Here is a 478,445-nt window from a genome sequence, read left to right as displayed (position 1 = left end):
CTGGACAGGGTGTCCGGAGCGCTTACTGGAAACTTCTTGCCCTTGGATTGTGCCTGCTTTGCTGTGTGTGTGTGTGTGTGTGTGTGTGTGTGTGTGTGTGTGTGTGTAAAGCAGCAGTGACCCTGGAGGGAGAGGCAGATTGGTCTTCAGAAAAGCATCCAGCCGTTTTATTAACATACTAGAGGCCCCATGCATGAAATTAGTGCAAGGGCCTCGGCCCTTACAGCCCTGGCTTCATCAGGAAGGTTTAGCATAGTTCACTTTTATTATAAACTAGAAGCCCGGTGACCAAAAATTGTGCATGGGGGTGTTATGTCCCTCATTCCAGCCTGCACCCTCTCCAATGTGGGACCTCTCAAGGGATGTCCGACTGCCCGTTTAGGCCCAATCCAGGTAGGATAGGGCCTAAACAGGCAGTCGAACATCCCTTTCACACACAATCCAGGACTGTTGGCTTCCAACTGCTTGCCTGCCTGCCTTCCTGATTGCCCCTGCTTCTGCCTGCCAGCCTGATCACACCCTAACCACTTCCCTGCCAGCCTGATTGATGCCTAACTGCTCCTTGCCAGCCTGATTGCCTCTAACTGCCCTCCCCTACAGGCTTGATCACGGCCCCCCCCAACTGGCCTCCCTTGCAAGCCTGGCCCCTCCCAACAGCCCTCCCCTGCTGGCCATTTTGTGGTGGCCATCTTGTGTCCACATGGGGGCAATCATCTTTGACCACATGGGACAGCTATCTTGTGTGTTGGAGTGATGGTCAATTTGCATATTATTTTATTAGATAGGATAGAGGCCTGGTGCATGGGTGGGGGCCAGCTGGTTTGCCCTGAAGGGTGTCCCAGATCAGGGTGGGGGTTCCCTTGGGCATGGGGTGGCCTGGGTGAGGGGCCTGTGGTGGTTTGCAGGCCGACCACACCCCCCGGCGACTCAAGCAGAGGCCCTGGTTTATCTTCTCCGATTGAAACTATAGCCTTGAGTGAAGGCCAAAGCAGGCCAGGGCTGCAGAAGCTTGTCTTCCTCCAACACTAGGGGAAACTCAAGCCTCCTGCTCTCTCCAGCTCCATGGCTGCCGCCATTTTTGTTGGGATTTATTTATCTTCTATAATTAAAACTTTGTAGCCTTGAGTGGAGGCCTGGGCAGGCCAGGTCAGGTAGAAAGCTTGGCTTCCTCCATTGCCAGGGAAACCCAAGCCTCCTGCTCTCTCCATGGCCGAGCCATTTTGATTAGGTTAATTTGCATACTAGCTCCTGATTGGCTGGTGGACATGGCTTTGTGGGTATAGCAGAGTGGTGGTCAATTTGCATATTACTGTTTTATTATATAAGACTAGAGGCTCGGTGCATGAAAATTCATGCACTGGAGAGGGGGTCCCTCAGCCCAGCCTGTCCCCTCCAACAGTGTGGGAGCCCTCAGGGGCGAGAGACAACACCCCCATCACACCTCTGCATCTGCCACTGCCAGCAGTGCAAGTCTCTGGTTACCCGAGCCTCAGGTGGCCCTAGACAGTTGGGCAGTGACATTCGAGGCTTGCCTGTACCTTGGGTGTCAGCTGAGCAGCCACCATCCAAGGCTTGCCGGCGCCTTAGGCCGGCACTGGGCAGCTGGGGGGCTGAGGGCGGGGCCAGCCGCACCATATGCCTGCCGCCGCCCATTCTCCCCTGTAAATCCCCCTCCTGAAAGGACTGGGGACTCTGGCGGGGCTGAGGGGGACTGGGCGCTGCCATCTTTGTGATGGTCAATTTGCATGTTCCATCTTTATTAGATAGGATTAAATCAAATGCCATCCCCTGGAGTTGCCTTCATTTATGTCTCTTAGATGCCCTCAGGTTGTGGTTCTTGGTGCACGTGGCTCTTGTCTCCAAACTTAAGCTCCTTAAGGGAGTTCTTTTTACTCATCCTAGTAACTTTCCCAAACTCCTAACTTGTGACTATTTAGTAATTCCCTCAACTCCAGAGCTTAGAAGTATTTGTTGAGTGAATCTCTGTAATTTTAAGGCTAAATCCACCCCTAATACAGCTTAGAAAAAATTACATAGGGAAAAAGATCTCAGAAAGGCAAAAGGTCCTCCAAGTGCTACCCTAGGCAAGCCCTTAAATTTATTTTATTTAAAAATTAATTCATTTTAGTGGCTTTACCCTAATGACTTTGAAAAGCAATTTTACTTTTCTGAATATTAGTGTTAAAATTGAGTAATCTTTTTGTTCTTAATGTAGTGAAATAGGAATAATCATTATCTCTTAAGTTGGCTTTTTTGAATTTGTATAACCTAAGCTGTGGTCGGCAAACTGCGGCTCGGGAGCCACATGCAGCGGCTCTTTGGCCCCTTGAGTGTGGCTCTTCCACAAAATACTATGTTAAGTTTAAGTTACTTACCTATTAATATACACTGAAAAAGTTTAAGTTTAAAAAATTTGGCTCTCAAAAGAAATTTCAATCATTGCACTGTTGATATTTGGCTCTGTTGACTAATGAGTTTATCAACCACTGACCTAAGGCAACAGAGACAAGAAAACTGCCAAAGCACTTAAGATAACTAAGGGCCTGGGCTGGCCCCCAGCTCACCTGCTAATGTGCTACACAAGGAGTCAGCAGCTCTTCTCCATGTGCAGGGCAGACGAACCTCCAGCCATGAGATATTCAGGTTCTCTTACGCAGAAATAAACCATGTCCTCTGATCAGCCCCGGCTCATGAGCCCCATGGGAAATTACCTGGCTATGTGTGTAATTAGAGTTAGACATATGCAGACATGTTTGATGGGAGACTGATTTCCCATGAAGCTAATGAAGTTTAAACATGAGGGCCCCTCCAGAGGCGTGCACTTAGTTGTATATTTATGATCTTGTATTCTTGTACTAAGGGGCTCCCTCAATAGTTGTGTAAGTTCATAGGGCCACTACACCTGAACCTCCCTGTGCCTAATGGGCACTGGGAGCCAGTTAGATCCCAGGAAAGGACGATGAGGCTGCAGTGTGTGTTTGTGTGTGTGTGTGTGTGTGTGTGTAATGCTAAAAGAAGGACTCTCACTAGACAGGTTGGTAAGTTGTGTGTTGGAAGACACCTGGAGTTGAGCCACTGTCACCCTTCATCCCCTCTTCTCCAACACCGATGTGCCTTGGGAATAAGAGAGTTCTGGTCAACACTGAAGTAACTATCACCAAGGGGCCTTATGATGTTCTGCCTAGCTCCGGGAACCCCCATCCCCTTTTTTTTTGGGAATTGGACCTGGGCATTTGGCAGGTGGAGACAGACTCTTTAGCTGGCAAAGTCAGGAAAAACCTGCCAAACCCGTGGTTCTCAGTGTCATCCCAGACTAGCAACCTCAGCATCACCTGAGGCCTTGTTAGAGATACAAATCAGCAGGCCACATCCCAGGCCTGGGGCGGGGGGGGGGGGGGGGGGGGGGGGGAGTGGGGGAGTGGGGCATGGAGGCCTGTGGGGGGGGGGGGGGGGCGGGAAACAGCTGTGGTCCAGCAGTCTGTGTTTTAACAAGCCTCCAGAGTGGTTCTGATACATAGTCAAGTTTGAAGACCGTTGTACTAGATTGATATGTGCCAGGAATTACAAGCTGTTGGAACTCCTCATCTTCTGCTCATTTCCTCTATCCAGATTAGTAAACTACTATTGAAAGCAGAATTTAAAAGGACTCAGACGAATTTGGACTTAAATCTCAGCCCTGCCTTTCTTACCTATTAATATACACTGAGTGGCCAGATCATTATGATCTTTGAACACATAATAATCTGGCCACTGAGTGTGTGTGTGTGTGTGTGTGTGTGTGTATTTTAGAGACCCGGTGCATGAATTGGTGCATGGGTGGGGTCTGGCCAGCCTGGCAGGGGGAGGGGACATGGGTGGTTGGCCGGCCTGCCTGCTGGTTGAACTCCTGGTCGAGGGGACAATTTGCATATTAGCCTTTTATTATATAGGTTATACACTGAGTGGCCATATTATTATGCGTTCAGAGATCATAATAATCTGGCAACTCAGTGTACTCCTAGGCAAATTACTCAACTTTTTTTTTTTAAATATATTTTATTGGTTTTTTACAGAGAGGAAGAGAGAGGAACAGAGAGTTAGAAACATCAATGAGAGAGAATCATCGATCAGCTGCCTCTTGCACATCTCCAATTGGGGATGTGCCCGCAACCAAGGTACATGCCCTTGACCGGAATCGAACCTGGGACCTTTTAGTTCTCAGGCCGATGCTCTATCCACTGAGCCAAACCGGTTTCAGCTACTCAACTCTTTTAGCCTCAGTTTCCTTATCTGTAAAAAGACTTCTAATAAATTTGCAAACATATAAAATAGTGTTTGGCATATAGTAGGAGATTGTAAAAAGTAGCTATTATTGAGTACCTATTTTTCTCAAAACACCATATTAGACACAATGAAACTTTAAAATATATATATTTTTTATTTATTTTTTTGTAATATATTTTTATTGATTTTTTTTACAGAGAGGAAGGGGGAAGGATAGAGAGTCAGAAACATCGATGAGAGAGAGACATCAATCAGCTGCCTCCTGCACACCACCCACTGGGAATGTGCCTGCAACCAAAGTACATGCCATTGACTGGATCAAACCTGGGACCTTTCAGTCCACAGGTCGACTCTCTGTCCACTGAGCCAAACCAGTTTTGGCAGACCCAGTGAAACTTTCAAAGATCTTCATTCCACAGAATATTTGAGAAGGCTTACAAGAATACTTTCCTTATAATTAAATACATATGAATTAAAATTGGGGACAAGGTAGGAAAAACACTGTTGGAGTCCCCAGAGCTCTCTCACTGCTCCCCAGGTGAACGCATGTGGTCTCCTGGTATTCAACACCGTGTCCCAGCTTTCTCTTACCAGCCAACCAGTCTCTATTGCTGTCTCCACTCAGGCCTCTAATAAACATCGTGAACTCCCACAAACTCCTAATCGTCTTCTGGAACATGCTCCACCCACAGCTTTTCCTATTTCCAAGGCACCTCTATCCATCGGTTGCACCAGCCAAAAACCCAGGAGTCGTTCTTTATTCATCTCCAGATACATCCAGAAGCTGACTGCTTCTCACTACCTCTGTGTACATGCTGAAATGAGGCCTGGGTTTTTACAAGAGCTTTCTAACAGCTTTCCTCGTTTCTAACTGAAACAGGAAATTTTTCCACTTAACGGCACTGCCTGGGAGAAATCAAAATGGAATGCTGTTATACCTCAGCTGGTTAAAGACAAACTAAAGCTGATGAAAGCCTGAACTTCCAGTGACCCCCTTGGCCAGACCCCTGTTAGACCTAACTGGAGACTCATTCCTGTCCAGCAAACAGAGGACTTGTTTTATCCCAAACTACCCAGACGGCGGGCTTTCAATCCTTGATTAGTGTAAGCATCTTGAACCCCCTTCCTCTTTCTATAATAGCATTTAAAAAACCCTGACTTGGAAAAGGACAAAGAACATAGGATTTCACTTACATGTAAGATATAAAATAGCAACAAACAAACTCATAGGCAACGGAGAAGAAGGGGGTTAGGGAGAGGATGAAGAGGGTAAAGACTTTAGGGTCAAATATATACATGGCGATGGAGGGAGACTGCACTTTGGGTGGTGAGCACACGACACAATATAAAGATGATGTATTACAGAATTGTACACTTGAAACCTATATAATGTTATTAACCAATGTTACACCCAACAAATTTAATAAATAAAAAATTTTAAAACTTGACTTTCCTGGCAAGTACATATACTCATCTTTGAATTTTTGTTTGTTTGTTTGTTTGTTTGAGACCCTGTGGTCTTTGCTTTACATTTTGACATAAATTTGAACATTTATGGTCTCTTGTCAACACTGTTTCTAAAATGACCCATTTAAAACAGGCCAAGGGGAGGGGGAGGAGTAGGAAGAGATCAACCAAAGAATATAAATGCAAATATACCTAACCCATGGACACAGACAATAGGGTGGTGAAGGCCTGGGTCTAGGGGGGAAGGAGGGTTCAAGAGTGGGCTGAAAGGGGTTAATGGGGTAGGGGGGATAGGACATATGTAATATTTCAACAATAAGGATTTTTTTAAAAACATCGGTCATCCTGTGCCCCTCCTGCAGGGGCTCCATCTCATGGTAGAGGCCAAAGCTCTTAGGATATTTCCTGTGGCACATGATTTGGTTCACTGTGATCTTGGCCTTCCATTTCTGCTGCACTCTTCCAGGCTCAGTCTGTCTCCGCTGACCTCACCACATACCAGGTGTGCTTCTGCTCCAGGGCCTATGCCCCGGTCTCCCCCCTCCCAAGCGCTTTCTCCTCCCCTAGTTCTCTGCTTGCCTCATGTTCTCACCACTTTTCAATCTAGGCTTAGTTATCACCTTGGTGAAGCAAACTCTGATCACTACTGTTAATATAATACTAAAATTTAATATACCCACTACCAAGGCCTAGTCCTCCTTATCCTGTGCTCATTTTTCCCCATAAAACTTGTTACTTTCTATAATACCATATAACTTAATCATTATACAGTGTTATTATGTTTTCCACCAACCGGGTCCCCCCCTCCAATCTATTTTTGTTCACTGATGTATCCCAAGTTTTTAGACTATATTAAGCACTCAGTAACACTTGTGGAATATGAATGAATGATTGGATGGGTTGATGGATGAATAAATAGACCAAAAGATAAAAATCAGCAAGACATAGTCCTTCCCCTCAAGGGAACTTAAAATCTAGTGGGTAAGATAAGCATGTACAGGAGGGAGTGAACCAAAGGAGAAAAGAGGAGAGAGAGATTAAAGAAAAACGCCTCTGGGTTCTACCAATTTCTATATTTATCCTATCTTTTCCTTTGTTTTTATTTCTTTGTCTCTTTCATCTAATCCAGTGAATGAGAAAAAATGTAGCATATTGACAATCTTCCTCAATATATAGAGTGTGCTGCTCATTTTGTCTGCTGTGTGCCTTATTCTTTGGTAGGTCTCCCCATCTATTATTCTTAAAAAATTAATTCACAAGCCCCAGGTTTATGTATATTTACCTTGCTGGGGTGGACAAGTAAACCCAGGCAGTCCATGCTGCAGCAGGAGGAAGCAGCTTGTGAGCTGGTGGCTGAGTTTGGTGCTTTTGTGGATTCCATCCAATCTGAAGCTCTTTACTCATATATTCTTCAAGAACACTAGACTTCTTTGCATTTTCCAAATTCACATGAACTAAGACCTGATCAAAGACTATAACCATTACCACATACACCCTTCAACTAATAAACTTATTGCATTTAAATGCTAGAATTAACTATGGTTTTATTCACTAGTTCCCTTCCAAACCAACTGACTCATTCTACACACCTACCATTTTCATGGCAAAATTTAAGTTGAAATAACCAAAATTTCAGCCTGCCATTTCAAATTCTCCACAATAGGATCCAGTACCTCTCTAGTTTTCTCTCTCCTAGAAGACTTATTATTTACTGTTTGTAACTGTAAAACTTCCAGTAATGGTCCGAAAAGGTGAGGATCAACATAATCAAGATGTTCAGATGGAGACCAGAAATTATGAGAAACAACTAAAACACTAATAACGTATGACAGTAAAATAAATAAATAAATAAATAAATAAATAAAAATAAAAATAAATAAATAAATAAATGGACACTGTGGAGGTGAAGCTGAGGTAGGAAAGACACAATCTTATGACTTTGAGATGTTCCTGTTGTTTGGTGGTCTTTCCATTAAAAGAAGGGAATATATATATATATATATATATATATATATATATATATATTTAATATATTTTTGTTGATTGTTTACAGAGAGGAAGAGAGGGATAGAGAGTTAGAAACATCGATGAGAATCATTGATCAGCTGCCTCTTGCACACCCCCTACTGGGGATGTGCCCGCAACCAAGGCACATGCCCTTGACCGGAATCGAACCTGGGACCTTTCAGTCTGCAGGCTGACACTCTATCCACTGAGCCAAACAGTTTCAGCCGGGAAATGATATTCTTGAGAACAGAGTCTACCTCTAGTATTTTTCTAATTCCTCCCATCTTCCCTACCATTGTCTTCTCTAGTGCTCAGTAAGTGCTTTGAAAATTAATTTTAGGCTCAGTCCCGAGTTTCTGAACTTTACTAAACACACTGTTAAAGAAACCTACTTCAACCATCGTTCATTTGTACTTAAAACGCCATGGCTGGGTGGTAATTGGCAGCCTGGGAAATCGTTCAGGGCGGAAAGGAGCTTGAACAATGCGTTGAGGGCCATTTGCTTCTACCTCTCCGTTATTTAGCCGTTTGTAGCTGTAAAGAACGCAGAACCGGTCCGTAAGGGAGGGCCAACACATGCAAGATGCTCAGATGGAAAAACACTAATAATGCCCGACAGTAAAATCATGGCCGCTACTGAGATGAAGATGAGGTAGGAGGAGACACAGTTCTGCCAAGCCTGGCATAAGTTCCCTAAACGAGGAATTGGGAATTGACCATTTTGTGTGGACCCTGTAACAACAGACAGCCTAAAACTAGACATCCCAGCACACACACACACACACACACCACATACCACACACACACACACACACACACACCACATACCACACACACACACACATACACACACACACAAACACCACATCACTCACACACACACACACACCACATACCACACACACACACACACACACACACACACCACATCACACACATACCACACACACACACCCCACATACCACACACACACACACACATACACACACACACAAACACCACATCACACACACACACACACCACACACACACACACACACACACACACACACACCACATCACACACACACACACACCACACACACACACACACACACACACACCTGAGCAGTGTTTTCCAGAAAGTGAACTCTGCTTTCTCTAAATGTCATCACTTCAATTTCTGTTATTTTAGACACAAGTTAAATTTGGTATTTTAAGTCCGACATTTTATAATCACTTAATATGGCAGTTAAAAATGTCTTCACGACCACGAATTAACAAATCTTTGACTTGTTCTTGAGATTATCATCCTAAGAGAAGTACATTAGGCAGAAATGTTAAGAACCATATGATTTTACTCATGTGGGATATAAAACTGAAATCAACAAATGAATAAGCAAGATAAACAAACAAAAACACATACACACAGACAACAGTATGCTGGGTAAAGGGGGTTGTAACGGGTAAAGAGGGTAAAAAAGATAGCAGCAGAAGATTTGACTTTGGATGGTGGGCACATAATGCAATATACAAAGGCTGTATTATAGAATTACGTAGGTTTCACATTTGAAACCTACATGATTTTATTAACCAATGTCACCCCACTAAATTCATTTAAATAGAGCTTTAAAAAATGGGGGGGGGGGGAAGTTATCGAAGAAATAGTCTATGCGAGTTCTCAAGGGTAACACTCATGCTTCAGAGTTAACCTACATCATGGTTAGCATCTGTGCTCCATCACAAAGGTTCGCTGCTTCGACCCCTTTGCTAGTACACAGGCCAGGAGTAGTCATAGCAGAGTCCTTGATATTTATAAAATATGTCTGCACATGATGAAAAATATACTTGCAAATAAAGGAACTATTCTTTTTGTTGGAGAAAAGATTTTTTGACAATGTGATTTTACTGGTAACTTCACACCAAATATTCACAGGATTTTAGAACAAGGAGTTGACTTAAATATAGTATCCCTCTACTCCCAGCGCTGTGGGAAAATTTCTCAGCATCTCCAGTTTCCTGTTTAAGAAAATGGCAGAAATGACTACTGAAGGCTCATTGTAAGGACTGAATAAACTAAGTTTCACGGAATTACCTAGCACGTGGCAGAGGCTCAGCAATGCCACTGGTGCAATAATGATTATCGTTACAGAAAAGGAAACTGAGGCTCGTTAATGAAGGGACCTGTGCGAGATCTCTGCAGGGCAGAGGCCTGACTCCCCAGGCCAGAGTTTCAGTTTTTGTTTCATCCTTAGGTCCATTTAACTTAATATCTTTATAATAGTGTTTTGTTGTTTTTGGCAGAGTGCTCCTTATGATAATGTCAAGGCTAAACAATGAAAACACCACTGCTCTACCTAAATGACAGTACAAATCAATTCAATGACATTGTAAGAGGTGAATCAAATGATTGCTTAAAAGGGTTTCACTAAAATTATATTAGCCATAGCCTGAACTTCCCTGGTCACGTGCAAGCATAAGCACTTTACATGAGTCAAGGTAAATCAGGATACCTCTAGTATTTTTCTAGTATAACAAACAACTTCAAAATATAATGACTTAATGATTTGGTTCTGTCTTCCAATACATGTTCATCTGAGACCCTGGCTGATGGGATGACCTGGGTCACTGTAGCAAAGTTAAAAGAGGGTTCTGGGTGTGTGGGATCTCATAAAGGCCATTGAATTACCTGATGGGAACTGACATTTCATCATTTCCACTCACAACTCATTGGTCAGAACCAGTCACATGACCACACCCAACTTCAGGGCCTGGGGCAGTCTAACCCCCCTGTGTCTGGAAGAAGAGAGGCAGGTGGGACTATTAATGACCACCGAAGGCTTTAACTTAGTTTCTTTTCTTCTTGGGAAATAAGAAACAGCAGCTTCGGAAAAGAAGATGGAAACTATTTGTAAAGAACAAATTTAAATCTTTATTATGCATATTTTCTTATTTATTTAATATATTTTTATGGTGACTAGAGTAATCAATGAAATATGAATGCTTTTAAAAGCAGTTGGGGGGCTCAAATTTTAATGTTTAGAGTTTGTACATTGAAAGAGCAGTAAGAGGGAATATTTAAATACTAGCTTGATTTTTTTTTAAATATATTTTATTGATTTTGTACAGAGAGGAAGGGAGAGAGATAGAGAGTTAGAAACATCAATGAGAGAGAATCATCGATCAGCTGCCTCTTGCACACCCCCTACTGGGGATATGCCTGCAACCAAGGTACATGCCCTTGACCAGAATCGAACCCAGGACCCTTCAGTCCCCAAGCCGACGCTCTATCCATTGAGCCAAACCGGTCTCGGCACTAGCTTGATTTTTTATGGGAAATTGTTAATTATCATATTGTAATAATAATTACTATAGATTTTTAGAAATACTTACTGAAATATCTAAATATATAAAAGCCTAAGTGACTGGAACGACAGGCTGCTATGATGCACACTGACCACCAGGGTGCAGATGCTCAATGCAGGAGCTGCCTCCCCCGGCCACCCCCAGTGGTCAGTGTACTCCCACAGCCAATCTCCTTGAGCTGGCAAACCTCCCACGGTCCCTCCTGCTGGTCCCCAGGCTGGGATGGGGAACTGGGAGTGGGTGGTGGTAGATGTAGTCCTTTTTCTAGGGGACAAAGAGCCTGCTCCCTCCTTAGGGCCAGCAACCAACCTCCCATGCCCTGTCCCTCCCCCCAGCCAGCAGGCCCCTATTGGCCCACTGTGGTGGCAGCGCAGTGGTGAGGGAAGTAGGAGCGGGGAGGCAGGGAACCACGTGGTAGCAGAGTGCCGAGATGGCGGTGTCAGCCTCCATTTCTTCCATGCCCGGCCCAGCAACTGTTGCCTCCTCTCTGGCCTGGCCCTGATCAGCCTGGCCCTGATTGGCCCTGACAACCAGCCAGGCCTAGGGACCTTACCCATGCACAAATTTTATGTACCGAGCCTCTGTTTATGAATAAAATGTGATGGGATTTGCTTCAAAATAATGTACAGGGTAAATGGGGGGAGGGGGTAAGATTATAGATGAAAGATTAGCCATGAACTGATCATTGTTGAAGCTGGATCATTGGTGCATATAGGTTTATTATTCCAGTCTCTCTATTTTTAGGTATGCTTGGAATTTTCCATAATAAAATTTTAAATGCAATAATAGGCCTCCAGCTGCTTCAGCCCCAGATCTAGTTTCTCTATGCATGGTTAACAACGGGTCCTCGGCCATCACTTTGACCAGGGAGGCCTGGCCTGAGAGCACAAATCATTGATTCCCAGGAAATTTTTATGCTTGGCAAATATTGGAAACAACCAAACTAGCCCAAGGTGGCAGCAGATAAGGCCCATACCTCAGAACTGCCCATCCTTGCTCCCTGAAGAGGCCGAGTGCTCAGGGCCTCCAGAGGCCGCAGCTGCTTGTACAGTCCAACCTGTGGGACTTGTGTCTAACTCTGAGCTCAACTCCTCTTCCCGGTTACTCGGTGGCCCTGGCAGGGCACTAAAGTTCTGTTGGCAGTTAACACAGTTCACAGAAGGCAAAAATGTGTGGGACGTGAACCTGGGCCACAGACAGACCTGGGATGTGACACAAGGGTGACTACAGATGCTTCTCCCTGCCTCCTAAGGCCCCGGTCCTCATTGCGTGCTTCACAACAGAAATTTACTTTCTTATGGTTCTGGAGGCTGGAAACCCAAGATCAAGGCGTGGCCAGAGTTGATTTCTTCTGAGGCCTCTTTCTTGGCTTGCAGGTGACCGCCTTGTTTCCATGTCCTCACATGGTTCTTCTCTGTGTGCGCGTGTGTCTGTATCCAAATGTCTTCTTCTTTAAAATAAATATTTAATCCTCATCTAAGGATGTTTTTATTGATGAGAGAGAGAGAGAGAGAGAGAGAGAGAGAGAGAGAGAGAGAGAGAGAGAGAGATATCATTGAGAAACAGAAACAGCCCACTCTCTGTTCCAGCCACTCTGGTCTTTCACAGCAGGGGTGCTGGTTGTGAGCATCACCGGGTGACACCTGGGACAGAACCTATCCTCCTCTGTGATCACCGCTCTCTTACCCGTGGGGTGGACCTCTGGCACCTGGGTTTGTTCTTCACGATCTGCTTCCCCTGCCATAGTTGATTGTCAATGGATCCCAGTCCGGTCCAGTTAGATTCTCTTGAAATTTTCACCAAGAGGTAGGGACATCGAGGATAAATTCTGAGTTATGTAATTGGCAGAGCTTGTATCCAACCATCTACAAACTTCTGCTGCAGAGTCCCTGGAGCTGCCTCAAGTCCCAGTCTTCTGAGGACTGGTCACTCATCACTTTCATGGGTGCCATGAAATTATCCACTATCACCAAGTGTATATATGACTGAGGTTTTGTTCTTTGTTTAGTACTTGAAGGGGGTAGTAGGAAACCTCTACAATAGTCTCCAGTCATCTCCACATTCTGAAGACCACCCTCTCTAACCTTTGAGAGTGGGCTGGATCTAATTACACTTCTAACAAATAGAATATGACAAAGTGATGCGATTTTACTTCAGGATTAGGTTACCAAAAGCTCTCTGTGTCTCCTCTGGGGGAAGAAAACTACCATGTATGAGTGTCCCTGGGGATAGGCCCACGGGACAAGGCCAGCAAGGACCCGAGGCCTGCCAACAGCCACGTGAGTGAGCGTGGAGGCTAACTGGGAGCCTTGAGATGACTATGAATACAGGCCAGGCTAACACTTTGATGACCAACTTTTGGGAAATTCTGAGCCAGAAACACCCAGGTAAGCGGTACCCAGAGTCCTGCTGGTAAATGTTGTTTTAAGCTGCTAAATTTGGGATAATTTGTTACATAGCAATAGGTAACTAATACAAGGGGTTGTAAGTATTCAAATAAAAACTGATGAAAATGAAAGGAGATCTAGACTAATCCAAAGTTATAGTGCTGATTTTAATACTCTTCGGACAGTAATTAATAGAAAAAGTAGGCAGAAGTCATAAAAACAGAAAAGACTTATACAGCACTGTCCAGAAACTTGACTGAATTAATGTTATGGAATGCTCCATGTAGAAAGAGCAGAATGCTTATTCTTTTTAAGTGCATGTGAGTTCATCTATATATACCATCTGCTGGGCCATGAAACAACTCTGCATGGTTTTACAAGGACTAAAATAATAGAGTGTGTTCTTCACCCACAAAAAAATTAAAATAGAAATCAGCTTTAAAAAGAACCCAGTTGGGGTGGCTCAGTGGTTGAGTGTCAACCCATAAACTAAGAGGTGAGGATACATGCCCGGGGCTTGGGGCTCCATCCCCAGTCGGGGGCATCCAGCCAATTGATGTTTCTCTCTCTCTACCCATCTCCCTTCCTTTCACTGAAAAATCAATAAAATAAAAAAAATACCATATATGTTTTAAAAAGACCTCAGGAAAATTAAACCCCCACGTGTTTGAAAATTAAATATTTTATTTTTTTAATTTATCTTTATTGTTGAAAGTATAACAGATGTCCCTTTTATTTCCCCCATTGACCCTCTCCACCCCACTCCTCACTCTCCAGGCTTTCATCACACTATTGTCTGTGTCCATGGGTTATGCATATATGCATAAACGTTCTTTGATTAATCTCTTCCCACCCACTGCCCCACCCCCACCTTCCTTCTGAGATTCATCAATCTGTTCCAAAGATTTTAAATAATGTATATGCCAAGGAAGAAATCACAAGAGAAACTAGAATATATCTCTAACTGAAGGATGATGAAAACCTGACATATTGAAATTTATGGGATAAAGCTTAAGCATTGCTTAGAAGAAAAAGGATAACTTTAAATACAATAGAAAAGAATAAAAGTTTAAAACGAATGATGTAAACTTCCATCTTAATAAGCTAGAAAAACAGAAATTTAAGCGCAAATAAATAGAAAGAAGGAAATAGGAAATACAGGAGTGAAAATTAATGAAATAGAAACCAGACAAACAATAGAGAAAAATCAGTTACTCTGAAAATAGTTGTTTGAATGACCATTCTTCTGGCTTCCTACTTCACTCACTTTTTCTTTCATTCTGGAGATCATCTTGAATATCTGTCCTCGTGACTAAGCGTTCAGCTCCTATATCCTGTATCCGCTGCTCTAGTTTAAACTGGAGGAAGTTTGTTAGGAAGACCACAATGTCCTTACAAGGGCTGAGGGATATATTAGGTTTAGCCTTTAGGGGCATCGTCTACAACCCCTTTTCAGAATCAGGGTGGTAAGAAGCACTGGCCCCAGAACCACGCTGCCTCGCCCGCACTGCACCGGAAGTGAGGGTCCCCGGGCCCTTGCAGGGGCGTCCGCTCCATGTCTCACCACGATTTCATCTGACAGGTGGAACCCAAGCCAAATGTCTGATTGTGGTGGGAAGGAAGGCTGGGAAAGGTTGGATCTGGCTTCTACAGTTGAAAGTGAATTCACAATCTAGGAAATTATCAGACTTTAGAACAGAATGTCAAACTTGTGGCCCTCAGGCCACATGTGGACCACAGCAAATATATATATTTAAAATATATTTTATTGATTTTTTAAAAGAGAGGAAGGGAAAGGGAGAGAGAGTTAGAAACATCGATGAGAGAGAAGCATCAATCGGCTGCCTCCTGCACCTACTGGGGATGTGCCTGTAACCAAGGTACATGCCCTTGACCAGAATCGAAGCTGGGACCCTTGAGTCTGCAGGCCAACGCTCTATCCACTGAGCCAAACCGGTTAGGACCACAACGAATATTTTTGCAGCCCAGCCAATATAACGGTATGTAAGAAATGTTCTAATAAAAATGTGTAACTTATTTTTTACAATATCCTGTTATAATAATTATTAATAATGAATTACAATGTTCACTAATGACTGATTGTTACAATCGTGTTGCATTCATTTCCCTCATGCGCCTCCACTAATACTAGCAGTGAATATTTTTGAAGCTGATGGCCACATCATCAGTCTTGGACTGACTTGTTTGGTCTGCAAACAGGAAATATTTTGCTTTCAGAGAACAAGAAAAATATGTTTATTTGCTTTACTTTTATTAATTTGTGCAGTTATTCAGTGTCTGGTAAGTTAATATTCAAGAAAAAATATTTTTACTAAAGTGTCCTATTTTATGTTAACAATTACTCGTTTATTTCAGCCCTTTGTATTCAGCATGTTTCTCAAAATAAACCTACATTTCTAAGAAAATTGAGGCTTTTGGGGTTTTTTTTGCCACCCACATAAACTTCAACCTTGTTTATTTGGCCTGTGTTAGCCTTTGAGTTTGACATGCTTGGTTTTACAGGGGTCCTCAAACTTTTTAAAGTGGGGGCCAGATCATGGTCCCTCAGAGAGCTGGAGGGCCGGACTATATGAACTACTAATTCCTACTGTAACACCTCGGCTGCGCTCACTGCCCAAAAAACCTGGCGGGCCGGATCAGACTCCTCTGCGGGCCGCATGTGGCCCGTGGGCCGTAGTTTGAAGACCCCTGGAAGATTTTGGGTAGGCACAAATGACAGGTGAATGCCTTAGTTCTCCATTGCTAACACATTAGGCTTCCGCTCTCCGGTGCTTTTTCAGCTTTTAATTTTGAAGTGTATTTTACACATGCAGTTGTAAAAAATAAAAACAGGAAGCAATCTTGGTGCCCTTCACCCAGTTTCCTCCAATGGCAACATCTCACAGAAATATAGTCGACAATACTGTCAAAACTAGGAAATTAAACATTGAAACAATGCATAAAGCTTTTTCAGATTCCACCAGTTTCAATGCATGTCTGTGTGTGTGTGTGTGTGTGTGTGTGTGTGTGTGTGGTGTGTTTAGTTCCATTGCACTTTATCACATGTAAATTTGTGTAAATGCCATCAGAATCAAGATACAGAGCTGGTCCATCACCACGAGGCTCTCTTGTGCTGCTCTCACAGCTATCACCTCCCTCCCTAACCTTTGGCAACCACTAATCTGCTCTCCATCTCTGTAATTCTGTTACTTGAAGACTAGAATCAGGCCGTATACGACCGGTTGAGATTGGCTTTTTGCTCCCCTCAGCACAATTGCCTTGAGATCTGCCTGAGTTTTAATTCTGGTTTTGCGTCTTACTGGCTGTGTGGTCTTAGGCAAGTTACATAACTTTTCTGTGTAGTTTCCATTCAAACCAAGGGCCTCCTGATCTCCAAGCTTCATTGTCTCCACTTCACTGTCTTGTCTCTCAGGCAGCTGAGAGGCCTTCCACTGGCTCTGTTCCCGGTGTCCCTGTGGAGCCTGGGAGCACGGCTGGGACCAAACCCCCCTCCCCCACGCCCCCACCCCCAGCATTCTCAGGTCAGTACAGTGTAAGGAAAAACACCAATGGGAACTGCTAATGGATAGGTTCGGATATTTAAATTTTGTCATAATCTGCCGAAGCCGGTTTGGCTCAGTGGATAGAGCGTCGGCCTGCGGACTGAAAGGTCCCAGGTTCGATTCTGGTCAAGGGCATGTACATTGGTTGCGGGTACATTCCTAGTAGGGGGTGTGCAGGAGGCAGCTGGTTGATGTTTCTCTCTCATCAATGTTTCTAGCTCTCTATCCCTCTCCCTTCTTCTCTGTGGAAAATCAATAAAATATATTAAAATAAAAAAATAATAAATAAATAAATAAATAAATTTTGTCATAATCTTAGTCTTTTGCTAAGTACTTTTATATATGTTTAAAGGAATGTTGTTTTAAATCAGTGACTCTCAACCTTTTTAATGTGACCCCTGTGAAAGGGATGGAGACCCACAGGTTGAGAACCGCTAACAGGGTCGCCTAAGACCATCGGAAAACATAGATATTTACATTACGATTCATATTAGTAGCAGAATTGCAGTTATGAAGTAGCAACAAAAATAATTTTATGGTTGGGGGTCACCACAACATGAGCAACTGTATTAAAGGTCACGGCATTAAGAAGGTTGAGAACCACTGTTTTAAGTGGAAGCCCGTTTCTGCTGCTGCCAGATTTTACTTTCGGTCTGTTTCTCTCTTCGGTAACAATGCACATCCAGGTGGCGTTTACCTGTCTTCTAGAAGCCATCTGACTTAGTCTGAGAGTTGGAATGGCTCTGGGTACACCGCCACGGGAACGGCCTCCCTGCTGTGCCAGTGGCTGGTTATCGGTAGTATCATTTGTGGAAAGCTTTTGTGTAACTTCACAGAGCTCCCTGCACAGCTGTCAGCTCCACAGAGAGGCCCCCTGACTATCTCTAAAATAACATCTATGCCTCTGTCTCTCTTCATTTCTTTACCCTACTCTGTTTATCTGCAGAGGACGGTCACTGCATTATATGTCTGCGATATGTATTTATTTCTTTACTGTCTGTCTCTCACCTTCGGGATACAATCTTCAGGCGAGGAGGAACTTATCTATACCCTGCTATATTTCCCTTGCCTCAAGTGGTCTCTGACACATGACATTTTTAGAATGAACGAATGAAACGAAGGAATGAATGAATGCATTCTCCCACTTTTAATGGACAAAAGGGACACTCTGGACCTGGGTGAATGGAGGGAGATGGGGTCTTGTAGCAGGAAAGACTGGGTATGTCAGTGATCGCCGTTTGAGCCCCAGAGCAGAGGAGCGAGGGCCCCCAGGATGAGGGGATAGTGATGACAAAAGTCTTGACAACAGCAATCCTGTGGCAGGGATGGAGCCCAGTCCGCAAACGTGGGTGCGCCAGAAAAGCAGCTTTATTTTTATGTAACTTAACCCAATTCCTACTCTGAGGCCAGCTTTTGAGTCCACGGAGCACCAGCAGCACAGAGGTGCTGTCCGCCCGCCTTGCTCAGCAGCGCGGGTCTGTCTGTTCCCTGGGTGAGCGGGGCATGGGCTTCACTCACCGCTGAGGCGCGCTCCTGCCTCCTGTCCTGCCGGGCAAGGCTCCCAGTCCATCCGCCAGGATTTCTTCTTCATCAGCTCTTTCTGACTCACCCTCTGGGCTCTGTGACAGAAGGCGATTTCCCTGTCATGTTCTGCTTTTCAGCCTTGCTTGTCACTTCTGTTCTCCATTTCATGGGAAGTTTCAGTTCTCTCTCCTCATCCCTGATGTGAGACCTTTGCTCCGATTCTCAGGACGGAAGGTTCAATGATGAAAATGAGTAATTTTTCCTGGAAACGCCTCCACCGCGCTTTTTTTAATCATGAATATTGTAGAAGGTTTCCTAATAAAGATACTTCCTTTAGTGTGGTAGTATTCTTCCCAAATCTAGTACTTAAGTTTCATTCAAATGATGGGTATATAGCCCTAGCCAGTTTGGCTCAGTGACTGAAGGGTCAGGTTCCATTCCGGTCAAGGGCACGTATCTCAGATGCAGGCTCTATCCAGGGCAAGTGTGGGAGGCAACCGATTGATTGTGTGATGTTTCTCTCCCCCTCCCTTCCACTTTCTGAGTTTTAACTTAAAAATCAATGGAAAAATATCCTTTGGTGAAGATTAACAATAAATAAGTAAATAAATAAATAATGTATTTATTAGAACCATAGAGATTAATAAGGCATTAGTACTTGGGTTTCCTTTATTATAAATAAATTATTCATTGAATAAAATGTCTTTTGGAAAATAAAAACAATTTAAGTGCACTTATAGCACCAAAATGTCATGAGAGAAAGTTTAGTACTATTGTTGGGCAGGCTTTACTTTAAGAGAACTGGGAGTGTTAATATAAATTCAGGAATTAAAAAATTCTAAGCTCATAACCAGCAGTGCATGTCAGAATCATCTGTAGCGGCTTCTTAGAATACTACATTGATCTGGGTCAACCCCCCCCCCCCCCCCGAGTCAGAGGGTCGTCTGGGAGGTCTGAACACGAGGGAATCCTTGTTGCAACCCACAGTCCAATCCAGCTCCTTCATTCATTCACTGAGGAAGAAACTGAGCTCTAAAACACTAAGTGATTTGTGCAACCTCCCACGCATGAAAGATGCCTTTTCATCAATCTTTCCAATGGCCTGTGACTCTACAGCCAAGAGTGAAGCTTTTCTGGGTAACAATAGTTAAAACTCATTATAAAACACCACTTTCGTCATCACCTTGTAATTATGAAAGTCAAAATTATGCAGAAATTCTTAGTTCTTATTGGAGTCAACCTTCAAGTGTTCAGGTTAGGTTAGCAGTTGTCGGGAGTAATATTTATGTTTTGCCAGAAAGTTGTCTGAAAAGAGAAGGTCTAATAATCTTATGCCCGTTGAGGCTGAGATTATAGAGAGAGGTATGTGCGGTGGACACACCATAGTTAGAGGAAAACTGAGAGAGTGGGGAAGCAGCCACTCTGTTGCAGATGGTTGAACCTAACAGAACCTGACACTTGGCGCATCCTCATGGTACCCTGGCTGCATTCCTGCAGGTCATGGAAGAGAAGAAAAGAAGGCCTGATGTCATACTTACCTGCATCACTGATGTAGCTCTCCAGATACCTTAAGTCCGTGGTCAGCAAACTGTTGCTCGCAAGCCACATGTGGCTCTTTGGCCCCTTGAGTGTGGCTCTTCCACAAAATACCACGGCCTGGGCGAGTCTATGTTGAAGAAGCGGCATTAGAAGTTTAAGTTTAAAAAATTTGGCTCTCCAAAGAAATTTCAGTCATTGTACTGTTGGTAGTTGGCTCAGTTGACTAATGAGTTTGCCAACCACTGGCTTAAGACAAAAAAATCTCCTCTGACCCTGCAGAGTCTGTCCAAGCAGTTATATTGGTATATCCCCTTTCCCATAAATTTTTTCAAATGAATAATGCAAATTTGGCATCTTAACCTCCTCAACACCTATTAGTCATCCAAGTGGTCCTCGTCCCACTTTCTGTTTCTGCAAAGTAACACAATTTGTTCATTTATCTAATTAATATTTATGAAGTGCTGAACTTTTTTGGCCAGGCACTGACATAGGCTCAGGTGAGCATGAAAGACATAGACCTTGTCTCCTAGAGCTTACTTTCCAATGGGGGGACACCATGAATCACCCAGCTACAAACTCTGGGGGCACATGAAGAAAGCAGAGAGTGTAGGAGAAAGTATAATGGGGGATTCATTGAGATCGGGTGTAAGGTGGTTATCAAGGAAGACCTCTTTGAGCAAGTGGAGGTCAATCTGACACTTGAAGGATTAGCAGGAGTTGGCCTGCAGAAACGTGAGAGAAGGTGTTCCAGGCAGAGGAACAAGAATAAAGGAAAAAGACAGAGAATTCATAAAACTAAAAGGTGGGCCAGTGTGTTGAGAGCTGAAGAGCTAGTGGGTAAGCAGTGTCAAGTGGGTCTCGGGAGACAGGGAGGGTGAGGTCAAGGAATCTCATAGGCCAGGTTGAGATCATTGGTCTTGATTCCAAATGCAAAGGGAGTCATCGAAGGGATTTAAACAGGAAATTGCTGTCTGTTGGCTGGAGACTGGATTACAACGGAACCAGGCGGCCATTAGAAGACCCTGGCAGTGCTCTAGGTGAGAGGTGATGGTGACCTGGAGTAGGATGGTGGCTTTGGGGTGGAGGGAAATGGAAAGACTCAGACTGTGCCCTGCAGGCTGATAAACCTGTTACATTAAATGTCTGGGAGGTGTCACGTATGACCTCTAGGTTTCTGGCTTAAGCAACTGCTAGGTTGGTAGTGCCATTTACTGAGGTTTAAAAAGTTGGCAGAATAAAAGGTTTGGAGGAAGGTTTGGGGGAAGGACAAGAATTCATTGTTTTAAATGTCAGTGAAACATCAAAGGGAGATGTTAGGAAGGTAGTTGGATCTGTGGGTGTCAAGCTCAGAAAATATCCACCATCTTTGTACAATGAACAGTCAGCTAAGAGGGTATTGTTCCCATTGGTGTCCAGACCTCACATTTTGTATGTGACAGTTTATATTTGTTTAATGCCCTTATCTGAGGAGAATAATGTAGGCTGATTCTTTCGTAGGTAAGATTTCATGGGAGAAAGCACCTTTCCAAGACACTTGGTCAATAATTTTAACAGACGGTGAGTTGATAAAAAGCCTGCTGCTAAGTTGCTATAACCATGTCACTATCAAGGCTAGATTTTAAGGGTTAGAGAAAGCTCTAACAATTTTTATTAAAGCTCTAATCTTTTTAAAGGACATATGCTAAGATATCGTCAACTGAATATCTTCAAGTCTTCTACCTGTTCATCCTCTGATGCCTTTTCTAGACTTCTCCACATCCTTGCTTCCTTATTTTGGTTGTGCTTGGAAATGCCACTACAACCCTTTAGTGTGCAGGGTGGAATACAATTATGCCGCACCAGCTGAGAGGATATGCTCTTTCTCTTGTTCTGGACTCTATCTTCTACTCATGAAGTCCAAGACCACCATACCCCTTTGGATAACATCCTATATAATAAAAGCATAATATGCAAATCGACTGAACAGCAGAATGACCAGTTGGCGGGAGGATGGGCTGGCAAGCAGGTGGCACCAGGCCAGCCAAGGCACATGCCAGTGGGTAGAGGGAGGGGATGACAATGGCAGGGGGAGGAGGTGGCAGCAACCAGCAGTGACAAAGGGGCGAAGGGAGAGGCAGGGCCAGCACTGTCCCCTGATCAGCTGCCCAGTCGCCTCCTGCAGAGGGAGGCTGGCAGTGGCGGCAGTGGTGAGGTGGGGGGGCGGCATCTTCCCCTGATTGACCTGCCTGGTTGCCTCCCACAGAGGACCTCCATCAGTAGGACATCCCTTGAGGGCTCCCGGACTGAGAGACTGTAGGCTGGGCTGAGGGACACGCCCTCCTCTGAGTGCATAAATTTTTACGTACCAGGCCTCTAGTTGAGTTATAATGTTCAGTTGTCTAAAACCTTGAGTATCTCACACACAAACCTGCCACCTGGATTCTGTGGGAAGCTGAGTGTGTGACTTCTGCTACACAATTTCTGCAGCCCCGAAGACATCTACAGAGCTCGTTTGATGACCTCTTGCTCTCCAAATATTCTACAGTGGTCCTTTCCTAGGTCTCAAGTCTAGGAGGCCATGCCAGAAGGAAATGGAGTCTCTCTGAGGGAAGAGCACTTGCACATGTGAAACAATGAGAGAACACAGCCAAATGCCAAATCATGTGCACCAGACAAACGACGTAGGAGGGAAGGGAAATATTAAGTGCTAGTAAAGCTTCATGAGCAGCTCAGATAGCATCTGGCCTTGAGGGTGAGTTGGGCCTGTGCATGAAGCATTCCAGGTGTAAGTGGGTGAAACATGCTGACAGCTTATGCTGCCCTTTTGGTATGAGTGGGTAGCTAGACGCTGAGGAGGGGTGCTAGAAACAGGCAGGGTGGTGGGTGGGTAAGGAGCTAGAAGGGAGAATACTGATAATTGGCTGATGCTTAGCAGGGGAGGTGGTGGGAGGCAGATGAGAAACAGAAAAGGTAATAATATAAATAGCCACTGCTCACTGGGTGCTTTCTATGTGTAAGACTTTGTGCTAGCTACATTACATTGCGTTCTAATTTAATCCTCACATATCCTATGGGTAGAGGGTGCTAGTATACACATTTTCCAGAAGAGAAATCTGAGGCTAAAGGAAGTTAATTAAGTTGCCCAGGGTTTCGCTGGTAGCTAGAGATAAAGTATAGACTGGAACCCTGGCAGTCTGGCCTCAGACTGTGTTTCTAACTATGCCTAAGAAGATTATAGTGTGTTGCTTTAATGCTACAAAAAAAAAAAAAAAAAAAAAATCGGACCATGTGTCATTTGATCATTGCTTTACACTGGTTGTCATCTTCTGAAGTAAGATTATACTCACTCAACAAATACTTATGATGCTGACAACCCCTAGCCTGATAGTGTATGTTGAGAATATCAAAATGAGTCATTAATTACTGCCCTGAAGGAAGGAACAGTCTTAAAAGGAGGTCACAAGAGGGAGAGACATGTAAACACATAATTATAATGCAGTATGGTAAATGATGATTCAATATAATACTATTAAACAACCCATGAAACTAGCAGCCTCCAAAATATTCTTGGAGATATACTAGAATAAGTTCATGTTTAATTTTAGTCCCAATTTTAGTAATAAGAACTCCTATATTCCAGCAGGGGAAGCTATCCTATTTATCTCTTAAAAACTTAAAAAAAAATTTCAGTTACAGTTGACATTCAATATTATATTAGTTTCAGATATACAGCATAGTGATTAGACATTTATACAACTTATAAAGTGATGCCCCCGATAAGTCTAGTATCCCCTCGCACCATGCACAGTTATTAAAATATTCTCACTATATTCGTTATGATGTACTCCATGTGATTATTTTGTAACTGCCAATTAATACTTCCTACTCCCTTCACTTTTTTCATCTTCCCACATGGCCTCGAGGGTGTTTGTTCTCTATATCTGTGTTTGCTTCTGTTTTGTTTTGTGTGTGTGTTTTTGTGGGTTTTTTTTTTAGATTCCACATAAAATTGAAATCATGTGGTTTTTGTTTTTCTCTGTCTGGCTTATGTTACTTAGCATAATACCTTCTAGACCTATCTATGTTGTGACAAATGGCAAGATTTCACTCTTTCTTATGGCTGAGTAATATTCCATTGTATATATGTACCATCTTTTCTTTATTCAGTTATCTATACATGGACATTTAGGTTGCTTCCATACAATAATTCTTTGATGAACATACGGATCATATGTCTTTTTGAATCAGTGCTTTGGCTTTCTTCGGATAAATACTGAGAAGTGGAATTACTGGGTCCTTCTTTGTTGGTTGATATAGCCTTTGTTTTAGAGTCTATTTTGTCTGATATAAGTATTGCTACTCAGGTTTTTTGTTTGTTTCCATTTTCATGAAATATCTTTTTCCATCCCTTTACTTTCTGACTGTGTGTGTCTTTCAAACTGTGTGTGCTCTTGTAGGCAGCATACGTAAGAATCTTGTTTTCTTATTCATTCAACCACCCTATGTATTTTGATTGGAGCATTTAATCCTTTTATATTTAAAGTAATTATTGGTAAATATAAAGCTATTGACATTTTATTATTCATATTTTTTATCTTTCTTCTTAAAGAAGTCCCTTTAATATTTCTTGTAATACTAGGTTGATGGTGATGAACTCATTTAGCTTTTTCTTATTTGGGAAACTCTTTATCTATCCTTTAATTCTAAATAATAGCTTTGTTGGGTAAAGTAACCTTGGTTGTAGGTCCTTTTTATCACTTTGAATATTTTGCACTAATTTCATCCGACCTACAAAGTTTATGTTAAGAAATCAGTTGACAGTCTTATAGAAGCTTTCTTGTAGGTAACTAACTGATTTTTTCTTACTGCAATTAAGATTCTGTCTTTAACCTTTGGCATTTTAATTATAATGTAGATTGGTGTGGTCCTCTTTGGGTTCATCTTGTTTTGGACTCTCTGCAATTCCTAGACTTGTATGTCTATTTCCTTTGCCAGGGTAGGGGAATTTTCAGTCACTGTTTCTTCAAGTAGGTTTTCAGTACTTTGATCTCTCTCTTCTTTTGGTACCCCTATGATGCAAATGCAGGTACTTTTGATGATGTCCCAAAGGTCCCTTAATTGTTTTCATTTTTAAAAATTCTTTTTTCTTTTTGCTGTTCTGATTAGGTGTTTCTTACTACCTTGACTTTCACATTGCTGTTTCAGTCCTCTGCTTTATCTAGTCTGCTGTTGATTCCTTCTATTGCATTTTTCCTTTCTGACTGGGTTCTTTTTTTTTCTTTTTTTCCTTAATGGCCTCTATGCCCTCTACCCTCCTCTTTTTATTAATACTATTGAAGTTCTCACTAAATTCCTGGGACATTCTTATAACCATTTTTTGAATCTGTATCTGGTAGCTTGCCTGCTTCCATCTCATTTAGTTTTCTGTGTGGAGAGTTCTCCTGTTCTTTCATTTGGGGCATGTTTCTTTGTCTCCCCATTTTGGCAGTCTCTCTGTGTTTGTTCCTATGTATTAAGTAGGCCTTCTACATCTCCCAGTCTTGGAAGAGTGTCCTTATGTTGTATGTGTCCTGTGGAGCACAGAGGCCAGTCTCCCTGGTCACCTCAGGTGGATGCTCCAGGGGTGTTTCTTATGTGGATGGTGTGTGATATTCTTTTGTTATTGAACCTAGAATGCTGTTGACACATCAATTTGTGGAACTGACCCTCAGGTTAACGGCTGTGGGACTGGCTATGACTATAGCAGACAAGCTGTTGTACACAAACTTACCCCATGGAGTGGGGTTTGTGGTAGCAGGGCTCCAATGCCTGCTGAGTTCACTATAGGGTTGTATCATTTGTAAAGTTGCTAGTTGGGTGGTGCTCTGGTGTGGTCTGAAGCCAGTCACTTAATGCTGCTGTATGGTATATTTGTACTTAATGCTGCTGTATGGTATATTTGTACTTAATGCTGCTGTATGGTATATTTGTACTTAATGCTGCTGTATGGTATATTTGAAAGTTGGTAAGAGAGTGGATCCTAAAAGTTCTCATCAAAAAGGAAAAATATTTTTTGGTAACTATATGAGGAGATGGACGTTAACTAAACTTCTTGTGGTAATCATTTTGCAATATATGTAAGTCAAGTCATTATGCAGTACTCCTTAAATTTATACAGAGCTCTATGTTAATTATATATCAATAAAAAAAGAAAGTAAAAAACAACCCAGTAAATGAGAGAAAATTTTTGCTAAAGCTCTAGTATGCAGAATTTAAAATCCATTAACTATTGAATTATAAATAACTATTACAATTCAACAATGAAAGACAAGTAACTAAACTAAATTTTAAAGTGGGAAAATGACCTGAAGAGACATTTACTCAAAGAATATATGCAAATGGTCAATATAGATATGAAAAGGTGCTCAACACCATTGGTCAAAGAGAAAGTAAAAGTTAAAACCATAATGAAATAACGGTTTATACCTACTAGAATGGCTAAAATAGAAAAAGACAGACAATAACACATGTCAGAGAGGCTTTAGAGAAATTGGAACTCTCACAGATTGCTCGTGGGAATGTAAAATGATGCAGCCACTTTGAAAACAGTCTGGCGGTTTCTTTAATACTTAAATATAGAGTTATCATATGACCCAGCAAAATTCAACTTCTAAGAATATACCTAAAAGAATTGAAAGCAAACATTTTTATATGCCCACACAAAATGTGCACATATGTTCATAGTAATATTATTCCTAATAACCCAAAGTGAGAAGAATCAAACTTTTCACCAGCCAATGAATGGATAAATAAAACAGGGCATATCCATACAAGAAAATATAATCCCACCATAAAAGAATGAAGCACTGATTCATGCTACAATATGGATGAACCTTGAAATTGTTATATGACTGAACTAAGTAAACCAGATTCAGGGGGCACACATTGTATAATTCTATTTACATAAAATGTTCAGAATAGGCAAATCCACAGAAACAAAGGTAGGTCCGTGGTTGCCAAGGACTGGGGGAGAAGTGGGTGGAAAGTAATTACTAATGTGCAGGGGGAATCTTTATTAGGTGATGAAAATGTTCTGGAATTAGATAGTGGTGATATGTGGTTGCTTTGTGAATATACTAAAAAAGAACTAATTTTACAGTTTACAAGGGTGAATTAGTATATATGTGAATCATCCTATATAATAAAAGCATAATATGCAAATTTACCAAATGGCCAAACAGCAGGACGACCATCCAGGACCATGCTATGACACCCATTGGCGCCAGGCCAGCCAAGGCGGGTGCAATGCGATTTGTCAGGGGCTTGGCCATCGCCCCATGATCGCCCACAAAAGGGAGGCCCAGGCCACCAACCAGCAGGCTGCAGCGGGTGGGCGAGGCCTCTTTCTACAAGGTTCCAGGTGCTGGAGAGAAGCCAGTGCCCTCAGCCAGGGGAAGGAAGGCCTACTCGTACATGAATCTCATGCTTTGGGCCTTTAGTATCTTAATAAGTGAGCTCAGGAAAGTCGCAGGATGCAAGATCAGCAATACAAACTCAGTTATGTTTCTGTACCCTAACAAAAACAGATGGAATCCAAAAATTTTTTTAAAGTTGCTAACATGTAATTATTTCAAAGAAAATAAAATATTTAGGTATAAATCTAATAAACATGTACAGGATCTGTATGATGAAAATTACAAAATACTGATTAAATAAATAGATAGTCCTTATTCATGGATTGTCATACTCAACATAGTAAAAATATCAATTCTCTCTAATGATCTATAGACTTAATGTAATTCCTATCAAAATCACAGAACGGTTTTTTGTGTGTTTTTTTTTTTTTTGGTATAGACAAGTTATTCTAAAATTTATATGGAAAGTTAAAGGAACTAGAATAGATAAATCAATTTTGAAAATAAAAATAAAGTGGAAAAAAATAGCCTACTTGATATTAAGCCTTTCTTACATTAGTCAAAGCATATGGTATCAATGAAGATATATATGCGTAGATCATTGGAATAGAATAGAGAACTTAGAAATAAATCCACACAAATATGCCCAACTGATTTTTGACAAAAGTTGCAGGAGAAATTCAGTGGAGGAAGGACAGCCTTTTCTACAAATGGCACTGGAGCAATTGGACATCCAGGGGCGAAAAAATAAACCTTGACCTAAGCCTTGCACCTTAAACAAAAGTCAACTCAAAAGGGATTACAAACTTAAAGCCACAGAATTCACAGAATAAAACACAAGGATCCTTAAACCTGGTGAAAAGTTTTTAGGCTTAGCATCCAAAGCACAATCCATGAAAGGAAAAATGAATACATTTGGGCCTCATCAAAATTTAAAATATTTTCTCTATAAAGGATAAAAAGTATAGAAAGAAGATAAAAATCTGGGAAGAATATTTTCAAATCATAGCTTGGCTGGTGTGGCTCAGTGATTGAGCATTGACCTATGAACCAGGAGATGATGATTCCATTCTCGATCAGGTCACATGTCTGGGTTGCAGTCTCATTCCTCAGTCATATCCTATTTATTAAAGATGGAATATGCAAATAGACTGTAACTCTGCAACAAAGATGGTGGTGCCCACAGCCAATAAGGAGGTAATATGCAAAGTGATACAACAAGGTGAGAGGGGAAGGCGGCTCTGGTCGGAGCAAGGCAGTGCCAGCAGCCTGGGGAAGGAAGGGCTATTCTTGCATGAATCTTTATGCATTGGGCCTCTAACATCTAATAAAGCCTTTGTATCTATAAGGTGTCCCGAAAATGTATATATACTTTGAAGAATTACTAATTCCAATGGGTTAAATCTGAAAAGAAAGAAACATCAATTGAACTATTAGAAAAAAAAAAAAAAGTATACATTTTTGGGGACACCTTATATATATAAAATACTCTCAAAAGTCATCATTTAAAAAAAAAAAAATCCAGCCCTCGCCAGTTTGGCTCAGTAGATAGAGTGTCGGCCTGTGAACTGAAAGGTTTGATTCTGGTTAAGGGCACGTGCCCAGGTTGTGGGCTTGATCCCCAGTGGGGGAATTGCAGGAGGCAGCCAATCCATAAATCTCTCTCATGATGGATGTTTCTATCTTTCTCTCCCTCTTCCTTTCTCTCTGAAATTAATAAAAAATATATATATTTTTTTAAATCCTACTGAAATATGGATAAAAGACATGAAAAGACCAAAAAGGACACATAAATCACAACTAACCATATGAAATGGTATTCAGTATCATTAGCCACAACAGAAATAAAAATTAAAACAACAATGATATACCACCACCTACCTATCAGAATGGCTAAAATGAGAAATAGTGGCAGCATCAAATACTGGCAAGTATTCCCAGAATATGTTGCTGGTGGGAATGTAAAATGGTTCTGTCGGCTGGAAAATAGTTTGGCAATTTCTTGTAAAACTAAACATGCAGCTACTACACACCCAGCAATTGCACTTATGGACATTTTTCCTAGAGAAATAAAAACTTATGTTTACACAAAAGCCTGTGCATAGCAGCTTAAGTCGTAATTGCCCCCACTAGAATCAACCCAGGTGTCCATCAACAGTGGACTGGCTCAGCAAGCAGGGGAACATCCATACCACTCAACAGTGAAAAGGAAGGAACTGTTCTTACTCATAACAACTTGAATAGTTCTCAAGGACATCATGCTGAGTGAGAAAAACCAGCCTCAAAATGTTTCATCGTATGTAATTTTATTTATACAATATTCTTGAAATTACAAAATTCTAGCGATGGGCAGATTAGTGGTTGTCTTGGATTACGAAGGAAGTGAGAAGATAGGGGTGCTTGTTACTATAAAAGGGTAGTATGCGGAGATCTCTGTGGTGATACAGCAGTTCTGATTGTGGTAGTCTTCACATGATTCGACACATCTCCCCCAATGATAACACTTGCTTAACTGCAGCATATTATCAAAGCCAGGAAACTGACATTGGCAAATCCATAGAACTTAGTCAGTTTTCACCAGTTTTACATACACTCGTGTGTGTGTGTGTGTGTGTGTGTGTGTGTGTCCACTAGGTAAAGTTAAAAAGAAATGTTTTTTAAAAGTTCAATAATTGTAGTCAACAAACTTCAAATTGGGGGCATTTAGGCTGTTACAATCATCACTGGTAAAAATATTTGCCTGTATACATCTTTGTGTACAAATCTTGCCCAAGATTTTAACCCATTTCTTTCTTTCTTTTTTTTTTTTTTAATATATTTTCTTGATTTTCTTACAGAGAGGAAGGGAGAGAGATAGAGAGCTAGAAACATCGATGAGAGAGAAACATCAATCAGTTGCCTCTTGCACACCCCCTGTGCCCGCAACCAATGTACATGCTCTTAACTGGAATCGAACCTGGGACCTTTCAGTCTGCAGATCGACGCTCTACCACTGAGCCAAACCGGTTTCGGCTTAACCCATTTTTTAATTTTGAATTTTTAGTTAGTAGAATTTCATAGTCTTAAGAGTAAGGAAGAACATTTAAAAAATATGTTTTTATTGATTTATAGAGAACTGTAATTATTCTAAATAATCTAGAGGTCAAAGAAGAAATCACAATGAACAATATAAAATATCTCAAGTTAAATGACAACAAAAACAAAAATCTGACATTCAGCTAAGCCATGCTTAGAGGGAAATTTATAGCTATAAATGCGTATATTAAGAGAGGGGGGAAAAAAGCCGAAAGTCAATTTTGTAAGCATCCATTTTGTTAAATTGATTAAATAAAGAATCCATTACACTGAGGTGGGTCTAAGGCCTTAACCAACCTTTGTAAGCAAACCAAACCTAAGCCTGGGAATGCCTCAAGGTTAAGACTCTAAGCCTACTGACAACCAATAACAAACAGCCAGGTAGGCTTTTCCAAATAAGGCAAATGCTTGCACTTCAGCTAAGCAGATAAGTGCTTTGCTTTGCCTCCAACTTCCCTCTGTGACAGTCTTTCTAGTAGCTCCTGCCAGTGGCGTGCTTCTAACCACTGCAGGTTTGGCACTGCTCTATGATCAATTTTTGCTCAAATCAATTATTAATGCCTCAGCTTATCTTTTAACCATTTCAAGAAAACTAGAGAAAGATCATCCAAATAAAACCAAAGGAACTAAAAGAAGAAACTAATAAAGAGCAAAAACCAATGTAAGGGGCCATTAGCTCATGGTTCTAACAGAGGGATATGTGGTTTGTTATGTCTTCTGTTCCCAGGGCTAAAGCTAGTTGGCATAGCTCAGAGGGGCTAGGAGAGCAATGGACAGACCCCCGCAGTGTGGGATGCTCTTAGGCCAGCTCTGTCTAATAAAAATGTCTGTGATGATGAAATGTTTCATAGCTGTGTAGTTCCATGTGGTAGTTCCTAACCATATGTGGCTTATTAAACACTTGAAATGTGACTAGTGGGACTGAGGAGCTGGACTATTAATTTTAGTTTATTTAAATAGGCACATCTGGCAACATGTGATGGCAGCTGCTGAGACAGGCCTTCAAAAATCCTGCATGGTTTTCCAGCTCCTGCTATGGCAACTCCCTGAAGGCAAAGTTCAAATTAGATGCTTGAAGGAATGAATGAACAATGCAGAAGGTGTGATCCTTGTCCTTGAGAGGCGCACAGACTGATGAGACACAGAACCGCACAGGCAACTGGATAACAGCATCCCAATGTAAGATGGCCTTTGATTTTTTTGAACATTTTTCTGTGCTTCAGTTTCCATTATTTGCCAAATAGCAATAATATTAACACAGCCTCACAGGTTGTGGGCTTCACAGTTAACCGGCAACTGTGGCTGCACATGGTTAGGCGCCAGGGTGTTAGGTTTGAAAGGTCTTCCAGGCCCTGCCTGCCCACAAGGAGCTTCCAGGGAACTGTGGGACACCAGCAAGTGTGATACGCAGCCCCTCCACCAACTCCTTCCTTGGCCAGGAAGAAAGTCTGTTCTAGAAGGTTAAAAAAGACAGAGACTGTGACAGCAAATAAGACGGATTAACATCTTTCACACTTCTTAGCTTGTCTTAGTGGCAGTGCAGAGAGCAGCGGGGGTTGGGCAGAGAGCTATAGGGCTAAAAGACAGGCCAAGTGAGGCATTGCACCCAGGAGGGAGAAGAGCACAGATGTGGGAGATGTTTTGGAGCAACAATTCCAAGGATGTGGTGACTACTTGCCTCTGACACAGGATTGCTGTGAAAGAGAGGGCTAAGAGACTGCCTGGCTAAAGGAACCAGACAGCCTCAAATCGCCTGCCTCTTCAGGCTTTCATTGTAACAGCAGTTTGAGATAAAGTTTATCTTTTAGATACAGTTATTACGGTAAGTAATCTTGGGAGGACACATGTGTTTGCAGTGTCCTTTAAGCAAGGACACCTAAAGATTAAGCATAAAGATTCTGGTAAACACCCGAGGGTCAGCATGTACCAGACTTGCTTCGAAAGGTCAAGAACAATTGGGGGCAGCCGCATTTGACCAGACTCCCTTAAGTTGGAATTCCAATACAGGGTGGGCTGCCTTCAGCCCACTTTCCTCTTTACAGACAATCCATCCAAATTTCCTGCGCTCCCTGACAACTACTGGGGACAGGAAGGAGATAAATGAATGAGGGGTGTGTAAGGTGACTCTCAGTGAGCAGTGAGGCAGTGATATCATCTGCTGAGGCAAAGAATCTAGGCGGAGGTCAGATTTTGGAGAAGGGGATGAATTTAGTTTCATTCTCATTGCACAAAATAACTTGTACCATGTTCCATCCTGGAACTCTGAGTTGTACATGGACCTCAGAGGCCACCTGGTCCAACTAGCATGGGCATCTCTTCTATAGCCTTCCTAACTGGTGACCTTCACCAAGGACAATAGCCTACTAGCTCCCTGGATAGCCCTTCCCATTTTAAACAGCTTACATGTTAAAATGTTCTTCCTGCTGGGCTGGTGTGGTTCAGTAGTTGAGCATCAACTCAGCAATCAAGAGGTCATGATTTGATTCTTGGTCAGGGTACATGACTGGGTGGTGGGCTCAATCCTCAGTAAGGGGTGTGAAGAAGGCAGCCAATCGATGATGTTTCTCTCTCATCTATGTTTCTTTCTATATCCCTTCCCCTTCCTCTGTGTTTGTCTCTGTGTCCACATTTCCACAGTTAGATTAGATTGGGGCCCATCCTAATGATCTCATTATTACTTGATTACGTTTACAAGAACCCTTTTTCCAAATAAGGTCACATTCTGAAATACTGGGGTTAGGACTTCACCATAGCTTTTGGGGGGACTCAATTCAACCCATCGCAGGGTGTTAGGTAACAGGTATAGGTTATATGTTCTTGATCCCTGCACTTAAAGAACTGTGAGGCTCTATGGTGCTGCCTTCCTCAAAATCACCCTCATCCTTGGGCAATTGTTTGGCTGGGTACTACCTGGGGATGCTGGCCCAGGACCCTACTACTATGCTATTAAGTGCCTTGGATCCCTGATGTCACAGCAGGCAGGGTTTCCTTGGTGACTCATCTCTGATGGTTTGCGGAGGATGGAGACAAGCTAGAACCTCTGGGTTGATCTCCTAGTTGTCCTTCCTTTCCTTTTAGCTTAAGGAATTCTATTTTATCCTGTTGTGCTGTATGCTTGTGCTTACAACCATCCTTAACTTTTTTGGGGATGAAACAAAGTATAAAAATAAGTTAAGTGAATGGCAATTTTCTGCCACAGTTTGGTGGCTTAATTAAATAGCAACACAAGGGCAGGCTGTGATTTCCAGGGCCTCAGTGGTTTCCATGGTAACCACAGGGTGCTTCCTCCTCCCCTTGGCCCTTCCCCAACCTCCTATACTAAGACCAGCTCATTCTGGTACCTCTCCTGGGAAGACCTCTCTGAGCAACACATAGGACCATGGGGTTCTCCATGTGCACCCATAAAACCACTCTCCCTCTGTTGCTGCACTACTTGAGCCAATTAAGCAGAGACAGGGTTGAATCAAATATGAGCATTTATTCCAATGCTGCTGGCAGTATGAGAGAGCAGCAGGTCATCCACAAAAATGTGCTCGGTAACTTCCTCCCCCTCCTCCCCACCCTGCCCAGCATAGGGAAGGGTAGAACAAGGATTACAGGGAAAGTAGGCAAGGGGAAGTAGGAGGGTGGGACTCCATTGTTTGCATTAATTTTGCATGATAATAGGCAGTTTTTGAATGAGAATAGTTCCAAGGTTGACTGGGGGGGCGGGGGGATAGGAGGGTGTCATTATTTCTGGCCCCAGGACAGGTCATTGGATATGTCCTGGGGACCCCCTACACCTGGGGCCTTCCTATAAGCCCACAAAGGGGCTGAACCATATCTGCAAGACAAAGACCCCAGAAGGTTATAAAAAGTGAGGGCCTCAGCATGTTTCTTCACTCTGATTTGGAAATTATTCCTGGAGTCCCCTAGTGTTCATAAGCAGTGTCCCTCCCTTTCTCTAGGAAGTGTGCTTGGTATTTCTTTGGTCTTCTGCAACAATATCTTGCACAACTTCTGGAAAATTATAAGCCAGATTTTCTGCAGCTGTCTTTCCTATGTTTTTCTCTTTCTGGGACTTGAATTCTATGTATATCAGACTCTTTCACTGTGTCCCACGTGTCTCTTATGCTCTTTTCTGTATTTGTTGTCCTTTATTTTTCCTTTTGGGATTTTTATTTTATTTTAATTTTTTAAAATTTCTTTATTGATTAAGGTGTTACATATGTGTTCTTATTCCCCCATTATTCCACTATCTCCTCCCCGCCCCCCCCACTCATGCCCTTAGCCCTCTGGTGTCTGTGTCCATTGGTTAGGCCTATATGCATGCATAGAAGCCCTTTGATTGACCTCTCTCCCTTAGCCCTCCACTCCCCTACCTTCCCTCTGAGGTTTGATGCTCTGATTGACGCTTCTCTGTCTCTGTTCATCAGTTTATATAGTTCATTATATTCCATAAACGAGTGAGATCATGTGATATTTATCTTTCTCTGACTGCCATATTTCACTTAGCATAATGCTCTTCAGTTCCATCCATGTTGTTGCAAATGGTAAGAATTCCTTCTTTTTTAGTGCAGCATAGTATTCCATTGTGTATGTGTACCACAGCTTTTAAAAAAAAAATTATTTAAAAAAATTTTTAAAAATATATATTTTATTTATTTTTTTTTACAGAGAGAAAGAGAGAGGGATAGAGAGTCAGAAACATCAATGAGAGAGAAACATCGGCCAGCTGGGTCCTGCATATCCCCTATTGGAGATGTGCCCACAACCAAGGTACATGCCCGTGACTGGAATCAAACGTGGGACCTTTCAGTCCACAGGCTGATGCTCCATCCACTGAGCCAAAGCGGTTTTGGCTTGTACCACATGCTTTTTAATCCCCTCATCTGCTGATGGGTACTTAGGCTATGGTGAATTGTGCTGCTATGAACATAGGGGTGTATATATCCTTTCTGATTGGTGTTTCTAGTTTCTTGGAATATATTCCTAGAAGTGGGATTACTGGGTCAAATGGGAGTTCCATTTTTAGTTTTTTGAGAAAACTCCATACTTCTCCACAGTGGCTGCACCAGTCTGCATTCACGTGCACTAGGGTTCTTTTTTCTCCACATCTTCGCCAACATTTGTCATCTATTGATTTGTTGATGATAGCCATTCTGACAGGTGTGAGATGGTACCCCATTGTCGTTTTGATTTGCATCTCTCGGATAATTAGTGACTTTGAGCATGTTTTCATATGTCTCTTGGCCTTCCTTCAGTCTTCTTTTGAAAAGTTTCTATTTAGGTCCGTTGCCTATTTCTTGATTGGATTGTTTATCTTCCTTTTGTTGAGTTGTATGAGCTCCCTGTAAATGTTGGATAGTAAACCTTTTTCAGTGATAACATTGGCAAATATGTTCTTCCATGTAATGGTCTTTCTTGGTGTTTTGTTGATGGTTTCTTTTGCTGTGAAGAAGTTTTTATTTTGATGTAGGCCACTTGTTTATTTTTTCTTTAGCTTTCATTGCCCTAGGAGCAGTGTCTGTGAAGAAGTTCCTTCAGCATATGTCTGAGATTTTGCTGCTTGTGGATTCCTATAGTATTTTTATGGTTTCCCATCCTATGTTTAAGTCCTTTATCCATTTTGAGTTTATTTTTGTGTATGTGTAAGTTAGTGGTGTAGTTTCATTTTATTTTTTTTTGTGCATGTTTCTGTCCAATTTTCCCAACACCATTTATTGAAGAGACTGTCTTGATTCCATTGTATGTTCATGCCTCTTCTGTCGAATATTAATTGAGCATAGTGGTTTGGATTGATTTCTGAGTTCTTTATTCTATTCCATTGATCTATATGTCTGTTCTTGTGCCAGTACCAGGCTATTTCGAGAGCAGTGGCTTTGTAATACAGCTTGATGTCTGATATTGAGATCCCAGCTACTTTGTTCTTCTTTCTCAGGATTGTTGCAGCTATTCAGGGTCTCTTTTCATTCCAGATGAATTTTTGGAGAGCTGTTTCTAGGTCTGTGAAATATGCCGTTGGTATTTTAATGGGGAGAGCATTGAATCTATAGATTGTTTTTGGTAGTATGGACATTTTGATGATGTTGATTCTACCAATCCATGAACACGGTATGTTCTTCCATCTGTTTATATCTTCCTCTATCTCTTTTTTCAGTGTCCTGTAGTTTTTTGCATATAGGTCTTTTACCTCTTTAGTTAAGTTTATTCCTAGGTATCTTAATTTTTTTGGTGCGATGGTAAATGGGATTGCTTTTTTAGTCTCTCTTTCTGTAAGCTCATTGTTGGTGTATAGAAATGCCATAGATTTCTTGGTGTTCATTTTGTATCCTCCTTTTGGGATTTTAATTTATATATTTCAACTGGCCTATTTTGCAACTTCCTAATTCCCTCTTCTGTGTCTAATCTGTTGTTGTTCTTTGGGAAGGGTATGGGGAAGATGGGGAAGGTTGATCTGATATAAACTACTCATAGTTGGAGATATCACCAAATCATTTAAAATTCTTTGGTCATTTTAATTTGCTCACTTTTTTAAAATTCTCTATTTTTTTAAAAATATTTTTTTATTTCAGAGAGGAAGGGAGAGGGAGAGATAGAAACATCAATGATGAGCCAAAACCGGTTTGGCTCAGTGGATAGAGCATCGGCCTGTGGACTGAAAGGTCCCAGGTTCGATTCCGGTCAAGGGCATGTACCTTGGTTGTGGGCACATCTCCAGTCTGGGGTGTGCAGAAGGCAGCTGATGGATGATTCTCTCTCTTATTGATGTTTCTAACTATTTCTCTCTGTAAAAAAAAATCAATAAAATATATTAAAAAAGAAAGAAAGAAACATCAATGATGAGAGAGGATCACTGATCGGCTGGCACCTGGGTATCAAGTCCACAGCCCTGGCATGTGCCCTTGACCAGAATCTAACATGGGGCCCTTTAGTCCACAGGTCAACATTCGATACACTGAGCCAAACCAGCTAGGGCTCCGTCTTCATTTTATCTTATTGTATTATCAGCTAAGTCTTTGTTTTTGTAATTGTTTTCTTTTTTATCCCACTGCCTCCCAATGCTGGGTTAACGCATTTATTTCTTCTTCCTTTGGGCTTATCTTTCCTGGCTCCTCCTTATGGTCTGCATTATTCTCTCTCTCTCTCTCTCTCTCTCTCTCTCTCTCTCTCTCTCTCTCTCTCTCTCTCTCTGTCCTCCCCCACCCCCCATGAACAAATACTTCATTCATTTCTTTGTAAAATTTCTGGTACTATGCTTAGTCAGTTTTTCGCTTGTTCTCTGGCAACTGTCTTTTCAGTGAATGTTCATCTGCCACTCCCACTGTTACTTTCATCTTTTTATTAATGTGGCACCTTTGTTTAGATTCTGTGACAAAACAAAACAAAACACCCTCCTCTTAGAGGTTTAGATTGAAGAGGGCAGAGCCGGTTTGCACGTGTGAGAGTTCTTTTGTCCTTTATTTCTCCGCAGTCAGAGGAGAAGCCGGTCGGGAGCTCACACTATCCTGGCCACCAGCTAGCAATCGTGGCTTGTCTGTCTTCCTCTTTCAGCCCTGCTTTGTTCTCAGTCCAGCCTTTGGATTTAAGCGCTCAACCACTCTGTACACTGTTCCCATTGTTTCAAAAAGAGATTTCTTCTGGTTTTGTCACTTAGGGTGTGTCACTCACTCAGAGGAACTCGGTTTTCCTGGATTTGCCTGGTGTTTCCCGCCATGACAGTCTCCTCGTTATTGTTCTGGGGCCGACTTGCCCTCGGCTGAACTCGGAAGCCCTTCCTTATCTATTTTGGTTTAGGATTACAGAAGTCTCTCAATTTCTTTCAAGAGGTTTGTTCCTGTTTCTTATTCTTCTTCCTTTTGGCTGATTTCTCTAAGAGGGAAACTCCCTCTTTATGCTGTTGCATTTTAGAACCAGAAGGCTTAGAGAGTGTTTTGCATACAAAATTATTTTTAGTTTCAGTTCTGCATCATATGTAATCATATACAATCTTTCAAGAGTCATGTTAAGTGGTGAGTAGGGAATTGCGTTCAAGTTTAAATTCAATCTTGCCTGGTGCTACTGAAAAGAAAAAAGGAGGTAGGGGGAGGCTTGCAACCTAGCTCAGCATCGGGTTAAAACTCATCTTACTTCCCCACTCTGGCTGGCGTGGGCGGGCGGAGCTGGGGAGCCTAACCCCGGGTCCCTCGCCACAGGAGGAGATTATAGGTCAGAGCTTCCCCACAAGCTGAGTTCAGGCTTTGGATCTGGCATTCCCCTGGACTAGCAGATCAGAGAAATAAAGGTTAAACTTTCCTCCCTCAGAGTGCTGGTTGATCATTCTCCCGTGCATTCTGCCACTACACTACCAATGCCAGTAACTCAATTAAAGTGACAATCAAATCATCCAACTGTCACACATGGTTAAACTTGCATATGTGTGGGCAACGACAAGCCCATCGCAGTACATTCCTCTGTCTAGAAGCGTATAAAAATGTGAAAATTGTGAAAAGTAGTCATGGCATTTCAGCTTAGTGAGACTCCAACGGGCTGGTAAGACAGGTGAATGTCTTCCATGGAGCAGCACCAACTTTTGCGAAGACCAACATTTCACAATAGGTTTACGATTCAAATGGAAAATAGTCCAAACAGGAGGGGAAAGAGAGCTCTAGAGCACGTGGCACTTCTTTTCCTACTAAACTGAATGCCAGTTTTCCAACTTAGAAATGAAGCCCGCTTCCAGCTTTTCAACAAACCCATCGTCTCCCAGTGCCCACAGAACGAGGGGAAGTGCTGCAGGCTGGCATTCAGAGCCCCTCCCATGAAGACAAAACTAAACGGAAGAATTGGGTTAAATGACCAGTCAAGTGCCGTTTCTTCTATAATTTGAAACCACTCTTCCCGCTTTCCCTGCTGGCATGTGGCTGCTGTGTGATGTCCATCAAGCGTGCCTTTCACTTTCCCGCATCCGATTCCTCCAACGGTGCCGCTGAACAGCTGCCTGTCCTTCCGGGTCCTACAGCCTCTCCGGTTCCACAGCCGGATGTGACCTTGCTTCCTACCTCCTGGACTGCAGTCTTCACAGTCTTTTCAGTCCAGTTACCACTCTCTAGGGAGGCAAGAACTATTACTCTGACACCTCAAGTCATACCTCTGCTCTTGGCGAAGTGTCTCCAAAACCAGCCTTCAAACTTCCTTTCCTGGTTCCCTCTGTCCAACCGGGATTTTCATGCTCAACTGGATTCTCAGCGTTGTTCCTATACATTTCTTCTTTTGATCTGGAGCTTTCAGACCTTTACCCCCAAGTGTGTCTTGGTTTTGCTGGTGAAAAAAAAAAATTTCCTTTGATGCTACTGTACTGAAAAACCTGACCACAGGCTCCCAATTGCCAGAGCCTCTCACTCCAGGGGCCATCACCATACCCAGGGCCACAATCCCCAGCTGCCTCTGAGCATCGCTGGCCAGGATTTAGCCTATGAGCTATGTCATCAACCTCATGGACCCAGAATATTTTTCTTGAGTTTTAATTCTCTGAGTGCTTGTCTCACACTCTTGGTTTCTTGAAGATGGATACTACAATGCCAACCATGGTGCCTTGCATGCAGAAGAGCTCAGGAGATATTTAGTCAGTGCTGTGTAAATTTGGGCACTTTCAGGTGACGTGGGTACCTCCCAGTGAACTCCAGCAATGGCCACATCTAGGGCTGCTGCCCACTTGCATTTGGACTGAGGTTCCCACTTTCTGAAAAAGGATAACAGCTTGACATTTTGAGAATGTCAACCGGGGCTACAGTCATCTGAAGGCTTGACTGAGGCTGGAGGATTCACCCACGTGGCTATTGACAGAAAGCTTCAGTTCCTTGTCTTGTGCGTAGACTGTGTGAGTGTCCTCACAACATGTCAGTAAGTTCTCCGAGAGTGAGCAATCCCAGAGAAGGCAGCAGTTGCCTGGCCTCTAAGATTGAGGTTTGGAAGCGACATACCATCATTTCTGTCATATTTGCTGGGCCCACGTGCCTGTCTTTATTCTATGGGCAGGCTGGGCCTACCGAAGGGTGTGATAGCAGGAAGCAGGGCTCCTGGTGACACAGACTGAGCCTCTCTTAAGTGGATGGGAATGGTCGTCAGCTCATTTTAAGCCCCTCGTAGGTAAGTTTAAAGTTTCTCTTCAGGTGCGCCCCAAAGTGCTCCACTCTGCCTGCACTAGTCCACACCAGATGTCTACTCTGCACCTCCCTGAAGAACCCCGCCTGTGTGCGCCACCCCACGGTTCAAGGAGCCAGGCTCTCCATCAGGGCACACTGTGATGCATCAAGCTCGCTCCCTTTCTCCTCTCCCTCCACCTTGTTTTCAGCAACCCTCTTTTTAAAGATCTGTTTCAGAGTCTCTCTTGTTTTCTCTCTTGGTGTGAGGGCAAGACCCGTCACTGGTGACAGCAGGAGACCATGGTGGAGGCTTGCTACTGCATCTACCTACCATACCTAGGGTGTGTCTTTGTGCATCTTACTCACTCTAAGCCTCTGTTCCATCATCCTATATAATAAAAACGTAATATGCAAATCGGCTGAATGGCTGAAAGATCAGTGGGGGCCGCAGGACTGGCAAGCAGTTGGCGCCAGGCCAGCCAAGGCACTTGCCATTGGGCAGAGGGAGGGAATGGTGATGGGGGGTGGTGCCAGCGATCAGTAGTGGCAGAGGGGTGATGGGGGGTCTGGCACTGTCCCCTGATCGGCTGTCCAGTTGCCTCTCACAGAGGGAGGCCAGACTGTGGCTTAAGCCGTCAATAGGACATCCCCTGAGAACTCCTGGACTGTGAAAGGGCACAGGCCGGGCTGAGGGGACCCTCCCTCCCAACCCCTGCCCCAGTGCAAGAATTTTCGTGCATCGGGCCTCTAGTTTATAAATGATAAAAGCAGGTTTACAGTTGTTGGTATGGGAAAGAATACAGTAGGTAATAATACAAGAATAAATTCTGTTCCGTGTACTCACAACTGTAAACCTACTTTGGCCCACCCTGTGCTTACCATGTAGGGATCTATAAGGATTAAATGCTGGTAAAGGGCTTCCAACCATTCCCGGGCTCCTTAACCCCACATTACTCAGCTCTTCTAGGGAAACCAGTTGCAGTCTCTTTCCCTGAAACCTTGCAGTCCTAAACTCGCATCTCCTCCCTCTACACCTGGCATACTTTCTCACCTGGCAGGGGTGGAAGTGAGCCCCATTCTTTAAGCTTCATTTCTCCCAAACATCATGTCTGAGCTCAGCCCTCCACATTCCCCTAGAGGCCAGGCTCTGGATTCCAAACATCAGGGAGGACCTTGCTGGTAGGTTTTTCTCCCCAGTCCTATCACATCTCTGACTATATATGGGCTGATCATGTGCTTGAGAGAAACAGCAGGAAAGGAAAAAAAAATTTCTTCAAGAAATCTCACTTCACCTGGGAGTGGCACAGAGGGTAGAACATGGTGTCAGAGGAGTGGCTCCTCCCTCTGACTGGCTTCTTGAGGAGGTGAGAGGTGAGGGCAGATGAGTTACCTGCTGAATTAGTTTCCTAGCTCTGCCCTAGCAAAGTACCACACTAGGTGGCTTTCAAAAAGTGGAAATGTATTGCTTCACAGTTCTAGAGGCTAGAAGTCCCAAAATCAAAGTAGGGTCCCTCTGAATCCTCCAGGGCAGTCAATCCTTCCCTGTCTCTTCTTATCTGCTAGTTTGCTGGCAATCTTTGGTGTTCACTGGGTTGTAGTGCATAGCTTCAGTCGCTGCTTTCATTATCACAATAGAGGCCCAATGCCTGAAAGTCCCTAAGCCTGGCCTGTGATCAGAGCCAATGTGTGGGGTGACTGGCAGGGCGATCAATCAGGACTTGGGGAACACCGCTGCCACCTACCTTGGCTGGCCTGGGGCCTGCAAGTTGGTAGCAGCTCCTGTGTTGAGCGTCTGCCTCCTGGTGGTCAGTGTGCGTTATAGTGACTGGTTGTTCTACCAGTCATTCTCCTGTTTGGTTGATTTGCATATTAGGCTTTTATTATATAGGGTGGCATTCTATCTCTGTGTCTGTGTCTTCACATGGCTGTCTTGTTATTAAGGACACCAGTCATATTGGATAGAGGTCCATCTAGTATGACGTCATCTCTACTAATTATATCTGCATTGATTCTATTTCCAAGTAAAATCCCATTATACAGCACTGCCATTTAGGACTTCAACAACTCATTTTTAGGGAAGCACAATTCAACCCATAATACTCAGGGAGGGATGGGGCAGGCCCTGGCCTGGGTGAGGGCTCCCTGTGTAGGTGTAAAAGCTTTCTGTATGCCAATGAGGATGAGCCAGTGGGGTGGGAGGCTCCAAGCTGTGGGCTCTGGGTGACCCAAAGTGAATAGTTAGACTGTGAGAAGGAAGCTGATCCCTCATGGAAGCTGGGACACACAGGGAACAAAGAGCACAGAGGTCTGAGCGTGTTTAGACTCCAGGGCACTCTTCAAAGTTGAAATACTTGGAAAATGACACTGTTAGTTAGAAGGGCAGGAGAGGGCCGTGCAGGCTTTCCAGGTGCTAGTTACAGAATCAGACTTCCAGGGCCAGTTCTTGGGAATCTCTGGAGATGGCGTGTTTGTCAGGGGACAGGGCCGAGAAAGATCTGACCTCTTCAGGACAGCTGTTCCTTCACCCGTGCAGCACGCTCTCTGTGGAGGCCCGTCTGCCAAAGCTCATGGTCCTACCTCTTTCCTCAAGAGGCTTCAACCATTTGAAGCCCAATATTTGGCTTCAATAATGGTTTTCAGACCTCATTTTCGATTCCAAACTCTCCTATGCCAGCCAACACCCACATTTTGTTCTCTTTGTTTATCTGTTTTAAAAAGTCACTCTGCATCTTCAACGTGACAGCTTGCTATCTTGTGAGCAAAACTTACCCACAACTAAGGGCAGATTTCGCGCCTCTTTCATACAAATTGGGCAAGGTTGGGAAAATGCTGTTTGCTCCTGTGAGCATTACATTTTCAAAATCATTCCATCTTCCAGCAAGTACTTGAGTGTCTACTCCGTGCTGTGAGATCAAACATTCTGCCCTTCCTGAGGAATCACTCACCTGGCCTGACAGTGTGAACCACGCGGCATGTTAGGCTGGCGTTTTAGTTTAAAATAATCTGTCTTCTCTCCCCCCGACCTGACCCTCTCTCTCTCTCTCTCTCTCTCTCCTCTCTCTCTCTCTCTCTCTCTCTCTCTCTCCTCAAAAAAAAAAAATGAACAGAGATAATATAAAAATTCAATCTAAATTATAAATGAAAGTTCCTCTCCCAAACTAATTTTTGAGAAAAATATCAGCTAGGAGCCTTAGGCTAATGAAGGAAGTTGTTTCCTTGGTCAGAAAATGTACTCTTGTGCTAGATCTGGCCTTCCCACTTTTTTCCCCTGATTTTTTTATTTCAAGAAATAAAAAATTATTATTACAAGCTGAGATATCTCTCTGGGACTTCAGTAGCCGTCTGTGGGTGCCTGGCCAGCCCGTTCACACCTCCACACTTCCTACCAGGCTCTGTGCCGGCTCCACCTTCAGTCCTTGGGTATCAGGGTTCTCTGCTGTGAGTTTCCATTGATTATTCAGGAAGCCTTTCCGTATTTCAGATGTAATTCCAGCTTGTTCCTGGGAGCATGTCCGTGCAGCATCCTCCTACTCTGCCGCCATTTTTAATTTCTCAGGGCCTTTCCACATTGGAGAGACCACCAACACTAGTTTGTTTTATTTTTTTATATCTTTAAAGAAGGACATAGGATGAATCTCAAAAATAAGTCTGTCAAAAGAAGTCAGACACAAAAGAGTGTATTTTTATGAAGTTTAAGAAGAGTCTAAACTAACCTGCAGTGACAAAAAGCAGATCAGCAGAGGCCTGGGCCCGAGGTGCGGGGAGAACGGACTCAGCGGGCCCCAAGCAGACATTCAGGGAGAACGAGAATGTTCTATATCACGACGTGAGAGTGGTTACACAGACGTGTACACTTGTCAAAACCCGTCAGACTATATTTATTCATGTGTAAAGCATACCTCCACAAAATTGACTTAAAAATTCATAAATTCAACGTGAAGTGAGCATTTGAATGGAAAGGAATTATCAAGGGAATACTACACACACACACACACACACACACACACACACACCCCTTTCCCCCCCTCTTTTTCCTTAAAAAGCTTTATCAAGGTATAATTTACGTTCTATAAAATTTACACATTTTAAGTGTATAACAGTAAACTTTAGGAAATGTGCAGAGTTGCGCAGCCCCTTCCCCCAAATACAGTTTAGAACACTTCCATCACAAGAGTGAAATGCGTCACACCCATTTGCAGCCAGGCCCCAGTGGGAGACTCGAGCCACAGAGACAGGTCCTTTCTTTGGGCTCGGTTATTTCTGAGCCACAGGCATGCTCTCCAGTGCTCCTCCTGGGCCCCGGCTGGACAGGCACAGGAAAGCCTATGTCGTCCTTGGGGTGCATCCTGCTCCCTCTGTGCCCGAGTCACCGGGCCGCAGAGCCCCCTCCTGCCGCCCCTGCCTGGCCACCTCTTCCCTCCCGGGACAGGGCTCAAGAGTGTCGCTCCCGTTCCTGCCAGCTGCTGGGAGCGGCCCGGGAGGAGCCGTCTTGCCGGGCAGCTGGCGTTGGAGGCAGTGATAAGAGCAGCGTGAAGGTCCCAGAGAATCACGATTAAGAGGAGAGAACGCAGGAATGATCGCGGTGGACCGAAGCAATAAGCGCCCTCTGGACAGCAATGCTGTTTGCTCCGAAGGGCTGGCACACACCCGGAAACACGTGATAACACTGCAGCCTTCGCCTGAGGAGTCCGGTGGAAAGCTGGCAGGGAGGTGGAGGACGACCTGGGCCTCCTCCTGTTCCCATAGAGCAGGGGTGGGGAGCCCACGAAATCATTTGCTCTGGCCCTGCCAAGGCAGTAGGGGTGCGTTAATTAAATGTTTGACCAAATACAGCAGGCTAATTTTTAAGTTGATATATATATTTTTAAATACATTTTATTGATTTTGTACAGAGAGGAAGAGAGAGAGAGAGTTAGAAACATCAATGAGAGAGTCATCAATCAGCTGCCTCTTGCACACCCCCTACTGGGGATGTGCCCACAACCAAGGTACATGCCTTTGACCGGAATTGAACCCGGGACCTTTCAGTCCCCAAGCCGACCCTCTATCCACTGAGCCAAACCGGTTTTGGCTTAAGTTGATACTTTGTATGGCTTGTGAATGATGTTGTAAATATCCAATGGCCCTTGGCAGGAAAAGGTTCCCCACCCCTGCCTTAGAAGCTCAGAATCAAGGGAAGGCTCAGGATTCACTTTTATGGGCCTCGCCAGGACTCCATTGGCGAAACTTAACAATAAACAAAGTAAACATAACTTCGTTGTACACAGGTTAGCACTAATCTAAGGGTCCGTGTACGCGCCCTCTCGGAGCAGGTGAGCTGAGGCTGTGTGTGAGCGGGGCAGAGCTGGAGTGCGCAGTTCTGAGCTGTTCGGAGCGGTGTGCCCGGTGGTCCCCCCTGCTGTGCCACCGTTATCATTACAGATTCTTTAACATTTTAGGGAGCCCGGGCTGAGTTACCTGTATCAACAAGTTGCTCAGTGAGTGGCTTATGTACTAGTACACCGTATACTGGGTCATTGCTATAAAGGCTACATCATTGGCAGGGCCTGGTGCAAGATGCAAATGTGGGTCCCTTTATTTATAAGAAGAAACAGCTTTTTCTTTTCGTTTGTGGTCTCTATCTTTTTCTTGCCGCTTAGGTCCTTTGCCAATTTTTTGCATGCTGGCTGGGTGTGCTGTCACTTCCAACCGCCAGTGCTTTCCCAAGGGCTGTTGTAAGGTGGGCAGCTTGAAGCAATAGAACTGCACTCTCTAAGAGCTAAAAGTCTGAAGTCTGAAATAAAAAAGTCAGCAGGGTTGGTTTCTTTTGGAGGGTCCATGCCTCTTCTAGCTGCCGGTTGGGTACTGGCCACCCTGGTGTTCTTTGGTTTGTGTGCACTTCACTCCAACCTCTGCCTGCCTTGTCATTCTGGGGTGTGTGTGTGTGTGTGTGTGTGTGTGTGTGTGTGTGTCTGTTTTCTCTTCTTATAAGGACCTCATTTTAACTGGTTATATCTGCAAAGACCATATTTCCAAATAAGGCCATGAGGTTCCAGCAGACATGAGTTTTAGGGAGACACTCCACAACCCAGGTACCTGAGCTAAAGGGGAACCCAGAATGCTTAGGAATTTAAGTCTCTCCAACTTCTTTTCAGGAAAGGTGTTCCACCACCTGGCTACATAATTTGTATGACCTAGTGCAAAACGAATACTTGCTTAAAAAATTATTAAGAACTTCAAGATGAGGAAAGCAGAGCATTAAACGAGGCCTGGGGCCCTCTGAGTCTGGAGCCCCATGTGACTGGATTCCCGCGAAGCTGGCCCGGCTCTTGCCTCTGATCAGGACACTCAGCGAGGAGACCTGCACTGACTCCGCTGATCCTTGCGGGCTCAAGCCAAAGTTGCCCTCGGTGACAAAGCACCTTTGTTTGGCCTCCCTCACTTCCCAAACCCACCTCCCCACACCCTTACGATTCATTTCCTCATCTATCCCTTCCACCCAAATTTCCATCTCAGGTCTACTTCTGGGAACTGAACGTCAGACAGGCGGGGAACAACTCTGTTCTAACTGGATCACCATCAAAAAGGTCATTGCTGAGGCAACTTGGTCTCATGTGGCACAGTTAACTTCTCTATTCCTTTTCTTCTTATGAGAAACACTTCCAAAATAAATCTTAAAGAAGCATCATCCACTAAATAAATACTGTTTCCCTCCATTATGAAACTAGGCAGCAAATGGGGGTAGGGTAGGAGGGGGGAGGGCAGCGGTAAGCTGGGGAGGGCAGTACCAGTGGTTCTGTCACAGCAGGAATCTCGGGTTTTCCCTTGATGTTACAGTTTCTGTATCTCCAACTATTATTCACACTCATCGCGATTTTACAATCACAATAATACTAGACTTGCCTTTAGATCTTGTTTTTTAAAGTGTTAATAAAGAAGCACATATATTGCTAGTGTGGCACAAATTTTTAAAAACTATTTTGAGACGTGTATTTCAATATCATAGGTTTCATTTATGACATTATGCATTTTATTTTATTCATTTAAAAGCATTTTTTTCTCCCTCAGAAGGGGTTCATGGGCTTCCCAGACTGCCAAAGGGCACCAGGGCACAAAATAGTCATGAAACCTGATCCTAGAGGACTAACTAAGAGAAGGGAACTTACTTTTCTCTCATGTAATAGGAGCTGTTCAAGTTGTGAGTCTGGCTCTTGCAAACGGGGGCACTAGAGTCAGAAGAACTGTAGTCTAACACTTGCCAGGTAGCCAAAGCTTTTGAGGCCAAGGGGCATCATCACTAGGCTCAGCCAGAAGCCGGGGATCCTGTGGCCCGGACACTGCTGTGCTGGCTTTGGGGTGGCCCTTTCTGGCAAGGTGAGTGTCATGGGTTGAATGATGTCCTCCAGTCCGATATGCAGAAGTCCGATCCCGATACTTGTGAATGTGGCCTTTTCGGAAATGGGGTCCTGCAGTTCTAACCAAGAAGGAAATGAGGAGAGACACACAGGGAGAAAGTCGTGTGAGAATATAGCAGAGATTGGAGCGAGGCAGCTGCAAGCCAGGAACGCCAAGGACTGCGGGCCACCACCAGAGGCGTGGAGGGGCCACGGGGGGTTTTACCTGGCTTCTCAGAGGGAGCCGGCCCTGCTGACACCCTGCCTTCAGGCCTCAGCCTCCAGAACTGTGGGAGAATAATTCCTGTTATTTTAAACCTCCAAAGCTATGGCACTTTGTTAGCGTAGCCCCAAGAAACGAATACAATCTGTGTCAGGTGCCTAGTAAAGGGAGAGTAGGCACCTCACGGCGGTGGGACCTAATTCCTAATAGGCTGTACGTGTGCCAGAATCTGGCCGGAGCCTAACACTCTGTTACACACTGCCTGGTTGTGAGATTGTGGGGAAGAACATACCGAGCAGCTACCCACTTCCAACTGGCGGAGCCTACATAACCCCAAAATAGAGCACAGTTGTTGGGCCTAGAGATTAGCTTAGCACAGTTGAAAACAAAGTTGCTCTCTCTTTTTGTGTTACACTCAGCGAACCCTGCCCGTCTCACGAAAGGCCGGTGGGGCCCAAACTCACTCGTTCCACCCGGCACCGTCTTCCTTTTCCTTGGCATGTGTGTGTTCCCGCCCAGGGAGAGCACGGATTTACAGTGACACATGCAAGTCTGCCCGTGACTGTGCTAGGCCTCCACCTTGCTTCCTCGCCAGACCTACTCCCCAGGAGTGGGCAGCGTGTGCCAGGTTAGGGCCCTCTTCTCTGCCAACACAGTAGCCTATTACCCTGATGTCAGACTGGATTAGGTAGCAGCTCAGACACCCTTTTAGAAAACCCTTAGAGCTGTCAGGCAGAAGTGGTCTAGGGCCTTGAACTTAGCCCCCTGGGTTAAGCCCTCGAGGAAGGGATGGTGGCGGACGGGGAATCAGTAGGGACAGGGACACCTCCCGCTCTTTCCCTCCTGAGTCCCTGATTTCCTTCCTGTTTGGCTTCGAATCTTCCTGCAACCGAGATAGTCCTTCTTTCCACTGAGACTCTGCCTTTTGCTCTTGTCCAGCAGTGTATCCTAAGTTCTGCCCCTGCTCCCAATACATCCTTTAAAATACACTAGACTAGAGCCGTGGTCGGCAAACTCATTAGTCAACAGAGTCAAATATCAACAGTACAATGATTGAAATTTCTTTTGAGAGCCATATTTTTTAAAGTTTAACTTCTTCTAACGCCACTTCTTCAAAATAGACTCGCCCAGGCCGTGGTATTTTGTGGGAGAGCCACCCTCAAGAGCCAAAGAGCCCATGTGGCTCACGAACTGCAGTTTGCCGACCATGGAACTAATTCATAAGAGCTACCAATCTTTCAATAAGTAGTTTCTCCCAGATGAAATGCAGATTCAAATATTAACCTGCATGAATTTGTTCTTACATAATCTAATCTTCAAATGCCAGAAATACAGCTGTCACCCTTCTCCTCCATTCCCAAGAGAGAATGCAGGACCTCGGGCCTCATACAAAACCACCATCAAATGTCTAGTCCAGCCCCTCAAACCACGTTTTCAGTTGAGGAAATAAAAACTCTTGCTCAACAAGCCTGTGAACTAGCCGTCCATGCTACTGAACCACCCTGCTCCCTCTGCTGCTGTTGCCAGTGAAATACCGTATTTTTCGGACCATAAGACGCACTTTTTTCCCCCCAGAAGTGGGGGGAAAAAGTCCCTGCGTCTTATGGTCCAAATATAGCCTACACATATACTTTTAAAAAAAAGTTTTTTTACTTGCCCGGCTCTGTGTGGTCTGTGTGCTTGCTCGGCTCTAAAATGGTTCTAAATGCTGCTGTTTACTTTACAGGGTTGATTACATGTGTTTATGACTGTGATGTTGGGTTTTAATGCACATAAAATATTTTAGGACACTATTTGTTTCAGAATCTTTTTTTCTTCATTTCCCTTCTCTAAAAACTGGTGCATCTTATGGTCCGGAGCGTCTTATGGTCCGAAAAATACGGTAGCTCCCATTCATTAATCAATTGAGAAGGAACTCATCTATACTAATAAAAAGGTAATATGGTAATATGCTAATTAGACCGATGTCTTCCAGACGTCATTCTGGATGTCCTTCCTGATAAAACCTGCAAACCTCCCGCCCCCCTCGTCCAGGCCAGCACTGCCTCCCAGCGAGGGCCCCCTTCAGGGAAGCCAGCCGACCCCCACCGGTGCACCAGGCCTCTGTCCTATAAAAAAGACTAATGTGCAAATTGATCCTAACAGCAGAACGACTGCTGGGCCAGTCACTATGAGGTGCACTGACCACCTCTTGGCCCCTTTCCCGGCAGCAAATGGGGAACCAGGCGTGGGTGGCGTCAGAGGGCGGGGCGGCTGCTGGCAGCTGGGGCAGATGGCCCTGATCTCAGGCCAGGCCCAGGAACCGGGCGTGTAGTATATCATAAAATCCAGACATTTAAAGTGTACAACCGAGTGGTCTCTAGTACATTCACAGAATTGTACAACCATCACCACTGTCTCATACCAGAAACTTTTCATCGCCCCCAAAAGAGCCTCTGTGCCTATTAGCAGTCACTGCTCATTCTCCCCTCCCCCAGACCCATTTCTGTACCTGTGGATTTACCGCTCCTTTATACTTTTCCACTCTTTTCCAGCCCCAAGAATCCAATCCAGCTCCACCAAATTAACATTTCTTCGGTGAAGGTCTACTGGGCGGGAGGGAGGCCCTGGGCTTTGACTTTGAAAGGCCAACCTTCCAAGTTCCCTCTGTTCATATTGTAAAGAAAGAGTGGCAGGCGGCCACCCAGATACCAGGAGGGGCTGGGTGTGGAGTTAAGGGAGGTTGGTAGCGGTGACCTTGAGAGAAACTTGGCTCTGTAAACTGAAGCCACACCACAGGGTTCCTTAGCAATGAGGCTTCATAACCATGGAGAATGTGTGCCAAGGGCAGGGACCTCTGTTTCTAACTGCCAGAGAGTCGCTGTGGTGTTGCTAACTTTCAATGCAAACAGAAGCAAACTTAAATGTCCACTGAATGACCTGAAAGTTGATTCTTTGGGGCAGTCCTTGCCCTTAGCAACTATTTGTTGGTTCTGGCATTGCCCAGTTGACAAAGACTATTATCACATCATCGGCTAACCAAAGTCCTACAAGGGAAAAATAGTTCTAAAGACACCTTAGAATACAATCTAGACTTAAAATATATAAAAATAGGCATTTTCATTTTGCTAGGATTTATTTTCTAAACTAAACTACAGTGGCTCTAAATATACTTTTAATATATATACTTTTAATTTTGAAAATGTAATATGCATCTTCTTATCTATGTATATATAAGCCCAAGCCATGCACTGACCACTATTGGGCAGACGCTCAATGCAGGCACTGCCCCCTAGTGGTCAGTGTGCTCCCACAGCCAACCTCCTGTGGCCGGCCAACCTCCCACAGTCTCTCCTTGCCCCTGGCCGGTCCCTTTGGCCCTGATTGCCCCAATCCCCTGCCAGGCTCAAATTTGTGCACTGGGCCTCTAGTAGGTAATAATATAAAAGGGCATTTGTTTGTTGTTTTTAAATAAAGCTCTGAACAATTTTTGTCTTTTTATAGTACCTACTATTCTATGTAAATGGTTTTAGCTTGGTATTTCTTCTTTCTTTTAAATATATTTTTATTGATTTCAGAGAGGAAGGGAGAGAGAGAAAGAGATAGAGGTATCAATCATGAGAGAGAATCATTGATTGGCTGCCTTCTGCATGACCAAGCCCGCAACCCCGGGTATGTGCCCTGACCTGGAATGGAGCTGTGACCTCCTGGTTCATAGGTCAATGTCCAACCACTGAGCCACACTGGCAGGGTGGTATTTATTTGAGTTCATTTCATTTTCTTTATATTGTATACCATAGTTTTATCTATAATCTCTTCTACCTATAACAATTTAAGCATTTTATATTTATTGATCTTTACCATAATTGGAAGTTAAAACTAAAAACTTTAAAATATATTTAATTCATTCAAAAATAGCAATTAATAATATGTATTCACATAAACATAAAATTTTAAACATATATATTTTCCAAAAATAAAAATTTCATTGAGAAAAGTGGCATTTTTTTACATTGTACAAATCCCATTAATGACTGCTTCAATAAAAAGTACTAGTAGCTAGATTCTTAAGTCTACTTTTTAAAGTAATAGCTTTTAAAAATGTAATACTCATCACATCATTCACCTATTTAAAGGGTATAATTCAGTGGTTTTTATTTTATTCACAGATTTGTGCAACCATCACCACAATTAATTTTAAAACATCTTTATCATTTCAAAAAGAAGCATTGTACCAGAGTATTTACTCCTTATTTCCCCTTACCCTTCACCCACCAAGCTACATTCTGTCTTTGGGAATTTGACTTTTCTGGACACTTCATATACTGTAAATAGAATTATACAATATATGCTCCCTTGTGACTGGCTTTTTTTCACCTAGTATAATGTTTTCAATGTTCATTTATTTTACAGTGTGTTTCAGTAATTCTTTTTATTGCTGAATAATATCCCATTGTATGCAAATACCACATTTTGTTTATTCATTTATCAGTTTCCACTCTGGCTATGATAGATAATGCTGTTATAAACATTCTTATACATGTTTTGTATAGATATATGTTTTCATTTCTTTTCAATATATGCTTCGTGAAATGTTTTGGGACATTGGGACGTATGTCTTAGGAAATTGCTAGGCCATATGGTAACTCTGTTTAGCATTTTAAGGAAGTGCCAGATGGTTTGCCACAGTCCACTTTATATCCTGCCAGCAGAGTGTGAGGGTTCTAGCTTCTCCACATCTTCGCCAACATTTGCAATGATCTGTCTTTTTTGTTTTTGCCATTCAGGGCGTGTGAAAGCCTCTCTCACTTTGATTTGTGTTTCCCCAGGACTAAGGGTGTTAAGCACCTTTGTATGTGCTTGTTGTCTATTTTATATCTTCTTAGGGTAAATGTTACTTCAGATCCTGTGTCTATTTTTAAACTGGGTTACTTATTTTATTAAATTGTAAGAATCTTTTGTAGTCTAGATACTAAACTCTTCTCAGATATATGATTTCATCCTATGGGTTGTCATTTTATTTTCTTGATTGTACCCTTTAAAAAAATTATTTTTTAATATCAATGATGACTTACGTATTTGTTTTTTCTTTTCTTTTATTACTTGTGTATTTGGTGTTATATCTAAGAAACCATTGCCTCATACAAGGTCATGAAGTTTAAACCTTCCCCCCGCCCTGAGAGTTTTGTATTTTTGGCACTTACATTTAAGTCTTTAATCCTTTTTCAGTTGATTTTTGTGATGTAGGAGTCCAATTTCATACTTCTGTTTGATGAAATCCAATTTTTTCAATTGAGTAGTGTTGGCACCCTTTTGAAAATCAATTGAAAATAAATGTGAGAATTTATTTCTAGATTCCAAATTCTATTTTATTGGCCTATAGGCAATCCTTATGCTAGCATCATACTGTGTTGATTATTGTAGCTTTGTAGTTAAGTTTTAAAATCAATAAGCATCTTCCAAATTTATTCTCCTTATTTCAAGATTCTTTGGGCTATTTTGGGGCCCCGGTATTTCTAAGTGAGTTTTAGGATCAGTTTGTTAATTTCCAGGAAGGCCAGCTGGGATTTTGATAGGGATTATATTGAATATACAGGTCAATCTGGGAAGTATTGCAATCTTAACAATATTTAGTCTTCCAATCATTGTGCATGAGATGTCCTTGCACTTTATTGAGTGTTTTTAAATGTCTTTCAACAATGTTGTATAGTTTTCAGAGTATAAATAAGGTTTACATTTATTTTCTTAATTTTATTTCTAAATATTATTTTTGATGCTATTGTAAATGAAATTTTTTAAATTTCAATTTGTTCATTGTTAGTCTATAGAAATAAAATTGATCTAAAATATTTTTTATTGATTTCAGAGAAGAAGGGAGAGGGAGAGAGAGAGACAGAAACATCAGGGATGAGAGGAAAATCATTGACCTGTTGCCTCTCACACATCCCCCACTGGGTATCAAGCCACAACCCGAGCGTGTGTGACCACCTGGTGCCTAGGCTCAATCACTGAGCCACTGGTGGGGCAGAACTACAATTGATTTTTGTATATTAACTGTGTATCCTATAACTTTGTTGAATTTATTGGTGCAAATAGCCTTTAGTGGATTCTCCAGGACTTTCTATATACATGACCAAGTCATCTGAAAATTTAGGTTTACTTCTACATTTTCAAGCTGAATGCCCTTTCTTTCATTTTCTTGCTGATCAACCTGTCTACAACTGCCAGTGCAATCCTATATAAAAAAGCCTAATATACTAAGTGTCCAATTGTCTGGTCATCTGTTCAACTAATCAAAGAATAATATGCTAATGATATGCTAAGGCCACTTAACCACTCGCTATGGGGTGCACTGACAGCTAGGGGGCAGATGCTCTGACCAGTAGGTTAGCTTGCTGCTGGAGTCTGGCTGATCCGGACTGAGCGAGATGGGCCAGACATGCCTGAAGCCCTCTCCTGGTCCCTCCTCAGTGGCCAGCCTCCTGCATCCCTCCCTGGCCCCAGTTGTGCACTGTTGGAGTCCCTCAGCCTGGCCTGCACCCTCTCGCAATCTAGGGCCCCTCAGGGGATGTCAGAGAGCCAGCTTCGGCCTGATCCCACAGGCCAGGCCGAGGGACCCCACTCATGCACGAATTCATGTACTGGGCCTCTGGTGTTGAATATAAGTGTCAAAGCAGATATCCGTATCTTGTTCCTGATGTTAAGGGGAAGGCAGCCAGTGTTTTACTATCAAGTTTGATGTGAGCTGTGGGTTTTTAAATAAATGGTCTTGATCTGGTTGAGAAAATTTCTTAGTTTGTTCATCATGAAAGGGTATTGGATTTTGTTACATGTTTCTCTGCATCTATTGAGAAAATCATGTGGGTTTTGTCTTTTATTCTATAAATAAAGTATATTACATTAAACCAATCCTGCATTCCTGAGATAAATGCCCCCTGATTTTGGTGTATAATCCTTTTTATATATTGCTGACTTTAATTTGCTAATATTTTCTTGAAGGTTTTTATTTTATATTCATAAGAGATATTGGTCTAGAGGTGTCCCCCTCCCCACCTTGAGATGTCATTGTTTACTTTAGATATCAGAATAATACTTGCCTCAGAAAAAGTTGTGAAATAGGCACTACTTATCAATTTTTGGAAAAATTTGCTAAGAATTGGTATTAGTTGTTCTTTAAACATTTGTTAGGATCCACTAATAAAGCAATCTGGATCTGAATTTTTGTTTGTCAATAGTTTTAAATTATTAATTTAATATTTTAATTGTTATAGGTCTAGACAGATCTTCTAGTTCTTCTTGAGTCAGCTTCAAATTCTAGAAATTTTTGTTATCTAAGTTATCTAATTTGTTGGCCTACTCGTGTTTACAGTATGTCTCTATAATCTTTATTTCTGTACGGTTGGTAGTAATGTCCCTTCTTTTATTTCTGATAATAGTTTTCTCTCTTTTTCCTTGGTCAGTCTAGTTAAAGATTTGTTCATTTTATTGATATTTTCAAAACACTGACTTTTGATTTTATTATTGTTTCTATTTCTCTACAATTTTTGCCATTAATTTCCATTCTTATATCCACTATTTTCATCTTTCTATTTGCTTTGGTTTTGAGTTTGCTCTTTCCTTTCCCAGTGCTTTAAGGTAAAAAGTTAGATTATTGATATTAGATATAGGTGCGTGTATAGGTGTTTAGAGCTATAAGTTTCCCTCTAAGTACTGCTTTTACAGCATCTTTTAAGTATTGTTATGAAACAATGCATTTGGTATTTCTCTGTAGAGAGAAGATACTTAAGCATGCAAACAGCCACTCTGGGATGTTAATGACTTGAGCAGTGCTTTCTTTGTTTATTTCTGTTATCTCTCAGCTTCATTTGCCTCATGCTCAGCTGTTTGAGCCCACTAATTTCCAATTGCTGGATTGTTTTGGGCAGTTCCCTGGAACACATAAGAATAATTTTTTGAGGCTAGTCTTTGATTTTTTTCTAACTCCAGGAGGACTTTTTAACTGCTGCTTGGAAGAACTAGCTGGCCTATGATTTAGCTTGTTGTACTTAACTAAAATAAGCTACCAGTTAATTCTTATTTGCTGACCACCAAAATTTCCAATGTTTTTTAGGGCTTCCTGAAGCTTAACTTCTCCACACTCTGTTTCAAACAAAGTCAGTTCCTTTAGGGAGATCTTTAGAGTGCTCTGTTCCTACGGAATGCCTTTATCTTTGGGAAAAACTGAGGTATATTTTCCATAAAATAAAATGCACACATTTAAGTGCATATTTTGAGGAGCTATGATATGTATATACACTGTGTAATTGCCATACCAATCAATCATAAATATGGGCTATTTCCATTACCCCCAAAAGTTTCCTTATGCCTATTTGCAGTCAATTTCCCCTGTCTTTTGCCCCAGGCAGCCACCCATGTAATTTCCATTACTAAAGTTTAGTTTTGCTTGTTCCAGGACTTCATATAAATGGAATTGCAGTATGTACTCTTTTGTGTCTGGCTTCTTTTGCTGAAAAGCTATGGATTTTTTATTATTGAAAATAGGCGAAATTGCTGGAGGCTAATTCCAGCATGTCATAATAAATGTGAGAAGTCTTCAAATGGTTGAGTGGACTCTTTCAGCAGGGCTGAAAATCTGCATATATTATTGCTGTGTAAAATTGGTGTAACAGCCAAAGACAGTTCCCGAAACCTGATAATCTTTTTACTGTTCACCAGACTTTACCTTTGATAGGTATATCTGCTTTGCTAGAGGGAAAGTGTGTGAATAAAAAGCCCTGTGTGAGGAGTTTCAGGGAACTTAGTCACTAGAACTAAGCTTCTGTCTGGCTCCCCAAAATGCCTTCCAAATTTATATTTCATGCCTAGTCTCTTTTTATTAATTTACTCATAGTCCTTCTCCAGATTTCTGAACCCTTCTAAATGCTGAGAATGACCCTGGCACAAAATATCAAAGATTACTGAATTTAATGGCATTCTGTTGATGGTCAGTAATATATAGGGTGGTTTACAGTTGCATGTGAAACAAGAGTTTATTCTCTCCATTTATTTATTTATTTATTTATTTATTTATTTATTTTTTACTTTAAAAAAGTTCGATTTATTGGGGTGACATTGGTTCACATTTTTCCTCCCTGGAAATAACCAATATTGCAGTATTGAGTCTCCTTCCAGATATAGCTTATGCATAGAAAACAATTGCATATTTTCAAAGAAAAGAATTGATTAGTGTCAGATTTGTGTACCATATATAACACTAAGGATGTATTTTCTTTCAATAATGGGGGAAATGGTTATTTTTCAAATTTTAAAATATATGGACATTTATTATATTACCTGGAAACTACAAAAAGGAAAGATAAGAAAAGGAAAACTGCCTACTATCTTATCATTTGGAAATAACATACAATTATTTATATTTCCTTCTAGGACTTTTATACTAGTATACAATATGTTACATCTTTAGTTTTTACTTATTTTCAACTTTTTCAAGTCATTAAATGTGTCTGTATATTCATTTTTAATGGCTTATTTGTATATACCACAATTTATTTAACTGAGTCCTTTCATTTGAAATTCAATTTGATTTCAATTTTACACCATATAAACTTTGATTTGATATATATTTATTTTTTATTTATTTATTTATTTATTTTTAATTAAATTATTATCTGTGTACATATTTTAACATTGACCCCTCCTACATACTATTTTTTATTTATTGATGACTTTTTAATTTATGTGCAAGTTTCCAAAGTGAAAAGACTGTGTTTGACTTGATTACTTCTATCCTTATAGCACAGTGCCTCATTATGTGAGTTTAAATATGAGACCATATATGCAACAACAAAATGCACATTTTAAGTGAAATTAAACCTCAAAAAGGATTTACTTAAGTGAAATGAAATCTCAGAAGGGGTTGGGTTTCTGATTTTTTATATAAGTTGATTTTGGAAGATAGGACAGTATTATTTCACATACTAAAGGCCCAGTGCACGAAATTCATGCATGGGTTTGGTCCCTAGGCCTGGCCTGCAATCAGAGCCATTTTCTCTGGCTGCCCACAGCTGGCCCCGCCCCCCACTGCCAACCACCCCTGATTCCTGTTCACCATTGGGTGATCGGAGCCTGACAGCTGGGGGAGGGGACTGAGAGGTCAGTCGTTCTACCCACTCACCGCCCTGCCCCCGCCACCACCCATTCCAGTTCCCTGTTTGCCATCAGGCAATTGGAATCGATGGTAGGGGGAAGGAACCGAGAGGTTGGCCATTCCCACTCGCTTGTTGGCCCTATCCCCACCTCGGGTCTCCCTTTGTGTGTGGGGCGACTGGCAGGATGGGGGCCTTGGCCTGGCACTACCCATGTCCCCCACCACCCACCCCAGGTTCTCCATTCCCCATTGGGCGATTGGAGCACGCCAGCCAGGGAAAGGGACCGAGAGGTGGTCAGTGCGCCTCATAGTGACTGGTTGAGTGGTTGTTCTGCCGTTAGGGTCAATTTGCATATTACCCTTTTATTATTTAGGATTATATAGGATAGCTACAAATCTTGGAGGATAAAAGGTTTGTTTATTCTCTTTCAAAAAGGAAGAATTGGACTAGGGGTTCAAATGTAAAAGCAAGGTCACAAAAAGGGCCTCCATTTCCAGTAAGCTGCCCCTGGTGTGAGTCCCACTGCAGTTGGACAGAGAGCACACGTTGTACCACTGGAGTGAACAAGCTGTAGGACACCAGACCAGCTGGAAAGCATCAGATAAAACACACTTCACAAGTGACTGTCAGACAATGCCATCTCACACATTACAAAAAGCCACTTTCTCAAAACAATCCTGTTCCTCAGGAGAGGTCTATTTTAACACAATACTCACTAGACAATTGCAGTCTTGTTTATAATTCTAAATGAGGCAACAGAACAGCCACTTGTTCAGTCTGCAAAAAAATCTTTCCCCACCCCTAACTATGAGTCTGCATAGGGAACAAAGAAGGATGCTTCCAGAGCAAGGGACAGTCAGGCAAAGGAGGAGGGCAGATGGAGCAGATTTTGTGAGAGTTCAACTTGTGCCTGAGAAGGGTAACATTTCAAGTCCAAATGAATGTTTAGAGATTGCCCTTGTGTTGACAGGGCTGCATACCTGGCTGTAAAAATGTCTATGGAGACCAGGAACACTGAGTGCCCAGTGATAGCAATAGTTTCTGGGGACCATCACATTCTCGGGCACCCCATACATTGTACTTGTCACAGTCAGGCCCTGGTCTAGGTTTAGGCTTACACATGTGTAAAGAAGTTTCTGGAAGATGGCTACACAGGTAAACACCTAACCACAGCTGCACACAACAATTTCAATAAAATACAACTAAAATATAAAATGGCCATTGTCCAGAGCTACAGGAAGTCGACTGACTGAAAATTCTACAACAAGAAGGAAAGAGAAAACCAGAAGGAAAATCAGAGGAGCTGGAAAAGCCTAAGGTACGGAGACACGGTGCGCGTGGGGAGAGGACGGAGCGGAGAGGAGGGGGAGGCTGAGTGCCTGGCTGGCGTTCCCTGGCGGGAAAAAATAAAATCTCCGGACTGGGCTGACCCCCGACCCAACAGTGCTGAACCCCAGTTTTAGGCCAGACCCTGGGGACCCAGGCTCAAACAGAGGGAGACGGGGCTGTGAGGCGGAACCCCAGGGGAGGGGCGAAAAGCAGAGCCCCCAGAGTGGCACACATTGCGCGCAGAGGACGGACTGTTGACTCTGATGCTAGATTGCCCTAGCGGGAAGGAGACAAAAGCTCCGGCTGTGCTGAGGCCCAGTTCTCACTGCTCTGAACCCCAGTTCTAGCCAGAACCTGGGGACCCAGGCTCAAACAGAAGGAGCCTGGGCTATGAGGCAGAATTCCAGGGGAGCAGTGAAAGGCAGAGCCCCCGGAGTCGCGCACATTGCGGGCAGAGGACGGACTGTTGACTCTGATGCTAGACTGCCCTAGCGGGAAGAAGACAAAAGCTCCAGACTGGGAAGAATGCGATCAGGAGCAGGAGCTGCTGCTGGGCGCCGGCAAGGAGCCAGGCGACAGAGCCCCCAGGGGGTGGAGGTGCTGCTGGGCCCTCGACTGCTGATTGCCGGCCATGGAGCAGGGGCCGGGGGCTGCTTCCTGGGTGGCGCCGACCCCAGAAACAGGCTGAAGCCATGCAGGAGGCTGCGGAGAACAAAAGGGCGTCTCGGGCCAGCCTGCTGAGCTTCCAGGATGAGGAGGAAGAAACCGAAGAAGTTTTCAATGTGAAGAAATCAAGTTATAGCAAAAAGATAGTAAAATTACTTAAGAAGGAATACAAAGAAGATCTTGAAAAATCGAAGATTAAGACAGAACTCAACTCAGTAGCCAACATTACAACATAAATGTGTTAAAAAAAAAAAAAAGACAGAATGTTGGAGTGGCGGCGGCCAGGCCCAGAGTGTCCAAACCCTGGAGCAGCAGCAGCTGGACCTGGAGCAGCAGCAGCCAGGCCCGGAGCAGCCAGCCCTGGGGCAGTGGCAGCCAGGCCTGGGGCAGAGGCGGCCAAGCCCAGGGCTTCCAGGCCCAGAGCTGCCAGACCCGGAGCAGCCGGGCCTGGAGCAGCAGCAGCCAGGCCGGAAGTGGCCAGGCCTGGAGCAGCAGCAGGCAGGCCCGGAGCAGCCAGGCTGGGAGTGGCCAGGCCCGTAGCAGCTTCAGCCAGGGCCTGAGCGGCTGGTTGTGGAGAGGCTTGGAGCAACAGAGGCCAGACCTGCAGCAGCCAGCCCGGAAGAGCTTGCTCCTCGCCTGCCCATGCCCCAGGGCTGCCTCTCAGACTTGGCTGGAAACTTTTGGGGGAACTTGAGGTTCTGCTGAATCAAGTGATGAAGGCTTAGATCTGGATGTGTTCAGTTGTTGTAACGCTGGGGTGTTGATCTGTGAGTGCCTTGTGTGGGGTCTGGAAGAGGTTGGTTGATCTATTTGGAATTGTCTTTTATGTGAAGTGTATCCTTGGGCATGTGGAGGTATTATTGATTTGAGAAAATGCTAAGTAATTGATTTACTACCTGAAAAATTTAAAGTTCTGTAAGTTTAAGGTCTCTTGCCAAAAAGAGGTTTTAAAGCTAACACCTTAATTTTAATGGAGAAAGGGGGGGACAAGCCCTTCCCACCCAGAACAGGTAATCCAATTCCAGCCAGCAGCTATGTTTAAACAATGTGTTCATTTACATTTGAATGGCTACGCCTTTTGAAAGCCTAAGGGCAAGTTTACATATAAACAAGTTTGCTTCTCAGTTCCCAGGGCAGAAAAAACAAGGTTTAAAATTATTAGATTTTAAAATTTATTCTTAAAAATACAAAAGTTTATTAATAAAAAAAACAAACAAGGAAATTAAAAAACCTGATGAACAATATTAACTGTTGATTATAATAGAATCAGAGACACGGGAGGGGAGTGGACTGATAATTCTCGGGGAAAAGGAGAGTGGTGGATGCTGGAAGAGACTGAACATAAACTGTGTACCTATGGATGAGGACAATGGGGGGTGGGAAAAGGGCAGAGGGTGGGGTGGGAACCTGGTGGAGGGGGGAAGAAATGAGGAACCTTTGTAATAATATGAACAATAAAGATTTATTTAAAAAAAAAAAGAAGTTTCTGGCAAATCTGACCTTGAAACCCTTTGCAGAGAAAACAGACACAATCACAGGCTCTCACCTCACTGGAAAGTAGATTTTTGACTATGATATACAGAAGGAAACTATTTCTTGGGTCTGTCTTTCCCTGAAGGTATAAAAAGCACTTCTTGTTAAATATTTTATGATGATACTTGTTACAGTGATGGGGAAAGTTTTGATACTTTAAAGATGATACTTTATTTGAGGGTCTGCTGAATCAAGTGATGAAGGCTTAGATCTGGATGTGTTGAGTTAGTATAGGGCTGGGGTGTTGATCTGTGAGTGCCTTGGGTGGGGCCTGGATGAGGCTGGTTGACCTATTTGGAAATGTCTTTTGTGTGAAATGTATCATTGGGCATGTGGTGGTATTATTGATATGAGAAAATGCTAAGTAACTGATTTACTATCTGAAAAGAAATTTACTATCGGGGAAAGGGAGGGAGGAAGAGACTGAACATAAACTGCACCTATGGATGAGGACAATGGGGGATGGGGAGGGGGTGGAGGGTGGGGTGGGAACCTGGTGGAGGGGGGAAGAAATGAGGAACCTTTGTAACAATATGAACAATAAAGGTTGATTAAAAAAAATAATAAAATAAAGATGATACTTTACCATTAACTTGTCCAACATTTACCCCAAATGCATCTGTCTTCACAATGGATCCAGCAACCCAGATAAATTTCAGTTCTTCTGTCAAGAATTAGATATAGTGAGAAAAAGTTTAAAAAGTCAACTATATAAACTTTGAAACATATTCCTTATTTTTTAACTTTAATTTAATTTAATTAATTAATTTTTAAAATTCTCACCCAAGGATATGTTTTTATTGATTTTAGAAAGGAAAATAGAGGGAGAGGGAGAGAGAGAAACATTGATGCAAGAGAGAAACATCAATTCGTTGCCTATTGTATGCACCCTGACTAGGGATCAAACCTGCAACCTGGGTATGTGCTATGACAGGGAACTGAGCCTGCAACCTTTCGGTTTATAAAACAATGCTCCAACCAACTGAGGCACACTGGTCAGGGCTTTAACTTAATTTTAAATAATTATAGACACATGAAGTTGTAAAAAGAAAATAGTACAGAGAATTCCTTGTACTATTTCCCCATCCTCCAATGGTAATATTTCACATAACTATATATAGCACATAATCAGACCCTGGAAATGGACATTGACATGGATGCTACTGCCACTATTTGTTTTGAAGTCTGACAGTATGATATCTGACAGTATAAAATTAAAAGATGAGTCTTACAAATCAAGAATGAGTTCCACCTCCTGCTAAGATTTACTACCACCAGGTTCATGTTCTCTATATTCTTCTCTCCTCAGGCTACAGATTTATGGTTTTGTAACACCTCTGCCTCCTTTGGGCACAGAAATGCTGTTTCCTCTAAAACTTGCTAATTTCTCATCTTGAATGCAAGAGCAGGCCTCCCCCGCCCCTCACTCCTTAGCAGACAACTTTTGTTGTCCCTACTGTTTAGCAGACAACTTCCCTTGGTTCTACCAGAAAGAGAAAGTGGAAACTTTTGGGGCATCTCTCCTGGCGCTGCACTTTAACATTCTGTGGCAGGAACACAGTGCAGAGACTAGACAGCCCAGTCTGTGGTTCACCCTGAAATGCGGCATGCATGAGTCCTCTGTAAACAATGGCTGCTAGACTCTGCTTATGAATTTGAGCCAATTACCATGAGAAGTCCTATTTGGCAGGTACATTCTTCTCTGGGCCAACAGGTTGTAGAAAAAAATGTCTGTACTTTAGTCGAGAATGATGCATTATCTATAGTGTATCCTTTTGCTTGCTCTGTGGCTGCCGCCATTTCTGTTTGGATTTGTTTACCTTCTATCATTGAAACTTTGTATCCTGGAGTGGAGGCCTAGGTAGGCCAGGGCTGCAGAAGCTTGGCTTCCTCTATTGCCGGGGAAACCCAAGCCTCTCTCCTTTACTCTGTGGCTGCAGCCATCTTAGTTGGGGTTAATTTGCATATCTCTCTGATTGGCTAGTGGGCATGGCTTGTGGGTGTAGCAGAGTGATGGTAAAATTGCATATTACTCTTTTGTTAGGTAAGATGTTAAAAGTATTCTTTTCCAAAGTATTCTTAATCTGGTCAACAAACAAAAATGAGGTGAGCTATCCTATAGCTAGCTGAATTCATTTATATCAGCTCTGCAATACTACAAAATGATCAAGACATCTGCTCTTTTATCTGTCTACAATTTAAGTAGTGTGACATTTTGATAGGAACTTATGCTTATAGGCATGTAGACATAACTGACCAAAACATAAAATCTTGTGCAGTTACTGCCTGTAAGTGGCAAGTGTCCCAGAGAAGGGAGAATGCATGGTGAAGGCAGGGAGAGGAGTGCCTGGTGTGACTGGGGAGGCTGTGCATTTGGCTATGTGGATGCTGTGTGCTCCATGGCACCATGTGACATAGGAGTATTAGTCAGCAAGGTGTGGACAGCGGGGAGTAATGTGGCCTTGGCAAATATGGTCATAGCCGCTGTATTTTCTCCTTTTTGAACAGAATCTTTAGCACTGTTGATTTTATGTTTGGGGTGGGGAGTGGGTTTTGGTGATAAGGTTGACAGGTGTCATTTGCAGAGCCAATGGTACATAATCAAATAATTTTATGGAATGATTTGTGATCTGAGATAATAGCTTTCAATACTTTTTAGTTATAAAGGTATTAAAAAGAATGCAGGGATAATTAACCCCTATTAGGGAAATAATTATTCAGTTCTTAAATTAACTATACTTCCTTTCTTAGATTTTTGACTCAAAACTGTAGAAATAATAGGGTTATTTTAAACTTATTGAGTTTTAAAAATGTAAGATACAACTTAATATCCCAATATACTAAAAGCCATACTTGCCTGTGGGATCTTCCTTGAAAGAATCTTTTTATAAGTACATTTTGTTTCTGAGTGACTAAAAAATCACAGGCATATATTTTGAACTCTTTGCTTATTTGATAAGAAAAAACTGAAATGATTATATATAAAGCTGAATGAAGAAAGTAATGCCTATAGGAATTCTTATATCCAATGGATAAGAGTATTTTTGGTAACTGCAGCCCCTGCCTCCAAAATTGCAAGTCTGCAAAACTGCAGCTCAAGGTGCCCCTGTGCCAGCTCCACCCTCCTGCAGGCTGAGTAACCCACAACTGCCCCAGCTCTCTAGACTTCTTTCCTCAACTGTAAAATGAGGAAAATCTCTCTTTACAGCATTGACATGAAAATTAAAAAGCAAGTCTTCTGCACGCTGAAAGTGAGTACAGACGTTAATGGTAACGTTTCCTACAATGTGCTGGCGGCCTCCCCGCCTTTATTTTTTTAAATTTATTTTTATTGTTGACACTAATACAGATGTCCCCATCCCCTCCTAGCCCGCTTCCCCTTCTCTCTGGCCATCATCACACTGTTGTCTGTGTCTATGAATTATGCATATATGCTCTTTGGCTAATGTCTGCACCTTCTTTCATCCAGTCCCCGCCCCCTGACATCTACCATTCTATGCATTTATCCAAGCCGGGGTTTCTATTTTGCTCCTCAGTTTATCTTGTTCTTTAGAGTCCACATAGAAGTGAGATCATATGGTATTTTGGTTTCTCTGACTGGCTTATTTCCCGACTTCCTCCCTGGTAGGCTCTCACCAGGTCCCTTACCCCGTTTGGTCTATATATTCGTTTGTTTATGACATTGTGTATTAATGTTCGCCACCGTTGTTGACTTCCTCGGTGACAGCAAACGCAGAGGACAGTCCCATCTTCCCAGTCAGCTGGCGTGGCTCCGGCCCCATGAGGCTCCCTCCGGTTCCTGGCCCCGCCCCCCGCCCCCAGCCCCGGCTCCTGGCCCCGCCCCCCGCCCCCCGCCCCGGCTCCTGGCCCCGCCCCCAGTCCCCAGCCCCCAGCCCCGGCTCCTGGCCCCGCCCCCAGTCCCGGAGCCGCGCGGTGATTGGCGCTGTCCTAGCAACCGCCACGCCGCGGTCATCCTCCGGCCGCGCGGCTACTCGGTCACAAGCGACGTCGAACGGCGGGAGTCCTGGGCGAGGAGCATGGCCCCTGCGCGCGCGGGAGGCGCCGCTCACCACCCGGAGGGAGGCGTCCCTCCCCCGCCCTCCCGGGTGTGAGCCGCGGGGAGGGGAGGGCGGCTGTGGAACCGGAACCGCCCGCCTGTCACCTGACCGAAGCGGAGTAAGTGTGGGCTGCGGTCACTCCACGCCAGACCCTCCGCGGGCTCAGGGGAGCCTGGGAAACCCAGCTTCCGAGCTGGACCGTCCCTGTCCCTGGGCCGAACCCGGCCCGGAGAGGCTGGCGACTGGCCTCCTCTCTCACCTGTGTGCTGCCTGGTCAGGGCGGGAGAGCTGGCCGCGCCCGCCGCTCCGGAGCCCGCCCTCCGCCGGCCGCAGCCGCAGCCGCAGGGACCGCCGCCCCGCGGCGCGCTCCGCTCTGTGCCGGGGCCAAGCAGGATGGCCAGGCAGTCCGGGCTTCGGAGGTGATGCGAGAACCAGAAACTCACTTACCCTGACAGGAGTAGCCTAAAACCGGGTCATCTGTTTGCATTCGCTCTCTACAACTCTCCGTCCTCGGAGGCCGCGGTCCCTCCCCCCTCCGCACCGGCGTGGTTTTCACAATCACCACCTAGATGAGCCCGTTATTTTGCTCTTGATTTATGGGCATAACATTTATACTTAGTTTCCACTTGGTAGTTAATCTTCTTATTTTTCCTCAGCAATGACCTCCTCCCCTAAAGCACCACAGTTATCCTCAGGTTTTCTTTTTTTTGGCCCCATTTTCTCAGCCGTGAGGTAGCCCATGTCAGTCTCCCTGCCACAGCCAAGCCCTGCCCCTCAAAGGCAGAGAATGGGGTGGGGTGGGGAGAGTTACAGCAGGGCACCCATGGAGCCTCAACCCAGCTTTATTTTTGGAACAATCAAAAATCAACTCACATAAATCACAAGATATATCCATTTAGACTTCGTTTTCAGAAACTGACAAGGATATAGGAGGTTTTGGGCGTTGATAATAAAGCAAAAGTATAGGAAATATATTTTTATTGATTTCAGAGAGGAAGGGAGAGGGAGAGAGAGGAACATCACTGGTGAGAATCATTGATCGGCTGCCTCCTGCATGACCTGTATGGAGATCAAACCCACAAGCTGGGGATGTGCCCTTGATCAGAATTGAACCTGGGACCCTTCAGTCTGCAGTCCAACGCTCTATCCACTGAGCCAAACCAGCTAGGGCAGGAAATATTAATAGAATTAATAGACTCTTAAGTTGTGCATCGTGCCTCAACCTTTTTAAATATATATTTTATTGATTTTTTACAGAGAGGAGAAGAGGGATAGAGAGCTAGAAACATCGATGAGAGAGAAACATCCACCAGCTGCCTCTTGCACACCCCCTACCGGGGATATGCCTGCAACCAATGTACATGCCCTTGGCCGGAATCGAACCTGGGACCTTTCAGTCCGCAGACCAATGCTCTACCACTGAGCCAAACTGGTTTTGGCAACCTCAACCTTTTTAAAAATATATATTTTATTGATTTTTGCAGAGAGGAAGAGAGGGATAGAGAGTTAGAAACATCGATGAGGATCATTGATCAGCTGCCTCTTGCACACCCCCTAGGGTAGGGGTGTCGAACTCAATCAGAGAAGGGGCCAAAATCTAAAATCCAGCCTAAATCGAGGGCCAAATGGTTTACTGAACAGTCATAAACTGTCATTGTGATGGAAACGCAGCGGAGTGCAGTGATGACAGCGCGGTGCGGGCCACATTGCAAGGCCTGGCGGGATGGATTTGGCCCACGGGCCTTGTGTTTGACACATGTGCCCTAGGGGATGTGCCCGCAACCAAGGTACATGCCCTTGACCGGAATCGAACCTGGACCCTTCAGTCCACAGGCTGACGCTCTATCCACTGAGCCAAACAGGTTTTGGCGTGCCTCAACCTCTTACCATCTAGGTCCAATTGTCAGAAGCTCTGAGGATGTCCACAGGTGCTCACCTCAGCAGCTGTGGCCACATCTTGGCTGCCCAGCATGGCAGACCCCAGAGTTTGGGCTGTACATGAGGCCCTGTCCTAGTTCCTTTGGTTGGAGCCTTTGGATTGTGCCAGATTAATCTTTCTATTTTTCCCCAAATTCTGCATTCTCTTCCCGTTCCTGCTTTCACCAGACTTTGACCTCCTCCTCCTCCTCCTTCTTCTTTTTCTTTCATCTTCCTCCTTCCTCCCTCCTTCTTCCTCTTTCCTCCCTCCTCTCTCCTCTCTCCTCCCTTCTCCATCCTTCCTCCTTCCTCACCCTCCTTCCTCCTCCTCCTTCCACCTTCTTATTTCTTCTTCTTTTTCTCCCCTCCCCCCACTTCTTTCTATTTAGGAAATCTCTTCCTGTTTCCCCAAGCTTTGTATTGCACTTAGGGCAGCGCTCAACTGGAATTTGTTATTTCTTACTCCTGGGTCCCTCTTTCCCCAATCTGTAATATCTTAGATGAAGAAATCCTGAATAATAATAGTAATAATAACAACAACATAGATTTTATCATGAGATGAACTACTAATAAAAATTTTAGTTAACACTTTAGGAATAGCTTTTTGTCCAGTGCAATTAATTTTTCTAAAATATTCGCTTATTTCAATTAGCCAATTTAAATTAGCCTGAAAACTTGTCTAATATTTTACTGTCAAATTTAATACTCTAAAACAATCTTATTTTACCGTGTAAATATTAGTGGAAAGGATTATTTGCCTTCTTGGGTAGGCCCTGAACATTCCTGGTGGTAGGCTGGATTTAGATATCAAAAACCCACTTCCGCCAGGACCAGTTTGTCTCAATGCGTCGGCCTGTGGACTGAAAGGTCCTGGGTTCGATTCCGGGCAAGGGCATGTACCTTGGTTGCGGGCACATCCCCAGTGGGGGGTGTGCAAGAGGCAGCTGATCGATGATTCTCTCTCATCGATGTTTCTAGCTTTCTATCTCTCTCTCTTCCTCTCTGTGAAAAATCAATAAAATATATATATTTAATTAAAAAAAAAAACCACACACACGCACTTAAAAACAAAACCAAAACCCCACTTCCCCACAGGATGGGTACAAGACAACTCAAACAAGTCTTGTTGTAATGAGAGAATATCCAGAAAATGTCTCTGTTTAAACAGATCTATTTCCTGATCTTAGCCTTGTTAGACATGCAAATCTTTGCCTTGTTTGAAAAAGATCAGGATTCTCAGCAATTCTGAGTGATCAGTTTAATTAAAGTTTTAACACTCATGCAGAGTGGCTGCTGTATGTGAGGTACTGTGCTGAGGAATTCATATAGTTTGTCCCTGTGGTCATGGAACCTTCTTTCAATGTAGAGAGGACAAATCTGAAGTGTTCAGGGCCACATTGGTGACATGTCCGGGCAAAGGCTGGGCTTTCCTGGGGAGAACCACAGGAGCCCGCTGGAGGTGGGAGAGCAGGCGGGCGTGTGCGGGAGGGCCGCTGGCGGGGCCTTTGGCAGCACTGCTGTGGCCGGCGTCCTTGCCCCCACACATCTGAGTAGGTGGATCCCTTCTGTTAGAGATGCCCTTTCTTTCCTTTCTGTTTTCTCTGGAAAAGTTCCATTTTCCATTTGTTTTCACTTCCCTCAGTGAGCATTCTCAGGCTAAAAAATCCCAAGGCAAGATCTGACTCAATGATTCCTACAGGTTCTCTGATCCAACAGTACAAACCAGATTTTTTTTTTTAATTTTAGATTTCTTAAGTCATGTGAGTGCAGAAGGGAATAGGGCACACAACTTAAAGGATTCAGTTGCCTTTTTGTTTGGAATCAAGAACATATCCCTTTGGCTCAGAAGCCTCTTTTAAATTTCCAAAATCCAGTTTAGGAGTCTTAGGATAGTTTACGTAGCTGTGTTCCCTTTTTACTCTAGGGCACATGTGTCAAACACAAGGCCCGAGGGCCAAATCCGTCCCGCCAGGCCTTGCAATGAGGCCCGCACCGCGCTGTCATCACTGCACTCCGCTGCGTTTCCATCACAATGACAGTTTATGACTGTTCAGTAAACCATTCGGCCCGCGATTTAGGCTGGATTTTAGATTTTGGCCCCTTCTCTGATTGAGTTCGACACCCCTACTCTAGGGCATGTAGCTCCCTCTAGTAAGAACATAGAAGGTGAGAGAGTATGTTTCAGGGAAGAGAAAGGTGAATTGGAAATGATGAAATGAATAACAAAAACCTTTATTTCAAGCTTCCTTTTGTTCTCTAAGAACCATTGGCCAAATGTAAATGCCAGTCTTTGTTGGACAGATCCCCAAAAGAAAGTTGAAGCCTATGGTCTGTGCTTTTGTTGTTTTCATGTTCTATGGTTCTAGAGTGGAAGGGAGGAAACAAAACTTCATAGCTCCATGTGACGGGTGTGAGGTAAAAAGATGCTTGGAATGGAAGTGGGTATATGAGACAAAGCACAGTTACCAAAGGACAATGATTTAAGTAATTTATTTGTACATTGCTCTTTCCAGGATGTCAGCTGCTCATCCAGGCAGAAGTCCTCCTGTATTGCTACATTTGCCCCTTGCCGTAGCCTGGGAGCTAGGGGCCAGGGGTGGTGCTACCACTGGAGAAGGGAAGTTAACTAATGTGATGGAATGGACCTACACAGAATTTCCATTCTCAATTTCCCACTCCTATATGATGCTGTCCAAACGTTTTTGTAATATTCTCATCAAATTGAGCCCTCGTGGGAGAAGGCAATATCTTCACCAATAATATGAGTTTGTGTAACTTTGGAATTCAACATATCTGGACAGTACAAATTCATATAAACCTTAAGATGGAAATCATTATCTTTAAAAACTGGAAAAAGACAAATCAGGAAGCTTCTTGATCCTGAGCTCTGAAAATAAAGGTTATTGTTCTCTCTTCAGTGAGGACCCAGAGCCCTAAGAGAAAGCAGTCCCCCTGGAGCAGACTCTGTTGGTAGGCTTGTCCCATAGCATATGGTTAAGAAATGGCTTTGACTCCTGCTTCTGCCACTTACTGGATGTGGGTCCTGAACAGCTTCTTTAAATTCTCAAAGCTTCTGATTCCTCAGATATAAATGGGGTGTTAACAGTATCTGACAAATATGTTATGAAGAATTTATGATATAACACATTTAAAAAGCTCGTTTCAGGGCCTGGCCAACAAATGGAAGTTGCTGCAGTTTTTTTTTTTTTAATAATAAAGGCCACAGAACATCTGTGTTCTAGACCCTACAGCCAAATGATGGGTTTGAAATCTCATTTATGCATCTACCTGCTGTGAGACGATGAAGACCTTAGTTAAGCTCTTTCAGTCTTGTTTTCCTCATCTGTAAAATGGGAATAATAGTAGGGCTACCTACCTCATGAGGTTATTACAAGGATAAAATTTATACTACCGAGAATATACATAAAATTGCTAACAATGACACTTCTAACTTCTTTTCAAAAAAGTCTCCCTAGCTTGGGTCCAACTAATTTCTGTGTTTGAAATTTATGTGAGGCTTTTAGGAAATAGAGTTTTAAAGATGGGATAAAGGCTATTTCCATTGTTAAAAAGTATTGTAGTGCAGGGGCTCATTCATATGCACTCACACTCTGACTGCAGAAGTGAGCAGAGCTTTCCACTCTTGCCCCAGTTGTCAGGCCCTTCCTGAAGTTGTGGCGAGTGGGTTAAGATTGCGTTACAGTTTGGCAACTCCTTTCCTTCTGTGCACATTGGCTATATTTAGGCAGGTCTAGATAAGTTTAATATGCTGCATATTGCCTTGAGCCCTGTTGGTCCCAGAACAGCTGGCCAGGATGTGTCGATCCAACTTTACAGTTTTAGAGAAGAAAACATTCAGAAAGTGAGGCCATGTATTCTGGCTGGGCTGAGCCTCCGCCTGGTTCCCATTCTCTCACTAGCTCACAGTTGGCTGTTCCACATGCAGAACAGTGTGTTTCCTCTCAGCGTTTCATCCTCTTTACCTTCTTTGGATGCATCTCTCTATGTAAAAGGCTAAGTGACCATCGCATCCGAAACAACCGAACTGACGATTGAACAGCCTGTGTGGGCAACCAGGCTGGCAGGGGGGTTAGTGAGAGGCGACCAAACGACTAAGCAGCAGGCTGCTCTGGGCAACCAGGCCCACAGGGAGGGCAGTTGGGGGCAACCAGACTGGTAGGAGCGGGCAGTGAGAGGGGCCAGGTCGGCAGAGGGAGGCAGTTGGGGTGTCCACGCCAGCAAGGGGTGCAGTAAGGGGTGACCAGGCTGGTGGGGGGGCGCAATTGGAGTTGACAATGCCTGCAGGGGAGGCAGTTGTGGGTGACCAGGCTAGCGAGGCGAGGGGGGGGGGGGGGAGGACAGTTAGGTGTGCTCAGGTAGGCAGGCAGGCAGGCAGGTGAGCAGTTAGGAGCCAGTGGTTCTGGATTGTGAGCGGGATGTCCGACTGCCAGTTTAGGCCCAATTATTTTCCAAAATGGAAGACCTTTGTATTTTTCTGATTATAAAAATAAATCTTGTTTTAGAAATCTTTAAATAATGCAAAAATTCAAGCAAAATACAATAGAAAAGGCAAAAGTCCCACACACTCTCACCACAAAGAAAACTACTATAAGCATCTTAGCATATATCTTTCTAAATGTTTTTCTGTGTGTATATCAGTATCTACCTATGGATGTGAATCTTATGGATATCTTTTAGCAATGTATGGAGATATCTTCTTTGCCAACAAATATACATCTGTATTATAATTTGTTTTAGGTTGGAGAAGCACTAACACAGTGGTTTTTGTGTTTTGTAAGAATAGTTTATTGATTTTTAGAGAGAGAGGAAGGGAGAGGAGAGGAGCATCCTCATGACAGCATAGCATCAATCGGCTGCTTCCTTTATGCCCCCCACTGGGGATCGAGCCTGAAATCTGGGCATGTGCCCTAATGAGGAATCAAACCAGCCACCTCTCAGTGCTTGGGACAATGCCCCATCAACTGAGCCACACCGTCCAGGGCTGTATTATACTAGTAATTTTTAACTGGCAGATAGAATTCCACTTCATGGATGTACTGTAATTTATTTCAAACCAATCTTCTGTTGATAGTAGATTATTTCCAAATTTTCAGGAAGTCTGAGTTTGACAATTGCCTTTACAGGAGACCCCTGTGACTTAGATCCTAACACAGAGATGGAGATATCAAGCTCATCTACCATCTCTGCGCAGCAGCTTCGGGGGCAAGAGGGACTGAGCAACCCCAAAACAGACGTGGCCAAGCAGAGTCTCATCTCATCTGAGGAATGGCTCCAACTGCATGGGCTAAAGAGCAACAAATTGAACTTGAAACAGATATTGTCACAAATTGGATTTCCACATTGTGAAGGTAGGGTACTTACAGAGTGATGCTGGCTGGAAAACCCAATTAGCATGCTGCCTGCTTGTTTTGATCTCACTTTCCTGTGGGTAAAAAACCTTGGCACCCCCAATATATGAGTATTCTATAGATGTACATTTGTTCATTTGCATATTAAATATTGGTAATGCTTAATTTCCTTCTTTCTTCTTTGAAAGGTGAAGTATAATTTTTAAAATATTTTATATATTTTTTTGTATTTATGCCATGGAATGTGCAAAACTCTTTCAGAAGGAGGTCAGTAGCGATGTGTAGTTTGAGTGTGCTGTTTTTCCTGTGGTGGCCTTCCTTGTGTTGTAGTCCAGTTTTTTCCCCTAAATGCATTGGGTTGAATGTTGGTTATTAACTCCTGTGAGTACTGTCCTTCAGCAGTGAGTACTGCAATGTGTGAGGATAGTGGATTATACAAGCCTTATAAATTATTTGGAAATATTTACTCCTCTATGTTCTGATGTTTTTATATGTATGATTGGCACTATTTCTTCTTTAACTGTTCGATAGAACTCAGCAGTGAAACTTATCTAAGCCTAGAGTTTTGTTTGTAGGAAAAGTTTGATAAGAAATTCAATTTCTGTAATAGACATAGAGCTATTCAGATTTTTTTGTTTCATCATGGTAACTTGGGAAGGTGTGTTTTTCAAGGAGTTTGTTCATTTTATCAGTGTATTTTGAAAAATATATTGGCAAAATACTGTTCAAATTAGTCCTGTAACATTTTTTAATGCCTGTGGAATCAGTAGTAATGTCCCCTCTTTCACTAATGATATTGATAATTGTGTTTCTCTCACTTTTTCAGGACAACTTTTGTTAGTGGAATATCAAAGAACCAAATATGGGCTTTGTTGATTTTTTTCTACTTTGTGTTTTCTATTTCATTGATATCAGCTTTGATCTTTATTATTTACTTTCTTTTACTTATTTTGAATTAAACTTAAGGTAGAAACTTAGATAATTAATTGTAAACCTTTTTTTCCCTCTTCTAATGTAGTCATTGAGAGTTATAAGTACTTCCTCAAGCATTGCTTTAGTGGAATCCCACAAATCTTGATAGGTAGTGCTTTCATTATGAGTGAGTTAAAAATATTTTCCTTTTTTTTTTTTTTTTTCGTACCGTTTAATTTACAAATGTTTTCGGACTTTTAAAGATACCTTATTTTTGTTGGATTTCTAATTTAATTCTGTTGAGTTAGAGAACATAAGATTTTAATCTTTGGAAATCTACTGAGATTTGTTTTATGGCCCATCATTTGTCTTGATGAATATTTCATATGGAGGGCTTGAGTGAGGATTTAAAAAATATGTTTATATAGCCCCAACCAGTTTGACTCAGAGGATAGAGCATCAGCCTGTTGACTCAAGGGTCCCAGGTTCAATTCCAGTCAAGGGCATGTATTTTGGTTGTGGGCACATCCCCAGTAGGGGGTGTGCAGGAGGCAGTTTATTGATGTTTCTCTCCCATCGATGTCTCTAACTCTCAATCCCTCTCCCTTTCTCTCTGTAAAAATATCAATAAAATATATTTTAAAAATGTTTATTTAAATGCTTTGATATTATATGTGAGCTTTTGAGATTGGTATTTTTTTTTCATGTAATATTGTTTATTTGAAATCTATCCAAGTTATTGCATGTATTAAAAGAAGAAGTGTGCTTCTTTTTTTAAAATTTTAATGATTTTAGAGAGAAAGGAAGGAAGAGGCAAATGGAGAGAGAAACATAGTTGTGAGAGAAAAACACTGATTGGCTGCCTTGCAGGCATCCCTACCAGGGACTGAACCTGCAATCTGGGCATGTGCCCTGACCTTTAATCAAGCCAGTGACCCTTTTGATGCTCAGCCAAGTGAGCCACACTGGCCAAAATGATAATTTGTTTCTTTTTATTGCAGAATAGTGTTCCATGGTATGGATGTACCATCATTTAACCATTCACCCATTAAAAGACATTTGAGTACTTTCCAGTTCTGAGCTATTACAAATAAAGCTATGAACAATTGTTTACAGATTTTTGTATAGAACATAAGCTTTCATTTTACTGGGATAAATGCCCAGGAATGCAATTACTAGGTGGTATGTTAAGTATATGTTGTTTTAATGTTTTGTTAAGAAACTGCCAAACTATTTTCCAAAATGGCTATATTACTCACATGAGTAATTATGAAAGATAGCTTTTCCTCTTTATAACAGCATTTAGTGTCAGCATCTAAAAATTTTAGCTGTTCCAATAGTTGTGTAGTAATATTTTGTTGTGGTTTTAATCTGTAATGCTCTAATGCCTAGGTTAGTTGAACATCTTTTCATGTGCTTATTTGCTCTATATCATCTTTGGTAAAATAAATGTTTATATCTTTTTATCATTTTCTAATTAGATTGTGTATGTCCCATTTCTGAGCACAGACTGTAATATTCTATTCAATAGATCACAGGTACATGGTTTTATTTGATTTCCCATTTAGAACATACATTAGATATTAAAATTAATGAATACCTATTGACTGCAATTTATGCTTTGGCTTCTGTCTAGGACGGTTTCACCAGGTCTTTGAGAAATGATAACACCTCAATGAGGGTAATAGAAAGGAATCTTTCAAAAGAAAACTCCAATGTGAGGTGCAAACATTAAAAAATGTTGAGTTTTGAGAGTCTATTATATATTATAGAAATGAGTCTTTTGTCACATATGTGGTCTGTAAATATAGTCTCTTAGTCTTTAGCTTGTCTTTTTATCCAGAACTTCTGTGTCTCAGCACAAAAGTTTTAAATTTTGATGGTCCCATTTGTTTTCTATTTTCTTATATGGATCATATTGAGTCTCAAAGAATTTCTCCTACTTCCCCCCTAAAAATATTATATCAATAGTAAACATCCTACATTTAGCTCATGATAAATTTGAGTTCATTTCTGTTTAAGATTCATTTTTTTGATTATGGATATCCATTTGCTCCAGGATTACTTTTTAAAAAGACGATTCTTCCTCTTTTGAATTGCTTTCGCATATTTATTAACAATTTGTTGGTTGTACTCGTATGGGGCTATTTCTGGGTTTTCTATTTTTTCTACATATCTGTGTGTCTATCTCTCCACTAATACCAAACAGTCTTAATTACTATAACTACGTTATTACTATACTAGAGGCCCACTGCACGAAATTCGTGCATTGGGGGGTATATGTTCCTCAGCCCAGCCTGCACCGCCTCTAATCTGGGACCCCTCCAGGGATGTCCGACTGCCTGTTTAGGCCCTATCCCAGGGATTGGGCCTAAACGGGCAGTCGGACATCTTTCTCACAATCCAGGACTGTTGGCTCCCAACCTCTTGCTTGCCTGACTGCCTGTCTGCCTGATTGCCCCTAACTACTTCTGCCTGCCAGCTTGATCATCCCCTAATCTCTCCCTGATTGCCCCTAACTGCCCTCCCCTGCAAGCCTGGTCACCCCTAACTGTCCTCCCCTGATGGCCTGATCACCCACAACTGCCCTCCCCTGCCAGCCATCTTGTGGCAGCAATTTTGTGTTCACATGGGGGCAGCCATCTTGTGTATTGGAATGATGGTCAATTTGCATATTATCTCTTTATTATATAGGATATAATGTCTTGAAATTGGATAGACTGATTTCTTCTACTTTATTCTTTTTTAAATTGTTCCTTTATCTTTTCATGTAAATTTCAGATAACCATATCTATGTCTACAAAAAGATCCCTGGGATTTTGCTAGGAATTGGATTAAATCTGTATTTTAATTTAAGGAGAATTGATATCTTAGACCTGAATATCTTTCCATTTATGTATGTTTTTGATTTCCTTCATTCAGGTGTTTTGTATTTTTGGTATATGTCCTATACATGTTTTGTTAGATTTGTACTATTTCATTTTCTGAGGAATTATAAGTGATACTGTATTTAACATTTTTATTTCCATATGCTTATTGCTAGTATATACAGAAATATTCTTGATATTTTTGTATGTTGCTCTTCTATCCTGAGAGCTTACCTAACTTATTAATTCTAAGAGGGTTTTTTTTTTTTTCCCTGCAGTTGACTCCTTCATATTTCTAGGTAGACCATGATGTCATCTCCAAATAGGAAAAGTTTCATTCTTCATTTCTGATCTCTATGTCTTGCATTTTCTTCTCTTGCCTTGTGCTGGCTAGAGCTTCTAGAACTATGTTGAAGTGAAGGTGGAAATCTTTACTTCACTTCATATCTTAGGGGAAAGCTTTCAGTCTTTCACCATTAGCTATATGTCAGCAGTAGGTTTTAAAAAAATGAAGTTGAGGAAGGTCCTCTACATTTCTAGTTTTCTGAGAATTTTTATCATGAATGCTTGCTAAATTTTGTCATTTGAAAGAATCTTTTGATTTTTCTCCCCTGGGCTGGTAATATGGTTGGTTATATTGACTGGTTTTTGAATATTGAATCAGCCTTGTATCTTAGAATAAATACCACTTGGTCATGTCGTATAATTGTTTATATTGCTGAATTCTATTTGCTGATATTGTGTTAAGGGTTTTTGCACCTGTATTCATGGCAGATATTGGTCTTGAGTGTTTTATTCTTTGAGATACTGCCTTTGGATGGTTTGGTATCAGGGTGATACTGGCTTCATAGAATGGGTTGGGAAGTATTTCCTTGTCTTTTATTTTCTGGAAAATATTGTGTAGAATGTTAATTCTTCTTTATAGGCTCAGTAGAATTATTGAGAGAACATGCTCAAGCCTGGGGATTTCTTCTGAAGAAATTTTGAATTACAAGTCCATTTCCTTAATGGATATGGGCCTATTCATATGATGTATTTCATATTGAGTGAGTTATAGTAGTTTTTGTTTTGAGGCATTGATTCATTTAATCTAAGCTGTTTAATTTATGTGTGTCAAATTGTTTGTGGTATTGCATTATTCTTTTTATGTTTGCAGGGTCATTAGTGATATTCCTTGTTTCATACCTGATATCAGTAATTCATGTTCTCTCTCCTCTTTTTTCTCTCTATCCCTCCCCCCCCTCCTTCCTTCTCTTCCTCTCTTCCTTCCTCTCTCCTTCTCTTCTTCCCTCCCTCCGCTGTCTTCTCTCTCTTATTAATCTTTGTCTGAGGATATTTCCCCACTGATTTTTAGAGAGAATGGAAGGGAGGGGGAGAGACATAGAGAGACACACATAGATCGGTTGCCTCCCGCACGCTCTCTGACCAGGACCGTGTGGGATTGAGCCTGCAAATGAGATATGTGCCCTTGACCAGAACCAAACCTAGGAACCTTCAGTCCTCTGGCTGATACTCTATCCACTGAGCTAAACTAGCCTGGGCCATGTATCTTTGTCCATCTTGCTAGAGTTTGCCAGGTTTTTTTTTTTGTATTAAAATACCAGTTGTTTTTTTGTTGTTGTTTGTTTGATTTTTCTCTCTTGTTTTTATGTTCAATTTCATCGATTTCTGCCTTGATCTTGATTCTTTCCTTCTGCTTTCATGGTTTTATTTTGCTCTTCTTTTTGTAGGTGGGAGTTTATATTATTGATTTGAGACTTTTCATCTCATTTTAAGTGTTAGAAATAAACTGAGCCTCCCCCTCCCCCTAAGTCAGGGGTCCTCGTAGAACACAAAACACACTCAGGAGCCAGGCAGCAAGGTAAACATCATTATTTCTATGTAGAAGGGTGTGCACACATGGTCTGGAAGCGAGTATACACTGAACAGGTGTACTACTCAGTTTTATGATCCCTGACACACGTGACCTGTCCTTTGCTCTTGACTGGAGCTCGGCCACATAGTTTTTCGTCACTGACTAATTCTAAGGGAGGGGTTGGCCTTTGCTGTTTCAAGATGTTGGCCCCCAGGGGAGCTGCAAGCCATGTGGCCAATATGGCAGCTGCCAAGCCACACAGTCCAACATGGCAGCTATCTAAACTGTTCTTTGACAGAAAAGATGACTTGTTTATTTTCACATTATGTAAGCATTTATTTTTATTTATTTCTAATATATTTTTATTGAATTTTTACAAAGAGGAAGGGAGAGGGATAGAGAGTTAGAAACATCGATCAGTTGCCTCCCGCATGCCCCCTACTGGGGATCAAGCCTGCAACCAAGGTACATGCCCTTGACCAAAACCTGGGACCTTTCAGTCCATGCCTGATGCTCTATCCACTGAGCCAAACCAGTCAGGGCTATGTAAGAATTTAATGCTATAAATTTTCCTTTTGGCATTTTGAGTTGTACCCCTCAAAATTTATATGTTGTATTATCATTTTTACTGAGTTTAAAATATTTTTACTTCTGCTGAGACTTCCTCTCTGACCTATGGATTTTTTTTTTAAACATGTTATTTAGCTTCCAAAAGCTTGAAAAGTTTCCTGTTACCTTCTTGATTTTTAGTTTATTTCCATTGTGGACAGAGCACATAAATGTTTGGTTTTAGTTATTTTTTAATATTTGTAATTTTTTATAGCCATGAATATGATTTATCCTGGTATATATTCTGTAGGTACTTGAAAATAATATATATTCTTCTGCTGTTGTATAGTTTTCTACAAATGTTGATTAGATCCTCCTTATTGATGGTGTTGTTGAGTATCCTTCTTGATTTTCTGTTTAGTTCTATCAATTGAAATATCTAACTATTGTGGATTTTTCTATTTCTCCTCAGTTCCATCAGTTTTTGCTTTATATATTTTACAGTTTGTTGTTTGGAGTGTATATGCTTAGGATTGCTATGCCTTCCTGGTGGAGTGATGCTTGGATCATTATATAATGTCTTGCTCTGTCCGTAGTAATATTTTTTGCTCTGTATTTTAATTTTCTGATATTAATATAGCCACTGCTTTCTTTTTACTAATACTTATATGATTTATATTTTAACTTTGTATATATATCATATTCGAAGCAAGTTTCTTAAAGATGGCCTATAGTTGGGTCATTAAAAAAAATCCCCTTTACCAGTCTTTTTTAATTGTTATATTTAGACAATTTACATTGAATGTAATTTTTGCTATGTTAGGCCTTGTGTACTATTTTTTTAAAATGTTTTCTATTTACTTTCTTTTTCCTACCTTAGGCTTACTTAAACATTTTTTTAGAATTTCCTGTGTTTGTTTATTTAGAGCACATGTGTCAAACACAAGGCCCGCGGGCCAAATCCGTCCCGCCAGGCCTTGCAACCGCGCTGTCATCACTGCACTCCGCTGCGTTTCCATCACAATGACAGTTTATGACTGTTCAGTAAACCATTCGGCTCGCGATTTAGGCTGGATTTTAGGTTTTGGCCCCTTCTCTGATTGAGTTCGACACCCCTAATTTAGAGTATTTTTAAAGTATATCTCTACCGACAGCATTTTTAGTGGTTGTGCTTGGTATTACTTTATAAATACATAAATTATAAAAATCTACTGGTGTCAACACTTTACCAGTTTGATTGAAGAGTAGAAACTATATTTCCCTTTATGTATCTTTACTCTCCCCATTTAAAGTATCTATTTAGTTCGTTGCCCATTTTTTGATTGGGTTGTTTATCTTCCTTTTGTTAAGTTGTATGAGTTCCTTGTAAATGTTGGAGATTAAACCCTTATCAGAGATAACATTGACAAATATATTCTCCTATGCTTTCTTGTTGTTTTGTTGATGGTTTCTTTTGCTGTGCAGAAGCTTTTTATTTTTATGTAGTCCCATTTGTTTATTTTCTCTTTAGTGTTTATTGCCCTATGAGCTGTATCAGTGAGGATATTGCTTTGGCATATTCAGCATTTTTAATATATTCATAGGTATTGGCCACTATAACAATAGTAAATTTTAGAACATTTTCATCATCTTAGGAAGAAATCCAGCACTCCTTATTTACCCAACCTATCCCTCAACTGCCAACCCAAAGCAATCTACTCTATGTCTATAGATTTGCTTGTTCTGGATAGTTCATATATATGGAATCATATAATGTGGTCTTTTGTGATTGGCTTCTTTCACTTAACATAATGTTTTTAAGATGTTGTAGCATGAATTGGTACTTTCTTCCTTTTTATGGCCAAGGGGATGAATGGTATGGATATATCACAATTGATTTATTTATCAGTTGATGCGTGGAAAGCTGATTCTTATTTTAGCATGTTGTTAACTTGGTTGGACTCAAACTACAAACACTGTCCTCCCTGTGAAAAGCTCACCAATGGTCTTCTTTCAAGGATTAATGCCAATCTAATTTCTGCTTGTACTTGACTGCTCTCTAGTACCTTCAAGTAGCTATTTTTACATTTTTTTCCTCTGTGAGGATTTGCCTATAAAATTCATCATTGCTAGATGCAAAATTCACAATGCCTCACATTTTAATAAGCAATTGCAGTTTATACAGTCTCCCGTAGGCTCATCTCCTCCAATCCCCCCAAACAGTACTCTTTCCTCATCCCAGGTGAATGTCTTAAGTAAAGAGAGAATATTGCTGGTAATTTCAAGTTGCTCAATCTGTGCCAGTTAAGAAATTGAACTCCTGGAAACAGATTTTATTTTTTTATTTTTATTTTTTATTATTTTTTAAAATATATTTTATTGATTTTTTACAGAGAGGAAGGGAGAGAGCTAGAGAGCTAGAAACATCGATGAGAGAGAAACATCAACCAGCTGCCTCTTGCACACCCCCTACTGCAGATGTGCCTGCAACCAATGTACATTCCCTTGACCAGAATCGAACCTGGGACCTTTTAGTTTGCAGACCGACGCTCTACCACTGAGCCAAACCAGCTTCCTCTATTTTATTTTTATTTATTTATTTATTTATTTATTTATTTATTTATTTATTTATATTATTTTTTAAAAAATATATATTTTATTGATTTTATACAGAGAGGAAGAGAGAGAGATAGAGAGTTAGAAACATCGATGAGAGAGAGTCATCGATCAGCTGCCTCCTGCACACCCCCCACTGGGGATATGCCTGCAACCAAGGTACATGCCCTTGACCGGAATCGAACCCGGGACCCTTTAGTCCCCAAGCCGACACTCTATCCATTGAGCCAAATCGGTCCCGGCGGCTTCCGCTATTTAAAAAAATATATATATTTTATTGATTTTTTACAGAGAGGAAGAGAGAGAGATAGTTAGAAACATCAATGAGAGAGAATCATCGATCAGCTACCTCTTGCACACCCACTTCTGGGGATATGCCCACAACCAAGGTACATGCCCTTGACTGGAATCGAACCCAGGACCTTTCAGTTTGCAGGCCGGCGCTCTATCCACTGAGCCAAACTGGTTTCGGCTGGAAACAGATTTTAGAGTTTGAGAGGTTTGAGTGTTGACAATATAAGAAATGTCAAACCTGTAGAGAATATTTATTAGCCAAATTGATGACAATTTTTTGGAAGCAAAATCTCAACGGATTGAGAGAATGCTATAGATAATAGCCACTTTACAGTGTATTTTAGTTATTACTAGAGGCCTGGTGCACGAATTCATGCCGGGTGGGGTCCCTCCCAGCCTATCAAGGCCGGCCTGATGAGGGGAGAGACTGCGGGAGGTTGGCCGGCTGCAGGAGGTTGGCTGTGGGAGTGCACTGACCCTCTGCTGCAGTGCATCAGAGCTACTGGCTGGGCATTCAGTCGTCCAGTTATAACAATAGCTGAGGCTTTTATATATAGAGATTATTATTATTATTATTATCATCATTATTATTTACTTTTTTTTTTTTTTTTTTTTTTACAAATTTCTTTAATAACTACGACTTTCTTTTTATTTTTAAAATCCTCAGCCAAAGGTATTTTTCCATAGATTTTTAACAAAATTAAAAAATATATATATTTTATTGATTTTTTACAGAGAGGAAGAGAGAGGGATAGAGAGTTAAAAACATCGATGAGAGAGAATCATCGATCAGCTGCCTCTTGCACACCTTCCACTGGGGATGTGTCTGCAACCAAGGTACATGCCCTTGACCGGAATCAAACCTGGGACCTTTCAGTCTGAGGGCCGTTGCTCTATCCACTGAGCCAAACTGGTTTCGGCTCCATAAATTTTTTTTAAAGAGAGTGGAAGAGAGAGGGAAAGACAGAGAGAAACATTGATGTTAGAGAAACAGATTGATTGGTTGCCTCCTGCATGTGCTCCAACCAGGGCCTGGGCCAGGAAGGAGCCTGCAACTGAGGTACATGCCCTTGGACTGGAATTGAACCTGGGACCCTTCGGTCCATAGGCTGACACTCTATCCACTGAGCCAAACCGGCTACAGCTGCAGCTTATTTTATATATAACAATCAAAGAAGGAGATGTAAGGGGTGTTACATAAAATCTATTGTTGGTACATTAAGGAGGCAGGAGAAAGCAATGTGGGAAATCTCTGAGATGGATAAAAAGTAAAATGGAGAGATGTATACTTTTTTGCATGGTGGGTATAGGATAGTTAACATTAATAGCACATGGAGATGGTATTTAGGCAGCAAGGTAACAATGGGAAATTCTGTGGTCCCTTCTCTACTTGGAGATTGTACCCTGAGGGGTCTGGAAAAAAAGGGATTACTCTGACATTCTAAAGGTATGCTATTATAGATGTAAAAAGATAGTAGACAGTCTCAATTAAGGTAAAGATTGACATCTATCAAGGAAAATACTGACTTAGGACATGACTACTCACCACAACTCGCTTTTAGTTAGGAACTTTTAATCTCAGAGTATCCTATATATTATACTTTTGGTGTCTGAGTTTGTAGGCCCTCTCTGCAGGCCTTCCCTGAGCTTGTTAGGTTTAATATGTGGCCCCTTTTTTGCCCACATGATTGAAATTATTGCTGATGGAATTGAATAGTTAATTCTTTACTCTTTATTATTATGAACATTGAGCTGCAAGTCTTGCAAATTTTATCATCCCTGATGATTTGGGACCAAGCCTGGCCAGGGAAGCTGTAAAATTCAGCCTTATCCTTTCTGCCTTTCCAAAGTAGGCTGTCATCCTGCCTCCCCAGAAAGGCAGAGAAGAGGACATACTAGGGCTACGAGTACCCCCATTCTTCTTCTATCATTGGAACTTAACAACAACAACAACAACAAAATAATCATCACAAGGAGAACATCTCTGGGAAGCCTTGCCTCATCTTCTGTCCTGCCAACTCAGTCCTTGAATCCTTTCTGTTTTCTTCTGTCCCATGAAGGATAACATGTTTTAGCAGCATTGTATTCCCATTCCGTGAGCACTGTGTGTATCACGTGGTGGGTGCTCAATATGTGTTTGTGCAACAGATAGTGAAGAATTGAGCACATAATCTGAGAAAACCTTGTGGTTTTGAATTCTGTGTGAGTATTCTGAATCCATTACCTGCTTGTTTCATTCACTCATCTATCGATATTTATGAACACCCACTTGGGAGAACAATAGACAATATCTGAGTTGAACTTTTAAAATTCTGAAAACAAGTCCAAGTCATGAATAAAAGTTTTGAAAAATTAAACATAATTTCTGTTTTCTTGTTGACCTCTGACTTAATCATACTGGACAAACAAACCAGGAAATCAAGAAGCAAATTCTATTTTCCTCCTCATTCATTCATGCATTAAAGTATTCCCATGTCCTAAGCAGTACATTTTAGCACCTAGAAGTACTTCAGAATGCAAAGCATCACAGTGTTGCTGTCATGGGGGATCTGAATGGTGTCAGAGAAAAGCATTTTGGAATAAAAATAAAGGTTGTTAATGCACCATTTTGATACTTTTTTTTTTTTAAATAAAAATACAGATTATGTGACTTCTCTGGGGAGATTTGTGGCTTCCCGGTATGCCAATGGACTATTTCCACGGGTCTACAGAGCAGAAGATGGCACAGCATACAATGTAAGTGGAAATTCCCTCAAGGGACAGGCATGTGATCCCTGCTGAGGTCTGGAGTGGCCTGTGCAGAGAGGTTTACTGCTTCCAGTGATGCTGGAGCTGGAGGAATAAGTTGGAGGGACAAGGGGATGGTGAAGGAAAGGATTTAAGATAGACGGGCCAGTGTGAACCATGGCATGAAAATGTAGAATTACACGGTATGTAGGTATTTGGGAGTGTTCTGAGGGTTGTTGAAGTTTTTAAATGGTACCAGATTCTAATTTTGATTCTACACAGAAGAAGTATAATTCTTTCTTATTCTTTCCCCATGTCTGCTATCACCTTGCACCCTGAAAGGCCTTGCACGATTGTGCCAGGTCTGTGTGGATGATGGTTTATTTGTGTATGCAAGAAATGGCCCGCAAGCCTGTCACCTTTCAGTGTCAGCCCTGACAGGTGTGGTGGCAGCTGTAGGTGACCAAGTGATCCAGATGCAGGGGAGCCTGGCCTGGGAGAGGATACAGGATAGAGGTCTGAGCAGGAGGGTAGTCACCGGCGCAGCATCCTTGGAGGAAGCCGGCAGGTGTGTTCGCCTGATTAGAAGCATTTTCAGAAATATTTTTGGCATGTTGTATTTAGGAAAACTTTTTAATGATGCTTATAAAAATAAGCTTATCTCTTTTTTTCCTCCTTAATTTCTTAAAAGTTTCCCTGGAAATTTTCTGATAATGATTATTCTATAACTGTAGATAAAACATGATCTAGAAATAGATTTTTTTTTTAAAAAAGAATGATAACATATGATCTTTTCTCCTGTGAGGAATCAGCCACAGGTGTTTAGCTGTCAGACTAGAACACTTCCTTTTGGATTATTGGGGATTGGAGGTCATCTACAAAATTGTTATTAATGCAGTTCTTGACGGCAGGGGCCTTGACTCAGTGGGCCCCATTGTTCCTCGCTGCACTGTGGTGCAGGTGACTTATTTTGGTATCCTATTTATTTATTTAATGATTTATTTATTTTATTTCATTAAGCTAACAGCTAAATCAGAACTGATCTATCAATTTGTGGAACATTTAAAACAAGCGGTGGAGAGGTGTGAGCAGCGGATAAACTGGCTCACCAGCAAAAGCCGGCAGATTTTCGGTGTCATCTTGGAACAGGGCATCACCATGGTGCTGGATTTTGGCGACATGCGGGAGGAGGAGCTCAGCCTGTGCCAAGAGGCTCTAATAATGGTCCTCGAGGAGCAGGTGGCTCACATAGCCAAGTTCAATATCATATGGTGAGTTTCCCATGGACACAGGATACTTCAATGAAACTTCATGGGCAATTTTCATTTATTTAGAGTTAAGTAGCATAACTAACATAGTTAGCTCTATTGGGGGTGGGGGCAGGGGAGAATGGAATTTTTGTAATTTCCTAGAATATAGAATTCCAGGAGAAAACCCACAGTGAATATCTCAGAAAACTTTTATCTGTTTTGTACTTGGTATTTTAGTTTTCAAATTAGGAGAGATTTAGAAACACTTTTCTTCAATGCATGACAAGATGAAAAAGTGTAAGAATATGGATTATATTGAGTAAAAATCCCTTCACTCATTTTTGATTTTAGCTTGGATAGTGGATTTAAACTCGTCACAAATTTCATTGGATTTCAGACTGAGCTTGCAACTAGAGTTGATCTCTCCATAAGTTCTCCCTCGAATCAGAACAACAGATGGTTGGCTTCATAGAATCTCCCATATTTCAAGGTTTTTGTGATCAATCATTCACGGACTCTAGGACTTGAGAGGATTTGGACAGTGGGCCAGCTTTCCATGTGGAACAGTGGCTGCAGCTCCCTGACGAGAAGCACTGGAAGGGGGCCATCTACCTGAGTTTTTACTTTATTTTTTAGTTGACTTTATTGGGGTAACACTGGTTAATAAACTGAGTTTTGTTTTTTTTTAAATAAAATATTTTTAGCTAAATAGATGACATCTTTGGGAATGCTGCCAAATTGTGTCCTATCCAATGTTCTTGTTCCTGTCTCAGACCTATTGAAGGAAATAAATGCTTAAGTCTACCACACTTTAGCTTTCTTGGAAATGCTCTAGCATATGTGCCACGCGGCCAGATTCTCCACTGGGAAGGCCGCACAGGTGGCACTCGTGTGCAGCAGCCTCTGTCTCTGGAGGCGGGCTCTGAGAAACAGCTCAGGATGGTTCACTGAGGCCATGCTTCACATCATTCTTATAATCATAAACATATGATTCATATAGTTCACTGAACTATAAACATGGAGATGAATACATTCAAATGGCTGTTTCTGAAATAAAAATGATTTAATAAATTTAAAAGACTTATGCTGTGTTGAACTCAGAACAATACTATTTTTTATAAAGTATGTTTTTATTGTTTTGTTGTATTTAGAGAGAGAAGGGGAGATAGAAACATTAACATTGATTGGCTTTCTCCTACTGGGGATTGAGCCCTAACTGGGAATTGAACCAGTGACTTCCTGATGCATAGGTCAATGCTCAACCACTGAGCAACAACAGTCAGGCAGAGCAAAACTATTTTTAATTCAAAAATACAACTGATGGGATTCTTTCAGAACCATGAAAACAATGTAATAAAAGAACCAGAATTTTATAGTATTACAGTTGTTGTTGATTTGCAAATCTTAATGCTGTGAATCCTTATAAATTTACTAGTAATAGAAGACAGTTCCTATAAATCTGCCTGTTTGTGAAAATAACTTCCTTAATAATTTTAAAAAATATATTTTTATTGATTTCAGAGAGGAAGGGAGAGGGAAAGAGAGATAGAAACATCATTGATGAAAATCATTGATTGGCTGCCTCCTGCACACCCCCTACTGGGGATCGAACCTGCAACCTGGGCATTTGCCCTTGACCAGAATCGAACCCAGAACCCTTCAGTCCATAGACGATGCTCTATCCACTGACACAAACTGGCTTGGCACTTCCTCAATAATTCAAATGTACTCTATAGTGTTTGAGATTCTCTGTTCTCTGTAAACAGTATTTTCTAAGTCAGTGCAGCTGATGGAAGGTGATGGTGCTTTGGAAACCGGTCTCAGAACCACTGGTTTTGTTGGTATCTCTCAGAAGACTGGGAGCTGCTTTTCTTTCTCTCAGTGCTAACGTGAAGTGGCTTATTGCTCAGGACTGAGGGTGAGGGCTGACAGCTGTTGTTGACCGCTGCCAGTGACAGCCCCATGCGATTCCTTTCAGGGCGTCTGGAGAGCCTGTGAAATGGCAGGAGAATGCTGCTCCTGTGACGGAACAATCTGTAGCTGCCGCCATCAGTTGGCTTGAGAAACTGACCTTCGAGCAGGCTCCGAGCCAGGCTAGCCGCCTGGATGCTCTGCAGGAAGCTGGGAAAGACAGAACTGTAAGTGTGTGTCCAGGGATGGCCCCAGGTCACGAAGGTGGCTTCAAGCTTATGTCTCACACTCAGTATCCTACTGCTGTTCAGCCAATCCGGGTCCCTTCCCAGGGGCATCTCACAGGGGCTGCCTCATCGGCATTGAAGAGCCCCATAAGCCTTAATTCTATTCTCCTCTGAACTTGGAACCAAGGGAGACAGTGACAAGCCCCACACAGGGATCAGAATCACAGCTTTGGTGGTGGCAGAGCTGGACCAACCAAAATGTCCCTAACACCTGTTCTCTGGGCTCCCCTGGTGGGCTTATTGGGGTCGACCCTCATTTAGCCCCTGCCAGGAGGGCCACGTGCTGCTCAGAGCACTGAGCATGGGGGAAGGACAGGGTGTTAGGCCCTGGTTCTGCGTCTCTAACACTTTAATCCCACTCTTGTTCTCCTGACAAGTAGATGAACCAGGCAGTTCTTGTGGAAGGAGAGGCTGGAGGAGTCCTCATAGTACCTTTCGGATGAGGAAGTAGGGCTTCCCCCACGTCCACGTTCTGAAGCTTCCCACTTCCCCTTCTCACAAAGGGTCTGTCATGTGCTTTCCAAGGTGATGTACATCCATGCCAATGAGTCATCCATTTCAAATGTGAACTTATTCACATATTTATATTTTGATAGTGACCTTTGGAAATAAAGATTTATCTGGAAGAAGTGATTGATGGTGGTGTTTTATGTGTCTTTTAGCCACAAGGATTGTGTTTTGTGAGTGATTCTAAGGGTAGGACTGTCAAAAGTTGTGGCAAGCCAGAGAGGAAGTCCTCTGGGCAGGTGGGGCCTTTGACCTGCCTTAACTCCCTGCGTGGGGTGGGTCCCCATTCCTTTGAGATACAGTTACTTAATTAATGCCTATTAATTAGTATTAACATTTAATTGCTTTCCCAATCCTGGCAGCTGGGGAATTCTATAGATTTCAAGCTTTATTCTGCTGCATTAAGAAGTCCTTTCTTGGGCAAGAAGGCCACGTGCTGGCACCTTGAAAGGGTAGTCAGCGGTCACCAGGCTTTGTTTATTGATACTGAGGAGGATGGTTTGACATTGGAAACACATTGTTTATCCTCACGAAGCCAGAAGAGCAAATGTTTCCCATTAAAGAAGAACAGAATACAACCTACTTTGTTCTTTGGCTTTTTAAGTTTGTCTTAACATCTGTAAAATTTCAAGTTCTGGACATTGTAATTAGCATTCAAGAAATGGAACATTTCATAGGCTCGTGTGTGTGTGTGTGTGTGTGTGTGTGTGTGTGTATGTGTGTGTGTGTGCGCACACACGTGTGTCTGTGCGCACGCGCTCTCATGGGTGTTTTCTTTCTCTGTTCACCTTATCGCAGCTGACAACTTTGCAAGGTGCAAGATTTCCCAGTGACCTTGATTTTCTATTTTACTCACCTCTGGTTTGTGCTTTTCCTTTCTCTGGGCTTCATCCCAGCGCAGGAAATATGGAACATTTTAGTGACTTCCAGGGAAGTCCAGAAGAGGAAGAACCCAGAAAGAGGCTTATACGCATGATTGTCAAATGCCACCTGAAACTCTTGGGGAGAGACTGTGGAGTGTGGCGAATGCAAAGTGCATTTAGACAGGTGGTCGCTCCACCTAGAGCTTTGCCTGGTTGTGTTCCCAAGGGAAATTCTATAAATACAACCGCCTCGTGGATAAAACTGCCATGCCTTATGCTTTATGAGGAGTAAAACAAAGCTCGCATGTGTGTGTAGGGTGGGGTGGGAGGGAATGGGTCCTCTGCTCGGTGAAACTCAGTCCACCCAGTGAGTTTTAAACTCATCCATGTTGCTGCCGTTTGCTATGACTAGAAAAGATTTGGGCTTAAGGAACTTGAACCATAAAGCTAAACACCCAGACGTTTCCTATCGATGATAACCTGCTTTGGGTTAGTATCTCCCATAGTGAGTCCTGAGAGGAACCAAGAAGGTGAGTATTGTCTTGTGTCCAGAGACTTACTCGGAAGTTGGGTTTTTGTATCAGGTCCACATGAGAAGGGAGGGCTGTCCTATGTGGTTGGTTACAGGAAGGAGGATGTTCAGAGGCCTCTGGCCTCCTCCAGACTGAGCTTTGTTGCCACAGATAGGCCGGGACGATTGAACAGATGAGCAAGAGCCTTCCAGTCCAGAGGAGCCGGGCAGAGGGTGGGAGTCTGCTTACATCTCTAATGATGGCATTTGACGAGCACAGTACATGGGTGAAGTACTGAAGTGTCCTGGTTCATGGGGAGGGCAGCCTGGGGTACTGGAGGTATTCCGTAGCTTAGAGGGGCTGGCATCACCCTCAGGGCTGGGTAGTACACTGCGGTCCCTGCACGCATCTTTTGGAAGTTGGTAAATGCTCGGTCTTCATGAGGAGGAGGAGGTGCAGGAGGCCCCAGAAGGCCTGCTGGCCCAGGACTTGAAGGGTTTTGTTAGAAGGAAAGACTGGTGATCTCGGCTGCCTGAGAAGCTAACCAGGGACTTTGCCTAGGTTTACTAGATGCAAGGCCAGATCAGTTTACCTGTCCAGGCCTCAGTTTCTTCATCAACTGGGCATGAAGGTAATTCATATTCCATAGACTGCTGTGTAAAATAATTTATGTTTAGCTTATTATCCCAAATAGCAGATGACCCCAGAGTCATTTCACTTTCAAAGGCATTTTTGCCAGTTTGGGGAGGGGCTGGTGGCAGGCAGCATATCATTTTCCTCCGTTTTTCTCAGTGTTGTTTTGAGAGCGACCGGCAAGGCAGAAGGGCAGAAAGGAGAAAGGGTGCAGGGGGAGGGCAGGACAGGCGGCCTCGTGGGAAGCAGGTAGCTCAGATACCTGCGAGCCGGCCAGAAACAGACAGGAGCTGAGGGCTGAACTTAATGAGTGACCCTGTCACCTTTCGAGGGAAGGAAATCCCGACTCACTGCTGCCACAGCAGTGTTTAGTTTGATGAAATCTCGAGGGGAAGCGTTCTGGACAGGAATTTCAGACTCCTGGGTTACTGCCAGAGCAAAGCAGCAGTCTGCCTGCCTGCCTGCCCACCCGCCTGCAGGCGCGCTGCGGGGTGTCAGCCGACAGACCACCTAGAGATGTTTACCCTCACTGACCTCCCTGCTGAGCAGGCAAACCCAGAAGGTGCCCCGTCTGTTCCCCGCCTCAGACCGTGTGCGAATTTAGATCCTCTGAGAGGTGCAACACTTGGCACCAACACAGCTGAAACTCTCATTACTAGGAGTAGCTCAGTGGTGTCTGCACTGCATCTTACACAAATAACAGCAGGAGAAAATGCATTTAGTGCACTTGCTGGAGGAACAATCCTTTCTAATAAGGAGGGAATATGCTAATTGATCCTCATACCATTGAAAAGATGGCAGTGCCCACAGCCAAAGAGGGAATATGCTAATTCACTGCCATGCCCTCAAATATGGCGGTGCCCATAGCCACAAGATGGCAGTGCCCAGTCCCTTCAGCCTCGCTGGGGTGGCAGGCATGCAGCAATGCCTGTCCTGCCCCCAGGCAGGCCTGGCCGCTCCATGCACCTGCCTCCAGAGTCCCCCAGTCCTCTCATCCCCCCCAGCTGCCCAAGGCTGGCCTGAGGCACAGGCAAGCCTCAGATGCAGCTACCCAGGTGCCCAGGGCCAACCGAGGCTCAGGTAACCAGGGCTGGCTGAAACTTGAGCTGCCAGCAGTGGCAGCAGCAGAGGTGTGATGGGGCACTGCCTTCCCCTGATTGCCGGGTCACCTCCTGCCTCTGAGGGCTCCTGGACTGTGAGAGGGGCAGGCCAGCTGAGAGACTCCCCGTTGAGTGCATGAATTTTCATGCACCAGGCCTCTAGTCTTAGGAATAACGAGGAATTCAGACAACACTGCTCTTCCTGCCACTTGGGTGACTGGCTGAGAGCATGTGCCACTTGCCTCAGTCTTTACTCTCATTTCATCCTTTTTAAAGTCAGAACTGGAGTTAAAAGGCCTGAGAAGAAGTGAGGGTGGGAGGTGGGGCAGGCATAGGGGGCTTTTTCGTGTTGAAAGAGGGTTGTGGCTGCAATATGTTGGTCTCTGCTCCCACTGTGGTCTCCTAGTTCCTGGCCTGCGTCCTCCATCACCTTGCCCCCTCCTGGCTCCGGGCTGCACAGCCTGCCCTGGCCGCTGCCCACAGGGTGTCCTAACCAGTTGGGGAGCTGATCATAAGCCTATCTCTGTGCCAGGTGGCTGTGAGTCCCAGGTTGGACGTCTAGGGGAGATCACTGATGGTTTACCTTCTGCTACAGGGGCCTGTGAGTAGAGCAGAAAGAGGCTCATAAGTCCTAAAGGATAGGGCTTCTCTTTATCCCTCAAAGATGGGGTTCCCCCCAGGCACATGGAGACAATCCATCTCGGTGTGGGCAGGGGGGTGTAGTGCTCTGCAGTGCGGGCTGTCCCTGGGCTCTTTTATTTATTTATTTATTTATTTATTTATTTATTTATTTATTTATTTATTTTATGTTGCCAATTTTAAATAGTTTTATTTAAGACATCGCATTTTCCACTTTACAATACAGTTATAAAGCGCATTATATTTCCTTTCTCTGTGCACAGACCGTATTCAAATATCAAGAATGCCCAGTTATTTACTATACAGCAGCTTAACTTTTAAAACTGCCATGAAATTTGCTACAAATTTGGGTCCTTCAATATTTTGTGTGGAACAATGCCAGATCTATGCTTAAGCTGGCTTAGTCCACCTCTTCAATGGTGGGCCCAGAGGAGGCACCGCCAGAGGGAGGCGCTCCGCCGCCGGGGAAGCCCCCAGGCATTCCTCCTGGCATGCCCCCTGCACTCTGGTACAGCTTGGTAATGATGGGGTTGCAGACCTTTTCCAACTCTTTCTGCTGGTGTTCAAATTCTTCCTTTTCTGCAGTCTGGTTCCTATCAAGCCAGTTAATGATTTCATTGCACTTGTCAAGAATCTTCTGTTTGTCCTCATCATTGATCTTGCCTTGAGGTTTCTCATCCTCAACAGTTGCTTTCATGTTGAATGCATAGGATTCAAGTGAATTCTTGGAAGACACCTTGTCCCGCTGCTTCTCATCTTCCGCTTTGTACCTCTCAGCTTCTTGGACCATGCGCTCAATGTCTTCCTTGCTCAGACGACCCTTGTCGTTGGTGATGGTAGTCTTGTTCTCCTTTCTTGTACTCTTATCCACAGCAGAGACATTGAGGATGCCGTTGCATCAATATCAAAAGTGACTTCAATCTGAGGAACACCACGAGGTGCAGGAGGTTTGCCTGTGAGCTCAAACTTGCCAAGCAGGCTGTTGTCCTTGGTCATGGCACGCTCATCTTCATAAGCCTGGATGAGCACGCCCGGCTGGTTGTCGGAGTAGGTGCTGAAGGTCTGCGTCTGCTTGGTGGGGATGGTGGTGTTGTGCTTGATCAGGACTGTCATGACGCTGCCAGCCGTCTCAATGCCGAGGGAGAGAGGGGTGACATCCAGCAGCAGCAGATCTTGAACATTCTCAGATTTGTCTCCGGAGAGAATGACTGCCTAGACAGCTGCACCGTAAGTGACAGCCTCATCAGAGTTGATGTTCTTATTCAACTCTTTTCCATTGAAGAAGTCCTGGAGGAGTTTCTGAATCTTGGGGATGCAAGTAGAGCCACCCACCAGGACAATATCATGGATCTGGGATTTGTCGAGCTTGGCATCCCGGAGGGCTTTCTCTACAGGGTCCAGGGTGCCACAAAAAAGGTCAGCATTCAATTCTTCAAATCGGGCACGTGTGATAGAGGTATAGAAGTCAATTGCTTCATAGAGTGAATCAATCTCAGTACTGGCCTGGGTGCTGGAAGAGAGGGTACGCTTAGCGCATTCACAAGCAGTACGAAGGCGATGGACAGCCCTCTTGTTCTCACTGATATCCTCTTGTGCTTGCGTTTGAACTCTGCAATGAAATGGTTGACCATTCAGTTGTCGAAGTCTTCTCCACCTAAGTGGGTGTCCCCAGCTGTAGATTTGACCTCAAAGATGCCATCTTCAATTGTGAGGATTGACACATCAAAAGTGCCACCTCCCAAGTCAAAGATCAGCATGTTTCTTTCAGCTCCAACCTTTTTGTCTAGACCATAAGCAGTAGCAGCGGCAGTTGGCTCATTGATGATTCTAAGTACATTGAGACCAGCAATAGTTCCAGCATCTTTGGTGGCCTGACGCTGAGAGTCATTGAAGTAAGCAGGTACTGTGACAACAGCATTGGTAGCCTTCTTCCCAAGGTAGCCTTCGGCGATCTCCTTCATCTTTGTCAAAACCATGGATGACACCTCCTCTGGATAAAAGCTTTTTGTCTCTTCCTTGTATTCCACTTGGACCTTAGGCCTGCCAGCATCATTCACCACCATGAAAGGCCAGTGCTTCATGTCAGACTGGACAACGGCATCATCAAACCTACGTCCAATCAAGTGCTTGGCATCAAAGACCGTGTTGGTAGGATTCATTGCTACTTGATTCTTTGCAGCATCACCGATCAATCGTTCAGTGTCAGTAAAGGCAACATAACTCGGGGTGGTTTGGTTTCCCTGATCGCTGGCAATTATTTCCACTTTTCCATGCTGGAATACACCCACACATGAGTAGGTGGTGGCAAGATCAATGCCAACTGCAGGTCCCTTCGACATGGTTGCTGGCATGCGTGTTTGGCTAGCACAGACCATCCAGAGCTGGTGTCCCTGCGTTCAATGAACCCTGGGCTCTTTTATGCACGTAAGTGTAGGTCAACTTGTTTAAACCCGGTCATGAGGTAAACTGCACTCTCGCTCTTTTCTTCATTAGGATTACTTGCCCCAAGTTACAGAGCTCATGGGGGTGTGGGTGGAGGGGTGCCATGGAAGGCAAATCCTGGGAGGAAGCAGAACATTGAGGTCGCTGTAGGACCGTTGTCACGGGGCCCTCGGTGGGTTTGACGTCACTCTAAATTAAGCAGGCAGCTTTTGGGGATTGCCTCCTATCTGGTGAAGTGCATCTCCCAGATCCCTGATTGAAGGTGTGTGTGTGTGTGTGTGTGTGTGTGTGTGTGTGTCCTGACACAGGGGCTGTTCATTCTCTCATTGCTGTCATGGCGGGTGGACCAGGCCCTTCGCCTCCTGTGTGAAGTCCGGACAGCCTCACCCTGCTCCAGGCTTGCACTTCCCTGTGAGATGAGACCAGAGGATGAACCAGCCGGGAATGTGTCTTCCTGCCACAGTTCGCCTCAGACCAAGGATGGAGGAGTTGGATTGTAGCGATCTGGCTCCGCCATGGAAATGGCCGATAAGCTTCCTGTCCGCAGTGGCTGTGTGGCTTCATGTTGAAAACAGCTGCTCGTGCTCCTGCGCCTGCCCCGTGTGCTGCAATCATGGGCCCACAGGAAGCTCCTCTCCAGCCTGCCAACCATTTCCTCCCATGTGGTACCTGAGGCTGTGGCCACTCCCCACAGACCTTCTCGGCACCAGGCCTTGGATCTCTCACTTCCTGGCCTTGGTCCCCAAATGTCCTCACAAAGCTACCTCTGTGTGCTCCCTTCTTCTCCCCCCACCCCTACCCCCTTTTAAAAAATGCCGTTTTGTAGAAAGTGCCTTGCCCGTGAGTCCTGACGAGGCTGGGCGTGCAGGGGCACACTGCTGGGACAGGAGGTGAGTTGCTGGTGCTGCTTTCTCGCAGATTGAATCCGTGTACTACGTTGTGGTGGGGGACATTCCCGAGGGGTCCAAGCAGCTGCTCCTCCAGAGGGTGTTGGAGATGCCATGTCCTGTCTGCACCGTGTCCTTCAACGCCAGGGGTGAAGGCACCGTGGCTTTCTTAAAGGACCTGAGTGCCAAGGCCCGCGGCAGGTAGGCAGAAATGGGCCTTGGAGGGACTGCAGGGGGGTGGGCCTACCCCAGTGGTTGGCAAACTCATTAGTCAACAGAGCCAAATGTCAACAGTACAACGATTGAAATTTCTTTTGAGAGCCCAATTTTTTAAACTTAAACTATATAGGTAGGCACATTGTTATAATCTTAATTAGGGTACTCCTAAGCTGGCCTTCGCTAAAAATGTCCTCAATCGCTGAGGCGGATCCCTTCCAAAGAGCTGCATGTGGCTCGCGAGCCATGGTTTGCCGACCACGGGCCTAACCAGCCCGCACTGTGCTCTTCCCGTCTCTCCAGCCATCTGAGTCTCCGAGCACCTTTTCTTCTCCACCCTGTTCTAGTCTTGCCTTTAAAAAAAAAAAAAAAAATCCTCACTCGAGGATAGTTTTCCATTGACTTTTGGAGAGAAGGGGAAGAGAGAGGGAAAGACAGGGAGAAACATCAGTGTTTGAGAGACACATTGATTAGTTGCCTCCTATCCGAGCCCTGACCAGGGCCCGGGCCAGGAGCCTGCAGCCGAGTATGTGCTCTTGACTGGAATCTCAGGCCGATGCTCTCGCCACTGAGCCAACTCGGCTAGGGCAGTCCTGTCTTGTTTTTCTGTACTTTGGGTGCTTGGACATTGTGGGACCTTGCTGACCTTGCAAAGACTGCCTCTCCCAGGGCTGGCTGGTCCTGGAGCTAGTGAGTGACCCCTGTGCAAGCTGCCCAGTGCAGATGCATATTTCCTCCTCCCCCCGAGCCAGATACCAGAAAACTCTGCCTAAGAACTTGCTAAAATGATGCAAACATAGCCAATCCCAAGCCTGCTTACTCGGCCTTGCCCATTCCTTCCTGCAGAACCTCAATACGGACTCTTGCCCATCTTTCTTCCGCCTCCTCTGCCTCCTGACTGGCCCTGGTTTTCCAGTGTGGCCCTGTGTGGCCCTGTGTGGGCGGGCTGCCCTCCGCTTGAGCACCATGTCAGTTCTGCCTGCCACAGCTGGGGCCTAAGCAGTAGACATTTCTGTCTCACTGTGCTGGACGCTGCAGTCCAAGATCAAGGTGCCTGACGATTCAGTTTCTGGAGAGAGCTCTCTTTCTGGCTCGCAGACAGCTGCCTTCTTGCTGTGTCCTTTATGGTAGGGAGGGAGAGGAACAGAGAGAGAGAAGGGGTGGGGAATCCACAGCATGTGAGCTCCCTGGCGTGTCTTTTCAAAAGGATGCTGATCTTATGGGATCAGGACTCCACCCTGAGGACCCCTTTACCTTCATCATAGACTACTTTACAGGCTTCCCAGCATGAATGGAAGGGTGGACACATGCACTTCACAGCGGCACCTGTGAGTGATGGACTGTCCGTGGCAGTTGAAGTGATCTGCTGGCCTCATCATATCTGGGGCCTGCAGTGTGTGAGTTGAAGGCCTGGGGAGAAAGGCCGGCTGCTTGAGTGGGCACCAGGAGAGGGCCGGCCTTTTGCAGGTTATCCGTCTGAGACGAGTGCAGTGCCGCTCAGGGTTTCTTCTCCAGTTGAGTTGCTCATTGCGTTTGTGTGGGGAGCGTGTTCGTTATCGAGGCCTGGGCTTTACCTTGCAGGCGATGCCACACAACGCAGGGAGCCTGGCAACATGCAGTTAGCCCTGCCTCCTGCTTAAGAACTATCGAGGGGGCTTGATTAAAACGCAGATGTCGTGGCCGCAGCCCCAGAGCTGCTGTCAGGAGGGAGGGGGACAGGGACTCCTGGGGGTTCTGAGGGACACTGCTGGGGCTGCTCTTGAAGCACTTGGGAGAAATTGGCTTCCATTCTGAGTGCCTGACCACCGCCCCGCCCCCTCCCGCCAAATACTTTAAGGCAGGGGTCTTCAAACTTCTCTCATGAGAATCACCTGGTGGAGTTGTTAAAACACAGATTCCCGGATCCCAACTATAAGAAGTGCTATCAGGAATCTGTGTTTTAACACCTCCACCAGGTGATTCTCATAATGAGACAAGTTTGAAGACCCCTGCTTTAAGGGCTCACTGCCCCATTTTGCTATTGGAGATAGAAAAAGGCAACTGGGACGGCCACCTTGCTTGTCCTCTTCTTAGCTCAGGTGGGCATCTCCTCTGGGCAGGTGAGTTCACTCTGACCTCTAGCACTTCACAGTTTAACAATCTACCCCTGCATTTCAGCTCCTCATTTGCAGGCCATGCGCCGGGGAGTGCGAGTGTTGAGGAAGAGGGCAGGTGTAGACAGCCCTCCCGTCCCTGCTCTGGCCCTCAAGAGTGAGCCCAACCCATAGCCAGCCCCGCTCCTGCCCCTCACGGCGTCAGGGCCCTGGGTCCCACTTAGTCTCCTTGCACTTTTGGCTCTGGAGCCCCATATAAAGTGCAGTGATTGTCCAACCATAAGGGCATGTCCTGAGCATCTCAGCTTGTGGGGACCTGGACTCTGGACGCCCCTGTGCCCTAGGGCAGAGCCCCAGCCCCCAGGTGTGTGCTGTGCTCTGTGGGCTTTTAATGGTGACTTACTTTCTGCAAAATGAGGCTTATTAGTCAGAGGGAATGTCTGCCTTGATTTCTTTTCTAATCTGGAACCACATCAGGTACCAAAGGCCTTGGCATTCAGGGGGTGGGCCTGCCAGGAATAGCTTGGCATCTCTTCTCTGCTCTACAGGATGCTGGCCATTTCTGCTCATGGAGAAGTCCCAGCAAGAGGCAGGCACAGCCAGCCTGAGTCCATTAGCCTCATGAGGAGCTACCGGACAAGGATGACTATTCACTGCCATCATCCTAGTGTCACCTGAAACCCTTTAGAAATAGATGGGACTGCCCAACTAGTGTGGCTCAGTAGTTGACCATTGACCTGTGAACCCAGAGGTCATGGCTTGATTCCCGGTCAGGGCACATGCCTGGGTTGTGGGCTCAATCCCCAGTTGAGGACATGAAGATCAATGATTCTCTCTCATCATTGATTTTTTTTTTCTCTTTCTCTCTCCCTCTCCCTTCCTTTCTGAAATCTATAAAAATAAAAAAATAAAAAAGAAGTAGGAGGGACAGAGGCTTTCTGTGGCCCAGGTGAGGCCACATCCACCCTCATGCTCACCTGTGCTCAGGGTTCTCTTAGGGATGGATGAGCAGCCACAGGTCCCCAACCTCCCTCCAGCGCCCCCCCCCCCCCCCCCCCCAAGAGGCTGGAGAAGCATTCCTGAGAGATCTTCGCCAACATGGAAGAATTTCCCGTGACTACTGACTGTAGATTCCAGATAAGTGGCTTCGGCCGTGGCTTAGCCCACAACCCGCACACCACACCGGGCTCCTTGAGCTTTAAGGAGTGCGAGTCCCTGGGGCAGAAGCTTGTTCAAGTGCCGCTTGCACCTAGTGTCGGAGTGGCTGCGGGAACATGCGTGCTCAGCAGCTCCCCAGCGCTGCTCTCCTGGGCCACGCTTGGTGGAGTCAGTCCCTAAACTGACCACACAAGGAATCTTCCCATTCGGACTCTGCGTGGATCCCCGGGAAGTGTATTTGCCGAGCTCAAGCTGACTGCAGCCTGGTGGCCATCGGCAGGTGCCATCGGCAGCTGAGCCAGTGCCCCTTGTCGCCTGAGCTCTGACTACAGGGCTTTGGGCACTGTGGGCCATGAATAGACTTGGCTTGTCAAGACTGTGCTGCCATGTCTGAACCTGGAAACAAAGAATCAACATAAATACAGGGTGTCATTCCTCCAGGCTCAAGAAATACCATTTGGCTGAGCAATGACTATAATGAAGAGAAGAGAGACCAGTTACACATCCACAATTCCATTTTCTCCCACCTCCCTGGGTGCCACCCGGGGGGTCAGGCAAGGGGCTCTCCCGGCAGCGTGGGAGAGCGAGTTCAGTCTTCCCGGCAGCGTGGAAGAGTGAGTTCACTCTCGGGAAACGGAATGGACATGCGCGAGCACCACTTTCCCACCTGATGTTGCAAATCTCTTCACGTTTCAGGTTCCATGCGTTTGCAGAGAGAACAGAGTGTGTGGAATTTCCTGCATCCTCCCTAAAGGATGGTGACAGCGTGGTGACTAGGAATTCAAGGAAGCTGAAAGGAAAACCCCCTCCAGGTACCTGGAATAGGAACGAAACAGTGTGCGTTGTGCCTTAACGTTCTCAGGAAATAAAGCGCTGGGTGGGGACTGACTGACCGGTCTGGGGTTAGTTTCGTGGTACGAGGCAGAGCTCATGATGCTAATGGTGAATTTGTCAGTGTAGCAACCGGTCCGAAGTTTATCGCCCAAGGAAGCGGCCCACCTTCTGGAGACGTGGCCCCGAGCATGTCAGCGCAGGACTTAGTCCTTGGCAGGCAGAGCCCTTCCGCCCAGCTTAGCCGTGGCCAGGACGCCTACGGTTCTCGTTTCTGGGGCCTTCTCGCAGGAACAGGGGAGCTTGTAGATGCACGTGCAGGATTGACCTGCCCCGTGTTGGGGGCCAAGGCCACAGAGGAGCCTCTGCATGGGCTGGACGAACCCCCCTCCCATCCAAGGACTGTGATCCGAGAGTTTAGCAGGCACAGAAAACGAGGTCACAGAGTCAGCGAGAAGCAGTGTGGTGGTTCGGACACTACGAGACAGTTACTCAGAAAGCCAGGGTGTGGGGCTGTAAGGTGCCGGACACCGGGCACACACCGCCAGGAGGAGGGCCTGTCCTTTGTGAGGTGACATGGCGCGGGGTAGTCAGACGGCTGAGCAAGCCCAGCCCCCTGCACCGCCTGCCAGCAGGAGGTGTCTGTCTTCAGTGTGAGGCAAGCAGGCCTCTGGGTCAGGAAAAGCTGCAGTTACGGCTGCCACACTCCTGTTTCTGTAACTCGGTGTAGAGGACCCAGGAGAAGGGCACTGGGACTTCGCTGGAGGCAGTGTGTCGGCGGGAAGCGGGAGAGGGCAGCCAGGGGTCAGGTGGCTACTAAGGCAGTGGGTGAGGCCACAAAGTGTGTGTCAGAGACAGGCTTTGTGAATTCACATTCTTAGTGCCCAAGCAGAGCAGGAGTGGTCCCTGTACACTCAGGTGGACACTGCTTGAGGTCATAGCCTACACCTTTGTTCTGAAGGTGAGGTAGACAACGCCAAGAAATCGAAAAAAATGCCCATTGATAAGCAAAGTTGATGCTAACCTAAGAAAACATTAATTTGGAATGTATGCCATGCCTATTGAAAATCACTGACCAGGTGAGGCCTCGCGGGCAGTGAGTCAGTCTGGGCAAAGACCAGATGTCCCAGCCCCCAAGGCAGGCCAGTTACTGGCCACGGGCTTAAAGTTGCCTCTGCACTCCTTGGAAGTCTGTGTAAAAAGGAAGCATTCTGGCTGCATAGCTCACATTTTCTGCAAGTGTCATCTTCTCAACCCTGCAATGCATACAAATTAAATTAATTAAAAACATTTCTCTTAGAATAAAATGCTCAGAGCGTGGTCTGCCACTCGAATGCCATTTCAGTGACCACATGTTCTGAATTTGGGGAGAGAGTCCCAGACCCTAGATTCGGATCTTGTCGTCTCTGTCCATCACCATGTCCCAGAAAAGCCAACAATCCAAGTCCATCTCTCCCACTCAAAAACAGCCCCACGTCCTTGACTCTTTGTTTGGAAATTTTGTGGTTTCCACCCTCAGTGAACTGCCTCAGAGACCGTTCTTCGTCTTCTTCTGATCTGTTCCCTCTCCCCGTGCCCCCACCAGCTGTTGCAAGCATTCATCGGTACCAGTTTCCTCAGGTGCCCCTCCAGTGTGGGGAGGGAGGGTATCCCCAGGAGCTAATTTGTTAACTATTGCATAGAAAAGTGAGACTATCAAGTGAGGGGCTGGGGAATGGTTGCTCAGAGAAATCACCTGGCCATTTAAAGAAGTTTAATGCTGCAACTGACTTTCAGAGGATAACTTACCATCACCGCATGCTGTACACCAGTGCAAAAAGAAACTAGATAAGATAAATATTTTTAGAAGTTGTAGTAAAAAATGCATAACATAAAATTGACTGTCTTAATCATTTTTAAGTGTACATTTCATTGGCGTTAAATACATTAACACATTGCGGATGGATCATGAGAATTCTCATTTCTAAGGCTGTAACCAATCACGAGAATTCTTTAAAGAGATATTAGCTTGTAAGAACATGAAATAAATAATTTCAAAATGCAATGGTATTTAATTTTAAAGCATGCCTTTAACATTCATATAAATATTTTTGTACTCGTCCAATAGAAACTTATCTGGCCACTGGGTAAAGCTAGCAGCTAAACTACCAGCTTATCTGCTTTCATAACGAGGGGTGGGCACTGGAACTTGGAGCTAGGGAGTGGATACTGAATTGTTAAATTGTGTCCAGATGGGAGGAGACCGTGTTTCAGGTTGATACTAGGAGTGGGCTGCTGGGACCTCTGTAGAGCTGGGTCTGGGAGCACCTGCTCTTCCCGGTGAGGAGCGGTCTATGGCAGGCCCTTTCTGGAAGGACTTTCCCGCTTCCCTGTTGTCAGAGGGGCTCGGAGAGGCTTGATGTGCCGGGATCTTTGTAAGTTGGGCATGCCTCAGAAACTGTCAGGGTGGGTGGATTGTCCTGGTGGGCCTGGGTCATTGCTGCCTTGGGAAGGCCCGTTAACTGCGGTGCTTCCCGGGAACTGTGTCTGTGAGAGTTAAGTCCCCATCCTTTGGGGAGCTGCCCCTGAGCTGGTGAAGCCCGTGGGCCTGGAAAGAGGAGTCTGTTGAGTGGTTTGGGGACTTTCTCTGGGGAAGGGGAGGCTTTGATCTTTTGGGTTTAAGGCAAATCTCATCTTTTAGTCTGGTTCTTTCTTCCTGTTTTATGCTAGAAAGTTTAATTAAACCGAAATAATAAAATTTTCATTTTATTTTATTTTATTTTTTTATATATGTTATTGATTTTTTACAGAGAGGAAGGGAGAGGGATAGAGAGAGTTAGAAACATCGATGAGAGAGAGTCATCAATCAGCTGCCTCCTGCACACCCCTACTGGGGATATGCCCGCAACCAAGGTACATGCCCTTGACCGGAATCAAACCCGGGACCTTTTAGTCCGCAGACCAACGCTCTACCACTGAGCCAAACCGGTTTCGGCGAAATAATAAAATTTTCAATGAGGGCCTTGCATCTGGCTATAAAAAGAGATAAGGTCAGCACTGATGTAGCCAGGCCAGGACCCGGACCACTGGGAAAGCTAACACGGACCTGCTTTAGATGCCTACAGTGTCAGGCTCCTCACAACTGAAACTCAGGGACTCCGTGGTAGGATGAGCACCCAGGCTGATGACCCCCGTCAGAGCTCTGAGCTCCCATTTCAGCTGGAGCTTTACACTTTACTAGAGGCCCAGCACACGAAATTCATGCACGGGTAAGGCCCCTAGGCCCGGCCTGTGATCAGGGACGATCTTTCCCGGCTGCTTGCAGCCGGCCCCGGTCCCTGCTGCTGACACTGCTGGCCTTCTGTGTGTGGGGCGACCAATGGGGTGATTGAGGCCCCACTCGCTCGCACCTGCTTTAGCCTGGTGCTGCTTGCGTCCGCTGCCACTCACCCCTGGTTCCCCATCCCCCAATCATGTATTCAGGGCTTGTGAGTTGAGGGCAGCTCCTGCATTGAGTGTCTGCCCCCTGGTGGTCAGTGCATGTCATAGCAACCAGTCATTCTGCCATCCGGTTGATTTGCACATTACGCTTTTATATACATAGATACTGAGGGGGAGGAACAGAAGGAGACAAACTGCAAACAACTGGGCCACAGCTTTAACTTCAGCATGTTTACATATTTTTCATAGGTTTAACCAATAAAACTAGTAGCTCAAAACCCTCTCCTAGTTCCAGGAGATAGGGTTGGGCAGCACAGCACTTTCATGTCTAGGCTCATCCCACCCATTCAGTCATCACTAATCGATCTATCACCCCCTTCCCACCGAGCCCCTCCCAGCACTGCATGCTGGCCAGCCCCTGCTAACGGAGCAAAATCAGCAGGTAGGGTTACGTGTGCTCATGAGAAAGACCTAGCAATGAATAAATGAAAGGAGGATCAGGTAATAGGAAAAAGGCAGTTTTTCTGAGTTATCTCCTGGCAAAACAACAGTAGAAAAGCTGCCCTTTTTCACTAGTATTATTAAGTCCGAAAGTGGTGTAGCTGTAAAAATGTGGTTGACTCTCTTTGAAAGCTGCACTTCTTTTGTGATGGTGGAGAAAAATGCATGAACTTAAACTGAATATTGTGAAGGCTGATTTATTCTCTGTAACATGCTCAGGCTGCTATGCTTGAAGAGGAGGTGTGACCCAGCTGTGCTGCTGGTAGACACTGGCACCTCTAGTCAGCTAGAGTTTCCTGGCTCATCACGGCCATGCCATTGCTGCTTGCTCCTCATCTCTAGTTTAATCTAGAAGCTCGCGAGGTGCCTGTTTACAGCTTTCTGACACAGAAGTCTCTCTTGGAGGGCGGGCACCTCCTTCTCCCAGGACTCAGTTTAACTCGGTGGGTGGAGCTGGAGCAGCCAGACTTCCAAAGCTGCTGCCACATCACAGTTGGCAAGGCCTAGGAGGTTACGTCCTGCTCCTTCTGACCGAGGGTGCTCTGAATGTTTTCCCTTTTATTTTTTTCTGCCATGAGACAATCATTTGGTTGGTTAACAGGCATTTATTAAATTCCATTCATGTGCTTTTCAGTCTCACTCAGGTTGAGGAGATTCAAAAGGAATAAAAGATGTGGTTTCTGTTGCAGGAACCCCACACTCAGAGTCCCCATTATGCTTCTGCTTACTTAGCAACTGTGTGGCCCTGGGCAAGCTCCTAATTTCCCTGAACCACAGTTTGCTTATCTGTAAATGGGGCTATAATCCCTAGCTGTGTGATTGTTGTGAGAGTGAATGAGTTAATATATTTCAGTGCCCAACATGTTGGCTGGTACGTGGTAAATTTTAGTTTCCCCTTCTCTCTCCTTTATGTATCAGCCGGTAGCGGCCATTATAAAATACATCTAAAGTAAACAGTGCTCTAAGTAGTAGGATGCTATGCACCAGATCAGTGAGGGCGGGCCTGGTCTCCAGAAGGTTGGATGTCAGGGCAGTAATAGGGACACCAGGATATTGTTTCTGGAAATCATCAAACTTTATTTCCCCCTGAGAATGTTTTTGATGGGAGTAACTTGTTTAGATGCCTTTCTCATCTATTAGACTAAAATGCCCCAAACTTTTGTTGCAAAAGAATCACTGGGATGTTTTTAATTTCCTGGTGCCCCACCCTCAGAATGCACCTGGGGAGGGGTTTAGGACTCTGTACTTTGATAAGCAGATTGGGGGGTTCTGACAGGGGTTCTGAGGACCACCCTCTGGAGTGAGAACCTGTTAAGCAATATAACTGCTGAATTCTTGTCTATACAACTATTTAATGCAGCTCAGGGCCAGGGCTCCCCTGTAGCCACAGTGCCTTGAGTAGTGCCAGTTACATTTGATGTACAATATTTAGTTTTGGATGTACAGTGCGATGATTAGACATTTATATAACTTATGTAGTGATTATGCTGGTAAATCTAGTACCCATCTGATACCATACATAGTTGTTACAATATTATTGACTATATTCCCTATGCTTACTTTACTAGTACATACCCGTGACTATCCTATAACTACCAGTTAGTACTTCTTTTTAAAATTTTTTATTTGTATTTTTTCAATTACAGTTTATATTCAGTATTACTTTGTATTAGTTTCAGGTGTTTGGCATATTGGACAGTCATATACTTTACAAAGTGTAAAGTACCCACATGCCACCATATGTAATTATTACAATACTATTGACTGTATTTTCTATGCTGTACTTTACATCCCCATGACTATTTTGTAAGTACCAACCTGTACTTCTCAATCCTTTCACCTTTTCACCTAGCCCCTATACCCTCTACCCTTTGACAACCATCAGTCAGTTCTTTGTATCTATGAGTCTGTTTATGTTCTGCTTGGCACATGGAATTTGATGCTCAAAATGTTCTAGAAAACTGGCCGGGGTGTGCCAGGCCTGCTTGGACTGCCAGCCACGGCCACCTACTCACACTGTGTTTTCCTCCCAGGAGCCGGGGTCCGAGAGGACGTGTTTCTCATTTGGAGGGAGTTGGAGGAAGCCTACAGCACGCTGGCCCAGATCCAGAGTCTGGTGGCCCAGCCCTCCGAGTCCGATGTGGCCACAACGGAGAACGGTGGGTACTGCTCAGGGTCCCTCCTGTGAAAGTCAGAGCTGCTGCTGTTTGGGGTGGGGCTGCTCCCATGTTTTTTCCCAAGAAGCGCTCCTGAGCCCAACCTGTGGGGAGCATCTGGAGCTGTGGGGCATGTGTCCATGTGCACGTGTACACACGTGTGCATGCATGTTTGTGTGTGGTTGTGCACGTGTGTGTGCATGTGTGTGTGTTTTGTGCAAATGAAGATTATTAAATAAAAAACAGATTCTATTGAGGAACTATTGCAATAGGGAACAAGATGATACAAACTAGGCTCAGTTATGAACACAACATGGAAAAGTCGAGATGTATAGCCATGGAGCAGTGTTGGGGGTTGGTCAGTAGACAGAAACTACTGAGAGGAAAGATCAGGAATGGCAGGGAGGGGGTGATTTCTGGAGAAACCCACCTGCTGGGGTTCCCGCTGTGGGCAGGCCACAGTGATCAGAGGTCACCTGAGGGTATGGGGGGGATTCTGGCTAAACTGACTTAGTAGGATTTTTGCTGAAACGGGGCAATGCAAAGACAAGATCATAGTCTAGTTGAGAAGAGAATTCAGAGGGGCCTGGGTTTTGGAGTGAGAAAAAAGTCCTGTGTACAAAGGAGCAGAGATAAGCGTGACAGCAGATTTCTTGCTGGGAGTGAAAGGACAGTGGGGCCACATCATTCATTCAGTCCTCTAACTTTTCAATCTCGAATTCTAAGTCCCATGAAAATGTACATCAAAAACAAAGAAAGAAAAAAAAGACTTTTTCAGACATACAAAAGCTGAAGGACTTACTATCCGCACATGCACTGCACTGCAGGAGTGCTGGCAGCAGTCTCAGGCAGGAGGAAAGAAAAATAAGTGGAAATGTGGAGCTCTGCAAAGTAGTAGGAACACCAGAAAGAGCTGCATGGATAAATATGTGATATTTTTCTCTTTAGTTATCTTTAAGACAATGTACTCTAGGAACAAAAATAGTGTGTCTATAACAGATGTGTAAGTAAATGTATGACAATAATAGCATAAAAGCGAGGAGAATAGCAGCATTATCCATAAGTTCCAAAGATAACCAATCCATATGTCCACTGACAGACAACTGGATAAACAAAATGTATATATACTCACAACAGAATATTAATCTGCTGTAAAAATGAAGGACATAAAACTCTGGGGAGGGAGGGTATGTATGGGAAGGAGGGGGGCAAAAAAATCAATAAAATATATTAAAAAATAAAAATAAAAAGTAAGTTTGGCACAAACATAAAAAAAAATATCTCACATCTTCATGTGCTTGCAGTGGCCATGCCTACTCTGCCAATGACCTGTTTCCAGTGTTACTGACAATCAAGTATCTTCCCTGTTTCACCCAGACTTACTGGGCATGCGTCTGTTCTGCCCAGTGGGGAATGGACTGGGGCCTCCTGGGGAGTATTAGATTGTAGCTTCCTGGCAGAGCTACGCAAATGGCATGCCTATATTGAGCTTTCCCTTTGTCCTTTTCTGTTGTTAATAACTAGGTAAATTATAATGGTATCAGTAGCATAATACCTCCCCTTTCCCCTCCCCTCCTCCCCCCACACACACTTAAAGAGTATAGGTAACTTTAGAAAACACCAAGGTCATGTGCCTAAGGCTGGGGATATTTGGGCCATTGACCTTCTGAATTATGCTTTATCCTGTGAATCTGACTAAGGTGAGTGGTCATAGATCCGCTCCAAGTGCTGACACATAAGTTGCTGAGCCTGCAGGATTGAGGGCCAGACTCTGAATCAGCATAAACTCACCCAGTCCGCGGGAGCTCCTGGAAGGCAGCCCACCCGTCTTCTGGGGTTGACTGACTTCCGCCTCAATGCAGGTTACATGCTCCTCCTTTCCCCCCTCATTACAAAGCTCTTCCACACGATTTGTCTCCTTGAGTCACTTCAACACACCCAGGAAGGTGAGGTGGATGCTGTCTCCCACCTGCAGGGGAAGGTTCTGCTGAAGCTCAGAGAGATTAACTGGGGCTATTTGCCCAAGTGTGGGCATTGCCCAAGCTAGAAAGTGATGGAGGCAGGCCTCAAACTCAGAGCTTCTGACCCCAAGTTTAATGTTCTCCCAAACACACCACCCTGGTCTGTTGGCCATCTCCACCTGTGCATGGGGCCAACCAACTTAGGTAGAGAGGAAGATGAAGAGTAGCAGGGCCCCACCTTCTAGCCTTGTGAACGGACTCTTTGCCATCCCTGCTTTGAAAGCATGCTTCCTGAAGTGAGTGAGGTCCCACAAAGAACATGTTTGAGCATGGGGAATGTTATGGTGGGGGTGAAATATGAATGGGGATGAAATATGGGGGTATAATCTGAATGGCTAATGAACTGTGATTCCAAAAATAGAGTCAGGAACAGCCTCTGTTGGAAGTGAACCAAATCCAGAAGACATGTGGGACTCTAAGAAGTGGCTGCAGAAATATGGCTTAAACGCCCAAAAGCTGTCATTTTATGACGTCCTTGCTGACTGCTCCTTTCGCCATGCTGATGGAGTTGTTGATATAAAAGCCAAACCCGAGAACGAGTCCATACAGACCAGTGCGGTAAGTGTGCTCCCGTGGGGCCGTGCCTTCTCGTGGTGCCCTGAGGAGGCAGGCGGGCACCCGGCAGGCCAGAGCCCCGGGCAGCACCAGCTTAAAGGCTGCGTGGAGGGAAGCTGCCTGGGGTGTCCGTGCTTCTCACCGTACACTCCACCCGTGGGGGTGGAGACCAGCTCTGGGAATGCTTTCTAGAGATTAGTGAACTAGACGATAATTATACGTAAGCCAGGAGCAGGGCTTGTTGTTATCCAGGCATTATAAGTCTCAGAAATATGCAACTTTATTTCTAAGGAGACATCCTTTGCTCCTCCATATTGGATGGAAGGAGGAAACTACTTGTGAATACGCCCAAAGCAGGCATCCCTCGGTCCATCTGAAAGATGCACCAATCCTAGTGCCTGTCAGCCAGCACGTAGTGCATCCCCCGTGAACACATGTCAGCTCTGTGAGGGGCTGCCCCTGGAAGGGTGTGTGCATGCTGAGAACCTTTGGAAGCTGAGTTCCATTGTGCCAATGGGTGGGAAGGAGCATAGCTTCTCTAAGTGCCCGACTCTGGCTCCCAGGGAAGGATAAGGTTCTATAGTAATGGCTCCTAAACACTGACACGTGTGAGTCAGGGGGTCTGGGGTGGGAGCCAAGAACGTGCATTAGACCAAAGCCTCAGATGGTGCGGAAGCTTCTGGTCCAGGGGCCACACCCGGAGCAACACTCAATGTAAATAGAACCCAGATTGTCAAAAGTTCAGAATTATGGAAAGACTAAAAAGTCTCACAATATGGAACAGGACATCGGGATAAAATGAATATTCTAAATGTATCTAAACTGAAAAAAAGCTCTTTGAGGAGGCAGTAAAGGCCAGGTCTCCACTGCGAAGTGAAAGCCGAAATGCCAACAACAGAGCAGACATGACTGGGAGAGGAAGCCGGGGTCCTTCAAAGGCAGCCACTCTGAGTATCTCTAATCTCCAGTTCAAGGTCAAGATCGTCACTGAGATGGCTCTCCACCCAGGCTGGCTGGCTGGTCATGGCTCCTCGGGGAAGGGCCTTCTCTCAGCCTGCAGACTGAGCGATGCGTGTTTGCTCTTTTACTGCTGTGCCCTGACAGTGAACTGCAAGGAGAACAGAAAAATGGAATTAGGAGAAAAATGCAGAATTGACGCAGACTTGTCTCCTGGAATACATGCTGGCTGCAGAGTAATTGCTGCGTTGGGGGGCATCTTGCCTGTTGCTTCCCCCAGACAGTTTCCTGATTTTGAAAACATCATTCAGTAATGTCATTAGTTCAGGAAATAAACATAACTAAATTTTCATTTAAAAAGGCACATTAGGCCCTGGCTATTTAAGAATAAGAATCCTCAGAGAGAAGGCGGGGGTGGTGGTGGTAGTGGTGGTAAGAAAACAACCAAAGGACTTGTATGCATGAATATTAGCATGACCAATGGACATGGACTCTGGGGCGGTGGGGACTGGTCCTCAGGGAGAGTGCAGGGGTGGGGGGGGCGGATTGGGTCAATCAGGGAAAAAGGAGACATGTAATACTTTAAACAATAATAATAATAATAATAATAATAATAATAAGAGAATATGAATCCTTGCCCATTTGGACCATTTGGACCTCGCTTACTGCCCCCTCCTGGCCACACTCAGGCCTCTCCAACACGGATTTTCTCCTTCTTCCCTCAACAATTTTACATGAAACTTTATAGGGAAAGTTTGAATAATTTGGCTTATAAATGAGGAATATTTTGCCTCAATTTTCTTGTGCTAATAAATAATAATATAGTAAAGGTTGAGAAGTATACAGCACAGCTATAAATATTGATGAAAAAAGGGACAGTTTCATTTTTAGTATTTGGGGCTACATATCTGAAACCAGATTTATGCCTAAAGTTGTGATGAGTATCAGGTAGGGAGAAACTGCGGCTGTGAAAGAGGTAGATTAGTTAGGGTTCTCCCAGACTACCAGGGCCAAGGCCTCGTAAACTTTTTTTTTCTTCTAATATATTTTATTGATTTTTTACAGAGAGGAAGGGAGAGAGATAGAGAGCTAGAAACGGCGATGAGAGAGAAACATTGATCAGCTGCCTCTTGCACATCCCCTACCAGGGATGTGCCCGCAAACAATGTACATGCCCTTGACCGGAATCGAACCTGGGACCTTTCAGTCCGCAGACCGACGCTCTACCACTGAGCCAAACCAGTTTCAACGGCCTCGTAAACTCTTAACTACCAAAACCAGCTTGTAGTGCTGATCTAGGAAACTCGTTTGCACTGAGAAGTAAATGACTAAAAAGCCCCTGCTGTGTAGCATTTCTAAGATAATGAGCAGGTGGGAGGAGGAGACAGAATGCAATTCCAATCAGGCAAAGTCTAATAATGTGAAATCTCGGGCACCCCTGAAATCACATCCCAGGTTGCTTTTGCTGCTCACGTACAAAGCCAGGCCTGATGTTCCCAAATCCACTCCGGTCTCACCGTCTGGTGAGCCCTGGCCCTATCCCCTGTCTGGTCTGGGGAAAGCGCACCGGATTTGGGGTGAGGAGACCTGGGTGTGAGCAGTTTCCACCAGTTACTAATTATGAGATGCTGAGCAATAATGTAGCCTCGTTTAGTCTCCCTCTCCACATCGGTAGCAGGTGGTGTAAAGTCCACCTGAAAATGAATGCCTGTCTGAGCACAGGGCCTGGCGCCCAGCAGACGTGGCCCGCTTCTTTACTAAGCGCACGAGGACTCAGCACTGAGCACTTAGGAATGCCCGTGTCCTTTCCACAGAACATTTGTAAATATTTGTGCTCTCACATCACACAGGACAACGCGAAGTCACGGGCCTCGCAGGGTGAGGCGCCTCCCCGACACCTCATGGCAGGCGGAGGCCGGTTTGCACTCAGATCTGCTTGGCTCCCACACGGCGCTCTCCCCATTCGAAACTCCGCTGCCCGACCCTGCATTCCCGCACCATGTGGTTTGGTGTGTTTCTGCTCGGGAGTGTGTAAGGCGCAGTGAGTGGGCAGAGGCTGCGTGCTGGGATTGAGTAGACAGACGCTTGTGGGTGCCGTCCCAGAAACTGGTGAGAATGAGAAGACACCTTCCCTTGGGTCTGTGGGGAGATGTGCTTCCCTCTGCCCGCCTTGGTGGCATCGGGGCTGATTTCATCAACACCCTCAACGCTGTTCTCGTCAGTCACCACAGGGCCCCTGAGTCTCACTCCTGTGTGGCTCTGACCGCCCTTTCCCGAGCCTCCTCCCTTCCCCCCTGACTCCCAGAACCCGCCCCCTGTGCCCCTGGACCTGCAAGTCATCGCGAACCCCTGGAGCCACAGGGGATCACAGAACCCTTCTCCTGCTCCTCTGGGTTCTCTCTTGCAGACCTGGTTTTACTCTCCTGCTGTTGGGCTGGGGGTGGCAGTAGCCTCTTTGCTGCTTCTTGACCATTCTCCTGCCCTTTTCCCATGTCATCAGAATGTGCCACCCCCTACACCTTCTGTGGCTGTCACCTACCGTGCCCCAGGCCACCTCCGTCAGTCCTTGACGATTAAGCTTGTGGCTTGCTGTCACTGGCCCTGTTTTAATTCCTAGTGATGTCAATACCCTGTAGATGGCTGACCTTTCATTTCTCTGACCTACTCTTCTCCAATGACGTTCTCTACTCCCTACATACCACTCCCGTCACAGGCTTCCACCGACATTGTCATTACAGACAGCTGTGTAATCATAGCCCATAGAATCAATTCCAAAGGTCACTGATCACTTTTCTAGGTCATTTCCTCTGCTGTCCTAATTGCATCAACCTTTCAACCCCACTGGGATGTCTGATTTCTGCCATCTTTTCTCTGTTCTCTCTATCCTTTAGTCCCCCTCACATCTTCAACTACTTTTTCTCTCTTACATTCTTGCACTCCCTGGCAAAACCCTGTGCAGATGACTCCAGTGGGTGAAGGAGGAGAAAACACAGCCACGTGTCTGGCTTCACCCTCAAGCCCTGACCTGTAACTTCAGGCAGGTCTTTTATGCTGCACCACAGTCCCACTTCCTCTTCCAGTGCACGCGGACTCTCATCCTGCTAGATGTATACCTCCTTCGTCCTCTTCCAACTCCAGCATCTTCTCCGCGCTCGCTCTCCGCAGGCGACCTTGTTCCCGTTGCACTGAATTTTGAAGTGAACATCCATGAGCACCTACAAACAGCTACAAACCTCCTGGCATCTGTGTCTGGATGTTCTCTCATTTCTTCGAGGATGGCTGACTGCCCTTGCTTCTGTCTAAGACCAACTCCTCCCTGTGTGCACTGATCCCAATTCCCTCATTCATTCATTCATTCTCCCCTTTTCTAATTCATATAGTCAGTATTGCCCTCCTTTCTATATCTGGTCCATTAGCATATAAACAAGGTGCTGTTTGTTCCATCTTAAATATAGTCTGTTCACCCTCTACTAACCTCCAGCTTTGCCTCCTAGCCTCATTCCTCAGCTGCTCTCTAGCATTCAATCCTCTAAGAGTTTTATACATCCCTACTCTCCAATTCTGTGCTTCTCCCAAACTCCTGAGTGCACTCCAGTCAGACAAAGGCCCCCTTTCCACCAAAACCCACTTTGAAGGGACACCTGAATTGCTGAATACAGGGATCAAATCAGTTTCTGTTATCAACATTTCTATTTATTTCATTTTTATTTTTTAATATAGTTTATTGATCTTTTACAGATAGGAAGGGAGAAGGCATAGAGAGCTAGAAACATCAATGAGAGAGAAACATTGACCAGCTGCCTCCTACACACCACCCACCAGGGATGTTCCCACAACCAATGTACATGCCCTTGACTTGAATCAAACCTGGGACCCTTCAGACCACAGACCGACGCTCTATCCACTGAGCCAAACTGGTTTTGGCTGTTAACAACATTTGATGTAGATTGGTTACTTCTTTGAATTCTCTTACAGAAAATGCACTGTCCTGTTTTTCCTTCTATCTCACTTCCATTCTCTCTCAGAATTCTTTGTTAATTCTTTCCCAGCTAAATGCTGAAGGCCTCAAGGCGCCGTCCTCAGACTTCTTCCTGTCTGCACTCATCCCAGGTGCTGCCCTGCTGGAAGCATTAGCTTCTCTGGGGCACAGACGGGTGCACACATCCTTCTGACATCGTTCATGACATCTAGCACAGGCCTCTGTATGGAGCAGACCCCAGTGCACGCTTGTTGAACCAACAGTGGAATAATTTTACCTGGGAGTGAGAGTTATGAGCTGTACGACTACAGCAGAGATGGAGGTGCCATCTGGAGACTTTTCGTGGTAGAATGGTTTCTGAGTGGCTTCTGTCCTTTTCCTTTACTTAGGAGACCAACAGGAAGACAGTCCACGCGAAATACTGTAGCAGATTTGTCCATGCTCCCTGGAAGGATGGGACCTTGGTCCACGTCTGCATCACCAAGGAGAAGTACACGTGGTACACCGAGAGAATCCATGCGGTCCTGGCCCAGATCCGGCACAGGTTAGTGTGTTTGCAGGAGGGCATAAGAGGTCTGGTCTCTCTGAATTCAAATCTGCTTGACCTCTTTCTATAATAAAAGCGTAACCAAGAGAAATGGCCAGTAAACATGTCAAGTCAAGTTTGCTGGTGGTTTGCTGGTGGCCTTGTTGTTAATACCAAAGGGTGATGTCCGGATTCAGATTCTTAAAACAGCAAAGGTGTAGTTCACATGCTGGTTTTGCATCACTGCTAAGGAACGCTTCTCCTCAGAGTTGTGGGCAAAGATATACTGAGACTGTATTCCATCTGTCCTCTTGAATATTACATTTCAGGGAGACTGTTACAATGTGAAACATTTGATTATAGTGGGAAAATTTATATGGATACTAGAGGCCTGGTGCACGAATTTGTGCACAGTGGGATCCTTCAGCCTGGCTGGCAATCGGGCCAATCTTGCTGTCTCACCTAGCCCCAATCAGGGCCGGCCAGGGGGAGAAACCAGGGGAGGTTGGCCTGCTGTGGGAGGTTGGCTGTGGGAGCACTGATGACCAAAGGGCAGCTCCTGCATTGAGCATCTGACCCCTGGTGGTCAGTGCATGTCATAGTGACCAGTCAACCAGTCATTTGGTGGACCAGCCCTAACTGTCACTTAGGGTTTTATATACATTGAATGGCCAGATTATTATGATATCTGAATGCATAATAATCGGCCACTCAGTGTATATCCTTCCCTATATAATAAAAGGCTAATATGCAAATTGTCCCCTCGACCAATTCAACCAGCAGGCAGGCCAGCCAACCACCCATGTCCCTTTCCCCTGGCCAGGCTGGCCAAACCCCACCCATGCATGAATTCATGCACCAGGCCTCTTTTATACACTCACTCCCACACACACACACACACACACACACAGACACACACACTGAGTGGCCAGATTATTATGCCACTCAGTGTATATAGATATGCCTTTTAGAAATCAGCTAGAAATACCATCATGTGATTCCTCTCCACCTTGCTGCTAATATCTGCTGTGGCCTTAACCTCAGACCCCTGGGCATGATCCACCTCATGTTTTCACCTCCCAAGGCAGGGACAGCTTAGACCCCGAGGACCAGACCCATTCAGCTGCATAGGCTCTGGGGTCAGAGAGCTGGATTCTACCCCCGCTCTGCACTTGCTGTGGGGCCTGGGAAAGTTTGTTGATGTTTTTGGGCATCAGTTTCCTCGTTTATAAAGTAGGAATAGTAATGCAATTTAGAAATGTGTCCTATGGGTTAGATTAGATACTAAATGTAGCCACCTGCAGTAGCCGCTTGGGCCCAGGATGACACACACACTGCAGGGACCTGGGTGTCTGGCATTGTGCATGAGGTCCATCGAGGCTTCAGGTGTGCGCTGGTGTTACTGGCGGCCTGTGGTCTGCTGGGTTAGAAGGAAAATGGTCTGAAGTCATAGCTGATGGCTTCAAACTCTCAGATGACTGCAAATAATTTACTTTTGACTTTGGAACCCAGTATTAGATTTATTTTCTGTCCCATTAATTTTCCTGGGTCTGTTTTACTTGGAATGACGATGGTGCGGAGACGGGGAGTCCATGAGGGAATGAGCCCCAAAGTAGGATTGTCCACAGAAAGCCTTCAACGTGAGTAATCCACCCGCAGGAGACTATGTAACAGCACAGCCCGGCTCCGCCTCTGTCTCACGAAGTTCTTAGGAAGGCACTCTGGCTCCACATTCCCTAACAGTTCACGTTCAAACTGTTTCCTGCCCAGGATTGAGTGGCTCCAGGCTGGGAGTCGAATCCTCTTTGGGAAAGTGTATGAGGACTGTGTCTACATCCTCATAGATACGTCTCACTCGATGAAGGGCAAACTGGACGTGGTGAAGGACAAGATCATCCGGTTTATTCAGGTTAGATGAGCTCCCAGCCCACGCCCTGGGCCTGTGTATGAAAACATCTCCGCGGGGCATCTGCTATGGGAACGGAGGTGCACGGGCGAGGTGTACACTGAAGATCCCACAGGAAAGCCAGCCATTTCAGGAAAAGGCTCCTTTCCCCGGGAGAACCCCAGTTCTCACTGGAAACAGCCCTTCCTTTGGCGGGTCCTTTTCGTAACTCATGGCTACCAAGGAGCTTCTGTCCACGGCGCCAGGCTTCTCTGCCCTGAGGTCTGTGCGTGCACACTCCTCCATGGTTTTGTCTGTGGGTCGCACTGGAATTTTCATTCCCAAGGGGCTGGGGGGGTGCGTGCACGCAGACGCAGCCTGTGGTCAGGAGCTTCCCGTGCTCGCTCCGCCTGGCTGCCTCTGGCTTGTAGGCCTGAAGCAGACGCCGAGCGTCCTAACCCCAACTTCCCACACCTGGAAACGGGCCAGAGGAAGTGAGGTATTAACACAGAAAATACCTGGGGGCGTGGACTACTACAAAGTGCATTTTCATTGGGAAAATCTGTCAGAGAAATAGGGGCTGATGGGAGGCAAGGGAGCAGATGTGTTCCGGGATCATAGCCAGAAAGATGGCCAACATGGAACTGCTCGGATTTCCTTTCCGAAGCATATTGCATTAGTGGGAGTACTTGGTGTGTCATCAATATCAGTCTTAGAGACAACACTTAATGTCACACTACATATAAACATATATATTATATATCTTATATATTCCTGCTTATATACATTTGTAAAGGTTTACTATCTACACTGTGTATAACTTACCTAAAAGCCTCTTAATTTTTACCTTCTAGAACTGAAAGTAGATATCATGGTGATTAAAACTTATCAAACCATGACCTGTCTTAATATTTTCTTACGCTTGAGTAGTTTGATGGTTAAATAATAATTGTCTCTTACAGGAACAGCTGAAATTTAAAAGGAAATTCAATTTTGTGCAGTTTGATGCCCACGCAGTTGCTTGGCGGGAGAAACTTGTTGAAATTGATGAAGATGCTTTGCAAGGGGCCGAGTCCTGGATCAGAGACATGAAGGTGAGGAGGGGGCTGGGCTGGGAGAAGCGGCGGCGCTGGATCGCTGCCGAGCTGATCCTGGGGGATCCCGGGGAAGGGCTTTGAGCTCCAAGGATGGCAGTGGCTTCACACACACGCCCATCTGGTCTCCTCTGGTCACATGGACCCAGTCTTGGTGGTCCGTGTCTCCTGAGGCGTAGCCCTCCCAGCAGCTCGGAGCCCAGCCCAGCCTGCTCCCCCGCAGGTGTCAGGGCTTGTTGCTCCCCGTTTCCTTCCTCCGCTGCCCTGGTTTCCGCCGGGACCCACGGTAGCAGGCTCCTTTCTCCTCCCTCCCACCACGTGCAGACGGAAGCTTTGGTGCCGTAGGGGCAGACGGGAGGGGCTCTGGAGCGTCAGGGCGCTGTGCCTGTCCCCATTCTGCAGGATGAAGGAGGCGTTCTCGGGACTCTCCCAGGCTCTTCTGTGAGCACCGGGCTTTGTGGTGAAAAAGCCAAGAGAGCAGATGGCCCTGTAGCCATGGCATCCAGGCCGAGTACACCTGGGCAGCTCTGCCCATTCGCAGGTGTCCCAGAAAAACTCTCCTGCCAGGGCCCGGTGCATCCTACCGGCGTGTCCCCTGACAGCGGGTGCCTTCTTGCCTGCATTTTGGGCAGTGGCCGCCCTGTGCCCTCTGGTGGGTGTGACAGCCGCCCGTGCCGGCCACTTCTCTGGCTTTTTTCACCGTGGGTTTTGGAATGGCACTCATGCCACTGCTCTGCGTCCCTGGGCAGAAACCACAGGAATTTTTAAAACTTAGTTTCTTGGTTGTACCTCCAGATTGCTAATGATGGCTCGCTTGTGTTTGTACATATTGGTGTCCTGAATGAGTCCTGGTTTGAAACAAACATATCCCGTCTGGGAGTGCTCAGGCTGCAGGTCTAAACACTCCGACAGCAGAATGAGCAGTGGCTGCATGAGTGCCTCACACAGACACACAGACACACAGTCACACAGACACCAGACACACACACACACAGTCACACAGACACACAGACTCACAGACACACAGACACACAGACTCACAGACTCACAGACACACAGACTCACAGACACACAGACTCACAAACACACAGACACACACACAGTCACACAGACACACAGACACACAGACTCACAGACACACAGACTCACAGACACACAGACACACAGACTCACAGACACACAGACACACAGACACACAGACTCACAGACACACAGACACACAGACTCACAGACACACAGACTCACAGACACACAGACACACAGACACACAGACTCACAGACACACAGACTCACAGACACACAGACACACAGACACACAGACTCACAGACACACAGACTCACAGACACACAGACACACAGACACACAGTCACACAGACACACACAGACACACAGACTCACAGACACACAGACACACAGACACACAGACACACAGATACACAGACTCACAGACACACAGACACACAGACACACAGACACACAGACACACAGACTCACAGACACACAGACACACAGACACGCAGTCACACAGACACAACCGGAGAGAACTGCACTCAGCTCTGGGAGTCCCAGCCCTGGCTTCCCGCAGCTCTGGAGCCACCGGAGAGGCCTGACAGCACACCCAGGACTGGCTTCTTGGAATGCCTGGGCTTGAATTATTATCTCAATATCATTTTCATGTATCTTTTATTCCATAAGTACTTTCCTTTCTTTCTGGAAGCAGAACATTTGTTTGAGATCCTTCTTAAGAGTCAAGTGTGTGCTGGCTATCTCTCCCCCTTTCCCGTAGGTCGGGAGTTCCACAAATACCCTGCATGCCCTGCAAATTGCTTTTGCTGATAACGAAACACAAGCAGTCTACCTTCTGACAGATGGGAGACCTGACCAGGTACTTATCAGAGCTGGGACAAAGAGGGACTCGCCAGTGCCCTGAACCTCGGCACCTAGAAGGGATTGGCCTTTTAAACTGCCATCTAACAGCTGTGGGAAGGTGCCTCCTTGGCTGAGGGTCCCAGAACCGAGGTGAGAAGATACTGGAGCAGTTCCTTTGTCTAAGAAGCATTGAGGACATTAATGTGGCCTTGAGTGCTGTCTGGTTCATGGCTGCACACCCACAGGCCAGGAGACCAAGCCATGTAAGGAGCTCTCCGCCCTCCATTGACTCTGGTTTACATTTTATTATAAACGAAGAGGGAGAAGGTTCTTTTCTTTTTTTCTTTGGGGACTCTGAATCTAAACATGTCACTGCACAGCGCCTTGTCTCACCCCTAATGTTAACTCGGTGATCCTTTAATGAAAGCCTGCCTTTCTAGAGAATGATCTTTGTTTTGTTTAGCCTGACTGGAACCATTTGAAAGTTTTAGCAGAGTCTGATTATCTTCTTTTGAGCTTTGTGGCTGAGAGACCACCGCTCTGGGCATTAAGTAAATACACAGATTTGCAGGCCAGTGCCCTGTACATGAACCACTAGAGCGAACTGGCCCCACTTGTCTCCTCCATTGTGAGCGGTGTGCCTGTGAAGACAGCTAGGCAAGTAGAGTCCGTACCTGTGTCCGGTGGCCCAGGATGACATAGTAGAGCAGCCGGGCCCACTGTGGCGCTGGCCTTACTGAGGCAGAGGAGTGCATGTAAAGTTGCACTTGACATGGTTTTCCCACCCGCGTCACTGTGCTTTCTCTCAGAGGCAGGGTGTTGTGCCCTGTTATGGTCTACGTGTGGCACCAGGTGTGAGGCTGCAAAGGTGACTAGATCGCTGCTTAGGGAAGCTGGCACTGTAAGGGACACGCAGGATGCATCCAGTTAACCCGACACGATGAGTGTGCTTGTGCTCTGCGATGTCCGAGTGAAGAGAAGACAGGCAAGTTTCCACCGAGGAGGGGACATCCCGCTGCGTCCGGAAAGAGGAGGAATTTTGTAAACAGAGGAGGTGACTGGTATCCTGGGTGGAAGGAGTAGAGGGGCTGTTCAGAGAAACAACGTGAGAATAAGGCAATGAGAGGAGTGTCAGGCAGAGCCTCGAAAGTTAGGTCGGGGAGACTGTGAAGGCCACACAGAAAGGGTGGGTTCACCACAGGTGGGGAGTGGGGCTCAGAGGAGCATATGGTTCTGTCCACCTGCGTGTTAGGAATATGTCTGTCTGTGCCAGGGAAAGACGAGACCTTGATCGGCAGGTCAGGGCCACCTGGGGTAGAGCATAAGAAAGGGGACAAGGACAGTCTTCTGAGATGAGATCATGGAAGTGGCCTCAAAGGACTCATGGCCAATTTGGGAGGCGGTTGTGGGGCCAGCAGAGTGAGGGGAGGTGGGAGCAAAGAAGAGGTCAAGCTGACGGATTTCTGATTCTAATGATTATGTTGTTAACTGACTTAATTTAATGAAGGTTTGGAGGTTGCTGGTGGAGGAAGCTGAGTTTGAGCATGTGTAGTTCTGGATGCCCAGAAGCCTCTGGAAATGGGGGCTGGAGGGTCTGATTTGAAAGTCATGTGGACGAGAGGTCCTTTTCTTATTAGCAAACTCCCACTGAATTTATTGCAATTTAGAAAATATAGATAAGCACAAGGATAAGAAAGAACAAAAGTTAAATCATTCATAAGTCAGTTTTGCTTTTAAATAATCTAATATGTGCAAATTTTTCAAGTCATATGAAATTCTTAAGAAACATCATTCTCAATGACTGCATCATATTCCATTATAGATTTAATCAAAATTCCACCTTCAAAATTACTTTGTTTATTGAATTTTGAGTAGTAATACACTGATATGGAGTGAATTACAGAGGTACAAAAGAACATCCTTCTACTTCCTGTTCACCAGCTAAGAGGCAATGGAGGTGACAGTGTCTCCTCTCTTCTTTCAGAGATAGTTTGTACTTATCCATACATTTTCTTTAAAATATACAAATGATAGCATGCTACACCACAGCTCTGAGGACCTTTATTAATAAAACAATACAAAGAGCTCCCTCGTTGTCTTATAGCTGCCTACTCTTCTATCACGTGGCTGCTCAGCCATGTCCCCTGAAGATGGACATTTAGGTTGTTTTTGATCTTTCTGTTGTGAACAATGTTGCAAAAGTAGCTGTGCCCATATGTTGTTTTGCACATGTATGATTATGTGTGTAGGGTAAATTCTGAGAGGTGGACTCAGGCAAAAGGTATATGTTTTGATAGATCCTGCCAAATAGCACCCCCTTCCCAAGAAGATGTACCAGATAACACCCCTGCTGGCAGGATATTGAGAAGGCACAGTCTTTCCAAATCTACTTCACGAGACGGTGTGAGGTTAACTGGGACATTGTGCCCGGCAGAGTGCCCAGCGCACAGAAGGACACTTAATGGCTCTCCGTCGCTCTCGTGGGAGACACACTGACCATAGCTGGTCTGGAGCTGGAAACTGCTCTGTTGGTGGAGATCTTTGGAAGCCATGTGACTGTCCAGTGTCCCCAGTCTGTGACATCTCTATTGTCAGGAAGTTCTACTCGTGGCCTCTGACCGCGGTACTTTAGGGGGTCTCATGCATAGCCCAGCACCTTAAAAGCATGGATTCTAAAGCTGAGGAACTCGGTTAACTAAGTTTTCCTCCCAGATTCTTTCCCCACCCACAGAGGGTGAGGGCCCTGTCGTTGGTCTTTGTGCTCTCACTAGTGCTTGTTTCCTCACTGACCTGAATTGGTACCTTGCTAAGAAGCCACTCACTGCCTGCTAGTAGCGAATTACTAGTTGAGGTTTCACTATCTTTGAGCAAATGCTAAGGGATTTTACATCTTATTTTTTTCTTTCTCTTTTTTTTTCTTCCCATCTCCTCTTTGCCTCTCTCTCTCAAAACTTATCATTTCAGCCACCTGAAATGGTTATAGACCAAGTCAAATGTTTTCAGAAAATTCCTATTTATGCCATTTCCTTCAATTACAATGATGAGGAGGCGAACAGCTTTTTGAAAGAGCTTGCTTCTTTAACTGGAGGAGAGTTTCGTTCTTACAAAGTGGGCGCCAAGGATCCCTTTCCCCCAGAGGCTGTTCAGGTAAGAGCTTGAGGAGCTGCGAAGAGTGTTCACTTAACTGAACATAACAGTCTGGAGGCCCAGGGGCCACGCCTTACCCAGAAAAACTGAAACCATAGCCAAAGAAATCACACAAATGGCTCCCTTGATGGTGAGCACACCAGTGTCTCTCCAGGACCAGCTAGGCTCAGGCCCCGGGGAGCATGCAGATTCCCGGCTCCCCCCGCAGAGCCACTAAGTCAGGCTCTAGACATAGACCCCAAGGCCGTGCTATGTTTGGTTTTCTTCTAAGCTTTTTATTGTGGAAAGTTTCAAACTTAACAAAAATGGGAGAGTACCCATCCCCCCATGTACCCATCAGTCAAATTAAATAATTATCAACATTTTGCTAAATTTCAGGAATCTGTATTTTTAACAAGCAACTCAAGGGATCTATATGTAAAATCTGTTAGACACTGCTCTTTATGGACATATGTGGGATACTTTAAAAAATTCAGATACTAGGTAGTTGTCTTCTGACTTCTTTGATTATATAACTGTGTGACCATCTGATGAAGCAATTCACTGTAATGGGCTAATGGGAGAAAGTAAATAAAATTCTATTTTTAAATTTTCCAGTCTGGACCTGAGGATATATATTTCAAGAATGCCCTTGTAGAGAATGTGTTTTTCATCTCATTGTCTGTCCGGAGGAGTGAGCCAGAACACTGATTAGTACTTGCATGTGATGAAACTATTGGATTCTGGGGAATGAATCATCCAAGAGGATTGTAGGGAACATAATTCAGAGTCCATACAGAGATGGAAACAGTGACTATTCCCATAAACTATGGAAAACCTTATAACTCTATGGTCAATGGGTGGAATATAGAAAAGGGTCTTGTCTCAGTATTGGGAGCAACCAAACACTGATCTAGCTCTGCCTAGAAAATCTTAAATGCAAGGACCAAAAGGATCAAACTGTTTCCAAAGGTCTTTATTGAATCCTTGAACAAACCTCAAGAACAAGTATAGGAAAGCAAAAATATCCACCACTCAATAAAGTGAGATTGAAAATTTCTGATATCCAATCAAGTAGTACAGGTATGCAAGAAGCAGGAAAAATAGGTGCATAATAAGAAAATGTAAGCAGAAAAATAAAAACATACCCATAACTGGCTCAGATGTTAGTGCATTAAAAAAGTTCATGTTATTGTATTAGATACCTTTGCAAAGTTAGGGAGAAACATGGATGATACAAGTAGGATACAAATCGAACTTGTAAAGATGAAAACTACGGTATATGAGGTGAAAAATACATGGAGTGGGATAAACAGTAGATCATATATTTCAGAACAAAAGATTGAAACTATCCAAATGTAATACAGAGAAGAAAAGAATCAAAACAAAACAAGCAAACAAAAAGAGGTATCAGTGAGCTAATGAAAAGCTCAAATAGTCTACTAGATGTGTAATTGAAGAAATAATGGCCATAAAATTTCCAACTTGGATTAAAACTATAAACCCACAGATTCAAGAAATGTACTGAATCTCAAACACAAGAAATATAAAGAAAATCACACCAAGTCACATCAGAATCAAACTTCTCAGAAACAATGGCAAAGAGAAAACAATGGGGAGCAAGAAGACATGCACAAAGGAATGGTGTACATAAAATATTGATTGCTAGTACACTTTTATAAATACATACATATGTTGTGATACACAGAGCAACCATTACCAAAACCATACAAAGAGATACACTCAAAAGCACAACAAATGAACCAGGATCTAATTATATTTAAAAGTTAAAATAACCTGGAGAAAGACAAGAAAAGAAAAGCAGAGGAGCAGGACCAATGAAAACATACAGAAAATAAAATAATAGAAGTAAGTGCTAACATCAATAATCACTTTAAATGTAAATGTTCTAATTACATAAAAAATATATATTGGTAGAGTGGATAGAAGATTGCAACTTAGTTTTATGCTGCTTACAATAAACTCACTTCATGTACAATGACAGATGTGGTTTCAAATAAAAGAATGTAAAAGACATACCATATAAAAAGCTGATTTGGCTATGTTAACTAGTAAAGTAGACTTCAGAGCAAAGAAAATTTACATAATAATAAGAGATCAATCCACCAGGAAAATATAAAGATTCTAAGTATCTGTGCACAAACTAATACAGCTTTAAAGACATGAAGCAAAAACTGATAGAATAAAAAAACAAATGGATCAATACAAAATTATAGTTGGGGATCTCAATATTTTCCTCTCAGCTACTGATAGAACTACTAGACATAAAATCAGCAAAAACAGAGAAGATCTGAAAAACAATCAACCACCAGGATCTAATTGATGTAGATCTAACATTCTCCACGACAACAGTAGAATACACATTTTTCCAGCGCTCCCAAAATATTCATCAAGATAGGCCATAGAATAGGTGACATTTCTCAACTAATCTAAAATCAACTAATTGAAATCACACAGTTTGTCTTCTGACTGCTGTGAAATCAAACTAGAAATTAATAAAAGAAAGATAGCAGGAATATGTCTAACACATGGAATTTAAATAGGACAGTCCTAAATAATCCAGAAGTCAAAGAAGAAGTTTCAAAGAAAATAAAAAGTACTTAAAACTGAATGAAAACAAAAACACTACATATCAAACTATGTGGGATGAAGCTAAAACAGTGCTGGCAGTAAAATTTATAATACTAAATGCTTATGTTGGAAAGAAGGAAAGACTTTTCATCAACAATCTTAGTTCTTGCCCCAAGAAACTAGAACAAGAAGCAAAATAAATCCAAAGCAAAGAAAACAATTAAGAAAAGAGCATAAATCAATGAAATTGAAAATTGAAGGAAAAAAAAAAAAAAACCACATAAGAAGCCAATGAGACAAAAAGCTCTTTTGGGGCAGGGGAGAGGGGAGCTCAAGAATTGATAAAACCTCTTGGAAGGCTAATGAAGGCAAAAATAGCATTCACAAAGGAAAAAACAACCTTAATCTTCTATCAGAAATTAAATAGAGGACATCACATTAGATCTTGTAGTCATGAAAAAGATAATAAAGGAATATAATGGACAACTTACACTCATAAATTTGACAACTTAGAAAAAAATGGATAATTTGCACAAAAACTACAAGCTACCAAAACTTGGCCAAGATAAAATAGACATTGTGAATGAATTGAATTAATAATTTTATAACTTCTGAAAAAGAAATACCCAGGCCCAGATTGCTCCATGGAAAATTTTACTAAACATTCAAAGAATAACTAAACTAATTTATTTAAACAAATAGAAGAGGATCATTTTCTAATTTATTTTATGAAGTCAGTAGTACCTTAGAAACCAAAACACCAAAACCAAACAGACAGTATAAAAAATCTACATATCATGAACAAAAATACAAAAATCCTTAATAAAACATTAGTACTCTGAATCCAGCAATGTATTAAAGAGTTATTCATTATGGTCAGAGGGGATTTATTCTAGGTATACAAGTCTGGTTCAACATTAGAAAATCAATGTAAGCAGTAAAATCCAAATCATTCAGTGTAATCCAGCATATCAACAGGTAAAGAAGAGAAATCATATGGTCATATTAATCGTGCATAAAAGGCCTTGACCAAAGCCAACATCAGCTCATGATAAAAACAACAACAAACAAACCTGAAAAGGAGTAAAAATTAAGTGAATTATCAGCTGTTAAAGTGTGTATACATTTTTTTTTGGGATACCCTATATATAAAAAGTCTAATGTATAATGATCAAGTTAAGTTTATTCCAGAAGTGCATGGTTGGTGCAATTAACCATATTAACATACTTTAAAAAATATTTCTTTTAAAAATATATTTTATTGATTTTTTTACAGAGAGGAAGGAAAAGGGATAGAGACTTAGAAACATTAATGAGAGAGAAACATCAACCAGCTGCCTCCTGCACACACCCTATTGGGTATGTGCCTGAAACCAAAGTATATGCCCTTGACTGGAATCGAACCCGGGACCCTTGTGTCCGCAGGCTGACGCTCTATCCACTGAGCCAAACTGGTTAGGGCAATATTAACATACTTTTAAAAAACAACTTTACAATCATCAAAATTTATGCAGAAAAAGCTTTGACAAAATCCAACATGCATTTCTAATAAAAAGCTGTCAGTGAAGCAAGAATAGAATGGATTTCCTCAGTCTGACAAGTAGTTTCTGTGAAAAACCTGTAGCTAACAGCATACTTTAATGGTAAAAGTGTGTGCTTTCCCTCAAAAGCAAGAAAATGTCACGGACGTCTGCTTTACCGTGCCTCTTCAACCCCGTGCACTGGAGGTTCTACTTAGGACAATAAAACAGGGTCGGGGAGACATACAGATTGGAAAGATAGAGTGAAACTGTCTTTATTTTCATCCAACGTAGTTATCAATGTGGAAAATTCAATAAATATACAAAGGCTACTGGAACTGAAGTTCATTAGCAAGACTGTAGAATGCAAAGCTAATTTGGAAAACGAATTTTGTGCCCAGCTGGTGTGGCTCAGTGGTTGAGCATCAACCTGTGAACCAGGAGGTTACGGTTACATGCCCAGATTTCAGGCTCTATCCCCTGTAGGGGGCATGTAGAAGGCAGCCGATCAATGATTCTCTCCCATCATTGATGTTTCTATCTCTCTCTCCCTCTCCCTTCCTCTCTGAAATTAATAAAAATATATTTAAAAAAATAAAAAATGTCATCTTATATTAGAAAAAAAATTTAATGGGATTTCAAAAGCATGATCTACATAAGAATAAATTGATAAATTGGATAATGAAAAGACAAATTGTAGACTGGGAGAAATTATTTTCAAATTGTATATCTAATAAAGGACTTCCATCTAAAATATGTAAATATCTCTAAAAACTCAATGATAAGGAAACTCAAGAAATTGGCAAAAGAATTTAAACAGGTACTTTACCAAAGAAAATATATGTATGGCAAATAAGAATATGTAAAGATGGAAAGGGGGAGGGGAAAAAAAGAATATGTAAAGATGCTTAACATTATTCATCATTAGGGGAAATACAAATTAAAACCATGAGGGAAATACAAGTTAAAACCACTGCCCAGCTGTTAGAATAGATAAAATTAAAACGAGTGACCATACCAAGTGTTTGCAAGAATGTGGAGAATGTGGGAATGTAAACTATTACAATTATTCTGGAAAAGAGTGTGGTAGTTTCTTTAAAATTTAACATCTCTGACCATATGATCCAACCATCCCAACTTCTAGATATTTTCTCAAGAGAAATAACAACAGATGTTCATACAGAGACTTGTACACACATGTCCATAGCTTTATTTATAATAGCCCAAACCTGGGAACAACTCAGATGCTCATCAACAGGTGATTAAAAGTTAGTATTCAGTATACAATATAATACTGAGCAATAAAAATGAATGAATTATTTATTCATGCTACAACATAAGGGAAACTCAAAACAATTGTACAAGTGAAGGAATCTATATAAAAAAGGGTATATACTCTATGATTCTATTTATATAAAATTCTGGAAAATTAAACTAATGTATAGTGACCAAAAGCACGTGAATTGCTGCTTGGGAATGGAGGGAATCTTGAGGTGGGGGAGAGCAGATGGGCATGAGGAAACTTTTGGGGGTGATGGATATGCTTATTGTCTTGATTACAATGATGGTTTCACAGGTTTGGATGTCAAAACTATTCAAATGGTGCACTTTCCATACATCTAGCTTACTGTATGTAAATTACACCTCAATCTGTGTAAAAATGGAATAATACAAGAACCACATGACGTTTTTTAGATTCTTCTTTCCTTGGTACACTTGGTCTTGTGTTAGACGTGTTTGCAGAGTGAACTCTTATGTGATCTCACAGTACATTCACTTCTCATTTGGGCAGGATGAAGATCTCACTGTTTTAATTAAGGAAATGGAACAGGGACGCAGTGATTTGAAGAAGATGCAAAACCTGTATTCCGAGTCCTTGATCATGGACTGGTGGTACAACGCCGAAAAGGAAGGCGACAAGTGAGCTACAAACCACCTGTCCCCCTGCCCCCGGCCTTCCCCAGTGCTCTGCGCGCCTCGACACGTCTTCCTTCTGAGATGCTTTGTGATGTCTCTTTGAAAAGAACCTCACAGTGTGACCACGTGAGGATTTAAAAAAAAAAGAGAGAGAATTTATCGCCCAATTATTTAGTAACGATTGGCTTAAGGAGACCACATGTTCACGTGATAAGTAAGTTCTGAAGTCCTTAATGGACCTCAGAGCTGTGCCAGCTTCCTCCGCACGCGGTGTGAACAGGCCCATCCTGAGCGAGGCAGAGCAGGGCACCAGTGTGCAGGGAACCCAAGTCCAACTTCGCTCTGCATGTTGGCAAGTTCTGTCTTCCCTCCTCACCTATCCATTGCTGCAAGTCTCGGTTCTTTCTCTTTGAAATGGTGGGTGTGGTGGTAGGATTTGGGATAGATGATTTCTTAGGTCTTTTCCCACTCTATATTCTAATGTGTTTCTAATTAGTAGTATTTATTTATAATATATTTTATTGATTTTTTACAGAGAGGAAGGGAGAGGGATAGAGAATTAGAAACATCAATGAGAGAGAAACATCAATCAGCTGCCTCCTGCACATCCTCTACTGGGGATGTGCCTGCAACCAAGGTACATGCCCTTGGCCGGAATCGAACCTGGGATCTTTCAGTCTGCAGGCTGGTGCTCTATCCACTGAGCCAAACCGGTTTTGGCTAAGTAGTAGTTTTTAAACACAAAATCAAAACCAACCCCAACATTCAGAAATTGTGTCAAATATTATTAAAACGATTAAGCATTGCACAGGTTTTCAAGTACCACAGCTTCATATAAATACTCTATCAGGAGGATTTTTTTTTTTTTAATCTAAAAGAGTGATAGCAACTCTGGCTGGTATGGTTCAGTGGATAGAGCTCCGATCAGCCTGCACACCAAAGGGTCATACCTGATTGCAGGTTTGAACTCTAGCTTGGTGGGGGCACAAGTGGGAGATAACCAATTGATGTTTCTCTCTCACATCAATGTTTGTTTTTTATTTCTCTTTGTCTCTCTCTCCTCCCTCCTCCCTTCCCTCCCTCCTTTCTACTCTCTCTAAAAAAAATCAATGGATTAAAAAATTTTTTTTTAAATCAATGGAAAAAATATCCTTAAGTGAGGATTAACAACAACAACAACAAAAAAAAAAAAAAAAAAAAAGGAAGGAAGGAAGAAGGAAAGAAATAAAGGATAACAAAATGGAAAGAAGTTAGAAAATAGATTTATTAACCATAATTTCCTTTTCATCAAAATTCACTATCTTTCTATTAGTAAATTAAACATTAATATGGGCTGGGAGCATGATATGAACAAGGAATCAGTAAAGCAAGATAACTTGTATTAGGTATCTCTTTTAATGAGACTTTACAGCATCATTTAAGTGTTTGTTTGGGAAATCTCAGGTATATCTTCTAAATTGAGAGGATTTGAACAAATAAATTCAGAATCAAGTTAATTGGTAGGATTCTCTGTGCTTCAGCCAGTACCTCAACTGCCCTTGCCTCCTTGTCTAATCAAAGGAAAACTTCAGGAAGTTGACTTGGCCAGTTGACTATACTTGCATTCTATTGTAGTTCTTCATATTTCCTTTTTTAGGGGCTGGAAAGGGCCACGGGTTTTAGAGCATTAGTGTGACCTCTTACGTCATCTGAAAAAGCGTTTTAATCCAGGCTTCCCCCCACTGCGTGTTAGGTGCCTCATCCATAACATGGGAGTGACCGCGGTCACGGCAGAGTTGGGTGGACTAAACGAGAGCATGCTTGCACATAATAGGAGCCCTGAATTAATGCAGAGAAAAGTAAAGGCAGTGCCTCCTGTTTCTGTACCCATGTAACATCACATCAGAAAAAGTCATTCACCGATTTAGCTCCAGTCAAAACCAAATTGCTGTGTTCTAGTTTTCTACCAGCGGAAAAAATAGCCCCCAAATATCTTCCCTTCCTTCTTTTTCTTTTTCTTTTCTTTTTTTTTTAATGTATTTTATTGATTTTTGTACAGCAAGGAAGGGAAAGAGATAGAGAGTTAGAAACATCAATGAGAGAGAGTCATCGATCAGCTGCCTCTTGCACACCCCCTACTGGGGATATGCCTGCAACCAAGGTACATGCCCTTGACTGGAATCGAACCCGGGACCCTTCAGTCCCCAAGCCGACGCTCTATCCATTGAGCCAAACCGGTCCCGGCCCTTCCTTCTTTTTCAAACATTTATTGAGTACAAGTGAGGAACCAGGAGAACTGGGATGCACAGGAGTGTGGGCCCTCTGTCCGGCTGCACAGTGGGTGGGGCACACGGGCTGAGGGCACCGGGTATTGCTCCCTGGAGTGGGCACAGTGTAGGCGGATGGAGTGAAGAGGGAGGGCATGCTGGACTTGCTGGAGCAGGAGATTGTTCTGGAAACTTTCTATGGCTGCTGTGTTCAGGGCATTTTAGGGTCCCTTCCGGCCCAGATTGTACCAGAATGTTTGCTGTGACTGGTGTTGCCACAGGGGTTCCAAGGCTTTTATGAGTTGGGTGTTCAACCCTTTGGTGGGAGACGTGGGTTCCTGTAGTGCTTCCTGGTTTACAGCCTGCTGTCCTCGTGCTGGTCCTCACATGGGTCCTGCAGCAGAGCACACCTGGCTCCCAGTTTGCAGATGAGGACAGTGAGGAAGTTAGGAGAGGGTTGAGTGACCTCCCTGAGTCACAGGAAGGACGAGAGCTGCGGTGTGAGCCATAGCTAGTGGCCCCAGATCCCGATCCCTGTCCTGCCTTCTGGTGGGGCAGCAGTCAAGGGCTGATCTTACACGGTACCAACTAGTACATGGGGAGGGGAGCTCACTTCTTTAAGTTTGCAGCTTTCAACATGTTTATTGATCTAACTCTGCCTTCTTGATGAAAATTTTATGTTTCCCCTCTCTTTTCGTTCTTTCTTTTTCTTTGTCTATTTTTTTTTTTTAATATAAATCAAAACAGGCATCAAAAAGAAATCTGTTCCTTGGTGTCAACTCCAGAAGAATGTGCCAATCCTCACTCTGATGTTGAGGCAACCTGGGTGTCCTCCCCAAATACGTTGAAAGCACCAGAAGACCTTTCACATCAACAGATTCAGAAAAAGAAACCCCTCCACGCAGGTATCAGTGAACAAAATGGCCTGAATGTCATTGATGGTTGTTCTTCAAAGCAAGGAGTAGAATAAAATGAAATCCACACAATATTATAAAAGAAGCCCAACCCTGTGGTTTTTAATTGAAAATTTTATTGAGATACTTGTACATTCGCATGCAGTTATAAGAAATACTACAGAGAAATCCTGTATTCCTACTCTTCCCCCAGGTCCCCCAATGGTGACATCTTACAAAAAGTCCTACTATTATATATAATAAAAGGGTAGTATGCAAATTGACCCTAACTGTGGACTGACCAGAAATGATTGGTAGCTATGCTGTGTACTGACCACCAGGGGGTAATGCTCAGTTCAAGATCTGCCCCCTGGTGGTCAGTGCGCTCCCCCGGAGGAGCTTCACTCAGCCACAAGCTGGGATGATGGCTGTGAGTGCAGTGGTGGTGGTGGGAGCCTCTCCTGCCTCCTCAGCAGTGCCAAGGAGCGGTCCTAAGCTGTCAGTCAGATATCCCCCAAGGGCTCCCAGGCTGCCAGAGGGATGTCTGACTGCCAGCTTAGGCCCGATCACCCGGGGAACAGGCCTAAGCCAGCAGGTGGACATCTCCCAAGGGGTCCTGGGCTGCAAGAGTGTGCAGGCCAGTCTGAGGGACCCCCAAGTTCACAAATTTTTGTGCACCGGGCCTCTAGTAATAGTACAATATTCCAAGTAGGATATTTACAAGATCTTATTCAGTTCACCCAGTTTTACTGTGTTCGTGTGTGTGTGTGTGTGTGTGTGTGTCTATGTGTGTATCTCTCTGTGTATGTCTATGTGTGTGTCTTTGTGTGTGAGTCTGTGTGTGTGTGTGCATGTCTTTGTGTGTGTCTCTGTGTGTATATGTCTGTGTGTCTGTGTGTATGTTGTTCTGTGTGAATTTATCACACAAGTAATTTCGCATTTCCACCATCACAGACAAGATACAGAACAGTCATCACCGCAAGGATCCCGGGTGTTGCTCTTCTGCAACCACGCCTACCTTTCCTAAGCCCTGAACCCACTGAATTCTCCATTTCTAAAAAGTTATCATTTCAAAAATGTTACATAAATGGAATCATGCCGTACATAACCTTTGGGGATTGGCTTTTCTTACTCAGCATATTTTCCTGAAGATTCATCGTAGCTTTTACATGTATCAATAGCTCATTCCTTTTCATTGCCGCACAGTTTTCCACGATATGGATATATCAAAGTGGTTTAACCATTCATCTGTTGAAGAACATTTGGGTTTTTTCCAGTTTGGGAATATTACATAAAGCAGTTATAGGCATTCATGTCCAAGGTTCATGTGAACATAAGTTTGGTTTCTTCAAGATAAATTTGTTATTTTTCCATTTTACAATTTCCACTTGGAAATTTCCTATAACATATGTATTTTCTGAGATTTTCTATCTTTGCATTTGTCTTAAGAGAAATTATAATTATGCACAGATTCATGCACCGGTGGGGTCCCTTGGCCTGGCCTGCGGAACTGTTCAAAACGGGCAGATTGACATCCCCCAATGGGGTCCCGGCTTGCGAGAGGGCACTCTGCAAAGTTGCTGTTGCTTGGCAGCTCCTTTTTGAGCGTCTGCCCCCTGGTGGTCAGTGTGCATCATAGCTACTGGCCAGTCAGCCAGTCAGCCTGTCCCTTAGTCTTTTATGGAGACAGATTAATGAAGCCTCTGTAAGATAGTTTCTTTGGCTCAGTGCTTGAGCTTTGACCTATGAACCAGGAGGTCACGGTTCGATTTCCAGTGAGGGCACATGCACAGGTTGCAAGCTTGGTCCCAGTGTGGGGTGTTCAGGAGGCAGCCGATCAATGAGACTCTCCCATCATTGATGTTTCTATTTCCCTCTCCCTCTTCCTTTCTCTCTGAAACCAATAAAAATTAATTTTTTAAAAGGTAAGAAAAAAAGATAGCTTCTTTGAATTTCTTGTCAAATAATTCCATCTTCTGATTCATCTCGCTGTTGGAATCGTTTGATTGTGTTTTTCATTCAAGGTGTGATTTTCTTGGTTCTTGATATGCTGGGTGATTTTCTTTTTTTAAATAGGATCCTGAACATTTATTTGGGGTATGATGTTAGGGACTCTGGATCTCACTGAAATCTTTTCTTTAAGTAAGTAGATGCCCTGGTCAGGGTTCACATAGAACCTTGGCCTGCTTTGTGGTTCCAATCACATGTTAGGCTCACGGCCTTTGTGGTGTGGTTTTGGTGCTTGGTTTTCTGGTGTCACCGGGGCTGCTGCTGGTCCCTGCTGGGCTGCCAAGCTTCCTCAGCCAGGACTGCAGATGCCTCTCAGTGCAAGGCTTTCCCACCATTGTCGCAGGGGTGTCCTCACATCCAGAGAGACGGAGAGGCTTCCTAGGATGGGCCACTTGCATGTCTTGGTCCCTCTTGAATTATCTGTCCACCTGTCCTGGGTCTGTGTGCAAGGGAGGAATGTGTCAGACCCTGGGGACAAAGAGGCTCCCCTTTGTGGCTGCGTCCCTTTCGCCAGTCCCGCCTGCCCTGCCCAAGAAATCTGCTAAAATGCTACTTGCAACGCTTCCTAAACATCCTAATGGCTTTTTGTCACTTCTACCATTTCACTTAGATGTGGGGTCATTGCCAATCATAGGCAACCCCGTGCTGAGTTCTTATTCTGTTTCAGTGTCTAATGGAGAGTGAAGAACGTGGGGATAGACTATGCAGAGCTTGGGAAGGAGTTACATGCTTCGATCTGCTGCCAGATAAAGATGTTTTATTTGCAGAGTTTGCAAATAGTGCAGTTTTTATGCTTTGGAAACTATTATTTTTAATTTCTTAATTTTTTGTTAATCCTCACCTGAGGATATTTTCCCATTGGTCCTTTTTCTTTTTAGAGAGAGAGAGTGGGAGAGGGAAAGTGCTTGGAGATTTTTAGAGGAAAATTTCATTTTCGTTTTGCACACCTGTGAGGTGGTTATTTTTGCCTGGTCACTCTGGTCAGGGTGGGCTGTCGTTGTGGTCAGGGGCAGGAGTTTAGCTCTCCCGTGTGGATCATTATCTGCTTTTCACAGACGTAGCTCCCGAGAAGACATGTCCTTCTTAATCCTGGTTACGGAAGGCAACCAAGACAGGACTCACCCTTTGTTGCCTAGAAAAGCAATGACTAACATATAGCACACTCCTATCTCCAAGCATGGAGGCCCCGGTATTCCCTTTCTGTGTAAAAGACCGACAATTTGCAGATTGCTAACTATCATTCACTTTATCTAATTTCTTATGGGAGATGGTAAGTCCCTTCTTGTTGAAAGTGAGAACACATTTCATTCATGAATATTACCATGTTTCCCGAAAATAAGTCATCCTCCGAAAATAAGACCTACTTACAGGTTTCCTTCTGAGTGAAATATAAGGCATCCTCCCGAAAATAAGGCCCCCAGGCTAAACATGAGAGATTTGGTCCACTGATTCTGAAAGAAATGGAGACACAAGAAATTCACCAGGAAATTCAGGAATTGGATTGTTATGATGTTCCAGAAGATGATGACATGATTGTCATTGAATAAATGAGTAGATTCTTGATACTGTAGGATTCACAGTTTGTCTGGTTTGTGTTGACAACTACCGTACTACTGTACCGTATACAGGTAATAAATTTCCTTTATTTTCATTTAACAATAAATGTGTACCATATTCTTTTTCATGGAAAAATAAGACATCCCCTGAAAATAAGACCTAGTGCATCTTTGGGAGCAAAAATTAATATAAGACACTGTCTTATTTTCGGGGAAACAAGGTACATAAAGCCTTGGTACTTTTGCCTCTAAATTATGAAGTACAGACACATTTACAATTAGTGTAGTTTAAGAAATCACATGTGAAAGCTCAAGGTATCTTGGTATAGGCTCATTATCCTCTAACCACACAGATTAAATATCAATATTTGATAAGTGTCCATGTGCTATTTGAAGGGACCCAACAGAAGGTGGAAAATAATATAAAGGTGTGGACGGCAGCGGTGGGAGACAGAGCTTCTAAAGCAGCCTCCCAAGCATGTCCCCTCTGACCCTGCAGCCTGTGACGGAGTCATCTCTCCTATGATCACGTCATGTCCACCTGGAGACAGGGTCCAGGGGGTGGCAGGTATTTACGCAGCCCTTAGAAGCAGAGGTGTTTTCCAGCTGGTGGCGGAATGGAAAATCAGAGACGAAGCATGAGGGGAACCCAGTGTGCCCTGGCAGCTTGGGGATGGAGGGGCCACCGGAATAGAAATGTGGTGCCTTACTAGTAAGGAGCCGAGCGAGGCCTCTGGCTGACAGCCAGCGAGGAAGCAGGGTCCTCAGTCCTGCAACCGCAAGGAAGTGAATCTGCCAACAACTGGATGACCTTGGAAGCAGAGTTCTCTCTAAAAGGGTCAGAGCTTGAACTAAGATGAGTGGGGCAAACCAGTACCACAGCATTTAGTTGCTGGCAGAGCTGTGCTCTGAGGTTGGGAAACTGAGGCTGCATTCTGTGTGTTTTTAAAAATATATATTTTATTGAATTTTTACAGAGAGGAAGGGAGAAGGATAGAGAGTTAGAAACATCGATGAGAAAGAGACATCGATCAGCTGCCTCCTGCACACCTCCTACTGGGATTGTGCCTGCAACCAAGGTACATGCCCTTGAACAGAATTGAACCTGGGACCTTTCAGTTCACAGGCCGATGCTCTATCCACTGGTTAGGGCTGCATTCTGTTTGTAAGGATCCAAGGAAATCGTCGCACCTAAATGAAGCATTTCGTTCCATCCCACACTCCTTTAACCTCTCTCCCTGTCATACCTGCAGAATCCACCAAAACCAGCCTGCTCAGAAGCCAGATGTGCATCCTCAAGAGCTCAGCTTGCAACAAGAAGACAGACGACCTTCCCACTCCCAGCAGCCGGCAGCCTCCCGGTGACAGAGGCAAGGCAGAGAGGGTCTCCCTCAGCAAGCCAGGCGGCTCCCTTTGCCCAGGGTCTGCTCTTGCAAGCTGGGCATGTAGCTACTTCATGGGGAGGCACATACTTTCTAAGTGGGTCCAGATTGCTTTCTATTCAGAGGACTCTTGTGAATCAGGTCTTCCTGCTTCTGTGAACTGGGTTTCCTGAGGGTGAGGCTTGCCTTCTGTGGCCTCTGCAGCTACGGTGCCTGTGGCCACACTTCTGCCACCGCAGGGTTTGAATCTGAGCATCTGATACTTTACAGTTGGTTTTTTGCTTGCTTATTTATTTATTTTTGATATTTTATTGGTTAATTGATTTTTAGAGAGAGACATTGATTTGTTGTTCCATTTATTTATGTGAAACATTGACTTGCTGTTTCACTTATTTATGCATTTATTGGTTGAGTCTTGCATGCGCCCTGATTGGGGATTGAACCCACAGCCTTGGTGTATAGGGATGACACTCTAGCCAACTGAGCTACCCGGCCAGGGCCATGGGTGGTTTACTTTCTTCCCTTCTGTCACAGGTGGCACCATCCAATAAACTCTCTGATCTAAACATGAGGAAAATATAGCTTTTAAACTCAGTTTTTATTACTATTGATAAAGTCATTATTATTAAGATAGTAAATTTCTAAAAGTTTAATTACTATAGTACTTTTCCCTATATTTCAAATAGTTGACAAATAATAAATCCTAAGTACACACACAATCCAGAGTCCCCTGGGTAGTGGGTTGCACCCGGGTGGCATTCACTCTGTTGGTGCTGGGTCACAGCTTAATGGAACCTTGCGCTCCTCTGGCTGATGGAAGCGATGTCCGTTTCAGCTCACCTGGCATAGCTCCTCAGTCTGCTCCAGGCACCATCCTAAAGGGCTCATCACCTGATTAGAATCTGACATGTTAGGCGTTTAACTGGCTCACTCCCAAACCCCCCCTTGTCTAAACACTGCTGATTGGATGAGCTAGTATTCCTATTCATGAATGAATCCAAGTTTATGTAAGGGTGTGATTAAAACCCCGAATACCAATGGGAGCCACTGACCGTACAACTAAGCAGGACCTATTAAGGATTTGGTTTCCCTACATGGAGCTGAGGAACCAGAAAACAAACTGTTACCGACTAAAATGTCCTTCAGAGCTCCCCTGTGTACTTGGAAGGAGCCTAATGAGGGCCACATTACTACAGTGGTGAGTGGTATTCTTATTCAACACTGTGAAAATGTGCTCTCTAGGAAGTATGTCTCAGTTTCCCTGGAGAGACATCTCCACGGCCTGGGGGTCAGGAGGTAAATAGTGACAGCGCGGTGCTCACCAGGCATTGGGCCCCGTGTCAGCTGCAGGTGAGTGCTGCCTGAGAGCCACTCGGAGGGACAGTGCTCTCTGCAGCGAGGTCCGCTCCTCAGCCCTCAGCCTTCAGCCACAGTGAACTCAGAGGCGTGTGTGCCCCTTTTGCATTTTGCTGTAAACCCAGCGTGTGAGGACATTGTCCAGCCGCCATTTCCCTGTCCACAGAACTGAGCACCCTCCTGACGAACGAGTGTCTAGACGACACTTCCTTAGAAAGACTGACTCCAGAAGGAAGCTACACTTATGACCAAGAGTGAGTTTTAATTTTACGGGGACAGTTTTGTTCTGTTTTTGTTGTGAGTTTTAAAATGTCACCGTCAAGTGTTCTCAGTTTTTCAGGTTTGACTTCAGAAAACTGGCTTAAGACCAACGGCTTGGTTGCCAGGAAACTCACCATCATGGACGCCTTGTCGGTGACAGCCATTCCGCACAGCCCCACCTACATTCCCATCCTCGACAAGCATGTGACTTCCAAGGTCTTTGATGAGGTACACTGATTTTCCGTGTCTCTGCTCAACATCGTTTTCATTTCGTGCTTAACTGAAAAGCCACCCACTTCAATGTCTTGTACAGTCATAACAAAAGTGCATTTTACCCACTGAAAATGAGTCCTTTATTGAGGCGATGAGAAGCATGTTTGCTGTTAAGCTAAGAAAGAACTGGCCTTTGTTAGTTGGCAGTTCAGGGTTCTCTGCTTGTGAGAGACGAGGTTCTTCTGTTGCTCACCTTCTCTTCCTGCGCGCATCATCAAAGTCTCTGAAGGAAAAAGAGAGAAAGAGTGAAGGAGGGAGGAAGACAGAGAGACAGATGGATGGAGGGGTAGCCAGAACAAAAGAGCCCTAAGAGAGTGATGAGTGACAGTCATCATGTCCCGGAAGGAGAGAAAGAGCTAAGAACTTCCAGTAAGAAGGTATGTGGTGGGGTTACATGTGGAGGAAGCCAAATAAGTGTGAAGAGTTCCCACTGACTTGTGTGGTGAGAAGTCCTTGCCCTGAGCGAGAGCAGGCCCAGTGGAGCAGCCAGAGTGCACAGGGATGGGGAACACAAAAGACAACAGTACATAAGGCTTGAACTCCAGGATTCAATGTAACAGCAATTACTGATTTAATAGGAACATGCCAGGCCTCACAATCACTAAAGGAAAAGAATATCCTTAAAACCCATCTCACACTGAAACATTTACAGAGGAATGGAAGGGGTGTGGGATTAGCTTCAAAACAATCTGTATGGTGGGAATAGTTTGGGGAGGGAAGGAGTAGGTAAAGTAACACATAAAGTAGATAATTGTTATATTTGGACCAGAGGCCTGGTGCATGAAAATCCATGCACTGGAGGGGAGGTCCCTCAGCCCAGCCTGCCCCCTCTCACAATCTGGGAGCCCTCAGGGGCAGGAGGCAACCTGGTGATCAGGGGAAGGCTACCTGATTCGTTAGGCATCAACTTACCACGTGAAGCTTTCTTCTAGCAAGTTTGGTGACAACTTCTCATATGCTATGGATTTATTTTATTAAATTTTTGAGTTTTATTTGGAGTAGAGTATATTTAGTGAACTCCCCCTGGAAATAGAATTTTCTTATGCTTATCATGTCTTCTTCTAAGCCTCTCAATAAGCTGAGATACATCAAAAGTAAGTTTCTAATTTTTTAATTTATTTATTTTTATTTTATTTATTTATTTATTTATTTTTTAAAATCAATCTTTATTGTTCATATTATTACAAAGGTTCCTCATTTCTTTTCCCTTCCACCAGGTTCCCACCGCATCCTCCACCCCTCCCCATCCCCCATTGTCCTCATCCATAGGTGCACAGTTTATGTTCAGTCTCTACCTCCCTCCCTTTCCCCGAGAACAGTCAGTCCACTCCACTCCCATATCGCTGACTCTACTACAATGAACCGCTATTATCTCCTTTTTGTTGTTGTTGTTGTTGTTTTCTTTTTTAATTAATAAACTTTTACACTTCTAAGAATAAATTTTAAAATCTAATAATTTTAAACCTTGTTTTTTTTTCTGCCCTGGTAATTGAGAGCAAACTTGTTTACATGTAAACTTGCCCTTAGGCTATCAAAAGGTGTAGTCATTCAAGTGTAAATGGACACATTGTTTAAACATAGCTGCTGGTTGGAATTGGATTACCTGTTCTGGGTGGGAAGGGCTTGTCATTCCCTTTCTCCATTAAAATTAAGGTGTTAGCTTTAAAACCTCTTTTTGGCAAGAGACCTTAAGCTTTCAGAACTTTAAATTTTTCAGATAGTAAATCAGTTACTTAGCATTTTCTCAAATCAATAATACTTCCATATGCTCAGGGATACACTTCACACAAAAGACATTTCCAAATAGATCAACCAACCTCATCCAGGCCCCACCCAAGGCACTCACAGATCAACACCCCAGCAATATACTAACTCAACACATCCAGATCTAAGCCTTCCTCATTTGATTCAGCAGACCCTCAAGTTCCCGCAAAAGTTTCCAGCCATGTCTGAGAGGCAGCCTTGGGGCGGAGGCAGGCGAAGAGCGAGCTGTTCCGGGCCTGGCTGCTCCGGGCTTGGCCTCTGTTGCTCTGGTCCGTTCCACAACCAGCTGCTCCAAGTCTGGCCACTGCCACTCCTGACTTGGCTGCTCCGGGCGTGGCTGCTGCTGCTTCGGGCCTGGCCGCACCCGACCTGGCTGCTCTGGGCCCGGCCGCTCTGGGCCTGGCCGCTCCAGGCCTGGCCGCTCCGGGCCTGGTCGCTCCCAGCCTGGCACCTGCTGCTTCTGGCCCGGCCACTCTCAGCCTGGCAGCTGCTGCTCCGGGCCTGGCCGCACCCGACCTGGCTGCTCTGGGCCCAGCTGCTCCGGGCCCGGCCGCTCCGGGCCTGGCTGCTCCCGACCTGGCTGCTCCAAGCATGGTTGCTGCTGCTCTGTGCCTGGCTGCTCCCAACCCGGCTGCTCTGGGTCCGGCTGCCCCGGGCCTGGCTGCCCGGGCCCAGCTGCTCCGAGCCTGGAAGCTCCCGGCCTGGATGCTCCAGGCTTGGCTGCTGATGTTCTGGGTCTGGCTGCTCCCGACCCGGCTGCTCTGGGCCCAGCCACTCTGGGCCTGGGTGTTCCTGGACTGGCCACCCTGGGCTTGGCCGCCTCCGCCTCAGGCCTGGCTGCCACTGCCCCAGGCCTGGCTGCTTCAGGCCTGGCTGTTGCTGCTCTGGTTCTGACTGCTGCTGCTCTGGGGCCTGGCTGTTGCTGCTCCAGGCCCGGCTGCCACTGCCTTGTGCCTGGCCACTCTAGGCCTGGCCGCCACCGTTCCAACATTCTGGGGTTTTTTTGTGTGTTTTTTTAAACGCATTTATCTTGCAATGTTGGCTGCTGAGTTGAGTTCTGACTTAGTCTTTGATTTTTCAAGATCTTCTTTATATTCTTTCTTAAGTAATTTTACTATCTTTTGCTCTCACTTGATTTCTTCACATTGAAAACTTCTTCGGTTTCTTCCTCCTTGTCCTGGAAGCTCAGCAGGTTGGCCTGTGGCACCCCTTTGTTCTCGGCGGGCTCCTGTGCTGTTTCAGCCTGTTGCCAGGGTCAGCGCTGCCCAGGAAGCAGCCCCCAGCCTCGGCTCCGTGGCCCACACTCAGTGGTCGAAGGCCCAGGGGCACCCCCCCCTTGGGGGCCCCGTCGCCCGGCTCCTTGCTGGCGCCCGTCTGGCTGGTGTCCGGCAGGGGCTCCTGCTCCTTGTCGCGTTCCTCCAGTCTGGAGCTTTTTTTTCTCCTTCCCACTAGGGGAGCCCAGCATCAGAGTCAACAGACTGTCCTCTGCGCGCAGTGTGCGTGACTCCAGGGGCTCGCTTTTCGCCGCTCCCCCAGGACTCCACCTCACAACCCCGTCTCCCCCTGCCCGAGCCTGGATCCCCAGGGTCTAGCCTAGAACTGGGGTTCAGAGCAGTCGAAACTGGTGCCCAGCACGGCCGGAGCTCCTGTTTCCTTCCCTCCAGGGCAATCCCGCATCAGAGTCAACATTCCTTTCCTTGAGCGCAAAGTGCGGGACTCCCGGGCTCGGCCTTTCGCCGCTCTCCCAGGACTCCACCTCACAGCCCCTCCCTCTGCTTGAGCCTGGGACCCCAGGGATTGGCCTAGAACTGGGGTTCAGAGCAGTCGGGAGTGGGGCTCAGTACTGCCGGAGGTTTTGTTTCTTCCCGCCAGGGCAATCCAGCATCAGAGTCAACATTCCATCTTCTGCGCGCAATGTGCGCGACTCCGGGGGGCTCTGCTTTTCGCCGCTCCCCTGGGATTCCGCCTCACAGCCCCGTCCCCCCCTGCCCGAGCTGGGTCCCCAGGGTCTGGCCCATAACTGGGGCTCAGCGCTGCTGGTTTTGGGGTTTATCCCAGGCCGGGGTTTTTATTTTCTTCCTGCTAGGGAACGCCAGGCGGGCACCCAGCCTTCTCCTCCTCTCCAGCTGCGTCCTCTCTGCGCGCGCGCATGTGTGCGCGTAGCATGTCTCCGTACCTTAGGATTTTTCAGCTCCTCTGGTTTTCCTCCTAGTTTTCTCTTTCCTTCTTGTTGTAGAATTTTCAGTCAGTCACTACCTGTAGCTCTGGGCAATGTCCACTCTACATTTTAGTTGTATTCCATTGAAATTGTTGTGTGCTGCTGCGGTTAGGTATCTACCTGAGCAGCCATCTTGGATCCTCTCCCAAAAGTAAATTTCTCTAAAGACAAACATTATAGGGTAGAACAATATGAGAATAAAATAAAGTAAAAACCATGAAGGGCCTGTTTATGGATTGAATAAATAAAAATGTTATTTTGTATAAAACCATATGAAATGAAGGCAGGTCTCAGAAAGATATTGGTAACATACGGCACACAGTTTAGGAAATAGCAACTGAAACAAGAGGTTCTAGTTCTGTGAGCTCTGGGAAGGATGGCTGGAGATCAGGAGGTTCCCTCACCAGGTTCAGGTGTCAGAGAAAGCTCCGACCTGGCCTGAGAGTTCAGACCTGGGGCATTGCTCAGCCTGAGGCTGGGCCTGGGGAAGGAGTTAAAGGTGCAGAGGTGAGAGCAGTGTCCTAGGCAGTGGGGAGCACCCAGGGAAGGCGAAGGGTCAGAGAAAGTGCTCACTCCAGAGGAAGCTAAGTGTGGCTGCAGGAAGGGGCTAAAGCTGGGAAGGAAGTTAAGGTCTATGAATGTCATTCAGGGGAACTGAGGGCTCTTTAAGTGGAGAGAAAAGATCAAGTTTGGGCTCTGACTGCCATCTGGACAGAGTCGGAGGGGTCCAAGGCTGGGAAGGTGAGGAGCAGTGAGAAGGCAAGGTCAAGGGGGCTGTGACTCGGGTGGTAACACGGGGACAGGACCAGACCCCATGGAGCTGAGAGAGGGGAAAGTGCCAAGAGGGAAATTTAAGAGGGAAAAGTTGGGAGAAAGAGCAGTGAAGGTCCTGTACTCAGGAGAACATTCGAGTCTTCTGACGCTGGAAAGCAAAGCCACGGAGCCAGGACCAAGCTTTTCGAGTGCATCTTACAGGGGACTGTGCTTGGTGCTTTCGGTGGCATTGTATGTCCTCATCACAGACCTGGGGCAGGCAACACGCTGCCCAGCGTGCTTACTGTCCTTCATTATTGACAGTAAAAGCAAGAGTCACGAGGATGGAAATGTACTGTAATGAATTCCAATTTCACCCTTAAAGCACACTTACATCTGTTATTCCCTAATATTTCCTCTGACTGAAAGAGACCCTGGTGTCAATGGCAAAACAGGAAAACTATAATCTAAAATTATTTCCACTTAGTGGGATGGATAGCTTTTTGAGACTTGGACATAACATTTCACGAAAAAGTAGGCAAAAAACTAGAATGGAGCCAAAAAGAAAACATGAACCTTAACCCACTTCACTGAGAATTTCATTGTCTCTTCCTCCTGTGCTGGGGGCACTGCCACATCGTCTGGGTGGAATTGCAAAGCGATGTGTGGCTTTGTCCCCACTCTGCTCCATTCATGGCCGGTGTGTGGGCTCTTTCTTCTCTGGAACACAAAGCTGTTTTGGTTTTCAGTGTTTCCTGGACCAGCATCAGATCTGTCACCGTGGAGATAAAATATTGAGCAGAGATGTTGCCCTAGCAATGTTCCATTTCAAAATGCTGACTGGCAGTTTAAGTTTCCAATGGACCAGATAATTTTATTACCTCTTTCAAAAAGAATCATTCATTGTCAAGCCATATACAGAATACAACTGTTTTAGTTATTTTATGAATCTAGAATTTGAAGCTCTTTATTGCCAATTGCTTTGAAAATAATAAAACCAAAATAATTTGGAAACATTAGTATCACTGGAAAGTCTAAATCTTCATCGTCATCATCATCATGACGTCTTTAACAGCAGCCCATCGAGCCTTCTTGCTTTGCCCTAATCTGGGTCCAGCAGAGAGCCTGGTGGTCAGATGCCCTGGCTGGCACCCCAGCTCATCACTCCTGAGGCCACGGCAGGTCTCTGATCCAGTAGGAGAGGGATCCTCACACTGGGCTCTGAGTGGAACACTTGATATTATCAAAGTAGTTCATTTAAAACTTAGAGAGCAAGCCAGCGAGGTGGCCATTCCTTGCAGCATTTAGCTGATGAAGAATGTTAGGTGCCAAGAGGCTGGGGATACGTGACAAACTGGCATTCAGTCTGTTACTTTCAGATAGAGTACCGTGTTTCCCCGAAAATAAGACATCCTCCGAAAATAAGACCTAGTGCATGGAAAGATAAGACATCCCCTGAAAATAAGACCTAGTGCAACTTTGGGAGAACAAATTAATATAACACACTGTCTTATTTTTGGGGAAACAGGGTAGCATTCAACAGAACCTTCTATTGGCAGAAAAGCTTCTTTAATTATTCAAAAGCACAATTATTGCAAACGCTATATTTATTCATTGTGCACAAAAATAGAAAATATAGTTAAATGGAAAAGAAACAATAGTTAATTCCACCACAGGTGAATCATTGGTGGTTAGCTGCCTATATATTAAATATATAACCTTTCACTGTTATAAATCCTTTGTTTTTTGTTTTTGTTTTACCAAAATGAAGTCAAACTAAATATACTGTTTTGTGTCCTCATTTTTACTCAATAGTCTATTTAATAGACTCTATTGTGAACATTGTTTCAGGCAAACAAATGTGTATCTCCTACACCATTTTATTTATTTATTTTTAAATTAAATTTTAAATAGAAAAACCCAATCTTTTATATTCTAAAAGTTTAGATGAAAAAAATGTAAGATGTGCCTGGTCAAATGGCTAGTTGGTTGGAATGCCATACCATATACCAAAAGGTTTCAGGTTCAATCCCTGGTCAGGATGAAGTGTCTCAACCTTTGGAGACAGCCAATCGATCCATGTTTCTTTCTCACACCTCTCTCTCTCTCTCTCTCTCTCTCTCTCTCTCTCTCTCTCTCTCTCCTCTCATCTTCCTCTCTCTAAAAATAATTAAACACATCCTTTGGTAAAGATAAAAAAGTGAGATGTCATCTATACTGTAACCTACACTGAAATAAATAGCATATTTTCAGGGTTTATGAATGATCTTATTGGCACACTGCTTTGCCAGTTAATTTTGTGGCCCTGCCTTCATTTTGTTCTTTGGAGGCTAGAGATGATGCAGTTTGAAAGCAAACCTAGGCTTCAGCACTCAACAGTTTGTACAATGGAAGTATCTATTTGTAGTTGGAGTTATCCATCAGGATATGCACAGCTTTTGCATTTTCATTGCACATGTCCAGTCAGACCTTTCTTGGCCAAGCTGGTAGCAAGGTGTGGATACTTATTGGGGGGAGAAAAAGTAGTTGGTGAATTCATTCAGGGTTGAACAATAAACATTTAAATACCAATTTCATGCTATTTTCTCATTTTAAAAGGGGGATTGTGGGATTGCTTATAAACACAGAATGTCGCCAGGTAAAATTCTGTCTGCACTACTTTAGCAACCAATAGCTGTGTGCACAGTTCTGCATTCTGCTTTTTTGTTTCTGTTGTTAATCCTCACCCAAGGATATTTTTTCATTGATTTTTAGAGAAAGTGAAAGGAGGGAAGGAGAAGAGAGAGAGAGACAGACAGACAGACAGACATTGATTGCCTCCCCACTCACCCCAACCAGGGCCAGGGTTTGAACCTGCAACCCAGGTACATGCCTTTGACCGGCAATTGTACCCACAACCCTTCAGTGTGCAGGTCAATAGTATAACCATTGAGCAACACTAGCCAGGGCTGTATTCTGCTTCCTTTATTTAGCATGTTATGAATGTATTTCCTTGTAATGACCATTTTTGGATGACTTTAATGGTTGCACTAATATTCAATAATATGAGTTACTACAATTTATTTAACTATTATCCCAATTATTGGGCTGTTTACTTGGAATTATAAGAATACCTCTTTTCCTATATCTCTGCTATCATGTAGAACACTAACATTTAAGAACTTTTCCAGTTGCTACATGAAATGGTATTTTATTTTAATTTTCTATTCTATTATTGTTCAAGAGTAGTTTTCTTATGTAAGAGGGAAAAGTTGGTGCTTATGTAAGCTAAATACCTTTCTTAAAACCTTGTTCACCTATACTTAGCAAACACCTCTTTAAAAATAGCAGAGTTAAACTCACCTCTTACCTCAGTTACCAAGGATTCAAATTTGGTGAGATCCAAACTTAATTATGTTTTACAATATAGATGAACTTTAAAATTTTTGAGCCTTGGCCATTATTTTAATTTATACATAATTTTATTCTTTCATATGTTCAACAAATGATTAGTACTAGAGACTAGCATGTTTAAAAGGAATAAAGAACTAGAGTTCAGTGGAGAGGCAGGCCATATAACAAGAGCTGCATGTATGAATATATGATTCAGGGCTTGAGTGAGAAAATACGGAGCGCCTATCCTTTGGCAGAGAGTAAAGAACAAACTATTATCATTATTGATAAAACTATGCTCAAGTACAGTGGTTCCTAAGCTATCTCTGGTCCAATAGTGGGAAAAGTTCTAACAGAATCAGCCCAGATCGGCTATCCATGAGTCTAGAAATTTCTTCTGCCTTTATCGTCGGTGTCTACCTCCCTCCTTCACTTCCTCCCTCTAGTTAAAATCTTCTCAAAGTGTGATTATTAATATCAATGTGGTGAGGTTTATAGATTAACCTCAGAGAGTTGAGTAGGTTATATCAGGAGGCTCCCTTTGGTTATTGAATATTGTCTAGAAGAGTCTCTCATCAGTTGGTTATGCTCATTTGCATTATAAGAGGTAAGAAGTGTGCCATTTCAAAGGAGGTGTGAGCAGGGTTTATTCCCTCTCAAGTAGAGCTGGCAGGCTCTTCTCTGACCACCTCCCCTCCCACGAGCTGCCCTCCCAGCCCCTGTGACCTCACAGTCACACTACATTTGACATCATAAAGAGAGTATCCCATGGGACCTTCACGTGACCACCATGTTGTGAAAACTAAGACCACAGATTGAAGGTGTGGAGTATGACTTTGTCTTTCCCTCAGTCTGCATGTGCACGAGCCAGATCCACACGCACCTGAGCTGCTTCCACACTGAAGCACACTATGGCCATGCCAGGCGTGCGGGCCAAGTCCACAAAAGAGGGAAGTAGAACCTGACCTGTGGCTTCTTAGTGCGTGAAGGGAGGGCCGCGCCGGAAATGGTGAAGGGGTGGCGTGGCTATGCATTTCGTGGTGTTGATTTGTGACTAAGACATATAAGTTGGCAAACTTGGAGGGCTATTCAGAGGCTTGTAAAGGTATTTTATCCCCAGAGGTGATTGAAATGTAACGGTCTTTTGTTGAGATTGTCTCTGCTCCCCCTCCTTACCACTCTCCTGGGAGGGAGGGGAGTTTATGTGATATGTAGCTCTATTTTGAAAGATGTTTTTCATTTAGTTCCCAACGGCCAGTTGACCCATTCTGTCTCCTGCCTTCGGCAGAGACAGTTAGAAGCCACACGCTGAAGTCATATGTCTGACAAGTAGTGAGGCTTCCCTATGCGGCCTCATAACTTTATGATTTTCTCGTCAGTTTTCTGAATTTTTGTCTATTTTCTTGTTGGTTTTGGTCTTGATGTTTTAACATGATTAATATATTTAGTTTTCAATTTCAATACTGTTTTTTTCCAAGAGAGATTTATTATTTAAAATATTGTTGTTTTTTCCCCATTAATTTCTTTTTATGGTACTCTGTATGTTTTTCGTACTTTCATATGACTTTTACACTTTTTAACAATCTAATAATTCACTTAAATCATAATATAAAGTCATTGTTAGATGGTTCATAAGTTAGTTTCTTAAGTGAATTGACATTCTGATGATTTGCTCAGCTATCAGTTGTGGGGTGTGTGTGTGTGTGTGTGTGTGTGTGTGTGTGTGTGTGTTTTGGAATTATGCTTGGTCATTTCAACAAGAGTTTTTAACCTATTTTTTCTCTTTCTCCTCCTTTTTGCACTTGCCTCAGCCCATCCCTTGAGCCGCCTCATTGGCGTTTAGCCTCTAGCTCCATGGTGACCCTGGAATATAGAACCAAAGGGTGGTTAGAGTTTCAGGGCCCTCTCCTAGCCTGGCCTTCTTTCAGGGGTGAGAGACCCTGAGACCAGTGCTGGCTTCAGGCACTGAGCCCGCTGGGGTCCTGTCCTTCACAGAGCACTCATCATCCATCTGCTTAACTTAGGAGGCAAGGGGGTACATAAAAGCATGATCTATATTGTCTTGATTGATTAAAAGTAAAAATTGCTTTTTAAAAAAAAAAAAATTCCTCATATTTCCAAGACACCTAATTGGAAGCAGATACAATTTTGAAATGATATTGCTTAAGATTACCTGTTAGACTTTCTTTATGTTTAAATATTAAAATATGGAATATGCCTTTTTGTGAACATATATTTATTGATCAATAAATATTTGTTAAGGGCACAGTGTGTGCCAGGCACTGTGCTAGGTGATAGGAATACAGCCGTGACTAAAACACAGTCCCTGCTCTGGGGGAGCTTACACTACGGGGAAGAGCTAAGTGTGTAATGTACAGGCACTGAGATGCAGGCACACGCATCCGGACCAGAGGGAGCAGCAGGTGCAGACAGAGCCCCGAGTGGAGCCTGGGGCTCTGGGCTCTCACAGAACGCAGTACACTGAGTGGCCAGAGTACTATTATCTCTGAACACATCATAATCTGGCCACCGAGTTTGTATGTAATATATATATATATTATAGCCTGGTGCATGAATTCATGCATGGGTGGGGTCCGGCCAGCCAGGCCAAGGGGAGGAGACATAGGCAGTTGGCCGGCCTGCCTGCTGGTAGAAATCCTAGTTGAGGGGACAATTAGCATATTAGCCTTTTATTATATAGAATATACACTGAGTGGCCAGATTATTATAGATTAGAGATCATAATAATCTGGCCACTCGGTGTATAAGAACCTCTTATAATCCTGGCTTATTTGGCTCAGTGGACAGAACGTCAGCCTATGTACTGAAGTGTCTCAGGTTCGATTCTGGTCAGGGCACATGCCCAGGTTGCAGGCACATCCCCAGTGTGGGGTGTGCAGGAGGCAGCCAGTCAATGATTCTCTCTCATCATTGATGTCTCTCTCTCTCTCTCCCCCCCCTCCTTTCTCCCCCTCTCCCTCTTCAACTCTCCCTCTCCCCCTCTCCCTTCTTCTCAGAAGTCCATAAATCAAACAAACAAACACACAACAACAAAAAACATGAGCCCTATAAACTGATAAGGAAAGTGGTCAAAAGATATTAACTATCATCGATATTCTCAAAAGAAAATTAAATTAAATACATGAAAAAGATGTATAACCCGAATAGTAATTTACAAGTAGCAACAATGAGATCCTGTTTCTCACTGTGCATCGATTGGACAGAGTTCATGAAGTTAACACTGGTTCTGACAACAGTTCCCCAAACAGTTCTGTTTCCTTTTATGTGGTGGTTATTTTATAAAGATATAATTTTCAGAAGAAAAAAGGTTAGTGACAATATCTGATTTTTTTTCTTAACGATTTTCTATATGTTATAATTTGCTACAATCACACTGACCTTAGAGTCAGGAAAACGTGCTGTGGAGCCATGTGGCGCCACCTTTGGGAGAACATGTCAGCCCATCCAATGACGCTTTCCTGTGCGTTGCTGTGCAGGTGTTCCCTCTGGCACACGTGTGCAGCGACACGAACAAGATGACATTAATTAACCCCCAAGGAGTCAAGCTCAGCATGTACAAGCGAAAGGTGGAGCAGGCAATCAGGTGCTATGAAAAGTGAGTGTTCTCGGCTCCCGCGCATGGCTGTGGGATTTGCTTGTTTTGGCTTTTTTCTCCTATTTTAGCTTAAATTTTTCATCTGGAGCAGCTGTTTAAGACTTGCCCGCGAGGAATATCCAATTCAGCAGCAGCAGTGAACACAGACACTCTGGGTGTGGCACTGCATTGAATACCTCACCCCAAAATAGTATTTCTAAGGTGTTTCCCACCACAAGTAAGCAGACATCACTTCCCATAAGCAGGCCCGCGGGAGGCTCACAGCCTTTTGCCGACACAGTGGCATAAACTAGCTGTTGTGGTCACACTTGGTGCCTGTGTGGGGGAGCACTTCTGTTTCAATATTTTAAGAATGGAAGCAGCAATGTTGGCTTTGTGTGACTGAGCACTAGCTCTGCGTGGAGATGGCCAGGGCACCTGGATTCTGGGGTGATTACTTTGCCGATTTTTTTAGTCTAAGGTAGGGGTGTCGAACTCAATCAGAGAAGGGGCCAAAATCTAAAATCCAGCCTAAATCGCGGGCCGAATGGTTTACTGAACAGTCATAAACTGTCATTGTGATGGAAACACAGTGGAGTGCAGTGATGACAGCGCGGTGCGGGCCACATTGCAAGGCCTGGTGGGACGGATTTGGCCCGCGGGCCTTGTGTTTGACACATGTGGTCTAAGGTCAAGGTTGCAGCCCTCAGATCCATGGGGAAACACCAGTTGTAAGCTGGCTGGGGACCATGTTAGTAACCTCTACTTACAGTCTCCAGAGTGATCGGCTGCCGCCCAGACTTCTGAAATGTCATTAGGACAGGCTGCTTTGCAAACGAGCTGCTCTTGTTATAAGTGGTTTGTGGAGCAGAGATATAGAAAGCGAGTGAAAGCCACTCCCCCGGCGGATCTCACTCTCCCCACACAACAGAAGCAGAAAACTGGGCACTTGCATCCTTGAGACCAGGGGCTGGACCAGCACAGGGACGCCCAGAGTCCCGTGCCCTCAGGCATCCCATAGGGACCACCCTCATATGCAAAGGGACTTCCCAGGGTCTCCGTCCCTCCCATCCGTGGAGCTGGGACCCACACTCTCAGTCGTCCTCAGCTCACACCGCTGTGTGCTTTACACTGTTTACTGAACATGGAAAGTAGGGGAGAACAGAGGTGAGGAACAGGCTCTTGGAAACAGTTTTTATAGAGGACGTAGTTAGAATGAGACGTGCTAAGTGATTGGACACATGTTCACTGAGCCAATGGCTTCCCGGCCTGCCAAGCGTGGCTCGCCCCTCTCCCGAATCTGGAGCCAGGAGCACGGGTTATTCCTGGCCACAGGCAGGCATGGCCAAAGTGAGTGCACGGCCCGTTGTGACCACCTTTTGAGTGGACGAAGCTACTGTGATCATCACAACCTGCATGTCCTTTTCCATTTCCAACAACTGGAACCTGTGTTCGCCCAGCGCTGGCATACATCTCAGTTCTCTCAGCGTGAGGGGGTGCTGTTATCCTTGTTTCATCGATAAGAAAATAGAGTTTCAAAAGGTCACATCACACAGGCTCACACAGCAGCCAGTGGAGACCTGAGATTTGAACCCAAACCTTTGTGGCTCTGAGCCCTGGTCCACATGCCCAGCCTCCCTGGTACACTGCCTCTGCTGTCAAGGTTTAGATTTAGGAGGATTTTTAAGTAAGTTTTTTTTTTTTTTCCTGGAAAAGTGTGCACACACACACACACACACATACACACACACCCCCAAAATGCATCCTATGAATCATTTTTTTTTATTGTCTAAAGTCTTACATATGTCTCCTTTTTCTACAATTGACAACCCCCTTAGCCATTCCCACCCCTGAGTGTCTGTGTCCATTAGTCATGCTAACATACAAGTCCTTTGGCTGACCTGTGAATCATTTTTAAGTCTCAGAAGCCCTGGTCCTTGTTACAGAAACCACATGGTTAAAGAAACCCAATTTTCAAATAGACCCCAAAGAACCAAAACCTTCAAGTAATACAGGAGCACTGAGCTGGCTTACTTCCTACTCCCTGTCTGTCCTTTCCGAGCATCTACGCATGTCAGACGTCCACGGCCCTGCTGAGTCCTCGCAGTGACGAGGAGGCACTGCCAGGTCCCCGTCCCACAGAACAGCTTCTGCAGAAGCCCAGGAAGAGAAGCTGCCCGAGTCTGGCCCAGGGAGTCTGGCTCCGGGCCTGTGCACCCCACACCGCCCCCCCTTCTGTGGCAGGAGAGCAGGGCAGGATAAAACCCCCAAATCTGTTCTCAGAGGCCTGGTGACGGGTGCTGGGCCGGGGGTTAGAATGCCCCTGGAGAGTGACAGTTTCTCCCACCTCCTCTACTGAAGCAGCTTTTCCCCGGGGTCCCGCATACACCCGGGCCAGCGCTCCGTGCCTGCCCTGCAGGGCCTGCGGGTAAGGACGCAGCACGGGCACAGGCCTGGCAGGAGCCCTGCAGGAAGCATCCCTGGTTAGTGATGAGAAGGAGCCCGCCCACCTACAGAAGCCAGCAGGCTCCAACCTCCTCCTCGCTTCTTGGGGTGACAAGCATCGCTGCGAAGGGCTCTGTGAGGAGGTTAGTCTCGGCATCGCCAGCTAGCTGCGGGGGCCGGCAAGGCCCTCGTTAGTCCGCTCTCCCAGAGGCTTCGTTTGGAAAATGAGGTCTCTACAGTGTGACCCGCTCCTGTTCTGGGTGACCCTGGTAACCTCCTTTGCCCTGAGAATCGAGGCAGAAGAAAGTCTAAAGAAGCAAATTAACGCCATACTTATATGTTTACCTCAGAAGAAAAGCAGCGATCAGGAAGCCCAGCGTGGTGCTGCCTCTTCGGGCCTGGTCTTCCCTGGCAGCGGGGAGCGCCCCTCCTCGCTGCAGGGCTGAGGGAGCGTGGGCCGTGGGGATGGGACGGGCCAGCCTCTCCCTCGCTGCCCTTCAGAGCCTGGGCTCAGCCTCCTGCTGTGAAACGAGGCATTGGTGCTAATTGTTTTCAATTGTTTTTCAACAGGCGCTTGAACAAAATTGTTTGGCGAGCATTATCTCAAGAGGAAAAAGAAAAGTAAGCCAGTTCCTCATTTTAAAAAAAAAAATTTTTTTGTATGATTTACATAACCTACAACTAACTTTTTTAAGTGAACAGCTCAATGGTATTTAAATTATTCAAAATGTTGTACAAACTACTGCCTCCCTCTAGTTTCAAAACTATCCTATCACCTCAGAAAAATTTTTTGTACCCACTGAGTAATCCTCCCACTCTCCTCTATCTCTAAACTTGTCTGTTCTGGATATATCATATGAAAGAAATCAGACATTGTGATTTTCCGTGTCTGGCTTCCTTTACGTAATGTAAAAACTTAATATTTTCAAGGTTCATCCAAGTTGTAGCGTATACAGTACTTTATTCCTGTTTATTGCTGAGTAATGATCTATGTGTATATCTACCAGTTTGCCTACCCGCTGATGGGTGTGCACGGTATTTCCACCGTGAACAATGCTGCAGTGTGCATTCACGCAGAAGCATCGCTGTGGACATGGGTCTTCATTAGAGTGTGTGACTAAGAGTGGTTTGCTGGGTCACAGGGCAATTCTGTGTTTAGCTTTTGAGGAGCCACCAAATTGTTTGCCGCAGCAACTGCACCATTTTACGTTCCCTCCAGCAACATGTGAGGCTCTAGTTCTCCCACAATCCTTGCTTGTTTTCCTCCTTTTCTTTAAACGGAAGCCATCCTATGGGTGTGAAGTGATGCCGCTGTAGTTTTCATTTTCACTTCCTTAGGGACCAGTCATGTGAGCATCTTTCATGTGGCCATATGTGTATCTTCAGCAGAATATCTATGCAAGTCCTTCAGCCATTTAAAAAAAATATATTTTATTGTTTTTTTACAGAGAGGAAGGGAGGGGAATAGAGAGCTAGAAACATTAATGAGAGAGAAACATGGATCAGCTGCCTCCTGCACACCCCTCACTGGGGATGTGCCCTCAACCAAGGCACATGCCCTTGACCGGAATTGAACCTGGGACCCTTCAGTCCATAGGCTGACGCTCTATCCACTGAGCCAAACCGGTTAGGGCCCTTCAGCCATTTTTAAACTGAGTTTATCCTCTTGTTGTTGACTGGAAGAATTCTGGATGTTCAATCTTTATCAGGTCAATATTTTAACATTCTTGATAATTTCCCTTTTCTCCCCAGAAGTTTTTAATATTGGTGATATTGATTTTTCTACTTTTTCTTATACTTGTGGTGTCAAACTGAAGAATTCAATTCATTGCCAAATATAAGGTCATGAATATTTACCTCTGTAATCTCTTCTAATACTTTTCTGACGTTAGCTCTTACACTGAGGTTATTGATGAGTGAATTTTTATATTTGAAATAGAGATAGTTTTACTTCTTTCCAATTTGTAGGCCTTTTGTTTTTCTTCTTGTCGAGTTGTCTGGATTCGACTCCCTGTACCTGGTTGAATGAATGCCAGTGGTGAAGGGGGCATCTTGTCTTGTTCCCGATCACAGGGGAAAGCTTTCAATCTCTCACCACTATCGTTTCTCGGCCTTTTGGCTAAGATCAATCTCTCACCACTGAGTGGGGTGTTGCAAGATTTTCATAAATGCTCTTTACCATATAAGGAAGTTCCCTTCTACTCCTACTTTGCTTATTTTTTTTTTATTTATTTTTTTTTTATTTTGTTGATTTTTTACAGAGAGGAAGAGAGAGGGATAGAGAGTCAGAAACATTGATGAGAGAGAATCATCGATTAGCTGCCTCCTGCACACCTCCCACTGGGGATGTGCTCGCAACCAAGGCACATGCCCCTGACCGAAATCGAACCCGGGACCTTTCAGTCCGCAGACCGACACCCTATCCACTGAGCCAAACCGGTTTCGGCTGCTCATTGTTTTTATCTCAAGCAGTATTTGTTGGATTTTGTCAAATGCTTTTCCTACATCTACTGAGGTGATTGTGTGGGTTTTTCCTTGCTCTGTCGATGGGCTGTGGTGCATTAAATCAGTTGATTGCCTCAGGTTGAACTACCTTGCATGCTTGGGTTAAACCCCACTGGGGTCATGGAGTATAGTGTTTTTAATGCTCTGTCTGATTTGGTCAGAGCATTGTGTTGAGGCTATTTACCCCTATATTCATAAAGGGAATTGGTCTTGTAGCTTTCTTTTCTTTCGTTTCTTTGTCTGGTGTTAGCACTGAGATAATGCTGGCCATTTAAAAAAATATATATATTTTATTGATTTTTTACAGAGAGGAAGGGAGAGAGATAGAGAGCTAGAAACGTCGATGAGAGAGAAACATCTACCAGTTGCCTCTTGCACACCCCCTACAGGGGATATGCCCGCAATCAAGGTACATGCCCTTGACCGGAATTGAACCCGGGACCTTTCAGTCCGCAGACCGACGCTCTACCACTGAGCCAAACCAGTTTCGGCAATGCTGGCCATTTTGAAGTGATTCCTTTGATCTTTCTCCATTTCTTTGTATGCCTTAGCATCGTTTGCTGAGTTTAGAGCATTTGAAAGGAACAGACGTCTCTCCCAGTCATTATACCAGTAAACTGTCTTCTTACAGGGAAGACCTTGAGCAGCCATTTAGGCTGGAGATCCCAGGAACCTCTCAACTCTTTCCTGGGGATGGGTCTTCTCCAGGCCTGTGTGCGTCATTTCCCAGGGGGTTGCCCCTGTTTCTTTTCAGGAGCCACGATCTCGCCCTCCCCTCGTGTCTGGGGCTGGTGCTGCAGGAACCCTGGAGCTCTGACGGCCATGGACTTGCCTTTGTCCTCAGCTGCCCCTAACCCGGAATCCAAGTGAACAGCCCTTCCCCTCAGCACTGTGAGTCAGAGGAGACAGAAACCAGTCCCTCTGGCAGACCCCAGCAAGTCAGGAGGTTGGGTTGGGTGCATATTCCCCTTTCTCCTTCCCTCCCAAAAGAAGTTTTCCTCTCAGTTGTGTTTCACTGTGCCTGGGGAGAGGGAGGGCTAGGCCAGGCAAAATAAAATAAACTTTCCTACCCACTTCAGTGCCTGCTCTTCTTGGGTTTGTGGTGTGCCGAAGTCTAAGTGGCTTCTGGAATTCTCTGGAAGGCGATTTGGTCCATATATTGTTGATAAGTCAGTATCTCTGTGGGGAAACGAAGGCTGGGTTTCTTATTCCACCATCTCCCAGTTAGATTTTTAACAGGAATTGTTGCTGTCATCTGGAGACAAGTTGTCTGTGGATTGAGCCCTGTGGTTGTGCTGGGTTTGCACTCTTCCTGCAACACCCGCATCTAAGGAGGCGACACTCCCAGCAGTCAGAGAATGACAGGGATGAAGCGAGCTCTCTCCCCACCCACTCCCTCTCTCCTTCCCCCGTGTGTGACTCCCTAGTAGTGGACTCCAGGACCTGGGCCACCCACACCTGTTCATCAGCTCAGAGAAAGTCCAGCTTCTGTTCCCTGTGCACTCAAACCCCGAACCGGGAGCTGAGGCATGTTCAGGCTTCCAAGGAGGAGAGCGATATCGCTAAAATGAGCGAGTAGAAGACTCACTGCACCGAGGCAGACAGTGGGTTTGTTTAGTTTTTTCTCCTTTGTTTTCCAGAGTCACTGCTAAGGGACAGTTGTGTGAACTTTCTTTAAAGCACATTTTTGGTGTTAGACCTAGGGAGGGAGAAATAGGTTCTAAATATGCCAAAAGAAAATGGTTGGAAAAAGTCATGTGTATGAAACTTCTTTAAAATCAGATAATCTGATTAGGTCATGAGGAAGAGTTCCCATCATAACTGACAGAGACGGTTGTGTTTAACTTGGGCAAGCTACCAAGAGGATGTGGCTGTGACTCTGTCAACTGACACCCATCACCAGCTTTGACTGATGTTACTTGGAAGAGTTTACTAAAAACCACCTTTCCATATTTTTCCTATTTTGGTCACTTTCTTTGTTCTTTTGTTCTTCCTTTTTCTTTCTTAGGCTAGATGCATACAAACCAATACGATACTTGGAAAACAAGGCAGCTTTAAATAAGGCGTTAGAGCGGCTGAATTGGCCCATTTCACTGAAAGAGCTGTCCATGCTGGAGAATGAAATCCTCGCTGGGAAGATGTACATCCAGCAGGCCATGGAGCTGCAGGAGGCCGCCATGAAGGAGGACACTGTGAGCAGGGCACCTGCCGAGGTGGGTACCGCGGAGGGGTCTGTGTGGCCTCCCTCCCTCCCGGCCAGTCACTGCCATCCCTGTGCTGGTCTGCGCCTCCTCCCACCCCCCACACTGATCGCTAAAAGACTTAGCGCCAACCCAGAGAAGGTCCAAGGACTCCTTTCAACAGGAATTAAATGCTATTTGATTTTATTGTGACCTTATTTTTAAAACAGTACATCTTTAACTGCAAAATAAAACTAAGCAGAAGTATAATGTCATGATCAAAAGCTTGGATTTGCTATAAGTCAAAGCAAGGTCCAAATTCAGATCTGCCACTGATCCCAGTGTGATCTTGGCCAATCACTCTGTCACTCTAAATTTTAGTTTTTGTTTGTTATTTGTTTAATCTTTTATTTTCATTGCTGACACTATTACAGATGCCCCCGTGTCCGCCTCTATCCAGACCCCAGCCTCCCCCCCTTTAGCCCTCCCCACATTGCTGTCTTGTCCATGAGCTATGCATATATGTCTTTGGCTATTCTCTTCACCTTCTTCCATCCCATCGATCCCACCATCCTCCTCTGCCATCTGTCAGTCTGTTCCATGTATACATGCCTCTGGTTCTATTTTGTTCATTAGGTTCCACAAATAAGTAGATCATATGCTATTTGTTTTCCTCTGACTGGCTTGTTTTGCTTAATGTAATAATCTTCAGGTCCATTCAGGCTGTTACAAAACATAAGAGTTCCTTATTTTTATTGCCACGTAGTATTTTCATTGTGTATATGTGCCACAGCTTTTTTATCCACTTATCTATCAATGCAATGTGGGCTGTTTCCAGATCTTAGCTGTTGTAAACAATGCTGCTATAAACATAGGGGCACATATATTCTTTTTGACTGGTGTTTCAGGATTCTTAAGATGTATTCCCATTAGTAGGATTTCAGGGTCAAGTAGTAGTTCCATTTTTAATTTTTAAAAATATATTTTATTGATTTTTTACAGAGAGGAAGAGAGAGGGATAGAGAGTCAGAAACATCGATGAGAGAGAATCATCGGTCAGCTGCCTCTTGTACACCCCCTACTGGGGATGTGCCCGCAACCAAGGTACATGCCCTTGACTGAAATCGAACCTGGGACCTTTCAGTCTGCAGGCCAATGCTCTAGTCACTGAGTCAAACCGGTTTTGGACATTTTTAATTTTTTGAGGAAATTTCACACCATTTCCCACAATGGCTGCACCAGTCTGCATTCCCACCAGCAGTGCACAAGAGTTCCCTTTTCTCCACATCCTCACCAGAACTTTTTTGTTGATTTTTTCTTTGTTTTTATTTTTTAATTTTAAAAAAATTACTGTTGAAAGAATTACAAATGACCCCCTTTTCTCCCATTGACCCCTTCTAGCCCACCCCTACCCCGCACCCCAAGCCTTCATCACACTATTGTCTGTGTCCATGGGTTATGTGTATATGCATACAAATTTAGGTTTATCTCTTCCCACACCCCCAACCTCCCCCGCCTTCCCTCTGAGATTCCAAGTCTGTTCTATACTTCAATGTCTCTGTATTTTACTCATCACATATGAATGAGATTGTGTGATACTTGTCTTTCTCTGACTGGCTTATTTCATTTATCATGATACTCTCCAGGTCCCTCTATGCTGTCTCAAAGGGTAAGAGATCCTTCTTTTTTACTGCTGCACAGTATTCCATGGCATAAATGTACTACAATTTCTTTATCCACTCATTTACTGATGGGCACCTGGGCTGTTTCCAGATCTTAGCTATTATAAATTGCCCTTCTGTGAATATAGAGGTACATACATTCCTTCTGATTGGTGTTTCGGATTTCTTGGGATATATTTCTAGAAGTGGGATCATTGGGTCAAATAGCAGTTCCATATTTAATTTTTTTAGGATCCTCCATACTGTTTTTCATAATGGCTTCACTAGTCTGTATTCCCACCAACAGTGTACTAGGGTTCCCTTTTCTCCACATCCTCACCAGCACTTGTCATTTGTTGATTTGTTGATGGTAGCCATTCTGACAGGTGTGAGGTGGTCATTTTAATCTGCATCTCCCTGATGATCAGAGACTGACATTTTTTCATCTCTTGGCCTTCTGTATGTCCTTTTTGGAGAAAAGTCTATTTCGGTCCTTCGCCCATTTTTAAATGGTCTTCCTTATTGTTGTATAAGTGTCTTATATATTTTGGATGTTAACTCTTTACCAGATGTATCTTTGCCAAATATGTCCTCCCTCACAGTGGGCTCCCTTTTCATTTTATTGATGGTTTCTTTTGCTGTGTAGAAGCTTTTTATTTTGATATAGTCCAATTTGTTTATTTTCTCTTTAGTTTCTCTTGCCCTCTGAGATATAGCTGCAAACATATTGCAACAAGAGGTACTTGAGATTTTGCTGCCTATGGTTTCTTCTAGAATTTTTATGGTTTCATGACTTACATTTAAGTTTTTTATCCATTTTGAGTTTATTCTTATGTATGGTATAAGTTGGTGGTCTAGCTTCATATTTTTTTGCATGTATCTGTCCAGTTTTCCCAGCATCATATATTGAAGAGATTGTCTTGACTCCATTGTATGATCTTGCCTCCTTTGTCAAATATTGTATTAATTGAGCATAATGGCTTAGATCAATTTCTGGGATCTCTGTTATGTTCCACTGATCTATATGTCTGTTCTTGTGCCAGTACCAGGCTGTTTTGAGCACAGTGGCTTTGTAGTATAATTTGATATCTGGTATTGTGATCCCTCCAACTCTGTTCTTCTTCATCAAGATTACTGTGGCTATTCAGTATCTTTTTTGATTCCAGATAAATGTTTGGAGTATTTGTTATAGATCTGTGAAATCTGCTATTGGTATTTTAATAGGGGTTGCATTGAATCTATAGATTGCTGTGGATAGTATGGACACTTTAATGATGTTAATTCTACCAATCCATGGTCAAGGAATATTCTTTCATTTGTTTATATCTTCCACTATCTCTTCTTTCAACATCATCTAGTTTTTCAAGTACAAGTCTTTTACCTCCTTGGTTAAATTTATTCCTAAGTATTTTAATTTTTTTGTTACAATGGTAAATAGAATTGTTTAGTTTCTCTTTCTGAGAATTCACTATTGGTGTATAAAAATGCTATAGATTTATGGGTGTTAATTTTCTATTCGGTTACATTTCCAAATTCATTTATTAAACCTACCGTGTTTCCCTGAAAATAAGACATCCTCCGAAAATAAGACCTAGCGCATGGAAAGATAAGACATCCCCTGAAAATAAGACCTAGCGCAACTTTGGGAGAAAAAATTAATATAAGACACTGTCTTATTTTCGGGGGAACAGGGTAGTAGTTTTTTTTGGTTTTTTTTTTTTGTTTTTAATATAGTCTTCATGGTTTTCTATGTTATCTGCAAATAATAAGAGTTTTACTTCCTCCTTTCCAATTTAGATGTATTTTTATTTCTTCTTCTTGTCTGATCACTATAGTATAACCAAGACTTGTGGAATTATGTTGAACAAGAAAGAGGGCACTTCTGTTTTGTTCCTGTTTTTAGGGGAAATGGTTTTAGGTTTTACCCATTGAGTATGATGTTGGCTGTAGGTTTGTCATATATGGCCTTTATTATGTTGTGGTATAATCCCTCTATTCTCACTTGTTAAAAATTTCTTTATTGATTAAGGTATTGCATATGTGTTCTTCTATCCCCTTTGCCCCACTCATGCCCTCACCCCTCCGTGTCTGTGCCCATTGGTTAGGCTTATATGCATGCATACAAGTCCTATGGTTGATCTCTCCTCCTTACCCCCACCCTCCCCTACCTTCCCTCTGAAGTTTGATGGTCTGATCGATGCTTCTCTGTTTCTGGATTTGTTTTTGTTAATCAGTTTTATGTTTTTCATTATATTCCATAAATGAGGGAGATCATGTGATATTTATCTTCCTCTGACTGGCTTATTTCACTTAGCATAATGCTCTCCAGTTCCATCCATGCTGTTGTAAATGGTAAGAATTCCTTCTTTCTTACTTTGCTGAGTTTTTATCAAAAATGGGTCTTGGATTTTGTCAAATGCTTCTTTTGTGTCTATTGATATGATCATGTGAATTTTGTCTCGCAATCTGTTTATATGCTGTATCACATTTATTGATTTGCAAATATTGTGCCAGCCTTGCATCCCTGGAATAAATCCCACTTGGTCATGATGTATGATCTTTTTAATGTATTGCTGGATCCAATTTGCTAATATTTTGTTGAGGATTTTTAGCATCTATGTTCATTAGGGATATTGGCCTGTAATTTTCTTTGTCTTGTCTTTATCTGGTTTTGGAACTAGGGTAATGCTGGCCTCATAGAAAGAATTTGGAAGTATTCCTTCCTCTTGAATGTTTTGGAGTAGTTTGAGGAGAATAAGGGTTCGTTCTTCTTTGAATATTTGGCAGAACTTCCCTGTGAAACTATCCAGGCCAGGACTTTAGTTTGCTGGGAGTTTTTTGTTTTTTTAATTTTTAAACTTTTTAAAAATTTAATTTAATTTTTTTTTTTATTACTGCTTCAATTTCATCAGTGGTTTTTGACCTATTCAGGTTTTCTGATTCTTCCTGATTGAATTTTGGAAGGTTGGATTTTTCTAGGAATATGTCTATTTTGTCCAGGTTGTTCCATTTGTTGGAATAATATTGTTCATAGTATTTTTTTTATAATCCTTTGTATTTCCGTGGTATTGTTACTTCACCTCTTTCATTTCTGATTTTATTTCTTTGGGTCCTCTGTTTCTTGGTGAGCCTGGCAAGAGGTTCATCAAACTTGTTTATCCTTTCAAAGAACCAGCTGTTGGTTTTCTTGATCATATATATATATATATATATATATATATATATATATATATATAGTCTCTATGTCATTTATTTCTGCTCTGAACTTTTATTATTTCCTTCCTTTTATTTACTCTAGGCTTTTCTTGTCCTCTTTCTAATTTTTTAAGTTGTAGTAGTGTTAGATAACTTATTACCAGTGTTTCTTGTTTGTTTTTGTTTTGTTTTTTGTTTTTGAGGTAGGCCTGTAGTGCTATGAACTTCTCTCTCAGGAATGCGCCCTGGGGGTGGGCTCACTCATGTCCTAACTGTACTGAAATGAATAATGGCTCAAGAGCAAATGATGTTGAGACCACCTGAAGTTATTTAAATTTTATAGCCTTATAAATTAGAGCCTTGCTTAAGTGGAGTCCTGTAGATGAACTCATAAAATATGCATTTCACACATTATTTATGATATAACTGTAGCATTGTAAAAAAGTAACCTCAAAATGCATGTGAAAGCACCTGCTGTTGGCTTCCTTTCATGGAGAAGAGGGACACCTGACTATCTGCAAAGAGAAGCTGGAGAATGATGTCGCTGGGCAGTCAGACTGAGGAGTGCTAATTTAAGAACCCAAGAATTAATAAATTAATGGTCAAGACAGGAAAAAAAAATTTTTAATCTAGTAGGGAAAATCTCCAGTGTCTGCATTTTAGTGATTTGAAGAAAAAGGCCTATTTGGTTTATCTTTTTCTTCCCATTTCTTTTTTCTAAATTTTTTATTGAACTTATTGGGGTGACATTGGTTAATAAATTATATAGGCTTCTATTATACATCATCTGTCTATTGTACTGTGTGTTCACCGCCACAAGCCAAGTCTCCTTCCATCGCCATTTATCTCCCCTTTACCTGCTTCTACTCCCCCCCCCCCCCCTTTCCCCTCTGGTAATCAGCATACTGGTGTCAGTGTCTATGAGTTGTTTTTCTTCGCTTAATCCCTTCATCTTTTTCACTCATATCCCTCCCCCTCCCCTCTGATAGCTGTCAGTCTGTTCTCTATGAGGCTGTTTCTATTTTGTTAGTTTATTGAAGCTTCTGTACTCATTTGCTCCATAGCCCACTGTATGTGAAATAATGTGAGCATTTTTTAGGAGCAAACCATAAATAAATGGCTGTCTATTTTTACTTCCTTTTTAAAAAACAACAACACAGATTTATAGAAATATTATTTGACAACATAAAACTCACCTGTTTCAATTCAGTGATTTTTAGTAGAACTGACTAAGCTGTCAACCACCACTACAATCCAGTTTTAGCATATCCCCACCACCCCAAAGAGACCCTTCATGCCCATTTGAAGTCCATCTGTTTGCACCCCACCTTGGATAACCATAATTAGTACATATCTCTAGATATAAAAGCCTAAGTGACCATTCAACTGTTTTACCATTCGACCATTCGACCGGTAGCTATGCCATGCACTGACCACCCCGGGGCGATGCTCAACTCACAGGCATGGAAACATGGAACAGACTGATGAATCTCAGAGGGAAGGGAGGAGGGAAGAGGGTGGAAAGAGATTAACCAAAGATCTTACATGCATATGAGAGGCCTGGTGCATGGATTCACGCACCAGGGGGGTCCCTCAGCCTGGCCTTCGGGGATCAGGCCAAACTGGCAGTCTGGCATCCCCAGAGTGGTCCTGGATTGAGAGAGGGTACAGGCCAGACCGAGAGACACCACCGGTGCACAAATCCATGCACCTGGCCTCTAGTCAGACATAAATGGCTGGATAATACTTTTGTAAGGATACACCTCTGCTTTTTCTGAATCTGCCTGGTAAGTTTGCCCAGTGAGATATAACTGGGCTGGGCTTTGAAAGGGCATCTGGAATAGGAAGAACCTTGCTCATCTCTAAAACACCTTTTTCCTCTGTGTTCTTCAGATTGAATAATTTGTGTTGATTTGTCTCTTTTGTCATATCAATTCCATTATTAAGCCTTCTTGATACTATTTTTTTACTTTTAAAATTTTCATTTTGTTATTTTTATAGTTTTTATAGTTTCTATTTCTCTGCTGAAAACATTTTGCTATTAATTTCAAAGGTATTTGCTTTTAGATCATGGACTATAAGGCTGATTAAGTCTTTATCTAATTATTACAACACCCGGGTCATCTCAGTATTGTGATCTATCGATCACCTCATTACTTGAGAACTAGTCATATTGGCTTGCCTTTTTTGTCTGTTTCATTTTGGATTATATAATGATGTGTTGAAGATTATGTCTTAAGACTCTGGATCCTATTTCAGTTCTCTGGAAAGGTTGGCTTTTTTGGTTTTGTTTTGTTTTAACAAAATCTGGTTATGTTTAGAAAGCAAAGCTCTCGGGTCAGTCGGGTTGGAAGCCTGTTCTCAGCAGCAGAGAACAGGCAGTTCCCAGAGCATGCACAGCGCACACACGTCCTGCACTCCCATCGGAGTCCCAGGCTCCTGGCCTGAGACCCTCACTGTCTCATTGACTTTCCTTTCAATTGCTAATCTTTTTCTCTTTTTAGCCACAGAAATTTCAAGGAAATTCAATGAAGAAAATCAAACCCAAAAAACTGCATCACCTCAAAGGCCAGAGGGTTATTGCAAGATGCGATGCAAATGGCTTTTATTTCCCAGGTAGATATACTATTTTGTAAGATTGCTTTGTTAAAGAATATGCTATCGGGGAGGAGGCCACCGGTTCTCAAACTGTGCTTTCCCTAGAACATCGAGATTTCATAGCTGTACTAAGATACTGCACTTCTGAAATGAAATAGTGATGGGCTTCTCCCTATAATTTTCGGGGAGGGAGGGATAACCTGAAAATACATTTACTTTAATCCCTTATTTGTTTAGTAAACAAATCTTTACTGCACATCTACTGTGTTCCATGTATGTAATATTCCTAATGTTGTGAGCAAACAGATGAAAATTCTTATCTTCATGGAGATTATTCCTAGTGAGCAAACAGATGAAAATTCTTCATGGAGATTACATTCTAGTGAGGGAGACGGACAAGCAACCAAAAACATATGTAGTGTGTCAAATGCAGTGCTACAGACAGAGAAAGCAAGCACGAAGGAGTCGAGGTGAGAGCAGCAATTCTAAATAGGGTGGCCCGTGAAGAGCTGCCGGGGAAGGTGACAGTGAGCGAGGGCCCGGAGGAGCAGGGCAGGCCATGAGGCTTCTAAGCAGAAGGAACAGCGGCGCATGGCCCCGAGGCCGAATGCACGTGGCACGGGGAGGAGGCGGCGTGTGGCGGGCCTGAGCGGTCTGCCCGGGCTCCCGGGCAGGAGATCCTAACGGCATCAGCCGGGCACGTTCTGGGGGAGCTTCGCGGATAGTGAAGGTGGCGGGATGAAGATCTAGAGCTGAAGAAGACATTTCTTGTCTGGAGAAATAAAACAGATCATGGCTGGAACTAGAATGCCAAGGAGGGATACTTCAGAGAGGTAAACCCGGGGCTGTTTATTAAGGGTCATGTTAAGAAATGGCCATTTTGCCCTGGCAGGGTGGCTCACGTGGTTGGAATATGGTTTGGCACACTAAAACATGTGGGTTCCACTCCCGGTCAGGGCTCGTACCCAAGTTGCAGGTTTGATCCCTGATCAGGGTGCATTCAGGAGGCAACTAATCGACTTCGCCCTCCCTTCCTTTCACCCTCCCTCCCTCCCACCTTTCCTCCTTCCCTCTCTAAAATCAATAAGCATGCCCTTGGGCAAAGATTTTTTGAAGTGTGGATTTTATTGGGGAGCCACACTTAAAGCAGGGAGACACAGTCACATTGGGATGCGCTCCCATTGCCGTGTCAGGAATGGCTGAGGACAGCTAGGATGCCACTCGGGGCCCTGGCTTGGGCCGGAAGTAGGGGCACCTCCCAGCCCTGGCAGCGTGGACAGAAAGATAGTGAGGGGTGTCAGGGACATAATGAATTGGAGGCGCACTCCTTTTGTGTGATGTCTCAAGATCTCTATCTCAGGACAGACTTTCTCTTCAGACTCAGAGTTAAAGGAATAATTCTTTGTAATGTTTAATTAAAATCTTATTTTTAAGTAAAAAAAGGGGGGGGGGGGTGCTTCATCAGGAATTTGGTTTCCAGCAGGCATCTGTGTAGAACCGACAACTAAGACATTTTCTCTGAAATTTGGTAGCTGCACTTTGGAGTGGGTTGGATGAGTGTGACCATGATCTGAGCAGCTGAGATGAGCTCATAGGCCAGGACATGCAACTGCTGTGCAGGGGCAGGGCCTGGAAACCTGCCGTTCCTCTGGGCGCACAGGTGCTGGGAGGTGGTTACAGGAGCCACCCTGCTTGTCCTATGATTTGAGCCGGGAGAGGGGTCCAAGCCATTTCGCAGTTGAATGAAATCTGACAAGGACTGGATTCCAAATGGCTGGATTAAGGGCGTGGGTGTTTACTGGCCAGGGTCCCAGGGCAAAGTGGACTGGCTTCAGCGATTCCTCAGCACCGCCCCCGGGTGAGGGAACATGCTGAGCATGCCGTGCCTGTCTGGGGGAGCAGAGGAACAGGTGACACCATGGCCACCGCATGCCGAGGCCATGCCAGCAATGGTGACCGCCCGGTGGTTGGTTGGTTTTAATGTGCAGTTAGAGGCAGAGGGCACACACTCCTTCTGGCTGTGTGGGATTGGGCTAGTTGAGGAGTTTCCATTTGTGACTGTGATTAAACTCAAGCTGGTTCAGAGGAGAGAAACATTTGAATTTAATCATAAAATCCATGGCTTTGTGAGGGGTTGGGAAATGTTGGGAAATGTTGCCTCAGCCAGCTGACATGGTGATGCCTGGTTACCCGAGGTGCTTAGCCTTTGCTCACATTCTTTAATTGAGAATTTCAATTCCACTGTGATATTTTTATAAAATATCATTTCAAACTTACAGAAAGGTTACAAGAATAATACAGAGAACTCCTATATACTCTTTACCCAGATTTATCAATTTTTAACATTTTGTCACCTTTATTTTACTATATATATTCCTCTTTCTCCCCACCTTTATCTCTTTCTCTCCTTCCACACTTTAATTTATTTTTACTATTTGAGATTAGATAAAATCATCATAACCCTTTACTCTGTAATATTTTAATTTGTATTTCTCAAGAAGAAGAAGGGTAATCTCTTAATATAACCACTATAAGGTTATACAATTCAGGAAACAACATTATTATACTACTTTTTATCTGTACATTTCCATTTGGTTATTGTCCCAATAATGGCCTTTATAGCATTTTTTCTCTAGCACAGGTCCCTGTCCAGAACCATGCACTGAATTTATTTAGTATGTCTCTTGTCTAGAATCATTCTCCAGTATTTCCTGCTTCATGATATTGACATTATTTGAGAGAAAGGTCAATTATTTAATGGAATGTTCCTCAGTGTGAGTTAGATTAGATTCAGATTATGTAAAGACAGAGACTCAGGATGAAACTCAGCAGTCTCCTGGCCACGTCCAGGGCCGGGCTTGGCCAAGGCGGCCTGTGAGCGGGCGGGACTGGAAGGGACGTGCACACTCTGCCGCAGAGCCGAGGTCCCGGCAGCTGCACTGCCCGGGAGTGTCCTGTCCAGACCGCCCCCTGATACGTATAACCTGCACATAACGGGAACATGCATTCATCTCGGCTAAAGGACAACATGTGCACCCACATGGCATCTTCCTTTCTGGGTATGAAAGCTCTTTGGGGAGAAGGAAAACGTGTGGGTTCTAGTTTTCTCCATGTTGGTTGCAGGTTTTAGGGAAGCTGTGGGATGTGCTCAACCTCACGGTCTCTTCGCTGATCTCCCATTAATGAAACGCTGGTGTTGGGAGTTCACATCTCCTTTCACTCACCACCGAACAGCACTGGTTTCCATACCCAGCTCTACAGAAGGAGTGTGGCTAGCACAAATACATAAGGAAACCGATGTAGGGTGTCAGGAAGAGGGTGTCTGTTTCTGAGAGGCTGTGGTGACGCTGGGTGAGCGAGCTGCGCATGCTGTGGCCCCCAGCTCCGTGGGCCCAGACCAGAGCACGCCCTCCCCGCCTGCAGCTGCACCCCGGTCCCCAGGAGGCGTCCTCGCTACCAGTGAGTCGTCAAAGAGGCACACGGATGTAAACAGGCCAAGTGTGACATCAGCACCGTCCACAGGAGGGCAGCCCAGGGCGGCAGGCATTCCTGTCCTCCCAGCGTGTTTTATCTGTGATTCCTTCCAGGGGTCGTGAAGAAGTGCCTGAGCCCCACCCATGCACTGGTGAACTTCAGGTACGGAGACACCAAGGTTGTGCCTACCTCCTTCATCACGCCTGTGGGGGGCGCCATGCCCTGCCCGCTGCTCCAGGTACCGCTCCAGCACCTGCTCCCGGTCCCTTTCAGGTTCCCAGGCCCCGAGGACTGCGCCGCTGCCAGCCCCTCGCTGCGCTCTGCTGGGGCTGGAGGAGGAATGGCCCCTTTTCTGTGAGCGCTTCCCTGGAGATTTCTTTGTCCCTGATCCCGATCTGCCAACCGCCTGGCACATAGCTCAGGACCGCACTTGCCACTTTACAGGCCGTAGGTGGCCAGGGAAGGGAGTTGCTGAGGCTGTTGGTGCTCTTGAAACTATAACTGCAAACTATATTAAATAGTTTTTCTTTAAAAATATGTTGTTAGCCAAAACCGGTTTGGCTCAGTGGTTGAGCGTCGGCCTGTGGACTGAAAGGTCCCTGGTTCGATTCCGGTCAAGGGCATGTACCTTGGTTGCGGGCACATCCCCGGTAGGAGGTGTGCAAGAGGCAGCTGGTTGATGTTTCTCTCTCATCGTAGTTTCAAGCTCTCTATCTCTCTCCCTTCCTCTGTGTAAAAAGTCAATAAAATATATTAAAAAAAATATATGTTTTTATTGATTTCAGAGAGAAAGGGAGGGATAGAAACATTAATGATGAGAATCATTGGTTGGCTGCCTCCTGCATGTCACTGTACTGGTGATCAAGCCCACAACCCGGTCATGTGCCCTGACCTCCTGGTTCATAGGCCAACACTCAACCACTGAGCCACACCGCCCGGGCTAAATAAGTTTTAAAGCAAGGGCAGAGGTCATGCTTTCCCTGACAGCGAGGAGGCCCCAGAACTGTGGTGCCGTGGGTTTTTGGGGGAGAGGAGGAAAAGCACTGAGGGAGCACACTTGCAGGGTCACCTGGCCGAGTGGCCGCCTCTCCTGCCAGACCCAGGCGCACATCTGCGTACGTGTGACATCAGCACCGTCCAGAGGAGGGCAGCCCAGGGCAACAGACATTCCCAAGACCCTGGCCATCTGACGAGTGCCCAGCAGCTGTGTCCCTGCCTAGGACGTCCTTTCCACTGGAGGCCGTCTCCATGTGCCGTTACCACGGAGTCTGCCGTGTGCTCCGAGCACCAGGAGCAAGCCTGTGTTCCTCTCCCCGTCTTCCTGTGGGCCCCGCAGGCCCCGCCCACCATCCTGGGAGGGTGTCCCAGGCCCTGCTGCAGTGGGGCTTCCTCGAGCCAGTCACTGAATCCAGGGTGGCCACTGAGTACAAGAATTGTGCAACTATTGACCCTTCTGAGAAACAATTATGTGTTTGAAATGTAGAATCCTGGGTGTTGTAAAACACGCTTATATTAATACTCTCCAGAAGACCTATAAGCAACATGTTTACTATGACACACGTTCTCATCTACAGGTTGGAGATTATGTATTTGCCAAGATTGTGACACCCAATGGGTTTGACTTCTATGTCCCCGCCATTGTCATAGCACTTCCGAATCAGAATGTGGTCGAAGATAAACTCTACACGGTTTTGAAGTGTAATAACCGGAGAGTAAGTAGAACTGCCTTCAGAAAAGGGCTGAGTGGCCAGCGGCAGCCACCCCCTCACTCCTCTCTGCGGGCCTCACCCAGTCTTCCTGGCCCTGCTAGGTGTCTGAGGAAATGATTTCCCCCTGCATCCACCCCCCTGCAGGCTGGATTCTCCCACTCAGGACATAAAAGCTGCCCTTACCATGGGAGCCTTTGGCCTCCTGCACTGCCTCCTGGCTGGGACTCCCTCGGCCTCATCAGCTTCCTGTCCTTACAGCTCTCACTCTCGCTCTCGCTCCTGCTGATGCTGATGCTGATGCCCAGGAAGCTCCTGCCTGATGCTCCCCTGCCGGTCCTCCCAATGGATCTTTTCTAAAAGTTTCCGAAAACATCTTCATCAGTTATGAATCCGATGATGTCACTGCCTGCCTGATGTCTCCTCCCCCTCCCCTCGCCTCACCCCCACGCTTCTCAGTGCGGCTTTGGGGTGTGAAGTGCAGCACAGGGAACAGTGACACTGCAGCATCTGTACGGTGCCAGCGGGGCCGGGAATATCAGGTCACTCTTTAGTGCAGGATCGTCTGACCACTATGCTGTACTTTAGTAACTGATGGTTTTAAAAAGAAGAAGAAAGGAAGGAAGGAAAATAAAGGAAAGGAAGGAAAGGGAAAGAAAAGAAAAAGGAAGAGAAAAAAGCGGGGTTGGCCGGCACGGCTCTGGCCGCCGTGTGAGCTGGAACACAGCGGCCTTTCCGGCCCCCGGGCCTCCCTCCTCCTGGACGGCCTTCCGTCCTCTTCCCATGAACCTCCTGCCTCGCTGTGCCTCCCTGCCAGGCCCCTGGGGCCCGCCCACTGCCTGCCTCTTCCCACACCAGCTTCCTGCCAGCCAGCCCCACCTCCCCAGCGCAGGAGCGGGGCCTGCGCACGGCTGCACAGGGCAGCCCTGGGGAAGAGAAGGTCCTCACAATCGCTTTTCACATTGTTTGATGGGATGATGTTCCTAGTGGGAGTAACTTTGCTTGGATGGACTACTTATTATGCGTGGGAAATAGACTGGTGAGCAAAAAGGAGCAAATAGAATCACAGCGCCGACCTCACTAGGCCTTAGTGTGTGCCTCAGGTGCTGCTCCGCGTGCGGGCCGCAGCGGGCTGCTGAGAGCTCCGAACACCGGCCGTGGGGCCGGTCACCGGTCTCCGACAGCAGAGGCCATCACACGGTGTGCCGTAGGACAGGCAGGAACCAGGAGGTCCGGCTCACAGGCCGCACGCTCGCCCTCTGTGTCTGCTGGCTGCTGTGCAGAAGGACATATCCAGTCAAGAATGGACTGAAGGCCAAGAGTGAAGAGCAACTGAGCCAGTGGGCCCAGGGGCACTGAATCCAGCCTGACAGACAAGGGGGAGGGGGTCCCTTCTCATCAACCCAGGGAAGCCTGAGAGAAATGGGTGCTCCTGGGGCTGTCCGGTGACAGCACAGGGCCTGGCAGGGCACCGGCTGGCGCTGCTGTGGGGAGCCTCCCAGGCAGGAAAGGAGAAAGCAAATCCAGGGATGACTGGAGAGACATCGGGCATGTCCCCAGGGTGTGGCATGGTCAGGGCATGAACATGAAACAGTTCTGATGGAGATGCTGGGAGACTCATGGGGCTGAAAGTCGGTGCTCATTAAGGGGTGATGGTGACAGTTTATAAGCTCAGGAAAGAGATGGCCAAAGCCGAAATAGAGATAGGACGGTGGTTATGTGAGAGGGTGTGTGTGTGTGTGTGTGTGTGCACCCACTGCATCTTATGTGGCTGGACTTGGCAAATGATCCAGGACATGGAGAATGACAGAGAGAACTCAACAGTGACATTTATTCAGCATGTGATTATCAAGTGAGGCCTTGTATCCACACTGCTCTCTTAAGTATCACTCTAAATAAGATAATGGCTAGTCGCTATTATAAGGGGTTGAGCTGGAAGAAAGTTACATCTGAACTGTGGACATCTCTCAGTAACTCTTTTGTGTTATTACAGGAATTTTGCCCACGAAATGCACTTATAAAGATCAGCCAGAACAAGTATGCTCTCTCTTGCTCTCACATAAAGTCACCCCCAATTCAGGAGGATCCCAGAGTGTAAGTGGACCCCACTTTTTACTTCCTGAATTTTATTCATATCTTTGCACCTTTCATCAGTTTCTAGGTTGAGATTCATGATCTCTAAGTACTCGGGAGGAAGCAGAGAGGGGCGACTTCTGCTTAAAATGTGGTTCCAGGTTATTCTTTATTCAGCGTCACACCTTTTACCTCCAGGTTTTCTTCTATCTGGTTCTAGTCTCAGATCTAACACTACTTTGCTGACCTTTCAGAAAAGCATTCTGACTTCTGTCATGAATGTGAAGGAATTATTCACCTTTTATTTGTAAGGATTCAAGGCATTCCTTCTCCCCAGCCCTTGGCAACCACCGTCCTACTTTGTCTCCATGGTTTTAACTAGTGTGGGACCTCACATGAGTGGAATCATACAGTTGTCCTTTTGTGACTAGCTCGTTTCACTTAGCACAGTGCCCTCATGGTTCATCCATGCTGTAGCAAATGCTACTTCCTTTCCTTTTTAAGGCTGAACAATGTTCCATCGCATGCATACGCCATATTTTGTTTGCCTCTCTCTGTCTCTGAGCACTCGGGTTGCTTTCACCTCTTGGCTATTGTGAGCAAAGCCGCTATGAACATGGGAGGCCCTGCTGCATTCTGTGGGTGTAGAACCAGAAGTGGAATTGCCGGTCACATGGTAGTTCCACTTTTAACATTTCGAGGGACTGCCTACTGCTTTCCACAGCAGCTGCTCCATTTTACATTCCCACCTGCTGTGCACAGGGTTCCAGTTTCTCTACATCCTGGCAGGACTTGTTATTTCTTAGTTTTATTTATTTTATTTTTGATAATAACTATCCTAATGAGTATGAAATAGTCAAGCCAGTTTTTTAACCTTTCTTGGAAATTACCTCCAGAGTTTTGAGCTGATCTTTGAAAAGTATCACATGTGGTAAATCTTGATCCTTTGAAGAGGGATTTGATCAATGGAATTTTCTGTTTAGATATAACTAAAAATGTTCCCACCCTATTAACTTTTTCTTGACAATTTCCAAAAGGATCTGAAAGCAGTCAGTGTCAAAGTTATTCAGAATGAAGGCTGGTGGTCAAGGTGGCAGGTGCTGATTATGGGAACAAAATATGGTTTAACCAATACCAGACAGCTGGTGTCTTAACTTCCCCTGAAGGCTCTGAGAAAGCCAGTTCTCAAAAGCTGTGCCATGCTGGCATAGCTGAATGAAGTCACGGTATTTGTTTCCATGACACCCTCTTTGAAAGACAATATTTCTGGATAAATAAATTGGCCAGTATATTTTCTCTGTGTTTTTTGGTACCTTTTGACCAACAAACACCTCTCCATTTCCCCCACTTGCATCCCAGTCCCTGGCAACCCTCACTGTACTCTGTCTATGAATTTGGCTTATTTTAGTTTTCACATATGAGAGAGATATGCAGTATTTGTCTTTTTTGGACACATTTCACTAAACAAAATGCCCTCAAGTTCCACTTAAGTGGCTGCAAATTGCAAGATTTCTTTCTTTTTTACTGCTGAATAATATATATTCCTATTCATTCATCAATGGACACTTAGGTTGCTCCCATGTCTTGGCTATTGTAAGTAATTCTGCCATGAACATAAGAGTGTGGATATCTCTTCAAGATAGTGATTTCATTTTCTTTGGATAAATACCCAAGTGGAATTATTGGGTGATAAGACAGTTCCATTTTTTAAAATACTAACATTTACTTTTTATTTGTTTGTTTGTTTGTTTGTTTGTTTAAATTATCTCCCAAGAATATTTTTCCAATAATTTTTAGAGCGAGAGAAATTTGGAAGAGAGAGAGAAAGACAGAGAGAAATATGAATGTGAGAAAAACACATTGACTGGTTGCCTCCTACACATGCCCAACCAGGGCCCAGGCCAGAGAGAAGCTTGTAACCGAGGTATGTGTCCTTGATGGAAATCGAACCTGGAACCCTTTGGTTTGAAGTCTGATGCTCTATCCACTGAACCAAACTACTAGGGCAAGGCAGTTTCATTTTTAATTTTTGGGGATCCTCCCCACAGTGGCTGCACCAATTTACATTCCCACCAACAATGCACTAGGGTTCCCTTTCTCCACACCCTCACCCACACCTGTTATCTCCTGGCCAGAGTCTCTCTGTGGACACAGCAGCTGTCGAGGCCATGGTGACCCTGATTCTGTCTCTCTAGGGAAGATGTGGGTATGAAGAACTCAAGTTTACTCACATGGCCAGTCAGAGGCGCTGGCGCCACCGGCCCCCGGGAGCCGAGGCAGGAGAACCCCAGAAGAAAGAAGAAAATGCCTGGCAAGAGGCTGCCTCTGCAGGAGGTGGTGTCCTCGGATTCAGACGACCCTTCCCATGGCAACAGGTCCCAAGAGTCCTACCCCTGGAGACACCCCGAGCCCCAGGAGGGAGGGGGGCGACATCATTTATCTCCAGAACTCCCTAAGTAGTGCATGTGAGGTCACCCCCCAGTTTCTGGGCCAGTTCAGGTCTCAGTACACTAAAACCCTAACACTTAAGTAATGCTGACATCACTTCCCCAGAGAAGGGTGCAGGCGCAGGTTTTAGGAGTCAGCCAGCGGGGTCATCGCTGCCTCACCTCCCCCTGAGCAGCCCCGCCCTGCACTCATAGAGCCTCCCACAGCAACAAAGGGCTGAGGATTGTCGCCAGGAGACCTTAAAGCAGCCTAGTAGCAGCTATGGTTAAGAGAGCCAGCGTTCCTCCAGGCTGCCAGACCTCAGCCCTGGCACTGTGGACCTAGCCCCTCTGCTGAGGTAAGGCCGCCTTCTCACCCGCCCTGCTGTCCCTGCTTGTAACAGGCAGGTTTCTCTCCTCCCCTCCGGGATCTCCCACCTGTTCCCTCCCCTGTCCTCACAAAAATACGCTCAGTCTTCCGGAAGACTTTCCACACCCAGAAGTTTAATCTGATAGATTGCTGTTGTAGGATTTTCAAAAATTTTTAGTTATAATCCAAGCCTGAAGTCTTGTTTTAAACTGAATATTTGATATGAATTAGCGATTTTATTATTTAATATTAGGACTGACATTAAGACTTAATAACTTGTATGAGAGCTACAGACTGAACATTTCCTATTTTACTGTTTTCATTGAGCCCTCCCTAATTGTTTTTGTCTGTAGTCTGTTGTAGGTACCCTCTAATTGAGCGTGGACCCAGAATAAAAGCTCTTACATTGGAAACATTTCAAAGTTATTTGATTGTGTGATATTGCTTTCTTGAAACACATTTTAGCAAAAACATATAAAAGTATTCACCGTTACCCATTAATTTCTTCATAAAATTAGCTTTATTAATTTAAAAAATGAAAAAGCTCATTCAAGTCACATCTTTTAGTCAAAAATAGCTTTAGGGCTAGATGATCATAGGATACAGATTACTAATAAGAAAAATATTGGGTGATTTTTGCAAAAGCTAAGGCAGCATTCCAATACTCTAAAACTTCACAACATAATCAAAAGTGATGCTCACATTCCAGAGAGCTAATGAATCACCAAGGTTATGGCAAAGAAATTAAAAGAGGAATCCACTTCCAAAAATGTATGAGAGAAGGACAGGAGCTCAGCACCAGGAATGCAGTGAAGAAGGACTTGAGGAGTGAGGAAATGGTCCAGAGCAAGGCAGGGAGTTGTGGGAGGCGTACTGCCACCCAGAGCCTGGAGTTTCTCCCAGGCAGGAAGGCTGTGGAGCCCAGTGGGGAACGGGTCGGGCCGGGAAGAAGCCATTCACTCAGTTACTATAACTCATCACGCTGCCTGCAGGCCTGCATGCACTCATGTGGGCCAGGCTGCAGCCATGTGGGCCTGTGTGCACTCATGTGGGCCAGTGTGCACTCATGTGGCCAGTGTGCGTCCATGTGGGCCTGTGTGCACTCATGTGGCCAGTGTGCGTCCATGTAGGTCAGCCTGCAGCCATGTGGGCCTGTTATCACTCATGTGGCCAGTGTGTGTCCATGTGGGCCTGCCTATACTCGTGTGGGCTGCATGCACCCATGTGGGCCAGTATGCATTCATGTGGGCCTGCATGCATCCATGTGGGCAGACATGCATTCATTTAATTATTTAACAAGCAACTAAGTTCTTGTGTCAGGCTCCAGGGAGATCCCGGGCTTCTGAAAGGTGGGCCCCTTCTATCTATTGTACCTTCCTTCATCTCCACAGAACTTTCAGGGATGAAAGATAACGGGACAAAGACACATGATAATAGTTTGTTAGTATTACATTACTGAGCATGGTGTACTCGGTGACATTAAGTGATATGCTCAATGTGCTGTCCTTCATTGATAATGCCCAGCCAATGTGCTGGGGGAAATTGCAATAACAACAGTGTATTTGCACTTCCAGCCAATATTTTTTAAAATATACTTTTATTGATTTTAAAGAAGAAGGGAAAAAGAGGTAAAAATATCAATTACGAGAGAGAATCGTTGATTGGCTGCCTCTTGCATATCCCCTACTGGGGATCGAGCCTGCAACCCAGGCATGTGCCCTTGACTGGAATAGAACCTGGGACCCTTCAGTCCGCAGTCTAATGCTCTATCCACTGAGCCAAACGATCTAGGGAAACTTCCAGCCAATCCTGAATAACAAATTGAATCCCCCTCCCCCACCAGAAAGAAATGAGAACCTGATAAAATAGCTGTTTCCAAAACACTGGGCACAGGCAAAGATCTCCGAGAAACAAAGAAGGCAAGAGAGCTTCTAGGCTGTGGCTTGTGCATCTGTATGCACTGCCTCAGGTAATCCGTTTGATTGTCACTGAACAAACGGGCATCTTAAGCATGTACCAGAAATAACAAAGGGGGTCAATCTTTATTAGCACCATGCTCTAACCAACTGAGCTAACCGGCCAGCCATGGGGGGAGGGGGTTGGGGGGGGAGGGTCAATCTTTAAAAATAACTGTAATCGCTGTGTGTCCAGATTTGACAGCCACCTTGTATAATTATTAGCATGCAGTGATGCACAGCCGCACAGAACTCTGAGGCTGGGAATAAGGTTACTCCCTGAGAGAGAGAAGGCACTCTTATCAGAAGCAAAGGAACAGATGTTCAAGAAGAGACTGGATGACCACTCGAGAGGCGTATAAAGATCCATGCATCAAGTGACCGAGTCACCAGCATTGCCTCTTACGTTCCTTTTCAACTCCAGGAGTCGATGGATCAATGATATAGTATAGTCAATTCTCATTATTCATGGCAGTTCTGTCCTATCCAGTCCTCTCTCACACTGAACTCAGCAGATACTGGATCGTGGTCCTCAGGGGAACAGAGTTAGGCCCCTAAAGACCTCTGGCCACATCATTGCCACCCACAGATCACTGTGTGACCTTTGTTGTGTGTTTCTATTTAAAGGCACCTCATTCAATCTATTAAATATACATGTTAATATATATTGTTGGACTCATTAACATAGCATTCATGGCCAACAGCACTGTGACTCCTGCCTGAATGAAGCTCATCGAACACATCACTTCTTTGTGGCACCTCACAGCCTCTTGGCACAGAACACTAGGTGGCAGCTCAACACAACATGTGAGCCAGTGACACAGGGACTTCAACAGGAAGCACTAAGTCTGCCACTAAAGAAAAGGACAGTTTTTGGCACAAAGAGCTGAAGGAAGGAGGCAGAAAGGCGAGTCAATCTTCAACAGTCTGAGCATATGCATATCTGCAAAATGCCTTGACTAGTTAATTTTTTTTCTTTTAATCTTTATTGTTGAAAGTATTACATAGGTCCTCCTTTTCCCCGTTAACCTCTTCCAGCCTGCTCCCATCTTTGCCCCCATCCCAGACCCTCATCACCCCGGTGTGTGTGTCCACGGGTTATGCATACATGTATACAAGTTTATTGGTTGATTTTTTTCCCCACCCTCCTCCCCTGCCTTCCCTCTGAGGTTCAACAGTCTGCTCATGCTTCTATGTCTGGGTCTATTTTTGATCATCAGTTTATTTGGTTCATTAGATTCCACATATGAGTGAGATCATGTGATACTTCTCTTTCTCTGACTGGTCCATCCATGCTGTTGAAAATGGCAAGAATCCTTTCTTTTTTATTGCCATGTAGTATTCCATTGTGTAATTGTACCATAGTAGTTGTTTTTTTATCTACTCATCTGCTGGTGGGCACTTAGACTGTTTCTAAATCTTAGCTATTGTAAATTGTGCTGCTATGAACATAGGGGTGCATGTATCCTTTCTGATTTTTTTTTTTCTGACTACTTAGGATATATTCCTAGAAGTGGGATGACTGGACCAATTGGGAGTTCCATTTTTAATTTTTTGAGGAAACTCCATACTGTTCTCCACAGTGGTTGCACCAGTCTACATTCCTGCCAGCAGAGCACGAGGGTTCCTTTTTCTCCACAACCTCGCCAACACTTGTCATTGGTTGATTTGTTGATGGTAGCCATTCTGACAGGTGTGAGGTGATAGCTCATTAATGTTTTGATTTGCATCTCTCAAATGATTAGTGATTTTGAGCATTTTTCCATATGTCTCTTGGCCTTCTTTATGTCCACTTTGGAGAAGTGAGTATTTAGGTCCTTTGCACATTTTTTAATTGGATTATTTGTCTTAATTAAGTTGTGTGAGTTCCCTATACATTTTGGAGATTAAGCCCTTATCAGATGTATCATTGCCAACTATGTTCTCCCATGCAGTGGACTCTCGTTATTTCGTTGATGGTTTCTTTTGCTGTGCATAAGCTTTTTATTTTCATGTAGTTCCATTTGTATATTTTCTCCTTAGTTTTCATTGTCCTAGAAGATGTATCAGTAAACATACTGCTATGAGAGATATCTGAAATTTTGGTGCCTATGGTTTCTTCGAGAACTTTTATGGTTTCATATCTTAGATTTAAGTCTTTTATCCAATTTGAGCTTATTCTTGTGGATGGTATAAGTTGGTAGTCTAGTTTCATTTTTAGTGTGTACCTGTCAAATTCTCCCAACACCCTTTATTGAAGAGACTGTCTCTGCTCCAATTTATGTTCTTGCCTCCTTTTGTCAAATATTAGTTGAATATAGTAGATTGGGTAGATTTCTGTGTTCTCTGTTCTGTACCATTCATCTATATGTCAGATGCTTTGACTATTGATTTTGGAGTTACAAATAAGTTTTAGGTGAATTCACAAACATAGAATCCATGAAAAATGAGGAGTAACTTGTCTTAGAATAAACTTAACAAGAAGTGTACAAAGATAATATGAAAAAAAAACCTTTAAAATATTCCTGAAAGACACAAAAGTAAACTTAAATAGTGCTTATTTTTAGGTAGGATGGTTCAATGTCCTAACTTCCTGAGTTCATTTATAAATGCAACACAATTCCATAAAAATAACAGCAAATACTTTATGAGGTTTAAAAAGTCAATAGTAAAGTTCATATGAAAAAATAAATGTGAAAATAACTAGGAAATGCTGAGAAGAAAAAGCCATAAAAAGTGACTTATAAAATAAGCTGACATATAAAACACTTGATTGTCATACTGCCTAAAACTGTGGTGCTAACACACACACACAAAGACAGATTGATGAAATGGAATAGGGTCCAGAAACAGGCCTGGATATATATGGGAATTTCACAGGAAGGTGGCATAAATGGCCGACGTCCCTAAAATATACAGAACTCTAAAATTCAGGGGGAAAATGACCCAAACCCTGGCAGAAAAAAAATAGGCAAAGACATTCATTTTATAATGGTTCATTTTATAAACCAATCATAGAATATAATAGATTTAAAATATGAAAAGATGTTTAAGTTCACTCATTCTTTAAAAAAAATTTTTTTAAATTACATATATGTCCTTACCCCCTCATTACCTCCTACCCACCCCCATTACCTCCCACCCACCCTCCTTAGTCATGCCCTCACTAAGCTCACTCATTCTAAGAGAAATACAAATTAAACACATTTAGACAACACCCAGTAGTATTGCAATACGAAGTGATACTGCAAATCCTCTCACAAATAACAATTTTAAGACCTGGGATAAATGTGTTTTTTTTTTAATCAGAAAACACTTAAAAATGCAATAAGAAGTTCAAAAACGTACAGAGTTTACTCTGTAAAACTGCAACTGGAAGGAGTAAGAATGGATGTGTTGTAACACTCTGGCCTGAGAGTACCCAGGAAACAGAAAAATGTAGCTCAAGGTGCCAGAGATAAGAAAAGTTCAAGGCTGGAAAAGAAATGACAATTTAAAGAAGAAATCTGTCAGCAAGAAACCACAGTAAGACAGAGTTATAAAATCAGAGTACAAACTCTTCTAATTGCTGCCTGATCACTAAATTACATTTGTAGAGCGGAGAGCCCAGGGGTCCTGTTTAAAATTAAAGAGTAGGCAGGAACAGAGGACTCTCCTTAGAGACAGGTGCGTGGAGCTAAGCCTCTGCATTTGCTGCTTGTGAGCCAAAATGCATTTGCGAATCATGTACAGCCTGGGCAGCAGTAACCTCGACCTGTGGGGTCACAGTGTTAAGGGATGGAGCCTGAGGCTGGCAGAGCAACTGAAATTTAAGCAAGGAAATCACTGAAACAGGCCTGGATATATATGGCCCATGTGACTCAGTCATTGAGCGTCAACCCACATACCAAGAGGTCACCGGTTTGATTCCCAGGCATATTACCAATTCCATCCCTGGTAGAGGAAGTGCAGGAGGCAACCAACTGATGTTAAAGTTCTCATAGATGTTTCTATCTCCCTCTCCCTTCCTCTCTCTAAATTAAAAAAAAATTTTTTTTCAAAAAAAGAATGAACTCCAAAATCTTACCCAATCCTTTGCTGACCACCAAATGACATAGGCATAGGGGGAATGCCCAAAGTGCCAGCAGTGAGAAGCCAGGGGAGCAGAATGGAGATAAGAACTGCTTCATACAAGAGAAAAACATTTGCATTCTGAGTGAAGGCAAGTTAACTTCCCACTAGAATAAAAAAAATAATAATAAGCAGTCAAACAAATTCTCTTGAAGAACACAATAGAATACATCACTAGAACACATTGCATAAAGTGCCATTTTCCCATTTTGAATTTAAAAACTTAGTAGACATGCAAAGAAATAGGAAAATGTGTTCTATTCTAATGGATAGAAAGTTAATAGAAACCGTGATTGAGTCCAGATGTTGTATTCAACAGACTTCAAAACAACCCTCCTATGTAACAAAGATGTAATATGCAAATGATCATTACACTGTGAAGCGTAACAGCCCATCTAGAAACAACCGGATCAGCAGGAGGGTGGGGCAAGGAGCTACTATCGGGCAGTGAGAGCTACAGAACGAGGCAGGGCGGCAAGCTATGGAGGGGGGCAGGGGGTGGACGGAAGGGGGCAGAGGGTGGAGAGCTACTGGAGGGCAGCAGTGAGTTACTGGCATTCATGCAGAGGGCTACTAGTTATATATAAAGAATTAAAAAATACAGTATTTATGAAGAAATTGAGAGGGAATTCAAATAGAAAAATGAAGGTATTAAAAATGCAAAAGAAAAATCCTACACTGAAATGTATAACAAAACATATACTAAATGGACCGGACAGCAGGAGAGGAAAGTGCAGAAGAATCTCTGAACTCAAAGATAAATTAATAAAAATTACCCAATTCAAAGAAAAGAAATGTGGAAGGACTGATACACTATAGAAAATCAGATCTTAAGGATGGAATGAACAGCATATGACATGGTAAGTACCTAGGAAGTATTTTTAATGTTTTTCTTTTAATTTCCTTTTTTACACACATGGGTACATATGGCAGCCATGGTATGGAAGCCAACTGGTAGAGGAGTTAGTGGATCTCTATGGCTTCGAGGTTTCTACATTTTACACAGGTGTGCACTTTAACTTCTTTTGCTCATCATCTAAGTAGACAAAATAAAACAAAACAAAAAAACCCACAAGCAATAAAGACATACATTATTGCCACCACTTTGTACTCCAAGTCCTGGAAAACAGTCTTTTCCAGCCTGCTTGCTACTTTTATCAAGATAGCCTGCATGCTTGCTCATAAATTGCATCTCAAAATTTGAAAGAACTGGTATACAGAGTATATCTTTGAAGCACAAGGAAACCAAAGAAGAAACCTCCACTCTGCCCCACTCGGAGCAGCCAAGAGCCACGTGAGGCAGTAACAAGCACGCCCTCAGCGTGAGCGCCAAGCTCCTTCGCTGGTCTCTGCACCTGGGACTTCCCCAGGCACCTGCCCTCTGCGGGAGCAGCCCACAGGTCCCCACCCAGCAGCAAACTCTCCTCCACAGACGAGCTAGCATCTCGTTGCCTTCTCCATGACTGCGCGCCACTGGAATTCCCGAGTCCCCCTCTGTCATCCCAGACCTGGGTGGTGGTCTTACTCTGGTCCAGCTCCTTCTTCCCTGGCATGGAATGGCAGGTGGGTGTTCCCAAAAGCAGACCTTCAGAAACGCATCAACCTGTGTTCCAGGGAGCTCATGGCTGTATCCTGCACGATCTTAGGTGTGTCCAGCCCCTTTCAAATAGAGTAGGAAGTCTTTCTCAATTTGATGAGGTGCTCAACACGTATTTGTGGAATGGATGGGCCTTGGTTTAAGCAACCAAGTGTGTACACTAGAGAAAGCACTCACTCTGGGCCCCGCTGCTGCCTCCTGGGCAGCCCAGGGGGTGTCGGGGGAAGGATCTCTACAGGATTGAGAAGGTTCCCCCAACGCCCATCCCTTCTGATTTTGCCTCTGTAAAGAGCATGTGGAGTCCCAGGGAACACTTTATCAGTGTGCCCACCAGTAGGCACAGTGACCAAAAAGGGAGATGTCTACAACCCACAGCTGATTGCAGTCTCAGGCAACCAATAAGAGAAGGCAGCTCCCCCCCCCCCCTCCCGACCTCTTTCATAATGAGAAGATGAGTGTCAGTTCCATCTAAAAGCTGACCATTCGGAAGGTTAGAATGTCCACACCTTATTTCTCCCAGCCTGTTAACCTTCCCTATGACTCTGAACATGGGTTTGGACAGACGGAGGACTTCACAGTTCCATCAACAAGCAGCTGTGTAGCCTGAGAGTTCACACCCTCTCCTGGGTGTCTGTGGGAAGATGCTGAGTCCTTAAAAGGCCCGGGGCCCAGCTTCCTGCTGTGACAGACACCACAGGAGCATAGGTGAGACGTGTGCTTAAGAACCAGCTCTGGGGCCAGCCTAGCTCTATGTGGTGGTCTCCTCTCCTGTGCCCCCTACCCCTCTTTGTTGTGGAAATTAAATGAATTAACAAGTGCTTTGCGCATCCTGTGGCAGGGTGAGTGCTGGGAACATGCTGACTCATTCCCTCCAGGGCTCAGGTTATCCCAGCCTCTCTAATTAACAAGCAGGGTCATCCCTGCAGGATTGAAATCTTCTGTGAAAAGAGGAAGCCTTAGCTCTCCAAAACCACACAGCTATTGGTCTATCTGATAGTGAAAAAAAATAAAATTCTGTGCTACCTTTTTAATAGGTGGAGGCATAACCCAAACCTGTTGAGCCCACTGAGGGAACTCAGGGAACATTGCATGGCTAGAAAGATAGTGGGGACCTGACAACAAAGGTGGTCATTGGTGAATAGCAAACTGGCCATTTAGTCTTGAGCTAGCTACTCCCCACTCTGGGCCTCAGTTTTCTTATCTCTTCAGTGGGCAGGTTTGAGGAGTGGGTCAGGTCCATGAGAGGGGATCTGCTACATTCAGTGACTCCTGAGAACCTCCCAGGTTGTCGTCCTACAATCTCTCCCCCATTCTTCCTCCACCACCAGAACCAGCACAGAGTAACCAGGGGCCTACACAACACACCGAGAAAGTGAGCTCACACAGGGCAGGAGATGGCGGAGATACCATCATTGAAGAGTAGGGGAAAGCTGGTGTAGGAGTGGGTAGAAGAGAAGTGAAAAGGAGGGGGGAAAATGAGGAAGAAAAGATAAAAGATTGAAATTTAAAAATGGAATGAATGAAAGAAAAAGAAGAGACAGAAGAAAAAAGAAAAATTCCTTTTGTCATCTGATGGTCGATGATGGATGATCATTGGCGACAACAAGAATCCACAATTTGGGGTGTGGTGAAGAAGGAAACTCTATATTCAGTGCAAAACAGCTCAATCGTGATCCAGCACAGCTGTGAAAACGGCAGGATGTGCAACTCAATTGTGAGAAAGCACAGCTGTGAAAACAGCAGGGGATGTGAAAACAACAGGCTGTGGAACAGCTCAATTGTGAAAATACAAAAACAGCACAGCTGTGATGAAGCCCTGAGGCCAGGCCCCTCTGGCTAGACAGCTCTGCTCTGGCCTGCACTGGCTGGCTCCACCTTGGTTAGTCTGCACTGGTCTGCCCCATTCTTCTCTGGTGAGACATCTGTTTTCAGCTCAGCCAGGGAACTGCAGTCTCCTAAAGAAAGGTAAAGTGTCTTCTTAGAGCCAGAGGGGCGCTGGCTTATCCTATATAATAAAAGCCTAATATGCAAATTGACCGACCAGTGGAACAACCGGCATAACAACTGGTCACTATGATGCCCAATGACCTTCAGGGGGCAGAAGCTCAATGTAGGAGCTTCCCCCAGCCCAAAGGCCCCAGGCAAGTCAAGGCAAATGCCAGCGGGGCCCCCCAATCACCCCACAAGTTGCCCCACAGAGGAAGGCAACTGGTGACGGTGGTGAGGAGCAGGGCCAGTGAGCAGGTAGCCCCAGGCCGGCCAAGGGGGGTGGCTGCGGGGCTACCCAGTCACTTTGCCAGTCATCCCACAGATTGGCCCTCATCTCCAGCCAGGCCTAGGGATTCTACACTTGCACAGATTTTGTGCACCAGGCCTCTAGTTTATAATATAAATAAAAGCATAAGATGCTAATTAGACTGGACAACTGAAAGACTTCCAGATGACCTTCTAGATCACATGTGTCAAACACAAGGCCCGCGGGCCAAATCCGTCCCGCCAGGCCTTGCAATGTGGCCCGCACCGCGCTGTCATCACTGCACTCCGCTGCGTTTCCATCACAATGACAGTTTATGACTGTTCAGTAAACCATTCGGCCCGCGATTTAGGCTGGATTTTAGATTTTGGCCCCTTCTCTGATTGAGTTCAACACCCCTATTCTAGATGAAGCCAGGGCTGCAAGAGCCGAGCCCCTTGCATGAATTTTGTGCACTGGGCCTCTAGTCTAATAAAAGGCTAATATGCCAATTAGACCAAACATCTTCCGGACAACCTTCTGGATGTCCTTCTGAACAAAGTCACGGTGAAGGGGCTGAGGCAGAGGTGATTAAGGGCAATCAGGCCAGCAGGGGAGAGCAAGTTAGAGGGATCAGACTAGAGGTTAGGAGGATCAGCCCAGCAGGGAAGGTCAGTTAGGGCAATCAGGCAGAGGCAGTTAGGGGTGATCAGGCAGGCAGGCAGAGATGGTTAGGAGTGACCAGGCAGGCAGGAAAGCAGTTAGGGGCATCAGGCAGGCAGGCAGGCAGGTGAGCAGTTAGGAGCCAAAGGACCCGGACTGGAGAGGGTGCAGGCTGGGCTGAGGGATACTCTCCCTTGCGTGCATGAATTTCATCACCAGGCATCTAGTGTGTGTGTGTGTGTGTGTGTGTGTGTGTGTGTGTGTGTATATATATATATATATATATATATATATATATGCCTAAGCAACCAGCTGACTAGCCAACTGGCCAGTAGCTATGATGCACAATGACTACGAGGGAGCAGATGCTCAACACAGGAGCTGCTGAGCTGCAGTTACTTGGCAGCAGTGGTTCTTGGGTGACACACCAGGAACCAGAGAAGGGAGCCCGATTCCAGAATGCATTACCCTAGAACTTTCCTCTCACAATCTGGGACCCCTCAAGGGGATGTCGGAGATTCAGTTTTGGCCCAAGGATTAAGGACCCCACCAGTACATGAATCCATGAACTGGGACCTCTAGTGTGTGTGTGTGTGTGTGTGTGTGTGTGTGTGTGTGTGTGTATGGCTAAGTGACTGTCCAACCATTTGACTGGCCAGTGGGTATGATGCACACTGGCCACCAGGGGACAGATTCCCAATGCAGGAGCTGCTTAGCTGCGGTGACTTGGCAGCAGCAGTTCTCGGGTGATGCAACCCAGAACCAGAGAGGAGGGAGCCCGATGCCTGCAGGCCAGGCTTAGGGACTCCACCTGCTGAGGGATCCCGCTCACTCCAAAGATGCCCTTAGAGCTGAGGTGCTGCCCCAGGTGTGGGTGGCCAGGGAGGGACCGTACCAGGCGGGCTCCAGGTTGTGTCCAGCCTGTCTCACCCAGTCCTGCCCAGCCAGTCACCACCTAATTAATTTCCTTTCAATGTGCACAAATCCATGCCCGGGCCTCTAGTATATTATAGACACAATTCCCCACTCCTGGTCCCTGATTGGTTCATCCTTATGCAAATGAGGACTCCAAATACTCAAAGTTTATTGGTCCAAAGGCATTGTTTTCATTGGACAGAATAGAGCTGCTCTGGTTGGTCAAAACTGTGTAGCTCTGATTGAATGGGGAAAGCCTCAGTTCTATTGGTTGGAATAGGATTCCAGGAACTTCTTTCTAAGGTCTGGCTCAGGTGACAGGAACCCAGTGCAGGCAAGCAGCTCAGTGTAGGCTTCCCCTAAAGTGCAGTTTGTGTGAGAGGCCCTTGTGTAATGGCTGGTAGGCTCTGGGTTTGTTTTATTTTGTTTATTTGAGCCCAGTTAGCTACTGGGAACCCTTCTTGGTAAATATCTTCTTTCTCAGGGTCCTCACTTCCTATAGCCACTTGGGGGAAAATCAGAATTAAATAGACAAAGAAAAATTCAAAAGCTACAGTCCACAAAGGGTCAAATGGAAATAGAAAATACCCTTATCTCCTTTGAAATACACTATTCATTGCTCTGTGTCACCGCGGATGTGTGTGCTGTGTTCTCTCTTGGATAAGCGGGATACCCTTGCAAGATTTAAACGTCAGATCATGTAAAGAATGAGCTGGGTGGCACCATTCCAGAGGATCTGAATCACTTCCCCTGGAAAGCCTTCCGCTGCAGTGACCTGTTGTCATGACATCAGAGTCAACACAAACCCTGTTCCCCTCAGCAGCAGCTCTCAAACACCTAGACCAGTGTTTCCCAACCTTCTCTCATGATGAGAATCACCTGGTGGAGTTGTGAAAACACAGATTCCTGAATCCCAACTAAGAAGTGCTAAACTAGAATTTTTGAGAACATATAGGTAAAATTGCATACCTAATTTAGTGCTCTGTATATAAAATCTGTCTTAGAGCACTAGTTAAGTATACAATTTTACCTATATGTTCCCAAAAATTCTAGTTTAGCACTTCTTAGTTGGGATTCAGGAATCTGTGTTTTCACAACTCCACCAGGTGATTCTCATCATGAGAGAAGGTTGGGAAACACTGACCTAGTCAGACCTGGTCCCTGTGTCTAGCACTGAGAGAGGCATGATAACCAACAGCTGAGGGATGAGAAACAGGTGACTATTGATGAGCGGGAGAAATGATGGCCTTCCTCACTGAAGCCGGAGCGGTGCTTTTCCAAGGCACTTTAGCATGACTGTTCCCATCATTGTGTTGTGGAGAGAATCCCCCTCCTCCCCAGTTGCATCCCTGGAGCTTGGTACCCAACGCTGGGACTCACACATTTAGCAGGTACGTACTGAGCTGCTGCTGTGCGCCGGGATGTATTCTGGGCACTCGGAGGCATAGCAATAAACAAAGGAGACAAAGACCCCTGTCCTCATGGTGCTTACAGACTGTGGAGGTGACAGAAAGCAAATAAATAAAATATACTGTATGTCAGATAGAAGTAAGTCCTGTGGAGAAAAATAAAGCAGGGAAGGGAGATAGAGTATATGGGTTGGATAGGATAAGGTCTTGAAATTTTGAATAGGGTGTTCAGGAAATGCCTTCTAGAGAAAGTGCTATATGAGCAAAGGCATGCAGGGGCCGGAGATGGAGCCACATGGATAACTGTGTCAGGCAGAGGGAAGGTCAGGTGCAAAGGCACTCATTGCTGACTAACAGTGCAGCCACCGGAAGCAGCCGGGGGTCCTTTCCTGCTTCAGTGTCATTGCAGCGTCCTCTGCATCCTGAACGCCCCAGCCCCGCTCACTGTGAGGAAGAAATGCTTAACGCAATGGCGAAGAGCAGGATTTAAATGTGGAGCCCAGAGGAGATGAGCGGATACCTGTCACGGCGTGGTTGAAGAACGGGGCGTTGTAGGCAATCCAATATTCTATTAGCGGATCTCAGGGTAAAAACGAAATGATACCTTTTTCTTTTCTTTTAACAGATGAGGCACTTGTGTCCATTAGATTGCTCAAAGTTACAAAGCTTTTAAGTGAAACTGTCTAGACTTTATATCAAAATAAAACCAAATGTATTAAAAAGTTAATTTTAAGAAAAAAACATACAAACCATTAAAAAAAAAAAAAAAAAAAAAGTAGCCGAAGCCGGTTTGGCTCAGTGGTAGAGCGTCGGTCTGCGGACTGAAAGGTCCCAGGTTCGATTTCGGTCAAGGGCATGTACATTGGTTGCGGGCACATCCCTGGTAGTGGGTGTGCAAAAGGCAGCTGGTCAATGTTTCTCTCTCATTGACGTTTCTAGCTCTCTATCTCTCGCCCTTCCTCCTCTCTGTGAAATATCAATAAAATACATTTTTTTAAAAAAGTAGATATCATGTTTGTAGTGGAATCACACATCTAGCCTTCTAGGGCTTTCAATGAATTGAGTGAATATCAGTGGGAAATATTTGTAAGTCTCTAGAATAAATATTACCATAACGCAAATAAAAAGGCAGACAGGCTGGGGAATACTTTCATCAAATATACTAGGGGAAACTCTCTCTCCGTATTGCACAGAAAGCTCATGAAAACTGAAGGGAAAACCATCAACTGCAATGTAAATGGGCAAAGAATATAAATAGATGATGCACAAAGAGGAAACACAAGTAATAAACAGACATAAGAAAATGTCTGACTAAAATGCAAATTAAAATTGTAATGAGGTAGAGTTTATGCATGAAAATTTTAAAAATAAAATAAAATTTAGTTAGTGAAAAAGAGATGGTGGAACAGTCAAATGGATGACAATAGAAAATGCTAAAACTTCTCTTGAATCCAGATGTCATATTCTTGGAGTAATCCTACTTCTGGGAATATAACCCAAGGAGATAGTTACAGAAAATAGAAAAAGGATCTATGGATGTGTTTAGGGCGGTAATTTAAAGGATTGAAGAGTGGGAAGCGATTTAAATGCACATTAAAAGATCAGCAATAGTGTGAATCATTCTATTAATTATGCCACCCATCTGGTCATGGCCAGTAAATAAATGACTTGGCTGTGACCAAAAATTATTAGAAACTAATGGAGCAAGATGGGTTACTTCTCAAGATATACCACTTCATTAAAAGCAGATAGAAAACTATTTATGTGTCAGAGAAAATGACATGGGCATGTGAAGGAAAATCAAAAAGGAACATAAAATGTAGAACTGGTTTATTAGATTGATTTTAAAGTTTGTTATTAATATAATATTGCTTATGCAATACTTTTCAAAATGTGGCATTTAAAATGGAAATAATCAGGCATGTTGATAAGAGCCAGGCTGAATGAGGGTGCCTCTTGTCTACATGGTGCATTTCTGTTCAGTCAGCAGGTTTCTCATTGGCTTCCCGCTTGTTGTTGTGTAGACACATCCCCCGGAAGCTTCCGTCCCACAGAGTGAGGCCTGCTAAGCCCGGTCTCCTCTTCCTGTGCCTGAGCAGCTGACTTAAAGGACCCTCATGTAGAATTATACATTTTTTCCCACCATGCAAAGCTCTCTTGATGTTTTTGGATCCTAACCTTCATCCTTTTTGGCCGTGTCTCCTGAGTGGATGCCAGTTGTCCATTCTGTGCACAGTGAACTATACAGGACAGCCCACCCTTCCCCAAGGCCCCGAGGAGATGGTGGCCTAAGCAGTCCTGAACCCCGGGACACGTCACGTCTATCCAGGAGCCCCTTTGATGACATCATGTGACAATCCACTAAAATGGTCCAGCAAGCAGCACACACGGGCTGGCTTTAGCGATGAGCACACGTTCTTTTGGAGGTAAAACGAGCTTTAGGCTCAGAGTGGAACTGGGGTGACCTTCCTGGACTGGGTGCTGGCTCGGGTCCGCTGTGACAGGGAGCATGTCTGCCCTCGGGGTTCAGTGTGGGGCCCCTGGGCCTGGGCCCCTCCGATGCCACCTGCCATGGCGTCTCCAGATCATCAGATGTTCTCAGTCTTCCTTACAGACTTTTCATTGGGCTCACATCTGCACGCTGTATCCTGGAGTCAACTGCATTTTAAAAGAAATCAAAGACTGAAAGTGGAGGGAGGTGGGTTCCAGGCATGCGGTCAGGTACCAGAGGCTGGATGGAGTGGGAAGGCCTCGCTAAGAGGGGGGCTCCGGGGGACAAGGTAGATTAGGTCCCACGGCACCAAGCTTGAGCTCTTAATGAAGTTCAGGTAGAATGTATAACTCTTCAAACCTCAGTAATTTAATTTTCCTTCTTTTCTTCCAGCTGCCAGGTGGGTGAGGGAAATGGAGGCCGTCCCCTCCAGGGCTGGGAAGGAAGCAGCAAAGTGGGCCTGGAGAACTGGGAACAGCAGCTTCTCCACATCCCCGCCCGCCTTCCCCCCTCATCCTCCCCCCTTCCCCTCCACACACACACACACACACACACACACACACACGCCTCTGCCTGAGGAGAATTCCTGCGGGGAACCTGAGGCGGCCTCGCTGCCCACGGGAACCTTTCCCGCCTCCGCATAAATGTTTTATGTCTCAAAGGCCATTCCCACAAATTGCCTGGCCATTTGCCGAGGATCCAGACCCCTGCGGGAGAGGCCCACCCCGCCCCGTCCTGATAACCAGGCTTATCTGTCCGCATTTCTGCTTCTCAGCTGCTAGTCTGGCTCATCGCCTTACAGATTACCTGCTCTTTAACCGCCGCACACCATCTGTCCCAGCGAAGGGCTAGCGCGCTGGCCACCACGGCAGTGCATGTGCCTTTTAGCCCCAACCCATAAATGCCAGGCCCGGCACAGTGGGAGCTTGCTTGGGCTGGGCACGTTTTACATCATTAGAAAAGCAAGCATTTGGCTCCTCACCCCATTTTTCTTAATCAAAAAGTATATTTTGCACCAAGAGTAAATAACAAATTATATATTTACACTAAAAGAACTATAGCTGTAATCAACATCAATGAAAATATTGATTGGGGAAAAGCCAGTCACAGAAGATTTATATAGACCATAATCTCATTTTCTAAACTTTAAAAACAAAACCACATACCTCTGGGGGCTCAGTCCCCTAAGCCATATCTGTGCACGCTCACGCTGGGAGGCAGTCCCTCGGGATTGGCTAGTGTCACCCTGTTCTTTCTCTGGCTCTGGAGCCACAGCAAGGTGGAACTGGACTCACCAGGCCCCGTGGCTCCAGCTTCCTCCGCTCCTGATGGCTGGGTGCCACCTTCCCCCACAGACCCCTCTTCATTTCCTTCGCAAGTCTCACTGAGGCTGAAGCAACTGGGACTCACCTCGTCCTCCCCGCTCCTCCAGTCTCACCGGCCCCCTCAGAGCGAGAAAGCGGTGCCTTCTCCAGCCCCCTTCTCTCTGTGCTCCCCTATTCTGGCACAGGTTCTGGGTTTCTGCAGGTCCCTTGGCTGGATCTCTTGAGGCCATGGACCTGTTAGGACATCCCACGAACTCATTTGGGGTTTCCAGCGATTCTGGTGTCCTGCGTCTTGACAAAGGATTCTGTCCCTCCCCACGCTGCACCACACACACCTGGTTGTATGGAGCCTGGGCGGCAGGTCCGCTGAGGCCCGACCCCCTCAGGGAGTCTCTGGACAAATCCGGACCCTCATCCCGGCAGCCCAGAGTCTTGCTGCTGGATGCCCTTTGCAGGCAGATTCACAGATGTAACCCCTCCAGGACTCGCTGCTGGTTTCTAGCCTACATTTCTCTGTTCCCACGTTTCAGGAACCAAAATTCCTCAGTGATAGCTACTGCCTCACACATCGTTTCCCAAGGGCCAGCAATGTGCCCGACCCCAAGCTGGGCTCTCTACCTCGTTCACCAGCCTCGGCGCACGTCAGCACTTCATGGCCGGTTTTGTAGGGTCTTGTTCCTCCACCCACACCCCAGATCTCAGGAATGGTCTGCATTCCAAAAACAGAACTCCAAAGGGATTCCTTATTTCTAGGGTTATGCCTTACATTGTCTCACATTAACTACTGCTTTCTCCAGAATCAGCTCTGAAATGTTTCTGGGCAACCGATAATAACCATCTGCTTCCAGTCTTCCCTGAGGACAGGCTGACAGGAGACAGCTCTCATTTGGGTCATAAATTACAGGGGCCACAGGAAGCGGCACTTCCTGACAACCAGGCTGCAAACAATGGCTGCTGCGGGAGGCTCCCTGGGTGAGGGAACCGAAGGGTCTCTATGAGGCACGGTCGCAGGAGTTATCTTTTCTCTCCCATTACATGCATCTTGGGTTTCTCCCAGGAACCAAAATGTGGAGCAGGGACTCTCCCTTCTCCAGCCTCCGGCTTCAACTAGTGGTGTTGACCCCTCGCCTCCCTCCCTTTGCTCCCCTCCCCTTCACCCCAGCAGAGCTGCTGACTCTGAATGATTAAGCCTCGCTCGATTTTGGGGACTGGGTTTCGCTTCTCTTTTTGGGTTTCGCTTCTCTTTTTGGGTTTTGCTTCTCTTACTGGGTTTTGCTTCTCTTCTTTAAGACGTGTGTTATCCTAAGTTTTTACTTCTCCATTGAGTAGTATAACACGTATCTCTTCCTTCAATGGCTGCATGAACGTGAAAAGTTAACCAATCGGACAGTCTGACAGATGTGTTCTGGAAAGGCCCCGGGGACTGCAGCAAGAGGCTTCCCCGTCTTGTCCCAGACAAGGGCACTGGATGCCTCCAGGACCCGCCCCTCATCCAGAACCAGGGGTGCGGGGTGAGGAGTGCCTTGGACACGCACCTTCTGTGAGGCAAGCGAGACAGGAAGCCTTGTCCGGTGAAGTTACCTTCTCCACAAAGAGCCCGAGTCCCTTTGGCTTCCACTGGGGCGGTGACTGCCCTCCGGTTGGTGGGTTCTGATTTCCCGTTCAGGGAATCGGGTTCTGTGTCACAACAAAAGGAAACAAACTCTGCAAGGAGAGCACACCATATCCCGCACAGAGATCTGTGTCCGCTCTCCCCACGACAATAACAAGTCTGAGGGGATAGATCCCTCACCTTCAAACGCCAGACTCCCCGGTCTGCGCTGTATCCTCCTCCCTCCTCCCCTGCTGACGGCGAGGCTGGGCTTGCGGTTAGGAGAGTCCAGAGTTGCGGGCAGACTTTCCGGCCTCGCCCCCTCTTCCCTCTCCCCTGGGAGGGATGGCGGCGTGACCCAGCAGCTCCTGCCCCTTCCGGGGCCGCCGCAGCGCTCGGAGCCTCACCTGGCCCTCCAGAGGGCGGCCACAGCGCTGCCGGGCTGGTCCCGCCGGCGGGAGGGCGCGGCGCGGCTGCCGCCCGGACGGCGGGCGCGGAAGGAGACGCCGCGCCAGGTGGGCGCGCCGCGGAGCCCAAACTTTGTGGGTAAGGATTTGGGGTTCCTGAGCTGGGAGTGCATGGGCGCTGGGGCGCTGGGGCCAGATCTGGCCAGCGGAGGGGTTAAAATATACAATCCGCGGGGGCGGGGAGCAGGGGGCGGCGCTGTCCGCAGTCCGTGGTGCTGAAAAGGGGGCAGAAAGCAATGGCCAGCTCCTGCCTCAGTGTTCCCTCCCTCCTCTCTCTCTCTCTCTCTCTCTCTCTCTCTCTCTCTCTCTCTCTCTCTCTCGCACACGGCACACACACGCACACACACACACACACACACACACACACGCACGCACACACACCTGTAGCTGGAGTACCGAGTACCAGGACAAGAAGCCGTCCTGAGCCCAAACCTTTCACTCCCCTTTTGATCCACCTCCCACAGCGGGGCTGAGCCCCTGGGCAAGAGGCAGGAGCTGGGTGGCTCCCACTGGTGACAGGAAGGGGATCCAGTCAGATGCCTTCCCTGGGACCTGTCCTCAAGACACCCTACGTGTGTGTGTGTGTGTGTGTGTGTGTGTGTGTGTGTGCGTGTGTGTGTGTGTGTGTCCTGGCTTACCCACTCAGTCAGCCGGGGACCTTCCCAGCATCTCCCAACGTCCATGCCGCTCTGGGGGTTGTCCATGGCCAGAGGAAGTGGGAGCCTGGGGACCCAGCGGACCCGATGGGGGACTGCCTCCCTGGCCCTTCCCAGCCTCGGGGATGCAGAGACAGGTGGGCTGAGGAGGAGGCGAGGAACTGAAAATCTGTGGGGGCCCTCACTTTTTTTTATGATAAAATCATGATGAGATCTGGCTTAGTGCTCAGAGCGAGGAGCCGGCCCAGATCCTCCAGTCCCTGCAATCCCCTGAGGGTGATCCCTGTCCTCAGCTTTCCTCCCAGCTCAGCCCCATCCCCACCCTCCTGGGACAGAGCCCACAGGCCCTTGTGCTTGGCCATTCTGATTGGGGCCCTCGCACCCTCCCAGCCCACAGCTCCACGGGTGCAAACTCTGGCCTAAACCCGACAGCCAGAGGGAGCTCGCCGCTCACCAGATCTCCCAGAGGGGAAAGCCGGAAGGCACCTGCCACCCCAAATCCGGGCACAGTGCCCCCATCTGAGTTGGGATTTGCATCCCAGGGTAGGCAGCCCAGCCCCTAACTTTCTCCAAAGACCGGCTGCCAGCTCCTCCCACTTGCTTCTCTTTATTAATATTTTTTAAAGATATCGCTCGTTCATAAAAACATACAACAATGTCGCTGTCTGGACATAGGTCACACACTCCCTAAGTGAGAAATCATGGCGTGGGCCCCGGGAAGCTGGGCAGGGAAAGGGGAGGTGACAGCTCTCTTGACCAGGTCTCCGCCCGAGTCCAGTGTTCGGAGTTCTGCCCGGGCGGGGGGTCACTGAGCTGTGGGGGCTCTGTGGGCAAGAGAGGAGGGAAGACATGCAGTTCTGTCATAGGGCTGCTCTGCGCACTTGCCCTCTTCAGCCTCGGCTCAGAAATGGGCCCCCCCACACACACACAGCATTGATTCCAGTGCTGATTCCAGAAGAAGGTGAAAGATCCTGGGTACATGTCTGCTGCACATTGATTACTCCAGAGTACAAACTGCCAGGTTAACCCGTGGAAGAAACAGGATTAAGCAGGCACAGTCCACTCTGGACATGGTGGGGCAGTAGGGCCATAGGACCTCAGTCTCTTTGGCCTGTGCCCCTTGACTCGATGCACCGCCTTTGGTGCCTTTCCTGTTCTCATTCACGGTCTGTCAGTGGTCCTGCCTCTGGTTAATAACGGGGTTGCCAGAGCGACCAGCATCCCATCGCCATGGTACCCAGGAGGTAAACATTGGAAGCTGCAGAGGCTCCTTGCTAGCTCCCTTAGACCTGCCAGCTTTGGGCTTCTTCAGGTTTCCTGGTGGACTGGGGAGGAATGGCCATGTCCAAGGCTCGCCCACCCCCCTCTCTAACCTCCCCAGCCACCTACGCACCCGAAACCCTCCCCAATCCCTACCAACCACTGGGGTCTCTGATTGAAATGGACCAAGCTTTTCTCCTTATCCCCCAATTGCATAAATGGAAAACAGGGGGCAAATGGTTTTCCCTCTGACCTAATTCATGTCCGCTGCACACTGAGTACTCCTGAGTACAAATCGCCAGGCTTACCCTGTGGAAGAAACAATTGAACAGGCACAGTCCACTCTGGACATGTGGGGTAGTGTGGGAGACCAGCCCTCACCCGGGTAAGCCCCCTGTGCTCTGGGCTGAAGCAGAGGTGAACACAGTGCCCTGGGAAGAGAGAGTGGGAGAGATTGATTCCTGATCACAAGGGGTGGGGGGATGAGCAGGAGGCAGAAGCCTCCCAGGGGAGTTGATATGGAGTTGAACTTGAAGGACGGAAGGAATTTCAACTAACTGTGAGCAAGAAGGGAAGACCAGTCTTAGGCAGAGAAACCAGCAGGAGCAAAGACTTACAGATTACTCAGGAGCAGGTAGGACTAAGATTCCTATCCAATTGGAGCTGCACAGCTATATCCTCATTAGCACTTTCAGAGCAGCTAATCAGAGCAGCTCCAGTCTGACCAATCAGACTTTTTGGGCCAATTAAATTGTGTAGATTTGGCACCCTTATTCGCATAGGGTGGACCAACCAGGGACCAGGGCGGGGACTTCTCTATCTATAAGTTAGTTCCCTCTGGCTGGGGCACACTTTGCCTTCCCAGTGAACCCAGCGTCCCCAGCTGGAAGCTGGGAGGTCCTGTCTCAGCCTGAGTGGGAGGGCAGCCTCAGCCATGCCGGCCGGTAGCCATGCTGCATCACAGCTGAGCTGTTTGCACTGAATCAAGTCTCCTTCACCACACCTTAGGTTGGCATTGAATTGGCACAGACAATCCTGGGTTACCATGAGGCACTGGGGGAGCCTGCATCATGGGAGGGGTACACTGGCCACAACCAAGGGGTCCCTCGGCTCTCACCTGTCCTGGGAGGGAGACCGAAATGCAGGAAGCACAGGGTGAGCTTGAGTGAGCAGTCGCTGCCAATTGGCGAGACAAGAACATTCATGACACACTTAAAGAAGGGTGGGCAATTTGGTTTTCGTGGAGCATCCTACTTAGGCTGATAGGGTCCTGGTTGTAAAAAGTCCTGAGTGTCACTCTAAGACTCTATGCCGGAGAGAATAGGCACCTCTGAGAGCATCTGGGGGACAAGGTTAGAACTACCTTTCAGACAGGCCCTGTGCCAGCGAGAGGACCGCACTGCTGAGCACCCCCTGAGAGCCGCCCTGGGTGGGGTGGAGGTGAGACTGAGACGGGAGTGAGCAGTGGGAATTGTTGGGACAATCCCAGGGAGGGGCAGGGGCCTGAACAAAGCCCGGAGCAGAACTCAGGAGGCCTGTTGGTCCCGCTTTGCAGAACTCTCTGCATTCCCAGCTCTGCTGCTGGGTGACTGAGGACGTTCTTCAGCTGTTCTAGTCTCAGCTTCTCCATGTAAATTACAAGTGATCACTAACATGTGCCTGGTTGGACTGTGCGGAGGAGTAAATGAAGTAATTAACTGCAGTGAATTCCTTTCTTCCAACAGTGCCTGACATAGCAAGTGCTCAAGGTTAGAGATGACCATCTTGTTATTTTCTAAAAGGATTGTGGATTCCTTTCATAATCACATCCCAAAAGTTAGTTAAGGGGAAAAAACACACTTTACCTCCTGTGCCTACCGCTAGGCTTGGTGAAACAGGTCCTTGGGGAAGAAAGGGTGTGTGTGTGTGTGTGTGTGTGTGTGTGTGTGTGTCTGTGTGTGTGTGTGTCTGTGTCTGTGTCTGTGTCTGTGTGTGTGTGTGTGTGTGTGTGTGTGTGTCTGTGTGTGTGTGTCTGTGTGTGTGTGTGTCTGTGTGTGTGTCTGTGTGTGTGTGTGTGTGTGTGTGTGTGTGTGTGTGTGTGTGTGTGTGTGTGTGTGTGGAGTGTGGAGTGGCTTTGGGGAGCAGAGGGACTTCTGGGGAGAGCATCTGGAGGGCTGGCTACAGAGACCTGGTTCTCCAGTCCTAGCCACATCTGGAAAGCAGTTCCGTCTTCTTGGAACCTGGCCCTGAGCAGCTGAGTCTTATCGCAAAGCCGTCGCTCTGAAACTGAGCACCCGGGCCTGAGGAAGCCAGGGCCCCAGGTGTCCTGTGTTGCCGCTGGGAGAACAGGACACTTTCCAGGCCCGAGACCCGCCCCTGTCCGGTGGTTGGGTAACATAATTGATCACCTTGCTACAATGTCAGTGCATCCTCTCTCACTTCACATCTTGTCCTGTACGTGGGAACCACGTTAACTTTTATTTCCAGGCAGGAATGGAAACCCGCGTCTGGCACGTGCAAGCTTCCCTTTGCCAGTGAGCAATGGAACTTGTTTCGACAATCCCAGGGCGGGGCAAGGCCTGAACAAAGACAGACAGAACTCAGGAGGAAGGGTTCAGGTTCCAGCTCAGACTCCTCGCTGTCTGGGTGTGGGGTCGGTCCCTGGGCTGCCTGTATGTATCCATGGCTCCACAGGAAAAGGAGAAAAGGACTCTCACCTCCCAGCCCTCAGCACCTGGAAGCTCGGGCCTGAGCACAGCTGGACACACCCTCATGGTCTGAGACTGGAGCTGCCATTGGGGCCTCTCATGGGCGATTGCAGGAAGCTGTGCTATTTACTGCTCCCGGAAACTGCCCTTGTTTTCCTAGAGGCAGGGGATTAAGCTTGCAGGCTCTGTGGGTGAAGACCAGTTTCTCCCACCCACCCCGTTATTGTCTTCTTTGTTAGCCATTGCAGTTGCTGCAGAGTGGTATCGCATCATGATTTTGATTTGCATTTCCCCATGACTAAATATGTTAAATATCTTTTTATGTGCTTGTTGGTGATTTGTATATCTTCTCTGAGGAAAATCCATTTAGTCTTTTGCCCATTATTTCATTGGGTTGTCTTTTTAGTATTGAGTTGTAGTGTTATTTATGTATTATGGGTACCAGTTCCTTACCAATATCTGACTTTAAAATGCTTTCTTCCATTCTGTGGGCTGCCTTTTTACTTCCCTGATGATGTCATATGATGCACAAAGGTTCTTCTTCTCCTTCTTCTTCTTCTTCTTCTTCTTCTTCTTCTTCTTCTTCTTTTTTATGAAGTCCAATTTATTTTATTTTATTTTTTGTCATTTATGCTTCGGTGTCATATTTAAAAACCATTACCTAATTATAGGACATGAAGATCCACTTCTATGTGTTTTTGTTTCTCCTAGGAATTTTATAGCTTTACCCCTTAAATAATGCATTTTGAGTTAATTTTTGTGTATAGTGTATATTCTTTTGCCTGTGGATATACAGTTGTCCCAGCAACAGTTGTTGAAAAGATTATTCTTTCTCTATTGAATTATCTTGTTACTATTGTCAAAAATCAATCAATAAAAATGAGTAGATGCTGGGTTCTATTCCATTGATCTATTGGGATATTATCTGTCTTGATTACCATAGCTTGGTATTAGGTTTTGAAATCAGAAAGCATGAGGCCTCCAACTCTGTTCTTCTTTTTCAAGATTTCAAGCTTGTTTTGGCTATTCTGGGTCTCGTGAATTTCCATTTAAATTTAGGATTAGCTTGTCAATTTGTGCAAAAATTCCAGTGGGGATTTTGAGAAGGATAACACTGAATTTGTAGATTCAATGGAAAGTATGCCATCTTAATAGTATTAATTATGTCAATGTATGAGCAGCAGATCTTATTATTTACTTATATTTAAAAATTTTCTTTTAGCAATGTTTTATATTTTCAGTGTACAAATCTTTTATTTCCTTTGTTAATTTTATGTCTAGGTATTTAGTTCTTTTGCTGCTATTAAGAATAGGATTGTTTTCTAATTTTTTATTTTTTTATTACTCATTGCTAGTATTTAGAAATACAATTGATTTTTGTATGCTGATCTTGTATATTGCCACACTACTAAATTCACTTATTAGTTCTAAGAGTTTTTAAATAAATTCCTTAGAATTTCTATGGAGCAGATTATGTCTCTGTGAGCAGAGGTAGTTTTGCTTCTTCTCTTACTGTGTGGTTTAGAAGGAGCAGCTTTACATTTTTAACCTCCTTTGCTGCATACCTGCTCTCTCCTTCATAAATTCCCAAGCATTTTAATAAGTATTTTAAACTTGTTTTAGAGAGAGAGGAGAGGTGAAAGAACGAGAGTGAAAGAATGCACTTATGTACCAGAGGCCCTGTGCATGAAAATTCATCCACTGGGGCGGGGGAGAGGGGGTCCTTCAGCCCAGCCTGCCCCCTCTCACAGGCTGGGAGCCCTCAGGGGCAGAAGGCCCCATCACACCTCTGCTGCTGCTACTGCCGGCAACACAAACCTCAGCCGGCCCTGGTTACCTGAGCTGCGGGTGCCCTGGGTGGCTGGGCAGCTGCCATCTGAGGCTTGCCTGAACCTCGTGTCAGCCCTGGGCAGCTGCAGGGCTGAGGGAATTGGGGGACCCTGGAGGCAAGCACGTGGCAAAGCCCCAGTGGGGCTGAGGGGACTGGGTGCTGCCATCTTGTGGCTATGGGTGCTGCCATCTTTGAGGACATGGCAGTCAATTAGCATATTCCCTCCTTATTGGCTGTGTGTGCCGTCATCTTTGTGACATCAATTAGTATATTCCCTCTTTATTAGATAGGATTCACTGGTTGATTCTTGTATGTGCCCTGACATTGTGAATAATGGAGATAAAACCTACAACCTTGGCATATCTGGATGATGCTCTAACCAACTGAGCTACCTGGCTAGGACCCCACCATTTTTAAGTGGGTTTAGAAATGTCCATTGTGAGCCATTCGCAAGAGCATTGTGAGGATCCGATGAGTCCATACACATTTAAAGTTGTTGAGACAGTGCCAGGCAAAGGTAAGTATATGGCTGTTATTGTCAGTGTCATGATTGCCATTTCTCACTGGATCCTCCTCCATCTAGGCTACCCATTACCTACGATGGGCATGTCGGGGTGTTTGGAGGAAAAAATATTTTTAAGTAAAAAGATACAGTTCTTGCCTTCGAGGAGTGGGAAGAGTACAAGAAAGAGGAATGCTGGGAGCTGTGTTGGATTCCTGGCCCATGTAGGGGTCCAGGCCAAGCACGATGGAGGGTTAAATCTGCACCAGACACAAAGTCCCCGTCACATCCTGGAATGTGCACAGCATGGTGGCTAACACATGGTAAAGGCTGAGTGATGACAAACAAGTGTATGACTGAACCTCACCTGAGAAGCCACCTCCCGCCTTGTACGGGAGATTCTATGTCCCAGATTCTATCCATTTGGTAGCTTTTCAGTTTCTGTGGTTCACTACCACACACCTATGTTCTCTCTCCCAGATACTGCAGCATTTAGCTGCTCACCTCATATTCACTCATGTTTCCTGAACATGCCCCCTCCTCGTGCAGCCAGAGTGACCTTTACAAACACGACACAGCCCTGAGGGCTCTGGGTAAAGCCCAAGGCCCTGACACAACCTGAGGACCCTTGGGTCCATGGTCTAATGGACTGTAAGAGCCTGGAGAACAGTCTTTGCCTGAAATTCCTTTGTATGTCCTGGGATCATCCAGCAAGTCACTGTTATATAAATAAATAAAGTTTTGAAAAATGAAAACATTGAAAAAATTATAAACTTTCACATCACGGTCTTAAACTACCAAACATTAAAGATGAACCACAGCATCCGAGCCAGCGGCTTCCCTGAGCGATGGTGGGGGTGGACCTCGGTGCAGTGACCGGGCTCCCTGCACTGACCAGAGATCAGGGACCTGCCGTCTTCCCCTCCGAGTCCCTCACACCAGCCCTGCGTCACAGCAGCTTTCCCTTCTCATCAGTCACAGAGCTGCCTGTGTTTGCTGGTGGGAAAGTGTTCGTCGTCTGATTTCTAGCACCATGCATTGACTGGTGCTTTTTTTTCTTTAATGATTAATTTTTTTTTATTTGAGGGAGAGAGAGGAAAGGAAAGAGAGAGGGGGAAAATACATGCATACAAAGAGAGAGAGACAGGGACAGAGAGAGATTGACATTGATGTACGATCAGTTGCCTCCCACATGTGCCCAACCAGGGATTGAACCTGAAACCTAGGTATGTGCCCTGACCTGGGATCAAACCCACGACCTTCCGGTGCACAGCACAGTTCTCAACCAGCTGAGCCGCTGGCCAGGCAGCAGTGACGGGCTTTATCTGCTTCTTTGACTGGACAAGCTGCTAACATCTCTGAGTCTCAATGAGCCATTTTTAAGAAGGAATAAAAGTCATAAATATCTGCCTGGCTGGAGCGGCTCAGCTTGTTGGGCATCATCTTGTGCATGAAGAGCTGCTGGTTCAGTTCCCTGTCAGGGTGCATGCCTGGGCTTTGGGTTTGGTCACCAGTTGGGGAGCTCGCTCTCTCTCTCTCTCTCTCTCTCTCTCTCTCTCTCTCTCTCTCCCTGCCCCTCCCCACTCTAAGCATGTCCTTGGGTAAATATATTTTTTTAATCAAAAATACCTGATTAAGTTATTTTGAAGATTAAATGAGATAAAATATGTACTGGGTTTAACATCACATTTGTAAAGATTTTACGAATGTCAAGAATTATTAGATTTGTAAAAATTTATCTTTATTGTTGAAAGTGTTACAGATGTCTCCTTCTTTCCTGCCATTGACCCCATCCACCCTGCCCACAACTCCCCCAAACTCCTGCCCCAGGCCTGTCTCACTGTTGTCTGCGTCCCTGGGTTTATGTATCTAAGTTCTTTGGTCAATCTCTTCCCGGTCCCCCACCTCCACCCCCCGCCTTCCTCTGAAATCCATCAGTCTGCTCCATGCTTCCCTGTCTCTGGATCTATTTTGTTCATCAGTTTACTTTTTATTAGATTGTTATGTTTTGTTTTAAAACAGAATTTGGGGTATCTATGATAACATGAGCAAAATTGTCAGACTAAAAAAAGATAAATGAATGAGAAAACCAGAGTCAAGAAAGAGAGTACCTCCAAGTACCCTACATTCAGTCAAGATTCTTCTCACCTGTTTGGGCAAAAGAAAAATACTTGAGGATGCATAAGAATTAAAGGATGTATCATCTATAAGAAAAGAAAAGAAAAGAAAGATAGTACGTTACTCCCAGAGAACGAGGGTTTGAAGCTTTCTTACGTCAGACAGCACCTGGCCTTCATTCACTCTCATTCGCTGGGTCAGCTCTCCACTCTGGGCAGCCCTCCGGGGTGGCAGCGTGTATGGCGGAAAAGACAGCGTCCACGCTGCAGGGGTGCCCAGGCCAGAGGTGCCCGACTAGCACCCTGTGGCGGGAACTGTGGGAGAAAGTGGAGTAGGGCCCCCTGGGGAGTAGCCCTCCAGACACACTGAGCTGGGTCTGCAGCTACTTCCCATCCTGAGCTCTGATTGTATCTGTTCACATTCCTGTTTCAGCACCACCTGCGGCGAGATGGCTAAGATTAACACCCAGTACTCCCACCCCACTCCGCCGGGCCCGTGGGCGCGGACCGCAGACAGCGATCTGGACCACCTGGAGCACGGCCTGAGCAGGTAACACGGGCTTTTTGCTTTAGGCTGGAAGGGCCTCCCGGGCTGGTCTACGCCGTGGGAAGGATGCCTTCGCCGTGGCTAGCTAGCTGCAGGTCAGGGAGCCGGGCTCCTCACCGTACTCCTTCCCGCGTCATCGTCCATCTCACGGGAGCCGTCTGCTTCTTGTTTTAGAGATGTGGAGAAGTAAGGCTCAAACACTGCGTAACTTGAGAAAGTAACAAAATGAAGATTCCGATGTGGCAGACTCAGTTCTGCTGTAGAAAGGTCTCCAAAGTGCCACACTTCTCCAGGTGGGCATCAAACACCTACCAGGCTCTGTGTACCAGCCACTGGCCTGGGCACTGGGCTGCCTGCCCTCACGTCTGGGGGCAGGCCAGGCCCGGCCAGCAAAGCCATCAGCCCGCGGTGTCAGCCCAACACATGCAGCTGCTGGGGAACCCGGCTCTGGAGCTCCGCTTCTGGCCCGGTTACTAACTTACCGGGAGACTTGGCAAAGGGTGTCTAACCTTTCCATGCCTCGGTTTCTTCAACTGCAAAACAGAGCAGCATTCTTTTCCAAGTTCCACATCCTAGTGAGGAAATGAGACGGTGCCTATTTGGTGCGAGTGGGCTTATGTTTTCATGTTTCTAAAATTCCCAATAAGTTGATTGAGTGGATCCATGAGAAACTTTACTTCCAACATTTATGTTATTTTTGTCTTACATATATAACACTGAAAACTTCTCCCTCCCATGATAACTGCATATGATCTGACTAGTGGCCTGGTGCATGGATTCATGCACACTGAAAGGAAAATAATTAGAAGAAATATTTTAATGTTTAATATTGGAATTTGTATTCCACATGGTCCATGTACCATAATTGATTTTACAATTTGAAAAAGTCAAGGACACTGGTCTTCATTCAGAATTTCTGCCTTAACTATATGGTCAATGTTGTGTTCCATTTGTAATTTGGATTCACTATCTAATATTGTGAATATAGTGAGTGTGAGGCAGTCCGTGTTTCTGAAATTCGATGACATGAATTTTAGCTGTAACTTTCCCAAGAAAAATGCATTTACTATATCCTTTAAAAGAGCATTCAGCTTAATATTAAAAACCCTGGCTACCAACTTAGGTCTGTTTTCAACTTTTCACCAGCGTTGTAAATCATCTATAATATCTGCCCGCTTGGGGTTGCACATGATGGTTATGAATAAATCGGGCTTACAATTGCCACAGCAGCCTGACATCGCTGCTGCATATTTCTGGGACTTCCCTCACAAGACGATGGAAGTATCATTTTACCAATCGGCACATTGTCATGTTCAGATCTAGATGTAAATCTAGTGGTTAATCCATCAAATCACTATGTAGTTTTTTTGTTTTTTTAATTCTTTTTTTTAAAATATATTTTATTGATTTTTCACAGAGAGGAAGAGAGAGGGATAGAGAGTTAAAAACATCGATGAGAGAGAATCATCGATCAGCTGCCTCTTGCACACCCCCTACTGAGGATGTGCCCACAACCAAGGTACATGCCCTTGACTGGAATCGAACCCAGGACCTTTTAGTCCGCAGACCGACGCTCTATCCACTGAGCCAAACCGGTCCCGGCTCAAACCACTATGTTTTTCAACTCTCAACTTAGATTGGTTTGCTTTAATAAAATTTATCCAATTGGCCTCCATTTTTTAATATGAACCCACAATAAACTGTTGAGTTAATTTTCCTGCGTTTTAAATAGAACGTGTCCCGCACAGAAAGATGAAATCCATAGCACTGCATCTGTGTGACTCATGTCCTTACGTTTTGTCTAGTATCATTGTCGATTACACTGTTGTCTCTGAGTCTTAATGCGATATCCATTCCCCAGCCTTTTCACCATGTGGAAAAAGGATAGGATACGACCTTGCATCTAATGTAGGACACAGGATATTTATTTGTTTCATTTTGGTGGCATTCAGATTATTAGGATGAGAATGCCACCCCTCCCCTCTCCCCCTGTTCCCTGGCCAGCATGAGAGCTAACAGCACGGGTCAGACTGTTGACCTGAACAGTGGCCCATAACTGACCAGCCTCAGTTTCCACATCTGCACAATGGGCTGTACTTACCTCAGAGGCTGTGGTAACAAAACACAGCTCGGGCTCAGGTCCTGTCTGGAGTAAGTGCCTGTGACCACTCGGTCTCGGAAAGGTGTCCCCTCCTGCGGGTCTTCTCTGGTGCCCGGCTCTGCCTCAGAGCCCAGCTGTTCCGACATCCGGGGCTCCCCCTCCTGCCGGAGGCCCGGCGCGCGTTCTCAGCCTGACCCCGGCCCACGTGAGGCCCTGCCCGGCTGCTCTTTTGGGAAAGAGCTTGTTGACAGCTTACCACAGAACCCGTGGAAAGACTGCGTAGATTTCAAACGGAGAGAGAAAGAACGCTTCTTTCGTGAGGGAGCTGTGGTGCTTTTCTCGGGGAGGCAGGAGTGGGTCAGCACATGTGGTTTCCGGAGGGGCCCCCAGCATCACCGAGGACTGAGGCCCGGGGCCAGGCTGGGAGCGGAACCGTGGGCCGGGCCCTCCCCCACTCCCCGATGCAGCCCGGCGTCTGTCTGCCACAGACCGATTCCCTGTGATATCGTTTGGACACAGGACTGCGGCACATACACAAAAACATGTTAAAGTTCCAAATCTCTCTCTTAGGGGAGGAAATGGCGTTTCAACAAAACACAGACCTTTGTCTTGAAATTCATATTCTTTGAGAAAGCTTTGGGAGAAATAATTGTGAGTGTATGCCCTTCCCTATTACCTCTGCTGCATCCCTATCTCCGTGACACGGGGACCTGTGCTGAGCCCTGTGTCCGGAGCCCTGTGCTGAGCTCCGCCAGCAGGGGGCGCCACCCAGCCCTCCCCGGAGAGCCGGCCCCGGTTTTCACCCGCGTGGAGACCCAGATTTCTGTTTCCTTTTTCAAGATATTGGGGGTCATTTCCCTAGTGTATGGTTACAAGGAAGAATAAAGATACTTCACTTGAACAAAAAGAGTGAAATGTATGCCCTGATAATACCAGAAATAAGAAGTCTTGAATTTTCTTTCCTAATTAGACCTATTTCGTTGACCCCATTGTGTGAGAGCTGCCTGGCATGTGTTGGAGATGATCAATAGGGAAAGACAGGAATCCGAGACGGGGGGTTGCAGCGAGGACCCAGCCCCCCCAAGTCCAGCCCGATGCCCTGCTCACAGCACGGGTCAGACTGTTGACCTGAACAGGTGAGCTCCGGGGCCTGGCGGGCTGCGTCCCACACAAGAGACACCTTATCTTGTTGATCCGTGAGCAGAGCCCCGAGCAATTATCAGCAAGAAAACCATTCCAGCTGCTTCCCGGGCAGAAGGCAAGAATGCGCGGCTTCACCCCGGACGCCTGCGGCCACCGCCCTGCCTGCTGCCGGATGGAGGAGAAGGAAGACCAGGTGCTGGACTCTCTGCTCTGCTCTGAAAGGCCCCTCTGTTTACTCCCCTGGCCCAGTCACTGGAGGACGACACCAGAGTTAACCAGCACTCCTGGTCCCAGCGGGACCTCTGCCCCTCCCGCTGACAGGCAGCCTTAGCCTCAGGGGCGTCCACCTCTGAATGAATGAGCAGAGGAGAGGAGGTGAGCAGACGTGGGAAAGTGCCTTGTCTTTCAAAAGGAGCCGCCTGTGCCGCCCTCCTTCTCTTGTTCTTGCCGATCACCAAGTTCCTGCGCTACTTCCTGCCAAAGCGCCTTCGCCGCCCAGAGTTGGGTCTGAGGTGGGGGCAGTAGGCTTCCTGGCCAGATCTGCTCGCTTTGCAGAGACTGGGGCCGCGTCCAGCCCGGACGCCAGCGCCTCAGCCAGCCCCAGGCAGCACAAGGCCCGGCCCCGGCTCTCTGGCCTCTGGATTTCCCTGGGAAGTTCTGATCGTCAAAACTGTGTCCTCGGGACTCAAAATGTCACCTCATTCAATTCCTCTCCTCTCTTCCCATCTCCCCTCCCATCTCGGAGGAGTAAATAATCGGGTTTACTGTTTCAGTGCTGCAAGCATTTAACAAAATAGAAGGAAGGCATGCAAGGTTAACGTGGACGGTACACACGGCGGGCTAAGTAACTGTCCCAGATGGAGGGGGATGAAGAAAACTGAGTTTATTTAAGGGAAGGGGTGGGGATGGGTCCCCAGAGGGAAGCGCTGAGTGGCACGGGGCCAAGGGGGCCCTGGGTGGCTGGTGGCAGCACAGGAGCTGGCGGTCCCTCCTTACACGCAGTCACTGGCGGGAGCTCTTGTCGGTGGTGGGCTTGGGGCTGAGGTGGGCCTGGGAGGCGGGTGGGTCGCAGGTGTGCGATCAGGTGCCTCAGGACAGTGTCCACTCCGTGTGTGGCCTGACTCCTGGTGTCCGGCGAGCCTTTTCCTGTGATAGGAAGCTTACAAATGGCTGCAGGGTGGTTATTGTCCTACGGTCCTAACAGACATCACGATAGAAATCCAAGCACCGGGAACCAAGTGCAGAGCTGCCTGGGAAGAAAGGTCCCTCGGGCCCTTGAGCTTGCATCACAGGAGGCTCCCCGTTCTTGGCGGCTGACTGCACGTCCGCACTGGAGTCTGCGCACAGCATTCAAATCACATGAAATCGCCTTTCTCTTCCTTCCCATTAAAGACCAGGAAACACCCTCTGTGAGCGACCAGCCCACAGAACGCCTGGTTGGGTGCTGGGCCAGGCCTCCGCTCTGTCCCCCTCCTCCACGTGGCTCAGAGGGCCAGGCCGCACACCGCACGGTCCCAGGGCCAGTGGCCGGCCTGCTCCGGACCCGGCGGGCTGCCCCTGCCTCACTGCCCCCCCCCCCGGCTCTGACGTCATAGGCAGCGGCTCCCCGGCTGCTGATCCAGGAAGCCCAGGTTCACGGTGTCTCCCACGTGGTTAGCAGGCGCCAGATCCATAGAAATGCTGGCCGACTGCCTGGTGTCAAGACTCCCTGAGGGGCCGCTGGGGGGACAGAGCGCCTCCATCCTCGGGGACGGGAGCTCCGATCTGCCAGGTGCTGCCGCGCCAGCACTCCGGACGCCGGCCCAGTCCCACATGTGCCAGCTGCCAGGTCCGGGGCTGGGGAGACAGACTCTGTGTTCCGTCTCCTCCTGGAACTGGCCCCGGAGCCTCGGAGCGCACACGCCACCTCCGTAATGAACAGAACGTCGGAAGGGCAGCTGAGATGGAGCTTCCTACCGGCAGCAGCACCCGCCGGGTCTCCTTTTTGTATAAGGACGAGATGTGAGTGTCTCTTAGGGGCAGAGGAGGAATGCATCAAGCGGCTTGGGAACCGAGACCTGCCCAGCGCCGCTGGGTCGGTCAGCGCCATGCCTCCTCACCTGCCGCGGGGCTCCTCCTCAGCCACGTCCTCTCAGCTGCCGCTCTAACGGCACCACATGTGGAAACACAGAGGGCAGCCTCCTGGGGTGGACGCGAACAGGCTTTGAAATGGGATGGGATGACATTCAAATCTCAGCTTTGCCACTTGGCTGTGAGCCCTTGGGGAAGTTGCTTAACCTCTCTGAACCTGGTTTTCCTCTCTCATAGGGCTGTTCTGTAGATGAAATGATAAAATGTGTGTGGCTGATATGCAGTAAGCAGTCCATAAATGCCACACGGTTGGTGTGTGTATCTGTGGATGAGGCGGAGCTGGGAGGAAAGGCTGGTGTGATGCCACTGTATGCCGAGGGTCCCCAACAGGGAGTGACACAGATAAATGGGAGGCCCCATACTTCCAACAGATAAATGCCCATGCAGCAGCCATGTCACAGGACTTGGGTATGGGCTGCTGGCTGGTGCTGGGAGCACCGAAAACACACGGACCACAGCCCACCAGGACCTCTGGCTTGGGCTCCCGCCACAGCCCCTGGTCTTTGCCTCCCTGCCGGTCCCGCAGGAACCTGCTCCCGGGAGGGTGCCCGTGAGGGGAAGGGATTGAGCCGGTGAGGACTGGCTAGGGGAGCCGGGGGTTCTAGCCTGGAGAACAGCACAGGTGTGAGAGCCGTCCCCACAGAAGGCGGCCGTGGACGAGGCAGGGGCCCGCCTGTCCCAGCAGAGGAAAGGGGTGTTGAGCAGAGGGAGGGGCTGTGCAGAAGCGGCCTGGACGGGACGTGGGATGGCAGTGAGCCCTCCCCACGCCCCTCTGCCCCCTGGAACGCAGGGTGATGGGGAAGGAGGCGCTGCGCTCAGTGGCGGGGGGCAGCATTCTGACTTCTCCCTCGGGGGGAGGAACAGCCTTTCTCTGACATTAACTCTCATCACCGCCTCGTCGGGAGGGCTGGTTAGGTTGGGATAGGCCACGAGATAGAATAATCTGTCTTGCCCGGGCTCTTCCGGGCTTGCAGACTGGAGTGCAAACCCCTAGAGGCCAAGGCCAGGATGGCTCTCACTCAGGCCGGTCAGACCGCAGCCCAGGAGGTGTTCAAAGAAAGGAAACATTCCCAGAGACTCTGGTCTTCTTCCCACAGACACCGGGAGGCCTCCTGAAGGCAGCGGCCTGAGCTTGCCTCGGAGGTAGGATCCCGTTGGCAGAGATGAGTGTGTGCTGAAACCCTTGTGGAATCGGTGCGGACGAGGCTGCTGTGGCTCCGGTGGCGGCGCTGGGCCGGCCCCCCCCCCGGCCCGGCGCTCTGACGGGACCCTGTGCGCTGGCCGCCCTCTCGCTGAGCCCCGCGGCAGCTGGCCTCGGGCCGCTTTCCTGGGTCAGGCTGCTGGGGGAGAAAGGCCACACTCGCCCCTGGAGCAGGATCTGTGGCGGCGCGACCTGAAGATCAGCAGCTGTCCTACCGGAGCAGGGCATCTGGCCGTCTCACCCTGAGCGTGTCCCGGGGGGCGGGAGCTTGAAATCAATTCAGCCCGCTGCACATGTGACTTCCTAGGACCGGCGCGCCCGGCGAGGAGACACCCTCAGGACGGCAGCCAGGGATCGCCATGGAGACCAGAGGACAGCCTGGACCCCGGCAAGGCGTCACTGTCCCCGGCCAGGAGCCTGCCAGGTAACTGACCGGTGGTCCCAGCCTCCTTCTCGGGAGGGGGAGCCTGAAGCAGAAGGAAATGGTGGGCGGGCTGGGCTGAAGGTGGAGGAAAAAGAGGCAGGAGCAGAGTGGTCCGCCGTCCATCGGCGAGCAGTTCTCTCTCAGGTCCGGGGGCCTGAGCTCAGAAGAGTCTAAGAAAAGCTGCCTCTGTCTGACTTGCTTTAATGAAAAGTTCTATCGAGAGACTCGGTCAGTTGTGGAATAATTGGGGGGAAAGCCGACCAGGGAGGGTTCAGGAGACCAGTGCGAGCAGCACGGAGGCCAGGTGCCCACTGCGCAGGGAGAGGGGTGGCGCTTCCGGAGCGGCGGCAGGTGCTCACCGGCACAGCAACTTCCTCGGAGCCGCACCCGAAAGGGTAGCCAGGCCCCCCCTCTGATGCCGTCTGCGCTCCGGCTTCAGTAGCTGTGCCACCAGGAGGGAATCACTGACCTTTTCCAGCTCCTCTGAGAGGCTCACCCTGGCCGGAGGGCCGGGGCAGGCGGGGCGGGCTGCAGCCACCGCCCACTCACAGCAGGGGCCCCCACGCCTGCGCTCCTGCCTCCTCTCCCCAATTCTTAACCCTCACCTGAGGAAGTTATTGTTAGAGAAAGGAAAGGGGAGAGAGAGGGAGAGAGAAACAGTGATGTGAAAGAGAAACATGCGTGGGTTGCCCCGACCGAGGATGGAATCTGCCACTTAGGTACCTGCCCTGACAGGAGTCAAACTCAAAACCTTTAGGTATACGGGATGATGCTCCCATTGAGCTACCCGGCCAGGGCATCCGTGATTTTAATAATACCATAGTTGCCCTGGCCGGTTTGGCTCAGTGGATAGAGTGTCAGCCTGGGGACTGAAAGGTCCCGGTTCAATCCCTGTCAAGGCCATGTACCTTGGTTATGGGCACATCCCCAGTCGGGGGTGTGCAGGAGGCAGCTGATGGATGTTTCTAACTCTCTATCCCTCTCCCTTCTTCTCTAAAAAATCAATAAAATATATTTTTAAAAAATAACGTCATAGTTACTGTATTTTACATAATCATCTCTTCTACAGTGTTTGCTTAAGACAATTACAAACATTTTATTTATTCTTCATATTTTTCATTGTGGTGGACGTTACCAATATTTATTTCACTGTTCCATCTCAGCCATTTCAATGATTCCATATTTTTGTCTTACTAATGAAGGGGAGTGTCCTTAGGCTCTTTAATTTCATGGAAGAGAAGCCTCCAAACCAGCCCAGATTAAAAGACCTGGGGAAGGGGCGGGGCGGGGCAGGCTGGGAGGGGCTGGGCTGGGTGCTGATGGAAGGTGAGATGCTGGCCACCTCCTGGAGATGGAGCCCTGGGCCCCCGGGGAGCTGGGGAGGGAGCACCTGCTCCCTCTCGCTGTCCGGTGGCGTTTCAGGTCTTGGTGCTTCTTGCTGCTTGTCTGCTGCCTCTGTCTCGGCTCACACATGGCCGGCACAGGCTGAAAATGACCTGCACCACATGATCGTGAGCTGAAACATCCAACCCCCTCTTGGAGTGGCTCTTAGCTCAGGGGCTTGAGTGACTGGTTCAGCTGTCCGTCTCTGAATCTCTGTGGGGGCGTGGGGGTAGGAGGGGTGGTAGGGCCTCAGTTTCCCCTCCACGGCAGAGGGAAGACGTGGAAGGGGAGTGTCCAGAGAGACACGTGGGCTGAGAGGCACCTTGACAGAGGTCCACAGCAGCTGTAAGCATCTGCTTCTGAGACGTTTTCCTGCTTCAGTTTATTCCCTTAGCCAAAGGTCGCAATTAGGGACCATTTGTGACTTCACCCAGGTTGCTCAGACTATTTTTAGTGGGGTCTGTGGTGTGCACCGTCAGTGCCAATTCCGAAACCAGACGCCGAAATACAGGCTGAGCCTCCCTTCCATCCCGTCCTGCAAAGACGGATGTCAGGAGCCGGCTCGGGGAGCTGGAGCAAGGCCAGCTCTGAGTGGGCCGTGGTCTCAGGGCCCGCGGCCCCGTGGGCTCTGGCTCCAGGAGAAGGCCCCGGCCAGGAGCCACAGAATGCGTGCACAAGCCTGGGAGAAATGAGAGTTCTGTCAGAAACAATAATACAATCGTCTGAAGGGCATGTTCCTTAAGCCTTGCTCCAAAGTCTTCACCATTTGGACATAGAATTGTTTGCTCTCCCTGCGATCACTGCTGTGACAGAGTTCCACATGGCAGCAGGCACATGAGCCCAAACCCGTGCCTTGGTGGAGCCCGGTGTTAGAAGGACAGGCCATCATGAGGACACGGCCCCTTCCCGAGGGCGCTGAGCTCTGGGTGCACACAGAGGGGACGGGAATGAAGGACCCACAGGGAGAGGCGCAGCTGGGCCCGGGACCGGCAGGAGGCAAGCGCCATCCTCTCCCTCCTCCGTGCGCTGACTGCCGTCCGTGCCCTCCCACCCTTCCAGGCTGTGGCGCCTCATCGTCTCGCTGCGCATCTGGGCCTCCAGACACGCACACCACCGGGCCCAGCGGCCGGACGCCTTCCTGGAGCGTTTCCACGGGGCCGAGCTCAAGGAGGTGTCCAGCCGAGAAAGCAACGCCCAGAGCCAGGGCGGCCAGGAGCCGGCGGCCAGCGAGAGGAGGTGAGGAGCCAGCGGGAGGGGAGCACGGTGCTGGGCTCAGAGCCGCTCCAGGAAGAAGGCTTCTGTCTTGGGAGAGCACCAGCCGTCTCTGCCTCAGTCCAGGAGGTCCTGCAGGAGAGAACGCCTCTGCCCCGAGGCCCAGCCTCCTGTGACCCCTGCCCCCATCCTATTCCGAGCTCAGCTAGTGTCCCGGGAGCTGGTGCCCTCAGAAACACAGGTGGGGGTGCTTGGCTCACCCATCTCTGTCCACCACGGGGCCCTCCTAGGTGGCACTGTGCCCCAGCCTGATACGCACCCACCGGAGACCCGGGGCCCCGGGGAGAGCCTCGGTGGGACCCAGTTTTACGCAGAGGGAAGAAGGTCTGCAGGTTGGTGAGAATTTTCCAGGGGAGCCACTCCTGTTCCAGATCAGGTTGAAAACCATGGGGAGGAGGAGCACAGGAGGGGCGGGGTAGGATGGGGAGAGTTCACCTTTGGCAGGAGGAGCTCAGAACCAGGTCTGGCGTCACCTTGCCCGCCCACCGCCTCCTCCGCACCCGCAGACGCTTTGTCGACTTGCCAGTGTGGCCAGACGAGTGGAGGGCTGAGCGAGGACCTTATCAGGGAGCCGGGCTCCATTGTACCGGAGGCCTGGTCCGCGGCGGGAGGGCCAGCGTGGGTGGATGAGTTCGATGGCGCAGGATGGGAGCTGGTCAATAGGAAAGCCTCCCGAGGAGGAAGCCTGAACTTGAAGCAAAGGCCCCTTGGCGAGGCCGGTGCTGGCAGAGCAGGTCCTGCTGCGGGTTTGGGCTGTGGGACCACCGGCTCAGAGGCGTGAACACCCACCAGCTGAGCTTTCGCTGCTCCCCAGTCTCACGGGGAGGCGCTGCTTCCTGGGTGCTCCGGGGCTTGGGGTGAATCCTCAGATGACCCTGTGTGAGGAGAGGGCGACCTGGGCAGGGCAAACAGGAGTCCCCAGATGGCATTTGGCTGGATGGTCAGCATCGTGGAAGCGGGGCGCTGAGGGTCAGGCTGGGTGCTACGGGCCGCTGGCCTTGGTCTCCAGGCCTCCCAAGGGGTCTGCAGAGACCACGAGCCAGCAGGCCACCCCTCCCCAGCTCAGTGAGGCCACGCCGGCTTCCTGCACCAGCCATGCCCCGTTGCGCCTGGTAGTGGACAGACTGGAGAGCATGCCTCTGACATGAAGTGCCATGCGGTCCAGCTTTAAACAGAAGTTAGCTTGGCTGCAAAACCAGCTCCACCTTCTGGGCTCTCACAGAGGTCAGGGCGGGCGCGACCGGAGGAGGGCGGGGTGGGAGCGAAGAGACTGAGCTCGGGGACAGCTCTGCCATCGTCTCTGTTGGCCCCGCTGATGGGAAGTGACAGCTGTGACCGGTCCTGGAGCGGGTGCCCTCTGAGAGCCAGGCTGTGCAGACAAGGGCAGCGACTTGTCGCCGCTGCTGTGGCACCCACCCTGGCGAACCAGGCACTTGGTGGCCTTCCCCGAGCGCCGAGGCCAGGGACCGAGGCAGGGGCCACATCGGGCCCGTGGCTGCACCCTTCATGCCGCCGTCACACGGCTAAGCGCCGTGAAATAGAGTCAGATCTGAGGCAGACGCCGGATGGAGTGAATGTTTGATCGCATTTATCCAGGAGCCTCCCGCTCGCCAAGCAGTCACTGCCCTCCCCGCAAGGCTTCCATCACAGCCAACTAGTCACAACACAGTTTGGTCCCACACACACACACACACACCGTTCCTCAAGCTGTGTGCAAGGCCGGGGAGGGGGAGAGGGCAAGAATAGCGCCTGGGACCGGTCGGTGCGTGGAGCTGAGTGCTGGTTCCCACGTTCGCCCCCTCGGCCCCTGCAGCGGCCGGCCGGCCAGAAGCAGCGCCCACCGGGCAGCCACTCGGAGGCGTGAGCACCTCTGCTCCCCCTGAGCCCTCGCCTTTCCTTCGCCGAGATGCCCAGCTTCGCCTCCCCATTAAGTGTTCCTGCTCCCCTCCCCCCTTCCCCCCCTTTCTCCCCCCCCGCTCCCCCAGCACACACGGCCATGCAGTCCGTTTTAGAATCCTGTTCCTCCCGTTCGAACACCCGCCGTGGGCCAGGGAAGGCCCAGTCACTTTGGGGCGGGTCGTTTGGTCTCTCTGCCCCAGTTTCTAGTCTATAGAGCAAGGGGTTGGATGGGACGGACATTTCAAGCTCAAAGAGCCTCCACTGCTGTGTGTGTGAGTGCGAAGCCGGGCTCCCTGTGGGGCAGCGGGTCACTCTTCTCAGAAACCGCGCACCCGCCCTACCCCGTACTCCTGGTGCCAGCGACACGCTCTCATCCAGGCCGACTCAGCCCAATTTGGAGGCTGAAGTCAGGGCAGCAGAAAGAGGAAATTTTTATTTAGTTAGTTATTTGGTTAATTCTCACCCAAGGATATTTTCCCATTGATTTGTAGAGAGAGTATAAGGGAAGGGGAGAGACACAGACAGAGAACAAATTATTGGTTGCCTCCTGCACGTGCCCCTGCCAGGGCTGGGATTTGACCCACAACCCAAGTATGTGCCCTTGACTGGAATCAAACCTGGGACCCTTCAGTCCCACCGACTGACGCTCTATCCACTGAGCCAAACCAGCTAGGGAAGAGGAGATTTAAATTTGTCCAGAGCATAGCCTCTAGAAACGGTGACCCGCTGCCATTCCTTCTGTCACCAGACGCTGAGCTGGCAGATAGCTGTGACGTGTGATCATGACAAATGCCACTCAAGAGCCCAAGGAGAGCGTGTGCCTGTGTGCCCATGGATGTGTGTCAGCACATGTGCACCATTCTCCTGCCTTCTTCATGGAGTGCCAGTTGGAGCGTAGGGAAAAGCCACCCATAGCAGGAGAAGTGCCAAGTCCTTGACTTCCGGTTGAAGGAGAGATGGGCTAGGGCTTTTTCTTAGTTCCCTTTGTTCCTCCGGAGAACATTTTTCCATTTTCCTCCCTGAAACTCAGTTGCATTTTGTTTGCATAAATTTGGGCATTGAATCCAGAAGCCCAAATGCCAACAATCAAGAAAAATGAAATTATTTCAGCTACAAAACAATAGCTATTGCACTATGTGCTTGATTTAAAGCACCTGATTTTTTTTTATTGTCTAAAATTTTACACGTCTCCTTTCCCCCCAGTGGACTCCCTTCCCCATCCCTGCCCCAGTATCTGTGTCCATTCATCATGCAATGTGCATGCATGTAAGTCCTTTGATTGCTCTCTAACCCCCTCCTCTGCCACTTGTCTCTAGATCAATCTATTCTTGTTCATCAAATTATGTTGATCGTTATACCCCACATATGAGTGAGATCTTGTGATATTTACACCTTTTAAACCTGGGTTGCATCCTGCAGTCAGGGAAAGGCTCCGGGCACTAGAAACCACGGACAGAGGTACTGGGGGTCTCTCGGCTCCTCCGTCCTGGGAGCCACGAGGGTGAGGATGGGGGTGGATGGTGTTGGCTGCACTGAGCTCCTATAAATCTGTTCCCGGCTCGTAGCCTGGGTCCAACACTGCAGCCAAGGACCAAGGGACAGACTCGGGGACTGTGCCAAACCGGCCACCTAGAAACAACTCCTGTGCACACCCACCCCCATTCTGGCGTTTCCTCTTAGTCCCCTGAGTTCTGACTCTCCCTCCCTGATCAAACTGTTCCAGCCAAAACCAGTACAGTTTTGCAGCTGTGTGAGGGTCTTTGGGTCAGTGCTGGGTGGATGTGGGGGTGCAGCCGGATAGTGCTGGGTCTTTCAAAGGCCCTCAGCAGGTTGGTAGCCAGAGGAAAGGCCAAAATCCTGGATAAGGAAACTGATCCTGGTGCAATGAAAAGCCTCAGCAAGGTTTAGCGTGCCCAATAAGCTGGTAGGAAGCGCCCTCTGCTGGTGTCTTGGTGTTAAGACCAGTGGCAGACAGAACTTGGTGTGTGTTGGGGGGAACAGAGATTGGGTGACTATCCTTGCTCTTCTCATTTAATAAGCTAAGTAGATTTTATTCTTATTCTATGTATCCATATATGCATTGTCATAAACTTGTAAAACACCTGAGCATATGCCTGCAGAGAAGTACACATCATGTTAACAGGAATCCCATTATCAGGGAACACTCTTCTTAACATATTGGCAAAGACACCTCCCAGTTTTTCCTAGGTATAAAAATTGAATGGACAGATAGACAGATATATCTAATATATCTAACAGGCACTGGTTAAGAGCATTGGCATCCCAATTCGAAGCTTTGTGACCTTGGGTAAGTTACCTGACGTCTCTGTGCATCAGTTTCCTGGCCTGTAAGACAGGTATCGCAGTGTTGTCTGGCCTGCAGGTTTGGTGAAGACTAGAAGTGTTCATTACGTAAAGTGCTTAGCACAGTGTCTGGTACGTAGTAAGCGCTCCATAAATATCAACTAGCGTGTTTCCCCGAAAATAAGAGCTACTTACAGGTTTCCTTCTGAGTGAAATATAAGGCATCCCCTGAAAATAAGGCCCCCCTAGGCTCTATCTCAGAATGCTATTGCTAAACATGAGAGATTTGGTCCACTGATTCTAAAAGAAATGGAGTCACAAGAAATTCACCAGGAAATTCAGGAATTGGATTGTTATGATGATGTTCCAGAAGATGATGACATGATTGTCATTGAATAAATGAGTAAATTCTTGATACTGTAGGATTCACAGTTTGTCTGGTTTGTGTTGACAACTACCATACTACCGTACCGTATACAGGTAATAAATTTCCTTTATTTTCATTTAACAATAAATGTGTACTGTATTCTTCTTCATGGAAAAATAAGACATCCCCTGAAAATAAGTCCTAGTGCATCTTTGGGAGCAAAAATTAATGTAAGACACTGTCTCATTTTTGGGGAAGCAGGGTAGTATGTCAAGCAGAATACTTTCAGACTGCAGCTGGAGCCGGGCTGGGGGGTGGGACCTCAGGCGGCAGGTCCACCTGGGCCAGGCCTGTGAGCACAGGCAGAGGCGCGCTGTCACTGGCCGGGCCCCTGCAGTCCCCACAGCGCCCAGCCCTCCTGCTGCCCACCTTTCCTCGCCTCCATGCCAAGGCTGGTTGTGCTGCCAACACAGACGCGTGTAATTAGCATGGAGTCCGTGGGTACCCGATCCCAAGGCACCTGGAGACGTGAGGAAGCGGGTGCTGGGTGGGCCCAGGACTGCTGAGGGGACGCAGCCACCTGGGCAGGCAGGCGGACCAGGGACTGAGGAAGGATCCGAGACTCCTGAGTGACAGAGACTTACTTCCTGGTGGACTTTTTTCAGGGGTTACTCAATGAAGCTGAGTCTCTAAGAGCAGACAGCAACTTGAGGCCCTGACCCCGTAGCTCAGTTGGTGAGAGCGTTGTCCTGACCTGCAAGGCTGTGGGTTCTATCCCCGTCAGAGCAGATACAAGAATCAACCAATGAATGCATCAATACGTGAGGTCACAAATGGATGTGTCTCTCCCTCTCCCTCCCTCCTCTCTTTCTCTCTCTCAAACAACAAAGGTAACCCACTGTCCCCCGGCCCCCAGCTGCACATGTGCGCCTGCACGTGGTGTTTTGTGGAAGAGCCACACTCAAGGGACCGAAGAGCTGCGTGTGGCTCGCGAGCCACAGTTTGCCGACCATGGCCCTAAGCCATCGCTCCTCTGGGTGGCCGCATTGCCCAGGTGACGCCGGGCTGGTGGTCTGGACTGTGAGGCAGGACAGGCGCTGGGACCTGAGCCTTTGGAACAGCGTGCCACGCTCAGAGCTAACCGGGCCAACACAAACCCTTGCCCGGGAGCATCTGTGCAAGTGCCGCAAGCACGGGGAAAGCCTTCCCAGGGCACGTCCCAGGCCCCAAACCCCTCTCCGAGGGGAGCTGCCGAGCCCCGAGCGAGTGAACGCACGGGGGCGGCCCCGCCGAGGCCTGGGTGGCCTGGGATCTGCACTCCCACAAAGCTCCCAGCAGCCCCGCGGCATCGCCAGCTGCCCTTTCATTCCCAGCATCCAGCGGACACGGAGGCTGCCAGGGCACGTGGGGATGGCACCACTGTGACGTGAGGGGCAACCGGCTTCCTGGGAGCTGAGCCGGGAGAGCACCCCAGTGTCTGCCTGCCCCCCGCCTCTCGTCCCATGTGAGCCCCAAGACTGACGGGACCCGGGCTGGAACAGCCCCCTCTGTCGTTCCGCCCACAGGTGTCCTGGTCCCTAAGCGAGGCCGGTGCCCCAGCCCCCCCAGCCGTGGCCTCTCAGCGCACTGCGCTGTCTGTGTCTGTTTCCAGAAGGAAGGACCCCGCTGTAGTGGACCCCTCCAGCAACGCGTACTACCGCTGGCTGAGCGTCATCGCCCTGCCCGTCTTCTACAACTGGTGCCTGCTGGTGTGCAGGTGGGTGGCTGGTGTGCCTGCTGGTGTGCCTGCTGGTGTGCAGGTGGGTGGCTGGTGTGCCTGCTGGTGTGCCTGCTGGTGTGCAGGTGGGTGGCTGGTGTGCCTGCTGGTGTGCAGGTGGGTGGCTGGTGTGCCTGCTGGTGTGCAGGTGGGTGGCTGGTGTGTCTGCTGGTGTGCAGGTGGGTGGCTGGTGTGCCTGCTGGTGTGCCTGCTGGTGTGCAGGTGGGTGGCTGGTGTGTCTGCTGGTGTGCCTGCTGGTGTGCAGGTGGGTGGCTGGTGTGCCTGCTGGTGTGCAGGTGGGTGGCTGGTGTGCCTGCTGGTGTGCCTGCTGGTGTGCAGGTGGGTGGCTGGTGTGCCTGCTGGTGTGCCTGCTGGTGTGCAGGTGGGTGGCTGGTGTGCCTGCTGGTGTGCAGGTGGGGGGCTGGTGTGTCTGCTGGTGTGCAGGTGGGGGGCTGGTGTGCCTGCTGGTGTGCAGGTAGGGGGCTGGTGTGCCTGCTGGTGTGCAGGTGGTGGCTGGTGTGCAGGTGGGTGGCTGGTGTGCCTGCTGGTGTGCAGGTGGGTGGCTGGTGTGTCTGCTGGTGTGCAGGTGGTGGCTGGTGTGTCTGCTGGTGTGCAGGTGGGTGGCTGGTGTGCCTGCTGGTGTGCAGGTGGTGGCTGGTGTGTCTGCTGGTGTGCAGATGGGGGCTGGTGTGTCGGGCCTCCACTCGGGGGGCGGGGGAAGAGGGAGGGCTGCCTGGCTTCAGGACAGGGTCTGAGTGTCACTCTGATCCCAGGTTCCTCTCGGCCAGGCAGCGGCCGGCGCAGTGTCCCCATCGGCTGGCGAGGCGGCTCTGGGGGAGCACCCCACAGGCTCCGAAGCACGTGGGGAGCTGTGCTGGGGTCACAGCACCTGGGAGCCTTGAGGGGTTGTAGGAGGAAGATGAGGGCGAGCTGAGCTGCTCTGAGGGGAGGGTGCTCTGTGGGGAGGGTGCTCTGAGGGGAGGGTGCTCTGGGGCAGGGTGCTCTGGGGCAGGGTGCTCTGAGGGGAGGGTGCTCTGGGGCAGGGTGCTCTGAGGGGAGCGTGCTCTGTGGGGAGGGTGCTCTGAGGGGAGGGTGCTCTGGGGCAGGGTGCTCTGAGGGGAGGGTGCTCTGGGGCAGGGTGCTCTGAGGCGAGCGTGCTCTGTGGGGAGGGTGCTCTGAGGGGAGGGTGCTCTGGGGCAGGGTGCTCTGGGGCAGGGTGCTTTGAGGAGAGGGTGCTCTGAGGAGAGGGTGCTCTGAGGGGAGGGTGCTCTGGGGCAGGGTGCTCTGAGGGGAGGGTGCTCTGAGGGGAGGGTGCTCTGGGGTAGGATGCTCTGGGGCAGGGTGCCTTGAGGGGAGGGTGCTCTGAGGGGAAGGTGCTCTGGGGCAGGGTGCTCTGGGGCAGGGTGCTCTGAGGGGAGGGTGCTCTGGAGTAGGGTGCTCTGGGGGGAGGGTGCTCTGGGGGAGGGTGCTCTGGGGGGAGGGTGCTCTGGGGTAGGGTGCTCTGGGGCAGGGTGCTCTGGGGGGAGGGTGCTCTGGGGTAGGGTGCTCTGGGGCAGGGTGCTCTGAGGGGAGGGTGCTCTGAGGGGAGGATGCTCTGGGGCAGGGTCCTCTGAGGAGAGGGTGCTCTGTGGGGAGAGTGCTCTGGGGCAGGGTGCTCTGAGGGGAGGGTGCTCTGAGGGGAGGGTGCTCTGGAGTAGGGTGCTCTGAGGGGAGGGTGCTCTGTGGGGAGGGTGCTCTGAGGGGAGGGTGCTCTGGGGCAGGGTGCTCTGAGGGGAGGGTGCTCTGGGGCAGGGTGCTCTGGGGCAGGGTGCTCTGAGGGGAGGGTGCTCTGAGGGGAGGGTGCTCTGGAGTAGGGTGCTCTGAGGGGAGCGTGCTCTGTGGGGAGGGTGCTCTGAGGGGAGGGTGCTCTGGGGCAGGGTGCTCTGGGGCAGGGTGCTTTGAGGAGAGGGTGCTCTGAGGAGAGGGTGCTCTGAGGGGAGGGTGCTCTGTGGGGAGGGTGCTCTGAGGGGAGGGTGCTCTGAGGGGAGGGTGCTCTGGGGTAGGATGCTCTGAGGAGAGGGTGCTCTGTGGGGAGAGTGCTCTGGGGCAGGGTGCTCTGAGGGGAGGGTGCTCTGAGGGGAGGGTGCTCTGGAGTAGGGTGCTCTGAGGGGAGGGTGCTCTGTGGGGAGGGTGCTCTGAGGGGAGGGTGCTCTGGGGCAGGGTGCTCTGAGGGGAGGGTGCTCTGGGGCAGGGTGCTCTGGGGCAGGGTGCTCTGAGGGGAGGGTGCTCTGGAGTAGGGTGCTCTGAGGGGAGGGTGCTCTGTGGGGAGGGTGCTCTGAGGGGAGGGTGCTCTGGGGCAGGGTGCTCTGGGGCAGGGTGCTCTGAGGGGAGGGTGCTCTCGGGCAGGGTGCTCTGGGGCAGGGTGCTCTGGGGCAGGGTGCTCTGAGGGGAGGGTGCTCTGGGGCAGGGTGCTCTGAGGAGAGGGTGCTCTGAGGGGAGGGTTCTCTGGGGCAGGGTGCTCTGAGGGGAGGGTGCTCTGGGGCAGGGTGCTCTGGGGCAGGGTGCTCTGAGGGGAGGGTGCTCTGGAGTAGGGTGCTCTTAGGGGAGGGTGCTCTGTGGGGAGGGTGCTCTGAGGGGAGGGTGCTCTGTTGGGAGGGTGCTCTGAGGGGAGGGTGCTCTGGGGCAGGGTGCTCTGGGGCAGGGTGCTCTGAGGGGAGGGTGCTCTGGGGCAGGGTGCTCTGGGGCAGGGTGCTCTGAAGGGAGGGTGCTCTGGGGCAGGGTGCTCTGGGGCAGGGTGCTCTGAGGAGAGGGTGCTCTGAGGAGAGGGTGCTCTGGGGCAGGGTGCTCTGGGGCAGGGTGCTCTGAGGGGAGGGTGCTCTGGGGCAGGGTGCTCTGTGGGGAGGGTGCTCTGGGGCAGGGTGCTCTGGGGCAGGGTGCTCTGAGGGGAGGGTGCTCTGAGGGGAGCGTGCTCTGGGGCAGGGTGCTCTGGGGCAGGGTGCTCTGAGGAGAGGGTGCTCTGTGGGGAGGGTGCTCTGGGGCAGGGTGCTCTGGGGCAGGGTGCTCTGAGGGGAGGGTGCTCTGGGGCAGGGTGCTCTGAGGGGAGGGTGCTCTGGGGCAGGGTGCTCTGGGGCAGGGTGCTCTGGGGCAGGGTGCTGGAGGGTGGTGGGAGTCTGGGCGCCTGGAGGGCTGAGAGGGGCAGCTCCTCTTCTGGGGGCAGGGACTCTGGGAAGACGCCTTGCAGGCACTCGGGGACAGAGCTAGTGGTTTTCTGGGGAACACCGGGGGGTGGCTTTTCTACTCAGCCTTCGGGAAATGATAAGGGGTAAGCTGCTGCTCTCTGAGAATGAGCAGGCGGCTGGGGGCTCTTCCCAGCAGCTGCTGGGCAAGGACACGGCGTGGGCTCTGCTATTCCGGGGCGGGAGGAGGCGCCGGGGAGGGAGGCAGGGGGGCTGTGGGCATTCCTGAGCAGCCTGCACGGCAGGCGTCCCTGTAGGAGATGCACAGGCTTTGGGGCTTCTCTGAGCAGTGGTGGGGGCGCGGGCAGAGGTGAGGGCACGCAGGGCTGTGGGGTATGTGAGCAGTGGTGGGGGCGCGGGCAGAGGTGAGGGCACACAGGGCTGTGGGGTATGTGAGCAGTGGTGGGGGCGCTGGCAGAGGTGAGGGCACGCAGGGCTGTGGGGTATGTGAGCAGTGGTGGGGGCGCTGGCAGAGGTGAGGGCACGCAGGGCTGTGGGGTATGTGAGCAGTGGTGGGGGCGCGGGCAGAGGTGAGGGCACACAGGGCTGTGGGGCCCGGAGCAGGTGGTGGGGGCGCGGGCAGAGGTGAGGGCACGCAGGGCTGTGGGTCCGGAGCAGGTGGTGGGGGCGCGGGCAGAGGTGAGGGCGTGCAGGGCTGTGGGGTATGTGAGCAGGTGGTGGGGGCGCGGGCAGAGGTGAGGGCACACAGGGTTGTGGGGTATGTGAGCAGTGGTGGGGGCGCGGGCAGAGGTGAGGGCGTGCAGGGCTGTGGGTCCGGAGCCAGCCTGCAGGTGAGAGAGCAGGTGAGTCCGCTCTCCTGGGGCGGGAGCCGCCTGCCCGGGCCGCACGGCAGGTGTGCAGAGTCCGGGCTCTCTGAGGGTCAGGGGGCTTTGCTTTCAGGGTCATCTGAGCCAGGTGGTGTCCCCTCCTCTGAGGGTAAGTTGGGGGAAGCAGGGAGAACGGAGGGCCTCTCCCAGCCTCCGGGGAGAGAGGCAGGCTGCTGCTCTGGGGGGTACTGTCAGGATGAGAAGCGGGGAACATAAAGATGGAGAAAGTGGAAAGCATTTACTGGCTCGTTCCGTGGTTAATCCTCCAGAAATGCTTGTGTCTTTGGCCCGGGAGGGGGTCCTCAGCCTGCTCCGGGCCCAGCAGCGAGGCCCAGGGGACCCGCCGGCCCGGGCTCCCTGCTCAGAGCAAGCAGGGCCCGGCTCGGGGTCAGTCCCGGCTCCTCCGAGCCACGTGACCTCGGACAGAAGCTCGGAGCCTGGCCCCTCCTCGGGGCGAGGAGGCGGGGCACGGGCCCCGCAGACACCTCTCCTGTCCCCGGGCAGGGCCTGCTTCGACGAGCTGCAGTCCGAGCACCTGGCGCTGTGGCTGGTCCTGGACTACACGGCCGACGTCCTCTACGGCCTGGACGTGCTGGTGCGCGCCCGGACAGGTGAGTGCCCCCGGGGCCCGGACAGGTGAGTGCCCCCCCCCGGGGCCCGGACAGGTGAGTGCCCCCCGGGGCCCGGACAGGTGAGTGCCCCCCCCCCCCCGGGCCCGGACAGGTGAGTGCCCCCCGGGGCCCGGACGGGCGAGTGCCCCCCCCGGAGCCCGGACAGGCGAGTGCCCCCCGGGGCCCGGGCCCGGACAGGTGAGTGCCCCCCGGGGCCCGGGACTGGCCACAGGCCAGGTCAGGAAGCCCCAGGAGGCCACACCATGTTCAGGGAGATCCAGGGCGGTAGGCTAGACATTTTCTACCCTGACCCCTGGAGGCCAGGCAGGTCTGGGGAGCCGGCAGCAGGGACAGGGGTGCCGCCTCACGCTCCCTCTGCTCCTGGGACAGAGCCCCAAGCAGGGGTCATGGCCCCTGGGTTCTGGTCTTCTAGTCCCAATGAGCCGGGTGACCCTGTGGAGGTCGAGCTGTCTTTCTGGGCCACAGTGGTTCCCACTGACACTGGAAATAGGGAGGTCACATCACCATCTCAGAGCCCCGCCCAGCGCGGCAGGAGGCAGAGTCAGTCAGTCTCCGCTGGGGCGGCCGGAGGATCAGGAGCTGCCGCCTGTGGCTGTCAGAGGAGCACTGACTGGAACAGGCCTTCCTGCGGGTGCCTCTGGCCACAGCCCAGCCCCAGCCCTGCCTCTTTGGGCACCTTTTTCTGATTTGCACAAAGACATCACGAAAGCTCGTGGAGGCCCTGCTGGTGACTTCCAAGATTTTTTAGCTAAAAACCGTGCCATAGCTGTCGATAAAAACATGCCTGATCACAGCAACAAGCCACACAGCTCGGCACCTCCGTTCCCCAGAGAACCGCTGAGCGGGAGACGGCAGGCAGGACTCTCCATCGGCCAGAGACGCTGAGTGGCCCAGAGTCCACAGTCACTCCCCAGCAGCCCCCCTGCTTCCATCCACGTCAGAGCCCGGAGTCGTAACCGAAGTCCCCATGCACACAGCCCGAGCCTGCACAGTGACTGAGCCGGTCCCGGGGGTCCGCCACTCCGCGGTCACGTGAGCCTAGCAAGACACAGCTGCCCCTGGAGTGGCCCAGCTCCGCGGCTGGCTGTCCCTGTTTCACCAGGTCAGCAGCCCAGGGCACCCTGGCTCCAGCATGGCCCACCCTCCTGGTGCCTTAGGGCTGCCCTGGCAGCCTAAGGCTCGGCAGGAATCCAGGGGCGAGGAGGCAGGTGGGCAAGAAACCAATTGGCTTCAATTTTCATAGAAACGTAGGTTTATCTCCATAGAGACATGCTGAATACAAAAAGCTGAAACAAATGAATCATCGTTAACATAAAATAATAGAACGTTTTAATAAATTTAATATTTTTTCTTGAACATTAACTTACCAGACACTGAATAGCTGCACAAATTAATAAGGGTAACACAAACCCATTTTTCTTGTTCTCCGAAAGCGAAATATTTCCTGTTGCGCACACCAAACAAGTCCGTCCAACTCTAATGACGTGGCCATCAGCTGCTAAAATATTTGCTGCTGGTGTTAGTGGAGAGAAATGGTGAGCCTGCGGGCGAGGCACATAAGGGAAATGAATGCAACACGATTATAGTAACCAGTCCTTAGTGAGCATTGTAGTTCGTTATTAATAATGTATAATGGGATATTGTAAAAATTAAGTTACAAAATTTTTATTAAAATGTTTCTTACATACCGTTATGTCGGCTGGGCCACAATATTCCTCGTGGCTGCATGCGGCCCAGGCTGCGAGTCCGACTGCTCGGTCTAGGTTCTCAGTAAACACGAGTTAACCAAAGAATGAAGTAAAGAACGGGGTTAGGAAGCAGGATGTCCCGGCCCCCCGGGTCCAGGCCCGTCTGGCTCTCGGGATGAGCTCCCGGTCCCATGCTCCCAGGGCCCCTTGGCTGGCGTCGTGTGCGGCCAGCAAGGAGAACACCGCTTCCCTGGACGGTCTCCGGCAGGCAGCTCACGCCCACTGGTGACTGGTGACGCCAGCTGCATGGCCACCACCTGTGCTTTTAACATTCTTATTCATGTTTCAAACATGCCCCCAAGCAGGGCGAGCAGTTATGGGTCCTCAGGTACGCTCACCCAGCTTCAACAGTCATCGACATTTTGCTAATCTTGTTTCCACCCCACCCCCCACCCCTTTCTTGGCTGGATTATTTTAAAGCAAATCTCAGACAGTAAACCTTATACCATGTATCTCATTTTCAAGGATCCTTAGAAAATATAACTTCCATTTATGTTACAGAATGTAATAATCATTTCTTCCTATCCCAAACCACAGTCAAATGGACCCAATTGGTCTATAATTTTAATTGAATAAAATGGATTAGGACATCATAGACTGGTAAATATCAGTACATTTCCTGTCGGAGCGGTGAGTGTGGTTTTTGGAGTGGTCTCTAATGTCAGTGTACCACCATGTCTTCTGTAGTCACAGTATGAAGTATCTTTCTGTGGACCCTGGTCAAAAACACAGCCTCTTTGGTGCCCAGGTGACCTCCACCTCCTTCCTTAGGCTTCCTGGAGCAAGGCCTGATGGTCAGGGACCCCCGGAGGCTGTGGCGGCATTACACGGAGACCTTGCAGTTCAAGCTGGACGTGCTGTCCCTCGTGCCCACAGACCTGGCCTACCTCAAGCTGGGCGTCAACTGCCCGGAGCTGAGGTTCAACCGCCTGCTGAAGTTCGCCCGGCTCTTTGAGTTCTTTGACCGCACAGAGACGAGGACCAGCTACCCCAACGTGTTCAGGATCGGGAACTTGGTTCTGTACATCCTTGTCATCATCCACTGGAACGCCTGCATCTACTTCGCCATCTCCAAGTTCATCGGCTTCGGCACAGATTCCTGGGTCTACCCCAACATCTCGAACCCGGAGTACGGGCGCCTCTCCAGGAAGTACATTTACAGCCTCTACTGGTCCACCCTGACCCTCACCACCATCGGAGAGACCCCGCCCCCCGTGAAAGATGGGGAATACCTCTTCGTCGTCGTCGACTTCCTGGTGGGCGTCCTGATCTTCGCCACCATCGTGGGCAACGTGGGCTCCATGATCTCCAACATGAACGCCTCCCGGACGGAGTTCCAGGCCAAGATCGATGCCATCAAACAGTATATGCAGCTCCGCAAGGTGACCAAGGACCTGGAGATGCGGGTCATCCGGTGGTTTGACTACCTGTGGGCCAACCGCAAGACGGTGGACGAGAGGGAGGTGCTCAAGAGCCTCCCGGACAAGCTGAAGGCCGAGATCGCCATCAACGTGCACCTGGACACCCTGAAGAAGGTCCGCATCTTCCAGGACTGCGAGGCGGGGCTGCTGGTGGAGCTGGTGCTGAAGCTGCGGCCCGCCGTGTTCAGCCCCGGCGACTACATCTGCAGGAAGGGCGACATCGGCAGGGAGATGTACATCATCAAGGAGGGCAGGCTGGCGGTGGTGGCCGACGATGGGCTCACCCAGTTCGTGGTCCTCAGCGACGGGAGCTACTTCGGGGAGATCAGCATCCTGAACATCAAGGGGAGCAAGTCGGGGAACCGCAGGACGGCCAACATCCGGAGCATCGGCTACTCGGACCTGTTCTGCCTTTCCAAGGACGACCTGATGGAGGCGCTCACCGAGTACCCCGAGGCCAAGAAGGCCCTGGAGGAGAAGGGGCGGCAGATCCTGATGAAGGACAACCTGATCGACGAGGACCTGGCCAAGGCCGGGGCCGGCCCCGAGGACATTGAGGAGAAGGTGGAGCACCTGGAGGCCTCCCTGGACACGCTGCAGACCAGGTTCGCGCGGCTCCTGGCCGAGTACAGCGCCAACCAGGTGGCGGTGAAGCAGCGCCTCAGCCACCTGGAGAGCCGGGTGCGGCTCTGCGGGCCCAGCCCTCAGCCTGAGGGCGCCGCGCAGGCACCAGAGACCAAAGGGCAGTGAAGGCGGGGAGGCCCCTCCTGCCTCGGGGAGTCAGCGTCCGAGAGACACTCTGAGGCCCAGGGCCAGGGACTCGGCAGGCTGCAGCCCAGCTCCCCCACCCTTTGCAGGCAGAGGGACGTGTCCGTCAGCCACAGGTGGAGGCTCTGACCAGGTCCGCGGGGAAGCCTGCGAGGGGCGGGGCCTCGTGGGGTGCCGGTGTCCCCAGGCCAAGCGTATGAAATCGTGGACACTGAACTCCTATTTTTCACCCCTGAGGAATTCTTAGCCGTCTGACCTTCCCTTTGTTACTCATGATCACCCCCACCCGCCGCCTCTGGCACCGGCCTCCACCCTGTGTCTGAGGCAGATTCCGGAACCTGGTACCTCCTCAGGGGCTCTTTGTGACCCTGGAAACCCAGGCCCTCGGTGGAGCTGTGACAAGCTCAGGATGAGGCAAGGCCACCCCATCGGAGGTCACTTCAAGTCGGTGACGCAGACCCGGACGCCCTGCCCTCAGGCCCCTGCAGAACAGGAGTCTGTTTCCCTGGAGAGAGAAAGAGCATCTCCGCTGGGAAGGTGCCTCCCCCTCCAGCTCCCGGAGGGACTGGGGCGGCCCCTGGCCCGGCTGCGGCTCTGGGAGGGCCTTTCAGGTGGAGCTGGAATGGGTCCAGCCAGACACAGCCCACACCTGGGACTTGGACAGGATGAGATCCTTAGGCCACACCTTCACAAGCTGCCCCTTCATCCCAGGAACGCGCCCCCTCCCTCGGAATTACATCCAGAGGCAAAGCCCTTAGCTGGCCAAGAGCACAGAGTACAGAATGTAGCTCTTAAACCCAGCCCATGGAATTCCATTAACATTTTATAAGATATTTATACATTTGGGCTCTATGATGTGAATTAAACCATGATGGTCCGCCTTTGCTTAAACACCCATTGGAAATTCCCCGAAGAGAACTCCTCCTCCATGCAGACAAGCCGTATGGGCAGCTTTTCCTTCTCCTCTCTTCAGTCTCCTTCCCTCCCTCCCTCCCTCAAGTCCCACCTCCCTCCCTCCCTCCCTTCCCACCTCCCTTTCCTCCTTCCCTCCTTCCCTCCCTTCCCTCCCTACCTCCCTCCTTCCCTTCCCACCTTAATTTCCTCCCTTCCTTCCTCCCTCCCTCCCTCCTCTCCTTCCCTCCTTCCTTCCTCTTCCTCCTCTTTCTGTTCCTCCTCTTTTTTCCCTCTTCTTCTCAGAAAAAATGTCCCATTTTGCTTTGGCAACTTTTTACCTTTTTTTGTGGTCCGATATCCTATATAAGAAAGAAGTAATATGCAAATTAACCCTCATGCCCTCACAAGATGGCTGCCTATGACCAGGCCAGCAGGGGGTTAGTAGGGGATGAGCAAATGACTAAACAGGCAGGCTGCGTGGGGTGACCAGGCTGGTGGGGGGGGTATGAGAGGCAACTAGGCTGGTGTGGGGGGGGGCAGCTGGGGGCAATTAGGATGGTGGGGAGGCGCATCAACCAGGCTGGCAGGGGAGGCAGTGAGGAGTGATTAGGTCAGAGGGGGTGCAGTTGGGGGCAACCAGGCCAGCAGGGGGGGCAGTTAGGGGCAAACAGGCTGGCAGGGGGAAGTTGAGGGTGATTAGATCAGAGAGGGTGCAGTTGGGAGCAACCAGGCTGGCAGGGGGGGCAGTTAAGAATGACCAGGACAGCAGGGGGAGCAATTGGGGGCAACCAGGCCAGCGGGGGGAGGGGGGGGTGAGATAGGGGGAGACCAGGGTGGCAGAGGGGGGCAATTGGGGGTGACCAGGCCAGTAGGGGGGAAGTTGGGGGTGATTAGGCTGGCAGGGGGGCTGTGTGGGGTGACTAGACTGTCGGGGGGGGGACAGTTAGGGGCAACCAGGCTGGTAGGGGGGGCAATTGGGGGTTATTAGGCTGGTGGGGGCACAGTGAGGGGTTACCAGGCTGGTGGGGGGGGAGTTGGGGGCAATTAGGATGGTGGGGGGGAAGTTGGGAGCAATTAGGTCAGAAGGGGATGCATTTGGGGGCAACCAGGATGGCAGGGGTGGTGTTAGGAGTGACCAGGCTGGCAGGCAGGTGAACAATTAGTAGCCAGCAGTCCAGGATTGTGAGTGGGATAACCGACTGCCGGCAGTCAGACATCCCCCAAGGGGTCCCAGATTGGAGAGGGTGCAGGCTGGGCTGAGGGGGACCCCCCCCCCCCATGTACGAATTTTGTGCACTAGGTCTCTAGTAATCCATATACCACATGATATAGTTCATACAAAAGGTGCTGCATTTTCAAGTATGTATTTTGATGGGTCTCTTCTGTCTCTTCTGGTTTTTATTATGAATCATTTAACCATTTTAGCTTTTAAAAAATAAATGTAAACCGTCTATTAAAGGAAGTTAAGATGCAAGGTCATATTATCACCAAAATGCAACTAGCAATGTATTCTCAAAACGCATATATTTTACAAGCCTTAACTATTAATTATGCCTCCATTTATATTTGCACAGGAAAAATAAAGACAGATTAAAAAAATGTTGAGTGATTCCTGCTTCCTATTTTTTTGAATTTTATCATAAGGGAAGATGCAACTGGGGTGTGTTTCTAGGGCCACGGCCTGGCTACCCAGGAAAGAATGGCTGCAGGTGAGCAGGGCCAGCACACGCCCCTGAGGGCCATACACAGGCAGGAGCAGGTAAGAAAATGCTACCAAAGTGGCAGCGTGTGGCAGTGAAGAAGCCAGAGCATTCAGATGGATACAAAGTGTATACCAGGAGGGACGCTAAATTTGCAGGCATCTTTGACAGGGCCGTCACGGGGTGTGCGGCTGTTTGGCCTGGGGAAGCACCCCAGATTTCCCACTGCTTCGACCCAATGAGTCTGGGTAGCAAGTTAGAAAGTGGGAAGTCAGGCCCACTCTTGTTCAAGTCCTAACCTGGCCACTCGGGCCAGTTATTTTAACTTAGGCCTCATCTCTCTCACCTGAGAAAGAGGGAGGACACTGCCAGGTCACAGAGTTGTTGTGAATAAACATGTTATTTTCCTAGGGGAAGAAATGAATTACAATTTCAGCAAACTAGCCTCCACCTGCCCTGATGGTTGGGAAGCGGAGTCTCAGGGTGTTAGGACGCCTGTTCACTGACTTGGAATCTGCGGTAGGATTTGTGGTCTCCCAGAAGGCCACCGTGAGAACCCAGGCTGGGAGACGGCTTCTCATGGAGGTGTGTGTGTGTGTGTGTGAGGACAGAGAGGCCCTGGGACGGCAGGAAAGGGAGGAAGTGGACATGGACTGACGCAGAGTCCCTGGCGGAACCCTGGGGAGGTAAGAGGTGGTGGGACTCAGGTGAGGCCTAGGGCTCTGGCTCTGTGGAACCCAGCCTTGGGGAGAGTCCAGTACCTCCAGCCTGGAAAGGCCCAAGGCTGTTAGCCCTCAGGGAACCAGACGCAGTTGGACAAAGGGCATCTTGGCAGGAACCAGTATGAAGAATGTCTGGAAATATTTGTAACACCAAGCGAGATGCCTGTTCCTCCCCTGCCAAAGCATCAGCCCTCGGAGATCTGCTGCTCCCGCCCTCAAAGTTAAACAGGGCCAGGATCTAGTCCAGCTTTTCAGGCCGCCTCTGTCCACCTCAGACCCTTCTGCCACTATTTTACCACATGGAAGCCAGGGCAGCTTCCTTCTTTGGTCTCTGGGCCATTAGTAATACCCGAGGGAGGAATGCAAACTGTGATGAATAAAATCCTATATATAATAAAAGCCTAATATACTAAGTGTCTGGTCAACCAGTTGGCTGTTCAATCAATCAAAGAGCAATCCTATATAGTAAAAGGCTAATATGCAAATCAACTTGATGGTGGAACTGACATGCACTGTGACATGCACTGACAACCAGGGGGTAGACATTCAATGCAGCAGCTGCCCCCTGGTGGTCAGTGCGCTCCCATAGGGGGAATGCTACTCAGCCAGAAGCCGGGCTCATGGCTGGTGAGCACAGTGATGCAACAGTTGGACATCCCCTGAGGGCTCCTGAACTGTGAGAGGATGCAGGTTGGGCTGAGGGACTCCCCCGTCCCTTCCCTCCAAGTGCACGAATTTCTAGTATGCTAATGAAATGCTAAGGCTGCTCAACAACTCTCTATGATGTGCATTGACCACCAGGGGGCAGATGCTCCAGTCATTAAGTTAGCTTGCTGCTGGGGTCTGGTCAATCAGGACTGAGCAAGATGGACCAGACATGCCCTGGAGCTCTCCCTCTATCCCTCCCTGGCTGGCCAACCTCCTGCATCTCTCCCAGGCTCTGATCATGCACCAGTATGGTCCCTTGGCCTGGCCTGTACCCTCTTGCAATCTGGGATCCCTCAAGGGGGCTCGGAGAGCCAGTTTTGGCCCGATCCCGAAGGCCAGGCCATTAGACCCCACTGGTGCATGAATTCATGCACCGGGCCTCTAGTAGAGAGTAAAAGTGCTTTCCTGAAGCACAGGGCGAGAGTTTGTCCAGCAAAGATGAAGATGCTCATCCCTGTCACCTAGCAACCCTTCTTCTGGCTCCACATCATAGGAAAGCTCTCACCTACGTGTACCCAGAGACGGGTACAAATGTTTATTATTACAGTATTCTTTTTAATAGAAAAAGGGAATGACCTAAACGTATGAATCTAAGAACAAATTAGGATAAATATATAATATGTTAGGGATTTCACCAAGTAGAATTTAATAGAGGGATGAATTGTATGGGCGTGGGGGGTGGAAGGACAGGGACAGAGCACTGAGGTTATCTGAGAGAGCAACTGCAGGAGCAGCGGGGGAGCCAGGGGAAGGGTGCTGAGAGGGACGTGCCTAGAGCTGGCCCTCGGACTTTGGGGGAGGGCTCCTGCTGGTGCTGCTGGTAATTTAGGAACTCAGCGGAGTTTGGCAAAGATGGAAGTTTGGGCATTATCGGAAGAGGGTGAGATGGGTCCTGGGAGTCCCCCTAAAAAAGTCCCTAAAGAGATCTGAAACCAACTGCCCCTGTCATGATCTTCCATCAGTGCTAGGGCTGCATAGCCAGGGCAGCACTGGACAGGAAAGGAAAGTCCCTCTTCCCTCATGCTTCCTCTCAGTCTTCCTAGTGGAGAGCTCTAGAAAAGCAAGGACAGGCTGGAGGACTTGGACTTGACTGATAGTGTTGTTTCATTGGTAATTTGTTCACAAGTGATTGTTAATATTTCCCGCATTTGTTTGTTGGTCATTTTAATTTTATTTTCTGTGCATTGTCCATTCCACGCCTGTTTTATGCTGACTGAACATTCCAGGGAGACAGGGTCATCCCTCATCTGAGGGCTGGATAAGGAGGAAATCATGTTGTCAAATCACCCCAGGAGACCGCTTGCATTGCCCCCTGCTCTGGGTCTGGAGCAGCACGCAGGTGTTCCCGCCAGCGGAGCAGATTGCTCAGTCCTTGGCTGGGGAGCAGGAGAAATGGCTGGCTTCTTTTTAGTGACTATTATTCAGGGCTGTTACATATGGTTGCTCTAGTTGTGCATTGCCCAGAAGGATCTCTTCTAAAAGGCCATCCTGCCCTAGCTGGTTCGGCTCAGTGGATAGAGCATTGGCCTGCAGACTGGAGGGTCCCGGGTTCGATTTCAGTCAAGGGTACATGCCCAGATTGTAGGCTCGACCCCCAATGGGGTGTGCAGGAGGCAGCTGGTCAATGATTCTCTGTTATCATTGAAGTTTCTATCTCTCTCTCCCTCTCCCTTCCTCTCTGAAATAAATAAAATATATTTAAAAAATAGAGTAATTTAAAAAAATAAAATAAGGCATCCTGCCTTACCACCAGAAATTTTTGTGTTTATTATAACAGCTTTGCAGCAGATAGCCATGGAGGGTTTTGTTTTAATGTGGTCATTACAGCATGACAGTTCTCCACCAGGGGGAGGTAAAGAGTCTTGTCTGGACAGACCTTTTCACTGAGCTGCAGAAATGTGGGTTTTAATCAAGTTAATTTCTGACTCCCCCTGGAGTGCAAAAGAATATGTGTAGCAACGATTCACTTCTGAGTTACTTTGTATATATTGATATTTACACACAAAATCAGGTGGCCAATATCAGCTGCCAGTGGAGAATGTAGCTTCTCTTTAAGATTTACGACTTCATGAGAAAAACTGGCAAATGGCCTGATCATTTCTATAGAAGAGAGATAATGGAATACAAAAACACTAAAATGTCAGAAAATTTCATTTCCACAAAAGTGGGTGTATGTATTTCATAACAAATCAATATATCTTTGTTATTTTGAGTTCCTGTGACTAACAATTCAGAATTTCTATTTTATGTTTGATAATTTGCTTCATATAGTTTTGAAGAATGGCTCTATGTTTGTTACAGTTGTTCATATTGAGAAATAAAAAAGCCACTAACTAAACACACAGCAATAGAGTGACAAATGTTATTAAAAGCCTGATCTTCATTCAGTGTTTGTTACTATGTTAAATGAATAAATTGTTGAAATTGAGCTGATGTCTATTTTTAAATGTTTGTGAATTTAAGTGTCTTTTTCTTTTTAAGCTAAGATTTAAAAATTCTCTCAACTTGATTACAGCTAGCATGACCATAAAATATATTGTCTGAACTTCTTTGAGAACATTTTTGAGAGTGAAAGGAGACACTATTAATAGTTTGGCTGGGTAAATGTGCCAACTGTGGCTGTCTCATTGGTTACTCTTATTTTAGAAAATAAAATATAAAAATACTTTTGCATTTCCACAAGTTTGTTTGATTTTCTGACTTTAATTTTATCCTAGGGCTAAAGTTCTGCCATTTCTTTCCATTTATTTGAAAAAGTAATAAAACGTGTTTTGTTTATTAACTACTCCGCAGAGGAGAAATAAAGTAAAAAGTCAGAAAATAAATTACACCTTTAAAGCAGTTTTATATTTGTTTATTTTCATTCCAGACTATTATCTGAATTTAGTTTTTGGTGACACTTGGAGTCTCTGATATAATTCTAAATGAGATCAGAGAACTGTTTATCTTTTATTTTTAATAGGCTAATATATTTCCGTTTAAAGCACATGTGTCAAACACAAGGCCCTCGGGCCAAATCCGTCCCGCCAGGCCTTGCAATGTGGCCCGCACCGCGCTGTCATCACTGCACTCCGCTGCGTTTCCATCACAATGACAGTTTATGAGTGTTCAGTAAACCATTCGGCCTGCGATTTAGGCTGGATTTTAGATTTTGGCCCCTTCTCTGATTGAGTTCGACACCCCTAGTTTAAAGGCAAATTATAAATGCTAGCTTTCATACCTGAGGGATGTGAATGCTGAGAAGAGTTAAGGTTTATTGAATTAAAATGGTTCTTTTAATAATTTTTAAGAAATAGTTTTTTTCTGATAGAATTTGAAGACTTCAAGATAAAATGTTTATCTCCAGTTCCATATTTATTCTTTCTCAAGCAGAAATATTAAGGTTTAAAGTTACATTAAAATAAAAAATTTCTTCCACAATTCTATTTTATTTTCCTGTAAAAAAAAAAATAGAGCTTTGGGGGAGAAGTCTACAAATGCCCATTTACATTCCAGCACATTCTGGAAGGGTTTTATGAGTTTCTCTTCTTTTTGTTTATTTGCTTTTGGCAGTAAGACGGTACTTGTGCGTGTTTCTGGGTTAAGTCTGGCGTTTCCCAACTTCTCCCCGGGGTGAGGGCACTGCCTCAGGGACAGCGTTCATCCCGCGGGCAAACGGCGGGGCGGCCTGGGTGCTCTCCTAGGACCGCGCACGGGGCCCGCCGGGCGCTCACACCGGCCGGGCAGGTGCGCGGCCCGGAGCCCCGCAGGTGACAGCCCCGCGGCCGCGGGTCTCGCGGGAGCCGGGAGCCGGGAGCCGGGAGCCGGGTTGCAGCCGGTCTGGGGCGGGCCCGGCGGGGCGCATGCGCGGCCAGGGGCGGGGCGGGCGGGGCGGGGCTGGTGGCCCGGCTTCCAGAGCGGCGGCGGCCGAGCCGGGTGCGGGCTGTGGCGCGGCGGCGGGTCGGCGGCCGGAGCCGGAGGACCAGCGCCTGGAGCCGGGCCGGAGCCCACGACTCGGCGACTCAGCGGCGGCGCTGCAGCGGCGGGGCCCGGGCGCGCGACCCGGCGGGCCGACGGCGGGGCAGCGGGCGGGCGCCGCGGGCCGGGGCGGCCCAGGTAGGTGGCCGGGGGCGCGGCGGAGCCGGGACCCGGATGCCCGTCGCGGGGGGCGGCGCGCATCCCTGACACCGGGCGCCGGCCGCCGGCCGCGGGGACGCCGCGTTGTCATGGAAATTCGCAGCGCGGCGGGGTACCGCGGCCGCGTCCTCCGAGACCCGGCGGCCCCGCGCGCGGGCGCTGCAGACCGGCGTCCGGGCCAGGACCGCGGACCGGCACCGCCGGTGCGTCTCCTGCGTTTCTGGCGATGCCGGGCGTGGAGGGCCTCGCCGTGTTGAGGATGTAAACATGTTGGGTGTAAATATACGTGGGACATCTTCCGTCCATCTTCGCAACGCTGCCCTTCGCCGCCGGCCCCTAACCCCCGACAGCATCTCTGGCATCTTTGCTTTTTGTATTTTCTTTCTTTCTGGCGTTGCCTGTCAGTAAACGGAGACCTGAGACATATGCAGGGAGCTGGGACCACCTCCCGGGAAAAGCCATCATGTGTAGGCCATAGGAGACTGAAACACTGTGTCAAAGGTAGAGGATGTCTGTGTGGGCCCGCTTTCCCTTCCCCTTGTGGCCTGCCCTCTGACATTACATAACGGTGCGTTCCTCCCGCCCGGGTTCGGCTATACTGACAGATCAGAAAGTACTCCTTTGGGTAGGAAATCAGTATGGGCAGTGGGAAGGCCCGTCTTCTAGGTTTCTGCTTTGCTTCTGAATGTTTTGTGTTGGGGGTGGTGGGGGCTGCTAAGAGGCATGTTTCATCTGTCACCTGCCCCTCAGGGCACCTAAACCGGGCGAGGGGGTGGGGTGGCATTTGAATGTTGCAGTGAAATTGTTGCCTGCTTCGTCTGGGCTCACAGTGGAGGGTGTGGACTGTGGGCAAGCCGCGGAGGGGGGACAGCAGTCCCGCTGGGTGTGATCCTGGACCTGCCACTTGCTAACTCCTGTTCTGAAGTGTTTTGGAACCTCCCACGCCCTTGGCATCGGTGAAGAAGTAAGCCTAATTTTTCTATGGATGAGAGGAATTTTCTTTAAGTGGAATTTTTACCTTGGATCTAGGCGAGGGCCTTTCTTTTGGGGAGTTCTTTGCAGAAATGTTTACTCCTAGAAGGTTGTTATTGGTTTCTTTGAAGGAAGACAATCATGGTGCCCACATGGGAAAGCGTGGTTGTTCTGATGGGGGGTTGGTGTCAGAAGGCCACGTCCGGTCCCTGGGGTGCTGCGCCCAGTACACACGCCTGCAGTGCAACAAGCCGGTGTTACCAGGATGGTTTGTCCGGAAGACAGGGCTTGAATGGATGGATGCTGGACAGATGCAAAGACAAAGGAGGGCGGGATTAACTCATCGACAGAGTTAATCATACTAATTCTAGTAGCTACTTATCTCTTTTTTTATTTGGCTCATGCCATCTCAGTGTTTATCTCCCCAGGCACAAGTCCTGTTTCCCAAGTAGATTCTAAGTCAACCGGGGACATAGTTTGTCACATTGTTTTGAAAACTGATATTTTGTCATAAGGCTGTTCAACTGAATGTTAGGATTTTTTGTTTTTAATCACCTTAAGGAAGGGGTAAAATAAAATAATGTACATGAGAGTGCGTTGTGAACTGTGAAGCACCAGCGAGGCAGGATGTACGATACAGAGAGAACTGTTGGCCCTCAAAGTCCCTTTAGCCAGCTGCCTGCTGGAGCACTTCCCAGCCAGCAGACCTGCAAATGCACCAGAGGCACGGAATGGAAAGGCGTGTGAGGCCAACTGACCCCCGACCCGCATCCCATGGCTGAACATCTCAGGAACCCAACCAGACAGAGCAGAGAAGGAGACTCTGGACCAAGACTGTTATTCTGGTTTCTTACAAAAACCTTCCTTCCAGATTATGTACATAGCTATTCCCAGGCAAGTCCTTATAGCATCCTCAGCAACTCACGGTGTTAAGATGCTCAGCTGTCGCGGAGAGAAAATGAGCACGAATTTGCAGTGAAGGAGGCTTGATTATGTCATTGCTTCTCGTGGAACGTGAGTGATGAAGTGGTCTTGAGGGAGCATTTAAAACAGCTTTTTTCCCAGTGTCCTGGAGCAGAAAGTCTGTGAGGATAACGTATTCTGGGGAGGCCAGAATGAACCCCAAGACAGCCAACCTTGTTTTGTCTCTGTGCTTTTAATGGAAGTGCCATCATGGACCTAACCCTCAGGAATTTACTTATATTTCATACATATGCACACCTTGCTCTCCTTACTGTTTTTTTTTTGAGCAGCTGTCTTAGCATGTTCCATATGCTGTCACTAGTCCCTGTCACTGGTCATACTAACTCATCCCTTGATTAAGGCACCATGTTCCCTCACAGGAAAGTTAACCATTTTCATCTCTCTAGTTACTTTATACCTCATGGTAAGACAACTTGAGACTGTGTGTTACTCTTCACACTTTCTTCACTCTCTTACAATCCATTGATGAGTCTTACCTGAATCACGTATGTTGGTAGTTGACAGATGGGATTTCCCAGTCCATAGCTTTTTTCTACATCTATAAGTCTGTTACTCTCATTGTTCATTGTGTTGCTTAAATTGTCCCAGACTTGGCCTGCAGGGGCCCATCATGCTGACTCATTTGCCCTTTTTACACATCCTCTTCATTCTTTGAGAATTGCTTTACCTGCTGGCACAATATCTTCAACCTGTACATTCCAGCCCTGGAACCAGCCATTTCTCCAGAGTCTTGGTTCTTTCAGTGGAGAATGGTATTTAGAAACCAAGATCTGGGTGTGAGGTGTGTGCATTGCTCCTGGGTGCCAGTGCTTCTAGGCCTTTTCAGTGGACAAATGCGTCACACAGAATTTTCTCACATTTGTTTTTTAAATTTAGTACTGTGCCTGGAGACCTGTATGTACTGACATGAGGAGTGTGCCTCTTTCTCTGTCTGTATTCGAGAGTGTGGATGTACCATAGCTTAACTATTCTTTCTTGAAGGACACATTTAGGTTGTTTCCAATTTTCTGCTCTAAAAATAGTGGGGAATCTGTGAACAGTATCATTGTTACTCGTAGATATTTCAGTCTTCTACATCCCTAGAGGTAGAATTTCTGGGCCAAAGAGTAATTTTAAATTGATAATTTTACCAAATTGCCCCCCACTTTCAAGAGGCTTTCTCAGTTTCTACTTTTTCCATTGGTGTGTGAAATTGTCTTTTTCCTTTTAACTCATCCAACACTGAAGAGTATAAATCTTGTTAATTTTTGCAAATCAAATGGATAAAGAAGACATTGTTTTGGTTGCATTTCCCAACTTAGCAAAAATATTGAAAACCTTTTCTTGCTAGTTTACATTTTAGCTTCTGGAAATTATGTATAGTTTGCCCATTTTGTCTTATTAGGTTTTCTTCATCTTTTATTGTGGAAGTTTCTGTAACTTCATACTTTCTTAGACGTCTCCTTTAAGTGTGATGAGTTTTAATCCTAAAGGAGAAGGGAATTAATGTGAGCTGAGCACCACCTGCATACCAGTCCTGCCCTCTTCTCTTCCTGTGGCTCCTTTGAGGAGATCCTGTGGGAGGGGAGTAGGGTATTGAAAGAGGAAGCCCAGGTGAGGAGTGGTTAAGGCACCCACCACCTAAGGGCCGTTGCAGGGGGTTGAACTGGCATTCAAACCCAGGTCTGTGTGGATTGAGTGCCAATTACATTAAATCACATAGATGCCTTCATGGGATTTTAAAATAAATGCCGAACTTCATATATGAGAATTAATCACTTGGGGCTCCAAATACCAATAATTTCTATTTTTGATATTTTGAATTATAAGTAAGGCGAATTCCCTGTGGATCTCCAACTAGCTGTGTGACTTTGGGCAAGTAGCTTAATCTTTCTGCATCTTAGTTTTCTCATCTGCGAAGCTGGCTGATGGTGGTGGCAACTCCAGAGGCTTATCAGAGGCTAAATGAGTTAATGCGTGTCAAGGGCGTGGACGACCGGTGCCCGCTGAGCACGGAGGAACGCCACTGCTGCGATGAGCTTACGTGTGGAGCAGGTGCCGGCGGCATGGAGCTTGGATTCAGGGCAGCCTTCCCTCTGTGGGTGTAATCTCTCAACCGTCCCTTTCGCCATCAGCTGGCTGAGGAGTGGGAAACCAGAGCCGGGTGCTGCGTCTGGTCTCCGCACACACCTGCTCATGTCCTGTCCCATGACAGGCCCGGTGTTTGCCCAGGTGCCTAGCCTGGTCACCTGAGACACTGCAGGCCTTTCTGTGCGGAGCTGTTCAGTGAGGGTCACTGGGGAAGGCTTCAGAAGCAGGAAGCATCCCCTGGGGGAGCGTCATGCTGTGGTGATAAAGATGTGGTGTCCATTTCTGGAACAGGGGCAGGAAGACAGGAGTGTCCTCTGGTATCCAGGAGGAGGGATACCACTGGAGAAGGTTCTCTCCCTCCATTCCTGGCATCCTCTCTGAGCCCCTCCCAGGACACCAGGCAACTCTCCTCACCTGGAGTTCCTGCTGCCGCCTGTTGCACTTACTGGGTGGATCGGAGGCCCCGGGAGCCCCTGCCTCTCTCCGGCCCCCAGGCCCTGCACCCACACCTCCACCGCAGCCCTCTACAGCCAGTACCAGCTGCTGTGGCCGGCCCTGTCTGATGAAACGATTTCACGCTAGTATGTGGAACTCCTTTCCTTCCTCTCCGGTGTTGCTTACATTGCATAGGGTGTATCCTCCAAGTTGCTAGTTAAATTTTTTAAGAAGAATGACTCAGGCATACCAGTTCTGGAGGTGTGAAGAAGTACAATACATTAGACAGTGGGTGTTTCTGGGGAATGGTGCTAGGAGGTAACAGGGATGCCCAGTTCAAGGGTCTCCCTGCATTATGGGGTGTGTCATAGGGTGTTTTTGGTTGCCACGTAAACAATGAAGGCATTTATGATCTCAGCACTGGAGTCTTACTGCATCAGCAGTTTCATCAAGGGCCTGGATTCATCTCCTCTCTCTTCCCAGCCTTCCCTGCTTCCTCATGGTTATGAGATGGTCCTTAGGGTCTGTGGGGCTGTGCGCTTCCTGGCTCCTGTTCCTGTCAGGAGCAGGGAAGCAGACACACCAGCCAGCCCATCCACAGTTCTACCAGTCCTCCCTTCGACTGTGGAGCAGTGAGGGTCATGTGGTCTTCCCTGGACCAAGAACCTGAGGCTGTGAGAGTAGTTCTCCCACATGTGGTCCCCAGCCCAGACTCTGCAGCATCACCCCCTCCTGAATTGGGAACTCTGGGATGGGGCCCAGCAGTGATCCCCCCTTTTAAAAAAAAATGTATGTTTGTTGATTTTAGGGAGAGGAAGAGAGAGAAACATCAGTGATGAGAGAGAATCATTGATTGGCTGCCTCCTGCATGCCCCCTACTGGGTATCAAGCCTGCAACCCAGGCATGTGCCCTAACCAAGAATCAAACCATGACCTCCTGGCTTCAACCATTGAGTCACACTTGCCGGGCAGTGATCATCTTTTAAGCCCTCCAGGTGATTCTGAAGCCAGATTTGAGGATTGTTCTCTTAGTCTAATCAAGACCTCAGCCACTCCTCAGCTAGAGGCGGGACTGGCTTTTCCTCAGTCTGGAGACCATAGTTCCCAGAATAGGAAGGAGGAGAGTGTGTGCTGGGTGGCCAGCCACGGTGTGGACTGAGGGCCTGGGAAGTGTGTAAGGAGCCTGTGAGTAGCTTTGCCCTCCTTGCACCTGCTACACACCTACCCTACATCCCGGTTTATTGGCCCAGCCAGGTTTTCCATGAATGCCTGAGCGTGGCCTGCATCCTGCCAGCATACTGGGCAAAGGAAGCATCGAAGATAGTCCGTCTCTGACCCAGCACGAGTGGAGTCTGTTGCACTGGCCTTTGAGGGCTGGGCTGGCCTTTAGGACCCACTTCCCAAAGCCATTCCCAAATGTGTTCAGAGGGGTAGAGTTTGCATCATCTGCTGCTACTTGCTCAGTGAGGGAAACAATCCAGAGCAGTACTTTCAGTGGGGGCTGAGAAATGTCTCAGGAGTTGTCCTGGAGGCAGCCTAAGGGACCACTTCCAATGGCAGAGTGTAGCTCTCTCTGGCTTTGCCCAGAATGGCCTGCCTAATTATCCCCTTCCGCCAATATAGCTCCAACTCTACGTTTGCGTGGAGTAAAATAGTTACCTACTCCATATTTTGTGGGATCAAAATAGACACTGTTAGGGATTTTTCCTGGAACTGACGAGCTGAGGTATTTGTAGATTTTCTTGACTTTCCAAGTCTTTCCAAGTTAATTGTAATCCATGAAAGTGGTGGTTAAGGAGGCTCACGCTGTACCTCAGCAGTGCTAATTACCAAGGAAGACCAGCCCCTAGGAGGAGATGGCTGGCGGGGGTCCAGAAACAAATCCATTTGAGGTTGTAACCAGTACTTAAGGTTGTTTTTTTTTTTTAAATAAAGTGAAAAATATCTAAGCATATTTCTTATAGGAAGGCTAAGCATTTTTTGATAAAATGTTGTTTGCATGTGGCGTATGTTTGGGTCTTGCCACAATGTGAATGTTTCTTACTGTGTGTTTAGATAAAAATGTGTGAAACTCGCCAAAACCGGTTTGGCTCAGTGGATAGAGCGTCAGCCTTGGACTGAAGGGTCCCAGGTTCAATTCCGGTCAAGGGCATGTGCCTTGGTTGCAGGCATATTCCCAGTGGGGGGGTGTGCAGGAGGCAACTGATCGATGTTTCTCTCTCTCATTGATGTTTCTAACCCACTCCCTCTCTGTAAAAAATCAGTAAAATTTCTAGGGAGGCGTTTGGGATGGGAATGGGGGAATAAGGACAATTATGTGAGACCATAATCAATAAAAAAAAGAAAGAAAAAGTTTTCTTCCAATTAAAAAAAATTAATAAAATATATCTTTTTAAAAAGTGTGAAACTCAAGTGTTGAGCACAGGGAGGGGGGGGCTGCACTGCATAGGTGTACACGGGGTCTTTCCTGGGGGAGGGCCTGTGACTCCCCGTAGGAGAACCACTGAGCTCAAACGAGGGGCCTGTAGCAGTGTGGGAACGGAATTGGAGCCCACAGTTCAGCCGAACGAAAGGTCTGAACCTCTGCTCGCTCTGTGGTGTTCGATCCCCTGGGCCAGGTCTCTGGTGATGATGTGGTCCTTAGCATGGCCACCCAGAGGTGGGAGGCAGAGGCCGGAGAAGGTCGATTTGCCAGAGGTAAAATGGTACTCTGGGTCCCGGCCCTCCTCCTGTCGGGGTGGGGCAGGGGCGGAGGGAAAGTAGCCATCTGCCCCGTTGAAGGCTCTGCTGCCTGGGATCCCCTGCAGTCTTTGTGGTCCGAAGGCGACAGGACAGCCCCAGGTCGCCTGGCTGCCTTGGGACGGGTGTGATGTGCATCCTGTCATGCTGGTGTTGATCTGGTTTGTGTCACAAAGCTTCTGCAGCCACGTCTTTGCGGCATCTGTGTCTGTTTTTTGAGGGGGCAAGTTGGATTGTGGGAACAAAAAGTGCTGGACATGAACCTGAGTCAGCTTTCTCATCTGTGCAGTGGGAAGATGCCCACTCACAGGGGCTTGTGCAGATTAAATGATTCAAGCAGGAGAGCCCTTTGCCTCCGAGGCTCGGAGCCAGTGCAAGCAGGACATTTCTGTCCTGCAGGAGACCCCGTCTCCCCTCTGACCTTTAGTTGTGACAACTCTGTTTTCCCTGGAGGGCCCTATTGTTAAAATGTATTCATAAGGCAAGGGTGCATTCCATCTCTGAGGGGCGAGGGGCAGGCACAGCCAGCAAAGGTCAGAGGACTGGGGTGTGGGCAGCGTGGGAAGGGCAGGTGGGAGGCTTGGCTCCTCCTCAGATGGTCAGCGGCCCAGCTGAGTCTTCTGCTGACACTCTTGTTTTTTAAGCACATCAAGCCTGTGATTGTCTCTGGTGGAATGTTGAGTATTTTCATATTTCTTATTCATTGTTTTGACTATGTTCTGCATATGCAAATGTTAAACCAAAGGATCACATTACATAATTGGGTGATAATCAGATGGACAATAAGATGGAACTAAGATGGAACTGTGTGCCAAGATATGTTAAGCCACCCTGCGTCTTTCAAACGTTTTCCTCTGACCTCACAGAGGAGAGGAGGTGTGTGGACGGCTTGGCCTTAGGGAGACCCTGCTGGTAGACAGTGCCCAGCTCAGGTGGCACAAAAGTGCACACTGGATTCCCCCCCAACTTGTGACAGTGAAGTCATGCCTGAACCTCTCCTCCTCCTCCCGTTCACTCACTGAGGGCGAGTCCCTTCATTTCTCCCTCCCGTGGGCCCCCGTCCAACACTGAAGTGGAGTGATTGTGCTGAGGGGTTGTGTGTTCTTGATGTAGTTGGCCTAGGTCCGTGGTGGGCAAACTGCAGCTCACGAGCCACATGCGGCTCTTTGGCCCCTTGAGTGTGGCTCTTCCACAAAATACCACGGCCTGGGCGAGTCTATTTGGAAGAAGTGGTGTTAGAAAAAGTTTAAGTTTAAAAATTTGACTCTCAAAAGGAATGTCAATCGTCGTCCTGTTGATCTTTGGCCCGTTGACTGCTGAGTTTGCCGACCGCGGGCCCAGGGTACGCCCATTCGGTGTCTGTTTAGGGAAGTGCTGCTTAGTCTGTAGCCTTGGGAACCGAACTGCTGTCTCTTCGGTCTTTCACTTTCACTCCCCTCAGCAGTGATTCAGCAGTAGCTTCTACAGCCAAGAAACGTGGTGTCAGGAACCCGGGGCCCCGGGTCTGTCCATGGACATCGAAGCTGCCTGTTACCATGAAACCAGACTCCTCTGGTTCAGGTGTTCAGCCGGTGCCTGTCTCTGGCTCCTGCACCCTGTGGGGTCCCACATCCCCTCAGAGGCCCTTTGCAGGCAGGACTCCAGACAACTACAGGTTTTGTGTCAAAGCCCGGATCATTTTCCTGTGGGTGGATGGGTTGCTTTACTTACTTCCTGATAGTTCCCCCCAAAGTTTACACACAACTTCTCAACTGCTGCTGTCTGGTTTGGGTCTGGACTCTCTTTCTCTCTTCCTGGCAGCTTGACATCCTTCCCTGACTTCTCCACTTACCTACCTGCCTTTGACTTTATTATTACTATTTTTGAGTTCTCACTCGAGGATATTTTTTTCTATTGATTTTTAGAGCGAGTGGAAGGGAGGTGGGGGTTGGGGAGGAGGGAGTAAGAGAGGGCATCGACAGGAGACATCAGTTGGTTGCCTCCTGCATATGCCCCTGCTGGCGCTGGGGAACTTGCAACTCATGTACATGCCCTTGGCGGGGACCCTTTGGTCCACCGGCCAACACAACAGTGGAGCAAACCCAGCCAGGGCTGACCTTTGTTTAACTCTGTTTCCAACCTATTATATTTCCTATTTAGCCATTCCTGACCTTTTACAGAAAGGGTACCTGGATTTAAAGTTACCAATAAAAGCATAAATTGAATTAAAAAAAAACCCAAAGAGCTCAAATGGATACAAGTCTGGTGAGTGCTGTCTCTCTACGAGTCCTAACCGTATTTGCTGGAAGTTTTCACAGAGCCTACGAGAACCTGGCCTCCTGACAGTGCCAACAGTCTTTCCCATAGTCGCGTGCTCCCAGCCTTCGGCCCAGATACACTTTCTGTGATCGTTGCAGGTTCCTGCCAGCCACATGGTAGGTAGAGTAACTGAACTGGAGGGAGAAAGATCTTTGCATTGTGAGTCAACTTAATTATTTAATCACTCTTTCATTAGTCAAATATCATTCCCCAGCTAGGCATTCACCTTGGTGGCAAGGAGAGGAGCGGCAGATGGCGGGGGAGGCAGTCGGCTCTCGCGGGGTGGCTGGCTGGCTGGCTCTGCGAGGCCACTTTAGCGCCGCGCTCTCTCACACCCACCTGGTTGCTAAGCGGCATCCAGGTGTTAAAGTTCATTTCCTCAGTTGCTAACCTGGGAGGCACTGCCTTTTGCACTGGGGACCTGGCTCCTGGCTGTGCCCCCTGTTTGCTCAGCCCTGATGCTCTCAGGGCGTCAGCCACAGGTCTGGCCTCGTCACAGCAGTCACCACAGCTTCGGCCCCGTAACAGCAGAGGTGGACGCTGTAGTGGCGTGGAGGCGAGCGAGGATCAGATTCCAGGGCAGCGGTCACTGAGTCACTCCTTGGAACTGGGCATCACAGGATCTGACCCGTTCGCACACCCACAGGTCGGCTGTTGTGTAAACTGTTAAGGATTGTACCAGTGTTTGTCATGGCAGCGAGCAGCTCGTGGCCCAGACTGTGAACCTAATTTAAAGGACTAACTGTAATGAATGAAAAACAGGGGCTATTTTTACCTCATAACCTAGACTTATCTGTACTAAATATGCAAGCCAAGCTATTCAAAGTTTGGGGCAGTAAACGGGAATTCAGTATATTGAAGCTTTTTGAGTTTGCTACTCAGGCAGGCCTAGAAATAGGAGTGCTTAGCTTTTTGGGGTTAAAATGTTGAGTATATTAGGGAGAAACCGTTGTATAAAATAACTCTACAACAAAATGAGCCTTACTATGTTTATAAGGTCTCATGAGAATGTACTCACCCAGGCCTGGAGCCCTGGGTTAATTTGAGAATGCTTTATTTATAGGTCTCTTTCTGGGAAAAATGGGCTGTTAATGAACGGAAATTTAAGAGTGCCTTCCTTATCCTGGCTCTCGGCATGCCAGGATGGTGACATTCTCCCTCATTGGATGTAAGTGGGGAATGGTAAACCTGTTAGGATCAACATTTGGTTGTGTCTAACAGAAAACACTGCAGGAAAGCAGCTTGGTCAGGATAAGCATTTATTTCTCTTCTGTGTCCTGAGGTCTGGAGTTGGACAGGCGGAGCTTGTGCCCACCAACTTGAGGGGGAGGGCCAGGGCCTCCTGGCCAGGATGGCAGCCAGAAGGATAGCCAGCTTGCAGGCCTTCCAGACACCCTCTCATTAGATGATGTCCTTAAATCTTGTTGGCAGGAACTGAACCCCTGGCCACACCTAGCTGCAAGGGAGGCAGACAGCCCAAGCCAACTACAAGCCAGGGTCCTGGGCCTGCTACTGAGGAGGAAGGGAAGGATGGACATCGGAGGGGGTTGGCTGTGTCTTTCCTGCGTAGTTACCTGTTTTGGAAGATGATTGTTTGCACCTGTTGGGAAGTTGTTGGCTGATGCTGGGGAAACCTGCAGGGAAACTGCAGCATGGGCTAATTGCGGACTCAGGTTTGAGACCTTTTCCCTTCCATGTGTGCTGGCGATTCCTAACCTCACAGTAAAGCTCTGTGACGGTCACATGTCAGAAATTCACGAATGGGAGAAGTTGGGGGCCCTCTTGTGCTTGCCAACCACTGGCATATGCATTCGGCTGCTGCCCGTCTGGGCAAAGCTGCTCCTGTCACCCTCCTCCACCCAACCCAGAGTACGTGCACACACTCACCACTCACATCTCTTGTGCTCACACACTGTGCTCTCACATGCCATCCGCAGCTGCTGTAACTGGGCGTGTACTTGACATCTGCCACTTGCACATGTGTGGGCGCATGCGCACACGCACACACTCCTAACCAGGCAGTGGCCCAGAGGCTGAGTTCCAGGAGGAGCCTTCTGTGCTTCCTGCCTGCCGGCGCTCCCTGGGAGTTATGGGTGTGGATGTGCATGTCCGAGTCTTTACACAGAAACACTCCCTGAAGAAAATTTCTGATTGCGTTTCTAAAACTGATGGTGAACACTTGCCAATCTGTAATAACAATTTTTCCTAGCCTTTAAACATGTTAACCTCACATTTAAAAAAGGCAAGGATATCCACGGGCCCTTTCTCACCTTCTCTCCCGGGAGGGGCTGCTGTCGGCGCTGAAGGAGCACAGCATCCTTCCTCGTTCCCAGAGGAGGCCTCACTGTCTGCGCGGTGATGGCCTTCCACGCTGCTCTGCTGCCCATGCTTTCTCAGCAAAACCGCCACCGAGTGAAGGCTTGCTTAGGAAGGTGGCCGTGCGGGTGTCCGGCCCCAGTGAACAGGTGTGCACGTGTTTTTCAGAGGAAACAGACTGTTGGGATGCTCTGTGTGTGTGTTGTGAATGCTTCTGCCTTGCATGTGTCACCTGCCGCCTTACGGGGAGGCCCTGTCAGTGGAGCACGGTGGGGAGGTGGAAGTTTGAAGGGTGGCTGACTAGGAGGAGGCTGTCAGAACACTGTGTGGCCACTGGCCGGTGACCCTTGCCAGGACTTAGTAGGCACTTAGGAAGCCTCTGTGTTCCAAGTGGAGACTCCCGCAGGCCCAGAGGCACTGAAGAGTGGCTGGGCACCTGGAGCACAGTGTATGGGCCTAGTTGGGATGGGGTGGCCCTCAGATAGATATTTCTGTCCTCAGGGATGGTGTCCCAGGGGAAGCACACTCACCAAATGGACCTGGCCGGGCGTCGCCCCTGCTGCTGGGGAGCCGGGCACACTGCCTCCTGAGCCTCCACCGCTGTGCGCCCGCCCACGCCGAGTGCCTGAGGCAGCATGGGTAGCACAGTCCCCTAGGGGCCCAGGGGGCTGTTGTTAGGAGGAAGCGGGTGGGTGCACGGCATAAAGTAAGGCATCTACTCTGGGAACCCAGGGCTGGTGTGGGGTGCCCTTCGCCTTTTTCCTGGTGCGCAGCTCCTGACCGACTCCTTAGGGGTGTGCCGTTCTGCTTGGCCCACAGTAGCACTTACAAATGTAAAGATTGTTCTCTGGGGACGTGCCCAGTGAACATAAGAGGTCATTCATAAGCCTTAAGTGTCCTCAGAGCGAGGACAAAAGCTCCGTTTTCTTGTATCTTCAGAGCACCCCCCTGTGCCTAGCACAGAGCAGGCCAGTAGTGACTGTTTATTGAGTGAGTGAGTGAGTGGGTGAGTGAGTGAGTGAACAGAGCTACCATGTCATTGTCAGAAGTACCAGGAGAGCAGCCCTGGCCTCTCGGGGGAAGATGGTCCATTTCCGGGAGGGCCGGTTGGGGTTCGGTCCAACTTAGAGGGAGGCGGGGCCAGAGCCCCTGGCACAGCGGCCAGTCCAGTGAGTTGCTCCCCAGCCCTGAGTCCTCGCTGTGCAGCGCCGTCTGTGTCCCCCCACACTGGCCCGCTCTCCCGTGCGGCTGCTAGAGGGGGGAGAAGGTGTGCACCCAGCACTTGGTCATCGTGGGGTTTTCCTTTCTCAGTTTAATCAGCCGGAAGATCAGTTCGGTTTGCCTCTGCATAGGTTCTGAGTGTGGCTCCTAGGCACTGAGTTTGAGGAGAAGCTGGGTGAGTGCAGTGCCCACAAAGGAAGGGCACCGCAGAGCTTCATGCGGGCGAGTCGTGTGCCAAGAGGGTGTGGTGTGGCAGCTCCGGTGGGGTGTTGCGCAAGCGGAGCGCGGGGAGGACGGGGATGGGTGACACGTTTCTGTTCCGGCTCAGGGCCCGGCAGACCGTCTTCCAGGTTCATCCCATTCTGCCGCTGCGTCAGTCTTTGTAAGCCTTTTTATTCTGTTCTGCTTGCATCATCATTCTTATTTTAAACGACAACAGCAATTCCAGAGTCTTTTTTATGGTTTGAGGACACCCTTTCCTAGATTGTCAGTTCCCCATCTGCTCTCTAACCAGCTCTGTGGACCACGGTCGGCTTCTTCATCCTGCGCCGTCCGACCAGCAGGCCCTGAAGCAGGGTGCCTGAAACGCCACCCGCAGAGCGTCCCCAGTGCCCGAAGCCGTGGGCAGTGAGGCTGTGTCTGAAATGAAATCAGCACCAGGGAGAATATCCTAAACCTTTGGGAGAGCTGTACTCCTTTTTGTGAGGTCGGCATTGAGTATCGTCTGGCTGGAAGGAGAACCTGGGGTTAAATGACATTTGGAGGTTCCGCCCCACTTACTTCAGTTTTCGTCAGGCCTGTAACTTCTTTGGGGAGTGGAGGACAGTTAATCTATTATTTGTGAGCTCTGCTTCTTTAAAATGTGACCTAGTTACACACAGACCTTTTAATTGGACTCGTGACACCCTGAGTGAGGCTTGTCACGGCTGCCTTTGACCCCAGTTTAGAACAGTGGCTCCGGGCTTCCTGCTGCCTGGCCCACCAGGGCTGCGCTGAGGGGCCGCTGACTGTTCTGGAGAGCCATCTCTGCCAGCGGCGGGACAGGAGTGCCGGTGCCTGCAGGACTAAGGAGACTTCTAGCTGTGATGGTGTCTGAATGAGGCTGGTCCTGGGCCTGCCCTCCCAGTATCAGCCACTCCCACCAGCTTCTCTGCACTGGGCGGGAGAAGAGCCCAGACGGGGGCATTGTGAATATGTTTTGCAGTCTTATTGGATGGTCAGCGTCACCTTCTAAATCGGCAAGACGGTTCTGGCAGCTTGTCACAAGTGCGTTGGGTATGCAATTACTGCTCACAGCAGCCTATGAAGGCAGAGGGTCTCCGGGGGACCCCACTGGCAGGCGTGGCAGTCTGCCTGTGGGATTCTCCCTGTGGGAGAGTCCAGCACAGGAGGTCCAGCAGGTACACTGGAGAGAGGCCTGGATGATAACCCAGCCTCTGGAGTAGCCAGGCGTGTGTCGGAGATGGCTGACAGGCCCTGCTATGGGATTTAGTGGGACAGGTCTGAGCCGGGTACAGCAGCAAGGCCTCTGTGGGGTGAGGGGCTGGCCGATGTTGGCCCTGAGCCCCTGGGGTCTGCTGTTTCAGTGCCAGTGGCTGAGGGGTGTGTAGGGGACTCCTCCTTGGGGACTATGCTCACTCCATACACACCACTGCCCCCTTCCTGCCTGGTGGTGGCGGTCAGCTAGGTCAGAGCCCACTCTCCAGGGAGTGAACCCCGCTCTTCAGAAGGTAGGAGAGTAAGGGGTGCAAAGAGGACAGCTCACAGGGCCATGCAGATGGCCGCTCTCAGGAAGTGAAGAAGCTGCTTCCTTCTGACCATCTTTTCTCTAAAACACTCCATGTTGTGAGGCCCCGCCTGCGTGCCTTGTGGCTGAGGGCTCCTTGTCCTGTGCAGGCTGGAGTCAGGGTTGCGGACCCTCGGGCAGCACAGCTGCAACTCTGACACTGAGTGGGGTGGAGGGGGGGTGCGGGGGGTGGGGGCAGCGTGCCAGGACCCCGGGCCTCGTGGCACAGAGCCTGGAGGAAGCTGCAGAGGTGGCCACCAGCAGTGCAGGAAGTGGAATTACTGCACATCCTGCATTTCGACACTGGGACTCAACCCCCAAAAGGAAAACCAAGTGGGGGTGCATGGAGCAGCTGAAGAAAGGAAAAGTTGGGGCGGAGGGCTTAATGTTACCTGCGCATCTTACACTGGCTCGGCGGCCCTTGCCCTGGCTGCTCAGCAGTCTCGGCCCCCACGTGGGGAGCTGCGGGGCCTATGGCTGATAGCACTACGTGTGCTTGTCGACTCACGGCTCATTGTGATCGAGGTCAAGAGGGTCCACTCCGGAGATGTCAGCAAGGTCCCTGCGAAACACCTCAGCTAATGGAACTTCTGTTTAAGACAAGCCAGTGCCCAGATTGGATTTCTGTAAGACGGCGAAGGGTCCTTGGGAACCCCCTTCTGGGAGAGACGGTATATATGAGGAGCTTTAAAATGTAAGCAGGATAAGGGCAGCCTGTTGGCCACCTTCCCGACAGCTGGCACCTCCTCCTCCCTCAGCGATGACCCCCGTCCTCTCTGTTAACTGTTCAGCGAAACCCCTGGGTCATCCTGGGCAGCTCTCACTTCCCGTTTGCCTCTGCCAGGAAATGCTGCCGGCTCCGTCTCCAGAGCACACACTTCTCCTTTCCTGTGCCCACCTTGGCCTCCTCCCCTGCAGGGTGGCTGCACCGCCCCTCGTCAGCGCCCTTGCCCCTGGTCAGTCTGTTTCTAGCGACACCAGCTCAGATCACTCCTCTGCTCAGAGTCCTCCCAAGTCCTCATTTGTTAGTGTCACCCTCTCCTCATCTGCTCTCCCTCAGATGCCCACTTGGCTTACTTGCTCTCACAGCTCCTTCAGGTCTTTGTTCAGATATCACCTCAGTGAGGCCTGTCCTGGCAACTGTAGTTAAAATGTAAGCCTGCCACCCTCCCCAGTGACGCCCACAGTCTCTGCTGCTGTGGTTTGGGTGCTCTCCCTGGTGCATCAGAGCCCACAGTGTTGCCCGGGATGGCACCCACATGAGGCCCAACAGCCGGGCAGCTGTTTCCAGGTCCTCTTCAAAGGGCGTGGCTGTGTTTGCACAGGGTGTGGCAGGCATCCTGTGAGTGGTTTCCATGGCTCCGTTGCTGACCCAGATGCATCCTATAGCCGAGTGCTCTATGGTGATGGAGGGAGAGGGGACAGCTGTGGGAAGCCTGCCTTCTTGATAACAAAGGGGCCTAGTTTTCATTAATAGCTTAAAATTTATAGCCTCAAAACTTTCGTAATTTATTATTTACCATTTATTATTCCTCCTAGACATATGAAGGGGTTATGTGCAGAGTGAGGCTGAAGTGTTAGCCCATCTGGATTCTCCTAAGACTCCCCAATCCTGGCTCCCTCCTGGTCTCCTGACCCTGGATCCAAGGTGCCTTCAGACCTCATGACCGCCAGCCCCTGGCTCTCAGCTTCCACTGCACAGAGGAGGGGGAGGCCCACCCGCCCTGGTGCTGTGGGAACTGAGGGCTGGCCTTTGCCCCCGAGTGGGCGGCCTTTCCCTTCCGCTGCATCGGGAACCCAGATTCAGCCTGCCACCCCTTGTCCCTGTGCAGGGAGGGCTGTGGGTGCTTCTTCCTTCAGGCCAGCCGCTAGGGAGCAGGAAGGGGAGCAGTGGGCACATTGGGCGGTTCCTTCCTGGGTGTTGCCTCTGACCAAGCGGGGTGAGGGCTATGCTGCCTGGGGACCCTTTGCTGGCCATCTTTGAATTGGCTTCAGCAGGGCTTTATTTGGCCACAATCCACTCCATTTTCAGTCTCAGAAACCAGCATGATTTGAGCAAACTTTTGATTTGAGGGCACATTAAAACAGTTTTAGCCATGGCATTACATGTGTGCTTGTGTGTGAGTCCACATGTATGCACGTGTCTGTAGTTCTATTATGGATGGCTGACATGAACCATGTCCTCGCCTTAGGAAAAACACCACTTCATTATTTCCAGTGATTCCACAGAGGAGAAAAGAATGGATGACCCCAGGGAGTGACAAAGACTGAGATTTAGAGGAGAGGATCCAAGATGGCTGCTTGGGTAGACATCTAACCGCAGCAGCACACAACAATTTCAATGGAATACAACTAAAATGTAGAGTGGACATTGCCCAGAGCTACAGGTAGTTGACGGACTGAAAACTCTACAATAGGAAGGAGGGAGAAAACCAGAAGGAAACTCAGAGTAGCTGAAAAAAAAGCCTAAGGTACGGAGACATGCTGCGCGCCTGCACGCACGCGCGCGGAGAGGTCGCAGCCGGAGAGGAGGAGAAGGCTGGGTGCTGCCTGGCGTTCCCTAGCAGGAAGGAAATAGAGCCCCCAGCCTGGGCTGAACCCCCGAACCGGCAGTGCTGAGCCCCCATTAGGGGCCAGACCCTGGGGACCCAGGCTCCGGCAGGGGAGACGGGGCTGTGAGGCGGAATCCCGGGGGAACAGCGAAAGGCAGGGCCCCTGGAGTCGCGCGCACATTGCGCGCAGAGGACTGAATGTTGACTCTGATGCTGGATTACCCTAGCCGGAAGGAACAAAGCCTCCGGTGGCGCTGAGCCTCAGTCCGGACCGCCCCGAACTCCAGGTCTGGGCCAGTCCCTGGGGACCCAAGCTCAAGCAGAGGGAGACGGGGCTGTGAGGTGGAGTCCTGGGAGAGCTGCGAAAGGCCGAGCCCCCGGAGTCGCGCACACTACACGCAGAGGACAGTCTGTTGACTCTGATCCTGGACTCCCCTAGTGGGAAGGAGAACGAAAGCTCCAGACTGGAGGAACACAACGAGGAGCAGGAGCCCCTGCCAGACACCAGCCAGCTGGGCACCAGCAAGGAGCCGGGCAACGGGGCCCCCAGCGGGGGGGTGCCCCTGAGCCTTCGACCGCTGAGCGCGGGCAACGGAGCCAAGGACGGGGGCTGCTTCCTGGGTGGCGCCGACCCCAGCAACAGGCTAAAGCAGCGCAGGAGCCTGCGGAGAACAAAGGGGTGCCACAGGCCAACCTGCTGAGCTCCCAGGACAAGGAGGAAGAGACCAAAGAAGTTCTCAATGTGAAGAAATCAAGTGAGAGCAAAAGGTAGTAAAATTACTTAAGAAAGAATACAAAGAAGATCTTGAAAAATCAAAGATTAAGTCAGAACTCAACTCACCAGCCAACATTGCAACATAAATGCATTTTAAAAAAGAAAAAGGGACAGAATGTTGGAACGGCGGCGACCAGGCCTAGAGTGGCCAGGCACAAGGCAGTGGCAGCCGGGCCCGGAGCAGCAGCGGCCAGGCCCCAGAGCAGCAGCAGCCAGCACTGGAGCAGCCAGTCCTGGGGCAGTGGCAGCCAGGCCTGAAGTGGAGGCGGTCAAGCCCAGGTGGCCAGTACAGGAACACCCAGACCCGGAGTGGCCGGGCCTGGAGAAGCCGGGCCCAGAGCAGCCGGATTGGGAGCAGCCAGGCCCAGAACAGCAGTAGCCAAGCCCAGAGCATCTAGGCCGGGAGAGGCCAGGCTCGGAGCAGCCGGGCCCAGAGCAGCCAGGTCGGGTGCGGTCAGGCCCGGAGCAGCAGCTGCCAGGCTGGGAGCGGCCAGGCCCGGAGCAGCAGCTGCCAGGCTGGGAGCGGCCAGGCCTGGAGCAGCCAGGTCTTGTGCGGCCAGGCCCGGAGCAGCGGTTGCCAGGCTAGGAGTGGCCAGGCCCGGAGCAGCCGGGTCTGATGTGGCCAGGCCCGGAGCAGCGGCTGCCAGGCTGGGAGCAGCCAGGCCTGGAGCAGCCAGGTCTGGTGCGGCCAGGCCCGGAGCAGTGGTTGCCAGGCTGGGAGCGGCCAGGCCTGAAGCAGCGGCTGCCAGGCTGGGAGCGGCCAGGCCTGAAGCAGCGGCTGCCAGGCTGGGAGCGGCCGGGCCCAGAGCAACCGGGCCCAGAGCAGCCGGGTCGGGTGCAGCCAGGCCCGGAGCAGCAGCTGCCAGGCTGGGAGCGGACAGGCCCAGAGCAGCGGCTGCCAGGCTGGGAGCGGCCAGGCCCGGAGCAGCCGGGTCTGGTGCGGCCAGGCCAGGAGCAGCAGCTGCCAGGCTGGGAGCGGTCAGGCCGAGAGCAGCGGCTGCCAGGCTGGGAGCGGCCAGGCCCGGAGCAGCTGAGTCTGGTGCGGCCAGGCCCGGAGCAGCAGCTGCCAGGCTGGGAGCGGCCAGGCCCAGAGCGACTGGGCCCAGAGCAGCCGGGTCGGGTGCGGCCAGGCCTGGAGCAGCAACATCCAAGTCCAGAGCAACTAGGTCTGGAGCGGCAGTGACCAGATACGGAGCAGCTGGTTGTGGAATGAACCAGAGCAACAGGCCAGGCCCGGAGCAGCCAGGCCCGAAACAGCTCGCTCCTCGCCTGCCCCTCCCCCACGGCTGCCTCTCAGACATGGCTGGAAACTTTTGCGGGAACTTGAGGGTCTGCTGAGTCAAGTGATGAAGGCTTAGATCTGGATGTGTTGAGTTAGTATAGCACTGGGGTGTTGATCTGTGAGTGCCTTGGGTGGGGCCTGGATGAGGCTGGTTGACCTATTTGGAATGTTTTTTGTGTGAAGTGTATCATTGGGCATGTGGAGGTATTATTGATATGAGAAAATGCTAAGTAACTGATTTACTATCTGAAAAGGGATTTACTATCGGGGAAAGGGAGGGAGGAAGAGACTGAACATAAACTGTGCACCTATGGATGAGGACAATGGGGGATGGGGAGGGGGCGAAGGGTGGGGTGGGAACCTGGTGGAGGGGGGAAGAAATGAGGAACCTTTGTAATAATATGAACAATAACGATTGATTTAAAAAAAAATAATAAAATTAAAAAAATAATAAATAAATAAAAAAAAGACTGAGATTTAGAAAGCTTTCCTTTAAACTAAACCATCTCGCTAAGCTATATAGAAATAAAACATACAACAGGTGGGAGTGTGTGTATTTTTAACTGATATTTTAGACTTCATTGTCCCTCACCACACATGTCAGGTCCTGGGACGCTAAATTCTTGTGAAGAAGGTGAAACACTTTCAGAACCTTAGGATGCTGCTGCTTCTCGGCGAAGCCTCAGGCTGTGGACTCTGAAATACTTAGTCTAGTGGTCTGCAAGCTTTTTTTTTTTTCTTTTTCTTTTTTAACATTCTGTAAATGTTAAAGCTCTCCAACATGTTGTGGACCCTGTAATTGCCCCCCAACTGCCCAGCCTCCAGAGGTATTCAGGAGCCCCTGTGTGTCTGCCGTCACAGCACCAGAGATCAGGCTATAGGTCTGGACCCACCCATGCCAGCAGGTGCGGGGGGTGGCAGGTTTGGCTTGTGTGACCTAAGCAGAAACTGTCCCAGGTGATTTTGAAAGCATGGGAAGTCCCACTGACTGTGACGTCGGTGCTGGGCCTGCATCTGAGGACCGCATGTGCTTCTCCCTCTTTCCTGCTGGAGTGTGTGGGGACTAAGGCTTAGGTGGGCTGTGGTCTGCTTCAGCAAGCCCCCTTTTTTGATCCCCTGCGTGATTGTCTTTTCTTTCATCCAGGCCTGTTTCTGCCCCTCTCGGGCCAACAGCACACTGTGGAGAGCTGAGAGCCTTGGAGGTGGAGAGTAGGAGCCATGGTAGTGAAGAGAGGAGGGCATGGACCTAACACCTCCCGACAGTTCCCTCAAAGCATGTCCTTAGTGCAGGGATCAGTTGTGTGAGCATTTACAGATAGCAGGACCCAGGGCCTTGATGCTCTGGCAGGCACTTCCTGCTGCTCTGTGTGCCAGGCTCTGCCCCAGCTTCCCTGGGTACTGTGGGGAGGATGGGAGTGGAGCAAAACTCCTCTGGGAGCTGTTGCACATGCGCCTGATGCGGATGTCTGTCCCCCTTCTCCAGCTGCTTCTTGAGGTCCCCTCTCTCTTGCGTAGCTTTTCTCATGTCACCCTGCCCTATGGATGGATACTTCACCAGGGAGAGACTACAGCGGACTTCTCCCTCCCCCACCCGGGCCCAAGCCTCCCTGATGGTCACTGGTGGGCCTTGGGCTATGTGAGCCCTCACATAAGGCATCTGCAGAAACGGACAATGATTGGGGGTCTGAGGTGCTCCTGTTATAGAAGAGGGAGCTATGGGCCAGGAAAGATGAGTGACTCGCACAGAGACTGACCGCTTAGCCAGAGCCAGGGCCAGGGCCAGGACTGGGTCTTGCCTTGAGGTGTTCCTTTCCAGTCCACTGAGCTGCCCTACTGTGAACCATAGAGCAGATGAAGGGAGGGCATTGTAGGTGCCGTCTGGGGAGGGTGACAGCTGAGTGTTGACTCCTGGGGGGGGCGGAGGAGGTGAATTCTGACTGGTGTCCTCTGCCCCTTCACTCCACAGAAATCATGTTGAGGGTCAGGAGGAGAGGGCCCTGCGGGGGAGGACAGACAAGACACAAAAAAGGCTCTGACCAGGCCCTGCCCTTGTCTACAAGCTCCAGGAGGCTGTGCATCTGTTTCAGCCAGTTGCCATCCCTCTGACAGGCTGCCCTCACCCCAACAGTTTGCAGCCTCTCTCTGCATTCTGCCTCTAGTATTTTAGTCAGTCATGACTTAAAATTTTATTTAATTGATGAAAGGCTTTTCCAAAAATTTTTTCTTTTGTACCAAATCAATTTGGGGCACTGATGATGCAAAATTCTGTTTTTCTGTTGATTATTCTAATATATAAAAACCCTGGGTCCGTTACATTCACAACAACTGGGAGTCTCGACTATATGGCTGCAGGCACGGTGACTCAGCACTGACTGCTGAGGAGGCTGACTCAGCACTGACTGCTGAGGAGGCTGCGAATCAGGCCCGGAGAGAGGCCTAAAGAGAGAAGCAAGTTCTGATCCGTAGCCTCTGTGGCAGCTGTTGATCAGCACTTGCCTTTCTTTTTCTTTCTGGGCCTGGTCAGTGGCCGCACCTCCATTTCTCTCAAGACTTCCATAGGGGCTGCTGATCAGCCCTGTCTTTCTGATCAGGCCCTGTTGATAGGCCCAGAGATGCTGACTGGCATAGAAACTGACCAATCAGAACCAAATCTGGGTCAACTGTGAGGAGCCAATGAGTGTCTATGAGGCAGAGCTTTTGACATTGGCTGGCATAGAAACTGACCCATCAGAACCAAATTGGCTGGCAGAGGAGGGCAGTTGGGGGCAAGGTCAGGGCTGCAGTGGAGGGCAGTTAGGGGCACCAGGCTTGCAGGGGAGGGCAGTTGGGGGCAAGATCAGGCCAGCAGGGGAAGGCAGTTGGGGGCAACCAGGCCTGCAGGGGAGGGCAGTTAGGGGTAATTGGACTGGCAGGGAAGCAGTTAAGTGTTAATCAGGCTGGCAGTGGAGTGGTTAAGGGGTGATCAGGCTGGTAGGCAGAAGTGGTTAGAGGCAATCAGGCAGGCAGGCAGGCAGGTGAGCAGTTAGGAGCCAGCAGTCCCAGATTGTGAGAGGGATCCCAGATTGGAGAGGGTGCAGGCTGAGCTGAGGCCCCCCCCCCCCCCCCCCCCCGCCAGTGCATGAATTTTGTGCACTGGGCCTCAAGTTTGTTTAATAAAAGCTTGTTTCATGCTCAGCACTGAAGGGTACAGTGAAGGTCACTCAGGGGAGCGAGGGCTTAGTGTGTTATTTCTTTATGGCTGTAAAAAGAACTGAGGGTATATATTCCGCCTGGGAGAAGCTTCACAAAGGAATTGCCATTTAAATTGGTCATGAAACATGAGTAGGAATTGTCAAGCCCAAGCACAGGAGGAGGGGCAGCCTGAGCAGAGGCCTGGAGAGAAACATGGGGGTAGTCCTCAGTGAGCTCGGGAAGGGGGGGCGGGCCATGAGATCCCTGCTGGTGAAGGATTTTGCACTACATCCTGTCCGCTGAGCAAGCCATGAATCCAGGGGAGTGCTGTCAGGTTTCTGGCTCCAGAGGGCCTCTGCAACCCACGGGCTGTGGTTCCATTTGGAAGCCATGTCTCTCCTCCAGCTTCTTAAACATAACGCCTGGTCAGTGAGGATGAGAGGTGCGGGCAGGAGGGGAGGCCAGCTTTGGATGAAGCAAAATGATGGGCAACTCATAAGGCGTGAAATGTAGTACAAAATGAGTTGAATCTGGCTAAAATTACATGAAAAATTTAGCAGCACATTGAGATCTTACAGATATGTTATTTTTATACTTGAAGCATCAGTTTTACATTGCGTGACCAGAAAGGTCACGGTGGGCCGTGTGGGCAGGGGGTGGGGGGCACTCCTTCCCTGGCTGAGGACCAGGGTGCTCCCAGCGGTGGGAAAGACAGGCCTCAGTGGGGGCCTGTATGTTCCTCTTGTTGCTGATATTTCCAAATAACAGTGCCGTTATAGTGGCTTTTGTTTGTTTCCACAAACGTATTATGTTTTTGTTATTTACCAAGGCTAATTCACAACTATTTAATATGTTCACAGGTAGTTAAGATTTGAGGGCAGAATCTTACTAAGATTAACCCCTAATAGCTTTGTGGCCATGAGCCTTTTTTTGCAATGAGATTTTGCCCAGGTTTCTCTCCTTAATGAAAATTAGACTTGCCACTGGACATTTTTTTTAAATCTCAAAACTTTTAAAGAATTTAATTGGAATGGGCACACAGGATAATGAATGAAGAGTCATATTGTAGAAACCCTTTTAAAAAATTTGTACCTCAGTAGTTCCTAGACTTTGAATTTTGCTTATTTGGTGCTAGGTAGCCCCAGGATTTGGGTCTGGTGTTGCTCAGTGTTAATTGCAGATTCTGTACAAACCGGCACTTGATGGGACTCGGGCTAAACACAGCTCCGTGTTGAGTGGAGGTCGCCCGCTTGCCTGCCGTCCAGGAACTCCGAACAGGGACTGTCTCCAGCTGGGCCCTGGGGATGAGTCCAGTCCCCAACCCTGCAGTCAAGGGGCCCTCCTCTGGGCACTGTGGCCTCGCTCTAGGCGTGTGTGTGGAGGAAACCACTGCAGGAGGGTCTCCCCTGGGGGTGAGGACTGGGGTGCCAATCTGGAGCCTCTCCTGCTCCCGAGGGGAACGGGCCCACCTCTGCCCCAGGTCTGGCCACCGGGTAGTTTCCCTCCTGCACCATCACCCGGATCAGTCAGTGCCCCCTGTCTTTCAGAAATTCTCATGGAGCCCTCTGGCCGGTGCTTCCTACCCAGGATTTAATGGGTACTTTTAACAGTTACACGGACGTTCATCAGGCCTTATTTTCTTTGGTAATCTTTCCGTTCTGGGCACGCAGAGCCCCTTCCTGCTGTCCTTGACCCTCCCTGCTGACCTTAATCCAGGAGCCTGGCCTGGGACCCTTGTTTTCGAATGGGTCAGAGTCCAGGGCCTCGGCAGTGTCGGTGGCCTTGGGCGTGGTGACAGTAATAAAAGCAGCAAACATTTAGGTAGCATTTGTGTGCCAGTTTATAGGGATGCAATCTTCCCAGTCCTTGCACAGCTTGATGGCGTGGATGCCTGTTAAGCCCATTTCTGAGGGCGGACTGACGAGCAGAGGGTTAAGCAGGAACTCTGGTTACGCGTAACCTGGTGAGTGGCAGAGCCGGATGGAGTATGGCTCCAGCTCTTGTGCCTCACTTGGAAGCTTTGTCCCTTTCCAGGGATACGGGGCATATTGCGCTGTCCCCCGACGTCCTGTATTGCCCACAGCAACACCTTGGGCCTTGGAGCAGGTGTGGTGGCTCATCCTAGCCGTCCTGCGTGGACTGGGGAAGCATGGCCCCAGCAGTGTCCCAGTTCTCAGCAAACAGCACGGTGTTCCCAGACCGCAGCCTCCATTTCTGCAGACCTCCTGCATGTGGCTGCCTTCACCTCTCCCTGCCCTGTGTCCCTAGGTTATTCCTTGGTCTTGTGGGAACTGCCCTCCATTTGTGAGAGAATAAGACTGATAGTCATAGTTCTGTGACTGTTGTTCAGTGCACAGTGTAAGAGTCTGATGAGCAGGGGGCTTTCTCCCTTCATCCCCACCCCCACCTGGGGCTATTGCACTGAGGAACCATAGTCCCACTGGAGACCACAGCTGCAGGGGGGAGGAGAGGCCTGGCCCACGCGAGGGGGAGGTGGTTAGATGCTGTCTTGCCCTGCAGCCTGTCATTACCGAGTCCCGATCTTCTAATCTCGAGGTCTGTTCTGTAACCCATTTAGGAGCTGCCTTTGCTCTCCTGAGGAGGATGTGCTATTTTGGACTCTGCTGCCTCTGAGATGGATGTGTACTTAAGGCTAAAATAGGGTGTCCTTTTTAATTTGTGGGTGTTTCTTTTCCCTGACTCGGGCACACTGTGTTTAAGTCACAGGACAGCCTCAGGCTGCTGGGACACAGAGCCCAGATTTTATCCAGTGCTGTGTCGTCTTGTGGCTGGTGTAGTTTTTGCTGTAGGAAGGATTGTCGTTGTAAGTGTACCTGTTAGAGACATCCCTGCTGACCTTCTCTCTGTACTCCTGTCAGGGAGAGCGGACCGAGCCTAGGTTCCTTTCCCGGGCTCTGCTCTCCACGTGGTCCTGAGTGGGCTCTGTGTGCTGGACAGTAAGTGACCGAGGTGCTGGCCTGCTCCTGTGCACTGGCACACTTGCTCCCTCACTGCTGGCCAGCAGTCTGCCAGACAGACTGCTCCATCTCTGCCCTCAGAGTGGCCCAGGCCTGTTAGCCCTGAGCCCTGTGTCTGTCTCCCCAGCCACTCTCGCCCGCTCCAGCTGCGGATGGCGAGCAGGCAGGCAGGGCCACCCCAGGCCCAGGAATGGAGTGAGGTGGGGTGTGCCGCCCTGTCCCGGTCAGGCAGCGCATCGTCAGTGCGCAGACAGACACCGGGGCCCGGCAACAGGAAAGCAGAGTTGAGCACTGGCTTTGGTCACGTAGGTATGTTGCCAGTTAACCTGCTATTTACCTTTCAGCTCCAAAACCCTTCAGGTGTAGGGCTCCTAACAAAGCAGAATTAGGCAGAGCCTCTGTGGAATTTTCCTGCGTTGGGTGCTTCCATCCCAAGGTCTGGATGTCACTGGGTGTCCTTCTCTCAGTCAGCCCTTGCCCCACAGAGAGGCCAGGGGGTCCGGAGGATGGTCAGCTGTGGGTGTGGAGTGTCCCTCCGATGGGGTTGAAAAGCCTTAGTGCAGCGATTTCCCACCGGTGTGCCTCAAGACTAGAACGTGCATACCTGACTGCACGGGAGGAGCTCTGTCCCCTGAGATTGCCAAACAAAAAACGACAGCAGCCAACACAGCAACCGACTGGAGTGAATGAATCAAAGTTATACCTATTTTTTTGTCAAATGGGAAAAAATATATATTTTGGTGTGCTGCAGAATTTTAGTAACTAGTTTATGTGCCATGAGATGAAAAAAGTGGAAAGTTGTTACCCTAGAGGGAGAAATTGCATGTCCTTCCCTAAAGCCTTGAAGTATTTCATGAGCTAAGTGCCAGCTTTGCCATTGCGTGTTTGAAATACACAACCCTTGGCACCTGGAACCCTCTTGTTCCCATTCATTCACTCTGGTCACCAGTAGCCACTGGATAATCCTGTCCTGTGGCCTGGCGTGGTGCTGTCTTTATCCGGCTGCATTTGGCTTATGGTCGGCAGGTGTTTACCTGTGCAAAGTGGTTTTAGGTCTGAAGATTCAGTGACACAATTCCCCATGTAAGTAACGCCCAGTTCTTCTTATAATAAATGATCTTTCTTCATTGAGCAGACCTGAGGGAGCTTCATTATGTCTCCTCATGACAGTGTCAGCAAGCAGGCCCTTCTAGGCAGGTGGCTGCGGCCCTGCGTACTTTGCTGAGTTCTAGGACGGGGTGAGCCATGCTGCTGTCAGTGTGATGCTGGGCTGGGCCTGAGTGTCCTGTAGCCGGTGCCAGGGTTGCCCCACCCTCACCCCCTCCAGCTGGGCTTCCTTCCCCCAGTGAAAAGTGTCAGTTGCAGCCTTTTGCCTTTCCTTTTCCCTTTTTTACAAGTTTGCCACCTTGGAGTGGCTTAATAGCTCAGCACTGTGCACTTTAAAAACTTGTAACGTTTAAATCAGCAGAGCAGGGCGCAGGAATGTGGCACAGCAGGTGACGGCAGGAACCCTGCTGGGCTCCCCTTGCTCTAAAATGTTTCCTGTGCTCTAGTCTCTTCCTGTTTTGCCTCTACTCCCATATTATCTCCCATATTATCACATTTTGGGCTAAGACTTTGGAGGCAAAGTCACACCCCAGGGGACCATAGGTTGTAATACTGCTCATGGCCATCTTGGCCTGGTGTGGTGTAGCTTATTAGTGAAAGTCACGGAGGGCCTGATGGATGTCAAGTGTCAGTCTTGCCTGGTCTAGGGCTGTGGTCGGCAAACTATGGCTCATGAGCTACGTGCGGCTCTTTGTCCCCTTGAGTGTAGCTCTTCCACAAAACACCACGGCCTGGGCGAGTCTATTTTGAAGACGTGGCATTAGAAGAAGTTTAAGTTTAAAAAATTTAGCTCTCCAAAGAAATTTCAATCATTATACTGTTGATAATTGGCTCTGTTGACTAATAATGAGTTTGCAATCACTGGTCTAGGGCATGAAGGCCTCACAGGGAGGGTAGGCGGGGAGGGGTTAAAAATGAAAGGTGTGGTCATTTCTAGACAGGTGTAACTGGCTGACCTGGGAGGTAGAAAGGGGCAAGCTGTGGTCAACTGTGAGGGGGCCCCTCCACTTGTCACTCCTGCTGGATAGGGTTGCCTCCCAGTAAGCCTGGCATGGGGGATGGTGCCTGGAACCAGGAAGGCAGTGCTGACAGTGGGTAGGTGTGTAGAGGCTGAAAGAAATAATATAGAAAAATTCCCCTGCTAGCCCAGACTTCCCGTGAGAATGTGACCTTTAGAACTGCCCCAGGACAAACAGGGTGTGAGCCACACAGCACCTGGCCACCAGACTCAGCCCCTAGAGATAGTAAACTTGATGTATTATCAACATCCTGCCGGTTCCTCCCTGTTCCTTGTGATAATGACTATCCTCCCCTCAAGGAATTCTTGTCCCTCTTTCTGGAAGACCCCCTCCCCTTGTCCTTTGTTCTAACTTTGCGGTTTTTGCCTTTATAAGCCTGTAAGAAGTTCTGCTCGGGGCTTGACTTGGCTGCTCCTGCGTGAGTAACAGGTCAGGCCCCAGGCGCTGGAATAAATCCTCTTGCTGTTTGCATCAAGTGCCGTCTCTTGCGTTTGACTGGGTCGTCGCTGATCCTGGGTCAGGGCAGGGGTCTCCTTCGGGGGCTCCAACAATACCAGGGGTGTGATCCAGAATGGTAGGTGTATAACTTCTGTTTATAAGAAATGCATGGCTTCTTACCTAAGCTTAAACATTTTATTATTAGACTTACTGATACCGTTGTAATAACCTGGCTATTCATCAACAGGAGAGGAGCAAAGGAAAGACCAGATAATATAGGCAAGGAAGCTGCGGTTTTAACATTCTCCCGTCTGTTCCCCACAGGCTGATGGAGGAAGGGGCTGGACAATAGACAGATGCCCAGTCAGACCTGGGTGACGTGGGAAAGTGCTTGCCCATCAGTCACCTCAGGGAGAGAGTCATTGGCCAGAATAGCTGTGGCCCCCGCAAGGGCATGAAGTCTGAGATACATAAGCTCCTGAGCAAAGGAGCCCCTCTCTCACTTTTGCTGCTTGACTTTTGGGCCTGCCTCCTGGGTTGTAGGGCTCTCATGCTCTGCATTCACCCACATGACCCACAGCCATGGGGAATCCACCCATGTGGAATCCACTGATGGACTAAATTAGCTGATGCTGTGCCGGAATCAGCTCCACGGGGAACTGAAGCTCTGGGCACTGGCTCTGCTTCTAGCTCTACTGAAGCCCCAGCTACCCCTCTTCCAGGACCAGGTTAAGGGAAATGGGACTTTTCAAACCGAGGGATATAATTGCACACAAGTAAAAAAAGTCTCAGAAAATTCTTTTAAGATATAAGAACTCTACTGCTAGCTTCAGAGAAATCCCACACTGTGCAATTCTCTGAGAAGAAAACATTGCTATTTTTTGAAGAAAAAAGAGAAAGAGAGAAAAAAGAAGTGAAACTATAATATAGATAGTGATTTCCAGATGTACTTTATTATAATAAAAATATTTTACTTGCTACTTTATATGAGAAACCATAGGAACTTCCATTCTGCTTAAGATACATTAATTCCCAATACAATGGAAACTACATACACTCTCACCTCTCCCTAAGGTTATCATCACTCTGATTTTATGTGTGTTTTTTTTCCATCCACTGAATTTTTTGTATTTTGTGACCCAGCGGCACAGATTTTTGTGCTGGGAGATGGGAAGTAAGTATTGCTTATAATTCTCAGTTTCAGTCATGTGATGCTCATGATCAGAAAGAGCTATTCTTGAAAACGTGCTTGTGACTGCCCAGCTGCCCCAGGTGGTGGAATGGACAAGCCCAAGCAAGGCCAGTCCCAGTCCTTGTGGATTATGCTTCCTCCTCCCTCTCCTTCTGCCTGATCTGCTGGGTGGGCGTGACCTGCCCTGGTTCCCAGTGCAGAGCACAGCTGGTCCCTGTCCGCCTTTGCTGCAGAGCTGGCTGGGTTCGGGCAGGTTCTCCACCACAGGAATCCCTGTGCTCTGCTTCAGTCATCTTGTCATGAGCTCTGCCCTGAAGATAGCAGCCTGGCAGCTGTCTTCGGCTCTCTGTCCTGTTTTCCTTCCAGCCATCCCCAAGGACAGTGGGACAGGGGCATGCTGTGCTGTGCTGTGCTGTCGCGCAAGGTCTGGTGAATAGATGGGCTGCCCATCAGGTGGACTGCGCTAAGTTCAGTCCTGTGGAGTCTTCTCTTCCTTTCCACTCTGCCCGGAGCCTTTCCTTCTGCGTGAAGAAGCGCTTGGTCACTCCCCACCCAGTCCTTCGCAGGTGCCCTTTGCCTCCTGTTAACTGAAACGTGGCTGGTTCTCCTAGGAAGGCCAGAGGCCTGGAAAGGGAGTGGGGTCCTTTCTCTGCACATACTGTATCTCTTCCCAGAATTGACCCATTGCTGTGCCAACCTCTTCACCCCCTGTCACTGCCCTCCGTCACTCCAGATTACTCGAGCTCTAAAGAGGAGTAGGCACCCATTTCTGAAGTCCTGTCACCTCTGACAAATTGTATCTGCAGGGGCATCTCATGTCACTAAGCCCATGCCTTCAGCTTCCTCTCCCGTCATCATTCCTGAACCCTCCACCCCACTGCCCACCCCTGGGTCCCAGCCTCCTGAGCTCCCACCTCCCCTCCTGCTGTATAGCCTGCCCTAGGCTCCCCGTTCCTGTCTGTCACTTCCACCAGAGCTTCATGTCCATTGGCGCTGAGGTAACAGGAATGACCAAGCCGAAGTCACTGCCCTTAAGGACCGTGTCAGGTGTGGCAGTTTCTGTGTGACTGGGGTGATGGAGAGGATGTTCGCAGGGTACTGAGAGAGGTGGGGGGGGGGGGTTCCTGGAGGCGGCTCTGCAGGGAGAGCTCTTCCAGCAGTCTGGAGGGTGCAGAGAGGAAGCAGCCCAGGGGCTAGGCAGGAGGGCATTGCCCATGGGCTGGAAGAGTCAGGGAGGTACTCAACTTAATGTGTACATTTTCCCCCCAGTTATTGAAGTCTTGCATACTTACTGTAAAGCGTTTACAAAAACGTGGTCCCGTAGATGAAAAAGAAAATCCTGCTACTCCCCGTGTTAACGTTTTAACACATTTTCTTCTGTCTTCCATTTTGTGTGTGTGTGCTTCTGTGTATTTATATTGGTGGATCTTAGAATTTGCTTTTTCACTTGTCATGTTCTTATAGACTCAGTGATTTTTGTTTCAGATGTCTGTATAGTGTTTCACCATGTGATTGAGACATAATTTACTATTTCCGGGACAGGCATGTAGGCTGCTATTGAATCTTGCAATGTAGGATGTAAAATATGTAGTGGCATAAATAATGCTGCAGTGAGCATCCTGGCTGAGGTCCTGCTGGGGAGCCGGGAATCTCTCTTCTAATCTCACTGTGGCCACTTGCAGCAAACATACCCCACTCCCACCCCCAAAACGCACACACACGGGTGAGTCAGGGCCAGCTTCCGCACCCCTGCTCTGTGGCTGGCTGGGCCTAAGGGAAATGACCTCATTCCACGTTGAGTTCTACCCTCCCTGCTTCACGGAGACCGCCCCAACCACGACCACCAGAGTCCTCAGTGCGTTGCCAGCCTGGGGGAAACATATTTTATATTAAAGTTAAGTGCATGTAGATATGGATGCAGTTTTACAGTAATTGTGCAGCCTGGAGACAGCAAGGCATCTGTTTATAACCTGCCATTCAAGTGAAGAAGCAGATGCTACACTGTTGTTCCTACTCATCGTATCCATGTAAATACACAAGTAACAACTGGCCCTTTAAGGTGTGCCTATGAGTGGAGGTCCCCTCTCATTCTCCCAGCTTGCTGTATAGGAACTGTGGTAATAACTTTTCTCTTCTCTTCTCTTCTCTTCTCTTCTCTTCTCTTCTCTTCTCTTCTCTTCTCTTCTCTTCTCTTCTCTTCTCTTTTCTTACTGTCCTCGGCTGGCTGCAGGGTCAGGTTCCTGGAAAGCCCCAGGTGGGGGCTGGGTAACCTGGCTTCAGGCCTCCAGTGCGTGTCTGTTGCCCCTACGTCAGGGCCAGCTGTGCAGGGGCCACTGGGAAGCCTTCTGGTGACAGGCTCCTTTCCTTTGATTTCGTAGTATCAGCTTCTTATTAATTGAAAATATTTTTATTTTCATAAGACTTTTGGGAACTTTTTAATTTATCACCCTTTGGTTAATGCAGAGATTTGTTTTATTAGAACACTCTTTTCTTGAGATAAATCTGTAATTGAGAAAATAGAAATCTGTTGGAAACACCTTGTTTAAAGAACTAAAATGTTCTATTTGCGAACCACTTAAATTAAATATTTCTTTTCTTCCTAAAAATGATTTAAGTTTTATTGAAAGAGTTACTGCTTATTAGAATCAGGGAGGAAGGCTGCCTGGAGAAAGTTAAGCTGGAAACAGGACTGTTTAAAGGTTTCAATGAGCCAGCCATGGCTGCTGTCCAGGGTCCTCAGAGGAGGTGTCTTTCCTGGTTCCGCCCCTCACGGTGAGACCTTGTTTCTAGCCTTCCCCTCCTTTTTCTGGGAATCTCAGGGGAAACACTGTGTTGTGTTGATTGACTTGTGTTTTCCTGGTGTCTCACTAGGTTAGGCCACGTTTTATGGACATGCGCTCTTACAGGGGCCAAGAAGCAGGTGGCGCCCTGGGGCACTTAGTGAAGCAGCAGAGTGCTGTGAGCCTTTCTGGGTCCTGAGACTCTGGGAAGTTTGGAAATTCTCCTTTTCCAGGCCAGCCCCCTCCCCCGCTCTTTCCCTGCTCTTGGTCCTGTTCTGAAAGCGGACACCCTTCAGTCTTTCCGGCCTTTGGCCTCGCCTGTGCACAGGGTTTGTCCTGATGGGCTAAGCTAAGGTGTGGAAACCATTGATTGGCAGATGAACCAGAAGAAGTGAGAGCCAAATTAGAACAGGCCGGAGCTCCCTGGAGGTGCCCAAAGGCCCTGCAGTTTGGGGCGGGCAAAGTAGTCGCAGACCACTGAGCCTTTAGGTCACGGGAGGAGTCTAGGATAGAGGCCAGTTCTTAGAAGGCTGGGTGTGTGGCAGGCTCCACTCCTGATGGTCTCTGCTGGGAGGGAGCTGTCCTGGGAGTAGTCTGCTGGCCGTGACCTGGAGCCCTTGCGGCTATGACCTCAGCCAGCAGCAGGAGGTGGGAAAGGGGGAGACTGAAGCCAACACCAGGCTGCCCAGCAACATGCACTGATCGGCTCCTGCGGAGGTCAGAGTAGTGCTCTCCAGGGAGATGAAGTGTAGGTTTTCATTCTTGCACTTAAAAAAAAAAAGCAAAGGCTAGTTGATTCAGAGCTAAGATTACTTTTAAATAAACTTTTAAATATTATAATAGTTTTAGGTTTACCTACAAAGATAGCACAGGGTTGCTCTGTATCCCCCCACCTCCTGCCTCCATGTTGTTAAGTTCTCACCTTATCTGGTACATATGATGCATCAGTAACAAAAGTCCATGCTTTGCTTTGATTTCTTGAGGTGTGTTGTTGTTGTTTTAAATCTAATGTCCTTTTTCTGTCCCAGGATCCTATCCAGGGTACCGTCTTATTTCCTCAGGGTTCTTTTGCTTGTGAGAGTTTCTCAGGCTTTTCTTGCTTTCGATGACCTTGACAATTTTGAGAAGTAATGTTCAGACGTGTAGAATGCCTGGTTTTGTCTGATGTTTTTCTCGTGATTATACTGGGGTCCTTGGTTCTGGTCACATCATAGCAGGGCACAGGCTGTCAAAACCACTTGTCACTGTGGTGTTGACCTTGCTCGCCTGGCCAGGGTGGTGTCGGTCAGGCTGGTCTGCCGTAAAGTCACTCTCCCCACCTACCTGTAGTGTTCTCCTTGGAAGGCAGTCATTATGTGCGGTCCATAGGTAAGGGGTGGGAGCTAGGCAGTACCTCTTTGAGGGACTGGTATTTACATAAATTACTTGGCATTCTTCAATATGGAAGATTTGTGTTTTCTCCACTTATTTATTTATTCAGTCATTTATATCAGTATTGACTCATGGATATTTATTTTATAATCTAGGTTATAATTCAGTGTCAGATTTATTTTGTTCCATCCAGAATGCTCCAGTGTCCCTTTGACATATGCCCATTATTATGGGTTTTTTATTTTTATTTTTTTGAGCATGTCTTGCCTTTCTGCCACTTAGGTACCCCAGGATCATCTTGTAATTTCCTGTCCCCCAGCCATTTCTCCAAAGAACCATATTATTGGGGCATAGTACTAGAGACCAAGGTCTGGGTGCCGAGTGGTTTAGGTTATTTTTATTTAAGTTTCTATGTACTCAGCAACAAGAGCAAAACCTGTAAGCAGCAGTGTTAGCAAGAAACACCTGAAAATCTCTCTCCATTGACCAGTTCTTCACCCTCATTGGGCTCTACAGACAGTTAGTGGTTATACACCTAATGGACCTTGTGCTGTTTCCGAACTTGTCTCTATCCTGGGATGTCCTTATGCACAAGCTCTCACTCAACTCTGCAGTCACACACTCTCTTCCTGGATGCTGGTGAGGATGCAGTGAGAAGGAATTGAATGAATGATACTTTCTCCCCGAATCCTGTGCGGCTCTTGTTCAAAAGCAGTGAATCTAACCTGAGAGAAGAACCTGATGGAAGAGACACGTGATGAGCTCTGTAGACAGGAAGCGCAGCCGCAGCTCCTTAGAGAGAGGGTTGCTGGGGCTGGGACTTGGGGAGAAGAGGATGGAGTGGTACTGGCTCCTGCAGGCTGGGAGGGAATGGGAGTGTTGTAGGATGGTTATGTGGAAGTTACAAGTGCAGGGGACTGATGGAAGTCTTGCATCCCAACCTAAAGATTCTGGACCCTTGCCTTTTAAGTGTGTGTGTGTGTGTGTGTCTGTGTGTGATGTGATCTTTGACTCCAGGGCTGGTGGCAGGCTGACTTGGAAATGCTGGATTGAGCCAACAGAGTCCTCAGGGTCAAGGGAGTTGGGCATCATCTCCTGGATAGCCTCGTGGGTAAAATTGGGAAGGTGCAGGAGCCTTTCCCTGTGCTGGTCCTCATTGTCGTCAGAGAGATGCCCCTGTCATGCTGACTGGTGGCCACTGGGGACACGGAAGCACCAACTTCGAGCTGTCATTTACACTCCATCTGTTGACACCACCAGTTCCAAGTGGTTTAGGGTCTTAGGGATTCTGGACCATGTGCTGGAACTCAAGGTGCCTAATACATTTGACAATCTCATTCTCAGAGAAATTTATCCCTAAAGTTTTCTTCTTCACAGAGAAAACTCTGCTCCTCACTTCCTGAGGCTGAGAGAACACAGAGGAACGTGCCCCCACCCCCACAGCTATGGGTACATATTTGTTTCTGGGAGATGGTGTGGGGGCATCTTTAACTGTTTGGTTTGAGTTTTGTCCTTGGGTGACATGACAAGGGTTTTTACATCTTTTCCTGTGCAACTGCCAGATCTTGCTGCCTTTTCTGCTCCGTCTGTATGGAATAACATCTTGTAGGATCTACATGCATATGGAGTGACATAGACTGTCTAGAAAGACCCAGTGATAGCGTTTCTCCGGAAGTACTTGAGGTCTCAGAAGCATAGTGGCTGGGACCTAGGTGGGAGCTGTGGTGATGGTGAGAAGTCTCTGATTCTGGGTGTGTCACCAGGACTTGTTTGAGGGGTTGTATATGGGGAGAGAAGGGGCAAGGAATACTCCATGTTTTTGGCCCTACCCCCTGGAGAAGAGTGATGCTGTTTGCTGAGGTGGAGGAGACCCCAGAGGAGCAGGAGGGAACAGGGAGCAGCACTGACAGGCCCACAGGGTTGAGCGTGGCCTCTCCTAGGGCTGCGTTTCCTGCTGGTTTCTTTTCTAACCATTCCTATCACAGAGGAGTTTCTGAAAAGAGAGGAGAAGATGGTTTCACAAACAGTATCTGGCTTTGGAGAATGGCACCCAGGTGAACATGAAGGTGGCCATGTGGGGGCACTGTGTCTGTCCCATGAGGGTTCTCAGTTGGGCCTTGAAGAGGTTCCCGCAGTCCCTGCACCTGCAGTGCCACCTGGGGAAGGGTGTTGGACACTTCACTGGTTGAATGTGAGGTACGTCTGGAGGTATCTGGTCTAGTTCTGTCCTGACCCCCTTTTCATCCTCATGGGGGTGGCTTCCTTCTCTTGTTCTATTTGAAACCAGGGCTCCACTCCATGTCTCCTTGCCCTAGAATCGCCACTGTCCTGTGGCACCAGGGCCTGCTAGAGGATGAGGTGGGCCGATGGCAACAGCCCAGTGACGGTGCAGAGGCTGTGCCTGCATCTGGCCAAACAACACTTTGAAGAGAAGTATTCAGTCCTTTGGATGTCACAACAGCCTTTATGTCACAACATAAAGTTTTTGTTTTGTTTGCTTTCCAAAATCATTGTTTTACAACACACAGACTCTTTCTGTTTGAAACAAAATAAAGCAGTTTCCACAGAAAAGAAGTGTTTTAATGCTCACTTGTTAATTTAAATAAAATTACAGTGGGGAAAAATAAGATGAAGCTGCATTTCTTTATGGTGATGGAGAAAAAAAAAATCAAAACCCAAACTGGGTTAGACAGACAATAGTAGGAACAATAAGTTCTGTCTGCGACTAATTGCAGCTGAAACCTCGTTAATCAAAACCAAATTGTGTTTCCAAAAGGGAGTGGGAGGTGAACTCTGTGCACTTCAGAGGACTTTCACATTATGGGTATAACAGGCAGATGGCGGGGTTTTTAAAGTTTGGGATTAGATTTCTGTTTTGCAGCTGCCTCCCTGAAAGCTCCCTGCGCTAAGAACTGACTCTGGGCTTCATTTCATAGATCCCCATCTGGGACTTGAGAGGGTCCGGAGTCCACCCAGTCCACCTTTAACTCCTACACGGCAGAGCCAGCATTGGAGCCGTCCCACCCACGTCCCCTGCCCATCAGGTGGAGATGGGGTCTGGTGTCTCATTCCCAGCCCCCTTCTTAATTTGGATTCTGGGAATGCCGTTTCCTTTGGGAGTGAGCACACTGTGTGACTTCCAGGAATATGTCGGCAACTCCCGTCTCTCCCATGCTGGTTACCCCAAGGCAGTTGCGGGGAGGGTGAGCATGTTTCTTTTGGATGTTGATGAGAACCTTCTTAGTTGAGGGGCCCAGAATGAAATGAGTGCCCGATGTGTAGAGAGGGCTACTTGAGGTGTTTATTTATGAAAGATGTGTGGCTTGCCTACTATTCTGACCTCTCATACATGGTAACATGCCATCACACACCTCTCATGCATGGTAACATTTCCTCACATGTTTCACATGGCTTACTAATCACAATACATATATATAGGTGGCTGTGACTTTAACAAACAATTATTTTTAAAGGCATAGTGTAGTTACTGTTGTGAGGGTTTCCTCATATTCTGCTGGTTAATGCCAGCTTTCCTAAAATGGAATATTAGACAAAAAGGAACTTGCACGTAGTATGTTGTTGATTGTATTAGAAAGAAGGCGAGCTCCCAAACCAGGGGTCCTGGTAGAACACAAATGATACTCGGGAGCCAGACAGCAAGGCAAATTCTTTCCTTCTGCAGAAGGGTGAGCAGCCACCATAGGGTAAGCACACACACTGAGGGGGGGCTCCTCTTGGGGTTTTATCCTTGATGCATGTCATCTGTCCCTCACTCTTGATTGGTTAAAATTGAGGCTCACATTCTTGTGTGATTGGCTAATTTAAAGGAAAAAGGGAGGGGTTGACCTTTGTGGTTTCAAAATGGCAGTTGCCTAAACCCCGTTCTTTGACAGAAAAGATTACTAGTTTATTCTCACAATTGCCAGAAATTAAGTCTACACTTTTTTTTTTTTTTTATCTACTTCTGGAATGGTACTATTAGGAGCTCTGCAGATCTGCTCTTCAGTAAAACAACAATAATTCGTGAATACTGTTTTAAGAAAGCAATCAATTAAAGAATTAGGACAAATAAATAGTCCTAAGTGTTTACAGCAAATAAGGAAACATTCAAGAAAATCTGAATTTTAGCAACAACAGCAAGAGCCTGTGGCGCTTAAATCATGACTCATTCCTTCCCATCCAGCCCAGTATGACAGAAGCTATTCTCTGCCTGGGTGTGGCCAAGATGTGGCTCCCTGTCCCCAAATGTCCATCAAGGCTACAGTATCTCCCTGGGCGGGGCAGGCTGCCAGCATTCCTCATTCTCTCAATCTCCATGTTGTATAATAGATGCTAAATTCCAGGAAAAAGTCGCCAGCCCTACTCATGGGGTGGAGGCTCTGTACCAAGCCGAGGCTCCTGGGGCCCCAGTTGTCCTCTGGCATCCCAGGTTGCTCATAGGGTGGAGGTTCGATTTCAGAAGAGTCAAGCCAAGAAGTTCAAAGGCTACTGCCCCTCCCAGGACTCTCATCATAAATAGGGTTGTCCTCTGGGCGATGTGGGCCCTTTCCTTAATCTTGACCCCTGAGCAGTGACTCTCAGATTTTGTCAAGGAGGAGAGGTAAGCCATAAGAACAGAAAGCTCTGCGGTGTTCCCCAAAGGACTTAATTTATTCATAACAGTGTGGGACTGATCAAACCTAAGGGTGCTCTCAAAAACTGGGAGATTTTGGTGGTAAGCAGCTAACAAGAGCTGGTAGCTCCATGAGAGCAACAGTTGAAACTTTAGGCTAGAGACAGCCAGGGAAAGAGACTGCCAAGGCGAGCCCACCTGGGATCAGAACAAACCTCAAACATTGATCTCAAAAATTATCCTACAGAAAAGCCTGAATTAAATTAAATCAGGTTGTTCAGTAGCTGTTTAGTAGTTCAGGGCATTGTCAAAAAATTGTAGAGCAATAACCAGCAATTCATAGAGCCTATCACAATTTATGTGAAACAATAGAGGCAGGCAGCCTAACAGATCAGGGAAGAGAAAAAGAGCCCTGATAAATCGATTACTGTCCCAGATAGATTACACACATTCAAGGCAGTGCCCTCCGGGGAGCAGCATTAAAGCTGCATGCTGTGGGTGAGTGAGGGGTGGGGAGGAGAGACTTCACTGAACCGTCTAGCCAATTCACTGAAAAGACTAAGCAAAGACAAGCCTGAGGAGGGGGACCAGTATTCAGAACTGCTACCACATATTATTGAAACGGTACAGTTTTCACAATAAAAGGGTAAGACATGTAAAGGAATAGGAAAGTGATGGGGAAAATAAATGCAACAGAATTGCCTGAGAGAAAACCCAGATGTTGAGTTTAATAGACAATTATTTTAAATCAGCCATTATAAGTACATTTGACCTTAAACAGCATTGGTTTGTAAACTATAAGGATCCATTGGTATGTGGATTTTTTTTCCCAATATATAGTACAATCGGCCTTTGGTATCTAAATGTGTTGTATCTATGGCTTCAACCAACTATGATCAATAGTATTTTCACATTCCCAGTCGTGGCTTTCCAATTACAGATTCCTAGTTGCAGGTTGCAAATACTGTTTTCCATTCATAGTTGTTTGAATCTGTGGATGCAAAGGTCCAAATGTAAAGTCAGAAATTATACACAGATCTGTGACTGCATGGCGGCTGGGGTAGGGGGGTGGGGTCAATACTCCTAACCCACACATTGTTCAATGGTCAACTGTATATTCAGAGAACTAAAGGAAATAATGCTTAAGGAAATAAAGACAGGTATGGTGACAATGCCTGGTCAATTAGAGAATATCAATAAAAAGACAGAAAGTGCTCTGGCTGGGTGGCTCAATTGGTTGGAATGTCAATCAGTACACCAAAGGTTCAATTCCAAGTCAAGGCATATATCTATGTTGTTTGTGGGTTCAATCCTTAGTTGGGGAGCTTATGGGAGGCAACACATACCCCTCTCTCTAAAAATTAATAAACATATTCTTAGGTGAGGATAAAAAAAAGAAAGAAAGTAAAAATTTCAACTGAGTGAAATTCTGGAGTTGAAAAGTAAAATAACTGGTGTGAAGAATTCACTAGAATGTTATAACAGATATTAATTAGCAGAGGATAGAATCACTAAACTTGAAGATAGAGTGATAGAGATTCTACAGTTCAAATGATGGGGGATTTCGGAAGAAGACAGTGAACAGAGCTTCAGAGAAATGTGGGATACCATTAAGCAAGCCAGCATACACATGATAAAAGTACTAGAGGATGACAGAGAGAAAGGAATAGAAAAACATTAGAAGAAATAATGGCTGAATACTCCCCAAATTTGATAAAAACAATTTACACATTCAAGAAACACAATAAATTCCAAATAGTGTAACTACAAAGAAGTCCATATTCAGGCCCATCATAGTAAAAAATGTTGAACGAGGAAAGCTAGAAAGCAGCAAAAGAAAATTAACTGAGATTGTACCAGAGAGTCCCAGTAAGATAAACAGCTGACTTCTCTTTAGGAATAGTGGGGACCAGAAGGTGGTGGTATAGCATAGTCGTCATCTTGCAAAAATCTCCAAACCATCAACCAAAGATCTCATATCGAGCAAACTATGTCTCAAAAAATGCAGACAAAAAATGACATTCTCAAATTTAAAAAATAAAAGACAAAGTAGGCTTTGTTGTCAGCAGAACTACCATTATAGGAAATATGAAGGAAGTTCTTCAAGCTGGAAGCAGATGACCACTGGTGGTAATTCAAGACCATGTGAAGACAGTGCCAGTAAAGGTAATTACGTTATTTTGAAAGATAGTATAAGTGCATTCCTCCCCTTAATTGATTTAAAAAGCAATTGTAAAAAATAATATATATACTGGCACACCTCATTTTATTGTGCTTCACAGATAGTGCGATTTCATCAGTATTGAAGTGAGATCCTCCACTAGCAAAAAGAAGGCTCAGTTGATGGTTAGCATTTTTTAGAAATAAAATATTTTAAATTATGATATGTATCTTGTTTAGCCATAATGCTATTGCACACTTAATAGACCACTGTCTAGTGCAAACATAACTTTTTATATGCACTGGGGAACCAGAAGGTTCGTGTGACATGCTTTATTGTGAAATTTGCAGTATCTGTGGACTGCCTATATCTAATTATATTGTTGGCCTTTAGAAAAGGAATGTATTTGACAATAGCAGCATGAAGGAGAGAAAAGCTGTATTGACATAAGGAAGTTACACTGCATTAGGTAATTGAATCTATAGGAAAACGAGGAGAGACAGGATGGTAATAAGAAGGTTAATATAGCCGAGACCGGTTTGGCTCAATGGATAGAGCGTAGGCTTGGGGACTGAAGGGTCCCGGGTTCGATTCCGGTCAAGGGCATGTACCTTGGTTGCGGGCATATCCCCAGTAGGGGGTGTGCAAGAGGCGGCTGATCGATGACTCTCTCTCATCAATGTTTCTAACTCTCTCTCTTCCTTCCTCTCTGTACAAAATCAATAAAAATATATAAAAAAAAGGTTAATATAACAAACCAATACATGCACACTTTCCTCTCTTCCCTCAGCTTCTTTAAAAACACTGTGTGTATAATGATAACAGTTTTTGAGTTTGTAGTAAATGTAAATGTAATATGTGTAGAAATAATTGGACAAAAAAGAGAAAGAATCACTGTCATCGGATTGTGTGTGTAAAGGAGTGAAAGGTTACAGTAGAAGATAATGCCCGTGGCCTGGGCAGGCTTTGTTTGAGGAGCAGATGACAGAGCACAGGACACACAGTGTACACCTCTTGAGCACTGCACAGTGTAGGACAGCAGATCGGACCCAAGACCACACCTGAAGTGCCCAGAGTTTGTAATCTGCCCGGAATCTGATAGCTGAATTAAAATCCGAACCAAGAGCAAGGGCCCTGACTCCACATCCGTCGTTTTCGTGCCATTTCTCTGCCTCTCATCTGTGGTTGGTTGATGGGCTGGGCATAGGCACAGCTTCGCTGCGAGATGCTGCGGACTGTCAGCGGATTGCTATTAGGAGCTCCGGCCAGTGCAGGCCTCTGACAGATCCAGGACTTACGCTGTCTTCATCCTTTAGTGCCTGCTTGCTCCTGCACAGTGTTCTGCACAGGTCTCTGTTCACACCTTCCTGATGGGTTTGCATCTGGCCCTGTCCAGAACCTAGGCTGCACTGAACCCTGGCCATGGCACTGGATGATAGTCCCGGGGTGTTCGATGGGGCGAGTCTATGTTGGGCTGACGGAGACAACATTCCAGATCTGGTGGAGGCTCGATACCTGGGCCTTCCATCAGAATCCGGGCCTGCCCTGAAGGAGGCAGGGCCTCAGGTGGCTTACAGATGGCTTATTGCATGCTAGCTTCACTTCTTAGTGTTTTTAGTAATTTCTTCTAGTGGGAGATGGGAACAGTTCTAAAAAATGAGTTTTTAAGGCACATTTCCCCTGATCTCTTTATTACCCAATTTTCAAGAATGTTAAAAATAAAAGTGAAAGCACAGTAGAGATTTTAATTAGTTTTCTCTGTTCTTGCTCATGGCAGTGCTAATTTTAAAATAGTGATATGTGACAGGGAGATGTTTCATGGGTCTTTGTTCTCAGTGTCTTCTCTATCTCAGAACTCAACTGTGAATTTTGAAGAAAAAGAAATAATGACCGAAGTACCTTTGGGCATTTTTCTTATTATCATTTGGATATCTGATTGTCAGCATTCTTTTTATAAACAAAGGTGGAACCCTCTTAGGAATCTCTCGGGAGCAAGGCCACAGTGACAGAAAGGGAAGCTGGTTCTGGCCACTCCCAAGCAAATTCTGTACTGCATACTAGGCCAGTCTCCTGGGAGGGCTGCCTGAAGGCAGAGGGTGGCCCTGGGTAGGTATTTGCTAATAGACCTGGCACTGAAGGCACTTACCTAGTGGTCTTCTTATTTCCTTTTGTGGTTGTTGATTTTGGCTTTTGTTTTGTTTTGAAAAACATATACATTTAACTTTATCATTGTCATTTAAAGCTTGATTTTATAAAACACCAAAGACATTTTTAAGAGTTCTATATCACTGGAATTTAGACAATAGAAATAGTGATATAACAATTTACCATAGCTAAGATTTAGAAACAGCCTAAGTGCCCATCAGCAGATGAGTCGATTAAAAAAGTGGTTCATCTACACCACATGTGTCAAACACAAGGCCTGCGGGCCAAATCCGTCCCGCCAGGCCTTGCAATGTGGCCCGCACCGCACTGTCATCACTGCACTCCGTTGCGTTTCCATCACAATGACAGTTTATGACTGTTCAGTAAACCATTCGGCCCGCGATTTAGGCTGGATTTTAGATTTTGGCCCCTTCTCTGATTGAGTTCGACACCCCTAATCTACACAATGGAATATTACACTGCGGTAAAAAAGAAGGAATTCTTTTTTTTTTTTTTTTTTTAAATATATTTTATTGATTTTGTATAGAGAGGAAGGGAGAGAGATAGAGAGTTAGAAACATCGATCAGCTGCCTCCTGCACACCCCCACCTGGGGATATGCCTGCAACCAAGGTGACATGCCCTTGACTGGAACCCGGAACCTTTCAGTCCCCAGGCCTACGCTCTATCCATTGAGCCAAACCGGTTTGGCAAAAGAAGGAATTCTTATCATTTGCAACAGCATGGATGGAAGTGGAGAGCATTATGCTAAGCGAAATAAGCCAGCCAGAGAAAGATAGATATCACATGATCTCACTCATTTATGGAATTTAATGAACAACATAAACTGATGAACAAAAACAGATCCAGAGACAGAGAAGCATTGATCAGACCGTCAAACCTCAGAGGGAAGGTAGGGGAGGGTGTGGGTAAGGTGGAGAGATCAACCAAAGGGCTTATATGCATGCATATAAGCCTAACCAATGGACACAGACACCAGAGGGGTAAGGGCATCAAGTGGGAGGGAGGGACAATAAGGACACATATGTAACACCTTAATCAATAAAGAAAAAAAAATTAAATATATATTTTATTGATTTTTTTACAGAGGAAGGGAGAGGGATAGAGAGTTAGAAACATTCATCAGCTGCCTCCTGCATACCTCCAACTGGGGATGTGCTGCAACCAGGGTACATGCCCTTGACCAGAATCGAACCTGGGATCTTTCAGTCTGCAGGCCTAGCCACTGAACCAAACCTGTTAGGGATAAAGAAAAAAAATTTTTTTAAAGAAATAATGATGTAGTTTTGTAGGTGTAAGTTATATACATTAAAATAAAATAATTGGAGATTTTCTTAAAATTAGGAAATTATACAAATGAAATAAAAGGCAAAAGGACTTCATAGCTATATTTTGTTATTGTGCATTGTCAGTTATTTTAGGCATAAAATAAAGACTCCAAATATTCAGATTTATTTTGCTGTATTTCATATTTACCTATATTCTGAATCAAGCCACTTGACCAAAAAGTCTGATTTAGGAAGACATTGAGCTCGCGATCAAAAGTCTCCCATCTTCAGTTACCACTTTCAAAGGACTTGACATTAATGATAGTGCTGATGTAAATCTGCTGGTTCCCTTTTGAAGGGTGTGCAAAAATTATGTCAATCCTCTGGAAAGTTAAACAGGTACCAAAAAAATGGGACAGTTCAGTAAATGAGTGTTGCTTTCCCCATCTAAAAATTAGTCAATGGAATAAAACATGAACTGTAGTTGACTTGGTTTCGGGAAATACACATTGGAGAATTCCATCCCCGTTCTTGTCCCTCTCCGTCATGGACCTTGTAGCCACGGTGCTGTTTGCTTCGTGGATTGTAGTTGTGAAGGAACGCAGACGGACTTGCTCTGAATTGGTGGTGAACTGGTCCCGACTCTTGCCACTTTTTAGGGACAACTACATCTTTGTATAAATCAGTAGTTCAAATAAACAAGAAACTTCCAGTAGAAACTTTCTGTAGCTGTGATCTGTCTGACCACCGAGCAGATTGCACCTTGGATTGCTTTCCGAGAATTTTCTCTAGGTGCTCTGTCACCTTTGGCCATCTCGTCACACTCAGTATCACACTGTCATCTTCCAAGCACCTCCCTGCTTTCAGTATTCGAGATGACTGCCACATGTTTCTGAACGGAACACTCGTATAACCAGTCTCTGAGTTCCGCCACAGTGTTTGGGTATTTCATGAGCTCAGGATCAGTAGTTACAGCAAGGTAAGTCCGTATTTCTGCACTTGAGTAAAGGTTTTAGATGGAGAAATGCCACGCTGATATAAAATGTTCTTGATGCCAAATGAGAAGAACTCGGCCACGATGTTGGCATTCCCAGGTAGACCCGACGACGTGGCACGTACCCACCACAGACGGCCACCACAGGGCCCGCAGCAGCTTCCCGTCACTGGCTCCAAAAGTAACCTGGGTTTTGTTTTTATTGCAGAATTAGATAGACTTCCTTTACAGGCAGTGAGCGTGCCTGACTAGGTTAGTTGTGCTGATGGCCTTCGGAGCCCCCGGGGTCCTGCAGGACGAGAACGGTGTCCCTCTGTGTTGGACGTAGATGTGGCCTGTCCGCCTCCTGCCACTGTGTGGCCCCGCTTTACCCGGCCGGAGCGGTTTGCACCAGGAAGTAAGAGGTTCTTTCCAAAGCTCAATACAAGCGTTCAGGAGAGTTTCAAGACTTTTCAGATTCATTTGAATGAGTGAGGTTCCAGAGAGTTCTTCATTGCCTGCTGGCTACATTGCACTCCATGGCCTGGTATTAGTGGTTCCCCTGAATTGACCCTGGCTGGCCCTGCAGCCCGTTCTCTCTGTCCCTTAGAATGCTGGGCTTCTCTGCTCCCGGGGTTAATGGTCATCCTGTGCCTTTTGAAGTCAGATCTGTCTACACTGCCTCAGGATCACCTCTGGCCAGTTTTAAGGTTCCTTCCTCACCCCCACTATAGCCTGGGGCATGCATTACATTTCCTCTTTATGTTGTCTTGTCTGAATGTCTCTCACTCCCTTGCTATTCTGTTGGATCCTTGTCGGCAGGGGCCACTTCGGACTCATCTGCACATCCTCTCTAAGTTACTGGTGAGGCACCGGTTGAATAAACAAATGAACAACGCTGGTTCCAGGTTGCAGCTCCATGAACACTCCTGTCAGAGGAGCATGTTGAAGCCATCGGCCAGGCTGGCCAGCTGAGGACTGAAACGCCCCAGTGCCCCCTGGCCCCTCCCCTTCACCAGGCGGGGAGAGGAGCCACCCAGACTCGCTGTCCTACATGACACGCTGCCAGCAGCAGCACTCCTCCCCGCAGCTCCAGTGGGCCGCCCGGGCACTGTCTGAGGAAGCATGCACGGGGCCTGGAGGCACTGCCGGTGGCTCTCTTTTTAAAATTACTTTTCTTGGGTTTTTATCATTCCTGTCACCATCAGCTTTGCAATAAGAGCTGTGGGCAGGCTCCCAGGGAGAGGTCTCGTGTCAAAATCAGACTGTTTGCTTTATCTCCACATGAGCATCTGAGCCACTGAAGGCCTTTCAGCATCTTCTCTGTATGTCCCCCAGCAGTGATTGGTTAAACAGGATTCCGGTTTGGCAGGTACTGTACCGCCTTGCCAGAGTGTGATTGCCTTGTTTCCAGGGTAGGCAGAGACAGAGACTTCTCTCCCCAGTTATGGTTTCTTGGTGTGGAAGCTAAAATGAAGCTAGTCGCTGGGAGCCGCCCCGGGGAGGCCATGGGCAGATTGTCCCTGGGCTCCTGGCTTCCTGCCGTGATCCAGAAATAACTCGCCTTCCCAGCATTTCATCGATCTGTGGTTGTGGCTTCGCATTTATAGCCCTTTATGGGATTTTGTTGCTACTCACAAAATTTTATACTCTCCCAGGAAGCCAACTTTGACACTTTGAATTTGAAAACAAGCTTTCCTAGTGGTTATAAAAATAAACTAGACCTGTCCAACCCCAGCCATGCCAATTACTGTCAGCCCTGCTCTGCCAGCCGCAATCTAGAAGGAAATAACGTGTTTGTAGTGAGCCGCCTCACCAGCCCGTGCCCTGTCGGAGTTAGGATGGCCGGGCGGGCTCAGCAGGAGCAGGCGGAGGCCGGCTGCAGACGGAGCTGCGGGTGGGAAACTCCCGGTGCCAGAATTTGAAGCAGCCTGAAGCCATCCTGTGGGATGAGCCCTGGGAGCTGGGTCTGGGAGCCGGTGCGGATGCTCAGCCTCCCTTCCCGGAGCTCACTCTCTGTTAGGTTTGTGAAGACCAGGCTCATTTTGGGGACAATAGTGTCTCCCGAGTGGGCCATGGTCAGAGCCTGGTTTCCCCACGTGGGGCTGCCATGTCTGCGTGTCCAGTCCCTGCCCGCACTGTGAGCTGCTCACTTTCCTTCACAAGTCTGAGAGAGGACGTGGGGGTGTTTGAGGAGGAGGCTGCAAGTTTTATTCTTTTATTTTTTTAACCCTCACTCGAGGATATGTTTTCATTGATTTTAGAAAGACAGGAAGAGAGGGAGAGAGGGAGAGGGAATCTATGATGTGAGAGAGAAACATTGTTTGGTTGCCTCCCAGATGCTCCCATGACTGGGAATCAAATCTGAAACTAGGTATGTGCCCTGACTGGGGAATTGAACCCACAATCTTTTAGTGCATGGGATGACACCCAACCAACTGAGCCATCTGGCCAAGGCTGCATGTTTTGTTCTTGAACTAGAGGCTCGGTGCACAAGTTTGTGCACAGGTGGGATCCCTCTGCCTGGCTGGCGATTGGGGCCGTCTCGCCCAGTCCTGATTGGGGCCAATGGAGGCCAGCTGGCCAGGGAGGGACCGTGGGAGGGCTCCAGGGCATGTGTGGCCCTCTCACCCAATCCTGATTGGCTGGACCTCAGTGCATCAGCCCCTGGTCGTCAGGGCATACGTTGGCAGCTGGTCGAGTGGTCAATCCGATTGGTTGGACACTTAGCAGATTATGCTTTTACTAGAGGCCTGGTGTACAACATTCATGCACTGGAGGGGTGGTCCCGCAGCCCAGCCTGCACTCTCTTGCAGTCTGGGACCCCTTGGGGGATGTCCGACTGCCAGCTTAGGCCCACTCTGCTGGCAGCTGGACATCCCCTGAGGGGTTCTTAGCTGTCATGGAGGCGGGAGAAGCTCCTGCCACCGCTGCTGTGCTCACCAGCTGTGAGCCTGGTTTCTGCCTGAGCAGCACTCTCCCTGTGAAGCGCATTGACCACCAGGGGACAGTCCTGCATTGAGCGTCTGTGGTCAGTGTGCATCATAGTGATCAGTCTTCCCGCCATCTGGTCAATTTGCATATTAGCCTTTTATTAGATAGGATTATATAGGATTGGGGAGTGTGTGTTGCCAGTGGAAACCAGGGTAGCTTGGTGACTCTTTCCCAAAGCACATGACACTTTACACACTTAATAAACTAAGATATGATAAATGAATGATTATAACCTGTTGGGAACAGTAAAGAGATGAAATGACCAAAACCCTACAGTCTTCACACAAAAACAGCAGAGAAACCTTGCTTATGGGGTTCACGTGTACATAGGGGCGCCCCACGATGGGGACTCCAGGAAGCGGGCTTTCCAGTCTTACATTTTCACACAGCAAGCCAGCTTCTGTACTTCTCTGATTTCATGCAGAAGAGCAGAACGACTTGTGGAGGCTCCACTGCCCCGGGTCCTTCACCCCGGCTTGTAGTTCCGGGGCATCGCCGCGTCCCTGCTCCTCTGCCCTCGTTTTTCTGGGAACAGTGGCTGCTGCCGCTGCTGTTTTAACCGGGTAGCCGTTTGGGCAACCAAAGTGGCCATTGTGGGCTTTTGTGGCTTAGGCCAGGTGGGGTGAGTGGAGGGGGCGGCAGGCACCTTCCGGAGCCCTCGGGTTATGCTCCTGTGATGTTTCTGACAGCACCCCATCCCTCACGTTATGTCAGTGTGAGTCACTGGTGTGGGGTTTTGTTTGTTGCTGTTATTAATCTCTTATTTTATAGTAGTTTAAGAGCTCCAAGGAAAGAGTTTATACCTAACTTTGTATTTGTTATCTATTGTAAACAATATAAAAAGCATTTAGTTAATAGTGGGAGATCTTTAACTTGCCTCTTAAAGTTTGAGAAACACTTACTGTAGGGTTTCCATTTGACTATTACAAATTGTGGTGAGTGAGACTATTTTCAGCCTCCCACACTCTATCGAATGGGAGCACCCTGTGCCTGTGACCCCGCTCCAGCCACAGGGGCACGTGGCCTCGTAGGCCGTGGATTGCCTTTCCTGGGAAGAGCTGGATTGAAGACTCAGGGAGAACCCATGCATTTGTTAGAGCTGCAGAGTTTAAAGTTGGGGGCTGTCGGCTTCCTGTGTCCACCATGCACACAAGGTCATGTGCAGGGATGGGGAGAATGATGTGGGTGAGCAGGGGGGCACCTTGAAGAGTCGTCTGTGCCACCGACATTGGCCTGTCAGCCATATTCCTGCTCAAGTTCGGTAAGCCAGCGGGCCTTTATGACAAACCTGCCTTCCTGCTGAAGCTCATTGGGATTGGGTCCGCCACCTGCAGCCCAGGTGTCCCGCCAGCCCAGGCTGGCAGGAGTAGCAGACTCGCCCTCGCTGCGACATCAGGTCGTGCAGAGGAGTTGCCATAGCGCGGTGAGAGCCCTGGCCCGGAGGGCACCCCTCGGTGCCTGCCATCCCAGGGAGCCCTGAGCAGCCCCTGGTCTGAAAGAACAGACCCCCCCCAACGGGGAGGGAGGAGAGAAGCCGAGTGGGGCACTGCCCTGATGTGCCTCCCATCAGCTTCCACATGGCCAGCTCTGAGAGGGGCCGGTAGAAGCAGGCACAGGCCAGGCCTTACAGCCCTGCGTTTGGATGGACAAAGACAGGAGGAGAGGCAGCAGGCTCGGGAGTCAGTGCTCATCCAGCTGCAGCTCCCGACCCTGGGCGGGGCGCCTGGGCCTGCAGCACCTGCCTCCAGGCTGGTGAGGCCACGGCACTGACCACTCACAGGCCTCGGGGCGCTGTTGTCCTGGGCTCTCGGGCCCGGGGCATGTGTCTTCATTGATAAACATTGATGGCTTCCTCAGGCCTTTTACACCCCTGTTAGGACATTTCCCAGGCACCGAGACGCCTTCCTGGCCAACATCCAGGCAAGCTTCCAGGTCATTGTCTGGGAGCCCCGTGTGGCCGATTGCCAGTGGAGAAAGATAGGAGCCGTGGACATGTCCAGGAGAGGGCAGCGTGGCATGGGCACTGGTGTGCGTTGTCTCCAGCAGGAACAGGGGCCCTCACAGCGATTGAGTGCCCCGGGCAGTAACACCATTATCTTGGTGTGTGGTGTTCTGGGAACTGGTGTCGTAATGGAGTGACAAATGAAGCCTGGTGCAGGGGAGTGGGAGGAGTAATACACAGGAACACTGGGTTGATTCACCCCCAGCGTCAGCCTTCAGAATCCCCGGTGCTAGCCCCTGGGTGCCCCTGGCAGGCAAGTGGACAGCTGCAGGCCAGCCCTTCTCACAGGGAAGGTTCCAGAAGAGGCTTGAGCAGCACCAGTGTGAGCCTCAGTTTGTCTGTCTCTTCTGTTTTTGTTTCTTGTGATGCATCTTTGCATCCCTGAGTCCCGGGCCAGGAGAGACCTTCCCTGCTTGTGGAGGAGAGTGCCAGTGATGGAGTAGAAATAGCCTGAGAAAGTGTGGGTGCTTCAGAAAAGTGGCCAAGTGTGGGAAGGCTTGTTCTGGCTGAAGCAGCCCAAGGACACCCACCCACCACAGCCGCTGCTGCGCCTCCTGGACCACATCCTCCTGCCCATTCACACGTCTCTGGTCCCCCAGATGCCAGCCCAGACCGGGTCTGCCCTGTGCCGCTCAGTGGGAACACCTTTAAATGCTTTTTCAGGGTGACTTATTTTCAGACTGGTTTCTGTACAAAATCCCTGAAAGGCTCATGGTTCGTAGGTGAACCACTAGGGCCCAGCTGCAGTTTTGACCCACTGTCCTGAGGACTGGTGTTAGGAAGGACACGGGTGAGGGATGCCTTCCGTTGGCCTTGCTGAGGATTGCAGTTGGGGAGCTCTGAGCAGCCTGGAGGCCAGGGGGAGCCAGTCCTGCGTGGAGACAGTCTCCAGGGGCTGCGGAGGGATTGGTCAGAAGCCAGAGCGGCGGGGCTGGGTGCTGAGGCGGATTGAAGTCCGGATCGTTGGGAAGATGGAGCCAACAGAATGGCTTGGGAGTGAGAGGAGGCAGCCAGCGGCCAGCACTGGCTTTGTTTCTTGGCTAGAGCAAGTGCAAGGGTGGGAGTTGCCAGCGACTGAGATGGAAACAAGGGTCTGGAAGGAGGAGTGGCAGGAGGGAAACTTGAACAATCTGGGTGTGCCCTTCCCAGGGCACTTGGCCTGCCTGGTTTTCAGAGGGCTGCCCATGGCCCACTCATGGTGACTGACTCCTCCCCTTGTCCCAGATGTGCATTTGAATCTGGGTTAGGCATTATATTTTATCAGCTGCCATATTCATGAAACAATTGAGGCTGGTTAGTTAATATTATAGATTGGGTGGCGAGCTTCCTGTGAATGGAACAGAGCAGGGCTTGGGGAGTGAGAAGCAGCCCCAGCAGTTTGACCTGCCAGTGAGAATGTGCATCAACTATAGCACATTTTTAAAAAATATATATTTTTATTGATTTCAGAGAGGAAGGGGGAGAGAGAGAGAGAAACATCCATGATGAGAGAGAATCATTGATCGGCTGTCTCCTGCACTGGGGATTGAGCCTGCAACTCCAGCATGTGCCCTTGACTGTATCGAACCTAGGACCATTCAGTCTGCCAGCCTCTGTCCCTTGAGCCAAACCAGCTAGGGCGACAGCACATTCTTTGTTTTCCTGGCTTGACTTCCTAAAGCCCATTAGTTTCCTACATTTAGTCTTAGCAGCCCTGGCCGGTGTTTGCAGTGTGCTCCGTGCTAGACGATGTTCTCTGAGCTGGAGCTTTGCTCACAGTGAGCCTCTCCTCGCCCTCAGCCAGTGGGTGTGGGAGCAGGAGGTGGAGGGAGGGTGCGGGGGTGGGGGGTGGGGGGGAGCCGGGGCTGGAGGGAGGGAGCAGGAGGCGGAGGGAGGGGCAGGCCTCCAGCACTGAGGGAAGGGGCCGGAGTTGTCTGTGGGTATCTCGGAGGCAGGAAAAAGCCAGACTCTGGTGAGCAGAAGTTGCCACAGAAGTTTAAAGTTTGCTTACCAGCAGGTGTTTGTCTAAAACCTGGTCTTTGCACCAGGAGGGTGTTATTCATAAGACACAGGTCCCGGCGGGCCAGCCGTCGGGGCACTCTGGAAGGACAGCGGCGGGTGCTGTCTGCAGGGCTCGCCTGGTGCGGGCGCGGGCGCGGGCGCGGGCGGCGGCCCTCTCCCAGGCCTGGGTGCCAGTGAGCCGCGGGATGCCTCCTCACCGGCCACTGTGGCTGTCCTGGATTTAGGGGTTTTGAGAGAAAACTCTTCCTCTTTCTGCTCCGGAGGTGGCTCCTCCTCAGGGCTGCTGACTCACAGCTGACTCACTCAGCCTTTCTCTCTGACTTTCACTGCCCCCTGTTAGGAGAGGAGGCCGGGGAAGGCTTGCTCTTAGCCCCTGGCTCCCAGCGCCCGGGAGGGGCCTGCTGGGCCGCGAAGGGCAGGGAGGACAGCCCCAGCCGTGCTTGGCCTTGGCTTGGGGTTGTTTCTCCTCCTCCTCTCTGTGCCTCCACGTGGCCCTGAGGAAGTGTCTGGATTTCCGTGACCTCACCTGTGCATCTCCTTTTTAAGGTTATTTTCAGAAGAATCCCAGTGTATCAGATCAGTAAAAGCCGGGCTCTGGCCCTGGCCGGTGTGGCTCATGGTGAGAGCATCAGCCCTCACACTGAAGAGTCTTGGGTTCGATTCCCAGACAAGGGCACGTACCTGGGTTGCAGGTTTGATCCCGTCCCTAGTTGGGGCTCGTGCAGAAGGCAACCAATCAGTGTGTCTCTCTCACATCGATGTCTCTCTCTTCCTCTCTGCCTCCCCCCTCCTTTCCACTCTCTCTAGAAATCAACGCAAAAATATCCTGAGGTGAGGATTAACCAAATAAATGTTTAAAAAGCGGGCTCCGTGGTTAGTCCTCCCCAGAGCTCACTGAGCAGAGGGGCCAGCCTTCCTTGTCTGACGCAAGCTGCATGGTCTCTGGAGGCGGCAAGACTGGCCCCTGGAGAAGCGCCTGACAGTGGTGCCGCCTCACTGGTCCCGTGAAGCTGGGTGGGTCCCAGCCTCCCTCGCTGCCTCACTTGCCCCTGCCCTCTCCCTGCATAGGCCCACATGGCTGGCTCGATGGCCAGTGTCCGGCAGCTGGGACCACCTGGTTCTCCGAGTGAGGAAGAGGAGGCAGTTAGTGTCCTGCGTGCCCCTGCCATCTTCTCGCCTCCCTCCCTGCCTAGTCCTCCAAACAGCTCCTCCCCTCTGTCCTCTTTTTTTTTTTTTTTTTTTTTTTTTTAGAGTAATTTCACTTCTAATGAGCTTCAGTCTTCAAATGGGAAAAAAAAAAAAAAACGGGGACCATGGGAATATGGGAGTCCTTGGTGAATCACCTTAAATTAATGAGACTTACACAGGAATTGAGTTTAGCTGTGCAAATTAGCGTTTTGTTCTGGGTCTTGATGACTTAAATTGCAGATTCTAATTAAATGCCCCCAAGTAACCACCAACTGCCTTCTGAGGTCTTTTTGACCTAAAAGCTTCTGTGACCTGTGAACCCTATCAAGCTTGTAAAATTAGTCTGTAGATGTTCCCCTTGAAGCATGACTATCCCCAGAATCTCATAATGCCTTTAACACTAAACTGCCTCCTGGGAAAGGGCGGGTGGGGGAGGGGCAGCCACCCTGCAGGGGACGGGGGATGGGAGCTCCCTTGGGTGGGTGAGATGTCAGGGTGAGATGAGCCCCGTGGTAGGTGGCAGGTCTCTGCTGTCCCAGCTGAAGGGAAAGCGGCTGTATCTTTATGGACAAGCCGGGGGAAGGGGGGTTCAAGAGAGAAGAGCTTCCTGGCTGATTCATCTCCAGGTGCCACCTCTGCCTCCACCAGCATGGGGTGCAGATTTCAGTGACGCAAGCGGGTGACAGCCAAGAAAGGAAGCCATGCCCCGTCATGTCCCTCCACATGGCCACTGTCTTGCTGCGGCCTCCTGCGGGCTCTTTGCCTTTGTGCACATCTTTTTGAGGAAGGGCTGGAACCAGGTCACAGGCAGAATAGTACGTGGAAAACGCACATGGTGCAGAACTGACATAAACATCTTTCGTACTGTGTTGTCTCCATCGCAGCCATTGAAAAAGTAAACTTTTTATTGAGGTAGGACCCCTTCCCCTCTCCCCTCCGTTAGCACTCACCCCTCAGAGGGACCACGTCTGGACTCCAACACCAAGGACTCATTGGCTGTGCCCAAGCCTCGTAGAGACACAGTTGCCCAGAGGCGCTCTGCGTGCCTGGCGCTCCCCTTGATACCGTTTCTGGGAGCCACCTGTGTTGCTGTGTTCACCTGCTGTAGGTGGGCATTTGGGTGTTTCTGGTTTCTGACTGTTATAAATGTTACTGCTCTAAATGTTCTTCGCATCTTTGGGGGGAATATAAGCATACATTTCTATTAGTAATTCTGGATTCTTGGGTGGATGTGTGTTCGGTTTGAGTAGATACTGCGTTTTCCAGAGTGGCCGTGCCCTGGCCGCCTCCGGCAGTATCTCAGGTGCCATTACCTCATCCTCACCAGCACCTGGCATTGCCGCCTTTTCATTTTAGCCATTCTAGTGGGTATGCGCTATCTCGTGCCTATGACGTGCCTTTTCCTGGTGTCTGATGAGGTGGGAGAGCTGTCCATGTGGTTGTTGGCTTTATTAGGACCATGTGAACACGTATGTCAGTGTTCACAGGTGTTGACACACTGGCACCTGCAGTGGGTACCTGGATTGGTCTCAGTTTGTCGTTTTAAGCAATACTGCAGGATGCATCTTTGGGTCATTGGTGAGAATTTTGTTGTGGTCAAATTTTGATAAATAATGTTAGATTAAAAAATGCTTGTAGTGCCGAAGCTGGTTTGGCTCAGTGGTAGAGCGTTGGTCTGCGGACTGAAAGGTCCCAGGTTCGATTCCGGTCAAGGGCATGTACGTTGGTTGTGGGTACATCCCCGGTAGGGGGTGTGCAAGAGGCAGCTAGTCGATGTTTCTCTCTCATCGATGTTTCTAGCTCTCTATATCTCCCTTTCTCTCTGTTAAAAATCAATAAAATATATTTTTAAAAAATGCTTGCAGTACTGTAGTATGTCATCAGCACTACAAGACAGTCCTGTGGAATTTCCTCTAGGTCCCTCACAAAGCATATTCTCAACAGGACTAACTGCTTTTGGCAGACTGATTTAGGGAAATGGAGGTATGGTGAGCATTCTTTTTATTATAATGGGTGAGTCTGGTCCCTGTTCAAAATGTTCACCACATGTATTACTCTTTTATGAATTCTTACCTTTTGCTACTTGGATTTTTAGTGAGTTTTTAAACTTAATTTGTAAATTACAGGTTCACAGGTGTTAGTATATAATACTTTCTCAGTTTTATCGCCTGTTTTTGACTTGTATGCCTTCCGATTTCAGCAAACATGCATCTTCCCTGGTGACTTCTCCTGAGACCCGCCAGGCCATGCTCCTCGGCGGGGGCACCGGCTGGAGGTCCGGGTGTCCCAATGGGAGAGGCTGGAGCTCAGCTCCGGGGACTGAGTGTGCCCGGGGCCAGCGCGCTGCTCTTCCAGGGGTCTGGGCCCCAGGTTCGCCCCGACATCTCCCCAGCAGTGCTGGGACTGAGTCAGAGTTGGGGGGTCCTGCTTCAAAATGGCGCCTGTGGGCCAGCAGAGATTGGGGAGCCGAGTGGAGTTTGCAGAGCCCTCTCCCGTTGTGGAAGGTCTGGTTCTCAGTGCGCCCTGTGAGATGGGTACAACTAGCTTCATCTTAGACGGCAAAGTGCTTCTCTTCGGACCCGAGGCCTGTGAGAGGGAGGACTGAGGCTCAGATCCTCACCTCCCCTTATCCCTGATCCACCCCAGCTGCTCACGTGGCTCTTTAGGGCTGGCTCAGATTTCCCTGGGTCACCCCTAGAGTGGAACAGAGTGTGTGTTTCTAGTCCTCATTCGTTTGGGCTTTGAGCAAAGCCTTGTTTCTGAGCCAGAAGGTGGACCGGGGTGTGGAGAGAGGAACACGGGCAGCCTGTGGCTTTCCCGTGTCTCTAGTGTTGGAGTTATAATGTCCTTCACAAGAACTCCCTGTGTGTTGGCCAGCTTGTTAAGTGTGTCACTTCCTACTTTTAGGCGATGGAATTGGATATGCTTCTATGAAGAATTGCCACGTGTCTCCACGGATCCAGGAACAAACATGTCCAGTAAGTTGTGGGTGAGGGAACCCCCGCAGGAGCAGGACCACGGGCCCTTTCGGTAGAGGTGCGGACACCCTGAGAGAAGACGGGGCGGCTGGAAACGGCAGGCTTGGAGGGTGTTTTAAACCAGCCCCTCTGCCCGGTCTCCTTACCTTACCTCCCAAAGGGCGGCACCTTCTAGAGTCAGCAGGAATGGCCGCGCGTGGGGCTGGGAGAATGTGAAGCTCACTTCCTGCTTCCCACGTGGCGGCTCTCTGACCGGCTGTCTGACCCCGCCGGCAGAGGCCGCCCTCAGAGATGGCCACACTCCAGCACAGCACTCTCCGCTCTCGAGAGAATCACGTATTTGTTTTGTACAAAAGAAAGGCGGGACCAAGACCCACATAAAGTTCTGTAGCTCTGGGAAGACAGAGGGCAAGGTTGGAGAGCATATGCCTTTGTCCCCTGCCCCACCTGTTGTAGCCAGGGTGGCAGACCCTTCATGCATCTGTATCCTAACAGGTTGTAGGGAATTGGCTTTAAATGTTATGAAATTCTATGAGACTTGCCAAGGGAAAAGCTTAACAAAGCAAATCAAATCTCATAAGCCATGCTTTACGATTGTATGGAAAACATTGTTTAAAGCGACATGTCTTTGTCAGAGAGAACACAATTTCTGTATGGGTCCCAGGGGCCTGCTGTGTTGGTGTGTGAGTGCCGGGAGCGTAGGGAGCGTGGTGATGGAGGAAGAGACCTAGACCGGCCCGGCCTGCTGGGACCCTGGCCTCGCTCTGCTGCTCCTGTAGCTCACGCACTCTGTGCTCCCCCAGCGCCTTCCGGCCACCGTCTCTGTGCTTCTTACCATTGTCCGTTCCCATGTCTCAGGACTGCTGCCACCTTAGGGACAGGGCTGGATGACAGCTCTCCCCGAGGAGTCAGGCGTGGTCTGACCCAGGAGCAGGAAACACATCACCACCAATGACATCATGACAGCAAGAGAGCACAGCCCTCGCCATGGCGCCAGGGCCCGTGCACTGCAGCGGGCTTCCACCGTCGATGTGGCCGCGGACATGGTTGGCCTCTCCCTGGCAGGTGAGCCTCTCGGGGCGGCTCCAGTTCCTCCCACCTGGCAGTTCTGGGAGGGGCACCAAACCTCCTGGGGCACCTGGGACAGCCAGTATGAGCCCCCTGTGACTGCCCCAGGCTGGAGGGTGCCGGTGTGGCCTCCTCTGGGTGAGTCGGAATAGGGAGGGGAAAGCCAGCCCTCTCCCTGGCACTGCCTCCGCGGGAGCCAGTCTCTGCAGGTTTCCTGCCAGGAGCTGATGTGGGAGTGCCCATGGGGCCAGTCTGGCCAGAGCCCAGGCCACAGCAAAAGGCCTGTCTGTTGTGGGTATGCAGACCTGGGAAGGCAGGGGTTTGGTCTTGGAGTCTGAGACGTTTTAGAAATCTCAGAACAAAAAGTTTATAAAATGAAGAAATCATCTCACATAAGTTTTGATTAAACAAAATAAGTAGAATATTGGAGTCCATCTCTTCCCCCCACCCCCGTTTTATTGAGAAATAATTGACACACATCACTGTATGTGTTAAGGTGTGTGGTTTGATTCACAAACACTGTGAAATGATGATAAGTGTGTTGGGGTTGTGTGTTTTTTGTATAAAACTTGAAAGCAGAGAAAAGTTGACTAAGGCTGACTTTTGTCTGGCATTTCTTTTTTATTCAGGAAATCTACAAGATCCAGATGAACCCATTTTAGAGTTCAGCTTAGGTGGGTGTCTTTAATTGTTTCCGATAACAATATATGTTGCTCAAAAACAAAAACAAAAACACAACTAACTGCTGGCCCGAGTCTTAGAGAACGTGCTGCCACCGTCTCTGCTGCTGTCGTGCTGCTGAGAAGATGAGCCGGAGGCTGGTGCGGGCTTCCTGTGGGTGGGGCCTGGGACGGACACCTGCAGGGCCCGGCTGGAAGTGGTGAGCCCACCTCGAGCTGCTGAGACCAGGAGGGGTGAGAAGGCAGGTTTAGGGCTAGCCGTGCAGCCCCTGGCCAGGAGGCCTGTGAGGTTGAGTTTAGCTTCCTAGTCCAGTGTTTTTCAACCTTTTTTGGGCAAAGGCACACTTGTTTCATGAAAAAAATCACGAGGCACACCACCATTAGAAAATGTTAAAAAATTTAACTCTGTGCCTATATTGACTATATATAAAGTAATTCTCTTGAATAGGAATCAAATAAACACAAAGAAAGTATTTTATAATTACTTTATTATGAAATATTAAGTAAACAAAATAGTGAAAAATTATAAAATTCTTGTCTTGTCTGCACCTACGGCACACCAGGCAGTGCCGCGGAACAGCGGTTGAAAAACGCTGTCCTAGTCCTCATTCCCTACTCTGTGACCACAGGTGATGACACTTGTGTACTCTCCCTCTCAGAGCATCAGAGACTGCGCCAGCCCTGGGATCGGGAAGTGTGGCAGGAGAGCAAGGCGGGGCCAGCTGGGATGCTTCTCTGGAGGCACTGGGCTCTGGTGGCCATCTCTCCCCCCTCATCTCCTGGACGGTAGTCAGCATTGGCCGGTGGCTTGGCAGAGGTGTCCAAGAGATGCTGTCAACCAGATGACCTGGAATCTCATCCAGACTGTGCTGTAAACTAACTGCCCAGCCTTGAACCTGCCCTTGACCTTGCTGGATGGGTTTCCTCATGGGTCTTATGAGGCGTTGCTGTTTGAGAGACAAGCTCATGGTGGTTAAAACAAAACAGAAGGACTTTGACAAGTTGCTAAACCCATAAAAATATAAGTGCATTATTGCCAAATTTTAAACTCTGAAACGTCCCCATTTCAAGTTTCATGCTCCTCAGCTAGTTCAGGGTTCCCAGCCCTTGCCTGATGCCTGGTCTGCAGTGGGCAGTGAGCACGGCTGTGCACGGGGTGCCCATCAGCCTGGAGCTTTATTGCTCTTTACAAGCTGTGATGCCAGTCCAAGTTCACAGCGGAGTGTGAGCACACTTCCACCCCTTGTCCTGCATCACCCGACCATCAGGAGGAATCAGAAACACACTCTGCAGCTATCACTGCTCTGACGCGTGCTTTCTTTGACCTTGTCTTCTACTTTCTGCAAGTTCTCAGGTCTTCCAAGTTCTATCTTTTCTTTCATGTTACGGGCCTTCCACAAAGTCTGGTTATCTTTGACTCTTCTTTCATTTTGTTTTAAGTTAACATTGAGCTATAATTTGTATGTAAAATGTACCCATTTTAAGTGTAGCATCAGTGAGTTTTGATAAGCATGTTATGCATGTAACCACTAGCCTCGTGTTCTCAGCCTCGCTCCTAGTCAGCTGTCGGCCTGTTTCCTGGAGTGAGGCCTCTCTGGTTTCACACAGTAGAATCATGCAGTGCCCAGCCTCTGGGTGTGGTTGTGTTCACTTCGCATAATGCTCTGGACTAGCGCTGGACGGGCAGCTCTGCGGCCAGAACTCATCCGGCCTCTCTGAGTGGCTTCCATCGTGTGCCAGCCATAGTTTATTCTGCTGATGGACACGAGGGTTCTATATAAATTTTAAATTTACATGAATATAGTTAACATATATTTTATATACTATAAATTATAATCTAAAACATATAATTTAGTATTGTAAAGTAGAATGCTTACACACCAGCAATTAAAAAGTCAACAATCCAATTTAAAAATAAGCAGAAGTCTTGATTAGACTCTTGATGAAGTTATAAAAATGGCCAGTAAGCATATGGTGAAAAGATGTTTCATATCACAGAAGTGTGAATTAAAACATCTATTAGAACAACTGAGATAAGCACTGAGCTCACAAGTGTTGGCAGTTGGCATTCCTGCACGTTGTGATGGTGTGTACAACGTGCGCCGCTTAGAGAGCGGTTGGCCTGTGAAGTGAGACCTATCCTCTGCTGTGACCTCGAAATGCCACCCTTAGGTGCTTGTCAAGAGGAAGGAAAACCTACGTTCACAGGAAGACTTGAACAAGAATGTTTATAGCTCCTTTATTTATAATGGCTCAAAATGAAGCAACCCAAATGTCTACTAACAAAATGGATAAAAAAAATTAGTGCATTTATACAATGGAATATATATATATATATAGAACAATATAGGTGAATCTTAAAACATGCCACTTATGTGCAATTCAAGAGCAGACAACAGTGATGGAAGTCAGAAAGTGGCTGCCGAGGTGGGCAGAGGCTGGAAGTATAGAGGGACTTTCTAGCCTGAGGGGAAAGTTCTGTATGACTCTCAGAACTCAAAAGCCAACCTCTTTGTATTTTCTTATCCTGAACTAGAGGCCTGGTGCACTGGTTCCTCCGGGTGGCCTGCGGGTATTGGGCCCAGTTTATACCCTCAGCCTCGCAGCACTGCCTGGCACCCCACCTTGGCCTGGCACTGCCCCCTCACCTGCTCCACCATCCCTCCTACAGGGCGACCAGTTGGGACCAGGTCCCCCACCTGGCTCCCTCAGCACCTTGGAGCCGGGCAGATGTCCTGCCCCCCCACTGCTGGTGGTGGCCAACTGCTGATGGTGGTCAGCAGGGCGATCGGGCCTCTTTTTGCACCTGCCTTGGCCTGGTGCTGCCCTCTCACCTGCTCCACCATTCCATCACGGTTCTGCTCTCGTTGGGGTCCATCAGGGCTGCCAACACTGTGTCACCGACACCCACCATGTTCTGTGCTGCCCCCAGGTGGTCAGTGCATGTCATAGCTAGCAGTCAACTCCCAATCAAACTCAAGGGGACAATTTGCATATTAGTCTTTTATTATATAGGATAATAAAAGAGTAGTATGCAAATTGGCCAAATGGCAGAAGACCATTTGCTATGTTGCACACTGACCACCAGGGGATAGATGCCCAATGCAGGAGCTGCCTCCTGGCGGTCATTGCGCTCCCACAGGAGGAGTGACACTCACCTAGAAGCCGGCTCATGGCTGGTGAGCAAAGTGGTGGTGACGGAGCATCTCCCACCTTTGAGGCAGTGCTAAACAATGTTATAAAGGGGATAATTAGAGAACCAAAATTAATTTCCAGAAGTAAAAGTCAATTTCTAAATTTTAAATCACTAGAGAGCATTTTAAAAATCAAATTGAGCATTTTAAAAACCCTAACCCTAATCCTAATCCTAACCCTAACCCTAACCCTAACGCTAACCCTAACAAAAAACAAAAAACAAAAAAATCAAATGAGAAAGATGGGAGCAGGAATAATAGTGTGAGGCCCTCCAAAATTTTTTCCTCCATAAAGGCAGTGAGAGCACTGACACAAAGGGTCAAAGTCAGTTGGAAAACTCCGAATGTAAGCAAGTGCCCCAGCACTCGGGGCGGTCACTGCTCTGCCAGGAAAGCTGTTTCTTCAGGGCTGAACTTCGATTGCCACACGTGCAATCAGCTCCGTGGAGGATGCTTCCTCATGATTTTCTGTAACAGTGTCTGTGGTCGGCAGCATTTCCTAGTCTCGTGGCAGAGGGTCTTTTCTCTCACTGCATTTTACAGATATGTGTTGGTGTCCATGCCATAGGACCGTTTTCCCTGTAAGTCACTTCTGAGTCTGATCATTGCTTCCAAAATGCTTAGAACACTAGGTGTGCATGTGAGGTGTTGGCTCTGTGCTCCATTCCATGGCGCAGAAAGCCCCTTGGCTCACCTTCCCCTCAGCGAGGGCACTGCTGCCATGGCCTCGGGGGAGTCGGGGGAGTGGGAAGAGATTGTTTCCAATGAAAAACGTCGGTTCCCTGAGACACGGATAGACAGTGTGATTGCCTCATCCCTCTGAGTGTCATTTACTGTCTTTGCTCCTGAGCGTGTGGAACAGAGAACTAACTAGAGCCTGGTTTTAAAGGACTCTTTTCTCTCCCGTTCGATTCCATAGCTTGTAGTGAGCTGCACACGCCATCGCTGGACCGGAAACCAAATAGTTTTGTGGCAGTGAGTGTGACCACCCCTCCGCAGGCGTTCTGGACGAAGCACGCGCAGACCGAGATCATCGAGGTGCGTCTGCTGGCCGGGGCCGGGGACAGGGCTCCCCCAGGGAGGCTGCTCACCACCTGAGCACCGCAGCTGGGATCATTTCTCTGAATTCTTGCTGTTGTCCGTGTATTTTTAGCAATTGATATTTTCATCACAGTTTTGGAGGGCACTTTTTTTTTGCCATATCCTTTACAATTATTGATCAGTTACTGGCTGGTTAATTTTGAACAGGGATGCTATAAAATTGGTTGCCTTTTAAGAGGAAGATTCATTTCTTCCTTGTCACTTCCAGTTGGCTGCCACTTTTATAAATTATGCTCATTGATCAAATTTGGAGAGTAACTCTTAACCAACTCTCTTACTGGACATACCCCTATTTTTGTTGGTTTTTATTTTGTATCCTTTAGAGTTGTGTATTACACACTTACTTTTTCCTTAAAGTAACTGTTAGGCATTCACCTTGGGGCTGTCACAGAAGCCGGGTAGACAGTTGAGCTCAGTGTGTAGGCTGTGAAACTAAGAGGAGGCGTTGCTGTGGGTCCGCGGGCGCCTGTGGCTGCCTGCGCTCCTGTGAGTGTCCGGCCTGGCGGTCTCCGGCAGGCTCCCCACACTGCCTCCGTGGCCCTCCTTTACATTTTGGAAGAGACCTTTTCATTCTCTTGTAAACTTGTTTCCACGTGCAAGTCAGCAGTCCTGTGCCTGAGCCTTTGTTGAGCACTGTCTGCACGCAGCACAGGGCTGGGTGCTGCGGGGGGTGCAGAGGCCAGGGAGGCCCGGCCCTGCCCCACGAGGCTGGCCTTCCTGAGGGCGGGGCAGGAATGAGTGTGGGCATCTGTACCCAGCAGAGTGCGGGGAGTGTTAAGGGTGAGGTTAGCACCAGGAGGGTGGGGTCCCAGCCAGTTCTGAGGACCGGAGGTGGCTTCCTACGCCCCCTAATGAAATTCTGACTCGATAGGTCAGTGGAGCCTAAGACTCTGTTTCTCCCAGGCTCCAGGTCATGGCCAGCTGCCGGTCTAGGGACCACATGCTGCAGAGCATTGCAGAGTCTGTAATGGCGGTGGGGAGCATCATGTGGCTCGGAGAATAACGTCAGCCTGGTCAGTGTGTGCAGAAGGCACAGGTGGAGAGCAAGGGGGGAGCCTCAGAAGTCAGGCTGGGAGTTCTACATGAGGGTCACCTGACCAGAAGTGTTGAGGGAGTGCAATGTGGCACCTGACACGTTGGGAAGGAGGGGCGGGGGTGCCTGTGAGAGAGGGTTTTTAATTTTTTGTTTTGTTTTGTTAATCCTCACCCGAAAGAGTATATTTTCCCCATTGATTTTTAGAGAGGGTAGAAGGGGGAAAGAGAGGGCGGGGAGAGAGAAGGGGAGGGGGAGGGAGAGAGAAAATCATCGATGTAAGAGAGGCACATCAATTGGTTGCTTCTTGCATGTGCCAACCTGGGCCAGGGATTTAACCTGCAACCCAGGCATGTGCCCTTGACCGGGAATTGAACCCGAGCCCCTTCAGTGCTCGGGCTGATGCTCTAACCACTGAGGACACTGGCCAGGGTGAGAGTAGGTTTATGGAGGTTTATTGTAACTTGGAGGCTGAGAATGACGAGAAGGAGGTACCGAGGCAGATGCCCACGTTTGTAGCCTCCCAGGGAGGAGAGTCAGTGGTTAAGCAGGGCAGAGGGAGGGTGGGCGCTGTCCAGCAGGCGTGGAGACTGGATCTGGAGCTGCAGAGGGGCTCAGCCACAGGCATAGCCCCCGCACAGGTGCAGCGTGAGCCGTTTGGCTGAGGTAACTAACGCTGCCTGAGAAAGGGAGTATGTTACTGTGGGGCTTTGGGGCAGGGAGCGAGGCCAAACTGCCAGGAGAAACCACCTGTGATCTAGAAACTAGCAGCTAGTTCTCAGGTTTAAATAGGTCAGGCCTTCATTATCCCAAACCACAGGATTCTGGAAGTAAGAAACGACTTAGCTATTCATTTCCTCCCATCCGCCTTGGACACCTTACAGGAACAGCCCAAAGCAGTAGATGCAATTGCATAGTGTATCTCTCCAGTTGAACAACACGTGAACGTCCACCTGTTTCCATGCTGAAGAAGCCTCCTGCTGAGGGGCCCCCGTGTCTGGGCGGGGAGGGTCTGTGGGACGCCTTCATCCTTCTTGAAAAGCAGGGTCTTGGTTGACTGCATTCGTTTAGGCGGCCATGAGCAAATGTTGATCCAAGTTGGTAAGGATGTCAGTTTCTCATTGTGAAATGAGTAATAACTTAAAAATTCAACTCTGTGTTCTGAGGATTTTCTTTTCCGTTCTAGGGAACCAACAACCCTATATTCTTAAGCAGCATTGCCTTCTTCCAAGACTCCCTCATCAATCAGATGACGCAGATCAAGCTCTCCGTGTACGACGTCAAAGACAGATCTCAGGGAACAGTTAAGTAGCGTGTGATTCAGGGGCCTCTCTTCGCTTTTCAGCGAGTCATTTCAGTGAGAGGAGCACCTGCCACTGGCTTCGCTGCTGGCTCACCTGGGATTGGCCTTCAGAATTTCTTCCCGCGCGTCCCTGTGGGCTCCTGCAGTGGGGTCAGAGGTGCTCAGGCAGCAGCCAGCGTGCCCCGGCCTGGGCATGGGGCCGAGGCAGAGCCCGGGCTCACGCTGTGTTCCTTCTGCCTCAGATGTACCTGCTGGGCTCCGGGACCTTTATTGTCAAGGACCTGCTCCAGGACAGGCATCATCGGTTGCATTTAACACTGAGGTTGGTATTTAATTCTGTTCCTTTGAAAGGATCTGGAGGTCCAGGGACTGGTGGGAAAGGGCCTCATTTCCTGCCTCTCCCAGGGGCTGGTCTTAGCAGGGAGTGGTTGTCACTGAAGGGAAAGCAAATAGCCCGTCAGAGGGCTAATGGAGGTGGGCACATGTGGCACCGTAGTAAGTCTGAGCACAGCTGGACTCAGACCTGAAGGAAGACCTGGATCACATCTGATTGACCAGATAAGCTTATAGTGTCTGCTTCCTCCCCAGCAGTGTCAGCTCCCAGAAAGCAGGGGTTTGTCTGTTTTGCTCATTGTTGTATCCTAAGCACATGTGACAGGGCTTAGGGCTCAGTAAATACTTGGGGGGGAGGGGGGAGGGGGAGGCGGGGCCCCCACCATGTCTCTGGGAGAAAAATGTCAGGATGGCAACCCTTCCCAAATTCATTTTAGGGGCAACTCCCATCCAAACCCTGACTTGGTGTTCTTGTTTTCAAAATGTGAAAATTGGGAAAACATTCCAAAATAGCGAAGGAAATGTTGGCAAAGAGGATCAATTCCCTGCACTGACTCTGCGCCATGGGGGCACCGGTGCCGCCGGCATCAGGCAGGACGAGAGTCCTGAGGCGCCTGGTGCGTGTGGAGACCTGACGGGGAGAGAGGAAGAGTCCTAGGGAAACGAGAGGGCGTGGGGACAGGGGCTGTAGAGGAAAATAGCCAGGTACACGATGTGCCGGAGTAATCCCAGTTGGACCCGAGCACACGTAATAAGTGGGCACCGATCGTCCTTTGTAAAGGAGCTGAGGATGACCGTTGGGATGGTGCGGGGAAAGGACTTTCCGGCATGAGGACACTGAGTCACAAAGGCGATTGGCACCGGCGGTGACCACATGTCCGTTAGGACTGGCTCGGTCAGACATCTCATACAAGCCCGGGCGCCCCTGGCTGAGCCAGATGGGCCAGGTTGCAGCCCTCCTGCAGTCTAGGGTGAACCTGGCCTGCTGGAGGGGCATCAGCTGTATCGCGCCAGGAATTACAGGCTTTGGGAAACCCTGGGTGACCTCAGCTGACTTGGGGTCCAGGCCTTGGTCTGGGGGAAAATCAAAGCTTGAGCAGGGCCAAAACTGGTTTGGCTCAGTGGATAGAGTGTCGGCCTGCGGACTGAAAGGTCCCAGGTTCGATTCCGGTCAAGGGCATGTACCTTGGTTGCGGGCACATCCCCAGTAGGGGGGTGTGCAAGAGGCAGCTGATCGATGATTCTCTCTCATCGATGTTTCTAACTCTGTATCCCTCCCTCCTCCTCTCTGTAAAAAATCAATAAAATATATTAAAAAAAGCAAAAGCAAAAAGAAAGCTTGAGGACGGTCGGGAAGGAGCAGGAAGGGTCTGGTCCCAGAAGAAGGTTCTCTCCAGTCCTGGTTTCCAGACGTGTCCCTGCTGCTGCCTGGGGCAGGGCTCAGCCCAGGGGGCCAAGCACGGGTTCCCCCTCAGCATCACCGGGCATGCTCGCACTTCCCCTGGAGCTTTGGTTTCCCGTCTGTGTCCCGTCACCCCCCGCCCCCCCCCGGGTCTGGGCGTGCAGCAAAGGCTGCCCGGCTGGCGGCCAGGCCCTGGCACGCCCTGGACCTCGGGGACAGGATGCTGAGCTGACGCAGAAATGGAGCCCCACGACGCCACTTCCCAAAGCGCGTGGCTCGTTGCAGGTCTGCGGAGAGTGACCGTGTGGGTAACATCACGGTGATCGGCTGGCAGATGGAGGAGAAGTCAGACCAGCGGCCTCCAGTGACCCGGACTCTGGACACCGTCAACGGGAGGGTGAGCACCCGTCACGGAAGGAGTGACGGCCCCTGTCTGATGGGCTCTGCCTCCGCCGCAGGGGGAGCAGGGGGGCTGCGCTGCCGCCCGTCACAGGACCTGCCAGTCCCCGGCGCTCTCACCGGGGGAGAAGGGAGCCCTCAGGCTCTGCTGCCCTGGAGCCCGCTCTGCCCGGGCCACACGGGCCTCCTCTGAATGGGGCAACCTGGCGGAGGGGCTGCAGTCAGGAGGGGGAGGGTGTGGAGGGGGTGCAGTCAGGAGGGGGAGGGTGTGGAGGGGGTGCAGTCAGGAGGGGGAGGGTGTGGAGGGGGTGCAGTCAGGAGGGGCTGCAGTCAGGAGGGGGGGAGGGTGTGGAGGGGGTGCAGTCAGGAGGGGGGAGGGTGTGGAGGGGGTGCAGTCAGGAGGGGGGAGGGTGTGGAGGGGGTGCAGTCAGGAGGATAGAGGGTGCGGAGGGGGTGCAGTCAGGAGGGAGGAGGGGGTGCAGTCAGGAGGGGAGAGGGTGTGGAGGGGGTGCAGTCAGGAGGGGAGAGGGTGTGGAGGGGGTGCAGTCAGGAGGGGGGAGGGTGTGGAGGGGGTGCAGTCAGGAGGGGGGAGGGTGTGGAGGGGGTGCAGTCAGGAGGGGGGAGGGTGTGGAGGGGGTGCAGTCAGGAGGGGGGAGGGTGTGGAGGGGGGTGCAGTCAGGAGGGGGTGCAGTCAGGAGGGGGGAGGGTGTGGAGGGGGTGCAGTCAGGAGGGGAGAGGGTGTGGAGGGGGTGCAGTCAGGAGGGGGTGCAGTCAGGAGGGGGGAGGGTGTGGAGGGGGTGCAGTCAGGAGGGGGGAGGGTGTGGAGGGGGTGCAGTCAGGAGGGGGGAGGGTGTGGAGGGGCTGCAGTCAGGAGGGGAGAGGGTGTGGAGGGGGTGCAGTCAGGAGGGGGTGCAGTCAGGAGGGGGGAGGGTGTGGAGGGGGTGCAGTCAGGAGGGGGTGCAGTCAGGAGGGGGGAGGGTGTGGAGGGGGTGCAGTCAGGAGGGGGTGCAGTCAGGAGGGGGGAGGGTGTGGAGGGGGTGTAGTCAGGAGCGGGTGCAGTCAGGAGGGGGGAGGGGGTGCAGTCAGGAGGGGGGAGGGTGTGGAGGGGGTGCAGTCAGGAGGGGGGAGGGGGTGCAGTCAGGAGGGGAGAAGGTGTGGAGGGGGTGCTGTCAGGAGGGGGGAGGGTGTGGAGGGGGTGCAGTCAGGAGGGGAGGGTGTGGAGGGGGTGCAGTCAGGTTGGAGGGTGTGGAGGGGGTGCAGTCAGGAGGGGGGAGGGGGTGCACTCAGGAGGGGGGAGGGTGTGGAGGGGCTGCAGTCAGGAGGGGAGAGGGTGTGGAGGGGGTGCAGTCAGGAGGAGAGAGGGTGTGAAGGGGGTGCATTCAGGAGGGGGTGCAGTCAGGAGGGGGGAGGGTGTGGAGGGGGTGCAGTCAGGAGCGGGGAGAGGAGAAGGGTGCAGTCAGGAGGGGAGAGAGGTGGCTGGGTGGGGGTGGGGAGTGAGACCCAGACTGCCTTCGGTATCTGTTAGTATCTTCCTCTCCCAGGGACTCAGGTGCTCATGGTCGCCTCATGCACACACATCTCAAGTCTGCACACCCTGCAGCCTCTCACACCCCCTCGCGGGCTCTGTCTTCCCATTCCCTTCCCCTCCCATGCTGTCTCCTCGCCTTCTTTCTCTCTCACGTTCAGAAACAATCTGTGCTCTCAGACTAGAATTCCAATTTAGAATCAAGCACTGGTACATATCATTTTAAAGTACAGACATAGCTCCTTTCACCCCAAATGAGCCCGGGACGTCAGCCGTGGAAACATTTCTGGGTATCACTTTCCCTCCCTGTACTTTACACGTCAGCACTCTGAAATATGAGGTGAAATGACGCAGTCAAAAGACATTCGTTTCTGGAAAGTGTTGAGTGGGGCACGGTCACTGTGCGGGGACATGGGTTGGCCAGTCTGTGGCCTCGGTGACCTGTTCAGTGCAGAGCTGACGGTGCCGTTCGCCTGGAGAGCTCTGTTATGAGGTCTGGCAGCCGCCACCTCTGCGCTCACGGCTGCTTGTGCTTTCCTGTACGTGTCACTAGATGGTCCTGCCCGTGGACGAGAGCTTGACCGAAGCGCTGGGAATCCGATCCAAATATGCTTCCTTGCGTAAAGACACTTTACTGAAATCGGGTAAGCAGACTCCTCCCTGGCCCTCTGCCCGTCTCGGGGATGTCCCTGGTCACCCTCTCCACCCCCTGCTGTGGCTGCCACGGCCGTGCGCCCGATGGGCTCCTCTCTGCTGAGCTCTTTTTCTTAAAAAAAAAAAAAAAAAAAATTATTGATTCCTGAGAGGAAGGAGAGGGAGACAGACATAGAAACATCAATAATGAGAGAGAATCATTGGTCGGCTGCCCCGCACTGGGTTTCGGGCCCACAACCCGGGCATATGACTTGACCTGGAATTGAACTGTGAAATCCCGTTCATAGGTCGCTGCTCAGCCACTGAGCCACGCCAGCCGGCTCCTCGGAGCTTCCTTTGCCAGCGTTTAGCGAGTTGGTAAACCTCCAAGGAGGCGCTGCCTCCCCGCCTCCCTGTCTCTTGCCAACGCTGGCCTTCGTGGCTGCCGGCTCACCGGCACAGCCTTGTATTTGGGAGTTAGTGATGCATTCTGGGACAAGGGGATTGCATGTCCCAGGGAAGAGCATTCAGGCTCAGTCAGCTGGTGGGCTTTTGGTTTAGAGTCCTAGGGGTGTCGAACTCAATCAGAGAAGGGGCCAAAATCTAAAATCCAGCCTAAATCGCGGGCCGAATGGTTTACTGAACAGTCATAAACTGTCATTGTGATGGAAACGCAGCGGAGTGCAGTGATGACAGCGCGGTGTGGGCCACATTGCAAGGCCTGGCGGGACGGATTTGGCCCGCGGGCCTTGTGTTTGACACATGTGGTTTAGACGTTTAATTGAGATGAACAGTCAGGACCCGCCCGGGTCTGCAGCCTGCTCACGCAGTCTCTGTCTCCCGTCCCTCAGTGTTCGGCGGCGCCATCTGCCGCATGTACCGCTTCCCCACCACCGACGGCAACCACCTGCGGATCCTGGAGCAGATGGCGGAGAGCGTGCTCTCCCTGCACGTGCCCCGGCAGTTCGTGAAGCTGCTGCTGGAGGAAGACGCGGCCAGGTGAGGCCAGGTGGAGCGGCTGCCCACCCACCAGGCCGCGCCGTGTGCCTTCGGAAAGCTTAGATGTGGGCGGCGGACAGAGACTGGCCCAGACAGGCCAGGTGACAGGCCAGCCTCTGCCTGGGTGGCTTTGTGGCCTGGGCTCCCACAGCCCCGTTTGCTCATCTGCGTCCTGGGGGTTCTGTGCGGAGACTTCACTAGACCTGCCCGGCTCTCGGTACCCGCTCCCTCTCCTTCCACCGCTCTGGGCCTCAGGAAGTTAAAAGTAGCTGGTCATTCTTCAGTTGTGGCCGCCCGGGCCAGCAGTTTGCGTGGGCAGCCCCCGTGATACGGGCTCTGGGAAGTTGAGCAGGACCCCCTGGGGCGTCCTTCCAGCTCAGGGCACGCCCACTGGTGCCGCGGCAGGGAGAGGCCGGGGCTCGCCCTTCACTGTCATGACTGCTCCTTGTCATAAAGCGGCGTTAATTACAGACACAGTGTAACAAACATGAAAGAAAACATTGCAGCCACCATCCTACCTTTTTAACACAAATGTTTCATTTTAAATTTTCATCTTGAAAAAATCAAACTTAAAAGAAAAATGGCAAGAAATACAGAGCTGCTTTCTCTCTATTCATACATAGTTTATATGTATTTTAATTTTTACTTTTTTCCTTTCAGCTTTTCCATATTGTGTCTTTACACAGAGCTACCACGTACCTTCCCTTACCATTCCTAGTTAGGGCACCATTTTCCCATTGGTGCTCGGTGTGTGCTCTCACACGCTGTGCTCAGAGCCTGTTCACATAAGCACTTTGCTTTCGAGGGTTGTGCTGTTTTCTACTCGTCACATGGCAGGTGCTGTGCGAGACACCCCGGGGGACAGTCATTAACAGAACTGGGGGCCACACACGGAGCCCCGATGTGTCCGCAGAAAGTGAAAGGGGGCCTGGAAGGGAGGGTGGTCTGAGCAGGCCTCTGACATTAAACTGACTCCAGGAGCATAAGGAGGAGCCACATGAAGCACAGCAGAGACATCCAGAGGGACCACAGGGTGCGGGTGAGCGAGCTGAGGCTGGAGCCAGTGGGCCTCGGAGTGAGGATACTGCTCCCCCCAAGCCCCCCAGCCTGGCCTGTGCCGGGTCCTTTTACATTGACTTTTTAAGTCCTCACCCAAGGACACGCTGTAGTTGATTTGGCAGCCAGAGGAAGGGAGAGAGAAACAGATCAGTGGCCTCCTGTACATGCCCAACCAGGGATCGAACCTGCAGTCTGGGTATGTACCCTGACCGGGAATCAAACTCACAACCTTTTAGTGTACAGGTCGATGCTCTAACCAACTGAGCCACACCAGCCAGGGTACGTTATTTTTGCTAATCCTATATAATAAAGAGGTAATATGCAAATTGACCCTCACACCCTCAGAAGATGGCTGCCTATGGCAGGGGGGTTAGTGAGGGACAACCAAATGACTGAACCATAGGCTGTGTGGGACAACCAGGCCGGCAACGGGGGGGTGGGGGGGAGAGGGGTGGCGCATGAAGGGTGATTAGGCCTACAGGGGGGAGGGGGGAGGGGGCAGCTATGGGTGACCAGGCCAGCAGGGGGTACAGTAAGGGGTGACCAGGCTGGCAGGGGGTGTTGGGCAGTTAGGAGTGATCAGGCTGGCACACAGAGGCAATGAGGGGTGATCAGGCCAGCAGGGTGGGGACAGTTAGGGGCGACCAGGCAGGCAGGCAAGTGAGCGATTAGGATCCAGCAGTCCAGGACTGTAGAGGGATGTCCGATGGCCAGTTTAGACCTGATCTGGCCTAAACTGGCAGTTGGACATCCCCCCAGGGGTCCCAGATTGGAGAGGGTGCAGGCTGGGCTAAGGGGACTCCCACCATGCACACATTTTGTACACCAGGCCTCTAGTATAACAGTAAAGTAGTACAGTGTTTTTTTTAATATCAGACAATTTTTTTTTAATTTTTAAAATATATTTTATTGATATTTTACAGAGAGGAAGAGAGGGATAGAGAGTAGAAACATCGATGAGAGAGAATCATCGATCAGCTGCCTCTTGCACTGGGGATGTGCCCGCAACCAAGGTACATGCCTCTGACTGGAATCGAACCCTGGACCTTTCAGTCCGCAGGTCCATGCTCTATCCACTGAGCTAAACCAGTTTCGGCTAATATCAGACAATTTAGTAGATTCCTAAAAACTTCTATAAATTAGGTTTTTTTTTCCCTTCAAAGGAAAATGTGCATAATATAAAAAGCTAAATACTGCCCCAAGACTGTTAAGAACGTAAGTCTCAGGGTTATCCATGTTAGTGTTAACTGCTGTATTCCTAAATATATGCAATATATGGGTAGAGTACTTTTAATTAGGTTCAGGGATTAGCTATTGATTTCCTATAAAATGAGGATTTTAGTCTTTTTATACTTTCCTGCTACCCAGGTTCCTAAAGTGGTTCTTCTTCTTCTTCTTTTTTTTTTTTTTTTAATTAATCTTGTGTTTTGTTACTTTTCTGGAGACAACAAATCATAGCAGTTACTTACAGGTCTCCAGCTCTTGCGTTTGGGAGGGTCACAGGTCACTGCTCTGCCAGGCCCAGTGGCCGCAGCTTGAGCCTTCGCCCTGTGGTTTCTGCAGGAGCCAGGGTGTCGGGCCCAGGTGGAGCCGCTCTCCTCTCCGCTCCTCCACTTGGTTTGCCTCGAACATTTGGCTAAGTTTCTGTAAGAAGCTTCTCTGTGCACTTGCCCTGTGGTCGGGGGTCTGCGTTTCGTGCAGCCCTTCCTCCTGGGGAGCCCCTCACGCCCCTGCTGTGCGGCCTGACTCCGGTGCCGGCCCTCCCTGGCATCTGATGCTTCTGTGGGCACTGTGTTTTCCGGGCGGTGCAGCCCTGGGCCTGACGCCTGTGTCTCGCTTGCAGAGTGTGTGAACTGGAGGAGCTGGGGGAGCTGTCTCCCTGCTGGGAGAGCCTCCGGCGCCAGATCGTCACTCAGTACCAGACCATCATCCTCACGTACCAGGAGAACCTGACTGACCTGCATCAGTACAAAGGTGGGCACCGGGCGTCTCCGCCATGACACACACGCTCTCCGTGTTCCCACAGGAATCTGCACCCCAGGAGCGCCCGATAGTCACCCTGGCAGACACTCAAATGGATTTTTAAAAATAGATTCTCATGGAGGTGTGAGTTCTCTAAAATTTAGATTTTTCAGATCCTAGTTAAGAAGGCAAGTCTGTGAATTACATTGAAAATTCCTTCCAAGGTGTCATGTGCTAAAACAACCACCGTGCAGTGAGATTTCAGAGACCAGAGGGTCTGATGCCAGTGAGATGCCCGGAGGATGGAGGCCCTGTGCCTTCCACAAGTTTCTCCAGGTCCCTGTCTAACACTGGCACTTCACTGAACACATACATTGAGTGAATTCACTGCTTTAAGGTCCCAAGGGGAGAATGAAGTGCAGACGCCTCACCTTTTCTTGAAAGATGCCATTTGATTTTCAGAACACTCTCAGGGAAGGTTTAGAAGACTATTCTTAACTTACTCCCTTTTTATTCCAAACAGGGTGATTTGGGGGTAGAGGGTGCTTTTCATTACTTTATTCCCTGTCTTTAGACTCTTCCCTCCTGCTCTTCATAATGCATTTTCAGGGTTGAAAGAAAACGGTAAGCCCTTAACGTACTTTTGACACATAACGTGGGAGCGTGCCCATGAACTTGGCTGAGGAGAAGTGAACACAGAGGTGATAATAAGATGCCGGTGCCCTGGTTTGCTTGGAATCTGAAGAACAGATCCCAGTGTATCTCTAAGACAAAAGGCAGCGTTTGGAGGAACGCAGGGACCTGCCAGGCTGGATGCCAATTACCTGGGAAGTCCGACTCCGCCCAGCCCGGGTTTTGTGGAGCAGAGCCTCTCAGTGTCACTGTGTCTGAATGCCCAGTTTGTTGACACCAGATTCTGCGATCCTAGCAGGCTCCCCGCGGCCGGGGCCGGGGCCACCGTACGTGCCCAGTGAGCAGCCTCTTGCAGAGCAGACAGTGCCTGCCTGTATTTTGTGTGCTGGCAAAACACATCTTCCTTTCTTCGCCTTTATCTCCTCTACCCTCTGATTGCCAGCGTAATTCCTTTCTCTTCTGACATGGAGTTCCTGTATTAGTTACAGATTTTGACTGTGGAAATCAGATCGCAGATGTTGGTCACACAACATCGACCACCCAGTGTGTGCAGGGGGGCCTGTGTGAGTTTGCCTTCTAGCGGCCAGAACTGGTGCTGCCCAGCGCCTGTCCATCCCCACAGCCCGGTGTGAGCAGACCTTGTCATCACTTTCAGAACTGAGAAGTGCTGCTCTGGTTGAGCCAGTCCCCGAGGTCTTGGATGATGGCAGCCTCCGGAGCTGGAGCAGGCAGTCCCGGCGTGGGCCTTGCTTTTTATAGTGCTGCTGGCAGCCTGCAGCACAGAGCCTCCTCCTGTGTCAGCCTCTCTGACGAGCCGAGTCACGGGTGGCAGGCACCTCCTGAGGCTGCCTCCCGCCTCCACTCCCCACCTAAGCACCAGAGCCAGCCGGCCGCCTGCGCGCCACCGCCCTCAGTGTCTGGGAATGAAAGGCGCTCATAGGCAACTCGGAATGGCCAGGGCTGTGACCCCCCCCAGCCTGCTTTCTGAGCAGCACCCCCACCGCACCCCTTCCTACTTGCCGTTCGTGGGTGCGGGATACATGTTGATGCCCTTGGTTTTCTGAATATTCTGTTTCTTAGGTCCCTCGTTTAAAGCGAGCAGTTTGAAAGCAGATAAAAAGTTGGAATTTGTTCCCACAAACTTGCACATACAGAGGATGAGGGTTCAGGACGATGGAGGATCAGGTAACTGCGGTCCCTCTTGTGGAACCCCCGTCACTGCCCCCTGTGCACGTGGGCCCTGCGCTGCCCCACATCTGCACCAGCCGTGCCTGCGTGTCCTGCTGGGCAGCTCGATGAGAGACACATCTCAGGGCCTTTGTAAGGTCTTCATTCCGAGCACAAAGCCCTTCCTCTCGTTCTCCCCCGCCCAGCTTCCTGTGTTTCTGTGGCAGGAAGCTGCCCGTCAGGCATCCTCCCCACGTAGGATGCAGGCTGTGTGTTGCCTCCAGGCCCGTGTGGCTTCACCCTGGGAGGTTAGGGGCCTCGGGACAGCCCAGGCTGTGTGGTCTGCGTGGGCCTGGGGGAGCGTCAGGCCCAGACCTGTGTGCACATCCTGTAGCTGGCTCCTCCACAGGCCCAAGCCCAGTAACGAAGGAGCTTTCTGTCACTCAGATCAGAGCTACGACATCGTCACCATCGGGGCGCCAGCCGCTCACTGCCAAGGTTTTAAATCAGGAGGCCTCCGCAAAAAGCTGCACAAATTTGAAGAGACCAAGAAACAGTAAGTTCTTGGGGTGTTCATGGTCCTTGTTTAGCTGTCTGATGCTCCCTCGGTTAAAAAAATTAGAATATGACCACAAAGCATCCAGCCCTTAGCCTGCTTTTGCGTGGTGAGAGGCTGCCTCACACACCCTGCACTGCTCTGTGTGCGCACTGAGCGGGCGGGCGGGCGGGCCACTGGTCAGTAGTCCTTCCCTGCACACTGACATCACCTGCAGGCGGTGCTCCTGGCGGCAGCTGCCCTCAGTGGACTGCTGGCGCTGCTGTCCCGAGAGTCCCTGGCCATCAGTGAGCGTCCTGGGGTGTGAGCCTGGGAGAGGCTGCTCCTTCCTGAGGGGCGCTGTGGGGAACCGTTCCCCGTTCCCAAAAGGACCTGCGGCGCCGAGCAGGAAGCTGCCAGGCAGCAGGTGGGGCAGGCGGCGCAGAGCAGATTCCCTTGTGCTCAGAGCGGTGCTTTGGGGAGAGGAGCGGGAGGAGAGTGGCCTCAGTGGGGCCGTGGCTGGTGAGCAGGGGGTGGGGCTGGCAGAGTGGCCTGGAGTGAGCAGTGTGTGCGTGGGAGCAAGCACACAGGGTGCTGTGGAGCGGGCAGCAGGGGGGGGCGGGAAGGGACCTGTGAATCCGAGCTAGTGTGTGGGGCCCGGGGGAGGTGATCTCCAGAATGTCAGGATTTAAATCAGTTAAGGGATGGGAGTGAGGAAGTGGAGGTGGTGAGTGTCGGGGACACGGTGAGATCCTGGGACCTGAAATAGAGAATGAAAGACTCAGGCTTGGGGAGGACGATTGTGACGTGAATGTGTTGAGGCCTAAAGGAAAGATGGGAGTGAGTGAGGCAGACAGAGGAGAACATGGGCCGAGCTGGTTCTGGAGAAGGTGGAAGAGGCAGGAGCAGGCAGGGAGCCAGGGGCGTGGAGAAGCGGAGGCTGCAGGCAGAAGCGGAGGCTGCAGGCAGAAGCGGAGGCTGCAGGCAGTTTTGCGGCGGGAAGAGCAGCTGAGGTTGGGTGGAACAGCCTCTGCAGAATGCGGAGTGGAAGGTCACACCCCCTGGGAACGGACAGTCTAAGGCAGCGGTTGGCAAACTCATCAGTCCACAGAGCCAACTATCAACAGTACAACGATTGACATTTCTTTTGAGAGCCAAATTTCTTAAACTATATAGGTAAGTACATTGTTATTAACTTAATTAGGGGACTTCTAAGCTGGCCTTTGCTAAAAACTCAAGGGGCCAAAGAGCCACATGTGGCTCGCGAGCTGCAGTTTGCCGACCACTGGTCTGTGGGAAGGTGGAGAGAAGGCCCAGGGAATGGCAAGGGAATCCGCTCCCGGGGTCAGATGGAGAGTGTTAGCAGGCGCCGGAGCCCGAGGCCCTGGCCTGGCTCTGTGCTGCCGTGGCCGGGAGTCAGGACGCGGCTGGAGAACACGGACCTTGGCCTGGAATAGGGGTGGCTGAAAGGTCAGGTGCGGGGATGCAGCTAGGAGTGTCCCCGGCCATGGCGCTGAGGCTGAGGGGACAGGTGAGCGGAGGGAGGGAGCACTGTGAGGCGTGTCCGTGCAGATGGGGGCTCAGGCTGCCCTGGAGGCGGGAGAAGGGGGAGCAGCAAGGGCCTGGTTTGGAAGGGGAGCTCCGGCCTTGGGAGGGGGAGGCTCCAGACAGCCTGTCCACCTCGACACATCCCCTCCAAGGCCCTTCCTGCTCAGACAAGCCAGATGGCCAGCCCGCTGTGGGCCCACTGCCTCGTATGTCTCTGGACATGTGACAGCTGCACAGCCAGCAGAGATCCGTGTGTGTCACACCATTGCATGGGGAGTGTGGAGTGTGAGCGTGTGAGTTGAGGGTGGCACAGGGCCCTGGAGGGAAAAGCCCGTCAAGAGGGGTGTTCCCGGCTGTCCTCGTCCCCGGCAGGTCGGCGTGCTCATGCCTGATCACACCGCGTGCTAACTTCAGAACACTCAGCCCCTATATGCCTCGGTGGTATTTTCAAATGTATACTATGACTTTCTGTGTAATGTCCTGCTAATGTCAGAGACTGGTGGGGGCGGGGTTCCTCACTGACACCTCAGGTGCAGCCGCACCGCGCCCACAGGTGCTGGCGAGGCTGTCAGGATGAGCACCGGGCTCATGCGTTGTCCTTCCACCATCAAATTCAAGTGTTTTGACAAAACCGGGCTTTTAAATTTTTGTTTTGCATCTGGTGTTTGCTAACACATGCTAATATTTCATTTTGGTTCTTTTCTTTAGCAGTTTTGAGGAGTGTTGGTGAGTTTTCTGTCTGTGGAGAGTCTGTCTGGTCTTGCTCTCATGCAGAGAAGCCTGTGCTGTCTGTCCCCTCCCCCGAGAGTGCCTCAGCCTCGGCCGCTGCGGCTGGCGCGGAGGCCCCGGCGCCGCTCCCTTCCAACCGCAATGTTCTCGGACGATGAATAGCCTGCCCAGGGCCTGCTTTGTCTTTAAGATGGAGCCTTTGTTGCTGTGCTCCGCCGAGGGCAGACCTGCTCTGCTTCTCCCGGGGCTGGGAGCCCAGGCCGCGCTCGGAGCCGGGATGCCCTGACCACACCGAGGGCGCTGAGACCTCTCCAGCTCCACCTCACCTCACCAGCACCTGGGGAGTGAAGCCAGCTTACATTTTCATGATACTTAATAGTTTAGACATATTTTAAAACGGTGTTATTAGTATCAGTATTAACCAAGAACTGATAACTAAGTGACTTTCCGCCAGAGTTAGATGGCAGCCAAAGCCGTCATGTCTGCTGCCTGGGGTTCCCCTGCTGCTCCGGGCCCCGGGCATGCCCACAACGGGCGTTGTAGTGGCACTTCCTCAGTTGGCAGCCCCGGAGGCACCTCCAGCCTTTGGGATCGATCCCCCCGCCGAGCGGGCGAGGCTGGGCTGGGGCTGGGCCCTGTCTGAGATGCTGGGCTCCGGGACGTCTGGCACAGGAAGCCCCGAGGAGCCTGCCAGGCTCAGGCCTCGGCTTTCCCAGGGAGGACCGGGCATGGGCACACGTGCTCACACTTTCATGGTCACCCCGAATGGCAGCTCTTTGAAGCTACCGTCTCCCCGTGCAGAAGGCCCAGACGCCTCTCTTGGGCGCAGGGCAGGTACACGTGTGTGGCAGTGGACACTCAGGCGCACACATGGGTGTCTGTGTACAGCACACATTACATGTGCACTCTAAATGCCGGGGACTGGGCGGATTAGAGGTCCTTAAATTCTGTCTGAGATTGTTTTTGACGATCGAATGGTCTGACACGGCAGCTCTTCGTGTGGAAGAGGGATTGCAGGTTGGAAGGTCGCGTGAGCACTCGAGCGACCACGCCGGCTGCTGCATGGCTTCCGGCAGGTCTCGGGGGTGGTGTGTGGCTTGTGGTGTGCTTTCCTTCGGGGTGCTTTGGGTTTTTCTTTTTGCATGCTCACCCCATACTTCATCCGGGGAAGGGGCGGGCCGTTTTATGGTGACTTGGATAATGAGTAGCCAGCCCTGGAAAGAGCCCATTGGGGAGGCTCTCAGCCCTGCCAGATCACCCCCATCTCCAGAGAAGGTGACGGGGTGTAGCTCTCCACCTTCTCTCTCGTCCCCCAAGCCTGGTGGGCTGCTCTGAGGGAACCAGCAGGGCCCTCATTCAGTGAAGCAGGGACACCCAGAGCCCACGACGCCCACCTGTGGAGAGACCTCTGCATTGGCGCCTCATCCTTCCCCTCCCTGCCTTCCTCGGCTTCCACACACAGTGTGAAAAACCTGTGTATAATATTGGGTTGATTTGGGATCTTAGCTGAGAGACGTACAATTTACCATCTCTGCCTGGAAGGGCCGCCATGACAGCAGGCCCTCGCTGCCGGGACGCTGGCCGCTCTCGAGGCTGGTGTTTATCTGTGTCTGGCAATGGCTGTGCTGTAGCTCTGACCTCAGATCCAAAGATACACACACTGCCTGGTGGCGAGGAAGCGGAGTGGGAGGAAGACGCAGGTTTCCAAAGCTCCCAGGTTTGACAAGAGCCGGTGTCCAGGGCGGCCTCTGGCGTGGCACGCTCTGCCCCTTCCCATTTCAGTGTGGGGAAGTCCTGGAGAGGGGAGGGGAGGGAGGAAGCCGGTCTCTGAGGGTTTGCTGGGCTCAGACCTGGGAGGGAGGAGAGCTGTGTGTGGGCACAGCAGGCTTGAAGTCCCAATTGGCCCAATGGAAAATCAAGGATCCTTTTGGCAAAGTCTAGCACCCATGGAAGTCTCCCCTCACTATGACAACGGACCCCTTTGGGCACCAGCAGACCTCGTGTCTCCACTTAAGTCCTGCTGAGATTCGACAGATGAGGGAATTTCTGGTTTAATATTTGCGCACAAGGTCCCTACACATGGTCCAAATACAGATACAGACAAACAATAGGAGGCTTAATGTATGTTAGTATTTTCAGCTTCTGCCATACAGACAGAAAGGACCGCCTGTGACATCCCCCTCCCAGGACCCGTCCCAGAGAGACAGTGCTTTGTTTGTGTTGGTTGCATGCTGGGTGGGGGGCGCGAAAGCCTCATCGACCTGTTCTCACCTCTCTTAGTACGTCGTCCAGCTGCCAGTCCATCGTCTACATCCCACAGGACGTCGTCAGAGCCAAGGAAATCATCGCCCAGATCAACACCCTGAAAACCCAAGTGAGCTACTACGCAGAGCGGCTCTCCAGGGCGGCCAAGGACAGGTCTGCCACTGGCCTCGAAAGGACACTGGCCATCTTGGCAGACAAGGTAGGAGGACGGCGCTGCGGTGTGTGGGCGGGGCTCCCCTGGTTGAGGCAGAGGGTGCCCAGAGCCGATCACACAGTGGGTGACATTGGGGTGATCTGGGCTTCAGATCCAGTTCCCATAGGTCCAGGTGCGGGGGATTTGCCTGTGGTGACAGGCCTGGACGGGGCAGGCCAAGGCCAGGCCAGGCTGTGACAGCCCCGCTGCTCCCTGCAGAGGCGTCTCCCAGCAGGTCCAGAGCAGTCACTGTTAAGGCCTGACAGGTCCACGTTTTCTTAGTAACCACCTACTCAGCACATTTCCCCACGGTTCAGTTGTACTTGGAATTAAAAAAAGAGAAAGCGAGTTATTATACAGACATAACACAAGAATAATATATTTTATTGGCTTAGAGATCATCAGTAAACCAGCCTTTCATTGATGGCAGTTTGATCCTGATTTAAAACACATGAGTACCACTAGGACATGGTACCTCAGATCCTTTTGATGGGTGATGAGTTTTCAAATGACCGCTCTCTCTGTCCCTTGCGCGCACAGAGACTGCTCACACTGCCCCGGCCGTAAGCACTGTGTGGGGGAGCACTGTTCCTGAGCAGAGCGCATTCCCTCCTCCCCATGGGTCCCCCGGAGGTTGGGAGCCCTCAGCCATGGGAGAGGGAGCTGCCGAGCGCCCGCCGCACACAGAGCGCCCCGAGCCAGGCTGGCTCCGGAGGTGGGTGCGGAGCCAGGCTCCCGTCTCTAAAGCGGAGTGCGGCTGGCGCCCGGGATTGGGCGGACAGACCGCCCTGCATCCTGGAAGGCTGGGGCGCGGGGCTCTCTTCAGGCCCTTCCCTGAGTAATGTCAGGTGCCTCCCCCGCCCCTCGTCCTCCCATGTCCTCCAGGCTCCTTGGGAGGAATCTGGCTAAGGGTCTGCAGGTGGATCACGAGGTGGTCCAGGCTCGGCGTCCCGAAGGCTGTGGAGGGGGCGGGGGGCAGTGCTGGGCTCAGATGGGTCCGAGCTCTCAGGGAGGACAGGCCTGGCAGTCCCTGGCTTGGAGCTCAGGGCCCCGGTGTGTTGTGCCTGCAGACCCGGCAGCTGGTCACCGTCTGCGACTGCAAGCTGCTGGCCAGCGCCATCCATGGGCTGAACGCCGCGCGGCCCGACTACATCGCCTCCAAGGCCTCCCCCACCTCGACTGAGGAGGAGCAGGTGATGCTCAGGAACGACCAGGACACGCTCATGGCCAGGTGGACGGGCAGGAACAGCCGGTCTTCCCTGCAGGTGGATTGGCACGAGGAGGAGTGGGTGAGTGCTGCCCATCGCCCGCATCGCGCTGCTGAGCTTGGGTTGAGATTGGAAACTTCCCCTGGCTCTCCCTCCGGAGGGCCTTTGCAGATAAGCTCCGGGGCCCTTCCAGACGGCTGCGGGGCCACCTGATGTTGGGAGGGAGGCAGGATTTCACCGCTGTGCCCATGTGAGGGGCGGGGCTGCCGAGGGCTGCCCTCCTCAGACCCGGCCGGAAGGGGCGGATTTCTCCTCGAGCCTCTGCCCTCGCCACGCCCCACCCGCTCGCCCAACACCACATAGCGTTGTCCTCAGAGTTGTGCCTGAGAGCGGATCCGTAGCATGTTTTGTCGTGTGTCTGGCTGTTGAGAAGCAGAGGTTGAGTTACTGAGTTACTGGGCAAGCGCTGCTTCAGCCCTGATCTGATCGGGCGTCCCTCACCTCCTCCCACCACCCCCTCTGAAGGGGTCAACTGTTTCCATTCTCTTCCATCCAAGAGACCGCGGCCCCTCTGTGTGACCCAGGAGGTCGTGGGGGAGCGAGGACGGGCGACACCGGCTCGGCCCTGCCGCCCTGTGTTAGCGCTGGAAGGTGCTGGGAAGCCCTGCCTGGCTTCCATGACAATTCCTCGCAAACATCTCCACATTTTAAAACTAGCAACCTGGGACATTGATCCATCCTTCGGAAAGCAAATACAACTTACATTGTGTTTGGGAAATGACGAATCCTATCGGTATTTCTAAACCTGTGTTTTAATGAGCGTGATGTGGGTGGGGTCATTGGGGGCTGGCTTGGTTTGTGATCTGCTCTGTCTTTCCTGTTGGAGAGCTGACCAAAATGGGCTCCTTTGCTTTTGGAAGGAGAAAGTGTGGCTGAACGTGGACAAGAGCCTGGAGTGCATCATCCAGCGGGTGGACAAGCTGCTGCAGAAGGAGCGCCTGCTCGGTGAGGGCTGCGAGGACGGCTTCCCCTGCTCGGGCAGCGGCACCAGCAAGAAAGGTAACCGGAGCAGCCGCGCCTACTGGATCCGACCGGAGCACCCCTTCTGTGATGCCCCCTCCTCACCACGCCCCGCCTCCATGCCCGCCTCCATGCCCTCTGCTGCATGCCATCCTCACCTGACCACACGTGCGTATGCATCACGCTTCCCATCTCGCTTCCTCCACCTCATGCCGCGTCTGTCTGTGTCTCGACTCCGTGTTCTCTTCCCCGTGCAGACTGCAGGGAGGGCTGTCGGCGGAGGGGGTGTCGCCGTGCATGGAGCAGCTGGCAGTGAGGGCAGAGGTGCCGTGGGCTTCATGCCCACGGAGCCTGCGTGTGATCTGCAGCCTGGCTGCAGTGGGCTGAGGGCCTCTTGGGCCGTGCTGCCACAGCAGTAACGGTCGGGCTCCTGGACTCCTGGTTTGTGAACCAATCTGAGAAGCTGGAGGAGGCCAAAATGCACATGCATTTCTGACGAGGCTGTTTATAGTATTGTGCCAGGAGCTGGGAGAACCAGGGACAGGTGACTGGTGAGGGACAAGCCGGAGGAGAGCTGTTGGCGGCCCAGCGGACTTGTCGGGAGGCCAGTTGTCAGAAGTGGGCGCTCGCCCAGCAGACGGTGCCTTGGGACGTGTGGTAACTCGGTCTGGTGGTGGCACCTGCTCCTGTGCCTCTGAGCTGAGTTAGGTTCCCGTGCTCACCACCAGGGCGGGCTCTGAGGGTCGAAGGGCCTTGGCACGGAGCAGCGCACTTCAGGAAGCATCTCTGTCTGCGGGAACAGGGCACAGCCAGACGCCCGGCCCTGCCTCGCGCCTGATGGCGCGACCGGCTTCTTGTCCCCGCAGCTCGGGGCTCCGGCTCTCACAGGAAAAGGCCAGGCTGCGATCGGGCCTCTGTTCCTCTTGGCTCCCCTTGGGGGTGTGAGCCACAGGAAGTGAGGCCCCGCTGTGCAGGGGGGGGCTTCCCACAGCCAGGACTTTTCATCTGCATTGGGCAGCTCTTCAGAGCTCTCCAGCCCCGCACTGGACGGTGCTCTCCCGTCTGTCCGCCTGCAGTCTGCCGCACTGGGGCCTGTTTGAACGCGCTTCCATTGTGCGGTTCACAGCGCAGTTCATGGAACTTTCTGTCTGTGTTCTCATTTTTTAATGTAAGTTGTGTTTCTTCAAAATATGACTGAAAACTCACCGCTCATTTCTCTTTAATATTGTCTTATTTGTGCTTTAAGTTTTTCTGCAGATACAAAAAGTAATTTATTGAATTTTTAAAATGCAGGAGATAGTTTATTTAATAAGATTAACTGTTACACTCATAACTTAAATGTCGTAATTTTTTTCTAGATACAACCTGTGTTTGTTCAAATGTAGGCAAATTTAAATGCAACTTTAAAGTGATTTAAATGAGCATGTTTAGGACTTGACTTGTGACTGTGTGTGCCACACGAATGAGCGGTGTGTGGTGGGAATGTGAGGCACTGAGGGAGGCTAGCTGCCGCCAGCGCTCACAGGGACGTGTGGACCACCGCCTCGGAGGGAACTGCCCGTGACCCTTAGCCCGGACACCCAGCGCGGGCCGGGCCGCGCCTCGGACCGCAGCAGGAGCAGGGGGGTCAGAGAGAAGCAGACCTCGGGGCCCGTGTTTTCCTCCCCTCATGTCCCCGGGGCAAAGCAGGGCCCTGGCGTGACTCCTGAGACCAGGGTGCTCCTGGGGCAGGTGTGTGGCCCGAGTCACTCCTGCATACTTACTGCCTACAAACTCCCTGCTCTTGGAAAGGCACCGTTACTTTCTGTTCCAATTCTCTGCCCATCCCGGGTCCTCCTTTCCCATCTTTTACCAAGGAGCTGCCTGCCTCTTAGCTCCCCCTCCTGCAGAGCTGAGCAGAGCCTTGCCTGGTGGGCGAGGGGAAGGGAGGGGACTCCTCGGGACCCACTGCAGGCTCCATAAGCCTCTCTCTTCTCCCCGTTTTCCTACAGGTGACCCCCGAGCCCCCATGCCAGGATTTGTGACTTCCATTACCTTTACACAAACACTCTCTTGCTCTCCTCATTCCCCCAAAAGTCCTTCAAGCCAGGACCAGGTTGTCCAGAAGCGGAGGTCTGTGGGTTGTACTCAGGTTTGTGTGCCTGAAATTATGTGTTAAAATGAGAGAAAGTCCGTAGTGACCATGACCTATGACAAGCAGCTGGTCCCAGAGTACCCCAGGGGACCACTCCCTCTCCCCTTTGAAGAGCCTTCACCCAGCCGGTTTAACCCCCGCCATCCAGCTGTCTGCGATCACCACGGGTCACAAACAGGCTCCCAGGCCTCCTATTCTGACCTGGGAAGGCAGAGATCTGTGTTTTCCTCCAGGCCTGGCCGTGCTATCAGTCGGGCTGAGGTGGGAGAGTCGCTGTGCTCATCTCCACGCCGGGCAGGCGTCCCTCCGTCTGAGGGAGATGGCTCTACCAGTGAGTCCAAAGGCTGGCTCCCAGAGGCCTGTGGCTTGGCTCTATTTCTGTCCCCTTTGCCCAGAGAAAGAAATCATCAGCAAAGATGGCAAGAGGGGGAGGATCCCCTGTCACGGCTTTTGGACAGTTTCACAGGTTCTGAATCTCCCCATAGCCGGTCCCAGCCATTCTTGGGGATCTGAAATGATCTATTGTATTTCTATATCCTGGAGGCATTCTTTGAACTAAAAAGTTTAGGCAGCAAAATAAAATAAACTTTTATCCCAAATGATTTCTAGTTTTTTTTTAGGTGGCACACCCAGTTAGCAAGAAACTTCAAAATTGTTACTTTTTGAGGGATCTGGAGGGCTATTCTAATTCTAGACTTCCTCCTAATCATGAAGTTGTGTATTTGGTTTGCGTTTCGAAGAGTGACAGAGAGGGTCCCGGTGCCCTGCCTTCCCCCCTGGGTTCTGCCTGTGGGCTCAGCAGGCAGTCTGCAGCCGTGCCGCCCATCAGCGGGCAGTGCTCCGCGGTGGGCCCTCTGATGGCTGACTGGTCAGTCTCTCTCATTTCAAGTTTGCTTCCAGATGCCTGAGCCAACAGGGGCTCCATCACATGCAATGTGACGGACGTGGGCACGCCATCACATTGTAACATGTAAGCGTGCTCACCCCAAAAAGCATTCTATGTTGGCGTATTAGCAACATGAATGTTTATGCCTGTGAGCCGGGCTGTGTTGACCACCGAGGGGCTCGGCTGCCGTGGAGTGGCCGGAGCACGTCCATGTGACTTGTTGGGGAAGAGGCAGGCCGCCCCCCTCTTCGCTGTCCGGGTAGCCACCTTACGGCAAGCTGTGGAAGCAGTTGCTGCAAGCGTTGAGTTTGGTGCTTGAACTGTGTGCTGCTCTTATTCATCCGTGTTGCCCTCCGTTTCTGTGCAGATTGCAGCCCCCCTCCTGAAGAATCCAGCCCAGGTACGTGGTTCCGCCCCAGGGTCGTACGCAGATGGCTCTCTAAGACTCAGCTGGCATTTGCAGTATGTGCTCCCAGAGTTACAACATTGCTGTTTGGGAGTTTCTCATTGTGAGGCTGTAGCAGCTTTCTGAGGCTCGGTGCGGGACCCGTCAGGCTGGGGACTGGCCTGCAGCCGGCCACCACGTGCATTTTTCCTCTTTCCCACCCTGTACTGAGTCAGAGGATTACTGCCAAGGGGCGTTGGGCTTCCTGCAGCGGGCCCCCTGCCTCAGAGCGAGGTGCACGTCGGTAAAGGAGACCTGCTCTGATTTCGCCGGGACCTAGCGTCACCTGAGGGAGTGTGGAGTAATAAGTAGCCCAAAGGTTGTGACACCAAACCCCTACTCGGAAGCTCTTGATGTCATAGAAACCATGAGGAGTTGTCAGACGCGTGTGCAGGTGGCAGGTGCTCCCGTATGTCTCCCTCCGCCCGCTGAGCCCGTTTCCTCCCCAGTCCATCTCCGGGGTGGGTGGGTGAGGAGGTGGTTGTAGGTGAAGCACTCAGCAGGCCATGCACAGCAGCGGGGGCTCAGGCCCAATCTGCACCCTCTCCTGCACACGCTCCGCATGTCTGCTAACCATGCTTTTAGCCTCCAGTTTTGTCAGTGGATTATAATAAGGTAGCAAAGCTGAGTTATTCTTCGGACTTTTCTTTTTGAATGAGAAGTAGGCAAAGTAAAAAAACTGCTGCATGGAGTGGGCTTGCTTAATCAGATAGGACCACTGATATATTTTGAGCATTTTTCAGGTTAAAATGGCCATAATTTGCATGTTAATTGCATATGTATATGCATATTAAGTGAAAAGAAAGTAAAATTGGTAGCATATGCTCTAAAAGGACTTATTTCTTCCTGAATAGTCTTCATAACACCACCTTTTTCCAAACTATTTGGGCACTAAAACTTGTTGCCATCAGCTTTTTTTAATCATTGCGGAAAATTGACATACATTTAACAGAATTCAAAGAAACAAAACGTGGACTGTGAGAGTTTTAGAGGAAGAGACTCGGGTGATATTTAGTTCCAGGCTCCCATCTTACCAGGAAGGACCTACTCGGCTGAGCGGTCACGGATCCCTGGCTCGGTGGCAGCCGGCCCAGGACAGGTTTTCCACTCGTTGGTCAAGTGTTCTTTGTCACCATGATTTATTGGCTAAGACCGTTCTGGGTAGACTTTCTAAATGTAAGCCAGCTTTTTCCATTACAGTGGGCCTACACATGCAGTGAGGTCATGGCCAAGTTTTGAATAGCTACATCTTCAGAAACCCACGTTCACCGAGCACTGAGCGTAGGGAGGTCTTTTTGCAGGTTTTAGGCACTTCCTAATTTCTTTTTCAGCACAGTGCTGAACACAGAGTCTGGAGAGCAGAGCCAGGGCCAGGCCTTCTTGCTGTTTATCTGAGACGGAGCTCACCCCAGGCAGATGCACTGCTCACGTGCCCGGGCCTTCCCGGAGGGCGGGGCCCCTGTGGGCATTCTGCGGCTGACACCCCAGCCGCGAGCATCTGCCCAGCTTTGACCCACTGCCGCGGCTGCGTGTGTGGTGGGCACGCAGTGCTGGTATCAAGTGCCTGTTTCTGGGTTTGGTGATCCATTAAAAATGGAACTGATGAGGGCATCTCTGCCCTTTTAAATACCCTCTAAATAGGAAAGAGAAAGAGCCAAAGCCCCAAATTCCTTCCATTTTTGTTTTCTCCCCTGGGGTTCTATTTTTAAAAAGTAGTTTTGGTTCAGGGTCAAAGCTTCCTTAGAGTCCTAAAAACCTCTAAATTAGAAATAGATGGATCCAGGCAGGAAGGCTGGGGTGGGGAAGGGAGAGTGCAGAAGGAAGGGATGTCTGAGCCGAGAACACGGGAAGCTGAGTGGGACCATCTTTCCTCGGATATGGGAAGGGAGCGGCTAGCACAGCTGCCGGAGGCTGGACCAGGATGGGTGTCCTTGTCCTCAGGGCCCGAGTCAAGAAGCAGGTAACAGGTCACTGTCCTGGATGCCCTTGGGTCGAGGACCAGAGGGGCTTGGCCTCTACAGACAGAATAATTTTCTTCCTTAGTCATGACTTGCAGGGTCTTCTCCGGCTGTTTTCCTCAGAAAGAATAGTCTTGGGTATTTGTTGAGCCGCGTAGGTTTGGGAGACCAGGCACGTGCCAGGGTCCCAGAGGAGGGCTGGCATTTGAGCTCACTGGAAAGCTTCAGGCTGGGAGGTTAGCGGCCCGGACAGGTCCAGGCAGAACTTGGCACCGATTGGGCCAGGCGGAGTTAGGTGCAGAAGGGGTGGGAGTGGAGTGGGGAGGGCAGTACGGGTTAGGGACAGGCACCCTGTTAGACTCCCCGAGCTTCCTTCTTCAGTCTTCCCTCTCAAACGCGGTCTCCCTGTGACAGGTGAGTGGAGCGAGGCGCTTTACCCGCTGCTGACCACACTCACAGACTGTGTGGCCATGATGAGCGACAAAGCCAAGAAGGCCATGGTCTTCCTGCTCATGCAGGACAGCGCGCCCACCATCGCCGCCTACCTGAGCCTGCAGCACCGCCGCGACGCCGTCTTCTGCCAAACCGTAAGCAGACGCAGGCACCGGACCTTTCCTCTGCCGTGGAGAAGCCGCTGGTGGCCGAGGGCCCCTGCCCGGCGCCTTTACATTTACTAACACGGAGGCCACAGGAACCTCCAGCGCTCTGCATGGAGGAGAGGGTCCATTCCAGACCAGCTTCTCCCTGAAGAAGGGCCCTGCTCCTCCTGCCCCGCGCCAGAGGCTCAGGCCTCTTTACCGCCTTTTCCCCACTAAGGGTTTCACCAAGGGAGACAGCTGTTGGCTGTCAGGGCAATCTGTTTTCCTGTTTACAAAACAGCAGGCGCTCAGCTCTGCAGCCTGCGCACCACTGTTCCAGCGATTTCTGTTGTCCTCATAGAAGGAAGAGCTAAATGAAAGTCAGCTGTCGTCAATGTCAGTCATCAGTTAGCAAAGGGAAGAGTCTGCAGAGATGGGTGGTTCTGCCTGTCCTCACCCATCCCACAGGCCCGTTTCTCCCGTGGAGTCTCCCTCGGAGGAGACGTGCAGAGCGGCCGAGTCCTTTCTCGCTGCTGCTCCTTGTTGTGGTCACCTCAGTTCCGGCCAGAGCTGGCCTGGATCTGGGAGTAAATAGGCCCTGTCACTGTAGGGAATTAGTTCTCGGCTTCCAGGAGGTTCTAGCCCAGGAGTAAGTGCTGGCAGGCCAGGCCAGAGGCTGAGCCAAAACCAAACTTGCCTTTGGGAGCAGCAGAGTAGTGAGCCTGCCGCGTGGCCCGCCCTTCCTGGGGCCCAGATCCAGGTTAGAGCGAGGAGCAGAGGCCTCGGTCAGGGCGCTGCCGGTGGTAAGCAGTGTCTGTCCCACAGCTGACGGCTCTCGTCTGCGGCTTCATCATCAAGCTGAGGAACTGCCTGCACGACGACGGCTTCCTGCGGCAGCTCTACACCATCGGGCTGCTCGCCCAGTTCGAGAGCCTGCTGAGCACCTACGGTGAGACTGAGGCCCGCGGTGGGACCAGGGGCCCGTGGGAGTGTGAGCACAGGTGATCCGTGCTTTCTTGCTGCATATTTTTCTGATTACACTGTAACACAGGCTGATTCACATAAATCCAGCCTCTCCAAACTCTAAACACAGAGCAGATGAGAGTCCGATTTAGTGACCCCAACCCCAGCTTGTATGTTGGTCGTTAACATCTGGGAGATCTTTCTAGTTGAGGATGGATGATTATTATTTAAGCACCAGCTTCCTGTAGGATGCTGAGGCCGTTTCTGAACCCCTCCTGTGGAAACAGTGTTGGCATGTATCTTTGCACGTACGTCTGTGCACTTGTGGGCCCGTTTCTGCGGCCCATGAAGCATTAGAAGGAGAGTGTCTGTGTCAGGAACTGGCTGCTCACGTGGCTCCAGCCGTGGGGTGTCATCCTCTGTACCAAAGGGCGGGTTGCAGGCTTGAGACCCAGTAGAGGGTGTACAGGAAGCAGTGGATGTTTCACTCTCACATTGATGTTTTTCTCTTTTTCTTTCTCTCTCCCTTCCTCTTTCTCTAAAAATAAAAAAAAAAAGTATTTTTTTTAAAGAGTAGGAATATTTTTAAATTCCATAGTTATTTCCCAATTGCCCTCTGAAAAGGCTCTTTTCTCCTTACCTCCATTTTTACTTATTTCTTCGGAGAAGATAAAAATGAATAATTTAAAGAGTATTTGTTGGTTTCATAGCAGTATCTACTTGGGGAGAAAAAGCAAATTGCCTGGTAAAGAGGCTGGGAAAGGCCCCGCCCACACTCTCACTCACTTACATTCACACTCGTCACAACACCTTATTCTGTCATCTTCCATTTGTGCCTCACCCTGTGACCAGGCTGAGTCCTAGGAGAGTGCAGGTCCCCTCCATCTGACAGCCCTCCTTCCCTCCTTTGCATCCAGGTGAGGAGCTGGCCATGCTGGAGGACATGAGCCTTGGAATCATGGACTTGAGGAACGTGACCTTCAAAGTTACACAGGCCACTTCCAACGCATCGACTGACATGCTGCCTGTCATCACAGGAAATCGGTAGAAGTATTTTTAAATTCTTAGAACTAGCAGTGTCTTAAGTTTATTACTTCCCATGTGCTCTTTTTTTGAAATCATTTAAATTTTTTTCAATTACATTTGACATGCATTGTTATATTAGTTACAGGTGTCCACCCCAGTGATTAGACATTATATAACTTACTAAATGACCATCCCAATAAATCTTGCACCCATCTGACACCATACATAGTTATTAGACTATTACTGATTACATTCCCTATGCTGTATGCTACATCTCCATGACAATTCTATAACTACTAGTTAATACATCTTAATCCCATCACTTTTTTCACATCCTCCCACCTGGCAACTGTCAACATGTTCTTTATGCAAGTCTGCTTCTCTTCTGTGTTCATTTATTTTGCTTTTTTTTTTTTTTTTTTTTACATTCAGTTGTTGATAGGTAACTATTTATTGCCTTTTTTCATTTTTTATCCTTTTTTTTCTTCTTAGAGAAGACCCATTAACATCTATAATAATAAAAGCATAATATGCTAATTAGACCGGACAGCCGAACAACCTTCTGGATGTCCTTCTTAATGAAGCCACAATGGCAGGGTGGAGGCAGAAGTGGTTGGGGCAGTTGGGCGGGCAGGCAGGCGTGCAGTTAAGGGCAATCAGGCAGGCAGGCAGAGTGGTTAGGGGTGATAGGCAGGCAGGCAGATGAGCAGTTAGGTGTCAGTGGTCCTGGATTGTGAGAGGGATGTCTTACTGCTGGTTTAGGATAGGCCCTAAACAAGCAGTCAGACATCCCCTGAGGGGCCCCAGATTGCAAGAGGCTGCAGGCCGGTCTGAGGCTCCTCCCCACCACCCCCACCACCCCTGTGCATGAATTTCATGCACTGGGCCTCTAGTTTCATATAATACTGATTTGATGGTGATGAACTCCTTTAGTTTTTTCTTGTCTGGAAAGTTCTTTATCTATCCATTGATTCTAAAAGAGCTTTGCTGGGTAGAGTAATCTTGGTTGTAGGTTGTGGTTGCTTTACATCACTTTGAATATTTATTGCCAATCCCTTCTGGCCTGCAAAGTTTCTGTTGAGAAATCAGCTGACAGTATTATGGGAGCTGCCTAATAGGTAACTAACTGCTTTTCTCTTGCTGCTTTTAAGAGTCTCTCTGTCTTTAACCTTTTGCATTATAATTATGATGTGTCTTGGTGTGAGCCCCTTTGGGTTCATCTTGTGTGAGACTCTCTGAGTTTCTTGGATTTGTATGTCTGATTTCTTCAAGTTAGGGAATTCTTCTGTCATTATTTTTTCAGATAGATTTTCAATTCCTTGCTCTCTCTCTTATCTTTGTAGCACCTCCTGATACGAATGTTTGTTCCCTTGAAGTTGTCCCAGAGGCTCCTTATACTGTCTTCATTTTTTTATTCTTTTTTCTTTTTACTCTTCTCATTGGATGTTTTTTGCTTCCTTATATTCCAAATCACTGATTTTATTCTCAACTTCATCTATCTACTATTAATTACCTATAAATTATTCTTTATTTCAGGTAATGTTGCCTTCATTTTTGACTGGTCCTTTTATATGCTATTGAGGTTCTCAGTAAGTTCCTTGAGCATCCTTATAACCAGTATTTGGAACTCTGACTCTAGATTGCTTATCTTCATTTTGTTTAGTTCTTTTTCTGGAATTCTGTTCTTTCATTTGGGACATGTTTCTTTGTCTCATTTTGGCAACCTCCTTGAGTTTGTTTCTGTGTATTAGGTAGAGCTTATGTCCTCCTACGCTTGGTAGAGTGGTCTAATATAATAGGTGCCCTATAGCGTCCAGTGTTACAGCCTCCCTGCTCACCTAAGCTGGGCACTTGAGGTGTGTGCCCAGCTTGGGCTGCACAGCTTCCTCTTGTAGTTGAGCCTTGATTGCTGTTGATAAGTCAATGGGAGGGATTTGCTCTCACCTGATCAGCTTCAAGGACTGGCTGCAACCACCAACTACCAACTACCAACCTCCGACCACTGTGGAGGACCAGCTGTGTAGGCCCACCCCACAGAGCAGGACTTACTTCAGTGGGGCTCTGGTGCCCACGCAGTCCACCTCTTGAGTGTGTTGTTTGTGGAGGTGCTTCAGTGTGGTCTGAAGGTGTCCACTGGGTCCATTGTTCCTTGTTAGGCTTCCTGGGAGGTGCAGGCCAAGTTCAGGTGCTGCTGCTCTTCCCGGGGCCACAAAGTGATCTGCAGATGTCTGCCACTTGTGCTGGGCTTAGAGGTGCCCAGAGGAGGCCAAGCTGTGAACCACGGCCAGCTGCTTCCAGCACTTCCCTATGCTTGTTTCAATGTATTAGGTAAAGCTTCTCTGTCTCCTGGACTTGGTAGAGTGGCCTTGTGTATTAGGTGTCCTGTAGGGCCCAGTGGCACAGCCTCTCCAGTCATTCGAGGCTGGAATTCCAGGTGTGGGCTATGTGCACAGTCTTGCTATAGTTGAGCCTTGATTGCTGTTGGCATCACTGGGGGGGATTGACCCCCAAGGCCAATTGGCTGTGAGGACCAGCTGTGACTACAGTAGAAGAGCTGCTGTACAGGAGATATTCCAATGGAGCAGGACTTGCTTCAGTGGGGCTTTGTTGCTCTCCACGTCTGCCCCTTCAGTGTGTTGCTTGTGGAGGTGTCCACATTGTAATTGACATGGTCTGAAACCGTAATTGGCATGCCAAAAACTGAGTGTATTGTCTCGGGGCCTCCCAAAAGGTGGGCTCTGCCTTTGGTCATTCAGCATAAGCTTCAGAATGATCTGCAGATAGGAGCTATTTGTGCTGGGCTTGGAGGTGCCCAGAAGAGGCCAAGCTGTGAATTAAGGCTTGCTACCACTAGTGCCTGGCCTGGGGCCACTTAGCAAGAGGTACAGGGTACATAGAGGCCAGATGCTGCTTGTTTGAGAGATTTTAGGAAAGTCTGAAGCATGAGGCAACACAGGCCAGTTTTATGGAAGCCGTTGGAAGCAGCTTGTGTGGGCCTGCAAGTAGGGTGGGGGTGGGGCCTCAGGGAATCACCAGGGCAGGGTAAGTAGCCTTAACCAGGTTGGTGGAGACTCAGAGATGGTGCCTCACTCCACAGGGAGGACCTCCACAGCTGAGATAATATCCCTCCTGATTATTGTATGCCACATGTGGGTGTGGGACCAGCCCAGTCCATGTCTCTGCCCCTTGGACCAGTCTTGATGTAGCTTCTTCAATTCCTAGTTGTAGGACTTCCACTGAGCCAGGTTTCAGGTGGTTCTGAATGATGGTTGTTCTGTAGTTCAGGTATAATTCTGATATGGTTGCAAGAGGATGCAAGTTCTTCATTTACCTACACTGCCATCTTGGCCTATGTCCCTGCCATGCAGTCTTAACTTTTGTTTTATTGTTTCATTCAGGTAAAAGTGCTTATCACAGCTTCAACTGGTGTAGCTCAGTTGGTTGAATGTTGCTCTGTGCACCAAAAGGTTGTTGGGTAGATTCCCAGTCAGGGCACTTACTTACTCAGGTTGCAGGTTGGATCCCCATTAGGGGCATGTGTGGAAGGCAACGGATCGATGTTTCCTTCGCACATCCATGTTTCTCTCTCTCTCCCTCTCCCTACCCCTCTTTCTAAAATCAATAGAGACATATACTTTTAAAAAATGCTTATAGCCCTCTACGTTAATTTCATCCTCTGGAAGTTCACACCAGCAGTTTGGGAGTCACTGAGCCAGATGACCAGCCCATACTCCGTGTTGCAGAGAGCTTTGTCCTCCTTGTCTCCCATGCCTCCTCTCCCTTCTCCCCCGTCACAAGCCTAACCCCTCCGCTCCCATTTCCTAGTGACGGGTTTAACGTGCGGATCCCTCTGCCGGCCCCCCTGTTTGACACCCTGCCCCGGGAGATCCAGAGCGGCATGCTGCTTCGGGTGCAGCCAGTCCTCTTCAACGTGGGCATCAACGAGCAGCAGACGCTGGCCGAGAGGTGCGTGTGCAGCCAGATGGAGGGCTGGGCAGACATGGAGAGGACAGGAAAAGGACAAGCCCTCTCAGCCTCCAGATGCTGGATGGACTTTATCCTCCTTCCTTCCTTTGGCCCCAGGAGCGGCATTAGCTACCTTCCTTTGGTCAAATGAAGAGGCAGAGGAGAGACCTGGCATCCCAGGCCCAGAAGCCTGAGCGAGGCAGGCAGGGAGAAGCTTCTAGGTCCCGAGTTAGAGGGGCCTGTGTGCATGCGGAGGGTCACCTGGGTCCTAAAGGCTTACGCCTTGTCAACTCCCTGCAGGGTCACCTGCCGGGCGGCAGTGTGTGCACGTGTATGTGCTGCAGAGGAGGAGGGGTTGGGTGTGTGTAACCTGTCATGACATTTCACTGGTACATGAAAATCTTTCCTGCTGTCTGTCCCATCATGTGATGTGTGTACTTTACGATGAAAAGGTCTCTTAACTCTCGGTGAAGGGCATCTGGTCTCCAGGATGATCAGCCATATTCCTACTGGGCCTTTAAACCAGTGGTCACGGTCTGTCGACCCCTAGGTGTGCGGGCATCCCATCTGGCACATGTGGTGTGGCTGGGGAGACATGGAAGAACATAAGGAGGACACAGTCAGGTGCCTTTTAAGGTGATGACTTTCTGGCTGACGTGTCCTGGATGACGTTAGGGACATGTGCTGCAGAGGCTGATGGAAAGAGTCAAGCCCGAGGCAGACAGGCATGTGGATGGAGCTTTCAGCCGTGACTGTGGTAGAGGCCAGTGTGAGAGAGAGAGGCAGCGGGACAGTGGCAGCCGGGCGTCTCCATCGCAGTGAGCGGGGCTGGTGGAGAGGACGGACGGTGGGTGAGGCCAGGCTCCTGGGACAACCTCCCTCAGCTCATAGACAAGCCCAGCTGCAGGCGCAGAGCGGAAGCCGCTGTGGTCCTCAGGTGGACAGGCTGTGGGGGACCCACAGGAGGGCCCTGCCTCTGAGCAAGGACCTGGGCCACGCAGAGGCTGCTGTGCGGGAGACCCCTCAGAGGAAGGGTGGAGCGGGCCTGGCCTCCGGCCTTGGAGTTCGCTGCTGGCGTGTCCACTTTGCACCTTCCCGTGGCGTCTCCTCTGCCTCGCCCTTGCGCCTCGGACACGCCTTGGCTGCCTGCAAGGTGGGCGGGGTGACCGCATGGTGAGAGAGTGGTCTCCACACAATCCAGCGGAGCGTGGTCACTCGGACACAGCGCGCACTTGCACACCAAGTGCAGGACCCGTCCTAACTCCCCAGCCGCCGCCCCCTCCTGGCCCCTCTCCTGAGTCCTTGAGGGGTGGGAGGACGGGACTCCCGCCGGCCAGCACTGTGGGGTTTGGGGTGTACCGCCCGGGGGACGCAGGGGGGACTGTACTCCTGGAGTTCTCACAGCCTCCTGCACGTCTGTAACCAGTGTGCGTGGCTCCTGCTGAAATGTGTTTGAACTTGTCACCAAGGCAGTGACAAGGCAATTTGAACTTGTCACTCGCCTCATGCCTGGAGCGAGTCTCAGAATGTGTGCAGCGTTAGCTGGAACGCATAGGGCTGGGCGGGAGGAGAGCAGCATCAGCCACTAACAGCCTCTGTGACCCCCGAAGGTTTGGCGACACATCCTTACAAGAAGTTATCAACATGGAGAGTCTGGTGCGGTTGAACTCCTACTTCGAGCAGTTTAAGGAGGTGCTGCCTGAGGACTGTAAGTATTGTCTTATGTCCTCTGGGTGTGCTTCCTGCCACGCGGCTGCCTCCTGGCCTCCCTGTGCTGCCCACCCTGCCCCTGACCCTGTCCCTGCCCCGCGGCATCCCTTCCCCCACTCAGGCTGCCCGCCCCCGCTCCGAGGACTGCGCAGGCTCAGGGGCCCTTTCTGACCCCTCCCCTCCCCCATCCGAGTCACACTGGGCTCTGCCACAGTCTGTCACTCACAAGCACTGTGGGAAGGAGGGGGAGTTCTGTGCTTGATATTTGGGGTGGCCAGTTTCCAGTGATGCGAAGCTCCAGGAGGTGCTAAGGTGGACCGGTGATGAGGCCAAGGAGGGGCATGAACATCCCAGGGGGCCTCTGGGCACAGATCAGGATGTGGGATAACTAGCATAGGCCCTGTGCCCACCAGGGTGCGGTTTTGTGCTGGACACTGGATGTGCTGCCAGACCCCAGAATTGCACGTTTTGATTTGGGGGTTTAGGTACCGTGCTGTTTTCCTTAGCCATGACCTGGAGAGCCCTCTTTTTCTCTGATGACCCCGTCTGAACGTCCCAAGGTTATCAGGGGAGGTGGCAGTCTGATTGGTCTTTGGTCTAAGTCCCAGAAGCATCTGGAGATGCCATTTGGCAGAGGGAGCGGCTGGAGGGGTGACCCTGCCTGGGCCAGTCCAGGTCCACCTGCTGGAGGCTGCCCGCCCCACCTCCCCCACTGAGGGCCAAGCCCACAGCGTCCTCCGTCCCTGGGGGAGGGTGTGAAGACCAGGTGGGTCACCTCTGTCCTCCCTCCCCTCCTTCCCTGGTGGCCCTGGGAGGAGCTGAAGGGGCTGAGGCGAGCGAGTGCCTTGCAGTGACTGAACGTCAGCGAAAGGCAGTGCATTCTCCCGACATGAGGCCGGGTCCAGGCCCCACACATCCCGCTTTCTTGCTGAAGTCTCACTCGACTTCCAGCTGCAGCCAGAAGCTTCACTTTGCCATTTCTGAGCTCGGCGGCCCCCTGGGCTGCGCTCAGGTGTGGCACCAGCTCCCACGCCTCCTCCTCCTAGGCTTGCCTCGCTCTCGGAGCCAGACGTGCCTGCCGGAGCTGCTGCGGTTCCTGGGCCAGAACGTGCACGCCAGGAAGAACAAGAACGTGGACATCCTCTGGCAAGCGGCTGAGGTGCGCCCGCAGAGAGGAGGGCGTTTGAGGGAAAGGTCACTGGCGTCCACGGAGTCAAACTGCTGGCACTGTCCACGGAGCCGCGCTCTCCTGTCCGTGAGGAGTGTCAGGAGCTAGCGGCCTAGCGCAGGACTGAGCGGCTGGGAGGTTAGGCCGGAGGGCTCAGCACACACCTGCTCACCCATCGTACGTCTCCCTGCTCACCTGAGCGACGAGCAAAGTGTCAGATGAGTGCTCTGTGGTAACAGCGTGTCACGGGCCCTTGCCTGGAGTCTGTGGCCAGGTGGTCTGGAATTCACACGTTTCCTTATCTTAGAAGTGACGTGTACAATTGGTGCACACACATGTAACATGGTGCACGTATGCAATTAACGTCGCTTCATTAAAAAGTGCGACTATTTATACAAAATGGCATAAAGATGGTCAGTGGGCTTGCACCAGCTCAGATCTGAGTGTGCTCCCAAGTGAGGTTGCCACAAGCTTACCCTTTTTGTTTTAAGGCTTTCTGGATTTGGGGACGGTCCCTAGTGATGCAGAGGAAGTGGCCCAGTGCATCCTTCTATGGGGGAGGGACGCCCTGAGTGTTCCTTCCCAGCCCGGAGGGCCCGCCTGGGAGCCCCTCACGCGTGTGCCAGGCCCCGAGCGAGGGCTCCAGGGCAGTGTTCTGAGCGGCCCCCATCTGCGGGGAGAGGAGGAGAGGAAGCCAGAGAGGCCTGAGGCCCGGATGGGCGGGACCTCCTCTGGCCGCTCTGGCCTGGAGCTGGTCCGTGCTGCTCCTCCCGGTCCTCTCAGGCCCGCACCCAGTTGGAAGAGACTAGTCGGAAGGGCACAAAGAGAGTGACCTTCGAAAGGGAGGGGGCCTGGCTGGGAAGGTGCCCCCTGTGGGAGCAGGTGCCCAGGGCAGCCGGAGGGCAGAGGTCCCCTGGCAGTGCCTCTCTCCGTCGCGGGGAGCAGTGCAGAGGGAGTGGCCGGGCCTCGGGGGGAGCTGTGGCCACATCCTCGCTGGGCCCTTGGAGCCTCTGTGCCATGCGGGGCATCTCCTTCTGCAGAGTCGCCCTCTCAGCGTGGCTTGTTTTCCTGTGGGCAGGTCTGCCGCCGTCTTAACGGGGTCCGGTTCACCAGCTGCAAGAGCGCCAAGGACCGCACGGCCATGTCGGTGACGCTGGAGCAGTGCCTGATCCTGCAGCACGAGCACGGCATGGCCCCCCAGGTCTTCACCCAGGCCCTGGAGTGCATGCGCAGGTGAGTGCGTGCCTGCGCCGCTGCCGCGCCCGCTGCCGCTCCCCGCCAGGCCCCGCCCGGCCTCACGCTCTGGTTTGACTTTGGAAAATTCACTAGCGTCTACGAAGTCAAACTGCTGGCGCTGTCAAATGGAGACAGCGCTCTCCTGTCAGCCGAGGGGATGTACGAGCTAGCGGCCTAGTGCAGGACTGACCGACAGGGAGACGCAGCTCAAGGTGCCAGAGCAAGCCTGCTTGCCGTGGGCGTGAGTGAGGCCAGAGTGCTCAGCATGCACCTGCTGCTCACCCACCCTGTGTCTCCTTGCTCACTGAGCGACAGGGCTGTCTGCAGGCGGCACTGGGCTGCCCGCTTCCCTGGCAGTGGACACAGTTTGCTTTCATGAGCAAAGTGTCAGATGAGTGCGCTGTGGTCACGGCAGCCCCGCCTGCGGGGCGACCTCGCCCTAACGGGGCTGTGATTCAGGCAGCAGGCGTGTTTGCAGGTGAAACCTGCTGCCGACCCCTGCCGGGAGCACCCACCGCACATTCCAGAAGAAAGGATAAGAACCTGGTCCGTCTCCTTCGCTGTAGTCCCCAATGCTGTCACATCTCGTTTCCTGTGTCACTTCCACCAGTGTCTGTGTCATCTGCCTCTCACCGAGTTCTTCAGTGTTCAATTCTCTTATCCTTTCTGTATGTGTCTGCCCTTGGACCTTCCCACAGCGATGCACAAACGCCATGCCTGAGCCTGCCTCTTGATAATAGCGCTTTGTAAAATGGGACTGTTCTGCTTTCCAAGCTCCTCTGACCCTCTCTGCCGCCTCAAAACGCCTCCCTGCCCTGAGCCCCGGGAGCTGCAGCTCTGCCCGCCTGACCAGCTCAGGCCTCAGGCCCGGGGTCCTGGCACCCGGAGCTGTGGGAGGCCCGTCTGCTGACATGCAGACCTCAGCCAGCGGGGGGAGCGGAGGGCGCCTGTGGTTAACGGGGCGGATATTAGGAGCGGGTCCGTTCGGGAGCAGGTCCATGCAGGCAGAACCACACCGACACAGTGGGAGGCGGTTTCCTTGGGAACACAGTGATGCTGGGAAGCAGAAGGCGGCAGGAAGAGGAGGCCCAGGAAGGGGAGGGTTGGCTCCCAGAGGAGCTGTGAGCCGAGTGCAGTTGCTGAGCAGGTGCTGACACAGGACACCAAGCACATCACTTGGCCTTGGGGTCTCCGGGAGCCAGCTGAATCCGCGCACAGAGCACACCCCAGTCGGTGGACCAGGCCTGAGCCGGGTGTGCAGTGGATATGTAGACCTCTGCCCAGTCTTAGTCAGTGAGAACCAGAGTGCCCTCTGGCTGCGCCTGAGCACAGCGGCCTCTGGAGGCCGGGGGAGAGACAGGGACTGGCCGCTGGTGGTCTGCAGGTGCTCAGCTTAGTGTTACAGCTCAGACGGTCTATCACGTGATTAGTCAATATTCCTTGGAAGAAAATTAGAGTAGAGGTGGTCACTCCAAAAATTTTTCATATTTCCGTAACAAGTAACAGTGCTAACATTTGATACATACTCTTTCACACATACCTACTACCTACATACATACATGCATGCTTACAGGTGTGAGTGTAGTTAATTCACACATTGGTTAACCAGCCCCTGAATAATGCAGAAAACAAATATACAATTATATGTGCAATTCTACCTATTGTTTTAGCCTGCTGTTTGTTTATTATTTTTTAAACATTTTTATTGATTTCAGAGAGGAAGGAAGAGGGAAAGAGAGACAGAAACACCAATGATGAGAGAGAAGCATTGATCGACTGCCTCCTGCATGCCCACACTGGGGCTCAGGACCACAACCCTCGCGTGTACCTGACCGGGAATTGAACCATGACCTCCTGGCTCATAGGTGGACACACCCACTGAGCCAGTCCAGTCAGGCTTAGCCTGCTTTTTTCCATGTAACTGCCTTGTGAGCGTTTTTCAGGTTCACAAATACATACCTGACCATTTTTAGCATAGCGCAAATCACCCAATTGATGAGGTCACGAACTATTTAAGCTGTGTATGGTTTTGAGCACTTTACTTATTTTTTGTTAATCTAACGGTATTTTTTCCATTGATTTTTAGAGAGTAAAGCGGGGTGTGTGGGGGGGAAACATCGATGTGAGAGACACATCGCTGGTTGCCTTACACACACCCCCACCAAGAGCAGGTATCTAACCTGCAGCCCAGGTACATGACTTGACCAGAAATCAAGCCCATGACCCTTCATGCACATGCGGCTCTAACCACTGTGCACATTGCCAGGGCTGCTTTGAGCACTTTAAATGACGCTGTGAGCACTGGCATACGTCTGTGTGCTCCCAGCTACACTGTTCCTGTTGATTTCTCAGGTTGTAAGGCTTTAAGCCACATTGGCAGACTGCCACGCCGGGGGCACTCCCTCCCCGGGGCTGTTACCCCTCCCTCCCCCTTTCTGAGGGGCTGCAGCCAGGCCGCCTGTTCTCTCCTCGCAGTGAGGCCCAGGCCTGAGCAGGGAAGGCCTCCTGCCTCCTGCCCCTTAGACCCCACCGCCTCCAGTGATGTTTGTCTTCTTGTTTATATTTCTCTGAATTTCCTAACATCTCTACAGGGAACATAAATGACCATAATAACTATTTAAGAAGTTAGTAAAAACAACACTCCATCCCATGTTGCCTCCGCTCCCCCCAGAATCCTCAGCCCCAGCACCTGCAGCCTGTCCACCTGCCTGGTGGCACCTGGGGCTCTGGCCACATGCATTTGTTACATGTGGCTTCCGTGTTTCCTGCTTTATCGTGTGGGAAGATGTGTGTTCACACACTAGAAGCCAAGGGGACTGAGTCCTCAGCCGCTATTTCTGGCTGCAGAGGCGGCCAGGCCTGAGCACCCTGTGCAGGCAGCGGCAGCAGGGGCCACAGCCCCAAGTGAAGGAGTGGGTTTGGGGTCCCTGCTCTCTCCCTGATACGGGACCAGGCGGGAAAGGGCAGTGAGCAGGCCGGGGGGGCACCTCCTCGAGGCCCAGGGTGGCTGGTGGCAGTGCCATGCTACCAAATGTGAGCAGCCAGCTCTCAAAGTGTGCCAGTTTGGGGGACATAAATATTCAAGCCGTCACGGGACGCCATGGGACAGGCGGTGGGAGCGATGTGTCCGTTGCTGGTGGCCCCTCTGCCTCCAGCCCCCTTGCAGCCCTCACACAGGGCCTTCCCACGTGGCCTGCCCGGGCTGGGCGGGGGACTGTCCGCTGGTGCCCGCAGCCCCAGGTGTGCCTGCCAGAGGGCACATCCCGCAGGGCCAGCCCGGCTTCTGCTGCCTCTGGGAGAGCCAGGGCGCCTGGCCCGCCCCCTCCCTGCGGGTCCTCGGGGGCTGCCACTGCGTCCCTGCCTGCGGGCTGTCACGCGGGCGCGGACGCGGGCTCTGCCTGCGGTTGGCACTCGAGGTAAGTGGTTTTGTCTGAACCGCTCGCGCATCAAGAGGCAGCGTGGGCAAGCTCAGCACCTGTGGGAAGGTCACCCAATGGTTCTTCATGCTCAGCTTGCTGTTTGAGGTCCATGTCTTCGCAGCATGTGAGCGCATGGCAGGCCGCATGTGCCGGGCAGCTGAGCGTGAACATGGAAAACCATTCCGTCTGCCTACGTGTGTGTTTCGGTAGACTACAGTACTTTTTCTTATTTCCACTTCTCTTTCTCTCCTTTTTCTTGTAACTGTGCTGGTTTTGTTTTGGTATCTCTTTCACACCTTTTCTGTTGTGGTTTCATCCCCTTTTTTTTTTTTTTTTTAATTTTATCTTTCGGTTCTCCTCTTTTTCCCATAACTTTGATAAAATCCATTGCATGTGTGTCTCTTTTTTCTTTATTTCTTTTCCTTTTTTCTTTTCCTTTCTCCCAAACCTTTTCCTTTTCACAGCATTGGAACACGGGAGGTAGTCACCCAGAAGAACTTGAGCGGCCTGGTGCCCATCCGAGACTTAAGGCTAGACCCCAGCCTGCTCTGTTCCATCCCGCTGCTAGCGCTGAGCCCCAATTTACTGATTGTGTGGCTCTTCCTGAGCTTAGCGTACCTGGTGGCCAAATTGCGTTGCAAATGAATGTCATTATGAAAAGTTAGTCACAAGACAACCAAAGTGCCAGAGTATGTCCCACCACCGGGCACCTACCTGGACAGAGGGATGTCAGAGCGTGGTCTGCCGGGAGAGATTCATGCCTTACGGTTTGCCGTTGGTTGTTGGGAACTGTGATACCTGCCGAATTACTTCACCCAGAGGACTCGTTTGTTTAACTCCTATAGTGTCAGTGCTGTACCATGTTCTCACGGCGCCTGTGCCTGCACTGTGCGGCTGGCCTGTGATCACCTGTACTATCTCTTATTTTCTGATGTAAAGCTGTTTGTTACCTGTATCTCTCACATGCCCTGTTTCCAAGAGAAAGGAATTCTGTCTGAGAAGAATTTGTATATTTGATACTATTCCTTACATGTGCCGTGACCTTCCCTTGCCTTTTGAAGAGAAATGAGGACGGCAGATGCTTTGTAACTGGTCCTCCGTGTGAGCCTCTTTAATGGGACATGGCCTTCCTGCTTTCACTTCAGACACAGCCCTTACGTTCCAGAGCAGACAGCTGGCAGAATCATAACATTTCCCTGCTCATGTTTATTATTTCCAGTGTGAGATGACAGAAGCTGTGAACACAGTAGCACATTGTACCGAATGAGGCACACAAAATAACATTGCATGTGGCTTTCTATGTACTCTTCTACATCCTGATAGACCGTAAAAGCAATTACAGGAACTAATGCATAGAGTAATGAAAGGCTGTTAGAGTTAGACACGTTCATTTCCCTTGAAATAGCATTTTTCATTTTAAAGAGCTTGGTATTTGGATTAAAGTCCAGACATCTTTTCTCTCCAGAAATCAAATGTAGTTAATAATGTAAAAACCAAACATCAAAGAAAAATGACCCAAAAATGAGGCTTGACTTTCGGAGAGTTGTGCCAGATGGAGCTGTGAGAGAGGAGTTACTTTGGTTTCTGTTATTATCGCTCCTAATTTTAAGAAGGCCCTGTCCATAAATTGGGGAGACTTAACATCCACACTGGCAGGAGTGGTGCCCCTGTGATGGTAACAGAGCATTCCACAGGCCTCAGGAGCAATGCCAGAGCTTCTGTCTGCAGCTCAGATGGTGGTGTGATCTGGTTTTGACCTCTGGCTGGCTCCCCACACTGTCCTTTATGAAAATGGTTTTTGTATTTTACCCATCTAGAAAAACTGGCTTTTCCAGAAACTTTGCACTCACACATGCACACAAACCCAGTCTGGCCTCTCCATCCGTCTCCCAGACTTCCAGAACTTATCCTGGGGCTTCCCTGTTTTGGCATCAGACCTGAGTCTGGGTTCTAGGGGTCGCAGAAGCAGTTAGCAGGAGCGAATGCAGGAGGACTGATTCACCCGTGGGGAGGACCTTCCCGCTTGCTCTCCTGCTTGTGGCGTACGTGACTCTGGTTCGCTTTACGTGGAGGCGGGAAGGTGGAGCCCACACAGGCTGTCCCCACGGCCTCCCGGGCACAGCTCTGGGGAGAGATTGGCCATGCCCTGGGTGACGCGCACTGGCGCTCACCTCTGACTGCACAGCCTGTCCTCTTCCCTGGGCCTCCTCCATTGTCTGTGACTCTCGATGGACGCCCTGGGGACCCCCGCAGAGCAGGGGGCCATGCTGCAGCAGAAGCCCAGAGGTGGGTGGGGCCGGCTGCTTCCGGCTGCAGTGGGCTGGGCTTTAGGTGAGGATGGGGATGGGAGGGGGAGAGGGTACGGTTCTTTGTGGTCCTTTGTTTTGCTCTCCCGGGCCCAGTCCAAAGCCAGCACATTGTCACTCGAGTCATGGGGGCCAGCACAGCCCAGGCTGTGGCCTGTTGGCTTTGGGCAGAATAGCTGAGAAGAGAGACTTGGTGTGCCCACCTTCATACTGGGTTTCAACCTCAGGAAGGCCTTTTACTCGTTAAATCGGGCCGCACACCTGTCTGGGCTCCCCTGCTTCAGTGGGAAGCAGGCGGGATGAGCAGGGAAGGCTCAGGAAGGGCGTCGCTGAGCGGTTGCTTCTAAAGGGAGGCTGGGGCCTGGCACGGCAGGCGGTGTCAGGGCCCTGAGACGCGGCATCCCCCACCTGAGAGGTGGGGCCCACGGGAGGGGAACCAGAGCTGTGTCTCGGTTCCATTCTGATTTTTCATTTAAATAGCTGCTCTCCAAAACAAAGCTTAAGGCCCAATCCATCCAGCCACTTAAGCCAGTATTAGCTTCTTTAATATATTTTATTGATTTTTTACAGAGAGGAAGAGAGAAGGATAGAGAGTTAGAAACATCGATGAGAGAGAATCATAGATCAGCTGCCTCTTGCACAACCCCTACTGGGGATGCGCCTGCAACTAAGGTACATGCCCTTGACTGGAATCGAACCTGGGACCTTTCAGTCTGCGGGCTGATGCTCTATCCACTGAGCCAAACCGGTTTCGGCCAGTATTAGCTCCTTTAACATATAAATAAAAGATAATGTCCAAGTTCCCAAATTGTTCTTCACTCCCCCAAAGCAGTTTGGCATTGATTCCTGATGGATGGCTTCTGAGAAGTATGCACATCCTATCTAATAATTGGCTCATATGCAAATGGACCCAACAGCGAAGACAGGTCCTTATGACCTGCACTGACCACCAGAGGGCAGACACTCAACACACGAGCTGCCCCCTGGTGGTCAGTGCACTCCCTCCCGCGGGGAGCAGGGCTCAGCCAGAAGCCGGGCTCCGGCCTCCGCAGCAGCCTCCGCATTCAGACCGGCCAGGTGTAGACCTTGAAGCTTCTGCTCCAATGGGATTAACTCTCACCTGGTTATTGGATGTAGATACACTCGGCCATCGCTTTCTCCGGGGCCTCCTGGCCTCCTGTGTCCTCTCTCTGAGGCCCGGAGGCCTGGGGCCAGGGAAGCATGTCTGAGTGACTAAGGTACTTAATCACAAGCAGGGGACTACTTTTCTGAAATACCCATGCTTATCTTCCGCATAAAATTACAGTCTCACCTAAAATATTTCACGTTCTTGAAAATGAGAATGTCTTTTTCACTTTAAAAGGCTCAGGCACTTTCCAATAACATATTTTCTTAAATGCATGATATAATGGTGTTGCTATGATTGGAAATATTTTTTTAAACTCACTGTTTCTTGGTAACTGCAAATTTTACATCTCATAAGGGAGTTTTGTACTAAATTTGATAACTAGTTGGTTTAATCGCTAGTCTTAGAAAATACAAAAATAGACTGTGCTGTAGAAAGTCTTTCTATCCAGAATTGCTTTTACCTGTTAATTTGGTGAACACTTCCCAGAGAATTCCCGATGCTCTCCTTCGGGACCATGAGGCCTGACTGCCAACCTCATCCTCTTGTCTGCATTTGCTTTGCACACTGGGTTACCAAGACAACCCCCACCAAATGCAGCACCATTTCTCTACGAAAGGGCGCCTGCGGGCTCTCACTCGCTCTGGCACTCCTCTGAGGGCAGCCCCCGGGGGAAGGGGTCCGGCTGCCACCAGGGACGTGGGGGTCCCTCCTCCACACTCCAGCCCTGACAGCCATTCAGACCGGCCAGGCAGCCGCCGGGGCCACCGGACGGTGCTTTGCTCTTAGGGGACAGCCGGTGGGACGGCCTTCTCAGCCCCTGGCTTTGCTAAATAGAAAGATGTTGCTTCTTAAAGGCTTTGGTAAGAGTCACACTACATTTTCATTTAACTTATGTAACAGACTGAACCACCACAGAACCACGAAATACTAGACGTGAAACACAGGAAACCATTAACCATAAAAAAGTGTGTGCTGCCACTTACAGTGCTGCTTTCGCAAATGCAAGACTCGGCCCCCCACAAGCGCCCATCGCTGTGCTTCTTAACTGCCTTGTTCAGAAACCATCTACGTGTGTATTGTTGCAATAGTCCGGCACCCATTTAATTAACCTTTTTTTTAATGCTATAAAAATAATCAGTTCATTTCATCTTAGTTTAAGTCTTTTCTTTTGTTCCTTTTTTACTGCTGTCATTTCTTGTGCTTGTTTTTTTCCCCAGTGAGGGTTGTCGAAGAGAAAATACAATGAAGAATGTTGGAAGTCGCAAATATGCGTTTAATTCCCTGCAGCTGAAGGCTTTCCCCAAGCATTACAGGCCTCCCGAAGGGACTTACGGCAAGGTTGAAACTTGAACACGCGTGTCCTCTCCTTAGCTGTTTAGAGCCTGTGGGTGCCCTCTAGTGTCATTCCTGTTCTTCACGAAGACCTGGGGACTGGTTTTTACTTTGTGTTTTTTAAAAGATATTCACTAAAGCGTCTATGAAGCATGTTTTTACTCGGTTGGAATTAGTAGGAGGTAATGTTGGTCAATAGTGTGGATAGTAACAACTGCCCATTTACCCGCCTGCAGCCAGAGCTCCACAGAGAGACGTGGTGATCCTCACCGGTGGGGCGCCAGCTCGGCAGGCCTGAGACGCTGAGGCGTTTTAAATGCCCCGCAGGCAGCTGCTCACTTATTTTTCTACTAAGTAACTCAAAATTGAGCATCGAATTACAATCTACTTATAAACCTGAATGTAAAACAACAAATAGCAAACAAACAGTTGGGTCCTGGACAGACAGTAAGTGTTAGATGTGAATTCCAGTTTGGGGAGAGGGGAGAGCAGGTGGCTCGGAATGACCCTGAGGGCACAGGTGGGGCCAGAGCGCAGGCTGAGAAGCAGCAGACGGGCCTGATGGAAGAGGACAGGTGCCAGCCGCGCGCTCACACGGGTGGTGCTTCTGTTCCGCCGAGGTCTGGCACGGTGTGAGCTTGGGAGCAGGGAGCCAGCTGCCTGCCTGCCCTCTCAGCCTGCGCGTCCGGCCCACCCTGCCCGGTGCAGGTGCCCTCCCCGGGGTGCCCCTCCCCGGGGTGCCCTCCCCGGGTGCCCTCCCCGGGGCCAGGGCCTCTCAGCAGTGGGGGTTATGTGTAGACAGTGGAAGCCTAAATCTTTTCAGAACAGACTTCCTTTGGTGGGTTTCCCAATTGTCTTCTAAAAAAACCATACAATCATGTTTGAAGGTCTGATGAAAGTGACTTTTAAGTTTGCAATAATTGTTACTATCTTCTCATTCTGTTATGAAAGGTGACTATTGAGAAAGTTGAAATTAGCTCTGAAAATGAGATTTTGAAAGGGATTAATGGGCCATAAAACAGGGATTTCATAGAAAATGATGTCTGGCCATCTATTATAAGATGATGAGTCTTATCTGCACATAGCAAAGTTTTTCCTCGGTTTAAATGTTTTTTCAATTGTTTATTGTGATTATGTTTATATGTTATTTAAAAGGCTGTAAAGGAAATACATGAGACACGGTGATGATGTTGATCCCGATGACTGGTGCACCCTCAGGAAGTCCCTGTGTCTAAGAAATGCCACTTGGAAACATGGGGCACTTGGGCCTGGGACCTGAGGCACAAGCCAGAGTGCCCGTGGCAGGGACCCAGGGGAGAGCAGCAGGGAGGGTGCCGGCCGATGGCCTTCCCGGTCCCTTCCCCCCGGGAAGCCAGTGCGCAGACAGCCTGCTGTCTCCCGAGGCTCCGGGAGGGGCGGCCGCTGGCGAATGGGACCTGGTGTGGAGGACGGCCCAGAGGGCAGCTGCAGCTCACGCGCTGTCAGAGCCCACACCGCTGTGCCCACCGCGGAGGGGGGCCGGGCAGGCTCTCCCGGGCCCATCCCTGTTCAGTTTCCAACGTGGCTGACTTAGCCTTTACCTCTCACCGCTTCATTCTTTTTGTAATTTTTCTAGTATCTTTTATATTTTCATCTTTTTTATTTTATCATCACTACCGTTTAAAATATTCCCTTGTCTTCTTAAATTAAATGCCACCCACATTTCTGTTGTTGCTGTCTGAAGAGCATTAAATGCCTTCATTTACCAAAAGGGAATATAGCAGATGTTGAGTCAACTGTTAGCAGTTTTGCATGGGTCACCTTTTTATGGGTTATTTTCCAATTTGGCCTCATATCATGTACATCATAACACTCGAAGACTTGGCTAACCATGTGGGAAACGCTCAGGCTGCAGAATCCTGCCTGAGCCCTGCCGCGGCTGCCTCCGGAGCGGCCAGCCTCCGGCACCGCCCCACTCCGGCCGCGGAGCGAGGCCCCGAGCGAGGCCGCTGCCGGGCGGCAGCCTGGGGCGCCCAGGAGCTTGGCCCCCAGCTGCACAGGAAGGCGGTCTCATGGTCACCACAGAACAGAGGTTCCGCCGGACAGGAAGCACTGAGAGCTGAGCACCGGGGCGCTGTGGGTGTCGGCACCGCAGCCGTTGCCTTTGGTTTCCTCTAAAACACGTGGACATTGTGTAGTACAGTTTTGCCCCTGCACAGGTATATTTGCCAAGCTTGGTGCACTAAAGTACTTCTATTTATTTGTTTTGGCCAGTATTAATATATATATATATATATATATATATATGTAAACATGTACCGTTTTATATATTCTTAGCTCATTCAAAGCCATGTATGCTGTAAATGTGCTAGTCTTTAGGATAATAAATACCTGACGAGAACGTTACACTTGGCCGTGCCTGGTTCATTCTGTTGCATTCGGAGGACTGGCTCTCCGGTGGCGTCTGATTGGACGATTATTAGTGGGCGTTGCATCGCGTGCTTCCATGTTTGTGAACAGGCCCAGGAGACTCGTTTTACGACCGTTTTCACTTCCCTGGTGGGGCTAAGAGCATGATGTCCACTTCACAGACCAGGTGCCAATCCTGCTGTCCCTCCTTGGCTCTGCTTCCTCCGTGGAAGGGATGGGCACAGTCCGTCCCTCACAGTAGGGAGCGGCCCGGGGCTTGGCTTTGTGCGCAGGTTAGTTCCTGGCCACGCCACTGACTCGGTCACGTCTCCGCGGGTGCCTGGCCTGCGGCAGCCCTTGTTGAGATGTTTCATTGATGGTTTGTTTGTTCCTTATAACCAGGACCACGTCTGGTACCTGTTTTTAGACACTTCCCCAGTGACTTCCCTTGGATAAGTTCCTGACGGTAGAAATGTACAGTTAAAGGACAGTGTAAATGTTTTAAAGTTTTGAATTTTTCATACAGGCCTACCCAGGGATGTTGCCATTTGGGTCCCAGACAACCACAGTGAAGTGACTGTCACAATAAAGCATGTCACACAAACTGTATGGCTTACCACTGCAGATAAATGTTCATACTGTACTGTAATCCATTAGGTGCGCAATAGCATTATGTCTAAAAACTAACGTGTTTACCTTAATTAAAAATTACTTTATTGTTAAAGAATGCTGACCATCATCTGGGCCTTTGGCAATTCATAGTCTCTGCTGGTGGAGGGTCTTGCTTCAGTCTGTAAAAACACGGAGTATGCGAGGCCCAGGAAGATGAGGTTCGCCTGGTTATTCCCAGGAAGTCAGGCTTCCCACCTGTAGCAGGTGCCTGTTCCTTCTATCATTGCTGATGTTAAAAATGGCATCTGGTTTCAAGTTCGGTGTCTTTGGTTACTGTGAAAACTGAACATCCTCTATACTTCTGCTTGTATAGCTCTACTTTGTGACCTTGGAGTGGTGGTCATTTTATGGATTGTGAGATACAAGACTGCACATCCGTCTGTCACGTTGCCAGGTTTTAAGCCCTAGTAGTGAGTGTCTTTTAGCTTTACGGTATGGGTATAGAGAAGTTTTAGATTCGTATGTAGTCAGTTATACCTTTTTATGCTTGTTTTGAAAACAAGCCCTGACTTCACTGAAGGGGAGGGACATCAGTCCCTTTCTGCCGGCAGAAGCCCCGCCCCCTCCTCGCCGAGATTTGGCAAATGGGCAGGAGCTCTGCTGTTATTCCAGTTGTCACTCCCCAAGCGAGGACAGCCCGGGGCGTGGAGGGAAGGATGGTCACACTGCAAACCTCTCCACTCCCTTTGTGCCTCGGCAGTGTCTCTGCCAGGATTCCTCCGGCACAGGCTCCCAGCTCCTTTTTGGCAGGCCTGCATTCAAACACAGACCTTAAGGTGCTGACATTATTGTATCATGTAACAAAGGGAAAGAAAACTGAGACGCTGGGAATTTCCACAGTGAGAGAGAACTTTTTTGTTGTTGTTATTCCTCCCCTGAGGATATTTTCCATTGATTTTTAGGGAGAGTGGAAGAGAGTGGGAAAGACAGAAACATCAATGTGAGAGAAACTCATCGATTGGTTGCCTCTTGCACAAGCCCAACCAGGGCCTGGGGTGGGGAGGAGCCCGCAACCAAGGTACGTGCCCTTGACCGGAATCGAACCTGGGACCCTTTGGTCTGCAGGCTGATGCTCTATCCACCCACTGGCTAGGGCAAGACATCTCTATTAGCGAGATGGATGTAGAAACAGCATTCCATGGCTTCCTGCACTCGCCATCCCTTGGCTCTGTGCCTCTCTCCCTACCTCTTACCGTCCCTCCTCACTGATTTGCTTGTCAGCCTCCACCCACCACTGGCATGGTATTCCCTAGGTTTCTGTCCTTAACTTTCTTTGCACCGAATGCTTTCCTGGAAAAGCCTCATCTATTCCTATGGAACATATGACCAATTATATGCGATGATTCCCAAACCTCTAGGTCCCCCTGGGCCTCTAGGTCCAGATCCACCAACACCAACACACGAGTGTCTCCAACAGTCTGTCAACGCCACATCCCTGCATCCTCCTCCAAGCAGGCTGAGCCTTCCCAATAAATGACCCTGCCTTCCACTCTGAGGTCATCTTCTCCCTTGCCCAACACATCCCAACAGCCACTAAGATCTGTATCACTTCAACCTACCCATAATTCCATGCACACAGCCCAGGTCCATGCCCATGTTCTCTCTGATCTGGACCATCACTCAGGCTTCTCATTTCTCCAAGGCCTTTCTTGTGGCAATTTCTCACCACAGAATGAGGGGCCTTTTAGGAAAATATTTTCCCTCATATAATTTTTAATATATATGACCATTATATCATTTATATCCTATCCATCGTGCTAACTTACCTTTAATTTTGTCTAGCATGTTGCTCTGTGTTCAAACAGCAAATGTAATGACTTTTGCAAAGGAGCTACTCAGAAAGGTTTATGGGATGAATAGATGGATAAATGAATTCTCTTTGGTGTTCAATCAAAGTAATTCCTATTTCAGCACTAGATCACGTTACTTTCTCGGGTGGAGGGCTGTAATGTTACAGCAGTACCCACGTCCAGGGTTTCATTTTCCGAGATTATAGCTCACAAGAAGGGTAAGTACAGTAAGATATTTGGAGAGACCACATACACATAACTTTTATTACAGCATATTGTTGTAATTGTCCCATTTTAGTTAATTATTAATCTTACTTTGCATAATTTATACATTTATCACAGGTATGTATGTATAAGAAAAAACATATATAGGACTCAGTACTATCCACAGTTTAAGGCACCTCCTGGACAAGGGGGACTGTATTCTAAAACCTCACAAGGAGCCAAATGCAACAAGCTCAAGAAAGAAGGAGAACTCAGGAGCAGAGGCTGGCAAACACCAGAACAGTGGTTTTTCTCCCCGGGGTGAGCAGGCGGCCTCTGAGGAAAGTCAGGGGGTTCATTCAATGTCTGTTTGCCTGGATGGTAGTGCCATGATGATTTAGCTATTAGTTAATATTATACAAATGTCCGATGTATTTTTCTGTATGTCTATTATATTTCCCGGTAAAATTATAAAAACTTGACCCATCTCCCAAACCTAAGAAGAAAATTAAGAAATCAATTCCATTTGCAATCACACAAAAAAGAATGAGATACTTAGAAATACTAATAAACCTAATGTTGCTAAAAGAAATTAAAGAAAACACCAATAGATGAAAAGTCCTCTCATGTAAACGGATTAGCACACTGCACACTAAGATGCCAATACTCTCCAAAGTCTTACATACGTTCAATTAATCCCTATCAAAATTCAAATGGTGTTTTCTGCAGAAACAGAAAAATCCATCCTAAAATTCATATGGAAGCTCTAGGGACTCTGAATAGTAAAAACAATCCTGAAAAATAACAAAGTTGGAGGACTTATACTTTCTGATTTAAAAACTTATTACAAAGCTCTAGTAATCAAAACAGTGTGATAATGGCATAAAGCCAGAAATAAACCCTGGCATATACAGACAAATGGTCTTCAATAATGCCAAGAACATTCAGAGAGGAAAGGACAGTCTTTTCAACAAACGATGTTGGGGAAAACAGGGTATCATATGCAAAAGAATGAAATTAGACCTTACACCATTTGTATACAAAAGTCAACAAAGCTCTAGCTGGTTAGGCTCAGTGAATACAGCATCGGCCTGGGGACTTGGTCCAGGGCACACGCCCAAATTGTGGGCTCCATCCCCAGTAGGGGGTGTGCAGGAGGCAGCCAACCCATGGTTCTCATCATTGATGTTTCTCTTCCTCCCTCTCTTCCTCTCTGAAATCAATAAAAATATTTTTTTTATAAGTCAACTCAAACTAGATCAAAGAACTAAACATAAGAACTGAAACTAATACAATTAGAATAAAACGTAAGGGAAGAACTTAATTAGATTGGGCAATGATTTTTGGCTATGACACCAAAAGCACAGGCTACAGAAGTAAAAACATAAACTGGACTACATCGAATTTAAAACTATGCATCAAATACAACCAACAGAGTGAAAAGAAATGGGAGAAAATATTTGCAAATCATCTATCTGGAAAAGGACTGATATACAAAGAACTCCTGGAACTCCGCAGCAAAAGAAACAGCCCTATTTAAAAATGGGCAAAAAGCCGAGACTGGTTTGGCTCAATGGATAGAGCGACGGCTTGGGGACTGAAGGGTCCCAGGTTCGATTCCGGTCAAGGGTGTACCTTGGTTGCGGGCATATCCCCAGTAGGGGGTGTGCAAGAGGCAGCTGATCAATGACTCTCTCATCGATGTTTCTAACTATCTCTCTCCCTTCCTCTCTGTACAAAATCAATAAAATATATTAAAAATAATAATAAAATAAAAATGGGCAAAAAACTTGAGCAGCCATTTCTCCAAAGATGATTTTCTAATGGCCAACAAAACATTAAATGATGAAAAGATGCTCACTAGCAGTAGATGGTGGCTGCCAGGGATGGAGAGAAAAGGTAATGGGGAGTTGTTTAATGGGTATAAAATTTCAGTTCTGTAAGATGAAAAAGTGAATATATTTAACACTACTGAACTATATACTTAAAAATGGTTAAGTTGATAAATTTTACATTATGTAGTTACTATATAGTTACTAATAGAAGTATCAGAAATATTTTTGATAATCCAAGGTTCCCAGATTGGAGCAGGCTGGGCTGGGCTGAGCCCCCCCCCCCCCCCCATGCACAAATTTCATGCATCAGGCCTCTAGTCATAATAACCTCAAAGTGCAAACAACCTAAAGTCCATCAGCTAATGAATAGATAAGTAAAATGTGGAATATTATTTTGCAGTGAATCTTAGTAAAGTACAAATACTACAGCCTTGAAAACAGTGAAAGAAGTCAGTCAAAAAAGACCACATATTATTTGATATAGGCAAATCTATAGAGTTTTTTTATTTTTTTTTCACTATAGACAGTTATTAATGGTTATTGGAAGTGGGGGAAAGTGGGGAATGGGGAGTAACTGCTAATGGGTATGGGGTTTCTTTTTGGAGATGAAAATGTTCTGGAATTAATGGTAATGGTTACACAACTCTGTGACAAAAAGCACTCAATTGTATATACTTCAAGGGTAATATTTTTTTAAAGTTTTTTTTTAAATTTTGAGAGAGGGAGAGAAACATCATCAATCAGATGTCTCCTGCACACCACCTATCGGGGATTGAACCTGCAGCCCTGGCATATGCCCTGACTAGGAACTGAACCTGCAACCTTTCAACCTTTGGTGCAAGCGATCACACCCAACCAACCAACAGAGCCACACTGGCCAGGGCACAGGTAACTGCATTACATGTGAATTTCTCCCGATGAACTTCTCAATAAAACTGTCACATAATTTTATCAACGTTCCTTTTAATAAAAGTTATAGCACTTAGTTACACAAGAATTGAAAAAAAATCCAGCATTTCCCCGTTCTCAGTGAAAGCAGTACACACACTAGACCTCTGGGATTCTGCAGGGACTGGTGCTGGCATGGAGTTCCCACTGTAGGTGAACATCCACAGAGGAAAACAAGCTATTGAACACCTTGCCTGCTTTAACTGATGGCCTGTGGATGTTATGAAGATGTGGCTCATTTTTCTTCAACACTGAAAATGAAGTTGAAAACTTTATTATACAGTACAGCCCTGTACTGTATTGTGATCTGAATAAAGTCACTGATTGTAAACTTTTTCAAGCATCTCGTTTCCACTCTAGCTTTCCATAGTGAGCTCGTCTTTTTCAGTTTGTGCGGAATCCTCCTCCGCTTTGGGGTGAGGCCCGTCACCCGTCCACTGTGGTCCTCGTGGGAAATGTGAGATCCCGGCCCTGTTCCTCTTCCCGCGGGAACTGCTCTAATCCAGGGGCAGTGACCAGGGAAGACAGTAGCGCTTCTGTAGAATGTGACTCCTGGCAGCTAAGGGAGGAAGTTTTCTCTCTCCTTTGTGGATCCTGGCTATGAAGGAGGTGTGCTTTTGGTTGACACTGACCTCTTTCCCAGCTGGAGAAAGGGCCAGCCTGAAAATGAAGCCAGGAAACAAACAGCCCAGCGAGGGCAGAGCCCGGGCTACAGCAGCCAGCGGTGCCTGACGTGTGATGTTAAGGTTATGAGGCTGTTAAGTCAGTGAATCAGTGCAAACGAAGCATTTCTTCTCCAAGAACTCAAACCAATTTATTTTATAACTAACCAAGACAGATAAATAAAAGACAGTTTTATCCTAAACTCCCCCAGGAGACATTTTTTCCACGTGATCGATTTAACAGTCCCATTAGTGGCCTTCAGAATATTCACAAAGGATGTGTACAAAGCGTGTCATTTGGTTGAATCATGTTTGAAAATAATCTTTGTGCTTTAAAACAATTTTGTTGTTGTTAATCCTCACTTGAGGATATTTTTCCCTTGTTGATCAGATAGTAGAAGGGGGTGGGGCTACAGAGAGGGAGACACACACAAGAGGTTGCCTCCCACCTGTGCCCCTTCCAAGGTATCCCCTTGACCAAGATAGAACCTGTGGTCCTCGGGTCCGAAAGCGGACCCTAACCATTGAGTGCACTGGCTAGGGCCTTTAAAACGCATTTATTCTCCCTTGCTCGTAACTGGTCAATTAAAATTTTCTTCTAAAAATAACTCAGAATAAAATTATTTATAAATATTAAGAACAGAAATCATGCATTCTCTCCAGTGCTCCATGGTCCAACCAAACAGATGTAAGAAAAAATACGTTTTCAACTTTGGCTTCTGTGTTTTAATGACCAGGGGAAATCCTTGTTGTATTCATCTTGGTTTCCACAGAATAGTTATCAATATCCTTTTCTTCCTCTGAATCTTGATCTGGCATCCAACTGAAAATAAATGTACAATTAAATCAAATATTGTACATAATTAAATACAGGTTTGCTAAAGGGCATCACTACTGGAGAGAAGTAAACCAGTTTCGGCACAATTAAAAAGACAATTGTCAAAGCTCTTTCTATGGAGCGCCGGTGCCTCTCCCCACTCCCCCGGCATTGTCCTGGCCTCTCTTCCTCCTGTGATCCAGGGTCCTGTTGCCTCCGACCTCCTTTCCTGAGCCCATTCCTTTTATGGCTCACTTCGCCCTCCGTGACTTTCTAAATAAACTTTCCCTTATAGTCAGTCTTGTGTCTGAATTCTTTCTTAGCCAGAACTCATATACCAAGGTTGCTCCAATGCCTGGTGCCATTTCCTGCCAACAATACAACTGACTCATTTTAAATGTACAATTCACAAGTTTTTAGCATACTCAACCATCACCGAAATCACTTTCCAATCCTCCTTCCCCCTTCACCTGCACTAACAACTGTTAATCTTTGTGTTGCTGTAGATTTGTCTATTCTGGACATCTATAATAATAAAATATGCTAATTAGACTGGACGTTCTTCTGGACAAAGCCGGTGGCAAGGGAAGCTTGGGTCCTGGTGTCTGCCGGCAGCCAGAGGGAAGCCGGGTCCCAGGTGCCAGAGGGAAGTTGGTGCCGGCAGTGGGGGAAGGAAGGCCCCCTCTTGCATGAATTTCGTGCATCGAGCCTCTAGTTTAATACAAATGCATATATGCAAAAAGACTGAAGAACAAGTGAGCTAAGTGTTTATCTTAAAGCTTTAGAAAAAGGACAAATTAAACCTAAAGATAGTAGAATGAAGGAGAAACAGAATAATTAAAGACTAGAATTTTTTTTTTAAAAGGCAATTGTCAGAACTACCATAAAACCTCACAAAGAAACCAAAATATTAAAGATGGGATTAAGAAAGAAGTTCCATTTAAGGTCACAATAAGGATTTTGTTCTCAAGTAGTCTACAAATTACATTTATCTTTTTCTCTGAATTAATTTCAATATATGTTGTTCTAACAAACTATTTTCTAATTAAGTTTTGTTTAGGTTAATATCCAAATGTATCTGAAATCTTTAAATAGCAACTGAAAAAAGAGGAGCCTTGAAAAATCAGTAACACAGCCATTTGGGGATTAAAAACCCTCAGTTACCTACTCGTTTGGTGACAGGCTTAGCCCCTCAGTGTAGCCCCATGGGGGGAGGAGGAGGGGGAAGAGCAGTCAGTACATAAGGCAGACCTGCCCAGGCTGTCAGGATCACTCCCCAGAAGCTACAGGGAGCAATTACCTTACAGACACACCCTACCAATGAGCCCAACAGAACAATGTGGGACAGCCAGCCGTTTCATCTGATCACTACATGAAGCTGAGCCATATTTTCAAAAAATGAATAATTTTTAAACGTGGGAATCATAATCAGGATAAAATGCTTTGTACTATGAGCGAAAGATAATTCAAACTTCCCATCTAAGCTTCATTCTGAGTCCTACACTCACTGTTTGAAATACAAAGTAAAATTACCAGCACAATTTAATTGTCTCAGGTTTTTCCTAAGCATATATAATTGAAGTTGCATTAGTGAAGTGTGACAGTAGTCTTTTCCTGGAGGACTAAGAGTGAATTACCACTTTACATTGTACTTGCCAAGACTTCATTTGCACACTTCAGAAATTCGCAAAGGTCAGCAGCTACAGTGCGTAGTGGCAGAGCAGCAGTCAGCTGTGGGTTTTCATGAACGCCACCTCACATTGCTCCCTCCCTCGAGTTCCAAATAACGTCACTACCACCAATGACGAAATACGAGTCACTCACGTATTTAATTCTACACAGCTAGTTTTTAATGTGAGCTTTTAAAAATATTTTCTTACCATTGATCGTTTACATTCAAAAAATGAATTTTTCAAAGCTTTGCAGTTTCCTTCCTTCAGACACTGCCGAGGGGATTTTCCTTCCTATGACAAACAAAACAATGTTAGTACTTGGAAGTTGCCTCAGAAACTACAAAATAACGGCCCTTCTGAAAACAGTTCTTTTTTAAAAAGCAAATGAAAATAGTAATTTATGTAAGAAACAGTTCATAATTCATTTTGACTATTGCTTAAAGGAGAAAAGACCAGAATTTTTTAAAAAGGGTAAACTAATTCTGAGCACTTGGGGGGGGGGGGGCTTAGGGGGGACTTGAGGTCTTGAAAACACTCGTTTCCACAGGATACTTTTAAACAAATGTTCGTGTACAAATCTAGAAACTGGTATCTCCTGCTCCTATGGATAAGAAAAGGAGTAAAAGTGAAAGGAATAATGGTTTCTTCATTGTTCTTAAAACTAAGACAAGAACTAAAGACAAGAGAGTGTGTGTAGAGGGAAGGGAGGAAGGGTGGGAGGGAGGGAGAGAGAGAAGGAGAGAGAGAGGGAGAGAGGGGGAAAGAGAAGGGGAGAGAGAGAGAGAACAAATGCATGTGACAGATCAGGCATCTGGTGAATGTGATGCAAGCCATCTTTGGTGCCACAACACATCCCTGCATTTCCCCCCTCCTGCCCCCATGCCAGGCCCTCTGTTCTGGGCAGCTCATCTGAGTGAGGACTGAAGAGGAAGGGAGCTATGAGCAGAACTGGCACGTGCTTGTGAGAGAAGATCTGCCTGGCCTCACGTGAATTAACTCATCTTTAAACAATGAAAGCTCCAAAGGAGGTTACACAGAAAACTGGATTAAATCATCATTCCCTTTTGCCATCAAAGACATGATGCTGTTATAAGAATGTTTACAAGAGAAATGCTCACTTCTGACTCTTAATAAAAAGACTTTTTTTTCAAGCTATAACTATTAAAAATTTGCTTTGACAAGGTAACAACTGCAAACTACCTTGTTTCCCCAAAAATAAGACAGTGTCTTATATTATTTTTTTCTCCCAAAGTTGCGCTAGGTCTTATTTTCAGGGGATGCCTTATCTTTCCATGCCCTATGACTTATTTTTGGAGGATGTCTTATTTTCAGGGAAACACGGTAGGTAAGTAGTATTTTTCTTTTAAGATAAGCATGGAATAAAAATCCTACTACTGTCCGAGCTGGTTTGGCTCAATGGATAGAGCATCAGCCTGCAGACGGAACGGTCCCAGGTTCGATTCCGGCCAAGGGCACATGCCTGGGCTTCAGGCTCCATCCCCAGTGTGGGGCATGCGGGAGACAGCCAATCAATGATTCTCTCTCATCACTGATGCTTCTCTCTCTTTCTCCCTCTCCCTTCCTGTCTAAAATCAATAAAATATATTTTAAAAAATACTACTACTACCTCTACATTATCAAAAAATATTTTAAATAAATCTGCTATAAATTTAACTTAACACAAAGGTATTTAAATATACTGGACACATTTCACAATTCAAAAAGGCAAGATTAAAATTTAATAGCAGCAAAATTTCTTTTTGAAAGTCCTATCCTATAATTTGTCTAGTAACTAAACCAAAAAAAAAAACCAACAACAAAAAAAACCAACAAAAAAAACACACACCAAGAATAAACAAACAAACAGAAGAATGTGGGAAGTTAGAAACTCCTGCCTACACAATGATACCAGGTAGAAAAGAAGATGCACACACTCAAAGGCTAACGGGCATCGCAAAGCAGGGGGAAGTACCTGCCAGAAGGGTTCAGTTTACCAGGAATATCCTATATAATCCTACCTTACAGAATAATCCTATATAATAAAAGGCTAATATGCAAATTGGCTGAACGGCAGAATGACCCGTCATTAGGACACTCACTGACCACCAGGGTGTAGACCACATGTGTCAAACACAAGGCCCGCGGGCCAAATCCGTCCCGCCAGGCCTTGCAATGTGGCCCGCACCGCGCTGTCATCACTGCACTCCGCTGCGTTTCCATCACAATGACAGTTTATGACTGTTCAGTAAACCATTCGGCCCGCGATTTAGGCTGGATTTTAGATTTTGGCCCCTTCTCTGATTGAGTTCGACACCCCTAGTGTAGACGCTCAATGCAGGAGCTGCCCCCTGGTGGTCAGTGCGCTCCCACAGGGGGAGTGCAGCTCAGCCAGAAGCCCTGAGCCGGGCTTACTGCTGGAAACACAGTGGTGGTGCAGGAACCTCGCCCGCCTCAGCTGCAGCACTAAGGACATCCGACTGATGAGCGGGCCTAAGCCGTCAGTCAGCCATCCCCCAAGGGCTCCTGGACTGCAAGAGGACACAGACTGGGCTGAAGTCCCCCCCACCCCCACTCAAATGCACGAATCTCGTGCACTGGGTCTCTAGTCCTGTATAATAAAAGAGGAATATGCTAATTATCCCTTATGTGGTGAGGCATAATGACTGACCGTGTAACAACTGGATCACAGATCTGCAGGAGGGTGGGGCAGCAAACTATAAGCAGGCATCATGAGAGGTACAGGAGGGGGCAGGGAAGCCAGCTATGGGGGAGGACCTACGGGAGGGCGGGGTACTGGGCAGAGAGCTACAGGAGGGTGGCAGCAACCTACTGTACAGATTTGTGCACAGGGCTACTAGTAGATATATAAAACATCTGGAAAAAGTAGACTGAACTTGAACTTTCTAATTATGTGAGGTTTAATGACATCAAGCTATGATTTGCAATTCATGAGGAAAAAATCAAAACCTTACATTATTTTACTACTAAAGGAATACTAATCAAATAGAACATATACTGTTTATAAACATCAGCCTTATGCAGTGCTTTGCAATATAATGATCATTATATCTTCCTACTCAAAGTGAGTTCCAATGTAAAATGAGTCAAAAAATTTTGAGGATAAAATGATCTGGTTCAGTGTTATTTTAAAAGCTCAAATAGCAGAATTAAGGTTCTCTAAAATCAGAACAACTTTAGTGTTATTGCTAAACACTAGATGTTAATGAGATAAGACAGAGTACTTACTATTTAAACAGAAACACCTGGTGTGTTCATGCACCAGGAAAAATAACCCAAATCTCACCTGCTCTGCATAATCAGAGACTTTCCCCCAGGCAGATCTGACGCCCCATCCCAGCACGGCACCCACGCCCCAAATCACGAGAGACTCCCGTCCCGGGTCTGCGCGGCCCTTTGACACTCCAGCTGAAGGCAGCCGTCAGGATGAATTTACCACACACTAAACGCACTTCCCTAAGGGGCTGTTTATAAGCAGTAGGTTCTCCTCCGTGGCCGAATCAGCATCAATCAGGCCAATATGGACCAAGTCTGTGCCACGTGTCCTGGTCATGCGCTCTGCCTGCAGCTTTCTCATTCTCCAGAGGCGCCATTTCTGCACAGGAGAAACGTGTCCCATTCATCTGTATGTGCCCTGACCTGGAGCTTGGCACTCAAAAGTTCGCTAAATAAATTCAATCTCTGCAAAAACAAAACCCAGCGTGGTTTTCCCTTTACTACCAGCAATCCCTCCACACCCCGAGCTGCTTTCCTCAGTCTCCTTGGCCTTCCTGATGCTGGGTGTCAGGATAAAACGCAAGCTCCTCCTGACCCTGACCCCACCCTCCCGCACTGCAGCCTTCTTCCCAGGCCGCCCGCCACCTTCCCCATCCTCCAGGCACCACCGGCGGGGCCGCTCCTGCCCTCCCAGCTCCCTGCCTGCACCCATAACCACCCCATAACCACCACCGACCCCGCTCCTTTCCTTAATCACCAACCACTCAACCAACCCTTTAAGACCCAGGCCAAATGTCACCCTGTGAGACACTTCCAAATGCTCTGATAAAATAAGGCGCTCTCCACTGGGCTCCCAAGGCATTTTGCTTTTTTTTTTTTTTTTTTTTTTTTTTTTTAATATTTTGATTTTTTTACTGGGAGGAAGAGATATAGAGAGCCTGAAACGTCAATGAGAGAGAAACATCGACCAGCCGTCTCCTGCACACCCCCCACCGGGGATGTGCCCGCAACCAAGGTACATGCCCTTGTCCGGAATCGAACCCCGGACCTTTCAGTCCGCAGACCGACGCTCTACCACTGAGCCAAACCGGTTGCGGCGTATTTTGCTTCTAAATCTACTCATTATAAATGCCTGCACAGCGTTTATCTCAGGAATTTAGCTCCTTAAGCATCTATTCTTCCCTTCAGACCAAGCTTGTGTCAGCAGTGAAATCCTTGTTTTGGGTCCGCGGGATCCGGCATCTGGATCCACTGCCAGGCGTTTGCTCGGAGCAGGGGAAGGAAGGTGCGGGGAAGGAGGCAGCAGCCGGCGGGGAGCGCGCACAGGAAGGCTGGCCCTAACTCACTGGTCTCACGGTCTGCCGGGCGCCAGAGGTAGTAAGCCAAATGTGAACCACCAGCCAGTAGGAACACCGGCACAGCCTTAGGGTTAAGTCCGTTCTGGGTAAGGTGACCAGACGTCCCGCTTCTCAACAATTTGTCCCGCGGCGTTTTAAAGAAGTCCAATTTTTTTTTAAAACGCCTCGGGACAAACTGTTAACCATCAGGACTATCCCCCCAAAACCGGGACGTCTGGTCACCTTAATTTGGGAATAACTATCTTTTCGTTCAAGTAACAGCAACTTTCTGAAGTTGTATCTCCAGTTGCCACCCAATGAACTGATTGCCCTCTGTATCTGGAAAAGGCAGCATCCAATAAACGTCTTATTTCACCGAAACGGTTTAATCTCCACAAAAACCCAACGGGGCGGCACCGTTAGCTTCCATTTAGAGCCGGAGGGAACCGCGGCTGCCACGGTGGCTGCGTCCAGGGTCACTAAGTCGGAGCTGCAGTGCGCACCGGCACCCGTAACCGGTCCGCGGCGCCGGCCGCCGCCGCCCCGCCGCCGGCCGCCGCCCCTCCCGCCGCGGCCGCTACCTGGAGCACACAGCGGGACTGCAGCAGGCAGGCGCCCAGGTCCTCCTTCACGCCCGCGCACGCGCCGCCCTCCGGCTTGTCCTCGTAGTACCGGGGCATCGCCGCGCCCGCCGCCCGCCGCGGCCGCGCTACTTCCGGCCACAACGGCAGCGACCCGGCTGCCCACCTGCGACGTCCCCTGTGGAAGGCACCGGAAACCGGCAGCATCAACTTCCGGCGAGCCGCGGGGACTGCAATCCCGGAGGCAGCGCGCGCCGGAAGTAGGCTACGTCACGTGGCGCGCCGGGGGGCCGCGTTCGTCGCGGGAAGGGAAGTAGGTCCTACGGCGGCGCAGCTGGGCTCGGCGGCTCGGCGAGGTGGAGGGCGGGGGTTTGCGGCCGGTGGAGGCCGCCGCGGGGCGCCCGGTGAGTCCTGAGGGGCGCTCCGTGCGACGCGGGCCCGCCCGGTGCCCTGTCCTCTGTCCGCTGCGGCGGGACGTCCCCGGGCTTCGGAGTGACACCGGGCCCGCTGCTGGGCCGGCGGCGGGGGGCGGGATAGAACCGAGGAACTCTGCTCGAGTTGGAGTTCAGATAAACGGGGAATGTTTGGTGTGAGGTGTCCCGGGCAGAGTTTCGGACGTGCTTATACTCAGAGGCACTGCCGTGTCGGATTCCTATAGGAGAGGGCGGTTTGTTTGTTACCCCGGCGACCCCGCCCTCGGCCGGCCCGCCGGGAGGCTGGGGAGCGGGGCTGGCGGGCGCCGGGCGGGGGCGGCCCGGAGGCTGGGGAGCGGGGCTGGGGGGCGCTGGCTGCAGAGTGGCTCGCCGGGTCTCCCACGGGTCTCCCGATGAACTATTCGTGGAGCAGAACATGGGCTTTAGTGTTGCTTTACTTTTATGTCACCTTCTGGAGACCTGGTAATGCTTTGATGGACCGACCACCTGTGTGACTAGGTCATTTCCTTAGAGGCGGGTACTACAGAGGACGGGATTGAGAGCCAGAATATTTGATCTCTCTCTCATTGTCTGGGATGGACATATGGCCCCTATAGGTGTTCCTATGTTCAGAATGGTGTGGCCCTTGGCCGCTATGACAGCTGACCTTTCTCAAGGAATGGGGCACACATCAGGTGACCTCCCTCCTCTATGTCTCAGAAAAGGAGCCCTAGTAGCCGACACTTTCTTCATGTTACTAGCCAGAGGTTTCTGCCCCCGTAGGAAGATGCTGCCGAGCACTTCGGTGAGCTCCCCGCTGCAGGGGAACGGAGCGCTGAATTCCAGGGATGCGGCGAGACACACGGCGGGAGCGAAGCGCTACAAATACCTGAGAAGGCTTTTTCGCTTCCGGCAAATGGACTTTGAGTTTGCCGCCTGGCAGATGCTCTACCTGTTCACCTCCCCGCAGCGGGTGTACAGGAACTTTCACTATCGGAAGCAGACGAAGGATCAGTGGGCCAGAGACGACCCCGCTTTCTTGGTGCTGCTAAGTGTCTGGCTGTGTGGTAAGTGTTCGCTGATCTGCACAGCGGTTGAAAAACAAACTGAGCGTTTGATTGGACTTGTCACTTGGGGACTCTTGTTATAAATTATTGAGGGTCGGAAATGGGGTTTATTTAAAGCTGCTGCCTCTCTCCTGAAGCCTCACAAATCCCACAGGAAAGAAGGCTGTGTTGCCAGAGTCAATCGTTACCTGGGGACATGAAAAAGCAGAGCAATAGAGACAGACACTCCATGCCTTTTAACTACTGTGATAAATACATCCATCCCCAAATGCAAACTGACTGAGAAAAGGAATGTCGGGGTTGTAAATTGCTGTTCACCACCAGGGAAGTACAGAGGGAGACTTGTAAAAATACTGATGTGAACTTGAGAAACTACTTCTAGTCTAGGGAAAGTCTTCAGGGTGTTGAAGTATGTAGATTTTTCTCACCTTTAACGGGACCACCCTGTGAACCACAGACAGACAAGGTCCTTCTTGGTAAAGGAGATATCTCAATGGCCCTTCCGTGTCCCGAGTCGGCCTGCATTTCTTAATCACATAGAACACATCTTGGGGGTTTGGTTTACATGTCTCTACCCTGCTGGACCGAGGGCATCTGGAGGTGCAGGGACTGTCCAGTATCCCCGGAACCTTGCAAAGTGCCTGAATGAACCTTGTAAATCTCTCTTTCAGTGTCCACTGTGGGATTTGGCTTTGTGCTGGACATGGGATTTTTTAAGATGATAAAGCTGCTCCTTTGGGTTGTGTTCATAGATTGTGTGGGCGTTGGTCTTCTCATCTCAACTCTAATGTGGTAAGTACCATGCCTTTGATTCTTCAGATGCTGCTCTAGGGCTTCCTTTAGGGCTTGCTTCAAGGCACAGCAGCCAGTGAAAACTGAAACAAGGTAGGTGAACCGAGAGCATCGGTTTGACTACTAAGATTGGTGTGACTTGCCTCTTGTGTCTGCCTGTTTCAGAAAGTACTCTAAGTATGTCTATGTTGTCAAAGTGCATGCAGCAAATACGTGATTTGATGATTATATCATACTGAAAAAATTCCTGATTTTGCAAAAATGTTATGCAGTTAGCTAAAAGTGGTTTGGATGATGGCTTATTTTTCTGCTTCATTTGTCAGTGGGTCACCATTAAATGTGTAAGATCTAGAAGGTTATGTTTCTTTGAGTTTTTGATATTAAATGTAGCATACCTGAAAAAAAAATGATTTTTTTTTCTCATTAAATTTTGGTTCCTTTCTGCTGAGGGAGATACACAAATTTTATTCAAAAGGCTCTCAATCTGACTTGGTCTCGGTTTAGTTTAACAAGTGTACTGAATGTAAATGAGGTGTTTGGTTTTTCAGTGTCCTCACAGATACAGGGCTCTTCTGTGAAGGGAATGGGTGTGGTGGCTGAACTTATTGTTGTGGGTTAGAAATGGGGTTTATTTAGAGGGCTGTGGTTGAGTAGGGCGGGTGGCCAGTGTATATCAGAGAAACCAGTATGGAGCATTTTAGTCATGGAGAGATCTGGGTTCAAATGCCAGCTCAGTCATTTACTGTGTAACTCTTAGTCCCAGACTCCTCTTTTGTAAAATGGAATTATCTGTTTTGTAAGGTATTTGAGAAGATTGTGATAGGAAAGCACCTGGCATGTAGTAAGTGCTCAATAAATGGTAGTTATCAATACTCTCAAAATTCTGAATCTGTAAAACCTGTGAAGATACCAGCCTATTATTTTTCTTTATAACTTCTAGTTATAGGAGACTAGTACAGTAGAGATTTTGTATGTGCTAGATAGTCAATAAATTGTTACTCTAAAATCTGGCCTAAAAGTAATGCTGCTAATGTAAGCCACATATTATTATCAAAATATCCATGGGGAATATAGCAAATGGAAAAATAAAATTTACTTATTTTATAAATAAATGTGGCTCTCAGAGGAAATAGTTTGTAGCAAGCATTTCTGCAATTCTGCATGAATGCGCTGACTGGAGGCCACCGAAACCAAGTCATCCTGGGGTCTAGTACCTTTGGTATGATACTTAGTACCATATCTTGTGAATGGTGTGAGGAGCTAAAAATAAGAAATGAGAATTGAGGTCATCCCACAGGCTCCACAGTAACCAGCACGATGAAGTGTCTGGGGGGTGACGGAATCAATGATTTCTAGTACCAACTGGAAAAACAGAAATGTGGACAGCATACTAGGTCTGAGAGTATGGGGTAATACTGAATGACTAATGAAGATTTGTCATCTGCAAACAATGACAAGTTATTTACTTCCATTATTAATTACTTCTTCCTTTACTATTTGGATGCCTTCTATTTCTTGTTTGATTGCTGTGACTAGGACTTGCAGTACCTGCTGAATATAAATGGTGAAAGTGGACATCCTGTCTTGTTCCTGATATTGAGAAAACATTTTTAATTTTTGCCCATTTAGTATGATGTTGGCTGTGATTTGTCATGGCCTTTATTATATTAGGATACGTTCCACTTTGCTGAGAGATTTTATCATAAATCGATGCTAGATTTTGTCAAATGCTTTTTCTGAATTTATTGATACGAGCATGTGATTTTTATCCTTTGTTTACATGGTTCATCATGTTAACTGATTTGTGGATATTGAACTAGCCTTCTATCTAGAGATTAAATCCTAGTTGGTCCTGGCGTATGATATGATCTTTTTAATATATTGTTGAATTTGGTTTACTAATATTGATTTTTGTATCTATGTTCATCGAGGATATTGGCTTATAATTTTCGTTTTTTGTAATGTCTTTCTCTAATTTGATTATCAAGATAATGCTAGCTTTTAAAATGAGCTTAGGAACCTTTCTCCTCAATTTCTTAGAATAGTTTGAGAAGGATAGGTATTGAATGATTGCTGAAATTCACCTATGAAGCCACCTGGTTCCATGCTTTTGTTTGTTGGGAGGTTTTTTTTGTTTGTTTGTTTTGTTTTAATACTGATTCAATTTTGTTAATAGTTATTGGTTTATTCACATTTTCTGGTTCTTCTTGACGTATTTTTGGAAGATTGTTTCTAAGACTTTAACCATTTCTTGCAGGTTGTCCAATTTGTTGGTATATAATTGTGGTATTTCCTTATAATCCTTTGTATTTCTGTGGTGTTGGATGTCACTTCTCCTTCATTTATAATTTTATTTGGGTTGTCTTTTTTAATTAAATTTATTGGGATGACATTACTTAATAAGATTACATAATTTTCAAGTACATTCTGTGATACATGATTTGTATATTGCATTGTGTGTCCACCACCCAAAGTCATCTATCTTCTGTCATCACATACTTGGCCCCCTTTACCCTTCCTGTTTCCCACTCCCTTTCCCTCTGTTAACCGCCATACTGTTGTTTGTGTCTATGAGTTTTTGTTTGTTTTTCTTGTTTGTTCATTTGTTACTTTCAGCTTTATATCCCACATATGAGTGAACTTTTTCTGACTGGCTTATTTCACTTTAGCATGATATTCTCAAGATCCATCCACGTTGCAAATGGCACTACATCCTTTCTTAGGGCTTAGTAGTATTCTATTGTATATATATGTAACACATCTCATCTAAGAACACTAGTTGTTTCCATGTCTTGGCCAGTGAACATAGGGGTGCATATATCTTCACAAAGAAATGTTTTCAAAATTTTCAGGTAGATATCCAGAAGAGGGGTTGCTATGTCATATGGTAACTCTATTCTTAATTTTTTGAGGAATCACCATACTATTTTATTCTTTCTTTTTAAATTTTTTTTTCATATATATTGTTGAAAGTATTATATTACATCTGTCCTCTCTTCCCCCATTGACCCCTTCTAGCCTGCCCCTGCACCTCGCCCCAGGCCTTCACCAACCGGTTGTCTATTTCTGTGGGTTATGCATATATGCATACAAGTTATTTCAGTGATCGCTTCCCACCCACCTTCCCCTGCCTTCCCTCTGAGATTTCATAATCCATTTCATGCTTTCATGTTTCTGGATCCACTCAGTTCATCAGTTTATTTTGTTCATCAGATCCCACACATGAGTGCGATCATGTGATATTGTCTTTCTCTGGCTGATTTATTTCACTTAGCATAATACTCTCCAGGTCCCTCCACGCTGTCCCAAAGAGTAAGATTCTTCTTTTTTACTGCTGCACAGTATTCCATGGCATAAATGTACTGCAGCTTGTTTATCCACTCATCTACTGGTGGACACTTGGGCTCCAGATCTTAGCTATGGTAAATTGTGCTGCTTTGAACATAGGGGTGCCTACATTCTTTCTGTTTGGTGTCTCAGGCTTATCCTATCTAATCCTATCTAATAAGGGAGGAATATGCTAATTAGCTATCACTCCATCACAAAGATGGCTACACCCACAGCTGAGGTTCCCTTAAGGAGCAATCAGCAGGGGCTTGAGGCTATGCCCTTCCCCACTCCTGTGGGACTTGACAGAGGACCTCAGGCCGCACCCCCTCACCCCAGCACCGGGCCAGGGGACCTGAGGCTGCCCCCCCGCCTAGCGGGCTTGACAGTGAACCTCAGGCTGTGCTCTTCCTCCCTTCCCCCCCCAGCAGGGCTTGACGGGGGACCTCAAAGTACACCCCCAGTGCTGGGTCAGGGGAATTCATGCCGTACCCCCCATCCAACATGGCTTGACAGGAGACCTCAGGCTGCACCTCCTTCCCGGTGCCAGGCTGCGGCACCTGAGGCTGTGCCTCCCTGCCTGGCGGGGCTTGATGGGGCCTCACCCCATCTGGGGGACCTGAGGCTACACCCCCTGCCCAGTGGGGCTTGACTGGCTGGGTCTAGATCTAGCCCAATGGGGGTGGGCGGCCAGGTCTGGATCTCTCGCGATTTTGAGGCACATGTGGGTGGGCAGGGACTGGGCTCTGGGTTCTCCTTTTAATGTGCATAAATTTCCTGCACCAGGCCACTAGTTAGGGTATATTCCTAGAAGTGGAACAATGGGTCAAATGGCAGTTCCATGTTTTATTTTTTGAGGAAACTTCATACTGTTTTCCACAGTGGCTGACACGTCTGCATTCCCACCAGCAGTGTACTAGGGTTCCCTTTTCTCTACATCCTCTCCAGTGCTTGTTATTTGTTGATTTGTTGATGGTAGCCATTCTGACAGGTGTGAGAATGGTACCTTATTGTCATTTTGATTTGCATCTCTCGGATGATTAGGGACTTTGAGCATCTATACTAATAAGAGCGCAATATTCAAATCGACTGAACGGCCAAACAGTGGAATGCCTGTCCGGATGACCTTTCCTATGAAGCCGGGGCTGCGAAGGCCTACTCTTGCACAAATTCTGTGGATCAGGCTTCTAGTTTTTTCATGTCTCTTGGCCATCCATGTGTCCTCTTTGGAGAAGGGTCTATTTAGATCCTTTGCCCATTTTTTTAATTGGATTGTCTTCCTTTTGTTAAGTTGTATGAGTTCCCTATATTTTTTTATATTAACCCTTTATCTGATGTATCTTTCCCAAATATGTTCTCCCATACAGTGGGCTCTTTTTATTTTGTTGATGGTTTCTTTTGCTGTGCAGAAGCTTCTTTTTTTGATATAGTCCCGTTTGTTTATTTTTTTTTCATTAGTTTTCTTTGCATTAGGAGATGTATCTGTAAACATATAGCTACCAGAGATGTATGAGATTTTGCTGCCCGTGGTTTCTTGTAGGATTTTTATAGTCTCACAACTTATATTTAAGCCTTTTATCCATTTTGAGTTTATTCTTGTGTATGGTGTAAGTTGGTAGTCTAGTTGCTTTCTTTCATTCTTTCTTTGTTTTGTTTTTTGTTTTTTTTTGCATGCATCAGTCCTATTTTCCCAACACCATTTATTGAAGAGACCCTCTTGACTCCATTGTATGCTGTTGCCTCCTTTGTCAAATATTAATTGAGCATAATTGCTTGAGTCAATTTCTGGGTTTTCTGTTCTGTTCCATTGATCAATATGCCTGTTATTCTGCCAATACTAACTTGAAATCTGGTATTGTGATTCCTCCAATTTTGTTTTTCTTTCTCAAAATTGCTGCAGCTATTTGGGGTCTTTTTTGATTCCATATAAATTTTTGGAGTATTTGTTCAAGCTCTGTGAACTATGCCATAGCTATTTTTTAAAAAATATATTTTATTGATTTTTTACAGAGAGGAAGAGAGAGGGATAGTTAGAAACATCAATGAGAGAGAATCATCGATCAGCTGCCTTTTGCACACTCCCTACTGGGGATGTGCCTGCAACCAAGGTACATACCCTTGACCAGAATCGAACCCGGGACCTTTCAGTCCACAGGCCGATGTTCTATCCACTGAGCCAAACTGGTTTCGGCGCTATTGCTATTTTAATAGGGGTTGCATTGAATCCGTAGACTGCCTTGGGTAGTATAGACATTTTAATTATATGGCTGTACTTCTCTTTCTTCTTACACCAGTTGCCTTAGCATGTTTTGCAGTTCTGGATTGTGGTGATAAACTCCTTTAGCCTTTTTTTGCTCTGGGAATGCCTTTATTTCATCTTGAATTTTAACTGATGGCCTTGCTGAATAGAGTAGTTTTGGATTCTGGCCCTTCCTATTAATTACATATTTTGAATACTTCGTGCCATTTCCTTTTGGCCTTAAGTGTTACTGTTGAGAAATCAGCTGACAGTCTAATGGGAACTCCCTGGTGTGTTACTTTCTATCTGTCTGTTGCTGCCTTAACTTTTTTTTTTTTTTTTTTAACCTCTAATTGGGTGTTTATTTCTACTTTGTTTTACAAATCACTTATTCAGTCCTCTGCTTCATCCAATTCACTTTTAATTCTCTTTTTTTTTAAATATATTTTATTGATTTTACACAGAGAGGAATTGAAAGGGACAGAGAGTTAGAAACGTCGATGAGAGAGAAACATCGACCAGCTGCCTCCTGCACATCCCCCACCGGGGATGTGCCCGCAACCAAGGTACATGCCCTTGCCCGGAATCGAACCCGGGACCTTTCAGTCCGCAAGCCGACGCTCTATCCACTGAGCCAAACCGGTCCCGGCTAATTCTCTTCTTTATATTCATAAAGTCAGGTATAGTATTCTTCATTTCTGACTGTTTGTGGTTTCATTTTCCCTTTTCATGTTTTTTAGTTCTCATTAAGTTCCTTAAAATTCTAAGTTCCTGAAGTGTCTTTTATATCCATTACTTTGAACTGTGTTTGATAAGTTGTTTATCACCATTTAATTAAAAATTTTTTTTATAATTCTTCCTTTTCTTTCATTTGGTCGTTTATTTTTGTCTTCAAATTTTAGCTGTCTCTCTGTGTTTGTTTCTGTCTGCCAGATAGAACTGCTGTGTCTCCCAGTCTTCATGGGGTGGCCTCATGTAGAAAGTGCTCTTTTGGACCCCGTGGTGCAGTCTCTGATTTCCAGAGCAGGACAGTCTAGCAGTATCCCCCTGGTGTGTGTTATTTGGGATCTCCTGTTGTGATTTGGTCTCGTTTATTGATTTCCTATTTGTGAATGGGATTTCCTCCAACTTGCAGTGAGGCTCAACCCTAACTACAGGTATTATACAGATGGTGAGAGAACAAAGCAAGACCAAATAGAAAACAAACAACAAGAAAGGCTAAAGAATAAAATAAAAAGAGATAGAGGTAAAGTGAAAGTAAAATGAATACTAAAAGACATGAGAGCAAAGAATTAGAGGGTGTAAAAAAAAAGAACAAAAAGTGGATGTGGAAGCAAAGAAGGAAGAGAAAAGAATTTAGTCTATGTACATTGATAGTAATTTGGTAGACTAAGGATTAAAAAGAAAGGGAAACACAAATAAATGAAATAATTATTATTTATTTATTTTTTTAAATATATTTTATTGATTTTGTACAGAGAGGAAGGGAGAGAGATAGAGAGTTAGAAACATCGATGAGAGAGAGTCATCGATCAGCTGCCTCTTGCACACCCCCCACTGGGGATATGCCAGCAACCAAGGTACATGCCCTTGACCGGAATCGAACCCGGGACCCTTCAGTCCCCAAGCCGACGCTCTATCCATTGAGCCAAACCAGTCCCGGCTGAAATAATTATTATTTTAAAAAGTAATAATGAATACACTAAAATTTATAATAGGAAAAGAATAAATGGAAAAGAAGAAAAAATAATATAAAAAAAGAACAGAGAAAGAGGAACAAAATAATAAAGGAAAGAAACGAGATATGAAAGCAAAAAGAAGAGAAAGAAAAAAAATACCCTTGTATCTGCTTTGTGTGGAGCATGCTGGATTTTGCTCTGATATTGTTGAATCTGACCATTTGGTGTATTGATCCTGGGCCACCCAGGAATGTCTCTGTGAGTCACAGTCTCTGCTTGGTCCTTGGCAACCTGCCTGAAGCCTGATAGACAGACCCGGGTCCTCAGTGGGAACACTGTAGCCCAGAGGCTGGGTCTGCCTGAGGCCTCACACTTAACACCCCTGTTCTGAGTTCTCTCTTCCCCCTCATGGAATTTTACTCTGCAGGGGCACCATGGTCTGTGATAGGATGGTTTGAGCAAACTTGTGCTGGGTGTAGTGCCGCTAGATAGTAGGAGAGAGGGCAGCCACTTCCTCTCCTTCAATGCCTCAGTTCTGCCTGGCTTGCTGGCATGGCACCTCTGGCTGCCATCTCAAGCAGGATGGGATAAAGACAAAATCAACGACAACAAATAAATTGATTAAAAGAGAGTCGGCCCTTTTTGGCACTCCAATCAAATATCTGAGTCTCCTGCACTAGCAGGGCACACATTCCAGCCCAGTCAGGTCACTGAAGGCAGCTCAGAAGCAGCCTTCTGCAGGGCGGGTAAGAGCCACCTCCCCTGTGCTTTAGGTGGGCAGGGCTGACCCTTCTTTCTGGGTCCTACTGTCTCGTCCCATCCTGCTCCCTGTCAAGAGGTCCTCCGGGAAGTGAAGGGTCCCGCAGGCTCAGTCCTGGGAGTGCCCGCCAGTCCCCTCTCCTGGCCCCGATGAGTGCACTTCCCAGTAGGATTGGCTCCTCTCCTCCACAGGCCCTCCTGGCTCACCCGCACATCACAGCTTTGGCAGTCTCCATCCTCCCTGGGTTCCAGTAATTCCCTGGCCTGGGAAGTTAGTCTCCTCCCTGGCTAGCAGTGCACTCCCCCCTGACTTCTGGGGGGAGGCTGCAGGGCCTGGCAGGGAGGGTGTGGTGGGTCCAGCATTAGTCTGAGCCGAAGCAGAGGCGCCAAGGCCACTATTTTCTTGTTGATTTTTTTTTTCTTTGGTCTGGATGATCTGTCAAAGACAGTAAGGTGTGAAAGTCCCCTACTATTGTAATACTCCCTTTATGCCTGTCCATCTTGTCTTTTTATAATTAGGAACTCCTAAGTTGAATGCATATATAAGAGTTAAATCCTTTTATTGAGTTGACCTATTTATAATTATTAAATGCCTTTCTCATCTCTAGTTACAGCTTTTGTTTTAAATTCTATTTTGTCTGATAAAAGTATTGCTACCCTAACTTTTAAAATTTTTCATTTGCATAAAATATATATTTATCTTTTTTCTTTTAGTGTGTGTGATTTTTTTTTAATCTGGAGTGGGTCTTTTGTAGATAAGCATATGTACAGTGTTTTCCTTTGTTTTTTAAACCATTTAGCTACTGTATGTCTTCTTATTGGAGCATTTTTTAAAGTAATTTGGTAGGTATATCATTTTATCAGTTGTTTTCTGATTGTGTTGTAGTTTCCTCTGGTCCTTTCATACTCTCTTGCGTTCTTGTATGTTGATTTTCTATAGTGTTGTGTTTGGAATCCTTTCTCTATATTTTGCGTACATCTCTTAGATATTTGGTTTGTGGTTAACGATGTGCATATATATATATATATATATATATACACACACACACCAAGTTGTAGTTATAGTAGTCTATTTCAATTTGATTATCACTTAATTTTAAACACATTTTATAATCACTACAATTTTTACTATCCCCGTGTTTGTTTTGTCATTACTTTTTTCTTTTGCATGTGTGTTTGTGTGCATCCCTGAATTTATTGTTGTAATTCCTACTTTGTACTAGCTTGCTTGATCTACTGTTGACCTTTTTCAGTGAAATTTTTTTTCTTTCCTGTATATTTTTTCCATACTTTTGGTCTTTATCTCTTTTTTTTTAATTTTTATTTCAGAGAGAGAGAGAGAAACATCAGTGATGATGAGAGAGAATCATAAAAGACCAGGGCTGGTCTTTTATCTTAAAGAAATCTCTTTAATATTTCTTGTAATATTGGTATTGTGGTGGTGAACTTGTTTAGCCTATCTTATCTGGGATATTCTATTCTCCAATTCTAAATGATATCCTGCTGGTTAAAGTAATCTTCTTGTAGGTTTTAGTTTTTCATCACATTGATTGTTGTGCGTCAATCTTTTTTTGCCTGCAGAATTCCTGGTAAGATAATCAGCTGAAAGTCTTACGGTGGGGGCATGACTCCCTTGTACATAACTGACTGCTTTTCTCTTGCTATGTTTAAGATTTTTCTCTTTTTAGTCTTTAGCATTTTAATTATGATATGTCTTGATGTGGGCCTCTTTGGATTTATCTTGTTTGAAACTCTGTACTTACTGAATTTGTATGTATATTTCCTTTTCCAGATTAGTGGAGATTTCCATTATTTCTTCCAACAGGTTTCCGATCCGTTTTTTCCTGTATTCTCCTTTTGCAACTCTTATGGTATGAATATTGGTGGCCTTAATGTTGTCCCAGAGGTCCCTTCAACTATCCTCATTTTTTAAAATTATTTTTTCCTTTTTTGCTATACTGATTGGGTGTTTTTTACTACATTGTCTTCCATATCACTGCTTTAACCTGATGTTGATTCCCTCCAGTGTATTCTTTCGTAGTTACTGTATTCTTTATTTCTGATTGGTTCTTGTTTCAGTTTTCCATCTTTCTTTTTATGTTTCTGTATCTATGCTGAAGTTTTCCCTGAGTTCATCTGTTTTTCTCTTTAAGTTCATTGTAAATTGTTATAACCAATGCTTTGAACTCGTTTCATTTAGTTCTTCTGGAGTTTTGCCCTGCTCTTTTACTTGGGGCGTACTTTTTTGTCTCATTTGACTGGCCTCTGTGTGTGTTGCTGTGTATGAGGTAGATAAGCTATGTCCCCTGGTCTTGGCAGAGCGGCCATATGGAGAAAGTGTCCTCTTGGGCAGAGTTCTGCAGTCTTTCTGGTCACCTGAGCTGGTTGCTCCAGGGGTTTCCCTGTGGGTTGGGTGTGCCCTCCGGTTGTAGTTGCTGCTACACCACCACCATTTATTGGTTTTGACCATCTCTGGCTGACTATGAGGGCTGGATGTGACTATAGCAGACAAGTTGTTAACCCCACAGGTGGGATTGTTGCTTTAGCAGAACTGTGGTGCCAGCCGAGGCTGCTCTTTGGTGTACCATTTGTGGAACTGGTTAGGTGGCACTCTGGTGTGGTCTAAAGCCATCTACCACGTTTGTTGGGGCTGGAACTTCTTGGAAGGGATTCTGGTGCAAGGCCAAGTTGAGGCACCACTTGTGCTAGGCTCGATGACTCTTGTTAGGAGCTGTAAGGTGATCTGGAGTTGTGGTTGGTTTATCGATTGTGTTGGGCTTGAAGATGCGTGGGAGAGGCTATACTGCAAACTGAGGCTGCCTGCCACATGGGCCTGCCTTGTGGCCTTTTAATTGGAATTACATTACAGGCCAAGACTGGCTTCCGCTTATCCCAGGCTTGGGACCACCTGATGGGAGTTAGAAAGTAAGTTGAGGCCGATGTCTCCTGGTACCGGGCTTGGGGCCACTTGGGAAAAGCTACAATGGACACCAAGGTCCCAGCTGCTGCTTGTTTGGGGTTTACGGAGCTTTGGGGAAGTTTGCAGGGAAGCCTAGAACAGCCATCACTTGTGTGAGGTTTGAAGATTTGGGGAAAAGTCTACAGTGCAATCCAAGGCAGGCTTCTTAGGTAGAGGAGCCGCCTGGAGAGGCAGAGGCTTGGCGAGCAAGTTGGGTGGGGTCTTAGGCAGTGATCAGGACGAGGGAACAATGTTAGTCAGTTTTATGGGAAGGTTTGGTGTCCGCATATGCAGAACTGGTTGGGTGAGAGATCAACCGAGGACCAATGGTGCCTGCCAGTGCTTCCATCCCTCCTGTGAGTTGTCCTGACCCCTGCCACTCCAGCCCTCTCTGAAGTTAAATGCAGCTCCTCCCGGTATGTTTCTGAACTGTTCTGAGTTGCCGTCCCTTCTGTGAGTGAATCTGTGCATGGTCCCTTTAAGAGTAAGTAATGCCTAGTATCTAGCAGCCCTTTGTCTTTGATCACATCCCAGCTGGTTTTCACAACCAGATATTATAGGGACTCCTCTTCCTGGCACTGGATGCCCAGGTCTTAGAGTCCAGTGTGGGGCTGTGACTCCTCGCTCCTCAGGTTGGACCTCCACAGCCGACTTATCCCTTCCATTTCATAACTGCCCCACTGTGGGTTTGGGACCTGCCCGGTCCAAGTATATGCCCTTCCTACAGTCTTCATGTAGCTGCCTCTTTAAATCGTTAATTATGACAGTTCTGTTCAGCTACACTTGAAGTGGTTCTCAATGGTTGTTCTATAACTTAGTTGTAATTTTGGTGTGATCTTGGGAGGAGACAAGTTCAGAGTTGACCTACTCTGCCAACTTGACTGTAGGTTATTTTTCTTTTTTTCTGTTTGCTAGTTCATTGGGTGATTTCCATTTCATTGTCTTTCAGCTCACAGACTCATTTTTTATTTTTTTCATCAACTAATTGCTCTTGATTCCCTCTAGTGTAATTTTCATTTTATTTAATGTTCAATTCTAATTGGTTTTATTTTATATCTTCTGTTTCTTTGCTGATGTTCTCACTGAGTTAATCTATTCCAAATTTGGTGGGTATCCTTAGTGTTTTTTAAGTCTTTATCTAATGGACAGCTTTTCCCCATTTTCATTTAATTCTAATTCTGGTTTTTTGTTTAGAACATGTTTTTTGTCTTAATTTGGTTCTTTCTCTTTGTTTCTATGAGTTAGACAAAACAGCAACCTCCCCCCGTCTTGAAGGCATAGGTTGGTGTCTTCCGTAGGGCAGCTGGCATTAGAGCATGCAGGTGCTGCAGGGCAAGCATGTTGAACTCAAAGGCTTACACGGGCCAAATAAACAAGGTTGAAGTTTATGTGGGCCACACACACACAAAAAAACACCTTCAGTTTTCATAGAAACGTGGGTTTCTTTCGATAGAGACATAATAGAACATTTTAATAAAAACCAATGTTTTCTGAATAACTACACAAATTAATAAGCGTAACGCAAATAAACCTACTTTCCTTGTCCTCCAAAAGCAAAATGTTTCCTGTGCACACACCAAACAAGTCGGTATGAGACTAATGACGTGGCCATCGGCTGCTGGTATTGGTGGAGAGAAAGGTGCGCCTGCGCGTAAGGCGCGTAAGGGAATTGAGTGCAGCACCATTATAGTACTCAGTCATTAGCAAACGTCGTCGTTTGTTACTAATTCTGTGTAACAGGACGTGTAAAAGTTTTATTAAAATGTTTCTTACAGACCATTATATTGGCTGGGCCAGAAAGTATAGGTTGTGGGCCACGTGCAGCGAGTTTGACGTGCTCGCTGTAGGAGATGAGGGTGAAGCTGCACCAGGTTGCCTTGCCAGTTGGCTGGAGTTACCTCTGGAATTCCCACAGCTCCAGGGGAGTCTCAGAGCAAGCCACACACACTCCTCAGACTTACGAGGCACCTGCTCAGGGGCTGTGGGAGTCCCAGAGGCAGTTCACACTGGGGCTGGAGCTTTCGTTGTAGAGGCCCAGGGGTCCCACCAGGACTGCTTTGGCTGGCCGGTTGGAGCTGGAGCTGGCATGGTCTGTGCACGTTCCAGGGACTAGCCATACTAGAGTGGGAACTACATGAGAGCACGTGTGAGCCCCGGGGAAGTTTCAGGGAACAGTGCTGGGTCACCTGTCAGGCCAGCTGGAAGCACGGTAGCTGAGGCAGGCCACTGGGAGACCTGTGGACAAGCTTAGGAGACGGTCTGACAGGCTTGGCCAGCCTTGCTGGAGGGCCTGGATCACAGTCCGACCATGTATTTCTTAGTCCGTACCAATAGTCCTCTTCCACATAACAGGCCCAAATCCAGTCTCTTGTACTCTCCTTCCTGCCCAGCCTCAGTCAATATCAGCTTGACCTTCCGCGTGTTTAAGGCAAAATCAGTCATCCTGACCTTTTCCCCCTCATAGTCCACATCCAGCGCCTGCTATCCTATTGGTGCCGCCATTTAACTGTAGTATGTCCCACTTGGCCCCACTTGCACTGCTACCACTGTTTACCTCTCTCACAGGAGCCTCTCAACTGGTGTCTCCACTTCCATTCTTGTCCCTATAGTCCAGGCGTCCTCAAACTTTTTAAAGTGGGGGCCAGATCACGGTCCCTCAGAGAGCTTGAGGGCCGGACTATATGAACTACTAATTCCTACTGTAACACCTCGGCTGCGCTCACTGCCCAAAAAACCTGGCGGGCCGGATCAGACTCCTCTGCGGGCCGCATGTGGCCTGCGGACCGCAGTTTGAAGACCCCTGCCAGTGTAGTCTGTTTTCAGAGTTGTGGCTACAGGAACCTGATCAAAACAGTGTCTCTGCTGGGAAATAGTGATCTCTCATTTCACCCAGAGTAAAAATGGGCTTAAAATGGCCAGGGACTCTGTAAGATCTGGCTTCCCATTTCTTTTCTGGTTTCATTTCCTGCAACACTGCTTGCTTGTTCCTGGCACAGTGGTCTCCTCAGACACACCAAGCACCTGTCACATCCTCTGTACCCCACCATCTCCTCCACCCTGTGGTGGCCTCCGCCTGCCTGAAGTGCTCTGTTCCAGGTAATTCTCATCACTGCCTGGGTCATCACCTGTATGTTTTGTGACCATCATACCTAACATTGCGTATCAACTCTATTCTCTGTCATTCCCTTCCTTCCTCTTTCCTTCTAACCTCCCTCCTCCTGTATGCCCCCCGACTACAGATAGAATCTGCAACTTTCTGTTGTACGGGACAATGCTCCAACCAGTTGAGTACCCAGCAGGGTTACTGTTTCATTCAATGGTACCATCCAACATACACATTCTGTTGTGGTCTAGATTGAGGGCAGAGTTTTTGAATTATGATTACTGCTGTATTTCTAGTGTATGAAATAATGCTTGGTACATAGACGCTAGTCAGTAAACACAGAATTTTTATTGTATTATGAAAGAAATTTTAATCTTGCTCTTCAGGTTTATCTCTAACAAGTATTTGGTGAAACGGCAGAGCAGAGACTACGATGTGGAGTGGGGCTACGCCTTTGATGTGCACCTGAATGCTTTCTATCCTCTCCTAGTCATTCTGCACTTCATCCAGCTGTTCTTCATCAACCGTAAGTAGCAGTTACTTCTCAAAATAGTTTGTAAAAGTCCTCATAGCATAGTGTGCAATGAAGAGAGTCATTGTCTGTATCTCTTTGGCAGATGTCATCCTAACAGACACATTTATTGGATATTTGGTTGGAAATACTTTCTGGTTGATTGCTATTGGCTATTACATCTATATAACCTTCCTGGGTTACAGTGGTAAGTAACTCATTTTTTTGGTTGACTGAAAACATAACAGAGGGGGAATCTGTAAGAGTAATACGATTAGCTTACTTTTATGGAGCCTTTGTAGGCACTGTCTCAAGAACGTTATATGAATTATGTCACTTAATCTTTATAATTATATAATAGTAGAGGCCTGATGCACAATATTTGTGCAAGGAACTCGGCCCAGCTGCGGTAGCTTACCTCGACCCTCCCAGCCCCGGTTTGTCCTATAGGTCGCCCAGACGTCCAGTCTAATTAGCATATTATGCTTTTATTAATTATAGGTTTACGTAGCCCCGTTTTTCAAATGAGGAAACACAGCACAGAGAGATTAAGTTGACATGTCACACATCTCAAAAGTGGCATAGTTGGTGTGTAACTTTATCATTTCAGGGAACCATGTCAAACCATATTGGTTCTCCACGTTACCTAGAGAAACCATGCCCAGTTTCCTTTTTCTCCAGCTTTCAGGTTTGAGTTACCAGTGGTAGATTAGAGAGGAGAAGGCCGGTCAGATGAATGGGCATATGAACTTGAGTGCCTCGTTCTGCATTTCTATAATCATTACTAGAGGCCCAATGCACGCAATTCTTGCAGAGAGTAGGCCTTCACAGCTGCCCCAGTCCCTCCCTCACAGCCAGGGTGGCTGCCTCGATCCCGCAGCCGCAGCCCCAGCTTCGTCTGGAAGGTCGTCCAGCTGTTCAGTCTAAGTAGCACATTATGCTTTCATTATTATAGATATGGTCTCTAGATGATTCCAGAAAATAAGGCCCAACTTCTGATACAAGTATATGTTTGCAAATATTGTTAAGTCCTATCAGTTCATTTTTCTTAATATGAGGAAATATTTATGTTGGTCTTCCTTTAAGACATGATCTCCATTAAAGAGCCAAATACCTCAAATTATAATACCTTGTTTGAGGTAATGGTAATCCTTTCTCCAGTTCAGGGGAGAGGCCTGTCTTATTGTGATTAGCATGCTGCAACATTGTGGCTTCTAACTGGATTTAAAAATACTAATAAAAGGGTAATATGCAAATTAAACATCACATCATCACAAAGATGGCAGTGTCCATAGCAGCCAGGGGGCTGGATGCTGGCAGTGTCACCCTGGCCACCAGCCCCAGCTTCCCATGTGCCCTGGCCCGCAGAGGGGTGACGGGGGAGTGGGTGGGCTTCTGGCCAGAGGCCGGCTGGGGCATAGGATGCTGGCAGCATTGCAGGCCAGGCTGAGGGCTCCCTGCCCCTCCTCACGCCCCCACCCTGTGCACGAATTTTGTGCTGCACTGGGCCTCTAGTATATATATTGATTTCACAGAGGAGAGGAGAGGGAGAAACATCAATGGAGAGAGAATCATTGATTGGCTGCCTCATGAACACCCCACTAGAGATGGAAGCCACAACTGGGCATGTGCCCTGACCAGGAATAGAACTGACCTCCTGGTTCATAGGCTGCCGCTCAACCACTGAGCCATGCCAGCTAGGCTCTGGTTTAGAACAGCTTCCTGAGCTCAGGTCAGTTAGTGCGGGGCGTCCTGTGTGAGGTGTGTAGGTAAGGGTGCATGGCGTAGGGAGAGCAGGAAGCATCATGGATGTTGGGCACAGACTTGTTTCGTCAGCTCTTTCCTGAGGCTCGGTGTGCTAGTGGAGACCGCACCTTCCCAGTGGAAGAGTAACTCTCTCTTACCTTGGAAAATAAAGTAGCTGGAGGTTGTGTTTTTTCTATCATATCTACCTCTGGTACTTTAAGATGGACTCTTAGAGGTTTCTGAAGTTGTCAGAAGTTTAAACTCACCACCAATTTCATTAATATTTGTGATGTTTGTCCAGCATTCTCGATCTTAGTCCTGGACTTGCTTCTCGCTCAGCCTTTGTGCTAAAGTAACTCCTCTGAGTTTCTTCCCAGCGTGAGGAAGGAGGCAACACAGAACACAGTGAGATCTAGGATGGTTCTGGCTTCATAGCTCTGTGTTGCCTGAAATAGTGTCCCTCTTTGGCCCATGTTGTAGTGAAGAGCTGTCTGCCAGGATGTTCATTTATTAGTCACATTTCCTTATTTTAAAAATGAATTTGGATTTGCTTCTTTTCCAGCATTGCCATTTTTGAAAAATACAGTAATTCTTCTCTACCCATTTGCACCTCTCGTTCTGCTCTACGGGCTGTCACTAGCACTAGGATGGAACTTCACCCACACACTGTGTTCCTTCTACAAATACAGAGTGAAGTGAAAAAAGTGAGACTGTACATCTTAACTGTGTCAACAGTATTGGTGAAGAGATTTCTTAGGAAACTTGTAAATAAACTCTTATTGTAGATATCTTGGTGTAAAGTTTGTGAATTTGAGGAAATATATGTTAGCACTATTGTCATACATTCCTTAAAACGAATTAAATGTACATTTCTATAATAAATATTTTTAAACTAAAGCATGTATTTTTTATTCTAATACTTGCACATAAAATTATATACAAAGTATTAAAGGCATGAGGAAATTAGGTAAAACTTTTCAGTGTGACTCCTTCTTCAAAGAGCTTCTGTTTGAAGAACATCATAACATGCTCCCCTTTCCCCTGTTACAAGGTACTTAACTCAGCCTCCATATACTGTACTGGCTGTATTACACGTATTGGCTGTAATACTCCATGGGCTGCGTTTTAAACATTTATGCAGGGTGTAGGGTGTGTATCTTAGTCTAACCTTCAGGCCCTAAATATCTTTAAGAGCATTTTCTCCGCTAAAAAAGCACACACTTCTCGAGTGAAGAGGCCCGTGGTGGCCGCTCCTCATTGGAGCTGTACAGACACACAGTGCATGAGTGTCTGCATCATACAGAACCACCACCGTTTTCTAAAACCCACAGAGGATCCACTGCTGTCTTCTAATTGAAAACAGTTCAAATCTATTATTATATCAGTGTTACAACCAATAAAATTTGCTTCATGAAGTCTTACCTTTTTTTTTATTAGAGGGAATCTTGGATTCAGCATGGATTTTTAAACATCTTTATTTCAAATACACATGATCGGTGTGGCACAAACAGGGATGAAAGGCACAGTCAACAGGACCAGTTATTAAGTTATAGCAGCAAATTTGAAAATAATCTTCCTTTGAAAATTTAAGAGGTACCTAAAATATTACTACAGGTATTACCCATTCAACCAATGACGACATTGTAAGGAATATGTACAATACGTTAAGGAGACTACAACTTGGGAAACAGTTCCTCAGGCAGCTTCTCCAAGGGGAACGTCCAGAAACATCCCGATGCGAACACCTTTCCCAGCAGTGTCCTCGGTGAGAAAACACTTCGTTTCTCATTCCATAATGAAGCATGATTATGTTTAATCAGCTGACTTCTAAATCTCCTAAAAAACACTACTGTCTATACTTAAATGAAGAGTATCAAATCTGCTGGCAGTGCATCTTACAGTACTGGCGATATCACCATTTTTAAGGCTCAGAAAATGTATTCAAAAGATGTTTTCATCCCATTTCAGCAAACACAGCATTACAAATAAATTGTGAAATGCTAATCACACGAGTACCGAACCTCTGATTCCAAGGCAGTTTGCTAGCTACTAAATCAGGAAGTGCTAGCAGCAGGGGACACGTGCAATAGCTTCCTGACATCTGAGGACTCCCCACAACAAACAGCCTAATTACACACAGACTACATTTTTACTGCGACAGGAACAACACTGGGAATAGCACAAAGTACAGTTCATTCAACACTCAGTTTATTTTCCTGAATGGTGTCTCATAAATTCTGAACTCATACACTGGGGAGTGCCAGGTTCTTACCCGTCCCTTTGAAAATGACCTCGTTAGTGCCCACACTGGAGAGGGGACTGGTTCCAGTGAGAAGGGTTTATATATAGAGATTGATGTTACAGACACAGTAACAAATCCTCTTTTTTGAAAAATATACAGTGGAAAAGAGTCTTGTCAGTATGGTATATCCACATGCATTAAAGAAACATGCTAAGATTAATTAAAATTTACAACAAACTAACTTCTACACTATAGACTGCTACATAGTTTGGAAAAGTTTTCTATAAAAGAAAGAGATGTGATATGTAAGTTCCCTCAAAACACTAAGATATGTTTATGACCCCAATTTCTGACCTCTGACAGTGTTAGCCTCTCATTTTCCCCCCTTTTATTTTACTTACATCAAAGGTAAGTATAGCATTATACTAAAAATAAGCACAAAAATTAATGGACAAACAAAAATAAACTTCACTCGCAATTAACAGCTTGGAAGTAGAGATATTTTGGAACATATTTGCCAAGTACAAAAATTTGGTTGGCACTATAGGATTTGATCTGTGCTTAGTAAGTTTTGGTTTAAAAAAAAAAAAGTACTTCAATACAAAGTAGATTGATCATATGCTCTCTACATAAAGGCAGAAGGATTTTTCCTCCTAATTTAGTATCTTATTTAAAATACTACTGTTCATTATTCTTAAATAACACACTGACAGGCTCAGCAGAGTAAATCGGCATAAGGTAATACTTTTTCTAGGAGAAAGATTCCTTATACACTGCTGGATTCCTTTGACTCCCAGCAGTTCCTTTAGAAGCACTACTAAAATGCTGTTAAGTTTTTGTCAACAAATTTCCAATGAAGCAGAGCTCTGGCATAGAAATCCCAGATGAGGCCCAGGAGTAGGATTTCCTCATGCATTTGCCAGGAACCACCACTATACTAGAGGGAATCTGTATGAAGATTTTCCCTCTTCACCTTTTACTCATTGCTACCTAACACATCACCACAAATTGAGAAACTCATTTCGTATCTCAGAAATCCAGGGAGGCTGGACTGAGTGCTCAGCTCAGGGTCTCGGGCTGGAGTCAAGGTGTGGACAGGCGGGCTCTTCTCTGCTGGAGGACCCACCTGCCCACGTGGTCCGGCTGCTGGCTGTGCCCACTCCCTGGGCCATGCCGGTCCCTTCCCCTCGCTGCCAGCCAGGCCTCTCAGCTTAAGGCTACGTGCTTTTCTCCTTAGGTGGCTTCCATCTTAAACCAGCAAATGACGCCTCCTCCTGTTTGGAATCTCTGACTTCATTAGCCTGAGAAAACTGCTTACGGAGTTCACGTGATAAATAATGTGATTAACAATGACACCTGATTACTGAATGGTGCAACCATTGCTTTGAAAAGCCACACCTTTGTTCAAAGACATCTCTAATGGCTGAGTTAATGTACATGTTCTTATCTGTAACAGACGTGTCTGTGTGCTAAATAACCCACTGCATTCTCTTTTGCCAAAGCTTTTCAATCTCACCGCTTCACACCATTGCTCTTTCTGTCCACAGAGTATGGTACAGGACATGCTGTAAAGAACACTGAGGAGGAGGACAAAGAACACAGGCATCTTGGCTCTCAGAATGCTAGAAATAGGTCCTCCACCCCTTACCCACAATAACCATTTGCACTGTGATATATTCTGCATGTCTACTTTTAACCTAATTAACAAAACTCATCATTCTGGTTTCTACATGTTCCTATTAGTGAGCTCAACTCAGTGCTGGGCAGCAGGTTTCTGCAGGGCAGGAAATGTCCGGTGCCCGTGCTGCCCCCCACGGGGCACCTGCCACAGGTGGCTCCTGCGCCGTCCCTGGAGCCAGGTGAGGGGGGAGCGAACGGCTTATTGGTTTAAGGAACCACCATGTGTCTAGCGGCCATTACTTAGAGTGACTGGTTATGTGAAATACACACCAGATGCCAAATCCATGCCTTACTTATTTGTAGAAGTACTCTTTCACTAAAGTGGTTCCGTGTCCTCTCAAGGTCAGTAGTTTACTTTCAGTTCCAGGACTCTTCACCTCTGATTTGTCCCAACCCCTCACTCATCAACACAACTCCTACGCCTCCACTATCACTTCCTGCTTGAGGAAAGCATGGCTGCTCTGTCCAGCTTAGTGCTCGGGGAAAGGAGAGCGCAACTAAAAATGAGACCAGGCGCAGCCGGCATGGCTTAGTGGTTGAGTGTTGACCTATGAACCAGAAGGTTCAATGCTGGTCAGGGCACATGACTGTTGTGGGTTCGATCCCGTGTGGGGCTTGCAGGAAGCAGTTGATCAATGATTCTCATCACTGATGTTTCTTTCTCCCTCCCTATCCCTCTCCCTTCCTATCTGAAATCAATAAAAACAAAAATGAGCCTAGGAGCACCTGCTGCCGCAGAGCACATGTAACAAGTTTCAGGATTGCCCTCAGGAGCTTGAATTTGGTCAGAGAAACACATGCACACACATATACATGCCCCATAAACAATCCAAACCTCCAGAGCTGAGTGAGCATGTAAATGTGTGGCAAGGGCAGTAGGTGCAGGGAGTTGAGAAGGAAGGGGCTGAAACAGCTGGTCCCTCATCCAGAAGCTGCCTGCGCACCTGCCGTGTGCCAGGCACTACTAGGCACTGCTGACGACTCAGGGAGGGGCACCAGAGAGGCCTGGGAAGCCGGACAGGAGGGATGAGCTAGTCCTGGAGGACAGTGAGCAGGAAAAGGCTCCGTCTGAAGGCTGAGACGTCTGCATAGGGCAGGGTAACAGGAAGTGCCCCTCGGGACCTCCAGAGGCTTTTCCCTGCGATCGGAGTTGGCTTCTCGGAAGCGGGGAACGAGGGGACTTCTAACTGGCCCTCTGGATGTTCACCTGGTAATCTGCTCAGCAGTATGGTAAGCTAGTGCCAAATTTTATAATAAAATATTATTTTCAAATGAAATCTGCCTGTAAGAAGTCAATAGTAAGATTTTTTAAATGTAAGACACAAAAAAATGTTAACTGTAGTTTGACATAAAAATCATTGGGAACATGTGACTTTTAAATAAAGAAAAGCGAACATTATCCAAATGCGGAGCCATGGACACTACTCACCAGCGCCTCCCAACCTCTGCCGCCTCAGACTGCAGGCTCCCTGGCTCAGGCGCCAGTGCCTCCTGTGAGAGCTCGGAGCCACCCCCCCAGCCGTCACCTGTTGGGAACTGATGTTGGTAATTCAGAAAATCTTAAAAATAAAATACCCTTGTAAAGACCACTGATTGATAAGGCTGGTAAAATTTTTGTTATAGTATGTTATAGTATGTTTCAGAATTTGGGACTGCATGTTTAAGAATAATACGCTTTAGATATGAATTTACTTGTAAGTTCTAATACAATAGGAAAAATCATTTTGGAAAAACATACAACTGCTACAATATCTTTCATCAAAAACCAGTATCACAATTTTGGTTTTCTTTAATATTAAAGCAGTTATGACACACAACAGCATTATCTAGAAAACATTTTGTCAAAACTCATGATTGCAGGTATATAAGGATCAATAAGAAAAGAGAGAATGGAGTGAGTGAAATCCATGGCGATTTGGGTTGAAGGCATCATCCCTGCACATTGAAACTTATCAGACTGATTTTCTGTGGCTACACACCACACACAATATAGTAAAACAAGCCTCAAAAAGGACACTGGCTTACAAATCTTGGCTTTAAGGAATGACTAATGCCTTTGAAATATTTTGCTCAAGATCAGCAATTACAGTAGTCCCCTCCTTATCCACAGGGGATATGTTCCAAGATCCCCAGGGAATGTCTGAAGCCACGGCTAGTACCAAACCCTATATATGTATGTAATGTTTTTTCCTGTACATCCGTACCTATGATAAAATTTACAAATTAGGCACAGGAGGAGGTTCAAAATAACTAATAAAAGAACAATCATAACAACAGGCTGTAATGAGAGTTGTGTGACTGTGGTCCATCTCTGTCTTATTTGCTGTACTCGCCCTCCTTCTTGTGAGGCACGATGACACGATGCCGTTGTGACGGCGTGAGGGGAGGTGCAGGACGGACACGGGTGACCCCGTCCTGGTGGCCGGAGGGGCCGGGTGAGACTGCATCACCCCCTCAGAACGGCGCACCATTTAACACCTATGAATTATTTATTTCCGGAACTTTTCATTTAATATTTCTGGACCACAGCTGACTATGGGAACTGAAACTGTGGAAAGCCAAACTGCAGGTGCTACTGTCAGAAAGTACTTCTGTTAGGAAATCAGCCTAGAATCACTCTGAAATGGCAGTGAATTTGAAAAATGGCATTAACTTATGTTTGCATTTCCGAAGGAAAATACAGAAAGAACTTAAAAAAGCAAAGTAATTGTATTTCAAAAAAAGTATTGATTCAAAAATTTACTGCACAAAAATATGTACTTAAATTGTTTCTAATAAATTAACTCCATAACATTTTATGTATATTTATATATTTATATATAATCCCTGATAATCTATAAAAGAGGGTCTATAATAGTAAAATAAATGAATCTCAAAAGTACCCCCTTCATAAAATGTATTTAACATTTTTTCTCAAATTTAAGGAATGTAACAATATGTACAACTCTTATGTATTAGTATAATACCTAAGTAGTACAAGTCATATTAACAGGCTGTCGTAACTGGAAAATGTTTGAGTTGAGTTAAAATTGGAGGACAGCTTAGGTTTGAAGGAATATACCATCCGTGGAAGAGTCACTTTCCAAGTGGAAATGACAAGCGTCTACAGTAGGTTCACAAGAGGTAGTGTTCAGTAAAAAAAGTACATGGTTCACTATCTTTAATCAACAAACGGACAGAAAAACGTATTGGTCTCTCAGGAGATGCTCAGGTGGTGACTTTTTTAATGTGAATCTGAAATACAAAATTGTGAAGAGTACGATGAGGCAATTAATTTTCATTTCCAAAAAGGCCTTAAATATTAAATCAAAACGTTAAAAAAAAAAAAAGTAGACTAAGCTATTTCACTGATGTGTACTGTCTTACCTCATTGAGAATGGCCCAAACAGCAGAATTCTGAATAACGGAAAGTCGGAAGGCTGCAATGGGGTTTAGGTTGGGATCCACCATCCCCTCTGCAACACCGCTCTCGAATTTCCCTTCAAAATAAAAACGGGCACCGTGGGTAGGCTGCAACCGGCACCCGCCTTCACTGATAAAGCAGGAACAGACGGCGTCCCTTCCTTATCATTAGACCTGAGCAGAAGGGCTTCTGGGGAAGTCTCCACACCGGGCACGGGGGCATTTTTCCCTTCTTCCTATTTTTATTCAACTTCAAACTTTTCATGCGTAGAAGCAACCCATCTCAGGAGGCAGAGCTACATTTTTTCTTATTGTAAATTAAAAACAAAACAAAAATATATTTGGACATCGTGTTTTCACACAGGTTTTTAGCAAAATGTGAATTACTCAACCCTTACCAAAATAGACTGCCAGCCCTTGGTCCAGCCACTCTGAGAGTCAGGGCACTAACAACCAATTCCAGTGCTTCACACAGACATCCTCACAGTGGCTGGCCTGGAGCAGGGCTCAATCTATGTGGATTCTTCCCGAGGTCACATACGAAGGAATTAAGAAGTAAAACCATTAAAGATAATAAACTAGAAAAGCTCTCCCATAAGAATAAGGACAAAGAAAGCCTATAAAAAGTCATTTGTACTCAATTTTCTTGCCAAGAGGAATAATATTCTTTTTAAATACAAAGCCAGAAAATGCTATTAAAAAAGTGGCAGGAAATGGTCTGTTCTGAGCCACATTTCTCTAAGCCAGGGATGCAAACTGTTTCTATAAAGGCAGCAGTCACTATGGGAAGAGACCATGTAGGTACGTATGTAGAGAGAACACAAATATCCACAAATGTGTGTTGATGAAATTAGATGTAACAACAACAGAGAACCATTTTCTAATACAGGTGTGCTAAGGAGAATATAATTTGTTTTGGGGTGATAACATTTCAATGAACTAGAATTCAAAGTCAGTATCCTTATCATTAAAAATCAATTGCAAGTGGTCATCTGTTAATATGGATCAGTAAAATTTTACATATTTCATCCTGAATATTTCCTTTTACAACAGCCAAATACTGACATTAATCCACAAGCACATGATTTTAATGGAGCAGTCATCACTTGGAAGGTATGTATGGAATTCTACTATATTCTTCTCTATTTGACTTATGACGTATTATTACTTTCAATGAAAGTGGCTTATGGAAGCTCCTCAAGTAGCTTGTTACCTGTCCTTCAAATAATGTTGTCATCAGTGACTTGACTACAATGTAAGTTTTGCATATAAGCACTGGTTTGTCTTGTAGTTTAAGGCTAGATTCATTATGAAATATCAAACCTGCAGCAAAAATTAACTTTCAGAGAGAGAACATGGTGGAGGCAGTTCTCTCTTGGAAAAACCCTGGTCCTGAGCTCAGGATTACACCTGCAATCACTGCCAGGCCCCCGCCTGCTGTGTAGGATGGGACGCTGGTTCCCGTTTCTGAGAAGATGCAGGGAATTATGAGGGAAGTCCATGAGTAAGTGAGTTAAGGAACTCACAGTTGGTAAATGTGTTTTACCTGCTTGCCTAACACGAGCTACTCAGAAATTCGCCTCGGCTACAGCTTCTGAATTTTTCTTTTGGGGAAGAAATTCTGCTGTGATGAAATATTCCATTTTGTTTTCTAATTTTTCTGGCCATTGCGTTCCCGTGAGCTGGAATATTGTCGTGAGGGCTTGGTATGGAGATGCATTCTTCAGCATAGCTACTGTGTCACTACATCATCACCACACTGCCACCTAACGTGGTGAAATAACACGCATTCCATGCCGTTAAAAAGCATTCAGAGTAGTCCTCTGTCCTGCCATGGTGGGTAAGCGCTGGCAGTCATTATTTAATGTCTCGTTACAGTGATGTGTGTGGCACTTGCAACACTGTCAAGTCAGAAATGCATCGCTGCTATGGCAGCGGGTCAGGCAGCGGGTCAGGCAGTGTGCCTGACACTGCTTGACACACTGCCTGGCCCACTGCCTGACCCGCTGCCTGGCACACTGCCTGACCCACTGCCTGGCCCACTGCCTGGCCCACTGCCTGACACACTGCCTGGCACACTGCCTGACCCGCTGCCTGACACACTGCCTGACCCACTGCCTGGCCTACTGCCTGGCACACTGCCTGACACGCTGCCTGACACGCTGCCTGACACGCTGCCTGACACACTGCCTGACCCGCTGCCTGACCCGCTGCCTGACCCGCTGCCTGACACACTGCCTGACACACTGCCTGACACGCTGCCTGGCCCGCTGCCTGACACGCTGCCTGACACACTGCCTGACCCGCTGCCTGACCCGCTGCCTGACACGCTGCCTGACACACTGCCTGACCCGCTGCCTGGCACACTGCCTGACACGCTGCCTGACACGCTGCCTGACACGCTGCCTGACACACTGCCTGACCCGCTGCCTGACACACTGCCTGACACGCTGCCTGACACGCTGCCTGACACGCTGCCTGACACACTGCCTGACCCGCTGCCTGACCCGCTGCCTGACCCGCTGCCTGACACACTGCCTGACACACTGCCTGACACGCTGCCTGGCCCGCTGCCTGACACGCTGCCTGACACGCTGCCTGACACGCCGCCTGACACGCCGCCTGACCCACTGCCTGACCCACTGCCTGACCCACTGCCTGACCCGCTGCCTGACCCGCTGCCTGACACGCTGCCTGACCCACTGCCTGACCCGCTGCCTGACACGCCGCCTGACACGCCGCCTGACACGCCGCCTGACACACTGCCTGACCCGCTGCCTGACCCGCTGCCTGACACACTGCCTGACCCGCTGCCTGACACGCTGCCTGACACACTGCCTGACACACTGCCTGACACACTGCCTGACCCGCTGCCTGACACGCTGCCTGACACACTGCCTGACACACTGCCTGACCCGCTGCCTGACCCGCTGCCTGACCCGCTGCCTGACCCGCTGCCTGACACACTGCCTGACACGCTGCCTGACACACTGCCTGACCCGCTGCCTGACACACTGCCTGACAGTGGCCCGTTCCTCCCCCTGCTTCTGGGAAAGGCTCTGCCTCCCGCCCTTACAACCATCCAGCATTTCTTCTCAAGCTGTCCTGCCACCGGCACCACCAGTTCTGTTTCCGACACGCCTTCAGGCATAAGCTGCACAGACTGTGGGCCAGTCTTTGTGGCTTCGTCCACCCAAAGGCTCTTACAGCCAGCTCCTTCCCTGGCTGTCCGACTCCGGGCAGGCTACCGCTGAGCAGAATGACTGCTTTCCACCCGATCCCAGTCGCACCCCCAGGGCCCTTCCCAGCACCCGGAGCTTCCCCAGGCTCTGCTGCCACAAGCCAGTGGCCCTGGGAGAGCGAGCCTCAGAGCCGCCTGGCCGCTCCCCGGAGGAAGGGCCACGGCAGCCCTCTGAGGGGCACAGGGCGGGAGCAGGGCCTCCATTTTCCTGGCTCACTCTGTGCGCTGGGGCAAGTGAGCTGGGGGGCGGAGGGAGCAACGGGGGCAAATCTCGCCTGCTGCCCTGCGAGAGGGCTGGCGAAGGACAGGGATGGCGCCGCCCTTCCTGTGAGATGCCACCCCGGGGAGCGGAGGCGGGAGCGGAGCTGCGCTCAGGCCGGAGGAACCCTAACTGCTCCCTGGGATTCAGGTTCTCACGGGGAATGCTTCTCCGCGCTGTTTTGTTAGGAACGCTCACAGGTGTGGGGTCCTACAGGGAGGAGCGCGGGGCCCACCGAAGCAGATTCTTAAGGAGAAGCCTCGGGCGCAGCCGAAGGCCTGGGCTCTGTGCTCGGGGCGAGCTCTCTGACGCCGCCTCCGGTCTGATGATTCCGAAGTTCTCTCCGGCGCTAAACACGGGTGAGTTGACGACTGAGATGGCTTTATTTTCAAATTACTGCAGAGACACTTAATATATATGTATCTATTTCCTCTGCTATTTTCCGAATCCAGACCAGAACATTCTTGAGATTAAACAGCTGGCAGTAAGAGGGTTAATAAATATCTTGTATATTCTGTAATTTTATGTATTTTTCTAGAGGTGTGCTAAGATACAACCCCAATATGAAAATAAACTCGCCTGTGCACCCAAACGGCACAGAAATCAATCATAGCACCCAAGCCTCGCAGCAAAACCTGAGCGATAGTCACCAGCCGTGGAGCCGCCCTGGAGGCAGGGCCAACCTCCTGCTGCCACCTTCACTGGTGCCAGCCGCCCCGGGGGACCCCTGAGCTCCACCGCCCTCGCCGCCCTCACCGCCCGGAGCCTGTGTCCCTGTCCTGTGTGCCCACACCAAGTGGCCAGCACTCTGCCCGCCACTGAGAAAAGCGCTCAGTAAGTGAAAGAGACACAGCCGTCCTCCGAGCGGGGACCATCAGGTGACAGCCCCTCCCTTCCCACGGAGAGCACACAGACCTGGGCTTACACAGCACGCTACACGTGTGGTGAGAAGAGAGGCAACTAAACTGGTTAATAAACGACGAGGATTCCAGCTGACCATTTCAGGAGCCAGAGCCACAGCCAGGGGCACAGACAGCAGCGTGTGCAGCCAGAGGCGGGGCAGTGGGCTGGGTGGAGGCGAGGGGGGGGGGGGGGAAGTGGGCTGGATGGAGGGGGGGGGAGTGGGTTGGGTGGAGGCGGGAGGGAGTGGGCTGGGTGGAGAGGGGGGAGTGGGCTGGGTGGAGGCGAGGGGGGGGGAGTGGGCTGGGTGGAGGGGGGGAGTGGGCTGGGTGGAGGCGAGGGGGGGGAGTGGGCTGGGTGGAGGCGAGGGGGGGGAGTGGGCTGGGTGGAGGCGGGGGGGGAGTGGGCTGGGTGGAGGGGGGGAGTGGGCTGGGTGGAGGCGAGGGGGGGGAGTGGGCTGGGTGGAGGCGAGGGGGGGAGTGGGCTGGGTGGAGGCGGGGGGGGAGTGGGCTGGGTGGAGGGGGGGAGTGGGCTGGGTGGAGGCGAGGGGGGGGGAGTGGGCTGGGTGGAGGGGGGGAGCGGGCTGGGTGGCGGCGAGGGGGGGGCGTGGGCTGGGTGGAGGCGGGGGGGGGGAGGGGGCTGGGTGGAGGCGGGGGGGGAGTGGGCTGGGTGGAGGGGGGGAGTGGGCTGGGTGGAGGCAGGGGGGGGAGTGGGCTGGGTGGAGGGGGGGGAGTGGGCTGGGTGGAGGCAGGGGGGGAGTGGGCTGGGTGGAGGGGGGGAGTGGGCTGGGTGGAGGGGGGGGAGGGGGCTGGGTGGAGGTGAGGGGGGGGAGTGGGCTAGGTGGAGGGGGGGAGTGGGCTGGGTGGAGGGGGGGAGTGGGCTGGGTGGAGGCAGGGGGGGAGTGGGCTGGGTGGAGGGGGGGAGTGGGCTGGGTGGAGGCAGGGGGGGGAGGGGGCTGGGTGGAGGGGGGGAGTGGGCTGGGTGGAGGCAGGGGGGGAGTGGGCTGGGTGGAGGGGGGGAGTGGGCTGGGTGGAGGGGGGGGAGTGGGCTGGGTGGAGGTGAGGGGGGGGAGTGGGCTGGGTGGAGGGGGGGGAGTGGGCTGGGTGGAGGGGGGGAGTGGGCTGGGTGGAGGCGGGGGGGAGTGGGCTGGGTGGAGGCAGGGGGGGGAGTGGGCTGGGTGGAGGGGGGGGAGTGGGCTGGGTGGAGGCGAGGGGGGGGAGTGGGCTGGGTGGAGGGGGGGGAGTGGGCTGGGTGGAGGGGGGGGTGGGGAGTGGGCTGGGTGGAGGCGGGGGGGGGGGGAGTGGGCTGGGTGGAGGCAGGGGGGGGAGTGGGCTGGGTGGAGGCAGGGGGGGGAGTGGGCTGGGTGGAGGGGGGGGAGTGGGCTGGGTGGAGGCAGGGGGGGAGTGGGCTGGGTGGAGGGGGGGGAGTGGGCTGGGTGGAGGGGGGGGTGGGGAGTGGGCTGGGTGGAGGCAGGGGGGGAGTGGGTTGGGTGGAGGGGGGGGAGTGGGCTGGGTGGAGGGGGGGAGTGGGCTGGGTGGAGGCGGGGGGGGGGAGTGGGCTGGGTGGAGGCAGGGGGGGGGAGTGGGCTGGGTGGAGGCGGGGGGGAGTGGGCTGGGTGGAGGGGGGGGGGGCAGAGTGGGCTGGGTGGAGGCGGGCCAATGGGGAGCTCAGTAATAAGGCCAACAACAAGGACAAAAAGCCAGGGACATGCCGCACAGAAGGGCCTGGGACAGGAGAGGAGGGAACCCGGGCCTGGAGGCATGAGAGGAAGAGGAGAGGAACGAGCTTGGAGAGGTGGGCACAGAGCAATCTGCCCACGGGAAGTCCTGCTGACATGATCACACTGTCGCGTTTAAAGCACCGCTGCGTGGCTCTGAGCAGCCAGGGGCCCCGCTCCCGCAGCGCCCGACCGGGCGCGTCCGGGCGGACGTCACCCCAGTGGGCAGGGAGGGCGGAGCGCAGGCTCTCCCAGGTCAGCTCAGCACCGCGGGGCCGGGCCGCACAGCACAGCCGCGTCACAGGTGCTCAGCGCGGGGCTGTGTCCGTGGGAATCCACAGATCTGAAGCCCAAGGCGGGTCAGGGAGAAAGGCACAGGCTCCGCCAGGTGGTGCTGCCGAGACCAGGACAGACGCTCGCGCAGCCAGCCTGCAGCAGGCAGCCGGCCGCCCCTGCCAGTGACTGCAACAGTGACTGTAACAGTGACACACGGCAGGTGCAGGGACCAGTAACTGAACCTTTGATCTCAAATCCTAGTTGGGTCAGGATACTAAAACTCAAGAACAGATAAAACTTGGGGTGGACTGGTAACTGTAATCCTAAAGCTGTTAGACACTGGAAAGCGTTTACAATTACGTTAGGCGCTCTGACAGGGCGGCTCAGTGAACTGGAGCACTGTCCTGTACCTCAGAGGGTTGCAGGTTCGATTCCTAGTCAGGGCACCGACCTACGTTGTGGGTTCAATCCCCAGCAAAGTCATGTACAGGAGGCAATCGATCATTATCTCTCTCTCACACCGATGTTTCTCTCCCTCCCTTCCTCTCCCCCCCAAAAAATCAATAAACAGATTCTCAGGTGAGGATTTTTAAAAATTTACTTTAGGAATAAGTTCAAAATAAAGGACAATTTTTTGCAAGTTTAAAGTAGGTATTACCTATTCTGAAATAGCCATCTTCTAATCGTTTGTCTTTGGTTTCTTTGCTTATTTCCAAACCTTCACTCTAAAATAGAACAAAGACATTATTTTATTAATAATTTCTTCTATTTAAAACAAAGCTAAATTATTACTATATCTTAATAAGTGTAACAGCAGCATTTGTGGCACAGCTATCTCTAAAAACAGAAAGTGCCATTTCAATCTTGAACCTTTAAAGTTTATCAATATGAGAGTTCTTTTTCTAACCATCTTCTTGAATCTGTATATAATATACCAGTGATTAGGAAACTTAAATTTCAAATAATTTTAAATTCCAAATCAATTTAATAGGACTCTATTTTCTATTAAAAATATGCACAAGAACTGTGTGTTAACCTGGAAGAAATTTAAGCATTAGAGAAATTTAAGACCAGTACATTAACTTTCTATAGTAATCAACAAGCATTAAAACCACGTGGTATTTGGGGACTCGATATAAACAGGTCAATATTTAAGTAAAAGAATGATTTATTTTCCTGTACAGACTTCCCAGTACTTTCCAATGGGAAACAAAATAAAAGGCTCATTCTATAAATAAGGCACAAGGTGTTCTATATATATTTTTTAAATTAATATTACTCACCACTGAGGTTCTGCAATAATGGGAACTAACTTTAATCTCAAAAACCAGAACAGCCTCGAACGAAGTCTATTGGTGTTGGCTCTTAAGGAAAATTAAGCGGCAAAGTAGTCCTACCTTAAAAGGCAAAACTTCCACAGAAGTGTTCAGCAGAATGTCTCCTGGATGTTCTTGGTTACCGCTATGGAACAAGTAACTGGAAAGACAAGAATGAAGTAAAAGTGCAGGTCAGAGAGACTTCGGCCTCAGGAAGGCGGCTCTCCTCAGGCAGCTTTCTGCGCGAGCTGCAGCGCCAGGACTGTGGTCCGGCCTATGTTCTGAGTGGCTGTAGGGAACTCAGAAACTGGACTGCTGCCTGAGGTGTATGTTAATTCCTCTGTCATAGGCACAGGTTTGCTGCTTTATGTACTTAACAGATTAAAAGTGATGACAGTTTTATATAGCTGTTTATACTGCTTTAAATATGTAAACCTGTGGACAGAATCATCCAAGTTGCATCACAATACTGTCTTTTGTCAGGAAATTTCCACTAGGACAGCCACGAGTTGTGGCAAGTTCAAAGACTAGTTTCCTGGGGTTGTTTTTTTACTGTCTTTTTTGGGGGGGTGGGGGGGTGGGGGTGGGGAGAGACATCAATTTGTTGTTCCCCTTATTTATGCATTCATTGGTTGATTCTTGTATGTGCCCTTACTGGGAATGGAACCTGCAACCTTGAGATGTCACTCTAACCACTGAGGAACCCAGCCAGGACTCAAAGACCAGTTTTATCCAATACAAACTATTTCAGTATTAGTAGAGTAAAAATAAAGTAACTGATTCTAAATAACTGAATTCCATTTGTCAGTGTTAACAAACATTTGAATAATGAATAATTACATAACATATGATAAGTCAAACACTCTCTGGGTCTGAATAAACTCTAGAAACTAGTGTGTGGGGTATGTGGAGGAGGGTGGAAACCACACAGGACATACAAAGCGTATCTAAATCTAAACCTAAAACTTAAGTTTAAGTTAAGTGGCTAAATTTTTCAGCTTAACAGTTAAAAAAAACACAAAACTGTATCCAAGTCTCATTTACTAGAATTTTCACTTTGGCAGGTTGCATTAGCTTTCTGTATCTTAGATGTTTTTTGTTTTGTTTTGTTTTTTGGTTTTGTTCCTGTTAATCCTCACCCAAGGATATTTCTTTCCCCACTGATTTTTTGAGAGAGTGGACGGAAGGAGGGGGGGGGAGGGGAGAGAAAGAGAGAAAGAGAGAAAGAGAGAGAGAGAGAGAGAGAGAAACATCGATGTGAGAGAGAGAGAAATTGATTGGTTGCCTCCTGCATGCACCCCAACCAGAGCTGGGGGATCAAGCCTGCAACCGAGATCTGTGCTCTTGACGGGAACATACAAAGCAGAAGTTCCCACCACACATGACTATACCAAGAAGTTTTCGAGAACTGACAAAAAGTATTTTGCATATTAAGAATATTCAGCAAATAATAGTTATAACATGGTTCTAACAGTTAAGTATAATGTTTGTGGGCAGAGATCACATATGATAAAGCATTGATTTTCAAATGTTACATGGGTTAGGAAACCCAAATAAGAAGCTGCTTCTAAGCTACACCAAAAATTACTTCCAGCATTTTTGCTGAGACACTTTTTTTTTTAAGACATCTTTGCTGTGGGATATTGTTTCATATAATAATGGGTCATACCTCAGCTATAGATACAAAAATATGGGTGGGAAGCCACTATAAAAAAAACAGAACACAGCAGTAGTTGGTGTGGCTCAGTTGGCTGGACATTGTCCTATTCATGGAAGCGTTGCCAGTTCCATCCCCAGTGAGAGCACATGCCCAGGTTGTGGGCTACAGGATACGAGAGGCAGCCGATTGATGTTCAGCTCTCACATCAACGTTTCTCTCTCTCTCCCTCTATCTTCCTCTCCTTCTGAAAACCAATTTTTTTTTTTTTAAATCTAAAAGTAAAAAATAGAGCCCATGGATATAATCTAGAGTTTAGGTAGACTGATTCAGAGACATTCACTATGCAATTATCTATAGTGAAAAACTCAATACCAAAAAGAGTTTAACACTAGAATAAGTAAATGATGATTGAGCCATGCAATGGAGTATTATGCAGCCATTAAAATGTCTCTGAATCATATATGAGAGTATAATTGAAAATATAAGATATAAAATTACATATACAACATGACCTCAAAGTATAAAGTATACAGAATTATCAAGAAACAAAAAGGTACCAATATGGTCACATGGTGTCTTTGGGTTTTGATTTTTCCCTTATTCTTCATACATTTCAAGTTTTGTACAATGAACATATACCATGCTATACAGCTAGGAAACATTTTCCTAATACTTCAGGTCTGCATTGATAACACAACTTCTACTTTTTCCCAGGTAGCATAGATTATTGTGAAAATGAAAGAATCTTTGCTTTTTTTTCTGTCCTAAGACAGAAAATTCATACATGAGTTTCTACTAGAAAAGTTCCTCAGTAGGAGCATGTAAATACTTCTTCTCTGAGGTTAACTGCAAACGTTTTTGTTGTTAAGAAATTTGATCTCCAATATGAGTTCTCAGGCAGCTCTTCAATGGAATTATTTTTATTTGCTAAAAATAAACCAATAGACATGGCTTGAAGTTATTCTTATTTATCAAGAAGGTGAAAGAAAATTATTGTTTCTAATTCTGTGATGACTCTTTAAATGTGGCAAATGATAGTGCAGATTGCCACGATATAGTAGAAATGAGCATTAAGTAACAACAAATATTACATATTCATGTAAGTGCAAAATATAATTTTAAAATATTTTTTATATTTTCCCAGTGATATTTCCCTTGCTTAGAACATTTTCACACTTAAATTCCTCTTTAGAATCAGTTTAGAGCAAGAAAAGAAAATGTAAGACATTACATATAGCTATGCACTGTTTTTGTCCTCCTTAAACAGAATTATTCCAAATGACTTTTAGCATATTCTAAAAACCAAATGGGCCTCTCATGCGAACGCCTAACATAACAAACCAGAGCCCAGAGAATTATTCTCTTCCGAGGGTCACATGTAAATAAAGCTACAGCCTGGGCAACACAACCAAAACAGCGAAGTCTGAAGGCCTCATGACTGCTAAATAAGAAACGGGAGAAAGAGCCCTAAACTTTGTACAGCGGACAGAGTGCTGGAACACACAAAAGGGTTGTGGACTCTCCCATGCTGCATTAGAGAAATCCAGAATTTGCAAAGCCATTGATCAGAAACAGGCATAGTTTGTTAAACTTGTCATTTCAACCAATTGGCTGCATAACCAACTCAAATCTTAGGAGATATTCCACGATAAGAATGTGAAAACAAATCAGAGATTTTGCAGCACAGTGCTACACGAAAGTATGAAAAAAACCATACTAAATGCATTTTCAGAAATACCAACAGAATTTATCAAATATGCTAAATGCTGCTATTATATCTGCAAACAACAAACCATGTTATTACCAACTTGTGGGAAATGTATTCTATAACCCAACATCGGGGACCCGCTTTCTCCTCAAATCTGTTCTACACAAAACACTCCCATCACAGATCACCTTGTAGAAGATGTTTCAACTGTGAGACCAAACACGTCTCAATCATCACCAACCTTTCCACATTGACGGGCTTGTCAAACTTAAACAAGATGTAGTCTCCTGCTGTCGGCGTGATGGCCCAGAAGAAATCCTCGCCCATGTATGTTTTCTCCAGCGTGTGTCCTTGGTAGACCTTCAGAGAAGTAGAGACTTCTGCAGGTGGGTTTACATGGATTTTAAGAAGTAATGGTTTCATGTAATCTTTATCCTAGGAGGAGAAACATATATGCAATTAAAACAACCATAGCTAATCCTTAAGAGGAAGAATAATGACAATGCACTGAACAACAAATCGAACGCTCATGAGAAAATCAAATGAAATCACCAACCGTAAGTTTCTGAAGTTTTCCTGTTAGCGAAGAATGCAGACCAACATGCTGAAAGAGGGAAGGTCTGAAACGAATTCGTAGATTTGCTTTCTGTCTATCACAATGTTTCTAAATATTAGGGGGAAAAATTATGTTAGTGTTACATTATAAAGTGAAATCTTGTCATCTGAAAACTGAGGAGTGCTTTAGTAAATATTGAAAATAAATTTCATCTCATATTATAAATCACATTTTTTAGGTTGCTCATTGAGGCATTAGTAGAATCACTCTCTATTTGATAAACAAACAAGATGCAGAAATTTAAAATAAGCACATCTCAGGGAAGAGTTAAGGATTTAATTTCAATCATTTCTCACACTATGTCAATACAGACTTGACTTTTAGTATTAAAATGCAGAGAGAGAAGAACCTAGATGGCAGCATAAATAAATACCTGTATTTGCTACCTTCCACAAAAAAATGGAAAAGGACCAGTCAGAAATTAAGCATACACTGACTGAACTAAAGAATAATATACAGGGATTCAACAATAGACTAGAGGATCCCAAGAATCAAGTTGATGATTTGAAATACAAGGAAGAAAAAAAAAAAAAAGGAAAAAAAAAAAAAACCAACCAGAAAAACAAAAAGAAAAAAGAATCCAGCCCTAACCAGTTTGGCTCAGTGGATAGAGCATCGGCCTGTGGACTTAAGGGTTCCAGGTTCGATTCCGATCCAGGGCAAGTACCTTGGTTGTATGCACATCCCCAGTAGGAGGTGTGCAGGAGGCAAGTGACAGATGTTTCTCGATCATCAATGTTTCTAACTCTCTATCCCTCTCCCTTCCTCTCTGTAAAAAATCAATAAAATATATATTTTTTTTAAAAAGAAAGAAAAAAGAATCCAAAAATATGAAGATAGTGCAAGGAGCCTCTGGGACAAGCATACCAATAATCTCAACAATAAAGATTTTTTAAAAAGATATAATAAATGACAAATATGGATTATTAATAAAATAAATTTCTAAAAGCAAAAATATTAAAATGCACAAATTATAAACTAGAGATTTGGGTCATATAGACAAAATATGTAAAAGGTAACATAATTAAGTTTTTGCAACTAATTAAAGGGACATTTGGTTGCGTGAAATGTAAGACAATAACCTGGCTATAAGCAAGTAAACGGTATGAAAAGTGACACTGGCACATCATCTCAGCACAGTTAAGGAATCTGCTTCAACTCAAAGTGCCTCAGAGCTTAGACTTCAGATGCAACCTGACATCAGACTGATCAGAGCGGGAGACACTCAAGGCCAGCAGGGCTCTCAATGGCTGTTCATTTGGAGCCACGGCTAACTGGTCACGCTTTCATTAACTCTTCATTTTCAATGACTTTTAAAATAAATTTTAGGTCAAGAACATATTAAAAACGACATTTATAAAATATTTCCATGCCCTAACCGGTTTGGCTCAGTGGATAGACTGTCAGCCTGTGGACTGAAAGGTCCCAGGTTCGATTCCGGTCAAGGGCATGTGCCTTGGTTGTGGGCACATCCCCAGTAGTAGGTGTGCAGGAGTCAGCTGATCTATGTCTCTCTCTCATCAATGTTTCAAACTCGCTATCCCTCTCCCTTCCTCTCTTTAAAAAAAAACAAACACAAAAAACAAACAAACAAACAAACAAAAAACAAAAAAAAAAAATATATATATATATTTAAAGAAATAAAATATTTACACTTTGAAAGACCTCCAATAATTTGCTGGGTATTAAAAGGCCTGATTTTGGGGGGAACCACTGTTCCTCACATCTGTTATACACACACAAAAAATCCATTATAAATTGCATTATGAGTAAGAGGTGTGAATTGTAACACCAAATATATTTCAAAAATCACCAGCCTTTCCACATTGATTGGCTTATTGAATTTAAACAAGAGGTGAACATTATTACTAATACTAGAACAGAAGTAAAGGAATAAATTTTATTCACACAAATTCAACTATTCAAGTGGAAGGAGAGAGAGGGAAGGGGAAGAACAAAGGGCCTAACGCTGAGGTAGGGGACACGTGTGGGCCAGAAAAGAAAGAGCCATGCCAAAGAGGCCATTCCAGATACCCGCAAGTCTGTGCGGCAGGGTCTCTGACATCCGGTGGAAGCAGCTGAAGAGGTACGGACCTCAGAGAAATGTGGCCACGGAGTGGAAGAACAGATCCAACTGGACAACGGGCTGTGGACTTAAGTGCACCGGTGATTTAAAGGTTTTCGTAGTTTCAATTTTTACTGCCAGAAATTTTAACCTAAAGGGCTCATTTTAGAACCTAGCCATACATTAAACTGCACAGGACAAAAAAAATTGCAAGCATATTTTAGGAGTGTAAAGATGATGTTAACTTTTTTATCCTATAATAAAAATTCCTATAATTCACAAAGAAGACACAGGGAAGACCTTACATCATGGAATGAATGCAGTGATAGCTACCGAAGATAATGTCCTAAAAGTGAATTGGAAGGTAGCATGATAAAACTATTCTAGGGAATATAAGGTCATAAAATCAAATTAAATTTAATGTCTATTTGTTAGAATGAATATTAAGTCAACCATATAACATATGCTTTTAATAAATAGTTCCTGTTATTATATGTCACAATTTATTTATACATTTTTCAGAATGTGTACACCCATATTTTATTTATGCTTACACCAAATAAATAAAAATTTGCTTTTTCAGAGGTACAATTCAAATTGGACAGGAAAAACATCAAATTAATTTTTGCAATAAGATTTCTAAGAAAGTAACTTGATGTTTGAATAATCAAAGCTAAGGTCAACGTTCACTTTATTTATCCCCACCAAAAAGGTCAGCATGTCAGTGTGAATACTGGTTTCTTCCAAGTAATAAACTGAAGGTGCTTTTGTGACTTGCCATTGTTTTGGATAAAATATGACTTCTATGTTATTCCTTATTTCTGGTGTGTAGGGGTCTGATATTGTCCCCAAAGTACCTGAAAAGGGAGAGCTGACAGAGAATCTGAAGGAAACTGAAATAGCCCACAGAGGACAGCTATGACTCACAGCCGCAGCCAAAAACAATGAGAAAGCAGAGACTAAAGACACGAGAGACACTGATCAGAACTAAAAAGTGGGCTTTACTTATTCATTGGATTTTCCCGCTGCTGTTTAAAAGTCACTCTACTACTAAAACTTTTGTCAGTTCAAGAAAGCAGGCAATCACTCAAACTGTTAAGTGGAAACACCTATTTAACTGTTCACTCATAAAATCTAGCCCCCTAACAGTCACTTTCATGAAATATAGAAAAGAAGCTTCTTCCGCCTCCAAAGAAATTAACTTACTGCATCTTTTTCAGGGTTGCAGACTTTCACCCAGAGAATGTGGTCCAAGAGCCAATCAATGGGCTTCTCCTTATAGAACATGAAGATGAACTCCACAATCAGAGTGAGGTCTGGCGCTTGAAACATTTTACCTGAAAAGATATTCCAGCCAACAACTGTAATAAAGAAGCCAAGCATCCATACGGCTACGTCAGGGCAGCCCATACAACAAGTAAACTAAACTAAACCCTGTGCTCTTCCAGCCACGAGTCCTTATGAATAACGTCCTCACTTGTCTGATCACAACAACAACCTTGCTTTGGGTCAACATGGAGTGACCATCTGGATATCAAAGGAAGTAGTGAATTCCTGATTTTCTTTATTACAAAACCTATCATACAACTACTGGCTCAAAGGATTCAAGAAGCAAGTTAGAGATTTTTTTCCTTCATGTCTTAATAAGATTCTTCCCATTTAAAAAAAAAAAAAAAAAAGGAATTTAAGAGTTAGGTAAAAACAAATTTTTAAAATAAATGCAAAAAACAAGGACTCCTACCCTGTTTTCCCAAAAATAAGACAGTGTCTTAGTATATTAATTTTTTTCTCCCAAAGTTTCTTTCCATGCGCTAGGTCTTATTTTCGGAGGATGTCTTATTTTCGGGGAAACAGGGTAGTTCTTCTGTCTTCACTTAAACTTTTACAAGATTTTTTTTTTTTTTACTCAAATTAAGGTTGAGATAAGTGATCAGCAAGATCAAAGGCTCAGCCTCCAATATTTAAAGTTTTAAAATACTATAGGAAGTGAAATGTTATCCTCTGGGTGTTTTTTTAAACCTGTAAATTTCCTTCAATTCTTTGATTTTCAACATATTCTCTTTAGTTGGATAATTTAGCAATGTTAGTGAAAAACTTTAAATGAGCATCCTGACTAGAAAAAAAATAAACAAATAAAATAAACAAATAAAAACAAATTAATCACTGGACAGGAACTTCATGTACTACATCAAATACTAGGAATTCATATTAGAAAACTGTAACTTGACAGTTTTAAAAGACAATCTTGCAAAAGCAGTGGCTGTAGAAGAGGGTCAGAGAGCTCAGCATGCTCGCCAGGACTGTGGCTGGCTTTGCATGTGGACATGCGGAGGCTGCCCTGTAGAACTCTATAGAGTAAATACTACAACCTTAGAAATCTCCAAATCCTATTTTGGGTTTCTGAAAAGTAGATAAATCCAACACTTTTCTTACCAATGAAGCCCAGTTGTGAGAACTCTAGTATCATCCATTCCTCAGAAGAAAGTTGAAGGGCAAAATTTTTGATAGTGTTAAAGTAATTCGGTTTGGCAATAATATCATCTTCAAGCTAAAGAAAGGAAAGATTTAGATAGATCTTTATTACAAAAAATAACCAAACATATTTTATCACAGAAGTCAAGTAAACAATGGTAAAAATGATGAAATTACAAAACTAAATTTTATTGAAAGAAAACAAGGAAAATTAAAAGGAAGATGCACAGAGCAAGTCAACTAAACCATTCCCATACTCAGCGAAATAACACTACCACTCCATGGATGACTCCTTTTTGGTCGTTTTATACTGCCCAATCTGAGTTCACACTGCCTTTCATCTTCTCAAAGAAAAATAATTTTGCAGGCCTTTAACTTATTTTTCCATTTTACATAACATGCATACTAAGTCAAAGAGAAAGACAAAGAAACATCTCCTAGTTCCCCTTCTCTGCCCTCCACCCTGCTAGCTGGGGTGACCAGTGTTAAAAGTTGGTTGTGCATCAATTCAGCACCTTCTGTGTGGACATAAAGACCCAACACACTTCCTCCAGGCTCCCACCCAACTCTAGGATTTTATTTAAAAAGGAGGCCATACGTTTGTCTCTTCATATACCATGAATAACTTTCAGGTTAATAAGTATATATTTAAATCATCCTTTTTAATAGACGTGTAATAGTCCATGCTATAGTTGTACAACAATTCATTCAACTTGTCTGGCTCACAGGCAGACATACAGCTTGTTTCTCACTGTCTGTGCCAACAACCCTGTACTGATATGCTTCTACTTATATACTTTTCATTTCTGTAGATTCCTGAAAGTTCCTTTTTTATATTTTGAAAGATATCTTCAAAATCCTTAAGAAGTTGCAGCAGCTCACAAGGTGCCAGCTAACCCCAGGTGCTCTGCCAACACCAGCACTAACTATGCTTGGGACTGCTGCCAGCTCATAGGGCGCTGGCAGAGATCAGCCGTCATGGATGATGCAGACTCCCCCCTCAGAATCTTCTTTCATAGAACTTTAAAGTCACAAGATAATTTTATATCCTAAGAAAACTTTTCCTTTTCTTAATTTCACATTATCATTTCTAGTTATCTAAAAATAAATAATTTTCATTTACTTTAGGATTTAAAGTTTTCATGTCTTTAAATCCTCTAAGATTTCTTCTCCCTCTACATAACAATAGTAGTATTTGGAAAGATATGATACTGACACAATAAAAGCTCAAATACTTATTGAGCTTTTATTATGTCCCAGACACTGTACTAAACCCTGGGAACACATCAGTGGCATATGGCATCTATGATATGGAAAGTAACAGCAAATAGGCTATAAAACAATACATAGTATGATTCTGCTCTTACGAAAAAGGGTTGTGTTAAATGAATTTATGTGTGCAAAGCATAAATTGTAAAGAGCAATGCCTGACATATGGTAAGCAAGCAATAGATGCTAATTCACAGTTGCTACTGTTACTAAATACTTGACCTCTGCTGTTACATACTGACTCTGTTTAGGGGAGTGTTCCTTATTATCCTCTTTCCAAACTCCAACTTTTCCTTAATTTCCTAAACATTTACTTTTCCTATACTTCACATAAAATCTTTTAAGGTTGCATTAATTCTCTCCTTGGAAAGCAACTTAAAAACAAAAACAAAAACAGTAACTATACTTTTAAGTTCTCTCTAAAATTTCTTGACCATAATGTGTTTATATAGTGGCCCTAGAATAAATAGCAAGGTTCAACTATAGTAATATTTGGGACATGTTAAAACAAAACATTTTGAAGTTATAAGACTTCTCTAAGGTATTTCAAGGAAACGTACTCTCCAAATTTAGGATATTGGCTCTTATATGCTCAAATGTTGTATACTGTTATATACAACTAGAGTCCTGGCACACAAATTCGTGCATGGATGGGGTCCCCCAGCCTGGCTGGCGAATGAGGCCTATCAGGGGGAGGGACGGCCCGCCAATCGGGGCCTATGGGGGGAGGGCAGGCCGGCAGGGGAGGGACCGCAGGTTGGCTGTGGGAGCACACTGACCACCAGGGGGAAACTCTTGCATTGAGCATCTGCCCTGTGGTGGTCAGTGCTTGTCATAGCGACTGGTTAACTGGTCGGTCTGGTCATTAACAGTCACTTAGGTTTATATACACTGAGTGGCCAGATTACTATGATCTCTGAACACATAATAATCTGGCTACTCATTATATTTGTATCTCAAATGGGTACCAAAAGTATTCTAGACTTTTGCTGGAGATCAACCACCTATTTGCCCTGAGCTTTCTTTCTATCAGCCAATGCAAAAGGGAAAACTGATCAGATGCACGATTATAGTATCTTTGATATCAAATAAATGAGGTTCTCAAGTACAGAGTGGCCAGATTATTATGCATTCAGAGATCATAATAATCTAGCCACTCAGTATATATATTTATATAGATGTTAAGTTCTGACCCTACCATTATTTACATCTCCCTTTCTGTGAACCAAGTAAGAATTCATGCCCATTTGTCTTGTGGATTTTTTTTTTAATCCTCACCTGAGGGATGAGGACATTTTTTCCCATTGATTTTTAGAGACAGTGGATGAAAGGAGGAAGGGGAAGAGAGAGAGAAACATGGATTGGTTGCCTCCCACACACCCACGACTGGAGGTGGAGAATTGAACCTGCAACCCAGGTATATGCCCTTGACTGGGAATGTTGAACCCCAGACCCTCCAGTGCACAGGCCAGCCAGGGTCATGCCCATTTGAATGCAGCTGGCCCAAGGTATAATGTCAAGTGAGATAAAGTCTGACCTTAGTTAAGTCCAACTATCCAGGTGATGTGATGCCAGGATTTGTCCTTCTTTCCTCTCCTCCAAAGTCCCTTCCCATCTCTCCCAACTCCCAGGAGCTGCCCACCATTTCCTTTCTGATTCAGGGACCAGAATACCTTTTCTTAACACTTTCATCAAAACTTCATGACCTAATAAACTTTTCATACAAAAAACCCTGACAATCTTAGTGGCTCAGGGGTATTTGCATTTCAAACAAGGAATAATGACCTTTAGTGAAAGAAATGAATTGGGAAACTAAAGCTTAAGTCACTGAGGAAAATGAAATTTGAAAGAAATAAGAGCTTCTTAGATTAGTAAGATGTTACCTACCTGGCTAACTTAAAACCCATATCACTATAGATTTACTATTCTAGCCATGCTAATAAAACTAAAATGTCAGTTTTATTACCTAAATGTAAATACACTGTAGCATACAAAAAAATTTCAACTATACCAATAGAACCACTAAAAAAATGACATGGAAATCCTTCCTTAAATTTTTCATATAATTAATTCTTAGTTCTTTTTAACAGTGGAAAAGGGAGGATGAGAAAGGAGAGGGAGGATGAGAGAGGAGGGGGAGGATGAGAGAAAAGACAGAGGATGAGAGAAGAGGGGGAGAATGAGAGAGGAGGGGGAGGAAGAGAAAGGAGAGGTAGGATGAGAGAAGAGGGGGAGAATGAGAGAGGAGATGGAGGATGAGAAAGGAGAGGGAGATGAGAGAAGGTGTTGGGGGATGAGAGAGGAGGTGGAGGGATGGGAGGAAAGGAAAGAAGAGGTGAGTGACCTGCCCGTTGTCATACCACTAAGTGGAGAGCTAGTGTTTGTGCAAAACCAGAGAATGGAACTTCAGAGCCCACATTCTCAGTGACTATGAGAGTTGCTTCTGCCCTCAATACAGTGTTATGACCATAGAGATCTGAGAGGGCTTATGCTTTTAACACACCCTATTTTAATGAAAATAAACCTTTGATGTTATTACTTTTTCTTTAAAAAGGTGAAAAACATTAAAGAAATAACCACACTTACCTGAATGTAATAAGTGCCTTTATCCTGAGCATACATCATTAGAAAACAATAATCTAGGTTTTGCTTTGTTCTCCATCTGAAATAAAAATTTTCAAAAATAAGTTAAGAATCACTCAAAACAGGATTAAATGTATTATATTACATTTTGATATATATTATATGACATTATAATATTCTATAATATGTAATATACTACAGATACAATATGTACATATTTTACATACATGATGTATACACAATATATGTCCGTATAGACATACAGATATCTAGGTACACATACATGCATAATATATGCACTTAGAGGAGAGAGTGAAAGCGAATTCACTTTTCTCTAATGAGGCCATTGTCAAAATGTATTCCCCAAAAGACTTATTCCCAAGATGCCATAAGGAAAAATGAAGTCTAATACCAAGAAAGCTTTGGAAGCATACGTATTTCCCCTCGGGAGGTACATTAGTATGCATATAGAGGTACTGAAACATCCAGCAGTAAATACATTTGTTGAAAAAAATTGTAATCCAGTATTTTCCAAACTTCCTTGACCACTGGTCCTTTTTTCAGTAACCTCTTAATGTCCCTGGGAACTGGTGCTTCGACAATTGCAGTTTGGGGAACACTGCTCTGGTGCCTAGGACTGTGCTCCACGCAGGTAGCAATTAATAAATATGCACGGAATGCTTAAAACACCCAAAACATCCTATTACAATTTACAACATTAAGTTCTCTCAGTGAATCCTGGCAGTCTATAGAAACTGGCTCATTTTAAATAAGAGAGTGGTCCTAAAAGTCAGGTTTTAAAAAAACGCACAACCAGTAAAATGAAAGCTTTGAATCATATTAAGCAAACTTCTCCATGATACAGCTAATAAGACTACCTAGAAATTTTTACTAAATTCAATGCTAATTTTTGAAAAATAAAATTGTATTTATTGAGAGACAATTAACCAATTATGAGGACATATCTGTCTTTGGGACAAATGAATAATTCAAGATATGCAAATCTCTTCCCAAAATACCGTTTTCCTTTTCTCTAGTTACAGAAAGTCCAAAACTAATACAAATATCTCTTACTTTGTTTTTAGTAACACAATGAAAGTTAAGTCCTTCAGTTTCAGAGAGCCAGAGACAAACCCAATAGACTAATTACATTATTATAATATAATTTTGCAGGAGAGTATTATTGTTTTTGCCTCTTTATTGAGTCAGCTCTCATTTATGCTGCATACAAATCTGAGATTTCTATCTGGACTAACTTCTGAGTTATAGATAATGTGCTCTTAAGAAAACTCGTTAACATCAGAGCAGCAGTAATAAAAATTATAAAGTTTACCAAACTCAACCTCTCATTAGAAACTCCATAGAATTTCCAATGAAACACTCCAAAATTCATTGGCTCTCATTAATTGGCTAAATCTTAAAATATGTGAAGCTTTGATAAGTAAGAACTACATTTATTACACATCACATTCACAGGGAGAGTGTCCTAAGAAACAGGGCTCACCTTGCTCTTTCTTTAGAGTCTCCAAATGTAGTCTTTAAGTTTGTCAAGTCAGGGTAATAACTTCCCGGAGGTGATATTATTTCCACTAGACCAGAGCTGATTTCTTTAGAAAATCTATCATGAGAAAGGTTAGTTGAGTTATTTAAGCTCTGTGGGATTTTATTTATCTTGATGCTCAACTTACTGTGTTATCATCAGAAATGAACATACTGTGTTCAGTGAAGTAGCTCATCGATAATTTTCCAGAAAAATACAGATTTTTTTTCTAATAGCACACATTTTAAAAAAATAATGCTTTCAAAAAGTGTAAAGTGCCACCATTCTTAGAGCAGGATGGAAATCCTAGGCCAAATGAAGGTATTACTTTCCTAAAAAGTATAAACTTTTAACAAATCAAATCAAGGTGTCACAGAAAATGGAAATTGAAAAAAAAAAAAAAAGTAATGAATGAATGTGTGCATGTGCGTGTGTGTGTGTGTGTGTGTGTGTGTGTGTGTGTGTACAAAAATCAAAGTTCTTTAATTCTCAGGAAGGTTTATTGTAGGTTATGCACTATATGTCATTCCAAACTAGTGTTTCTCACTGAGAGCACTCCTGCCCCTGAAGGGTACGCGGAGCAATGTACAGACTTGGTCATCATCGTTATGGACAGGACTGACATCTAGTAGAGAGACAGACATTGGGGACACCGTAAACATACTCCAATGCATGTGAGGACAGTCCTCACAATAAAGAATTATCTAGCCCAAGATGCAAACAGTGCCAAGGTTGAGAAACTGTTCTCAAGTTTTTTAAACCAATCTTACTCAATTGCAATTTCCTTCTCATTTGCATTCTCCATTTTCATTTTTGCATATCTCCACAAAATGGTTGTCTAATTCCCTGTCTTTGCACAAACGTTCTTAGTGCTTAATTTGTATTTTTTTCTGGGCATGGTTTTCCTACACATCGAAGAAGAAAGGAATCAATGGGATCATTGCACGTGCCCCACAGACGTGCCCACGGGGCCCCACTGAAGGGGACTAGTGGTTATTGCTCTGGTCCTATCAAGGAATGGATGCTATATGATAGTACTTATATGAAGGCTGCCAAGTTGTACTTATACAAAGGCTACCAAGAAATTGAGCACTTGAGAAAAAAATCTAACAAATACAGAGATTAACCCAGAATTATACATATTTTTTTAAGTCTCTGGCTTTAGAACTGATAGACAAATATAAAGCCATATTATTTTAAATCTAGAGTTGGCAAATAATTGTTGCTTCTCTTTTGTCTTTTTAAGTAGAAGATAAGTGTTTAGGGGGCAAAAACAGACAGAATTCAATGAAGAAACCATATCAAGGCTGATTTCTTAATGTTACTATTAAGACTACCACCAAAGCAGTACTTTAAAAATTAATGATACCTGAAATTCATTAAGCTTTCCATCTGTTGTTACCTGCGATGTGCCTTGCTCACAGTAAACTGTTACTCAACCTTTGCAAAATAGATTAGATTTAGACATAGTTTAGCACTGAGGTTTGAAACTGCTAAATGACTATCTGCCAAAACAGCAGAAAATTTTTGCTTGGTAAACACAGGGTGAACAATTTAAGAAACCTCATATGACTCCATGTTCACTGTACTACAGATTAAAGACTGTTATTTGATAATGTTACATACATATAACATTCAAGTCTTTTCTAAATATACCAATTCATCCGATCAGATAACTGGATGTGCACCTTCTATATGACAATGCCAAACTATAGGTGGTCTAATGTACACTGAACTCCAGAAAAATGAAATATAAAAGAAGGCAACATCTTTTAGCAAACAGCAAAGAGACAATAGTAATGATCATTCTCACTTCCATAAGTAAGAAGAACTTACTCTTTTTCCAGGATGGCTATAACACCGTGTACATAATCAATATCTGTCTGGGAAAGAAAAGAAAATTGTACCTATGTTCATTGCTTTTATTTTTTTTATTTTACTTTTAATACTGAACTCAAAATCAAGTAAGTGAATAAAACATTCATTGAAAACATTACATTAGATTTTCAGATAAGTTATGGGACTTGCATTTATGTATTCTACTTTATTGCACCACTACATATCACTGAGTATTTACTAATACAGTAAGCAGATAACTAAGGTTTCATTATTTTCAATTGTCTATGTCCAATTTAATAGAAAAAATTAAGCACAAAAACTATTTCTGCTTCTTCTGAAACATCCACACTGTAAGTAATGAGTGAACAGAGTCTGTAAGCAGGCTCCAGGAAACTGTGTATCCACCGGGAATCATAAAACCTGGCTTCAAGACTCGCTCTGCGCTCACTGACCTGTGTGACTTACAGTAAGCCACTTCTCTGAGCCTCAGTTTCCTACCCTATTTTAAAAATAAAAAGTGGGAGGAAAAATTACCTCAGAGACTGTGACAGTAAGTGATAAAAATGTAACAAAAAGCTGCATTATTATTAAGTTGATAATAACAACCAAAGTCAAGAGCATTTTAAGAGTCTCATGCTCTACCGACTGAGCTAGCCGGGCTCAAGAGCATTTTAAGCAGAGTTAGAAGTAAATATTTATCAGGCCTGTGTACTTACATTATACACTGCAAGCACAGATCCAATACCCCTATCGATTTTAAATTCAGTGGCAGCTACATTACAATGCTCAATTGCTAAATAAATGACACATCAAATCTGATCTATGTTATAAATACTACCAAAACACTTTAAAATTGAGGGGGGAAAACATAAAGCTTAACCCTGGAAATTACAAAACTTTTATAAGAGTTTATAAGAGTTGTTTTATATATAAGAGTTTACTTTATTTGTTTAACTGGTCTTTATTGTTGAGAGTATAACAGGTGTCCTTTTTCCCCCCATTGACCTCCTCCACCCAGCTTCAGGCCTTCCCAGCACTATCGTCTGTGTCTATGGCATATCCTATATAATAAAAGCCTAATATGCAAACTGTCTCTTCGGGCAGTCATTGACCTGGAGTTCGACTGCTTACTATGACGTGCACTGACCACCAGGGGTGGCGTGGAATATGGCGGGCGCCAGCGGCACAGTGCTGGCAGTGGAGGTGCTGCCAGCCCTGATGGGCCCTGATGATAGTGGGACTGCAGGGGGATGGTGAAGCAGTTGAGCGGGCGGTGCCAGGCCAAGGTGGGTGCAAGAAGGGGCTCAATCGCACTGCCAATCACCCCACAGATGGCAACCAGCATGGCGGCAGGGGGCGGGGCAAGCAGGCAGCGCCAGGCCAAGGCAGGGTGCCAGGCAGGGCTGCAGAGCTGTGAGGCTGGGGGCGCAAGCTAGGGCCTGATCTCCGCAGACCACCTGAATTTTGTGCTCTGGGACTCTAATATTCATATTTTTTTGGTTAATCTCTTCCCTCCCACCCCCTTTTCCTCTGACATATGTCAGCCTGTTGCATTGTTTCAATGTCTCTGGATCTATTGGGGACGTCAGTTTGTTTTGTTCATTAGAATGTTCTAATTTTAATTTCTGTCAATTGAAAGTAATTTCTATTTTTATTGTTAAATTTAAAGACTTAGGAGTAAGATACAGCCAGAACACAGCCCACAATCCTCTGTACTTCCCCTTCATAAACACAAACAGTAGTGAGCTCATTTTCAATAAATTATCACCCAGTGAGTATCTTCCTAACTCATCAGGCTCTAATTTTGGAAACATGATCAAGCCTGGTTTATATGAACTTAAATAAGTTTAGCAACAACCTGAACCTCAAATTGATTACCACTTACTGTGTGCCAGTAACTTGCCTATCCGAGGAAACAGAAGATGAATAGGGCCAGCTCCCTATATCCAGGAGACTCTCAAAAGGGGGCCAAGAAGAACAAATGTATGTGGATATAGATTTAATATGTCATGTGTCATGAAATTTATGAAGTGCAAGTGCTCCATATCTAATACCATACGTGATATCCTTATGTTGAAAAAATATATTTTTTTGCTGACTTGACAGAAAAAAAAATAGGTACAGCTTTCATTCATTCACATCAGACAGCTATTATTTGTGTTGGCTGTTGTCTTTTTTATCTTTTTACAATCTAAGGGCAAAGTATTCAGTCACCCAGACTAAATAGTCAGGTATTGCACGTTTTAAACATTCTTGTGGCAAACCAGCTGAAAATTGCTGTACCATATATTAGTTTTCTCATCTGTGCTGCTCTCTGATGTAGGTTTTCATTGGGCAGAGGCTTTGTTTTATTCAGTAATAGGACTGGCTTATCACTATGTCAATAAATATTTGTTCAATTACAAGAAAATTTTATATCTCTTCAATTTCTTCCCCATTATATTTGTATAATATTTAAACTAATGCATAAGTGAACATCTTGAAATCTAGCTGGAAATTTACAAGCGAAAATACCACTGATGCACCATCACAGTAATCTGTAGTTTAAAATCAAGAATAGAAACAACTAACAACTAGAAAGGACTGGTAATTGTGAGAGCTGAGGATAACATAACTATGGATAGGGCCACTACTTGTTTCTGAGGCGACTGTACTCCTCGGTGTGTTGGGTAAAAGTTCCAAAGCACTCAGGTAACTAACCCTCCTGAAAACACTAAACTGTCTCATGAGAAAAGGCTAAGCCACTTAACCAGAGTTCACCCAGTAACACAACATTGACATTATATGCAATTACCAATGAAAATCAGATACAAATCTAGAATACAGAACCTATGGAATACAGCTAACACAGTGTTCAGAAGAAAATTCATAGCAATTCTTATATTAACAAAAAGAAATAATGGAGGAGAAACCAAGACAGCGGCACAGGTAAACATCTGAAATTGCTGCCTCGCACAACAATTTCAAAACTACAACTGAAAAACAAAACAGACATCATCCAGAACCACAGGAAGGCTGGCTGAGTGGAAATTCTACAACTAGAAGAGAAAAGCAACTAACTCAGAGGAGGTGCGGAAGTGAAGTGCAGAGGTACGCGGGTGTACACATGGAAAGGGCTGGAAAATGAGCACACAATTGTCTTTCTCAATCGGGAGGGAGACACAAGCTCCTGATTGCAAGACTCTGGGGACCCAGACTCATACGGGGAGAAACTGGACTATCTGGCATCAGGTGGAACTCAAGGGTGGCTTTCTCTCAGAGGTTCTTGCAGCAAAAATTACCGAGGAACACTGAGACCCAGGGCCTCTTAGGTCAGGGCTGAGGATCAGCCATTGCTGTGTGCTCCGCCCTGTGGATTTCCTGAGACTCTTCCCCACCCAAGCTTTGAGCAGAGGCTTTTGCATATGAATGGCTTGGCCCTTTGCAATCTAAAATTACCTAACAAACTGCAGCTGGGTCAGAGAGACCCAGAACTTCCAAAAGAAGACCCAAGGCCCCATAGCAACTCGCACTGCTTCACAGCTGGGCCTCATCTGGGCACCTCCAAAGCCCAAACAAAGAAGAGGAATATGCAGATCTCTCAGTAGCTTCTGCTGGGTGACCTCAGGCAGAGGCTAAATTAGCACCTCCTTAGAGATCCATGAGCCAGTGTACCCAGTGGTCAGAGTGAGACCAGCCATATTACAACTCCTCAGACCCATAAGGGACACACTCAGAAGAAATAGGTAAAGGTAAAACTATGAACAACAAAAAGACATCATATACATACCTACCAACAAGTGAATCTAAAAATCAAGTGAATAAAAAATCTGAGGGACAAATGGACTGGTGAACATAACAGAATCAGGGACACAGAAAGGGAGTGGACTGATAATTTTCAGGGGGAACAGGGTCTGACAGGTGCGGGAAGAGACTGGACAAAAGTCTTACACCTATGGATGAAGGCAGGGCGGGGGTAAGGGCATGGGGTGAGGTGGGGAATCTCGTGGAGGGGAGCTATGGGGGAGGAGGGAGAGGAACACCTGTAATAATCTGAACAATAAAGATTTATTATATAATTAAAAAAATAAAAGTACAAGCCTTTGACCAGGAAAAAAAAAAAAAAAAAGAAGAAGAAAGAATTAGAAATCAGGGGGAAATAATCCCCAAAAACAAAAGTCAACTTTGCTCCACTTTGTATAAAGCAAATTTTAAAACTTAAGTAAAATGGATAAATTTCTAGAAAAATATTATTTCTAGAAGTCTATATAGGTCTTTATGTGTTCTAATATAAAAAGTTAATATTATACCATCTACATAGAAATAGTGCGAAAAGAATATATCCACATATGTACACATTAAATATCTCTGAATGGAGATATCTCTGAATGAACAACTATTAACAGTTGTTGCCTGTAGAGAGATAATAGTGACTAAGGAATAGCACTAAAGAGGAGACTTTTCAAAGTATACAACACACATATTTATAATTTTTTAAGCATGAGATCATATTACCTATCCAAAGAATTAATAAACAGGAAACAATGTTTCCTAGCAAATAAACTATATGAAAGTTAAAAAACAATTTGATCAATTTGATCAATTCTCTGGTTATTCAACTTCTATATTCATTTATATATTTACTGCTTTGCATATTTCTACCCATAAGCCAACTAACAAGCACTATTAGCCCAATTTAAATAAAAGAATTTTAACGAAGGCATAGTAATGGCCTCAGGCACAGTGACTACAAAATGAAAACTAAAATGTGTACAATAGTAAAAAGCACAAAACTAAATAAAAAGCAAACCTTTTTTTATGCTCTGTCCTAAACCACTGTGCGCTGGAAACCCTGGGAACTCAGTTTTTCAGACTGCCTTTAGGTGCTTTTCTAACATGACGAAATTTTTATTTCATTTAAGAATCTCAACTTGAATTCTTCGGTTTAGGACCTTAAAATTTAAATATGCCTTTGGAATGTTTTCAGGCAAATTACAGAAACAATGTGAATAATCATCTATAATAATAAAAGCGAAATATGCTAATTAAACCAGATGTTCTTCTGGACAACCTTCCTGATGAAGCCAGGCGGAAGCCCAGGCAGAGGCAGCTGCTGTGGTGGGTGGGCGGGGAGAGGGGGGGGCCAAGCCCCTTACACGAATTTCGTGCAATGGGCCTCTAGTAATGACATAAAAGATATGCTATGAAAAGATATGCTACCTAAAGTTCTCTTACCAGTCCTAGCCAGTTTCTCAGAGGTTAGAGCACTGGCTCTCAGATAGAAAGAATGCAGGTTAGATTCTGGTTAAGGGCATGTACCTTGGTTGCAAGCTGGATCTCCTGCCCCCGTTGGGGCACATGCAGGAGGCAACTAATCAATGTGTCCCTCCCACATCAATGTTTCTCTCTCTGTCTCTCCCCTACCCTTCCACTCTCTAAAAATCAATGGAAATATATATATGTATGTGTGTGTGCGCGTGCGTGTGTGTGTGTGTGTGTGTGTGTGTGTGTGTGTATATGTATGAAATTTCCCCTTTGGTGAGGATTAACAAAAAAAATAAATAAATAAAGCTCTCTTTCCAAATTCTCAGCAATTTTTATGGTCAACATAATGTGGCTGTTATAAATTTGGCAATATTCTATCTGAAACGTACCTTAAAAATTGATTTCATTTCTTCCACTGGAATAGCATTTAGCCACCTAGCACTGCACATCCATGCTGATTTCATGTTCTGTTTATAGTAATTGAGATGTTTTTGATAAGTTGTAAGCTGTACCAGTCAGGACCTTCATAGCACTAGAAACTGACTGGCAGAATAGTCAGACCCTGAAAGATGATGGGTAGGACTCACAGGACCTCCAGTTAGGCAGAGGAACCAAACTTGGAAGGTGGCAGAAATAAAGCTGGACACAGCCAGAAATCACAGAATGCTCCCAATGCTACAACTTGCAAAGTCCTCATCAGCTTTCAGTGCCTCTGAATCCTGCCCTTGTGACCCTGGGGAAGACACCCCCACTGCCACCATCTATCACCAGAATGGACTGTTCACAATCTCTGCTTCTTTAGAAAAAGATTTATCCTAAATGTTATTTTCTTATTGTTATTGGCACTTAGAAATATAAGTTGATCCTATATCCCGCTACCCTGATAAATTCCCATTATTTCTAATCTATATATATAAAAGCCTAAGAGACCATTGCAACTGAATGTACAACTTAACAGGCTGTGTGGAGCGACCAACTGGCAGGGGCGTTAGTGAAAGGTGACCAAATGACTGAACAGCAGGCTATATATATGTGTGTGTGTGTGTGTGTGTGTGTGTATACACACACACACACACACACACATATATATTTGTATTGATTTTTAGAGAGTGAAAGAGATGTCTGACTGCCAGTTTAGGTCCGATCCCCAGGTTCAAACCTAAACCGGGAGTTAGACACCCCCCTGAGGCGTCCAGGATTGGGAAGGGTACAGGCTGGGCCAAGGGGATCTCCCTGCCCTGCGCATAAATTTCATGTACTGGGCCTCTAGTAATTTAATAATTTGGGTTTTCTGTGTGAACTGGAAATAATAAATCTCCACTTCAAGTCCAGGGCAGGAATAGCCAAGCAGCTGAGCCCAGGTCAGACGCCTGAATCAGTAAAGGAAACACCTGACATTTTTAGTTTCCATAGCGGGTGGGAGGAAGTTCGTTCCTCTCACCAAGACTCATAAAACAGGGAATTCTCCAAACATAAGCATGGGGCAGGAAAAATAACTTCTGCTGAAACCTAAGAGTACAATGTAGGAAAATGCTTTGTCAGAAATAATCATGAATGATAGAATACTATAAGAAATAATATAAACAACGATATAATGCTATAAGAAATCTTATACAGACTATCACTTGCTACTGGTGTTAATGAGCCCCAAGCTACCAGACATTTAGGTTAAAACTACTAATTAAGGTAGAATTAAATATAAGAATTCAAAATTTTAAATTGCCTAAAAGCAATTCAATCAACTCTGTAAATTAATTCTTCTTTCAGTACAGATTTTCTTCCAAATATTAAAATTCTATACAGATACATATATAAACACTGTAATTCGGGGAGGGGGGAGTCTTCAGAGATCAGAATACGGCCCACACCTGAATTTACAACACCTCTCCTTCTGTGATCTGTGCTCCCCTGTACCAACACTGAGTTCAAAAGGCTCAATAACATTCTTTTCATGTTAGAGATGAAGAAACTGAGACTGAAGAAAGAAAAAGGACCTGCTCAAGTGGCAGAATCCAGGCCCTGACCTCAGGTCATTCAACTCCAAACCTACTGTTACTACATCTTAGTATCAGATATATGGCTATGGCAAGAGGGTCTTAAATTTTTCTGTACACAAATTTGTCTATATACTGAACACTATTTTTCAAGTGTATAAGGATAGTTTTCTTCTTTTACAGTAATAAGACTTTTTTTCTGAGAAAAAATATATGTTCATTGTAAAAAAAAAAAAAAAAATCCAATTTTATAAAACTGTATGCAACAGAAAGTGGCATGTTCCCATAATTCCAACTCTCAAGATATCTGACTACTAATAGTTGACAGGATATTACACAAGACCATTTTCTGTACTTATTTTATTAATGCATGCAGGAGCTATTTCCATATGTGTATACGCTTGAGTAGATTTTCACACTTACAAATGTTACTAGTGAATCAATTTTAGAATCAGAAAGTTGGGTCACAGAGTATACTTTAAATTTTAATAGCTATTGCCAAAATGCTTTATAAGGAGGTTGTATCAATTTCTACTGTACACAATATGCAATTGGCAAATTTAATTACTTAAGATGTAAAATTTCTCTAACAGACAAAAATACAAAGTTCATGCAAAAGACAAACATCTAAATATTTCAAATAATTTATTCCTCTCGTATATGAAATTTTCTTACAAATAAAAAAGAGCAAAGTTTATTAAAATAATTTTAAATACAAATGGTGTGAAAACAACTAATAAATCAGCATTTAACCCCATCAGTAAAGAAATCCAAATAGGCAAAGCCATATATTATTTTTTATCCATCAAGCTGACAAAAAATTTAAAAGCTGATATTATCTAGTAGAGCATGGGATGGGGAAAAAGCTTTCTCGCAGAATGTTGGAAGAGGGATAAACTGGCTCTACTTCTGTTGGGCATTTTGCCACACACGAACATTTTAATGTGTGTGGACTCTGACCAAACCATTCCACAGTTAGGAATTGATCATACCTCAGTAACTATACAAAGGACACAAAAATTTATGCCATGCTGAAAATAACACAAAAAACTTGGAAACAGTCTAAATGTCTAGCAATCAGAAATTAAATAAAATGTGTTAAAACCATACAATGGAATATTTTATAGCCAGAAAAAAATGATGCTAAGATATCTATTCTTAACATAAGAAAAGGCTGTGAGCCCAGCTGGCTTGGCTCATTGGTTGAGTGTCAACCTATGAAGCAGGAGGTCATGGTTCGATTCCCAGTCAGGGCACTTGCTTGGGTTATGGGCTCAATCCCCAGGGTGGGGCATGCAGGAGGAAGCCAATGATTCTCTCTCATCATTATGTTTCTATCACTCTCTCCCTCTAACTTCTTCTCTGAAATAAATAATATATTTTTAAATGCACATATTAAAATATAAAAATCCATACACACACACACACACACACACATATACACACATACACACACACACACACACACACACACACACGCCACAGGAAATATTTCTTTTCTTTCTTTTCTTTTTTTAAATAGTAGCTCATTTTTATATTTTATATATATATATAAATTTGATTTCAGAGAAGAAGGGAGAGAATCATTGATTGGCTGTCTCTTGATAGCCCTCCACTGGGGATCAAGTCTACAACCAAGGCATGTGTCCTTGACCAGAATCAAACCCAGGACCCTTTAGTCCACAGACCAGCACTCTATCCACTGAGCCAAACCTGCTAAGGCAGGAAATATTTCTTAAGATATATTTCAGAATATCTAATTATTATATCTGTATGAAGGAATAGCAGCTAATTTTTCATTACACATTTCTGTAATTGTTTTAAATTCTATTATTCTAGAGAAAAATTCTTAAGAATTGTTCTATTTTTGTATTAAGAAACATATTAAGAACATTTTCATTTAGAAAGATGGGGAAATACTTGAAAAGTTGGGAATCAATGGGCCAGAACCAACTGATGTCCTAAATCCTTTCACAATCTGAAATTCTATATAATAATTAAGAAAATAATTACTTCAGGGTGATTTTTCTCATTATTTATGAAAAACTTGCTCAAGATTTATTCTTTCCCTAGAACTTTTGAGGAAACTAAAATACAATAAATATAATATTCCTTATTCTTGTGATATTTTGACCTTTTCAATAATGGATGATGGTTGCATCTTGAGAGTACAGACTCAAGGGGCCGAGAGAATAACAAGATGATAAAACCCATGTCTTTGAGCTAAACTTTTCTCAGCTTCCTATACTCCCAAAGAACACCAGTGCAAATCTCCAAATTTAGGTCCTGTAACTAGAAACAGAAACTCTCTGCTCTGAAAGACTTGTGTGTGTGACATTATCCTGAACTACAGCTGCAGTAAAAAAGTTAATGCAAACATTAAATTAAGACTTAAATTTAATTATTGGATAGAATATATTACCTAAACTCTACTCACATTTTTTTAAATGCTCATAAAAGTATATTCAAATATTCAATTATAGTTTTAACTCTTATAGATTATAGGTAATAGATTATATAGATTATAGGTGTAAAAATCACAACAATTAAATAATTACCTCTCCTATGAAGACTACTATTACACAATCCAATTTCTCTTCAGGATACAGATTATCAATAAGGGAATGAAGAGTTTCTACGAGGTAAGATTTAACTTCTCTCTTCACAGTAGGAATTCCCATTACTACTGAAACTGAAACAAAATTACAATTACATGAGATTTTACAAAGACAATATATAAAAATACTACTACTTCAAAAATATTATACCCTTCAAATTGATGAAAATAATTGAAGTATCAAAATATACTACATTTCAGAAAGAAAAATAACCAAAGGATAGAAAGGCATTACCCATAATACTGTAATTCTTTTTCACAGAACTTAAGGAAAGAAATAGTCCATAAGAAAAAAGAAATAATGTCAAAGAACCAATAAAAATGAACGATATTAAAACTCATATTAAAAAGTGACTGTAAAGTATAAACAAGTTTAATTATACAACTAAACCTTAGAAACACTAAGCATATCTTAAAAATCAATGTTCCAGCCCAGCTGACGCGGCTCAGTAGGTGAGCATCAACTCATGAACCAGGAAGTCACAGTTTGATTACCAGGGAGGGCACATGCCTGGGTTGCAGGCTCAATGCCTAGTGGGAGGCAGCCAATCAATGATTCTCTCTCATCATTGATGTTTCCATCTCTCTCTCTTCCTCTCCCTCTCCCTTCCTCTTTAAAATAAAAAAGAATGTATTTTTAAAAATTAATGTCCCAAATCTCATATATATGCTGCACAGGGAAGGCCACATCTCTTCTGTGGTTTCCTTGCCCAAAATGAATAACCTCAATCTAACCATGAAGAAACAAACACAAATTAGGGACTACATCACAAAATAATTCATCGGTCAGTACTCTTTAAAAAGTATCATGATCAGGAAAAATAAGAAAGAATGAGGAACTGTCCATGACTGAAGAAGACTAAGATATGATAATTGAGCAAAATATGGGATCCTGGCCGAAACTGGTTTGGCTCAGTGGTAGAGCGTCAGTCTGCGGACTGAAAGGTCCCAGGTTCGATTCCAGTCAAGGGCATGTACATTGGTTGCGGGCACATCCCCGGTAGGGGGTGTGCAAGAGGCAGCTGGTCGATGTTTCTCTCTCATCGATGTTTCTAGCTCTCTATCCCTCTCTCCTCCTCTCTGTAAAAAATCAATAAAATATATATATATTTTAAAATATATATATATTTTAAATCCTGAGCTAGATCCAGAAACAAACAAACAAATACTAATTAAAAAATGGCAAAATGTGAACAAGATTGAAGGTTAAATAACAGTATAACATCAATGTTTATTTTCTGGTTTTGAGCATGAGACTATGGCTATATAAGATGTAAATGTTTAGAGAAACTCTATGGAAGTTGTACTATTCATGTAATTGTTTTTAAGTCTAAAATTTCATGTCTACTATTATGCCTGTTTTGAAATGCAAACTGTCCCTATGTGTGATTAGTATATTAAGGAGCCATTTCAGCATAACACTGATTTCACATTTGTTTATGTGCAACTTCTCCTCTGGAACAAGCACCCACAGGAAGTTGCACCTATTGGAACAGAGCTCAGGAAACTGACAGGAGCATTGTGGGGACGCACAAAATGCACACACTGCCCCAGCTCACTGCCCGCTACGACCACACCTACCCGCACCTGGTGTGGCCACTTCCTGTCAGGCCTCAGAGAACTCCCTTTGCACCATTTCTCAGAGCTTCCCAGCTGCAGGCCTTCTGAAACCCATTTTAACACACAAACCTGAGGTCCATTACAAGGCAGATACCACATTTATTGCAGCAATTTTCTATTTATTAATCACTTAACAAGTGTAGAATTATGCTACCATTTTTAAGTTCTTATATTTTTAAATGTGTAACAGGCAAAATTGTTGAGTGTTGTGAACCTAATCCCATTTTTCTCAGTTTACTGCACAATTCTGCACAGAGCAGTAATTTTTAGGAATGCATATATTGTGTGACAGAAGGACTGTATGTCCCAGAAAGTTTTTAAAAACATCACCTCTTAAGAAGTCTTAGTATACTGCATATTACATATCAGTAGAAAAATACTCTATATATTTTTAAATAATTAAGTATTATCAATTAATTGGAGATACTGTAAAGTACTTAAAATTCACAGAATTCAGCCGGCACCGGTTTGGCTCAGTGGATAGAGCGTCGGCCTGCGGACTGAAAGGTCCCGGGTTCGATTCCGGTCAAGGGCATGTACCTTGGTTGCGGGCACATCCCCAGTAGAGGGTGTGCAAGAGGCAGCTGGTCGATGACTCTCTCATCGATGTTTCTAACTCTCTATCCCTCTCTCTTCCTCTCTGTGAAAAATCAATAAAATATATTTTTAATAAATAAATAAATAAATAAATAAATAAATAAAATAAAATTCACAGAATTCTAAAGCTAAAAGGAAAGTTAAAGATCATGGATCTACAAGTCTATCACCATGATTCTACAGATAAGAATTGTAAGATCCAAATAATTCAAGAAACTTGCCCAAGTTTCACATTCCTCTGTTCATTTTGGGACAAAGAGTTTACAAGAGCTCAAAAAGAGATTTGCTACATTTTCCTGAACATATTTACTAAACACCTATTAAATGTAAGGCACTATATTAGTGACTGTAATAGAACAGTGAAGAGCATGGATAAGGCCCCAACCCTCATGGAACTTACATTCTAGAAGAGAAGATAAAATAATACAATCTTAGAGGTAATATGTACTATACAAATTAAAACATGGCAATATTAGAAAGAGAGGGGGTTAAGAGGAGGTACCTTTATAGACAGTGAGGGTCATGGAGGGCCTCTCTGGTAATTAATGATGAGAAAGAGCAGAGGAAAAACATTCCAGAAGAAACAGCAAGGCCCTGAAGAGACAATGATCTTAACATAACTGAGAAAGAGCCAAGATTCAGAGCAGTAGTTAGGGGTCATTTCACATGAAACCTTAAGTTTAGTTTTTAATTCAGAGAAAGCAATTATAAAGCTATAAATAGGGGAGTGACATTATCCAATTTGTTAATTTCAACTTTACCAAATTTTGTGGAGAACAGAAACAAAAGTGCTAAGAGTAAAAGCATTTTGGGAGAAATCAGGAAGCTATTGCAGTAATTAAAGGAAAAGATGGTAGTTTGAATTAGGGCATTTAAAGATGGAGATGAGTGGCTGGATTAGTGAGTGGATATATGGTATCCTCACTAGAGGATACACTTATTGATTTTTAGAGAGAGGAAGAGAGAGACAGAAAGAGAGAGAAAGAGAGGAAGGGAAGGAAAGAGGGAGGGAGGGAGGGAGGGAGGGACCAAACCCACAACCAAGGTATGTGCCCTGACTGGGAACTGAACTCACCACCTTTTTGTGTACGAGACGAGACAATGCTCCACCCAACTGAGCTACGAGGCCAGGGCTAGGACATATTTTGAAGACCCCTTTCCCCTGGGACTTAGAGACAAAGGAAGAGGAGAACTGAAGGATGACTTAAGTGGATGGAGGATCTTTTATTGAGAACAACACACTTTTGAGCATGTTACTCTGAAATGCCTCAAGGCAGGATGAGTTACCTTGGACCCAAATTTCCATATACTTCAACCTACCTCAAAATTTAAATTAAAAACATTTTAAATATTTAGAACACAGATTAAAAATATATCACCTATGATACAAAACATTCCTAAGAAATGTTAACTCATATGGAGTTCAAAGATTGTGTGTATGGAAAAAACAAAAATATATGCTGACCCAAAGTATGAAAACACAAACGGCATTAAAGTTATAATGCAAACTCTATTCCCTACCACTGTCCTGAGTTGTTTTGATTCTAAGTTTAGATGGCATGTTTAGAGAAGCACCTGATATACTGTTTTGGAGCTGAAATTTAAATTCTTTAGTTTAAAACAAGGCATTCAAAGACTCCAAAAACACTAAAAATGAAAGTACTAATTTCAGCTAAGCTTTCAGAATTAAAGTACCCACGCTTGTGGTATTTCACAAAATTACCACAAACACACACAAAAAAGACAGTTTTTCCAGTCTTCTAGTCACAGGTAGGACTGCACTTCCTGTCCCCTTAGGGTTGGGGAGAACAGTGGGAGGGGGTGCGACTAGTAACAGTGAGTCATCCCACAGGTAAGTCAGGGGCTGAGCCCCTGGTACTGCAGAGTGAGGGCTTTCAGAGCTGTCCTCTCTCCTCAGCAGAGCAACCAGTAAAGTTCAAGATGCTGACTGCTCTGTCTGCCTGGATCTCTGAGTGACCAATGATGCACAAAGGCCTGCCAACCCTGATGGACATACTTTGAGCAGTAAATAAACAAATAACTGTATTACTTAACCCACTGAGATTTGAAGTTGTTAATTGCCCTGGTCCTGTTTGATAAAACGTTCTTCTGTGGCTTGCAATCTAAAAATGTATGAATACTAAGGGATAAGAAAGAGTTCAGAACTAACACGGCAGCAATGAGAACAATACAGACATATCGTCCTTTTGTGGAGGAGCAAGGTGGACCAAGGAACCGAACAGGAAGGGAGACAAAGGGTTGTTCTAAGTTCTTTGTCCCAGTAATTAATCATCCAATATTTCCTATTCAAGTATTAACTGCACTTATAATACATCGCCAGGGGTCCTCAAACTTTTTAAAGTAGGGGCCAGATCACGGTCCCTCAGAGAGCTGGAGGGCCGGACTATATGAACTACTAATTCCTACGGTAACACCTCGGCTGCGTTCACTGCCCAAAAAACCTGGCGGGCTGGATCAGACTCCTCTGCGGGCCGCATGTGGCCCGCGGGCCGTAGTTTGAAGACGCCTGTAACTAGAGTATCTAAAATATAGTCGTAAGATAGGTAAAGCTGTTGCTTCATGGTGTTTATAATTTGACAGAGATAGCAACTGATATTTCCGTTTTCTTCAACTTTTCTGGGAAGTTTACAAATTCTAGTATTTATTTCCTTTATGATAAAAAAATTAAGGACAATCTTAATTTGGCATTCTGAATCTTCAATTACTAGTCTACCTTCAGTTATAACTAAATTGCTTTTCTTTTTCAATATTCATTGCTAATCAAATATTTTTATTCTATCATGTTTCCTCTGGTTTGATTTTAGTAATTTATTCCCCATTTCTTTCCTTATAGTCCATGACAACAGTTTTATCTCTATGGTCCAGTTGCACTTTCTCTGTCTTTGTGGCTTCATCTTTCTTTTTCCTGAAAACTAAATGTTCTAGGTCCTCAGTTCTAGGTCCTGGGTGATATCATCCATCCTTCTATCTTCAAACACCAGTTATTTGCAAATGATAAATCATAAAATTAAACCCAAATTTAATGTATGGTCTTGCTTCGAAACTAATATTACAAAACATTTGTTGTCCTTTATCACATGAATAGTACCAGCCATCCAGTTATATAATCCATAAATCTAGGTCCTATCCCTGATTACTTACTCCCTTACCTTAGCCCACAAAAACCGTCCACCACTATGTCCTCCAATGCATATATCCCCATACATCCCAAATAATTCGTAAATCATCTTCTTTCCATCCCTACTACCACCACCACCTGGCCCAAGCTCACCCTCTCTCAAGTGGATCACTACAGTAGTCTCTTACTGAGTCCTTTCACATCTACTCTTCTCCCACATTTTCAATCATTTTTCTCATTGCATCAAATGTGAGCTTTGCAAAATTTAAATGTTATGAAGTGATCCAAAGTAAGTCCTGATTAAAACAGATCAGTGGCTTCTTTCTGCTTTTAGGATAAAAATCCAAAACCCTACAATTGGTCTGCAAGGTCCTGCATGGTAGGGGCTCAATACCTCTCTAGTCTCATCTTGTTCCATAATTCCCATCACTCTATAATTCATCTACAGTGCTGTCTCCATTTTCTAGACCACATGTGTCAAACACAAGGCCCGCGGGCCAAATCCATCCCGCCAGGCCTTGCAATGTGGCCCGCACCACGCTGTCATCACTGCACTCCGCTGCGTTTCCATCACAATGACAGTTTATGACTGTTCAGTAAACCATTCGGCCCGCGATTTAGGCTGGATTTTAGATTTTGGCCCCTTCTCTGATTGAGTTCGACACCCCTATTCTAGACTATTCCATGCTCCCTTCCTTCAAGGCTTTTGTAGTGCTTTTCTCATTTTCTGGAATACTGTATCCTTTTCTCACATGTGGTGGAATACTGCCCCGTTCCCCAAGAAGCCCATGCCCTAATTCCTGGGATCTGTGAACATATTGCCTTATGTGGCAAAAGAGGGTTTCCAGAGATGATTAAGAGTCTTTGGATGGGAAGATTATCCTGTATGACCCACGTGAGCCTAATGTACTCACAGGTCCTTATGAGAGGAAGGCGGGAGAGTCAGAATGAGAGGTAATGTGACAATGGAAGCAAGGGAGTCAGAAAGTGTGTTGAAGGTGCTGTGCTTTGAAGATGCAGTAGGGGCATGAACTGATGGATGCAGGTGATCTCTAGGAGTTGACAAAGGCAAGGATATGGGCTCCTCCCTAAAGTTTCCCGAAGAGACATGTCCTTGTCAACACACTTACTTTCTGGACTTTTGACACCCAAAGCTATAAGATCATAGACTTGTATTGTATTAAGTCATTGGGTTTGTGGTAATTTGTTATAGCAGAAATACAAAGCAAATACACCCATCTTTAGCAGGAACTACATATTCTACTGATCTCAGTTCAAATGTATTTTTAAAAACTTCCCCATAGTCCTTACTTAAATCAAATGCCCTTTATGTACATACTCAACACATCCTTTATGTCACCAATTAAAGCTGTAACTATGCAACTGTTTATATAATTGATTATTTAACTAATGCATTCTCCTTTGAAGTTCCACAAGATTAGGGACCCTGTCTAATTTTATATACCAAAGTTCCTGGCTAAATGCCTGGCACACAGCAGGTGCTCATGGGTTGTTTTTTTGTTTGTTTGTTTTTTAAATATATTTTATTGATTTTGTACAGAGAGGAAGGGAGAGAGATAGAGAGTTAGAAACATCGATGAGAGAGAGTCATCGATCAGCTGCCTCTTGCACACCCCCTACTGGGGATATGCCCGCAACCAAGGTACATGCCCTTGACCGGAATCGAACCCGGGTCCCTTCAGTCCCCAAGCTGACGCTCTATCCATTGAGCTAAACCGGTCCCGGCTCATGGGTTTTTTTATTTCAGCAATTACGTGAAGAATGGCCTGCTGTCCTCTACCAGCCAATATGCCATTTTGGCAGGTATCTAAGGAGGGTCTTCTCAGCCATCCTGCTCAGCACTGAATAGGCCCTTCATCTGAAGACCTGTGTGTTTAACTCAAAGAACTGTTCCTCAATTATGTATTTGATTATTTCTTCTCTTCACTCTCTTCATTCTCTCCTGAAATTCCTATTAGACAGATGTTCAAACTTTTGTCTGCCCCAATTCTTTGCTGCAGTCTGGAAGAACTACACAGCTCAATTTTTCTGATCACTAATTTGACCTTAAGTTGTGTCTACTTTGATTATCAATCCATTTATGTGAAAATTTTAAATGTAACCATTCAAGTAAAAACACAAAGATTTCTAGCTAATCCTTTTATAAAAATCAGTTATGAGTTGACCTCTCTCTTCCCTCTAAAAATATATTATTTTTGGCCCTAGTCAAGTAGCTCTATTATTTAGAGTGTTCGATTCCCAGTCAGGATTCATACAATGAATGCATAAATAAGTGAAAGAACAAATTGATATCTCTCTCTCTCTCTCTTCCTCTTTATATCTCTCTAAAATTAATCAATAAATAAAAATTAAGAATATACATTATTTTTATTTTTAAACTACATTGTAATTACAAATTCATTTCCTTGAGTATTAGGTCATTCATGATGTCAATTTTCTGAACTACTTCGAAAATCTAGTTTACAAGATGGCCTTTTACCCACCTGTACTTGCTTGTTCTGTGTACTGCAGCCTGCCTCTGCAAATGCTGTGGGAGGACTGAAGGTGGTGGGGGTGGGCTGTGAGAATTCTAGAGGAGGAGCTGCCTGGAGCACTATTCTCCCTCTTCACTCCTCGAAGGCTTAGCTAAGCTGGTGTGAGTATTGTTCCTTATTAGTCTGACCACTGAAGAACAGGATTTTTAGCAAGAAGCACTTTTTCTTTCATCTAAAAACTAACTTCTTAGTATAAAGTCCCTAACTAGGTTTTTGGATTCCACAAAATCCCAGAAGTTATACACAAATTTACTTTTTCTATGTGCATTTTTATTTTTTATTTTTTATTTATTTTTTTAATATATTTTATTGATATTTTACAGAGAGGAGAAAGGGAGAGAGATAGAGAGCTAGAAATGTCGATGAGAGAAACATCGACCAACTGCCTCTTGCACAGCCCCTACCAGGGATATGCCCGCAACCAATGCACATGCCCTTGACCGGAATTGAACCCGGGACCCTTCAGTCCGCAGACCGACGCTCTATCCACTGAGCCAAACCGGTTTCGGCTCTATGTGCATTTTTAAAGTAGAAGTCTTGACAGCTTTCCTAGGCTATCCAAAGAGTTCTGTGACTATAAAAGTGTTAAGAACTAAGGGAGGTTTGTCTTTTTAAAGTAAATGTGAGAATTTCCTTTTTTATCTTTGAGTTGTCTTATTTTTCTATTTCCCAAAAATAGTGTTAGCTTGATAAGAATGTTAACTGGCCCTCCCTGGTTTGGCTCAGTGGATAGAGCGTTGGCCTGTGGACGAAAGGGTCCCAGGTTCGATTCCGGTCAAGTGCACTACCTTGGATGCAGGTTCCTTGGGCCCTGGCCCTGGTCTGAAGCAACCAATCAATGTGTTTCTCTCACATCGATGTTTCTCTTTGTCTTTCCCTCTCTCTTCCACTTTCCCTAAAAAATCAATGGAAAAATATCCTCAGGTGAGGATTAACAACAACAAAAAAAAGAATGTTAACTACAGGAAAGCAGGTTGGCCAAGATTTCATTTTATTTAAGATGGATAAAATTATAAGCAAATGGGATAGAATAAGTATCTTCAAAAGGAACAGAATGTCACATTTATAAAATAAAAACAGACTGCTACAAAAGAATATATTTGTGATTCTATAGTTTTAAATTACTTTAAAAACACTTGTACTTTCCTTCAGTATTTTTATTAATGATTAATGAAGTCTAAACCAACAAGTTCACTAAATGGCTTAAGGCATCTACCTAAATAGTGATTATTAAAGGGAGAGATACAATTATCAGCTTCAGAAATAATGATCAATGTTCTAAAAAAAATACTTTTGAGTATGCTACACATCTCCTTAGTCTTTGTTTATCTAGTACCTTCTAAAAAATATTTCTTAAATTGTAAATATTTCTTAAATCATAGTCTGAACACATTCTTTTAAGATTTATCATCTCCTCTGGAAGACAGCAGCCTACCTCTGCAAATACTGTGGGAGGGTCAGGATATGGATTAATTTTAATATTCAAAATAAAAAATGACAAAGATTTTACCATAGCTGGTTTGGTTTAACGGTTAGAGTCTTGAGTTTAGTTCTGGTCAAGGGCATGTACCTAGTTGCAGACTCCATTCCCAGTCCTGGTCAGGGTGCATTCAAGAGGCAACCAAACCATGTGTCTGTCTTACATCAATGTTTCTCTCTCTACTCTTTCCATTCTCTCTAAAAATCAATGAAGAAAAAATATTCTCGGGTGAGGATTAACAACAAAAAGACAAAGGTTTAAACATTTTTCTGCCCAGAGATGGAGCTTGAACTAGATTTCTCATGATTCTTTTCAGCTCTACTAATCTTGTCTATGGAGAAAAATGTCCAACTCCTCTTAGCATAAACTTTATAATGAGTCCTAAGTTACTGTGCACAGAAAAATAATTTTTATTCTTTGACCTGCCAAATTTTTGACAATGTAATACTCCAATATACACATTAAGACTAGCAGTGCAACTACAATAAGAAACCAAATGAACATACCTCCTGTTCTTCCATTACCAATCTGCACAGCAGGTTGAAGGCTTCCTTCATTTTGCAATAAATGAGGCAAATGATAATAAATACTTGGCACGCGGAGAGATTTTTTGCCTGTTAACTCCTTTAATAGCTTTAGGGTATTATCTGAAACACAGAAGTGTAATTATTGCACAAGACACCTTACCTACAGAAGTTTCAGTTTTTACAAACACAGCAGTAAAATTTATGAAAACTAGAACTAAAGAATTTTCTTTCCTAATTTTATACTTTGGTGAATGGGATCTCCATTTGAAGTGAAAAAGATGCTTTTGCAATAAAATTAAATATTAATATTAAATTTTGGTGATAATGTGATAAATGTTTCAGCTATTCAGAAAAAAATCAAAAACCCTGAAACATCTCTGTCCTGTTATTCAATAACTTCCCTTTTAGGAATTTAACTTTTATGCATTCAATGAATATTTAGTGATAATCTATTTTGTTCCAGCCACTGTGCTGTGTTGTTAAAATTTAAAGGTCATCAAAACATAGATCTTGTTTTTAAGAAAGGCATAATCTAATGAAAATAACATAAGAGCTACCAGAAGTGTGATTGATTAGTATGCAAAGATGTTTATCACAGAGCTATAAACTGGGACAGAAAAATCTATTTGCCTAATTATTAGAAAGTGTTTAATATATTACAGTAAATAATTATCTGATAAGTTATACAGCCATTAGAAATGGTATTTTTGGAGAATATTCAATGACATAGTAAGTTCTAATACATAATTTCAAAGGTAAAAATCAGGCTATAACAATAACAATTTTGAAGAAAAATATTCATAAAAAAAGACTAGACAGACAGAAACAAAAAACAAAGTTAACTGAAATCTTTGGCAGAAAACTTTATTACTTTATTTTTATTACTTATACCATTCTATACTTTTATTTATTTTTAATATTATTATTTTTTTAATCCTCACACGAACATGCTTAGAGAGAAGAAGGGAGGGAGGGAGAGACTGATGTGAGAAACATCAATTGGTGCCTTCTGTATGTGCCTGAAAAGGAATAGAACTTTGCAACCCAGGTATATATCTTGACCAGGTATCGAACCGGCAATCACTCAGTACACAGGATGACGCTCAACCAACTGAGCCACTCTAGCTAGGTTACCATTCCATAATTTACATGGTGCTGTGCCATAATACAATTTCATAATCAGAAGGGAAGATGATTAAGCAGGAAAATTTTAAAGTAAGGTAAGGTAGCGAATCTTAAAACAAGAGAAATTAATGGTAAAGGATTAGAATGGATTATGCTAAAAGTACATTAATCTTGAAATATTGAATAGTATGTAAATTTTAAAGCAACTGATCATACACATATATCAATTTGATTATTAGAATAAGAATGGTACAGAAACAGAGAGATTATTGGCACTCTTCATATTCTAACCAGAAGTTCTCAGAGAAAAAAGTCAAATATCTCTAAAAGTACCCTTTATAAAACTTAATATTTTTTTTTCTTATAATGCAGATCAAAGCACGCAAAGATTCTCCAGAGTTCATGTGAGGTCCACACAAGTCACAACATAAGCATGTATAAATGCAAAGTTACATTTTTATCTCATTTTGAATATGATTTTAAAAACACTATTATCAATGAAATCTACACAATTAAATTTTAACCCATTAATTACTCTATTAAATTAATAAAAACTGCTTTATAATTTACCATAATAGAAAATTTTCTGTGATGATTAATCTCTCTAAAAAGGGTAACAAATGTTAGCTGATAAGCTACTCTATAACTTTCAAATAAAGTATTTCACAGAACCCTCTAAAAATATAATCTTCTTATAAAACTAAAAATGTACTTTTTACCTGAAAATGTATTCAATGTGTCCTTACTTCCATTTGTCTCTGCTCCTACCCGCCTGAACTGCTGTACAATGGCACTTAATTCAGAAGAGCGCTGAGAGATTCTGTGCTCAGCTATCCGAAGACGTTCTTTCAAAGCAAGAAATTCTCGTTGATAAGCAACCAGTTTTTCTAGAAGCAAACCCAAAAGTTATTAGTGTATTTCTAAAAAAAAATACAACAAACAACATAAAACAGAACTGAAAATAAAAAGGATCCCTGATGAGTTATATAACAAAGCACCATTAAGTGTGCTCTTAGTATCTGTCAGAATGTGAACATTTTAGAAATTAAAAGATAGGGAGAAAAAGACAAAGTTTTTAAAATTAACACTTCAAGAATAATATTAACATCCTTTCTCAAAAGGCATAAACAACTGTAAAGATGTAAGAAGACAGGAATGAGGCACTGAAACTGATGATAATATATCTCATGGATATATTATCTAGAAGCCCAGTGCATGGACTCGTGCACTGGTTGGGTCCCTCAGCCTGGCCTGAAGGGATCGGGCCTGAGCCAGCTCTCTGACATCCCCCAAGGGGTGCCGGATTGCAAGAAGGTGGTTCTTGGGTGACACACCCTGGAATTGGGCTCCCTCCACTCTGGTTCCGGTGTGTAACCCAAGAACCGCAACTGCAAAGCCACCGCAGCTCAGAAGTTCCTGCACTGAGCATCTCGTCTGATATAGCACAATTATTAATTTCCACAGGCTAAACGTTTCCTCTGTACTTCCTATTCTACAAAGATTTCCCTAGGCCAGACTTTGGTCACCTTCCTGATCCCTAAAAACTTAATCAGGTAAATGTAAGATGATACTAGTTGAAACCTATTCATTTTATTTGATTTTTATTTTTTAATCTCTAGCTAGCTGGCTTCACTCTTGTCTAGCTCAATACACTATCATAATAGTTACAGTCTTTTTTAAAGAAATCTTTACTGTTGAAATACACTAACCCTCAATATACTCTAATAGGTCTAGTCTTTTTAAAAAATATTTATTGTTGAAAGTATTACTTATGTCCCATTTTCTCCCACTGCCCCTTATAGCCTACCCTTACACCCCACTCCAGGCCTCCACTACCCTATTGTCTATGTCCATATATGCATACAAGCTCTTTCATTGATCACTTCCCACCCACCCACTTCCACCTTCCCTCTGGGATTCAACAGTTTTATTCCATGCTTCTGTGTCTCTAGATCTAATTTGTTCAACAGTTTATTTTGTTCCCTATATTGCACAAATAAGTGAGATGATGAGATTCTTGTCTTTCGCTGACTGTTGACTGGCTTATTTCACTTAGCATAATACTCTCCAGTTCCCTCCATGCTGTCTCAAAGGGTAAGAGATCCTTCTTTTCTATGCTGCATATACCATGGTATAAACGTACCACAGCTTTTCTATCTACTCATTTACTAATGGGCACTTGGGCTGACTCCAGATCTTAACTATTACAAATTGTGCTGCTATGAAGATAAGGGTGCATACATTCTTTCTGGTTGGTGTTTTGGGTTTCTTAGGATATATGCCTACAAGTGGGATCACTGGGCCACATGGCAGTTCCATATTTAATTTTTTTTATGAAACTCCCATACTGTTTTTATAATGGCTGCAAGTCTGCATTCCCACCAGCAGTGTACTAGTGTTTCCTTTTCTCCACATCCTCGCCAGCACTTGCCATTTGTTGATTTGTTGATGGTAGCCATTCTGTCAGATGTGAGGTGATACCTCATTGTCATTTTATTTTGGATGGTGACTGCAAGTATTTTTTCATATGTCTCTTGGCCATCTTTATGTTCTCTTTGGAAAAGTGTCTATATAGGTCCTTTGCCCATTTTTTAACTGGATTATTTATCTTCCTTTTGTTAATTTGTTTGAGTTTCTTATATATGAGTTATATATTTCGGAAATTAACACTTTATCAGATGGATCATTGCCAACTCTGTTCTCCCATACAGTGGATTCCCTTTTCATTTTGTTGATGGTTTATTTTGCTGTGCAAAAGGTTTTTATTTTGCAGTCCCATTTGTTCATTTTTTCCTTTGTTTCCTCTGCCCTAGGAGATGTATCTGCAAACACATAGCTATGAGAGATGTCTGAGATTTTGCTGCCTATAGTTTCTTCTGGGATTTTTATGGTTTCATGTCTTACATTTAAATATTTTATCCATTTTGAGTTTGTGTATGGTGTAAGTTGGTAGTCTAGTTTCATTTTTGTGCATGTACCTGTCCAAATTTCCCTACACAATTTACTGAAGATACTGTCTTGAGGCCATTGTATACTTTTGCCTCCTTTATCAAGTATTGATTGAGCATAATGGTTTGGGTGATTTCTGAGGTCTCTGTTCTGTCCCATTGAAATATATGTCAGCTCTTGTGCCAGTATCAGGCTGTTTTGACTATAGTGACTTTGTAGTATAAGGTCATATTTGATATTGTGATCCCTGCAACTTTGTTCTTCTTTTTCAACATTGCTAAAGCTATTAGGGATCTTTTTGGTATCCATATAAAAATTTGGAGTATTTGTTCTAGATCTGTGAAATATACTATTGTTAATTTAATAGGTGTTGCACTGAATCTATAAATTGCTTAGAATAATATGGACATTTAAATGATGTTAATTCTACCAATCCATGAACACAGTATATTCTTCCTCTTGTTTATATCTTCCTCTGTCTAATTTTATCATCATCCGGTAGTTTTCCAAGTATAATTCTTTTACCTCCTTGGTAAAGTTTATTATTAGGTATCTTAATTTTGTTGTTGCTATGGCAAGTAGGATTGTTTATTTAGTTTCTGAGCATTCATTACTGGTGTATAAAAATGCCATCTATTCCTGGCTGTTAATTTTATATCCTATTACATTGCCAAATTCCTTCATTAAATACTAATGACCCGGTGCATGAAATTCATGCACTTGGGCAGGGGGCACATGCCTTGAGGTACCCAATTGAGCCTCACTGGGTGGGAGCCGCAGGCTCAGGTCCTCTGCCCCAGCCCAGCAGAGCCTCAGGTCCCTGCTGATTGCTCCTTAAGGCTCATTACAGGAACTCAGACTCTGCAGTGGGTGCAGCCATCTTGTGTTACAGAGACCCCGCCTCCTCTGTGGGCACCGCCATTTTGTGATGGTGTAATGGTCAATTTGCATATTCCCTTTTTATTATATAGGACTAGAGGCCTGGTGCACAAGATTTGTGCATGGGTGAGGGGTCCTTCAGCCCAGCCTGCACCCTCCCCAATCTGGGACCCCTAGGGTGATGTCCAACTGCCAGTTTAGGTCCCTCTCACAATCAAGGACTGCTGGCTCCTAACCACTCACCTGCCTGCCAGTCTTGATTGCCTATAACTGCCCCTCGTGCCAGCCTAGTTGCCCCTCACTGGCCCCCCTTGCTGAACTGGTCATCCCACGAGCCTGCTGCTCGGTCCTTTGATCGCCCCTCACTGGCCTCCCTGCCGGCCTGGTCACCCCACGCAGCCTGCTGTTTGGTCGTTGTGTGAGGGCATCCCCACCAGTTTGCATATTACCCGTTTATTAGTACAGATAGCTAGAGAGCTCGATATACCACTTTCAATAATGGATGGAACAACTTCACATAAAGTTAACACAGAGAAGACTTGAAAAGTACTATAAACGAGCTGGAGCTGACATTCATCTATAGAACACTCTACCCACAACAACAGAACATACCGTATTTTTCGGACCATAAGACGCTCCGGACCATAAGACGCACCAGTTTTTAGAGAAGGGAAATTAAGAAAAAAAGATTCTGAAACAAATAGTGTCCTAAAATATTTTATGTGCATTAAAACCCAACATCACAGTCATAAACACATGTAATCAACCCTGTAAAGTAAACAGCAGCATTTAGAACCATTTTAGAGCCGGGCAAGCACACAGAGACCGGCAAGTAAAAAAACTTTTTTTAAAAGTATATGTGTAGGCTATATTTGGACCATAGGACGCAGGGACTTTCCCCCCCACACTTCTGGGGGGGAAAAAGTGCGTCTTATGGTCCGAAAAATACGGTACATTCTTCTCGCTCTGGCTGGTGTGGCTCAAGTGCTTGAGCACCGACCTGTGCACTGAAAGTTTAACACTTTGATCTTAGGTCTGGGCATGTCCGGGAGGCAACTGCTTGATGTTTCTCTCTTACATCGATATTTCCTCTCTTCCTCTTCCTTCCTATTTCTCTAAAATCAAGAAAAACATTTTTAAAAAGAAACAATAGAAAAGATCAATAAAACTAAGAGCTAGTTCTTTAAAAAGATAAACAGAATTGACAAACCTTTAGCTAGACTTGCCAAGAAAAAAGAGAGGGCTCAAATAAAATGAGAAATGAAAGAAAAGTCACAACTAATACTACAGAAAAACAAACAATCATAAGATATTACAATGAACAATTACATGGCAATGAATTGGACAACCGAAAAGAAATAAATTCCTAGAAAAATACAATCTTCCAGACTGAACCAAGAAAAAAATACAAAATCTAAATCAGGCGTCTTCAAACTACGGCCCGCGGGCCACATGCAGCCCGCAGAGGAGTCTGATCTGGCCCGCCAGGTTTTTTGGGCAGTGAGCGCAGCCGAGGTGTTACAGTAGGAATTAGTAGTTCATATAGTCCGGCCCTCCAGCTCTCTGAGGGACCGTGATCTGGCCCCCACTTTAAAAAGTTTGAGGACGCCTGAAATAGACCAATTGAATTAAAAAGATTGAATCAGCAATAAAATAGAAACCTTCCAACAAACAAAAGTCCAGGACCAGAAGGCTTCAGTGATGAAATCTATTAATACCAAAAATTAAAGAAGATTTAATACCTGTCCTCAAATTCTTTAAAGAAAAAAAACTGAAGAGAGGGGAATGCTTCAAAACTCATTCTACAAGGACAGCATTTTGCTAATACCAATACTAGAAAAAAGATAATATCAAAACAGAAGAAAATCACAAGCCAATATCCCTGATAAACAGAGATGCAAAAACTCTCAACAAAGTATTAGCAAACCTAATTCAACTAACTGTACATTATGAGGATCATATACCATGATCAAGTAGGATTTATTCCAGGGATACGAAGATTATTCAACATTTGCAAATCAATCAACGTGATACACCACATAAACAAAAGGAAGGATATAAACTCATCTGATCCTCAATAGATGCAGAAAAAGCATCTGGCAAAATTCAACATCCATTCATGATTTTAAAAAATCTCAATAAGAGACATACTTCATTATAATAAAGGCCATCTATGACAAACCCACAGCTAACATCACAGTCAATGGCAAAAAGTTGAAAGCTTTTCCTCTAAGATCAGGAATAAGACAAAGATGCCCACTCTCGCCACTTTTATTCAACATAATACAACAATTAGTACAGCAAGAAAAAGAAATTTTAAAAAATCCAAAATTTTTAAAAAAGGAAATAAAACTGTCATTATTTTCAGATGCCCTGATACTATATATTGAAAACTCCATGCCGGGACCGGTTTGGCTCAGTGGATAGAGCGTCAGCCTGCGGACTGAAAGGTCCTGGGTTCGATTCCGGTCAAGGGCATGTACCTGGGTTGCGGGCACATCCCTAATAGGGGGTGTGTAAGAGGCAGCTGATCCAGGATTCTCTCTCATCGATGTTTCTAACTCTCTATCTCTCTCCCTTCCTCTTTGTAAAAAAAGCAATAAAATATATATATAAAAAAAAAGAAAGAAAGAAAAAAAGATGCACACAGCCAGAAAGAAAGGAAGGAAGGAAGGAAGGAAGGAAGGAAGGAAGGAAGGAAGGAAGGAAGGAAGGAAGGAAGGAAGGAAGGAAGGAGCACACAGCCTGAGGGTGAAGGAATGGAAAAAGGTTTTTCAGGAGAATGGAAATTAAAAAAAGCTGGGATAACAATATTTATATCTGAAAAATTAGATCTCAAAGTGAAGGACATAAAAAGAGATAAGGAAGGTTACTTCATAATACTAAATGGAGCAATCCAACAAAAAGAAATAACTCTGATAAACATATACGCACCCAATACAGGAGCACCCAAATACATTAAAAAAAAAAACAAAACAAAAAAAAAAACAACTCCTGGAGGATATCAAGGGAAAGATTGACAGCAATACAATCATAGTAGGAGACCTTTATACCCCACTATCACCATTGGACAAATCCTCTAAATAAAAAAATCAGCTAAGAAACATCAATCCTAAATGACTCACTAGACCAGATGGAATTAATTGACATCTTCAGAACATTTCACCCCAAATCCACAGAATAAACATTATTCTCAAGTGCACATGGATCATTTTCAAAGATAGACCATATACTGGGTCACAAGCAGTCTCTTCAAATTCAAGAGGACAGAAATCATACCAAGTATCTTAGATCACAGTGGCATAAAACTGGAAATCAACTACAATCCAAAGAAATCAAACACCTGGAGACTAAACAGGATGCTATTAAACAATGACTGGGTTACCAGAGAGATCAAAGAAGAAATAAAAAACATCATGGCAACAAACAACAATGAAAACACAACAATAAAAAATCTATGGGACACAGCAAAAGCAGTCTTGAGAGGGAAGTTCATAGCTCTACAAGCCTACTACAAAAAACAATTAACAATGCTAATAAATTACCTAACCCTACAACTCAGAGTTAGAAAAAGAGCAACAAGAAAAGCCCAGTGGAAACAGAAGGAATGAAATAATAAAGAGCAGAGAAGAGATAAAGGACAGAGAAAAAAAAAATACAAAAGATCAACAGAACCAAGAGCTGGTTCTTTGAAAGGATAAACAAGATTGATGGACCTCTAGCAAGAATCACCAAGAAGCAAAGAGAGAGGATCCAAATAAACAAAATCAGAAATTAAAGAGGAGAAATTACAACAGAAAACACCAAAAAACAAAGGATTGTTAAAAAATATACAATGACCAGCTCTATTCCAACAAAATGGACAACCTGGAGGAAATGGACAGATTCCTAGAAAAATACAACCTTCCAAAACTCAATCAGGAAGAATCTAACCAATCAATAGGTCAATAACTATGGAAGAAATTGAAGCAGTCATCAAAAAGCTTCCATCAAACAAAAGCCCAGGGCCAGACGGCTTCACAGGGGAGTTTTACCAAATATTCAAGGAAGAAATGAAACCTATCCTCCTCAGACTACTTCAAAAAATTAAAGAGGAAGGAACACTTGCAAGTTCACCCTAATACCAAAACCAGATAAAGACAACACAATGAAAGAGAATTACAGGCCAATATCCCACATGAACACGGATGCCAAAATCCTCGACAAAATTCTAGCTAATCTCCAACATCTACAGGGAACTTGTACAACTTAATAAAAGGAAGATAAATGATTTAATAAAAAAATGGGCAACAGACCTAAATAGAATCTTTTTGAAAGAAGACAGAAGGAAGGCCAAGAGACATATAAAAACATGCTCAAATTCACTAATTATCTGAGAGATGCAAATCAAAATGACAATGCGGTACCATCTCACACCTGTCAGAATGGCAATCATCAACAAATCAACAAATGACAAGTGCTGGTGAGGATCCAAGAAAAAGGAACCCTCGTGCACTGCTGATGGGAATACAGACTGGTGCAGCCACTGTGGAGAACAGTATGGAGTTTGCTCAAAAAACTAAAAATGGAACTCCCATTTGACCCAGCAATCCCACTGCCAGGACTACATCCCAAGAAACTAGAAACACCAGTCAGAAAGGATATGTATAGCAGCACAATTCACCATAGCTAAGATTTGGAAACAGTCTAAATGCCCATTAGCAGATGAGTGGATTAGAAAACTATGGTACATCTACACAATGGAATATTATGCTGCCATAAAAAAAGAAGGAATTCTTATCATTTGCAGCAGCATGCATGGACCTGGAGAGCATTATGTTAATGAAATAAACCAGGCAATGAAAGAAAATTACCACATGATCTCACATTTATGGAAAATAAAGAACATTATAACCTGATGAAACAAAAGATAGATACAGAGGCAGAAAAGCACCGAAGAGACTGTCAAATTAGAGCGGGAAGGCTGGGGAGTGTTGGGTAGAGGGGGAAAGAGATCAACCATAGGACTTGTATGCACCCATATAAGCCCAACCAATGGACACAAGACACTGAGGAGATGGGATGAGGGCATGCGACAAGGGGTAGAGGAGGCCGGGGGAAGGTCAGTGGGGGGAAAGAGAGACATATGTACTATTATGTGTAATACTTTAAAAAAATAAAAAATAATAAATGTTAAAAATGTAAAGAAATAAAAACTCTCATACCCTGCTGGAGGAAAGGCATAATGGTCCAGCTGCTTTGGAAAATTGTCTGGCAGCTCTTCAAATGAATAAGCGCAAGTTACAATATGGCCAAGCATTTCCACTCTTGGGTAAAAAATACCCAAGAAAAATGAAAGCATATGTCCATATAGAAACATGTACATGAATGTTGTATGTTCCCATGGACAGGGATCTACAACTTCTTGCTCAGTCTTGCCCAGTTTTTGGATTGTGCCTGACCCAAGGAGGAAGGTCATTAGGAGTCCTACCCCATCAGCAAGTAAGACATGTAAATCACTCCTGTTCCATTTTCACAATACCTGCTTTCAACTTTTTTAACCTGTCCATGCCAAATACTTGGAATTCTGCTCGTTTTTATATGGGAATCCTGTATGCCCTGGAACTGGTACTCTGGTCAAAACTCCAGCTTCCCTGGCTGGGCTCCTAACATCCTCCCAAATTCATACCAATCCCATGGACCAGCTCTCATATTGTGGTAAAGGAAGACCTATGACAACCTAGATATACTCCTGGAAACTGTGATTACCAGCTAAAATTTGAGACAGTCTAGGAATCCCATTTGCCAATCACAATGAGCACTCACAATTCTGAAGCAAATACTCTGCACCCATTCCCAACTCCATGGCGGCACTGTCTACCTGACATACTCACTGCCCCTCCTCTATCTGAACCGCCTTCACATTTACTCCTCCTCTGTGACTGTCTCAAAAATTAGTCTAGTCTCTGTCCCTGCTATTTTGGTCAATAGACCAGTAGCAAGACACATTATTTCTGGAATCTTCAGAGATTAAACTTCAAACTTCATTCTATCGCTTAATGTCTGACCACACCAAGTTTCTCAGCCACTCTCCATTGCTTTCTTCACCTACAGAAAGGAGGTAACAATAGTGCTTCCCAGGGTTATTATGAGGATTAAAAGAGAGAATATACAACATGTGGCATGTGTGTAACTGTACAAGCATCGCATTGTTTATTGCTTCTTTCTCAATCTGATGGTACATATTTTTTGCAGGCATTTTCCCTACCAACCCTTTAGCTTCTCAAAGGTGTGAAGTTTCTTATTCCTTCTCGTATCCATGACATAAAATATTACAGTGCTAGGCATAGGATAGATACATAAAAGAAATCAATAAATAAATGAAAAATAAAAACTATTAGTCCAGCAATCTCAATGAGTAAGAAAACAATACTTTCAAATATAAAAATCAGAGCACATGGTTAATAGGTATACTGGAATATCTGAAATTAGGTCTGCTCAGGAAAATCCAAGTTGTTTGACTGCTAGAACAATCTAGAAAGAATACAATGCTCAGCAGTTAGGGTAGTTACATAAACAATAGCATTACAACACAGGAGATTTTATATACCTATAACAGGTCCCTGCTGATACCTGAAAGAGTCTGAACAAAACACTAAGCAGCCAAACAGAGCAGAAGAATATGCGTGGAAGCGTTACAGAGCTGTTCAAGGAGTGAACATCAAGGAGCAGAGACTTTGTGTGTGTGTATCTAAACCACATGGTGAAAATATCCTATGTTTTTAAAATTAATTTTGAGTCTAAAAATAGCTTAATAAAAAAAATGCCTATAATAGCTTTATATAAGAAACAAAACCAATGGAACAGAGATTCAAAAACTTTCAATCCTTTAAATAACACAGTGATAAAAAGGGTCAAGTTTCTCCATTACTGTAACTCTCTGAATAGGTAAGTTTTATGATTCAAAAAAAAATCTATAAGCCCTTCTTATGGTTAATTTCTTTATTTCATAATTAGACCTAAAAGAGTAGTCATCTGTTTTGTTTATATCAGAAACAATCAACAGCTGAATTAACCACCATTTTCCCTACATAAACATTCTTCCTTTAGTACAATAAAAAAAAAAATTTAATACATAAATTAGATTATGCAGGGAAATAAATTGGTGGCCAAATAGGCAGATGTGCCCCGAGCCTTATCCCAGAAGGAGCATCTAGATCAAATAACAGCCACCCAAAACTGGTGAAGTAGACACAGCCGGCAGACAATTAGCAGCTAGGAAGGGCAGAGGACGCCTGGAGAATGGCAGGATCGAGGATCTGGGCTGGAGAGAGTTGCAAGGTTTCTGAGCCAAGAGGGTCAGAAGAAAGCTGCCCAGCACCAAGTCCGTGTCCCTTGGGTAAATGCGTAACATCTGACTGTGGAAAGGATGTCCACAAGGCTGCTAGTGACGGGGGATTCTAGATGTAAGGCCAAGCCAGGAGATGTTGAGCCCAGAGTGGCGGCCAGTACTGAGACAGTCCTGATCTGCCGGACCAACCAGCCATTTTTCTCCTGAAAACCAGCCCCTCCCAGCCGCCTCCAGAAAGGTAATACAGTCACACCCAAGCTCACTCTGAGTGGTAAAAAAGGACACAAAAACTCTGAATGGCACCAAAGAGCCCTCAGGAACTGGGTTGAAGAGGGGCAGTGCAATCCCAGAAAGCAGTACAGCACCACCCCCACCTAAAGCCCTGTCAGAAACAGCACTTGAGAGATTAAGATTGAAAGCAGGCATCAGGCTAAGTGGGCAGACTGGTCCCACCTGCTTGCAGTCTAGGCTGCAGAGATAAGACACAAACAGAAGAGCAGTGGTTTTCTTGGAACTTCAACATGTTACTGGCTACCTAACAGGAAAATGACAAGTGGCAGACAAGAGAGTGGGATCTTAAGCCAGCCTTCATGGGGCATTAAAACTTGGCTAAAAGGAACGATACTTCACTTTTTTTTTAACCTTTTATTTAAAAATTTTTCCTTAATTTTTTTATGGCATTATTTTTTCTTCATTCAATTTGTATTTTTATGTTTATTTTATTTTATCTTATTTTATTATATTTTTTTAAAAAAATTTTCTTCTTACCCACTTATTCTCTTCCTACCTCCTCTATACTGAACTGAGGTTCTCCCATACTCATTCAATTCCTTACCTTACTTTCTGTATATAAACTCTGCTTCTACAGATTCTGCCCCTCCCCACTTTTTTTCTGGGTGTTCGTTGTTTGCATTTTTTGGCTTATCTGTTTATTCTGTGATTTTTTTTCTCCCCATATGTTTATTTTCTTCCTTTTTCTTTTCTTTCTTTTCTCTCTTATTGATTTTTATTTTCTTGATATTATTTTTTCTTTCTTTTCTCTCTAATTCTCTTTTCTTTAGTGGTCACTTATATTGGGGTTATCAGTGTTGTGAGTATCGGGTCTAGTAATAAGTAATGTCGTTTTTAAACATTCGTTTAAAATCTTGCTTGGCGTTGACTTGTATTGTCATAACCTTCAAACAGGTGGTATCTACAGAACGTGTGAAGTGCAATTAACAAGTTTTGCTTGAAAAAGTTTGTGTTTGGTTTGATTTTTGTTGCAAAACTAGGGCTAAGAAGATGGCGGATGAAGAGCATATTCGGCACTGCATGCTTTACGAGTTCCAATTAGGAAGAAAAGCAAGTGAGGCTGCAAAAAACATCTGTAGTGCTCTTGGTCAAGATGCAGTTAGCGCCAGAAAATGCCAGCGTTGGTTTGAGAAATTTCGCGAGGGAAATTTTTCGTTAGATGACAAGAGTGGTCGAGGCCGTGTGTCCAATTTTGATCAAGAAGCTCTTCAAGCTCTTTTGGTGCAAAATCCTCAAATTACCCAACAAGAGCTTGCGACAACTTTAAATTGTTAACAAAAAATAATTTCCAATCAATTGCGTGCACTTGGCAAAGTCCAAAAGTTTGGAAAATGGGTTCCTCATGAGTTGACCGACAACAACCGTAATCAAAGAGTCACAATTTGCAGTTCTCTCCTCTCTCGTCAAAACCGTTTGCCGTTTTTAGAGCAAATTGTTACCGGAGATGAAAAATGGGTGCTGAATGTTAATTTGAAAAGGCGGCCTCAATGATTGGACAAAAATGAGGCTCCGCAGCCCACGCCAAAACCTGACTTGCATGCGAAAAAAGTGATGTTGTGTGTTTGGTGGAATTTTAAAGGAATTCTTCATTATGAACTTTTACCATCTAACCAAACCATTACAAGTGCAGTGTATAGTGCCCAATTGGAAAGGTTAGCCCAAGCTTTAAGAGAAAAAGAACCCGCGCTGATTAATCGGAAGGACGTAATTCTTCACCATAATAACACACAACCGCATACTGCAAGAATCACTGCTGAAAAACTTCACCAGTTGGAATGGGACGTTCTCCCTCAACCTGCATATTCTCCTGATATTGCCCCTTCCAATTACCATTTGTTTCATTCTTTGCAAAACTTTCTTCTTGGAAAAAAATTTAATAATGAAGAATGCCTCAAAAATGCATTGACCGAATTTTTTGCATCAAAATCACAAGAATTTTACAACAGAGGGATTAAAATGCTTCCTGAGCGTTGGGCACAAGTAGTAGAAAACAACGGCAACTATATTGTTGATTAAATTTTGTTGTATTGTTTAAATAAATTTGATTTAAAAAAGTATTAGAAAACGACATTAATTATTACTAGACCTAATATATTTGTGTTTTGTTCCCTTTGTGTCGTGTCTTATAGAATATGTGGTGGAGAGTGAGCCACATAACCAGACACCCTGAGAGGAGACTCCATCCACAAACGGACAATAACACTCAAGACCCAACTACACCAAGAGAAACTAAATATCCCAAATAGGGGGCATCCCTAGATTACCAGCCCAGAAGATCAGAGAGATTGCACCACTGGGTCCCTTAAAACATTTACTACATAAGACAAAAAATCTGGGTGGCATAGCAGTTTAATCTAATACATAGAAACAATCACAAAGGAACAACAAAAATAGGGAGGCAAAGAAACAACCCCCATTTGAAAGAAAGGAGGAATTATCAGAAAATAAAATAAAACAAAATGGAGACAAGCAATTTGTAAGAGAAAGAATTCAGAGCAATGGTTATAAAGATGCTGAAAAGGATGGAAGACAAAGACAACATGTCTAAGAATCAAGAGAAAATGAAGACTGTCAAAAGCTGCAATAAAGAAGACAATGGAAAGTTTCAACAGACTAGAAGAAGATGAGGACTGCATCAGCAAATTAGAAAACAAGGTAGAAAAACCACCAAAGAACAGCAGCATCTGGAGAGAAAATTTAAAAAGCAGGAACAGAGTCTAAGGGAGCTTTTGGACAACACGAAACAAAATAACACCTGCATAATATGGGTGCCAGAGGAGAGGAAACTGAGCAAGGAATAGAAAACATGTTTGAAGAAATAATGACAGAAAACTTCCATGATGCTAGGAAGAAAAAAGCCATACAAGTCCAAGGAGCACACAAAATCCCAAACAAGATGAACCCAAAAAGACCAACACCAGTTGGCAAACACCATCAACAAAGAATCTTAAAAGCTGCCAAAGAGAGACCGAAAGTTACACAAGAGATCTCCCATTACACTATCAACTGATTTCTCAACAGAAATACATCAGGTCAGAAGGGAATGGAATGAAATATACAAAGTCATGGAAAGGAAGTGGCCGAATCCAAGAATACTATACCCAGCAAGACTATCAATCAAAATGGAGGGTGAAATCAGGAGCTTCACAGACAAAAAAAGACTAAGGGAGTTTATCACCACCAAACCATCAATGCAAGAAATGCTAAAGGGTCTGCTGTAAAAAGAAGAAATAGAAAACAAAGAAGAAACACTGGCATAAAAAATTAAAATGGTGACAAACAAGTACCTATCAATAATAACCGTAAACATAAATGGATTAAATACTCCAATCAAAAGGCACAGTGTAGAAAACATGACCCATATATTTGTTGTCTACAGGAAACCCATCTCAGATCAAAGGACTCACACAGACTGACAGTGAAGGAATGGAAAATATTTTTCAGGCAAATGGAAATGACAAAAAAGTAGGGGTAGCAATATTTATATCTGACAAAACAGCCCTCAAAGTGAAGGCCATAACTAGAGCTAAGGAGAGCCACATCATAATCCTAAAGAAAGACAATTCAACAAGATGATATAACTGAGGGACTTTAATAATCCATTGATACCACTGGATAAATCCTTCAAACAATAAATCAGCAAACAACAATTCTAAGTGACTCACCATATCAGATGGAACTATTTGACATCTTCAGAACATTTCTCCCAAAGCTATGAAATATACATTATTCTCAAGTAAATCCGCCACATATTAGGACATAGGCAAAGTCCTTCAAATTCAAGAAGATAGAAATCATATCAAGCATCTTCTTAGATCACAATGGCATACACTTAGAAATCAACTACAATAAAAAAAAAAAAGCAAACATTTGGAGGCTAAATAGCATGTGCTTAAACAATGATTGTGTTACTAAGATATCAAAGAAGAAATAAAAAACATTCTCGAAACAAATGACAATAAAAATATGATAATCCAAAATCTATGGGACACAGTGAAAGCAGTCCTGAGAAGGAAGTTCATAGCTCTACAGGCCTACCTCAAAAATAACGAGAAAAAATGGTAATAAATTATCTAACCTTACAACTTAAGTTATAATAGAAAGAGAGAAGAAACAAACAAACAAAAAAAAGCTCAAAGTGAGTAGAAGGAAGAAAATAATAAAGATCAGAGCGGAAATATATGACATAGAGACAAAAAAAAAAAAAAAAAAAAGCAAACACACAATACAAAAGATCAATGAAACCAAGAGCTGGTTTTTTAAAGGATAAAAAACATTGATGAATCCCTAGCCAGGCTCACTAAAAAACAAAGAGAGAGGACTCAAATAAAATCAGAAATGAAAGAGGTGAAATAACAACCAACCCAACAGACATACAAAGGTTTATAAAAACAAACTGGGCAACCTAGATTAAATGGACATATTCCTAGAAAAGTACAAGTTTCCAAAACTCAATCAGGAAGAATCAAAAAATCTGAATAGGCCATTAACTACTAATGAAATTGAAACAGTAATAAAAAACAAAAACAAAACTTCCAACAAACAAAATCCCTGGACAGGACAGCTTCACGGGAATTTTACCAAACATTTAAAGAAGAACTAACACTTATTCTTCTCTATTCCAAAAAATTCAAGAGGAAGGCATACTTCCAAACTCTAGGAACCCAGCATAACCCTAATCCCAAAACTAGACAAAGAAAATTGCGGCCAATACCCCTGATGAACATAAATGCTAAAATCCTCAACAAAATTCTAGCAAATAAGATCCAGAATTACATTAGAAAGATCATACACCATGATCAAATGGGATGTATTCCAGGGATGCAAGGATGGTACAATATCTGTACAATATCTACAAATCAATAAACATTATACATCACATAAACAAATCAAGAGGGGAAAAATCATATGATCTTATCAATTGATGCAGAAAAAACATTTGACAAAATCCAACATCCTTTCCTGATAAAAAACTCTCAACAAAGTGGGAATAGAGAGATCATACCTCAACATAATAAAAACCTTATATGACAAACCTATAACCAACATCATACTCAATGGGCAAAAACTAAAACCATTTTCCATAAGAACAGGAACAAGACAGAGATGCCCACTTTCACCACTCCTGTTCAACATAGTACTGGAAGTACTACCCACAGCAATCAGACAAGAAGAAGAAATAAAAGGCATCCAAATTGGAAAAGTAGAAGTAAAACTGTCATTATTTACAGATGACATGATAGTGTACATAGAAAATCCTAAAGATTCCATCAAAAAACTACTAGACTTAATAAATGAATTTGGCAATGTAGCAGGATACAAAATTAACACCCAGAAATCTATGGCTTTTTTATTCACCAATAATGAACTCACAGAAAGAGAAACTAAAAAATATTCCCATTTACCATTGCACCAAAAAAATTATTTTAAGATACCTAGAAATAAACTTAACTGAGAAGGTAAAAGACCTGTACTCAGAAAACTACAGGACGTTGAAAAAAGAGATAGAGGAAGACATAACCAAATGGAAGATCATACCATGTTTATGATATTGACAGAGTCAACATCCCTAAAATGTCCATTCTCCAAAAAGCAATCTATAGGTTCAATGCAATTCCCATTAGAATACCAACAGCATATTTCAAAGACCTAGAACAAACTCTACAAAAATTAATACGGAATTAAAAAAAGACCCCAAACAGCCCCAGTAATCCTGAGAAAGAACAAAGTTGGAAGGATCACAATACCAGATATTGAGCTATATTACAAAGCCACTGTCCTCAAAACTGCCTGACACTGGCACAAGAACAGACATATGGACCAATGGAACAGAACAAAGAACCCAGAAATTGACCCAAGCCATTATGCTCAATTAATATTTGACAAAAGAGACAATAAACATACAATGGAGTCAATGGTGTTGGAAAAATTGGACAAATACATGCAAAAAAACAAAACTAGACCACCAACTTACACCATACACAAAAATAAACTCCAAATGGATAAAGGATTTAAACGTAAAACAGGAAACCATAAAAACCATAGAGAAATCCACATGCAGCAAAATATGAGACGTATGTGGTAGCAATATCTTTACTCATACACCTCCTAGGACAATGGAAACTAAGGAGAAAATAAACAAAAAATAAACAAAAAAACATCAAAATAAAGTTTCTGCACAGCAAAAGAAACCATCAACAAAACAACAAGAAAGCCCACTGCATGTGAGAACATATTTACCAATGTTACCTCAGATAAGGATCTAATCTCCAAATTTACAGGAAACTCATACAATTTAACAAAAGGAAGGTAAACAATCCAATCAAAAAATGAGCAAACTATATACAGAAGAGGACATACATAAGGCCAGGAGACATATGAAAACATGCTAATTATCTAAGAGATGCAAATCAAAATACCTGTCAGAATGGCTATCATCAACAAATAACAAGTGCTGGCAAGGATGTGGAGAAAAAGGAACCCCTGTGCACTGCTGGTGGGAATGCAGACTGGTGCAGCCACTGCGGAGAACTGAAAATGGAACTCCCATTTGAGCCAGTAATCCCACTTCTAGGACTATATTCCAAGAAATCATAAAAGATATATGCACCCCTATGTTCACAGCATCACAATTTACAATAGCTAAGATTTAGAAATAGCCTAAGTGCATAGCAGCAGATGAGTGAGTTAAAAAACTGTGGTACATCTACACTAGGGGTGTCAACTCAATCAGAGAAGGGGCCAAAATCTAAAATCCAGCCTAAATCGCGGGCCGAATGGTTTACTGAACAGTCATAAACTGTCATTGTGATGGAAACGCAGCAGAGTGCAGTGATGACAGCGTGGTGTGGGCCACATTGCAAGGCCTGGCGGGACGGATTTGGCCCGCGGGCCTTGTGTTTGACACATGTGATCTACACAATGGAATACTATGCTGCTGTGAAAAAAAAAAGATGGAACTCTTACCATTTGCAACAACGTAGATGGACCTGGAGAGCATTATGCTAAGCGAAATAAGCCAGTCAGAGAAAGATAAATATCACATGACCTCATTCATTTGTGGAATATAATGAACAACATAAACTAATGAACAAAAGTAGAGTCTGAGTCATAGAAGCATCAAACAGACCGTCCAACCTAAGAGCAAAGGCAGGGCTGGAGGTAAGGGTGTGGGTGAGGGGGTGTTGGTAAGAGACTGGACAAAGGACTTGTATTCATGTATATGAGCATAACCAATGGGCACAGACAGTAGGGGGGTGAGGCATGTGCAGGGGGTGGGACGGCTGGGGAGAGGTCAATGGAGGGAAAAGGAGACTTACATAATACTTAAACAATAAAGAATTTAAATAAATAAAATAAAAAATACATAAATTAGTTCACAAAGTAAGGTCTTCAAGTTTTTCATTCATTTGTCCCCAAAGAGTTCCCCCCAAATTAGAACCCAATACACAGAAGAGAAAAACAACACATTTGCTCAAGCACAGAGCATATGTTCTTCATTTATATTAGCTTGTTTTAAACATATCTCACAGAGGTGTATAAGTATCTAAATATGCATATCTATATACACACACCAGAAAAAAAATAAGTCATGAACCCATCGTTTCAGTTATCTTTGTAAAAGTCAATAAAATAATGCCAGCAACAGCATTATCAAATAACCAGGTGATGATGACTGCTCTCACTGGACTCTATCAAACCAAATATGCACTCAACACTTCCATCTTTCTTGCCATCGGCATTCTTTAGATTATTATAAGGTAAAAAAGTATGGGTAGAAATTCACTCCAAATAATTTCTATTAAAAAATTTAATTATCTCTGAATATAGTTCCAATCACTGAACAGATAACCTTCCTTTAAAACACACTTCAACAGTCTAACACAATTAATTAAAAAAAAAATGTTGTTTTCTAATCAGAATTTCTCATCTACTGCATACTTTTGTCTAAAGAGCAATCTGTCAACATGTGCACTTTAAATCATTAACTATACAGCACAAAATAATTAGTACAATCAGCATGAAAATTTCATGGAGTTGCTGATTGAGTTCTCTTAGGCATTTTATTGTATAAAACACCCAGTAAAAGGATGCTTATTAAACATTTATGATGTTTAGTAATAAAAAGTGTGCCAAAACAAAAGTATTTGTTATACAATTTGGCTGTCATGTATAACATAAACCACTGATCAGTATCTGTTTTTCCAAGTGCAAGAAACCAAAAACAAAACAAACCCCATTCAAATTAGAAAGTCTGTCTCTTCTGTCCAAGAATACTGTTTCATTTTTATGTCAGAAAGAAACTGTCAGACACCATGCAATATGCAGACTGTTGAGGTATTAAACCTAAGTATTTATGTACCATAAACAAAGCACAAAGCCTAAAATACTTCCTTACCTTTCCCATTTTGCCATGTAGTATACCAAGATAAAGTAAGGAATGAAGTGATAAATGCTAAAATGGTGGCTACAGTTCCATTTCGGAGCCTCATCTCATTTCACCATCACACTGGTTCATACATTTACGAAGTCAAATGAATCCACTGCTACTCCTGGCTCCGGGCCAATGAAAACAATCAATGAGAGAGGCTCATTTCAGACGCTCTGCAGAGTAAGTTTGACAGCAACACCAGTCACATCCGCTATTCAGAACTGTCTTCACGTTCTTCATAGGTTGATGTCTCAGGTCTTCTTCCTACCCAAGAGGAAATCAGGAAGAAAAAACTTGTTCAGAATCGCAAAATATTGGTTTCTTCATTTATTGGTCCCACATTACAAATAGACTGTTGGCAGGGCTAACCTGTATCTAGGAAGATTATTCCCACACCAAACCCCTCATTAATATAGTGCGGATGACAGGCTTCTCTTCCTGAGGGGGGGGGGGGGGGGGCATCAAACTATTCCCTCCTTGTTGGTTTGGTTTTGTCCGAGAAAAGAAAGTTATGATTACTTATTTAAGAAGGGAAGTTGTGGGGCTCATTAAATATACACTAAACCAGATTCCATGCTGAGAACATTAATGATCACACAATGGTTCCTGAGTAACATAACCTTCACTACCCTGTTTTCCTACAGCACAACAGCTGTTCTCAAAAACATTAAGAAAGTGACAGACTACAACGTACACAATCCCTGGGTCCTGGCTCTGGCTCCATCATTATTCACATGGCAAGGTACGTCCCTTACCTCTTCATTCACAAAATGTCCCGGCTCCTCTTTCACATGTTACCATAAATCATAAAAAGGTTACAATTATTATTGTCATGTATCATCATCAGAGAACAAATGTAGTATTTTCTGTGATTAATCTACTTCCAGGATGTAAATTGGGACTGTTTAGGGGTTAAAAAAAAAAAAAAAAAAAAAAAGGCAGCCATCCACCCAAGATATTGAATGACTGAGAAAGAACCCATTACTTATCATTGCTTTAACTCTGGAAAACCAGGTGATCTAATAAAACTGTAAAAAAAAAAAGGAATCAAATGAAGTCCTTAAAAGTACTTGAGCATAACTGCCTAGCAAAATAGGTTCTCAATAAATATTAACTGTATTAAAAATAAGACCAAACAAACAAACAAACAAAAAAACTCCAGCCAGCCCCTGGTTCAATCCACTCTGCATAGCAGGTCTCATTCCCTGGGGGCCTGTCAGGCACTCAGATGTGCATTGATTCCTGGTGGCCTCCAGGGGACCAACCACAAGATGCACTTCACAATATATCAAATTACACTCTGGTGGGTGAGTTAATGCATCTCCAAAAAGGCCTACCAAGCCCAAGGGACATTCCCTCAGTAGAAGGACATGGTTGGTTAAAGTGGCCATTTATAGGCAATTCTGAAACCACCATCTTCGCTACTTTGTAAAAGGGAACATTGCTAGCAACAGCAATCTCTTCCAGTGAAAAAAGGTCACTAGGGCATTGTATTAGTAATAATAATAGAGACTACAACTCACTGAGTGTTTCCTATATGCTTGGGCCATTATATGTTTTAAATCTTCACAAAATCCTATAAGGCAGGCATTATAAACCCTATTTTACATCAAGAAAATTAGCCCAAAGACAGCCCTCATTTGTAAGACTCCAAAGTCTACGCTTTCTTACCTACCAGACCCTCTGCCTCTCAGACTCGGCCACCTGCACCTAGACAGGAGCCTCCCAAGTCTCAGGTTACAGAAGAATGTCCCCAAGGTGTTAATTTTTACCCAACAGTTTAAATGTGAAAGTAAAAATATTTTATATTCTATAACAAACATGGATCTATTATGAAATAAGCTGCAAAATTAATAAGAAACCTCAACGTTTTAACTCAAAACTTTAAAGAAACTTCTTCCTGTAATCTTTGGCTAACCCCTTCCCTATAGGGTGCATAACCTGTGCCCGCCCACACCCTCAGGCATGCCTGCTAACCCTCCTCGCCAGCAGCTCTAACTGTGGTATAATATTCTAGAAGCAAAGAACTACCCCACCCCCACCACTATCACTACCACCACAACCACTTCCTTGCTTACTCTTACTATCTGAAAACGAGAACTCCAAAGATATTCTCACAAGTTATCACTGTTTTGGAAACTCAGTTGTCACCTTCTATGGAAAGACAAGTTAACATTAAATGACCCCATGTCTACAGTCCAGAATTTAAAAAATCTTCATGGTGATATTCTATATTTTCAACTAAATTCCATCAAATGCCTAATATCTTGTTTTATATCAATAAGCACTCAATAATGAGTTCTGGTGATAAAAAGAGAAGTGAATTATATAACTTCTAACTTTAATCCTGGTATGACATTATATAAAAATGTGTATAACTTTCTGTTGCTATATACTTAGTTCTACCTAAGTGCAGAAAGGATCTGTCCTGGTAAAAGATCTAAAAATGTATAGGTTAGAGTAAACATTCAATTAATAATTATGGGGAAGTTTAGAAGCAGAAAAATCACAAAATAAAGGATAATTAAAAATAGTTTTAGTAAATACAAATAAAGCTCCTATGATAAAATTCAGTATAAGTAGGTAGGGACAATTTAAAGTGAATGAATTCTAAAAGCAAAATAGACTACAGATATATTCTTGAAAAACATAAGGAATATAATTTATTGTTTCTGGTAAGTTATTAAGCTTCGGTTTAAAGATGATATTTATAATGAATTCTAATAAATACTAAGACCTGGGATTTTGGAAGAGAACTACCAGAGCATTTTACTCAGGAAGGGTGTAGTTGCACATTTTTACTTAGGGTTTGCAAACTAGTGAAGTTGAACTGCACAGTGTTAAGTGAAGCAAAACTAATTATCTCCGAACTCTTTTTTTTTTTTTTTTTTAATATATTTTATTGACTTTGAACAGAGAGGGAGAGAGAGAGTTAGAAACATCGATGAGAGAGAGTCATCGATCAGCGCCTCTTGCACACCCCCTACTGGGGATGTGCCCGCAACCAAGATACATGCCCTTGACTGGAATGGAACCCGGGACCCTTCAGTCCCCAAGCCGACGCTCTATCCATTGAGCCAAACCGGTTTCGGCATGATGTCCGAACTCTTAACCAGAGGAGGCAGTTCATAAGCTGGCCAAACCCCCAGGATCGACTACCTCAAATAAGAGACAATGTGACCCTAATATTTTAAAATGTCCACATTCACAAAAATTTTATTCTGAGATGATCCCTTTACACATATGAATCCTTAACAACAAAAAAGGGGTGGTTAAAACTACTAATCATTTTCTCCATCCTGACCAAAATGAATGGAACTTTCAACTGTAGATCTTAGGCTGGAAAAAAAAAAAGTGTTTTATTAACAGATCTCCAAGGACTGCAGTCCTGTATAAATTATTTTAAAGTGTTCTCTGAAATGTTCAATGTCCCATGGCTGAGTATACGTCTGCTGAACATGACTGCTTGAAGAAAAAGGCACAATCGTGAAATCCAAGATGTAAACTCACAGCAATGACGTTGAAATTCATGCATTTTACTTTTATAAAAAGATTAGCATTTTTTCAATACAGCTTATGTACTTTCATCATTCAATGCGTTTTCAGACTTACACGTGTGAGCTAAAGAAACCAATGCCACGATACATACCCTGGTTAGTAAAACTAGTTTTTAAAACCTTCAGAAAAGGAAGCATAAAGCACACAACGCATATTATTTGATTCTAAATTTAGGTCCTACGTTCAAACGAACAGCGTTGTCATTAGAGCAGAATTCGTCCAACAGCAAAAGCACAACAGCAAAATACAGGGAAAGCATTGAGCACGGACACCGTGCCCGTTCCTATTTCGCAACCCGGGCTGTAGGCAGCGGCACGGGCTCCGGGGAGCACACGCCGCGCGAGGAAGCAGCGCGGGCGCCGAGGGAGGGAGCGCCGGTCGCGCACACCTGGTGCACCGGGCATCACCTGGCGCGGCCGCCGGGTCCCCGCAGCTCCACCCTGAGTGGGGCTGAGGCCGGGGTGGGGGCTGAGGCCAGGCCGGGGGACGGGGACCAGGCTGCTCCCTGACACCGGACATGACTTTGTAGGGAAATTCGCTGCCCCGGCTGCACGCCTCCACTCCCCGGCGGGAGCCGCCGCTCCTCGGGCCCGGGACCGCCGCCCCCACCCCACCTGCTCCGCCGCCCCGCGGAAGCGCCGGGCGCGGGTCCTCGGGAAGCCCCGCTCCGTCCGCAGACAACTCTCGCTCCCTCTCCGCACCCCCAAAACCACTCTTTCCTCCACTTTACCCCGAAGTCGACCCACCTCCCGCGCCGGACGGTGAAGGGGACGCCCCGGGAGCCCGGCCCGCCGCCCGAGAGCGCGCAGCGCCGAGGGACCGCGGGGGCGGCGGCGCGGGGCTGACAGAGCGGCCGGGGCGCCCGGCCCCGCGCCCCGCGCGGCCCAGCCCGCCCCGCCGGCCCCGCAGCAGCCCCGGCGCGCGAGCTCCCGGCCGGGCCGCGGCGCGGCGGTTCCGTTACCAGCAGGTGGATCTCCGCGACCCCGCGCCTCAGAGCCCAGCCGCCGACGCCGCCCTTCCGCCCCGCGCCTCTGCGCGCAGCCGCCCTGCGCCGCCGGCGCCAGGCCCCCGCACCCCGCGGCCGCCGTGAGCCCCTCACCTTGGCCGCTCCATCCGCGGCCGCCGCCGAGGCTGCTGTGGCCGCCGCTGCTGCCGCCGCCGCCGCCGCTGCCGCCCGGCGCCCCGCCTTCCGCCGAGGCCCCGCCCCCGCCGCCGGAGCGCCGCCGCCCCGCCCGCGACCCCGCCAGCCATTGGCCGCCGGGGCTGCGCACCGTCCACTGGGCGCCCCCCGGCGGCCGAGACGCGCGCGTCAGTGGCCCACGCGGCTGTCACTTAGGGGCGCGGTCTCGCAGCCTATATAACTCTCGTGAGATCTGCACGCCCCCCCTTCATTATTGTCGCCGCGGGGTGCGGAGCGGCATCCCGTGCTCTGGTCCCACACTCGGAGCGCCTGGGGTCTCCCGCTTCCACATCTGGCTTTAATCCTCCTCCGGTGTGTGAGAGGCAGCTCCGATGGCCAACAAAAGGCGGAGCCCTCGGCGGCCCAGCCCGGCCTCTGCCCCCGCCGCGAGCTCCCGCCGGGGTAGTGATCCCGGTGACGGTCCCCGGGGTGGATCTCGCCCTGAACCAACCATAGCCTCCGGGGCCCTGCGGTCCCAGGCACCTCACCTCTGTCTCTGACCATCGCGACACCCCCAACCAGCCTCAGGCATCGTTATCCCCAATTTACCAACGAGGAGACCGGTCCCCAGGGAGAAGGACTGGCTTAATCCACTGGGAACGAACAAGAAATATAACTAGAATTTAATTGCAGGTCATGGAGATGATAAAGCCTGTGGCTTTTACACACCACACCATTCTGCCCCTCTCGCCTGAGTCCCTTTTCCTTAATCGATCACGGTTTCGCAAGGTTTGAGGTTAACTTCGGAACCAAATAGTCATCTATAGAAAGCCTGAGTGGTCTTCCCTGTTTTTCCTTAGTATCCGCATGTGCTATGACTTGCGTAATAGTAACTACCACTGGGCACATCATATTTTGAATACTTACCATAAACCAGGCAAGATCCTAAGATTTTAATGAGCTCAGAGAGTTTGCCCAAGGCTACACAGCTGGTCTTAGGTCTGGATTCAAACACCAGAGATGTGTTATTTTAACCAACTATAATAATCCTTACAACCACCCTGCCAGTTAATATTTATGGGGAGGTAGGGGCCCAAGATCAACAAAACATCCTTGCTCCTGCCAAGCTCCCAAAGTAATAAATAGGCTCTTTTCAGAAAACGGTAATTCAAAGGTTCAAAACGCTAAGAATCCATCAGAATGGTTTTTTCCCCAGCAAAGTTTCTTCATTTTGTCTCAAGATGAAAGTAATTAATAAGACATGCATGGGTTTCTCAACTCTCCCCTGGTGAGATTTCTCTCCAAGACTGTCGAACCGTTTAAAAGGTTTGAGAACGGATTCTCCTTCTGTCATTCCCCTCTGATTCAGGGGAGCAGACAAAAAAAGGTTTAACCATTATTCAGGACCATGAACATGACAGCCATGACATCAAATGACAACTTTTCTGCCTGTTTTGAGAGCCTGGGAGCCAGATGTCCGGTATTCTATGACGAGGACATTTCCTAGTGGCAAGCTGGCAACGGATTTCATGAGCAGATGTAAGCCATAAAGATTGAGACCATTCCAGGATACAACCTTTGATCCATTGTTTGACATACCTTGCCTAAAATATCTCTTGGGAATGGACAATCCTAGATCTTGTTATACCATGCTCTTACCAAACAAGCAAACGCCTTCTTGCGGATGAAGAAAGTGCTGCCATTTGAGTGATGGAGAAGGCCACCAGCCTTGGCCACGGGACTGGTCAAAAGGCCCGATAGCACAGGTAGCTACTATCCCTCTTTTACAAGGGCAGAAAGTAAGGGATTAATTTCGGCAGGTACACATGGTAATTTAGGCAGCTAGTAAGAGATCCAACTGAATTCAAACCCGGGGCTGTTTGATTTCAAAGCCCCTATACCATCCACCACACTGCCTCCCTGCCCCCACCTTCAGCGACTGACAAGCTTTTGTTGAGTGAATGAATATTGAAGTATACATTTCCACCATTTCCATTTTTTTTTCTTTTAGTGAGGGAAGGAAATGAAAGCATTCACAAACATGCTAAAACAGGGGTACGTGTCAGAGGAGGAAGGAAGCCTGGAAGGACAGGCTTCAAATACACTTGCACTGGGATCCTTCAGGAAGACAGCAGGAATTCCCTCTGGATGCTGATTATGGCAAAGCCCACAGCAGGAGACAAAAAAGGCAGAAAAAAGCTGTAACTGCCTTCCTTTTGGGGCCTTTTTAATAATTTGTTTCTACTCTCTCTGGCAGCAGGCAGGCAGGTTTTGGAAGAAATCAGGCGACACAGCTACACTTGTCACAAACCATTCACGTTTTAGCTCAGGAAAGTCTGGGCTTCAGTTTGTTGTCCTGAAACTGGAACGGCCTGGAATACAAGCCTCCAAGGGTGAGTTAGAATTGGTTGATCATTCATCCTATCTTTGCAGGTTACACAATCCTGGATTTTCCAACCAAGTGTAGAGCCTGTTTAATAAACCATCAAAGGCAATCGTTTCAAACCCCACTGAATCTAATCTACTTCTTTTTCTCTTTTTTCCTTTTCCACAAGGATTCTCCTTTTCTATTATTCTCTTTTTGTTTCTTCTCTACTCTTGCAGTTTCTCGTTTTGTCTTCTCCAGGCCTTTAATTCACATCATCAGTGGAAATGGGGGAAGTGGAAATGGAAGAAGTTCCGTACCTGCATACTATATGCTGCCCCTGCTCTGTGGTCACCACGAACATTTTCTGAGTGTGTATGATGTGCAGAGGCAGCTGGTGCCTGACCATGGCATGCTCACAGACGAGTGAGAGAGGCAGGTAAGGAATTAAACCATAACAGTGTGCCGTGTGCCTCAGGTCCTCGGACAGACGATGGGATGGGCTGTCATTCAGATTCCGGGGCAGGAGTGTTTCCTGGAGATGACATCTGAGCTAAAAGCAGAGCACACACAGAAGCTTCCCTTTTCCTTTTGTCGCTTGTGATGGTGAGTAGTTGTTGGTGGGGCCATGATTCCAGCAGTCAGCTTCTAAGAAATCAAGCCCAAGATCTTTAGTTCTCTTCCATTGCTGCCTCCTCTGGGGGTTAACACCCCCAAATTGCATCATCCATGAGTGTTTCTACATGTTGTGATTTGGGTTTCTTGGCTACTATCTCAAGTGGATCTTTCTCAATCATACAGGCTTCAAGACATCAGGAGGTTCTTCCTGGCTCTTTAGAATTGCTTGTTTAGAGGCAGTAAACCCTCTCACTTTACATGAACAACGTACTCTATCTCTGTAAGCCAGCAGCCACAGCAAAACTAAGATCAGGATGGGCGGTAACTCTTCATGCACACTTTGTTAGCTGCAGGGTGTTTCAGATACAGTGTTCAACTATTTCTGTTGTAGTCCAAGAAATTAATGAGTGAATTCAAATAGAACCAACCACCACATTTAATATTCAACTCTAGGTGGAAAGTAAGGTTCATTCAGAGGAAGGACAGCAGAGAGCTGCATTATTTTTACTTTTTATGTTTACGCTTCCTCACCTTTGCTCATCTCTACGTGAGAGAACTCTTGAAAGGTGACTTTCCCATTCGTTCACATGCACACTTTGGGGGTAGATGTGCCTATCTGGCTATGCAGACAAAAGCCGGGCTATGTGGCTAGAAATTACGGATTAACTAGAGGCCTGGTGCAGGAAATTTGTGCACTTGAGGGGGGGTGCCCTCTCACAGTCCAGGATCCCTTTTGGGATGTCCAACTGTTAGTTTAGGCCTGCTACCTGCGTGAGCCTAAGCCATCAGTCAGATATCCTCAGCACTGCCGGGGAGGCGAGAGAGGCTCCTGCCGCTGCTGCGCTTGCAGCTGGGAGCCTGGCTTCTGGCTGAGCAGCCGCTCCTCCTGTGGGGGCGCACTGACCACCGGGGACAGCTCCTGTGTGGAGCGTTTGCCCCTAGTGGTCAGTGCGCATCATAGCAACCGGTCATTCTGGTTGTTCCACCATAATGGCCACTTAGGCTTTTATTGTACAGATGTGTTCGCTGAAGGCACGGTGCAAGGGAATCGTGTGCCTGAGAATTACAGATCTTGGGAGACCTTTTTCTTTTCGGTGAATTTGGTACTTGTAGAAGACGTTAGATCAACAGACCTGCATCTGAAATCCATCCATGCATAAAACCAATCTGAGCATTTCAATTGTGCTACTCGATCAGTACATTTCAAGCAGGATAAAAACTTTTGCTCAAATAAAGCACCCAGGACCATGACTGCCAAATATTAGGCCATTTGGAGTTATGGGTATCTGGACAACATAATATATGTCACCATTTTTATAGCCACCGTATTTCTTTACTCTCTTTTATAGCAACTGAACATACCCCTCCAAGTAGATGCCTGTATCAGCTAGGGACTAGTGTGGGGAGGGGGAGAGGGAGAGAGGAGAGACGAGAGAGAGAAAGGGAGGAAGGAAGGAGAGGAAAAAAGAAGGTATTGTAGGTATTATAGACAGAGGGAATATTATATAATATACAGGAGATTGGTTGCAAAGATGCCAGAGGGCTGAAAGAAGAAAGACAAGGATGAAGAGCAAAGAGGAAGCTGGACAGAAACCCGAAGATCAGAGCTGTTAGCGGCCCTGGATGCACCCCTTGCGCCTGCGCCTGCTGAGGCACATTTTGGAAGGACAGTTGCTCTTGGTTCTGGATCCCCAAAAAGATGCTGCCTGGGCCTGGGTGGCTGGAGCCCGGAATCCCCAGTCCCTCTTCACCTGCACCTGTTGCCAACAACCTCCAGCAACTGCCACGCCGTTGGAGGCAGAAGCCAGAAGCTTCTCTCCTTCCTCTGCCTTCTGATCTCCAACCAGCACCCCATTGGCAGATGCCAACAAAAAGCCAGCGCCAGGAAGCCCAGGAACTGGCTCCAGGCAGCTCCATCCCCGAGCAGACCATAGAAAGGCAGCGACACGTGGGGCTAGAGACAAGAGTAAGTAACCAGCCCAGTGTCGGAACAAAAACCATGCTAGGCATTCTCTCAGGTGAAACCAGAAGCTTGTCCTGGAAACGTGAGGAAAGGGAGCAGGGTAAGCCACCCAGTGGAACCACCTTCTAGAGCACACCTTTCCCAGTCCCATCGCTCTTAGAGAAACTGTCCACGGGAGGGTGGCCGCCATCACAGCATTGCTAACAGCAAAGAGAGATTTTCCATCCATGATGCTGTACTGAGCCCTTACGTAATCAGCGGGTTAGAAGGCACATTATAAAACGTGGCCTCATCCCTCAAAGAGTCCACCGCCTGAGTGGAGGAACCCCTGAGACCTCCTCATCTCATGCCTGCTCGCCAGTGGAGCCACATTGTTTTCTCTGCCCCCAGAGTGGAGCAGGCCATGCGGAACCTCTCCCTCCCTTTCCTGCAATGCAGACGACTCCCCGTGCCCACGCCATCGTCCCCTTGGCTAGCTAAGGTCCTTCAAGACCCACTTTCCCCAGGAAGCCTTCCCTCAGCAAACTGGAGAAGGACCCACCGCCCTCTGTCCCTACTCTGACAGTGGATTTATCACGCTGTACCATCACCTTGAGCAGCAAAGCTGCTGCTGATTAGAGGAAGGATACCTCTTGGCACCTCTCTGCCTTCGGCTTGACTGGGCCTGATCTGAGGCAGCAGGAACCCTGTAGCTACAAGCAGCCTTGAGGGCCATGATGGATACTACCATTTTCTCTGTGTTTTATTAAGTGAATAAGGTGGATAGCACCAATATAATTGCCTGCTGATTTCCCTGCCTCATTCCCTCAGCTGTCCTGGTGCTTGAGCAGGGACCACCTTACTCATCACTGTGGGGCAGTCCACGGGGCTCTGCACCTGTTGGGTGACGGAAAGGAGGAGGACTTGGTAAAGGAGGACACACTTGCTCTGAGCCTGGAAGGACAGGGGCCGGATTGGGCAGGTGGAGGGAGAAGGAAGTCAGTGTTACCAGAGAAGGAGTGCACACCCCCCCTCACACACACACAGAGGGAAATGCTCACTCAGTGTTCACAGCCCCGGGCAGCAGGCCGTGCACAGGGGCACCATGGGAAATATGGTAGAACATGAGAACCAGGAGAGATGGGACCTCAGGCTCTGGCGAGAGGAAAGCACTGAAGATTTATGAATAGAGAAACAATGTTATAACAAAAGAAAATTCAGGGGTAGAAGAGTCCTGCCCTCGCCAGTTTGGCTAGGTAGATGGAGCGTCAGCCTGCGGACCAAAGGGTTTGATTCTGGTCAAGGGCATGTACCTCGACTGCAGGCTCCTCCCTGGCCCGGGCCCTGGTTGGAGCTTATGAAGGAGGCAACCAATCGATGTGTTTCTCTCACATCAGTGTTTCTCTCTGTCTTTCCCTCTTCCTTCTCCTCTCCCTAAAAGTCAATGAAAAAATATTCTTGGGTGAGGATTAATAACAACAAAAAGAGTAGAGTAGTCCTCATTCATTGACACGATCCAGAGTTGCTGTAATATTTTTACCTGAATGCAAAAGAAAGGGGAGGGGTGTATTATGATTATTTAAAAAGTTTAACTGAACCCTAGCCAGTTTGACTCAGTGATTAGAAGGTGAGCCAGCAGACTAAAGGGTCATGGCTTCAATTCTGGGATCCCCAGTCAGTGCGAGTGCAGGAGGCAACCAAACAATGGAAAAATATCTTCAGATGAGGATTAACAAAAATAAGTTTAACTGAGTTACTTCTATAAGCACCAGCTGCATACCTCCACGAAAGGTGCTTAGCAAATATTTGCTGATTGCTTTGGTTTTTCTTTCTACTTTAAATTGTACATCATCTAGGATCAGATCACAAGGCTTCAGAGAAAGGAGAGAAAGACAGTTCTCTTCATCAGATGAAGGTTCTAACGTTAGTATCTCAGATGCAACTGAAAATGCCTTCTCACTTCAGAAATGAGCTGTAGTGAAATCCGAGGTGACCCTTCAGAGCAAAGATCTTCTGGAATGCTGAACACTCAGTTCAGTGGGCTTGTTCGAGTCAGCCTCTGTGTTGGAGTTTGGGACAGTAGAAATGGCAGAAGAGACCTGAATAACCTCTGAGTGTACAATCTCGGACACGTCAGTAAAACATTCCAGCCCTGGCCAGTGGCTTAGTTGGTTACAGCATTGTCCCTTCAGGGCACATACAAGAATCATAAATAAGAGAAACAACAAATCGTTTCTCTAACTCAGTACATTTTTTAAATTTTTCATGTATAGTCCAAGACAATCTCCACAGAATTACTTATAAAATTATTATTTTTAATTCTCCAAAAATTTTTTGGACAGCAATTTGCTGCTTCCTTAACAAATGCTTGTTGAAAGGTACACACTGTGAGACTGACCTACCTCTGGTTCTATTATATATGGGAAGGGACTGGAGGGTAAAGTTCAAATCTTGTCCTGGAGGTAAGGGGGATATCAGCAAGTCATTCCCAGGACGGGGTGGGGGCACGAGAGCAATCTTAAGGGAGTGCAAAGAGCCTGAGCACAGAGCCTGGTTTAGAGGAGCTGGTCTGGTGCCAGCTGGGTTCCTTTCCTTTTCCTGGGGGCCCTGCGGCCCGGTTCACAGCCTCGAGCTGTCGTCCAGCCAGCCGGCTTTCCTCCGATGCTGACCTCTTTCACCAACTAAACAGTTGCCCCATCCTTTCATTTCTGGGAACCTTTCTGGTTCCTGGTGGTTTTTCTCCTAAGGACTCTGTGCTACTTAAAGTTTTTGCATCCCCAGCAAGTTAAATGTCTTGCATAATCCTCTTTCTGTTATTAAGCAAGTTATATAGACAGATTGACAGACAGTTAATCAAAAGTTCTGATTCACAGCCACGAGCTTTCCCACTTAAAGATGGTAGCCATTTACAGACTAGCTGGCATACCTTCCCCCAGGGGCATGACTTAACCTGGAGTAGGGCCAACAGAACTCAAGAAATCTCTTCTCTGAAACAAAGAGAGGTCGTCTCATTCCATGTCAGGGCAGAAGCAGAAAGACAGAGACTAGACTAGGCAGAAGCCATAAGCAAAGAGGAAGGCACAGCGGAGAGCAAAGTAGAGGGAAGTGAGCCACGAGAGGGTGAGCAGCAGCGGCTGGGGGAGAGGCAGAGACTCAGCTGAGGCTCCAGTGAGGCAGTAGCTGGAGCTGCTCTTGGGCCTGAGCTGCTATGGGACCAGGCACAGACAGGCTTGACTTGTCCATGAGGCTGCAAGAGTGGATTCCTGCTCGTCTCAAAACTTACCATGAAGTGACTCTGTACACAGGGCAGAGCAGGGGGTCAGGGATTTGAAGAAGGCTGCCAGGTCTTCATAAATAGAACTGGAATATTTTTGTAACAGACCATGAGCTCTTACAAGATCACATATGCAGATTCAAAGACAAAACTTAAACATTCTAGAGTCAAAGACATATACACGCTTTTTAGATTATCTATGGTTCATGTTATGTATTCTATCGATATTATTCCACACTCCTGTCACCCATTAGTTGGAAAAAAAAAAAAAAAAAAGAAGTAGGGAATTATACTTATTTTTGTTTTGAAACTTGAATGTAAGACAATTTGGGCACGGAATGAAGGGACAGAGAGGCCAAACTCCCTGGCCTCATCAGGGTAGCCAGCGACCCAGCCAGGCCAAGGTTTAATAAATGTCTGACATTGATGCAGATTCTAAAATCATCACATAAAGGGGGGTGGGAGGGAGAAAGGTCTATTTCTGATAATGATCATAATTTAATAGTTCCATTCATTTTCCCCAAACCCAAAACATGAGCTCACACAGGTAAGACATCTTGCATTTTGGCATTTATTGGAACTGCCTGTGAGATACTACTTTTTAGCAGCTTCCTAACTTCCCAATGTGAATCCTAGCTCATTAGCCATATTATGCTGGCATTTCACAATAACACAGAGAGCGATGACCAGAAACTGGGGGGAGGTGGACTCTGAAACTTCTAGCAGGATGTGGATTTGGCACCAGGGCTTGTAATGGGGAAAAAATTAAAAACTGCTCGCAGCAAATAGAAAAATAAATTGGCATTGTGCTGGGAAAGTGCCCACAGAGCTCTCCTGAGATGAGAATTGAGTCTTTATTAGAAAACTCTGATAAGAGTAAAAAAAATAAAAGTCCCCTTTCATCATCCAGCTGTGCTTACAGTTTATCATTTCATCGCTCTCCCAGAGGGGACATGACATTTCTGTGTCTGTCACATGTCTTTGTAATAATGAAAGCACCGTCTGCCCAGCAACAGGAGAGAATTCTCCTTTCAAGTGAAAGTGTCAACCTTGCAATGAAAACACAGGTGCCAACGTCTTCCCCTCACAAACGCTAACGGGAAGTCTTCCTCAGACTCTGCTGAGGAGAGCAAATATTTAGCACACGTGAAAGTTCTTCCTCGCGAATTTCAGCACAGTTGCTACGTGACTATATGTCACAGTTGCTACGTGACTTCTGTCACAGTTGCTATGTGACTATATGTCATTTCTTTCCTGTTCAACAAATAGGTACTGAGTGCTTACCGTTTTCTGGTGACACGCACAGTGGGACACGGATCTTCAGCGTATGTGGAGCGCACGGGAAAGGGCAGACGCGGAACAGGAAATGAGGCTGCACAGCTATGGGCTGAGTAGCAGTTTGCTCAGGTGTGTCAGGGAGGCTCTGCTGGCAGGATGAGTCTGGACTGTCTCACAGACCGTGTGAGGTCATCGCACATTTTGGGGGTGAAAGGCCAGAGCCTGCACAATGGGTGGAAGGAAGGGAGAGTGGGTCATTTGAGCAGGAGCCAATCAGCTCAATGGGGGTGGCTGAAGGGGCAGGCGAGAGGAGGGCACAGGTGGCTTTGGGATTGGAGTCCAGGGAGGGGGCTGACAGCATTCCAAGCCAAATCACAGCGATGGAGCGGGGAGGAAGATGGCTTCATGTTGGCTCTACTAATTAGGGTTGTTAAGAGACATGGAGACGTTACTCTTTGACTGGAGAGGGAAAGGAGAGAAAGGTCAGGTGACACAGAAGGTGGACAGGGATGAGAGGCGGGTAGAAGCTGTGGGGTTTATGGACCAGGTCCTGCCACCTCCTCGAGGGCCCCTCAGCAGAGAGGTCCTGGTGACAGACCATGTGGCCATTTGCGAAGGCAGAGTGGGTGGGAAGGCAGAGTGGGTGGGAAGGCAGAGTGGGTGGGAAGGCAGAGTGGGTGGGAAGGCAGAGTGGGTGGGAAGGCAGTGAAGACAGGGCCGTTGGCTATGCTTGTGCAGAGTGGAAGGAATGAAGGCTTTCTAGCTTTATTTTTAAGATCGCAAACATTCGAAGACTGAGAAGAAGGGAATGTAATGGATGAAGCCCGCATCCCTCCCTGCAGTTGGCTCCATCCTTCGGAGCACTGCCGCGTGGGTTTGCCAGCGTGGCATTCCTAACCGATCACTGTGCTTCTGCTATTTTTATTTTTTAAAATATTTTTAAAAAATATATTTTATTGACTTTTTACAGAGAGGAAGGGAGAGAGATAGAGAGCCAGAAACATCGATGGGAGAGAAACATCGACCAGCTGCCTCCTGCACACCCCCCACCGGGGATGTGCTTGCAACCAAGGCGCGTGCTTTTGACCGGAATTGAACCTGGGACACTTCAGTCCACAGGCCGACACTCTGTCCACTGAGCCAAACCGGTTTCAGCTACTTTTACTCTTTATCATTGCAAACAAGAGTGAAATAAGGGTCACTATAGCTAGCATTCCCAGAATATTGGCACTCTGCCAGCATCATACTATGAACTTTATACATATTAATGTAACCTTCACAAAGGCCCTAAAAGGTTGAGCCCCTCAATTTGCCCGTTTTACAGAGACATTCAATGACGTGCCTGCATTCGCACAGCGAGGCAGTACCTGAGGACCCAGCCGGGCCACTGGCCGGCCTCTGTGCTCTGACGCATGATGCAGAAAGACAAAAGGAGCCCTGGGGATTTTGCAGAAATGAGCCACAACTGTAGAGCACCTTCTTTGGTATTGTATACAGACGGGGTCCTTGTAGAGAATGACACAGGCTAAGCTCAACATCACTCACTTCAAACAGTTCTGTGGGAGAGCTGAGCCATCTGCAGGCCCCGGATGGAGGGCTCGGACGAGAGGAACCCCAACGCCCCTCTAGGCAAATGCTTTCTTTCACATAAAAGGAACCACCGTCAGGAGCAGCAGTGGCTTGGCCAAGGTAAGTCTGAGTCTTTGCACCTCAGACACCCAACAGAGCTCCAGGGGAGGAGTCAGGTGCTGTGAGCTGCGGGAAGCTCACCCTGGAGCCCAGTTCAGGGTGAGGGAGCGGGAAACTCACCGGGCCACAGTCTGCGGCCCACCTCAGGCCTCTGCCCGAGGGGTCAGCCTGAGTGTGCAGATTCCTTTCTGCCATCAAACGATGAGCACATGACTCATTTCCCTTCTCTCCCCACCCCCACCTCCTACTCCCTCTCTCCTTACACCACACGTGTCAAACACAAGGCCCTCGGGCCAAATCCGTCCCGCCAGGCCTTGCAATGTGGCCCGCACCGCGCTGTCATCACTGCACTCCGCTGCGTTTCCATCACAATGACAGTTTATGACTGTTCAGTAAACCATTCGGCCTGCGATTTAGGCTGGATTTTAGATTTTGGCCCCTTCTCTGATTGAGTTCGACACCCCTACCTTACACAGTCTGCACCCAGAAGCAAGTGCTGATGATGTCTAGCGCACACGCGATTAAGGAATGTATTTAAGTGAATGCATGGATCCACACATGAGTGGCAGTTAAAGGAGCAACATCCAAAAGAAAAGTAGCGCCACAGGCCTCCTCATGATCCACTAGGAAAGCAAGAAAACAGCCTCAGGAGAAGCCTCTTGGATCCGCTGTGGGCGGCAGGAACGGTGCCAGTGGTCACAACCCGTGGGGTCAGACCAAGCCTGCGTCCAGCCACCTTGGCACTTGGGTTCTGGCTAGGAAAGAATTCAGAGCAAGACCCAAACTGTAAGAGAACATTTACTGGGTAAATCACAGAGGTAGGAAAAGTAATTCCTCAAAGAAATGGGCTTAGGAGGCAAGTTATGGAGATAAAGGAAAGGCCTTGGAGCTTGGGAGTGAGGAAGCTGATGGTAACTGTGCCTGAGGGAGTGTGTGTGTGTGGGGAGGGGGGGGAAGGGGAAGAAACGGTTGTGCTCCCCGGAGGGTGAGTGTGCTGGGTCCTCCATCCTACGGGGGGAGATGTTAGGGGAGGCCCCAGGGAAATATCTCCATAGAATCGCCAGCAGACCTCCAGCCGGCCTTTCAGGGTGTGATCTTCACTGACTGGCTGGCCAGCACCAGGCAGGGTCATTGTTCAGGCAGCGGTGCCGCTGGTGCTGTTGCTTGTCCAGGCCTGGAGCTGGAGCTCCCCTGAGGCCCAGATGTTATCTCTGGGGAGGAAGGAGGAAGGCCAGTGATGAGCTGGGGGAGGAAATGGCGCCCTGGCGGGAGGTCCCGCCCTACAGTTGTTTGTGGGTTGCTAGGCACCCGGGGCTTTCCACCCTGGCGGCCTTCTGCAGCTGGGCCTCGCTCTGCTCACGTCTGTCTGCCCTCAACGGACTCCGCAAAACAGAGAGCATGTCTGTATCCGTGACATGGCTGGGCTGGTCCTTTCCAGGGTCCGTCCACTTCTTTTTACCCCTGACGCTCAGCTGTGAGCGGCAGCCGGTAACCACCCCATCTTCACACGTCCCGTCTCGCTGCCAACAGGAGTGCGGGGGCGGGAAACACTAGCGGAGTGTCTCCTGCAGAAATAACTTCCCACAAAATACTTACTGTGCGGAGCTCGGCCGCCGCCTCAATGGCCCTACACACAGGCCAGGCAACAAAAAGCACATTTTGCAAAATAACGGTCTCTCCCCAAACTGTTCAAGGCTTTTTGGGTGGTATTAAATGTCATAAGCAAGAGAGAGAAGTTCTTTCTACTCAGGAATCATCTTTTGCATTTGGCTTGGAGCTATATTATGTTTGAGGCCACTTTATTTGTATAATTAAATTGAACGACTTAAGGAAAATACAATATATATATATATATATATATATATATATATATATATATATATATATATATATATTTTTAACATAAAAATATACAGTATTACTCAGCCATGAAAAAGAAGAAGGCATTCTTGCCATTTGGGACAATACGGTTGAACTTAGAAGCTATTCTGCTAAGTGAAATAAGTCAGACAGAGAAAGACAAATGCCATATGATTTTTCTTATATGTGGAATTTAAAAAACAAAATAAGTGGACAGAGCAGGCAGAAATGAATTCATAGGTACAGAGAACATTTTGGTAGTCGCCGGAAGGGTGGGAGAAGGCGGTGGGCGAAAAGTGTGAAGGGTTAAGAGGTACAAATTGGTGGCTAGGAACAGGGATGAGGATGTGAAGTGCAGCTCAGGGGATGCAGTCAACAATATTGTAACAACTATGGATGTGTCCTTTGGGCCCGAGATTTCCTGGGGGATCACTTTGTGAGTTACACAATGTCTAATCTCTGCGTTGTACCCCTGAAACTAACATAATATTGAATGTCCACTGTAACTGAGAAGTCCACAGCCTGTCTTTTTCACAAAGACTGCCTTTCCTCACAAGCCCGCTTTGCCCAGCGCCTCACCGCGCCGCCAGCCAGGTCAGGGCCTCCCCCAGCCTCCCCTCTGCGCTGCCCCCCGGTGCTCAGGCACAGGCCTCAGAGACCTCCGGACATTGCTGGGGGCTTCCTCTGAGTTCTCTCTCAGGGACCCAGGAACCGAGTGCGGTACCAACAGGAGACCCAGTGAGTGCGGAGGCCATGCTCCCAGAGGAGCAGTTTTCCCAGGAGCCCCCAGCCCAGGCGTCCTGCTCAGCCTGCACCCCTGCCCTGCCCTGCCCTGCCCTGCCCTGCCCGGCTCCGAAAGGCCCCCCCCTTGACCCCCCCAATGCTGGGCCTGCCCTCACTGCTCTGAGCCTGCAGGTCTGCAGTGATGCCTCCTCCTGCACTGACAGTAGTGGCCTGAGGTCCAGTCCTCTGTCCTAGGTGCTCCACCCTTCCTCCAGCAGGTCCTCCACCCCCCTCCGACCAGCAGCCCTCTCGGCAAGCCACACAGCAGCCACGCCCGGGCAGCTTCAGATCCTCATGGGATTGGAGCCCCACAGAGACTGTCCCTCACGAAGACTGTCCCCCACGGAGACTGTCCCTCCTGGAGACTGTCCCCCCCGGAGACTGTCCCTCACGAAGACTGTCCCCCACGGAGACTGTTCCCACCTAGACTGCCCCCCCCCCCCGGAGACTGTCCCCACGAAGACTGTGCCCACAGAGACTGTCCCCCACGGAGACTGTCCCCCACGGAGACTATGCCCCACGAAGACTGTGCCCCACGGAGACCGTCCCCCACAGAGACCGTCCCCATGGAGACTGTGCCCCACGGAGACTGTCCCCACGGAGACTGTCCCCACAGAGACTGTCCCTCACGAAGACTGTCCCCCCCGGAGACCGTGCCCCACGGAGACTGTCCCCACGGAGACCGCCCCCACGGAGACCGTCCCCCACGGAGACTGTGCCCCACGGAGACCGTCCCCCACGGAGACCGTGCCCCACGGAGACTGTCCCCATGGAGACTGTCCCCACGGAGGCTGTCCCCCACGGAGACCGTCCACACAGAGACCGTCCCCACGGAGACCGTCCCCCACGGAGACCGTCCCCACGGAGACTGTCCCCCACGAAGACCGTCCACACAGAGACCGTCCCCACGGAGACCGTCCCCCACGGAGACCGTCCCCCACGGAGACTGTCCCCCACGGAGACTGTCGCCCAAGAAGACTGTCCCCACGGAGACTGTCCCCCCAGAGACTATGCCCCATGGGAGACTGTCCCCCACGGAGACTGTCCACACAGAGACTGTGCCCCACGGAGACCGTCCCCCACGGAGACTGTCCCCCCCGGAGACTGTCCCCCCCGGAGACTGTGCCCCACGGAGACTGTGCCCCACGGAGACTATGCCCACAGAGACTGTCCCCACGGAGACTGTCCCCAACGGGAGACTGTGCCCACGGAGACCATGCCCCACAGAGACTGTCCCCCCCGGAGACTGTCCCCACGGAGACTGTCCCCAACGGGAGACTGTGCCCCACGGAGACCGTCCCCCATGGAGACTGTCCCCCCGGAGACTGTGCCCCACGGAGACTGTGCCCCCCGGAGACTATGCCCACAGAGACTGTCCCCACGGAGACTGTCCCCACGGAGACCGTCCCCACGGAGACCGTCCCCCCCGGAGACCGTCCCCCACGGAGACTGTGCCCCACAGAGACTGTTCCCCCCGGAGACTGTGCCCCACGGAGACTGTCCCCACGGAGACTGTGCCCCCCGGAGACTGTGCCCCACGGAGACTGTCCCCACGGAGACCGTCCACACAGAGACCGTCCCCACGGAGACTGTCCCCCACGGAGACTGTCGCCCAAGAAGACTGTCCCCACGGAGACTGTCCCCCACGGAGACTGTTCCCCACGGAGACTGTCCCCACGGAGACTGTCCCCACGGAGACTGTGCCCCCCGGAGACTATGCCCACAGAGACTGTCTCCACGGAGACTGTGCCCCCCGGAGACTGTCCCCCATGGAGACTATGCCCCACGGAGACCGTCCCCCCTGGAGACCGTCCCCACGGAGACCGTCCCCACGGAGACCGTCCCCCCCGGAGACCGTCCCCCACGGAGACTGTGCCCCACAGAGACTGTTCCCCCCGGAGACTGTGCCCCACGGAGACTGTGCCCCACGGAGACTGTCCCCACGGAGACTGTTCCCCACGGAGACTGTCCCCACGGAGACTGTGCCCCCCGGAGACTGTGCCCCACGGAGACTGTCCCCACGGAGACCGTCCACACAGAGACCGTCCCCACGGAGACTGTCCCCCACGGAGACTGTCGCCCAAGAAGACTGTCCCCACGGAGACTGTCCCCCACGGAGACTGTTCCCCACGGAGACTGTCCCCACGGAGACTGTCCCCACGGAGACTGTGCCCCCCGGAGACTATGCCCACAGAGACTGTCTCCATGGAGACTGTGCCCCCCGGAGACTGTCCCCCATGGAGACTATGCCCCACGGAGACCGTCCCCCCTGGAGACCGTCCCCACGGAGACCGTCCCCACGGAGACCGTCCCCCCCGGAGACCGTCCCCCACGGAGACTGCCCCCCATGGAGACTGTTCCCCACGGAGACCGTCCCCACGGAGACCGTCCCCCCCGGAGACCGTCCCCCACGGAGACTGTCCCCCACGGAGACTGTTCCCCACGGAGACTCTCCCCACGGAGACTGTGCCCCCCGGAGACTGTTCCCACGGAGACTGTGCCCCACGGAGACTGTGCCCCACGGAGACTGTCCCCCACGGAGACTATGCCCCACGAAGACTGTGCCCACAGAGACTGTCCCCACGGAGACTGTGCCCCACGAAGACTGTGCCCACAGAGACTGTCCCCATGGAGACTGTCCCCACGGGAGACAGGGGCTCCCTCTGGGTGAATATTAGGGCTCATTTCCCCTCCTTTTCCCCTTCTGAAATGGAACTCATCATCGTTCTCCAATATACACCTTCCCCTCCCCATGTTCCCCTGAAAGTTAGTATCCTCTAGTTCACAGTCACTGAGCCTCTGTCCCTGCCTCAGCCTCAGCCTCTGCCTCTGCCTCTGCCTCAGCCTCAGCCTCAGCCTCTGCCTCTGCCTCAGCCTCTGCCTCTGCCTCTGCCTCTGCCTCTGCCTCTGCCTCAGCCTCTGCCTCTGCCTCTGCCTCAGCCTCTGCCTCTGCCTCAGCCTCAGCCTCTGCCTCTGCCTCAGCCTCAGCCTCTGCCTCAGTCTCTGCCTCTGCCTCTGCCTCTGCCTCAGCCTCTGCCTCTGCCTCAGCTTCAGCCTCTGCCTCTGCCTCAGCCTCAGCCTCTGCCTCAGCCTCAGCCTCTGCCTCTGCCTCTGCCTCAGTCTCTGCCGCAGCCTCTGCCTCAGCCTCAGCCTCTGCCTCAGTCTCTGCCTCTGCCTCTGCCTCTGCCTCAGCCTCTGCCTCTGCCTCAGCCTCAGCCTCTGCCTCAGCCTCAGCCTCACCCTCAGCCTCAGCCTCAGCCTCAGCCTCTGCCTCAGCCTCTGCCGCAGCCTCTGCCTCAGCCTCTGCCTCAGCCTCTGCCTCTGCCTCTGCCTCTGCCTCAGTCTCTGCTTCTGCCTCTGCCTCTGCCTCTGCCTCTGCCTCAGCCGCAGCCTCTGCCTCTGCCTCTGCCTCAGCCTCTGCCTCTGCCTCTGCCTCTGCCTCTGCCTCTGCCTCAGCCTCTGCTTCTGCCTCTGCCTCTGCCTCTGCCTCTGCCTCAGTCGCAGCCTCTGCCTCAGCCTCAGCCTCAGCCTCTGCCTCTGCCTCAGCCTCAGCCTCAGCCTCTGCCTCTGCCTCAGCCTCTGCCTCAGCCTCTGCCTCTGCCTCTGCCTCTGCCTCAGCCTCTGCCTCTGCTTCTGCCTCAGCCTCAGCCTCAGCCTCTGCCTCTGCCTCAGCCTCAGCCTCTGCCTCAGTCTCTGCCTCAGCCTCTGCCTCAGCCTCACCCTCTGCCTCTGCCTCTGCCTCAGCCTTTGCCTCAGCCTCAGCCTCAGCCTCAGCCTCAGCCTCAGCCCCTGCCTCAGCCTCTGCCTCTGCCTCATACTCAGCCTCAGCCTCTGCCTCAGCCTCTGCCTCAGCCTCAGCCTCAGCCTCTGCCTCAGCCTCTGCCTCAGCCCCTGCCTCAGCCTCTGCCCCTCCCTGGAACAGAGTCAGCAGCTATGCCTAGCCCTGCCTGTCACTAACTGCACGATTTCCCACCTCTCTCCTGTCCCCTCATTAGGACAAGCCCACATGTCTCAGCCTTTGGCAAAGTGTTACAGAAACCCCGTAATCCAGCTGAAGCACAGACAGGGGATACTGCTGGACTTCCTGAGAAATGGAAACCAAGAAACAGGCACACACCGGGCGTCACCCAGCACCACAGGTAGAGGACCCGAGGGAAGGGCTGGGAGCAGGTGGGAGCACCCATCACCGCACAGGAGGGGGCCCAGCCTCCGGAGCCGCCTCGCAAAGCTCCTGCCTCACCACCGTTACCTCCCGCATGTTTCCCCTCAAACACCTGCTGCTTTTTCCTCCAACGACTTGGGAAAATACAATTTTAAATCCTAAAGGGCCTGTGCAATAAAAGTGTCCGGGAAAAGAAATGTCTTTTTAAGTGGAAGCCCTCTTTTCAACAAGGCATGTGCAAAACATGAAACCCACTATCTGTCTGATCTTTTTATTTTCTTTATAATCAGATTGTGTGGCACAGATGTTCCTTCCTCCGTGCACCGCAGGGCTCCGGGGACGTGAAGGGGCCTCGAGGGTCACTGCTGGTGTCTGGGTAACACGCACTCTGAGCAGAAACAGTTGCTTGTCCCCCTGCAGTTCTCATTCTTCCGACGGAGCGGACACGCTTCCAGCCCCCTTACAACGTGGGCAGCCGTCCGAGGAAGTTCCTGCCATTGAAGTTACGCAGAAATTGTGAAGCAAGCTTTCCCTCGGCTCTTCCTCCTCCCCGCTGTGCGGAGTGTGGACAGATGGCCGAGGCTGTGCGGTCACTCACTCTCTGGCCCTGCGGACGGGGCCTCACCGGGAGCAGCAGAGCGAAGGGCTCGGGCCTGAGCCCCTGAGGCTGGGAGCTGCCACGCCGGCCTGGACGTGCCCCCCTCAGATTTCCCGCCATGTGAGAGGGTAGCCCCCCTCGCAGGGCGGGGTTCCCAGTGGGCTGCCCACTGCACTCACCAGAGGAGCTTTAAACCTGATTCCTGCCTGGATCTCACCCCAAAAAGAGTCTGGTGTCATCAAGGGGGAGGGGCAGCCGGCATCCCGTTTTTAAAACTTCCAGATGACCCCACTGCACAGCAAACGCTGAGAGGCACTGCCCTACTGTGTTTAAGGCACCCCTTTTCCAGGTTTTGTCCCTCGCAGACACAGCCTCCTCCCCTGGGCCGGCCGCCCTCCGCCCCCGGTGCGCTTCCCGGGGAGTGGTGGGGGAGGGGGGAGGGTAATGGGAGCTGTCCCTGCCGGCACCCGGGGCTCCACAGAACGGTGGGTGTCTGACTGACCAGGGCCTAAACCAAGCAGACATAGGAGCACACCTGCATGAATTCAGGGAGATTTCTTAAACCAAACATAAAGAGCACAAGACAACACGAGACCGGCAGAATTAGTGTTTGGCCCACTCCAGCCTGCTGGCGGGCGGGAACAGAAAGAGCCGCCTGGGAAGCAGCGCCGTGGCCAGCAGAGCCTCCCTGTTTCCCTCAGGACCCATCGGGTGAGTTTATCCCGAGAACAGCAGGGGACTGTAAAAAGTAGGCTATCTGGAACATTATGCATTAGTTACTAAAAATAACTTTGTAGGCTATACATAGTAAAAGAAAATGACATGGGAAGATGCCCAGAATATGTTCAGTTTTATTTTTTTTAAATACACATTTTCTTTTTTTAATATATTTTTTTTATTGATTTCGCAGAGGGAGGGAAAAGGGGAGAGAGAGAAACATCAATGATTAGAGAGAATTATTGATCAGCTGCCTCCTGTATACGCCACACTGTGGACTGAGCTCACCAGCTGGGCATGTGCCCTGACCGGGAATTGAACCGCGATCCATAGGTTAGTAGCTCCATCTGATCCACACCAGCCAGGCTGATATGTTCAGTTTAAAAAGTTATCCAATAGTGTGGACTGCATGATCTCCTGTGAGTGTATACAATGCACTGAGATAGAGAAATACATCAAGCAACCAATAGATAGATAGATGTACAGGGGTAGATGTAGCTATACTTGCAGATATATGTAGGTGAGTGTATACTGCCCAAAACAAAATATGGAGGCAAAGTGGGTGCCCTCAGATATAAAACACGGTCTCTGAATATCCCACATTCTCAAAGTGGGTGCCTCCTTCCCCTACAGACAACTTCGAAATGTCTGTGTTGGCATCTGAGCTGCAGAAATCCAAATTAGTCCACAAGCTCCAAGACTGGGTGGGCACAACTCTTGAAAAGCAACTGCCGTGTGCTGGGTCTCTCTGACAGCAGACAATCCTGGCTCTGCACCCAACGCTTCCCCTACCAGTGAGAGGACTTTACTGGAAGCCGTCCTTCCTGTGTTTTTACCAGTAAACCAGATGCACTTGGCAGAACAGTCTGAACCCTGCTACCAGCCATGTTGCATCTCCTCGTGGTGAGGCCTCGAGTGCACAAACACTTCCGCTGCATGTCCAGGTTTTTGCACAAGTGGAAGCAAGTCTTCCTCACTCATTTCCTGAACACACAGCTGTCTTCTTTCAATTCCTTAAAAAGTATGTTGACATCTTTCATAGCTACTTTGTAGTTCTCAAAATTTTGGCTCCAGAGCATGAATTGAAGAGGTGGCCAGGATCTGTTTCCTGTGGACAGAAGTCGATCTGTGGCTTTCTCAGAGACAAATACTCAGACACCGAAACCGGACAGGCATCCAGCGAGCCTCCACGTGGCCAGTTACCCACCCGTTAAGGCTCTGTGTACCAGGCAGAAGCAGCCTCGGATTCTCCCAGACCTCAGCGCGTGTCCCCAAAGACAAGTGTCTGGCTGAATGGGGAGAGCACGAGGAGACAGCGGGCCCTCCTCCCGGAAAGGGCACGAGCTTCCAAAGACGGTGGGCATGGGAGAGCTGGGAGCAGGGCGGGGGGAGGGGGGCAGTGTGTGGAAATGGGTGGAGCATGCCTTTAACTGCTCTGGCACTGCCTTAGCTCAAAAGAGAGGCCTTATGGATCCTAACACGAGATTCCTCTCCTCTTTACTCCTAAGCCGCTGGCACCTTGGCAAAGCCCTGGCAATGCAAAAGGTAAAACACGGGTTTTGTCCACCTGGTCTTCCAGATAACTGGTCAGAAAAGAGCCATGACTGACTCCTGTTCTTGCTTCCTCTTCCCTCTTGCTATCTGGAGAACGTCAAGGAACAAGGAGAAGGACACAAGGGAACAATAGGAAGAAAAAGAACGCGAACGACTATTAAGGAGGTAAACTGGTGTCTAACTTTGAAAACCAAAACTGATATAAATGCTCTGCACTGGGCAAGGAGAGGTGAAAGGCAGAGAGAGCACAGACATTGAAGCCCCTTCCCACAGAAGCTGCCATCTATGGAGGTCAGCACCCAGGGTCAGAGGCTGCGAGCAGCCTGGTTGACCTGGGCCAATGGAAGGCTTCATTCAGCTTCAAAATTTAAAAATCAGGAGATTCCCACATTAAAACCTGGGCATCTGGCTTCTTGTGAAAAATCAGAGGATGCCCCCAGCCCAGATGTGTCTTCTCACAAAGCAACCGCCTGCCAGGGGCTGCCCCCGGGGCGGCACCCTTCCCTGCAGGAGACCCCCGCCCCGCCCCGTCGCCTTCCTCTTCGTCACTGTACCTGCTCGGCCCTATCGCATGTGAATATAGAACGACCTACAGCACGTGGCCCTTCCCCACGGGGACATGAAGTGAGAGGACACTGTTGTCAGTTCAGCCACCAGGAATTCCTGTGAGAAGAGGAGAGCAGCCATCAGTTCTGTGAGTTACCTCCACGTCTCCCGTAGGAGCGCTGGTCTGGCTGCTGGGTGGACTCACCCCTCTCCAGGCAGTCGGAGAAGGAGGCCTCATCGGTCTCTGGGCCACTTGGAGGGAAGCTGGGGTGTTGCCCTGTACGCAGCTGCTCAGCACAGATCCTGCCTGAAAGCAACCTTTGACATCGGGGTGCCCTGACGGGCGTGCCACAATCAGGTTGACACTTGGTGTCCATGGCGGTGATTGCCTGGGAGGCACTTCCTGTGTGCACGCCGGTCTGTCGTCTCACCCGGGCTGTGGGGAGTGTAGGAGAGGTGCATTCTCTGATGCTTCTGGTTTCAGCCAGGCAGTTCCAGGATCCTGACTCGAATTTCCAATTTCTGACTTGCTATTCACAAACTGTACATCACAAGATTTCAAATAACACATGACTAGAAAAATGCCCTTTTTGAAGAGGAATCTGGATGGAAATAGAGGAACAAAAGTTCTTTTGAAGTCTCTGGACATCCATGCACATGGAAGTCAGGAGGCTTGGACGTTCTGTCATAAAAAGTGGTGGGAGCGGCGCACACACAGGGATGGAGTGTGCACTGACTTAGGCATGTCCCCTGTGTTCTCCTTGTGAACTTTGTTGCGCAGGTAAAGAAGCAGATTCCGTGACAACACCGTCCAATACAAATATACTGTGAGTCATATTTGTCATTTAAGATTTTCTAGTAACCACATTTTCCAAAGGGAAAAAGGAAAAGGTGAAATGAGTTTTAATAATCCATTTTGTTTAACTCAATATATCCGAAATCATCATTTAAATATGTAATTCTATAAAATATTGCAAATGAGATATTTCACACTAGAGGCCTGGTGCACGAAATTCGTGTGTGTGGGTGGGTGTCCCTCAGCCCGGCCTGCATCTTCTCCAATCTGGGACCACTTGAGGGATGCCCAACTGCCTGTTTAGGCCCAATCCTGGAAGAATCAGGTCTAAACAGGCAGACAGACATCCTTCTCACAATCCAGGACTGCTGGCTTCCAACTACTCACCTGCCTGCCTGCCTGATTGTTCCTAACTGCTTCAGCCTGGCAGTCTGATCACCTCCTAAATACTCCCCTGCCAGCCCAATTGCTCCTCACTGCCCTCCCCTGCTGGCCTGGTCACCCCTAACAGCCCTTCCTTGCAGGTCTGCTCCCCTCCAACTGCCCTGCCTTGCAGGCCTGGTCGCTCCCAACTGCTCTCCCCTGCAGGCCTGGTCCCCCTAACTGCTCTCCCCTGCTGGCATGGTTGCTCCCAACTGCCCTCCCCTGCAGGCCTGGTCCCTCCCAACTACCCACCCCTACAGGCCTGGTTCTCCCCACCCCCAACCCCCAACCCTTACCCAACTGACCTCCCTTGCAGGCTTGGTCACTCACAACTGCCCTCCCCTGCAGGCCTTGTCCCTCCCAACTACCCTCCATTACAGGCCTGGTTGCCTACAACTGCCCTCCCCTGCTGGCCATCTTGTGGTGGCCATATTGTGTCCACATGGGGGCAGCCATCTTGTATGTTGAAGTGACAATCAATTTGCATATTACCCTTTTATTAGATAGGATTCTTTTTTTCCAGACTGTCTTCAAAGTCCAAGGTCAACTTTACACTTATAATGCATTAGAATTTGGACTAGCCACACTTCAGGTGCTCAATAGCCACATAGGGCAGCTGCCACACACCTACTGAACAGCACAGCTCAGAGACTGATGCACTCAGGGCTGCATGACCTTGGCACACTGCTTCACTTCTCTGGTCCCCCAGGTCCTTATTATAAAATGTGAAGAACAGCAGTGGGACTTTGCCCAACTTATGCATGCCTGCTCACTCTCCTAGGTCTGACGGTAACAGATTCGTAGGACACAGTGATCATTGTTACACGGTGGCGGAGTAACTCCAGGGGAAGACAAATAGCAAAATGACACAAGTGACATAATTACAGGTTGTATCTTAACTCCAGGGAACGGGGGTAATTAATGACACTTTTCATAACCATATGGACTTTGGGGTGACACGCAGGAGTATTCGAACCCTGATAGTCCCCACGTGGGGCTCCCTGCAACCTGTGAGGGCAGAATGCTCATGCTGCCAGCCCCACGCATATTCTGCTGGGAACTAGGGGGGTGACAGTTTCTTCAGCCTTGACTTCTGTGAGAGTACGTGTTGCACATTTGTTTACTATTCTTACTGTACTGAAATAATAAGGCACATGCAAAAATGCTGTATCCAGCTCATTTGACCATTTAGTTGTGCAATTTTATTCAGATCAACGAGGGTGTCTTTTTAATATAACAATTCAAAGAATTTACACTCTTTAGGTTAAAATCTTAGCTAAAGAAAGTTAGCTAGAATGAGACTTTTACAGAAAGTAGAATATCTTTCTCACCAAAGGGAAGTTTATTATGATAAAATCGGGAAGCTTGGGAACAGAGTAAAATGCAACTTTTCCACAAGTAGGTATGGAAAAAATACACCTGAATATTCAAGGCAATCTTGAAAAAAAAAAAAAAAGAATAAAACCAGAGGCACCACACTTCCTGATTTCAAACCATATTACAAGTACATAGTAATCAAAACAGTATGGTATTAGCATAAAAGCAGACACATAGATCCATGGAACAGAACAGAGAGCCAAAAATAAAGCAACATATATAGAATCAGTTAATCTATGACAAAGGTGCCAAGAATAGACAAAGGGAAGAAAGTCTCATCAATAAATGATGCTGGGAAAATCGAACAGCCACTGGAAAAGAATAAAACTGGGCTACTACCTTACACCACATACAAAAAATTAACTCAAAGTGGATTAAAGACTTGAATCTGAGGCCTGAAACCATAAAACTTCTAGAAGTTAAACATAGAAGTTAAGTTCTTTGACATAGGTCCTAAAGATGATTATTTGAATTGATACTAAAAGCAAAGGCAACAGAAGCAAAAGTAAACATGTGGGACTATGTCAAACTAAAAAAAAAAAAAAGCTTCTGGCGAAGGAAATCATCAACGAAGTTAAAAGGCAACCTACGGAATGGGAAAAGGCATTTGCAAATCATCTATCCAGTAAGGGGTTAATATCCAAAACATAAAGAACTCGTACAGCTCAACAGCAACAAAAAAACAAACAACTCAACTAAAAAATGGGCAGAAGACCTGAGTAGATATTTTTCCAAAGAAAACAGACAGGTGGTCAACAGGTATATGAAAAAGTGCTCAACATCACTAATTATCATGGCAATGCAAATCAAAACCTTAATTACCTCACTCTGGTCCGAGTGCCTATTGTAAGAAAGATAAGAAATAATAAGTGCTGGTGAGAATGTGGGATAAAAGGAACCTTTGTGCCCTGCTGGTGGGATTGTAAATTGGTGCAGCCACCATAGAAAACAGTGTAGTGATTCTTCAAAAAATTAAATATAGAACTACCACATGAGCCAGCAATTTTAGTTCTGGGTATTTATTGGAAGCAAATGAAAACACTAACTTGAAAAGATAAATGCATCATATTTATAACATCCAGAATATGGAAACAGCCTAACTATTCATCAGTGAATGAATGGGATAAAGAAAGTGTGATACAAAATACAATGGAATATTATTCAACCACGAAAAGAATAAAATCTTGTCATTTGTGACAAGACAGATAAACCTCCAGGGCATTATGCTAATGAAATAAGTCATAGAACTTCACATACCATATGATCTCACTTATACTTGGAATCTAGAAAAACACACAAACAAAACTGAGCACATAGATACAGAGAAGATTGTTGGTTGGTTGAGGCAGGGAATGCAGTGTGGCCACAATGGGTGAAGGGGTCAAAGGTACAAACCTCCAGCTATGAAATACGTAAGTCATGGAGATGGAATGGAGAGCATGGTGGCTATCGCGATTAATCCTGGATTGCATATTTGAAAGTAGCTAGGAAGATTGATCTTAAAAGTTCTCAACACAATAACTGGAACTATGAATTGTGACGGATG

General features: G+C 46.9%; 7 protein-coding genes, 1 long non-coding RNA gene and 1 pseudogene across 29 annotated transcripts; 5 read left to right on the top strand and 4 right to left on the bottom strand.

Annotated features, from left to right (window-relative positions):
• Positions 1-65,801: 65,801 nt before the first annotated feature.
• VWA3B (von Willebrand factor A domain containing 3B) lies at positions 65,802-174,878 on the top strand. Its single transcript, XM_045587251.1, has 27 exons — positions 65,802-66,074; positions 73,018-73,242; positions 84,956-85,050; positions 86,062-86,312; positions 88,270-88,429; positions 96,104-96,273; positions 100,236-100,351; positions 106,325-106,450; positions 108,830-109,026; positions 114,349-114,503; positions 116,256-116,394; positions 117,333-117,464; positions 119,252-119,350; positions 122,299-122,481; positions 128,365-128,492; positions 131,483-131,640; positions 136,448-136,564; positions 138,099-138,186; positions 138,265-138,421; positions 150,071-150,189; positions 153,184-153,234; positions 157,127-157,331; positions 164,659-164,770; positions 168,340-168,464; positions 169,801-169,938; positions 171,926-172,026; positions 174,201-174,878. The coding sequence occupies exons 2-27, from the start codon at positions 73,050-73,052 to the stop codon at positions 174,463-174,465; spliced, it is 3,780 nt and encodes a 1,259-aa protein (XP_045443207.1). The 5' UTR covers positions 65,802-66,074; positions 73,018-73,049; the 3' UTR covers positions 174,466-174,878.
• On the bottom strand, positions 92,907-95,133 carry LOC118727946 (heat shock cognate 71 kDa protein-like). Its single transcript, XM_036454008.2, is given in 3 exon segments — positions 92,907-93,640; positions 93,643-94,332; positions 94,335-95,133. Coding segments are annotated over 3 exon segments (1,971 nt in total). The 5' UTR covers positions 95,119-95,133; the 3' UTR covers positions 92,907-93,143.
• A 28,160-nt stretch (positions 174,879-203,038) lies between the features above and the next one.
• CNGA3 (cyclic nucleotide gated channel subunit alpha 3) lies at positions 203,039-227,737 on the top strand. Its single transcript, XM_036454081.2, has 6 exons — positions 203,039-203,139; positions 210,019-210,135; positions 212,578-212,754; positions 219,012-219,116; positions 223,663-223,769; positions 226,310-227,737. The coding sequence occupies exons 1-6, from the start codon at positions 203,039-203,041 to the stop codon at positions 227,707-227,709; spliced, it is 2,007 nt and encodes a 668-aa protein (XP_036309974.1). The 3' UTR covers positions 227,710-227,737.
• Positions 227,738-235,624: 7,887 nt separating this feature from the next.
• On the top strand, positions 235,625-342,659 carry INPP4A (inositol polyphosphate-4-phosphatase type I A). Of its 15 annotated transcripts, none has more exons than XM_036454096.2 (26): positions 235,625-235,846; positions 291,625-291,695; positions 292,554-292,760; positions 293,393-293,437; positions 297,557-297,675; positions 299,958-300,074; positions 300,317-300,396; positions 302,095-302,206; positions 304,287-304,377; positions 305,218-305,365; positions 308,268-308,398; positions 310,100-310,204; positions 310,634-310,742; positions 312,981-312,995; positions 315,279-315,462; positions 316,527-316,745; positions 317,585-317,852; positions 321,072-321,104; positions 323,522-323,694; positions 324,511-324,634; positions 325,566-325,692; positions 329,500-329,640; positions 331,251-331,348; positions 332,397-332,509; positions 333,597-333,751; positions 341,826-342,659. In XM_036454096.2, exons 3-26 carry the CDS (start codon positions 292,655-292,657, stop codon positions 341,956-341,958), a joined length of 2,946 nt encoding a protein of 981 aa, XP_036309989.1. In that variant the 5' UTR covers positions 235,625-235,846; positions 291,625-291,695; positions 292,554-292,654; the 3' UTR covers positions 341,959-342,659. The 15 variants fall into 15 exon arrangements, with proteins under 15 accessions (XP_036309989.1, XP_036309993.1, XP_036309985.1 ...); XM_036454100.2 differs by lacking the exon at positions 341,826-342,659 and adding an exon at positions 337,638-338,266 and having other exon boundaries at positions 317,585-317,723; XM_036454092.2 differs by lacking the exon at positions 341,826-342,659 and adding an exon at positions 337,638-338,266.
• Positions 280,018-282,609, bottom strand: LOC118727900 (annotated as a pseudogene).
• A 6,459-nt stretch (positions 342,660-349,118) lies between the features above and the next one.
• Positions 349,119-351,076, top strand: LOC123653033. The gene is made up of 2 exons (XR_006742666.1): positions 349,119-350,933; positions 350,981-351,076. It is a non-coding gene; the product is annotated as an uncharacterized LOC123653033 (long non-coding RNA).
• Positions 350,791-358,289, bottom strand: LOC118727996 (cytochrome c oxidase assembly factor 5). The gene is made up of 3 exons (XM_036454106.2): positions 358,082-358,289; positions 353,137-353,220; positions 350,791-351,262 (listed from the first exon to the last, which is right to left on the bottom strand). Exons 1-3 carry the CDS (start codon positions 358,286-358,288, stop codon positions 351,221-351,223), a joined length of 333 nt encoding a protein of 110 aa, XP_036309999.2. The 5' UTR covers position 358,289; the 3' UTR covers positions 350,791-351,220.
• A 52-nt stretch (positions 358,290-358,341) lies between these two features.
• On the top strand, positions 358,342-378,349 carry UNC50 (unc-50 inner nuclear membrane RNA binding protein). 4 transcript variants are annotated; one of them, XM_036454086.2, is made up of 6 exons: positions 358,342-358,485; positions 359,278-359,561; positions 360,233-360,353; positions 374,806-374,945; positions 375,037-375,138; positions 377,239-378,349. In XM_036454086.2, exons 2-6 carry the CDS (start codon positions 359,282-359,284, stop codon positions 377,373-377,375), a joined length of 780 nt encoding a protein of 259 aa, XP_036309979.1. In that variant the 5' UTR covers positions 358,342-358,485; positions 359,278-359,281; the 3' UTR covers positions 377,376-378,349. The 4 variants fall into 4 exon arrangements, with proteins under 4 accessions (XP_036309979.1, XP_036309982.1, XP_045443206.1 ...); XM_036454089.2 differs by having other exon boundaries at positions 377,054-377,251; XM_036454088.2 differs by having other exon boundaries at positions 358,356-358,485; positions 359,282-359,561.
• Positions 378,350-382,386: 4,037 nt separating this feature from the next.
• Positions 382,387-452,980, bottom strand: MGAT4A (alpha-1,3-mannosyl-glycoprotein 4-beta-N-acetylglucosaminyltransferase A). 5 transcript variants are annotated; one of them, XM_036454083.2, is made up of 16 exons: positions 452,897-452,980; positions 448,207-448,503; positions 429,079-429,246; positions 427,214-427,354; positions 417,258-417,391; positions 407,459-407,529; positions 405,587-405,700; positions 404,086-404,161; positions 400,192-400,306; positions 398,965-399,095; positions 395,634-395,741; positions 395,319-395,512; positions 391,791-391,869; positions 391,052-391,118; positions 383,965-384,077; positions 382,387-383,832 (listed from the first exon to the last, which is right to left on the bottom strand). In XM_036454083.2, the coding sequence occupies exons 2-16, from the start codon at positions 448,298-448,300 to the stop codon at positions 383,806-383,808; spliced, it is 1,632 nt and encodes a 543-aa protein (XP_036309976.1). In that variant the 5' UTR covers positions 448,301-448,503; positions 452,897-452,980; the 3' UTR covers positions 382,387-383,805. The 5 variants fall into 5 exon arrangements, with proteins under 5 accessions (XP_036309976.1, XP_036309977.1, XP_036309978.1 ...); XM_036454084.2 differs by having other exon boundaries at positions 407,459-407,505; XM_036454085.2 differs by having other exon boundaries at positions 407,459-407,505; positions 429,106-429,246.
• Positions 452,981-478,445: the final 25,465 nt, after the last annotated feature.

This window comes from Pipistrellus kuhlii, unplaced genomic scaffold, assembly GCF_014108245.1.
Source record: "Pipistrellus kuhlii isolate mPipKuh1 unplaced genomic scaffold, mPipKuh1.p scaffold_m20_p_27, whole genome shotgun sequence".
Classification (NCBI taxonomy): Eukaryota; Metazoa; Chordata; class Mammalia; order Chiroptera; family Vespertilionidae; genus Pipistrellus; species Pipistrellus kuhlii.
This window is presented reverse-complemented; position numbering and strand designations above follow the sequence as displayed.

Bases quoted from the DNA above. Each gene is read 5' to 3' on its own strand.
- VWA3B (XM_045587251.1), top strand. From the start codon at position 73,050: ATGGAGATATCAAGCTCATCTACCATCTCTGCGCAGCAGCTTCGGGGG. The intron at 106,451-108,829 runs GTGGGTACTGCT...TTCCAAAAATAG, and splicing joins TGTGGCCACAACGGAGAACG to AGTCAGGAACAGCCTCTGTT. The intron at 157,332-164,658 runs GTGGGTACCGCG...TTCTCTTTTTAG, and splicing joins TGAGCAGGGCACCTGCCGAG to CCACAGAAATTTCAAGGAAA.
- CNGA3 (XM_036454081.2), top strand. From the start codon at position 203,039: ATGGCTAAGATTAACACCCAGTACTCCCACCCCACTCCGCCGGGCCCG. The intron at 219,117-223,662 runs GTGGGTGGCTGG...GTCCCCGGGCAG, and splicing joins TGGTGCCTGCTGGTGTGCAG to GGCCTGCTTCGACGAGCTGC. The intron at 223,770-226,309 runs GTGAGTGCCCCC...CTCCTTCCTTAG, and splicing joins GCTGGTGCGCGCCCGGACAG to GCTTCCTGGAGCAAGGCCTG.
- INPP4A (XM_036454090.2), top strand. From the start codon at position 292,655: ATGACAGCAAGAGAGCACAGCCCTCGCCATGGCGCCAGGGCCCGTGCA. The intron at 300,397-302,094 runs GTTGGTATTTAA...GGCTCGTTGCAG, and splicing joins CGGTTGCATTTAACACTGAG to GTCTGCGGAGAGTGACCGTG. The intron at 323,695-324,510 runs GTAAGCAGACGC...TCTGTCCCACAG, and splicing joins ACGCCGTCTTCTGCCAAACC to CTGACGGCTCTCGTCTGCGG.
- LOC118727996 (XM_036454106.2), bottom strand. From the start codon at position 358,288: ATGCTGCCGGTTTCCGGTGCCTTCCACAGGGGACGTCGCAGGTGGGCA. The intron at 353,221-358,081 runs GTAGCGGCCGCG...TGTTTGTCATAG, and splicing joins AGTCCCGCTGTGTGCTCCAG to GAAGGAAAATCCCCTCGGCA. The intron at 351,263-353,136 runs GTAAGAAAATAT...ATTTATTTTCAG, and splicing joins TTGAATGTAAACGATCAATG to TTGGATGCCAGATCAAGATT.
- UNC50 (XM_036454086.2), top strand. From the start codon at position 359,282: ATGCTGCCGAGCACTTCGGTGAGCTCCCCGCTGCAGGGGAACGGAGCG. The intron at 360,354-374,805 runs GTAAGTACCATG...CTTGCTCTTCAG, and splicing joins CTCATCTCAACTCTAATGTG to GTTTATCTCTAACAAGTATT. The intron at 374,946-375,036 runs GTAAGTAGCAGT...TCTCTTTGGCAG, and splicing joins CCAGCTGTTCTTCATCAACC to ATGTCATCCTAACAGACACA.
- MGAT4A (XM_036454083.2), bottom strand. From the start codon at position 448,300: ATGAGGCTCCGAAATGGAACTGTAGCCACCATTTTAGCATTTATCACT. The intron at 395,513-395,633 runs GTTGGTGATTTC...TTCTCCTCCTAG, and splicing joins GAAAACTTCAGAAACTTACG to GATAAAGATTACATGAAACC. The intron at 391,870-395,318 runs GTTGGTGATGAT...TTGTCTTTCCAG, and splicing joins AAGCCCGTCAATGTGGAAAG to TTACTTGTTCCATAGCGGTA.